The sequence below is a fragment of the Nycticebus coucang genome, chromosome 12 (assembly GCF_027406575.1).
Source record: "Nycticebus coucang isolate mNycCou1 chromosome 12, mNycCou1.pri, whole genome shotgun sequence".
Classification (NCBI taxonomy): Eukaryota; Metazoa; Chordata; class Mammalia; order Primates; family Lorisidae; genus Nycticebus; species Nycticebus coucang.
This window is the reverse complement of record NC_069791.1, coordinates 22,984,692-23,561,407: the sequence shown is the minus strand read 5'-3', so window position 1 is coordinate 23,561,407 and position 576,716 is coordinate 22,984,692. Positions and strand designations below refer to the sequence as shown.

Here is a 576,716-nt window from a genome sequence, read left to right as displayed (position 1 = left end):
TAAATAAATAAAAACCACTAGAGGTCTTGCGCAAAGACTTTTGAAATGATTGTCAAAGGAAGACTCAAAAATGAGTATTTAGGGGGAAAAAAGGAAAACATTTATTTTCCAAGAGGATGAGAGAGCAGACTTCAGCAGAACTGACTAGCCTAATGTAAGTATTTACATTTAAAAACTGCAAAATTGCCCAAGTTACAAAGTCCCCATCGTCTGCCATAAGAGAAAAAACAGTCCCTTTCTTGCATGGTTATCATCTTCACAAAGGTCACAATGTATCCTTAGACACTGGCCTGGCAATTATCATGTATAAAATGATTTATGGGAAACACTCGAGGTTTTACTATGGTAGAGACAGCACCCAGGCAGGGTGACCCTGTTATTTTTGATTCATGTCAGACACTTACATGTTTTCTCTGACTACCTTGTGTGAAGAGCTTAATCACATTGGAAGCTGGGCAAAGTGTCACTTTTTGCTTCTGTGTGATCCAAGTGGAATTAGGGGCTGATACATTTGATACTGGTCCTGCAGTCCCCAGACCCTGGGCCGTGAACAGGTGCCAGTTCGTGGCCTGTTAGGAACTGGGCTGCACAGCAGGAGGTGAGTGGTGGGTGAGTGGGCAAAGCTTCATCTGTATTCACAGCTGCTCCCCAGTGCTCACATTGCCACCTGAGCTCTGCCTCCCGTCAGATCAGCAGTGGGCATTAGATTCCCCTAGAAACGCAAACCCTACTATAAACTGCACATGCAAAGGATTAGGCTGCATGCGGCTTATGAGAATCTGATGCCCCCATCCCTATCCATGGAAATATTGTCTTCCTTGAAATCAAAGTTTGGGGACTACAACAGTGTGGGTTGTTGGGATGAGCAAAACCAGGGCAACTAGACAACTATCTCTGCCTGAGCTGCATGTGCCTCCCAGGAGATAAGAAACTGAGGCAGAAGGGTCAACTGAGCCACTCACTGCCATTATCACATGGGATCAGGAAGCCACGGAGAAGAATTGATGACACAACTCTCAGCCCCAGTTATCCAGCCCGTGTGATTAGCCTGCTGAACCATTTCACTCCTCCTTCAATAACTATCAGTGAATTAATTCAAGTGTGGGTGTGTTTTGGTGTTACTATGAACAAGACAAATGCTATAAGCCTCACAAGCAGCGCCTATCATTCAATTACTCTTAATTAGGCAGCGCTAATCTAAGGAAGCATCAGCCTGCAAGATCCTTGATGCCTCCCTGGACATATCAGCATTATTGTCAGAGCATCTGCCTCCTTTATTGCTAATTCCTAAACATATGATTTACCTCTCATTTTATTACATGTTGGGGTTTCCCCCCTTGAACCTGGAATGTGCAATTGGTATCTTGTTATGTTCTTAATCTGGCCACAGAAGGAGCAATTTGAACTTACAAATATGCCTCAGTGGTGCAGCCATTAAAGACTCCCATTATTTCTGCTGCCTGGCCCCATCTGTTTCCATGCTGATGAAAGGAAGTGCTTTCTAAAATCTTGACTATATTTGCTGTTATTTTTGTTTTACTACACAATAGACTTTCTGTTGTTCAGTACTCATTAAGCATTTTAATAAGGTATGATACTTCCCTACAACATAATTTACAACTGAAGAATTGTTTCCAGATATGTTATCCAAAAATGAACATTTCAGAATTTCTCAGATCTTCACTTGTGTCACAAAACGATTCTTTCTTTCTTTTTAACTGAATGTTTTTCTGGTTTCTGCTACTGCTATTAATTTAGTCTTCTTTTTTACTGAGCTGACGTACACAGGACTCTCTGCCAAAATATACACGGAGCTCTGTAACTTTGCAATTACAATTGTATCTGTGGGGCACACGTACATATAAACTGCATTATAGCATTGAGACTTCATGGTAGAGATAGGAGGGGAAGGGAGAAGGATAAGTAGTAGATGTTTTAGACTTGGAGTTAAACAGGCTATCACAATATTCTGAATAAAATTATATCTTTTAGTCCCAGCTACTTGGGAGGCTGAGGCAAGAAAATCACCTAAGCTCAAGAGCTGGAGGTTGCTGTGATCTGTGATGCCACAGCACCCTACCAAGGATGACAAAGTGAAACTCTGTCTCTAAAAAAAAGAAAGAAAGAAAATTTTTTTGTTGGGGGTTTTTTCCTATTTGTAACATAAGTTTTTCCTACTTTTTGAAATTATAGTAAACATAGTGACATCACAAGTAATAAATAGCTCAGCAAGATTGAAAATCTTCAAAGATGTTTTGTTTACCAACTGAACTATTTTTTTTTTTTTTACTTTTTTTTTTTTTTTTTTGTAGAGACAGAGTCTCACTTTATGGTCCTCGGTGGAGTGCAGTGGCCTCACACAGCTCACAGCAACCTCCAACTCCTGGGCCCAAGTGATTCTCTCGCCTCAGCCTCCCGAGTAGCTGGGACTACAGGCGCCCGCCACAACGCCCGGCTATTTTCTGGTTGCAGTTTGGCCAGGGCCGGGTTTGAACCCGCCACCCTCGGTACATGGGGCCGGCGCCCTACCGACTGAGCCACAGGTGCCGCCCCCAACTGAACTATTTTAAAAAACAAAATTTTACACTCATGTATATAAATTAAAATACAAATAAAACTTTCCTTTTGCTACTAAGTTTTGGAAACAAAGCTTAACCTTGGAATTTTTGTCTTTTCCTTCGGCTACAAATTTTTACCTAAGCTGGTTTAATGGTGTTTAATTTTTAAAAGCAACACATTGTCTAATGGGGTAGTAAGTCTAAGACAGAAAGGGCCTCTGCTCCAGCTGGACTCTGGAATGGGAAGCTGGGAGTGTGTAGATCATCATGTTAAAAAAATTGTGGTAAGATATACATAAAATTCATTCATGAATATTCATTCATCCTTACGTATACAGTTCAATTGTATTAAATACAATCATAGTGTCACACTACCAATCTCCAGAACTCTTTTCACCTTGCAAAACTGAAACACTACACCCATTAAACAATTCTCATTCCCTGATCTGATCCTTCCTGCCCAGTCTCCAGGAAGTATGCCCTTCTAAAACAACCCTGTTTAATTTCCCTTTGATTCTCTCCCATCATTAAACCCTCTGCTGCAGCCCTTCTATCTCAGACTGAAAATATGTTTAGCAGGCAATGCGACCTGATTGGGTGGTAACAACAGTCTTCACTCTTCCTTTTTCAACCATATCTCTGTACTCCCACTCTCTTCAACCAAATATACCCTACTTGGTAGCACAATGTTTACAAAGAGCGCTACATAGAAAAGGTATTCTGAGATGGGTGGAAGAAGCTTCTAGGAACGTTCAAGCTTAGGAAATGCTGCTCACTCTTTCCCCTCTAGGAAATTAATTTGCATGTTAAAAGCCCTGATAAGTCATACAGTTAAAAAAAAGAATAAAGAATATAATTTGTCTAAAAAAGCACTTTCCAAATAATTTGACTATGGATCTCTTAATGGGGTGATTAAGAACACAGGCTCTTGGATTCCTAAAGCTCTAAATTTCGGGGTCAGTTATGCTACTTGCAAGCTACATCACGTTCTTCATCTTTCTGGGCCTTGGTTATCTCATTCGTGTAATGGGTAAAATTATGTCCACCTTTGTGGGGTAATTATGAAAACTGTTAGATAACTATGAAGATATCTGGCTTAAAGTAAATGCTTAATGAATAGCAATCAGTTGTGGTCTAGTAACAGACACCAGATCACAAAATGTGCATAACCTGATACACGTGAAACTCAGATTTTGCATCTTCCTGGGCCACACTAGAGCAAGTAAGCCTCCAGCATCGATCCTAAGAGCATTTAAATTCCAGCTCTCAATGACCAGTATTGTTACAAGGAGTCTTATAACCCCCCACCACCTATCAAACAAACCGAAATTCTGCACTGTATTTAAAATTAGCCTGCCCTGTGCAGTGGCTCCCACCTGTAATCCTAGCACTCCTGGAAGCCAAAGTGGGAGGATTGCTTGAGTTCAAGAGTTCACAACCAGCCTGAGCAAAAACAAGACTGCATCTCTACTAAAAATAGAAAAAATACCCAGGCATGGTGGCGGGTGCCTATAGTCCCAGCTACTTAGGAGGCTGAGGCAAGGGGGTTGATTGATCCCAGCAGTTTGAGGTTGCTGTGAGCTGTGATTACATAACTGCACTCTAGATTGACAGGGTAAGGCTGTCTCAAAAACCAAACCAAAACAAACAAACAAAAAAAATCTTTAGATTGACGAACTCCTTCTAAAATAAATATTCCTATAAACATAGCTTCTTTTCTTTCTTTCTTTCTTTTTTTTTTTTTGAGACAGAATCTCATTTTGTTGCCCTGGTAGAATGCCGTAGCATCATAGCTCACAGTGACCTCAAACTCAGGGCCTCACGCAATCCTCTTGCCTCAGCCTCCCAAATAGCTGGGACTACAGGTGCCCACCACAACACCTGGCTGGTTTTTCTATTTTTAGTAGAGATGGGATCTCATTCTTGCTCAAGTTGGTCTCCAACTCTTGAGCTCAAGCAATCCACTCGCTGCAGCCTTAAACAAGATAGCCTCTCATAGTAAATCTTTGCCTCAAGGAAACAAGCCAACAATCATTGAAACTTTTAAAATAAAGTGCTTATTATTATAACAAACTTTTTGCCCTTTGAAAGAAAGAAAGAAAGAGAGCGAGAGGAAGGAAGGGAGGGAGGGAGGAATCTCATAAACTTGACTCTATGATGACATAGATACAACAACAAAACAAATGTCAAGGTCAAAAAAGACTAAGAGGGACTGAGGAAATGTTCCAGATTAAGAGACTAACACATGAAAATTTAATAAACTGTATGAGCCTAGATTAGAACTTGAACAAGTGGGAGGGAGAAAAAGGTATAAAAGGCATTACTGGGACAATTAATAAAATTTGAATATGGGCTGTGCATTAAATAATAGAATTTCATCATTGTTACATTTTTTATTTTGATCATTGCACTGTGGGTATGTAGGAGAATATTCTTGTGCCTGGGAAATACACACTGAATTATTTAGAAGAAGGAGGCATGATGTCTCCAATGCACTCTCAAATGGTTCAGGAAAAAAAAACAGAATTAGAGACAAAGAGAATGACAAAGTGAATAAGGGAAATGTTAAAGAATGAAGAGTACACATGAGTTTTTTGTGGTATTCTTATAAGTTTCCTAGTTTGAATTTTTATCAAAATGAAAAATTTTGAAAATATTTTGAAAACAATTTTGAAAAAATTTTGAAAAACGTTTGTAACAGGTATAAACACATACAATGGCTGGCTCACGACTCATCTGCTCAGAGCACCTGTGTCCAATGGCACCTTGTGCTGGGTGTCTCCCCCTTAGCCCTCCAGATCTCCTCCCTGCTACCTTCCTCACCCAGACTTGATCGCTGGAGTCTGACCTCTACGGACTCCATCAACCAGCTCTCGCCCCTCTGGTCTCTAGTTGAGCTTGCCCAGTGGGAGGTGCTCTCCTAGTAACCACTTCTGGTAACCACTTCCTCCCTTGCCCTTTTAGGCTTAGAAAGATACATGGTAACAACTCTTCTGAGCGTGGGGCGTCCCACCATCCTGTCCTGTTTTCTGTAAACCTTGATCACCATTGATGAGTCATTTCTTCATTAACTTCTCAGTCACCCAATTTGGACATACTCTCAGTATCCTCCTACAACCCTGACTGACACATTACCAACCTTTCAAAGTTTCATATGAAACAACCAGTGGGAAGCTATCTTCAGATAGAATTCTAGATAAATCTGCATTTTAAATACATGAGGCTCATTATTTTTCTGCTTCCACCCTCCTAAATTCATCTCCTTTCTGCATACCTCGTACAGGTGAATGCACGTGCTTCCCGTGTGCTGGTAATGTCAGTTCATCTCTGCACCACTGCAAGGTGGCCTAACTCTACTGGTCCTTCCAGGAAGGGGTTAGCAATGCTGCCGGCCAGCATCCAGGCCCCATTACTTCTCCTGTCCCTCCCCAGCCCTGTTGGGCATTCCCTGGTACTTCCTCTAATGTCAATGCTGTCATAATTTAGTTCAATATTCTAGACACTGGATATATAAAGATGGCTGAAGCATGGCCTGTGCTTTCTTCTTCTTTTTTTTATTAAATCATAGCTGTGTTCATTAATGCCATCATGGGGCACCATACACTGGTTTTATAGACTGTTTGACACATTTTCATCACACTGGTTAACATAGCCTTCCTGGTATTTCCTTAGTTATTGTGTTAAGACATTTATATTCTACATTTACTAAGTTTCACATGTACCCTTATAAGATGCACCACAGGTGTATTCCCACCAATCCTCCCATTTCTGCCCATCCTCCCCCCTCCCTCCCTTTCCTTTCCCCCTTCCCCATATTCTTAGGTTATAGTGAATCTTTTCCCCACTGAATGTTTTTAATTGGCTTGTCAAAGATTAAATAACGGTAAGTAGCTGGATTCATCTCTTGGTTCTCTATTCTGTTCCAGACATCTACTTCTCTGTTTTTGTGCCAGTAACATGCTGTTTTGATCACTATTGATTTATAGTACAGTCTCAGGTCTGGTAGCGTGATTCCTCCTGCTTTGTTTTTATTTCTGAGTAATGTCTTGGCTATTCAAGTTTTTTTCTGATTCCATATAAAATGAAGTATTGTTTTTTCAAGATCTTTAAAGTATGACAGTGGAGCTTTAATAGGGATTGCATTAAAATTGTGTATTGCTTTGGGTAGTATGGACATTTTAACAATGTTGACTATTCCCAGTCATGAGCATGGTATGTTTTTCCATTTGTTAACATCTTCAGCTATTTCTTTTCTTAGAGTTTCATAGTTCTCTTTATAGAGATCTTTCGCATCCTTTGTTGGATAAACTCCCAAATATTTCATCTTCTTTGTCACTGCTGTGAATTGAATAGAGTCCTTAACTGTTTTTTCAGCTTGACTATTGTTGGTATATATAAAGACTACTGATTTATGAATGTTGATTTTGTAACTTGAGCTGCTGCTATATTCCTTGATCACTTCTAAGAGTCTTGTAGTAGAATCTCTGGTGTTTTCCAGATATATAATCATATCATCTGCAAAGAGCAAAAGTTTGATCTCTTCTGACCCTATATGGATACCCTTGATCACCTTTTCTTCCCTAATTGTGGTGGCTAAAACTTCCCTTACATTGTTAAAGAGCAGTGGACACAATGGGCAGCCTTGTCTGGTTCCTGATCTGAGTGGAAATGATTTCAATTTAACTCCATTCAATACAATATTGGCTGTGGGTTTGCTGTAGATGGCCTCTATGAGTTTGAGAAATGTTCCTTCTAAACCAATTTTCTTAAGTGTTCTGATCATGAAGGGATGCTGGATATTATCAAAAGCTTTTTCTGCATCAAATGAGAGAATCATATGGTCTTTGTTTTTTAATTTGTTTATGTGCTGAATTATACTTACAGATTTACATACATTGAACCAGCCTTGAGACCCTGGGATAAAACCGACTTGGTCATGATGTATAATTTGTTTGATGTATTGCTGGATTTTGTTTGTTAGGATCTTGTTGAATATTTTTGCATCTATATTCATTAGTGATATCGGTCTATAATTTTCTTTTCTTGTTGGGTCTTTTCCTGGTTTGGGGATCAGGGTGATGTTTGCTTCATAGAACGTGTTGGGTAGTCTTCCTTATTTTTCTACATTTTGGAACAGGTGAGTAACATAGGTACTAGTTCCTCTTTAAAGGTTTGGTAGAATTCTGACGTGAAGCCATCTGGTCCCGGGCTTTTCTTTTTAGGGAGATTTTGTATGGTTGATGCTATTTCAGAACTTGATATTGGCCTGTTCAACATTTCCACTGGATTCTGGCTAAGTGTTGGAAGGTGACATGCTTCCAAGTATTGGTCAATTTCCTTCAGATTTTCATATTTCTGAAAATAAAGTTTCTTGTAATATTCATTAAGGATTTTTTGAATTTCTGAGGAGTCTGTTGTTATTTCGTCTTTGTCGTTTCTGATTGATGATATTAGAGATTTTACTCTTTTTTTCCTGATTAGGTTAGCCAAAGGTTTGTCTATCTTATTGACCTGTTCAAAAAACCAACTTTTTGATTTATTGATCTGTTGTTAATTAATTCTGCTCTAATTTTGGTTATTTCTTTTCTTCTACTGGGTTTGGGGTTGGAATGTTCTTCCTTTTCCAGTTGCTTGAGATGTCCCATTAAGTTGTTAACTTCCTCTCTTTCCGTTCTCTTGAGGAAGGCTTGCAGTGCTGTAAATTTCCCTCTTAGGACTGCCTTTCCGGTATCCCAGAGTTTCTGATAATTCGTATCTTCATTGTCATTTTGTTCCAAAAATTTGGCAATATCCTTCTTAATCTCCTGTCTGATCCAGCTATCATTCAGCATAAGGTTATTTAACTTCCATGTTTTTGTACAAATATGCAGATTCCTGTTGTTACTGAGTTCAACTTTTATTCCCTGGTGGTCCGAGAAGATGCAAGGAATAATTTCTATTCCCTTAAATTTACTGAGGTCAGACTTGTGACCTAAAATGTGATGGATTTTGGAGTATGTTCGTGGGCTGATGAGAAGTATGTGTATTCAGTTTTGTTGGGATGAAATGTTCTGTAGATGTCTGCTAAATCCAAATGTTGGATGGTTAAGTTTAAATCTAAAATTTCTTTGCTCAGTTTCTTATTGGAGGATTGATCCAACACTGCCAAAGGAGTGTTGAAATCTCCCACTATTACAGAGCTGGAGGAAATCAAGTTGCCCATGTTAGAGTTTCTCTTAGAAATTGAGGTGCATTCTGGTTGGGTGCACAGATATTAATAATTGAAATCTCATCATATTGAGTATTACCCTTAACAAATATGAAGTGACCATTCTTATCCTTCCTTACTTTTGTTGGTTTTAAGCCTATTGTGTCTGCAAATAGAATTACAACACCTGCTTTTTTCTGATTACCATTTGCCTGAAATATGGATGACCATCCTTTCACCCTGAGCCTATATTTATCTTTTAAGGTAAGATGTGACTCTTGTATGCAGCAAATATCTGGCCTGAGTTTTTGTATCTACTCAGCTAACTTGTGCCTCTTTAGAGGACAGTTTAAGCCATTCACATGAATGGAGAATATTGATAAGTCTGGTAAAATTTTGAGTATCAAGTTTTTTGAAAGTCCAGTGGACATTTTTAATCCTTTCACCACTGTGCAAGTTGGGGTTTGATCAAAAGTTTCTGAATGAGTTTACTTTTGTGGTAGAGGATTGGGCTGGTCATTATGGAGGATAGGTCTGAGAATATCCTGAAGAGCTGGTTTGGTTATGCCAAATTTCTTCAACATATGAATGTAATTAAAGTATTTAATTTCTCCATCATAAATAAAACTCAGTTTAGCTGCATACAGGATTTGGGGTTGAAAGTTATTTTGATTTAGGAGATTAAAAGTTGATGACCAACCTCTTCTGTCTTGAAAAGTTTCTGCAGAGAGATCTGCAGTCATTCTAATATTCTTCCCTTTGTAGGTAATGGATTTCTTATGTCTGGCTGCTTTCACAATTTTCTCCTTCATATCAACTTTAATGAAGTTAATTATGATATGCATAATTAACTTATGTCTTTATGGGGGGATGTCTTATTCAGATTGAGTCATGCTGGGGTTCTGAAACTGTCTGCTATCTGAATTTCAGGATCTCTTGGCATGTCTGAACAATTCTCTTTCATAATTTCATGGAGAAGAGCCTCTGCACCTTGCGAGGCCACTTCATCAGTTTCTGGGATTCCAATGAGGTGGATATTAGCCTTCTTTGAATTATCCCAGAGCTCTCTGAGAGAATGATTCATTTTCGCTCTTCATTTCTCTTCCTCTTTGAGAGTTTGGGAGCGTTCAAAGGCTTTGTCTTCAATGTCAGAAATTCTTTCTTCTTCTTGCTCCACTCTGTTACTGAGGGCTGCGAATTCTTGCTTCAGTGTGTCAAAATCTTTGGTGGTTTTGTCTTTAAATTCGTTAAATTCTTGAGACAACTTTTGAATTTCTCCTTGAATTTCTAATTCTGACTTTTGAATTGCTCCTCGCATTTCTAATTCCAAATTTTCCTCCATTCTATTAATCTTGTTTGCAATCCAAATTCTGAATTCGATTTCTGATGTCTTGGCCAGCTGTTTATGAATGGGATCTTCAGTTACATCTGCTGTATCTTTCCTTGCGGGGGTTGATCTATTCTGGTTATTCATGTTACCAGAGTTTTTCCACTGATTCCACCCCATGATTGTTTTACTGTTTGATTTTTCCCCTGGAGCTTTGTCGAGGACCCATACAGTTCTATGGCCTGAGAAACTGGGGACCTGTTTGGTGTGGTGGGGCTAAGTGGCTCTGTCTTGTTTTTAGGTAGTCTCTGTCTGACCCTAATGAAATAGTTACTCTGGGTTGAAGTCTCTGCTGTGGAGAAATACCAGCAATTAAGTCACCCCGCCCCCACAGGCAACAATTGCAAAAGGAAAATCAAACCTTCCTACAACCACACACCCAGGACACCACCTGAATAGTCCTTGGGCGATTGGCTCAGTTCAAAAGGTCCAAATCAATTGTCTCAGTCAGCACCTGTCTCAGGTGGGAGAGTTTAAAAGGTCTCTCAGAACTGGAGCGCAGGGGTCTGGTGACAACTCAGATATGGCTTGCTCTGGTGCTCCGTGGAGTCAGGAGGACCAACCCAGCAAATAGATTAGTCTGGGAAGGTTGATGCCTCCTTCCCCACCTTGCACCTCTGTCACACCCAGTCACTGATAGCCCCGCAGGGCTTTGACCCAGTTGCCTCTAGTAAACAGATACTCCAGGGGTTTTCACCTGCCTGAATCATAAGGAAATCTATTTTTGCTCAGCCAGGCCGCTGCACTCTGCCTCTATCCAGCAAGGGGAGGTGAGGCCTGACAACCTCAGGTGCTTGATGGAGGCTGAAGGGTGTTCACTCAGTTCCAGCCCCACCCAGGATTGATGTTACTGACAGAACAGAACAGAACAGAACAGAACAACTTTGCAGGAATTTGCTTCTGTCTCTGCTAAATTCTCCTGCAGAAGAGAAGCTGTTTTGAGTTCCCAGAGCCTGTGCCTCAGGCCCTGTCTTTGCTCCTGCAGGTTTTTATTCAGTTAGCTGTCAGTTCTTGCCTCCTGCCTTCCTTTGTCTTAGGCTTACGATCCCCAGAGGGCCGGTTGTGTCTTAGGCTCAGTAAAGCTGTCCTCTGGGTCAGCTCTACCCTGGGAACTTCCTGGCTCTGCGCATGCATTTCTAGTCCCCGCACTCCACCCATGCAGGTACTGCCTCAGGCAAACCTTTTACTCACAGGGCCTGTGTTTGTGTCCCAGATCTGTTCCATGGGGGTTGCCACCTGAGAAGATGCCCAGCCTCCTCTGGTTGCCCAGGAAGACAGGGGTTGCAGCTTCGGAATATCCGAGAGTGAGCCCTATTTTTGCCAAAAACGGCTGCTGCTCTGTACCTCGGGGCACTGCCACTCCAGTGTGGTTCCCTCTCAGCCGACCATCCTCTCCTCACTCCTGTGCCACAGAGCCAGCACTGACCAGCTGCAGTCTAGGCCCTGTCCACACCCCTTGAGAAATCACCCAAGAATCTGGACTCCTGGGGGACAGGCCTCCAGACCTTAGAGTGAGAGTGGAGGGGAATGCTGGGAGCTCAGAATTGCAGGTAGAGAATATATACAGTTCCATACAGTTTTATGCCTGGCAGGAGAATGCCATGGCACCCTAGTAGGGGAGGTAGGTCCAGATTTTAGAGGGTCTCTCCTATGGACTGTAGTGGGAGGATCTTTGAACTATGCTCATTTGTTTGTGGGGCACTCCAAGCCATTCTCAGGGGGGAGGGGACTCCCATCTGCTTGGTGATGGATTTTGTACCTTTTGTTTGTATTCTTGGGGTCGCAGCTCACCTTATCAGGGATGATGTGCATCTGCAACCTTCTCTCTTGGTGCAGCTCTAATCCATCAGGTTACTTGCTAAATTTCTGTCCTTTAACTCTCCCTCTGGACGGGAGCTTCTGTGGAAAGCTGGCTTCAGTCAGCCATCTTGTCTCCGCCCAGGCCCATGCTTTCTAATTCTTCACAATCCAAAGTTAAGAATAAAGTAAACTTGTTGATAAAAAAAAAAAAAAAAACAAAGTTAAGTAAAATTGACTTACACTTAAATAAAATTCACTGTGATACTCTCAGTCCTGATCTGAGTTACTAAGGCACCTGCCACAGCCTTCTTATCACCTGTCTTACATTTTAGAAATTAAGCCCTCCTAAGTGTCCTCCAGCTAGATCTGAGCAGTCCCTGGAAGGTCACATCAGGGACCCACAGAGGCAGAGTCTTTGGTCTCCTCCACTTTGGCCTCCCTGGTCCATGTGCTGCTGTTTCTGATGGCAATGACACTGGTAAGATGTCGTTGTGTCTAGCCCAGTAACTGTGGCCATCATGTCTTCCTCAGATGAATGGTCATCTCTCTTACTTTCATAATAGTACATCAGAAAAAATGTACTAAAATTATTTATTTATATTTTTGAGACAGAGTCTCCCTCTGTCACCCTGGGTAGAGTACCATGGTGTCAACCTAGCTCACAGCAACTTCAAACTCCTAGGCTCAAGTGATCCTCCTGCCTCAGCTTCCCAAGTTGTTGAGAGTATAGGCACCCACCCCAACACCTGACTGGTTTTTCTATTTTTAGTAGAGACGGGGTCTCACTCCTGCTCAGGTTGGTCTCGAACTCCCAAGCTCAGGCAAACCACCTGCCTGGGCCTCCCAGAGTATTGGGAGTACAAGTATGAGTCACCATGCCCAGCCTAAAAGTACTAAATTTAAATGATAATTTACTAAAAGTATAACTTAGCAGCTGCCACTCTGGCCTGGGCTGTCCTGATGTCCTTTACCTGATTAACTTACTTCTTCAGCTGCTCACCAGAAACACTAAACTGCTCAGGTTAAATAAACGATCAGGAAAATTAATAAATAGGTCAAATGAACCCTCTAAATGGGAGACTATGCAGCCATTGAAATTACACTAAAACTCTGTATAAACACTGATAATGTTTTAAGTGAAGGGGAAAAACCTGACAGGACACCCCACAGGGCATGAATGCACACAGTAGGCAGACACACACAGGCCACGCACCACTGTCCATTTTGTTCCCAGAATCCTTCCCTGTGTGGGTCAGAGTCCAGCTGGCCACCACACTCTCTGAAGGCACTTCAGTCAGGTATCCCGGCAGACAGATGCAGACTCACCAGGTGGGTTCCCACTGGCTCTTGGTCTTCTCCATTACAGATCCTTCTCTTCTGCTGCCACAGCAGTTCCCTCCCCTCAGCCCCAGCAGAGGGGCAGCTAGCAGAGCCCTCACCCCAAGCCCCCACCTTGCAGGGGTGTGGCCTCACCACCTTCCCAGCAAGCTCCAAATTCTCCCCTCACACCAGCACTTCAGGAGAACTGGGGAGTGGTTCTTTCTTGTTCCCCCAACTCGTCCCTGGCTCCCCTCATAGTTGGGTAAGGTCTAATACCTACAATCAATTCCTTTTTGAAAAGTGGCATTGCTAACAAACTATCAAACATAAAGACGAAGAAACTGGCAACTGGCAACTGGCATTACCCCTTTAAGGAGAAAACTCACAGCACTGCACAGCTGCCCTTTGTTTTGTTTAATTAAACACCTGGGCTCAATTCCTGTCTTTAAGCCTAGCTACCGTCTCTGAGAATTCTTTTACACAGCCATGAAGAGCCCTCAGTGGGCAGGAAGGCTGCGAAATCTCTTCCTCAGTTTCCGCCAGGAGAGATTTCAAGGACTATTGATAAGCCAGCCTCGTAGAAAAGGAAAACAAATAAACACACCTGCTTTGCAGCCCCTTTTGTTATCAATCTGAATGGGAGGGAGCCATTGTTGCCCTTTAAAAGTCTAAACAGTTTTTACTCATCAGCCAGCACTTTCTAACTTTTTACAATGCCATGCCATTTTCCCTTCCTTCCTTCCTCTCTTCCCTCCCTCACTCCATTCCTTCCTTCCTTCTTTCCTTCCTTCCTCCCACCTTCCCTTTCTTCCTCCCACCCTCCCTTCCTTCCTCTCTCTCTTTCAACAGAGTCTCACTCTGTTGCCTAGGTTAGAGTGCCATGGCATCATCATAGCTCACAGCAACCTCAAACTGCTGAGATCAAGTGATCCTCTTGCCTCAGCCTCCCAAGTTGCTGGAACTACAACCGCCTACCACCACACCCAGCTAATTTTTTATATTTTTAGTAGAGATAGAGGTCTTGCTGAGACTGGTCTTGAACTCCTGGCAGCCCTGAAATTCATGTAGAACCAAAAAAAAGCCTGAATAGCCAAAGAGATCTTAAGCAAGAAAAACAAAACTGGTGGCATCATATTAATTCACTTCAAATTATACTGCAAGGCCATAACCTCTTGTTTGTAACCAAAACAAGATGGTACTGGCATTATAGTAGACATACAGACCAATGGGACAGAATAGAGAATCCAGAAATGAAACCATGCAGCTACAACCAACCAATTTTTGAGAAAGCAGTCCAAAGCATACACTGGCAACAGGACATTATATTCAACAATTGGTGCTGGGAAAATTGAAGAATGACATTGGGGACCCCTATCTCTCACTATATACAAAAATTAACTCAAGATGCATTAAAGATTTAAATATAAAACCTGAAACCATAAAAATCCTAGAAGAAAACCTAGGAAAAGCTCTTCTAGATATTGGCTCATGTAAAGGATAAGACCCCAAAAGCAAATGTAACAAAAACAAAAACAGACAACTGGAACTTAGCTATGCACAGCAAGAGAAATCAAAAGATCAGATAGAAACTGTATGTCCAGAAAAGGAGTAACACCCAGAATCTACTAGAAGCTCAGATCAGCAAGAAAAAGCAAATAACATCGTCAAAAGCCACAAACACATTTTTCAAAATGATATGTATAAATGGCTAAGAAATATTTGAAAAAAATGTTTAACATCACGAAATCATCACAGAAATGCAAATTAAAACCACAGTGAGATACAATCTTACTCCTATTAGGATGGCCATTATTAAAAAGTCAAAAAACAATAGATGTTGGCATGGATGCAGTGAAAAGGGAGCACCCTATTGGACATTTTGGTTGGGTATAGAACTTTAATTTGGACAGCAATTTGTTTTCATATTTGGAAAGCATAACTTCTATCATCTCCTGATTTGTAATATTGGTGCTGAGACGTCTGATGGAACTCTGATTCATGCAGTCTTATGTTGTAGCTTGATGTTCTTGAAAACATTATGATCTTTTCTTCCTAGAGTCCTTCATTCCACTGGGTAATCCTTGATGGAGTTCTGACATCTCAGAATGAAGCACCTGGCTGAGACCCTTTCTCCTTCATTGTACTGGGTACTTAATAAACTGTTTTGATTTGGATATTTGGTCCTTCATTTCTGGGAAATTGTCTAGAATACTTTTTTTTTCCTTATATCTCCCTTTGGGTGTGTTTTTCATATATTTCATGGCCCAAATAGTTCTCTATTGATCTTATTTCTCTCCTGTTTTTCAAAAGTCTAACTTAACTTTAGACTCCATATTTCTACTTGGTTTTTAACTTGCTTTCCTATTTTTAATTTCCAAAAACAATCTCTGAATGTTCTCTTTAATTGCCTCTTGTTCTACTTTCAGAAGTCACAGCTGTTTGGCTGAAAAAGGTTTCTACAAAACTCCCTTCAGAAATTAACATTTTAATTAAATCAAGTGAAAAATATGTTCATTGTAGAAATGTCAATAAGGGTTTTAACAACACTAAAATACACCTTTTTCAACAATATATGTACACATTATCAGCAAACTACTGAGATTTTATTTTTATGTTCTTTTAGTGTTTATTTTGAATAAATTATAAACGATATATGATGGACTGTCAGTTCATCCACTCTCTACGGCCTTCTAACCCATGATATTTTATGATTCTTATTAATGAATGCTAAGTTTTGACTAAAAAGTAATAGAGTGGCTAGTGGAATCTGATTCATTACTTCCAAGTCACAAATTATCTTTGAGAATAACAGATGGGCATTATATAAACAGGTACCTGGTACTTGTTTGTGTGTGTAACACAAATTTTAAGGTGTAATAGCAGCCAACTAGACCTCTTAAAATTTGACTATTGCTTTAAAATTTTTTGATGACATAAAAGATTTTAATCGAATCAGAAAAATATTTCTATCCCATATTGCTTATTCATTTTTAAAATCATTAATAGAATTCTGTATATAACTTGACCAATTGCATGCATACATACATATGTGTTATTATATATACATACAAAACCACATGTATATATACATGTGCATCTTTAATTCTGAATGAATTTCTACATGGAAACCGAAATGAAGCCAAACTTCTCATTTAAATATGTAAGTAGAATACTAATAACACCAACTGAAGGATTCAAAAAGAAGTTTCATCTTACTCAGAAATACTGGCTAATTGTTTAAAATTTTAAGGCCAACGAGTTGTTATCCAGTTTACAAATTAGTCAGCCAAACAAGATTGAAATAACCAACTGTCAACCAAAGAAATTTTTCTCTTGCTATCTTTTTCTAAAGGAAAAAAAAAAATCTTTACAATGGACTTTCACTTTCTAAAGAGTTAAAATGATCAAAGAAATCTGTCTTCAAAAATAAATTGTATAAATACAATTTTCTTATGTTTGAGCTCCTCAGCTAGAACCACATTTTATAAGTTTTCTTTGGATTGTTCCATTCAGCACTTCAAGTTTCCATTCTGAAACTCTAATAACCGCTCACATTTTTTAGATTTATATCAATCACATCACTCAGAATTGCTATTCCCTGTCAGTTGTACACAATAATGGGAGGCATTGCGTCCAATTTCAAAAGCAACATAATAGTAAAAACTTCAAGAACACGTGTAGGTCTTTACAAAAGTTCTGAGTTACACAAAAATCAAGAAACAGAAAATCCAAGTGAGTGAAGACAAAGCCCTCCCAGCATCACCAATAAGCCAAGCACGGGGAAACTTGCACAGGTGAGACAGAAGGATGCTGTTGACTGTTTTTCTTGGAAGTGAAATAATAGACCATTACAAAGTCTATCTCAAAACTTTCACAGTGACCCCTGTATAATATAAAAAAGATAAAGCACAACAGAATCCCCTTTTCACCATTACTTTTATGCTTTTAAAACTAATAGCTTATCTTCCATATTTTTTAATTGTCAAGAGGATGAAGTTTTGGATGCCGCATCTCTGTATTTCCATTAAAAATTAAACCAATAGATTGAATTACTTTTATTAATATATGCATCAAGTTACTGAAATAATGACTACAGGAAGTTTCCCCTCTTAAAGGTGGCAGTAGCAGGTACAAAGATGTAGAGATATCCACAGACCTTAGACGTTTCTTTTGTTTTCTTTTTTTTTTTTTTGCAGTTTTTGGCCAGGGCCAAGTTTGAACCCGCCACCTCCAGCATATGGGGCCAGTGTCCTACTCCGTGGATGCCGCCCTCAGATGTTTCTTTCTTTTCTTTTTTTTTATTAAATCATAGCTGTGTACATTAATGTGATCATGGGGCACCATACACTGGTTTTATATACCATTTGACATATTTTCATCACACTGGTTAACATAGCCTTCCTGGCATTTTCTTAGTTATTGTGCTAAGACATTTATATTCCACATTTAGTAAGTTTCACATATACCCTTGTAAGATGCACCGCAGGTGTAATCCCACCAATCACTCTCCTTCCGCCCATCCTCCCCCTTCCCTCCTGTCCCTCTCCCCCTTCCCCATATTCTTAGGTTATAACTGGGTTATAGCTTTCATATGAAAGCCATAAATTAGTTTCACAGTAAGACTGAGTACATTGGATACTTTTTCTTCCATTCTTGAGATACTTTACTAAGAATATGTTCCAGCTTCATCCATGTAAACATGAAAGAGGTAAAGTCTCCATCTTTCTTTAAGGCTGCATAACAGTCTATGGTGTACATATACCACAATTTATTAATCCATTCGTGGATCGAACACTTAGAGATCTAAAAATAGACCTGCCATTCAATCCTATAATTCCTCTACTAGGTATATACCCAGAAGACCAAAAATCACATTATAACAAAGATACCTTTACCAGAATGTTTATTGCAGCCCAGTTCATAATTGCTAAGTCATGGAAAAAGCCTCAGATGTTTCTTAAAAGATTCTTCATCAGCAGTTTGATGTTGAGTTCCTCAGGTAGTTGAAGATGCACAAATTTTCTGTAATCAAACTGATGTCTTTGATTAAATGACTAGTGAAATTTCTAGTAATCTGGGGAGGATCTCCCTGAGGAAGAGACACACAAATGGGACACATCTCAGGAATTATCTGAAATAGGTGAACTGTTAAAGTGATCCATTAAACACTGTCTACTAAATCTGATTCTTGACACAAGAGTAGTATAAAGGTGAGATCCTTAGAACAACTTATGAACGACTTTATTCTCTTGATAAGTTTGTTGTATCAGATGTGTTTTGCTCATATAACTGTTCCCTACTGAATCTTTTTTTTTTTTAGCTAAATGTGCTGTTGATTTTATTTTATTTTTTATTTTTTTTTTGTAAAAAAAATTAACCTGTTTTAATAATAGTAAATAATAATAAACCACAGGAGGAAAAAAGCCTTTCAGGTTAAAGAAATTTGGAGGACTATCAGGTTTAGGGCTTCCAGAGGCCATCTTTGGGAGGGAGGAAGATAATTTTTTTTTTTCTCTTTGTGCATCTGCTTCTTCTTTTCTTTTTTTTTATTGTTAAATCATAGCTGTGTACATTAGTGCAATCAAGGGGTACAATGTGCTGGTTTCATATACAACCTGAAATATTCTCATCAAACTGTTCAACGTAGCCTTCATGGCATTTTCTTAGTTATTGTATGTAGACATTTGTATTCTGCCTTTAGTAAGTTTTGCCTGTACCCATTCTAAGATGCACTGTAGGTGTGGCCCCTCCCTCCACTCTGACCTCCCCCCTCCCTTCCCCTTGCTTGGCCCTTTCCTCAGGGTTCTGAAAGTTTAGAATTATAGAAGAAACACCATATTTATCCTGATACTTCTTACAAGATTTGTAAGGATTTATAGAAGAATTTGTAAGAATTCTTTGTAAGAATTATAGAAGAAACACCATATTTATCCTGATACTTCTTACAAGATTTGTAAGGATTTCCCATGTGATAAAATTTAATCTTTTTTTGCACAGTATGTGCAGCTACAAGAAAACTTCCTCTTGAGATTTTCAAGGTACTTTCTGGTATGTAACTGTAATGCCCATATTATTTCCAATCAGTCTCGTAACTGAATGACTTCCATATTTATCATCAATTCTTTCATCATGGCACCTCCACTGTTGATTCTTTATGCTGATTCTTCAGTTAATTGTTTTTATTTATGAGAACATTTTCCAAGAAGAGCTCAAGAGTTTAGAATTTCTTTAGTTCATTCCTATCTGAGAATATCTGCTTTATATTTGAATGAAATTTTGTCTGGTTATAAAATGTTAGGGTCATTTTCTTTCATTTAAAACTTTGGAGGAGACAGCACCCATAACTCAGCAGGTAGGGCGCCGGCCACATACACCGAGGCTGCTGGTTCAAACCCAGCCCTGGCCATCTAGAACAATGACAACTGCAACAACAAAAATAAACAATAACAAAAATCTTTGGAGGAATTTTCTCTGTCTGTGGCACATTACTGCACAGAATGCAAAGAGTTTGTTTTTCGCCATGAGGATGAGTTGATTTTCCCATCAGATTGCCTGAAGAAATTGTATTTATTCTTTAAATTTAACAACCTAAACAGAATATACTGGGTTGTCGGTATTCCAAAACACAATTCTTGGAATAAGATGTTCATTTTCAAAACAATGCTTGTTCTATTGTATTTTTCATCCTGAGGAAGTTTTCCTGTATGTTTGAGCACGCGTTTTTCCTGTCCCATATATTTGTGCACTCTTGCCAGCCTGCAGTCTATTAGCTTTTTTTCTAACTGTGACATTCTTTTCCTTTTTCAGTGGCCTTGACTCATTGTGCCCAATCTTTCCTCCACATCAGCAATTTAATTTTCAATTGTCTTTTCCGTTTCTGTTTCTATTTTCAATGAGTTTTTTTGCGTTTCTTAGGCCTATTATCTCTTTTCTAACATCATTCAATTGTTTTATCATTTCATCTTTGAGGTTTGCCTTAGGAATGCATGGTCTTAATAAGATGTTTCATAATATAAAGCACTTGAGGGACATGTATTCCTCAGAATATAGTTTTTTTCTGGGTCTGGAATTATTTTTTCTGTAATATGGCCAATATAGTTCTCATATTATTTTTAAAATGCCTTATTCATTCTTGGACAGCTCTTTGAGATCTTTTATATGCTCTGATAAAATATGGGTTATTTCTCATTCAACATATTGAGTATTTCTATGTGCCCAGAGTTTATCTGTGAATAAAACAGATGGGGGAACACTGTCTTTTATATTATGGTGAATCAGGTGAGGGGTGTTGACTAAAAAGAGAAAGATAACAAAAGTAGGGAATAAATTTATTACATAACATGCTAGAAGGTAATGAGTACTATGGAGAAAAAAATAGAATAAGGTAAGGAGAATTGAGAGGTTGAGACAAGTGCATATTACAACTATAAATTGGTAGTCAGCATAGACATTTGGTTATCTGCTGCTGTGTAACAAACTACCCCCGAACTTCACTGGCTTACAGCAAACCATTTTTTATATCACATGATTTTTGTGGGTCAGGAATTTGGCCAGGGCCTGGCTGCACAATTCTTTTGCTCACCAGGTGTCAGTTGGGATCCTTCAGTGTTTTCCACCTGGGGGTTAGGCTTGGCTGGAAGATCCCACATGGATTCACTGCCCCAGGAAGGTTCAAAGAGTCCTCACTCACATACCTGGACTTGGCACAGAGGTTTGGAATCCTGGACTCAGCTGGGACCCGCTCCTTCCCCACAAGTCTCAAGTTGTTTCCACAGTAGGGCGTCAGATCTTTAACAAGGAAACTCAGGATTCTGAGTCTAAGGTGGAAGTTGCTAGATCCAAATCTGAGTCTGCCAAGGTGGAAGTTGCTAGACCCAAATCTGAGTCTGCCACACTCTCCTGGTCTGAGCAGTCACCAACCATTCCTAATTCAAGGGGACGGGAAATAGACTTGCCTTTTGATAGGAGGAGTGTTCAAAAACTGCAAGGCCATCTTATCACTTACCCTGTTTCCCTGAAAATAAGACATACTCCGAAAATAAGACCTACTTACAGGAAAGATAAGACGTCCCCTGAAAATAAGACCTAGCGCATCTTTGGGAGCACACCTTAAAATAAGACACTGTCTTATTTTCAGTTATTAATAACTTTCAGTTATTATTATTATGGGTCATGGGTTATGACAATTACTGTTGTTTAAGAGTTATGGCGGAATTTAGAAAATAAGACACTGTCTTATTTTAAGGGAAACAGAGTAGTAGGCATCAGGAAATGACATTTAGCTAAAGACTTGAAGGAGATGAGGGAGTTGATCAGGAAAATATTCAGAGAATAGAGTTGCAAAGACGGGAAACAACAGGGCTAAATTCTCTAGTCAAGAGTGTGTTGGGTATTCCAATTTGGCTGAAATAGAATGAGCACAGAGAGAATATTAAATAAAATCAGAGAGACAGTGGGGAGGGAACAGATTCCTGGCAGATCCTGTAAGGTTTTATAGACACCTAAAGACTTTGGATTTTACTGTGAGTGAATGGTAGACCCCCAAGGGTTGAACAGAGGAATGACATATGACTAACCTTTAAAGAGGATCATTCCAGCTGATATGTTGATAATACACTGTAGATGGGCAGAGGTGGAAGCAGGAAGACCAAGAGTCTCCTGCAGCAACTTAAGCAAGAGATGGTGTTTGATTAGACATAGTGAGAGCACGTGGAGTGAGAATAACACGGAGCCAGTCAGGGGAGGGCTGAGATGACCTAGCTGGTCTGGCAGGTGGTCCTAGGTGACTTTCACCTCATGTCTTCCACCCTTGTTGTTTTCTAAATTCCGCCATAACCTAAAAGTATATATCTTGAGTATTTAAGAGCAAATGATTTAGGAGATTAAGTTTTGAATTGGAATGTTATTATAGGGGTCATGGGTTATGTCAGTTATTATTATTATGGGTCATGGGTTATGACAATTACTGTTGTTTAAGAGTTAATATGGTTCTTGCTTTTAACTTTCATGTATAAAGCTGTGATTTTGGAAATGAAAGAATAGTCTTAGAGAGGCTACTGTCACTGTTCTCTAGAATTGCTAGCTTTCTGACGAAATTTGCTGGACCTATCCCCATCTCTGCATATTGGCTGATAGTGACAGGTGGCCAGACTCTCTTCTTCTGCTAACAATAGCAGAAATAGAGGCAATTAGGACAGGTTGGATTCTAGATTTAATGTGGAGGCTAATACAAAATGATTTGTAGTGGCTTGGGGGTGGAATGTGTATGATTAAGAGAGAAGTAAAGGGTGACTCCTAAAGATTTTAGCCCTAGCAGCTGGAAGAATAAATTTCAGCCATTGTAGCTGAAATCTTTCCTCTGCTGAGTCCTTATCTCAGAGATTTGAAGAATGAATCCGCATACAAGTAAGCAAAAGGACAGAATTTATTGATAGATAATGGGGGAGCTGTTTAGTCTCCCAGTTTCTGATAATATTTTATACCTTCCACTTTCTCTTCAGACCACTGGGATCTCTTCCTCCATCCTCATAGTCAGCTGACACCATTGTTCCCTCTTTCAGCCCTTAGAATTTTCACTTGCTCCTAGCTCTGATCTATCCATACCAATGTTCCTGAGTCTGCCCCCATGGGTTCTGTCTTCCCCACATTACCACAGCCCCCCCCCACCCCATCCACAGCCAGGTTCTTCATTTTGCACTAGACTCAAGCTCCTCTGTGTATTCATGAAAAACTATCCATTGAAAAACTATCCATTGATTCTTTCCTCTTTCTCTTACCTTATGATTTTTTCCACTCTCCTGGATATTTCCCAGCAAATATCCAGTTGTCCATACCTTTGTCCCCAAGTCCCTTCTTGTCAAGGTCACTAAAGATTTACTTCTTGTTGATCTCGATGTCCAGTTGCTAATCCTCATCTTGGAACTTGGGAGGCAATTCTTGAAAGAAGGTATTAAAAAACTGAGGAGATGGTCCATGTTTTTAAAGGCATAGACTGGGAGATTAAACAACTCAGGGAAATACAGAACATAACTGCTGGCAATAGTAGGAGCCACTTGAGGTTCAAGATCATGAGTTTAAAATAAGCAGTTTTGTTTTTCCTCCAGCCATTTTTTGCTCCATTGGTTCAGATGAGTAAGAGTTGAATTGAACTCAGTATGTGGTTTTGCATGACAAAGTGAGAACGAGAACAACAGAATTGAGGATGTATCCAAGTGGGTGACTGTAAAGATGGGATGGAATGTAAGGTAGTGAGAAAAGGAGAAAGGACATCAAGGGGAACGGGAACAACGAAAAATGGTAGAATCAGGAGCCTGGCATCCCTGGATAGGAAAGCTGAAGGGGTCAGGATAGCAGAGGAGGAGAACTGGAAAGAAAGGTGGAGGAGGTTTGTGGTCAGAGAGCGAGAAGTACAAAGCTCAAATTAGAGGGCGGCTGCAGCCAGATGTAATGACACGGCTAAACTGTGATTATGAAAAGGGTAAGGTACTTAAAAGATCTTTTATGTGTTTATTGAGATCGCCCAGAACATATGACAGCAGTTTTGGAGAATAACAGTGAGTTGGACACTAAAATATCATGAAATGAGAGGGTGATGTAATGCACGCCGCATCCTCCCATGTATCTGCTGATTTTTCCCCATCACCAGATTGAAAATTCGGATTTTGCATCCTGTGCACTTTTTCGCTAATAGAAGAAAACCTCAACTGTGGAGATCTTGCACCCTTTGCACAAATTCTAGTCCCCTACATCTCCTGGTATTTCAGATGTCCTACACAGGGGCCAGACTCCCTGTTCTCAGGATGCAGCTCAGTTCTATGGGGAATGGTCCTGATTCATCGGCTCTGGAGCCCACACGTTTTTCAGAGGGTCCACTATATTCTCATAGAACATACATCTCTCACCACAGTTGTTTACACTACTCTGACATCCAAAGAGAGAAAAGATAGGCCATGTGCTGTGGCACACTCCTGTAATTCTAGCACTCAGGGAAGCTGAGGTGAGTGGATTGCCTGAGGTCAAGAGTTTGAGACCAGTCTGAGAAAGAGCAAGACCCCATCTCTGCTAAATATAGAAAAACCAGCCAGGCATTGTGTTGGGTACCTGTAATCCTAGCTACTCAGAAGGCTGAGACAATAGGATTGCTTGAACCCAAGAGTTTGAGGTTGCCATAAGCTATGATGATGCCATGTCACTCTACCCAGGGCAACAGAGTGAAACTGTCTCAAAAAAAAGGAGGGGGAGAAGATAAGACACCTGCTCGGTCAATCACCAGCAATGCCATGGCAGAGTTTTCAGCATACAGGAATGTTACTGGAATAAGGCACTACGGGCATCGTTCTGATCACATTTTGGAGAACAGCTTGGAGGAACGAGAGTGGAGGGAAGGAGACAAACTGGGCAGCTGTGGCCGTCATCTAGGTGAAAGATGAACAGCCTGATCTAGCCTGGTGGCTGTGACAACTGGTTAAAAACACCCCATCTAAATGTACTGACATTTCCAGAACTCACCGTAATCTGGGAGCTTGCAGTTACTCAGTCCTTCTGCTTGGAAGACTATCTCACCCTCCTCGCCCAGCTAACTCTCACTTTTCCTTCAGATTTCAGTGTAGGAAGCACCTCTCTGCCTTAAGAGCAGCCTGAATTCTCTGTGTGGCTATGGCCTCCCGTGCCTGCCTGTATCGAGGCATATTTTTAATTGTCTATTTACCCATATTCCAGTTTCCCAATACTGGCATTGATGTGCTGGATAGAGAATTCTCAGTTGTGGGGGGACTGTCCTGTGAGTAACAAGAAGTTCAGCAGCATTCCAGGCCTCTGCCCACCAGATACCAGTAGCTTCTCCCTCTTCTCCACTCCCACTCCCCAGTTGTTTGTGACAATCATGTCTCCAGATATTGCCAAACACCCACTAAGGACCAAAGTTTCCTCCCAGTGAGAACCATCAATCTAGAATCATGTACCGTCATTTACCTATTTCCCTACTGTTGAGCATTTAGGTTGTTCCACTGTTTATTATAAATAGATTTGAGATTATTGTGCATGAATCATCAATGATTTCGCAAAGTGAGGGTATATAAATCACCCCATCTCTGCTGTAGTTCCTGCTTAGGTTCAGCATAACCTTGCCAGCATTGACCCTCCTCTTATTAAAACAAAAACAAACAAAAAAACAAAAAATGAACAACAACAACAAAAATTTGTTTTTTACAAACTGAGCTTTTCTGGCTTATTATTTTTTTAAGAGATGGGGTCTCATTCTGTTGCCCAGGCTGGAGTGCAGTGGCATCATCACAGCTCACAGCAACCTTAGACTCCTGGGCTCAAGGAATCCTCCTGCCTTAGCCTCTCAAGTGCTAGGATGACAGGCCTCACGTGACCCTTTCACGTCAGCCTCCCAGAGTGCTTGGATGACAGGAGTGAGCCACTGCACCCCATCTCAACAATCTTTTAAAACCCTTTGTGTTATGATTGTGGCACCTTCCCACCCCCCAAAAACCAACATGGCTTACAAGAAGCAATAAAATACACATAACCCAGAACTGATAGTTTGTAACATCAGCCCCTGGCACAGCAAGGGTGCTCTTCCCCTGGTATGAAATTTGATCCCCCTGGAAATTATAGAAAATACCACTCAATGGCTGTCTCCCAAAACCCTACACCCTCCTATCCCACCAGCTTCATCCAGAAGCCGGATGTTGTTCCCCTTCCTCTGAGCAGCCACACCTCAAGGGGAGGATATTTTTAAGTGAGGGCAAATCTTCATGGTCTGAGCCAACTGTGACAGCTTTATTCCCTTGGAAAAGTGACTGGAGATTAGCATTGCTGGGGTTAGGGGCGGGGGGTGGGCGGGTGAATGAGAGCAAATGAAACTTTCTTCTTATAAAAATATGTATTCCAGCGTCTGGTTGTCATCCACCATCTCTGGGACGTTTGCTGTGACTTTGGAGCCATTTGGGGAGATGCCACGTTCTCTTGGTGACAATGCTGATGTAAAGACAGAAGGTACCTAGGTCTTTGGTGACATTGTTCAGCTGCTGAATGTGCCAACCCAGGAAATGCCCGCAGCCTAGACTCCTGGCATTCCAACCCTGAAGATTCTAAAATTCCTTTTGACTTCTAAAATAATTGAGACACATCATTTTAAGAAATTAAATGTTTATTGATGTTTATTTAGTAACAGCCACATAGTTTCTCAAGAAAAAGATAAGCTGAACTCCTCCAAAACAGTACAAAGAAACTTTCTAATTACTCTCAGGTTAGACACAAATCTGCAATTTTATACCCTTGTTTAATAACTGTCAAAGTACTCAAAATACTTGAAGGAGGACATTCACATTCTAAAACCAAAATATTTTAAAATAAAAAGCAATTTAGTATTTCACAGTACATAATGATGCCTTCCTGTAGCTTTAGAACTATTACTAATATTTTTATGCAAAATATTGGGGGGAAAACTAAAACACTTGCATCCTTTTCCAGTTTCTGATTTCAGGAACAGGTGTAAACCACCATGTCTTTCATAGATCTTCTATCACAGCATCCGTCTTACCCACCGCACAGCTCTCAAATAGAGCTGACAAGGCATTAATGCATGTTAAATTTTGAATGAAGGACACACACTACAAGCCCTGGATTTTTTTTTTATATATAAGAAAAATTCCAATATTCCCTGAAGAGATTTTACACAAAGGATGAAAACAGCTATTTTTCCTAATCAAAGCCTTTTAACTATAATATACACTGTTTCATTTTCTTCACCAATTTTCACAAGGGGCTGCCATGGTGTTATGTGTATGTGTTCAGTTTCAGGTTGTGTATATAAACTAAACATAACCAAAGGCTCCACATCAGTTCTTAAGTTTGGTATTAGAATATCTGACCGCAGTGCCTCCCAACAGTATTCACGGTATTAGCACTGAGAGTTTTCTCTTCTAGTTTTCTTCCCTTTTCAAAGGCTTTCTTTTGTTTGAAAGCTGAGTTTACAGTAAATCCTAAACAAGTAATATTAAACATTTGCAATTACTGGTAGAAATGAGATGATAATACATATTTTCCATTTAAAAGCAAATGATGTTGATGGGCAATTTAAAACTGCCCAGCCCAATGTGTGTTTCTGTTTTTCTCATGATTCTATCACTGCTAGATATTTCAATAACATATTTTTATTTTTTTTAAAAAAGAATATTCTTATCACACTTTTTAGACTTCTGTCTAAAGTTTACACAACTTAGTTTTGAAAGTCTAGTTTCATCATCAATGAACTAAGAACAACAAACATCGGAACAGTTTAGCCAGACTTTAATTGGCAAAAAAGGATTGCTTTGGCAATGTACAAAGTAACTGTTACAGTACAAATCATTGATGTAATCTATTTCTATTAAATATTAAAATGCAATAAGGCAATTATTATTTTGAGCCACTTGAAACTGTATTTAATATGTGGATAACTGGCCCCACATTTGACATATTGCACCACTACTTTTCTTTTCTACTCTAAGGAACCAAAAAAGTTCTTTTAAAACATAGATCAGTGGTCTTTCTAAAAACATCTCAAAGAGGTTCTGAGTACTATTAAGGTATTTATTACTTAAATACAAACATCTGAAAAATAAGAGAATGACTACTATCTTTCAAGGTTTTTCCCTTTCTCTCTGTTCTGTTCTCTTGAATCTACTCATAATGGCGTAACTAAAAAGCACACCTACTGAGGACTAAATAGATGTGACTTATTGTTTAATTCGCTATTGAAGGCAGGGCAGTGAGTCCCAAACCTGGCTGCTGAAATTGATTCCTGAGCTCCTTAAAGACTTGATAAAGCAGTGCCCTCCACCTCCAACCTCCCCTGGTGATGGCTGAAAGAGCAGTTACAAAGGAACATACCTGTGTTTTCACAAGTCCTCGCTCACTACTTGAGAGCCAGTAGAAAGATAAAGTTGAATCAGCACTGAATGATCAGTGAGTAGTGGTCAGAAACATCTCTAATGCCAACAAACCAAACGAAGCCAGCACCTTTTCTGACCCTGGACGGCCATGTCTCTCCATCTCTGCTTCTCGGGTTTCCCACTCTTGTCCCATCTCTTCTCTTCCCGGCTCTGCCTTTTGCCATTCTCATTCTTATTCCTCTTCTCCACCTCCTCCCCTTTTCTCACTTCCTCTCTATTCCTTCTTTTTTGGTTATCAGTTACACAATTCTTTTCTTCTCAACCTTCTCTTCCTGAAAAACTCTTCCTTACATAATATAAACAAATTCATATTGGAGATACATGTCAGCAGATATCAGCCTTAAGGAGCATGATGGCGTGCACAGGAGACAACTGAGCACGGCAGAACTCTGACAGGAGCACTGGGCTAGCACCAGGTAAGCCCCTCAAGGATGCTTCCAGATCCATTCTCGTCTCCAAGTTGCATCTTGTGAGGATGGAAGGGCATGTGATTGCAGTTAAAAACCTAAGGCACAGAGAACGTGAACTCACATGCCTGAGGTCCCTGGCCCAGAAGAGAATCCGATCCAGTTCAGTCTGGCCCTCCCTTCACTGCACAGTCACATCTGAAAGGAGGCAGGGGGGAGACTGCGTAGCAGTGCTATTACTTCAGGCTCTGAAGCGGTTAGGCCTATACATAATCAACTACTCCTTGTAAGGAAAGAAAGTATGTATTTTCTTAAAATGTAAATCACAATATATGTTTTCTAAAGGTTTTCCAAGTTCTTGTCTACTTCACACAAATAAAGTCTGACTACATTATAAAGTTGTCCCTCTTTGGTAATATTGTAGCCCAGAGATAGTTCTGAGGTCAGACTTGTTCTAACACATAGGCTCAAAGAATATATAATGTAATTTATATAAACTGCATAGATACACTATGTTTTATGACAGGCCATTTATACCAAAAAACAATGTGATACACTCTTCAAGTTGTCCGTCTACAATTTAACCTCATCAACTCTGAGAACTTCATTTCTTTAGAATCCTCAAGGAGAAAGTTACCTTGGCTAAAGATAAATTCAGAAAATCCATTTTAAAATTGTTATAGACACTGTGATACCATTAATTTCAGGCAAAATACAGTCACTAAGAAAGTTCTCACTGTAATCTAATTTATGGTACAGTGATCAGTTAAGTCAGGTCTAAACAAACTAGATGAAGAACTTCCCGAGATCTACAATGTACAGTGTGACAGTGGAAATAAGCCACAACGTGACTTACACCACAGGACACGGCCCACTCGGCACAGTCCCAATCAACCAGAGAGCCCAGGGTGCTGAGATTTCTCTGTTCACTGAGAAAATTAATCTTAAGTAACTTACTAATATAAATTCATATCTTGTCAATAAGTCCAAGTGCTTCAAAAAAATAAAAATCCAAGTGCTTCCTCTAATACAATATTTCAAAATCACAGTTATAATCTACCAATCATCCTAACTTCAACCTTCAAGTTGGCAAAATAATTTCCAGTGGTTCCCAAACTAGCCAACATCAAAATCATCTGAAGTGATTGTTACAAATAAAGTCATAATGTGATTTATTTCTGTAACCTGATTCTGACACCCCAACTATAAGATGGCATATTTAAAACGATCAAGGAGACTTGCTTAAGGATGGATATGAAAGGAAGCCAGAGGACTGCTGCTACTTTGTTAGGTGTGATGTCAACTGTCATTACAGAATGTTCACAGAAGTGAACAACGCACCATGTCTGGGATTTTAAGATACTTCAGCCAAAAAAAAAAGTCCAAAAGGAATAGATGAAGCAAATATGGTAAGATATTGATAAGGGTTGTATCAGAGGTTGAGTATCAATGCACTATTCTACCCTTGTATAATTTTTAAAACTCTGAGTTAAAAATAATTTTTGTGGGCCCCATACTAAACACGACATACCGGAGTCTCCGAAATGTGAAGCTTAGGAAAAATCAGCTCCCAACAAGAGTCTTACACAGCCAGGCAAGCAATGGTCTTATCTGGGGACTACTAGAGATAATCTTATATATATGTATCCTGCAAACTTTGAAATTTTAGAATTCCGATTTTACACTCAGCAAACTCAATTTCAACACAGTTGACAGGTTCTTACATGCACGATGGCATTTTGCCCAGGGAAGCCCAGCTCATGCTAACTTATCTGTTATACGAGTGCTGAGCTGGTTCTCAACTTCCCATCTGCCTTTCTTAGACCTTCCTCTCTCAGTCTGTCCCTGACTGTCCTGCAGAGGACAAGGACAACTGTACTGACCACATGAGGACATTGTGGTGCAGAAGATGAGGACAACTGTACTGACCATCTCCTGCATATCCCTCGTCTCCACAGAGGGCACTGGCTTCACAAAGACAATTGCTATGATTTGCCATGAGTGGTAATTTTCCCTTCTCTACTTGCACACTGAAATATCAAAGACAGGAAAAGAAGATACCAGAGAGCAGCCAGTTATGTACCTCAGTACAGTAATCTACAGATACATCAGGTAGTAGATCAAGAATGCCACAGAAATGAGATTCTTCTCATCTTCAAGACTGAAAAAAATCACCTATCTTAAGTGATGTTCAAAAAAGAAACATATGGGCGGCGCCTGTGGCTCAGTCGGTAGGGCGCTGGCCCCATATGCCGAGGGTGGCGGGTTCAAACCCGGCCCCGGCCAAACTGCAACCAAAAAATAGCCGGGCGTTGTGGCGGGCGCCTGTAGTCCCAGCTACTCGGGAGGCTGAGGCAGGAGAATCGCTTAAGCCCAGGAGTTGGAGGTTGCTGTGAGCTGTGTGAGGCCACGGCACTCTACCGAGGGCCATAAAGTGAGACTCTGTCTCTACAAAAAAAAAAAAAAAAAAGAAACATATGCACATTAACTTGATCATACTACTTTTTCTATAGTCAGATGTAACAACCTGCTTAATCCAAATCACCCACCAATGGTGTATAATGTAAGGCTCTACACCCATTTGCTTCTTCAAAAATATCTTGCAAAGCCATTATGAGGTAGAAGTTTAAATGGAAACTTTTTTCCCTACTCTGTTGTAACTGAAATTATTGATCACAGGAATGTGTATATAGCTTATGTATTTTGGTCCATCACATTTTCCACCATCATATTAGGATGCTACTAAGGTTCTCAATTTATCACCATAGTATACTTTGCTTCCAGAATGCCCAGTAAAGCTGAAAATTTTCATTTAAAGTGATACAAAGTTTCCCCAACTATCTATTTAACCATCTCAGATCTGAGTTTTGGCAAGACATTTTAACACATACAAAATGAAGACACTGCCTTTCCCTCTCTCATACTCACAGACACACAGAGACATTAAAACCCCAAAGTTTTCACTATTTTTCTTCTTTCTTATATAGCTCAATTTTTAACAGACAGCTTACTTCATAACCTAAAAGCACTTTTAAACATGATTGTCACAAAAATATCTTAGAACAGAGATGAAATGTATAAAGGCACACACAGATTGTCAATGGTTACACCGGTTACATCACATTTCTTTAGAAACAGAACCTTTTCTGCTCCTGTAAACAACTTTTTTCTCACACATTTAAAGTGAGGTTAGTGCTGACATAAAATTATTGCTATACTCAGTCTGTTTCCACAGTGTATGAGGTACGTTTTCTTCATCCATACACTCCTACTGTTCTTACTCATTAAAGAGTAAGAGTCAACAGAAGTCTGTAGACTAAGACCACTCAATATTTAAATCAATACTGGAATGACAGCAAGTTAACAGCACAAAACATCAGAGATCAAAAATGCTTCATGCTGGAGTCCAAGATTTTAACTTATTCTTCATTACATGAATATACTGCTCATTTAACTTCTTTAGGAAGAAAATTATTCTGAGATGAATAATTCCTTTCTGAATACTTCATCCAAGATGATTCCTTCACATTCATCCTCTGATACTTTGTTGTTTTCACCTCCTTGACTCAGCGGTCACCAGGATTCACCTTTCCTTTGGTGGTCTATTGTAACGGTCCCTTATGCTTTTTGCTAGTTGTTTGATAAATATTTTGTAAATTTTTCCACAGTATGTGTGTACTGTCTTTTGTAGTTCCAGTTCTAACGATTTCCATAAGGAACTGATGTCTTCATCTTCAAAAGAACACTAGAGAAAGAAAATAAAAAAGATACATATAAAAATTTAATTATTTTCCAAACAACTTCAGTCGGTTTTATATTAACAACCTCTATTGAATGTCTCACAGAAATTAGATGCTCAACAAATATTTTCTTTCTTTCCTTCTTTCTTTTGAGACAGGTTCTTGCTTTATTGCCTGTGTTTCAGTACAGTGGCAGCATCACGGCTCACTGCAACCTCCAATTCCTGGGTTCAAGCAATCCTCCTGCCTCAGCCTCACGAGCAGCTGGGACTACAGGTGTGCGCGCCCCCACCTGGCTAATACTTTTATTTTTGGTAAAGACAGGGTCTTCCTATGGTGCTCTGGCTGGTCTCAAACTTTTGGCCTCAAACAATTCTCCCATCTTGGCCTCTCAAAGTGCTAGGATTACAGGTGGGAGCCACTATGCCCAGTCAGTATTTTCAATAAATTAAATAGAACCATCAGCTCAGCATCAATTCTGATGATAGTTCAGCATTTCCCAAAGAACCTTACTGCACAAAAGGATCCCAAGGATAAATACATTCGAGAACTGCTAAATATTATATGCTCTTTATAGAGATTCATTTTGGCACATGAAAAAGTTTAAAAATTAAAACAGTATTAGGTATTTACCTTCACTATGTGTGATTGATTTTAAAAAAATCAACCAGAAATACAGAAAATACATCTGTTCAGTTATTGTTTGGCCTGTATTCCAAAATACATTTTTGACTAGAGTCCTCTTTTTACCATAAAAAATACTAATATCACAAGCAATATATTTTGAAAAAGACTTTAGTAGTAGTTAAGTGGAAATAATTTGTCATTACAGTATTTTCAAATACTAGGCATATTTTCAGTGAAACAGATAGATGGGGCTTGAAAGTAAGAGACTTTGGCTTGCCGCTTATAGCTCAGTGGTTAGCCACATACCACTGGGGCTGGCAGTTTAGAACCCGGCCCAAGCCTGCTCAACAACAATGACAACTATAACAACAACAGCAAACCCACCCCCCCCAAAAAAAAAAAAACAGCCGGGCATTGTAGCAGGTGCCTGTAAGTGGGCTGAGGCAAGACAATCACTTAAGCCCCAAATTTTGAGGTTGCTGTGAGCTGTGGCACCATGGCACTCTATGGAGGGTGATATAGTGAGATTCTGTCTCAAAAAAGAAAAAAAGAAAGAAAATAGGATACTCTACATGAAAGTCTGAAGTCAATTAAAAATGCAAACCACAATGGAAACTCAGAACCTGAAATCTCCCCAGGCTGACTAAGACCCAGTTACCCTGAGGTTCACTAGTGCAGAAAGAAAGAAGAAATCAAAGCACCACCCAAACACAATTAGTGAGTCTGTAGGAACCCAGAATCAACCTGCAGAGAACAGGAAGAACTGAGATGCTTATTTATAACATAGACTTTTATCTCTTAGAAAGAAAACTGAACATTAATTGCATGAAGCCATCACTCCATGATTTTAAAAAATCAATCACACATAGTGAAGATAAATACCTAAAATTGTTTTCAAGACAAAAAAAGTGGGGGTGGGGGTGTAGGGGGGCAAGCCTAGCTAGGAAAATGTAAAGAAAATAAAAATAGTGCGCAGAGTGCTTCCTCCAATGCCAGGTCCCCTTCTAAGTGCTATATGGTATTGATGCATTTAAGCCCCCTTACAGTAACTTTATAATACAGGCAATGTCATCATCATTTTACAATGAAGTATTAGGGCAGCAAGAGAGAATTTCCCTATGGTTACAAATCTAGTAAGTGCCTGAGCCAGGAGTCTGCCCCAGCAGCTTAGCTCCAGAAGTCCAAGCACTTACCCACCACACAGCACTGCAAATCCAAACGTCAAGCAAATGAAACTGTTCTAAGTCACTTTTGAAAATCTGGTCAAAGGATGAGGTTTAATGAAAGGTGGAAAACTGGGAAAAGTGCTTGCTATATATAGATATATTTAAATTTGTTTGTGGTTAAAAGTGGCAGCCAGGTTAAAACTCATCAAGTGATACTGTCCAAAAGCACACCTGACTAACTGCTTGAGAGACAGGTAACAGGAAGATGAAACTATGATTCCTTTTTTACTTTTACTATACAATGACAATAAAATGAAAACGTTGGATAGGCTCTTAAGGACTGAAGGAAGACTGCTGATCATCAAGCAGACGCAGTTCTTAAGAGATCTAGTTCACTCATTTTCGTGTTTTTTTTCTTTATTTCCACTTAATAATTGTTTTATTTCTGCTTAAAATGTTTAAGGTTTCTTCCCATTCATAAATATATAATAAATATGAATATTAAATAATTCATCTATTGTGTTTAGAGAACCATATTCATTACATGCAAATTATTGTTAAAGTTCTCAAATCAAAATGGGATTAAGCCAAAAAGTATGATTTTCTTTTGCATGATTCATTTGTTTTTAAAACCACTTTACTGAGGTGTGATTGATATGCAGAAAATTTTTTCTTATAGAAATTAAGCAAAAAAAAAAAAAAAGAGCTACATAGATCTAATGTACTTTTTTGTGTACTTCCCAATTTATAGTCCTGAGAATCTCAGGAAGATCTGCCATCTTTCCACTTATCTTGTGTTTTAATGACAATTTCCAATATGTTCTATTTTTGCTTGAAAGTCAAATGCTTGGGTTGGAGACAGGAATTTATCTTGGGATCACCAGGGCCCAGTGCACAGCTTGGCAGAACAGGCAGGAGCAATGTTTATTGATGACTGAATGAGGGAATATACAAAGGGCCCAGAACTAAGAATGGTATACAACCAATACTCAGTACAGATTTCAAATGGCTCTCGTAGGTTCTATCCCCAATAAGAGTTCTGGGTATGTTTGTGTGTCCCTATCTTTACTAATCTTGCCTTGCCCAAGCCTCTGTCACCTCTGGCCTGAACAACTAACAAGTTCCCAGCTGGCTTCGCTCCACTCCTGCCCTTCAGCTCATCCCCGCCAAGGTCATCTTCACAAAATGGGAACTGGATAGTGTCCTCCCCTGCCTAAAACCTTCCAGTGGCATTCTAGTGCTCTTGGCCAGGACCTCCCCTGTCCCTCACGGTGTGACCTCCACTGATCCTGCTGACCCCGTTGGGGCTGCTCTCTAGCCACACTGGGATGCTCGAACAGCCTACTCCAAAGTAGCAGTTCCCTTGCCTGAATTCCCACTGCTTTTCTCCACATCTTCATGTCTATCTCCTTCTAGGGCCCAGCTCAAAAGTGTCAAATCTGCAGAGAGGCCTTCCCTGATCTCTCTAAACCAGCGCACCTCTGTTCTTCAGTTTCACCTGTTCCATGATGTCTATGCCAGATGCCTGGAGCTGTTCTAAGTGCTGAAGACACAGCAGCAAACACTATAGGGGAAGCTCATGTCTTTCTTACATGGCATCATAGCTCTTTAAAAAATCTAATTATCTTAAGAGTACGTACTAGTCTTCCTCACCAGGTGCCAGGAGGGCCAGGGCTGGGTCTGTCTTGCTCACTGTGCTCATTCACTAGGCATAATATTGAACAAATACTCATTTGTTCAATACAAGGATGGACGGAAGGCAGGCAGGCTGAGTAGTACTATGCAGGGAGGCTGGCACATGCTCCCCCTGGCACTAGGCTCTTGCTAATATCTTACTGAGCTTAACTGAAGTTTTCTTCAAAGAAATCTCACTGTTGAACCCTTAGGGGAGCTCTCTGCCCCTCTCCCCCCACTCTGCTGCCAGCAGGTCTTACCCATGCTGCATCATCCTTTGCAATGGAATGTGTCCTTTCAAAATTCCTATGTTGAAACCCTAATCCCAATATGATGGTATAAGGGGTGCGGCCTTAGGGAGTACTCCACCCATCGGGGTGACATCGTCCTTGTGAATGGTATTACAAGAACTGTAAGAAAGAAATCATTTCGGTTTAAGCCATCCAGTCTACAGTGTTCTGTTACACCATCCTGAACTAAGGACACCCTCTGACTAAGGTCGTCTTGGCAAGGACAGGCAGCACAGGACAGGGGTAAACTCAGCCTGTCTGGGGTGAATGGCATTAATGTTCGTTTTCCAAAAGGAGGTCCACCCACCTCCTCACACCCCCCTTCTTTGCCACTTAGGCCAGTGCCAGCCACCCTATTCCAGCACCATGTAGCCTCGGGGGGCGAGCCACAGAGTTCCTGCCCACCCCGTGAACCTGCCAGTCTGACAGCTGCCGACAGCCTGCCTGGCACGCACGTTCTCTCCTCTCTAGTCCAGTTGACTCTCTTCCTTGCTAGGTGCCTTGGACTCTTTACTCCTTTCATTTTCCTACCTCAAACACTCAGGTGGGCTTGATGCAAGCTCCCTGGTCACAGCCCAGAGACAGGACTTCAATGCTTCAGTGCAATGCTCCTGTGGTCCCTTGTCCTGTTCACCCGAGAGCCCTTTGAGGCCTCGCATACACTGCAGATGAAGCCAACCCTAGCTTGCCTGTTTTGTGAAGGCAGCCTGCAAAACTGGCAGTCTGTGGGCTCGGCACCTGTAGCTCAGCTGCTAGGGCACCAGCTACATACACTGGAGCTGGTGGGTTCAAACTTAGCCTGGGCCTTCCAAACAACGACAACTACAATCAAAAATAGCTGGGCTTTGTGGTGGGTGCCTGTAGTCCCAGCTACCTGCCAGGGTGAGGTAAGAGAATTCCTTAAGCCCTAAAGTTTGAGGTTGCTGTGAGCTGTGACGCCACGAAACTCTACTGAGGATGACAAAGTGAGACTCTGTCTTAAAAAAAAAAAAAGTCTTTGTGGATATGAGCTACAGAACTGGTGAGCTGGGGTATCCTGAAACCTGACTCCAAAACAGCAGTAAGTCCAAGGCCAAAAGGAAGTACAGGGCTCTTTGCTAAAGGTGTCTGTTCCCACAGCCTTGGCCTGGGGGCCCTGCATTCAATCTCTACCCAGTCCCCACCAAGAGGCTACAGAGAAAAGAGATTAGTACCTAACTCTCTACGTGTTCTGATATTACCCTCCACCCCCCCACCCCATCTTTATCCTTCTAGAACTAGTGAGACTCTCCAAAAAACCAAGGTCACCACCAAGCCAGGAAGGATGGGAGGGCCTCGTCCTGGGGTCCCATCCCCTGCAGGGGTGCCCCAAATCACTAGGGGGGGCAGCCATGATCTAGGCAGCTGGTTCAGCCCCGAAGTTGCAGCTTATAGATGGGATCCCGGAATGGTAGTTAAGACCCTACTCCGGGCGGCACCTGTGGCTCAGTCAGTAAGGCGCCGGCCCCATATACCGAGGGTGGTGGGTTCAAACCCGGCCCGGCTGAACTGCAACCAAAAAATAGCTGGGCGTTGTGGCGGGCGCCTGTAGTCCCAGCTACTTGGGAGGCTGAGGCAAGAGAATCGCTTAAGCCCAGGAGCTGGAGGTTGCTGTGAGCTGTGTGATGCCATGGCACTCTACCGAGGGCCATAAAAGTGAGACTCTGTCTCTACCAAAAAAAAAAGACCCTACTCCAAGAACACATTGGAGATGTCAAGCTCAGAGTCAGCATCATAGAGGCCTGAGCTGGCTTGGAAAGCAGACCCAGGTCCATGAGCACCTGGTCCATGTCCTCTGGCAGAAAGAGGAGGTCACACTGAGGACAATGTACTCCATGAAGAAAGTGCAGTGGGTGCAGGACACAACTACAAGAGGGACTCTACCTAACAAATGCAACACTGTAATCTAGCTGCTTGTATCCTCACGTAGACACAACTAGGAGAGGGACTCTACCTAACAAATGCAACACTGTAATCTAGCTGCTTGTATCCTCACGTAGACACAACTAGGAGAGGGACTCTACCTAACAAATGCAACACTGTAACCTAGCTGCTTGTATCCTCACGTAGACACAACTAGGAGAGGGACTCTACCTAACAAATGCAACACTGTGACCTAGCTGTTTGCATCCTCACATGGACTTGCAGACCATCTGCCATATCCTGACAACAGTTGCTTATTACTTGAATATCTTTATGATTTCAAGTTCCTCCTTTACTCCCATGAAAATGCTTACAAATTCTTCATTGATGACTAAACTTCTATGTTCACTATATCCATGTACATTTCTTTGAGTGCACAAACTATTTTCAACAAAAAAAGGTTGAAAGTGCCTTGAGAGCTTCCAATGTCTCCTTGTCACTGTCCAGCCTTGTCTCTAGGATCTTATGCAGCTTGTGGGACAGTGGGTTATTGGTAGGGGTTGAGGTCCCACCTGCCCCATGACTCAGGTGGTTGGCAGACCTGGAGACCAGCACTGTGACCACTTCCCCGCTGCCCTCGGCCATAGCCCAGCGTGTCCAGACCACACTGCCATCTGGGCCTTTGGCAGGGACCGGCACAGCAGTGTGAGTACTGCACTCCTGCAGCTCTTAACCGTGCTTATGTTACCACACACGCACCCATTCTCATGTATTAAACACCAGTGTGGGGTTAAAAACAACTTTGTTCTTCACTGGAAAAAGAAAGCCTTTAAATAAATATTTCCTGAAATAAAAACAGTAGCTCATGAGTTAGACTTCTTATACCCCACAATATGACACAAGCAATTTGACCTTTAAGGGAGAAAATGATGGCCTGGCTGATGGCTCATATCTATAATCCTAGTACTCTTGAGAGGCCAAGACAGGTACATTGCAGGAGTTTGAGACCTGCTTGAGCAAAACCAAGACTCTATCTCTATTAAAAATAGAAAAACCGGCCAGGTGTTGTGGCAGACGCCTATAGTCCCAGCTACTTAGAAGGCTGAGGCAAGAGGATTGCCTGAGCCCAGGAGTTTGAAGTTGCTGTTGAGCTACGATAACATGGCACTCTAGCCTGGGCAACAGAGTGAGAATCTGTCTCAAGAAAAAAAAAAAAAAGGTGAAGATGATAAATTACCAAAATTTCCACCTTTGTAAATATAACTGCATTCTGTCATTCACACAATCTGCAGCGCCCCAGAGCTGCGCACTACATGACCTACATCTTGAGGTCCCTTTCCCAGAAGCCACATGCCCTTACCTGACTCCAGATCTCTTTCCATATTGGATACTGTGCCTGTACTTGTCCTTACCTTTCCTTCTCCACCTGGCACTCACCATCCTTACAACTCAATTCAAATTTCAGCTCCTCTAAGAAGCAATCTCTATACAAGTTAATCGTTCTCTCTTTTCAATGGCACAGTATCCAGTCACAAATTTTTAGGAAGATGATGCTTTATATGTAAGACTGATAGTTGAAAGGCAGGAATATAAAATAGTGAGGCTATGCTGATGATCATAATTAGGCAATCTGAGGCACTTTCAGAAAATAGAACATGTTTGAAAAGTATGGCAGAATGGCAGTTTAACCAACTGTAACACATATAAGGGCAGTACTATGGGAAGGAAAAATTCAAGACTCCTCTGCAGAGATAGTTTTACAAATTGTTTTAAACAGAGTGTGAAGTAAATCAAAGTTAACACAGAAACACGAAGAGATATAACTCAGAATGAAATACATGTAGCTGAAAATACAGAGCCATAAAATGTTTTGTTCTGATTTTGAATTTGCAGTTTTTAAACTTAATATTTGTATTCATTCAGTAACTATTATTTAACACATATGCATGAACTATAAAAATGGATTTGCTGGTAAACATAACTATGCATTTACATGTTAAAGATGGTTTGCATCCTTTATAATTCGTATTATTCACTATATTCCAAGGCTATGACTAAGCTTCTGTCTGAAACTTGCATAAATACCCTGGTCTGAATACAATTCTTTATAAAAATTATACTTCTAACTGAATTATAGATAAGGAAGATTAAAAACACTAACCACGAACATCAAAACAGAATGATTAACTTCACTAACTTGAGAAATGGATATATTAGCTGTAATCAACAGACGCCAAAACACAAAAAAAATCATGAATTCACTATTTAAAATCCTATTAAAATTAAGATGTTCAAAAAATAAAGTAAAATTAATTAACTTAAAACTATTACTCAGATTTTTAAAGGTATCAATTTATAAATCACAGACCAAATGAAATTAAGGAGATTTAATTCTAACAGATTTTTTAAATGCTCAAAAGAAATAAAATAGCAATTTTTATAGGAATCCATTTCTTTTCTACCCTGCAAAGACTCAGAACCCCAAAAGTACTTTTCTTCATTTTTATCACCTTCTGACAACCCATAATGAAGCATTATTAAAATACAATATTAATTTCTGAAGGCATACAAGACCTGCTACATTAAAATAAACATCAACAGTAAATTTTATAATTCTTCAGTGAGTACAGTCATATATATCATGATAAACTGTCTATTTAGAAACCTTATCTGTCAAGTTTATAGGACAAGAAACTTAGCAAATAATACACCAAAATTACAGCCTACAATGCTGTTGGCACTTCACCACCAAGTCTGAGAAACACTGATGTTCGGGAGAACGTAATTCCTTATCATGGCACATCATCACCTTAATAGACCAGACCATCTCCAAATCCATCTTCATCCCAGACCATGCCAACCTTCATCCGTCATTCTGGTCAAGCTGAATAGCCCAGTGCCTCTCCATGGATCTTTTCACAGCTTCTGAACCATTTTCCTGGGCAGTTCTTGGTTCAGACTGCCCCCTGCATCCAACAAACTCTTATTCATTCTTTAAGGCCCTTCTCTTCAGTGAGACCTTCCAAGGCAAAACTGATACCCTCTTCATAGCTCTAGTACAGTCTCTGTCACAATGGATTACAGTTAAGTGTTTGTATTCTGTCATTGCAATTAATGAGGGTATACTAGAACAGAGATTCTTAGTCACTAGCAAATAATAATGATTTAGCAGATAGGGGTCATCAGCTCTTCTCCTGACTCCCCACACTTAAATCAGCCTAGCACTCCTATCATTTATGTGTTTTGTTTTTACCCACTAAGATTAAGCATAACCTAGCTGAACAAAAAAGCACATCTACATGAGGGTTAAGCAGTCACATTCTTCCTCTGTAGCAGTGAATTAGCTGACGGTGATAGGGATATAGCTCATTAAATAATGATATAAATTCACACCTGCCTTGGATTTGCCCCAAGTGTTGGTCCCTAACATGTTTGTACAGATTTGGTTCATGGATCCATTGAGAGGTATACAAAGTATTTAATAAAATTATCTCCTCCATCAATCTACCTTACTTCCATAAAAGGAGTTTATGAAAATAAGAAGAAAATAGAGAATAGATATCTGGGACAGGGAGAGAAGAGCAGTATAATTTTTTTCCCCAAAACTCATAAAGCAAATGCTTAAAAGAGAAAACTCCATTTATGAAAGCAATAAAAAAGATACAGTACTTAAGTATAAACTTAAGGTATGTTCAAAACCTGTAAGGAGAAAACTATAAAACATTCCTGTGAAATAAATGGAAAGGTCTGTCTTTACATTTGTGCTTAGACACCACAGTTAAATTTTAGCAGTCGCTAAGTTAATACACAAAGCTAATATACTCCCAATAAAAATACCGACAAGCTTTTTTATGAAGTTAAACATGTTGATACTTGTGGAAAAATATATAAAAGCTAGGAAAATACTAAAAAAGACAAACTATGAGGAGGAAACAAGCCCTACCAGATATTAAAACATAGCAAGAGTCCTTTATAATTAAAATAGTGTGATATTAGTGCACAAACAGGCCAATAAAACAAAAGAGAAAATCTAGAAATACCAAATGGAATTTTGGTATATGATAAAATCAGTATCTGAAGTCTTTTGAGTTAAAGGTAGACTTTAAATAAATCATGTTGAGACAACAGGATAACCATCTGGAAAAGAATCAAATAATATCCATTCCTTATAGCCAACACAAAAGAATAAATTCCAAATAGAACAAAGGCCTGACTGTAATAAATAACATATTAACAGCATGTGGGTGAATTCCCCACAACCACTATTATCACTTGAGTATAGACAGGAAAAACCTTTCTAAATGTGACTTTAAAAAAGGGGGGAGGTGATAAATTTGATTATGAAAATTTTGAAATAAACTGCTATACACAAAGTCAAACTGAAAGAAAATATTCACTGTATATGTCACAGGTAAAGGACTAATATACTTAATGTACAAAGAATTTTTAACAATTAAGAGGAGGACAGGGAGAAGGAAGACCAAAACTCTCTCATGGTAATGTCTATGCAACCCTGCAAACGCACAAAACTAATAAATTATGTACTTGAAACGGGTGAACCGTGTGATGTATAAATTATGTCTCAATACAGTTATTTTTTTTTTTTTTGTAGAGACAGAGTCTCACTGTACCGCCCTCGGGTAGAGTGCCGTGGCGTCACACGGCTCACAGCAACCTCTAAGTCTTGGGCTTACGCGATTCTCTTGCCTCAGCCTCCCGAGCAGCTGGGACTACAGGCGCCCGCCACAACGCCCGGCTATTTTTTGGTTGCAGTTTGGCCGGGGCTGGGTTTGAACCCGCCACCCTCAGCATATGGGGCTGGCACCCTACTCACTGAGCCACAGGCGCCGCCCTCAATACAGTTATTTTTAAAAAACCTATAGAAATAGGTGAAAGACTCCAAAGAAAATTCACTCTCTATATACAAATAGTTCTTAAATACCACAATAATATTCCACACATCAAGAAAATGAATTATAACAAGGAGAGTAAAAAAAAAAAAAAAACTAAAAACAGAAACGCCCCAAACCCTGAAACTGAAAGCATACTGAAATAAATGTACTTAAGACACATAAATAACCACACTGAAAGGGAAGTAACTTCTGAACACAGTATTGAGTGTGGGGTGAGGTTTGGGGAGGGGAGGAAGAGGAAATGGGAACAAATTCTGACCCCTTGTTAGTAGGCTGGAGAGGGGAATGGAGGTAACGGTATGAATGGAACATTTCTCAAATTGTTTTAAATGCATTGTAGCATTAAGAAAATGAGGAAATGCGTTGACTTTATGAGCTGGAATCCTGAGGAAGAAGAGTAGGAAAAGGCAGGAAGAGGCTTGGAGGAATAGGCTGACAGTGAAGGCATCAAGTATGAACACAAGATACTGCACGTCTGCCCTCACGCTTATACTTCCCAGCTGGCCACTGAAAGGGCTTAGAAGCAAAAAACATGCCTAACATCCAGGCCTATTAAAGGGAACCAGAGCTCCTTTGACAGATGACTAATTTCAGAGCTAGTGCAGGGAAAGCGTAAAATAAACTTGGAATATTTTATTAGCCAGAAAATAAGGGAGTATCAAAAAATGATAAAGGCATGTCAAAAGGGCAAAAGAAGTAGCCAAAGGGGCTCCTGACGGCCAAGTCCAGAACAACTTTAGCATCAACATAATTAGAAAGGAATAATGAGACAGGCCTGTAAATTTTAACACTTTGGGAGGCTGAGGTGGGAGGTGACTTTTGATTTTGAGACCATTCTGAGTGAGAGCAAGACTCCATCTGTCTCTGAAAAAAAAGATAGGAAAAACTAGCCAGGCATGGTGGCGCACACCTGTAGTCCCAGGTAGGTGGGAGACTAAGGCAGGAGGATGGCTTGAGCCCAGGAGTTTGAGGATGCAGTGAGCTATGATGGTGCAAGTGCACTCTAGCCTGGGTGACAATAGAGCAAGACTCAGTCTCAAAAAAAAAAAAAAAAAGAATAGAAAACAATAAAAGAAGGGAATAATATAAGTCATTGGGGGAAAATGTTCAGCAAAGAATTCATACTGATTACATACAGACCCATAAATGCACAAAAGGCGGGGGATGGGGGGTGGGCTCTTCCTTGACAGCAAAATGTTAAGTGGCAAATGACATGTGTGGAAGGAATGCTAGTTGAACAATCATCAATTTGCAAATACCAGAGTAAACACTGGTTTGAACAAGAACCAACAATGGATGCTAAATCTGGTAGGGAAATTTTGTTGAGAAACAGAGTATTTCAAGATTCTTCTTATAGACTGCTTACAAGAGAAAATACATTGAGGAAAAAAGTAACCATTTTCACTAACTGATCAAAATCAACACCAGAGATGTGGACAGAAAGACCATGGTGACTGTGACAGCCCAAGAGGAACATGTTTCCACTTACATAGCATTGTGACCAGGTGTGTATACCTTAAACCTAATCATAAGGGAACACTGGACAAGCCAAAAGAACAAGCATTCTGATAAAAAGAGTGTGTAGGGGTCTACTGTCCAAAAATGCCAATGTCATCAAAGATGACGACAGGCTGGGAAACTGCTGTGGGTCAAAGGAGAGTGAAGACACGAGGAAATCAGACTGCAGCACAGCATCCGTTTAGATCTTCTGAGCTGGATATGGTTAAGAACAGAACGCCCTAAGCAAAAAACACTGAAGTTTTTAGAGGTAAAAAAGCTTAACATATGCAATTATTTAAATCACATGCTTCAGAAAAAAAAAAACAACGTACACAGACAGAACCAATGACAAGCAAATAGTGCAAAATGTTAATAACTGTTGAGCCTAAGTGGCAGATGTATGGAAATTCTCTATACTAGTTCAAGGAAATGTGTTATCCTTGCAAACGCAACACAAGCTTGAAATTACTTTCAATAAATGTTTTAAAAAAATCTTACATTTCTCAGTGCTTCATAAACAGCTCTAAACGCCGGTTGCTTGTCATCATGATAAACACCTCTGTTCCCATGAAGAATAAAGATCCCTTCTTCTTCTGCTTCTTGGCAATTGCTTCCATATATACAATGATCTGGTCGATAATTCCATTGACACGGAAAAACAAAAAGGCTTTCTACATGAAGAAAGAGCAAACAGTAAAGCAAATACACCTAATCCTATAAAAGTAACATTCCGCAAAACTTTAAAATATACAGCTCTTGAAGATAAGACCTAAAACAGTAAGAAATACATTTGGCATTTAGATATCTCCCAGCTAGATCAATATTCAAGAAAAGTTTCACTGTCTTATACATAGTAACAGCCATCAATAAAAGCCAAAACCAAATAAATTCATGTTTCCTTTTAAACTAATTATTGTCATTATTTTTATAAATGCAAATAAAAGTAATTTAAATAATTACCTGGATTATGAAAAAATATGATATTCAATAGATCTTGGTCACCCCATGTGATGTTTAGTTTGTATTTTTTAAGCAATGGCATAAGAATATCTCCCCATCGTAGTCGGACACTTGTCATATCATTCTGTCAATAAAAACATTAAAAAGATCCTCAGACTTCCAGGTTTAAAATGGCAGCATAATACTTCTTCATTCTTCTCTTAGCAACGGTTAGAGAACCACAATGAGAAATGCAAACTCCTTCTCTTACAAAACCAAGAGACAATTGTAACACTAAATGTGAGGAGGGCTGTGCAGTAGAAAAGAGGAGGATAACAAAGAAAGGCTCTGTAGCTGTGATAAAACTAATAAAAGTTCAGGAAAGAAAAACAAAAGCGAAAGTTGTCAATAAATTAATTATAACTGTATCTTCATCTTAAAATGCTGATAGTTTTAATGTCTATGTTATTTACATCTGTGTCCACGGCAGAGTTGTTGAGGATTAAAATTGTTAATATATAAATAAAAAGTCCTTAGAATAGTGCTTGGCACATTATAAATATTCAGTATTAGCTATTAATATTTATTTAATAATAATAATGCTCACCATTATTCTGACAGATCTGCTTATTTTTTATAACTGGAAGTTCAAAGAGATCATATGAAATTGATACATCAAGTAAAAAAATATACACACAACTAAGTTAAACACTAGAAAACAGTGCACTAGACAAAAATCAGGTTGCAAAGGGAAGAGGGGAAGATGAGAAACAAATCGAAATTTATCAACTTTGTATCTACTTGTAGCACACAATTCTCTTAGAGAACTGGCCTTTTGATGATTAATTTTCTTATTCAAAAACATGGATATCTTTCTATTTAAGTGTTCGTTGTCTTCTTGTTAGCATTTTAAAGACTTCTTTATATATATTTCTGCCTAATTTCTATCTTCTATTTTATCTTCTAAAAGTTTACTATTTGATATTGAAAAACTCAAGTGAAGAACTCTACAAAGAGGAACCTTGGACTGGGAGCAGTGGCTCACGCCCTGCAGTCCTAACACTATGGGAGGCCAAACCTAGTGGATGCCTGAGCTCAGAAGACCAGCCTGAGCAAAAGTGAGACCCCCATCTCTACTAAAAATAGAAAAACTAGCCTGGCATTGTGGCAGGTGCCTATAGTCCCTGCTACTTGGGAGACTGAAGCAAGAGGAGTTCTTGAGCCCAAGAGTTTGAATTGCTGTGAGCTATGATATGATGCCATGGCACTCTACCAGGGCAACAAAGGGAGACAGTCTCAAAAAACAAACAAACAAACAAAAAGAGGCATCTTGAAAGATACACAAAGCCAGTCATGAGCAAGAAGACTCTATGCCAGGAAAGGAACCCTAGTCTCCAAATGCCTCTCCTACTACAGAAGAGCTGAGAAAGGGACAGGTTCACGCAACCCATTCTTTCCTTTTTAAATTTTTCTCTATTTTTATTTTTATTTATTTTCTTTGAAATAGAGTCTCACTTTGTCACCCTTAGTAGAATGGCTTGGCATCATACCTCACAGCAACCTCAAACTCCTGGGCTGAAGCGATCCTCTTGTGGGCTCCTGCTTAACTGGGTCTACAGGCACCCACCCCATAGTTCTTCTATTTTTAGTGGAGAGAGAATCTCACTCTTGCTCAGGCTGGTATCAAATTCCTGAGCTCAAGCGATCCACGTGCTTTGGACTCTCAAAGTGCAGTGATCATAGGCATGAGCTACTGAGCCCTACTGATCAAGTTACTTTGGTCTATGGGCGGTCTTAGATTCATCATCAGACCCAGCTGCCAGTGGGTCTGTGAGGGGAGACTCCAGGTGAAGATTTTTCTCCCTACTACAACTTTAATCCTAGCAGAATTTATTTTTATTTATTTTTTTTGAGATAGACTCTCACTTTGTTGCCCTTGGTAGAGTGCTGTTACAGCACAGCTCACAGCAACCTCATACTCTTGGGCTTAAGTGATTCTCTTGTCTCAGCCTCCCAAGTAGCTGGGACTACAGGCGCCCCACACAACACACACACAATGCGTGGCTATTTTTGTTTGTTTAGCAGGCCCTTGGCTGGGTTTGAATCCGCCACCCCAAGTACACGAGGCCAGTGCTCTAACCATTGAGCTATGGGCACCCAGCCCACCTGGCTATGTTTGTAGAGATGGGGTCTTGCTCTTGCTTAGGCTGATCTTGAACTCATAAGCTAAGTTCAAACACTCCAACCCCCATAAGTTTCCCAGAGTGCTAGGATTACAGGCATGAGCCCTCATGCTGGGCCACCCAACCCATTCTAAGTTACAACACTTTTAGCACAAATAGTACTCTATTTGGGGGGTATCGATTAACTGGGAAATCTGCATATCAACACTGTTTTCAGCACGATGCTATACTGTGCCCTGGGGTTCAGCCAGCACAGAAAATGGTTTGTCTCTCCTTAGGTAATAATTTCTATGTTTTCATTTTCAACCGAACCAAATTAACCATATATACTTAAATGTTTTTAGTAGTTTTTAATATATTCTTTTGGGTTTTCAGGTATACAGACATGTCAATTGCAAATGATAGTTTTATGTCTTCTCTAATTTTTATACGTATTGTTTCTTTCATGTTTAATATGGGGATTGTTATTCCTCCATGCTGAGAACCACTAATAAAATATTACTTAATAGTCTAACACGGAGCAAGATGGCGGCCGAGTAACAGCTTCCTTGCATCTGGGCACCGTGAGTCCGGGGAGATAGGACTCCAGGCATCTCTGGCTGGTGGGATCTGCCTATCATCACCACTGTGAAGATATAGAGAGTCAGCGAGAGACTTCTGGACCCCAAGAGGAGGACTTAAAACAGTGGAAAACCGGCAAGTGGTCGCGCATGTTCAATCAGTCTAAACACGCCACGCCCGCAACTTCCACAGGCATGAGAACTTAAAGAGCAAGAGGAAGTGAAAGGAAAATTAGGGCAAGGAAACAGATAAAAGAAATCACTCATGAGGAAGAATCAGCAGAAAACTCCAGGCAACATGAAGAACCAGTCCAGAACAACCCCGCCAACGAACCATGAGGTAGCTACAGCAGAGGATTCCACCTATAAAGAAATGTTAGGAATGACAGAAAGGGAATTTAGAATACACATGATGAAAACAATGAAAGAAATGATGGAAACAATGAAGGAAACTGCTAATAAAGTGGAAAATAACCAAAAGGAAATCCAAGAACAGAATCAAGTAAGAGATGAACGATATGAAGAATATAAAAAGGATATAGCAGAGATGAAGGAACTGAAACAGTCAATTAGGGAACTTAAAGATGCAATGGAAAGTATCAGCAACAGGTTAGATCATGCAGAAGAAAGAATTTCAGAGGTAGAAGACAAAGTTCTTGAGATAACTCAGATAGTAAAAGAGGCAGAAAAGAAGAGAGAGAAAGCAGAACGTTCACTGTCAGAATTATGGGACTTTATGAAGTGTTCCAACATACGAGTTATAGGAATTCCAGAAGGGGAAGAAGAATGCCCCAGAGGAATGGAAGCCATACTAGAGAATATTATCAAAGAAATTTTCCCAAATATCACCAAAGATTCTGACACACTGCTTTCAGAGGGATATCGGACACCAGGTCATCTCAACTCTAACCGAGCTTCTCCAAGACACATTGTTATGAACCTCTCCTAAGTCAAGACAAAAGAAAAGATTCTGCAAGCTGCCAGGAGTAAACGCCAGTTGACCTACAGGGGCAAATCCATCAGAGTGACCGCAGACTTCTCTAATGAAACTTTCCAAGCAAGAAGACAATGGTCATCTACCTTTAATCTACTTAAACAGAAAAATTTCCAGCCCACAATTCTGTACCCTGCTAAGCTAAGCTTCAAAATTGACGGAGCAATCAAATCATTTACAGATATACAAACATTGAGGAAATTCGCCACAATAAGACCAGCTCTACAGGAAATACTTCAACCTGTTCTACACACTGACCATCACAATGGATCAGCAGCAAACTCAGAAATTAAAGGACAGAACCTAACCTCCACACTGATGCAAAAGATAAAACTAAGCAATGGACTCTCACAAAATAAGACGAATAGAATACTACCACACTTATCAATTATCTCAATAAATGTTAATGGCTTGAATTCCCCACTGAAGAGACATAGATTGGCTGACTGGATTAAAAAACACAAGCCATCCATTTGCTGTCTGCAAGAAACACACCTGGATTGCAAGAGGGACTTTACCTAATAATTGCAATCAGTGTAACTGGCTTATTGTACCCTCAATGAATCCCCAACAATAAAAAAAAAAAAAAAAAAAAAGAAACACACCTGGCTTCAAAAGACAAATTAAAACTCCAAGTCAAGGGTTGGAAGACAATTTTTCAGGCAAATGGAATTCAGAAGAAAAGAGGAGTTGCAATCTTATTTTCAGATACATGTGGATTTAAAGCAACTAAAGTCAAAAAAGACAAAGATGGTCACTTTATATTAGTCAAGGGAAAAATACAACAAGAAGATGTTTCAATTCTAAATATTTATGCACCCAATTTAAATGCTCCCAGATTCTTGAAACAGACCTTACTCAGTCTGAGCAATATGATATCTGATAATACCATAATAATAGGGGACTTTAACACTCCTCTTACAGAGCTGGACAGATCCTCTAAACAGAAATTAAACAAAGATATAAGAGATTTAAATGAGACCCTAGAACAACTGTGCTTGATAGATGCATATAGAACACTCCATCCCAAAGATAAAGAATATACATTCTTCTCATCACCCCATGGAACATTCTCCAAACTTGATCATATCCTGGGACACAAAACAAATATCAACAGAATCAAAAGAATTGAAATTTTACCTTGTATCTTCTCAGACCATAAGGCACTAAAGGTGGAACTCAACTCAAACAAAAACGCTCGACCCCACACAAAGGCATGGAAATTAAACAATCTTCTGTTGAATAACAGATGGGTGCAGGAAGAAATAAAACAGGAAATCATTAACTTCTTTGAGCACAACAACAATGAAGACACAAGCTACCAAAACCTGTGGAATACTGCAAAAGCAGTTTTGAGAGGAAAATTCATCGCTTTAGATGCCTACATTCCAAAAAGAGAAAGAGAGCACATCAACAATCTCACAAGAGATCTTATGGAATTGGAAAAAGAAGAACAATCTAAGCCTAAACTCAGTAGAAGAAAAGAAATATCCAAAATCAAATCAGAGATCAATGAAATGGCAAACAAAAGAATCATTCAGAAAACTAATGAAACAAGAAGTTGGTTTTTTGAAAAAAATAAATAAAATAAACCATTGGCCAGACTGATGAGAAATAGAAAAGTAAAATCTCTAGTAACCTCAATCAGAAATGATAAAGGGGAAATAACAACTGATCCCACAGAGATACAAGCGATCTCTGAATACTACCAGAAACTCTATGCCCAGAAATTTGGCAATGTGAAGGAAATGGATCAGTATTTGGAATCACACCCTCTCCCTAGACTTAGCCAGGAAGAAACAGAGCTCCTGAACAGACCAAATTCAAGCACTGAGATCAAAGAAACAATAAAAAAGCTTCCAATCAAAAAATGCCCTGGTCCAGATGGCTTCACATCAGAATTCTATCAAACCTTCAAAGAAGAGCTTATTCCTGTACTGCAGTAATTATTCTAAAAAATTGAGGAAGAAGGAATCTTCCCCCAACACATTCTATGAAGCAAACATCACCCTGATACCAAAACCAGGAAAAGACTCAAACAAAAAGGAGAATTTCAGACCAATCTCACTCATGAATATAGATGCAAATATTCTCAACAAAATCCTAGCCAATAGATTACAGCTTATCATCAAAAAAGTCATTCATCATGATCAAGTAGGCTTCATCCCAGGGGTGCAAGGCTGGTTTAACATATGCAAGTCCATAAACGTTATCCACCATATTAACAGAGGCAAAAATAAAGATCACATGATCCTCTCAATAGATGCAGAAAAAGCTTTTGATAAAATCCAGCATCCTTTTCTAATTAGAACACTGAAGAGTATAGGCATAGGTGGCACATTTCTAAAACTGATTGAAGCTATCTATGACAAACCCACAGCCAATGTTTTACTGAATGGAGTAAAACTGAAAGCTTTTCCTCTTAGAACTGGAACCAGACAAGGTTGTCCTCTGTCACCTTTACTATTCAACATGGTGCTGGAAGTTCTAGCCAATACAATTAGGCAAGACAAGGAAATAAAGGGAATCCAAATGGGAGCAGAGGAGGTCAAACTCTCCCTCTTTGCTGATGACATGATCTTATACTTACAAAACCCCAAAGACTCAACCACAAGACTCCTAGAAGTCATCAAAAAATACAGTAATGTTTCAGGATATAAAATCAATGTCCACAAGTCCGTAGCCTTTGTATATGCCCATAACAGTCAAGATGAGAAGCTAATTAAGGACACAACTCCCTTCACCATAGTTTCAAAGAAAATGAAATACCTAGGAATATACCTAACGAAGGAGGTGAAGGACCTCTATAAAGAAAATTATGAAATCCTCAGAAAGGAAATAGCAGAGGATAATAACAAATGGAAGAACACACCATGCTCATGGATGGGAAGAATCAACATTGTTAAAATGTCTATACTTCCCAAAGCATTCTACCTATTCAATGCCATTCCTAGCAAAATACCAACATCGTACTTTCAAGATTTGGAGAAAATGATTCTGCGTTTTGTATGGAACCGGAAAAAAAACCCGTATAGCTAAGCCAGTTCTTAGTAATAAAAATAAAGCTGGGGGCATCAGCATACCAGATTTTAGTCTGCACTACAAAGCCATAGTGGTCAAGACAGCATGGTACTGGCACAAAAACAGAGACATAGACACTTGGAATCGAATTGAAAACCAAGAAATGAAACTAACATCTTACAACCACCTAATCTTTGATAAACCAAATAAAAACATACCTTGGGGGAAAGACTCCCTATTCAATAAATGGTGTTGGGAGAACTGGATGTCTACATGTAAAAGACTGAAACTGGACCCACACCTTTCCCCACTCACAAAAATTGATTCAAAATGGATAAAGGACTTAAATTTAAGGCATGAAACAATAAAAATCCTCAAAGAAAACATAGGAAAAACACTGGAAGATATTGGCCTGGGGAAAGACTTCATGAAGAAGACTGCCATGGCAATTGCAACAACAACAAAAATAAACAAATGGGACTTCATTAAACTGAAAAGCTTCTGTACAGCCAAGGAGACAACAACCAAAGCAAAGAGACAATCTACACAATGGGAAAGGATATTTGCATATTTTCAGACAAAAGCTTTATAACTAGGATCTATAGAGAACTCAAATTAATCCACATGAAAAAAGCCAACAATCCCATATATCAATGGGCAAGAGACATGAATAGAACCTTCTCTAAAGATGACAGACGAATGGCTAACAAACACATGAAAAAATGTTCATCATCTCTATATATTAGAGAAATGCAAATCAAAACCACCCTGAGATACCATCTAACCCCAACGAGAATGGCCCACATCACAAAATCTCAAAACTGCAGATGCTGGCATGGATGTGGAGAGAAGGGAACACTTTTACACTGCTGGTGGGACTGCAAACTAGCACAACCTTTCTGGAAGGAAGTATGGAGAAACCTCAAAGCACTCAAGCTAGACCTCCCATTTGATCCTGCAATCCCATTACTGGGCATCTACCCAGAAGGAAAAAAATCCTTTTATCATAAGGACACTTGTACTAGACTGTTTATTGCAGCTCAATTTACAATCGCCAAAATGTGGAAACAGCCTAAATGCCCACCAACTGAGGAATGGATTAACAAGCTGTGGTATATGTATACCATGGAATACTATTCAGCTATTAAAAAAAATGGAGACTTTACATCCTTCGTATTAACCTGGATGGAAGTGGAAGACATTATTCTTAGTAAAGCATCACAAGAATGGAGAAGCACGAATCCTATGTACTCAATCTTGATATGAGGACAATTAATGACAATTAAGGTTATGGGGGGGAGGAAAAGCAGAAAGAGGGACGGAGGGAGAGGGGTGGGGCCTTGGTGTGTGTCACACCTTATGGGGGCAAGACATGATTGCAAGAGGGAGTTTACCTAACAATTGCAATCAGTGTAACCTGGCTTATTGTACCCTCAATGAATCCCCAACAATAAAAAAAAATATATATATTACTTAATAGTTATAGTAATAGATATCCTCATTTTCATTTTAACTAGAAAGCTCTACTGTTGCCCCATTAGGTACAGTTCTGCCTTCTGAACTGAGAAAAACATGCTATATTTATAATCTTTCAATTTATAGTTTTTAATAAAATAAATAACAGATAGTAAATTTCATCAAGTATCTTTTCAGCCTACTTGGAGATGCTAATAACTTGCTAAAACACAAAGTTAAATACTGAAGAAAAGAACTGAGTTGAAAGAAGGCTCTGGATCATGAGAATCTGGGGTGGAGATGAACACAAAGCCTTTTAAAACTTATTTGGCTCTTTCAAACTAGTATTCCTCATAGTGCAGTTCACAAAGTGCACCAATCTGTTAATTTTTTCTATGTCCCCAATAAGATTAAGCACAGAAATAAAAATATTTAGAAACTTTTATAGCAAGTTACTGTAATAATTTTACATCTACTTAATGTAATATGCTTTTAGTAATCCATTTATATTTTACAAAAGTTTTGGCTCATAACATATTAGAAAAATTTTAAAACATTGATCCCTTTCCATAAATAGCTGGAAAAATATTATTATAAGCTATTCTATGATCTATAACAAGTTCATGAGGATATATTAAAAAAAAGGAAAGCCAGAATTCATGGGGGAAAATTTTTTGACTAAATTGACCAGCTAGAATTATATTATCCATGTGTGAAAATGTCCTAGATTGCAGCAAACACAGTAATTATAAAATAACTAGAAATTTATTTTTAAAGCTGGAAAATGACTGAAATATATTTTCTTTAAGAAAATGGTACAATGCTTTATTGAAAAGATAACTCTTTTAAATAAGTCATTGTATATGTTAACTAAATACTCTTTGAATCTGAAAAGAAAAACATGTACTGCACAAGAACAAAGACCAGCAGCACATTCAACAGTCAGGGCGGGCAGAACCCATGTGCAGCGCCATGCTCGGGTCTTCACTGGATTCTTTGGATGCAAATATATAAAGACATAGATACATATAGTTAAATTTTAAAAACCATCATAAATAATATATATAATTGATTATATAAGAAATACATCTACTCAAAGAAAATCAATGAAAGATAAAATTATAGCATCCAGTGCAATATTAGAAAAAAATCAACAGGGAAAAACATTCATAACTTAAAGGAAAAAGTCTTATGAGAAAATTACTGGACAAGAAGCAATAACACTAGTATAATCTGTAGATGATATAACCAATAGCCAAGACAACAAATGGAAAACTGTGAGAAATGAGTTTAATAAAGAAGCATTATCTATAAAAGGAATTCAGGTCAACAGGAAACAGAAAACAACAAAGAAATGGGCAAAGGATATGAACAATCAGCTATTCACAGAAGGTGGAAAAATGGCTGAAAATCATATAAATTATATACATTTTACACACACACACACGCATACATTTTTAACCACACTGGTAGCATAGTTAGGAAAAATACCAATTAAAAGATAATGATATATTTTTGAGCCCAAAAAACTACACATCCATCCTAGGTCTATATACAACAACAAAATTATTCATTCTCCAGATCATACACACATTAAAAATGTGAAAATGTGTACTGACACAAAAATCAGCCAATTACATATTCACTATGTGAAAAAGCAAGCTGAAAATGTATAAAAGGATCCTATATGAGCTAATTTATACCTATACTTGTTTCAAAATATACTTTTTTAAAGATCCGAAGGATACACAGCAATGTTTATAGTATCATTTTAAGCAAAGGTATGAAACTGTGAAGAGATGTGTAATGGGGTCCATGTCCTTTTACTTTACATACAATATATTTTTTAAATCATATAAGCAGAATTTAGTTTTTGTAATTTTTAAAACAGAAATATAATTCTAATTTACTAATTTTAGCAAACCTACTACCCCAAATGTATTATGTGTTATATTAAAATCAACTGGTTCCATTTTAGAATTATGTACGCTTTTGAAAATGAATCGATCCATTACCATTATCAGCTTATCCTATACTTAAATATAAAATTGACAGGTGACTATTCACATTATGCTCCAACAATGCTAGAAACTGAGAACTCATCAATTCCCAAATACTAGTTACTCCACCTTGAAAAACTCTAACCCTCTTGGCAAGATGTTCACTGATCAGCTCAGCACCCATAGTTCAGTGGTTAGAACGCCAGCCATATACACTGAGGCTGGAGGGTTTGAACCCAACCTGGGCCTGCTAAACAACAATGACAACAACAACAACAACAACAAAATAGTCGGGTGTTGTGGTGGGCACCTGTAGTCCAAGCTACTTAGGAAGCTGAGGCAAGAGAACCACTTAAGCCTAAGAATTTGAGGTTGGTGTGATCTGTGATGCCACAGCACTCTACCAAGAGGCAACATTAATGAGGCTCTGTCTCAAAAAAAAAAAAAGTTCACTGATACCATTCTACCCTCATAAGCTATATCTGTTCACACAATGTAAGTCCTCTATCACATTTACCTTATTACAAACATGTAAGAACGTGTCTACCTCGTAGCAAGTGTTCTCTTTTCCAGTATTTTTCAATAATTCATCAATGACCTAGTTTCTAAGACCTTATCTATCCTTTGCCAGTAACTATCTACTGACTTTATGTTAGTCACCATGCTAAATATTCTGAATATAAAGCTACATAAAAGACTCATCCTGCCCTCAAGAGGTGAAGAAACAAAGAAATACCCTGTTTTCCCGAAAATAAGACATCCTCCGAAAATAAGACCTACTTATAGGAAAGATAAGACGTCCCTTGAAAATAAGACCTAGCACATCTTTGGGAGCACACCTTAAAATAAGACACTGTCTTATTTTCGGGGAAACAGAGTATTTCACAAAGTTATACAGTAAACATACAAGGAAAGGATTCCCAAAATACATAATTTATATTCTTTAGTTTTTCTCTAATAAATAGAAAAAAGTTGAGAAACACTTTAGCAAATTTTTTTAAAAGAAAGACAACACTTCAGCACTATAATCATGATCGTAACACAAAATACAAAGTAATGGCTTAACCAAGTTTATTCATTGTCTATCAAGCCCTATGAGCTACGAAGAACAAAAAAGTAGAATTTTTACTATTATAACTTTTTCATATGTGTAACTAAATACCTCAAGTTATATTTTACAGCCATGAATGGTAGGTGCTGGGTGACACCAAAGCAAATTAAGAATTTACAATATGACCTTTACCTAATGGGTAGTCTTGTGGCTTTTAATGTGATGAGAACCTTGGGGCAACATTCATGGATCTATATGATAAAGTTTGGAAGGTGACACACAAATAACTCAGTTATATTGCTAAAGATTTAAAATTTAGATCTGTGCCAGGAATTGAAGAATTAGTAGGAAAAACCAAGGCAATGTTTACTACAGATATACACAAGTAAATAATCAAGAATAATAAAGGTATATGACAAAAGGAATTTTAAAAAATCAAAAATTTCATAAAACAATCTGAACAATCATAAATACAACAACAGTATCTAAAAACAAAGCAAATCTGAGTGTGTTAACAAAGCAAGAACAGGACTGTTTGTAACATAGGCGAAATCGTAGGTGTGAAATAAATTGCACCTACTGAATTAATATATAACCAACCTCTTATTTTTGTTCATAAAGTCATTAATGTGCAGAAGAAAAAAGTTTGAGAGCTTAAAACTATTTCACCTATAATCTACATCTACATCTAGCCTAGGTGACTTAGAACATGCCTCACACAAAAGGAAAAGAGGGAGAGGAGAAACTATTAAAGTATTTAAGAATGGCATTTAAATAAGTACAAGGTAAGTAAAAAACAATAGTGTATTTGAAGTAGATAGCTGTGTTTTAAATTTTTTTAATCAAATGGTGTACCTTAAATTATCTCTACAGTAAATTTGTAACACTAAATTTTCTTATAATTCTACAAATTTCAAATGCAGTTATTGAGAAGTCATATTATTTCTTAGCAGATAATCTTACAGCACCATCTTCTGGTATAACATTACTGTGCATATACTCTAACAACCAAAATAACTTATGTTATACTGATTTTATTTAGTAAAACTTCATGGAACATGAAATTTTAAAATTCAAGATATAATAAAAAACTGGGTAATTAAAAAAAAAATTCTGTGTTAAGCAAGAGTAGAGGTTACCTAGCACTGATCCCATGAGAGACAAAAGTGAATTGAAATCAGAATTTTGGAAAGGTCCAGAATTGGAAAGCTAAAAAAATTACGTTTACCAAATCAACAGAATGTAAGAGTGATGGGTGCTAGCGGTCAGATTTCTAGGATTGAAATGTTGGCAGATGGCAGTGATGGCTACAAGCAATACTGCTGCCTATACCAAAGATCAGAGGAAACAACTCTAAACAAGGCAAAGATCTAAACGAGATATAAAGGAAAAAAAAAAAAAAACAACTCTGTTCCACCAAAAGCCATAAGAAAAATATGACAGATACATATACACATCAACATACTATATACTCATAACATTAAAGACATAATATCCCTTAATGTTTAATTTGGTTCTAACTAGATACAAAGAAATAAAGAGTAAGTCTATACCCCAGGAGGGAAAGGCAACAGTGGGTACAGTCACTGTTTCCAGCTAACATTTATCTGCTTACTATGTGCCCTGCTTTGTACTAAGCATTTTAAACAGATCTCCTTTAAGTTAACTGAGATAAATAATCCATTCACTATCTCTCCTTTTCATTTGAGAGAACAGACATTTGGAAGCTAGCTAAATGGCTAATGGTTAAGCAGTCCACAGGTGGCAAAGCAGCACACAAAGCCAGTTTGACTCCAGAGCCTGCAGTCTAGAGTGACTTGCCATTTCCCATGTACCAGTAATTGACATGAAACAGCAGAACATACCGATGCATTTAGAATGCACAGATTAATTTAAATGATCTGACTCTTCCACTGACCCCACAACTTGGGGGATTAGAAACACGCAGGGACTTTAAAAAAAAAGTTTAACTTCCAATGACACCATAATAGCCAACATCTTCTGTGTTTTTAGCTACTGTTCTAACTCCTTGAACCCTCACAAAAGCCCTGAGAAAATGCTCTTGCTATCATTCCCATTTATCTCTAAGAAAACCGAAGGCCAAAGATGTTGAAAACCTACTCAAGGTCATTAAGTGAAGTGCCAGAGTTGAATCAGACCAGTAGGCTGCAGATTCTATGCTTTTAACCACAACTCTATGTTATATCCTACTTCAGGTTCAAGTATCCTATGACCACACAACTAACTGCAAAATAATGGCTATCTCCTGGAACGACAACCAAGGGAGATGACATTCACTACTTAGTACACTGCTGGTCTGCTTCATTGTAATCCGTCTGGTTTGGCCTACTGTAGAGCTCCATTAAAATAGTATGAGCATGCTTTGTTATTTTTAATTATTTGAAATAAATAGAAAAATTCATAATAGTTCAATCTAGTTTTTAATAAAAAAGACTAAATTGGAAATCAAACAATTTAGAGGGAAAAAGAGAAATGTTAATCAACTACCTGTATTAGTGACTTACCTTGAAATACTTCCTTCTAATTCGAGTCATGTTCATCAACATAACTCCAGAGTTTACTCCAGTTTTTCCATAGTATGGATGTCTGGCAAAGCGATTATACCATCCTATTCGGGGCTCCTCATGTTCTGGTGCCATTGCAGCGATTTGTGTCGAATTAAATTTCTTTAGTAAAGACCAGATGTCATCAACAGGTCGCAGAAAAAGGATATCAGTGTCGACATACAACAGTGAGTCAACTTCTTTTAGGATTAACTATGAAAAGAGATATATTAATCATTAACTGTAATCCTATTCATTTAAGAAAAATTAAGAGTTTTTAATTATAAGATATACTTAAGCGACAAGCTAATTTGCATTATACTGAAGTAAATTTTTCCTAAATTTGTCATTTTTGACGACCACAGATACAAAGATACTATGTTAACCTTTATATTAACTTTCAAAGAAAGGCTATGAAAACAAACCAAAACAAACTCAATGCTAACAACTGAGAGAATAAAAGAAATATCTTCAAAGATCAAAGAGGAAATGTCTTTCATAATGGAAAATAACATTAACTCAGGTCAATTCGTATCTCAAAGCCTAATCTGAGATAAATACAGAAATAAACCAATACAAATCTTGTAAACCTGTTTGGTCCCTCTTCCTCTAACACTGACACTTCTTTAAAATCTGAGTATCAACTAGCAAACTTGGAACCCGCCTGGGTTTTTTTTATTTCTGCCTTACCCATGAACTGTAGAATCTGAGTCTACAAATTTAAATATACTTCTTATCCTGGTCTATTAGTAAGACTCGATGAATAGGTTAATCTAAACCTTTTCAGTTAAGAATATAATGAGAACAAGAACCTGATCCTCATCCTGCTACTTTTCAAAAGCTGCTACCTCTTCCTGCAACTAAAGCTCAGCTATCACCTTAATGAGCATCCACTCATGTAAATGAAATCATCTGATTCCTCCCTTAGTTCATTATCAGGTGATTCATCACCAGTCTGGGTAAGAGATCTAAAGATAGACCACAAAGCTTCAGAGCAGGAATGATTCACTCGCTCAATGGTGGATGTTTGTCCATGTGTCCATCTTTCTCTGTAGCAGGAAGAAGGGAGCAAGGAGAATTGCTCTCAATAACCTTCTTCATCTTTGCCATGATACGTCATCTGTTTACAGATGTTGCTGCACTCTTAGCAGACTAGGAAGATGTTGCACAAAGCTCCAAGATCAACACTGGGGGCCACTGCCAACTAGAGATCAGATACAAGGTCAAATAATCATCTCTTAAGTATTTGTTCATGGTTCCTTTTAGGGAAAGAAGGCACTGGCACAAGTTTATATTGGTGCTTTCCATCTATTTCAAAGGAAGAGAAACTCAGCAACAAAGTTTATTACTAGGAAAAAAGGATCAATTTACCTAAATATGGTTAAAAATATGCACCAGTAACAGTAAAGTAGGAGGATAATTTGACAAGTTTCAAGTATTTTAGTTTAGTACTTAAAATTCCACTTAGGAATTTAACTAGATCTCATCTTTAAATGATCTGGCAAATTTTATATGACAACACCAATGATTAAACTTGTCAATAAAGTGTTAAGAAACAAAGTGCCATGACAAAATGACAGAGAAATGGCTGTAACCTCGTGGTTTTCTTGAGTCACTTGTTATGTTTTCAGTAACATATAGGTGTGATTACTCATTTAATGTCTGTCTTCCCCTTCAGACAACAAGCTCTATGAAAATGAGAAACCTATCTAGTTACTCCTATACATCCAGCACTCCAGTATACATGGTTGGCAGAAAATAGGCACTCACATACGAAATGATTGTGATACTGCAAGATAAAATTTGTTTTTAAAACTGATAAAGCCTACGTGACGCACCTAAAACTTCTTAGGTTTTGTCCTAATCTTATTCCCTTATTTGTGTGCCTTTTGCAATGGAGAAAAAGAAAAGGTCCAAAGATTCAAAATTTTTTATGCATAGCAACGAAAGGTATAGGCAGTCTGGGTTACAAATGAGCTAAGTTTATAGTTTTGTTCTTAAGTTGAAAAGGTACATTTGCCTATTACCTGTATTAGCCTCTGTCAGTAAGTACGAGTTGTACCAAAGTCGGATGTTTGTAACTCAGGGTTGCCTGTACTGATTAGACAGACTTGGCTATCAAAATAATAACTTAAATTTAAATCCTTCTGATGTCCTGGATTTGGTAAATTACATTCTTATTATGCTATGGAATGCCTTAATTCACTTAAAAATAAAAAGTAACTAAAATTTCGTCCTTTTAATTCATTACTTTCTAGAAATTTGTGTGCTTCTTAAATTCTACCACAGTTAAGTATTTTTTTTTTATTCATGAAGTTTTTATTGCAATCCTGTAGTATTTTAAGTATCACAGAGGTCCAAACAACTACTGTGAATTTTAAAACTGTGAGTAAAATCAACTCAAAGTGGAAGCAGTAACCATACTTCAGAGTATTTTTAGTTAAAAAAGAAAAAAAAATAGGGTTTAATACTAGACAGCACTACCAAAGAACAGCTACAGTGACTAAATGGTTCCCCATTTCCCTTTGAGTTGATATGCCTTATATTTTGTTACTGTGTTTAAGTAACAGAATATGTAAACTGGCTTAGCTGAATATGTTATTTAGTGACACAGTCTACCTCATTTCCCAACTCTAATGGAGTCCACAAGTTGAAGGTGATCCTGCCACTGCATTTCTGCCGCAACAGACTGGTTCCCCTGAGATCTGGCAACCTCTATTCCTTCTTAGACATAAGACGGTTCATAGCAACTGAATACATTAAAATGTAAGTAATGGTGTTTCAACAAATTACTAAAAATTGTTCATTTTTAACAGGTGTTACTTGGCTTGTTCTATGGGAATTTTTTTCTCATGTTGAAAAGGAAAATAGTATATATACACATCTATTTATGTATTTACCTAACCAGATTTATATGTCCCTCTCCAGAAACTTATCTGTGTAAAAGTAAGGTTCAAATTAAACAAAACAAATAACTAAGGAAAGAAAACTTACTGGCAAGAACAATCTCTGGGAAGCACATGGTTTAAAGAGTTTTTTCCATTCTGCAGCATTCTCACTTGGAAAGGTTATGGGGTATAATGTATAATTAAATGTTCGTAGAAAGGACCAGCTTTCAAGCTAAAAAAATAAATAACAAGAACCCAATTTAGATTTATTTCACTTTGAATTTCCTCTGTAATATCATAAACCAACAGTTTACGAAAGAGCTAAAAATTAAGATCATACATTTTATGTAGTAAACAGTTAAGATTCTTCTCCACCATATTCTTTGTTTGCATTCGAAATCTAAAAATCATAGCAAGGGCGCCTGCCCAGACCTCCGTAAGAGCTGTGCCATGACCCGCGACTGCCTTATGAGTGGCACAACGATCCGCGAGCTGCGACTCACGCCTGCCGGGCCTGGGCACGCCCTGACCAGGAACTCCAGGAGCCACTCAACCCTGCGTCCTACCTCCTATACCCTCCCTTCCTCCACACCGGCCTGCTCGTCTGGCCAGGGACTCTGGTAGCATTGTGCCCTCCGGAGCCCTCCCTGCCTCTGCGCAGAGCCCTTCTGCTGGCCAGAGACTGCTGGAGCCTTGGGCCCTCTGTGCCAAAGTCACTAGGCGCCAGGCACTCCCAGAACGGAGTGCAGGACCCACCGCCCTGTTGCTGGATCTGGGTGTGTCACACTCCAGAGCTGCTCCCACAACCAGAACTCCCTGGCTGGGGCAGCCCCAGAGGAGCTACACAGGGTCACTCCCTACAAAAATCCAGCAAAAACAGAGTGATCCTGCTGGGGTCTAATCTTGGAGAGGCACCTCCCCAACTCTGAGGATGGCCAGAGGCAACGGTGAAAAACAATCATGAGGCGAAATCAACAGAAATACTCTGGCAATATGAATATAATCAGAGTAAATCAACTCCCCCAAGGAACAATGGGGCAGACACAGAACAAAATCCCATGCACAAGCAAATAGTTGAGATGTCAGAAATCAAATTCAGAATCTCGAGAGCAAAGAAGATTGAATGAGAATTCCAAGCAGTAACCCAAAAGATATCTCAAGAATTCAACGAATTCAAAGACCAAATGACCAAAGATTCTGACACATTGAGACAAGAAGTTGCAGCCCTCAAAGATCTGAGAAACACAGTAGAATCCCTCAGTAACAGAATGGAGCAAGCAGAAGAAAGGATTTCTGACACTGAAGACAAAGCTTTCGAATGCTCCCAAACTCTCAAAGAGGAAGAGAAATGGAGGGAAAAAAACAGATCACTCTCTCAGAGAGATCTGGGATAATTCGAAGAAACCCAATATTCGTCTTATAGGGATCCCCCAAAACGATGAAGTGGCTTCACAAGGCACAGACTCTCTTCTCCATGAGATTATGAAAGAGAACTTTTCAGACATGCCAAGAGATTCTGAAATAGCAGAGAGCAGACAGTTTCAGAACTCCAGCACGACTCAACCCGAATAAGACATCCCCCAGACATATCATAATCAATTTCACTAAAGTTAATATGAAGGCAAAAATTTGGAAAGCAGCCAGATGAAAGAAAACCATTACCTACAAGGGGGAGAGCATTAGAATAACTACAGATCTCTCTGCTGAAACCTTTCAAGCTACAAGAGGATGGTCACTGACTTTTAATCTCCTAAAACAAAATAACTTTCAACCCAGGATCCTGTACCCAGCTAAACTGAGTTTCATTTATGATGGAGAAATTACTTTAATGACATTCACATGTTGAAGAAATTTGCCATAACTAAACCAGCTCTCCAGGATATTCTCAGACCTATCCTCCATAAAGACCAGCATAATCCTCCAACACAAAAGTAAACTCACCCAGAAAATTTTGGTCAAATTCCAACTTCCACAGTCGCAAAAGGATTAAAAATGTCCACCAGACCCTCGAAAGGCTTATCAATATTCTCAATTAATGTGAATGGTTTAAATTGTCCTCTAAAGAGGCACAGGTTGGCTGACTGGATACTCAGCCAGGTATCTGCTGCATACAAGAATCTCATATTATATTAAAAGACAAATATAGACTCAAGATGAAGGAATAGTCATCTATACTCCACGCAAATGGAAAGCAGAAAAACGCAGGCATTGCAATCCTATTCGCAGATGCAATAGGCTTTAAACCAACCAAAATAAGGAAGGATAAGGATGGACAGTTCATATTTGTTAAAGGTAATACTCAATATGATGAGATTTCAATTATTAATATTTATGCACCCAACCAGAATGCACCTCAATTTATAACAGAACTCTAACAGACATGAGCAACTTGATTTCCTCCAGTTCCATAGTAGTTGGAGACTTTAACACCCCTTTAGCAGTGCTGGATAGATCCCCAAAAAAGAAGCTAAGCAAAGAAATCTTAGATTTAAATTTAACCATTCAACATCTGGACTTAACAGACATCTACAGAACATTTCATCCCAACAAAACTGAATACACATTCTTCTCATCAGCCCACAGAACATACTCCAAAATCGACCATGTCCTAGGCCACAAATCTAACCTCAGCAAATTTAAAAAAATAGAAATTATTCCTTGCATCTTCTCAGACCATCATGGAATAAAAGTTGAACTCAATAACAACAGGAATATGCATACCCATACAAAAACATGAAAGCTAAACAACCTTATGCTGAAGGATACATGGGTTATAGACGAGATTAAGATGGAAATCACCAAATTTTTGGAACAAAACAACAATCAAGACATGAATTACCAGAACCTCAGGGATACTGCAAAGCCAGTCCTAAGAGGGAAATTTATAGCACTGCAAGCCTTCCACAAGAAAACGAAGAGAGGAAGTTAATAACTTAATGGGACATCTCAAGCAACTGGAGAAGCAAGAACACTCCAACCCCAAACCCAGCAGAAGAAAAGAAATAACCAAAATCAGAGCACAATTAAATGAAATTGAAAACAAAAGAATTATACAACAGATAATTTGGATAATAAATCCAAAAGTTGGTTTTTTGAAAAGATCGAAAAACAGATAAACCTTTGTCCAACCTAATTAGGAAAAAAAGAGTAAAATCTCTAATATCATCAATCAGAAATGGTAACGATAAAATAACAACAGACCCCTCAGAAATTCAAAAAATCCTAACAAATACTACAAGAAACTCTACTCTCAGAAATATGAAAATCTAAAAGAAATCGACCAATACCTGGAAGTACGCCACCTACCAAGACTTAGCCAGAACGAAGGGGAAATCTTGAACAGGCCTAGATCAATTTCTGAAATAGCATTAACTATACAAAATATCCCTAAAAAGAAAAGCCCAGGACCAGATGGCTTTACATCAGAATTCTACCAAACCTTTAAAGAAGAACTAATACCTATATTACTAAACCTCTTCCAAAATATAGAAAAAGAAGAAATATTACCCAACACATTCTATGAAGCAAACATCACCTTGATCCCCAAAACAGGGAAAGACCCAACAAGAAAAGAAAATTATAGACCAATATCACTAATGAATACTGATGCTAAAATACTCAATAAGATCCTAACAAACAGAATCCAACAACACATCAAAAAAATTATACACCACAACCAAGTGGGATTTATCCCAGGGTCTCAAGGCTGGTTCAATATACATAAATCTATAAATGTAATTCAGCACATAAACAAACTAAAAAATAAGGACCATATGATTCTCTCAATTGATGCAGAAAAAGCTTTCAATAATATCCAGCATCCCTTCATGATCAGAACCCTTAAGAAAATTGGTATAGAAAGGAAATTACTTAAACTAACAGAGGCCATCTACAGTAAACCCACAGCCAATATCGTATTGAATGAGTTGAATTGAAATCATTTCCACTTAGATCAGGAACCAGGCAAGGTTGCCCATTGTCTCCATTGCTCTTTAACATTGTAATGGAACTTTTAGCCATTACAATTAGGGAAGAAAAGGCGATCAAGGGTATCCATATAGGGTCAGAAGAAATCAAACTTTCACTCCTCGCAGATGACATGATCATATATTTGGAAAACACTAGGGATTCTACTACAAAACTTTTAGAAGTGATCAAGAAATACAGCAATGTCTCAGGCTACAAAATCAACACCCATAAATCTGTAGCCTTTATATATACCAACAATAGCCAAGCCGAAAAAACAGTCAAGGACTCTATTCCTTTCACAGTAGTGCCAAAGAAGATGAAATATTTGGGAGTTTATCTAACAAAGGATGTGAAAGATCTCTATAAACAGAACTATGAAACTTTACAAAAAGAAATAGCTGAGCATGTTAACAAATGGAAAAACATATCATGCTCATGTCTGAGAAGAATCAACATTGTTAAAATGTCTATACCACCCAAAGCAATATATAATTTTAATGCAATTCCTGTTAAAGCTCCATTGTCATATTTTAAAGATCTTGAAAAAAATAATACTTCGCTTTATATGGAATCAGAAAAAACCTTGAATAGCCAAAACATTACTCAGAAATAAAAACAAAGCAGGAGGGACTATGCTACCAGACCTCAGACTGTACTATAAATCGATAGGGATCAAAACAGATGGTACTGGCACAAAAACAGAGAAGTAGATGTCTGGAACAGAACAGTGAACCAAGAGATGAATCCAGCTACTTACCGTTATTTGATCTTTGACAAGCCAATTAAAAACATTCAGTGGGGGAAAAGATTCCCTATTTAACAAATGGTGCTGGGTAAACTGGCTGGTGATCTGTAAAAGAATGAAACTGGACCCACACCTTTCACCATTAACTAAGATAGACTCTCACTGGATAAAAGATTTAAACTTAAGACATGAAACTATAAAAAGACTTGAAGAAAGTGCAGGGAAAACTCTTGAAGGAATCAGCCTGGGTGAATATTTTATGAGGAGGACTCCCCAGGCAATTGAAGCAGTATCAAAAATGCACTACTGGGACCTGATCAAACAAAAAAGCTTCTGCACAGCCAAGAACACAAGTAAAGCAAGCAGACAGCCCTCAGAATAGGAGAAAATATTTGCAGGTTATACCTCCGATAAAGGTTTAATAACCAGAATCCACAGAGAACACAAACGTATTAGCAAGAAAAGAACAAGTGATCCCATCTCAGGGTGGGCAAAGGACTTGAAGAGAAACTTCTCTAAAGAAGACAGACGCATGATCTACAAACACATGAGAAAAAGCTCATCATCCTCAACCATCAGAGAAATGCAAACTACTTTGAGATATCACCTAACCCCAGTAAGAGTAGCCCGCATAACAAAATCCCAAAACCAGAGATGTTGGCATGGATGTGGAGAAAAGGGCACACTTCTACACTGCTGGTGGGAATGCACGCTAATATGTTCCTTTTGGAAGGACGTTTGGAGAATACTTAGAGATCTAAAAATAGACCTGCCATTCAATCCTATAATTCCTTTACTAGGTATATACCCAGAAGACCAAAAATCACAATACAACAAAGACACCTGTACCAGAATGTTTATTGCAGCCCAATTCAGAATTGCTAAGTCATGGAAGAAGCCCAAGTGCCCATCGACCCACGAATGGGGACTAGCAAATTGTGGTACATGTATACCATGGAATATTATGCAGCCTTAAAGAAAGATGGAGACTTTACCTCTTTCACGTTTACATGGATGGAGCTGGAACATATTCTTCTTAGCAAAGTATCTCAGGAATGGAAGAAAAAGTATCCAATGTACTCAGCCCTACTATGAAGCTAATTTATAGCTTTCATATGAAGGCTATAACCCAACTATAGCACAAGACTATGGGGAAAGGGCCAAGGGAGGAGAAGGGAGGGGGGATATTAGAGTGGAGGGAGGGTAATGGGTGGGGCCACACCTATGGTGCATGTTAGAATGGGTACAGGCGAAACCTACTAAATGCAGAATACAAATGTCTACATACAATAACTAAGAAAATGCCATGAAGGCTACGTTGAACAGTTTGATGAGAATATTTCAGATTGTATATGAAACCAGCACATCCTTGATTGCACTAATGTACACAGGTATGATTTAACAATAAAAAAATAAAAATCATAATAAAATTTGAAAGACTTCATCATTAAGATCTGAGGCACAATGAAAATTATTAGGGTATAAATCACAAAATCAGAAAGTTGAAACAAAAAAAAAGAAAGTTGAATGACCCTTGTAAGGGTTCATCTTCCTCAACTTGACCTGATTTATAAATCTTTTCAATCTCCAAACAAATTAAAAACAGAAAAATTAAACACTAATATCATTACCATATCATGTATAATAGATGTTTACATTCAAAGTCACACCAAAATACGAAACTGGTTAAAGAATATTTGTCCATCAATGCATAGTTTTAATATGCCTGGATATTCCTAATAAAATGTTTTGATAATTATATAGTCAATGCCAATTTTTAAAAAATTACAAATAGCAAAACATATCTGAAAAATCTGTGTTTATTCTTTAGTATCCTAACTACATTTCAAGATACTGAATTGTTGCCAATTCAGTTCAAGTATTACCTACCATTCTTGCTTTAATAGAACTAAATGTTGGTTCTAATTTCGTAAAGAGCATGTTTAGACATAATCTATGGGGGAAGGGGATCGACTAGGTCTTATTTAACAGAATGAAGATCTCTTTTGAATTATGACTTTGCTTAAGTAATTTTTAAAACGTTAATATCTTCCAACATAGTTTAAGAGAATGCCTTTCCCAAACACTTTGCTTTGGTATCTCTGTTAATTTTTAAAAACACTAGTACTTTTATATTCTCTGCCTGAATTAAAGTCACTTTTTAAAATCCTTTCAATACAACATCAAACTGAAATTTTAGTCAGTTTTCATTAGTCATCTGTTGTATACTAAGTGTCCCTCAAAATATTTGGTATTCTTTCATCTAAAGCAAAACCAAACGTACTCAGTGATTATTATAGTCAAAAAACAAAAACAAAAACTAAGTCTAAAAAAAAAAAAGCAATAACTCAGCCAAGTTTCAACACAAAGGTTACATCTAAAACAAAGCAACACATGTTTTACTTTTATGTTATATTTTCAAAAGTCTCCACAGTTGGTAGCAGTCTATTACTATTCTCTTAACCACTAAGACAAGATTAATTCCTCAGTTAACATTAAAAAAAAAAAAGATACAGAGATAAAAATCACAAAAGTATTACAAAAAATATATATACTAAAAATATTTTTAAACAGCAAATAAACATTTATATCTCTTGAAATCAAGGATTTTGACAGACAACTAAAAAAAGCTGAGGTCACAAATGGTAGTCTTCACTCAATATGTAAAATGAACCTATTTAACTTGAAAAAAACATCAAATACATTTTTTATATAGTTAAACCAAGTATAAAAATCCAAATCAGTTTGAAAGATTAATTTAGTGGAGACAGAGACTGGAATGATGAACAATCATTAGCATTATCTTTACCACCATCTCAGAACACAGGTAGTGAGATTCCAGGTGAATTCTCTTACGTGTTCTCCCTGGTATCTGCTCTCATCTTCTTGCATAGTAAGAATTTTGTTGTTGTTGCTAAAGAGGCTACAAGCCTGCCCAGATTGAAGAGTTTATATTCCACCCTCATTAACAGGTAGGTCATATATCTAAATTCAAACCAATGGGATACTGGCAGAAATGTCACAACTACTTCTGAAAAGTGTCCTTAAAAAGGAGGAGATTGCCCTTCTTCATTCCTCCCTCTCCTCATGTTGAATAGAACATGGATGCGAAGGTTGGAGCTTGAGCAGCCATCTCGGACCACAAGGTAGAAGCCTCAGTTAGAAGACAAGAGTCCTTGAAGACTAAAAGCTGCCATGTAACCATATTACCTACTTCTATGCGAGGGAGAAATAAAATTCTATCTTGTTTAAGCCACTGTTACTTTGGGTTTTCTGCCATTGCAGCCAAATTGATTTTAACCAATACAAAAACAAAATAAATAACATTCTTATCAAAGCAAGAAGCCACTTCCCTCCATATACTTAATTAAGAATTCCCCCCCTTTCAAACAGGACTGAAACTTTTGTGTGTACTCTGAGGCATTCCCAAGGCAAGGATGGGGACAAAACTAAATAACAGGACAAACAACCTGCAACTATAGTTACTAATATAAAACCATACTCAGCAAATAACTTCGAGTAGCCTACCACTGTTCAAAAACAAACCTTACACCCTAGATCTGTACTCAGGTGGCAGTGGTACAAGGATTTCTCCCCAACTTAGAAGGGGAGAATTAAGGAATAAATATTTTTGTTCAATGAAGGAATAAAACAACATTCTATTATATATTCAACTCTACAACTTCGACTATGTCTCAGATACTTACTCTGCCTTTAAAGCTATCATGTAGCTGGTCTTCTGCAAAAATATGGAACTGAAGAGGTTTGATGCTGAAAATGATAGCTGACTTCAACATGGTCATAGTTTCTTCCAGTCTTTCACCACAGGCAACTACAGCCAGGTGCATTTTCTCAACGGGCTGTATTTTTAGACTATACCTAATAGTAAAGAAAAACACATTTCCCAACAGTTTTAGTACCTGTGACAACATGGCAGTTTTTACCAAGTTTATCATATAAACTTCAAGCTCAAAACTGCTATTTAGAAAGCAAAGAAGGCCAGATGGCTCACTCCTTTAATCCTAGCACTCTGGGAGGCTGACAAAGGTGAAATGCTTGAACTCAGGAGTTCAAGACCAGCCTGAGCGAAAGCAAGACCCTCTACCCAGTAGAGACGTTAATTCATTACTCACACTGGATGGCTTTAGACAGTAGGGCTTAATTCTCTTCAAGGAACCCACTGAGAAAGGGATCATCACTGATTTGAAGGTCTTCCACTCAACTTTTAAAAAAAAATTGTTTAAAAAAACCCTTAAATACGTTTTTTAAAAATTGTAATAGAAATCACTCTTCGTGATTATTTCATCTACAACTTCCCACACTACCTTCTACCAATTAATAGTTCACTGTAAAACAAACCTAATCATAACTTCATCCATAAATGTTTCAATATTACATACAATCTTTAATGGTAACAAGAAAAAATTTCATTCACGTAACTTTTTTCAATGACACACACTCAGTCTCATTTACCAAATAAATGTACCAGCAAAATACTACTAGTGTGTCTTTAGAACCTACTTGTAACACAGCTGCAGTGTGGACCAACCTCCTGCTTCGGCTGTGCCACTTCCTTCACGTATCTGGTGTAAGCATAAGCTTGGGTCTTTTTAAAGCTCTCTATTCTTTTCCACTGATGGCAATTAAGAAGAAATGGTACCTCCTCCCTTGTCTGTATCATCTCCTTTCCCCTCTTTTCTTTTGAGATCATCAGTTCATAACACTGAAACCCTACCAGTGGAAGGGAAACTGCTTTCTACATCCTTAACAAGGATGGGGCATGTCTAGCTCATCTCAAAATAGTGGACACCATAATGACAAGTTAAAGATAAGGCAATCAAGACACACAGTAATTTTACAGAATTCTATTAGCTCCTCCTTCCAGTAACTGCCTGATTCTACTTCTAATGGGTATACAACCTTCATTAGAGGATCACAATGAGATCTTGCCCAAAGTCAAAAGCTAAAAGATGACTTAAAAATAAAGTTATACCCACATCACAAAGACTCAAAGCTGCAGATGCTGACAAGGATGTGGAGAGAAGGGAACACTGCTGGTGGCACTGCAAACTAATACAACCTTTTTGGAAGGAAGTATGGAGAATCCTCAAAGAACTCAAACTAGACCTCCTATTTGATCCTGCAATCCCATTACTGGGCATCTACCCAGAAGAAAAAACATCCTTTTACCATAAGGACACTTGCACTAGACTGTTTATTGCAGCTCAATGTACAACTGCCAAATTGTGGAAACAACTTAAATGTCCACCAATCCAGGAATGGATTAACAAACTGTGGTATATGGATACCATGGAATACTATACATCCACTAAAAAAGATAGTGACTATACATCTTTTGTATTAATTTGGGTGGAGTTGAAATACATTCTTCTTAGTAAAACATCACAGGAATGGAGAAGCAAGAATCCAATGTACTCAATTCTGATATGAGGACAACTGGTGCTGGTACATGGTGGGAGGAGGGGGAAGAAAGGGGGGGCAAGAGGGAAAGAGTGAGGAGGGTGGGGGGCAGGGTGTGTGACACACCTCTTAGGGGTGGGCACTATTAATACAGGGACTTTGCCCAGCAAACGCAACCACAAGCAGTGTAACCTGGCTCACTGATTCCCCAACAATTAAAAGAAAATTAAGTTATAATAGTCACATACTGTTTTGCACATGACTATTCATAGAATGTTCTACATACAGAGATAAGAGGTATATTAAACCTTTAAGAAGAATAAGCCAAACATTCCTTAAAAAGAAAAAAATCCCTCTAAAATCAGTGCCAGGGACTCCTACTCCAGGGTATCCTGGTAAGGGTTGTTTTGGTCACACAGCCAAGGCTCCCTCTGCCGTACACTGCAGGAAGGCATTGCATCTGCCTTTCTTTCAGGCTTTAAGTATTACATGTAGCACAGACTCCAACATCTAAACTGACAGAACAAATTTAAAAGATCTATGTCTTTGACCATAACTCTTTCCCTAGACCCCAAGGACAAGAAAACCAACTGCAAATAGAAGAAATCTAAAGTAAGCTTTGACACTATAGGAAGTGATAGCTATAATCTTCTAAGCTGTCACAGGGAAGCAGTCTTTCAAATAATTTTGGCCCCAACTGAATGGCAGAACCTTGTTGTCAGGGTCTGTAAAAATGTGCTATACTTTAATCACAGTATGAATAAGACAAAAGTCCCTGTGGATTTAAACATAAGTTTTCCAAAAGGACATTTTTAAGTCAAACCTATTTTTCTACAAATGATTAAGAAATAAATCTTTGGATGATTCAAAGATACTACCCAAAGGTCCTCACAATTAAACTTGGCATAACCTGAGCATCAAAAGTACAATAGTAATGAATGAAAATATTTTTGATTTGGGCGGCGCCTGTGGCTCAGTGGGTAGGGCGCAGGCCCCACATGCCGAGGGTGGTGGGTTCAAACCCGGCCCCGGCCAAACTGCAACAAAAAAATAGCCGGGCGTTGTGGTGGGCGCCTGTAATCCCAGCTACTTGGGAGGCTGAGGCAAGAGAATCGCCTAAGCCCAGGAGTTGGAGGTTGCTGTGAGCTGTGTGACGCCAGGCACTCTACCAAGGGCGATAAAGTGAGACTCTGTCTCTACAAAAAAAAAAAAAAAAGAAAATATTTTTGATTTAAAAAAATCCGTGAATCCAAAATTATATTAAAGGGGTAAGCAGAGAGACCTTTTTAAAAAAGATGAACAGCAGTAAATGTAGAAGAAATGACAGAATCATAAAACTCACTACTTTATTATACCATTGTAACAGATCATTTGGACAATAATTATCAATGAATGCCAAAACTACATTATAACAATTTACTTCCCCAACGTATTATAAAAGGGTTAAGTAAAGATACTATTACAGCATGTAAATGTAAGACCATCACCTTCACCATGTGATCAAACTTAACCAATAATGTGAAACTTAGGACACTGGATGCGTCCTGATAGCACGTCCACAAAGAAAAACACAGTATCTCCCATTTAGTAGGAACAGTTTTAGAATAAAGAAGACTAACTCAATCTAATAGCTGAATGCAATGTATGATCCTTGACTGGGTCCTGAATAAGGAGAAGAAGATATAAATGACATTAAATAAGGAAAATAAGCAAATAGGAATAGGAACATATACTGTACATATAGAATACAGATATATAGGCTATATAACTAAGGTGACAATTTTATTATAGTTATATTGGAGAATCTCCCTTTTGGTAGGAGATAAATACTGAATATATGTATTTAGGAGTGTGTCATAATAGCTGCTATTTTTCAAATGATTTGGTTGGAAAAAAGTGGCAAAATGTTAATAACAGGTAAATATCTAGGTGAAAGATACACAGTGGGCTCACTGTACTGTTCTTGTAACCTCTGTAGATTTGAAACTTACCAAAGTAAAGAGTTGGGGGATAACAGGAAAGAAGCAACTGATGTTTTACAAGACAAATTCTAATATAAATACTGTCAACAGATTTCTAAGCCTTAGGAATAAACAGCCTTCTTATTTTAAGTAAATTTCTGCTTTAAAGGAATCATAATAACTTTCTTTCTACAGTAGGACTTCCATAGTTGACCACCTCCCGACACTGACCACCTCCTCAAGTTGACTTAATTTTCATAGTCTAGACATGCACCACATATAAGTATTATTACAGTGGGCCTACTTCTTACATGTTGACCACCTCCATATATTGACCAGACTGTTACAGTTCCTTGGACAGTCAACTTACAGAGCTTCTACTGTACTTTAAAAAAACTTTTGGATTTTATATTAAGTATAAAAAACAAAAATCTAAAAATCCAACATGAAATATAGGTATTAATTTCTAAGATATAACTTAAAATAATCTGTAAAAATACACTCCTTAATACTGGTATGGGAAGATAGGGAAAGATTTGTTAAAGGATAGAAAATTACAACTACTAATAGGAAGAGTAAGTTCTAGTGTTCTATAGAACTGTAGGATGACTCGTCAACAAAAGTAGTTTCAAATAGCTAGGAGGAGATACACACAGTGTGGGTGTGTATTTTTGACACAGGGTCTAGCTCTGTTGTAGTGTGATCATAACTCACTGCATCCTTGAATTCCTGGGCTCAAGTTGTCCTCTCACCTCAGTCTCCAAGTAGCTCAGAGTAGGGACATGCACCACCACAGCATGGCTAATTTTTAAAATTTTTTGTAGAAATGAGGTCTCCTTATGTTGCCCCAGCTGGGCTTGAACTCCTTGACTCAAGGAATCCTCCTGCTTTAGTCTCCCAAAGTTCAGGGATTATAAACACAAGTCACCACACCCAGCCTAGCAGGAGAGATACTGAATAATCCTAACACAAAAAAAATGATAAGCATTTGAGATGATGAATACGCTAATTACTATGATCTGATCACTATACATTATATGTATCGAAACATTACTATGTACCCCACAAATACTTCCAATTATGTATCAATTAAAATAAATAAAAAAACAAACTGGTATAGAACCACACAAGACAATACAGCTAACTTTATATTCATCAATGACCAAAGAATCCACAAACTTAAAATCAATTCTTACCATAAAGAGAAAGATAAAATATTTTAAAGAACTGATTTCTTTCTTTTTTTCTTTTAGAGACGAGTTTCACTTTGTCCCCCTGGGTAGAGTGCTGTGGCATCACAGCTCACAGCAACCTCCAGCTCTTGGGCTTAGGCAATTCTCTTGCCTCAGCCTCCCAAGTAGCTGGGACTACATGCACCCACCACAATGCCCATCTATTTTTTGTTGCAGTTTGGCCGGGGCTGGGTTCAAACCCACCACTCTCCACATATGGGGCTAGTGCCCTACCCACTGAGCCACAGGTACCACCCAAGAACTGATTTTTTAAAAGTTGAAGTAAAAAAAAAAAAAAAATTAGTACATTAAAAAACAAATGTTTTGATAATAATACTAAAATTATGGGCAGCGCCTGTGGCTCAAGGAGTAGGGTGCTGGCCCCATATACCCGGAGGTGGTGGGGTCAAACCCAGCCCCAGCCAAAAAAAACTGCAAAAAAAAAAAAAAAATTATGTGTTTACATAATGAAAGTAAAATAAAAAATTAAACAAATTAGAAAAATATAATCAATTGCAAAAGCAGGATATATTATTCTAAGAGTTAATAAAATAAGCATTAAAAATTCAGTAAGTGGGTGGCACCTGTGGCTCAAGGAGTAGGGCACCAGTCCCATATGCCGGAGGTGGCGGGTTCAAACCCAGCCCCAGCCAAAAACCACAAAAAAAAAAAAAAAAAAAAAATTCAGTAAGTAGTAGCAATACAGACAATACACAGAACAAAAGAAGCTAAACAAATATGGAAATATATTTAATAAACAAAATGTAAATCAATAATAAGGTATCATTTTACCTTGATAAGTGGTAAAATTGTAATTCCCAATAACGCTAAAGTATGGTGATTCCAGCACACTCACACCATGTTGGTAAAGGCTTGCATCTACATAATTTTTAGAACACAATTTATTCTTATTCATTCTTTTTAACAAATATTTGAACTACTTTTATATTCTAGGCACTGAATTAAGCAAGAAACCCACAATCCTGACCTCATACAATTTGTAGCCTGTCATGAGAAAACAGAATTTTAAAAGAATAGGAAAGTACAATCATTGCTTAAACAGAAAAAAACGGAGATTGCTAAGGATGCTCATCTCACTAGTGTCTAACCTAGTCTGAAAATGGTAGGGAAAGCTTCCCAAACAAATGATCCTCTTACTCATTTATTATTCACTGGTTGCCAAGCACCTTGCTAGACATGCGGGTTAAATTATGACCACTTCTTGGTATCAACCTACAAAGAGTTGACAATCTAGAAATGAGTAAAGATTCACAATTACAACAGATATGCCATAACCAAGAGGTTACAGAAAAGGAAGATCACACAGATTGGTAAGTGCTGAGTACAGCCGTTAAGGTAGTCACGAGCAACCGTGTAAAAGGTTGCTGGGTAAGAAGAATCCATGTGGTCTGACAAGTGAAGAAAGTCAGCTGTAAAATACAGGTCTGAATCTCAGCCAAGAATTAGGAACTGGAAATATAAGTTAAATTACTCTGTGACTATCCAAGGAAGGAGAGGGGAAAAGAGCAGAATGCAAAGGGACATGGACATTTAGGAAGCAGGGACAGAGGAGTCCAGGAACAAAGAGATCAAAAAGCTGAGGCCAGACAGAGCTTGACAGAGTTGAAAGAAAAATGAGTGGTAAATAGTGTCAAATGAACATGAAAAGTAAGATTAGGCCCCAGAACAATTCAAAGACTAACGGTGACAGCAAGGAGAGTCAGGTTGGCGATGCTTGAAGAGTGAAGGTTGTTACTCATGGAAGTAAAACCAGTAGGCAGGTACTCTCAAAAGACATTTCCTAGTGAATGGAAAGCAAACAGGTGATGCCTTTAAAACAAGCTGTTGTAGGGATTTTGTGTCAGATGTATGAAGGCAGATACAAATTACTGTTTAAGTTCTGAAAGAGAAAAAAACCTCTTAACATGAAGTGCTTTCTAAAACAAAATGGAATAGTGTGTAGCCACTGATGCAATAATTATGAAGACCATACTACATGGGAAAAATACTACGCTTTTAAACTCAGAATTCAAGATTGGTCTACACTTTAACCACAACTTTGTAAAAACGTAATATATATATGGATGATGAAAACATTAGTGATGGGAATTGAGGCCAGTTTTCATATTATTTTATGTTCTCTATATAACAAATTGGGAGGAAATAGTACTTCAAATAAGCTTTAATCAAAATTAAGAATTCAAATTGAGAAAGCTGGGACAGGCCTGGGGAAGGTAACACCAAAGGTGATAGTAAAGGGGAAAGAAGCTTTACCAAATGGGAAGAGAAGCTGTTAAAATTTGGAAGAAATGTTATTATTAAGAATAAATACTGAAATGGAGGGTAGGAATGAAATGGCCATTGTATGATATTTTGGTTTATCTGCATGTTTGAAATAGGGTGATGATATGGAAGGGATCATTAATTCTAAGTAAGAAACTAAGTTTGAGAGACTTTTACATAATATAATACATATAACAAAAGTTACTATTTTTATGTAATTATATAATATTGGTAATATTACAGGTAGAAAGTATAACAGAAGAGCAAAACTTCTATAATCTCAAATTTAGGATATTATTACTCGTGCTATAATTTACAGAAGGGCCTGCATTGCATAAATCAGAATATATTGAAGTATCCAAGTTTAGCCAGCTTCCACAGTTGGCAGGGGAAAATGGTAATTGTCAATATTCCATTCGTTAAATAGTCATAAGAATGAAAACATATGAAGCTCTAATTCTCCAAAATTATAAACAAACAAACTGAAGGGTAAGATTATCTTTAGAAGTTAGTTTTTAAAAGTTGGAATAATCTGACTTGGACTGACCCATATTGAAATTTCAAGCACCCAATCTCTTCCACAACAACAGGATATAATTAAAATATCTGACTTCAACTATTCCTTGCTACTTGTTCACGGGATGTATAATGCCTCGAGAATGTAAGAATTTAAAAATATATACAACTAATAGACATTAAGAATGCAGTAGGGGCGAGTTATGGAATGGGGAGATGTAGACCAAAAGGTACAAAGTTTCGGTCAGATAGAAGGAATAAGTTTTCAAGATCTATTGCACAGCAAGGTGGCCACAGTTAATAATAACACATCATATCTTTCAAAATTGCTAAGAGAGTAAGTTTTAAGTGTTTTTACGACAAGAAAGGATTAATACATGAGGTTAATAAGTGTGTTATAATCATTCCACAATATACATCCATCCATCAGAACATCACATTGCACCCCATCAATATGAATTTGTCAATTAAAAATGATTAAATTTTTTTATAAAAAGTTCTTCCAACCTATAACACTTGGGAGTGTTATATCCTTGAACTTCGCTAATAAACTGTTCATCATCTATTCACTCCCTCCAGGAAGTTTTCCCTGATGCCTTCAGATGACTTACAGCTACAACTTGCCACCTTTCATGACAAGTCACCTAAGGTTTACTCAGTTAGGCTGTCATTAGAATGTAAGCTCTGGAAGGATGGAGCCACTTTAATCTGCCTCAAGTGTCTAGTTCTGAGCAGCTAGCACAGTGCATGGCAAACAGAATGAGTAAAATTAACACTTAAATGAATCATAAAGATAAAGTAAAAACAGATGACTGTCAAAGAAATTTTACTCTTGGCAAAGGAATTTCAGGATACTATCCCACTCTTGTTTGCTATTATCTCAGGAACTCAGTCTGAGAGCCACTGCCTTGTGCCATTCCTATCAACACTTGTTTCTCCCACTGAAGATAAGAGCAAGAAGGGACCCAAGAAGCCAGCCAATTCAATACCTTCATTATCCAGACAAGTGAACAAAGCCGAACTACTTGGTAGCTTAAAAGGTCAATAAACAATGCCTTACCATTTGCTCCTTCCTAAATGCTTATCTTTATTCTCCCATTCCTCAATATTCAGTCTCTCTGCTAGTAATACTATAAACCTTTCCTAGTTGTCCCTATCTACCTACAAATGTTTTTTTATTCAGTATACCAGCTTTAAATTACATGACATATACATGTAAATGTCAGTGGACATGTATCTTTAGCACGTTTATCACTTTAGCACTTGTTACCTAAAGTTAGATCATAAATTTTCCTAAGAACAATGATTTACCTTAATAAAATCTTAAAGAATTTAGAGCAGTTACATGTAGTATAACCAAAACTTAGTGACAACTACAAAATGGGAAACAGAAAACTCACTCAGAAAATAATTTACTTGTGTAATATTCAAATATAAGAAACATTTTTACATCGTATTATAATCAAAAGTTTTATAACCTTCTATCTAATCTTCCCTACACTGATCTACCAATTAAATGTAAGTGCCTACCTAAAAGCCGCTTCCCAAAAGCAGTTCATTCCACAAACATCAGAGGGCAGCATCCAATAGGTATTCCAGCAACACAGAGAGAAATCTTTACACCTAACAGAGTAAGACAGAAATATCCTATGTGAGTATCTTGGTTGGGGACTAAGAAGGAATTTATCCAGTAACACAATAATGTACTGTTCTATTTCAGAGCAACAAACCTGCAAATCCAAGTTGCTGTGGTAACTTGGAAGTTTGGGATTTTTGTTTTTCTTTTTTTTTTTTTTTTGTAAATTGATTTCTCCCTCACTTAGGGCACCATTATTTTAAATAAAACTCTAAGGCAGAATATACCACTGATTGGAAAACAGTTTCTAGACAGTAACTCTCCTGATATATCCCACCCCACCCTGTATCAGATAATGGAGACAAAATATGTCTTCTGAAATTTTCTTCATGGAATACACATACTCCCCAAGAATAAAATCCAGTTCAGTCAAATGAAATACTTGCTTATCCTGAAATAAAAATGCTGCAAATGCTAGTGGAAAGGGAAAACAGGATCTCCTAAATTAATCCTCAAACCAAGCTACTTGTATAGTGTTTTAAACTGGAAAACAAGAAATTATAATGGCCAACAGGTATACGGAAAATGCTCAGTATCTTCTACTCATCAGGGAAATGCAAAACTATAAAGAGATACGTATATCATGTCACCCCAGTTAAAAATGGCTATTATCAAAAAGAAAAAACAAAAGGTGAGGACGTAAAGAAAAGAAAGCATTTGTACACTGCTGGCGAGAATGTAAATTAGTACAGCCACTCCGGAGAACAGTGTGCAGATTCCTCCAAAAACTAAAAATATCCAGTGATAGATGCTCCAAAAGCCCTGACTTCACCACAATGCAGTATGTCAGTGTAGCAGAACTGTACCTGCACCCCATGAATATACACAAATTAAAGAAACAATTAAAAGCAGAACTACCATTTGATCCAGCAATTCAATGGAATTCAGAACATTGAAAAGATCTGGACTCTCAGCTTTACTGTGTAAGGACCAAGTTAACTCCATTTTGTTGAAACTAACTTCATCCTGTCCCTCAGTCTTCATTTTGCAGCTGTATACCAAAGGCGTTAGGCCACCTGCTCCCTCCTCCGCCCCCCGTCCTTACCCCATGATCCACGCCCTTGCACAACGTCTGCCCCGAGCAACAGCAATACTCTCCCAGACAAATACTGCTCAGTCCCCTAGACCCCTATAAGCTCGCCCCTGCGGCTCACCTCACACCCGCTCCCTTTTCTTTCCTTTCTGTACCCTTAAAAACCTCCCTCCTTTTCAAGATCAGGGCTTCTCTGCTCTACTGCTGCGCCAGGACCAGGGAGCCCAGGCTCGAGCTTGTAAATAAACAACCTCTTGCTTTTGCATTGGACTTGGTCTCTGGGTGATTTATGTGGGGGAATCCTGCGACTTGGGCATAACATTTGGGGGCTTTCCGGGAAAGCCCAAATCACCAAGTACCTGCTCCGGAGGTGAGTGCGTGTGTGCCGGCATTTGTCTTGTCCTGTTCTGTGTTGGTTCCGTTTGTTGAATCTATAGGGGGGACATGGAATCCCCGGCAGAGAAGAAGTGGGGATGCCCCGTGAATGGGGGACTGAGACGTGGAATCCTCAGTCCCTGGTCAAGAAGACCACGGAGAAGCGATCCTTCTGGTTGAGAGACAAGGCAGGTCGTGACTGCCAGATGGGGTTACACCGTCATCTCATTTTCAGTTTTGCCTGAGAACCCGCAAGGGCAGGCTTCTGTCTTCTGGAGGAATCTTGGGTGTTATTTGTTTTGTCTGTGTTTTATTATATTTGGAGGGCGACATGAGATAGATGCAGATGACTCCCCCTCCCTAACTTTGACTCATTTCCAGGACTTCAAAGACAAAGCCCAAGAGTACAGCTTTAATGTGTCCAGAGGTAAACTTGTGGTTTTTTACAGGAATGAAGGGCCGGCGTACCATGTCAGATGGCCAGCAGAGGGCACTTTTCATTTCCCCATTATTTTTCAGGTCAAAGATATAGTCTATTGATCTGGGACCGGGCACCCGGACCAGATCCCATGTATAACTGCTTAGCAGGACCTCGTGGAGAACCCACCATCATAGTTAAAACCCCTCCTTCCCAACTCCTAGCCTTGAAGGAGAAAAAGGAGAAGTCCCCTGAACCCACTGTCCCTCCCCCAGTCCTCCAAGGAGGAACTGATCCAGAAGTGCTCTTCCCCCCTCCCTATCAACGCTCACCTCGAGAGGCACCTGTTCCTCAGAGTCTGCCAGGTAGTGAGGCCACTCCAGCCCCAGGTCCAGAGGGTAGCCACCAGAGCCCACCTCACACCTGCTGTAGAGCCCTGCGTGATCTGACGGCAGACTCCACAGTGTTGCCTCTCTGCGCGGCAGGCCCCCCCGATGAAGCAAACCCCCCGAATCAGCCGAACCACTATTGGCCCTTTGCCACAAGTGATGTCTATAACTGGAAAGTGCAGAACCCTAAGTTCCCTGAAAAACCTACTGCCTTGATTGATCTCTTAGACTCAATTCTTTTTACCCACCAGCCTATCTGGGACGACTGTCACCAACTGTTACAGGTTCTTTTCACCACTGAGGAACGGAACCACATCTTGGCTGAGGCCAGGAAGGCTGTCAAGGACAAGACGGAAGCCCCACCACCAACCAGGCTCTCATCCATGCCGCTTTTCCTCTTACTCGCCCTGATTGGGACTTTAATACGGGAACAGGTCAGGTAAGACTCCAAGTCTACCACCAGACTCTGATGAGAGGTCTCTGTAAAGCGGCTAGAAAGCCGACTAATTTGGCCAAGGTCGGTAATATACAGCAGGAAAAGGCAGAATCCCCAGCAGCTTTCTTAGAATTATGGAGGCATTCCGCATGCACACACCCCTAGACCCTGAAGCTGAGGAGAATAGAGCAGCAGTTGTCATGTTCTTTGTTAATCAGTCAGCTTCGGACATTAAGTGCAAGCTGCAGAGAACAGATAGACTGGGTGAGAAGTCTTTGCAGGATCTCCTAGAAGTTGCTGAAAGAGTCTACAACAACCGTGAGACCCCCGAAGAAAAGCAAACAAAGTCAGCTAAAAGACAGACCCAAGAATTAGCCAGGATCCACCTGGCCTCCACGGCCACGACCTCGGACGAAAGAAACAGGCGGCTGCGCTGACTGGCGGCAGGAGGTAAGGAGGGCTCCCCAGGTGCGGAAAGGTTCCACCTCCAGAAAGACCAGTGCGCCTATTGTAAGGAACATGGACACTGGGCCCGGGAGTGCCCCAAGAAACCACCTCCCAGACCTTCATGCCCCGCCCCTTCAGTGCCAGTCTTAGAACTGAGAGGGCTCAAAGGGTAGCGGGGGTCAGGGCTTGCCTCCCCTCCCCGAACTCCAGGTAACTCTCAGAGTGGAGGGGACCCCAATTAATTTCCTGGTAGATACCAGAGCCCAGCATTCAGTCCTGACACAGGACCACAGCCCTATGGATGCCAGGAAATCATGGGTCCAAGGGGCCACAGGCATCAAACAATATTCATGGACTACCCAAACAACCATGGACTTAGGCGTGGGCCAGGTATCCCACGTGTTCATGGTTATCCCAGACTGCCCCTACCCTCTCCTTTGGTGAGACCTCCTAACCAAGGTAGGGGCTCATATCATTTTCAAAGATGAAGGACCCCTTGTCACAGACCAGCATGGGAGTCCCATACAAATACTCACGCTACAACTTGAAGATGAGCACAGACTGCACCAGCAGCAGCCTGAGAGCCATCAGCCGACAGATGTCACTCTATGGCTGAAAACCTACCCACTTGCCTGGGCTGAGACTGGAGGAGGGGGGCTAGCTGCCCACCGACCACCAGTCATTGTAGAGCTCAAGCCAATGGCTGAACCTATACAAGTACGGCAGTATCCCATGTCTCAAGAGGCCCGGTGGGTATCACGCCTCACATCCAGAGGCTTTTTAAGAGCGGGATACTAGTGCCCTGTCAATCTGCATGGAACACTCCCTTGTTGCCTGTAAAAAAGCTACTGACTAATGACTATAGACCAGTCCAGGACCTAAGAGAGATCAACAAGCAGGTACTAGACATCCACCCCACCGTCCCAAATCCTTATACACTATTAAGTGCTCTCACCCCTAATAGCATATGGTACACTGTTCTCGACTTAAAAGATGCCTTCTTCAGCCTCCCATTGGCCCCCCAGAGCCAGGCAATGTTTGCCTTTGAATGAAACAATGAAGAGCAAGGGATCCATGGTCAACTTACCTGGACCTGGCTGCCGCAAGGGTTTAAGAACTCCCCCACCATCTTCGATGAAGCCGTACATGAGGACCTGAGTAAGTACCAGCAGCAACATCCTCACCTGACTCTTTTACAGTATGTAGATGACATTCTGATCACAGCCAAGACAGAAGCAGAATGCCACCAAGGCACCCAGGACTTGCTGACTGCACTAGGAGCTCTGGGGTACCGGGGTCTTTGCCAAGAAGGCTCAGATTTGTCAACAAACTGTCAGTTATCTGGGGTACATCCTTAAAGATGGGCAGCAGTGGCTGTCCCAGGCAAGAATAGAAACAGTTCTGAAAATCCCCCCCATCCACCCCCCAACCACACAGTGAGGAGTGCGGGAGTTCCTTGGGTCAGCTGGGTTCTGCTGTCTGTGGATTCTGCGGTTCGCGGAGATAGCAAAGCGCCTCTTTAAAGCCACCTGGGACAGCCTGCCTTTCCAGTGGAGCACAGAACAAGAAAAAGCCTTCCAGGCCCTGAAATGAGCTTTGCTCTCGACCCTGCCCTAGGACTCCCAGATATTACCAGGCCCTTTCATCTGTATGTAGATGAGCACAAAGGCATAGCAAAAGGGGTGCTTGCTCAATCGCTTGGTCCCTGGACCTGGCCAGTCACCTACATGTCAAAGAAACTAGACCCTGTAGCGGCAGGCTGGCCTCCATGCCTACGCATCATTGCAGCTACTGCATTGCTGGTTAAAGACGCAGATAAATTAACTTTAGGGCAAGAACTGTTGATCACAACCCCTCACGCCGTGGAGGGAGTCCTCAAACAGCCACCGGATCGGTGGGTTAGCAATGCCCGACTCATCCACTACCAGGGCCTTCTGCTGAAACCCCCACGATTCCGATTCCTACCAAAGACCTCTCTCAATCCGGCAACACTACTGCCGAATCCGAACCTAGATGCCCCCTCCATGACTGTGTTGACATCCTAGCCCAGGTTCACAGCATACGCCAGGACCTTACGGACCAGCCCCTCCCTGACACAGAGGCCACCTGGTACACAGATGGGAGCAGCTTCATACAAGATGGATGCAGGTACTCAGGAGCAGCAGTAGTGTCTGAGACTGAGACTGTATGGGCAGAGCCCCTCCCAGCCGGAACGTCAGCTCAAAAGGCTGAGCTCATAGCTCTAACACAAGCCATGACCCTGGGGAAAGGCCTAAGACTTAACATCTATAGCCGATATGCCTTTGCCACTGCTCATATACAATTTACCAGGAGAGAGGACTCCTTACGGCGGACGGAAAGACTATCAAAAATAAAAATGAAATACTCGACCTCCTAAAAGCCTTATGGCTTCCCCAGACACTAGCCATCATTCATTGCCCTGGCCATCAGCAGGGTGACTCCCCTATAGCCAGAGGCAACCAGCGGGCCAATCAGGTCACCAGGACTATAGCCACTTTGGCTATCCAAGAGCTTCCTATTACTACATTGCCAGACCCTGGAACCCCAACACTTCCACAATCCCCAGAGTATACTCCCGAGGACCTAAAATGGATAGAGCAAATCCCACAAGCCCACTCCCCTGAGAAGTACAACGAATGGTACGTCACCTGTGATGGCAAAGTGCTTGTGCCAGCAAAACTAGGTTAGGAAACCCTCCATAAGATCCATTCATCCATCCACCTAGGGTCATGCAAGATGAAAGACTTGCTGCGCCACGCCAAAATCAAGATACAAAACCGGAATACTAAAATTGACAAAGTCGTAGCTTCATGCAAAGTATGTATTGTGACTAACAGTGTATCTAGCTCCCACAATTCAGGGTCCAGAGAGCGTGGGACGAAGCCAGGTACGTACTGGGAAGTGGACTTTACTGAAGTTAAGCCAGGTAAATATGGGCACAAATATATCCTTGTTTTCATAGATACATTCTCAGGATGGGTAGAAGCATTTCCGACCAGAAATGAGACTGTGCAGGCAGTAGCAAAAAAAACACTAGAAGATATAATGCCTAGGTTTGCAATTCCTTATCAGATAGGATCAGATAATGGCCCAGCCTTTACTTCTCAAGTAGTGCAGAGTTTAGCGGAAGCCTTGGGGACTAATTGGAAATTGCATTGTGCCTATCGACCCCAAAGTTCAGGGCAGGTAAAGTGGATGAACCGTACCCTAAAACAGACCCTAACTAAATTAATCATGGAGACTGGCAGTGACTGGGTATCTCTCCTCCCCTTTGCCCTGGACAGGGTGCAAAACTCACCCTACCTTATAAGAAAAACTCCCAACCTGGCTTATTGTAACCCTCAATGAATCCCCAACAATAAAAAAAAAAAGAAAGAAAAAGAAAAACTCCCTATGAAATTCTCTTTGGAAGGCAACCCCCTATAGTCCCTAAGTTGCATTACAATGCCCTCACTTCAAAGGGCCCGGATGTTAAAGCTTGGAAAGATTATGCAGTAACTTTACATTTCTATCAAAAGGCACAACTAGCTGATTGGGAGAAACTTATAGCCCTCTACAACTCAGGATCTGTCCCTAAACCACACGCTTTCCGGCCTGGAGATTTGTGTACGTGAAACGTCACCAACAAGAAATGCTGGAGCCCTGGTGGAAGGGCCCATACACCGTGGTCCTCGTTACTCCCACCACACTCAAGGTTGATGGCATCACCTCCTGGATACATCACATGCACGTTTGCCTAGCCAACCCGTTCGCCATCAAAGAAGACTCTACCCCCCAATAGAAACTCCAACAGGACCCTGATAACCCACTGAAGCTCAAACTGCAAAAATGCCAGGATCCCTGATGCCACCGTATGTGTACCACTTACTTACTCTGCCTTGATTATACCCCTCACCACTAACCCTCATCGCCCCGTTAAGATCATGTGGCTAGTTACTGATGCTAGCACAGGGACGGTGCTCAACCAGACCTCTGGAGTTCACCCTAAGAGTACTTGGTTCCTGGAGCTCTTAGTCAACCACATAATCTGGTAGGGATTAGACCCTGCCTCTCAGGGTGGCAGTCATATTGGTCTGGAAATACTCTAACCAGGTACTTTTATGTCTGCCCTGGTCACCTTCCTAATAAGTGTGGAGGAGCAAGTTCATATTTCTGTAACTCATGGAACTGTGTTTCCACGGGCAATTATGGTGGAACCCCCCGAGACAAGGAGACTTGATCCAAGTGGCTCACCTCACACCCCCTCCCTTTTCTTTCCTTTCTGTACCCTTAAAAACCTCCCTCCTTTTCGAGATCGGGGCTCCTCTGCTCTACTGCTGCGCCAGGACCAGGGAGCCCAGGCTCAAGCTTGTAAATAAACAACCTCTTGCTTTTGCATGGGACTTGGTCTCCAGGTGATTTATGGACAGAGAACTGACCTAAGTGTCCAACAGCAGATGAACACAGGAAATGCATCACATACACACAACAGAGGCTTATTCAGCCATTAAACAAATAAAATCTTGTCACTTGCAAGATGGATGGAACTGGAGGACAACAGATTTATCACGTGTCATACATGGGAGCTCAAAAAGGGAAATTCACGCAGGCAGTAAACAGAATGGCAGGCATCAGAGGCTGGGAAGAGTAGGGATGTGGGAGGATGAAGAGAGGCTGCTTAAGGAGCACAAAAACAGAAATAGAAGGATTAAGTTCCAGTGTTCAATATAACAGCAAGGAGAATATAGTTAACAATAATTTATTGCATATTTCAAAAGAGCTATAAGAAAGATTTGGAATGTTCCCAACACACAAAAAAACGATGAATGTTTGAGGTGAGAGATACTCCAATTACTCTGACTTGATCATGACATATTGCGTGTATGTATCAAAATATAAATGTACTCTAGAAATCCAATCAATATGCATCAAAAAATTAACAACAAAAAAAAAGAAATCACACCTCCCAGTTTCATTATCTACATTGTCTGAGTTTCATATTACACAAGCTAAAATGGAGGATCAAGTGTGGTCTTTCTTCTAAGACTGCAGGTTGGAGCTGAAAAAGGAAAAACCTCATGTTACAGGAAGTATGTGTTTCATTGTTATTTCTTTTCAAAACAACAGTCTAAAATTCACTAGAGTGGAGGCCTGCATACTAACATGAAGTTATGTCATACTGAGTCACTAAACCAGGCCACTTCATATTTCATCACTATGTAGTTTTATCTTTCTCTTGCTATCAATTCAAATATAAGTTTCTGTTCTGATACCAAAAAGTCAAAAGAAGTTTCTGATCTGCAAAAATCTATTATCGTATCTCTCACCAATGTCAACATCTAAGGCAGGGGTTCTCAGTCCATCTTCCTCTTTAATCAGCTATTTCTTTTCTTTTTTTTTTGGTAATTTACAAATTAATTGTTATAGGTAATTTTCCCTAAACTGTAATAAAAGGATTATACAACCCTGTTTATGACTATGTCCCTTGCCCACCTCTCACAGGAGGAGAACATACCCCTGCCTCTATTGCTTTTACTTTATTCAAGTAACTTGCGCCATGCAAAGAAATACAAAGAGACAGAACATTAAGGCATCACAGCAGAAACTTCAAGTGGGATTGTAAAATTCAGTGTATAAGTGCTCTCTTTCTCCACATCCTCATCTGTATCTGTTGTTTTTTTCTTTTTGATAATAGAGCCATTTTTAACTGAGGTGAGATAATATACATATCTCATTGTGGTTCTGCATTTCCCTGATGAGTAGATATGTTGAGCATTTTTCATATACCAGCCTTACACTCATCTTCTACCATGGAACTAGGCATGTCCAGTGCACAGATTATTCCTTCGGCTGGGGTCCCAGGATGAGAAGTACACAAAGCAAAAACAGTAACCACAGACATGTATGTGTGAAAGAAATGTTTATTATAAACTGCTAAGATGTTTGGGGTTGTTAAGAAGCAGAGCAGAATTATTCAAGCCATAATTCCCTTTTTAAGTGTACAATTTAAGGCCGGTGCCCATATTCCTAGCACTCTGGGAGGCTGAGGCAGGTGGATTGCTGAGCTCAGGAGTTCGAGACCAGCCTGAGTGAAGTGAGACCTGTCTCTACCAAAAACAGAAAAACTAGCTGGGCCTTGTGGTGGGCACCTGTAGTCCCCACTACGCAGGAGGGTGAGGCAAGAGGATCACTTGAGCACAGGAATTTGAGGTTGTTGTGAGCTATGATAACACAGCACCCTACCCAGGGTGACAAAGTGAGACTGCCTCAAAAAAAAAAAAAAAAAGTAAAATAAAGTGTACAATTTAATAGTTTTTAGTATATTCAGAGTTGTGCAACTATGACCCCCCAGTTACATTTCTAGGTATATACTCAAGAGAATTAAAAATACATGTTCATAGAAAAATTAAACGTGAATATGCATTACAGCATTATTCATAATAGCCGAAAAGTAGAAAACAACCCAAATATTCATCAACTAATGAATGAATAAATAAATTGTGGTATATGCATACAATGGAATATTATTTGTCCACAAAAAGAATGATGTGTAGTGATGTATACTACCGTGGATGAACCTTGAGAACACGATGCTAAACAAGAAGCCAGATTCAGAGGGTTGGTTTGATGCATTTATATAAAATGCCCAGAACAGGCAAACCCAGGCAGACCGAGTACAGGGTGTCCTAAAAGTCACCCCTAAAATCACCACACACAGGGAAAACAGGAAGCTACAGTTAAATGTACCTTAATTTACAAAATATTCATTATAGAATTATAGGTATGAGCTGCTGTACCTGGCCCAGAGTTTCTTTTTGAAGTGATGATTAACTCCACAAAGGATTAATGCAGACAAAACCAGATGGAAAAAGCCAAGTTCCAGATAAGTTTCTTAAAGATAATTCAATGTCAAAAAATCACACAGTACGTAGAAAGGATGATTTTCTTTCTTCACTAGAATTGTACGAACATAAGCACGAGTTGAATATACATGCTATTTTCCATTTTTTTAAAAAAAATCATAAAACACTGAGGCACTGTTGGCAAGAAGTGAAATAATTTAAAGTTTCTTAACTCCCAACTAGACATTCTCTCACTTATGAAAAACTGGTTTTAGAAATTAAGACAAAAAGTAGAAACTCATAATGAAAACTCATTACATACCAGTAACTTATTATAAGCAATAAATTAGGAAAAATAACTAATCCAAAGAGAGGTCTTGAAATTTCAGGCCAAAAAAGAAAAATTAAAGTTTAGAAATATTGGAAAAGTAAAGTACTTATCCAGGTTCTGATTATTAGTTGCTTAAAACTGTTAAAAGTGGAATACATATATTAAATGTCCAACATTCAAAGAGGTAACTCTATTAAATAATTTTAAGGGGGCAAAACTGTAAGCTGAGCTAAATGGGTGTGTCATCCAAAAAGCAATGAAGTCTATAAACGTGAATTTTTTCATCACAGATCAGACTAAAACTCTACTATGGCTTATCTCCAGATTTCACAAAGCTTAATACATCTAGCTCTAAGTGGCTCATTTGCAAGTAGACTGACCAAGGGGCCTTTGTGGTGACAAGACAGTTCTGCATCCTGATTGAGGGAGTGGTTACGTGAACGTACCTGTGACAAAACTGCATAAAACCACACATACACACATGTGTGAACTTACACACACATGCATACATAAAGCTGGTGTTATCTGCCGTGTAATACTATTCAGCCATTAAAAAAAACGGAGACCTTACAGCTTTCGTATTAACCTGGATGGAAGTGGAACACATTATTCTTAGTAAAGCATCACAAGAATGGAGAAGCATGAATCCTATGTACTCGATTTTGACATGAAGACAATTAATGACAATTAAGGACACGGTGGGGGTGGGGCATGGGGAGAGCAGAGAGAGAAAGGAGGGAGGGAGAAGTGGGGAAAGAAAGAGCAGAGAGAGGGGAGGAGGGAGGGTGTGGGGCCTTGGTGTGTGCCACACCTTTTGGGGGCAAGACACGATTGTAAAAGGGACTTTACCTAACAAATGCAATCAGTGCAACCTGGTTTCTTGTACCCTCAATGAATCCCCAACAATAAAAAAATTAATAAACAATAAATAAATAAATAAATAAACAAACAACAACAAAAAAAAAAGCTGGTGTTATCTGAATAAGGTCTACAGATTGTATGATGTCATTTTCCAAGGTTATAGTACTGTACTGGTAAATATATATATATATATATATATAAAAAATAGATAAAGTGATACGGTACTATAATAAGGTAAGGTGTTACTATTAGGGAAAAACTGAATGAAGGATACCTATGGTATCTTTGCGACTGTGTGTGAATCTACATTTCAAAATAGAAAGTTTTTTTTTTTAAATGGAAAGTAGACCAAAAATAAGTGTCCCCCAAATTTCAGTACCTAAAAAATGTTCCAAAAATTGAGACATATCATGTTCTGAATTTTAAAAGCCATTAACAATAATGTTCACCACAATATGAAATTTACTTAAATCCAATGACAAGTCTTTATATTTTTAAATTAAACTGGAAAAGATACTCTTCATTTCAACATGTCTGTAAGAGTCTGAGCCTTCAGTGAAAATCATGCACAACTTATAGAAGCAGAAATATGTTTAGGCATGTCCAGTGTAAAAATGTGGCAGTATGAACAGTAAGTGCTGCCAGGAGACCATGAACTTCAAGGCACAGAGATCCTCACTGTGACCATGCAAGTTAAACAAAGACGCCTTTGGCCATTTCCATGAAATTACCAAATCACCATTATTTAAGATGCCCTGGGTCACTCCTGTTATAAATTGTCTGCGGACAACTCAAATTAATTCTAGCACTAAGTCAGATCTTCACTTCCTTTTCTTAAATCTCTAATTTCATAAATACTCAGTAAGGGGGGAAAGGACAGCTTATACACAAATGGCACTGAAACAATTATCTATCTTTTTAAAAAGTTAGTATCACACAGTACCTCCCCCCTAAAAAAAACTGCATTAAAAATCTAACTGTAAGGAGAAAAATACCAAACTCTGGTAGAAAGTTTTTCTATGCATGTTAAAGGTAAAAACAATAAAATATAAAGCAGCCAATTTGAAAACATAAAACTTTTAAACTTCATATGGTGTAAACATTATGAACAAAATTTAAGTTAATATGGAGGGGGAATATTTCCAACATGTATGGCACATAATCTTAATGTTGTAAAATAAGATTTCTAAATCAAATGCACATTTTTTTCATTAGCCAAATCAGTTTTCCCCTTCAAAAACACAGAACGATATTTTAATTACTATAATAAATACTATGTGTCATGTTTTTACGAAGCACTTATTATGCTCTGAATGTTTACATCCCCTCAAAACTCATATGCTGAAACTTAATCACCAATGTAAAGATGTTATGAAGTAGGAATTCTGGTAGGGGATTGCCTTGCCACTTTCACCATGTGGGTATACAGCAAGAAGGTGCCATCTACAAACCACGAAACAGGTCCTCATCAGACACCAAATCTGTTGGCATCTTGACTTTGATTTCCAGTCTCCAGAGCTGTGAGAAATAAGTTTCTGTTGTTTATAAACTACTCAGTCTATGATATTTTGTTATAGCAGCCCAAACAGACTAAGACAGCACTTTACAAATAACTAAGTAGATATGATCTTCAATACAAGGTACAGGGTCCTGGCTTTATATAAAATGTTTCTATATTGGCTAGAAGCCTATAGCTCAAGCGGCTAGAGCGCCAGCCACGTACATGAGAACTGGTGGGTTCGAACCCAGCCTGGGCCCGCCAAACAATGACAACCACAACCAAAGAATAGCTGGGCACTGTGGTGGGTGCCTGTAGTCCCAGCTACTTGGGAGGCTGAGGCAAGAGAATCACTTAAGCCCAAGAGTTTGAGGTTGCTGTGAGCTGTGACGGCACAGGGCAACAGCTTGAGACTCTATCTCAAAAAAAATGTTTCTACATTAACAAAGCAAAGATTAAGATGACATGACATTCCAGTTTCCATGACAACTTTCTCTAAGGTTCACTGCCTCAACTCCTCTCTTTTTCAAAAATAACTACATACCATGGAATACTATGCAGCCATAAAAAGATGGAGACTTTACATCTTTTGTATTAACCTTGATGAGAGCTGAAACACATTCTTCTTAGTGAAGCATCACAAGAATGAAAAAGCAAATATTCCGTGTACTTGATACTAATGTGAAGGCAGCAGACAACCTAATACATGCCCACACAGAAGAAAAACTCAATTCAAGGTGGAGGGAGGCAGAATGAGGGAGGGGGGAGAAGAGTGGAGGGGAGAGGATTGGTGTGCTCCCACTTAAGGGACACAGTGTAACGTATTGGCACACTTTTGGGTGTGGGATGCAACTACAAGAGGGACTCTACCTAACATATGTAGATACTGTACCCTAGTTGTTTGTACCTTCATGTTAACCTGAAACTAAAAAAAAAAAAAAGAAAAGAAAAAAATAACTTGCTGGGTGCAGTGGCTCACACTTATAATCCTAGCACTCTGGGAGGCTGAGGCTGATGGATTGCTTAAGCTCACAGGTTGGAAACCAGCCTGAGCAAGAACAAGACCCTGTCTCTAAAAATAATCGGGTGTTGTGGCCTGCAGTCCTGGCTACATGAGCTATTCCACCATAGCACTCCGCTAAGGGCAACAAAGTGAGATTCTGTCTCAAAAAAAAAAAAAACAAACAAACAAAAAAAAAAAACAACTGCATAAAAGACAGAAAAACTTCTTTAAAAACAGTGGTTAAACCATATTCAGCTAAATCAGTGGTTCTCAGTCTTTGGTTTTATAACAACCTGGAGCACATATCTAAAATATAGATTCCTGGACCCCACTGCCAGGTCTCAACAGGGGCCCAAGGACCAGAATTTTTCTGAGGATAGAAATCAGAAAAAAAGAAATTAACATTTAAATTACCAAAATAATCATATTAGCTACAATTTTGTTGTGCCAGGCTTCATATTAGGTACTTTATACCACCAGCTATGTCATTTCAATTCTTGGTACTCCTGTTATCTGACAAGGAAATGTGCTCAAGGTCAACACAGAAAGTGAGGAGCAAAGCTGTAGACTCAAGTTACAGACTCTTACTCTTTCCGTTCTTTAAACTCTCAGTAAGTGGTGTTCATAGGATCCAGCAGAAATGAGAACTCAGTGACCTAACCAGATGAGTCTCATGAAGGGCACAGTGAGTCTAGAAATCATGTCAGTGTAACGTTTAGTGGTTTCCTGACTGCCCACTACCACTACTGCTGTTTAGCCACAAGTGAAATCTGATAATCACTGTCAAGACTGACCAGTGGAAAAAAATAATAATAAAATAAAAGACTGACCAGTGAAATGTGAGAATTTAATCACCCCAAGTAGCTAAAATGCATTAAGTCGCAAAATGGTATAATGCCTCTGAGAAGTACTAAGGCCTGGTAACAACAACTGCTTTCTACTGACCTGAATTCAGTCCATCCATAAGAAGTGGCTTGAAAGAGTCTATGTGGAAGAGCCACTGCCTACCTCTCTCCTTTGAGCACCACTCTTCTCCAACACCAATCATATTACTCTGTCTGCCTACGGATGTACAAGTGGCACAGAGCCAGCAAATCAGGTAACACTGACTGGTCCACAGATGGGTATGCAATCCTAGCAAATCCAACTGCAGCCTTCTCTGGGGGTTTCTATTTGAGATTAGAGAAGGAAACCGGCAAGGAACAGAAGGACCCCATGAACAAAGCTTGTCTACAGTGGAATAGAGACCTTAAAGTCCCTGGAGCTGCCAGATTATCTGCAGCTTTTCCTTCAATTCTGTTCCTTCCAACAACCCATATAAGCCTATAAATATCCATTTTGCTTAAGATGGTTTTATTAGGTATTAATCAATGACAACTGAGAATTCTACTACAAATTTAAGTAAGGTAATCCAATGCACAGCGTGGTGGCTACAGTTAACAATACTGTATTGCATACTTGAAATTTGCTAAGATGGTAAATCTTTAGTGTTAAAAAAATAGTTAACAGGCGGGGATGAATGTTAACTAGCTTAAGTGTGGTGATCATTTCACAACGCATGTTTATCAAAGGATCCCACTGTGTGCCTTAAATATACACAATTTCTATTTGTCAATTATATACCAACAACACTGAAGGAAAATTATGTAAAGTAATTATTATTTACATTTTACAAGTGAGGAAATTAAAGCACAGAAGTGACATAATTTGGTAAAAGGTCTTACAATAACCATAGCCAGCATGAAAATACATGTTTGCCTGACTCTAAGACCTACATATAGTATTTTCTGATTACTAATTTAATGGTTTCAAACAAAATACACTAATTGATGAACAATTTCAGTGAAAAGTTGTTCCTATCATTTTAAAGTTCTTTGAAAATTTAAAAGACTGAGCAAGGTGGTTCATGCCTATAATCTTAGCTTCCTTAAGGTGAGCTAACTTAAGGTGGGAGGCTCACTTAAAGCTAGGAGTTCAAGATCAGCCTTAGCAACACAGGGAGACTATCTCTATATAAAAGTATCCAGGACCAGTGGCATATACTTGCACCCAGTTACTTGGGAGACAGAAATTCCTACCAGGAATTCAAAGTGACAGTCCACACAGAGTGAAATCCTGCGGCTTTAAAAAAAAAAAAAAAAAGAGGGTGATGCCTATGGCTCAAAGGAGTAGGGCACCGGCCCCATATGTGGGTTCAAACCCATCCCCGGCCAAAAAAAACTGCAAAAGAAAAAAAAAAGAACTTGGACTGGACCTAAGTATTTTATTATCATGGAATTCTGTGCAATAAATATTTTTAAATAACATTTGACCCATAGAACCTATTAGATATAAACCTAGATCCCATTTTCTAAATGAGAGAAATAATAGTTGTAATCTTTCAAGTAAGATGGCATCAAAAAAGAAAATAATGAGGCCAAGCGTGGTAGCTCATGCCTGTAATCCTTGCACTCTTGAAGGCTGAGGCCAGTGGATTGCTTGAGCTCAGGAGTTCCAGATCAGCCTGAGCAAGAAGGAAACCCTGTCTCTAAAAAATAGCTGGGCATTATGGCAAGCGCTTGCAGTCCTAGCTACTAGGGAGACAAGGGAATTACATGAGCCCAAAGTTTGAGGTTGCTGTTAGCTGTGACGCCACGGCACTCTACCAAGGGCAACAAAGTGAGAATCTGTCTCAAAAAAAAAAAAAAAGAGAGATAAGAATGCAATGATACTCAAGACCTAAAGAACAGAGGACTTGCCTCTTAGCTTGCCTCATAGCCCCCACTGCCCATTGAGCTTTTCTTTCTTTATAGAAAGAGCTCTTGGGCAGCAATCAAAAGATACACAGTTTCTAATCTTTTCCAATTTCTGATGCTCTTTAGTTCTTAGCCAAATAATTAATACACAGAAGGAGACAACTAAAAATACCTACTTCAATTGCATGGTAGCCAAAAGAGTTGATTTAACTCTATGAGATCTCTAAAGAGATGTTATAAATGGAATCTAAAATAATCAGTCCCGGTGGCCTAATGGATAAGGCACTGGCCTCCTTAAAATAGAAATACTGCTGAGGTCTTAGGAACTTGCCCAACCTTAATCAAACCATAGGGTATAACTGTGACAACCTAGCTTTCCCATGTAGTTACTCTGCCAGAAGTCTCCTCATGTACCCAAATGTGGCGAAATGTTATTTACCACATATTTATATAGACTGGTACACTTTTAGTTTTAACTTAGATAAACATCGTCTTTAAAATACAAAGTAATGCTACTTAACCCCTTCTCAGCCTTTTGGCTAAGATTACGTGAAGAGTAATGCTACACAGAGGGCCTATAAAGATAAAGTTGATGTGACTCTGATACATCAAACTTAAAATTTCAGTAATGGCTCTATTAAATATTAAAACTGAGGCTCTTATTTTCTAAATTTCAAATAATTTGTTAAAATTAGCTGGCTAAGCAAAGGTAATTTATAAAACTGTCACGAACTATCTGACAGTGCTAAAAATGAACATTACTGTATCAAATTGATATGCTAATATCATAGTGTAATTAAAATGTGTTATTGCTACATTTCTATCCAAGATAAAAATAACTTCTTTTCCATAATTGTAACTGCTTCTCAATAACATAATAGGCCATGAACAGTTTAGCTTCCACCTGTCATTTTTGTATGAGCTCATTAAAGTCTTCAGTCACTGCCTCTCCCAGGACACATAACTAAGGAGTGACAACCTGGCTCTGGAAGTAGTTCTTACTGAATACAGAGTCCTGATACAGGAAAATATCCTGGGTCCAATCAAATCATGGGGTAAAAACGTGACAATCCAGCTTTCCACCCTGCACTTCTACTCAGACTTCCCACTTTCATTCTGGAAATGACCATCAACTCTCAGAATGATGTTAAACAGCCGCCTACCGTTGACCTGTACTCCCTCATCTCAACACTATACTTCCCTCTATCCAAGTAGCATTTGCTTCTCATAGGGAGCATTTCAGGTCCTTCCCAGAGAGGTGCCCATGAACAGAGGCGTCCATGTTTCAAGGCACTGCAAATGTTTAGATTTTACTAAACAATGACGAAAACATTCTCATAGTATACTTCCATTTAAATCTCACGTAGATTCCAACTCTGGCAGTGATGTGTGCAAATCCCTCTAAGTCATTATGCTGCTTTTAAAATACCCACTTCTCAGGGAAAACAGCTCCATCCCACCCCACAAGACTGAGCATGATTAAGTATCGCTCATTTTAATCTTCTGTAAGTTTCCGAATAAACCAAATGTTTCCAAAAGAAAAATTCACAACTTGCATTAACGACACCTCCAGATTTAACTAACCGCGGCTAATACTGACAACTGTAAGCGTTGACACACGAAAATTAGATGGCCCTTTCAGGAATGGGAAGGATTCTCTTCCCCTCTTACCCCCCGAACTAGGGAGCCTGCCTGATGTTTAAAATCTCAATTTGAATGCCATGGAAACAAGAGGGAATTCACACTACCCAAGGAGCAATAAGGCTTAGGTAGGCACCTATTATCTTCAGCGAATCCTTAAAAAAAAAAAAAAAAAAGTTGAAAATTATCTTCTAATTGCTTTAAAGAGCACGTAAGGACTGGGTCACAAGACACGCACACACAATGTGGGATGCTTTCAAGCAGGAGCCGCGCGCGGTTCACCCTCGGCTTGAGGAGATGGAGGGAAATGACTGAAGGGGTCAGAGACGGCGGCAAAGCAGGAGGCGCGGGACGGACGGCGAGCAGCCGGGCCCAGGCCTAGCCCCGCGCCCGCGCCCCGAGACCGGGAACGGCCCGTACCTGTCTGACCGACCGGGATGCGTCGAGGTGCCCGCGCCTCTCACTGCGCCGCGCCCGCCGCCCGCGAGCCAGGAAGCCGCTGCGGCCTGCGGCTTCCCGCCACCGCCGCCCGCCCCTTCCTCTAGGGACACGGCGAGCTGACTGAAGGCGTAGAGGAGCGAGCAGAAGCCGCAGGCCAGACACAGCACCACAACGCGCAGGTAGCGCCGCATCGCCCCGGCCGCGCTCCCCCGACGCTGCCGCCGCGCCCGCCAGGGTGAACTGGGGCGGAGGGAGCTGCAGCGCAGTCGCCGGCGCAACAAGTTCCTCCGCCTCCGCCGCCGCCGCCGCCGCCTCGCGTCCGCTCCGTTCCTCCCTCACTCCCTCCCTCCTCCGCCCACCACCTAGGCCAGCGCTGCCCGGGCGACCCAGCCCGCCACAGCCCGTCCGGAAGCCTGGACGCCGCCCCCGCCCCCGCGCCCCGGGGCCTAGCAGCGACGCGGCCCCGCCTCTCCCCCGGGGGCGGGAGCAGCCGCGCGCGCCGGCGCACTGAGCGCGGGACGCGGCCGGCCGGGGTGACAGGACGCCGACCCGGGTTGGCAACTCCTGAGCCCGGCGGCTCTGAACCGCAGAGAGGGGAAGTGTCGGGAAAAGGGCTCTGGGGGCAGTCGACCTACATTCAAATTATGGCTCTTCCACGAGATTGTTTGTGACGTAGAGCAGGCTAAATCTCTCTGAGCTTGGTTATTCGTCTAGAATGGAGATGCTATCTTCACCATAGGGTGACTGTAAAGATTAAATTGTTTAACGCACGAGAAAACGCCTACAATTCAAGAAGTCACTCTCCCAGTTCCAACTCCTTGTTCTAAGTTCCTATGATACTGTCTGTGTGAGCATTTTCAGCCGTGTCTTCTCTTGAATGTTGTTATATGTAGCCCATCTTGCCTCCCAAAAGGCTAAGTGCCTCTAAGGCAGGGGCCTCCCTTTTGCCCTATGACCTTCCTTATAACTCATTTGCAAATCCAGAACAGTATTAGTATTCTCCCAGAAGAGCTGTTTCCCCATTTCTTCTTCCTCTTTCCCAGCTGTTCCCACTGCATTCATCTACCCTTTAGAGAACCCTACTGTGTGCTAAGCACTGTATCTGGGGGTATAAAGAAGCCTCACTAGTCCTAAGTGGGCCACGACACTTGTACAAGTGTCACAACGATACAGACATTAGGATGGATGGAGGCCTGTCTGGGTGTGGGCACACATACAAACAAGCAATCCGTTCTACCTACAAGTATGGTCAAAAGAGACATTGTAGCAAAAATAGCTCTGGAGTCTTGAGGAGAGTAAGAAAGTAATTCAGGCTGAGGGATGGGTAAAGCAGGCTCTTGTGTTCTGAGAACTGTGAGAAGTTTGATACAACCAGCTAAGTGAGGGCAAGACCAGCTGAGTGCAAGAGAGGCTACGATGAGCGATAAGACTGTACAAGTAGAAGGAGTCAGATATCTCAGTGCTTTGTTTAGCACACTAAGGATTTTGAACTTTATCTCCAGACGATGGTGAACTGTTAAAGGATTTTTAGAAGTAACATGATCATATTTGCATTTTAGAGAGCAGATTCTGGCTGCACGGTGGAGGCTGGAAGAGTGATGAGAAGACAGCAACTCCAGCACCAAAAAATCAGAGGAAAGCGGCTTAAAAACACCCGGGCGCGTGCGCGTTCACACACACTACGTACATACTTCATGGAGAAAAATCATGCTATTAAATGCTGAAATTGCAGCTAGGACACCTAAAAGTTTGGCCTGGAAATACAAAGTGGAGAAATGCCTACAATATAGTAGTAACTCTCCATTTGGAATCCCCACACCAAACAGTGCTGGCTCTGTGACCATGAGAAAAATCACTAAACAAGGTTCAGTTTTACCCATAAGGATTAAATTTCTTGCCTTACCTGAAAAAAAAAAAAAAGAAGACTAGCATCCTATTAAGATGCATAAAGAAAATGAGAACATACATTTACCGATCCAATAAATATTAATTGAATATATTCTACATGCCAGACCTGAAGCTCAAATAAAGGACTATACCGTCCTCAAAGGAAAGACCGACAAATACAAACAAGTATTCTAAGTTAATCCTTTTACTACCCCTTACAATTCTTAGAGACATGAAAATAAATTAATACAAAGGATGATAAAAGCATAAGAATGGAAAATACTTTTTGAGAGAGAAAGTAGAAGAATATGGTACCAAGAAACTAGGGTAAGAGCTAGTACTGTACTCAAAGAATATTTAATTTAAAAGATGCTAACTACAGATGTTCTCTATTCCAACAAGAAACTAAATGTAGTAAAAAATCAAGAATAACTCTTGACCCACAGACTGTTAAAATACTGGAATGGTAGCAAGGGAGGCTAGCTGGTATTCATTTCTACAACCATTTATGAAAAGAACAATATCAGGAAGAATACTGTATTCGTTCATTTACTTGGCAACAGGGTTCTTAACCGTATCATCCCTATAAATTATTTTTAAATCTGTAATTACAAAAAAAAATCTGTTGAAATTTAAGGGATTCCAAAATTAGAAATGACTGACACAACTTACAGGGGATCTAACAAATTCAAAAATTGTGACCTGGTTGTTTGTACACTCACAATATCCTGAAATAAAAATAAATAAACTATATCTAATAATTTTTAAAATATAGAAATGATTGTTGTATTACCCACACACCATCTTAGCTGGTTATCTTAGAGGAGCTGTGTGCATCCTGGCATCTGCTGTGATCATTTCTGGGGTTCACAAATGGCATGCCGATATTCCTCAAACTAAGTTATTAAAATTATTTAAAATATTTTAATGTTGTAACAGGTATTTCTTTCATCTACAGCATGTATGATGTATTCCTAAGTCTATCTTTTGTCTCTAGATCAGTATCTTAATTCTTTAACGACATACTGGCTGTATCCAAATCTGTAATCCATATTGATCTTTCCTTCATTTTGTCAAATAGGTAAATGTAGGTATGGGAAAAATAGTTGTAAATAGCAATATTTGTTAAAATTAGGAGATAGAGATCCCCATATTCTGGAAAATTCTCTGATTCAGAATTAAACCAAATCTTTGAGACTATTACGTCTGAAAGATTAATCTTAATTTTTCTTATAGCTCCTAGGACATGTTGGATATATTATAAGCAATAAATTAAAGGGGTGTTTTTAATGTCTTCTCTAAATCACTTTAGAGTAGATTTGGGATCCTGCTCAGCATTTGCTTCCCCCTTCTACTTTTGAGTATTTGATTCTCTTAAAAAAAAAAAAAAAAAAAAAAAAAGGCAGCAGCATCCTATAGGGAGTTAAATTCCAAATCTTGTCAGAGTAAAAATACAAAACTTCTTAATAGGACTTCCATTTTTTAAAGGTCTATTCATAATCAAATTTTACCCTTATAACATTCCTAGGAAATTAGGAGATGTTATCCTGTTCTTTACCAGAATAAAAAGGAACCTGAAATTCAGAGAGGTTCATTAACCACTAAAAATCATGATCCATAATTTGAATAAAAATCTTTGAGAATCCAAAGTGCATGTCTGGTATTTATTTCTCTATTACACCATGCTATATCACTATGAACAAATAAATGCTAAATTGAGTGATGCAACTTAGAAGTGAAAGCAGAAAAGGCATCCATGTTATAGGAAAATATTATAGACTAGTTTGGGGGACATAGAACAAAATAATAAAAATACGTAAGTCAGATTAGGTGCAGACTACAAAGAATCAGATGAACGGTAAACTTCATCCTCTCCTCTAATTGGCTTTTGGTATATTTCTCTATTATCCACACTCCCAATCTTACTGGACTGAAGGAAAAGTTGGAAAAGATGTTGTTAGTTTGAATAAAAAGTATTTCACTTTAAGTGTTCATTCAGACCAGAAAATGTGGGGAAAAGAGTCAGAGGTAGATTAGAGAGTAAAGTGATTACCCAAAAAACTTAGCTATTAAGCCTCAAGATAATAAAGAGGCAGTAGAAAATCAATGAATAGGCTATCATAAGTTCCTATATGATCCCCCAATTAGCTGACATTTCCACCTGCAAGGGAAGAGAGTGTTGAGGGGGCTGGGTGAGGAAGGGAACAAAGAATATCCTATGGATGTCCCCATATTTCTTCCTGGTTCAAACTTCAGGCCCTTCATTCCCATTAATATAATATAAAACTATTATTTTTTATTTTTATTTTTTGCAGTTTTTGGCCAGGGCTGGGTTTGAACCCGCCACCCCTGGCATATGGGGCTGGCGCCCCACCCCTTTGAGCCACAGGCACCGCCCTAAAACTATTATTTAAAAAATATATATATTAGTAAAATATAAGTCTGAATTTGCCAGGAAATTTAGTCATGGAGAAAATTTGAACTAGAAATCTTTATACAGGCCAGGCATGACGGCCCATGCCTATAATCCTGGCACTCTGCAAGGATGAGGCAGGAGCTCTGGAGTTCAAGATTAGCCTGAGCAACAGCAAGATACAGTCTCTACTAAAAATAGAAAAACAGCTGGGCATTATGGCAAACACTTGTAATCTCAGCTACTTGGGAGACTGAGGCAGGAAGAATCACTTGGGTCCAAGAGGTGGAAGTTGTTGTGAGCAATGACACTGCAGCGCTCTACCAAGGGTAACAGAGTGAGACTCTCAAAAAAAATCCTTGTGCAAATTCTCCCAAACCTGAACATCAATCAAGGTTCATAATTACAATGTTATAGAACAGATACCAAGGCTCTCCTGACCCATGTTCCCAAAAATTGAAGGTTAAAAATAAGAATACAGACATGATACCACTATACTTTAGAAGTTCAATGCTTGACTGAAAACTGAATTCAGAATTCCTGTTGTTGCCCTGTATTTCTTTTTACACAGAAATTACGTGGCTAGGCAATCTTATGTTTGGTTTCTCTTATTTTTACAATTTCTATATTTTTAATAAAGTAAAAATTTCTTCTTTTTTCCTCTTTTCTATTTACATGGAAGTGTCCCTTAAATTATTTATCTTATTCTATGCTAGACACTTACAGTTTTTATTTTCTTTTTAAAAAGTCCAAACGAGCACTTGGGAGGCCAAGGTGGGTGGATTGCTTGAGCTCACGAGTTTGAAAGCAGTCTGAGCCAGAACGAGATGCCGTCTCTAAAAAATAGCTGGGCATGGTGGCGGGCATCTGTAGTCCCAGCTACATGGGAGGCTGAGATAAAAGAATCGCTTAAGCCCAAGAGTTTGGGGTTGCTGTGAACTGTGATGCTGTAGCACTCTACCAAGTGTGACAAAGTGAGACTCTGTCTCAAAAATAAGTAAATAAATTAAATGAATAAAAAATAAAAAGACCAAAACCAGCCAGGACCTAGTAGCTCATGCCTATAATCCAAACACTCTGGGAGGCTAAAGTGGGAGGATCACTTGAGCTCAGGAGTTCAAGACTTGCCTGAACAAGAGTGAGAACCCTGTCTACACAAAAAATAAAAAAAAAAAAACCCAGCTGGGCACCACGGCAAACATTCGTAGTCCTAGCTACTCAGGAGGCCAAGGCAGAAAGATCCCTGGAGCCCAGGAGTCTGAGGTTGCTATGAGCTATGATGATGCCACTGTACTCCACACAGGGAAACTGTGAGGAGACCATCTCAACAATTAAAAAAAGACCAAAAACTACCTCTTGGGCATAAGGCTAGATCACTGAGCTTTTTTCCTCTAGGAATGCAGACTATTTTTTAAAAAATGTTTTCATTTTGTTTGTCCTTTAGGAAAAATCTCCCAAACTAGTTTTGCAGTCTCCCAGCTATTCCTATTCTGGCTGATTCCAAAAGTAAACATGAGACACTTCATTATTGCTATTATTATAAATTAAAAAAGGATAATGAAAATCATATACATTAAGGCTAAATCAATAAACCTTAGTTCCCAGTTTAGGTTCTGAATTTTCTTATTAAAGGAGTTAATAGAAAAATGAAGATGAGATGATAGCTTCATTCAAACTCCCTTCATCCAGGTAGGTGAGCAGATCCAACCCCACATGTACTGTTAAGATGTCGTGTTTCCAATCCTCAGCAATTCCAGTTGGGGAGGAATCCATGTCACTGAATCCTTGTCCCAAAAGGTTCCCCTTAGGACTTATTCTCAAACCTGCAAATAAATTATTTTTTAATTACTATTTATCCTTATTTATACAAGAGATTTGAGGCAGTGAATAAGGAAAAAAATAAGTACATAAAAATCAGACTCCAGAAAAATATAAATAGAAGATAAAGAACAGAAATTTAGAAAAGAGACAGATAGGACACCACATCCTACATAATTATTAAATTGAGCCCAATTTTATTCTGCAATTTCTCACAACTACAGCAAAAACTGAGGATAATCAGTTGATGATCTGCATGGTCGATATGGAAAAGGCAAACTGACTTCTCAGGTAAAGCTTTTCCTGAAATAGATCTGAATAAAATTTCTCACTTGGACAGAGTTGTACAGTATGCTTCTTTAACATCTACAAAAAGGAAATAGTAGACCTCACTCATCACTCAGCTGTATCCTTACTAGTGTAGGGAAATGATAAATTATTTCACATTACATGGCTTAAAGTCTTAAACTTTTGAAAATTCAAGCTGGAGTAATGAAATGGTAGCAGGTGACACCCAATGTTAACAGCTGTAAACATCAAGATGAAGTCCTAACATTTTCAATGGGGAGTTGCAGTGGATACCTATGTCTACCTTAGTTTTCTAAAAACAAATGGGTGGCAAGTACTCTCCTCTCTGCCTCTTCTGTATTTAAGACAGTCTCACTCTGTCACCTCTGCTAGAGCACAGTGTAGCTCACTGCAACCTCAAACTCCTGGGCTCAAATGATCCTCTTGCCTCAGCCTCCTGAGTAAGCATGTGTCACTGTGCCCAGCTAATTTTTCTATTTTAGTAGAGACAGTGTCTTGCTCTTGCTCAAGCTAGTCTCAAACTTCTGAGCTCAAGCTATCCTCTTGCTTTAACCTCCCAGAGTACTAGGATTACAGGTGTGAGCCATCGTGCCCAGCCCACTTTCTAAATTTTATACCAATTACTGTAGTATGGCATTGTAATTATCTATAGACCTCTCCACTAAGATGTGAGTTCCACATCTTTGTCCTCTTTGTAATCAATCCCTAGTAAAGTGTGTAACATACAAAATATATTCCATCTGCATTCACTAAATACTGGCGTAAAGAAAATCTAGATACAGAAAATAACAAAGTATTACAGTAGTGAAGGAGCTATTAGTTTATAACTCCCAATGGTGAGGTAGGGCTGTGCATGAGGGAGACTCAGAACATGAACCATGTCCTAGAGCACTGAAACCTTCCAGAGATCTACTTGATTTTTTTAATTTAAGCATCTGGCCTTATCATGGTATTTTCTACACTCCATTACTGGCCCACTCCACACAGACAGGACTATCCACACTTGCTAAACACAAAGCCTAATAATGTAGTTGACCCTTAAATAATGTGTGAATTAGTGGTGCTGACTCCCAGCATTCAAAAATCTCAATGTAACTTTTTTAATTTCTTTTTTTGTTAAACTAGTCAAATGTAGTAGAGAAGGGGGTAAAGGAATAGAGCAAAAAATTCTACCTGTAACTATCAATTTAGATAACTCACTACCTTTGGACCAGCCCTATGTGTAACTTTTGACTACCCAAAAACTTTACTACTTTGATGACTGGAAGACTTACTGATAGCATAAACAGTTGATTAATAATTATTTTGTAAGTTTCAATGTATCATATGCCCTATTCTTATATCGACAGAAAAAATGTTAAGAAAATCATAAAGTGAATATAGTTACTGTTCATTAAGTAGAAATAGACCACAAAGGGCTCCATCCTTGTCATCTTCACGCTGAGTAGGCTGAGAAGGAGGGACTGGGTTGGACTTGCTGTCTCAGTAGTAGCAGAAGTGGGAAAAAGAATCCAAATAAGAAGTGAACCCCACTATGCAGCACCTGTGAATCAAAGGGGTAAGGCGCCAGCCCCATATGCCGGAGGTGGCGGGTTCAAACCCAGCCCCAGCCAAAAACTGCAAAAAAAAAAGAGAACCCCTGCACTGAGCTGATTGGCGGCCATCGCACTGAATACTCACGGTTGTTCAAGGGTCAACTGTACATTAAAAATGTAACATTTAAATGCTCTGGGCCAGCTGGGCAGAGTGGCGCATCTATAATCCCAGCTATTTGGAAAACTGAGGAGGGAGGATCACTCTAGTCCAGTAGTTGGAGACCAAAGGTACACCCTCTCTCTAAAAAAAAAAATAAAAAATAAATGAACTGGGCTAGTGAGGATATATATTCAGCAAAGCAACACCTTTATGTATTTCAAGGTAAAACTTCTCTTTGACAGCTTCCTAAAGTGAACTAGTTTTGATGGAAATCATTCTGAAGTATTACACATACCTCTACTAAACACAAGTTAAACTTTAATGACTGAATCATCATGATGATGATGTATCATAATGTTTTTCTAAAATATCCTCACAGCTAGGTATGGAAGCTCACATCTGTAATCCCAATACCTTGGGAGGCTGAAGAGGATCACTTGAGACCAGGAGTTCTAGACAAGTCTAGGTAATATACCTTGATGTCTTTATAAAAAATGAAATTAAAATTAGCCAGGCTTACAGACACATAGGTATGTGCCTATAGTCCCAGCAACTCAGGGAGATGAAGCAGGTTCACAGGAGGCTTGAGCCCAGTAGCTTGAGGCTGCACTGAGCTATGATTGGGGGCCATCGCACTCCAGCTGGGCAACAGAGTAAGACCCTGTCATTCATTCACACATAAATTTTTAAAAATCCTCAACAGATTGGCATGCCATGAGTTCTATTTATTCTCTCTCCCTTCCTAGTGACTCCTGTATTAACCAGATAGTTTTCCAGTGTCCCCTTTTCTAATTTGACACTGCTTTTGCTGCCCTTCTCTTCCCCTTCCTTCACCTTTTTTCTTCCATTCCTATCCTTCCTTGCCTTTTGATACTTAATTTTTTTTCATTGCCTTCAGTATCTTTTCCTTTTGCTTTCAAAAAATGTTCAATAACAGCCTGTATTGTTACCTTGTCTTTTGATTCCACTCAGCTATTTTTGTCATTGGCAACTGTTCTGCATTTCTTCAATTTTTTTACATTCATTTTTCCAGATAACTGAAGGAACCTGCAGGTATATGGGAGGGGGTTGTTAGCAAGTCAAAACATCATTTATTGTTATCTTCTCCTTACACTTAATCACTTTTTTGTTTTTACCTAGTTCTCAAAATACAGTGCAGAAATTTCTTTGAACAGCTGAATAGTCTAGCTCCTACATCAGGTCCTTAAAAGATTCCAGAACAGATAAGGTGCATGCTAAGAAAGTGTCTCCATACATTTTTTTGTTGTTCTCACACGGGAGACTAGGTAATTTTAAAAAGTTTATTTTGGCTCACTGTCAGGAGGCTGAAAAGTCCAGGATCAGGACTGGTGAGGTCTTCTGCTGCTCAACTTGTGGTACAAAGCAGGCAAGGGCAGTAGACAAAATACAATCTGCAACCTCACACACAGTATAACAACCGGCTCTCAGGAGAATTAATCCATTCCCACAAAAGGTAATCCAGTCTTGTAAAACAAGGCACCGCTTCCCAAGTCTACCACACTGGGGACCACGCCTCAACATGAGTTCTTGTGAGGATAAACCACATCCAAACCATAGCAAATAAATTAATGACCTCAATGGAAACTTCCAGAGGATCTAACCATTAATGCACATAATATGCAGAAGCTACAAACTTTTAGACAGTAAGAATTTTTATCTAAAAGTAATTAATATGCTATCAACTTAGAAAAGCTGAAATTTTTTCTTCCTTTACGATGTTTTCACCTTGTCTATTACCATCACTACAATTTTAGGAAAGTAATAAAAATAAAACCTTTATTTATATTGTATAACTACAAATGATTTTTTGAGTATTTTGAGTGCCTTAAAATATATTTTCATTGCTTACCTACAGCAAAGTAAAGAAATAAACCCTGAAAACCACCCAAATTCTTTTTGTATGGAATTTGGTTAAAAGAATCCACTGCTAAAACCACTCTGTAAATTGGTGAAAGAAAGTAAAAAATAAACCCTGAGCCCCGGCTCTGATTCTTTTTGCATGTTTTAACATTAGGGGTATTTACAGAATCTGAATGTGTTTTTCAGCTGTGGAAGTATATCTGAGGTAGGTGAAACAAAGGCAGGTAAAGATAATTGCAATTAAGAAAAGGAAAACAAATTTCAAACTAGTCAACTTAGTTCACTTATCCAATTTCATGGTGCATACTGTCAAGATGGTCTTTCTAGGTTCTGAGCAAACATGGGATGCTACACTGAAAATTCAGACAAAACTATAAAACACTATTCCATTAGGTAAGAGGACATGAAAATAATTATTATTACAAAAATAAATGTATTTTTGTAATGGGATTTTACCTATGATAGCAAAGGCTCATATATCCTGAGAAATCAGCTGTATGTCATGTAATTGTCAAGAATTTTATATGGATTGACATTTAATCCTCTCAACTCCAAATTAGATTTGATTACTATTATCTTTGTTTTATAGATAAGTAATTTACTTAAGCCTACTTCCATTCTCCATCAGGGATTAAAACACCAGAGGCCAGTTAACACTCTTATTCTTAATAATATATTGTATTCCCACCTATGGAGATGAGTATGTCCCATTCAGGTAAAATCCCATCTTCTGTCAGATTTTTCTCTCTTGAAGCTTACTTAAAATACAACCTGAAAGTATTTGATCATCATAAAATGTGGCTTTTTAAAGCACAAAGCATAGTTTTGACTTAAAAAATAAGAATATTTTCCCTATAACAATTATTTTTAATTTTTACTATTTCCAAAAACAAATACATAAAACATTTGGAATGTAAAAAACAGAGAGTAAGACAAAAAAAATTCATGTTTTAAAGGAACATAACCGTAAGTTAGTATTCCACTGAAAATAATTATAATAAACACAAATTTTAATTTTTCATTTAACAACACTAAAGAATGAGGTATATAAATGTTTTAATCACAGACTTTTACTGTATGCAATTAACTGTATTTCACAATTAGCATCTTACAAAAAAAAAACGGTATCATAGTGCCTGTAAAAAGTACTTGAATTAAACAGAAAATTACATTACCATGTGAAACCACCAAATATCACAACTATCAAGCTCTACACTTGTATTTTCTTCTTCAAATGTTACGATGATGTCCTTTTATGTGATATTTTGTATCCAGGTTATATATTTAAGTTCATTTATATTTCAGAAGTCTCCTATAGGTGGGTATATAATAAGCAAATGGTTAAGAGGAAGGAGACGCTAAAAGAATTTCAGAAGTACTGTGTGGTTTGTGGTTTCAAGGTTGAATTTAAAGTACAACATGAAACACTTTATTAGTTGTAAACAAAAATGCAAAATCTGTAGTCATAAAAATATTTTATTGGTAATTTTACATAATAGTGAGTGGAGCTGTAAATATTTTTTCTTTCACGATATTGATAAATGCATAAGCTGGCAGTTGTGTCTGAAAATAGGGTACTATAACTTTCATAAGAATTGTTATATTTAATAAGAAGCCAATTAAACTTATCTAAGATTAGTTATTTCCCATTTCTGTGCAATAGTTACCATTTCTGTATTAGACTAATACTTCTATGACCCTGGGTAAGTCTGGGACAAGGAAACAGTGATAAAACTATCATTAAGTTAAAGCTTTCCTAAAATTGCAGCTCTTAAAATATGTCAAGTTCTTTTTCTATTCTGTTCTTGCCAAATGCTTATAATTATTTGAATTTTAATGTTTCATAGAGTACAGAAAATACCAGTGTTCAATGACAATAGCACTAAACCTGACTTATATAAAGCTAAATAATCAATGTTTTATTGTTTACTGGTCTGCTAGTAAACATTACAATAAATGAATGTTGTGAAAAATAAGCAAACAAATCAAAAAAATGGATAAAACTAGAAACATAATTCAGAAACAATAATTTAGTAAAACATGTCAAAAAACATTGGCAAACATTCATACAAATTCTTTATTTAATAACGATTTTCCTATTTAACCACACCAAGTACCAGCAGGTGTATTTAAGAGGATAACCATTAAGAAAATCCTGTTCCAACAACAGTTGATTAAGTTGATCTTTGACTTGTATACATATAACTATTTGTTTCACAATTCTCAAATACATATTTAGGCAGCTTGCACTATGTTATAAAAAATTTAAATTCATTACATGCCAATAGTAGAGAATTCAAGAATTATGTGTTAGAATTCACTAAACTAAAAGTGAAAATAGATTTACCAATAACACTGCATAATGAATAATTCAACCACATTTTCATGGCACATAACTGCAGAGACCAAAATGTTAAGTCTGAAAATGTTTTGTAGGCATAGACTGCAATAAAATCTAACAAATTTCTACTTCATGTAAAACTCAAATTATGGATTGTGCATGAATGTGTTTGTCATGAAAATGTGGTACTTCTTGGCATAATCCGTGTATTTGCATGGTAGGACAGAAGTGACTAAGAAATTGGAGAAAATAAACTTTAATGAGATTCTCCATTCAATGATGAGGCTTCTCCTCTCGGTGAAGATGACCTGGACATTCCCCTCTCTGTGTTATCAGAGCTGGAGCCACTCTGACTGTGTGGATCTGCAGAAGCAGCACTAGACGCAGGCGGTGACTTTGTTTTCTCCTTAAAGTCTGTAATAATGACTGTCAGATCTCCAACAGTAACTTCCAAATGCTGAGCACTACTCCGATCCACATTTTTCAATCTTGGTCTAAACACAAAAAACGATAAAATTTTAACTAGCTTTTCACTCTACCAAGTTTCTGAGGATACAATAAATAACAAAAGTAGGTAAAGTAACAAAATGAATACATCTGTGTTTAAAGCGATTCATGTGTAACCAACCATAAAGACACCATCAAATGTTTCAATCATTAACATCAATCAAATCAGTCATTCATGAACCTTCTTCAAAGAGACAAAAACAAAACAAAACTGGAAATAGTGGTCTCTTAACTGTGCTTTTATAGCTAGAATCTAATATCGTAGACAGCTTATTAATTTTATAGAAATAGATGTTTTAGACAAGGAAATAGTTGCACCAAAGAGCAAGCTGATAAAAGCTAATGATGAGGCTTGCAGAGGAACCTATCTTTGAAGCTGTCTCTGAAGTGACATGACAGCAAAAGGTGAAATTCTTTTTTATTGTTGTTGAAGTTTGACTGGGGCTGAGTTTGAACCCGCCACCCTCGGTATATGGGGCTGGTGGAAAAGGAACTGGGCAGCCCAGAAAGCCAGGCATGGGGATTGGTCCTGCGCGAGCAAGGGGTTCATTGTGGTGGATGACCTAAAGTGATTCCTGTATAAAAAGTTAGCAAGTGTTTAGCTGGGCATTGTGGCGGGCGCCTGTAATCCCAGCTACTTGGGAGTCTGAGGCAAGAGAATCATCTAAGCCCAAGAGCTGGCGATTGCTGTGAGCTGTGATGCCATTGCACTCTACTGAGGGTGACAAGGTGAGACTCTGTCTCTTAAAAAAAAAAAAAAAGTTAGCAAGTGTTGAAGGACTCCATGCTATTGTGTCAGATAGAGATGGAGTACCTATTATTAACGTTGCTAATGATAATGCTTCATGTTTTGAGACCTGATTTCTTATATACTTTTGCCCTTGTAACAGACGAAGGGAGCAAAGTTGGACTTTCACAAAATAAAAGTATCATCTGTTACTCTTAACATATACCAGGTGGCTCAATTTAATCGTTTATCTTTGGTGGTTAAGTTTCTTAGTCAGCAGCAATGCCAACGCAGGACTAATTGTCAGCCAAGAAAAGGAACTTGCTCATTATTTGAAGAACTGAGACAAGCTGTGAAAATTTCTTAATCTGACAGTGGTTTCAATGTGTACCTTATGTTCATTATAGCAAGATAATATCAATCTAACAGTCTTTAGATCATAGTAATACTTTTATCCAGGTGCTCAAGAAAGGGCCCCCTTTTCTACCTTATACTATACTAAAGAAAGAGATTAAAGATATAATTTATAGATTGATTGATTGCTGTATTTTCCTATGGGGGCTTTTCTTTAGTGAGATCTGGGGATACCACAAAAATGGTTCAGTCTTTCACAGCTCCCCTGGAGTTAGTTCAATCACCAGATATGGATGAAATTCTATACAGTGAATCAGAATCAAAATGGTGCTTCGATCCACTTGAGCCATTAAGTGTTCCCTATTGTACAGTATGCCCAGGCCTGGAGAATGAAGCAGACTCTATAATGAATAATGATAAGGACATGTTTTTCTTCAGATTATGTTTTATTTCTTTGCACTGAGTGAGGAAAATAAAATGGCTTACTAAAAGTAATAAAATCAGTATAATCACAAAAAAATAAAAAAAAATTTTAAAAAGCTAACGTTGAACTATATGCAGGGCTGTTACTTCACTGATAGATACTGAGAACGAAAGGTATGAGGACTGTTCTGACTGAACCCATGACCATTTGATTGGCTCTAGCTGATGCAAATATCTATTCAATTCTCTAAATACCATTCCTAGCTTTCAAATATGAAGAAAAAAGAATAGACACAAATACCTTTCAATTAGTAGAAAGAAAAAAGCATAACCACATTTCTGCTTATATTTGTAAAGTCTGTGTTTAATTTTCAATGTATCTATCAAACTTAAACTTGCATGATACTTAATAAAAGACATCAAATCTTTTACTTTCACTTTGTGTATATCAAGTGTTAAAAAATATTAAATGGTTAATTTTATTATTTAAAAAATATCATAAAAAGCTTCAAATTTACCTGGTTTTCTTATGACTGTTCTTTTTGCTAGTTGTTTCCTTTTCACTTTTTTCTTTTTCTACTTTATCTTTTTTCTCTTTCTTTGACTGTGTAGGGGGCACAAACTGCTGAGTAACCTGCTGTGCAACCAACTGGGAGACAGGCCGAGGTTTCCTGTGTGTGTGTTAAAAAGAAAGGTTTTGTAAATTATAACTTAATATATGTTCTCTATGAAAGAATCTCATGTAAAAATTCCTCACATGTAATGTAATTCAAATACAACAATTTAAAAGATATGTTATTGTCTTTCCCGTTCAACAAAAATAGAACAGTTAAAATTTATAGTCTAAGATATATGGACAAACCATTAGAATATAACTGTTTCATAAATCAACATAAGAAATGTAAAATACATATCAAACTAAATGGGAGGCACACATATAAACATGAATGTAAAAAGTTAAACTTAAAAGTTTAAACTTTATACAAAGTCATATTTTAATTTATCCTTCCTTCTTCAGAGAAGAAACTATCTAACCATCTGTGACAATTGCTATTTATTCTTTCCTTTAAAAATCTTTCATTTATCCATTTAATAAATATTGAGAGTCAAAATGTCTCACTTATTGCTTAAATCCTTAAAGTTTCATATATCTTTAGCCACAATCTTACCATGCTCTTTTGACCCTGAAGATCTATTTAGTCTTTGGAAACTTACCTACTTACTAACTTATTCATTTAAAAAAAATTTATTGAGAACCTACTACAGGAATTATACAGGGATATTTGAAATGTTGCCTGGTTTTAACTTTTGATGCTAGTATAAGCTTTCCTCATGTTGACCCAGGGTTAAGGATTCTTCCAGCTTTATGACAGAACTTGGACCACTGAAGTCAAGATTCAAAGTAAACAGACTCTAAGTTCTTAAGAGATAAACAAAGGAAAGGAAAGGGCAGGGGAGGGAGGGAAGAAGTAAGGGAGAGAAAGATAAAAATACATTTTAAGAGATGATCTACAAACTATGGTAACTTTATTGCCTGAAAAATCCTGACCTTATTTTGGTTAGGACAATTTATATATACATATATTTTTTTAAGCTGGGTGGCTCATGCCTATAATCTCAGCTACCTGGGTGGCTAAGGCATGAGGATAATCGCATGATCCCAGGAGTTCAATGATCTATGATTACACCACTGGGCAACAGAGAGAGACCTTGTTGTTTTTTTTTAAATCATTTTAGAAAAATAATAAGAAAATATTGTGCAATCTAAGATTCAAAGCTGAAAGGCAGGGAGAAAATAAGAAACCGTATGCAAAACAGATTTCAGGAGACAAAGAATTTTTCTTAGAGCCTACCTAGTCTGAAAACATATCCAGGACAGATATGTTTTAAACACACAGTTTAAAAATTCGGACTGCCACTGGGCGCAGTGGTTCACACCTGTAATCCCAGCACTCTGAGAAGGTTGCATTGCTTGAGCTCAGGAGTTTGAGACCAGCCTGAGCAAGAGCAAAACTGTCTCTAACAAAAACAGAAAAACTAGGTGTTGTGGGCAACTGTAGTCTCAGCTACTCAGGTGGCGGAGGCAAGAGGATCTCTTGAGCCCACAACTTTGAGGTTGCTCTGAGCTATGATGCCATGGATCTCTACAAAGGACAACAAAGTGAGACTCTGTTTCCAAAAAAAAAAAAAAATTAGGAGCCATAGGGTTACCGGTGTACACTAAGACACATAAATGAAAGTGATATTGAAGGTATGGTGATTAATAGGTAACCTTAAAAAAGAAGATAGTGTTTCTCAAATTTAAGGTACAACAGAATTACACTGAAGGCTTTTTGAGGTTGCTTCTCCCTACCCCTAGAATTTCTGATTCAGTAGGCTTTGGGGTGAAGCCCAAGAATATGCATTTCTAACTAGTTTTCAAGTTATGCTAGTATTTCTGGGGATCACACTTTGAAAAGAAGTGTGAACGAGTGCAATGTATTTGGTGAATACTGGTACTGTGTAACATAAAGTTTGAGACAGAGAGAGCAGGGAGTAGAAGAGAGCAAGCTGGACAGATAAGAAAGGACCCAATAATGAAAAGTTAGAGTCTAATTCACCCTTAAATGATGAGAGGTCACTGAAAAAATTAGGACTTGACTTTTACAAAGATGGAAAGGTACTATACTAATAGAAGTGGAAATAAGAGACTAGCTGTCTGATAAACAATCATGTAATCTCTGTACCTAATGTTGATTGTTACTTTGTTATTTTCTGTTCCTGAGTAGTTACCCTCTTTCTCTTTTTATTCTAGGCTTTCCTGAATGTGTGTTATACTGCACAACTATGCCATTCTTTTATTCTTATTTTAGTGAAGGTTGATTTCCATTTAAAGATTATAAGATTATGATTTTGTTCCTCAATTCTAGGATTATTTAGTCTGGTTCAATTTGGGGAGAAAAGCAGCACAAAACATAATTGTGTGTGTGTCTTAATTACTGAAATAAAGTCCTCTGGGCTGAATGAGCATTAAAAAGCCTTCATTAAAGGTAGGAGGCACATAGCTTACTATATATATATATATATATATATATATATTTTTTTTTTTTTTAAAGAGAATGGTTCTCACTCTGTTGTGCAGGCTGAAGTGCAGTGATGGATCATAGCTCTCTTATAACCTACAACTCACAAGGGTTGCTCAAGCGATCTTGCCTTAGCTTCCCCAAGTAGTTTGGACTACAGGTATGTGACACCAAGCCCAGCTAATTTCCAAATTTTTTGTAGAGACACTGGCCTCGCTATGTTGCCCAGGATGGTCCTGAACTGCTGGGCTCAAGCAATCCTCCTGCCTCAGCCTCTCAAAGTACTGGGATTGCAGGCATGTGCCACTGTGCCCAGTCAGTTTATGACAATCTTTTTTATAATGTCACAAAGTAATTCAACTCCATCATGCCCTATTAAAAAGAAAGCCCTTTTTATCTCCAGAGGTCTTAAGGTTTCTGATCCCTTTTCTACTTGATGAGAAAAATCTGGAAGGTAGTAGGGAATTTTAGAGGTGAGAAATAGTTAACTCAAAGAATAAAAGTAGAGTATCATTAAGTATGCCTTTTTGTTTTCAGGGATTTTATTGTTTATGGTTGACAGTATACTGTTAGTAATGACAAAGGTTCTGTGACATGGAGTTGAAGTGAACAAAAAGATCATCTAGTAAATAAGGAAGTGCCTTTCAGTCATTGCTCAACTGCACTCCACCGTCATCTACTTAACCATACATGTCCTGCTTAGGCTGTAACTGTTGAGCCTAAGATAGCCACAAATTTGGGTATCTTCCCTATATAGCCCACACAGACTGTATAAAATTTGGCAGGTCTATTGAATTACAGCAATGCAAAAAAAAAAAATGTGGGGGGGAGGGAATATATATATATATTTTTTTTTTTGGTTTTTTGGCCGGGGCTGGGTTTGAACCTGCCACCTCCGGCATATGGGACCGGCACCCTACTCCTTGAGCCACGGGCGCCGCCCAGGGTGGGGGTGGGGGAATATTTCAATAGCCAGTTAATGGTTATCTATTCTTCATCAAGACAAAATATTTTTGGAGATGTCTGGCTTCCACCCTCATCACCAAAAATTCTTTTTTTTTGGTTTTTGGCCAGGGCTGGGTTTGAACCCGCCACCTCCGGCATATGGGTCTGGTGCCCTACTCCTTCAGCCACAGGCACCACCCGAAAAAAAAATTCTATGCGCTACATATTATAACAATAACGCTTTAAGCTTGATCAATTTCAACATAATTTAGCTTTGTTAAGTCAGACAAGTAGATGGATAGTTAAACAGAAAGAACATTAAAAACAATAACTGGTTATCTTCTTAACACAGGCAGCCAAGTTTGGAAATATATAATCTGCTTAATGACACTAATATACATGGCAAATTGAACAGATATAATAAATCTCAATGAGTTAAAAAGGCTGAATTAAATCTAAACCTATTCTGAATCTGTGGGTACCCTAACGAAAGCCCAAAAATCTAACAAGGGAAGATTTTATAAGGCAGCACCTATTTGACAAATTTTATTGCACACTTACATGTGTCAGACACTAGGTAAAATGAGGGAGATGAACCATGAACAAGACATAGTTCCTTGCCTCAAAGAGTTTATTAATACTTAGTGAATGAGACAGGAACCACACAAAAGTAAACTAAATAAACATAAAATTTGTGAAAAGCCCTGAGAATTTGAAAAAAACTCTATGCTGTGAAAGAGAAAGCAGAAGGAGGACTTACTACAGACAGGAAATAACTTTTTTCATGTTTAAACTATCAGGACACCAGAAAAAAAAAAAAAGCCATCGTCATGGGGCTCTTTTCGTTTTTTTATAGAGTCATTTTATAAATAATTTACAAATGTAAGAAATAATGGGAAAATGAAACAACTATATTAAAATTTGTACCTATATTTTAAAGCATCATAAGGTCAATACTTTCATAAGAACTTTATTTTGAAGGTATATAGACCTGAAATAGCCAAAGTGTTTTTTATTTTTCATTTATTTATTTTTTTTTTGTAGAGACAGAGTCTCACTTTACCACCTTCAGAAGAGTGCCATGATGTCACAGGACTCACAGCAACCTCTAGCTCTTGGGCTTCCATGATTCTCCTGCCTCAGCCTCCCAAGCAGCTGGGATTACAGGCGCCCACCACAACACCCGGCTATTTTTTGGTTGCAGTTCAGCTGGGGCTGGGTTTGAACCCGCCACTCTCGGTATATGGGGCCGGCACCCTACTCACTGAGCCACAGGCGCCACCCTAGCCAAAGTGTTTTTAATGTAACTGACTCCTCACCAACTGTCAGTCCTAATCCTAGGAATATATTTATCTTGTAAATGCCAATTCTTGATTTCAAATACACGGCTAAAACATTTTAGCTTACCTTTACTTCCACTTTTCCCCCAGTATCATAGAATTTATCACTTCTGAGAACCTTAATAGCTCAGATTTTTAAGAGAGAACATCCATTCTCTTTGCTTCCAAATTACCGTGTTTTCATTTTCAGATGAGGCATATATACCTATCTTCAGCATGTGTCAACTTATGAACAATATCAATTCAATTTTTTTATTTTTACATATACATGTATTTATTAGGTTTCCATTTTTTTGCCTTCACAAAATTAAAAAGGCTTAAATTTTAATAATAACAATGTTTAAAAAAGGACTAGAAACAAAAACCTCATAAAGAACAAACGAAATATCAATTCAATTTTTGTGCCAAACACAGAAGAATACTATCAAATGCCCTTAAAGCAAACAAGATAGCCCAAGTTCTTGTTGCAAAATATTGTATGATAAAATCCTACTTATAAAAGAAACCATATTTCCCTTTTGTCCTCAGTTATTTGTTCACTTAATGGATTCTTGAATTTGAGAAAAACTGATCTAGGATATTGTCATTTGAGGACTCACGGTCTGAGATTTCCCACATATGGTCAATTTCAACATCACTGCAAACGCGGGTGGCTGCCATCAATCCTTTTTTTTGCATTCATCTCTTGATTCATCTAGTAACTGTGAAACATGTGTCTGTGTCAATTTTCTTTTCTTTTTGTCATTATGAGTAAATAATAAAAAATTCTTAATTTTCAAAATGTGTTCACTGAAAGCCAAAAAATTAGGGAGGAAGGGATAAGGACTACAAAAATGCTGTCTCTAGACTTTTAACTTTCTTAAAAGATAATCTAGAAGCAGTGATTTATTTCACAATTGCACCATCCTTCTAGATGAGTCCATCATTTTTCCTTTTTCTTATTTTAATCTCTTTCTGAATGTAGTTGGGAATAATGCATCAGTAAAAATAAAGTAGACACTATTCAAGTTAACCATGCAAGGGACTATAATGAACTAGTCATCATAAAGAGGTAGTGGACATAAGGAACTAGGCCTTATGTTATGTGTATGTGGTACGTATCCAGTCTATGAAAATTAGGTCAACTTATAGAGGTAGTCAATGTAGGATGGTGATCAACTATGGATATTCTACTGTAATTCCTACAGTGACAAAAAAGCAAACTATATCTCAAGATAATAGAAAAAAATCAAACCATTAAGATCCCGTTAGACATGCAGATATATAAAGGGGCCCAAAAGACCCATATGACAATTGTAAAAAAGAGTTATTTTTCTTTCTTTGAAAATCTCAAGGAAAGAATAAAACAAAATACCAATTCTTACAAATGGAACTGCTCAAAAAGAACTCAAAAACTAAAATTGGGTCCAATTAAAGAACAAAATATCATTTGTATGTCTATGTACTAGAACAATACACATATTCTGCAACCAATTCTTTAAGTATTATAATACCCATTATTAGTTCCTAACTTAATGTTAAATATTTTTAATGTTAAATATTTGTAAATAGCATAAAACAGAAGTTCAATGAAAACCTGTTAAAAATTTCTAATTTCCCTTCTTTACTTTATAATCTGGTAATTTTAATTTTTCTCTAATATCAGAAAATTACTCAGAAAGAAAGCAAGTTTTCAGGACTACCAAGAATAATCCTTGGATAATAAGGAGTCATTCATTTTTATGGAGTCTACAACAATATATTTTAACATTTCTGTAGCTATTAAACAGCTTCCCTCTTAACTTTCAGTTTTAACGTTTTCTTTAAATTTTTTTTTATCATTTGCCATTCATTGAGGGGACAAAGAATTAGGTTGCACTGATTGCATTTATTAAAGTCCCTCTTATACTTGCGTCCCACCACTAACAGGTGTGCCATGCACCATGACCCCCTAACTCCTTCCATCCTCTCCCTCCCCACTTGCTCATTCCCCTACGCCCACACCTTGTATTAGCTCATCTACTGCCTTCATATTAGAATTGAATACATTGGATTCTTGCTTCTCCATTCTTGTGATTTACTAAGAAGAATGTGTTTCAACTCCATCCAGGTTAACACGAAAGATGTAAACTCTCTTTTTAATGGCTGAATAGTATTCTGTGGTATACATATACCACAGCTTGTTAATCCATTCCTCAGTTGGTGGGCATTTAGGCTGTTCCCACATTTTAGCGATTGTAAATTGAGCTGCAATAAACAGTCTAGTGCAAATGTCCTTATGGTAAAAGGATTTTTTTTTCTTCTGGGTAGATGCCTCGTAATGAGATTGCAGGATCAAATGGGACATCTAATTTGAGTTCTTTGAAGGTTCTCCATACTTCCTTCCAAAAAGGTTGTATTAGTTTGCAGTCCCACCAGCAGTGTAAAAGTGTTCCCTTCTCTCCACATCTATGCCAGCATCTGCAGCTTTGAGACTTTGTGACGTGTGCCATTCTCACTGGGGTTAGATGGTATCTCAGGGTAGTTTTGATTTGCATTTCTCTGATGATTAGGGACAATGAGCATTTTTTCATATGTTTGTTAGCCATTTATCTGTCTTCTTTAGAGAAGATTCTATTCATCTTTTTTACCCATTCATAAAAGGGATTGCTGGCTTCTTATTTGTTGCTTAATTTGAGTTCTCTGTAGATTCTAATTCTCAAGGTTTTGTCTGACTGACAATATGCAAATATCTTTTCCCATTCTGATGGTTTTCTCTTTGGTTTGGTTGTTGTCTCCTTAGCTGTACAGAAGCTATTCAGTTTAATCAAGTCGCGTTTGTTTATTTTTCTTGTTGAAATTACCACCGAGTCTTCTTCATAAAGTCTTTCTCCAGGCCTGTAACTTCAAGTGTTTTTCTCATACTTTCTTTGAAGAATTTTATTGTTTCATGCCTTAGATTTAGATCTTTTATCCATCTTGAATCAACTTTTGTAAGTGCTGAAAGGTGCAGGTTCAGTTTCTTTTTTTTACATGTGATTATCCAGTTCTCCTAACAGCATTTATTGAACAGGGATTCTTTTCTCCAGTGTACGTTCTTTTTTTTTTTTTTTTTAATCTAATGTCAGGTAGTTTAGGATGTTAGTTTCATCGCATGGTTTTCTAGTTGGATCCAAATGTCTATATCTCTATTTTTGTGCCAATACCATGCTGTTTTGATCACTATGGCCTTATAATATGGCCAAAAGTCTGGTAGGATGATACCCCCGGCTTTGTTTCTATTACTAAGAATGGCCTTGGCTATACAGGATTTTCTGGTTCCATACAAATTGAAGAATTATTTTTTCCAAATCTTGAAAGTATGATGTTGGTATTGTAATGCAGATTGCATCGAATCTGTACATTGCTTTGGGAAATATAGACATTTTAACAATGTTGATTCTTCTCATTCTTGAGAATGGTATGTTCTTCCATTTGCTAATATCTACTGCTATTTCTTTTCATAGGGTTTCATAATGTTCTTTGTAGAAGTCCTTCACCTCTTTTGTTAGGTATATTCCTGGGTGTGATGGGAATTGTGCCCTTGATTAGCTTCTTATCTTGGCTGTTATTGGCATACCCAAAGGCTACTGATGTGTGGACAATGACTTTATATCCTGAGACATTACTGTACTTTTTAATCACTCCCAGGAGTCTTGGGGTTCTCTCAGTATAAGATCATATCATTAGCAAAGAGTGAGAGTTTGAACTCCTCTGCCCACATTTGAGATGCCCTTTATTTCCTTCTCTTGCTTGATTGTATCAGCTAGAACTTTCAGCATTATGTTGAATAGAGGTGGCAACAAAGGACAACCTTGTCTGGTTCCAATTCTAAATAGAAAAGCTTTCAGTTTTACTCCATGCAGTATAATATTAGTTATGGGTTTGTTATAGATGGCTTCAGTGTTCTAATTAGAAAAGGATGCTGAATGTTATTGAATGATTTTTATGCAACTATTGAGAGGATCATATGGTCTTTGTTTTTGGTTCTGTTGATATGGTGAATTACATTTATGGATTGCATCCCTGGCATGAAACCTACTTGATTGAGATGTATGAATTTTTTAATGTGTAGCTGTAATCTATTGGCAAGGATTTGACTAAAAATTTTTGCATTTATATTCATTAGTGAAAATGTTTTGAAATTCTCCTTTTTAGTTGGGACTTTACCTGCTTTTGGTATCAGGGTGATACTTGCTTCAAAGAACAAGGTGGGGAAGATTCCTTCCTTCTCAATTTTCTGGAATAACTTCTGCAGAATGGGTATATGCTCTTCTTCGAATATTAGAAGACAGACTAGATAGATAGAATAGAGGATAGATAGAATTTTGGTGTTAAGCCCTCTGGACCAGGGCTTTTTATTGTTGGGAGGTTTTTAATTGTTTCTTCAATATCAGTTCTTGAAATCAATCTGTTCATGAGATCTATTTCTGCTTAAGTCTCAGGAGAGGGTGTGATTCCAGGTATTGATCCTTTTCCTCCACATTATCCAACTTCTAGGTATAGAATTTCTGGTAGTACTCAGAGACGATCTCTCGTATCTCTTGGCACTGTTGTTATTTCTCCTTTATTGTTTCTGATTGAGGTTATTAGAGATTTTACTTTTCTGGCCAGTTAATCTGGCCAAAGGTTTATAGATTTATTTTTTCAAAAAAACAACTTTTTGTTTTGTTAATTTTCTGCATGATTCTTTTGTTTTCACTTTCATTAATCTCTGATTTAATTTTGGTTATTTCTTTTCTTCTGCTGAGTTTGGGATTAGATTGTTCTTCTTTTTCCAATTCCATAGATGGTTCATGAGTTTGTGGATGTACTCTCTTTCTGTTTTTTTGAATGTAGGCATCTAATGCAATAAATTTCCCTCATAAGACTGCTTTGGCTGTATCCCACAGGTTTTGGTAGCTTGTGTCTTCACTGTTGTTATGATTCAGGAATTTAATTTCTTTTATTACTTCCTGAACCTAACTATCCTTCAGAATGAGACTGTTTAATTTCCAAGTCTTTGTGTGGGAATGAAAACTTTTGTTGGAGCTGAATTCCACCTTTATTGCCTTGTGGTCTAAAAAGATACAAGGTACAATTTCTACTTTTTAAATTTTGCTGAGGTTTGATTTATATCATGACGTGTGGTCTATCTTGAGTATATACCATGGGCTGATGAGAAAAATGTACATTTTTAGCTGTAGGATGGTGTGTTCTGTATATATTGATTGATCCCATTTGTTCTAGCGTCCCACTGACGTCCTTTGTATCTTTGTTTAGTTTCTGGTTTAGAGGATCTGTCCAGTTCTGTCAGAGAGGTGTTGAAGTCCCTGACTATTATGGGGTTATGGGATAGCATATTGCTCAGACCCATGAAGATCTGTTTCATCAATCTGAGAGCATTTAAGTTGGGTGCATAAATATTTAAAATTGAAATGTCTTCTTGTTGTATTAATAGTTCCTGTGGCCAGTATGAAGGGTCCATCTTTGTCTTTCTTAACTTTAGTTGCTTTACAGCTGCTTGTATCTGAGAACAAGATTGCAGCCCCTCCTTTCTTCTGATTTCCATTTGCTTGAAATACTATTTTCCATCCCTTAACCCTAAGTCTTGATTTGTCCTTCAGGGCTAGGTGTGTCTCCTGGAGACAGCATATGAATGGCTTGTACTTTTTAATGCAATCAGCCCGTGTCTCTTCAGTGGTGAATTCAGTCTATTGACATTTACTGAGAGAACTTGTAAGTGTGGAGGAATTCTATTCATCTTATTTTGTGAAAGCCCGTTAGGTATTTTATACTTTGTGCCATTGTGGAAGCTAAGTTTTGACCTTTATCTTCTGGGTGTTTACTCTAGTGGTGGTTCATTGTAATGGTCAGTGTTGAGCATGGGTCTAAGTATTTCCTGTAGAGCTGGTCTTGTTGTGGTGAATTTCCTCAGTGTTCGTATATCTGCAAAGACTTGTTTTCTCCATCAATTTTGAAGCTTAGTTTAGCAGGATACAGAATTTGGGGCTAAAAATTATTATTATTATTTTTTTTTTGTAGAGACAGAGTTTTACTTTATTGCCCTCGGTAGAGTGCCGTGGTGTCACACAGCTTATAGCAACCTCCAACTCCTGGACTTAGGCGATTCTCCTGCCTCAGCCTCCAGAGTAGCTGGGACTACAGGCGTCTGCCACAACGCTGGATATTTTTTTGTTGCAGTTTGGCCGGGGCTGGGTTTGAACTCGCCACCCTCGGTATATGGTGCCAGCGCCCTGCTCACTAAGCCACAGGCGCCGCCCAGGGGCTAAAAATTATTTTAAGGATTTTGAAGGTGGATGACCATGCTCTTGTAGCTTGGAAGGTTTCAGTTGAAAAGCCTGCTTTCATCCCAGTGACTCTGCCTCTGTAGGTTAGTTGATGTTTACTCCTGGCTGCTTGCAGAATTTTTTCTTTCATCTTGACTTTGGATAGGTTCATTACAACATGTCTTGGAGAAGCTCTGTTTGGGTTGAGATTACCCAGGGTTCAATATACATCTGAAAGGAGTCTGGTGGGGTCTTTAGTAAAACATGAGAAGTTTTCATTAATGGTAGTCTTCAGTAGAGCTTCCATTCCTTTGGGACAATCTTCTTCCCCTTCAGGGATCCCTATTATTCATATGTTTGAATGCTTTATGGAGTTTCATAGTTCTCTAAGTGCCTGTTCTGCTTTTCTCTCTTCCTTTCTGCCTCTTTAACTACCTCGATTAACTCATAAACTTTATCCTCTAACTCTGAGGTTCTTTCTTCTCCAAGATTTAATCTATTTTTGATTCTACTGCATCTTTACATTCCTTGATTGTCTCCTTCATTTCCTTAAGCTACACCATATCCTTTCTATTTCTATGTTATCTCTCATCCAACTTTTGGTTCTTTCCATTTTCTCGTCCATTCTCTTTATTGTCTTTATCATCCATATTTTAAATTCCCTTTCTGTCAAATCAATTAATTCATCATAGATGGAGTCTTCTGCAGTAGCTGCCTCATGTTCCCATGGGGGAGTTGCTTTGTTTTGAATTTTCATATTGCTTGAATTTTTCTGTTGGTTCCTATTCTTGTGTTCTTCCTTCTTGTTCACCTCCTTGTTAACCTTTTTCCTTCTTACTTCCTCCTTTGCTTCAAATTACCTTGTCTCAGACCTTAGATCTTGAAGTGGCCTCAGCCTGAACAAAGCCAAATACTTCCTCATAGTTAAAAAATAGGAGACCTTGCTCTTGATGATAATATATTGCAATATATCACCTGGGCACCAGGTGGTGGTGTGGTGGGGTATTTTTAGGAGACAGAGAACTCAGCCAGCAAACTCTATGATCCTTATTCCTAACTTAGTTGCCTTCGCTGATCACCTGATTATTTCCTCAGCATTCACCTTGCCAGGTTGGGATCTTAAAGCTCACAAGAATCCTTCAGGGCCAGCTCTCACAGTGGCCCCTGATTCCAGTTCCTGTGAGGTGCAGGAGTCCCTCAGCCTATCCCAAGAGTGGAGTTCTGATCCCAGCAGGCAGGATTAAGCAGGCTGTGCTTTAGGTTCCTGCTAAGACCTCCTCCAGGCCTTTCCACAATGGTAGCCCCCTGGCCACCGAGACCTTCTCAGTATGGCTGCATCACCAGCCATCAAACCTATGGGCAAATCCACTCCAACCAACATTCAAATCTAGTTAGTGTAGACTGTTCAAGTCTGCCCACTCTTCCAAGCTTTCCACTCAATGAGCAGCTTCCCTCAACAACTGAAAACTCCCAAAAGGTTTCCTCCTGGCCAAAACCTCTGGGGTGGCCCAGTGATCCCAGCCAGATGCAATCACTTGCCTAATTTGTCAGATTTCCATGCTCCAGATCATATGCTGTATCCAGCTCACCACCTCCTCATTGTGGTCCCTAAGCTATAACTCTGGGTAAAGTTCCCACACCAGATATGGCTGGGTTCTCTCTTTTTCCCTAGTCATTCTAGGAGAGCTCAGCTGAACGATCCTTCTAGTTCGCCATCTTGCTCTACTCTTTGATTTAATTTTTAATGCCTCTTTTGCTTCCTTTTCTTTTTTGTAATTAAACCTCTTTTGCCCCTTGTATTTCCTACTATAGTGAAGGTCTACAGAAGGAAAGACTGGAGTCAAGTCATTTTCTGGCTGTGTTTCCAGAACTCCAGCTCTGATTGCCTCCCCAGATTACTGGACGATTAAATAAAATAACAAATATTTTGAAAATACTATAAATGGTCCAGGCATGGTGGCTCATGCTTGTAATCCTAGCACTCTGGAAGGCCAAGGCAGGTGGATTTCATGAGGTCAGGAGTTTGAGATTAGCCTGAGCCAGAGGGAGACTCTGTTGCTAAAAAAAAAAAAAAAAAAAAATAGCCAAGCATTGTGGCAGGCAACTTCAGTCCCAGCTACTCAGGAGCCTGAGGCAAGAGGATCACTTAAGCCCATGAGTTTGAGGTTGCTGTGAGCTATAACACCATGGTACTCCACCAAGGGTGACAAAGTGAGACTGTCTCAAAAAATATATATACTGCAAACTATAAAATACTTTATTAAAGGAATATTTTTGAATAACCCACAAGTATATATTGATGGCATGATATTTTTAAATATCAGATTGTTATAGGTTTGTCTCACATAAATTCTACAATACTCTTGTCAAACTTTCTCATGACTTCTATCTCAGGAAAAGTCAGAAATATTATAATTTAATTTAAGTAGGGTGACTCTGTTTTAAGAGGCATACTTGTAGACTGATCTGCTATTTGGTTGAAATAACCTGCCTAAGTATTAAAAAAAAAAAAAAAAAAAACAAAAAAACTTAGCTGGGCAGGGAGGCTCATGCCTGTAATCCCTTTGGAAACCAACAGGGGAAGATCACTTGAAGCCAGGAGTTGAAGACCAACCTGAACAATACAGCAAGACCCCATATTTTTTTTAAATTAGTCGTGGTAATAAGCAGCTGTACTTGGGAAACTGAGGCAGAGGATTGTTTGACCCCAAGAGCTGGAAATGACAGTGAGCTATGATAATTTATAATTATCATTTTAATTTGGTAAGTTTAAAATCTCAAATTTACTTTTTAAAATGTTGTAGATATTGTGGTGTTTCCACATCCTATCTTCAACAGAACAGCACTACATTTCTTATACTCCTTTCTCCAGGTCTAGAAATATAATTAGGTCTCTCCTAGGAGAAAAAATAAAAAAATCTCCCTTAATCCCTTCTAATTACTTGTTCTTTCTTTCTCCTCCTTTTTTCCCAGAACTTCCAAATCTGTCTTTCCTGCATACAAACAAAACCATACTTAGGTCACTAAGTATGCTAAAACCAATATTTGACCTCTGGGTTGCATGATCCTATTTAACATCCTCTTGTACCATAGCCACAGGGTTCTACTTATTCTTCCCCCATCTTCTCCAGTTAAGTAGCCCCTCAGTTTTCATATACACATGCTTTTCTAATCTCAATACTTCCTCTTCCAGCCCCTTATTGTTCTGTTCTTAACCTCTTCTCTTCTCATACACCCAAGTTCAAAGGGCAATTTTATCTAAGTTCAAGGGTTTAAAAACCAATCTCAAGTGAGTATTTCCTAATGTCACTATATTCTTAGTCTTACATAAACTTTGATCAGTCTATATACCTGCCTACTACATGTATCTGCTTGGATAAGCATATGCATCTTAAACTCTACTTTTTAATAACCTGAATTCACAATTTGTTCCCACAACTTGATATTCTCAAAAGATCATTTTCCAAACTCATAGCCAAGGGGAAAATCTGGGCATTTTATACTGTCCTATTACCAACTGCAGTCAGAGGTAACTAAAATCTACTGTCTACCTAAATTACCTCTATACCATTAAGCAAGACTATGTTTCTTAAAACAAAAAATTTCTGAACATACCATTCTCTCTCGACATTCTTCAGTACTCTCAAAATACACCTGCTAAATTACTTCATATGATATACAAGCTTTTGCACATTTCTCTTTTGCAATTCTTCTTCTATCAAATGTACAGTATTGCCATAGAACTACCATTCTTCAAATGCAAAATGCATCTTCTGCCTTAAAGGTACTATTCTTTTATTTCACACACTTAAAAATGATTAAGACACTAAATTTGTATGTTTTTGAAAAATAAGTCACTCATATAACAGTATAATTGTATGGATACCTGCAGGCTCCTCCAGGATTGTGTGTTCTTCTTTTTTGTTTTTTTTTTTTCTTAAGAGATAGGCTCTCTCTCTGTTCCCCAGGCTGTAATCGCAGTGCTGCCATCACAGCTTACTACAGCCTTGAACTCCTGGGCTCAAGCAATCCCCCTGAAGTAAGGAGCTGGGACTAGCAAGTATGTGCTACCATACCTGGCTAATTTTTTTTTTTTTTGAGACAGGTCTTATCATGTTGCTAAGGCTGGGCTCAAACTCCTGACCTCAAGCAATCCTTCTACCTCAGCCTCCCAAAATGCTGGGATCAAAGGCCTGAGTTACCATGCTGGGGCTGTTGTCTTTTCGTGTTTGAAACACTGGTACATCAAGCTTAGAACCTGATGTTTGCTGAATGAAAGAAACAGCCCTTCTTCCTTTCTGAATCTTCAATCTTTCCCTTTTTAAATAATTCTTTACCCTCCTACAAAACATGCCAGTTTATTTCATATATCATAATAATAGCAAGAATACTTGACATTTATGTTGGTTTCTGGTTTACGTTTTATTTCAAGGAGCTCATCCACTTTAGGAGTTACATCTATTTTCCCTACATAGAAAATTTCTATGATGATTCTCAAACCCTTCCTCTTCCTAAAATATAGTCCTGTAGCTCTACCACTGCAATAGTATAATCGTTATTACCCACATTCAACAAGAATAAAAACATATTCCTTGTCTTTCCCCCAATACCAGGTGGAGAAGTTAGTGCATAGGGGCAACAAAAGTGGTCAGAAGTTGTTTACTTTTATCTATAATACTATAGTATTTTAAAACAGGTAATATCCTAGCTGGGCATGGTGATGTCTTCCTGTACTCCTAGCTACTGGAAAGGCTGAGACAGCAGGATTGCTTGAGGCCAAGAATTTGAGGCTGCAGTGAGCTATGATCACAATGCTGAATAGCCACTATACTGCAACCTAGGCAACATAATGAGTAAAGCTCCATTTCTTTAAAAAAAAAAATAAAAAAGGAAAATATTTTACTTGTATAGTTACATTTAAAAATAAAATCAGATATGTAATTTTCTATGGTTCTTACAGCCAGTAAAGACCCTGAAACTTCTTGGTCTTCCACACTACTCTGTAATGCTATGATCCTTTTATAGCTGTGTTGTGTCCCCACCACCTAAGCCAATACCCACATTGTAAAAGATCTTGTTATCCTCACACTAGTACCAAAACTCTTATATGCATCAGATGCATCAAGAAACACGTGTTGATACTGTTGACCATTATAAATACCGGTTAAATCTAATATGTAAATACATCTATTAATTGTATGAAATTGATTTGATTGCATTTTAATTGTATGAAATTGATTTGATTGCATGCTAACTTTCAGGGATTCACTTTCTTGAAAAAACTGTTGATTCCATCTTGCTTTTGAGTCGTTTATCAGGAAAATGGAATGAAGGATTTAATGTACGTCTGCCTTTCCATAACACTGCCTATTAAAAAGAACCCTAAGTCATTTTCTCCACCTCCAAATAATGAAATAATCTTCTCTGCTACTACCAGCAGTATTTGGCTTTTGGCAAAAGTCAAATATTAACTATAGCTATGATATTCAAATTTTGTTGCTGTTATTATTTTTGCAGCAGAATCATCAAGCTAACAAAACCTTACAAGGAATCTCCATATACAACGCAAGGAAAAAACCCATAATTTATATATGAAGTTGAGGTGGAGACCTCTGAGTCTGCATTTGCTCAGTACTCATCCTTACATCTCCCAGTTAATTTCCCTCAAGATGTGGCTCTGAGGAATAGAATTCCCAAACTGCTAATCCAAGGTGTCCATACTATACCAATTCAGGCTCAGGTTCAACGTACTCTTTGTTCTTAACGCTTAAGTAAACTTATAAATCTATACTAAAGTGTTTTTTTTCTGATTTATAAATTTATTTACATAACAGTCTTACAAAAGTATACAAATCCTGCATCACTTACGCATTCAGTTGGTCATGTTTATCAGAATGGAAGAGTCAACTGTTCTAGTAAATGTGAACCATAAGGTTACTGGAGAACCTGGAGGTAGGATCATATGAGGAAGCGCATCTGACCCACAATTAACAATGTCTTCCGCACACAAGCACATCTCCTCCTATGGCTCTCAGACTGTGAGGTTGGTATTATTACCCCTGATTTATATGCAGGAATATGAGAAGCCTAAGGTTTAGAAACAGAAGAAGAATGGTCATACAGCTGGCCAAGGCAAGGCCAGGCCTCTCAGGTCTGTGGGACCCTCAAGCCCCTAGTCTCACTGCAACATGCCATCTCCACGAACGTGGACCTACACAAGCAAAACTGAAACTGGACTGGGCATTAAAGAAAAGGTGTCACCATAATCTGTTTTCCAGGTTTTCCTTACATAATTCCAAATTCCTAGCAAGACCAATAAGGCCCTTCTACCTCTGAAGACTTCTTTTCTATCACTTTCCTATTCCCAATGCTTCAGCCACCCTGGCCTCTCAGTTCTCTGAGGTTATTTGCATTCCTTCCTACCTTTGCCCAAGCTGTCCCTCGTTCAGTTCACCCAGTCAGTTTCTGCCTGTCGTTAAAGTCTAGGCTTGAGTTGTTTTCTCAGGGAAGTCCTTCTTGACCCAAAGCAGGTCAGGCCACAATGTCCTTCATCTTGGCACACTCTATGTCTGGAAAGCCCCCCTTCACAGCTGCTTTCCTTACAAGGGACCACAATCACTAGGACATGACTGTAGGGTCTGAGCCCCTGAGGTTTCCCATTTCCACAGAAGGCTTTCAGTGCTCGCAGTGTGAGAGAGTAAGCTCAGGCTCTTTCCCTGTGTGGAATTTAAGTTCCTACTCAGGAAAACAGGGCCTGGAACTTCCCATGAACCTGTAGCTGATTTACCAGGACTCTTACATCACACATTATCCTTCTGAACACATCCTCTCTCACCTACAAAAACTGAAAAGCTCCTCAGTCACTCCAAATTGTTTTGTTAATTTGCGTTCCAGGTGAGATGCTGAGATTGCCCCCAAGATTATCCAGTAGAAAGTGGAGCACCAGGCCTTTCCCAGACGTGGTGGCCACTCCTTTTCACCTTCATCCCTCCAATCTTTTGACAGCTCCCAGGCCTACTGCAGTAGTCACGGTCCATAAGGGGCCGATTTCCCTATGAAATCCAGTCCCTGAGGGCTCCCGACTCAAGGAAAGCTCAAAAAAAATGAGGAAATAGAGAAGACGATGGCCCTTGGTTTGCACGAGGTGGGGTCTGGACAGGATTCAGGGATCGAGAGGGGTTGGGGGCCCCTGACCAGCCGGAGAGCACAGGGCAGGCGCAGTACCCAGGCCGGAGAGCTGCAGCGCAGGCGCACAGCGCAGCCGGCAGCGCCCCGCCTCTTCCCCTCTTCCCGGCCTCCGCCAACCATCCCCAGAGCCCCGCCCGCCCACTGACACCACCTCAAGCTGTTCCCCCCCCATCCTGTGGCAGCTGGCGAGGATAGGAAAATCGTGGCGCAGGCGCAGCTTCCTGCCCGACCGCGGGTCTGGCGGTGGCGGCATCATAAGCTGGGGACCCAGCCAGAAATGAGAAGAACGGCGTAGGTTAGCAGCCGCCCATATCTGCCACTTGCACGAAGCGCCTATGCTTAAGTATTTGAAAGAGTTTTTATTCTAAGAAGTGGGTATGTGTATGCGCACAAACACATACGGTGCCAAAAAATGTATACACATTTAAAGAAAGGAAAAAAACTATTAAAATTCTAATATTCAACATATACCCATAAAAAAGATGCATACAATTACATCTGAGCACCTCTTGTAATTGCAGGAGTCAAACATGACTAAGTATTACAATTTGAATACAGTTTCTTCCTTTCTTAAAATGTGCATACACATTTTTTAGCACCGCGCGTGCGTGCGTGTGCGTGTAGTACATACACCTTTTAAGATGGGGTCTCATTATGTTGCCCAGGCAGGAGAGCAGTGGCTATTCACAGACATAATTAATACCACACTGCAGCCAAGAACTCCTGAGCTTAAGGGAGTCTCTCATCTCAGCCTCCCAAGTACCTGAGACTACAAGTCCTCATACCTTGCCCAGCTCCAAGAACTATTAATTTTCAGAATCAAACATTTCTATAGAAAACCGGAACACAAATTTACCCTAAACTCCTAGGAAGTGGTTGCAGAGAAGGCTTGACTCCTTAAAAAATACTAAGATAGTCCTTGGTTAGCACAGACAAAATGGATTACTTAAATCAGTTTATAACAATTAGGTTAGAGTATTCAGTAAGTAATTCTCTGAAAAATCTCTCAAATCATTAAATAACATCAGTTTGGTATCAGCTTCAGGGCTACAAGTATGTCACCCTCAACCTTTTCTTCCTCTTAGCCAAATAAACATCAAGTACTTTCAATTTTTCTTCCACATTACTTGAACTGCTCCTCTTTTTCTAACACCCTAGCCTTAACACTGAACAAAACTTACTTTTATCATGTGCCATTTTATCAAAAAGTGTCCTTAATTCTTAATCTCACAGAAAAAATAGAACTGACCTCCTTTCTGTTTCAACAATATTTTCTTCTCTACTAGGTCATTACAGTCAGTATACACCATACATTATAATCCTCACCTCAAGAAAAATGAAAGGAAAAACTCTTTCCTGAATCCACATCCCACGCCACATTTCTCTGTTTTCTTTTCCATGAATCCTCAAATGATTTGTCTTCTACTCCCCTCTCTGGACTTCTTTTTCCAGGTCTCTCAGAGGCTCACATCAATCAGGCTCTTGTCTTTACCTTTCTTGCAAAATAATTTCTTTCAAGGTCACCAAAAATTACTTTGCTATCCAAAAGTCAACTATCATCCTCATCTTACTTAGCAGCTTTTCAAGCAGGATTTAACTGTGTTGATATCCTTTCCTTCCTTTCAGGAAGGAACTTTCCTCCCTCAGCCTCTCTGATACCGCACCCTTCTCAATTTTCTCCTTTTCTCCTGCCTCACTAGCTCCTCTTTCATGGTCTCATTTACTGGTTCCTGGCCTTATCCTAACTGGACTGACTCACCCAGGACTCAGTCTTCAGATATCACTTCCATCTATACTAATACTCCAAACCAACGCTCCTTCAAAGTGTGGTCCACCAACCAAGAACATCAATATAGCTGGGAACAGCTTAAAAAGAAAATTCTCAGGCCTTACCCCAGAACTATGGTGATTTTTATTCATGCTAATGCTTAAGACAGTGATTCTCAACCTTCCTAACGCCCGGATGTATTTTCACTGTTACAAAGGGGTCACAACCCACAGGTTGAGAACTGCTGGTTTAAGAAGTGCTACTCTAAGGCGGCGCCTGTGGCTCAGTCGGTAAGGCGCCGGCCCCACATACCGAGGGTGGCGGGTTCAAACCCAGCCCCGGCCAAACTGCAACCAAAAAATAGCCGGGCGTTGTGGCGGGCACCTGTAGTCCCAGCTACTCGGAAGGCTGAGGCAGGAGAATCGCTTAAGCCCAGGAGTTGGAGGTTGCTGTGAGCTGTGTGAGACAACGGCACTCTACCGAGGGTCATAAAGTGAGACTGTCTCTACAAAAAAAAAAAAAAAAGAAGTGCTACTCTAAGTGACTTTATTCACTCTTTAGTTTTAAACATAATCTGTATAATGATTCTCATCACGGATACACACTGGAATTTATCTGCAATGCTTTTTGAAAATATCTGTTTAGCTTTTTAGAAAACAAAAGCTAAATTTCTTAATTTTATAGAGTAGTATTTGTGAGAATGACTAACATTTAAGAAAAAAACTAGGGTCGGACCTGGTGGCTCATGCCTGTAAATCCTAGCACTCTGGGAGGCCAATGCAGGTGGATAGCTTGAACTCATGAGTTCGAGAACAGCCTGAGCAAAAGTAAGACCCCATCTCTATAAATTAACTGTGGCAAAAAGATTGCTTGACCCCAAGAGTTGGAGGTTGCTGTGAGCTATGACACCATAGCACTCTACCAAGGGTGACAAAGTGAGACTCTGTCTTAAAAAAAAAAGAAAAAGCAGTCCTTGAGGAATCTTTTCTATGCATACAAGCTTGCCTCAAAGACACACATATACACGCAAAATCCTTCATGTTGAAACCTAAAAAAAATGTGATTCCTATAATCCAGGCATCCCACTCCCAAGAAATGTACCCAGAGAGAAGTATCCATACAAAAACACGTATATGAACATTCATAGCATATTTTTTTGTAATGGCCCCAAACTAAACTACCTAAATGTCCATCAATAGGTTAATGGAGGGGTGGTGCTTGTGGCTCAAGGAGTGGTGTGCTGGCCTCATATGCCAGAGGTGGTGGATTCAAACCCAGCCCCAGCCAAAAACTGCAAAAAAAAAATAGGTTAATGGACAAAGAAATTGTGGTACATCCATACAGTGGGATACTACTGAGCAACAAAAAGAAATGAACCACTAACACTCAACTTGGATGAGTAAGAATTATGTAGAGTGAAAGAAGCTGGACAGAGTGAGCACATACTACATAATTCACTTCAGGTAAAATTCTAGAAAATGTAAGCTAATCTATAATGACAAAGCAGATCAGTGGTTGCCTAGTGACCAGAAATGGAGAGGGATAGGTATGTTTGGAAGGAATTAAAAAAGATCACAAAGAAACTTCTGTAGATGATGGATATGTTTCCCATCTTGATTACGGTGATGGTTTTGCAGATGTATTGATATGTCAAAACTTATCAAATTATACACTTTAATTATGTGCAGTTTATTTTATGTCAATTATACCTCAGTAAAAGCTGTCTTAAATTTTTTTTACCTAACCATTAATCAAATGAAAACAGGAATGTCTGGGTCTCATTTAAATGAGCCTGGCTAATTTTTTTTTTTTTTGAGACAGAGCCTCAAGCTGTTGCCCTGGATAGAGGGCTGTGGCATCACAGCTCACAGCAACCTCCAACTCTTGGGCTCAAGCGATTCTCCTGCCTCTGCCTCCCAAGTAGCTGGGACTACAGGCACCCGCCACAACGCCTGGCTATTTTTTTGGTTGTAGCCATCATTGTTGTTTGGCGGGTCCAGGCTGGATTCGAACCCGCCAGCTCAGGTGTACGTGGCTGGTGCCTTAGCCACTTGAGCCACAGGCACCGAGCAGTGGCTAATTTTTTTTTAAAGTTCCCAAGTTGATTCTCATGTGTATCCAAAGTTGAGAACAATTGATCAAAATTAATCGATTATCAGCAGCTCTAATCTCTCCCCTAAACTCCAGGCTTATAACTGCCTACTTAACATCTCCACTTTAACACTGAAGAGCACCTCCAAATAGCCTAGTTCGTTTAACAACATACTCTCTCTCCAGGCCTCCCTTCTCTAACAGTCTTCTCATCTCTGTAAGTAGCACTACATTCTTCCAGATGCTCAGACCAAACACTTCTTTCTCCACAGCCACACAGAATACATTAGAAAATCCTTTCCACCCCACCTTCAAAATATATCTAGAGTTGGACAATTTCTCACCAACTCCATTGATAACATACTTGTCATAGTACCAGAATAGAATATAAGCCCCTTAATGCCCCCATAGTGTAAACAGAGACTTTTTCCTGTTGTTTTGTTCACTGCTGTTTCTCCTGTGCCATAAAAAGAAATACATAAATGTCCCAAAATATGAACATCTACTATGTATCAATAGAAAATGAATTAAATGATAAAATACTTAATGTATATTTAATAAATGGATAAATGTTAACCTGTGTACTCAAAATTTCCAGTGATCCTAACAGCAATAGTTTTCAACCCTGGCTGCAAATTAGCATCAAAGGAGTCTCTTTAAAAACTATTATACTTAGGCCCCACCTAGACCAACTGAATAACAAGCTCCAGGAGTGATGCCTGATATAAGTAATTTCCAAAGCTCCTCAGAGACTGCTCTTATTGTGTAGCCAGTGACCTACAAAATAAGATCAAATTACTGCTAAACTTTCAAATCGCTCCAAATCAGAGCCTGGGATCAGAATCTCTCAGGTGAAACAAATTAGATTTCATCTTTTGCTTTCCTAGACTACCCCAGATTCCATATTTTCCAAGTACCATTATCTAGTCTAGTTATCTCTCCCCTCTTTGAACAGCTATAGCCCACGTGGACTATGACAAATAATGATTGCCAATGCATATATAACCAGATCATCAAGTATAGCTTACTCTCATTTTTAACCTACTTAACATTTCTTTTTATTTCCCATAAGTGTTATGCATATTTTGGGCACTGAATAAATAAATACTAAATGAAGAAAGCTTATTCAAAAAATTATGTGCCTTTTCAATCTGCACCAAACCAAGAGACAGTGTGTAATTATAATCTTTTTATTAAAAACCACTTAAATCAGTGGTTCTAAACTCTGGCAACATATCAGAATCATCTGAGAGGCTTTAAAAAAAAAATACCATTGTCTAAGCCTCACTTTTCAGAACTCTGCTTTATCAGCCTGGGATAGAGCCCAGTAACCTCTTTTTTTTTGGTTTGGTTATGAAGTTTCTAAGGTGATTCTAATGTGCAGTGAGAGCTGAGAACCAATGACTGAACTGCATCAAATCTGGATGGTGTAAATTTTCTAAATGTAGGAACTAGCAGTATTAAAAGATTTAATTTGATTTAGAATCTGCAGAAAACACTGATTTTCCAAGTCCTTTTATAATGTGAATTACAGTGTAATGTGATAAAACATGCCTAATTTTAGCTAAAACAAGTGTTATCCAGAGATTAACGTTGCCTTTTACAGTTCAATTTCCATTCTTGTAACTTATATTTATGAAGGATTTACTCGTAGTAGGTAATTTTCCTAAATTTATCTCTTTTGATTCATTTATTCATTCATGAAAAATTTATGTATATATATAAAAACATACATATAGTAGGGTGGTGCCTATGGCTCAAAGGAGTAGGGCACTGGCCCCATATACCACAGGTGGTGGGTTTGAGGGCCCTGGCCAAAAACTGCAAAAAAAAAAAAAAATACAGGTAGTAGAACCTACATAGCTGACTACCTCCCTACATTGACCACCTTTTTAAGTTGACCTAATTGTCATGGACTGAATATGCACCACACGTTATCAGTACAGTAGGCCTAGTTCCATATACTGACCACATCCATTATATGTTGACCAGTTTGGTACAGCCCTTGGGTGGTCAACTTACAGAAGTTCTATAGAGAACTTTTTTAGAGACAGGAGGGTCTTGTTCTGCTGCCCAGACTGGACTCCAGTGGTACAATAATAGCTTACTGCAACGTCAAACTCCTGGACTCAGGTGATCCTCCCCACTGAAAAAAATTCAGCTAATTTTTTTTTCTTTTTTGTAGTGGATTCTTAATGTTGCCCAAGCTGGTCTTGGCCTCAAGTGATCCCCTCCTACCTTGACCTCCCCAAATGTTGGGATTATTTGTGAAATAATTTATTTCACAGGCTCCTTTATGAAAATGTTTATTATACCATGTAGTCATCTAAAGTGGCCCATATAATCCCTGCCTCCTGGTATTCATCCCCTTGTCTAATCCCCTCCTGGTGTGTGGGATGGACCTAGTAAGCTGCTTCTAATGAACAGAATACAGCAAAACTGACTGGATGTCACTTCCAAAATTAGGTTACTAAAAGACTCTAGCTTCCATCCCACTCACCCACTGTTACTTTGTGAGCTCCCCAAGAGAGTGGTTGATGTAGCAAAGAACTGACGGAAACCTCTGGTCAACAACAGGTCAGTGAAGAACTAAAGTCCTCAGTCCAAATGCCAACAAGGAAAGGAGGCATGCCAATAGCCATAATAAACGTGAATAAGCCTAAAAGTAATTCCTCCCCTGGACTCTTAAGATAGCTGCAATCCAAACCAGAACACTGATTACAGCCTGTAGAGAGCCTGAATCAGAGGGCCTACCGAAACTGTACCTACATGCCTGACCCACAGAAACTGTGGGATAACTGTTGTTCTAATGGCTAAGTTCAGGACAATCTGTTATGCATTAATAGATAACTAATATATGTATTTACACCTACAATAATTCTAAGTATGGAAATGTCATTTTTCACTATGGAAAATCTGACACCCATGGTAGAGGATGACTTCTTTAATACATCTAGTTCTGGTCAATTGAATATATATTATACAAAAGTTATGGCACTCACTTAACTCACATTTTCACAATGGACTGCAATGAATCATCCATCAGATTATAGCATGGTCCGTGGGACAAGCTGTCCTTTGTTTGAGGCTGCTCACATAAATAACACTTGATTTGCTCTTTACTTAACTTTCTAAAACAGCTGTCCTAGTTGGCATTTCACTCTTCTGTAATGTTCATCCTTATTCTGTGCTTATTCCTTACTACTTGCCCCACTGCTTTTCCTCTACTTCTTGGCCTGGTGCTGATAAGACACCGGTCTTCAGACTCTTCACCAGGCAGCAGGACTACTTCTTTCACTCTACCTCTCCACTGTCTTTTACCATCCTGATGTTATTCCTATGTACCAGTCACATCTGTGGCTCTTTTAATAACTGTTCCTGAAACAGCTCAGTGCAGCACTCTCAAAGCACAGTCTGCAGTGCCCTGTCAACCCTGCAAGTGCCCCCACAGGCAGCCTGGTATGACTAGAAATTTAAAGGTCGTTATGAATTTTCACATTGTATAATATAAAATCCAAATTCATAAAAATGGTTTCAAGTCATAAAAATAAGAATGCCAGATTTACAAATGGCAGAATTCCAATTTTAAGTGGAATAGAGAATGGCAATCAGTATGAATTGGGGTAAATCAATCTGTAACTGGAATGTCTACGTACAAATACCTGGAAAAGAAAAGTGTGAATGAGACATGTACTAATAAGTATCTGAAATCTGCTTGTCACATCCTTCTGTGACAACGTTTTTTGTTTTGTTGTTGTTTGTTCGTTTTTTGAGACAGAGTCTCACTATGTTGTCCTCCGTAGAGGGCAGTGGTGTCACAGCTCACCACAGCTCACAGCAACCTCAAACTCTTGGGCTTAAGCAATTCTTTTGCCTCAGCCTCCCAAGTAGCTGGGACTACAGATGCCCACCACAACGCCCAGCTATTTTTTGTTGCTGTTGTCATTGTTATTTAGCTGGTTTGGGCTGGGTCAGAACCCACCAGCCTTGGTATGATGCCATAAACACTGTGCTACAAGCATCGAGCCAACAACAATGCTTTTAAAGTATCTTTTTGTCCCTAGTGACCAGTACTGTCTAGTTTAACCTTGTTTTTCAAACATAGTATGAACTACCAATGATTTGCTAAAGTATCTCTCTGGTAAACAAAATAAAGTTTTATAAACAAGGGCAAATATGCATATCTGTACAAAACTGATGAATTCTGTCCCCCAAAACAGAGAAGTTTACAATTACAAAAGCATCTTTCATAGTTGTACTCAAAATAGCAAAAACATTATAAGGTAAAGCTTTAAAAGAATTCACAAAGTTCATGATACAATTGACAAAGCAGAAGGCACGAACTTCTTTTAACATATAATACTGTTGGGCATTGTATATTGTTAAAAGCATACAATGAAGAAGAGTTATTTAACATTATCCACATGTACATACTAGCAGATATTTTTACTTTATAGTTGGAACAAGCCACGAATGTATTATAATACATTATGTAATTATAGACAATCTATTTGAGAAAAAAGTGGTCATGGACTTTTTGCTTGATTTATCACTGACATCAAAAGCTATAAGCAGGTCAGGGGCAGTGGTTCATGCCTATAATCCTAGCACTCTGGGAGGCTGAGGAGGTGGATTGCCCTGAGTTCAAGAGTTCAAAACTAGCCTGAGCAAGAGTGAGACTCTATCTCTTAAAATAGCCAGGCATTGAGGCGGGTACCTGTAGTCCCAGCTACTCAGGAGGCTGAGCCAAGAGCACTGCTTGAGCACTGCTGGAGGTTGCTGTGAGCTATGACACCACAGCACACTATGAAGGTGGCAAAGTGAGACTCAGTCTCAAAAAAAAAAAAAGCTAAAGAAGAGTTATTTCCAGTAGAATGAAACAACACCACAAAGTGAATTATACTACTGTTTAGAAAATTGTGGGTTAGGCTGGGCGTTGTAATTCACGACTGTAATCCTAGCACTCTGGGAGGCCAAGGAGGGTGGATTGTTTATGCTCAGGAGTTCAAGACCAGCCTGAGTAAGAACAAGACTGTGTCTCTAAAAAGTAGCTGGGAATGGTGGCAGGCACCTGTAATCCCAGCTACTTGGGAGGCTAAGGCAAGAGGATTGCTTGAACCCAAGAATTTGAGGTTGCTGTAAGCTATGACACTAGAGCACTCTACCCAGGGCGACAAAATAAGACTCTGTCTCAAAAAAAAAAAAAAAAAAAAAAAAAAAACAAAAAACTAGCTAGGCGTTGTGGAGGACGCCTGTAATCCCAGCTACTAGGGAGCCTAAGGAAAGAAGATTGCTTGAACATGTGAGGCTGAGAGTTTGAGGTTGCTGTGAGCTATGACACTCCAGTACTCTAAGGAGGGTGACAAAGTGAGACTGTCTCAAAACGAAAAAAAAAAAAAGAAAAGGTGGATTTATATCAATATTGACAACACTATTTGTATAGGTACAAAGTTATAGAAGACTGCCTAACCTACCTGTTGCTTCACACCTCAGCATATAAAACGCAATTAAAAACACACCTCCCACATTCAATGTAGTCAGAAGGGTAATTTTTTTTTTCCACAGAAAGAAAGTATTATTGAATACATTGAACTTTCCAACTTAATATAAACTAACTTTTTCAGAAGAAAGAATTTCTGTAATTCTAGAGCCTTGTTCAAATAATATACATATAGAGTAATATCTTTGTACCTGGTTTTATTGTACCTCACTTGCGTTTTTTTAATAAATTAAAGGGGCTGGGTGTGGTGGCTCACACCTATAATCCTAACACTCTGGAAGCCATGGTGGGTGGACTGCTTAGGGGTTCAGGAGTTTGAAACCAGCCTGAGCAAGAGTGAGACCCCCATCTCTAAAAATAGCCAGGTGCTGTGGCAGGCACCTATAGTTCCAGCTATTTAGAAGGCTGCGGCAAGAAGGATTGCTTGAGCCCAAGAGTTTGAGATTGCTGTGAGCTATAACGCCATGGCACTCTATGGAGGGCAACAAAGTGAGACTCTATCTTAAATAAATAAATATAAATTAAATATTTGTGGCAACCCTGTGTCTACTAAGTCTATTAGCATCGTTTTGCTAAAAGCATGGGTTTACTGTGTCTCTGTATTACATTTTTGCAATATTTCAAATTGTTAAATTATTAAATTATTTAAATTATTTTGTTATGGTGATCTGTAATTGGTGATCTTTGATGTTACTTACTATTGTAATTTTGGAGGGTGCCACAAACTGCACCCATAGAGGACAGTGAACAAATTATATGCTCTGAATGCTCCACCAATTGACTATTCCCTCCCTTCTCTCTCTCCTCTAGCCCCTATTCCCTGAGAATCAATACTATCAAAAATTAGGACAAATAGACTATAAATGCCTTAACACAACAACTAGGAAAATGCTGTGAAGGCTATGTTAACCAGTTTGTTGAAAACATTTCAAATTGTATATAAAACCAGCACATTGTACCCCATGATTGCATTAATGTACACAGCTATGATTTAATAATAAAAAAAAACCCTACAATGACCTCAGTGTGTTCAAGTGAAAGGAAAGTGGCATGTCCCTCATTTTAAATCATAAATAGAAATGATTAAGCTTGGTGAGGAAGGCATGTCAAAAGCCAAGATAGGCTGAAAGATTAGACTTCTTATGCCAAACATTTACAAAGTTGTGAATGCAAAAGGAAAGTTCTTAAAGGAAATTAAACAGGCTACCCTAGTGAACACAAAAATGGTAAGAAAACAAACAAACCATATGACATACAGAAAACTTTAGTGGTCTAGATAGAACATTAAACCAGTCGCAATATTCCCTATGCAAAACCTAACCTAGAACAAGGCCCTAACTCTTCAATTCTATGAGTGCTGAGAGGAGAGGAGCTACAGAAGTAGAGTTTGAAGCTAGCACATGCTGGTTCATAATCAGGGGTATCCGACCTTTTTTCTTTTCTGCCACACATTAGAATGTTAGTCATTGTCTTGGGCTACACGTTTCTGCCACATGTTGGAACAATACGAGTTGTCTTAGGCTAAACATTAAATACACAAACACCAGTGAAAGCTGATGAGCGAAATAAAAGGTCTGTGCAATATCCAACACCACAGGTAAGCAAAACAGTCCTCAAATAATGTGTGTGTGGCCCACGGACCTGCAGAAGACACCCCTGGACATCTGTGTAACATAAAAGAGCTCAGTGAAACACCAAGTGCTAATATAGAAGCTGCAGCAAGTTATCCAGAAGATCTAGCTAAGATCATTCATGAAAGGGGCTACACCAAACAAAAGATTTTTCATGTAAACAGCCTTTTTTTGAAAGAAGATGTCATCTAGGACTACTTGTTTATTTTGAGAAGGGAAGTCAGAGCCTGACTTCACAGCTTCAAAGAACACGTTGACTTTCTTGTTAAGGGCTAATGCAATTGGTGTCTTTAAGCTGATGCCAGTACTCATATACCCTTCTGAAAATCCTAGAGCCCTGAAGAATTATGCTAAATCTACTCTGTGCTCTAGAAATGAAACAACAAAGCCTGAATGACAGTGTTTATAGCGTGGTTTACAGGATATTTTAAAGACCACTGTTGAGAACTACTGCTCAGAAAAAAAGATTCCTTTCAAAATATTGCTGCTCGATGACAATACACTTGGTGACCCAAGACATCTGATGGAGATGTACAAGGAAATGAATGTTGTTTTCATGCCCTACTAACACAACATCCATGCTGCAGTCCCATAGATCAAGGAGAAATTCCAACTGACAAGTCTTATTATTTAAGAAATATATTTTGTAAGGCTAAAGCTGCCATGAATAGTGATTCCTCTGATGGATCTGAGAAAATTCAACTAAAGACCCTGGAAGGATTTACCACTCTGAATGCCATTAAGAACATTCAAAATTCATGGGAGGAGGTCAAAACATCAGTATTAGCAGGAGTTTGAAAGAAGCTGATTCTAACCCTCATGGATGACTTTGAGGGTTCAAGACTTCAGTGGAAGAAGCAACAAGAGATGTGGTAAAAAGAGCAAGAGAAATGAGAAGTGGAGGTTAAAAGATGTAACTGCTACAGTCTCATGATCAAAATTGAATGTATGAAAGTTACTTTTTAAGAATGAACAAAGAAAGTGTTTTTTTGTTTTTTTTTTTAATTTTTATCACTTTATTTATTTATTTGAGATAGGGTCCCCCTTGTCACGCAAGCTGTAATGAAGTGGCATGATCACAGCTGACAGTTAACCTCATGTTCCTGGGCTCAACTAATCTTCCTGCCTCAGCCTCCCTTGTAGCTGGGATTACAGGTGCGCATCAGCATGCTTGGCTAATTTCTTTTATTTGTTGTAGAGATGGGGTCTTAACTTTGTTGCCTAGGCTAGTCTCAAACTCTTGGCCTCAAGCAATCCTCCCATCTCAGCCTCCGGAAGTGCTCATTTCTCCAAAAACCTTGTTTAATTAACTAAGTATGGTGGCACGTGCCTTGTAAGTCCTAGCTAGGGATGCTGAGATGGAAGGATAGCTTGAGCCCAGGGGTTTGAGGTTACAGTTAGTTAGGATTACACCACTGGACTCCAGCCTAGGTGACAGAGTGAGACCCTTGTCTCAAAACTAAGAAGGAAATTGCCACAGCCATTCCAACCTTCAACAACCACCACAATTAGTCAGCAGCCATGAGCATCAAGGCAAGACCTTCTACCACCAAAAAAAGCACACCTAGCTAAAGGTTTAGATGATTTTTGGAAGTTTTTATTGTTTAACTGGGTATGTACACTGTTTTCTAGACATAGTTGTTGTATACTTAACAGACTAAGGTATAGTACAAATGTAACTTTAATGTGCATTGGTAAACAAAAAACCAATCATGTGACTTGCTCTGTTGTGTTATTTGCTGTATTGTAGTAGTCTGGAACTGAACTTGCGATATCTCTGACATAGATGTGAACACTGATTCAGGGTGCCATATGAAAAATTTGATTTTAAATTACAAAAAAAATTATATACCAGATATGGTGTATAAAGCTGATCATCAAGAGATTAACATTCCCACTAAGAGTAACCCAGCTGATCAATGCTACATTTGCCACTGTCTCAATTTAGAATGTTCATACTTATAGCATTTTACTGAGACAAAGTTCATGAAGAATCTGAGAGTAGGGGCAGCACCTGTGGCTCAAGGAGTAGGGTGCCGGCCCCATATACCAGGGGTAGCAGGTTCAAGCCTGGCCCCACCCAAAACTTCAAAAAAAAAAAAAAGAATTTGAGAGTAAAAGAAACAGCTCTAGGTTGGAAATTATTCTTAATTTCTGGGCCAAGTTCAATCTGAATATTCATAATTACATGAGCAAGCCATTGCTTCCTGCCAATTCATTAAACTATAATTTTAAATTAGGATAGGAGTAGCAGAAATTAACAGGAAAAGAAGCATATTAAATGAGGAACTGAATCTTACAGTTCATGCTCATGAGCCCTATATAGGACCTAATATATAACATCCCTTTCACAGATGCGGTTTATTATGAATAACAGTAACTACTACTTTTTAAAAAATATTCTGTTTTTACTTTAAATGTGATGTTTAATTACCAAAAATTAGTGATATGCTTATATGTCTTCTTGTATTCCAAGAATGCTAAAAGATTAAGATATAATAACGTGTTTAAGAGCTTGGTTCCAGGCTGGGCGGGGAGGCTCACACCTGTAATCCTAACACTCTAGGAGGCCAAGGCAGGCAGATCACTAGAGCTCAGGAGTTTAAGATCAGTCTGAGCAAGAGCAAAGCAAAAGCAAACCCCCCTCTCTACTAAAAATAGAAAAATTAGCTGGGCATGATGGCAGGCACCTATAGTCTTGGCTACTTGGGAAGCTGAGGCAAGAGGATCCCTTGAACCCAGAAGTTTGAGGCTGCTCTGAGCTAGACTGACCCCACGGCCCTCTAGCCTCGCAACATAGTGAGACAGTCTCAAAACAAACAAACAAAGCTTGGCTCCAAAATAGACTGCTTGGAGTCTGATCCTACTCTGATTACTCATTTCTCCTTTATAAAAAAACAGCAATCATGAGAAGTAAAAGATGTATGACATAAAAATAACCTAGCACACTGACTTATAAATAAGTATTAATACCAGTAAATAACAAACAACTAGTCTTATTCTTTAGGGCTATTCAGATAACTGAATGTATGAAAAATCTTAAACCTACTATGTAAAGGTGTTAATAAAAATTTACTTAGGAATGCATCTTTATAAGAATTTAGTAAGTTTTTCACACTTTGTCATTTTCAAATAAAATGACAATGCTACTTATGAAGTTCCAATTTGGGAAAACCTAAAAGCTATTTGGTTTCTCCATCTCACCTCCCCCAATTTCTCCCAATTCCCAGAGAAGGTCAGACAACTGCTGCTTCTACTGCTCACTTCATTACTTGAGTGGGAGCCAGCCTCTAACACGGTCCCCACACTTCTTGGCAGTCACACCCTTGTGCAGTCCTCCTACATTGAACTGTTGCTTTTACAACCAGAAGGATACTGCAGAAATGATAAAGTTGGACTTCTGACGCTAGGTCATAAAAGACACTGTAACTTGCACCTTGTTTACTCTTAGATAACTCACTCTGAGGAAAGCCAGTTGCTATGTCATCAGGACACTCAAGCAGCCCTATGGAGAAGTACGCAGGGCAAGGGGCTGAGGCCCAGTGTTGAGGGAGCCATCTTAGAAGCAGCAGCTCCAGCTGAGTTAAGCCTTCAGGTGACTGCATCCTCAGATGACAGCTTAACTGCAGTCTCAAGAGAAATCTAGAGCCCAGAATGACCAGCTAAGATGGTCCTAAATTCCTAACTCACAGAAACCACCAAGAAATTTAACGTTTTGGGATATTCTTTATACAAAAATAGATAATAAATATGTTTCTGGTGTGGGAAAGGGGAATATAAAAGAGAAAAAGAGAGGAATGGGAATAGAGCTAACCTAAGTGGATAGAATAAACCAATATAAAGTGTTCAAAAATATTTTAGGTTGTCATTATTTCTAGGTTTCTAAGACAATTTAATTTTTGTCCTTATTTGTATTTTCTAAACATTTAACAAAGTATTTTACTTTTTAAAATTAACTTAAAAACTTTCTAATTATTCATACGTATAATTTTATTGTATAATAATCTATTTCCAAAATACCAAAGTGGACTGATGAGATCACTATTCACTTCAAGGGTTCTACTATATCCAAGGCACTGCTAAATGCAAGAGGAGACTAAAAGATGAAAACAGTATGGCTCCTAACATCACAGAGCCTCAATTTAGTAGGAGAAACAGACATGTGGAATCCACTGATGACTTGATACTTAAACGTCTGCTGAATAAATATGACAGCTAGGCAATGCTAAGAGAACACACCTACAACTGGAAGAGAGAAAACAGAAAATAAACGTGTGTCAGGGAAGCCTCCTGTAGAGCTGATTCTTAAATCAAGCCTTGAGTAATGTGTAGAATTTCAACAGATGGAGGTAAAAAGCAGGGCAATTAAGACAGAGGGAACATTCTGAACAGTCATAACCTACAGATGATACATGGAATTTCCACAGCATTTCAGAATGCTTACTTACCACAGAAGTAAGTAATCAAGTACAACTGCATGCTCAGATTATACTAAGAAACAAAACTAAAAGGCAAGTTAGAGGAAGGCTATGAAGAGTTCTCATTGATACATGAAGTGGTCCAGAGACTGAATTTAATTCTGAAAGAATAGGGAGTGATCAACTATTCTTTTTCTTTTTTTTGAGACAGAGTCTCACTATGGCACCCTTGGTAAGAGTGCCATGGCATCACAGCTCACAGCACCCTCAAACTCTTGAGCTTAAGTGATCCTCTTGCCTTAGCCTCCCAAGTAGCTAGGACTACAAGTGCCTGTCACAATGCCTGGCTGTTTTTTTTTGTTGTTGTTGCAGTTTTCATTATTGGTTAGCAGGCCCGGGCCAAGTTCGAACCTGCGAACCTCAGTGTATGTGGCCAGTGCCCTACCCACTGAGCTACAGGTGCTGCCCATGAGAGTGATCAATTATTACAAGTTCAATTTATGTGAGGATTTTTTAATGCTAGTCCCTCAACTTTGCATATATTTGAAATGTTCTAAAATGCAAGGCTTAAAAACTGAATCTATTTTCAAATCCTTCCTGCTGACAAGGTAAGGGGATCAGGGACAGACTGGAAGCAAGAAGAACTGTTAGGTGCCTGAGAACATGATGATAACACAATAGCAAAAATGTTAAAGTTTGCTATTTAGATTTATGTACATATGTATGTGATCGTATATGTATACATATATACATATTATCTATATATAATTTGATGTTTAAATATGTTATATACCTATAGCTTATTAAAATTATGTATGATCTGTCTATATTGCTTTTGCTACAGATATAAAATCCTTAAAAATTTTACATTCCTGATTATGTTTCCTAAGTTAATACTAATACTAGATGGAGTTTCATAAGTACCAATTCATGGTGTGTGCTACAGATAAAAAAGTAAACACACGGGCGACGCCTGTGGCTCAGTCAGTAGGGCGCCGGCCCCATATGCCGAGGGTGGCGGGTTCAAACCCAGCCCCGGCCAAACTGCAACAACAACAACAAAAAAAAAATAGCCGGGCGTTGTGGCAGGCGCCTGTAGTCCCAGCTGCACGGGAGGCTGAGGCAAGAGAATCGCGTAAGCCCAAGAGTTAGAGGTTGCTGTGAGCTGTGTGACGCCACGGCACTCTACCCGAGGGCGGTACAGTGAGACTCTGTCTCTACAAGGAAAAAAAAAAAAAAAAAAAAGTAAACACACGGTGGTGCCTGTGGCTCAACGGAGTAGGACACTGGCCCCATATGCTGGAGGTGGTGGGTTCAAACCCAGCCCCGGCCAAAAACTGCCAAAAAAAAAGAAAAAGTAAACACACTAAGTATGAGAAGAAAAATCCTGACATAAGCACATTTTGTTAAAAATTTGAGTAAAAATAATCAGCTCAAGGCAAAGAGATTCAGTAATGTACGTATCAGTGCAGCACATCATTTCTAAATAACGAATGCAAGTACATGTAATTTTGAAGGGGTTAAACACAAATCTTGCTTAAAATATCCTGTTTTAACATTTACATAATGCCAGAACCATTTACTTTAATCATGTTCTTTAGAGTTCAAGGTTCCTATAAACAAAGAGATTTCATTCTAATTGCAAAGATGCTTTTTTTAAAGATAGCTATCCCCAATAATTATGGACATTTTTTAAAAAATCAAGCCTGATATTATCAATCACTGCTTATCCGTTTCCTTTTCATTGCACTATTAACATATATTCTTAAATTTTTTAGTCATAAGAAATCAACAAATGGTTATCTTTTTCCTTAAAGATTTGAATCAGCCTTCTTAAGAGTTCTCCAAAATCTAGATCAATGGCTATGCATGAAGTTTATAGCAGAACAACATACTTTTTAGGCTAAAAACAATATTTTAAATGAAGATAAACATTTACATATTCACTATGATAGATTTAGCTCTAATTAGTTAAATTATATTCCAAGACAATAAGCTGAATAGCTTGGGATGTAAACAAGTGAATTAAATTAATATGGAATGACTAGGTGATAATAATCTATCCCAAGAAAACCGAAAAGGGGCAGTTAGGGTTTAACAATAACATCAAATATAATAAAAAGTGCATTAAAAAAGAGGTGTGCCTCCAGTCAAAGAGAGGAGGAAAATAGGAAAGGGATTTCTATTGCAGAAAGAACAAAGACCTCTCTACTCTCCGCATTTCTCACCCAAACACAAGTGAAATCCTGCTTCCCTTTACAAAGACATTCAGGAACCACTTCAGGAGCCTCTATCCCAATTAATTCTAAGAGATTTATGTCAAGCTTACTTTGCAGAGCAGCTGATGAAAAAAGTTGTGGTTTTAGTGAATTCCTTGCCTCCTATCCCATAGTTTCCCATCTGCTTCATGCCAGCCAAAAACTACTTTAGCACACAGAACTAAAACACAAATGCATGGGTGAAATGACACATTTATAAACACATAAGAGTCAACCAACCAGCAGGCACAAATGACTACTTCAGAATTTTGCTTTGGGGGGAGAGTAGGGGATCTTACTGTTGCCCAGGCTGGTAGAATGCAACGGCTATTCACAGTGTGATATCACAGTGTGATCATAGCACACTGCAGCCTGAACTTCTGGCCTCAGCCTCCTGTGTAACTAGGACTGCACGTGCATAACATCATGCCCGACTTCCTTACTTTTTTATAGAAGAGAAGTATAAGGAAGAATAGGTACAAATGAGATAAAAAAGAAATTTCAGATGACAAGCTTCATAATCTTACACAGGATTTTTGTTAAAGTTTATCAAGTTCTAATAAATGTAAGCTATGTGCAGAGACTCCAGTTACACAAGGCTACAAATACATAAAATTTGCTATAGAATTCCTGTGGCTCAAGGAGTAGGGCACCAGCCCCATATACAGGAGGTGGCGGGTTCAAACCCGGCCCCAGCCAAAAAAAAAAATTTGCTATAGAACACTATTAATATACATGTAGACTAACACTGACTACAAATGTAATTGGGCTTTTTGAAATAAAGTGTTACATGTTTCACTACCTTGGTAAATAATATAACACGTAAAAGTTAACTTTAAGAGTATTTTGTGTGTACAAAGAATCATACTAAGCTCTTCATTCTTTAATTCATTTAATTTCAAATTCTTTTTTACAAAGGAGAAAACCAAGCCTCAAAGTATTTAAGAAACCTGGCTCGGTGCCCATAGCACAATGGTTATGGCACCAGCCATATATACCAAGGCTGACAGGTCTGAACCTGGCCCGGGCCAGCTAAACAACAATGACAACTGCAACAAAAAATAGCTGGGCGTTGTGGTGGGCGCCTGTAGTCCCAGCCACTAGAGAGGCTGAGGCAAGAGAATCGATTGAGCTGTGATACCACAGCACTCTACCGAGGGCAACATAGTGAGACTCCGTCTCAAAAAGCCAAACTGCAACAAAAAATAGCTGACTGTTGTTGGCGGGCACCTGTAGTCCCAGCTACCCGGTGAATATCACTACAATCACCTTCAAAGTGCTCCCCTTGCAGAGCTGTACATGGATAACAGCATCTAGTCTACCCTTCAAAGCAATTTAAACTCCTTTTCTGGAGTGAACATCAGAGCTGTCACTGTATTACCCTTCATGTCCTGAATGTCATCAAAGTGTCTTTCTTTTACTATTCCCTTTATCCTCAGGTAAAGAAAAAAGCCATTGGGGGTCAAATCAAGTAAGTCTGGAGGGTGTTCCAATATAGTTGTTTACTGGCTAAAAACTCATAATGCCATGTGAGTCCACTGGTGAGCTCCTTTGGGACCATTTTGCACACACCTTTCTCATGCCAAGACTTTCAATTAAGATTCTCTTATTTGTCTATCGATGTTCACTTGGTCTGCTATGCTTCCCACAGTCATCTGAAGATTTTGACACACAAGTCCACGCATTTTTGCAATGTTTGTTAGTTTTGCTCCTTAGTAGCTGCCCTGACCTCTGTTCATCAGTGACACTTTCCTCCCTCAGAAAAACGTTAAATCCATTTGTACACTGCCATTTTTCTCATGGAATTATCCCCAGAGACTTGAATTAATATGACCCTAATTTCAGTTCCATTCTTGCCAAGTTTAACAAGAAATTTAATGTTTGTTCACTGCTGTGAGTCAAGCTCCAACATTCTTGCAAAGGCACACAAAAAACCACGCAACAATAATGACCCCTACTGAGCATGACAATGCCACACATGGACATAAATACAGTTCTCAGACACTTGTATACCAAGGTTATGACACCCTACCAAGTTGTTTGTACAATGTTGCCAATGGAAGCGCATGGTGTTAAGTTCACAAACTTTAACTGTCAGGCTTCGAATGTCACAATGCTATGCTGTCTCCATAACTCAGAACCACCATTTAGAACCTTATACAACATGTCTCGCTGAAGCCATAAAGATGTTGTGGGCATTTTGCCTTGATCTGAAATGGCAGTTCCAGAATGTTGTGTCATTTTAGCTGATGATGCGTTTGTCTCCTATCTTCTTGTCAGTTACTTGTGTATCTGCTTTTGGCAACTTTAATCATGTCAATCACAACTCCAAACCTCAAGCTGCTTCTAATTTAATATCTATCAGGACAAAGTGAAAGTTGCCAAGAATAAGAAGATTTTATTAAATTGGTGATTGTGTTTTATAAAACAATTATAGTACTGCTAAAGACTATGGAATAGAAAACTACATAAAATAGAACAGAGCTGTCATTTTTACAGCTGTGAGCAGCACTCTGAGGACCTAGCAAGGGGTGTAGATGGTTAGGGAGAGGTAACTGTAGCACAGCTCTGCTTTTGCTTTACTTACTGGAATTCCAAAGAAAATTCTATAATTTTTTAAGTATGAAAACTATTAAAATAAACTAATCAAAAACATGATAAGACTATTGTATGAAAGCTACTAGAAACTGACTTAAAATTTAGCAAGGCAGATCATCCTTGAACACAGCCACCAAATATCCAAAAGGGTTCAGGGATTACTTTTATCACGTTTCTCTCATTTCTAGAACTTCTAGAACATTTAAAGCAGTTAAATAATACTGGTAAGAGAATTCCCTTGCCTTGTTCCTAACATTAATTTCACTTAATTTCAAATATATATCCATGAAGCACTTTCTTGGTGATGGTTTTGAGATTTACATTTTAATTATATTAAGGTTTTACTAAAGTCATTTGTCAGAAAAAAATGTTCAATTTTATTCCAGAAATGGTGCTCACACAGACTCTGCCTCTTTAAAAAAAAGTTCAATTTTACTAACTGCATTTCAAGGTCTACTAACATAATCATACAGCTTTTCGTCCTTTATCTACTAAAAGGTTGAATTATATTAGAACATTCGAATACATCTTTGCAATTCTGGGATAAATACTATTAGGTAAAGGTATATTATATCTTGAGTGTACTGTAGATTTCTGCATCAATATTCTTAGATAAAACTAATCTGTAGTTTCCTTTTATTACATTATCTCTATCAGATGTTATTAGTATTATACCTATTGCTCTATTTTTGCAGCACCTTTTCTCTATTTTTGCGGCACAAATATTTGTGAGTGCTTTCTATGTATCAGACGGTCTAAGAATTGTATTAACTTTCCTAGTCTTTACAGCAAATTTAGCCGGTAGGTTCTCTTACTGTTTTATAAAAATACTAGGAAGCCTCAATTCTTTCTTTTTGTGCTCAATTTAAATATCAGTTAAATTATCTGTTATGTTAAGGTTTGAAAGAAACTACCTATAAAGCTGTCTGAGCCTGTTAGGTTTAGGTCTTCTTCAATCAATTTTGGCAATTTATATTTTCCTAGAAAAATAAGTTTTTTTTCCCTATATTTTATAATTTGCACCAACCATTCCCTACAAATTAATATTTGTATCTATGGCTATTCCCTGTTTTATAATCCTAATTCACTTTTTTGCCCTTTTTCCCTTTGTTAAAAAAATTGTTAGGTAGTCATTTCTTTATTTTTAATCAAAGAACAACCTCTGGTGTTAACTATCTTTTCTGTTTTCTAATTCATTACCAGCAGGTAACGAATCTTTACTAATCACTTTTTCCAGCTATCATTAGGTTTATTTTGTTTTTGTTTTTTTAATTTTCACATACACATATGTTCATTAGGCTTCTACTTTTTGCCTTCACAAAATTAAAAAGGCTTAAACTTTAACAATAATAACAATGTTTAAGAGAGGGACCAGAAACAAAAATCTCACAAAGAATGAACGAAGACAAATACATTCAGAAAAGATTATTTTTTGAAATTATCTTTTATCTTTATTTATAGATATTAGTTGTCTATTCTTTGATACTTTGGGAAGGAAAAAAAGGAGTAGTAGTTAATTGATGACTCCATACTGAACCTCAGAATCAAAGCATTCTATAATAAACACACTCTTATTTGACTCTTATTTCTTTGCATTACTATTATTATTATTGCTTAATACTTTGTTGCAGCAATCGTCTGATTTCTTTTCTGAATGTATTTTTTAAATTAAATTCTTTAGTTGAATGTTGATATTTATCCTCTCCAAAATTCATGTCAAAATTTGATTCCCAATATTGGAGGTGGGGCCTAAAGGGGAGTGTTTGGATTATGAGAAGTAATCCCTCATGAATGGCTTCACGCTGTCTTCTCAGTAATAAGTTCTCACTCTATTAGTTCCCAGGAGAGGTACCACCTCAACCAAGCTGGTTGTTAAAAAAGTTTGGCACCTCTTTCCCCTCATCTCACCACATTATGCCTAATTTTCTTTACCTCCCACCATGAGTGGAAGCTTCCTGAGGCCCTCATCAGAAGCAGATATTAGCACCACACTTCTTGTATAGCCTTCAGAATCCTGAGCAAATAAACTCTTTTCTTCATAAATTATCCAGTTTCTTTTTTTTTTAGACAGTCTCACTTTGTCACCCTCAGTAGACAGCCATGGCATCACAGCTCACAGCAACCTCAAACTCTTTGGCTCAAACGATTCTCTTGCCTCAGCCTCCCAAGTAGCTGGGAGTACAGGCACCTGCCTCAACGCCCAGCTATTTTTAGAGACAAGGTCTCGTTCTGGCTCACGCTGGTCTCACACTCACGAGGTTATGTACTGCACCCATCTATTACAGACGTGAGCCACCGTGTCCAGCCTCATATTTTTTATAACATAGAAATTCTTAGAAATAATTTTATCTGTATCCCATACATTACTTATATATTCATTTTTAATGGAATTACTTTCTATATCAGGGGTGGGAAACTTGTACTTCAGACCAGTCTTTTGACTGAATCCAAATTTTATAGAACAAATCCTTTTATTCATTTCTTTCTTTTTTTTTTTTTTTGAAGACAGAGTCTCACTTTGTCACCCTTGGTAGAGGGTAGAAAGAGTGCCATAGAGTCACAGCTCATAGCAACTTCAAACTCTTGGGCTTAAGTGATCCTCTTACCTCAGCCTGAGACTACAGGAACCCTCCACTATACCTGGATATTTTTTTTTTTTTAGAGATGAGGTCTTGCCCTTGCTCAGGTTGGTCTTAAACTTGTGAGCTCAAGTAATCCACCAGCCTCTGCCTCCCAGAGTGCTAGGATTATAGGTGCCTGGCCTTCTTCCATTTGTATTAATACAATTTTGTTCATCTTTTATATTTTTATTATACTTTTAAAGTAATGTATTTAGAATACCAAAGAATAAAATAAATGTCAACAAAATAATCCTCCCAGATTGACCCGCAGTTAGAATATTAGGAAGTCATGAGAGCTAAAGTGATAGCTGCTGTGCTCATGATTTAGTTTGAACTTCTCTCAACTAACTGGTACCACTACTACACAAGGCTAGTTGAAGAGAGCTTAATGGGGGTCAAGTATGCCAGTCTGTTATCAGCTTTTGACAATGGTGCACTGTGTTTGTGTCTGAATTGTTGCATAGGTTGGCAGTATTTTTTAACTCTGTCTGCTTAACAGCCCATCATGTCAAAGAAGACAAAGAGAACACTGAAGGAAGAAAACAGACTTTTTAATGAGAATTGGGAATTGCAATACTATCTTATTTCTGTTAAAGATAAGATGATTTGCTTGCTTTGAGATACTGCAATATCAACATTAAAGAAATTCAATGCACATCAGCATTCTAACACTCATAAGGAACACAAATATTTTAAATTAGATGGAGAGGTGTGAAAAGTTGTACTGCAGAAATCAGAAGATGAAAAGCGAAAGCAAAGACAATTCTTTCCAGCAGCAGTAAGTCCTGGAAACAGTGCCACTGACGCAGGTTATAAAGTAGCTGGGGGAGGAAAGGAAGCCATTCAATGATGTAGAAATTGTGAAAGAATGCATTGTCAAAGTTGTAGGATGCTTAGACACTGATAATGTTTCAAAGTACAACCACCTCTTTCAAGAAGAACCATACCTGATGGGCAGCAAGAATTAGCTTTCAACTTAACAGAACTTCATGCAATATTTCAAAAGGAAAATACATATTACTGAATGGCTTTGGATGAATCAACTGATTCTACTGACTCAGCACAGGTTTTATAATTCTTTCAGATCATAACAGAGATATTTTCTTTGCTATGAAGAATTACTCACTTTGGGCACTCTTGTGAACAGAATATGGGAAATAGGTATCTTCAACAACTTTCAAGTTAACTTTTATGAAATTGGACTGAATTTGGAAATTTTAGTGTGTGCATGTACAGACAGTGCTCCTTCCATGACCAGAAAACATGAAGGGTTTATTGCACAGATAAAAGAAGTTGTAACAGATCTAGATCATCTCATTTCTTTTCATTGTACAGTAGAACCTCCATAGTTGACCACCTCCCTACACAAACTATGTCAAGTTCACCTAATTTTCATAAACTGGACACACACCACATGTGCAGTACAGCAGGCCTTATTCCTTATGTTGGCCACCTTCATATGACGACCAATATGTAACAGTCCTTTGGATGGTCAACTTATTGACTGTTCTATTGTATTTGAACCAGCAAAATCTCTGCCCTAAACTACTATTTTAAGTGAAATTTTGCAGCAAGTATTTGTGGGGACAGACATGGGGGCAACAAGTATTGCTGACTATATCCATGCAAATGCAACACAGTATTGTCAGTCTCGTTACATGTTAAAGTGTAACGATGGGGTATTCACTGTTTATTTGCACTATCATTCTGAAGTGTCTTGTCTATCACAGGGCAGGTGTTAGCCAAAAGTTTATCATTACAAGTTTTATGAAGAATAGAATCAGCAATGTTAATTACTGAAAGAAGAGTTCCATAGGAATGTAGCATTTCTATGTGTATCGTGTCAAATCAAAACAACCTGAATGGTCTGCAAAGTAAAACCAAATCTATATGTGGTATGTGGCAAAAAATCCAAGCATTTTAATTTTAGAAGAACATTTTCCCTAATTGCCAAAGGTTATTGATAAGCAGGATGACGTATGCAAATCGTTTAAAGAACATACAGCTGTTACAGATCTATTAATTAGAGACTACAAGGAAAGAAGGTATATTGACTTTGAGAATCATGACATCACACTCAAATTAGTACTTCACCCTCACCTAACTAGCTATCACAAAGGCACCTAAAGAACTACAGATGGAATTTGGTTCAGCTTTCAATAGATGGCATTTTAAAGTCATTGTTTTATGCCAAGAAAGATCCAACTGAAATATGGAAAAGTACAGTAGAATACCTACCCCTTTAGCAACATGTCCTAAAAGTGCTGTCCTGCTTTTCAGCCACTTATTGCTGTGAATCTGCATTCTCCTACCCAACCCAAATCAAGACACCCTTAAGTCACAAATGACTGATACCCATCTAGAGGATCAATTGAAACTGTGACCTCAAAGCTGACATTATTCAAATGCCTTCCAACAAAAAAGCAGACACACAAAAAATCATTAAAAGGTTAACATTGTACCCCTTGAATGCACTAATGTACGCAGCTATGATTTAACAATAAAAGAAAAAAAGAAAAAAGAAAAACTGAAAAAAGATAAAAAAAAATGATTTCCACTTTTTGAAATTATTCAGTACATAGTTCTTAGATTTTTACAAAATAATGTACATTTTAAGTGTATCTAATTGAAGTTTCCTGAATACAGTCTTATTTGATTACAGCTAAATAAATGCAGTCTTCCAAACATGAAAAGGTTCCCCCCTCCTGTGGTAGACAAGACTACAGTTGCCAGTATCGTTAGATTTTTGACCTAAGACTTTTTAGGAGAATATGTTTACATTTTTAAATTCAAGGGACAGAGGTTTGGAATGGTTTTATGGTTTGGTTTGGGGCTCCTCCTTCTGTTATTAACTTAAAATTTTCATTATAGAGTATGTGATTGACAATATTTCTACTTTTAAATTTTTTCTTCAGTTTTTTTTTTCTTGTTTTTTTTTTTTATTTTGAGACAGAGCCTCAAGCTGTCACCCTGGGTAGAGTGCTGTGGCATCACAGCTCACAGCAACCTCCAACCCCTGGGCTCAAGCGATTCTCCTGCCTCTGCCTCCCAAGTAGCTGAGATTATAGGCTCCTGCCACAACGGCCAGCTATTTTTTGGTTGCAGCCATCATTGTTGTTTGGCGGGCCCAGGCTGGATTCAAACCACCAGCTTCAGTTTTTAATATAATGTAACCTATTTTTTAAAATGTTCCATTAGGAATTTAAAAAGTGTTTTTTTCCTTTTACAATAACAGAGTGAGATATATTTATTAGATCAGTCTTGCTAAGTATCATATGTTTTAATCTCTCTGATATAGCAAGGACTCTGAAAGATGTTTTGAAGTCTCTCATTACTATTAATGTTTGAAGGACTCCCATTTCTCTCTCTCTCTTCCCCCTGAATGGATATAGTTTTCACTCTATATACTCTAGCATTTCATCCTTAAAATACAAAGATTTGTAGTTCTCTTTACACACATATTACAAAGTGCCTCTCTTTTCTCACCTGATATTTAATTTAAGAGCTAAAAGTTGCTTTCAGTTCAGCTTTTCTAACAATAATGCCAATCCACTGATTACTTTTTTGTTTTTACTTGCCTAGTATCTTGTTTGGACTATCCATTTACTTCCAACTCCCTTAGTAAATTTTGCTCCATTGTGTTTCAGTGGGTCTTGAATTTCATCTAGTCTAAACCTTGCTTAATAGCCCAGGTTATGTTATAGCCTTTACTGTTTTGATACGCAAACTTGGTCTTTTATTTCTGTTTTCTTTTCTCTGATTTTTTTTCCTCCCATGCTCATTCCTTTGTTTTCCTTCTTGTTATACTATATTGTTATTTCACATAGTGAATAAATGTTTCTTAATCACCTATTATGTGCCAGACATGATAGTGTTAGGAATACATTAGGAAACAAAAAAGTCAGCTACATATATATATTTACAAACTATAGTGTTCATTTTTTCCCACCCCATCACCATGAGAGATTCTAACATGAGCAGTGGGTAAATAATGGTTCAGGGAGATTTCTCCTAAGATATTATGCACTGATATTTAAATAATACAAAGAAATTACCTGAAAGAATAGGAGAAACACTATAATAGGCAGAAATTAAGCACTGTGTTTTTGACACAAAGAACTTGAAGCACTATAAAAACTGAAAGAAAGTAAGGCCAAAGAATATTGAATAAGGGGGACTAAATGCATGAGATGAAACTTGAAAGGTAGGCAGGCCAGATCAGACAGAGTCATGTTAAAGAACCCAGATTTTATTCTAGGTGTAAGTACTCCAAAATACTTTCAAGTAGGTAAGTTAACCACCATTATATTTCCAATTTTAAAATGTTGTGTAGGTAGTCCCCGAGTCACAGATACCTAACTTACATACAACTTGCACTTACAAATGGAGGCTTTTACAATAAGTCCCTGAGTTACTAACATCCAACTGACATAGACTCACACTTATGAAAGGAGGCTATTACAGGTAACTGTACCTGTTCCAACTCACAAACAAATTCAACTTAAGAACAAACCTACAGAACCTATCTCACCTGTAACTTGGGGACTGCCTGTTTAGAGAACAAACTGAAACATGTCACATAAGGAATTGAGGAGACCAATATGCTATCAGACAAGAGACAGTGGCTTGGAGTGGTGGGAAAATGGTAGAGATAGACAAAGGTGAATGGATCCAAAGATATTAATCAAGGTAGCATTATCAGCCTTCTGTTTCCCCCATTCAATTTTGCAGTTACATAGATAGTAGTTTACTTGTAGTTCTACGCAAAGTTACTTTTACATATACAGTCACAGGCTGCTCAATAATATTTTAGTTAACACACATTCAACGGTGATCCCATAAAATTATAATGGAGCTGAAAAATTCTTATCTGGAGAGAAGGGAATACTTTTACACTATTGTGAGGATTGCAAACTAATACAGTCTCTTTGGAAAGAAGAATGGAGAATTCTCAAAGAACTCAAAATAGACCTTCCATTCAATCCCACAATCCTATTACCAGGCATCTACCCCGAAGAAAAGAAATAATTTTAAAATAAGGACATTTGCACTAGATTGTTTATCACAGTTCAGTTTACATTCACTAAGATGTGGAAACAAACTAAGTGACCATCAACCCATGAACAGATTAATAAACTGTGGTATACATATGCCATGGAATACTATTCAACCATAAAAGGATGGAGACTTTACAACTGTTATGTTAACCTGGATGGAGTTGAAACACATTCTTCTTAGAAAAGTATCACAAGAATAGAAAAGTACCCAATGTACTCAATACTAATATAAAGCCAGCAGACAGACTAATATACACCCACACAAGCGAAAAACTCAATTCAATTAAGTTGCGGGGAAGGGAGAGAGAGGTAAGAGGAGGAGGGAGGGGGATTAGTGTACTCTCCCCATAACGGGCATAAGTAAGGTAAATGGCACCCTCCTGCGTGCAGGACACAACTGCAACAGGAACCTCACCTAACAAATGCAAACACTGTAACCTAGTTGTTTGCACTCTCATATTAATCTGAAATTTAAAAAAAATTCTTATCACCTAGTAACATCATTACCATCAAAATGCAAGACATTAATCACTTGTCTGTAGTGATGCTGGTATAAAGGAACCTACTGCCCCGCTAGCTCCATAAAAAAAGTATATGTGTAGCACACACAATTAGGTACAGCGCATAAAATCTGATAAACAACTAAGTTACTGGTTTATGTATTTATTAGACTATCATTAGAAAATATGCCTTCTATTAATGAAAAAAAAAAAGGGAACTGTAAAACAACCTCAGGCAAGTCCTTCAGCAAGTCCTTCTAGGAGGTATTGTTATCATAGGTGATGACAGCTCCATGAGGATTACCGCCCCTCATCAACACCTTCCAGTGGGACATGATGTGGAAATGAAAGACAGTGATACTGATGATACTGACCCTGTGTAGTTTTCTCTTCATTTTTAAAAAAAAGTTTTCAAAAGTAAAAAGAAAAAAAATTTTAAATTTTTCAAAATAGAAAAAAGCTTATAGAATAAGGATAAAAAGGAAATATCTAAATTTTTGTACAGCTCTATGTATCTGTGTTTTAAGCTGTTACTATAAAAGAATAAAAAAGTTAAAAAAGTGTGTAAAGAAGTTACATTAAGGTAACATTAATTTATTACTTAAGAAAACATTTTTATAAATTTAGTGTAGCTTAAGGGTACAATGATTATAAAATCTGTAGTACTGCAACGTCCTATTACCTTCACTTTCACAGACCACTCACTCAACGACTCATGCACAACAACTTCCAGTCCTGTGAACTCCAATCATGGTAAATGTCCCATAAGGTATGCCATTTTTTATCTTTTATACAATCTTTACTGTACCCTTTCTATCTTTAGATACAGAATGACAATGGAATTCCTATTGTCTAAGGTATTCAGTACTGTAACATACTGTAGAAGCAATAGGCTACATCACAGTTTAGCTGTATAGTGGGCTACACAGGCACCATCTAGGTTTGTGTAAGTACACTTACTGATGTTCTACACAATGAAACTGCCTAACAACACATTTCTCAAAACATATCCACTTCATTAAGTGATATATGACTACAGTAGAATTTGTTTTGTTTTTAATAATAAGGTAATGCCTATTCCTTTACATACATTTATTCTTTCAGTATTTATTTATTAGGTGCATATTACTGCCAGTTAACAATCTTACATGGGAATATAGCAAAGAAGAAGAAAAAATCCCCAGCTCTACAACAAAGCATACAAGTTGTTAAAAGAGAACTAAACCATCCTTGTATCTGAGTATGGTCCACAATTATATTCTAAATCCATAACAGTAAACATTTTTGGTATGATATGGCTATTCACTTAACGAACATTTACTAAATACCAACTGTGTTCCAAGCCCTATGCATACACAGGCATACAGAGAACAGTCCCTCGCTGAGTACATATTCTAGTAAAAAATGGCAAACAAACAAACCTACATACATATTTGTGTGTCTGTGCATGTATATATAAAAAATCTTATTAGGCCGTAGCAGAAGAAAAATAAAGCAGGATATGGGAATAGATAGCTGCACAGGAATACTGTTTTTCTGTAAAGAAGTCAGAAAGCCCCTCTGATGAAGCTCAACAGAATCCTGACTGACAAGGACCATGGGGAAGGAGGTTGGCATATTTAAGGAACATTAAGGTGAACAACATGTCTGAACGGCAATGAGTAAGAAAGAAAATGTTGAAGTTAGTTTGAAGAGGCAGCCAAAGACCAGATTACCTAAGAATTACCCATGAGACAACAAGAAGAACTTGAAATTTTATTCTAGATAGGATGAAAATTAAATAGCATAGGAAGGTTCTGAGTAGGAAAATAAGATTTGATTAAAGTCAAAATAAAAATTACTGTTTAGAGACGGGTAGGGAAGTCAACTATAATCAGAAAGATCAATTAAGAACTTACTGCAACAGGCAGGTGGGAGATGATGGTGGCTTATTATCATATACTATAATATTATGTATCATTAGCATGATAATAATAGAAAGTAAATGAAATGGTCAAATTCAAATGTATTTCAAAGGTGATGGGAAATAGGATAGCAGAGTTAACAAGAGAGAAGAATCTGGAAGAGAGAAATAATAAGCTCAATTTTGTGCATGTTAAGGTTGAAATGCCTAGAAGATATACAAGTGGAGCTACCTAAATAAATCCCAAATAATTCACAGGTAAATAAATGAGAAATGTTCATGCCTAGCTTACTGAAAATACTGTTTAACAGTCACATGTTAAACATGCATACATTGAATATCAAGAACTTCTAAATGCCAACATCAGCTAAATTATTATACCAAGAGATAGTTTTAACCCAACAGACATGGTTCCTTTCAACCCTTAGCTTACAGTTAGTGTGAGAACCAGAAAAATACACAAATAATTAAATGCATTAAGTGCTATTATGACAGAAGTTCAAAATGAATGTCAAAATTTAGGTAGAGATAAAAACTTTTGGCTAGATGTCAGAATTCTCAATAAATGAGGAAGAGTATCAAGGAAAATATTTAAAGTTTGACTCATGAATGAATATCATCAATGGATAAGGTGTTTTAGTTAGCAATGTACTATTAAGTAAAGCACAGGTTACTGGAAAATATCAACACCCTATGTATAAAATTATAGCATTAAATATAACTTCAATTTTTTTTTTAGATGTCTCACTCTATCACCCTGGGTATACTGCCAGGCATCATAACTCATAGTAACCTCAAACTCTTGGGCTTGAGCAATCCACCTCCCAGCCTCCTAGCCTCCCAAGTAGCTGGAATTACAGGTGTGCACCACTAGGCTTGGCTAGTTTTTCTGTTTTTAGTAGAGACGGAGTCTCACTGTTGCTCAGGCTTGCCTTGGACTCCTGAGCTCAGGCAATCCACTCACTTGGGTTTTTCAGAGTGCTAGGATTACAGGTGTGAGCCACCACACCTAAGCTGTAACTTCAATTTAAAGTAACATACAGAAACAGTGCCCAATGCTAAAATGAGAAATTTCTAAAAAGTATTATATGAATTTAAAGAAGTCAGAGGTAAGGAGGTACTGAAACAGGCAAAAAACAAAAACAAAACAAAAATCTTTTAGGCAGGCAAAGTGCCCAAGTTGAAGCTTAGAGGATAAACAAGAGTTGGAAAGGTGAAAAAAATATTCCATTCAAGAGAAACCACACAGATTCAGAAGTAGCAATTATTAAAAGAGATTAGAGAAATAAGACATCAAGAAATATTTACTATACAACTATTTTATGACAGGTTTTGGGAACCAAAGGAACAGACAACACAGTCTCTGCTCTTAAAAGGTTCTCTAGACCTTTTAAGGGCAGAGAGAACAATGTGGAGAGAAGACTATCAAAAGCAGTCACGGTATGTTAAATTCACACAACTACAGAAATACAGCACACGGGTACCTAAGCAGATCCAACAGGCAGAGGGAAGGCTTTCTGAGGGATATGACAACTAAACAGACATGAAATGAACAAAACTGGGGAGAGGGGTACAGGAGGATGGGAGGGACGGTGGTGGGGTAATAAAGTGGGCAGAGACAGAATGGGAAGAAAGGCAAAATCATGCCAGAGATTAGAGTGTGTGTAAAGGTCACAAGCAGCAGAGCACACTACCAGTAGGTGAGTGATGAATATGGCTGAGACATATTTACATGTGTGAATAGCAAGGTCAGGAGCAAAAGCTGAAAACATAAATAGGAACCATGCCATGGAAAGAGTACCTACATTAAGGAGTGCAGACTCTGTCCTAAGGATGTCTGCTTGGCAATACTAAAAGTTTAAAAATAAAAATAAGAAAGTTTAGAGTAATAAGGGACCAGGTTATCTAGAACAAGGGATGCAAGCTCAATTATGCAGAGACTGATAAGTAATAAAAAAGAGTAAAAGAACCAGGTGTCAAAAAAAGGAAAAAAAAAAAAAAAAGGAAACAACAGGGAGTAATGAGAACTATGGAATGAAAAAGCCTCAACTAAACAGGGCAAATTGTTGCAATGAATGAAGTGATATGGTGTTGCTAGATCATCCAATTTTAAAAAATAAAATGGAAATTCAGTTTCAAGAGAAAGCTCTTCATTTTTTCAAAATGGTATTAAATTTCTTTGAAACATGGTGCAGATTAACATTGAGGGGACCAGATAAAGGCCATCAGTCACCAGTATCCAGCCTCTATTGCAGAAGTGCAATGGCAACATTGAGGAATCTGACTTGGACCTGAGGCGGTGGAGATTTAAACAAAGATGGAGTGCTACTAAAGATTTAAAGGATGACAAGTAAACACCACTGACAAGACACAGTGTCTGTCTTGTTCAATTCTAAGAGTACCTGACATTTAGTTGGTCTCAGTAAATATTTAGTGATGAGCTTAAAATGGGGATTTTTTGAAAATTAGCATTATGGTAACAGAACTAGAGAACAGGAAATATAAGTAACAAACTAATTTACTGCTCCTCTGCTCTAAGCTTAGCCTGATTTTCGTCAGTTTTCAGTTTTGTTCACAAGCCAGCTGCTAGCACACACTGCCTGTTCTCTCCATGCTGCCTGGTGTTCTTTCCCTGACTATATGTGCATCACTGCCTCTGACTCAAAACTTTGGCCAACATACCAGTGACCACAATTAGCAACTATCAGCTTTCATCTGGGTGGGGCAATGAAGTTAAACAGGATGAATGATCACAGTGAAGGGAATAAGAAGAATATTCGTTGTTTCACTTTAACTCTGAAGCCAGATATTCTATTGCTAATTCTATATCCCTCCAATACCAATTCCATAATACGCTAACTTAAAGCGGTTGCTAAAACTAACAGTGCTAGGCAATGCTCTAAAATAACAATGGATATGCCTAGATAGTAGGGTTGGGAAGAAATAGAATGGGGTTTGAGAGTCTGTTAAAATAGAAGTGGTGTAAGAGAAAAGTAGGTTGAGAAAAACTAGAAACTCAGAACAGGTATAGAAATTAAACAACAATCTAGACAATAAAACAGCCCAGAAAGCCTTAGAATCTGAACATTTATATATTCAAAGTCTAATTAATCCTATCTTACAAGAGTAAAGTCTGGCACTGTTTGAAATAAATTATAGAAAATTCTTTCTCTGGTATTGGGGCACATGGATGACCAATAATAGAGGTTACAAATTCACCTACAGGAATAATCTTAAATGTTCCTTATCAAGAGATGGTGAAACCTAGAGGGCATAGGCTATCAAGACATTAGGAGAGGGGAGGAGTGAGGTGGATTGGTGTGCTCCTCTCACTTAATGGGCACAACGTAAGGGTATACGGCACACCTCTTGGATGTGGGACACAACTACAAGAGGGACTCTATCGAAAAAATGCAAACATTGTAATCTAGTTATCTGCACGCTCACAACCTGAAATTAAAAAAAGAAAAAACAAAATCAAATAAAATGTTTTTCTTATTTTATTAAAAAATATATTAAGCCACATGAGTTATACCTTAGATATGGCTCTACTTTGCAATATGTTTACTCGCAAATTGTATCTAGGAGAAAAATAGAGAAAAGTGAGTTGATTTGACAACCTCTAAACATTTAGTAACTAGGGAAGAATACCTAATCTTCATAAAGTCAGAGGTTGGACCTTACTTTATAAAAAAAGAACTCATCATACAAATATCTAACAAGTCCAACTCACACTTACAAAAGAGGCTATTACAGATAATAGGAAATTATATCTATTCCAACTTAACATACAAATTCAAATGAAAAACAAACCTACAGAAACTATTCACTCACAACCTGGGGACTGACTAGATAAGGAATTCTTCTGGTTCACAATAATCCTACCTACTCTATCCTAGAAAGAAGGCCTCAGTCTGATATTCTGATGACAACCAGGAGCTGATATTCTGGTTAAATAAAAACTTACAAGACGGAAATGTCACACTTTAAAGAAATTAAGTAGCCCTAGATATATATCAGGAAATACTACAGAAAGACCTAAATGCTCTGTCAAATTTAGGAATAGATAGAATTTCAGATTACCAGTGATCAACAGTAAAGATGAGTACCCATGAACAGGTGAAGCAATTAAAACAAAAAAGATACTTGAAAGAACTTAATGAGAAGCAGCAGGGAAAAAGTTATATTAAATTAAATTTTTTCAGATATCTAAATTTGTATTGTACAATACAAAAACCACGTGTGAGTAAGGAGTACTCAAAAGTGGCTAGTCCAAATTAAGATGCACTGTTAAGCGTAAAATACATTCCAGATTTTGAAGACTCGGTATCAAAAATGATTGTGAAATATCTCAATAATAATTGAAAAGATAATTTATATAAAGTAAAATATAGCATCAAAAGTAATTTTACCTATTAAGTTTTACTTTTTAAAAAATCTTTTCCCTATTTTTACTTTCTTTCTTCCATTCACTCATTTATTTCTGAAGACAGTGTCTCACTCTGTTGCCCAGGTTAGAATGCTGTGGCATCAGCCTAGCTTACAGCAACCTCCAACTCCTGGGTTCAAGGGATCCTCCACCTCAGCTTTCTGAGTAGCTGGGACTACACACACCTGCCACAATGCCCAGCTAGTTTTTCTATGTTTGGTAGAGACAAGATCTCATTCTTGCTCAGGCTGGTCTTGAACTGCTGATCTCAAGGGATCCTCCTGCCTCAGCCTCCCAAAGTCCTAGGATTACAAGTGTGAGCCACCACATCCAGCCTACATTTTACTTTTTAAACTTTTTTCTTTTCTTTTTTTTTTTTTTTTTGAGACATAGTTTCAACTTTGTTGCCCTCAGTAGAGTGCCGTGGCATCATACTTCATAGCAACCTCAAACTTTTGGGCTCAAAGTGATTTTCTTGCCTCAGAGACTCACTGGGCAAGGCGGGACTACAGATGCCCACCACAACGCCAGGCTAGTTTTTAGAGACAGGGTCTCACTCTTGCTCAGGCTGGTCTCAAACTCCCGAGCTCAGGCAAGTCACCCATCTTGACCTCCCAGAGTACTAAGATTACAGGCAAGAGCTACCACGCCCAGCCTACTTTTTTAATTTGGCCATGAAAATTTTTTAAACTATATATATGGCTCCCTTTTGTAGCTTGAGTTAATCTTTCTATTGGACAGTGTTATGCTCAGTTATATTTAATGTGAAACACTAAATTCAAGTTACTATCTTAAAACATTTTCACTGAATTTAGTATTATTTGTTTCTTTAACATTAATTTCCTCTTGGGTACATCGTAGATGATTTTAAGGTGAAAAACAGTGACTGCTTACCAGGCTGTCCAAAAAAGAGAATGACCCAAATTTCTGAGCAGAGGCTTGAGCCAGCAGGATTGTTCCACCAGATGGTAACCAGGCTCTCTTTGTTATCTCTGGCAAAAGGGTTACACAGTAAGAAAGAAGTACTATGTACACATGGAATGGGATCTGACCAATAGTTTAACTAAATCTGTCCAGCATAATAGTAATGCTTTGCTTTACGATTTTGTCAATACAATCCAGGAGTTAAACTCATAAAATGAGATAAATATTGTTCACTATAATTTATTCAGATTGACTCCTTCTCAGTAATTTTTAAGAAAAAAAAGAAGATAAAGCCAATGTATTCAGTACTACTATGAAACCAATTTATAATCACTCACACTTTCATATGAAAGATGAATCACAACTATAGCCTAGGATGAAGGAGGGAAGGAGAGGGGGAGGCGAAGGAAGTGGGGTAGGTCAATGGAGGGTTAATAGGAGGACCACACCTATGGAGCATATTGCAAGTACATGTTGGATCTATCAGGTATAGAACACAAATGTCTAAACACTGTAATTGGGTAAATGAGGTGAAGGCTATGTTAATTAGTAGGATATAAGCACTCCAATTTGTATAAATAATCACATTGAATCCTATAATGGCATAAATGTATTCACAATCTATGTACAAATGACTTAATAAAAAAAAAAAATCACACTGTTGGGAGGATCTCAAATATACCAACTTGAATTTGCCACCAAAAAAAAAAAAAAAAACCCTCTCTCTCATTATGATGAAATGAAATAGGAGTATTACTTTTTATGAGATATCATGACAGATTTTAAAAGGCATTGGAACTCTCGTATTATTAACATTAACACCATCTGGAAACAGTCCACGCTCCATCTAGAAACTTGAAGAGAATGTGGTTTTAGGAAATTAAGCATTTCACAAATAAAATACAATTTTCTAAGCTAACAATGACTCAGAACATAGTAACAATGAGAAAACCAAATGTAATATCACAATAAGACTGCTAGTTTAAAAAATGTATTAAACTTAGTACAATAAAATAAAATAGATTTTGAGATCCAAAATGTCCCACAGTTTAAAATATTACTCAAGGCCAGGAACAGCTGCTCACACCTGTAGTTCTAGCACTTTCAGAGACCAAAGAAGGAGAATCACTTCAGGTCAGGAGTTCAAGACGACCAACCTGGGTAACATAACAAGACCTCTTCCACTCAAAAAATTAAAAAACTAGCCAGGCATGGCAATGCATGCCTGTAGTCCCAGCTACTTGGAAGGCTGAGGCAAGAGAATCGCTTAAGCACAAGAGTTTGAGGTTGCTGTGAGCTGTGACGCCATGGCACTCTACCCAGTGTGACAACTTGAGATTCTGTCTCAAAAAAAAAAAAAAAAAAAAGTAAAATAAAACAAAATATACATTATACACACACACACACATACAGTACAATGCAATGCACACAAACTTTATGGCCACCCTTACTCTAGTAAGAGAGCTATTTGACACAAAATAATTAAAGGCTTCATTTAGAGTGGGCAGCGATGGGAGGGCAGTGTGATCTGCATGTTTACCAGAAGAGCGTTAGCCCTCAACAGATTCTCTCTCCCAGCCCACTTTCTTCTTTCTTCATTTTCTTGAAAGTTTGGGCCAAAGGCATGGGTATGTACGAGGACACATTTTACACAGCAAAATATTCTTGACATTAAGAAGAATGTTTCTAAAGTTTCACTGTTAAGCAAGATGCCAACTGTTTAAAAGACAGTTTGAAAAGCAGTCTTTACAAGGAGGAAATATAAATTAACTTCTCTTCATATTATAAGAGGTATTTGGGATTTTTTTTACATTAATATCATTGAGTTTTATCATATACTTTTACTAAATCTATTTAAATTTTTTTTCTAATTATTTTTTTTGAGACAGTCTCACTTTGTTGTCCTCCATAGAGTACTGTAGCATCATAGCTACAGCAACCTCAAACTCTTGAGCTCAAGCAATTCTCTTGCCTCAGTATCCCGAGTAGCTGGGACTATAGGTACCTGCCATGATGCCCTTAGAGGTATACTCTCCCACTTGCTCAGGCTGGTCTCAGGCAATCCACCTGCTTCAGCCTCCCAGAGTACTAGGATTATAGGCATGAGTCACCATGCCCAGCCTCTAAATTCTTAAAAATTATAATACATTGATGTAATTTTTGAATGTTGAACTATCCTTACATTCCTAAGATAATTAAAACTTTTATGCCTGTGTTCATAAATAATACTGAATGCAATATATTTATCCTTGTATATTCTTTTCATTCTAGGTGTCAAGGTTAAACTTGCCGGTAAACAGGCAAAGTAGCTTTCTCTCTTTTGCTGCTCTCTGGGTCAATTTGTATAAGATTAGAATTATCTGCTCCTGTAAAGTGTATCTGAACTTACAAATACAGATTAACATCATTAAACCATTTGATACCATTTCATACAAACTAAGATGGCAATAATTAAAAAGAAAGAAAATGAAAAGTCTCAGACAGAGTATGGAAAAATCAGAACCTCCATACATAGCTGGTAGAAAAGTAAAATGGTACACTTTGGAAAACAGTCTGGTAGTTCCTCATATTGGTTAAATATGGAATTGCCATATTACCCAGCAACTCCTCTCCTAGGTATGTACAGTTGGCCCTCCATACCCATGAGTTCCACATACATGGATTCAATCAACTGCAAATCAGAAGTATTTGGGGGGAAAAAAATTGCATTTGTATTGAACATGTACAGCGTTTTTCCCTTATTATTCCCTAAACAACATGGTATAACAAATATTTATATGGCATTTATATTATATTAAATATCATAAGTAATCTAGAAGATGATTTAAAGTATATGGGTGAATGTCTATAAGTTATATGCAAATACTATGACATTTTATATCAAGGACTTGAACAGCTGCAGATGTGAGTATCCTTAGAAGGGCCTGGGCACAATCCAAAAGAAATGAAAACATATGCCCACAAAAAACTTGTTTACAGATGTTCATAGCACGACTATTCATAATAGCCAAAAAATGAAAACAATCCAAATAGTCAATGAATGAATGATGAATGGAAAAGCAAAATATGATACAGCCACATCGAGTGATGTATTATTTAGCCAGAAGAAGGAATGAAGTGTACTGACACATGCTATAATGTGGACACACCTTAGAAACATGCTAAGTCAAAGAAACCAAGCACAAGCGGTGACATATTTAATAATACTACTTTATGAACTGTCCAGAGCATGCAAATCCATAGAAATAAATTAGTAGCTGCGTAAGGCTCGATGAGACATAAATGTTCTAAAACTGACTGTAGTAATTATAGCACAACTCTGTAAAACTAAAATCCACTAAATTATACATTTTAACTGGGTAAATAGTATGGTATGTGAACTAGACTTCAATAAAGTAAATTATTTCTTTCTTTCTCTATTGATTTGAGATAGGGTCTTGCTCACTGTAACCTGTAACTCCTGAGCTCAAGAGATCCTCTTGCCTCAGCCTCCCAAGCAGCTAAGGCTACCCAACTAATTTTTTAATTTTTTGTAAGACAAGGGCTTGCTATATTGTCTGGGCTGGCATTGAACTCCTGGCCACAAGCAATCCTGTCACCTCAGCTTCCCATAAAATTATTTTATTTTTTAAATATCTATTCCTCTTGGGGAAACTTATAACAGTTTCAATTTTTTTGTAATTTTTAAAATCACTACTGTTGCTGCAATTACATTCCATTTTAAGATTTTACTATTTGCATCTTCTGGGGTTTTTAATTTGTTTTTTAAGAGAAAGAGTCTTACTTTGTTGCCCTCAGTGGAGTTCCACAGCATCACAGCTCACAGCAACCTCCAGCTCTTGGGCTTAGGCGATTCTCTTGCCTCAGTCTCCCGAGTAGCTGGGACTACAGGAGCCCACCACAATGCCCAGCTATTTCTTACTGTTGTTGTTGTTGCAGTTTAGCAGGGGCCAGGTTCGAACTCACCACCCTCAGCATATAGGGCCAGCACCCTACTCGCTGAGCCACAGGCACAGCCCTTGGGGTTTAGCAGGGGCCAGGTTCGAACTCACCACCCTCAGCATATAGGGCCAGCACCCTACTCGCTGAGCCACAGGCACAGCCCTTGGGGGTTTTTAATTAATAGAATTGAGTGAAAAAATCAGCTTTGATTTGATTGATCATTATATTATTATGTTTATTTTTTCCTTTCTTTCTTATTATTTATTCTTTATTATTTCCTTTTGTTTAGTTTTTTGAGTTGAGTAGACCCTCCACTACCACCAAAAGAACAAACAAAAAAAGATTTCAACTGGTACTTTGGTTACTTTACATATCTATATACAGGGTGGCCAAGAAGTTCATGTGCAATTTAAATAGTAGTGTGTAAAAAATAACTGTTAAAAAATAGTTGTGGGTGGCGCCTGTGGCTCAGTGAGTAGGGCGCTGGCCCCATATGCCGAGGGTGGCGGGTTCAAACCCAGCCCCGGCCAAACTGCAACAAAAAAATAGCCGGGCGTTGTGGCGGGCACCTGTAGTCCCAGCTACTCGGGAGGCTGAGGCAAGAGAATCGCGTAAGCCCAAGAGTTAGAGGTTGCTGTGAGAGGTTGCTGTACCGCACTCTACCGAGGGCGGTACAGTGAGACTCTGTCTCTACAAAAAAAAAAAAATAATAAGAAAAATAAAAAATAGTTGTAACTATTTAAATTTATGGTCACTTTGTATATATTTATTATTTCTTAAATAATTGCTCTTGTTAAATTATAATGAAATATGTTCTACAATTTAAAAAAAGGAATAGGTATATTTTAAGCTAAGATACTTTTAAGTAAAATATTCTTTGAAAAGTTCTCCACTAGAAAGTTCTCATTAAATAACAAAAAAAAATTACCACTTCTTAAGAGCTGTTTTGGCTTCTATTCTGCCAAAAGTTATCCCACTGTGCCTACCTGTATCGAGGTGTGGAAAGAACAAGTTCTATTATCCCCATTTTAGAATTATAGAAACTGAAGCACAATAAAGTTCTTCTTAAAATATTTTCTCCCCAACTTCTTTTAATTTCAAAGCCACAGAAAAGTTCAAAGTACAACGAATACCCATAGATCTTTCACCTAGATTCAAAATTGTTAACATTTAACATTTTCATTTTATCCCTCTTTCTCTCTCTACATATGCATACACACACACCCAAATATCCACACACTTCCTTTTTAAACCCATTCTTAAACCTATCGTGATACTTAAATATTTTGGCATATTTCTCGAAAAAATAAAAGCATTATCAATATAACCACCATATCACCATCACACCACAGAAACTATGAGATGGAACAGAATCTTACATAGACATGCAGTAGCAAATTCAAAACTAGTATTTAAGACATCTGACCAAATGTTCTTTATTACAGCTTGTCTAATTGGTCCTCTGGAAATTATTGAGAAGCAATAATCTGTCAAAAACCTTCCTTCAATGACCTTGAAGTTAGATTTCATTTATTGTTTTACCTGAAAAGTACTCTTAAAGACAAGCATTTCTAAAATTGAGCAATGATTTTCTAAGATACTCAAACCCCAAAATCAAGCATACTGAATTTCTAGTTTATTTTCTAACACTATATAGAAGTCTTAAAGCACTCTAATTAAAACACTCTCAAAGCTATACTCTCTTCACTATGTGCCATAAGAGAAATTAATGCTATGTAGTATACACAAAAACCTATAAAATTTTACCCTTACTCTCAAAGAACATATTAACATAGTTCAAGAGTTTTTATATTAAAAACAAAACAGCAATACAACCTAAATCTGACATTTAAAAGCTGTTAAACTGTGTCATATAGATAATTGTAACAACAGAATGTTTAAGGTCAATCTATAGCCAAATACTAGCTAATATGGGTACTGACTACGCAAGGCACTGTAGTAGGTATATTCTGTGAATTATTACAATTTACAGAAATCCCACTTTTCCACTGAGAAAATAGGCAACAAAGATGCTAGCATAACAAGAAGACTGACAGAAGGGATGAGACTTGCCTCAACTTTGAAGTGCAAAAAAGCAGAATGGAGAGAAAGCCATTTAATGAGAATGGAAAAGCACAAACCAAGCATGACTATGGCAACTATGCAGGTAAGACCAAACAAAGTTTCAAACTAAAGAAATTAGGCTGGATAAACAGGACGGAATTTGATTATGAGAGAGGCCTTAAGCACCTAGCATTTGGATGAAAATTTTATAGAACTGTTGCAACAGAGCACCATTACAGGCTCTATGTGCTAAAAATGCCCTTTTAGAAATAATAAGCTGGTAATAATGAAGAAAAAAGGAAAAGTAAAAGAGAAATGAGAAGCTAGAAACTCTAACACTAACATCCCATCTCATAAATTATCTGGTACCTAAGGATTCAGAGACGTCAAACTAAACCAATTCTGTCATACTGCACATCAATAAGCCCTTTCACTGAGAACAAGGAAGTAGCAAATATGATTGCAAATACCCAAAGTTATTTTTCAAATATACTTTCAGTGAAGTTAAAAAAGTACATTGAAAATCATGTCATTAAGAAGTGCTGGTCAATTAATATAAAACTATTCTTGCTGCTCCATACTAGTGTACCAAAATCCGGCACATATATACATTTTACAGTATAAGTATTTACTTAACTAAAAGCAACATCATAAAGAAATTTATAAACAGATTTAACATAAAATATCTCTATAATGTTTTAGAACTATTACACTATCGAAAGCCAGTCAACACATAATTTTTAAAGCAGTTATTATGTAAATAATCTTTTAAAATTTGTCATACTTTTTATTCATTTATCCATTAATAGCTATCCATTAATAGCTCTCTATTTATTGTCCATACAATAATTTCCATAATCCATATCAACCTACGAAAGTACTCCCAAACAACTTCCTTTTTTTGTAATTAAACTTCTTCTAAAGAGAAGAAATTTAGAAAAAGATCTCAAGTCTGTGAGAACTAGATGACTTACCAGCAACTTGAGTTATCCTATTGGGTCTTTTCCCTCACAGATCCACCTCTCTTGCCCTTCTCTCCAGCATGAGTATCTTCCTGATGGGCATCCACTGGAACTGAAGGGGCATGCAGTACACACGTATATGTAAGAAAGTTGGGGAGGGGATTTGAGAGATGCTAGAGACATGCTTCAGTGCACTTGCTTACCTTCCTGAAATTGGAAATTTCAACGGTTCCTTGGTCCTCGAGGCATTCACAATAACTTCATAGAATGTGGATCTGTGGAGATTACCCAATAGGAGAACTCCAGTTACTGGTAAGTGATCCAGCTTTTTCTTCTCTATTAGAAGAAGAAGATTATTTAATTTTGTTTGCGATTATTATTTGAAATTACATGTAGAACCACAGGAGAAAGGGTTATAAATTCACCAAATAACTATACATGCATCCACCAAAGTCAATATGGAAACAATTTGACAACCATAATCATAGGTCAGCAGAAACTTCTAACATTATCAGAAACACAAAGGAAAGGAAATTATTTATATAGTTTCATTTTAAATGACTACTATAATGGCAGCTATACTTTAATATACAAAAATGTCAGCTATGAGACAATTACTCCATTTCAGTGAAATGTCACCATTATTTTTTAATATTAGCACAAGATTAGTTGATCAAAATCTGCCATATATATATTTTTTTTTTAAAAGGAGGTCTCTGTGGGCGGCGCCTGTGGCTCAGCGAGTAGGGCGCCAGCCCCATATGCCGAGGGTGGCGGGTTCAAACCCAGCCCCGGCCAAACTGCAACCAAAAAATAGCCGGGCGTTGTGGCGGGCGCCTGTAGTCCCAGCTGCTCGGGAGGCTGAGGCAAGAGAATCGCGTAAGCCCAAGAGTTAGAGGTTGCTGTGAGCGGTGTGACGCCACGGCACTCTACCCGAGGGCGGTACAGTGAGACTCTGTCTCTACAAAAAAAAAAAAAAAAAAAAAGGAGGTCTCTGTTACCTACGCTGACTTAAACTCCTCGGCTTAAGCCATTCTCCCACCTCAGCCTCCTGAGTAGCTGGGACACATGCCTTGGGTGTCTTGCTTCTGACACGTCTTAACAGGCCATTCATTATCACTAACATTCACTTAACTTTAGTAGAGAAGCCACCACTGTACACTAACACTCTATTAGAAATCAGATAAAAAGCATTCAATACAATTTCAATTTATCACTCAATAAGTCTTTAAAATAACCACTTATCACCTATTAACAAACCACACACATATACACAAAGTATGCCACCACTAGTAAACAATAAAGCTGATTTTAATTTAAAGACTTATACAAAAGAAAGTAGTGCGGATTATATAAATTTTTAATGAGCCTTTAAAATAATTACCTAATAATGGAACTGGAATAATGGAACTAGTATTTTTAAAAAATACTACTTCTACACATGTGAATGTTACTTTCTTTGCATTACTATTATTATTATTGCTTAATACTTTGTTGCAGCAATTGTCTGATTTCTTTTCTGAATGTATTTGTTTTCGTTCGTTTTTTGTGAGGTTTTTGTTTCTGGTCCCTATCTTGGACATTGTTATTGTTGTTATAGTTTGAGCTTTTTTAATTTTGTGAAGGCAAAAAGTGTAAGCCTAATGAACACATGTATATGTGAAAAAAAAATACTACTTCTAATCAAAAGAAAGCAAGCCATTAACAGAATTTTATCCTCAAGCTCACATGAAGATATTCTATTACCTTCAAGTCAATACATATGAAGCAAAAACACATTAATCATGGTCATTTTAATGTGCTCCAGCTGTACCTACAGATACAGTATGTTGCAATACCCTTATCATTATGCCATTAATTAATCACCCTGTACTTTCAAGACACTTGTGGTTTTATCATACTTCATTCTATGGAAACAAATTATAGAAAGTGTATAGCTTTTCCTTTGTTTTAAGAGTCAACAGGATAAAATTATCTATAAAACCATTATTCTACAAAAACAAATTAAAATGTAATTCTAATTGGCGGCACCTATGGCTCAGTGGGCAGAGCGCCGGCCCCATATGGTGAGGGTGGCGGGTTCAAACCCAGCCCCGGACAAAATGTAAACAAAAAAAAAAAAACATAGCCAGGCGTTGTGGCAGGCACCTGCGTCCCAGCTACTCGGGAGGCTGAGGCAAGAGAATCGCCTAAGCCCAGAAGTTGGAGGTTGCTGTGAACTGTGACTCTACATCACTCTACCAAGGGCGACAAAGTGAGACTCTGTCTCTAAAAAAAACTACTAAAAAATATATAATTCTAATGAAAATCTAGACTTCAGAAAATCTTGTTACAGATATAACACTTGTATTTAGTAAAGACTGACAGAACATCTGTCAAGAGTGTTGCTAAGATTCCTATTTCATTTTAAGATACGAATAGCCTTGGGTAAATTATATTCATTTTTGTTAAGTTTGAGTTTTAAAGTGTAATAATAATAAATGCATTAGTTTTTTTATTGTTAAATCATAGTTGTGTACATTAGTGCAATCAAGGGGTACAATGTGCTGGTTTCATATACAATCTGAAATATTCCCATCGAACTGTTCAACATAGCCTTCATGGCATTTTCTTAGTTATTGTATGTAGACATTTGTATTCTGCCTTTAGTAAGTTTCGCCTGTACCCATTCTAAGATGAACCATAGGTGTGGCCCCACCCTTTACCCTCCCTCCACCTGGACCGCCCCCCCCTTCCCCTTCCTTGGCCCTTTCCTCATAGGCTTGTGCTATAGTTGGGTTATAGCCTTCATGTGAAAGCCATAATTTAGCTTCATAGTAGGGCTGAGTACATTGGATACTTTTTCTTCCATTCCTGAGATACTTTGCTAAGAAGAATATGTTCCAGCTCCATCCATGTAAACATGAAAGAGGTAAAGTCTCCATCTTTCTTTAAGGCTGCATAATATTCCATGGTATACATGTACCATACCACAATTTGCTAGTCCATTCGTGGGTCGATGGGCACTTGGGCTTCTTCCATGACTTAGCAATTATGAATTGGGCTGCAATAAACATTCTGGTACAGATGTCTTTGTTATACTGTGATTTTTGGTCTTCTGGGTATAAACCTAGGAAAAGAATTATAGGATCGAATGGCAGGTCTATTTTTAGGTCTGTAAGTATTCTCCAAACATCCTTTCAGAAGGAATGTATTAGTGTGCATTCCCACTAGCAGTATAGAAGTGTGCCCTTTTCTCCACATCCACGCCAACATCTCTGGTTTGGAGATTTTGTTATGTGGGCTACTCTTACTGGGGTTAGGTGATATCTCAAAGTAGTTTTGATTTGCATTTCTCTGATGAATAAGGATGATGAGCTTTTTTTTCATGTGTTTGTAGATTGTGCGTCTGTCTTCTTTAGAAAAGTTTCTCTTCAAGTCCCTTGCCCACCCTGAGATGGGATCACGTGTTCTTTTCTTGCTAATACGTTTGAATTCTCTGTGGATTCTGGTTATTAGACCTTTATCGGAGGTATAACTGTAAATATTTTCTCCTATTCTGAGGGCTGTCTGCTTGCTTTACTTGTGTTCTTGGCTGTGCAGAAGCTTTTTAGTTTGATCGGGTCCCAGTAGTGTATTTTTGATACTGCTTCAATTGCCTGGGGAGTCCTCCTCATAAAATATTCACCCAGGCCAATTCCTTCAAGAGTTTTCCCTGCACTTTCTTCAAGTATTTCTATAGTTTCATGTCTCAAGTTTAAATCTTTTATCCAGTGAGAGTCTATCTTAGTTAATGGTGAAAAGTGTGGGTCCAGTTTCAATCTTCTACAGGTTGCCAGCCAGTTCACCCAGCACCATTTGTTAAATAGGGAATCTTTTCCCCACTGAATGTTTTTAATTGGCTTGTCAAAGATCAAATAATGGTAAGTAGCTGGATTCATCTCTTGGTTCTCTATTCTGTTCCAGACATCTACTTCTCTGTTTTTGTGCCAATACCATGCTGTTTTGATCACTATCGATTTATAGTACAGTCTCAGGTCTGGTAGCGTGATTCCTCCTGCTGTGTTTTTATTACTGTGTAATGTTTTGGCTATTTGAGGTTTTTTCTGATTCCATATAAAACGAAGTATTATTTTTTCAAGATCTTTAAAATATGACGATGCAGCTTTAATAGGAACTGCATTAAAATTATATATTGCTTTGGGTAGTATAGACATTTTAACAATGTTGATTCTTCCTAGCCATGAGCATGGCATGTTTTTCCATTTGTTAACATCTTCAGCTATTTCTTTTCTTAAAGTTTCATAGTTCTCTTTGTAGAGATCTTTCACGTCCTTTGTTAGCTACACTCCCAAATATTTATAAATGCATTAGTTTTTAAATGACCTTCACATAGGGGTACTATACACATTAGGAGCTCTAATGGAGTTAGAGCTCCATTTCTAACTGTAATATAGAGATAAATATCAAAAAAGGGTCATCTAATCACTTCTTGGCCTTTTGGCCTAAGATCAAGTGTAAAAAAAGGTCATCTAGTTAATTTTTCTAATTTATTACATTCTTACTTAACTTCTAGTCATTGAAGAGTAAGTACAAGGCAGAAAGGTCTTATATGTTTATAGTGATAAAATCAATACAGGAGCAGTAATCCAATAATTTTACACTAATGGCATAAGTAAGTATAGAAGATGTTATTAAGAACTAAATAAGGGCAGTGTCTGTGCTCAGTTGATAAGGCACCGGCCCCATATACCGAGGGTGGCGGGTTCAAACCCAGCCCCGGCCAAATTGCAGCAACAACAAAAAATATCCAGGCGTTGTGGTGGGTGCCTGTAGCCCCAGCTACTCAGGAGGCTGAGGCAAGAGAATCGCCTAAGCCCAGGAGTTGGAGGTTGCTGTGAGCTGTGTGATGCCATGGCACTCTACCAAGGGTGATAAAGTGAGACTCTGTCTTTGCAAAAAAAAAAAAAAAAAGAACTAAATGATTGTTTCCAATTTTATGTATAACAAATGCAATCTCAATTTAGTCTTGATCTTAAAAACTTAAAATAGAATCAATTAAGGAAAGAAAATTATTTATATAGTTTCATTTTAAATGACTACTATTTTCAAGATATCTTGAAAATACTTTAAGATAACCAAAGGGTCATCTAGAAGCTGGCATTGAAAGCTGCATTTTATTGTTATCATTCCATAAACTCAACAAAAATACATTTTATCAGAACAGCTTAGAAAAGAAATTCCAGCAATTAGGATGTTCTCTTCAAAAGTATTTTATGCAAGTTCTAATAATTACAATGCTCATCCATAAAAAGTCACTCCATCATCAAGAACTGCATCAAACATTTCACTAATGAAATGCTACTCTATAAAATCAAGCTCAACTTAAGAAAAAACTGCTTAGAATACAAGGTGGCTGTTAATTTTCACTTTGACTACTATTCCCTTGTTTGAACATATTTTGGCTAGAAGCAACTTAAAATTAAAACTGCTTTTGATGATTCCAGATAAATTATTTGCTACTTTTCAATTAATATTTAAAATTCTAATGTCAGATATCATAGTTGCATAAATTTTTTCTTCATGGTAAATTCTGGATTTGGAATCCTGTTAATTGTGTAATAAATTTTAAAATTACGTATATATTCATACATCTTTGGGCCATTAGTAATCCATATAGAAAATATTATACATATACATATTATGTACATATATAGAACATAAATATGCATACACACAGATAGATACCCAATTGAGATGAACCTCAATTAACCAAACCAAGGTCAAAAGTTAATTATCAACTTAGGTATTAAGTAATATTATATAGAAACTGTCTTCTTTTTTGTTCCTTAAACAGTTCATCGGATAGTCTAGGTAATGTATAGAATCTCAAATTATCTGGATTTTATTGGCTTGAACCACCCTGTCACTATCTTCTAAAGGAAAAAAGCTTTACAGGGCACAGTAGTTATAAAGACACTGGTATTTCATCTTTATATTTTGTTGACACATTTGACAAAAATTCATTGAGTTTACTATGCCTTAACCTCCTTTTCAGTCCCATGGTACAATTACACTTCCCCCAGGGTACCCAAACCATAAATACCACCTTATTTCCTAATCAAAATTGTTTTCACTCAGTTTTATCCACTACTTCCCCAATACCAGCCCACAGAAAAACAAAACAGTTCTATTTTTTTTTTTTTGTTAACCCAGATTAGTCTACAATTAAGGTAGCAAAAACTACAATAATCTATAAAATCAAGTAATCTCAGAACCTACTTCACTGGGAAGTTGTAAGGATTAAATAAATTAAGGTTAAGTAAAGACTTGGAAATAACACTCAGAGGCTAGCCACAAATCAAACTATTAACATAATCACCCAGAAAGGGATTATTTTCAAATGACTTCGTATATCTTTAGAATTTAATCTAAGGACGAAAAGAACAATAAAATAAATTCTAAACTTCACTCAGATTTACATTTGTAAGATTACTTTGAAACTATATTCTTCGTATTGAAGATAAAGGAAATAAGTAACTTGGGGCGGCACCTGTGGCTCAGTCAGTAAGGCGCCGGCCCCATATACCGAGGATGGCAGGTTCAAACCCGGCCCCGGCCAAACTGCAACAAAAAAACAGCCGGGCATTGTGGCGGGTGCCTGTAGTCCCAGCTGCTTGGGAGGCTGAGGCAAGAGAATCGCTTAAGCCCAGGTGTTGGAGGTTGCTGTGATACCACAGCACTCTACCGAGGGCCATAAAGTGAAACTGTGTCTCTACAAAAAAAAAAAAATAATAATAACTTAAGCTAATGATATTAGGAATCATGGTTTGCAGTAGAAAAGAGCTACAAGAACATAGTAATGTTAGAACTGAACTGCAATACAACTACACACTTATGATTTTTAAAAAATACATATGATTTGGAAACAGTTAATAAAATATGCTAGATAATATTTACTAAGTAAACCACTGTCATTACCACACCAATATATAAATTGAATCTGTTAATACTATAAGCCTTATATTTTATTTACTTTAGTAAAGAAAGCTATTCATACTTCATAAATTGTCAGAATCATTACACAAATCATTTTCCATGTTCCAATGCCTGATTTTCATAGCTTGAATCTTAGAAATCCAACTGCTCATAAATTATAAAATGAAAATATGAGAAAAACAGTATATATTCATGTTCTTAAATGACATTTGATGGTCAACACACTAATATTCAAATAGTTTGAAAACTAAAACTGAAGGATGCTTAGCAGGTAAGCTCTAGTTCCTTAAAACCCCTGCTCTATTTAACATTTGGGATTTCCCCCATAAACTTCCTTTTTCACAAAAATAATAAAAAGGTTTACATTTTAAAGAATAGTGTGGTGGGCAAACTCTAAAATGGTCTATGATGATCTTGCCTCCTGGTTTTCAGGCACTTGTATTATCTCCTTCCCCTGAGTAGAGGCTCAGTTTAGTGACTCAATTCTAAGGCAGAAGTAATGGGATAGCACTTCCAAAAATAGGTTATAAAAAGATTGCAGCTTCCATTTGGAGGGCTTTCTGGCCTTGCTTTGGGGCAAGCAAGCTGCCATGTGCTGAGCAGCCCCATAGAGAAATCCAGGGGACAAGAAACTGATGTCACTGAACAGCAGCCAGAGGCCTGATGCCTGACAATAGCCACATGACTAACTTGGAAGCAGGTGTTCCAAGGCCTGCTGACAACATATTACTGAACTCCCAGTGACTCCTTCCTCAGTTAAGCCATAACATGACTGCAGCTCAAACTGAGCCTTTGTAGCCTTGTAAATGAAAAGAAAAAGAATTATGTTTTAATCTGAGCAGATTTTGAAACCTTGCATTAGTTTTCAAATCAGTTCTTAATAACCATCTCTAAAACACAAGTACCTATTTTCTTTGTGTAACTGATTTTATAAAACAATGGCAAACTCTTCCAACATAATGAATTTCAATATAGTCTCAATGCAATAGTAATAGTTGTAAAACAACTGGAGAGTGTCTCTGAATGTCTCACTTGCCTTCCTCTGAAGAGAAAGTTATTCCTGTTTTATTTCCAATTAGTAACTTTTAAATAGCAATTTCTCTGTTACAATTCACCCTACTCATGTAAATCATCCAAGTTTAAAATATTAATTTCATTATCACTTTGAAAGTTCATATAAAACCCAAAATACTGAAATGCCACACTTTCGGTCTACACTGCATGTATATGACCTTTTTCATGGAAACATACATCAAGGTATTAATAACAATACGGTACAAACTCATTCTATTTGAGTTAATTTTAAAATATCAATGCCCTATTATCTTTCACCTAAGTAGAAGAATAGCCTAACTAGTCTTTCTGTTTCTACTCTTACATCCTGCCATTCCATTGTCCTTACAGCAGCCACACAGCACTTCCATACTTAAGCCTATTCAATGATTTCTCATCAAACTTCTAATAAAATCTAAATGTCATATCTTATGATACATGATCTGAGTAATTTGCCTACTCTAGCTTCAACTGATGCCACTCACCTCCTGTCTCACCAAAATCTAGTCTTTGCTCAATGCAAAACAAACTCTTTCCTATGGAAAGGCCTTTAAACTTGTTACTAGCCATAACTCTTTCATGAATACCACCTCTCTTCCTTTGGTTTTCAGCTTAAATGCCATCTGCCCCTTAGAGAAACCTCCCCTGCCCACCAATTTAAAATAATTCTCCTTATTACCACAATTTGTAACTATTTAATTTGTATTCTTTGTTTTGAAACTTAAATTCCATGAGAGGAAGGATGTGTCCAGTTCTCTGTAACACCATTACCTGGCTGGCCCAGCACCTGCTGAGTAATAGCACTTACATGTTTGGTTAATGAGCATATTTGAAATTTGAAAGCTACTCATTGATTTTCAGCTCTATAGTCTTACCTATTCCTTTCTTATGCCACCTATGTTCTAAATAACATTGTTATTCAGTACTCAAAAAACCTGAATCTTTAAGCATCATAAATCATATCAAATCTAGCATACTTCAGAGTATCTACTATTCTTTAGAACAAATACCGTTTTATATAAAAGTGCTGTGATTTGCTTAATTGACCAATAGTGTTGCAAATTCGCTGCTCCTAAAAGCAGAAGATTGGGTTTCTTTAAATCATACATGCTAGATAATTATATCCTTGGGAAACAAAGTTAATTACTAACATAATTTTACTCATCTTCCTACCTACCAATATTTAGCCTCCTGTATCTAACCTAGAGATACAATTCAGAACTTACTATAACACGAAATGCTTGGGCGGCACCTGTGGCTCAGTGAGCAGGGCGCCAGCCCCATATACCGAGGGTGGCGGGTTCAAACCCGGCCCTGGCCAAACTGCAACAAAAAAATAGCTGGGCATTATGGCAGGCGCCTATAGTCCCAGCTACTCGGGAGGCTGAAGCAGGAAAATCGCCTAAGCCCAGGAGTTGGAGGTTGCTATGAGCTGTGTGACGCCACGGCACTCTACCAAGGGCGATAAAGTGAAACTCTGTCTCTACAAAAAAAAAAAAAAACACGAAATGCTGAGGACAGGAACTATGCAGAGTTATCATCTTGTTACAACTTAAATACAAATCTAAATGCCATACTTGCTAAAACAAATGTTACATGGAACTTGAGGGAAAAATTAAGATTTCTTCTGATAAAAGTAAAAATCGTCTGACATGGCCAAACACACCAATTTTAAAAATATCCTTTCCCCTCTGTGTCTGTAACATCACACTTTCCTGGGTTTCTTACTCCCTATTAATTTTGTTTTCTTCTTTCTTCATCTTTGTGAGATGTGCTCTTCTTCCACTGCAGCCAAAGTGGTGCACACCAATAGTCCCAGCTACTGAGGAGGCTAAGGTAGGAAGACAGCTTATGCCCAGGATTTAGAGGCTGCAGAGAACTATTACTGTGCCACTGCATTCCACCCTAGGCAACAGAGAAAAATTAAAAAAGAAAATCCCTAAAGTTTCAAATCCCTAACTTCTAAACTCCCCAAAATCACAATCACAGGATAGTTGCATTATGTTAGGTGGAATTATTATCTTTATTGTTGTTGTTATGCAGAAGAAAATGGATTTCAACTAAATGAAATCATAATGGCACATTTGGTATTAGGTGTTATCAAGGCTTCTATAAGGGGATTTCAAGGTGTTATCAATAAAATTTGTTTTTCTAATCAGCCCAACGCAGTTGATGAAAAATTCAGATGAGTGGACTGACCACATGATATGGCAACAACAAAAATATTTTTTAAATGTAGCTTGGCATAGGGCTCAAGCCTGTGATACCAGCTACTCGAGAGGCTGAGGTGGGAGGTTGGCTTGGGATCAAGGGTTCAAAACCACCTGGCCAACATAGCAAGACCTTGTCTCTAAAAAAAAGATTTTTTAAGAATTAGGCAAGCATGGCAATACATTCCTGTAGTCCCAGCTACTTGGGAAGCTGAGATAAGAAGACCACTGGAGCCCAAGGGCTTGAAGCTGCAGTGAGTGACTAGGCCACAGCATCCTAGCCTGGGTGACAGAGCAAGGCCCAATCTCTTTTCAAAAAAAAAAGGCATCATTTCTCTGCCTGCATTGGCATTCCTTCCACTAAAAGACAATCCTGCAACTTTTAATGAATTAAAGGCACATTTACTTTAAGAAGCCAGCAAGGCTAGGCTTGGTGGCTCACACCTCTAATCCCAGCTCTTTAAGAGACTGAGGCAGGAGAATCTTTTGAGGCCAGGAGTTCCAGACCATTCTGAGCAACTTAACAAAACCCCATCTCTACAAAAAATAGAAAAATTAGCCAAGAGCGGCAGCACCCACCCATAGTTCCACCTACTTAGAAAGCTAAGGCAGGAGGATCCATTGAGCCCAGGAACTGGGGGAAACAGTGAGCTGTGATGACACCACTGCACTCTAGCCCCAGCTACAGTGCAAAACTGTGCCTCACCAAAAAAAAAAAAAAAAAAAGAAAGCAGCAGTCAGGGAATACTGACTGGTTCAAAAGCAATTGCATGCATAGTAGGATAAGAAGACATACAATGCTATTTGGCCACCAGTATTGTGTCCGCCAAACACGTAGTTTATTTATGAGTACAGGCAGGAGCATGGCACAAAAGACAGGAAAACCTAAAAGGGAATGCTCATGTCAGTGTATATTGAAGAATATCAAAAAGGGCAGCACATCACACAGAAAATGAATGTGAATGTATTCTCCAGAGAGAACCATGTCCTAAAAGAAAAACAGTAGCTATTCACTGTAATGCAAGACTTCAAAGTATTAACGATCATGAAAGTTAGCCAGCTCTTAAGAACCAACTCTGTGCAACTGCCCATAATCTAGCTCTACAGTAGTAGAGCTATGTGTCAAATTTTATTTTTTGATAGGTTCTTTTATTTTCTTTTTTTAGTTATTTGTTTCACTATTTTAAATTGCCAGCAGTATTGTTTACAATTTCACCTTCATATCATTTCCAATACTTTAAGTATTTATATATTAATTGTGTGAAGACTTTTAGAGAGTTCTAATTCATTTTATGCATTTTTTGAAAATTACCACAATGTTGACTTTGTGTATTAAAAACTGTAAATATATGTAAAAATGTTGAGACCTCCTCAATAAATGAAGAGATGTCCTTTTGTATACCTGCACTTGTGAAAAGAGATTTGAAATTGTGGTGTCAAGGCATCCTGATGCACACTGTAGTTTTTAATCCTTCCTGCCAACTGAAGTTGTCTGTCATGGTATTTTAGGTGACTGCAGTGTTTAGGCTGGGTGTACACAACTACCAACCATAGACATATGAGCAATGACTTTATTCGTAAGTGTATAAATAAAATTGTTTTATACATTTCACTTTTGACCTGTTCCTTTATGAATATGGTGTATCTGCTCATAAATGTTATACCTGTGTGACTGTTGATAGTATGTAGGTGTTTATACTTGCAAACATGTGTTGTTGTGTAAAGTGGCCTATGTGGTATTCTATTGTGTTTTTGTGCTTCTCAAATACATTCCCTTTTAAAAGTGTAAATAAACTTTGAAAGAATTTATTTTTTCCAGATTTATATTTTCAGGACTTTGATCTTTTGGGAGAATGCTTTTCAGAATTTTATTTTTTATTTATTATTTGTTTGTTTGTTTATTTAGACAGAGTCTCACTCTGTCACCCTGGGTAGAGTGCCGTGAAGTCATAGCTCACAGCAACCTCAAACTCTTGGACTCAAGCAATCCTCTTGTCTCAGCTTCCCAAGTAGATGGGACTGCAGGCACATGCTACCACACCTAGCTAATTATTCTACTTTTAGTAGACACAGGGTCTCACTCTTGCTGGGACTCAATCCACCTGCCTTGGCTTCCAAGAGCACTAGGATAATAGGTATGAGCCACAGTACCCGGCTGATTTTCAGGATTTCAGACTTAGGGATTTTGATCTTTTGGGATTTCAACTTTCAAGATTTTGCTGTTCAGGATTGTATCTTTCAAGATTATGACTTGCTCCTAGAATAATCTTACTAAATTTTATCAAAATATATAATTTGATATTATGACTCTAACATATGTTTCATTTTCAAATCGTAGTGCTCACCACTAATCTAATCAATGCATGTGTGTGACTCTGAGCCTTACCAGCCTTGGTCTTAAAAAGAATCAAAGTGTCCAGGAAGATGAGCAGGAAAAAGGGAAAGAGACATGGAAGGAGAGAAGAAGAAAAGGCTTTTCAAGAAAGCAAGCTTCAAATCTCTCCTGCCACCATTCAAAATTCATTATTAGCTCTTCCTTTTGAAATCTAAGGCTAAGAAGTCCAGTCACAATTAATCTTGCCTCTGCTAAGCAGAACTTGACTGGCAGAACACAGCAGTCATTAAAAAAAAAAAAAAAAAAAAAGTAGTTTTGCAAAACATCTCTATGAAATTAAAAATTAAAAGAAATTCTAATAAGTAAAATACTATATAAAAGTATAGATGTCTGGTTGAAGGTGAGTGGGTGAATATGAGGCCCCACTTATTTGCTACAACTGGCAGCCACTGAGACAATTCCGTAATAGGACCTTAGGGCTACAACTATAAACTTCAAAATCTCCGGGCCCCTCTCAGGGAAGGCTAGGTCTATTCTACAGGAAATTTGTTAATTCCAACAAGGACACCCATCTCTTTTATACCCCCTTATTTCTAGAAACTTGCTCTTTCAAGGGGACTCCCAAAAAAAATCTTTTATGAGCTGTATGGCTGAAGGAACATATGACTGTGTATGGAAACGGGGAGCAAAGATGAAAGGGAAATAGTGTAATAGAGAAAGCATTTTTGTACACAAGAGTTTATTAAGCTCATTAACAGAAGTGTCTGCCATTGAGAGAAGGAGTACCACAGAAACAGAGAGAAAAGCCCACACACCCACATTCTGTACACACATGTACGCTCGCCCAGGCACATGCCCATTCACACAACCCTGCCTACACATCTGCATACAAATGTATGTATCAGTACAGTAGGCCTACTTCCTTATGTTGACCACCTCTGTGCATTTACCAGTTTGTTACGGTGTCTTGGACGGCCAATTTACAGAGGTTCTACTGTATGTACATATACACAAAAAGAGAAGGCTTTACCCAGCAATAAAGGGGCTGTTCTTTCAAAGAACATTATTTTGCTAAAATTTCTTAGGGGAAAAAGTAATCAATCAAACTAGAAATTGGCCATGAAGTTAAAGCATATTTTACCAAAAATGCTTTACTAATAATAGCCACAACAGCTACTGATTTCTTTTTTCTTTTGGTTGAGACAAGATCTCACTGTGTTGCCCAGGCTAAAGTTACAATCATCACAACTCACTGCAATCTCAAACTCACGAGCTCCAATGATCCTCCTATCTCAGTCTCCCAAGTAGCTGGGGTGACAAGTGACATCACATGCCCAGCTAATTTTTCTATTTTTTATAGAGAGGGGGTCTCACTATGTTCTCAGGCTGACCTTAAACTCCTGCCTCAGCCTCCCAAAGTACCAGGATTAGAGGCATAAGCCCCCACACCCAGCCTGATTTCATACTTAAGTCAAGCGTAGGTCTGCTCCAAAAACTTGCTATGTTGGAAAATTCATTTTCAACTCTTTCTCATTATCTTCTATTCAAACTCTTAAAGTGCTGGAATCAGGTCTCATCCACAATTCTGCAGTCCTAGCATAATTCCTGGCATATAATCTGAATATCCAATAAGCATGTGCAGAATTCCAGAATTTTGTTTACTACCATTTCCAATAATTCACACATGTAAACAAGAAGGTTCTTTTTCAAATAATGAATTTTATATACTGAATCAAAAATTCTCACTTTCTCAAAGCTTATTTTTTTAAAAGTCTGATACCTTGTCTTTTCTAATACTTATAGTCCTCCTTCAACAAATCTTTATTGTATACCTGTTATTTCCATGGCATTTCACCAAGCACCTGTAAAAAAAGACAATAAAAACTCATATTTCCCTTATAAAACTCATAGCATAGCAAAGAAGTAGATGCATACAAGCAACCCAACAAGAGTACTCTAAATTATACATAAGGTAAATACCACAAAGTGACCTTGTGAACTATTCAGATTCTAGAAAGACAACACAGCTACTCTCAAAGCTTTAACCACAGAGCAATCCTATTATCTCTAGTTAATTTGACCTCTTAGAATACCTGGATTCATGGGAAAGACAAAAACCAACCTTGGGTTTATGAGGAAATGCTGAAGCTAGATGGAAATTATGTTCAGAAGAAGGATACACAAAATACACACAAAGGCAAAGGAAGCCAGATTTATTATAGACCTGGAAGAATGTAGGACTTCACTAAGTAGGCAAATCATAATGGAATTCCAGAAAGGTATCAGTAACTAATCCTCTTAGCCTGACCGTGGATAATCACAATAGCAAAAAAGCACAAGACAAGGACGAATTACATTATTTTCCTAATCTCTGCCTAATATACACAGTCACCTTCTGATTTACATAATAGACTTATCTTTAAAAGCAACAAGTACATAGATAAAATACTACATCAATCATAAGGAAAAAATTAGTTCCCTTTTAATTATATTTAAATTCATTAGTTTCAATTTTATTTTAAGCTCCATACAGTTCAAACAAAAGCTGAACTATTTTTCAATCACCCTGATAGAAGTGTTGGGAAAGAAAAAAAAAAACAACTTGTTTTTTTAACTAAACAATCTCAAATACCACAAATGCATATACAGAGTATTTCAATTTTTGATAGGCCCCAGAATCTAACTCTCTTAACTTTAGACATCATTCAAAAGAAAGCTTAGTATATTTAGTATAGGAATAGTATAGGACTATAATATATTTCATACTAGGCTGTACACTTTCATAACCATTAGTTTACTTTAGTCAAGAAATACTTCTCAGGCCAAACTTGGTGGCTCACATCTGTAATCCTAGCACTCCGGGAGGCTGAGGTGGGTGGATTGCCTGAGGTCAGGAGTTCGAGACCAGCCTGAGCAAAAGCAAGACCCTGTCTCTAAAAATAGCTAGGCATTGTGGCAGGCACCTGTAGTCCCAACTACTCAGGAGGTTGAGACAAGAGAATCTCTTAAGCCCAAGAGTTTGAGGTTGCTGTGAGCTATGACACCATGGCACTCTACCCCAGGCCAAGTGTGAGACTTTTTCTCCAAAAAAAAAAGAAGAAGAAGAAAGAAAAGAAACTTCTCATTTTTAGCAATATTACATAAATTTCAACTATCTGAATAACAAGACCTATGTAAATGGCTGCAAATGAGATAAAAATAACACAACTTCCCAAAGTTGTATCTTAAAAATGCTAAAGTAGTCATGCACAGTATCACCCTTTAAGTAATGCTAAAACAATTTATACCTACAACTTAGTGACAAAACAGTCAGATAATATTTTTATAGTCTTAAAAATTACTGGTAAAGCAATGTTAGGTGTCAAATAACAACAGTCAGACTTACAGTAACATAACTGAAGAAGTTTAAATATCTACACTATTTCAGGTACTTTATTAGCTGCTGTGAATAGAGAGTCTCTGCCCTATAATGCAGATAAATACCTAGACATACTACAATATGGTGATTCTCTAAGAATAATTATATTACATACAGTCACATGTCATTTAACAACAGGGATATGTTCTGAGAAATTCATCATTAGGCAATTCCTTCATTTTGAGATCATGGGGTTTACTTATACAAACCTAGATAGCATAGCACACACCTAAGCTACATGGTCCAAACCTAAACAGCGTTCTACTGCACTGAATCTTGCAGGCAACTGTAACACCATGGTAAGTATTGGTGTACCTAAACACGTTAAACATAGAAAAGGTACAGTAGAAATACAGTATTATAATTTTACGGGATCACTGTGGTACGTGTGGTCTGTTGTTGACCAAAGCATCATTATGTAGCACACGACTATACATACACAGAATCAGTATGGTAGCTGGGGGTGGAGGGAGGGTAGTCCCAGAGGGTTTCTTTGAGAAATACCATCTGACAAAAATATTTCAGTGCTGATACAGCCTGCAATTGATTAGGATATACTGAAGGAAATGAAGTTAGGAAGTTAGAGATAGATTATTATAGCCTTGAACATCATGCTCAGGAGCTTATCCCTCACTCAGTAGCCACTGAAGAGACCTCAATTTTTTTTTTTTATATACAGGGACCAACATAATCACATTTCAAAAAAGATAATGAAGAAAATGTTGGCATTCTGGAGGAAAAACCAATTTGTCCAATGGTTTATGAGAAAAATTGTATGGGCTTCTGAACTACAGCTACATAAATTGGAAAAAGAATAGGTGTAAGACAATCCAGAGGAAGACAGGACATAAGGGACGATGATGAGCTAGAATCAAAGTTGAGATGGTGACAGTTTCTAGCTTAGATTTCAGAAAGGAGTTCATATCACATAGAAAGTAAGGAATATAAAGAAGCAATCATATTTGGATAGGCAGAAACTGATTTCAGAGACGTACAAGAGAACTATGAAAAGAGTATCAAAAATGTCAAGGAAGGAGAGTTTCAGTTAAAAAGAAAAGGTCACCCACACCAATATGTCTGAGGTGACATCAAAGAAGACTTTAGATTAGGCCACTGAGTTTAACAAACAACGAAGTCACCAGTTACCAGACTCCACACAATAAAGGATAAAGAAAAAGAAAAAGAATGTCTGCTGAAGACAATCTGTTGCATACAGAATCCCAAGCCAGTAAAACTCTAGACCAGGAGTTCACAATCTTTTTGGTCTCAGGATCTCTTTACTCTCTTGAAATATAAAAGAGCATTTGTTTACTATGGGTTTTATCTATCAGTGTTTACTATATTAGAAATAAAAACTGAGGCTTGGTGCCTGTGGCTCAAGTGGCTAAGGTGTCAGCCACATACACCTGAGCTGGCAGTGTTGAATCCAGCCCTGGACCGCCAAACAATGATGGCTACAACCAAGAAACAGCCAGGCGTTGTGGTAGGCACCTGTAGTCCCAGCTACTTGGGAGGTGGAGGCAGGAGAATCGCTTGAGCCCAGGAGTTGGAGGTTGCTGTGAGCTGTGATGCCAAAGCACTCAACCCAGGGCAACAGCTTGAGGCTCTGTCTCAAAAAAAGAAAGAAAGAAATAAAAACTAAGAAAAACATTCAGTAGAACCTCTGAAAGTTGACCATCCAAGGCACTATAATAAATTAGTCAACATATAGAGGCGGTCAACATAAGGAACTAGGCCCACTGTACTGATCCGTACATGTGATGCATGTCTAGTCTGTGAAAATTAGGTCAACTTAAGGAGGTGGTCAGTGTGGGAGGTGGTCAACTATGGAGGTTCTAAGGTATACATAAAAGCTCATTTAAAAAATGCATCACAGGTAAAGTAAAATTTTTATTAAAAAATCCTACATTTTCCAAACAAAGATAATTTTGTGTTAAGAGTAGCATTGTTGTAGTTTTTGCAAACCACTAATATCTGGCTTAATACAAGACATCTGGATCACTTTATCTGTCTCTACATTCGATTTGTTGCAATGTGTTGTTTAGGTCCAAGAATACGAAGAAATACCACAGATATGTAGTTGAAAAGGGAGTGTAGTTTAAAAACATTTTTAGTTAATTATGGAAATTTTTCTTGATTCCATATAAAAACAGAGATAGTTGTTTCTCAAAAGTTAGTTGCAAAGTGAAACCTGAAACTACATCAATGAAATTTTCATAGTGTTCCTTTAAAAATCTGATGGTACTCTGAATGGATTACCCATGCATGGTTTTTATAAGATCAAACATTGGTTACTGGGAAATACTGGTTTACTGAGTTATGCAGATCTTCTAAATTTTGACACATTTCATGATAAAATATCAGAAATTATATTCATTGATATTACCAACAATCTTATCAGACAAGTCTTTAAAGTATTTGGAAGTTCTAAAGCTTATTATATTATAGACAACAGTTTTCAAAAATCCTAATTTTTTTCACCTGAACAATTTATTATCATTGGCAACAAATAGTATCAATTATTTTCCTTGAAGTAACAGATTGACTTATATTCATTTTCAAGAAACTATATCTTAAATATCCAAATCTGAATAACTAGGTTGTCAGGTAGTCTTGAAAATAAAAATGTCCTATGAAAATGGCTAGATCTGCTTCCAAGACCAACTACTGGAGTGCTTTCTTTTGAATGCACTGCTGTACTTTGGTAGGCAGAAGTGCTTTATGTGTAGTTCCCATAATGCCAGACAGAAGCTTAAGAAAACATAAGATTTAATAAAATTTGCAACTTTAACTCCTTCGGTAAGGATATTCTTAAGTGAAACTAGCCTTAATTTTTATTGCATGTGCACACTGGTAAAGATTACAATTTAGTGCCACTGCTTTGATTTATGCTAAAGTGCTGGCAATTTTACCCAACTGCCTCTGTACCATCACAGTGAAAAAGGCACACAACATCTTCAAATTATTATAAAAATAGTTTAGACCTCAAAGACTAACACGAACGGACTCAGGGATCCCCTGAGTTCTCAGACCACTTTTGAAATCCAGATTATCTAAACACTAATTACTTTCAAAATTTCCCTGAAACAGGCGGCGCCTGTGGCTCAGTGAGTGGGGCGCCGGCCCCATATGCCGAGGGTGGCAGGTTCAAACCCAGCCCCGGCCAAATTGCAACAAAAAAATAGCCGGGCGTTGTGGCGGGCGCCTGTAGTCCCAGCTGCTCGGGAGGCTGAGGCAAGAGAATTGCGTAAGCTCAAGAGTTAGAGGTTGCTGTGAGCTGTGTGATGCCACAGCACTCTACCCAAGGGCGGTACAGTGAGACTCTGTCTCTACAAAAAAAAAAAAAAACTTTCCCTGAAACAAGAAACCCATGTGTGTACTCTAAGTTAAAGGGAGGCAAAAAAGCAAACTAGGAATCTCCAGGAATGAATAATATCTGAACAACTAAGCAGTTGTTGGGAAGGCTCCTCAGGTAAGTATGGGAGGCTCAGGAACCATGTACTTCTAAAAAAAGGAAAAAAAATGGATTTTGTAAATGATGCTCAGTTTTTTCTCTCATTTCCACACCAAGTATCTAGGACAGGAGTCCTCAAACTACAGCCCACGGGCCATATGCAGCCCGCCGAGGACATTTATCCAGCCTGCTGGGTGTTTTTGCCACAGCTGCCTGTCGTGCTTAGCAGCCGACTTGTCCCGGCCCGCTGGGTGTTTCTGCCACCTTGCCTGTCGTGCTTAGCAGCCGACTTGTCCCAAGCTGCAGTGCACACGTGGATTGTGTGCCAACTCTCCGACTCCGCTCTTTTTCTGTCTCTCCCCACTGGGTGTTTTTGCCATTCTGCTTAGCAGCCCACTAGTCCCAGCCCACAGTGTGCATGTGTGGAACGTGCCCCACACTCTCTAACTCCCCTCCTACTCTCCCACTCCTCTTCTCAGTCTCTGGTGTAACTGGAGGAGTCACCAGGTTGCCTGTGCAGAGCCTGCTGCTGCCTAAGGACTGAGGTAAGAACAAGTTAGGATTTTTTTTTTTTGAAGTTAGGAGGTCTTTTTTTTTTTATTTTGCAGTTAGTAGGGCCTTTTTTTTTGTAGTTAAGGGGGGCCTTTTTTTCCTGAAGTTAGGAGGTCTTTTTTTTGCAGATAGGGGGTGCCTTTTTTTGAAGTTAGAAGAGCCTTTTTTTTAAGTTGGTTAGTTGGTTGGGGGTGGTTTCTAGGGGGGTACATCACAGTGATAACGCAAATAGTCAGTGCTCAGTGCTGATGCAAATTGTCAGTGCTCAGAGCTAATGCAAATGGTCAGAGCTCAGAGGTAATGCAAATAGTGCTCAGTATTAATGCAAATTGTTAGTGCTCAGTATTAATGCAAATTGTCAGCAGTGTTATCACAAATGGTCAGTGCTCAGTGTTATCGCACGAGGGCCTGCCTAGGGCCCCATGGGAACTTATTCCAGCTCTGCAGAACAGCCAAGGAGTAGGAAACCCAATTTAATTCCCAGTAAGTGCATTTATATTCTGATTGCTATTCAGTTGTGTATGATGTTGTATGTTGTGTGCTGTGTAAGCCCCAGTTCACACTGTTGGCAATCTCTGAGCAGTGCAAGTTCAGCCATATGCTTGTATGACTGAACTCGCATTAGATTCAGAAGAAAAAAGGCATATGTGGGTGGCGCCTGTGGCTCAGTCGGTAAGGCGCCAGCCCCATATACCTGAAGGTGGCGGGTTCAAACCCGGCCAAACTGCAACCAAAAAATAGCTGGGCGTTGTGGCAGGCGCCTGTAGTCTCAGCTACTCGGGAGGCTGAGGCAAGAGAATCGCTTAAGCCCAGGAGTTGGAGGTTGCTGTGAGCTGTGTGAGGCCACAACACTCTACCAAGGGCCATAAAGTGAGACTCTGTCTCTACAAAAAAAAAAAAAAAAAAAAGAAAAAAAATAAAAAAGGCATACGTGCCTTCTTTTTTCCTGCAGTGGACTCTGATTGCAAGGGTGAGAAGACCGATGCAATCAGATTCCTGTGCAAGTTCACAGATTGCAGTGCGGTTCTCACAGGGTAGTGTGAACTGGAAAGGTGGTGGAGGAACCAGCTCTGTAATGGTGCCTGTTCCCACACCGCACCAGTGTGAGCCTGAGGTAAAAGCGGAGTTCCACCATATGGGCACTGGCGAGGCTGAAATGATGTGGACTGGCAAGGCTGCATTGATGGACACTGATCAGACTGCACTGATGGGCACTGATCAGACTGTTTTGATGGGCAGTGCAGTCTATATGTCTCTGTGTGGGCAAAGTTATTGCTGGTATATTGTTTTTGGAGTGCTGTATATATATTGGTATTTTACTAATAGCAATTTGGAATTCCTAGGAAACAATGATATCAAGAAAGAGAAAAATTGACTCAGAGTGTAGGATAGTCAAAGAACAGTGGACTTATGATTACTTTCCCGTGCAGTACAAGGAAAGAGCTGTGTGCTTGATATGCCAGAATATAGTGCCTATGTTCAAAGAATACAATTTGCGTCGACTTTATCAAACTCAACATAAAGATAGATATGATTGGTTGGATGGAGAAGTGAGAAAAGATAAAATATTAAAACTGAAATATACATTGACAACTCAGCAAAATACTTTTGTGAAGCAGAAACAGCTAAATACTTTATCACTGCGAGCAAGTTTTCAAGTTGCCAAGCTAATAGCATGCACTGGCAGACCATTCATGGAGGGAGAATTTGTTAAAGAATGCCTTCTTTCTGTTGCCAAAGAGATGTGTCCAGAGAAGGCCGATTTATCTAGTACAGTGAGTCTTTCAGGACCCTCAATTACACGAAGGATTGAAAAAATGGGAGACAATTTGCATCAGCATTTGCAAAACTCCGCAAAAAAACTTTCCTATTTTTCCTCGGCACTCCACGAAAGTAATGATGTTCGTGATTCTGCACAACTTCTAATTTTTATTTGTGGGAAAAATGACTATTTTGAAGTCACAGAAGAGCTTGCTGCACTGCAAAGCACCAAAGGAACAACTACAGGACAGGGTATCTATGAAAAGGTTTGCGATACTGTGAATAGTTTGGAGCTGGACTGGGCAAAACTAGCCAGTGTGACAACTGATGGTGCTCCTAGCACGGTGGGGTCTAAGAAAGGAGTAATTGCTCGCATTAACCAAGAGATGGACAAACATAACAATTCTCATCCAAAAGCCATACACTGCCTCATCCACCAACAAGCGCTGTGTAGTAAATCACTGAAGTGGGACTCTGTTATGCAAACTGTAGTATCTTGTGTTAACTTCATTAGAGGTAATGCACTAAACCACAGACAATTTCAGAAATTTCTGTCTGAGCTAAATGTTGGCTGTGAAGATGTTCCGTACCACACAGAAGTCCATTGGCTGAGTTGAGGGAGAGTTTTAAAACATTTCTATAACTTACTTCCACAGACTACAGCTTTTCTGCTTTCAAAAAACAAAGAAGTACCAGAGCTCAATGATACAGAATGGAAATGGCACCTTGCCTTTCTGACGGATGTAACAGAACTACTCAACAGTTTCAATGTACAACTTCAAGGAAAGGGGAAAATCATCTGTGCTATGCAATCACATGTGAAAGCATTTGAAGTAAAATTAGGCCTCTTCATCAAACAAGTGAAGGAAGAAAATTTTTGCCATCTCTCCACAACTCAAAATCTCTTAGCAGAAAATCCATTGGTGGCATTCCCAAATAAAACATGTGTGGATTCACTGGAAAAGTTGCAAAAGGATTTCCAATTTATATTTAAAGAGCTTCATCTCCATGAACAGGACATATAGCTTTTCTGTAACCCATTTTCTACTGACATTGAACATGTGGATACGATTTACCAAATGGAACTGGCTGAACTGCAGAATCGTGACTCTCTGAAAGACGCATTTAAGTCAAGCAGGCTTCCTAATTTCTATGCATCTCTCCCCTCTGAGACATGTCCTAATCTCAGGAACCATGCACTCAAAATGGCAACTATCTCTGGTAGCACTTATGTCTGTGAACAGACTTTTTCCAGAGTGAAACATCTGAAATCTCCAATCAGATCTAGACTAACTGATGAACACTTGCATCACTTGTTACGACTAGCAGTGACAAATATGGAACCGGACATTGACCATCTCATTAGCCAAAAGCAGGACCATAGTTCCCATTGAAATACTGGTAAGTTTGTTGATTTAACTTTACTTGTTCTGCATTTTAAATATTGTATTTGTTCCCATTTTTTTTTTTTTACTTCAAAATAAGATATGTGCAGTGTGCATAGGAATTTGTTCATAGTTGTTTTTTTTTTTTTAAACTATAGTCCGGCCCTCCAATGGTCTGAGGGACAGTGAACTGGCCCCCTGTTTAAAAAGTCTGAGGACCCCTGATCTAGAAGAATTGGTGCCAAACCTCAAATTAGAAGATAGAAAAGCAAATAGACAAGACAACAATGACACAGAAAAGGTTTTCATCAGGTAATAGTTGGTTTCCTTAAGGTTTCTTCAGAATGTGATTTTATATTCTTTTTACCTAAAGTCAGATCCTTACCCTAATACTGTGTTTGGTTATAAATGAAGAATTTTCATCTCTCCAGCTTACACATAAAGGAAAGATTTACCAACACTACCTCACATACAAAATTTGGTATAGTTCAATGTTTCTGATTTGATAAAATTGTAAAATTAAAGAAAAAAAAGAAACATCCATTTTGCTCTCTCCATTTTATGTTTAGTACTTAGCACTGCCCTTGCATAATGAAAGAAGTTCAATAAACATTTGGTAAATGCTGAATGTTGGAAGTGGTTGAAATGAGGTATGAACCCAAGTTACCAAACTCACAGTACAACAGCTACCCTGGTTCCCCGAAAATAAGACATCCTCCGAAAATAAGACCTACTTACAAGAAAGATAAGACGTTCCCTGAAAATAAGACCTAGCAATCTTTGGGAGCACACCTTAAAATAAGACACTGTCTTATTTTCGGGGAAACAAGGTAGTACTCTATCATGTGAACTCTCAGCTCTCTGAAATAACACCCATGAGAAACCTAAAGGAATTATTATACACACTCTTGAGAAAATACAATAAACCCTATTACACTTGAAAGCCTGATATAGACTAGGTATTAATAGGTTCTCATTTAGACTTATGCCACAGTTTAAGATCAAAACAGATAACTCTATCATTTTCATTTCTAAATATTTGCCACCTGAGTTAAGCTTTAATAAAGTAACTTTCTATTCCCATGTGAAGACATAGCAATAAAATACTAGTCTTACATCAAGCATTACACGTTACTACCCTCACACAGACTATCCTGAATATTTTATTTTCTCTGTGATTCAGAATGGTTCTTAACTTCTTAAAGTTTCTTATGTTTATATTTGAGACATTTATTGCCATATAAGAACTTCACATATAAAGGAGACTGCAGCATTATTCTTCAATTTAAAATTTTTCCTTATGGGCAGACAAAAGAAAAAATGGAACAAAAATTTTTCCTGTTGGTTTGACATTTATCATTGTTTCCTTCAAAAAAGAACAATGTAAAAAACTTTAGGTACTTGAATTACCTAGTTATTTAGATTCTGGATCTCAAAAGAGATTAATCAAATGTAAATGATTTAAGGCCACCAAGTACAAAATTGAAATTCAATCACAGAAATGGCATAAATTTAAAGAATGTATCAATTAAGGAACTGACATAACATCAAATCATGTTTCATTTTGAAATACATGTTATGAATATAACTTCATTCTGCAAAGACATGACCTACCAAGGATATAGTCAAAGGAAATGGTCTTCTGTTCTGAATTAGATATTCTTTAAAGAAAAATACATGTATTGTCAGTAAAGATTTGAGAGGGAAACCATGAACTCAAATCTTCTCTGGAGGTTTAAAAAGAAAAAAAATTTTTTTAATGTGTAGAATAACTTAGTCTTGGCCTCACATTTGGCCACTGAGACAAAATCAATTCAAAGGTCGGTCTGACCCAAGGGATTCAGATCCTGTCTCTCCATAACACAAAAAGTCATTAGCAAACTGCATCCTTTTGCTCTGCAGCTATGAGTCCTACCTTTGGTACTTGCCAACATTATTCTTGAAATTACCCTGTTAATTAACAGGTCAGTTGTGGAAAATTATTTCTTCCAACTACTTAAACTTTTTCTTCTCAACAGTGCTCTACAGTTCTTTAATCCTGTTTTTCTAACATTACCAGAGATGGAAATATGTATTTTGGGGTGCAATCAACATCTGCCCTATTAATAATACCCTGTTCCATTGTTTTATCCAAACACAGATTCCACTCTAAATTTCAGAAACAGCAGTAGGAAAATAACAGATAACAGAGAAAATTAATTAGAGCTCTTACGTTTAACGTAGGGCCAAAATCAAAAAAGAAGAGACAATTCAGAGAGAGGAAGGAAGAAGCTGAGAGGGTTGTAGTGTAGAACACTTACTTTTAGGAACAGAGTGTCCCTTAGATTTCTGGTGAGCTGCCCAGAGCCTCTTCAGTTTCAATCCAAATGACAATGCTTCTGAGTCCTCCTCAAGTAATGTTTCCACCACTAAAAATTGGATCTACAAGAGCTCAGATGCACTGGTAAAAAAAAATGTCAGGGGCCCCCATGTGGGCCTCAAGCCTCTTTTAAACTAGGCCCACTTCTCTGTCCTGGGCCAACTCCCCTGAGCACTATATTCCTTCTTCTTCCAGGTGCCAGGTATTCAGCCTGTTTCTTCTCTTCTGAGCTGCCACCACCTACTCTATTTCTCAGGGTTCCTCTAACCCCAAGACTGGCTGTGGAGTAGGACACCAGCTTCCCCCCTTCCTTGCTGTCCCTGCAAATAAACATATAGGCTCTTCTAGTTTCAGTATTTTTCTAATGCTACAAGAAAATAGAGAGCGAACAACAAAAAGCAATAACATAGTAGTACTAGAGATAAGATTAAAATAATTGTCTCCACTTTAATGTTCCTGACTCCAAAAAACAAATTTTCTAAAAATGGCTTATTGAGCATTTTATACAGTGCAAAGTGCTAACATAGATATACAAATATAATCTAAACCAAATCCAACCTTACACAAACATAAAGATCCTCTGCTTTTCAAAATACTTAAATTACGGGTCCAAAAGTAGTAACCACGATCATTTAGGCAAAATAGGTACTTTCTTCTGTTTGTAATGTTTTCTTATATTCCCTTAATTATAGTACACGTTTGAAAGTTTGTCTTTTAAACATGAACGTGAAAAATGTTCAAAATATTTTAATCAATGTAAAAGGGAATATACAAAATCATATTAAGATTTGCAAAAAATAGGTATACAGAAAAGCAACTAGCATTACCAAAAAAATTTTAAGTTATTGCCAACCATTTCTGTCTCTATATTTTAAAAATTTAATAAAATTCTGTAAATGTTGTTTAAAAAACTGAAGTACCTCATAATTAGAAATCTAATCTCTACTGAATATTTAGTGCCAATAGTAGGCCCCCCCTTTAAGGCAACAGTGAAACACATTAGTATACTTATTGTGATAATTTAGTTTCTAATGAACTTTGTAATACCCAAAAATATACTTTATGTTAATATGAAGTGATAAATCACAGGATTACAATTAATGAACTAAATCAAAGGCTATCTTCCTATAAAGGTGAAGGAGCTCTATCACTAAGTACTGGCAGAGCAAGAATGCCGCTGACTTTGAATTTCCTAGATGATTTTCTTTATCCACTTAATTGACTTAAGTGATTTTTTAACAGACAAGAGTTGTTATATAGTAAGCATACCATAAAATAAACTTTAGACTGAAAATAGCGATCCTTTTATCTCATTTGTCTAACAGACTGCCATTTAATCAAACTAAGATATTCAGATACTTTCAGTAAAAATATGGTCCTGTGACTGGGCTCATCTCCAACTATTTATTTACAAAATATTAGGGAACTGGAATAAAAACACTAAACAAAAGCTTGATCTGACCCTTCCAGACATCCATCTACAAAACGAAGTTTCATCTATTGTGTAGTATACAATCAGATACTTTTTGGAAGAACACAATTAAATTACATCTTTGCTCCTACAGAGGAATTCACGGTTTTTCCTTCATTCCCCACACACTAACACAATAATGCAGCCAACATTTTTATACCCGGAGTGGGGAGAAGGGCATTACACCCAGGGATACGAATTAAATCGCAGCAGCTAATGCCTCCCTTAAATAATTCTTTCTCTCTTGGCAGCAAAAAAGAAAAAAAAAAAAAGGAAAAAAACAATATAGCCTCCTCAATTACCCCTCACCGCAAACCACTGCTCGGGTCGCGATCAACGTGACCCAGTTCCCATCGCCGCCACCACTTCAGTCTCGCCTCCTCCCGCCGCGGCTGCGAGTGTCACGAGTAGGGGGCGGGGAGCGGCAGCCGCAGGGGCGTCCTCCGCGTCGCGACCCCCGGCCGGCGGCGCGCGGGACTCACCGGGTGGAGGTTCCCTTCCGCACATCGCACATCATGCACTTGAAGGCCTCGGCGCTGTTCCGGAAGGTGCAGACGCTACAGTCCCAGTAACCCTCATCCGAGGACGGCTTCGGCTGCCGCTTCGGCCTGCAGGACACAACCCGGACACGACGCGGCGCGGGGTCACCAGCAGGCCGCGCCCCGCGCCCGGGCCCTGCGGCCACCCCGCCCCGCCCCCCGCCCCTATTCCGCGACCCCCGCCCCGCGGGCCCCAGGGGCGCCGCGCTCGGAGGGGGAGGGGAGTCGGGAAGGGGGAGGGCGCGAGCGAGGCTGCAGCCGCAGCCGCCGCCGCCACCGCCACACTGACACCCCGACCGCCGCTCCGGCCGCCGCCGCCGCCATCGCGGCCCCATTGTGGGGCGGCCGGCGCCGGCCCCTCACGAGACAGCGCTCGCGCAGCAGCGGCACCGCCCCCGTTCTCGCCTCAGCGCCCGGGAGGCGAGCGAGGCGGCAACTCGAAGCCCGGCGGGAGAGCCCTGCCGCCTGCACAGTCCGGGCCCCAGGGCCCGGGCGCTGTTACCTGGTGGGGCTCTTCTTGTCTCCCATGGCACGCCGAGGGTCTCAGCCGCGGCCGCTCTGTTTGTCAATAAGGAGGATACTAAGCCGGGCGGAAGCGGGCGGGGGAGCAGGCAGAGAGGGGGCGGGGAAGGCCGCACCGCCGCGCTCGGGAGCCGCCGCCGGAGCCCACACAGCCTCCAGCTGTCGGGGAAACTCCTGCCTGGGCGCACGTGACCCGTGCCCGCCAATCAGCGGCCGCGCCGGAGACTTCAAACGCGGCCAGCGCGGCCCAGCACCCGCGGTGAGTTCGCTAGCGGGAGGTGCGGGGGTGGCCGCTGCGGCCTCGGGCGCGGTCGCTGCCTCTCTCGCCTGTTTCCCCGCTTCCCCTGGGCACCCGCTGCTGGGAGCTGCGGTGCGCTCCGGAGCCCCTGTGGCCGGGAAAGGTCTGTCCGGTGGCTGGCGGGGATGCTCCGTCATCCTGTGCGAAGCCCGGTCCAAGGTGGGGCCGGCGTTCCGAGGCCAGCAGAGATGGGACAGGGGTGCCCGCCAGGGTCTCTAAGGTAGAACCGCTTTCCTGGCTTCGGTGGTTCTTGGCTACTCCGCCCGGCCCGAAGGCTATCTGGGGGAAGGCGAGAGCCAACATTAAGCGCCATTGCTAGATGCCTTGAAACACTGGTTTTATGCACACAAATGCTCTCTACACAGTAAGGATTGTCACCCTTAAATTAGAGGAAACGAAACCGAGGCTCAGGAGGGGTTAGATAGACTTCCTCTAGGTTACATAATTTTAAAATGAAAGCCAGGAGTCTAACCCTGCTGAAATTCCAAAGTCGTTCTTTTGGCTTCACAGGCCTCTGCAGTAGCTGCTTTTAAAATAAAAGAGTACTTACTGATAAACCCCTTCTTAAAATAAGGAGTTTGTGTGTCTGTTGACTAAGAAAAGAACACCTTCCCCCCAGGTTTCTTTACCTCGACACACTGGGGGCCCTCATAGCAACAGCCATCTAACTGGCCTCTGAAGCTCCAATCCCACCTCTCCAGTCTAGTCAGTAATCCACCACCAGATTAATAATAAAGTGCTGTTAACATTATGCCACCGTTCTGATCAAGAACTACTAACGGCTCTCAGACTCCTTAGCCTGGCAGTCAAAGCCTTCCACACATCTTCCCTACCTCTTCATCCCTCTCGCCATCAGAAAAGCTGCCTCTACGGAGACTAGAAAGGAAACCCATCCGTTCTCTTACCAGAACTTTTCCTTCATATGCAGAGATGACTTCATTTTCTCTTTTTTAATTTCCATTTTTATTTTTTTTTTCCCCAATAGCAGCTGCTTTGCTGCATAGGAAATATTTCTGCCTAAAATATTTTCCTCTCGTCTGTAACTGTACTGTTTCTGCCCATCTTTATGGGTTTACATCAAGTCTGAATTCCTGGAAAATAATTTTATAGCTAAACTACAAAGGAAATAATACATAGTTAGGTTCTCAGTCTGCTTCCCCTTTCCCTTAAGAAGTAGACATTGGAAATTGTTCTTAATTTCTGTAATTGTCAACTTCATCTGCAAAATGTCATCTATATGAAGTTGTTGTGTGATTAATAATAAAATAACATTGAGCACTATGTGACAGGCATTTTTTAAACAAATCTCTTCACACAAATACATATTTTAAAGGGCTCAAAATACTATGCAAACTTTCTCCTCAACTTCAGGGGGTCCTGGATTTAAGGTGGGACTATGTTTTGATAAACTCTGTAAATTGAAAATATTATAGGTTGACAATGCATTTAATACTCTGATAAACCCATCATAAAATAGAAAAATCATAATTCAAACTACTGTAAATCCATGGTATAGCCCTTCACTTTAAAGACAATGAATTTAGGGCCCACGTTTAATGTGTTTTTCTGTGTTTTGTTTTAATACAGAGTCTCTCTTTGTCACCCTAGGTAGAATGCAGTGGCATCATAGCTCATAGCAACCTTAAACTCTAGGGCTCACGCCATCCTCTTTCCTCAGCCACCCCAGTAGTTGGGATTACAGGCATTGCCACAATGCCCAACTATTTTTAGAGACGGGGGTCTCACTCTTGCTCAGGCTGATCTTGAACTCCTGAGTTCATGCTATTCACACCCCCCACCCACTCCCAGTGTTAAATGGCTTTCTTTAATTATCAGTCCAGGATTAAACCCAGTATCCCTTTAGTCTTTCACCATGCCTTGCTTTCTGATTAACCAAAACATTCCATTTTAAAGCCTTCTCTGAACTTATTGTACCATCAGTACTTTTTGCAAATTTTGCTTTTCATGACTCAGACCTGGATTCAGAAACCCAGGAGCCATAAGGGACATGATTGAGAAAAGTGTATCAGAGGAGGTGGTGCCTGTGGCTCAAGGAGTAGGGTGCCAGCCCCATATGCCAGAGGTGGTGGGTTCAAACCCAGCCCTGGGTTTGAACTGCAAAAAAAAAAAAGGACAAAAGTGTATCAGAGAACGAGGTCTAAGGTCTAGTATTCAGTCTCTTAGTAATGCAATGGGTAAACTTAGTAAGTAAAGGAATTAAAACTATTGACTAAGGTTCCTTCCAAGTCTAAAGAATTGTAATTTTTTTTTGTTTTTTGTTTTGTGTAGAGACAGAGTCTCACTGTACCGCCCTCGGGTAGAGTGCCGTGGCGTCACACGTCTCACAGCAACCTCTTAACTCTTGGGCTTACGCGATTCTCTTGCCTCAGCCTCCCGAGCAGCTGGGACTACAGGTGCCCGCCACAACGCCCGGCCATTTTTTGGTTGCAGTTTGGCCGGGGCTGGGTTTGAACCCGCCACCCTCGGCATATGGGGCTGGCGCCCTACTCACTGAGCCACAGGCGCCGCCCGAATTGTAATGTTTTTAAATTCCTCAGCTGAATGGATCTTCCAGGAGACTGAGCAAGTGATGGCAACAATGTATTTTCAGATCAAAAGAAAATTAAAGTACTCTAAAACTCCTTGATGCGGCAAATCGCCATTTCATTAGATTACCTCCATTACTAGAAAGTAAAACTCCACTTCTGAATCATAAGCTCAGGAAGGGCAGAAACTTGTATTTGTTGTCTCCATTCCAGTATCTCCAGCCCCCAGAACAGTGTGGCACATAGTGGGCACTCGCTAAATATTCTGAGAATTAATACATTCACTCGTGTCACAATTCTTGAATAAGTATTTTTTTAAATGGGGATTTAAAAATCTGTTAAGCATGTTGCTTGCAATGGGTGATCGCTAAATGCTGAAATTTATGGCAGTCCTTCAAAATAAACTTCACAATTCCGCAAAATAAACTTCACAATTCGGGCGGCACCTGTGGTCAAGTGGGTAGGGCGCCGGCCCCATATGCTGGAGGTGGCAGGTTCAAACCCAGCCCTGGCCGAAAAAAAAAAAAAAGAAACTTCACAATTCTTGTACAAGAACCAGGTCTCCAGTTTTCGTGGAGCACAAAAGCACATGCCCTTACAGTGTACCAGCTGCCTCCTATTAATTGATGTCTCTCTAAAAACTTTTTTGGCCTGTGTTAGGCTTACATGGTGACTTTAAGACAGGAGCTACTCTTCCTATTTCACCACAAAAGGTGACACTTTTTCCCAAAATTGTTTCTCTACTATCTGGAAGAGCGGCTGATGGAGAATAGAAAGATTTTTATAACTAGAATGACCCAGCTTTTTACCCATTCAGGTGTCTTTTCAGTAAGTTAACTGAGTTCAGTACTTTAAACGTTAGGGTCACTTGTACAGTGACACAAACGCTTTTGTTGTTGTTTGGAGGGAAAAATATACATGTAATAAACACCCATATACCCATGGCCATATCTCACATTCTTCTTCACCGTTTAATATTTGCTAAAATATTTTAAAGTAAATTATAGACATGAGGAAAATCTGCCCCTAAAATATGACTTCAGTATGACTCCCTAAGAAATAAGGACAATTTCCAGGATAACTGCAACTCAGAGCTTCAATAGCCTAAATCAGTGATTTTCAACTGGTTATGCCATGACCATGAGAGGATCTTAGGTGTGGCATGAAAATTTTTAAAGATCATGAATTAATTTTTTTTCAAAAGAAGTTCAAAGCACAGTAAGTATATTCCTTTTTTTACTCTTTTTTTTTCTGATAAACAATTTCAGTGTACCACAGAAGTTTAACTATAGGTTCAAGTGTGCCATGAGATAAAAAAGGCTGGAAAATACTGGCCTAAATTAATACCACTTTCATAATGACTAATGCTCAGTCGTTGCATCTGTTTCTAATTGTCCCCCAAATGTGTCTTCTAGCTGGATGCAGTTCAGGCCTACACATTGCATTTGGTTGTGATGTTTGTCAAATCTCTTAATCCAGGACTGTTCTCCCTCTTTCTGTGACATTGGCCTGGTAACACAAATGCTTCAACCAATGGTATGAACAATTTAACAATAAAGTGTTGAAGTTTCAAAAAAAATTCAAAAAAAAAAAATGTCTCTGTAGCCCCAGGTAAAGTACAGTGTTGTCATCATAGTTTACTGCAATGGAAAGGCCTAGGACTCAAGAGATCCTCCTGCCTCAGGCCTCCTAGTAGCTGGTACAATAGGTGTTCACCACTGTGCCCAGCTAGTTTTTCCATTGTTAGTAGAGAGAGAGTCTTGCTCTTATTCATGCTGGTCTTGAACTCTTGACCTCAAGCAATCCACCTGCCTCGGCCTCCCAGAGTACTAGGATTACAGGTCTGAGCCACCATGCCCAGGCCTAATGATGTACTTTTGTTAATACTTACATTGAGAAGTGCCGTCTTGTTTACTAATTGTAAGTTGAGAGAAAATAGGATCACTAGGGGAGGAAAGAGCTACAAATTTTCCCTGAGAGAAGGAACTCAAAATGAACTATAATATTAAGCTACAACAATGAAACCATTACATTTTAAAAGGTTCATCTGTATGGTTTTTGTTTGGTTGGTGTCTGATTTTGTTGGTTATAAAACTAGTGTATGACTAGTGGTACGCTATTAGTTTTCTAGAGTACCATAAGAAGGTACTGCAGTGTGGGTTGTATAAACCATGGACTGGGTGGGGGAAAGTGGATCTGACAGGAGGTGGAGCTTAGGTGATGTGACGATGGTGAGGACTGTAAATACAGATGAAGTTTCACTCACCTCTCCGTCTCCCCATACCCTGTCACCTCCTGCTGTGTGGCCACAGACCAATATTGTCTGCAGCCTGGGAGTTGGGTATAAGCAATGGAAATTTATATGATTATGGTTTTGGAGGCTGAAGTCTGAGATCAAGATGTCAGCAAGGTTAGTTTCTTCTGAGGTTTATCCTTGGCTTATAGATGGCCCCTCTGTCTTAACATGGTCTTTTCTCTGTGTGTCTGCATCCAGTGTGATGTGGAAACACTTCTGGTACAGGTTCTCAACCCTCATCTGAAACCCTTACGTCTGGATATATTTTGTAAGAAAGATATTTGGGAGGCCAGGCAACAGAGCAAGAGCCCATCTCTTAAGAAAAAGAAGAAGAAGAAGAAAAAGATTACATGGCACAAATATTACATAATTATCTAACATTCTGGATTCTGAGACAGTGTCTCATAAACAACATATTTCTAAAAAACAAATATTCCCACTGAGTGGGAAAATTAAAGTCTATAAATCACCTCCCATTGGTTCTACTCAGCTTTTACTGCTAAGTGATTACAGGTTAAGCAAAATATAAAAATGGTTTCAGGGCAGCGCCTGTGGCTCAAGGAATAGGGCGCCGGTCCCATATGCCGGAGGTGGCAGGTTCAAACCCAGCCCCAGCCAAAAAAACCACAAAAAAAAAAAAAAAAAAATGGTTTCAATTTTCAATGCTTTTTGGATTATAGGATTGTGGATCTGTAAAAAATTTGAGTAAGAATTAAGATTTAAAAGAGTAAGATTAAAAAAAAAAAAAAAAGACGGGCGGCGCCTGTGGCTCAAGGAGTAGGGCGCCGGTCCCATATGCCGGAGGTGGCGGGTTCAAACCCAGCCCCGGCCAAAAAAAAAAAAAAAAAGAGTAAGATTAAAAATGTCGAGGCAGGCAAGGTGGCTCATTCCCATGATCCCAGCACTCTGGGCAGCCTAGGCGGGAGCATTGCCTGAAATGAGGAGTTTGAGACCAGCCTGAGCAAAAGGGAGACCCTGTCTCTACTAAAAAAAGAATTAGCCGGGGGGGCGGTGCCCGTGGCTCAAAGGAGTAGGGTGCCAGCCCCATATACCAGAGGTGGCGGGTTCAAACCTGGCTCCAGCCAAAAAACTGCCAAAAAAAGAAAGAAAGAATTAGTCAGTGGCAGGCGCCTTTCGTCCCTGCTACTTCAGAGGCTGATGCAGGAGGATCATTTGAACCTAAGAATTTGAGGTTGCTGTGAGCTAAATTGATGCCAACCACAGCTATCTAGCTGGGCAGCAGAACAAAACACTGTCTCAAAGAAAAACATAAAAAATGTCCCCATTCTTTGACACAGTAATTCTATGTAGGGAATATATCCTAAGCTCCTCCATGGAGATAGCCATGGCAGTTAATTTAATAAATATTGCAAATACCCTGCATGCCCATCAGAAGAGAAACAGTTAAATAAATTATGATCTCACCAAAGAACTGGATCTTAAGCAGTCATTAAAAACAAGGTTGATGAATAATTTGTAAGGAGAGGCATACTTCTATAATATTAAGTGGAAAATGTAGAATTTAAAACTGAATAAATGTATAAAAAGCGTAGAAAAGAAGATCATGAAGATTAGTGGTGGCTTAACAGCCTCTCGGCTTCATTTCAGCGTAGTAGGACCCTTTTGCTACAGTTTGCTTCTAGCCCTTTGTTCCCGCTTCAGTTTTCAACTCCCTCTCCCTAGCTCCTACCCTTTCTAATATTAATAGTTCTTTATTTTATCCGTGGTGGATGGTGTTATCCATTCCTCCTGCATTTTCTCTTTACTGGCTTCAAAGTAGCCTCCTATTTCTACAGGTTGGCTCTAATCTGCTTTCCCCAAAGCCAGGAAGGAGTAGTGATGGGAACAAAAGGTGCATTAATGAGGATCGACCTTGAACAGGGAATTGGGGGCATTGCTGGTATCTCTGAAGGGGTCCTATGAAGCTGGTCCTGCAAATACTGGGAAAACTGCAAACTGGTTTCAGCTTCTTTCAGAGAAAGGAACCACTGCTGCTGGGGTGATGCTCTGAGGAACAGAAAGAGGACTGGAAGTCAAAGTGAAGCAAACAAAAGAAAAGCCAAGTCCCCTCTTTCTCCAGCTTTTCAGTTAACTCCTGGCACCTCCCATTGGCAGAGTCAGGTGGAGCAAGCTGACAAAGCTGAAAGGGGGTCCCAGCATACAGCAAGTACCAGCTTCACATCACGAACCTGAGTACAGAGTGGGCTGGGGCTGAGCCACAATACCTCTTTAACCACTAAGAAGCCACACAAACCCTTCTACATATATTTGAACTTCTATACAACAAGACATCTCTACCTTTTCCCCTAGATGCAACTATCCCATGTACAAAAATATTCTCACCCAGCCCCCAAAATAAGGAGACATTATATCCAAGTTGTTACATCCACGTGTGGGTGGCAATCACACCACCCATCTCTGTATTATTGTCATTACTCCTTAAATTCAGGCATGGTTTTATCTGATTTTCTGTTACCTAAAGACTAAATTTTAAAGTTAACCTCCATAGAAGCTTGGATTAAGCAATAAAAGGAAAAAGATGAAGAAAAAAATAGAAGTTCATGCTTACAAATCCACACCCGTGGGGCAGCACCTGTGGCTCAAGGAGTAGGGCGCTGGCCCCATATACCAGAGGTGGTGGGTTCAAACCTGACCTCGGCCAAAAAAAACTGCAAAAAAATAAAAAATAAAATCATCCAGGCGGCGCCTGTGGCTCAGGGAGTAGGGCGCCCGTCCCATATGCCGGAGGTGGAGGGTTCAAACCCAGCCCCGGCCAAAAATCACCAAAAAATAAATAAATAAATAAAATCATCCACACCTGTGTATGTGCACACGTAACAAGCAATGAAGAAACTCTGCTGCAGAGTTGCAGGACCATAGTCAGCATTTATAACCTTGTCTCACTCACCCTTCCATGTTTCCTTTCCCTTCAGAGAAGCCTTGAGCTAGGCTGAGTTCTTCACCTGGTGAGTAACCCAAACCTTTATTCGTGAAAAGTCTGAGTACTCAGTGGTCCTGGATTGATTTGCCTGCTGATGTTATCATTAACTTTTACTGTAGAACATTGAAGTTGTAAGAGGTGCTCTCGAGAGCACCCTGAACTGAAGACATAGTCATTTTTACCTTTGCAGTGTATCAGTTACCCAATTTTACCTTGGTAATTTAGCTCCCCATTGAATAAAGCAACTACCTTATTTGCCTCTAGTCAGGGGCAGAAGTAAAACTAAATGTCCAAGTGACTTATCCCACAATCTCACTACTATGTATCTCCCCAGAAGAAGAAAAATCATTTTATCAGAAGGACGATTTGCACTAGAATGTTATTACAGCTCAATTTATGATTGCCAAGACATAGAAGCAACTCAAGTGCCCATCAACACATGAATGGATTAATAAACAGCAGTATATATATACCATGGAGTACTATTCAGCCATAAAAAATATGGAACCTTTACATCTTTTCTATTTACCTGGATGGAGTTGAAACACATTCTACTTAGTGAAGTGTCACAAGAATGGAAATGGAAGAATCCAATGGAAGAATATTAATATGAAACCTATAGAAAAACAACTACACTCCCACCTGAGAGGAAAACACAAGTATAGTCAAGTGTGGGCATTGAGTGGGAAGAAGGGAAGGGGAGGAAGGAGGGGAAATGGTAAGCTCTACCCTAATGGGTACGAAGTAAGGGAATACAGCACACCCCCTGGATGAAGGGCTCAACTATAACTTGAACTTTACCTTAGAAATGCAGTGTAACCTAACCATTTGTACCCTCATATTAATCTGAAATTAAAAAAAAATTAAAAAACAAAGAAAAATTAAATTTAAAAAATGTCCAAAGAAAAATTAAATTTAAAAAATTACATCTCAGTTCCATAAAGCCATTGCTGTGGCCCCTCACAGAAGCATTTCTACCCTGGAAATTAAGACTACCAGATCAGGGCGGTGCCTGTGGCTCAGTGAGTAGGGCACCTGCCCCATATGCCGAGGGTGGCGGGTTCAAACCCAGCCCCGGCCAAACTGCAACAACAACAAAAAAAAAATAGCCGGGCGTTGTGGCGGGCGCCTGTAGTCCCAGCTGCTTGGGAGGCTGAGGCAAGAGAATCGCGTAAGCCCAAGAGTTAGAGGTTGCTGTGAGCTGTGTGACGCCACGGCACCCTACCCGAGGGCGGTACAGTGAGACTCTGTCTCTACCAAAAAAAAAAAAGACTACCAGATCAGTAGAGTTCAATGTTATAGGGATGGAAAGCAAAATTTCTGCAAGTAGGTATAATCGTGAAGAGTCGCTCCCATTTCCATGTCTTGATTCCTGTATTTACGCTAGCTGTGGGAAAGACAGCGGCACATGTTGGTCTGTGATATATACTGCATCTCCTAGATAGCATCACACTCTTCAGGATGTCTCCAAACCATACCTGAGTCTGCAATGACCTAGTCCACTGTTATATTAGTCCAGATGCTTCTGGGTGAGAAAATATATGGTATGACCTGTGAATTTCGTGGGCATAATCCCACTGTCGCCTTGCTTTTGCTGTGAAATGAGTTTATTAATTATGAGTAATGTTACACAGAATACAATGAAAATGAATAAAGCACTTTGAGTCCGTGGATAGTGGTGCCAGCATTACAGGCAGGAAAGGGAAACCTGTGTTCAGCATATGTGTCTATTTCAGTGAAATGATCTCTGTCCCTTCCATGAGGGAAATGTAATATAATCAATGACTAGATGGCTGGCTTGTCTGTCCAAGGAAGGGATGCTAAATAAGAGACTCAGTGTTTATTTGTGCTGCTGGCTAGTTAGACACTCAGAAGTACCAATGTAGCAAGGCTGCAAGGTCAGCCTTGGGGAGAAGATCCTATTGCTGAGTTCACACAGAGCCTCTATACAGGACAACGCAATCACTTTTCACAGGGGTCTGTTGTGAAACCACTAGGGTGGCTGGAGAAAGTGGCTGACTGACATCAAAAAAATGGATTGTTTTTGTTCACCTGATAATTAAAAGTCTCTTTTTAAGGCCAGGCGTGGTGGCTCATGCCTGTAATCCTAGCACTCTGGGAGGCCAAGGCAGGTGGATTGCTTGAGCTCAGGAGTTCGAGACCAGCCTGAGCAACATAGCGAGACCTCTGTCTCTACTAAAACTAGAATAATAAGACAGACATTGTGGCAAGCGCCTGTAGTCTCAGCTACTCAGGAGGTTGAGACAAGAGGATCACTCGAGCCCAAGAGTGTGAAGTTACTGTGAGCTGAGACGCCACGCACTCTACCCAGGGCAACAGAGTGAAACTCTGTCTCAAAAAAATAAACAAACAAAAGTCTCCTCTTTGAATGACACCCTTGGGTGAGTATTTCATGGGACACACATACATATTTGCACTGTGTACCCCTTTAAAATGGCCATCCACATACCTCTTCCTAAAGCCTTCTTACATCAATCTTCCACTCTGGTCCTGACCGTATAGCCCAAACATTAGCAACTGCCCATGAGTCAGTGCAGATCTATACTTCCAACTGTGTTTTAGTCTAGACAAGGTGGACAAGCAAATGTGTTGCTCAAAATTACACTCATCAGGAGAATATCCCTCTACGACTGGGCTTTAAAACCACTTCTGAGGCTTGGCACCTGTTGCTCAAGTGGCTAAGGCGCCAGCCTCATACACCTGAGCTGGCGGGTTCAAATCCAGCCCAGAACTGCCAAACAATTACAACTACAACCAAAAATTAGCCAGGTGTTCTAGCTGGTGCCTGTAGTCTCAGCTACTTGGGAGGCAGAGGCAGGAGAATCTTTTGAGCCCAGGAGTTGGAGGTTGCTGTGAGCTGTGAAGCATCACACAGGGCGACAGCTTGAGGCTCTGTTTCAAAATAAATAAATAAATAAATAAAAATAAAACCACTTCTGACTGGGACATTTGGTACCAGCATATCACATGCAGAACCATTTGTAAACCAGGGCTGGGATTTTTTTTTTCCTCCTCTATTAATCAGTTGTAAGAAACTCTCTTAAAGCAGTAGATGTGGATTGAGGGAAAGGAACAGTCCCTGTTGATAGACTCTTCATAAAATTACTAATCTTCCATTTCTAAGTCCAATATCTTACATGCCATTTCTACTTAATCACAGATTGCTGCCATGCATACTCAACTTTAGAGCTTGGTGGCCCAGATAGTACCCATTTTATAAAGGGAAGCTCACTTAGTATAGTCACTTTATGACCCATGGTTGGTCATTCAGCCTCTACTTGGGGCTAAGCATCAAGATAAAAGCTGTTTCTCAAAAGGAGAAAAACTACCTGCAGCAAAGGCCATGGATTTGCTCCAAAGCTCTAGAAGTCTATGATTTTTCTTTGGTGCAAAGGGTATCAGTTTACTATATAACAGAATAAGTATTTTATGTGCATAGATATTTGAATATTAAATATCATCGTTGCCATTTTTATTTTCTTGTTAGAAAATTTTTGTTTAAAGTATGGTCTTTGGGGCCAGGTGAGGAGGCTCACACCTGTAATCCCAGCACTTGGGAGGCTGAGGTGGGTAAATTGCCTGAGCTCACAGGTTCAAAACCAGCCTGAGCCAGAGCAAGACCTCATCTCTAAGGCGGCACCTGTGGCTCAGTCGGTAAGGAGCCGACCCCATATACCGAGGGTGGCGGGTTCAAAACCGGCCCCAGCTGAACTGCAACCAAAAAATAGCCGGGCGTTGTGGCGGGCACCTGTAGTCCCAGCTACTCGGGAGGCTGAGGCAAGAGAATCGCTGAAGCCCAGGAGTTCGAGGTTGCTGTGAGCTGTGTGAGGCCACAGCACTCTACCGAGGGCTATAAAGTGAGACTCTGTCTCTACATTAAAAAAGAAAAAAAAAAAAAAAGACCTCATCTCTAAAAATAGCCAGGGGCAGCACCTGTGGCTCAAGGAGTAGGGCGCCAGCCCCATATACCAGAGGTGGTGGGTTCAAACCTGGCCCTGGCCAAAAACTGCAAATAATATTAATAATAGTAATAAAATAAAAATAAAATAAAATAAAAATAGCCAGGCATTGTGGCAGGCGCCTATAGTCCCAGCTACTTGGGAGGCTGAGGCAAGAGAATCGCGTAAGCCCAGGAGTTTGAGCTGTGACGCCACAGCACTCTACCAAGGGTGACAAAGCAAGACACTGTCTCAAAAAAAAAAAAAAAAATGTTCTTTTATCTTCTGGTCTTCCTCAAAATTCTACTTTCATTTTTATTAACCTCATTATGTTTTCCTCCTTTTGTTTTCTAAGGATGTTGCCTTAACTAATCTTTTCTAAGTTTCCCCTGCTTCTATTAGTTTTCTTTTTGACAGATGTAATTTCTTCTCCTTAGCTTCTTACCTCCACTTTTATCTCTGTATTTTCTTTTTAGTGCTTTTGTTGTTGTTGTTGTTGGTTTGTTTTGAAGCAGAGTCTTTCTCCGACACCCAGACTGGAGCGCAGTGATGCAATGAAAGCTCACTGTAACCACAAACTACTGGGTTCAGTGATTTTCCTGCCTCAGCCTCCCAAGTAGCTGGGACGATAGGCACCACAACTGGCCAATTTTTAAATTTTTATAGAGATGGAGTTTCATTTTGTTGCTCACCCTGGTCTCAGACTCCTGGCCTCAAACAATGCTCCTGTTTCGGCCCCTCCAAGTGCTAGGAATAGGTGTTAGCCACTGTGCCTAGATTCATTAGTTAAATTTTATTTCTACTAGTCCTTATTCTTGTCATCTTAAGGGTTTGCTACATGCTCCTGAGATAAGATTTTTATATTTATCCTTATGGAGTTTACAGGATTCCAATGGAAAAGATGCCAATGGAAAAACTTCCTTAGTATATGTGAATATTTAATAAGGTATGGTTAGATTAGTTTTGAGAAGGTAAAAGTTATAAGTTTGATAGTCCTAAAAATCAGAAAGGGTCTCTAAATGGGAAATTCTTGGTTCTTTTAAGTCATTCAAAGTCACTGACTTTGAATCCTCTTGCAAATTTGCATCTTGAGATATTAAAGGAACCTGGTGTGGTATAATCCTGTAATCCCAGCACTTTGGGAAGCTGAGGCAGGAGTTCAAGGTTGCAGTGAGCTGTCTTTGTGCCAAAGCACTCTAGTCTGGGTGACAAGATGAGACCTTGTCTCTCTTTCTCTCTCTGTCTCTATATGTGTGTCATTACAAAAGTTTCGAGACAGACTGTGTTATGATCCATTATTTCACTTCCAAGAAACACAGTCGACACCATCCTTTCTGATTCACTGGGGCAAGTTTCCACTTGCTTAGCTTATGGGTATTGTTGGGAGGCCTTCATTTGTTTCTGTCTGTGTGGATTTTATGTGTCTTGAATTTTGTGTATCTCAAACTTTTGTAATGATCCCTGACATTAAAAAAAGTATACATTTTTGGCACCCTCTGTATATATAAAATTATAACACTGAGTATATACTGATAAGGTTTGTTATGTTGAATTTCGTATCTTGTATCTCTTATAATTGCTGATGTCATATATGACTTGAGTATTACAATTTTAATACAGTTTTTTTCCTTTCTTAAGATATGTATACACTGTTTTTACACCCTCTGTATGTGTGTGTGTATGTGTATATAGGGGTATATAGTTTGTTTTCTAAAAGCTGGGTGTGGTGGCTCATACCTATAATACTAGCACTTTGAGAGGCTGAGGCAGGACAGCAAAAACTCCATCTCTATGAAAAATAGAAAAATTGGACAGGAGTATTGGTTCGTGCCTGTAGTCCCAGCTACTCGGGAGGCTGAGGAAGGAGGATCACTTGAGCCTACGAGTTTGAGGTTGCTGTGAACTTAGATCATGCCACTGCCCTCATACCAGGACAACAAAGAGAGACTATCTCTTTATTTTAAAAAAAAAAAAAAAAGCATTAAAGGAATACAGGGAAGGCAATTCTATGAGCATACCCCACAGCCAAGTAATGGTATTACATTTATTATTAAAAAAAAGCTTTCTAGTAAACTAAACAGTTGTAAAGCTTTCTTTTCCACTTGTATATTAAGTGGTGTTTTAAGCTTTCAGCACAAGATATAAATATTGTCGTTATACTTAGAACCCTGAATAAAGTCAAATATAATTTAAACATTCTTATATGAATATATTTGACCCATAAAAGTCTACTGTAACATATCTGAAAAATTCCTAAGTACCTAAAATCACTCTGCCAATAGCACAGACACAGCTGCAATATCAAATTTCTCAGTGGTGAAAATAATATCCCCCGAGATATAATCTGGGAGAGTGATATTTAAGGAGCAATTTCAATCTGTTGTCATATATATCTTTGTAAAAAAATGATTGAACTAACATCAGTTTTTGCAGTAACATAAATAAAACTCCAGCAGTTTCTACAAGGATTTCTTGCTACAAACACATTGCCATTCAAATAACACATCTTATTATATTATATTCTAGAAACAAAAACATCAGATAAGTAATATACAGTAGAACCTCCATAGTTGACCACCTCTCGACACTGACCACCTCCTTAAGTTGGCCTAATTTTCATAGACTGACATGCACCACATGTACATATAAGGCCTGGTTCCTTATGTTGGCCACCTCCTTATGTTGACCAGTTTGTTACAGTCCCTTGGGTGGTCAACTTACAGAGGTCCTACTCTATTTAAGTAACATTTTACATGTTAAACACTATATTATTTGACATTTCTCAGATTAAAATATATTTAAATTTTTTAATAGGAATACATTTTGGAAACAGCACAAAACAGTGGTTAAGGGCATTATCTATAGGCAGTGGTTGAAGAAAAAATTCTTCAGCGACACTTGTTAAAGCACAGTAAGGAAGACTTTACTTAGGACCATGGCAATAGGTAAGGGGCCCCTGCAACAGGGTCTTGCAGTGGAGGAGAGAGATGGGGCTCACTCCAAATACAGCATAAGCCAGTAGGAATTTGTATCCAAGGAGCAGTGTGGGGACCAGTGAATAGAAAAATGCTAAGAAGAAACATCAGGGGTAAGGAGGATTCTCGCTAAACAGGATTTTTGCTGCAGGCAGGTGAGGGTGACTGGACCATCACCTGGGGAATGGGGAAGGAGGAGGAGGAATCTGATCAGATAATGAGGGTGATCAGATATCAAAGATGGGTTTGGGGTGGGGTTCTTGCCAAACAAACTTAAGCAGGGTTCTTTGCTAAAACTGGATTTTACAAGGAGGTACACAAATGGGCCTAGCGGAAGGTTTAGAAGACTGACTATAGTTTAGCCAAGCAAGGAATCTTTGTCACCAGGTTGCCTGTATTTAAACTCTGGCTCTGAAACTTACTAGCTGTGTACCCTTGGGCATATTACTTAACCTGTGCCCCAGCTTTCAGGATTTTAAAATGAGGTTAATAATAGTATTTACTATTCCTGCGTGGTAGCAAACACTGTGATCCTAGCACTCTAGGATGCTAAGGATCACTTGGAGCTCAGGAGTTCAAGACCATCTGAGCAACATATTGAGACCCCCCCATCTAAAAATAGAAAAATTAATCAGGTGTCATGGCACACACCTGTAGTTGTAGCTACTTGAGAGGCTGAGGCAGGAGGATGACTTGAGCCCAGAAGTTCAAGGTTGTTGTGAACTATGATGATGCCATTGCTCTGGAGTGACAGAGCAAGCCCTTATCTCAAATAATAATAAATTTACTTACATAGCTGGGAGTTGTGGCGGGCGCCTGTAGTCCCAGCTACTCGGGAGGCTGAGGCAAGAGAATCGCCTAAGCCCAGGAGGTGGAGGTTGCTGTGAGCTGTGTGATGCCATGGCACTCTATCGAGGGCGATAAAGTGAGACTGTCTGTACAAAAAGAAAAAAAATAATAATAATATTTACTTATAGATTAATATGAGGGTTGAACCAGATAATATACAGAGGGTGCCAAAAAAGTATACACATTTTAAGAAAGAAAAAGACCATATTAAAATTATAATACTCATATGTACTAACAAGAAGAAATGAATGCAAGAGTCACCTTGAACACCTGTGTAATTGCAGAAGCCAAATGCAGTATTACACCTTTAATACAGTTTTTTCCTTTCTTGTAATTGCAGAAGTCAAATGCAAATATTACACATTTAATACAGTTTTTTCCTTTCTTGTAATTGCAGAAGTCAAATGCAAATATTACACATTTAATACAGTTTTTTCCTTTCTTGTAATTGCAGAAGTCAAATGCAAATATTACACATTTAATACAGTTTTTTCCTTTCTTACAAGGTGTATATGTTTTTTTTGGCACCCTCTGTATATGTAAAACCATTAGAAACAGCACCTAGACCTTACAAGTAATCTAAGTGCCAAGGGTTTTCTGAGGTGGCTGAACAGAATGGCTAAACTCTAGAGCCAAAATGACAGTTTCTACTCCCAGCTCTACCACTACAGCCTATAAGATATTGGACAAGTCACTTATCCTTTCTGCACCTCCATTTCCTTGTTTATAAAATGGGAGTGGTAACAGCACTTAACTCTAGAATTACTGTGAGATAAGATTCATAAAGTACGATGGCTGCCACACATTTATACCAGTAGTCCTTGTTTTCTGAGTGCTACTGGGACTTAGACAAAGGCATAGTTTTATTTCTTTTTTTTTATTTTTTTATTTTATTTTGTAGAGACAGAGTCTCACTTTAGGGCCCTCGGTAGAGTGCCGTGGCCTTACACAGCTCACAGCAACCTCCAACTCCTGGGCTTAAGCGATTCTCTTGCCTCAGCCTCCCGAGCAGCTGGGACTACAGGCACCCGCCACAGCACCTGGCTATTTTTTTGTTGCAGTTTGGCCGGGGCTGGGCTTGAACCCTCTGCCCTCGGCATATGGGGCCGGCGCCCTACTCACTGAGCCACAGGCGCTGCCCTATTTCTTTTTCCTGCATCAACCAAAGTCCAAAGAGCTTAGTGGAATTATTAGCTAGCCCATCCTCCTTCAACTCGCTGAATACTCCTAGAGGCTGGTCAGGCCACCTACCAGGATTCCTTCTTTCCAGGGCTCCCTTGTCTCCCTTCAGGCAACTAGAAGTTTACAGATAAAAACAACCTTTATAATTACTTATATTATAAATTAAAACAACAAGGAGGAAGGTAGAGAACCAGCTGAAGGTTAGAACTTACTTGCCTTAGCTCTGATTTTCCTAATCTGGAATTTTTTTTGTTTTTGTTTTTTAGTGTTTTGGGTGTTTTGTTGTTTTTTTGTTTGTTTTGTTTTGTTTTGAGACAGTCTCGCTCTATTGTCCCCAGGCTAGAGTTCCCTGGCAACAGCCCAGCTCATAGCAACCTCAAATTCCTGGGCTCAAGAAATCTTCCTGCCTCAGCCTCCCAAGTAGCTGGGACTACAGGTGCCTGCCACATCTGTCTTATTATTCTAGTTTTAGTAGAGACAGAGGTCTCGCTGTGTTGCTCAGGCTGGTCTCAAACTCCTGATCTCAATCTATCCTCCTGCCTCAACTTCCCAGAATGCTAGAATTACAGGCATGAGCTACCACACCTGGCCTACCTGTTTTTAATCAAAGTATTTTTTGTGTCTAAATATTTCTTATTTCTCAATGTGTGAAATCCTGTTTTTAAATACCGTTTTCAATCAAAGTATTTTTTGTGTCTAAATATTTCTTATTTCTTATCCTCCCAGAATGCTAGAATTACAGCATGAGCTACCACACCTGGCCTACCTGTTTTTTAATCAGTGTTTTTTGTGTCTAAATATTTCTTGCTTAACACTTAGCTCCTCTGGACCTCAATTTTCTTATTTATAAAATGAGAGATTGTACTAAAAATCTCTCATGACCCTTTCTGGTATAAAATTCTAAAATTCTGTCATTCTATCTACATGATCCGTGCTGCCTTGGTATGGTGTGGCCTGTGAGAGAGAGAAAGAGATGGAATCTTAGTTTATGTTTGAATCAGGGCCATAGCTCAAATACGACTGTTGGTGACAGCTGCCTAAAATGTAGGTCTTAACAAATCCAATAATTTCTTGTTATTATGGAGCAAAAGGACCAAAAATAAATTATAATCTTCATAGTGATATGTATTTCTATGACTAAACTGCCATAAAACACCTGAACTACTTTGAAAAAACAGAATGTTACAGGTTTGAAAGTTTCTAAAATCTTTTCAAACCCAAGCATAAATTTTACATTTAAATGTAAAAATTCTTTGTAGAGTTAATATATTTTACAAATGCAAGATGTGATCATCTATAAAAATCAATCTGTTCTTAACTTATTTTAACAAAAATGCTTTATAATAATAATTCACGGAGATGGAAATTTCTGATTATTTAACCAACACATAGAAGCCCTTGCTTCTCAACTGACATCAAAGCATTTCTAGATGACAAGATGTCCAAGTAAGATTTCATGTATGTGAAGTCATGCCAGTTGCTAGGAAGACAAGCAGATTTACTTTGATGGTTTTAAGTTTCCAGATTTGCTTTCAGCTTCTCTGCCAGAGGCACATACTTCCCCCACCCTGCTACAGCAATAAATGTCTATGATGTTTTTAATAGCAAGGCATTTTTTTTTCTTTGATCAGATAACAGAATGACTAATCTCTTTGCAAAATTTGTTCATCTATTATTATGGCTCCTGGTATATCACGTAGAGGTTAATTCTATAGTATTCTTTAAAGTATGGCTTGGGCTCATCTTTGCAGTAATATAGTGATCCATTTACCAACATATATTTGAAACACAATTTTTGGTTCAAAACTATGCAAAATCGTATTATTATGTCTGGCGCAATATTTACAACATGAGAACAGCTCTTCACAACTCTGTAGCATTTTTTTTTTATGTTTCTTGATCATATATTCATTATTTCACTTATCATCACAGTAGGTCTCAAGATTATTAACCAAGTTTTTCATTATCATATATGTTATTATTTTTTTAAATTCACATTTCAGTTTAATACAGTAAAATCCACTCTTCCATGAATTTTTTTTTTTAAAGACAGGATCTCATTCTGTCACCCAGGCTGGAGTACAGTAGCTCAGTCATAACTAACGGTAACCTTGAATTTCTGGGCTCAAGTGATCCTCCTGCCTCAGACTCCTAAATAGCAGGGAGTATTGGTAAATATACCACACCAAACTAAGGTAGGCTTTTTCTTTTTAATTTTATATCTCAAACTCTTGGCCTCCCTCCTTGGCTTCCCAAAGTATGGGAATTATAGATGTGAGCCACTGTGCCTGGCCTACTATTAAGTTTTAGCAATACAAAGCTATGATCATTTTTTTGTCTATTGACATAATTAGAGTATTATTAAAACAATGCTTTCTCTTTGCATTTGGAACTACTTAAATCTTTACACAAGCTAAAGTTTGTTGTGATAAAATACATATAACTACAATTTACAACTCTATTTATTCTTAAATGTAGAATTCCATGGCATTAGTACATTCCCATTGTTGTACAACTGTCACTACCATCCATTTCCAGAACTTTTTTCATCTTGTCAAACTAAAACTCTGTTCCCATTAAACAAGACCTCTCCATTTCTCCTAGCCCACCATTCTCCTTCTTTTCTACGAATGACTAATGACTACTCTCAGTCCCTCATGGAAGTGGAGTCATACAGTGTTTTTGCCTTTTGTGACTGGCTTATTTCACAAAATAAGACGGGGAGAGATGTATCCTGGCAGAGATGGGGAGAAAAACTAAATAAAATTTTAAAAGAAACTAAAGTTCATACATGTAATAGCACATGTCAGAATTTTCTTCCTTTTTAAGGCTGAATAATATTCCATTGCATATATATACCACTTACTCTTGTAAATCTATTCATTTGTCTGTGGTCACGTGGGTTGCTTCCACCTTTTGGCTACTGTGAATAACACTGCTATAAACAAAGATGTATAAATACCCTTTGAGTCCCTGCTTTCAATTCTTGGGGTACATATAGCCCCACTATGGAATTGCTGTATCGTATTATAAATCCATGTTTAGTTTTTTGAAGAACTGCCTTACTGATGAGCTAAAGTCTTAAAAGAATGACTTACATTTTGCTTTTATGCTATTGCCAGATTTGTGAAGAATACATTGAAAAGAAAATGAATTTTAGATAATAAAGGGCGATATTGTACACAGTGAGGAGGGTCAGGAAGAACATAGTGAGAGGAGAAAATGGAGGTGATACACTCACCAGGAAGAAATTTGGGCATCTCCTTGTACTTATACTGCTGCTAGAGCTGCTGTACGTTCACAGAATCATTTGCTGTGGAAAGCAAATGCTGGCTGGTTGTGGTGGCTCATGTCTATAATCCTAGCACTTGGGAGGCCAAGGCCAGTGGATTGCTTGACCTCAGGAGTCAGAGACCAGCCCAAGCATTAGCGAGACCCCCATCTCTACTAAAAATAGAAAAATTAGTAGGTGTTGTGGCCTGTAGTCCCAGCTACTCAGGAGACTGGGAGGCAAGAAGATTTCTTGAGCCCAAGAGTTTGAGGTTGCTGTTGAGCTGTGACACCATGGCATTCTACCCAGGGCAACAGAGCAAGACTCTGTCTCAAAAAAATAAAAAGCAAATACTTTTCAAATTCTAATGTCAGATGTATATTTAGCATCTGAATTTTTAAATTATATTTTATTAATATGCAAAAAGAAAATGTGACATTCAAATTTCTTAACTCTAGAAATAGCTTTTATACCAGGTTCTCAAAATTATAAGTTTTGTTAATGAGCCATTGTATGGCCTTATTCAGAAGTTACCATAAGGTTGTTTTTAGAAGTCTATGAAAAAGCAAGTAAAAGATTTTTTAAAACCACAAAAAAGTTAATATTTTTAACCAATTAATATTTGTCAGGCATTGTGCTAGATCCTGGCAATTTATAAAACAAGATCCTTAATCATTAGAATCTACTGCAGATGTTTAAAAAGGTAAATGAATATAAAAAGCTTATCACGTCTTAGATGCAATAGTACGATACTTAAAATTATTACCACATGTGGAATTGGTACAAAGTAGCCGCATACTTTTTTTTTGTGGAGAAATAGCTTTAAGGATATGGTTACTATTTATATACTGCAGAAAATTAAAAAAAAAAAATGTAGAAAACTCAAGGCATGTAATCAAATTTCATTAAAAGGAAATGGTAGAGTTTGAGGTCAACCTGGGCAACATAACAGGAGCCCCATCTCTAAAAAAAAAAAATTCAAAAAAAGAATTAGGTGTGTATAGTTGTGCACATCTATAGCTCCAGCTACCTGGGAGGCTGAGGCAGGAGGATTGCTTGAGCCCAGAGAATTTGAGGCTGTAGTGAGCTTTGATAGTGCCACTGCACTGCAGCCTGGGTGACAGCATGAGACCCTGTCTCCAAAAGTAAAAATTAAAAAATATTGGGCAGTGCCTGTGGCTCAAAGGAGTAGGGATCCAGCCCCATATGCTGGAGGTGGCAGGTTCAAACCCAGCCCTGGCCAAAAACTGCAAAAAAAAAAAAAAAAATTTTTTTTACAAAGGAAACTGTAACCTTTGAGTCCCATTGGGGTGATCATCCTCAGAGCTAATACCTCCTATCTCCTTGCCTTTGAGCCTTTGGGCCACTCAGACGGGGAATGCATTAGGAACCCTAATTTTCATCTGGCCAGATCTTTCTTCAGAAGCTCACAACATGGCTCAATGCCTGTAGCTCAGTGGTTGGGATGCCAGCCACATACACCAGAGCTGGAGGGTTTGAATCCATCCTGAGCCTGCCAAACAACAATGACAACTCCAACCAGGGAATAGCTGGGCGCTGTGGCGGGTGCCTGTGGTCCCAGCTACTTGGGAGGCTGAGGCAAGAGAATTGCTTAACCCCAAGAGTTTGAGGTTGCTGTGAGCTGTGTCTCCACGGCACTCTACCGAGGGTAACAAAGTGAAACTCTGTCTCAAAAAAAAAAAAAAAAAAGAAGCTCACAACACATACCATGCAACAGTCTATTCAAATACCAGCAAAGGCAAAAGACTCTTGACAGGAGTATAGACTTTAGCCATCAGGTCTGACACCATCTAAGGTCTTGCCATCACAGCTGAACAGCAACCTCAAGACCTGGAGTATTTTAAAACTCAAAGCTAGGCTGGGTGTGGTGGCTCACACCTGTAATCCTAACACTCTGGGAGGCCCTGGTGGGTGGATTGCTTGAGCTCACGAGTTCCATCCTGAGCAAAAAAGTGAGACCCTATCTGTAGTAAAAATAGAAAAACTGAGGCAAGAGGATCACGTGAGTTGAAGAGTTGGAGGTTGCTGTGAGCTATGACGCCATGGCACTCCACCCAGGGTGACAGTTTGAGACTCTGTCTCAAAACAAAAACCAAGAAACAAACAAAAAAACCCTCAAAACCAGTTAACCCTAAAATGCTTCTAATCTCTGTTACACTCAGTTGACCCTCTGATAAACACAGTTTCCCTTCTCCATCAACATTTATACTCTATCTTCTCTTTCAAAGTCTTACTGTCATACTTTGTACTTTCTCCCCAATTATTCACTCCCACTGGTAGTTAACCACCCACCTCAGCCCTTTTGACTATGCCTTTTGGAACACTCCCTACAAACCAACCAACCAACCACCAACCGTTGTTTCAAGGACTTTGTATTTCCTTTAAGTGCCTTCTAGAAAGCTTAGGACCAATTCTGCAAATGAGCTCCACTTTCTTCTCCACCTAATAATCTTATTCTTATTTCTTCTTTACCTTCTCTTTAACTTCACTATGTTGTCAACATCTTTGCAAAATCTTAGTACTTTTCAGAACAACATATGATTAAAATAAACACTCTGACACTCACTGCTAATTGCCTATCCAGAATCTATTACCTCTCCTTTATTAATAGAACACTGATATTGCTTGGAACATCAATGTGCCTCAGACTAATTTTGATTTTTCAGGCTCCCTTAAAGTCAGGGATGGTCAGTTGACATGGTTTTAGCCAATGAGATGTAAACAGAAGACAGAAGTCTACTTCAGCGTTTCTGGGAAAGCTATCATTGTCCTATTAAACGGGCAGACTCACGTAAGCACACATTTTGTCCTTTTGTCTGTCTCTTCCTCCTATCTACAACTAGACCACGATGACTGCCATTACAGAAGCCATGCTGGTACCATGGAGTTGAAAGACACATGTTAAGAATGACATCTCAGAAAGCAAGCAGGAGCCTTTCCTGATGGTCTCATGAAGCTACAAGTCAACCCTGCAATGCTATTCTCAGCCTTCTTATTTCATAAGATGAATAAACTCTATTTGATTAATATTCTCTAGGAGAAGATTCTATGACATGTGTGGGTCATTACAGAATTTCTGAGATACACAGAAGTCAAGAAACAAAAAATCCACATAGGTGGGAACAAACGGAGCCCTCCTAGCAACATGGATAAGTTGAGCCGAGTGAATCAGAAAGGGTGCTGTTGACTGTGTTTTTTGGAAGTAAGATAATGGACCATAACATAGTCTGTCTCAAAACTTTTGTAGTGACTCACGTACTACCAGATGCAAACCTAGCTGATATATACTCTCTCTGTTTCCCCCTGAGAGGGGGGTAATTTATAAAGAAAAGAGGTTCACTTGGCTCACGGTTCTGCCGGCTGGAAGATTGTGCATCTGGTAAAAGCCTGAGGCTGCCTCCACTCATGGTGGAAGGTGAAGGAAGGTGTTTGTGCGGAGATGACATGCAGAGAGAGGAAGCAAGAAAGAAAGGGAGAGGGTACCAGGTTCTTTTAAAAAAACAGTTCTCTCAGGCACTAATACAGCAAAAACTCACCCACTGCTGTGAGGATGGCAACAAGCCATTTGTGAGGGTTCTGCTCTCATGACACAAATGCCTTCCATTAGACCCCACTTCCAACATTGGGGATCAAATTTGAACATGAGGTTTGGGAAGACAAATATCCAAACTATGACAGCATTTATAGCAACATTATTCATTAGCCAAAAATTTGAATAAATCCAAATATCCATCGGCTGATGAACGGATAAGCAAAAGATGGATTATCCACAGTGAATACTATTCAGCAATAAACAGGAATGGATGACCTATATGTGCAATGCCAAGGAGGAGCCCCACATTATTATACTAAATTAAAAGAGCAAGATACACAAGAGAGTACATATGGTAGTTGCATTTCTGAGAAAGTGCAAAAAAAGGCACAACTGTAGAGATGAAAAGAAAATCAGTGCATGCCTGAGCCTGAGCAGAGGCAGAGGTTGCAGATGGACACAGTGAAACTTTAGAGGACAAGGAAGAGTCCTAAAAGGGAACTGTGGTGACGGCTGTGCAGCTGTCTACATTTACTAAAAATCATTGAAAACTAATCCAGTTGCAATGGGTAAATTGTACAACATATAAATGATACCTCAACAAAACCCTACTGTTTACTACTAAAGCTCAGATAGAATGTCCAATCACTAAACAGTTAAAATAAAAATCAGGGGCTGGGTGTAGTGGCTCACGCCTGTGATCCCAGCGCTCTTAGAGGTGAAGGATGGAGGATTGCTTGAGTTCAGAAGTTGGAGATAAACCTGAGCAAGAGTGTCTTTGCAAAAAAAAAAAATAGAAAAATTAGCCGAGTGTGGTGGTGTGTGCCTGTAGTCCCCGCTAATCAGGAGGCTGAGGCAGAAGGATCACTTTGAACCCAGGAGTTGGAGGTTGTGTGAGTGAGCTATGATGATGCCACTGCACTCTAGCTAGAGTGGCAGAGTGAGACTCCATCTCCACAAATTGAATTAATTAATTAACTATTTAATTAATAGAATCTAATTCACAAAAACCAAAATAGGGAGAAAAAAATAACAAATCATGTACATAGTAAACGCAAAGTATGGTGGTAAAATCTGTCCATACTTATCATACATATCAGACATTGTAAATAGGTTAAATTTGCTGGTTTAAAAAAAAAAAACTATCTTAAAGCCAGATATGGTGGCTCACACCTATAATCCTAGCACTCCAGGAGGCTGAGGTAAGTGGCAAGAGTGAGACCCCGTCTCTACTAAAAATAGAAAAATTAGCCAGGCATTATGATGGACACGTGTAGTCACAGTTTGTTGATGGGCTGAGACAGGAGGATCATTTGAACCCATGTGTTTGAGGTGGCTCTGAGCTAGGCTGATGCCACTGCACTCTAGCCTGGGGCAACAGAGAGAGACTCTCTCAAAAAAAGAAAAAAAAAGGGGGGGATAGTGTCAACTGCTACAGTTAGCTCATCAATTACAACCCCAGGGGTGGGCTTGCTAAACGGTAGGATTACAATTCTTGAATCTGTTTTGTTATTTCTAGGGATTGAAAAATGGGCAGTGAGGCTGCAGTGTTGGCATAATTCAATCTTTTCACCTCTGAAATTTTTTATACCGATTTCTGAAAACACCTTCCTATTTTTCAGTATCTTTACTCTTTCTCCATTTTTTACTTCTAGCCACCAGCCCACTAAGTTCTGTTTTTCCCCAGCATGGACTCAACTTCCTTTCTTTTTTATCCAAGACACTCAGTATGACACACAATTTCCACTTACCATCCCCTTTCCAGAATTCAACCCGCTGTGGCATCTCATCCTTGCATTAATCCTACTATCCAGCTTTTCTGATCTATAACAAGGCTGCTTAGTAGTACTGAAAAATAAGTATTCAAACCTGCACTTAGCAAATTCCTAGTCCCCAAACTTAGCTGGCCTGCCAGCACTTCTTTGCAAACATTTATATATTTTCTTGGATCTGTTCCTTCCACTCACTTTAGTAAGTATTGTAATTCTTTGCCACTCATTTCAAATTTGGTGTCCTAAATAAATTTATATTTCATAGAAAATACTGAAACAAATTTTGTGACCAAATTCATCTCAAATCCATCTATAAATGTATTAATATCTCTATCTCCTTTTTGTTCCCTCTGGCATCGGGTAGAAGTTGTTTTCTCCTGGCTGACTCTCTTTGTTTCACCTGGGTCCATGGTTCTTGTTAAAATGCTCCACAACTCCTTTGTTTGGTGGCTACCATGTGGGTCTCTCTCTAGGGCAGGCCACCACATGGCAGCTGGCTTCTGTAAGTGAGCAGAAAGTGCAAAAAGGACAAGCAAAATGGAATCTAGTCTTTTTACAACCCAATCTTGGAAGTGAGAGTCTCTCACTTCTGCTGTATTCTACAGTATTCTTCAGAAGCATGTCACTTTCCAACCCACCCTCGAGGGGAGGGTGTGCGCAGACGCAGGGCTGTGAGGCGGAGGGGTTACTGGGAGCCCTCTTGGAAGCTGTGTCCTGTGCCTCTGTGACCAAGCCTCTAGAAGGAATCTATACTTGCTCTCTCCATTCTGTCGACTTTCATTCACTTTTCAAACCTTTAGATTTGGGTTCCTCCTTTCGCCACTTAGTAAATATGCCCTTACTATCAAATCCAAAAATCAACTTCTCAGTACTCGCCTGACTTGACCTTCTACTTAGCTTTCATCACACCACTCTTCCCTGATTTTATTCCTGTTTCTTGGACCAAATCCTTTTCAATACCCTTTCCTTCTTCCTCTTCATCTACATTTCACTCTGTTGCCTGGGCTGGAGTGCAGTGGCATCATCTTAGCTCATTGTAACCTCAAACTCCTGGGCTAAAGCAATCCTCCTGCCTCAGCTCCCAAGTAACAGGAACTACAGGTGTGCACCCCTGTGGCCAGCTAATTTTTCTGTTTTTGTAGAGTCAGGGTCTCGGTCTTGCTCAGGCTGGTCTTGAACTACTGACCTTAAGTGATTCTCCTGCCTCGGCCTCCCAGAGTGCCAGGATTATAGGCATGAGCCACTGCACCCAGCCCACCTGCACATATTTGAAATGTAGTTGTTTCTTAAGTTCCTATTCTTCATCTTCTTCTTGCTCTTTGTAGAGTATTCTCATCTTCACCTACAGCTTGCATCATCACATATACATAATGCCAAAGAACTTTCTCAGGAACTCCAGAACTGTATTTCTGACTTCTGGATATCCCGTAAGCATCTCAAAAATGAACTCATTCTTTCCCCCCTGAACGAATTTTTCTTCTTGCTTTTCATATTCTGACTACTCACACCATGATCTACCCAACTGCCCATGTGGGAAACCAAGAGCCATCTTAGGATTTTGACTCTCTGTCATCTTCCATATTCAGGGAGACCCTAAGTCTTACAGCACGTCACTTCTTTACCATCTATTGTATTCTAGCCATTCCTCTGCCTGTCCTAGCACCTTTGATTCCCTCAGTAACCTCTCCTTCACACTGTAAACCCCATAAGGATGGGGGTGTACCCTGCTGACCTCTCTAACCCTAGCACTGACCCAGGTAGTAAGGTTCTTGCTAAATACTTCTGTCTCGCTGACCAAAACTAAAATTTAGTGTTATTCTAGGCTTTAGAGATTTTTAATAACTCTCAATTACTTATCTAAACTCCTTAGTATCATGTAAAAAATATTCTGCTATTTGGATGCATAGATTTATTTGTCCATGTAACAGTTGAACCCAGAAGCTTAAATTTTTGGAGGTCTTCAATCTACGTTTACTTTTTTTTGGTCACTTCCCTCGTTGTACAGTTGTCCATGACCACTTCTTGTGCTGTCATCCACCACCTGCCTTGTCCTCCTTTCTAATCTGTTGCTTCTGTGCTGTCATAGGTGGGGAAAAGGGGGACCAAGCCCAGGAGTTGGAGGTTGCTGTGAGGTGTGACGCCATGGCACTCTACCGAGGGTGACAAAATGAAACTCTTATCTCTAAAAAAAGAAAAGAAAAAATGAAACTCTGTCTCTAAAAAAAGAAAAGAAAAGGGGGATCAACTGAAAATCAAAGGGCTGTTTTCTGGGTAAACTTCATGAGCATAAGTGCACAAATATGACAACTCTTCATTTGTTTTATCACAGCTTTCCCCTCTTATTTCTTATTGCTTCATTACTTTGAGATTGCTGTGAGCTACGATGACGCCAGGGCACCCTACCCAGAGTGAGACTCTGTCTCAAAAAAAAGAAATCTTCTTATTGCTTGGTTGTATACAGAGTGGAAAAGTTGTTGGATGAATGTCTTTTAGAGAAGTGAGTTATAATTATAAATACCAATATAAAACCTATGTGAGGGCGGCGCCTGTGGCTCAGAGGAGTAGGGCGCCAGCCTCACATGCCGGAGGTGGCGGGTTCAAACCCAGCCCCAGCCAAAAACTGCAAAAAAAAAAAAAAAAAGAAAAACCTATGTGAGCTCTATGTATAATTTCTTTCCATTTTCTTTTTTAGAAATAGGGTCACTTTCACCCAGACTGGAGTACAGTGGTGCATTCATACCCCACTGTAACCTCAAACTCCTAGGCTCAAACAATCCTCCCACCTCATCTTCCCAAGTAGCTGGGACTATAGGTGCATGCCACCATGCCTGGCTTGCATATAGCATCTATATGGGAGAACTAGATGGACTATTTGTAAATCAATAATCTAGTAGTTAAACTCGAATAAATTATTGGAATGGCTCTCTCATTCACTCCATTTTTCACTTTCTTATCCCACTTTACTATCTTGCAATCTCAAGAATAAAATGGTAGCCGTGGGATAATGTACATAACCGTAAAAGAGACGTCTAGAAAAATTGTAATACTTCTTTTTAATTTTTTTTTTTTTTTGTAGAGACAGAGTCTCACTTTATGGCCCTCGGTAGAGTGCCGTGGCCTCACACAGCTCACAGCAACCTCCAACTCCCGGGCTCAAGCGATTCTCCCGCCTCGGCCTCCCGAATAGCTGGGACCACAGGCGCCCACCACAACGCCCGGCTATTTTTTGGTTGCAGTTTGGCCGGGGCTGGGCTTGAACCCGTCACCCTCGGCATATGGGGCCGGCGCCCTACCGACTCAGCCACAGGCGCCGCCCAAGAAAAATTGTAATACTTCTTATTACTTAGTACATAATTTTTAGTGGTGAGATCAAGTGAAATCAACCCATCTGCTGGCATACTGATCGTTTATCCATCCTGCTTCTCATATACATTAATGAGGTAGGGGTAGGAATATTATTCAAATAAATATATCACTGATACTTTTATTTAAAAAAATTTTATTTTAAAGACAAGCTCTTGCTTTCTCACACAGGCTGGAATGCAGTGGCCTGGATAACGTGATCCTCCTGCCTCAGCCTCCCAAGTAGCTGTGACTGTAAGCCCAGCTAATTTAAAAAACAATTTTTTGTAGGGGTGAGGGTCTTACCATGTTGCCCAATCTGGACACAAACCCCTGGCCTCAAGCAATCCTCTCACCTCAGCCTCCCAAAGTGCTCAGATTACAGGCATGGGCCCCTGCATCCGGCCTCACTATACTTTTTTACAAGGGCCTGTCACAAGCTATTTGACCCCTTGCCCAAATGAAGGCAAAAACCAAATCCACCCAACAACCCTATCTGCAAGTGAGCTGATTAGCCCTGTCAAAATAGGGCAAAGAGTATATGGAAACACCTTAAGTGACAACAGTCTTAAGAGCTGTCCATTAGCGTAGGTGTTTGTGAAGATACAGACACATTAGAAAAGCAAACAAGCAAATACAGGTAATCCATTAGATGTTCCCAGCTGGAATGAGCTGTGAGTGCCTGGGGTGGAAAATGCAACAGAAGTAGTTTCCACTGGAGCTGAGGTTTATTTATCCTTCTTATCTGGAGTCAGAGCCAATAATCCCAAAGATCCTAAGAATGGCGATGAATGTTTTCCTACATTTAGAAAGAGCCAATTGGCAGAACCTTTGCAAATGGGCCCATTCCTGCTCTTGGTAATAGGATACAAATAGGGCTCTGCTGATTTAATGCTGGCGGGTCACATGCCTGGCATTGCCTCTTACTAGCAGACAAATTTATACCCATTCTCATGTTTCTGGCTCGGAGCCTTTTGCAACCACCTGAACACACGTAAGAGAAAGTCTTTTTATTTAGGGAACAAAACCAAGCTGCCTGACCTTAGCCTCTGTCAAATGCTAGGTCTGGAACAGAGTGCTTTCTAAAGCAGTGGAGGAACAGCTACAGGGCTCTATGTTCCAAAATAAAGGCTGCCACATACCTCGAGTTTCGTCTGGTGGGGGAAAAAAGGCTGCCACAGCATGTGTCTTTTTTTTTTTTTTTTTTGTAGCCTTAGATGGCGTTTACAAAGCACATCTTTGTTGGATTCCATAGAGACCTTCATTCCACTCTCTCTTGATCAGCTCCAGCTGATCTAAATCTTAATTATCTCCTAGGATTCTGCCTTTTCTATTTATCTCTACTTGTTTTTGTCGTGTGCTTGCGCAACTTGGTTTCTGTCCTTGGCCAATCTCTGATTCTGTTTTTGCTTTATTTTACTAGGTCTCATTGACCTGCTTATGCCCTCCTGTGTATCTGGTCTCAACTTTTGGCCCGCTTTTGTTTTAGCTTTTTCCTAACAGTGTGGAGAGGCTTTGATCCATCATGCAACACGAGATAAGGAGAGCTACCTTAGGACAGTGGGAGCTGCTCGAACAGCCTCATGTGACTCCCATCTTCTCAAATGGTTTTATTTGTGGGTTTTTCAATTGAAGTAGGCCAATAGCCCTGTATTATTGCCTTTAAGTCAGAATCTTATAATGGGCTTGATAGAAAATAACATTTCTTCCCTGGGTTCCCCTCCTTCAAATTTTGTTTCAGGGTTCCATAAAGTTTTATTTTTCCAAATATACAGTTGGTTGGAGCTATTCATACATCTGCTCCAGCAGCATCTCCACCCTTGGTATTTCTGATGGAAATTACTTGAATTCTGTGCTTTGAAACCAGTTTGATAAGTCCTATACAAAGGAGCTCCCGAAGGGCTGCCCTGGCCAGGGTACCTGGGGTCTTCAGTCTCTCAGAGACCACAGCTGGGGTGACTGGGACATTCCTTACAAGATTATCAGATGTAGCATTGTCAAATAGGACTAGGTTGTTGAGCTTGTCCTGAACTTTGCCTTTGGGCCACTTCTTCTTTTTGGCCTTGCCGTCAGGTTTGTTCCCGGGGTCTTTTTCTTTGCCAGCTTTCTGGCATCTTTCTTCTTCTTGTCATCCTTGGGCAGCACTGCAAAGGTTGGAGAAGAGCTAAGATGTATGCCTTCCCATTTTAACAAGAATGCTGAATACTCATGAGAGAAAATGCTTAACTTACAAAATGAATTCAAGCTGAAGAGACTTTTTGGAAATAATTTGGAGTTGTTATTCCACAAAAATAAATGTGAAATGATAGCCCCCTTAATTAAAAGAAAGATAAGAGAGAAAAGTTTCAATATTTTCACCTTAATTAACTAATAATAACCATATGTGAATCTAAAGTATTTCTATAATTGGAAGATTTTGTCTCAGTTAAGACCAAAAGCTGTTTATACCAGTGCTAAGGAGGTCTGCACCCCTACCGGTTGCTATTTTATATATTTGAACTCCTTTATTACTGCCAATATTCGGCATAGAGTGCTTTTTCAACTTTTTTTTAGTTTTAATTTTAATTTTAATTTTTTTAATTGTGTTAAGACATTTATATTCTACATTTAGTAAGTTTCACAAGTAACCCCCCCCCCTTTTTTTTTGAGACCGAGTCTCACTATGTCACACTTGGTAGAGTGCCCTGGCATCACAGCTCACACCAACCTCAAACTCTTGGGCTTAAGGGATTCTCTTGCCTCAGCCTCCTGAGTAGCTGGGACTGCAGGTGCCCACCACAACACCCAGCTATTTTTTTTATTGCAATTGTCATTATTGTTTAGCAGACCCAGGATGGGCTCCAACCTGCCACCCTCGGTGTATGTGGCTGGCACCATAACCACTATGCTATGGGTGCCGAGCCTGTTTTTTCAACTTTTAATGCGTTATTTCATGTCAGAGGCAATACGTTTGTTGTGAGAACTAAATCGATTGCAACCACCTGAACACACTTAAGAGAAAGACTTTTTTATAGTATGTGTATCCTAGCATATACCAGGGGTCCTCAAACTACGGCCCACGGGCCACATGAGGCAATGTGATTGTATTTGTTCCCATTTTGTTTTTTTACTTCAAAATAAGATAATGTGCAGTGTGCCTAGGAATTTGTTCATAGTTGTTTTTGGTTTTTTTTAACTATAGTCCACCCCTCCAACAGTCTGAGGGACAGTGAATTGGCCCCCTGTTTAAAAAGTTTGAGGACCCCTGCTATAGACTTTTGCTCTTATAATTTGTTAAATTTATAATAATGAGTCAGTATGAAGATAGTACTGATGGTTTTTGGCTAAGAATACTTGAATTCCATCGTGAGCCTGTCTCTCCTTTCTATAATAGTATTGAGGGAGTTATATGCACTACAGGGGCAAAGAAGACAAAGTAACACTTCATTGTGAACTCCATCTTTGGCTCCAAACCCTGATGTAAAACTCTAGAGACCTGGGCCAGAGGAAGAGTAGAATTCCACTTTCTTAGGCTGGAGGAGACAAACATCAAGACCCAAGGCAAGCAAATTGGCACTTCCAGCCTCTGCTACCCCATTCACAGTCAGGTATTGAAATTCGCTGTTCTAGTGGTATGAAAATGACACCTGCCAGATCTAAAGACCAAGGGACAAAGAGAGGAATCTTCTTTCCTGAGCATAGCGCTATCTACCCCAGACCACCTCATGCCAGAGCAAGACTGAACTTGTGTGGAAAGAGACAAAAGGAGAGCAGAGAAAGAGAAGGTGTTTTAGGCTTCTATCCAGTCTTCCTTCCATAACATCCTGGGTACAGAATTGAAAAGAAGAAAAAAGCCAGTTCAGTTTTGAAGGTTACAGTACTAGCTCTTACAGTTATCTCAGTCTCGCTACGGCATTTGATAAATGGCCCGTGCACCAAGCCGCTAACCATGGACAATGGAATGTTCGTTTAAGAAACCAAATCAAACCAGAGAAACTGCTCCTCGTGAATTGAGTCAAAGGACAAAGAATCAGAAGAAAGAGTATTACCTTTGCCCGTGAGAAACACCTATCTTTTAGGATTGTGAAAATGGTTGGCAACATGTGTGTAATGTACATGGCAAATGATAGGCCCTCAAATTGTAGCTATTCTTCTTGTTTTGCTATTACATGTATTATTAAAGAAAATCCTGTACACAAAACTGAATTAAAAAGCAAAATTATATAGTACTTGATATAATAATTACATCTCTCAGAACTTCGCCAAAAAAGTGATTGACTACTTAAGACTCAAACATTTAAAAGTTATTTTATAGGGGCTGGGTGCGGTGGCTCATTCCTATAATCCTAGCACTTTGGGAAGATGAGGCAGGTGGATTGCTTGAGCTCACAAGTCAAGACCAGCCTGAGCAAGAGCAAGACCCCTTCTCTAAAAAATAGCCAGGCATGGTGGTTGATGCTTATAATTCCAGCTATTCAGGAGGCTGAGGCAAGTGAATTGCTCCAAAAAAAGTGAAACTCTGTCTCAAAAAAAATAATAATGAAAATAAAAAATAAAATAAAATAAAAGTGATTTTATGTTGTTTTCTCTGTAATTGGTAGCTACAGGCAGTCAAATACAGTACTTGGGTATATATTTAAGAAATTTAAAAATGAGTACAGAGTTTGACAGTTATGTTCTATCTAGATTTATGTCACATTTAGAATTAGGCTGGGATGTTAGCCAAAAGAGATTTGATATAGTTTCATGAGATAAAATTACAACATTAATCATCATGTCTCTAACCTATTCAAGTAAAGACATTTTTCAAAGGATATTTTATAGAGCAACGCAGTTCATAATTTGATGTATAGTGTTTCTGCAATTTGATTTTTTAATTTCAACTGGCATCACAAAGAGAGTATACATGATCTAAAGATTTTGGGGTTTCTTAGACAAGAACTAAGTAAAAAAATATAAGAACACAATGGAGTTTTTTTCTATTTAAAAGGAGACAGAAATAGTGGCTTGACATTTTCTAGGCTAAGCTATCATTTGGACAACACAGAACATAAAAATACAGATAGATGGCTTTGTGAGCAAGGATTTTTTAAAAATTGTGTTTCCTGGCAGTGTAAGACAAAAGCAGAATGTTAGCAGAACTATACTGAGATCATCATTCAATACTGCAGGCATAAAACATTTACGTCTATCTTTAAAATTCCTGATGTTCATGTTAAAGATGAATATGCAGGTTTTAAAAGGCTAGTCCAGTAGATTGTATCATGGTTACTAGGTATTTTTTCATTTATACTGGAATTTTTGGTTGGCTGAGCTTTCACAATAAACATCTTAATCTTTAAAGTTATCATAACCTCTGTGTAATAGTATCTGGCATTCTACTAAAGTTAATAGGGATGCCCTAACAGTTGGTTTTTCTTAAAATGGTATTAGAAAAGGGGACAAAAAGATAAAGCCCCATCTACCTAACGTAGTTTAAATAAGGCATGCTATTTAGAATGATTCTACATAAACTTAAGCATCAGCTAATATTACAGCCATAAAACATGCAGGTTGCTTACTGTCTTTGTGACTCAGTTTCCTCTTCTGTAAAATGAACATACTTCATTCAGTTCTTGTGAAGATTAAAATAGAAAATACATTTAAAGTGCTTAGAATGGTACTTGGCAGATAGCAGTACGTTGACGTACACATGATAGCAATACGTTATCAGAAGCAGTAGTGGTGTATGGGATACGATGGCTTAATATGTAGTTATAGAGCAGTAAATAAAAGATATACTACTTAGAATTTACCCACCTAGAATTTGAATAAACTAAATTTCCTAGTCAACAAAAATAAAATTTCTGAAAAACGCTCAATGCACAATATTTAACATTCAATAATGCATAGTTAGTGCATTATTGACTATAACATTAGTCAATATTACTAAGTATTCACTAATGCCATTACAGCATAGAATACAAAAACTAAGGAACTTGGAAATGTTTTAAATTATATAATTAAGTAGCACAAATAAAATACATTTTATTCTTTGTTTTGCCAATCCAGAGCCCCCCTAGAAAGGCTGTTAAACTCTTTTATAACTTGTCAATACTTAGATTATATACATATGTCATATAATTTCCTCTGAAAATTATATTGTGTCCTAAAACAACATCTCATCAATTTCTTATTTTGTGTAAACTGCGGGTCATATAATAATTCTGTGAAAAACAAATCTTACAGTGTTAAGCTAAAAGAGGCATGAATCTTTCTGGCCAACACAAGGATTTCTGTATATTTATGTTTGTTTTGGGGTAAGGCAGGTAGTACTTTCTAACATACTATAGAAGTATAATTGGGGTCACTCTCTTTCTAGATTTGTATAAGTTATGAATCATTCATTATTAACTCTCTAGGATAACTTCATAAATTTTGGTCTTAGATAAAAACATTTTTTTCAATCTTTTGCTATTTTACATACATTGTTTTCTGCATGAATTTCCTGTATTAATATGCATTCAGCATCATTTTCCATGTCTTCTTTATGGTCTAAAATGGATTCTTTCCATAAATAAAACCCTCTCTGAAGAAGTCAGACAAATGGCCAACTACAATGAAAAAATGCTCACCATCCCTAATCATCAGAGAAATGCGAATCAAAACCACCCGTGATATCACCTAATCTCAGAAAAAATAGCCCACATCACAAAGTCCCAAAGCTGCAGATGCTACTGTGGATGTGAAGAGAAGGGAACACATTGTTGGTGGGACTGCAAACTAACACAGCCTCTTTGGAATGAAGTATGGAGAATCCTCAAAGCACTCAAAATAAGCTTTCTATTTGATCCTGCAATCCCATTATGAGGCATCTACCCAGAAGAAAAAAAAAATCATTTTATCATAAGGACATTTACACTAGATTGTTTATCACAGCTCAATTTACAATCGCCAAGATGTGGAAACAACCCAAGTGCCCATCAACCCATGAATGGATTAATAAACTGTAGAATATACATGACATGGAATACTATTCCGCCATAAAAAGATGCAAACCTTACATCTTTTGTATTAACATGGATAGAGTTGGAGAACATTCCCTTAAGTAAAGTATAACAAGAATGGAAAAGTATCCAGTGTACTCAATATTAATATAAAACTAGTAGTCAAACTAATACACACCCACACAAGAGAAAAACTCAATTTAATTCAAGTGGGGGGGGCAGGAGAAAGAAGAGGGGATGAGGGAGTGGGGGCGGGTGGTGTGCTCTCATAATGGGCACAATGTAAAGATATATGCGCAGCTCCAGGGTGAGGGGCACAACTACAACAGAGACCTTACCTAACAAACACAAACATTATAACCTAATTGTTTGTACTGTCATAATAATCTGAAATATAAAAAATAATAGTAATGGCTCGGCACCAGTAGCACAGTAGTTACGGCACCAGCCACATACACTGAGGGTGACGAGCTGGAACCCAGCCCGGGCCAGCTAAACAACAATGATAACTGCAACAAAAAATAGCCGGGCGTTGTGGCGGTCGCCTGTAGTCTCAGCTACTTGGGAGGCTGAGGCAAGAGAATCACTTAAGCCCAAGAGTTTGAGGTTGCTGTGAGCTGTGATGCCACAGCACTCTACCAAGGGTGACATAGTGAGACTCTGTCTCAACAACAAAAGCAAACAGACAAACAAAAATAATAGTGATCATAATGAAATGGATTCTTTCATGTCCAGAGAAAGAACAAAAGAATGAAACCAAAAAGGATAGGAAATAGGGTTTCCAAAACCTAATTCTATCTGGGCATTAATACGAAAAAACCAAGATCTGGAGAAGAGGGCATGAAAAAGAAAGGAGAAAGAGAGCACTAAGTATCATCTAGCACTGATTCTAATCTGCTTTCACGTCTGACTGTAAACTTTGAAATTATCTGCTAGGGCTACAGTTATATGAAGACTTAAATGGGTTAGACATACAAGATAATTCAATTTAATGGCTTCAGTCAGTGCTGGCTGTTTACTGGAAGCTCAGCTAGAACTTTTGACAAGTATCTAAATGTGTCTTAGCTTTTACAGCATGATGGTTGAGCTCCCAAAGGGAGCATCGTGAGTGCTAACATTCCTAGAACAAGTCCTTCAAAAAGCTCAGGTGGAAGCCATGAAACTTCTTATGATCCAGCCTTGGAAATCACAGAACATCATTTCTAATGCATTCTACTGGTTAAACAAGTTACTAAAATGAGCCTAGATTCAAAGAGAGAGGAATCAGACTCCATCTCTCAATAGGAAGGGTGACAAAAAATTTGTAGCTATCCTTAATAAACTGTAGATATGAAAAAAATCTAAAAAAACATTATGATCAAAATTAAGCACTCAGTGCATGAGTTTCACAGAATTTTTCACGAAGTTGAAGGAATTATTAGTGATGAGGGAGACAGAATTGAAAGACAATATTCAGAATATACAATCCCAGAGATTTAAACAAAGCTTTAAAAAAGACCATGGAAACCAGAAATTAAATAATTTTTTCAATGAGCTAAAAAAAAAAAAAACTGCCAGCATAATATTTTATGACCAGGGAAAATATTCTTACAAAACGTTTCACACAAACAAAAATTAAAATAATCTGTCACCAGCAGATCCATATGAAAGGAAACTCTGAAGAGTGTTCTCTAGACAGAAAAAGAGAAAGAAGTCCCCCAGTGCAAGAAAGAATGAAGAACACAAAAGTGACGAATGTATGGGTGTGTCTAAATAAACACGGACTGTATAAAAGAATAATAATACTTTCCTATGGGTTTTAAATACTTAGAAATTGATGATGCTAGCATATAACTCAATATGGGAGGTAAATAAAGTACTAATTAACATTAGAATTCATTAAGTCATGAGTGTATTTTTAAGTCCAGATACAAAAACCCTTATACTTATTGTAAATTAATTTTTGGCAAAGGTTCTGAGGTGATCAGTGAGGGAAAGTATAGCTGGGGATTAATAAGAAAAACAAATAGTGCTGAAACAATTGGCTGGTCACATGCAAAATGATAAATTTAGACCTTGTTTCATAACGTACAGAAAAATAAATTTAAAATGGATCATTGAAGAAATATATGAGTTAGAACTATAAAAATCCTAGAAGAAAACATAGGAATAAATCTTCATTACCCTGGGTTAGGCAAAAATTCCTTAGAACATTGGAAGCACAAGTAATAAGAGGGAAAAAAATCAAGAAATTGGACATCATCAAAATTAAAAACTTTCATTCTTCAAAGGCTACATTAAGAAAGTGAAAATATAAGCCACAAGTTGGGAGACAAAAATCTGTAAATCATGTACCTGATAAGGGACTCATATCCAGAATACATAAAGAACTCCTACAATGCAGTGAAAAGAAGACAAATAATGGGAAAAATATCTAAGTAGACATTTTATCAAAGAAGTTTTATGAATGGTCAATACAAACATGAAAAGATGATCAATATGGTCAATACTTCTGTGTGTGGAAACTTAGGAAAAAAAGATGTTCGATATCATTAGTTATTAGGAAAATGCAAATTACAACCATAATGGGATAATCACTTCACACCCACAAGAAAGGCTATTAAAAAAACCCAGACAGTAACAATTGTTGGGGAGCATGTGGAGATGCTGAAATCCTTTATATTGGAAGGAGAATGTAACATGGTATAGCCACTTTGGAAAATAGTTTGGCAATTTCTTAAAATGTTAAACACAGATTTATCTTGTGATGCAGTAAATTTTCTCCTACATATTTACCACCCCAAAATGAAAATATAAGTCCACACAGTCTTGTACACAGATGGTCATAGAAGCATTATTCATAGTAGCTGAAAAATAGAAAAACTCCAAATGTGATGGTTTCACAACTTTGTAAAATTACTAAGAAATTATTGAATTCTACAGTTAAAATGAAGGGATTTTATGATATGAATATTATACCTCAGTAAAGCTATTAAAATATTTATATAAATAATATATTTTGTAATCTAGAGTAGAATATCTAAAATTGCAAAGTAATGCATATTTCCCAAACTAGTAGAGGAAGAGAGATAGAATTACAAAAATACTTAATTTAAAAAAAAAGGCAAGGCTAATCATGGTGGCTCACAGCTGTAATCCTAGCACTCTGGAAGCCAAGGCAGGTGGATTGTGTCAGCTCAGGAGTTCCAGACAGCCTGAGCAAGAGCCAGAGCCCATCTCTGCTAAAAACAAAAACTAGCCAGGCATACTGGCTCACACATCCATTCCCAGCTACTCTAGAGACTGAGGCAAGAAGGTCACTTGTACCTAGCAGTTTGAGATTGCTGTGAGGTATGACACCGGGTACAGTCTACAGGAGGCCACGAAGTGAGACTGTCACAAAAACAAACAAAAGCAAGAAAAGGGACAAAGAGGAACATAAAAGTCAAACAGACAAGTAATATTAAAATAGAAATGGATTAGCAGATTGTGTGCTATGTATCTATTAATTGCCTCTCAGCTCCAAATTCAGTCTTTTTCTTGCCTGTGAATATAGTTCTGGGCCTTTTAAGTGTTTTTCCTTTGCCTGATTGTTAGATCCCTCTGGAGGAGGATGTTCCCTGGGCTTTAGCTCCAGTGCCAAGAATGAGCACGGGTGCCTAGCCAATGACGGAGTGATCACAAATACAAAGTCATCACCAGCAACATACATTTATTACAAAACAAGAACACACAAAGTTTAAGGAGCATACTTATCCAAGAGCAAGAGCGATCCCTTTACAGAGCACACAATCTTTCCCAGGCTAACTCAGCTGTCTGGCTGGTCCTGCCTTTCCCTGGTAAGACTGGATGTTGCCTCCGCCTTTGGGGTTACATAACAAACCTCTTCTTGGGCACTCCTCTCCTCCAGGAAGCTTCTGAAAGAACCCATAAAGGGGGACATTTGCAAGTTTAATAATATGAAAATGGAACCTATGGGCCTGGGTCAGTGTAAGGTCACTAGGAGCTCCTCACTATCTGTTGCTAGTAGGGAACAGCACCCAGTTGTAACTTGGTTGTTACTCTTTTACTCCCTGGTACCCCTATGCTCGCTCCTGAGGCTCCTGCAGCTGAGGCAGCTCTCCAGCATCCAGCATCCAGCTTCTGCAGCGCACACAGCTTCCCCTACGCCAGGCACTTGCCCCTTCTCCAGCACCAGGTTCCTGTGGTGCACGATGGCCAGCAGCCGTACTTTTCCTGGGTGGCATTGTAGCAGAATGCCTCAAGTGAGATGCCTCCTGGTAAACAGCTTTCCTCAGCACCCTACAGGGAGGATTTCTGCTAAGTTCCAGAGGGTGGATTTCTAGAAAGTCCTGTTGATGGGGAACCACAGAGACCATTGCCATAATCTCTTAGCCCTGGGGTGACAGGAGTGTGATTTGTACTTTTCCCTGGACACCCTACCTCTTTTGTAGGGTAGTGGCTGTTCTTTTATCTTCCATATTCATTAGAATTCTCTTTGCTCACGATTGAGAGCGAGGGACTGAGCTCCGCCGGAAGTACTTCCCTGGGCGGAAGTTTCTGAGCTCTATATAGCGGAAGTGCGTCTGCTTCCGGTCTCTTTGGTCTCGGCCACAGACGCACCATGACGAAGGGAACGTCATCGTTTGGAAAGCGTGGGAATAAGACGCATACGTTGTGCCGCCGCTGTGGCTCTAAGGCCTACCACCTACAAAAGTCCACCTGTGGCAAATGTGGCTATCCTGCTAAGCGCAAAAGAAAGTGTAACTGGAGTGCCAAGGCTAAAAGAAGAAATACCACTGGGACTGGTCGGATGAGGCACCTAAAAATTGTGTACCGCAGATTCAGGCATGGATTCCGTGAAGGAACAACCCCTAAACCCAAGAGGGCAGCTGTTGCAGCATCCAGTTCATCTTAAGAATTTCAACAATTAGTCATGCAATAAATGTTTTGTTTTTTAAAAATCCAAAAAAAAGAATTCTCTTTGCTTCTTAGTAGCCAATCCCTACTACCCTAATCCCTATTATAGTTAATCCTTCTCTATATATTTCTTCTTGGAATTACTGGGTGGTTTCTTGCATGGACTAAATGTTCTAATTAAAGGTAGAAAATTTCAAACTTAATAAAAAACCACTTGAATATATTTTGCATACAAGAAACATAGCTAAAGCATAAGGACACAGGAAGACCAGGTGTAGAAACATGGGGAAATGTATACTACCAAGTGACTTACTAAAGAAAAGCTGAATAGCTGTCAAGGCAAAAGTAATTACTGGAGAAAAGAGAAGCACTTCATAATGATCAAAGCTTCATCTCACAGGAAGGGATAAAATAAATCCTAAATTTCTATGGTGACCAGTAGCATGGCCTTACAGAAATACAAAGCAAATATGGATGGAACTGTAATATAAATGTAAAAATCCATAGTCATGTGGAAGATTTTTTTTTTTTGAGACAGAGCTTCAAGCTGTCACCCTGAGTAGAGTGCTGTGTCATCACAGCTCACAGCAACCTCCAACACCTGGGCTTAAGCGATTCTCTTGTCTCAGCCTCCCAAGTAGCTGGGACTACAGGCACCCGCCACAATGCCTGGCTATTTTTTTATTTTTATTTTTTTAGTTGTGGTTGTCGTTGTTTGGCGGGGCCGGGATGGATTTGAACCCGTCAGCTCAGGTGTATGTAGCTGGCGCTTTGGCCACTTGAGTTACAGGTGCAAAGCCAATGTGGAAGATCTTAACACTTCCCCTCAGTACCTTGACAGAACAAGTGGAAAAGAAAATCAGTTCTTAGATTTGAAAAACCTAATTAACAAACTTTCTTTTATTGCTTGCAGAATCCACATTTTTCAAAGATAAAAAGATCATTTATAAAACTAGACTATTTGTTGTGCAATAGAGTTTAAACACATTTCAAAGGATTGAAATGATATGTTCTCAAACCAAATGGAACTTCATCTAGAAATTTATTATAGAAGGTAGTAGAAAATATTTTTATGTTTGGAAAATTAAAAGTAAATTACCAAATAATTCATGGATCAAAGAAGCAATAACAATGGAAATTAGATAATATTTTGAACTGATGATAATAAAAATACAGCTTATTAAAACTCTGTTGTGTAGGCACAGAGGCTCATGGCTATAATCATAAGGCTTTGGGAAGCTGAGGTGGGAAGACTGCTTGAGGCCAAGTGTTTAAGACCAGCCAAGCAAGATGGTGAGACCTCTATCGCTATAAAAAAAAAATTAACTGGATATGGTGGGGTGTACCTATAGTCCTATCTACTTAGTGGCTGAGGAGGAGGATCGCTTGAGCCCAGGAGCTTCAGATTGCAGTCAGCTGTGATGATGCCACTGCACTCTAGCCTAGGTGACAGAGTGAGAGCCTGTCTCTAACACAAAACTTCTGCAGGGGTGGCACCTGTGGCTCAAGGAGTAGGGCGCCGATCCCATATGCCAGAGGTGGTGGGTTCAAACCTAGCCCTGGCCAAAAACTAAAAAAAATAATAATAATAATAAAGAAGCACAAAACTTCTGCAGTAGAGCAAAGTAGTGCTCAGAAGTTAATTCATAAGGTAAAATGTATTTATTAGGAAACAGGAAAGGTTGAATATCAACCTTTCTAACTTCATTTCAGCAAGTTAGAAAAAGTTCTACAACATAAACCCCAAAAGGTTAGAGTAGACAGTAATGAAGATAAAAGTAGAAATTAACACAATTTTAAAAACTGTACAGTTGAAAACAGCAAAGCTAAAATTAAACTGATAAACTTCTGGTGGATAAAAAAGGAGACAAGGCACAAGTGATTACTTGTTCTAAGCTATTAAAAAAGTTACTAAGGGGCGGCGCCTGTGGCTCAGTGAGTAGGGCGCCGGCCCCATATGCCGAGGGTGGCGGGTTCAAACCCAGCCCCGGCCAAACTGCAACAACAACAAAAAAAATAGCCGGGCATTGTGGCGGGTGCCTGTAGTCCCAGCTGCTCAGGAGGCTGAGGCAAGACAATCGCGTTAGCCCAAGAGTTAGAGGTTGCTGTGAGCCGTGTGATGCCACGGCACTCTACCCAAGGGCGGTATAGTGAGACTCTGTCTCTACAAAAAAAAAAAAAAGTTACTAAGAAGCTATTATGAATAACTTTATGCCAACAACTTTGAAATTTTAGAAAACATTGTCAAATTCCTAGAAAAATACAACTTACCTAATGTGATACAAGAAAATTAGGTAATCAAGATAGTCTTATAGATGTTAAATAAACTGAGCCTATAATTAATTGCCACAAAAAAAGCTGCAAGATGGCTTCACTGCATGTTCTTGTGCAAAATTTAAGAAAGAAATAATAATTTAAAAATTTCTTACCAGAGTATATGAGGCCAACATAATAACCATGATACCAAAACTCAACAAGGATATAATGAGAAATGAAAATTATAAGAATATTATGCAAAATAAAAAGCTCCCAGAATGTAGACCAAGAAATTCTAAACAAAATAATCTCAAACCAAATCCAGCAATATATAAATGAGATAATACGTTATTTTAGATTGGTCAGGCTGCCATGGCAAGATACCAGAGAAACTTTGTGGCTAAAACAACAGAAATGAATTTTCTCACAGTTCTGGAGCCTGGAAAGTTCAAGATAAAGGTTCTGGCAGGGTTTGGTTTGGGGTGAGGACTCTTCCTGGCTTGCAGATGGGGGCTTTGTCCTCACATAGCCTTTTCTCTGAGTACGTGCATGGGAGAGCGAGCGAGCTCTCTGGTATTTTTTAGTATAAAAGACACTGATTTTATGAGATCAGCCCTCCCCCGCCCCATGACCTCATTTAACCTTTTTTTTTTTTGAGATAGTGTCTGACTTTGTCACCCTTGGTAGAGTATCATGGCATCATAGCTCACAGCAACTTCAAACTCTTGGGCTTAAGTGTTCTCTTGCCTCAGCCTCCCGAGTGGCTGGGACTAAGGTGCCTTCTACCATGCCTGGCTATTTTTAGAGATGGTTCCACTCTTGCTCAGGCTGGTTTCAAACTCTTGAGCTCAGGCAATCCACCCCCCTGGGCCTCCCAGAGTGCTAAGATTACAGGTGTCATTTAACCTTAATTACTTCCTTGGAGGCCCCCTCTCCAAATATAGTTGCTTGGAAGATTAGGGCGTATATATGTGAATTTTAGGGGTACACAAACATTCAGTTCATAGCATATATCGTGACCAGGTGGCATTTATGCAAGGAATAGAGTGTAATTCACACATTCTAAGAATAAAGGAAAAACTATAAAGTCCTTTCAATAGATGCATAAATATAGTATATGATGCTGTTCAATATCCGTTAGTTGAATAAAATTCAACATTTCTTAGAAAACTACAAATAGCCAGGTACAGTGGCTTGCGTCTATAATCTTTACACTTTGGGAGGCTAAGTCAGGTGGATTGCTTGAGCTCAGGAGTCTGAGACCAGCCTGAGCATGAGCAAGACCCCATCTCTACTAAAAATAGGATAACTAGTCAGGTGTGGTGGCAGGCACCTGTGGTCCCATCTACTCAGAAACTAAGGCAAGAGGATCACTTGAGCCCAAGAGTTTGAGGTTGCTGTGAGCTATGATGCCACAGCACACTACCAAGGGTGACAGAGTGAGACTGTCCCACAGAAGAAAAAGAAACAAAAGAAAAAAGAAAACTAGAAATAGAAGAGAATTTTCTTCATCTACCAAAAATTTTACTTAATGACGAAATGGTGAAAGCTTTCCCTTTGATGTCAGGAATAAGACAAAGTTAGCTATCACTACTTTTAATTAGTGTGGTGGTGGCTCTAATTAGGTCCGTTAAGGCAAGAAAAAAATAAAAGCTGTCACAGTTCCAACTGCTATAACAGAATACCATACACTAAGTGACTAAAAAAACAAACATTTAGTTCTCCCATGTCGGGAGGCTGGAAATCGGAGATCAAGGTGCCAATGTGGTCAGGACTCTTTCTGATTCACAGACAGCTGCCTTCTCACTGTATCCTCACATGGTTGAGAGACATAGAGAGAGGGGAAGAGGGACAGGGCGAGGCGGAGGGGGAGAGGGAGAGAAAGCACATGTATCCAGGGCATTTCATCTTCTTGTGGGGCACTAACCCTGTCGGGGGGGGGGGGGGGCTCCATCCTCATGACCTCACTTAAATCTAATTACCAACCAAATGCTCTACCTGCACATAGCATCACATTGGGGATTAGAGCTTCAACATATGAATTTTGGTAGGGATACAAACGTTTAGTTCATAGCAAAAAGTATGTGGATTAGAAGGTGTACTGATTGTTAAGTTACTGTCTCTGAGCTTGAAACCTGCTTTGTGATGTTCATTTAGGGACTCTGCAAACCGCATTTCTCTGCCAACTGGCTCCCTGCTAGGCAATGCCTAGCATTGTCTCTGAGTCATATGGAAATTCTAAGTGTGTGTGGGGTTCTGAGTCATCATGTAGTCACCTGGCAAATAGTTTTCACATATGAATTAATTTAGAAGAAACCTTTTAATTCATGTTTTCAGTATTATTAGAGATAAAGAGAAAAGGTAAAACATTTAAAAAGAACACTCATCACTCCTTTTAAAAATATATAAACACATCGACTGCAATCTCCTGAAATGTGTTTTGTTCTAAGTAGTAATTTACACTTGTAGGGATTAATCTGTTCAATCCATTAAGCCAGTAAGAGAACAATGGGGAGATGTGTTAGTCCAGGCTTATGTTACTGTGTGACCTCATCCCTCTGTTTTGGATCCAGAGATGTTTCCTGTCTGGGTGTGAACTTTTTCCTTGCATTTGGCTTAAATCTCAAACCACAGATTCTGCTACAAAGTTAATACTTTGCTTCTAACTATATTTCTTCTCTATGTGGGAACTTTAACTACAGACCTTTCCCTGTAACTCTAACCTGACAATGGAAATCATGTTACTCCTGTATACTATGTAGTATACCCTCACCATACTTCCTGCCTATGTACCTTGAATTATTTGGCCTTATGTGTAGCATTTAACATAGTAATTTTTCATTCATTCCTTGGGGAATGAGACAGAGGTTGGATTATGAACCAAGCTGATGAAGGCTACTTTTGTTTATTTAACTACAGATAATCCCCAATTTATGATGGTTTGACTTATGATTTTTTAACATTGTGATGCTGCCAAAGCAATGCATATTCACTAGAAGCTGTGCTTTGAATACTCATGCAACCATTCTGTGTTTCACTTTCAGCACAGTATTCAATAAATTACATGAACTATTTAACACTTTATTATAAATAGGCTTTGTGCTAAACAATTTTGCCCAACTATAGGCTTATGTAAGTGTTTCAAGCATGTTCGAGGTAGGTTAGCCTAAGTGGTGAAGTTCAGTAGGTTAGGTGTATTAAAGGCATTCTCAACTTAAGATATTTTCAACTTACCATGAGTTATTGGGACATAACCCCATTGTAAGTCAAGGAGCATCTGTAATTGATTCTGTTTGAGGAGATAATCATATCATGTTGAATGTGAGTAAAGTAACTAATGGGTGATCAGGGTGGTGGGAGGCTCCTTAGTTCTGAGGAAAGTACACTGCATATAGAAATAGGATGATAATTTTATTCATATAATGTCAAATTAATGAATTCAAATGAAATCTTATGGGGTTTTCTGGGTTAGATACAGCCCTACTAATATAATAATGGTTTTTTCATTCCTATGCTGAACCTAGCATGATCTAACAATAAAAAGGATATCTAAATTTTGCTGTTAGAGAATTCTGGGGTCTTTTGTAATAGTTAACGTTAATTGAGAACCTTCTGGAGTTTCCAGAATCGAGGCAGTATTACTAGGAGACAGCTATGCTTCTGCCACCTTCTTGAAAATATTCCCATTATTTTACAATGGCTTTCTACAAGGCAATTAATTACATGATTCCCATTTGTACTTTGCAGTTTAAAAAAGAGTTAAAATTTCCTCAGGGTCCATTTTAGTAAATATGTCCAGAGCCAAACAAGACTTTATGGAATCTAAATAATAATTCTTATTCAGACTACTTATTTAAGGAATTTATTCTTGAGTGTTCTAGTCTTTATCTTGAATATCTAAGATTAAAATTGGCCTTTTCTTGCTAAGAAAGAAGACAAAGCCCTAGTGATTAGCATTATCAATTTGCTCAACCTGTCTCTGAGTCTAAGTCAGTAATAAAGAGAATGATGTAGGCAACTTATCTGTTTCTTCACATGTCTAGTGATTTTTTATTATATACCGATATTGTGGATGGAATGTGGGGAGACTCTGAATTCTAATGTCATCCTCTGAACAGTGCTGAGTTATGTTCTAGGAGGCAGTTAAATTACTGGAGAATCACCCTGATCTTACACTCTTATTTATAGGTTTGTTTAGTGTGGACCTATTTAGCTTTTCCTCCAGGGACAATTTTTTTTAGGGACTTGGTCTTACTCATAAGGTATGGCCCTCCTGGGATTTCCAATAGAGAGCTTGAGTTGTTTACTAAGCCCCTATAACTCATATTGGGTGAAGGTAGGGTCTAAATCAATCTTTTTGTATGTAGATTTGCAATTGTCCCAGCAAAATTTGTGGAAAAAACTATCATTTCCCTATCAAATTGCCATGGGACCTTTGCAAACATCAATTAACCAATCAAACTATCATTCTTTGCTGATGATATGTTCCTATACTTAGAAAACCCCAAGAACTCAATCATGACACTCCTGGAAGTCATCAAGAAATATAGCAATGTCTCAGGATCAATATTCACAAATCAGTAGCCTTCATATAATGCCAACAGCAGGCAAACTGAATATGAAATCAAAGGTATTACACCCTTCACAGTAGCATCAAAGAAAATGAAGTACCTTGAAATATACTTAAAGAAGTATGTGGGTGATCTCTAGAGAGAGGACAATGAAACACTGAGAAAAGAAATAACAGAAGATGTTAACGGATTGAAGAACATACCATGCTCATCGCTAGGAAGAATTAACATTGTTAAAATGTCTATACTATCCAAAGTAATCTATAGATGTAATGCAATCTCCATTAAAATTCCAATGTCATACTTTGAAGATCTTGAAAAAACAGTTCTATGTTTCATATGGAACCAGAAAAAGAACCATAATTGTCAAGGTAATTCTACAAGATAACAAATCTATAGGCACCATATTACCAGACATCAGGTTATACTTATACGCACAACCAAGCATGATCAAAATGGCACAATACTGGCATAAAAAACAGAGACATAGATCAATGAAACAGAATAGAGGACATAGAGATGAAACCAGCCTCATATCACCATCTGATCTTTGATAAAGCAAACAAAACTATACACTGGAGAAAGGAATCCATATTTAATAAATGGTGCTGAGAGAACTGGTGAGCCACGTGTAAAAGACTGAATCTAGCCCTGCACCTCTCTCCACTTACTTAAATTAACTCACCATGAATAAAAAGATTTAAATCTAAGATGTAAAACTATAAAAACTCTATAAGAAAGTGTGGGGGGAAAACTCTTAATGGTATTGGACTTGAGAAAGAATTTATGAAAATGACCCCGTAAATCACACAATAGCAATACAATAGCACACAATAATCACAGCAATAGCAAAAATAAACAAATGGGACCTGATCAAGTTGAAAAGCTTCTGCAAAGCTAAGGAAATGATCAACAAAGCAAAGAGACAACTTTCAGAGTGGGAGAAGGTATTTGCATGCTATGAATCCAACAAAGGGGTAATAAGCAGAATCTACAAAGAAGTCCAGAAAATCAACAAAAAGAGCAATCAACAAAAAAACCCATTAAAAACTGAGCAAGAGACATGAACAGAATCTTTTCTTATGAGGACAGAAGAATGGCTGACAAACACAGAAAAAAAAAATGCTCAAAATCTTTAATTATCAGGGAAATAGAAATCAAAACCACTTTGAGGCATCACCTAACCCCAGAGGAATGGTCCACATTCCAAGGTCTCAAAGCTGCAAATGTTGGCAAGGTGCAGACAGATGGAAATACTTACACATTGTTGGTTGGATTGCAAACTAATACAACTCTTTTGGAAAGAAGTGTGGAGAATCCTCTAAGAACTAAAAATAGACCTTCCATTTGATCCCACAATCCCAGTACTAAGTATCTATCCAGAAGAAAAAAAATCACAAGGGCATTTATCACAAGGGCACTTGCACTCAAATGTGTATAGCAGCCCAATTCACAATGTAAAGATGCAGAAAAAACCCAAATACCTTTCAACACATGAATGGATTAATAAACTATGGTATATGTATACCATGGGATGTTACTTTTGTATCTTTTTTAACAACCTGGATGGATTTGGAGAACACTGTTCTAATATCACAGGAATGGAAAAACAAGCATCCCATGTACTCAATATTAGGTTAAAACTAGTAGATTAGCAATTATGTGCTCACTTGACAGAAAAACTCAATTAAATTCAAGAAAGTGAGGCAGGGAAAAGAGGGTTAGGCAAGTTCCATCTAGTGCATAGGTATATGGCACACTTCTTAGGAGGAAGGAAACAACTATAACTCAGACTTTACCTTACAAATGCAAATAATGTAGTATAATTATGTGTATTCTCTTATTAACCTGAAATAAAAAATAAAATAAAATCATATTAACAAAGACATGAGATCTAAAGTCTACAAAAAATGTTGATCTTAAGTGGTTTATCTCTGAACACGAAATTCAGTTCAATTTTTCTATATGTCCATTTTTTTTTAGACAGTCTCACTCATAGATAAATGGAACTGAATGTCTTATCTTTTTTGTTTGTTTGAGGGGGTGGGGATATGTGATGGCTCATGCCTGTAATCCTAGCAGTCTGGGAGACTGAGGCAAATGGATCCCTTGAGCTCAGGAACACAAGACCAGGCTAAGCAAAAGTGAAACAATCTGTCCTAAAAATAGAAAAAGTAGGTGGGCTCCCTGACAGGCACCTGTAGTCTCAGCTACTAAGGAGACTGAGGCAAGATGATCTCATAAAACCAAGAGTTTGAGGTTGCTGTGAGCTATGATGACACCACAACCCTCTACCCAGGATAGCGTGAGTGACACTCTTTTTTTTGTCTCAGAAATGAATACATGCATGCATACATACATACCATTGCATAATGTAATGTTTATAAAACTATATTATTGAGTTTATAACATATAGAGATGTAATATAAATGACAATAATAGCACCAATAACATAGCAAAGTTTCTACATTTTATTGGAGCTAAGCAAAAATTAATCTGAAGTTGATTGTGATAAATTAAGGCACATGGTAATCCCTAGATCAACTACTAAGAATATATTTTTAAAGAAAAGCAAAAAAAAAAAAAAAGAACAGAGGAATTTAAATGCTAGGTAACACCTCTTTAATAGAAGGCAGTAAAGGAGGAATGGGAACAAAAAATACATGATTAACACAGAAAATGAATAGCACAATAGCAGATGTAAATCCAACAATATCTGTAATAATATTAATGTAAATGTCAACTAAACCCCAACTTAGCAAAAGGAATGAAATAATAAAAAACAGAAGATAAACAGAGAGTAGAAAAAACATAGAAAAATCAATGAAAGTAAAATACGAATGATTTAAACAATCCAATAAAATTTCAGAGATTATCAGACTGGATTAAAAATAAGAACTAATGCTATGTTACTACGAAAGAAAAACTTTAAATTCAAAGACAAATAGATTAAAAGTAGATGGATGGAAAAGATAGACTGTGCAAACTATAATCAGAAGAGAGATGGAATAGCTATAGTAATAATAGGCAAAGTGGACTTTAGAACAAAAAATATTACCAGAGACAAAGAAGGACATTTTCCAATGATAAAAGGTCAACTTATTAGGAAAATATAACAATTATAAATAAAACCATACCTACCAACAGAGACCAAAAAACATAAAGCTAAAACTTACAGAACTTAAGGAAGACACAGACCATTGAAAATTTTAAGATACTTCAATAACCCATTCTCAAAAAATAAGTAAAACAATTAGTAAAAAACAACAAAGATATAGAAGATGTAAACAATACTATCATCCAACTTGGCCTACCTGTTATCAATAGACCACTCCATATAAAATGATCATAATACATTTTTTTTCAAGCATACATGCATCATTCTCCCAAATAAACAGGATGTTAGGCCATAACACAAAATTAAAAGGATAGAAATCAACCAAAAAGTATAGAAATCAGGTAAAGCATGTTCTCTAACCACAACAATATTAAATTAGAAATTAACAATGAGAGGGTGGAGCAAAATGGAGGACCAGAAGAACTGTTCAGCTGAACTATCCTCATATAACTGGGGAAAAAAGAGAACCCAGCCATACATGGCACAGGAACCTTACATGAAATTGTAACTCCAGGAGTACAGTGAGGTGGTGGTGTGCACGAGACAGTGGGTGATCTCGAACTGTGGAGGTCTGACTCAGTAGGCAAATGACTTGGAGCTGGCAGGAATGGCCAGCTCACCCATAGAGGTCTGGGGATGAGAGGAAGCCTTTCCACAGTTTTCGGTTTTGAAGGGAGGTACACATTGAGTAGAATGCTTGGAAGAGAGGGCAGACTTGAACAGTATACGAGAACCAATTTTGAATACTAGGTGGAGTGGATTTACCATCTGTTTGGGATTTGGCAAGGCAGCCATACTGGGAGCATCCCATCTGCCAGGGGGCTGCTGTTGTGGGAAGGTGGTGAAATGGTCTTGAGGATGAGCCTCTGAGCAAGGCCCTAAATCACAGCCATCTCTATTCTGCCTGTGTGGATTGGGCTTCCATTCTTGGGGTGGGTTCAGTGGTTCCTGAACTCCCCAGAAACTGCTAACGGAGGGCACTGTAATATCTGCCTCTGAAGGATTCTGTAGAGCTTTCAGATCTGAAGCCAGCTGGGAATGCTTAGGTATCACCAAAGGCAACTAAGTTAGGAATGAGGACTCTGCCCAGAAACTAGAGAGAAGTTACTGGCTGTCTTCTTCATCTCCTAAAACCACAGCACCATCTGGTGTCCCAGAAATATATTGCAACATATATATTCCTATTAAAGTTGATACCTTCTGCTATATAAATTATTTTTTCTGTTTTTTTGTTGCAAGGGTTGCTGCTGTTTTTGACTATTTGAATTTTTTGTTTTGTTGTGTTGTGTTGTATTTTTGATAATTTGTTTAGTTGGTTCTATTCTTACCTTCCATTTTTACTTTCATCAAAAACAAGGGCTCCTGCATTTTTGGTTATGGTATTTCAACCTCATTTATTCTCTCTATTTCACTCCTCTCCTTTTACTCTTTTGACAGAGACTTTTCTCATCTTTCTCACATAAATTGCTTATACAACAGCTAGGATATCCCTTCCGTTTTTTGGCCTTTTCCTCTTTTTCCTTATTGCTGTCCTCTCTCTCTCTTTTATTTGATACAACTGTGCTTTTAATTTTCTATATCAAGTCTTATTTTATTATTGTCATTATTATTTCTTTTTTCTCTGATTGCTAGGATGGCACAGCTTTGTTCTGGCTGGGAAGTCATGGCAGTAGTTGGGCTCTAAGAAGCCCTTCTACCTTTGGCCCCGGGAAGATAGTCTTGACAAGTCCATACTGCAGAATTTTTCTTTTTAATTTTTGTTTATTTTTTCTTTCTTGTTTTTGCTCTTTTCTTTCTCTCCCTGTTTTTGGCAAAGGTAGAGTCTGTCTTTGGTCAGGCTGGTAAGGAGTTCCTGATTTCAAGAAACCCACCCAGGCCATCCCCTCAAAATCCTTGAGTTACTGGCATGGCCTTAGCACCATGCCAATCAATACCATTTCTCCTATCACTCTCATTCTCTCTTCCTTGCCTCCTCTCTCTTGTTCTTCATTTTATTTCTTTCATCCTACTTCCTTTTCAGCTTTTTCTTTTCTTTTTCTCTTTCCTTCTTTTTTTTTTTAGAGACAGAGTCTCACTTTATGGCCCTTGGTAGAGTGCCGTGGCCTCACACAGCTCACAGCAATCTCCAGCTCCTGGGCTTAAGTGATTCTCTTGCCTCAGCCTCCCGAGTAGCTGGGACTACAGGTGCCCGCCATCGCACCCGGCTATTTTTTTGTTGCAGTTTGGCCGGGGCTGGGTTTGAACCCGCCACCCGCGGCATATGGGGCCGGCGCCCTACTCACTGAGCCACAGGCACCACCTCTTTCCTTCTTTTTTCTTCTTTCTTTATTTTCCTCCTGTTTCTCCCTATTCATTCTTCACCTTTCTTTTCCTTTTGGCCTTATACCAAGAGGCCACTTCAACACCTAAGCTCTGAGGCAAGGTAATTTAAAGCAAAGGAGCAAGTGAGAAGGAAAAAGGAAGACAAAGAGATGAATAAGAGGAAAGTATACATGAAGAGGAGCCAACAGAAAAATTCAGGCAACTTGAAAAACAAAGACAGAACAACTCACCTAAGGGACCATAAGGCAGCTACAACAGAAGACTCCCTACAAAAAATTAATGGATTTGACAAAAAGGGAATTAAAAACATGGATGATAAAGACAACAAAGGGAATGTATGAGAAAATGGAAAGACAGAACCAAAAGACGGATGAGAGTTATGTAGAATATTGAAAGGATATGGAGAAACTTAAGGAAATAAAGGAAGCAATCAGGGAATAAAAATATGTAGCAGAAAGTATCAAAAATAGATTAGACCATGGAGAAGAGAGAGCCTCAGAGCAAGAGTATAAAGTTCTTGAGTTAACCTAGGTAGCTAAAGGGGCAGAAAAGAGAGGAAACAGAACAGTTGCTTAGAAAACTACAAGACTTAATGAAGCATAAAATTATAGGGATACCTGAGTGGGAAAAAGATTATTCCAAAGAAATGGAAGCCCTACTGGAGACTATCATAAATGAAAACTTCCTAAGTTTTAGTAAAGATTCTGACACACTCCTCTTAGAAGGATATTGAGCCCCATGTAATCTCAATTCAAACAGAGCTTCTCCAAGACACCTTGTAGTCAACCTGTCCAAAGTCAAGATGAAAGAAAAAATTCTGTAAGCAGCCAGGAGTTAGCACCAACTGAGACACAGGGACGAAGCCATTGGGGTGACAGCAGACTTTTCAATTGAAACTTTCCAAGCCAGAAGAACATGGTCATCCACCTTCAACATTCTTATAAAAAATAATATTCAGCCCAGAATTCTGTATCCTGCTAAACTAAGCTTCAAAATTGATGGAGAAATCAAATCTTTTGTGGATATGCAAAGACTGAGGAAATTCACCACAACAAGACCAGCTCTACAGGAAATACCTATACCTATTCTCAACATTGAACATCACAATGGACCACTAGCAAAGTAAACAGCCAAAAGCTAAAGGTAAAAGCTTAGCTTCCACAATGGCACAAAGGATAAAACTATACAACAGACATTCAAAAAATAAGATGAATAGAATTATACTACACTTATCAATTCTCTTAATAAATGTCAATGGATTAAATTCCTCACTGAAGCAGATAGGGTGGCCATTTGGATAAAAAAGCATAAACCATCCATTTGCTGTCTCCAAGAAATGCACCTAGCCTTGAAGGACAAATCAAGACTCATCATTAAAAAATGGAAAGCAGGGCGGCGCCTGTGGCTCAGTCGGTAGGGCGCCGGCCCCATATACCGAGGGTTACAGGTTCAAACCCGGCCCCGGCCAAACTGCAACCAAAAAATAGCCAGGCGTTGTGGCGGGCTCCTGTAGTCCCAGCTACTCGGGAGGCTGAGGCAAGAGAATCACTTAAGCCCAGGAGTTGGAGGTTGCTGTAAGCCGTATGAGGCCACGGCACTCTACCGAGGGCCATAAAGTGAGACTCTGTCTCTACAAAAAAAAAAAAAAAAAATGGAAAGCAGTATTTCAAGTAAATGGAAATCAGAAGAAAGGAGGGGTTGCAATTTTACTTTCAGATACAAGCAGCTTTAAGGCAACTAAAGTTAAGAAAGACAAAGTTGGACACTTTATACTGGTCAGAGGAAATATACAACAAGAAGACATTTCAATTTTAAATATTTATGCACCCATCTTAAATGATCCCCGATTGATGAAACAGAACTTGATTGATCTGAGCAATATGATATACCATAACACCATAATAGGCAGGACATTAACACCCCTCTGACAGATCTGGACAGATCTTCTAAACAGAAACCAAACAAAGAACAGAGATCTTAAACATGACTGTAGAACAAATGGAATTGATAGACATATACAGAACACACCATCCTAAAGCTAAAGAATATACATTTTTCTCATCAGCCCATGGAACATACTTCAAAATATATCATGTTCTAAGATACAAATCAAACCTCAACAAAATTAAAAGAATAGAAATTACATCCTGTATTTTCTCAGACCATAAGGCAATAAACATGGAACTCTACTCCAACAAAAACATTCATCTCCACACGAGGGCATGGAAATTAAACAACATTAGGATGAATGATAGTTGGGTTCAAGAAGAGATAAAAGAGAAAATTGTCGAATTCCTGAAACATAACAATAATGAAGACACAAGTTACCTGTGGGATATAGCCAAAGCATATCCCACAGGGCATGGAAATTAAACAACATTAGGATGAATGATAGTTGGGTTCAAGAAGAGATAAAAGAGAAAATTGTCAAATTCCTGAAACATAAAAATAATGAAGACACAAATTACCTGTGGGATATAGCCAAAGAAGTCTTAAGAGGGAAATTTATCACATTAGATGCCTATGTTTGAAAGAAATCAACAAACTCATGAATCATTTTATGGAATTGACAAAAGAACAATCTAATCTCAAACACAGCAGAATTAAAAAACAACCAAAATTAAATCAGAGATTAATGAAATTGAAAACAAAAGAATCATTCAGAAAATTAATGAAAGAAACAGTTGGTTTTTCAAAAAAATTATAAAAATTGATAAGCCTTTGGCCAGATTAATTAAAAACAGAAAAGTAAAATCTCTAATAATCTCAATCAGAAATGATAAAGGGGAATTAGCAATAGATACCACAGAGATACAAGAGATCATCTCTGAGAGCTACAAGAAACTCTATGCCTAGAAATTTGACAATGTAGAGGAAATGGATCAATACTTGGAACTACACCCTCTTCCTAGACTTAACCAAGAAGAAACAGATCTCTTAAAGAGACTGATTTCAAGCAATGAGATCAAAGAAACAATAAAAAATCTCCCAACAACAAAAACAAAAAAGCCCTGATCCAGATGGCTTCATACCAGAATTTTATCAAACCTTCAAAGAAGAGCTTACACCCACACTGCAGAAACTATTCTGAAAAATTGAGAAGGAAGGAATCTTCCCCCAACAGGTTCTATGAAGCAAACACCATCCTGATACCAGAACCAGGAAAAGGCCCAACTAAAAAATAATAACTTCAGACCATTTTCACTAAAGAATATAAATGCAAAAATTCTCAATAAGATCCTAGCCAATAGATTACAGCTTCTCATTAAAAATGTCATACATCACAACCAAGTAGGTTTCATCATAGGGATGCAAGGCTGATTTAACACCTGCAAGTCCATAAATGTAATTCACCATATCAACAGAAGCAAAAAGAAAGATCATATGATCCTCTCAATAGATGTGGGAAAAGCATTTGATAAAATTCAACATCCCTTTCTAATTAGAACTCTGAAGAATATAGGCATAGGTGGCACATTTCTTAAACGGATAGAAGCTATCTATGATAAAACCTACAGCTAATATTACAATGAATGGAGTAAAACTGAAAGCTTTTCCACTCAGAACTGGAACTAGACAAGGTTGTCCTCATTAACCATTACTATTCAACATAGTGCTGGAAATTCTAGCCAATACAGTTAGGCAAGAGAAGCAAATACAGGGCATCCAAATGGGGCAGAGGAAGTTAAACTCTCCCTCTTTGCTGACAATATGATCTTATACTTAGAGAACCCCAAAGACTCAACCTCAAGACTCTCGGGAGTGATTAAAAATTACAGTAATATCTCAGGATATAAAATCAATGCCCACAAATCAGTAGCTTTTATATATGCCAAAAACAGCCAAGATGAAAAGCTAATCAAAGATACAATTCCCTTCACAGTAGCTTCAAAGAAAATGAAATACCTAGAAAGATACCTAACAAAAGAGGTGAAGGACCTCTACAAAGAAAAATATAAGGGTGGCGCCTGTGGCTCAGTGGGTAGGGCGCCGGCCCCATATACCGAGGGTGGCAGGTTTGAACCCAGTCCCCGCCAAACTGCAACAAAAAAATAGCCAGGCATTGTGGCAGGCACCTGTAGTCCCAGCTACTCAGGAGGCTGAGGCAACAGAATTGCCTAAGCCCAAGAACTGGAGGTTGCTGTGAGCTGTGATGCCACAGCCTCAACCAAGGGCAACAAAGTGAGATTCTGTCTCTAAAAAAAAAAAAAAATTACAAAAGAAAGAAAAAGAAAATTAGAAAACTCTAAGAAAAGAAATAGCAGAAAATATTAACAAATAGAAGAACATACCATGCTCATGGTTGGGAAGAATCAACATTGTTAAAATGTCTATACTTCACAAAGCAATCTATAGATTCAAGGCAATCCCCATTAAAATACTAACATCATATTTTCAAGATTTGGAAAAAATAATTCTTTGCTTTGTATGAAACCAGAAAAAAACCCATATAGCTAAGGTGATTCTTAGTAATAAAAACAAGTTCAGGGGCATCTGACTACCAGACTTTAGGATATACTTCAAGGCCTTAGTGATCAAAATAGCATGGTATTTGCACAAAAATAGAGACATAGACATCTGGAACCAAATAGAAAACCATGAGATGAAACTAATATGGCCACCTGATCTTTGATAAACCAAACAAGAACATACACTGGGAAAAGAATCCCTATTCAATAATTGGTGTCAGGAGAACTGGATAACCACATGGAAAAGACTGAAACTAGACCCGTACCTTTCACCACTTACAAAAATTGATTCAAGATGGGTAAAAGATCTAAATCTAAGGCATTAAACAATAAAATTCTTCGAAGAAAGTGTGAGAAAAACACTTGAAGTTATAGGCCCAGAAAAAGACTTTATGAAGAAGACTCCAGTAATAATTTCAACAACAACAAACATAAACAAATGAGACTTGATTAAACTGAATAGCTTCTGTACAGCTTAAGGAGACAACCAAAGCAAAGAGAAAACCATCAGAATGGGAAAAGATATTTGCATATCGTCAGTCAGACAAAACCTTGAGAACTAGAATCTACAGAGAACTCAAATTAAGTAACAAAAAAGAGCCAGCAATCCCTTTTATGAATGGGCAAATAAGATGAATAGAACCTTCTCTAAAGAAGATAGACAAATGGCTAATAAACATATGAAAAATGCTCATCATTCCTAATAATCAGAGAAATGCAAGTCAAAACCACCCACATCAAAAAGTCTCAAAGCTGCAGATGCTGGTGTGGATGTGGAGAGAAGGGAACACTTTTACACTGCTGGTGGGACTGCAAACTAATACCTTTTGGAAGGAATTATGGAGAATACCCAAAGAACTCAACTTAGACCTCCCATTTGATCCTGCAATCCCATTATTAGGCATCTACCCAGAAGAAGAAAAAATCACTTTATCACAAGGAAATTTGCACTAGACTGTTTATTGCAACTCAATTTACAATTGCCAAATTGTGGAAACAACCTAAATGCCCACCAATCCAGGAATGGTTTAACAAGCTGTAGTATATGTATACCACAGAATACTATTCAGCCACCAAAAAGATGGTGACTTTATATCTTTTGTATTAACCTGGATAGAGTTGAAATACATTCTTCTTAGTAAATCATTACAAGAAAGGAGAAGCAAGAATCCAATGCAGTCAATTCCGATAGGAGGATAATTGATGCTAGTTTGTGGTGGGGGATAGGAGAAGGGAGGAATTGGGGTGGTGGGTCCTGGTGTATGACACACCTCTTGGGGATAGGACACAATTATAAGAGGGACTTTACTTAACAAATCTCAATAGTGTAACCTAATTCTTTGTACCCTCAATGAATCCCAAACAATAAAACAAAAAATTATCAATGAAAGAAAACTTGAGAAATTAACAAATATTTGGAAATTAAAGAATACATTCTAATAACTCATGGCTCAAAGAGAAATAAAAAAATTAAGAAATATTTTGGTCCAAATGGTAATAAAACCTCAACATATTAAAATGGGATGAGCTAAAGCAGTGCTTAACAGTGGTTCTCAAGCTATGGGTCATGACCCCTTTGGACTGAACTAAATGTTCGTGACATTAGGAAGGTTGAGAACCATGGGCTTAGAAGCAAATTTATAGATTTAAACATCTGTATTAGAAAAGATAAAATGTGTAAAATCAACACCCTAAGATAAGAAGATTGAGGCTTTTAAGGAAAAAAATACTCACCTACACGTCTACCTTAAGAAATCCAAAAGAGGAAACTAACCAAAATAAGGAGAGGTGAAAGAAATAATACAAGTCAGAGCAGAAATCAATGAAATACAAAATGGAAAAAGAGTAGAAAAAACAACAATGAAACCAAAAGTTGGTTCTTTGAAAATTTCAACAAAATTCAAAAACTTTTAGATACATTGATGGGGTAGGAGAAACAGTGGAAATTAATATTGAGCTTGTAATAACTAAAGGGATTCTTAGATAATAATGTGAGCAACTTCATGCCAACAAAGTAGACAATACAGATGAAATGGACTTGACAAACATTTTCAGGAGCAAAAAAAGAAAGATAAAGATAAAATGGACAAATCCTTTCAAGACACAAGTTATCAGAACCAAAGCCAGAAGAACTAGCAAAATAAATGGTCTATTTTCTATTGCTGCTGTAATAAATTACCTCAAACTCAGTGGCTTAAAACAGCACAAATTTATTATAGTGGGTTAGAAGTTCAACCCTCTGCTAAAACACTGTAAGTCTCACTGAGCTCTCAACTGTTCAACATTGTACTAGAGATTCTAGCAAAGGCAATCTAGCAAGAAAAAGAAATTAATAGCCTCCAGCTTGGAAAGGAAGTAATAAAATTGTCTTTATTTGTAGGCAACATGATCCTATATGTAAATGATCTTAAGAAACCCAGAAAAAAGCATTAGAACCAATAAGTATGTTGAAGTGAAATCACATTATTAAAGATCAATATACAAAAATCACTTGTATAACTGTAGCAAGGAATAATATGGAAATGAAAATAAGAAAACAATTCTGCTCAAAATATCAAAAAGAACAAAATGCTTAGGAATAAATTAAACAAAAGAAGTACAAGATAGTGTATGCTGAAAAATATAAACATTGCTGAGAGAAATGTTAAAAGACTTAAATAAATAGACATTGCACATACACAGATTTGGAAGGTTTGCTATTATAAGATGCCAGTACTCCCCCAGTTGGTATATAAAAACAGTGCAATCCCTATCAAGATTCCAGCAGGCTTATTTTTGCAAAATTGGCAAGATAATCCTAAAATGTATATGAAAATGCAAAGAACCCAGAATAGTGAAAAAGTCTTTAAAAAAAAGATCAAAGTTGGAGGACCTATACTACCTGATTTCAAAACTTAATATAAAGTTACAGTGATTAAGAGAGTGTGGTACTGACATAAAGATAGACATGTAGGAGCTGGGCGTGGTGGCTCACGCCTGTAATCCAAGCACTCTGGGAGGCCGAGGTGGATAGATTGTCTGAGCTCAGGAGTTCAAGACCAGCCTGAGCAAGAGAGAGACCCCATCTCTAGTAAATATACAAAAACTAGCTGGGCATGGTGGCACACGTCTGTAGTCCCAGCTACTTGGGAGGCTGAGGCAAGAGAATTGCTTACGCCCAAGAGTTTGAGGTTGCTGTGAGCTGTAACGCCACAGCACTCTACTTAGGGCAAAATAGTGAGATTCTGTCTCAAAATAAAATAAAATAAAATAAAATAAAATAAAACATTTATGTTTAAGTTTCTTTGAAAACATGTGTTTTCATTTCTTTTGGATTTATACCTAAGAGTGGAATTGCTGGGTCTTGTAGCAATTCTGTTTTGTTTGAAGCACTGCTGGACTATTTGCCAAAGTGGAAAATATCCCCACCAGCAGTGTATGAGGGTTCTGCATCCTAGACAATGACAATTTCATTTTGCTCATGATTTTAAGCATCAAAAATTTAGGAAGGGCCCAAATGAGAAGTTCTTGGTTTGGTTATCCAGGTGATTGCAGTTAGATGTTAGCTAAGGCTGCAGTCTTATGAAGACGCACCTGAGCTGTATGTGCAGGATGGTTAATTTATAAAGCTGCCACTTGATGCTGGCTGTTGATTAAAGGTCAGCTGGTTGTTCGCTGGGTGCAAGTGGCTTCTTCAGCATGCTAGTTCTTTCAGAATGGCTAGTTCCCCAGGGTCCATTTATTTTTACAAACATTTTAATGACAAAGTTTTTACATCATTAAAGTTTTATTTAGGCCAGGCGCGGTGGCTCACACCTGTAATCCCGGCACTCTAGGAAGCCAAGGAGGGTGGATTGCTTGAGTTTATGAGATCGAAACCAACAGGAGCAAGAACGAGACCCACTCTCTAAAAAAAAAAAAAAATAGCCAGGCATTGCGGTAGGTGCCTGTAGTCCCAGCTACTTGAGAATTGCTTGAGCCCAAGAGTCTGTGGTTGCTGTGAGCTATGATGTCAAAGCACTCTAGTGGGGGCAATAAAGTGAGGCTCTGTCTCAAAAAAAAAAAAAAAAAGGTTTTATTTATTTCTTTTTTGATTTTTTCTTTTCTAATTGTCTTTTGTTATATTTTCATTTTTGCTCATTTGAAATCATTTTAATAATCCCTATAGAATATAATTTATAATATTTTATCTATGTTTTGGAGAGTTAATCCCATTATTCATTTTGTCTGCTGACTCTGGCATATGTAGATTGCTTCCTTGCATGTTTGATAATTTTAGATTGTGATCTCATCTTCACTGTGGTTTCATCCATAGGGACCTTATTCAAAGTGAAGGAATGTTCACTTACTGCCAGTTTCCACTTGCTTTTCTTTAGTGCCCCAGGGATATGACTAGTTGGTGACTACAATTAGGTCTAGGGGTATTCAATGGATGATCCTATTTGTCTTCCCATAGAAACATTTTCTTTGATAATAGGATTTCTGGAATTAAGCCTCTACTCCTAATTTTTATGTATTTACTTTTTTTTTTTTGAGACACAGTTTCACTCTGTTGCCTCAGGCTAGAGTGCCATGGTGTCATAGCTCACAGCAACCTCAAACTTTTGGGCTCAAGCCATCCTTTTGCCTCAGCCTCCTGAGTAGCTGGGGACTACAATCATGTGGCACCATGCCCAGTTAGTTTTTCTATTTTTAGTAAAGATGGGGTCTTGCTCTTGCTCAGGCTCAAACTCCTGAGCTGAAGCAATCTGCCTCCCTTGGCCTCTGAGAGTGCTTACTCCTAACTCTAAAATAAAAATAATTTTGACCAAAACTTATAGGTAGAGATATGCAGTAGAACCTCCATAGCTGACTACCTCTCTACATTGACCTAATTTTCTTACATTGGACATGCAACACATGTACATATCAGTATAGTAGGCCTCGTTCCTTATGCCAGCCACCTTGGGTGGTCAACTCACTGTGAATTGAGGTGCTTTCTCACACAAATAGATACATCTCTTTCTTTTTCTTTTTTTAGAGACAGAGTCTCAGTACTTTGTATAGGCTGTACTTGAACTCCTGGGCTTAAGCAGTCCTCCCACTTCAGCCTCCTGAGTAGCTAGGACTATGGGTACATGCCACAATACCCTAAAGAATTTCAATTTAATATTTATTATAAAGTTTAAAGCTATGAAGTTACTCTTACTGCAAAAGTAATGTCCTGGTAGAAAGCCAAATTATCACATTTTAACTATATGTTAACTATGTGTTATATTCTTTAAGTGTTTTATGTTATTTATCTCTCTATGAATCTAGAAAAGTATCTCTTATTATTCCCTTTTCTAAATGGAGACATTGAGGTTCAGAGAAGGGTGGATCTGGGACTCAGATATTTCTGTTTAACTTCAAAGCCTAGACTTTAACAACAAGATGTAGATGCTTTTATTTGGCATTTTTTCTTTCTTTTGTTTTAGAGACAGGGTCTCATTGTTGCCTAGGCTACAGTACAGTGACAGTGGTATGTTCATAGCTCACTGTAGCTTTGAACTCCTGAGTCCAAGTGATCCTCCTGCCTCAGCCTCCTGAGTACTTGGGACTACAAACGCATGCCACCATGCCTGGCTAATTTTTCTTACTTTTTGCTATTTTGTTAAGGCTGGTCTTGAACTCCTGGCTTCCGGTGATCCTCCTGCCAGCCTATTGTATTTTTAAAATACTAAAAATAGATATATCCAGGGCAGTTAGGGGGCTCTTTTCACTGTGATTACTTAAGGACCCACACTGCTACCATCTTGAACACTGCTGGTTACTATGTCAGAAGAGAAAGCGAACTCAAGGATGTCTTGCACCAACAATAAGTGCTCTTGTTCAGAAATAACACATCATTTCTACTCATGACTCATTGGCCAGCACTGGTCACTCCCCCCACCCCACACACCCTCACAAGTGAGCCAGGAATTGTGATTCTATTAGAGTCATGTACTGCATAATGGTATTTGAGTCAATGATGGACCACACATACCAAGGTGCTCTCCTAATACTATAATGCGTTTTCTACTGTACCTTTTCTATGTTTAGATACACAAATACTTACCATGGTGTTACAACTGCTTCCAGTAACATGCTGTACAGATTTGTAGCCTAGGAGCAATAAGCTATCCCATACAGTGTAAGTGTGTAGTAGGCTATACCGTCTTCATTTGTATAAGTATACTCCATGATGTTTACATGATGACAATATTGCCTAAATCTGCATTTCTCAGAATGTTGCTCCTTTGTTAAACAATGCATGATTATTTATGTCCGAGAGAGATATTAAGTGAGTTAAATATTTAATGACTATCAAATAGGTATCAATTTCAACTAATGGCTGGTGCCCTCCAAGGTCATGATATGGTTTCAGCACTTTCAAGTCATCACATCTAAAGAAACTGCATTTCAGAAAAAAGAACCGTCTTTTTGTTCTGTTTGCTTAATAACAGCAAGGAGTTTTCCCTAGAAGTCCTCAACACACTTCCTTCATTTAGTATTGGCCAGAACTGTACCATATGTCTCACATGTCCATTCTTTTCATAGCTTGCTGCGGCCTCCAACTCCTATGCTCAAATGATCCCCCTGCCTTGGCCTCTCAGGTAACTAGGACGGCAGTCATTTGGTCCTGCTCACGTTTATTCTTTTTTTAAATATAAGATTGGTTATTAGGTGACATGTGTCCATTCTTAACCAATCACTGGCCAGAGGAATGCAATTATTATGGTTGGCTCAGCTGAATTGGGATCTACTTTCTAGAACCAGTCACTTCCCCTTGAAGCTTATGACTCCCTGATGTTTGTATAGATCTGTTGGAAAAGGCACTTCTCTGACATTTTTAGTAAGCCGTATCAACAAAGGAGGATTATTCTATACTTTCAGTATCTCAGGCATTGCAACTATTAGGTAGCTAGAATGTTAGCTTTTCTAGGTGCCTTGCCTGGACGTGTCTTGAGCAATTACCCCATCTGGGAAGAAGGATAAGGGCAGACACTCCTTTTGGTGTTGCCCTACCCTTCCTTAATGCTATGCTAAGCAACTGCTACACCCAAAGATGGAGGCTATGCTTTATCCATCTTGGAATTCCCCTCACCCCTCCAGGTGGGTGTTTGGAGAGGGAGCTCCCATACGAGATAGAATGGAGGACACCTGCTGATCATTTAGTAACATCCTACACCTGAGAGCCCTCCTCTGGACGGGACCAATGAAAGAAAACAACGTGTGCGAGGCAGGGAGTAAGGGAATGAGGCGATCCGCCTGTCTCTGGAGACAAACTCATTCCATTTTATAATAAAGAGCTGCTTATGTGTGTCATTTTGTCGTATTGGCCCCTGCTGGTGATTTTTCCACCCCAAAGAGCCAGAGAACCAGGATAATAGAACCAGGAGGCTGGACTTGACACTTCGGTGTGTCTGGTCATTCTTCAGCCAAGAGCATGCCAAGAACTGAAAGTCAGTTGCCACCCTGACAAACCCCAAAGGAGCAAGTAGGGGCTTGGATGTGGTAGGAAATCAAACTGATCTTCCACAAAGGGCCAAGAAGGGAGGCCTAGAATTGTCAACAAGGAATATTATACAATGTGATAAGGACTGGAATAAATAGCCTCTAATATCCTATTCCTAAAGAACAGATATCTATCCATTTTTAAATTTTGTTTATTATTGAAAAACTTTCATTTGCTACACAGGTCTGTGTACAACTTTATCCAGAATGACCTGACTTAACCATACTACCTCTAAACTAGCTAACGTTTATTGGGAATTTACTGTGTGCCAAGTATGTGTAGCTTGCTATTTGGATTATTTAATTTAATCGTATCAGTTGGGTATTAATCAGCCATCCCATTTTACAAATTGAAAAAAACCCAGGTTCAGTTTTGAGAAGTAATTTGACTAAGTCACACAACTAGTAAGTGTTGCCTGGTGAATGAGACAGTAAGGAGGCCAGAATGCCTGCTGACCTGGGAGGTAAACTGTAGGTGACATGTTGAGAGACAGAATGCTTTTCTTATGGGACTTTGTATGTGTGTGTTTGTAAGAACTTTCGCTTGAACTCTGGGGAAGATAAAGGCAGGGTAGAGTTTTGAGTGGAGGGTTACACATCTAGCTTAGTTTTAAAAGGATCACTCTGGCTGCTCCATGGAGAGGAAATGAGGAGGCAATTGTAGCAATTTTGGTGAGAGGATGGTGTCCTGAACCATGGTGAAAGCTGTGGATATGCTCTATCTACCTGAATATATTTTGAAGATCGAGCTTGGAGGCTGGGTGTAGTGGCCATAATTCTAGCACTTGGGAGGCTGAGGTGGGTGGACTGCCTGAGCTCACAGGTTCAAGACCAGCCTGAGCCATAGCAAGACCTTGTCTCTAAAAATAGCCGGGTGTTGTGGCAGGCACCTATAGTCCCAGCTACGTGGGAGGCTGAGGCAAGAGAATGGCTTGAGCCCAAGAGTTTAAGGTTCCTGTGAGCTGCGACACCATGGCACTCTACCGAGAGTGACAAAGGGAGACTCTGTCTCAAAAAAAAAAAAAAAAGGGGGGAGACAAGATGGCGGACTGAAGCCAGCTTTCAACAAAGGCTCCCGTCCAGAAGGAGAGTTAAGGGACAGGAATTTAGTAAGTATCCTAGTGGACTTGAGCCTCACCAAGAGAGAAGGCTGAAGAACGCACATCAACACCGCTGAGGCAAGTTGTGATCACAAGGACGCAAACAAAAGGTACAAAATCCACCACCAAGCGGACGGGAGTCCCCCTCCCCCATGAGACCGGCTCTAGAGCCCCACAATTGAACAAGCGGGCAGAAATTAAAGGCCCTCCCACTACACTCCATGGGAGAGACCTTCTAAAAACTGGACCTACCTCCCCTACTGGGGTGCCGTGGCGTTCTCCTGCCGGACATAGGGCTGAATAAAACTTTGGGAATCCTTTGCCGGCAACCCTGAATCCCCGGCGCTCCCCTCCCGCCCACTGAGGTCTGGAGGCCTGTCCCCCAGGACTTCGGATCCTTGGGTGATTTCTCAAGGGGAGTGGACAGTCCCCGAGTTGCGACTGGTCAGCATTGACTCTGAGGCGTGCAAGTGAGGAGAGGGCACCGGGCTGAGGGGGAGTCACGCCTCACGGCACTTCCCTGCGGTGCAGTGCACCAACCCTCCCCGGGCATACGGGGCCCAAGACTGAATCAGACTCTGGCCTCCCCGCTGAGAGATGAGAGCCCCTACTCTCATTCGGGGTCTGAGGGCCTATCCCCCAGGAGTTCGGATCCTTGGGTGATTTCTCAAGGGGAGTGGACAGTCCCCAAGTTGCGACTGGTCAGCATTGACTCTGAGGCGCGCGAGTGAGGAGAGGGCACCGGGCTGAGGGGGAGTCACGCCTCACGGCACTTCCCTGCGGTGCAGTGCACCAACCCTCCCCGGGCATACGGGGCCCAAGACTGAATCAGACTCTGGCCTCCCCGCTGAGAGCTGAGAACCCCTACTCTCACTCGGGGTCTGAGGGCCTATCCCCCAGGAGTTCGGCTCCTTGGGTGATTTCTCGAGGGGAGTGCACAGTGCCTGAGCTGCGTCAGGTCAGCGCTGACTCTGGGACACGTGAGCGAGGAGAGGGCACTCTGCTGAGGGGAAATCAAGCCTTGGCGGCACTTCCCTGCGGTGCAGTACAGCAACCCTCCCCGGGCACAAGACTGAATAAGACTCTAGCTTCCCCGCTGAGAGCTGAGAGCCCCTACTCTCACTCGGGGTCTGAGGGCCTATCCCCCAGGAGTTCGGCTCCTTGGGTGATTTCTCGAGGGGAGTGCACAGTGCCTGAGCTGCGTCAGGTCAGCGCTGACTCTGGGACACGTGAGCGAGGAGAGGGCACTCTGCTGAGGGGAAATCAAGCCTTGGCGGCACTTCCCTGCGGTGCAGTGCAGGAGCCCTCCCCGGACCGTAGTATTGCGTAAAACTGAAAGAAACTCTAGCTTCCCCCCCCCCACTCCCAATCGGGGTCTGGGGGCCCATCCCCCAAGAGTTCTGATTCTTGGGGGATCTCTTAAGGGGTGTGGACCCAGCACAAACTGCGGCCGCTCAGTGCTGACTCTGGGGCGCGGGACAGAGGAGAAAAGGGTCGCCTGAGTGCCCACACCAGAGCAGCAGTTCCCTGGAGGTAGATCAACAGCCGTTTTTTCTTTAACGGCAGAACGCTCACTTCTGGATATTCTGAGGCCACACCCCCTGTCTCCCTGGGCAACCAGAGGAGGCCACCGGTGACACGGCTCACAAACCCGGAAGCTTCCAGGGCGGGGCCGACCCAGAGAGGTGTTCAGACGCAATTCTCCAGCAGCAAAGACGTTTGAACTCAAAACAGCCCGTCTGCTGTAGGCGACGACAGGAACAGAGACAGAACCTCACAAAGTTGTCTGTTCTGTTCTGTTCTGTTAGCAGCATCCATCAGGGATGGGGCTAAGCCTGAGTGAACACCTCCTTCCCATCACCTGCATCAAACACTCAAAGATGTCAGGCCCCATCTCCTCCTGCTAGATAGCGGCAGTTTGCGGGGGCTTGGCAGACTTCCTTGCGATTCAGGCAGGTGCAAACCCCTGGAGGGTCTGTTCACTGCAGGCAACTGGGTTAGCCATCTGCAGAGATACCAGTGACTGGGTCCGACGGAGGGGCAAAGTGGGGAAAGAGACGTCAACCTTCCCAGACTGCTCTGTTTGCTGGGTGGCTCCTCCTGACTCCACGCTGCACTGGGGTGAGCTGTGTCAGAGGAGTCACCAGGCCCCTGTGATCCAGTTCCCAGAGACCTCTTGAACCCTTCCACCCGAGACAAGTGCCGATTGAGACAGTTGATTCGGACCTTTTGAACTGGGCTAATAGACTGAGGACTATTCAGGCGGTGCCCTGGGTGTGCGATTGTAGGAAGGTTTGATTCTCCTTTTCCAACTGGGGCCAGAGGTGGGCAGGCGGGGTGACTTAATTGCTGATTTTTCCACACAGCTGAGACTTCAAGCCAGAGTAGAAGTTGCAATAGGATCGAACAGAAACCAGCTGAAAACAAGACAGAACCACTTTGCTCCACCACACCAGACAGGGCCCCAGTTTCTCAGGCCACAACACTGTACAGGCCCTCGATAAAACCCCAGGGGAAAAACCAAAGGGAGTAAACCATGGGGCGGAATCAGCGGAAAAACTCTGGTAACATGAATAACCAGAATAGATCAACCCCCCCAAGAAAAGATACGGCAGATGTGATTGAAGATCCCATTCATAAACAACTGGCTGAGATGTCAGATGTCGAATTCAGAATTTGGTTTGCAGACAAGATTAATAAAATGGAATTAGGAATTCGAGGAGAAATTCAAAAGTTGTCTCAAGAATTTAACGAATTTAAAGACAAAACCACCAAAGACTTAGACACACTGAAACAAGAACTTACAGCCCTCAAAGATATGAAAAATACAGTAGAATCCCTCAGTAACAGAAGGGAGCAAGCAGAAGAAAGGATTTCTGACATTGAAGATAAAGTCTTCGAACGCTCCCAATCTCTCAAAGAGGAAGAGAAATGGAGAGCAAAAACGGATCACTCACTCAGAGAACTCTCAGATAATTCGAAAAAAAACAACATAAAGGTTATAGGAATTTCGGAGAACGATGAAGTAGCTGCCAAGGGCACAGAGGCCCTTCTACATGAAATTATGAAAGAAAATTTTCCAGACATGCCTAGAGAATCTGAAATTCAGATAGCAGACAGCTTCAGAACCCCAGCACGATTCAACCCCAATAAGCCATCTCCCAGACATATCATAATTAGCTTCACTAAAGTCAACATGAAAGAGAAGATTCTCAAAGCAGCCCGGCGAAAGAAAACTATAACGTACAAAGGTAAGAATATTAGAATAACTGCAGATCTCTCTGCTGAAACTTTTCAAGCAAGAAGAGGCTGGTCATCAACTTTTAATCTCCTAAAGCAAAAAAACTTTCAACCCAGGATCTTGTATCCAGCTAAACTGAGTTTCATCTATGATGGAGAAATTAAATACTTCAATGACATTCATATGTTGAAAAAATTTGCCATAAGCAAACCAGCTCTTCAGGATGTTCTCAGACCTATCCTCCACAATGACCAACCCAATCCTATACCACAAAAGTAAACTCACTCAGAAACTTCGGATCAAACTCCAACTTCCACACTGGTGAAAGGATTAAAAATGTCCACTGGACCTTTGAAAAACTCGATACCCAAAATTCCACCAGACTTATCAATACTCTCCATCAATGTGAATGGCTTAAACTGTCCTCTAAAGAGGCATAGGTTAGCTGACTGGATACAAAAACTCAAGCCAGATATTTGTTGCATACAAGAGTCACATCTCAACTTAAAAGACAAATACAGACTCAGGGTGAAAGGATGGTCATCCATATTTCAGGCAAATGGTAATCAGAAAAAAGCAGGTGTTGCAATTTTATTTGCAGATACAGTAGGCTTTAAACCATCAAAAGTAAGGAAGGACAAGAATGGTCACTTCATATTTGTTAAGGGTAATACTCAATATGACGAGATCTCAATTATTAATATCTATGCACCCAACCAGAATGCACCTCAATTTATAAGAGAAACTCTAACAGACATGAGTAACTTGATTTCCTCCAACTCCATAATCGTTGGAGATTTCAACACTCCCTTGGCAGTGTTGGATCGATCCTCCAGAAAGAAGCTGAGCAAAGAAATCTTAGATTTAAACCTAACCATCCAATATTTAGATTTAGCAGACATCTACAGAACATTTCATCCCAACAAAACTGAATACACATACTTCTCATCAGCCCACGGAACTTACTCCAAAATTGATCACATTTTAGGTCACAAGTCTAACCTCAGTAAATTTAAAGGAATAGAAATTATTCCATGCATCTTCTCGGACCATCATGGAATAAAACTTGAATTGAGTAACAACAGGAATCTGCATACCGATACAAAAACATGGAAGTTAAATAACCTTATGCTGAATGATAGCTGAGTCAGAGATGAAATTAAGAAAGAAATCACCAATTTTTTGGAACAAAATGACAATGAAGACACAAACTATCAGAACCTCTGGGACACTGCAAAGGCAGTTCTAAGAGGGAAATTTATAGCACTGCAAGCCTTCCTCAAGAGAACGGAAAGAGAGGAAGTTAACAACTTAATGGGACATCTCACGCAACTGGAAAAGGAAGAACATTCCAACCCCAAACCCAGTAGAAGAAAAGAAATAACCAAAATTAGAGCAGAATTAAATGAAATTGAAAACAAAAGAATAATACAACAGATCAATAAATCAAAAAGCTGGTTTTTTGAAAAGGTCAATAAAATAGATAAACCTCTGGCCAACCTAATCAGGAAAAAAAGAGTAAAATCTCTAATATCATCAATCAGAAACAACAAAGACGAAATAACCACAGACTCATCAGAAATCCAAAAAATCCTTAATGAATATTACAAGAAACTTTATTCTCAGAAATATGAAAATCTGAAGGAAATAGACCGATACTTGGAAGCACGCCATCTTCCAAGACTTAACCAGAATCAAGTGGAAATGTTGAGCAGACCCATATCAAGTTCAGAAATAGCATCAACTATACAAAACCTCCCTAAAAAGAAAAGCCCGGGACCAGATGGTTTCACGTCAGAATTCTACCAAACCTTTAAAGAGGAATTAGTACCTATATTACTCAACCTGTTCCAAAATGTAGAAAAAGAAGGAAGACTACCCAACACGTTCTATGAAGCAAACATCACCCTGATCCCCAAACCAGGAAAAGACCCAACAAGAAAAGAAAATTATAGACCAATATCGCTAATGAATATAGATGCAAAAATATTCAACAAGATCCTAACAAACAGAATCCAGCAACACATCAAACAAATTATACATCATGACCAAGTCGGTTTTATCCCAGGGTCTCAAGGCTGGTTCAATATACGTAAATCTATAAATGTAATTCAGCACATAAACAAATTAAAAAACAAAGACCATATGATTCTCTCAATTGATGCAGAAAAAGCTTTTGATAATATCCAGCATCCCTTCATGATCAGAACACTCAAGAAAATTGGTCTAGAAGGGACTTTTCTTAAACTGATAGAGGCTATCTACAGCAAACCCACAGCCAATATCATATTGAATGGAGTTAAATTGGAATCATTTCCACTCAGATCAGGAACCAGACAAGGCTGCCCATTGTCTCCATTGCTTTTCAACATTGTAATGGAAGTTTTAGCCACCGCAATTAGGGAAGAAAAGGCGATCAAGGGTATCCATATAGGGTCAGAAGAGATCAAACTCTCGCTCTTTGCAGATGATATGATTGTGTATCTGGAAAACACTAGGGACTCTACTACAAAACTCCTAGAAGTGATCAAGGAATACAGCAGCGTCTCAGGTTACAAAATCAACATCCATAAATCGGTAGCCTTTATATACACCAACAACAGTCAAGTTGAAAAAGCAGTTAAGGACTCTATCCCATTCACAGTAGTGCCAAAGAAGATGAAATATTTGGGAATTTACCTAACAAAAGACGTGAAAGATCTCTATAAAGAGAACTATGAAACTCTAAGAAAAGAAATAGCTGAAAATGTTAACAAATGGAAAAACATACCATGCTCATGGCTAGGAAGAATCAACATTATCAAAATGTCCATACTACCCAAAGCAATATATAATTTCAACGCACTCCCTATTAAAGCTCCACTGTCATATTTTAAAGATCTTGAAAAAACATTACTTCGTTTTATATGGAATCAGAAAAAACCTCGAATAGCCAAGACATTACTCAGAAATAAAAACAAAACAGGAGGAATCACACTACCAGACCTCAGACTTTACTACAAATCGATAGTGATCAAAACAGCATGGTATTGGCACAAAAACAGAGAAGTAGATATCTGGAACAGAATAGAGAACCAAGAGATGAATCCAGCTACTTACCGCTATTTGATTTTTGACAAGCCAATTAAAAACATTCAGTGGGGAAAAGATTCCCTATTTAACAAATGGTGCTGGGTGAACTGGCTGGCAACCTGCAGAAGACTGAAATTGGACCCACATCTTTCACCATTAACTAAGATAGACTCTCATTGGATTAAAGATTTAAACTTAAAACATGAAACTATAAAAATACTAGAGGAGAATGCAGGGAAAACCCTTGAAGAAATTGGTCTGGGTGAGTATTTCATGAGGAGAACCCCCCGGGCAATTGAAGCAGCTTCAAAAATACACTACTGGGACTTGATCAAACTAAAAAGCTTCTGCACAGCTAAGAACACAGTAAGCAGAGCAAGCAGACAGCCCTCAGAATGGGAGAAGATATTTGCAGGGTATATCTCTGACAAAGGTTTAATAACCAGAATCCACAGAGAACTCAAACGCATCAGCAAGAAAAAAACAAGGGATCCCATCGCAGGCTGGGCAAGGGATTTGAAGAGAAACTTCTCTGAAGAAGACAGGCGCAAGGCCTTCAGACATATGAAAAAATGCTCATCATCTTTAATCATCAGAGAAATGCAAATCAAAACTACTTTGAGATATCATCTAACTCCAATGAGACTAGCCTATATCACAAAATCTCAAGAACAGAGATGTTGGCGTGGATGCGGAGAAAAGGGAACACTTCTGCACTGCTGGTGGGAATGCAAATTAATACGTTCCTTTTGGAAAGATATATGGAGAACACTCAGAGATCTAAAAATAGATCTGCCATTCAATCCTGTAATTCCTCTGCTGGGCATATACCCAGAAGACCAAAAATCACAACATAACAAAGATATTTGTACCAGAATGTTTATTGCAGCCCAATTCATAATAGCTAAGTCATGGAAAAAGCCCAAGTGCCCATCGATCCACGTATGGATTAATAAATTGTGGTATATGTATACCATGGAATACTATGCAGCCTTAAAAAAAGATGGAGACTTTACCTCTTTCATGTTTACATGGATGGAGCTGGAACATATTCTTCTTAGTAAAGTATCCCAAGAATGGAAGAAAAAATACCCAATGTACACAGCCCTACTATGAAACTAATTTGGGACTCTCACATGAAAGCTATAACCCAGCTACAACTTAACAATAGGGGGAAGTGGGAAAGGGGGGGGTGGGTAGAGGGAGGGGAATCGGTGGGATCACACCTGTGGTGCATATTACAGGGGTATTTGCGAAACTTGGTAAATGTAGAATGTAAATGTTTTGGCACAGTAACTGAGATAACGTCGGAAAGGCTATGCTAACCACTGTGATAAAAATGTGTCAAATGGTTTATGAAGTCAGTGTATGATGCCCCATAATCATATCATTGTATACAGTTATGATTTAATAAAAAAAAAAAAAAGATAGAGCTTGGATGTAAAGTTTACATAAAAGAGAAGAATCAAGGGTAACTCCCTTGATTTTTTTGCTGGAGCTAAAGGCAAAAATGGGATAGAAATGGGAAAAACTGTGGGTATAACTGGTTTGGAAGATTGGGGACAGATAAATCTGAGATCTCATTACTTTGAAGGGGAGATTATTTAAAAATTTTTCAAGTCACTTAGGCATAATACATTTGATCTTTTAAACTTTAACTTTAAAATTTGCTGGTCCTTCCTAAGAATATTTCCATCTCAAAAAAATCAGTAAGGAAGAACAGTTATAAAACAAATTCTTATTCTCATATAGATAAAATAGAATCTAATCCACCTTCTCCTAAGTGACAAGGCAGTAATATAGTTTGAGTACTTACTGAGTGAAGCATCATAGACTAATGGTTTGATGTACTGATGCTAGAACTAGTTTGCCTAGATTTAAATCCTTTTTGTGCTACTTATTTGCTCTGTGACTTTGGGTGAATTATCTTCACTTCTCTGTGCCTCACTTCTGTCATCGACATCATGATGAAAATAATACCTACCTAAAAGGGATTAGTTTATATTTGTAATGTGTTTAGAGCAATGTCTGATACACAGAGCTAAGAGGGTAGTACAATTTGTTTTTCAGATAATCTGCTAAAAGCCTGTTTTGTACTCATAAGGCCCTAACCAAACTACATCATCTCTTTAAAAAATGTTATGTGTTTCACATAAAGCCATGCTACTGTAAAGATAAGCTGATGAAAAGTGTAACTCCCCAAAATGAGCTATATAAACTCAGCTCTATAAAAGCTATTATGTTTCTGGTCTGCTTGCTTCTAGGTCTTAGATCTTAACTATTATTATTTTACAGTAGCCTTTTCATTTTACACCTAGTATGCCATGAATTCATAGGGAACGGGTTCCAGCAGCTCAGGTCCATTTCCACTGGTTCTCACAAAGTGGGCTTCTCTGGGTGGAGCAGTCTGGAGCTTCAGTTGAATCCAGGTACCTTTCTCTTTGGCTTCCTTCTTTTTCCGATCATTTTCCTTCACAAGTTTCAGGAAGCTATCTTGGCTCTTAGATGATTAATATGCTCAATACGAACCTTAACCCTCTTGGCGAGAATCTTGCCCTTAACTTGTTTACATCAATGCCAACAGCATGCTGGGTAACACTGTAGCCTCTTCCAGTTCTGTGTGGCATGCCTTTTTGAACAGTACCTATATTCCCTTGATGTCTACAATATCACCTTTCCCGTAGATTCACCTGTATCTACAGGAACAACTCCACGTTATCTAAAGGGCTTGGAGAACACGTGTCAGGTGCTTCTCTTTCCATCTGTGTTTGTCATTTTGATGAATTTCTAGACGATGGCATCTCCAGCTGAAAGGCCTTAACTAAAATTATGAACTTGTTCTAGGGATTCTTAAAATTTACATCTCACGGGTGGTGCCTGTGGCTCAGTGAGTAGGGTGCTGGTCCCATATGCTGAGGGTGGTGAGTTCAAACCCAACCCTGGCCAAACTGCAACAATAAAAAAAATTAAAAAAAAAATTTACATCTCACAAAAGCAATTGACAATGGGTAGCCCATTCTATGGACTTATGGTTCAGTTTCTGACTGCAGTTGCTCATTGCTGCTTGAAGTAACAGTGCTTATCAACCTGCTTTCGGAGGAGCTTTTGCCTTTTCATTTGTTCTGTAAATAGTCTGTAAAACTTACTGTGGAGAAATGATTTCTTTTTGTTTGGTGCTGGATCTTTATTTTCTCTGTGTGTCCTGCTTAGTTTTCTCACTAGTCTGCATTTGGCATGTTTGATGAGAGGGTTTTAAGGTGAAGATTGTTTTTTTTTTTTTTGGCCGGGGCTGAGTTTGAACCCGCCACCTCCGGCATATGTGACTGGCACCCTACTCCTTGAGCCACAGGCACTGCCCGTGAAGATTGTTTTGATAGGACAATCTCCACTTTGATTCCAAACCTGAAAATAGACACCACATTGCAAAGATGTACCCTGAATCTGTGTCGGTTGAGTGGGACTGACCCTACTCCTTATCTCCAGGAAAGGGGACCATGATATAAACCTGGCCAGTTGGAGGTTCTCTTGGGGCTTTTGCTAGAACCCCTGGGAAAGTGGAATTCCCTTTGCTGGCATTTCCAGCTTTAGAGATAATGGTGGTCATCCTTCCACCACACAAAGCTTGTTGGGAAATGAAGGTAGAATAAAGGAAAGCAGTGATAAGATACAAAGAAAAGTGGGTTTCTAATTTTATTCTTCTAACTACTTCATCCATTTCTGAAGCTGTCATATGATCCTTTCCTCCCTCCTTTTAAAATCAGGCTTTTGGTCCTCCATAAATGATAAAAACTAAATTACTGATCTACGGCTTATTCCGCGTAAACTTCCATAAAGCTTTCAAGTGCTTCTCCAGGTGTGATGACCAAACTTTTACTATTTAAGCATTTTAACGATCGCTATTGTGTAGCCCACATCTATACACACTTATAGTACATAAAACAAAGAAATGAATTAACATGTAAAACTTTTAAAAAGTCCTATTATGTGGCCATAATTGAATTTGAATATAATTTTCAAATTATGATTTGGAAATTGTAATTGGCAGTTTCAGAATCAGCCATCTAGTCAAAAGAGCAAATTTATAATTAAATGATTGCAGAAGAAAACATTACTTATATCCAGCAATGACATTCACTTTCTCCTAAACAAATACCTTCACATCAGAAACCACCAAGTTTGTTACAGATCCATGGTCCCTTTTTCTGAATCCCCTTTTTTTAGAGACAGTCTCACTTTGTCACCCTCTGAGAGTGCAGTGGTGCCACAGCTCACAGCAACCTCCAGTTCTTGGGCTTAGGCGATTCTCCTGCCTCAGCCTCCTGAGTAGCTGGGACTACAGGTGCCCACCACAACGTCCGGCTATTTTATTGTTGCAGTTCGGCGGGGCTGGGTTTGAACCTGCTACCCTCGGTATATGGGGCCAGCGCCCTTGTCACTGAGCCACAGGTGCCGCCCTATGTGAAGACAGATTTTTTAAAGCCAGAATTCTTCAGCTCCTCTGAGCTCCCTGTTTTTGGTCTGCCCCTTTGGGTCTCTACACTACTGAAGGCCTTCCTCCAGTGTTTGTTGATGCTTGTCTGTCCATATTTGAATGTGAAGCACGAGAAAGCTGATGAAAGCTTAGTTCACCACAGCTGTCCTAGACATTTCAATTTGGCGGACTTTATTACTGACTGAATTGACTTTTTCTGTAGGTCCCCAAATATCTGGCGCTATGTGACTTTTCTCCTGGGAGAGATCCCTCTAATCGACTGTTGGCAGGAGGGAGCCTGATAGTATTCTGGACACAGGTTGGGGAAGAAGCCTACAGGTGTCACGGTTCAACACGACTGGGGAGTTGGAAGGTGGCCTAACGGCTCTTTACACAAAAATTTCAACCCATTATGTTTGCACATTCTTTTGTGCGATAAAATACACGTAACACAAAATTTACCATTTTACTCATTTGTAAGTGTACAATTCAGTGTATATTTGCAATGTTGTGCAACCATCACCACTATCCATTTCCAGAACTTTTCATCAGCTGAAACAGAAATTCTGTACCCATTAAATAACTACACCTCCTTCCTACGTCCCTCCAGCTCCTGGTAACTGCTATTATATTTCATGTCTCTATAAATTAATATTTGCTGTTTCAGGTGCCTCATGTAAGTGGAATCATACCATCCTTTTGTGTTGTTTTCACCTTTTTATTTTTCAAATACCTCAAATTAAGTAAAGTGTCCAGGGTCAACAGCTGTAAGTGGCAACATAGCAGTAGAAACTTAAGTACGTTTGTCAGAGTATACTCTGAGCCACTATGGGTTACTACCTTAGTAGTAAGCTTTCCCCACCCATGTTCATATATATATCCTATACAGAAAATATTTTACCCTTGACATTATACACATGTACAGAATGTTTTTTCTTCTTTTTTTAGAGACAGAGTCTTGCTTTTATCGCCCTCGGTAGAGTGCTGTGGTGTCACAGCCCACAGCAACCTCCAACCAGAATATTTTTTCATACAATTAAAAATTCTTTAAAACATATTAATACTTCCTAATAATCTATCATTTTAAATATATCATGCTTTAGTTTGTTTTGAATTTGAAATATCTTTGTACACAAATCTCTGCATTTCTGATTAAAATAAAGTGTAATTTCTTGTTCAAAGAATAGAACAAATTTAACATTTGATACTTATTGTTAAATAACCCTTCAGAAATGAGCCAATTTACAATATAAGTACTCTCATGTCATCTTCAACACTGAAGTATGTTATTTTTCCTAAATAGGTAAAAAATATTGTATCACTTGTTAATAGATGATAAAAATATTTTATTTACAATTTTATTTTCTCTATGTATCACTAGCTCATTCTCTATTAATAGTGTCTGTGTTTCAGGTATTCACGTAAACTTTTATGCATATTGCAGCACATCCTATTCCCCCTTTTTTTCTTTGCTTTCAAATTTTTGTGATATCTGACAAAATAGTGGGTAAACGGAAAGCAGAGTTTTGTTTTATAATCAGTGATTCTTGCTGGTTTGTTGAGATCTAGAAGATTCCTTGCTGGTGGATGGGTAACACTGGTGTTATCTTTTTAGTTTTCAAAGTGGAAATACTTTTTATTGCTTTTGGTAATTAAAAAAATAATAAATGAGTGTTCTTTTATTTTACAAAGCATTTGAACAGTATAAAATATACAAAGTAAAAAATTAAAGGCTTCATAATCCCCTTCTCATATAAACACTTGCAGACAGTATAGGAAGATTTAGTCATACATGCAAAGAAATGAAATAAACATATGGAAAAAATCAGACATGACTCTTAAGAAAAATATAATCACAACACATTCCTTGGCTCATAAATTTAAAGTATTAACATGGTAATAAAAAAAAGCATATAGATTTAACCCAAAATTTTAATATAGCCATACTGGGAAGATGGAAGAAGGTAAGGGGAGTATAAGAGGTTGAAAAATCCTCCTTTATCCCTTTGTGAATAGTGTTTGTGGGTCCCCAATCCCTGGGTTGTAGACCACAGCAAGAGGTGAGCAGCGGGTGAGCAAGGAAGCTTCATCTGTATTTATAGCTGCTCCCCATCACTCGCATCACTGCCTGAACTCCACCGATAGGAGCATGAACTCTACTGTAAACTGTGCATGCAAGGGATCTAGGTTGTGTGCTCCTTACCAGAATCTAATGCTTTATGGTCTGAGGAGGAGGTGAGGCAGTGATCTAGTATTGGGACCATCTAGTTGCAGGAAAATAAGCTCAAGGCTCCCACTGATTCTGTGGGATGAGTTGTATATTTATTTTGTTATATATTACAATGTAGTAATAATAGAAAAATAAAGTACACAGTAAATACAATGCACTTGAATCATCCCAAACCATTGTCCCCTACCCCCAGGCGTCATTGGTGGAAAAACTGTCTTCCATGAATCTGGCCACTGGTGTTGAATTAAGTGACAGAAATATATTTAAGTATATGTATTTTATTTAGCAATATTTGGACATATGAAAAGAAATAGCTAAAGAAGTTATAAGTAGTTGCTTCTAGGGAATGGGATTTGGTACTGTAGGCAAGGCAGACAAATAACTGCTGTGTTTGATTACAAGCCTTTTAGAGCTACTCTACTTTTTATTTTATGGATATTTACAACTTATCCAGATTGAGCTGAAAGCTACAAGAAATAAGATGACACTATACTTAAAGACAAGTTCTCTTGAAAAGTTTATTAATACTATTAACAATAAATCATTCAACTTCTCAGTCTTTGTGACGTTTTGTTTTAAAGATTAAACTTATTTCAAAAGTCCTCATGTAAACTAGTCAGACACAAATGAAGCTTTTTATAATGGACTTCTCAACGCCTTTTAATAACTATCTTTTTTCTTGGGATGAAAATAGCATTACTATGATAGTATTAAGTTTCCTTATTTTTATTAAAATTAGCTCTTTTCAAGGTTACTAGCTTGAGTGTGCTAAAGCCAGACAGAAACATGATACTTTAAAATTGTTTTAATTTCTTACGAACTATTTTATATTAGAAAACTATTTGGCATTAAGTATTCATATGCTGAAATCCTAAAAGTCATCTTTAGTCCCCAAGTGACCTTTGTGTTCCCAGACTTTTAAAATTTTAATTATATTTACATAAAAAATAAAATTTTAATCACTAAGTTCTTCCTCATCACTGAAGTAGTTGCTTTTCTTTATCCTCGGACGTCTTGAATCATCTGACGTTGAGGGGCCCCCTGAACTGGGTTTCCATTTTCTTTGTTCTTCTTCAATTTTGGCTTGCTGTAATGTGATTCAGAAAACAAAACAAAACAGAACCAGGAGCCTCTTTAATATTATTTATGGTATATTAAAACACGGCAAAAAACCAGCACAAATGCCACTACTTCGTACCCTCCCAGCCCATGCAGACAGTAAGATCCTTCCTGATCCTTAAATTCTGCCCAATGTCACAATGTTTTTTGTTTTTTTTTATTGTTGGGGATTCATTGAGGGTACAATAAGCCAGGTTACACTGATTGTATTTGTTAGGTAAAGTCCCTCTTGCAATCATGTCTCCAGTGTCACAATGTTATTCAAAATTATCTTTGGCAATTTCTAAAGAAATCTTTTCCATTTGGCTACACTCTCTTTCATCAAATAGTTCTCAATTCTATAATGAAAACAGATGAAGTGTTGTGGGGTTCTTAAAATCTAGGAAGAACTAATGGAAACTTTTCATGCACACTACTCTAAGGACCTCAGAGAAACAGACTGTTTCCTGCAGTGTAGGGGTGAAGGGGAAAGACTGAGGAGGTGCTCAATAAAACAAACAAGGAATGTGAAACTCTTAACCCAAGGGAGCTATTAGATGATGCCTTTTAAAAGAACAATTTAGTACCTGGAATGCGATGGCCTGACTGAGACTGTCCAGAGCAGGATCTTCCCCTTCATCTTCACTTTCTCCTACTTCTGCACTAAATTATTAAAAACAAACCAAAACCCAAAATGGAATGTAATCAACTTAGAGCAAAAAGATGAAAACAACATAATAATGTATTTAGTGACAGTATATATACATACATTTCTTCCTCTGGTTCAGGAATTTTCTTTTTTTTCTTTTTTTCTTTCTTCTTTGGAGGTTCACGTTCTCCAAGCATATTTTTAGGACAGGCATAACTTAAATGTCCACTTTCCTTTTGTTTCCCATTAAAAGGTAAGGGAAAAATATTTGTTATAATTTACAGAAATTTGGTATAAGGTTTTCAGAACTGAAAAAAGAATATTCTAGTATTGGGGATATATAGAAGAAATTAAATGATAAAACCCATTGCTTTAATATTAACAGAAGGAAGAGCCTGTAATGTAACTACAACTAAGCTACTTTAACAATTACGAGGTTTTTGTATAATTTAGTCATTCCGCTAAAAGAGGTAGTCCCTACTGCAAACATTTTCAAGTCTCAAGATTCAAGATATAAAACAAACCAAAATGTTAATAGATCATCTACTCTAAACACAAACATTTTAAGTTATTTGATAAATAGGGATAAAACTATTTCTGTTAATTTCCAAGATGCTGTTTAACATTGTTTTAAATGGAAAATTTCGTTGTCTTCCCTTTTCATATTAATTACTTTCATTTTTCTCCTTTCCTATCTAGACTATACCTGTATTATCCAATTACAGTAGCCAGCAGGCGCATGTGCTACTGAGACCTTGTCTGAATTAATATGCACTGTAAAGGTAAAATACACATTAACGAAGATAATGTGAAAAAAATGTAAAAAACCTTAATTTAAAAAATATTAACTAATATTCAAATGTTAGAACTTTAGGTATAAATTGGGTTAAGTAAAGGATATTCATTTTTACTTGTTTTTTAATGTGGCTAGTAGGAAATTTTAAATTACAGATGTGGCGCTTGCTTTATATTCCTATTTGACAGTGCTATACTAGCCGGTAATTCATGAGGTAGAATATCAAGTTGTAAAACATAAGAACTCAGAGTTATAATTTGTACATTAGCTTACTACATTTTTTTTTCTTTTTGGAGACAGGGTTTTGCTCTGTCACCTGGGGCTAGAATGCAGTGGTATGATCACAGCTCACTGCAACCTCAGACTCTGGGGGCTTAAGCAATCCTCCTGCCTCAGTGTCCCAAGTAGCTGGGACTACAGGTACACGCCACTATGCCTGGCTAATTTTCCTATTTTTTTGTAGAGATGGAGTCTTGCTACGTTGCCTAAGCTGGCCTTGAACTCTTGGCCTCAAGTACTTGATCCTGCCACCTCTACTTCCCAAAGTGCTAGGATTAAGGTGTGAGCCTCTGTGTCTGATTTCAAAGGTTTTATGTTATTGTGGGGTGCGGTAACTTAGCCAAGAATTAAACAATAGGAGAAAAATACTCAAGCTTTTCAAGTGTATTTAAATTGACTGTGGACTCTGAATACCTAGGACATGGCTGAACCTAAAAATTATTATTTACTGTTAAGGAACTGCTGAGAATATATAGTTAGGGAAATATTTCCCAAACTGTGTTTTGAAATAATGGTATTCAAAAAATATTAAAATATCCCAAATAAAAAGAGAATTTATAGGGAAATAACTATGGGAAAAACCAGGCTAACTAATGTAAACAGATTTTTTGTGAGGTAAAAATTAAAGCAATATAGAAATGTACAAAATTTAACAAATCTATGGATCCGTAAACCAAAAGGAACAGATTAAACAGATTAACAAACTCATCCAAAACTTCTTAGATAATTTAATATTGCTGTGAATATCAGGATACATACTAATCTGACCATAACTCCACCCTCCCCTTCTTTCTTTCTTCTGAAAACTCAGGGCTTTGGAACACAGTTTCTAAAACATTTACTTAAGCAGTTTTAGAATTACAAGACTTGACAGAATAGTAAGTATCTTGCTTGCTGAGATTTTATTTACCTGTTTATTTGTTTTATTGGGAGTAAGTAGGGAGTAGCATTTCCCTGTATCTCCCCTGGGATTTTGTAGCTAGCACAATGTCTTTCATGAATTCTCTTCCCATCTTCCCATTAATACCCCTGGACTGTGTTTCTTAAGTATTTTACATTGTCACTTTAGAAAATGAAAGCTGTGAGACCCAGACTGAAATTCTCTTGGTACCATCATTACAGGCCATGTACAAAACTGTTCTAAGGTTGTGTATCTCTCCCTAATCACCAAAACTTTAGATGGATAATGACAGATCATGAGGAGAATTACGTCAGAAAATGTAAGGATAGTGCAGTTATAAAACATTAGCAGTACTAACAGGAAGAAAAACAAAAAACATTGAAACACAGTATCCCATAGAGGATAGGTCATATGGTGATCTTGGTACTGCCAACAGTGACACTTGTTGGCAAAATGTTATAGAAACAGATAATAGACTATCAATGAAAATTTTTGAGTTACTAAAATCTTTCAAGATAGCGGTATTAGTAATCAGTCTAACACTTTTTATACTAATCATTTCTAAAGATTTAGGAACTAGAGAAAATACCATTCTCAGGTTATCTTTACATACTACATTTCAATTGAAGTTTACTAAGATCAATCTGGAGTTCCTAAATAAAACAACTCCCAAAACCTGGTTTTTGGCCAGTTATGTTTTGGTGACACAAATAAAAGACTGATGTGAAAATGCCTTAAAGTAGACCATGGGAAGTTCCATGAAGTTTTAGGTTTACTTACCCCACATTCATAACACTTAGATTTATCAAAGTAGTTTCGCCTTCGGATGAACTCAGCGGCTCTTCCATTGTCAATAGCAATGCTTGCTTTTATCATTCTACCAAACAACTAAGCCAGAGAAAAATGTAAATACAGAAGGATGTATTTCACCGAAACCTAAAGCTACTTCCTTGATCCCATTTCCTCAAATCTTCAATTCCATTTTATTTTTGGACTATTTTTGCAACTGCCACTTAGATACAATAAATTTTGTTCTGTAGTATTCTTATTGGGCGGCGCCTGTGGCTCAAGGAGTAGGGCGCCGGTCCCATATGCCGGAGGTAGCAGGTTCAAACCCAGCCCCGGCCAAAAACCACACACAAAAAAGAAATGTAGTATTCTTATTGCTTGGAGTCTTCTAACGTGTTAGGAACCCACTACAGCCTTGGCTTCTTTTCTGTAAGTCAGACATCCTTAGAATCTACTGATAGCCATTAGAATTGACCATCTACTGCATCCTCACAGTTTTGGCCTGGATGAGCACAAAGGCTTTTTGGGTTTAAAAACTTTGACAGGAATGAATGGCTTACCTGTTTGTTGTTTATTGCCCTCGTACAGTTTTGTGCAGAATCTTTATCCAAAAATAAAATAAATGCAACTCCTTTACTCTTCCTTGTATCTTTATCTTTCATTATAGTAACCCTTAAATCATAAACAAATAATTAAAATAGAGGTAGCAATAAATAAGAGATATTAATACTTAGGAAATGCAAGGTTTTTAGAAAGGGCTAACTAAAAAATTTACAAAATAAGATAAACTGATACATTCAGCTATTTCTTCAGAGTCATGGGATATCAAGAAGAGGATGAAAAAGTGGAATATTGATTTAACACATGGTAGCACAGCTATGATTACAGTTAATCAGAGGTTGAAAGAGGTGAAGAGATTACAGAGACAATGGAATCTGGAAGAGTTATTCTTTTTCCAAACTCACTCTCATCCTGCTAACAAAACCGAGGTATTCTTTTCTATACAAAAAGCAAAATGAATTACTTATTTTTCCAAGTTTTAGAATCTAATTGTATTCCTAATATTCTCTTACAGAATATGAAGTTTAGTGGTTCTTGGCCATACCACCTCAGGGGTAACAGAGTACAAATGATAAATGCTAATGAGAGGTGAATCTAGATAAAGATTTCATACTTTTTTAAAACCAATTTTGACAGAAATATTTTGCTTTAGAGTTTGGAATTTTTGCATGTTTGTGAAGGTCATAAATCATTTCTTAAAAAGTACTATTTTAGTAAAAGTGTTAGTTTTCTACTCCGTCTTCAGTTAATGCTCTCTCTCATCCGTCCACCCTTTTCCATTCCCTTTGCTTTTTTCTTGTTCATGTTGGCATTACTCTTTTAACAGTCTATTCTTATTGGTGCCTTGATGTTAATTCTCAAAAGTAGTGAAAGAGTCTTAAAATCACACCATTCCTTTGCTCAGAAATATTTAATTTGCCTGTTCTTTGTCCAGCAATTAATTTCCTTTTTGATTTGGCTCCTACCTCCCTCATCTTTCACTACTATTTCTAGTCATAAATTATGAGGTCTAGCTAAAATAAACCACTCATCCCCAAACTGGCACCTCTGTACACACACCGTTTATTTTCTTTCACTCTCACACACTGTCCATTAAAATTTTCCTCATTCTTCAGGGCTTAGATCCTGTATCAGTTCCTAGTCTCTTCAGATGGAAATAATTTCTCCTTTTTCTGCTAGTCTCCATTGAATTGTGTATATAGAAACCATATTTCATCGCACTTACTGTAATATAAACTCCTTTAAGGCTGTCTCTGTAACCTGTACATGCTTAAGCTTACTATTTAGAATAGAAAAATAGATATAAATGGGGAAAGTAGCTTCTCAAAAGACTGCATTTATGTGTTCACTCACTTGGTCATTCAGCTACTCCATTAGCCTCAAGCCTAGGCATTAAGCACTGGTAGTAGTTTCTGCCTTTAGGAAAAAACCTACAGTCTAGTGGTGGAGCCAATTACAATATAATACTTTGATAGAGATAACTTCTATGGTAACAGAAAAAAAATTACACCAAGGATTTAAAAGGATAAATCTACTATGACTCCCAAGTTTCTGGCACAGGAAAAGAGGTACAGTAGGACCATTTCCTGAGATAAGTAAGGTATATGATAAACTCATTTAAGCTCATAGTATGAAGCATACACAACCAATTTGGGAAACCTGGATGCCATCCATAAAGTAAGCATAGCACCAAGTATTTTTTTTTTTTTTTTTTTTGAGACAAAGTCTCGTTATGTTGCCCTCAGTAGAGTGCCTTGGTATCACAGCTCACAGCTCACAACAACCTCCAACTCTTGGGCTTAAGCGATTCTCTTGCCTCAGCTTCCCAAGTAGCTAGGGCTACAGGCGCCTGCCACAACATCCGGCAATTTTTTTGTCATTGTTGTTTAGCTGGCTGGGGCTGGGTTCGAACCCACCAGCCTCGGTGTATGTGGCTGGTGCCATAACCTCTGTGCTATGGGCGCTGAGCCCATACCACTAACTATTACCCAACAGGTTCATCTTGAACCCCTGAGCTCAATCTTCCCGCCTCAGCCTCCCAGAATACTAGAATTACAGGTGTGAACCATCGCGCCCAGCAATAGTGACCCCCCAACCAGCAATAGTGATTTTTAATAGCAAGGTAAGCTTATAAGAAGTTAATAATTTCAAGATGCGAATAAACATCAACTGTTGAACATCCATCCATTCTCCAAAAGTTAGGAGAAAAATAACTAGTCAAGATAAATATGATCTATATTCTTGGGATTTAAAATTTATACAGAAGGTATATTGGTTATAAGATGTGCACTGGTTAAAAGTACCTTCTTGCTTTTAGGTGCTCCAGTTCTGGCCCTCCTACCCCCACCACCCCCACCCACCCACTGTCGGCCTCCGTCAAGGAGAGTAGTGGCGGCGAAGGCTGCTGCGAATCTGAATGCCATGAAGGGAGACCATGGACATTCTGCTTGAGATTTCAAGAATTTTGAATACTGGCTTAGATATGGAAACTCTGTCTCAAAAAAAAGGAGAAGCAAATTCAGATATAGTTTTAAAATTTAATGTGAATACTTACTTTACAACTTTGCCATACTTGGAAAATATCTGAAACAAAAGAACATATATTAATTTATAACATGAGGCCATAAAACACATGGCATTTTCAAGATACATATATTTCATATATGTAGTCTGAATTCTTTGTTATAGTGTATGAAAATTTTAGCCTTCAGTCTATAAAGCAGGCCCTAGAAATATTTTTTTGGTCACTAGAATAATATTGTTATTAGAGTCATATGTCCTGCCTCAGTTCCCATGTTTCTGGCAATGGAGTGGATACAGAGAAAAACACTACATGAGTGGTAAGTCCAGGCATACGTACTGTCCAGCTGTTATGTTCCGGAGGGATATCTATGGCAAGTATCAACTCTACCGTAGCACCACCTAAGCCTACATTTCAAATATTAATGTTGTAGAATGTTACTATTCTTACTCAACCCCCACCACATTAAACAATCACTGTTTAAGAAGACAGATACATAGATTACTTTAAAAAAAAAAAAAAAAGAAGACCCATAAAACATAAAACAGGCCAGATATGGTGGCACATGCCTGTAGTCCTAGCTACTTGGGCAGCTGAAGGAGGAGGATCACTTGAGCCTGGGAGCTTGAGGTTGTAGTAAGCTATGATGATGTCACAGCACTCTAGCCCAGGTGACAGAGAAAGGCCATGTCTCAAAAACAAGCAAAAGAAACATAAAAACTAAAAAGCTTTTATAATTAAAAATCCATTTCCATCAGTCTCCTCTTCTGCTCACCATTAATGTTAGTGGTGCTTTATAGTTGGCCCTTTGACTTCTACATCCTGATCCTGAGCAATCGTTATCTATTTCCATAATTACCCATATACTAATAGTTCCTATTAATATAAAAATTCTTTCAGAATATGTTTATACCATATATGCAACCAATAAAGAATTTTTTAGCTCTATGATTGATTGGAGCATATCTGGACTGCAGTGTTAGCAAAACTGGATTCTGTAGTTTTGTTTTGTTTTGTTTTTTTTTTTAGAGAAACAGAGTCTTACTTTGTTACCCTTGGTACAGTGCTATGGCGTCACAGCTCACAGCAACCTCTTGGGCTTAGCCGATTCTCTTGTCTCAGCCTCCCGAGTAGCTGGGACTACAGGTGCCTGCCAGAATGCCTGGCTATTTTTTGTTGCAGTTCGGCCATGGCTGGGTTTGAACCCGCCACCCTCGGTATATGGGGCTGGCGCCCTACTCACTGAGCCACGCGCACTGCCCAAGCCAGTAGATTTTTATGTAACACTTTCTAATGGCGCCTCATTTCACAGAGGCATCCTGAGTGTGCTTATCTCTGACCGCTCTTCCTCTTCTAATGAAATGCTTGTCCCCCAGAAATCTGCACAGCTGCCTCGTTTGCTTCAGGTGTTTATTCAAGTCACTTTCTCATGAAGGGCATTTTTTTACCACCCTATATAAAATTTCACCTCCATTCCCAGTTTATCATTCAACAACCCTTCTTTCCTGCTTTATTTTTTTTCCTTAGTATCTAACATCTTAGCATCTACTTGGTATCTTAACATATAATTTGACATTTAATCTTTTGCATTGTTTGTCTCTCCTGGTATACTTTGAGTGCCAAAGGGATTTTTATCTTTTTTTTCACTGACATGTCTCCAGTACCTGTAAGAATGCTCAACACATAATAAATAAATATTGAGTAAACATAGTTAAGGAATACAAGGAAAGTAAAATACGGGGAAAGTAAAATAATTTTTCCTCTCTGTTCTTTGAAACTCAAGCCATCTTTTTCTTTTCTTTCTTCTTTTTTTTTTTTCTGAGACAGAGTTTCACTCTGTTGCCCCAGGCAAAAGTGCCATGGCTTCAGCCTCAAACTCCTGGGTCAAAATAATCCTCCTGCGTTAGCTTCCCAAATAGCTGGGACTATAGGCATCTGTCACCAAGCCTGGTTAATTTTTCTATTTTTGGTAGAGATTTGCTCCACTGAAGCAAGAGGACCCCTTGAGCCCGAGAGTCTCACTCTTGCTCAGGCGGGTCTAGAATTCCTGAGCTGAAGGGATCCTTTCACCTTGGCCTCCCAGAGGGCTTGGATTATAGATGTAAGGTACTGCTTGGCCTGAAACTCAAGCTATCTTAATAAACCAAGTGCTATGCATCACCTATGAAGCATCTCTCTAGTTAACATCTACCCAAAGTAGCAAAGAGAACAGAATACTAGAAGAAAGGACTCATGTTATCCCTTCCAGATCCTCTCTCATTCATCTGGAGGACAGGTAAAACAGAAAATTTTGTTCTTTGTGAGGTAAAGAGGTAAAAGAATATATTGGAAGGGATTTTCCTCCCACCTCAATCACCCATATCCTGAACTGAAAACAAAATATTGAAATTGTTACACTTTTGCCACATACATTAATTAAGATATGCTTTCAGAACCTGAGGGTTAGGAAAGAGACTCACTCTCTTTGCTCCCATCAGTCCTTTCCTCCAGAACCTTCATTCCACTACCAGTTTCAAAGGCCAAGAATGCAAGCAGGAAAAAAACTAGCCTATCAGAAGTTGCTCCCAATTCATTATGCTAGTTATGTCTTCTGTGTTTATAAATAACTTATTATTCTCTATAAGGACATGGTAAATTCTCTTTGGAAATTACAGTTCCTAAATTTTTTCACTTACTCACATTTGCAACAGAGGTCTTTGGTATTGATGATTTAAGGACATTATAATGTACTTACTAAGAATTTTGCCAGGGAAGCTGGGCGTGGTGAATTGCTTGAGCTCAGGAGTTTGAAATCATCTTCAGCAAGAGTGAGACCCCTTTCTACTAAAAATAGAAATACACTAGCCAGGTGGTGTTGTGGGCACTTGTAATCCCAGCTGAAGCAAGAGGACCCCTTGAGCCCAAGGGTTTGAGGTTGCTGTGAACTATGACAACATGGTACTCTACTCCAGGGTGACAAAGTAAGACTCTGTCTCACACAAACGAACAAACAAACAAACAAAAACCAACTAGCATTTTGCCCGGGAGAACTGTTTGTTTAAGTTGCATCTGTATCTCCAATAGAAAATTCAGTAAATAGATGTACTGATACTAAAATTTACTTACCCTGTATAAGTCATTGTTTGTCAGAGAAAAGGGCAAGTTGGACACATACACTGTGCTCTTACTTGGAGCCAATCCACCACTCATTTCTAAAAAGAAAAACAAACCCCTAAGGAATCTAAACCAGGTAATCTTCAGTGCAGATAATACCAACACAGTATTGACAATTACTGGTTTAGTTATGCCAGATTTATACTACCTTCTTTACATTTTAGGAAGTTAGAAACAATGACTCCAGCTGGGTGAACTGAAGGAATTCCTTTTCTCCAGTCACACTTAAAATTTTTTGGTCCTTCTTACAAGAAAATTCTTACACTAACTTTCAGGACTGGACTGTGTGTGTACAGAGAGGAGGATTTTAAACAAAAGAGGGATAGAAAATCCTGAAGGTACTTTTTTTTTTTGAGATAAAGTCTTACTTTGTTGGCTTTGTAAGCGTGCCAGGGCTGTCATAGCTCACAGCAACTTCAAACTCTTGGGCTCAAGCCCTCCTCTTGCCTCAGCCTCCCAAGTAGCTGGGACTGTAGGTGCCCACCACAATGCCACAATGACTTGCTGCTTTTTAGAGACAGGAGAGACAGAGTCTTGTTCTAGCTTAGCCTGGTCTCTAACTTCTGAGCTCAAGCAATCCACACCCTCCCAGCGTGCTAAGATTAAAGGTATGAGCCACCACAAACAGCCTGAGGCTACTGGTAAACCTTCCCTCAGCCTAAGGACCCAAACAGTGCTTTCAGATGTGTACTCTATCTTGCCTACCTACATCAGAAAGAGCCTGGGGGCTTAGAAGAATCTTAGCCACTGATTTTTTGCTAATACGCACTAATGCATTGCTTAATGAAGATGTGTTCTGAGCAATTCCTCATTAGGTGATCTTGTCCTTGTGTGAACATCACAGTGTACTTACACAACCTAGATGGTGTAGTCCATTGCTGCTAGGCTACAACTTTATAGCATGTTAATGTGCTGAACACTGTAGGCAATTGTAACACAGTGGTAAGTATTTGTGTATCTAAACATAGAAAGGTACAGTAAAAATACAGTGCAGAGTATTATAATTTTATCACCATGGTATATATGGTTCCTCATTGACCGGAACATGACTATACTATGACTTGGTACCTTTTTTGGTTGGTTGTCTTACTGCGCATCTCCCGAGTGGTGTTAAGTGGAAATTTTAGCCTCACAAGAATAATGTAAAGCTTTTTCAAATTCACTAATTTTGCATATTGCTGCCAATTATGACGCCATACATTATAGTTAGGTATATTGAAGGGATATTGACTTGCATATGTATGTTTTTAAGTTTACAAATATAATGGTAGGCCGGATGCGGTGGCTCACACCTGTAATCCTAGCATTCTGGAAGACCGAGGCAATACTGCTTGAGCTTAGGAGTTCCAGATCAACCTGAGCAAGAGCAAAATTCCATCTCTACTAAAAAAGTAGAAAAATTAGCTGGGCGTCATAGAGGGCGCCTGTAGTCCCAGCAATGTGGGAGGCTGAGGAAGGAGGAACACTTGAACCCAGGAGTTTGAGGTTTCATACCTTATTTTACAAAATCAACAAATTATCCGTGAAAACTGTATCAAACTCAACCAGGTTCAAATTTCCAATTTAAAAATCACGTGCGGTGTGTATCTGAGATGGGGATATGAACTATTACACGTGGGAAGATAACTGATTCTAAGACACGCCAATTGTGAAGTAATGAGAAAATTGCTTGATGCTTGGTGTTCTGGGAGAAAAATTTAGAATACTTCAGGAACTCAACTTTGATAGCTTTTTAAACGTTTCTCATCTGAAACTCTCTAAGTAAAGTTAGTGCTAGGGCAAGCAACGGTTAAGGTCCTGGAATAAAAAGGATGGCAGGAGACAGCGGCAAATCGTTTGGCTGACAGGTCTGGGAAGGGAGCTCGCCGGGAAAAGGCCACAGCTCTGTCCAGCGTTTACCTTCAAGTGGGGGTAGGTCCAGGGAACCGGAAGAGCGCGAGCCCTCAGCTCAGCTTGGGGTTCAACCCCGACTCTTCTCCGTCCCTCGCAGCAGCCTTGGCATCACCGGTCTCCTGGGAGGGGTCAGGCGTGGAGATGAGATCGCAGCCCCAGCGGCGCCTTTTCTTGGCTTTCGGAAACCTGGGCCCCAGGGGCGGGCGCTTTACTGACGTCACTGCGCGCGCCGGAAGTGCCTACCTGGGGTAGCGGCGGCGAGCGGCAGTCTACGTTTACGAGTCTCTCAGCGGCCCGGAGTCGGTAAGTTTTTTTACCTTTACAAGAGGCGTATGGGACTGGCTTGCAGGCTGCCACACCTGTGGGATCGGGCGGGAGTTTTCCGTGGTGGGTTCTGGAAACTCTTGCTGTCTTGAGTCGTGCAACAATCATGCCCACGCGGTTGAGGGTAGAGAGACGCTGTGGAGTTCGGAATAAAGGGAAGTGTTGAGTCTAAGATACGGGCTTGCTTCTGTTTAGCGCCTTAATATGCAAAAAGAAAATTGAGTTAGGTAACTTTAGTGACTCGAGATAAGTCAGGAAGTCGGTAATTTTACTGAATGAGTTCGACGTACTCAGCTCGGTATTAGGCACTTCAGGAGCTACAAAAAAAAATGCGCAAAACAGGCTTTTTTGTTTTGGAGATCTCAGTCTAGTTGGGGAGAGTTGGAGTCACAAAATACTCTTGCATCTTGAGTATTGGTGTGGACAAATGTTTAACTTCTTGGCACCTTTTTTTTTTTTCCCCCCGTAAGTCTAAGTGGGCGCGTGCAGTTTTTTCTCTAAGAGGCCGTAACTGGGCCATCTTTCCTACAGAAAACCCAGAAATAATGCATGGTAGTTTATACTTAACTTCTACCCACCAGCACATACAGACCAGGCCTCTAACCACTCCTTGGGAGCCTGCGTGCCAGCAGCCAGGAACCCTGATCCTCTCGCGGAGCCTGCACAATCAATCCAGACTGAAGCTGATGTCTTCTAGAGAGACGCAAGCGCAATCCAGCCAGGGCGCAGCTGAATTTTGAGAGGCCTGAATGCCTCCACGTCAACCAGGGGACCGCTGGGACTAATTTTATTGGCAAACTTGTGGTCAGCCAAACCTACCATGCTTCACATTCCTGTTATCCTTGGTTACCGCCCAGGATGTAAGCCCCTTTGGTCTTCTCTGCTATACCCTCATCCCCATGCTCCTTTGTGCTTCTTCCCCCTTGACTTAGGCTATCTCTGTTCCTTTTCTTCCATCTCTTCAAAACCCCACCTGTGCTCTCTGAAACGTCTATTCCTTGCTTAACATACATATTCACCCTCTTTACCCAAATTCTCTTTCATCTCCAGACCATAACTAACATGAGTTTTCCTGCCAACTGTTTCAGTTGAGCCCCTTCTCTGACACCTGTCTTTAAGGGTGAACTGACTTCATGTCCTCAAAATGTTTTTTTCTCCCCTCAACTATCTTTGCAAAGGCTTTTTTTTGCTCTGGGACATTCAATCTCCTTGTCTCCTCCTACTTCTTTCTGGATAACTCCTACTCCTGCTAAAGATCTAAGTTTAGCTGTCACTTCCATAGGTAGAGTTCTAACTCATCCTTGCCAGGTGCTTTTAAGTGCTCTATACTTCCTCATTGCATTCATTGTAAGGGTTCTAACTAACTGCTTGGCTCTTTTCCTTCCCTACTAAGCTAGGCTGTGGGAGGAGGGACCGAGTTTGTCATGTTTATCTTAACTCCAGTGTCTAATACAGTTCCTGTCATATAACAGACCGTCAGGCATTTCTTGAATGATTGCAGGTGCTGAAGGTATGGTCTTGGAGGTCAGGCAGTTAACCAGGAATATTTAAGAACCTACGGAAGGGCTCAGCTGCTACTCAGCTACAGCTGATTGTGGCTGTGTGATTATATCTCAGTGCTGCCAGAACATGTAATTTTTTTCAAGAAAAGTTGGGAATACAGTTTTTAATGAGTTTTCCCTCAACAAGAATCCAAATGGTTTCTTTGGAAGCATTCTTTTGTTTTGAAAAGACCTGAGCCAAATACAAGTCATATGACCTATCAGTCACCAGTTTGAAATCTGTTTTAACTGTTATAGGGTTCAATAAAGTGGGCTTTGTGAAGAATAAGAGCTTGTGTGCTGAGCCTTGTTGGATTCCTAGGTGAATAAGAGAGTGGAAAGAGGTATTACAGTTTGGAAGATAAACGGCAGCAGTGTAGTGTGTTATTATGTGGCACATTGAGGAGGCTAGCATGAATGGAACTTTTGAAGAGAATAAGTGCTTAGATGAGGTGGTAGGAGGAGGCATCTGGAGGACAGAGAAGTATGGATTGTTATGATTAATAAGAAACCATTTGGAAACTTCACATTATGAATATATGCATTAAGTTGATGAGCATCCTTTTAGGGTGAAATAGAGGGCAAAACACTGGAAGAGGCTGACCAGTTAACACCTTACCCTCCATCCAGATATGAAATCATACTTAAATTATTACACACAGGTAAACATATGGCATTTTTGTCTACCTGTGTAATTTTTAGTTACTTGATCACTTACAAAAGACAATCAAGAATCTCTGAAGTATTTAATGCAGTAAAGTGGAGCTTATCAAAAGTATTAAAGCATTGAAAAGTAAAGTGACTTGTGAAACCAGAAGGTCATATAGTACTCCAAAAGTGATGAGTTTTATAGTTTGTCATGGAAACAATAAGTGTGGTCTCCTCACCTCTATCCTTCATCTCTTCTAATCATTGTTGCATACTGCCAGGGCCATCTGCTGGAGAGAGATTTTTTATTTTCCCTCACCTTATTTCCAAGCTAAGAGCCTGCAGTGAAAAGCTTGTCTAGCTTTTTTTTTTTTTTTTTTTTTGAAACAGAGCCTCAAGCTGTCGCCCTGGGTAGAGTGCTGTGGCATCACAGCTCACAGCAACCTCCCATTCCTGGACTCAAGCAATTCTCTTGCCTCAGCCTCCCAAGTAGCTGGGACTACAGGCGCCCGCCACAATGCCCAGCTATTTTTTGGTTGCAGCCATCATTGTTGTTTGGGCCGGGGCTGGATTCGAACCTGCCAGCTCAGGTGTATGTGGCTGGCGCCTTAGCTGCTTGAGCCACAGGCACCGAGCCAAGATGTAATGATTTTATTAAGGCATCTTTTACATGTCTTGTAGAGCAAATATCTAACATGAAAAAAAGAAAAATTGGACATTTTTATTAGAATAACATCCTAAGTTAATTTGGACTGGATAAATATGGCATCATACAAGTCAGCCTCAGGCTTGCATGACTTTAAAGCCCAAAGTCTTTATCATTATCACATTGCTTCATAGAGGACACAGGCAAGGACAGAACAGGTCCAAGGGCAAGCGTTTTGTTTTTGTGACATTTAATGCTCTTCAAGTCTGTTCTCTCTGCCCTTGCCTGTGTCCTTTGTGAAGCAATGTGATAATGGTGGAAAAAACTTGTGCTTTTAAAGTCATGCAGGTCTGGCTCTGACTTCTGGCTCCATTTGGCTCTAGGGTATAAGCTTTTCAGAGCTTCCATGTTTTATCTGGAATGTGGGAGACCGTACCTCCTTCATTAGGGTTGTGTGAGTAAAGAGTTTATGTGTTTTGAAGTGTATTACACAAGTTATTACATATGGGAAAGGAAGTGAACACTGTTGAACATTTATGTAGGTTTATTTCCCACTCCTTCATTGTGCGAATGTTTTGCTCTGGTCAGTTGTTTTCTTTCTCATGTGCATTCTGTCTCCCCTATAGCCTTTGCCTTTTTTCCTTTTGATTCTGCTATTTATTTTGTACATATACATTTAAGTAGTTTCTCAAGATTTTATTCACATTTTCTTAGCTGTCTTAAAGGCTTTCTTGACTACCACTTTTTGCATTTATCTCTCCCTGAGCACTGAACAATGCCAAATCCTAGCAGATACTTTGCTCTGTTTTGACCATTTTTGTTGGCATCAATGTTAATTTTTTTATTTCTTTTTTTCTTTTTTGTTTGGGATTCATTGAGGGTACAAAGAATTAGGTTGCACTGATTGCATTTGAATGTTAATTTTTTTCAAAGACCTCAATTCATTATCTTCTGAAATTTATTTTTAATGTAGTTGTCTGGAATTTGAAATATTTTCCATAGAAACATTAGGCTATTAATAAATTCATTATGAATACTGAGCACATGTATTGTACAAATTGTTCAAGGTGCTTACTGTTAATCAATGAAAAACAGATAATCAATGAAAAACAGAGATTCCTCACTTTCATATAGCTTTGAAGTCCCCTCCTCCTGGACTGGTATGAGTCAGAGGACTATTGGGAGGACTTTTGGGACCCAGTGGCAGAATGCCATCCACAATCCCTCAGTGCCCATCTGTGGAGAAATTCTCTTCAATGACAACTTAGGAACTGGGCTACACAGCAGGAGGTGCGTGGTAGGCAGTGGAGTGCAGCAGCTTCATCTGTATTTACAGCTGCTCTCAACTGTTCACATCACTGCCTGAGCTTTGGGTGCGCGTGTGCCTGCATGCACGCAGGCACGCACACACACCCCAGGTCACTGTTCCTGGAAAAATTGTCTTCTGTGAAACCTGTCCCTGATGCCAAACAGGTTGGGACTGCTGATATAATTGGTATTTCTGGTAGTGAGGGACCAATAATTTGTATTTAGTCTAAAATTATATAGTATCTTAAATGACCGGTGCAATGAAATAATACCAATATTAAAAAGATCTGGTAATAGGGTGACATTAAGAAGGTGACATTAAAGGGTGAGGAAGTTAGTCATGCAGATGCCTAGAGAAGAACATTCCAAGCAGGGAATTGCAAATCCAGAGGCCTGTCTTGCATCTGAAGGATGAGGTCAAATGGATTTTTCTGTTCTATCTGTGGTTATTATCAGTAGTTGTTGGATGAATTTAAAATATGAAAGGAATGGGTTTGGGGAAGAGGGAAAGTTATTTATCCTGAGTGTATTTAATAACAGAAGCTGACTACATCAGAATGCAGTTACTCTAGTCTGGATAAAGTGAGAAAACAGATTCATTTCTTTGACTTTGTATTCAGAGTGTGACTGGTTTTGACAGGAGGATATTGCCTATGACTTTATTTTCTCAATTTCCTTAGAATTCAAGTCCTCTGTATCCTCTTAGGCATGAGTTGAAGTTAACATAATGGAAGCTCAAAGGAGTACTCTAAGAAGGACTTTTTTTTTTTTGCAGGTTTTGGCCGGGCTGGGTTTGAACCCACTACCTCCGATATCTGGGGCTGGCGCCCTACTCCTTTGAGCCACAGGCGCCTCCCCAGAAGTACTTTTTTTTTGAGACAGAGTCTCTTTCTTGCCCTGGTTGAGTGCCATGGTCACTGCAACCTCAAACTCCTGGGCTCAAACAATCCTCATGTCTCAGTTTCCCAAGTAGCTAGGATTACCGGCACCCACCACAATGCCCAGCTATTTTTAGGGGTTGGAATCTTGCTCTTGATCAGGCTGGTCTCCAACCAGAGCTCAAGCAATCCACCTGCCTCAGCCTTCCAAAGTGCTAGGATTACAGGTGTAAGCCACTGTGCCGGGCTAAGACTTTTTTTTTTTTTTTTATTTAATTAAATATGTGGTAACCCATGGTGGTATGTTAAACCCATCCTTTTTATTAAATGTGAGATTTAAGAGACCGAGATTTTTATAATCTGGAACCAGTTGTTAGCACACTTCTAAATGAAGTTTGTATCCTCCACACTGAATGAATTCTATTTCTGTTCTCTGCTTAATTATGAGTGGAGAGGGTCCTTCTATTTTTCTCTTGTATTTTCTGGTTTACATATTCTGTTGACTTAAGAGAACTTTTCTAGAGTACTTTGAGACTCCACTGATGGGAGACTCCACTTAGTGATGACATAGGTAAGTAGCGTGATCAACTCAGTAAGAGTCAGAACACTTTGGTATAAATTTAGGTGATTAGTTATGGGATAGGTCAGTTTCCTAAATCTGGATGATGTCATAAACATAAGTCAACAATCAGAAAGTTGCGGGGGGCGGGGGTGAGTACCAGCTATTTTAAAATCCTTTGAAATTTACAAGGTGCTATTTGAATTTAAGATGCTATTAACATAGTCTCTCCCCTAATTACCATGCAGTACTTTCATGTTTACACCCTCCTCCTCCTCCTCTAGTACCTGTTGCCTTTTCTATAATTCAAGATCTAGCTTACCACCCATTTTTTGTACTCAGTCATAAAACTGTGTCTTTTATTTAGTTTTAATAAGAGTACAAGGTTGGGTATGCAGTCTTTTTTATTTATATTCCTGCCTCCCCCAACTATTATAGATTTCTTTAGCATGAATGTTCATAATTTGGTATGGGGCCTTACCAAGGCTGTTTGATTTTTGAATTGTTTGTTACTAGTAGCTAATTATTTTGCTACACTGAGCCCTATTTAATTTTACCTATATTATGTTCTAATAGTTTTAAATTCTTTATTCTGAAAATGTATTGTGATTTAGGTAACAGAACACATTTTCTGATACTGCTGTTTTGTTAAAGTGTAGGTGGGTATGATAACAGTACCTTCAGATTCTGTCAGGATATTAATCAGTATTTTAGTTTACTCATCACTAAGATAGAGATAATTTTTAAGTTAACTAATCGTAGATTACTTTATAGCCCAACTTCTATATTTAAGCATTGTATTTATATAAATGAGCAATTTATTATATTTGTAAAGGAAACATTTCATTTTATATGCACAGTAATTGAACTTTTAAGTTAAAAATCTTTAAAAACTGTCAACTTTTTTAAGGTAATGAGAATTCATTTACTTGATTTAACTAAACATTTTAACTGGAAACTGATTTTTGTAGCTTCCATAAGGCAGTAGTTCTCAACCTTCCTAATGCAGCAGCCCTTTAATATACAGTTTCTGTGGGTCGCAACCCACAGGTTGAGAACCGTTGCTATAAGGCATCATCAGGTATGGAGTCAAATGTGCAAAGTTGTTCCAGAATTAAGTGTAGGGTTGAAGTTGTAGTCACAGTAGTTCAGTATCTGGCTGTTTCAAGGGTGCTGCTTGTTTCTAGGAGAAATTAAGTTCAGTATACAGAGTGAGGCCTGCAGACACGATTATTAGATTCAGCAAATTTGGTAAACTTTATTATGTGGTTGGGTATTTGATGCCAAATTATGTTTTTTGTTTTTAAAAATAATTTATTGAGATAAAATATGTGAAATTTATCATTTTAACTATTTTTAAATCATCACCAGCATCTGAGTCCAGAACTTTTTACATCTTCCCAAACTGAAACTCCATATCCATTAAATAATAACTCCCTAGTAGATAAGTTTATTTAGTCCTTTTTTGGGGGGAGGGGGGCTTCTCTTTGTTGAAGATCTCTTGATTTTAGCTTCTTGGTGTGTTTGTTCATATTAGTTCTTCCAAAAATGACTCTGGTCTCTTTTAATGATACATATTCTAGATAGTCCTATATTGAACTCATGCTTTTTGCTTTTTTCTAGCTGCTTTATTTCCAATAGCTAGGTTTTCATCAAAATTATATACTTTTACTTTTTTTGCCTTTATGCATTATGGGTTGGTTAATTAAAGTATTGAAAATATTTTGAGGCAATTGCAGTCAAATTGTTTTTCTTTGAAACTCCCAGGCAGAAAATTGCAGGTAGATCATAAGTGACTTACAGTCTCATTTTTTGAAATATATACACATACATATATGTATATTTGAGACTGAGTCTTACTCTGGTGGGTAGAGTGCTGTGGTGTCATATGTCACAGCAACCTCAAACTGCTGAGTTTGAGGAATCTTCTTGCCTCAGTCTCCCAAGTAGCTGGGACTACTTGGGAGGCTGCCCACAATGCCCGCCTGGCTAATTTTTCTATTTTTGGTAGAGATGGGGTCTCACTCTTGCTCAGGCTGGTCTGGCACTCCTGAGTTCAGGCAATCCACCAACCGTGCTAGGATTACAGGTGTGAGCCACTATGCCTGGCTTATTTCTGCAGTCTACTAGTGAGGCACTCCACAAATCTTTATGCAACAATTAGATGATCCTAATTTTTCTAATAACAGCTACTACTCTGTCCTTGCAGTTTCTTCAATTTCATGTAAAGTGGAGCTTGAATAGATTTTTTTTTTTTTTTTAAGGTAAGATTATTTCATAGATTTGCAGTTTTCATTATGGGTCTCACATTTCCTTTTTTTTGTTTAATACTTAAGTTTGTTTAAGGGCTCTTTATATTTTGGGGAGAAAATCATCAGTCATTTAAAAAGTTTCCCATTAAAATTTTACCTAATAAGCTTAGCATCCTTTGCTGATTTATTTAATGATTATTGCTTTGATTTCTGAATTACTTTTGAGCATGAGATCATTTTCTGACAAATTTAATACCATAGGGATTTCCAGAGTATGGATGCCAGATTTTTAATAAAAACTACTTGAGATATTTTAGACTTAGTGTTCATAATAACATAGCTAAAAATGACCTTAAATATCCAGTGTAGACTGAGTGGGGTGGTTCAGGCATATATATAATCCCAGCCCTTTGGGAGGCCAAGGTGAGAGGGCATTGCCAGAGGCTAGGAGTTTGAGATAGGTCTATGCAACATAGTGAAGGCCTGTATCTACAAAAATTTAAAAAATTAGCTGGATGTAGTAGTGTATACCTGCAGTACTGGTTACTTGGGAGGCTGAGATAGGATTGCTTGAGCCCAGGAGTTGGAGGTTCCAGTGAGCTATAATTCTGCCTTTATTTTTAACTTAACTTTAAACTGTTAGAATTCCGTAACTCTTCTGTACTGCCAAAATGGGATATCCGTTTTCCCCTTTCTGTCCTCTTGGTAGTGCTTTGTAAGGAGCCACAAAAATCTTTTGGCATATGCCTTTTCTGGAATGTTTTCCTTTTTCATGTTTATGCATCTGGACTCACTGCTGTACTTCCAGTTTTTGGCTGGGGCTGGGTTGGAACCCACCACCTCCGGTATATGGGCCGGCGCCCTACTCCTTGAGCCACAGGCACCACCCTGCTGTACTTTCTAAATACTAAAAGTACCTAACTTAGTACCTGGACCATTTTTACTTCTCACTTATGATGGCTCTTCTACACACTAAATGGTTCACAGTTCTTAGCCCAGAATCTCTCCGTGATTACTTCATTTTCTCCTGGTTCTGCTCTGTTAACCATTTGTGTTCTACCCTAGAGATTGTCAAGCTACTGCCTGCTGGCATGTTGCCTGTTTTTGTAAATAAAATTGCACACCCATATGTCTATGTGTTTCGTCTATGGCTGTAGAATTGAGTAGCTGTAAAAGAGATCTGCGACCAAAATATTTGTTTGATCCCTTGCAGAAAAAGATTGCCAATTCTTGATTTAGTGTATCAACATTTCATATAAGTGGGCTGTTTTCTGTACTGTTTGCCTTGATTACCTTGTTTTCTACCTGTTCAGTTTTTGTTTTCATTTTTTGTCTCAGCTGTGTACCCATGAACTTTGTAATGCAGTGTTTTCAACCTCTACGCAAAATGTGTCAGCTGTCAGGCCAAGTAGGAAACATTTTTTACTTGTATGAAAAGAATACACTCTCCTTTCTGCATCTCTAGTCTGAAAAATGCTGACAGAACTTTTGTTTTAATTTCAAATTTTACAAGAGTGCCTTTGCATTAAAGTGGATTGATAGCATTAAAAACAAAATGAAGAATGGGTTGTTTCTGTGATTGTTGAGTGTGTTTTTACAGGATTGCTTATTTAACACTGTTTACAGCTATAAACCACTTTGTTGAACATAAAGAGAGGAGATGTAAGGTCTAAGAATATGGAAAAGCAAAAAGACTAATGTTACACAAACTGTTCACCAGCAAATAGGAATAGTTTTGCAGATCAGTCTTCTAAACTGTTCATTACAATAGATCTTTTCTACTTTTCACTGTATGATAATGAAGAAGTGTTTGTGGTCTATGGATTTTCTTCCCATAACTGGTGGAAGCAATTTCTTTCAAGCTTTAAATTGCTTTCAAAATGTAAGGTAGGCCTTTCTTTCAAGGTTTTTTTTTTTTTTTGAAGAAACATTGCCATAACTACTCTTACCATCCCCCACCCCCTTTGGGCACTTACATTTTTTTTCCCTTTAAAATCCTGGAAAATATTTGTGTTGGAGAATAATAATTTACTCCTTCCTTACGTTTTCTGTTATTTCTAATAACATAAAAACCATAATTTTTTTTTTTTTTTGAGACAGAGTCTTACTCTGTCGCCTGCTGTAGAGGGTCATGGCGTCACGGCTCAAGCAGCCTCAAACTCCTGGGCTCAAGAGATTCTCCTGCCTCACCATCCTGAGTAGCTGGGACCACAGTCGCCTGCCACAGTGCCCGGCTTTTTTTTTGGTGGCAGTTGTCATTGTTGTTTAGCAGGTGGGGGCAGGCTTGCACCCGCCAGCCTCGGTGTATGTGGCTGGCGCCCTACTCACTGAGCAAAAGGCACCGAGCCTGAGCTCAGGATTTTTGAGACCAGCCTGAGCAAGAGTGAGACCCCATATATAAAATATAGCTGGGCGTTGTGGCAAGTGCCTATACTCCCAGCTGAACCAAGATGATCGCTTGAACCCAAGACTTTGAGGTTACTGTGAGCTATGATGCCAAGACACTCAACCTAGGGCACAAAGTGAGACCCTGTCTCAAAAAAAAAAAATTATATCTATTCATAATTCTTCAAATGTTTAGCAAACTAGATGCAGATCACAATGTGTGTAATCTGATCAAAAACCATAATTCTTGATTTCTTTTTTCTTCTTTAGTGGCTTATAGAAGAGATGAAATGTGGTCGGAGGGACGATATGACTATGAAAGACTTTCAAGAGAACGAGCACCTCCTCGAAACCACCCCAGTGTAAGTTACTCTTATATATGGAATAATTCAAAACCTATTGTCTAAATTAATTTGATACACCACATTCTTTAAGTGTCAGAAATTTACCAGTCTAGGTTGAAAATAGACCAAACTTACCTTTTAAAAGTTAAAAGTTCAAAAATAAATGGCAACCGTTTATTTAAGTAGAAAATCATGTATTTTAATTTCTAAAATGAAGGGGTTATATGCATTTAATTTTTTTTTGTAGAGACAGAGTCTCACTTTATGGCCCTCGGTAGAGTGCCGTGGCCTCACACAGCTCACAGCAACCTCCAACTCCTGGGCTTAAGCGATTCTCTTGCCTCAGCCTCCCGAGTAGCTGGGACTACAGGCGTCCGCCACAACACCCGGCTATTTTTTGGTTGCAGTTTGGCCGGGGCCGGGTTTGAACCCGCCACCCTCGGTATATGGGGCTGGTGCCCTACCGACTGAGCCACAGGCGCCACCCTGCATTTAATTTTTGAAGAAAATTGAAAGTTTTATAAAGGTCATATTATCAGTTAACGTAATAATGGTTGGATAGTACCTACTCCAACTATTGACTATCACTTATTTTTCTTTATTCCTAAAGATATTTGCATACTGGATGTATGAAATTCTAAAAATAGGTATTCTTTTTAGAAAAGAGGATAACACTGTTCCTAGAGCAGAAACGGGTCAGTATCTCTAGTGAGGATTCCTACAGGTGTGCTGCCCTGTGATCAGACGGTCTGTCTGACTGGTAAGACTGCCTGGGGGCTTGGTGGCAGGCAGTATGCTCATTTCTTTCTTTTTTTTTTAATTTAAGGTTACTATGAGGGTACAAACAACTAGGTTACAATGTTTGCATTTCTTATGTAGAGTCCCTCTTGTAGTTGTGTCCCGCACCCAGAGGTGTGCCATATACCCTTACATTATGCCGATTAAGTGGGACAACACTAATCCCCCTCCCTCTTCTCATTCCCCTTTCCCTCCTCCCTATTCCTCCCTCTCTCCCTCCTCTCCATTTCCCCTCCCTCATTCCAGCTCCCTCCACCTTGAATTGATTTGAATTTTTCTTTTATGTGGGCGTGTATTAGATCCTCTACTGCAGCAGTTCTCCACCTATGGGTAGTGACCCACAGGAACTGTGTTAAAGGGCCATGGCATTAGGAAGGTTGAGAACCACTGCTCTACTGGCTTTATATTAGTATTGAGTACATTGGATATTTGCTTTTTCATTCTTGTGATACTTTATTAAGAAGAGTGTGTTTCAGTTCCATCAGGGTTAATATGAAAGATCTTTTTAATGGCTGAATAGTATTCCAATAGGAGTCCATGGTATACATACACCACAGTTTGTTAATCCATTCCTAAGCTGGTGGATATTTAGGTTGTTTCCGCATCTTGGCGATTGTAAATTTAGCTATAATAAACAATCTAGTGCAAATGTCCTTGTGATAAAATGATTTTTTTTTCTATTAGGTAGATACCTTGTAATGGAATATTGGGATCAAAATGGAGTTCTAATTTGAGTTCTTTGAATATTCTTCATATTTTATTCCAAAGAGACTGTATTAGTTTGAAGTCCCACCAACTGTGTAAAAGTGTTTCCTCTCCACATCCCTGCAAGTATCTGCAGCCTTGGGACTTTGTGATGTGGGCTATTCTCTCTGGAGAGAGGACACTTGTACTAGAGTTTGACCTCCTCTGCTCCCATTTGGATTCCCTTTATTTCCTTGTGTTGCCTAATTGTATTGGCTAGAACTTCCAGCACTATGTTGAATAGTAAAGGTGACAGAGGACAACCTTGTCTGGTTCCAGTTCTAAGAGGAAAAGCTTTCAGTTTTATTCCATTCAGTAAAATATTGGCTGTGGGTTTGTCATAGATAGTTTCAATCAGTTTTAGAAATGTGCCACCTATGCCTATACTCTTCAGTGTTCTAATTAGAAAAGGATGCTGGATTTTATCGAATGCTTTTTCTGCATCTATTGAGAGGATCATGTGATCTTTATTTTTGCCTCTCTTAATATGATGGATAACGTTTATGGACTTGCGTATGTTAAACCAGCCTTGCATCCCTGGGATGAAGCCTACTTGATCATGATGAATGACTTTTTTGATGATAAGCTGTAATCTATTGGCTAGGATTTTGTTGAGAATTTTTCCATCTATATTCATGAGTGAGATTGGTCTGAAATTCTCCTTTTTGTTTGAGTCTTTTCCTGGTTTTGGTATCAGGGTGATGTTTGCTTCATAGAATGTGTTGGGGAAGATTCCTTCTTCCTCAGTTTTTTGGAATAATTTCTGCAGTACAGGAATAAGCTCTTCCTTGAAAGTTTGATAGAATTCTGGAGTGAAGCCATCTGGACCAGGGCATTTTTTAGTTGGAAGCTTTTTTATTGTTTCTTTGATCTCAGTGCTTGAAATTGGTCTGTTCAGGAGGTCTATTTCTTCCTGGCTAAGTCTAGGGAGAGGGTGTGATTCCAAATATTGATCCATTTCCTTCACATTGTCAAATTTCTGGGCATAGAGTTTCTGGTAGTATTCAGAGATGATCTCTTGTATCTCTGTGGGATCAGTTGTTATTTCCCCTTTATCGTTTCTGATTGAGGTTACTAGAGATTTTACTTTTCTATTTCTAGTTAGTCTGGCCAATGGTTTATCTATTTTATTTGTTTTTTCAAAAAACCAACTCCTTGTTTCATTAATTTTCTGAATGATTCTTTTGTTTTCAATTTCATTGATCTCTGATTTGATTTTGGATATTTCTTTTCTTCTACTGAGTTTAGGCTTAGATTGTTCTTCTTTTTCCAATTCCATAAGATCTCTTGTGAGATTGTTGATGTGCTCTCTTTCTGTTTTTCGAATGTAGGCATCTAAAGCGATGAATTTTCCTCTCAAAACTGCTTTTGCAGTATCCCACAGGTTTTGGTAGCTTGTGTCTTCATTGTTGTTATGCTCAAGGAAGTTAATGATTTCCTGTTTTATTTCTTCATGCACCCATCTGTTATTCAACAGAAGATTGTTCAATTTCCATGCCTTTGTGTGGGGTCGAGCGTTTTTGTTAGAGTTGAGTTCCACCTTTAGTGCCTAATGGTCTGAGAAGATACAAGGTAAAATTTCAATTCTTTTGATTCTGTTGATATTTGTTTTGTGTCCCAGGATATGATCAATTTTGGAGAATGTTCCATGGGGTGATGAGAAGAATGTATATTCTTTATCTTTGGGGTAGAGTGTTCTATATGCGTCTATCAAGCATAGTTGTTCTAGGGTCTCATTTAAATCTCTTATATCTTTGTTTAATTTCTGTTTAGAGGATCTGTCCAGCTCTGTAAGAGGTGTGTTAAAGTCCCCTGTTATGATGGTATTATCAGATATCATATTGCTCAGACTGAGTAAGGTCTGCTTCAAGAATCTGGGAGCATTTAAATTGGATGCATAAATATTTAGAATTGAAATGTCTTCTTGTTGTAGTTTTCCCTTGACCAATATAAAGTGACCATCTTTGTCTTTTTTGACTTTAGTTGCTTTAAATCCACATGTATCTGAAAATAAGATTGCAACTCCTCTTTTCTTCTGAATTCCATTTGCCTGAAAAATTGTCTTCCAACCCTTGACTCGGAGCTTTAATTTGTCTTTTGAAGCCAGGTGTGTTTCTTGCAGACAGCAAATGGATGGCTTGTGTTTTTTAATCCAGTCAGCCAATCTATGTCTCTTCAGTGGGGAATTCAAGCCATTAACATTTATGGAGATAATTGATAAGTGTGGTAGTATTCTATTCGTCTTATTTGGTGAGAGTCCATTGCTTAGTTTTATCTTTTGCATCAGTGTGGAGGTTAGGTTCTGTCCTTTGATTTCTGAGTTCTTACTTTGCTGCTGATCCATTGTGGTGGTCAGTGTGCAGAACAGGTTGAAGTATTTCCTGTAGAGCTGGTCTTGTGGTGGCGAATTTCCTCAATGTTTGTATATCCGTAAATGATTTGATTTCTCCGTCAATTTTGAAGCTTAGCTTAGCAGGGTACAGAATTCTGGGCTGAAAATTGTTCTGTTTAAGTAGATTGAAGGTAGATGACCATTGTCTTCTTGCTTGGAAAGTTTCATTAGAGAAGTCTGCGGTCACTCTGATGGATTTGCCCCTGTAGGTCAACTGGCGCTTACTCCTGGCAGCTTGCAGAATCTTTTCTTTTGTCTTGACTTTGGACAGGTTCATCACAATGTGTCTGGGAGAAGCTCTGTTAGAGTTGAGGCGACCTGGGGTCCGATATCCCTCCGAAAGCAGTGTGTCAGAATCTTTGTTGATGTTTAGGAAATTTTCTTTTATAATATTCTCTAGTATGGCTTCCATTCCCCTGGGGCATTCTTCTTCCCCTTGTGGAATTCCTATAACTCGTATGTTGGAACGCTTCATAAAGTCCCATAATTCTGACAGTGAACGTTCTGCTTTCTCTCTCTTCTTTTCTGCCTCTTTTACTATCTGAGTTATCTCAAAAACTTTGTCTTCTACCTCTGAAATTCTTTCTTCTGCATGGTTTAACCTGTTGCTGATACTTTCCATTGCATCTTTAAGTTCCCTAATTGACTGTTTCAGTTCCTTCAGCTCTGCTATATCCTTTTTATATTCTTCATATCGTTCATCTCTGATTTGATTCTGTTTTTGGATTTCCTTTTGGTTATTTTCCACTTTATTAGCAATTTCCTTCATTGTTTCCATCATTTCTTTCATTGTTTTCAACATGTGTATTCTAAATTCCCTTTCTGTCATTCCTAACATTTCTGTATAGGTGGAATCCTCTGCAGTAGCTACCTCATGGTCCCTTGGCGGGGTTGTTCTGGACTGGTTCTTCATGTTGCCTGGAGTTTTCTGCTGATTCTTCCTCATGAGTGATTTCTTTGATCTGTTTCCTTGCCCTAATTTTCCTTTCACTTCCTCTTGCTCTTTAAGTTCTTGTGCCTGTGGACTAAGGGTTACAGGACCAGAATGGTGAGAAGGTTGAGGAGCAAAAAAGGGATGAAATAAAGGAGGACCGAGTGATAAGAAAAAAAAAGAAAGATAGAGAAAGGAGAGGGGGTGGGGATATGGAATATTGACAAAAAGAAGAGAGGCACAGAAAGAGGGAGACAGGGCAATATAGGTGTACAGTAGGGTACTTTGACACAACCTTAAAAAACCCCACCTTCTGGGGGTGCCCAGTTGGGTGGTTCCCTTGAGGTCAGCAGCTGTTTGCTAACCTGATAAGACACAGTACCCCACCTCCACCAAGTAGAGAGGAAAGACAAAAATGCTATAAATCAAACCAAAACAAGCAAACAGAAAACTTTACGGGGATACAATTGGGTGAAAAACCAAATGATAGCGGTAGAAACACTAGAAAAATGAAGTTGTAGTTATTAAAAAAGGCAGCAATGGGAAATTATAATTAAACTAGAAAAATTGAGAAAGAAAAAGGAATCTGTATGTAAAAGATTGAAATTAAAAAACAAAAGAACATCAACAACGTCAAAATAAACAAAAAAAAAAAAACAACCCAAAAAAAAAAAAAAAGAAAAAAATGCACAACCAAAAACAAAGCAGTTTGTATATGTTATTGAATATTGTCTGGGCAACACGTGGTCTTCTGGGGTATGAGATGTTAATCACAGTTCTGATATGACTGGAGGCTGCTGATTTCTCAAACCCCAGCAGGTAGACACCCTAAATCTCTCTTCAGCCCACTTGAAAGGCACTTTGAACTTGTAAACTTGCTGAGCAGAAGCTTTCCCAGCTTTCTCGCTGGAATCACTGCTGAAGTGGCTATCCACTTACCCAGTGTGCCCAAACCGGTCTCACTCTGCCCCTGAGGGTTAGGGCTGCAAGGCGGCTCAGACCCCACCCTTAGGCTACTTGGTTGCTGGGTTACCAGCTCCCACCCGTTTGTAGCTCTGCGACCCTGAGGGCGGAGCTTGCCGGGGCAGATCACTGACAATGGTTCCGTGTGACCCACCACCAAACACTATTAGCTCCGTCTGGCTCAGCGGCTCAGACTGGGGCCCTAGACAACGGCCAAAGTTCTCCGCACTCCCGCTCAGGCCTTCCCCAAGGCAGTTCAACTCAGTGCCAAGTCCAAGGACATCAAAACAGTTCACAGGTAAGGCCTTTCTGGTTTGCAGTCTCGCTGCTACTGAACTTACAGTTGTGGGCGGGTTTAGACGGATTGAACACACGCGACCACTTGCCGGTTTTCCACTGTTTTAGTCCTCCTCTTGGGGTCCAGAAGTCTCTCGCTGACTCCCTGTATCCTCATAGGAGTGATGATAGGCAGTTCCCACCAGCCAGAGATGCCTGGAATCCTATCTCCCCAGATTCAAGGTGCCCAGATGCAAGGAAGCTGTTACTCGGCTGCCATCTTGCTCCGCCTCCCTGCGAATATATTTTTGCATTTGGAAGGTTGCCTGTTTGCTTTAATTGTTGCACCCTTAGCTGTGCAGAAGTTTTTCTGTTTAAGTCCCATTTGTTTGTATTTGTTGTTGCAATTGTCAATGAAGTCCTCATAAAATTTTTTCCCAGTCTGACATCATCAAGTTTTTCCCACACTTTCTTCTAGGATTTTTATTGTTTCATATCTTAGATTTAAATATTTTATCCATCTTGAGTCAATTTTTGTAAGTGGTGAAAAGCACAGTCTAATTTCAGTATTTGTACATGGGGTTATTGAGTTTTTCCAGCACCATTTATTGAATGGGGAATTCTTTTCCTCAGTGTATGCTTTTGTTTAATTTATCAAAGATCAGATGGCTATAAGAGACTGATTTTATCTCTTGGTTTTCTATTTGGTTCCAAATGTCTATTTCTCTATTTTTGTGCCAGTACCATGCTGTTTTTGATCACTGAGAGCTTGTAATACAGCCTGAAGTCTGGCAGAATGATGCCTTCAGGTTTGTTTTTAATTACTAAGAATTGCCTTAGGTATATGTTTTTTTTTCTGGTTCCATATAAACCAAATAACTATTTTTTCCCAATCTTGAAAGTATGATGTTGATGTTTTAATGGGGATTGCATTGGATCTGTAGATAACTTTGGATAGTATAGACATTTTGGCAGTATTGACTATTCCCAGCCAAGAGCATGGTAAGTTCTTCCATTTGTTAATGGCTTCTGCTATTTCTTTTATTAGTGTTTCATAATTCTCTTTGTAGTGGTACTTCACCACTTTTGTTACATATATTCCTAGGCATTTTTTCTTTGAAGCTACTGTGAAGGGAATTGTGTCTTTGATTTTGCTCATCTTGGCTGTTATTAGCATATACAAAGGCTGCTGATTTGTGGGCATTGATTTATACCCTGACACATTACTGTATTTTTTGATCACTTCCAGTAGTCTTGTAGTTGAGTGTTTGGGTTTTTCTAAATATAAGATCATATCATCAGCAAAGAATGAGAATTTGACCTCCTCTGTGCCCATTGGGGTGCCCTTTATATTCCTTGCATTGCCTGAATGCATTGGCTAGAACTTTAGAACAGTGTTTAATAGTAGTGGTGATAGAGGACATCCTTGTCTGGTTCCAGTGCTAAGTGGAAAAGCTTTCAGCTTTACACCATTCAGTATGATATTAGCTGTGGATTTGTCAGAGATGGCTTCAGTTGGCTAAAGAAATGTGCTATCTATGCCTGTTTTCTTGAGTGTTCTTGTTAGTTAAGGATGCTGAATTTTATCAGATGCTTTTCCTGCACTTATTGGAAGGATCATATGATCCTTGTTTTTGCTTCTGTTGATATAGTGAATTACATTTATGGATTTGCATATGTTAAACCTGCCTTTCATCCCTGACATGAAGCCTACTTGATCATGATGTATAATTTTTTTTTTTTTTTAAACCGAGTATCACTTTATCACCCTCGGCAGAGTGCTATGGCGTCACAGCTCACGGCAACCTCCAGCTCCTGGGCTTAGGCGATTCTCTTGCCTCAGCCTCCCGAGGAGCTGGGACTACAGTTGTCTGCCACAACGCCCAGCTATTTTTGTTGTAGTTTGGCCATGGCTGGGTTTGAACCCGCCACCCACGGTATATGGGGACGGCGCCCTACCCACTGAGCCACAGGCGCCCCCAATGTATAATTTTTTTAATGTCTAGCTGTAATCTGTTAGCTAAGATTTTGTTGAGTATTTTTTTTTTTTTTTTTGTAGAGACAGAGTCCCACTTTACTGCCCTCGGTAGATGCCGTGGTGTCACACAGCTCACAGCAACCTCCAACTGCTGGGCTTCAGCGATGCTCTTGCCTCAGCCTCCCGAGTAGCTGGGACTACAGGCGCCCGCCACAACGCCCAGCTATTTTTTGGTTACAGTGAAGCCGGGGCCGGGTTTGAACCCGCCACCCTCGGTATATGGGGCCGGCGCCTTACCGACTGAGCCACAGGCGCCGCCCTTGTTTTTTTTTTAACTTTTTTTTTTTGTAGAGACAGAGTATCAATGTACCGCCCTCGGGTAGAGTACTGTGGCGTCACACGGCTCACAGCAACCTCTAACGCTTGGGCTTAAGCGATTCTCCCGCCTCAGCCTCCCCAGCAGCTGGGACTACAGGCGCCTGCCACAACGCCCGGCTATTTTTTTATTGCAGTTTGGCCGGGGCTGGGTTTGAACCCGCCACCCTTGGCCTATGGGGCCGGCGCCCTACTCACTGAGCCACAGGCACCGCCCTTGTTTTTTTTTTTGTAGAGACAGAGTCTCACTTTACTGCCCTCAGTAGAGTGCCATGGTGTCACACGGCTCACAGGAACCTCCAGCTCTTGGGCTTATGTGATTCTCTTGCCTCAGCCTCCCAAGCAGCTGGGACTACAGGTGCCCGCCACAACGCCCGGCTAGATTTTGTTGAGTATTTTTATATGGATATTCATTAGTGAAATTGATCTGTAGTTCTCTTTTTTAGTTGGGTCCTTTCCTGGTTTTGGTATCTGGGTGATGTTTGCTTCATAGAATGTGTTGGCAAAGGTTCCTTCCTTCACAATATTTTGGAATAGGTTCTGCAGTATAAGTAAAAAGCTCATTTTTGAAGATTTGATCAAATTTTGGTGTGAAGCCATCTGGTCCAGGGTTTTCTTTGTTGGAAGATTTTTTTATTGTTTCTATAATCTCAGTGCTTGGTATTGGTCTGTTCAAGAGATCTATTTCTTCCTGGTTAAGTCTAGGGAGAGGATGTAATTCCAGGTATTGTTCCATTTTCTGCACATTGTCAAATCAGAGGGCATAAGTTTTGTTGTAGTAGTCAGAGATAAACTCTTATTTTTCTGTGGTATCTGTTATTTCCCCTTTTTCATTTCTGATTGAGGTTACTAGAGATTTTACTTTTATGCTTATAGTTAATCTGGCCAATGGTTTGTCAATTTTATTTGTCTTTTTGAAGAACCAACTTTTTGTTTTATTGATTTTCTGAATGATTCTTTTGTTTTTAGTTTCATTTATTTCTCATTTAATTTTGGTTACTTCTTTTCTTCTGCTAGGTTTTGGATTAGATTGCTCTTCATTTTCCATTTCCTTAAGATGATTCATTAGGTTGTTGATGTGCTCTCTTTCTGTTTTTCAGATGTAAGCACCTAATTTGATTAATTTCCCTCTTAGGACTGCTTTGTAGTATCACATAGGTTTTTATAGCTTGTGGCTTCATTGTTGTTATGTTTGAGGGATTTAATAATTTCCTCCTTTATCCCTTCCTTGATCAGGCTGTAATTCAGCCTATGGTTATTTAGTTTTCATGCCTTTGGTTGGGGATGAAAATTTTTGTTTGAGCTGAGTTCCACATTCATTGGCTTGAGGTCTGAAAAGTTACAAGGTATAATTTCAATTCTTTTAATTTTGTTGAGGTTTGATTTGTGTCCTAGGATATGCTATCTTTTGGAGTATGTTCCATGGGCTGAGAAGAAAATATATTCCTCTGCTTTGGCATGGTATATTTTGTATATGTCTCTTAACTGTTCTAGATCATCTTTAAGCCCCTTGTATCTTTGTTTAGTTTCTTCTTAGATGATTGTCTAGTTTTGTCAGAGGAAAGTTAAAGTCTAGTTATTATGGTGTTATAGAATATCATATTGCTCAGACCAATTAAGGTTTTTTTCATGAATCTGGGAGCATTTATGTTGGATGCACAAATATTTAGAATTGAAATGTCCTCTTGTTTTATTATTCCCTTGACCAGAATGAAGTGACCATGTATGTCTTTAAGTTATTTACTTTAAATCCACTTGTATCTGAAAATAAGATTGTGATACCTCCAAACTTCTAATTTCCACTGCTTCAAATAATTGTTTGCCAGCTCTTCACCCTGAGTCTTGTTTTGTCCTTTGAGGTTAGGTGTGTTTCCTGGAGAGAGCACATGATGGCTTGTGCTTTTTTAAATCTAATCAGCTAGCCCATGCCTTTTTACTGGGGAATGCAAGCCATTTACATTTATTGAGAGAATTGATAACTGTGGTGGAGTTTTAATCATCTTATTTTTAGAAAATTTGTTGCTTAGTTTTATCTTTTGCTTTATGTGGAAGTTAGGTTTTAGTTTTTTAGTTTCTGGGTATTTTTGCTGGTGATTTGTTGTGATCATCAGTATGGAGAATAGGTCTAAGTATTTCCTGTGGAGGTGGTCTTAATGTGGTGAATTTCCTCAGTGTTTGCATATCATTAAAATACTTGAATTCTCCATTTATTTTATTTTTATTATTTCTTTATTTTTTGAGACAGTGTCTAACTTTTTCATCTTTGGTAGAGGGCCATGGCATCATAGCTCACAGGAACTTCAAACTCTTGGGATCAAGCAGTCCTTTGCTTTAGCCTCCTGAGTAGCTGGGACTCCCAAGTAGCGTGGCATTTTCCATTGATTTTAAAGCTTAGTTTAGCAGCACACAGAATTTTGGACTGCAAATTGTTTTGTTTTAGAAAGTTAAAGGTAAGGCTGAGTGCATGGCTCCTTCCTGTAATCCTAGCACTCTGGGAGGCCGAGGTGGGTGGATTGCGAGTTTGAGACCAGCCTGAGCCAGAGTGAGAACCTCATCTCTAAAAATAGCTGGGCATTGTGGCAGGTGCCTGTCGTCCCAGCTACTCAGGAGGCTGAGGCAAGAGAATTACTTGAGCCCAAGAGTTTGAGGTTGCTGTGAACTATGACACAACAGCACTTTACTGAAGGCAATAAAGCGAAAAAGAAAAGGTTAAAGGTAGATGAGCATAATCTTCTGGCTTGGAAAGTTTCAGCTAAAAAGTCTGCTGTCAGTCTGATGGATCTGCCTCTGTAGGTCAAGTGGTGCTTACTCCAGACTTCTTGCAGAATTTTCTCTTTCTTCTTGGCTTTGGACAGGTTCATGACAATGTTTAGGAGATCCTCTGTTTTTTGTTGAGATGACCCGGGGTTTGATATACCTCTAAAAAGAGATTGTTGGAATTTTTGGTGATATTGGGAAATTTTCATATATGATATCCTCCTGTAGGACTTTCTTTCCTTCTTTCAGGGATGCCTGTAATTCACATGTTTGAACATTTTGTGAAGCCCCACAATTCTCTGAGCAAGTGTTCTGCTTCCTTTGTCTTCTGACTCTGTAACTACTTGGGGTTAGCTTAGGAACCTTATCCTGTAGCTCTGAGATTCTTTCTTCTCCATGGTCTAATCTGTTATTGATACTTTCTGTTACATCTTTAAGTTCTCTGATTGACTCCTTCAATTCCTTACGCTGTGCTGTATCCTTCCTATATATTTTTTCATGTTAATTTATTTATGGGGTACAATGTGTTGATTTCATATAGAATTAGGAATGCTTACATCATGCTGGTTAATATATACCTCATCTTGTTTACTTAGTTATTATGTTAAGACATTTATACTCTATACTAATAGATCCAACATGTACCCTTGCATTGTGCACCATAGGTGTGTTCCCACCATTCACCCTCATCCTTTCTATATTCTTCATATCTTTCATCCCTTATTTGGTTTTGTTTTTGCATTTCCTTTTCATTATTTTACACTTTTTTGTTATTACCTTAATTGTTTTTACCATCTATATTTCAAATTCCCTTTATGTTATTTCTGTTAAAAGTTTTACAGATAGAATCCTCTGCAGTAGTACCTTATCATCCCTTGGGGTGGTTGCTGTGTTCTGATTTTTTGTCTTGCTGGTATTTTTCTGTTGGCTCTTCCTCATGCATATTTTCTTCTTGTTCACTTCCTTCCCATACTTTCTCCTCTCACTACCTCTTTTGCTTCAAATTACCTTGTTTCTGCTTATATGTTGAAGTAGCCTTTAGGTATAAAACCAAAAGGAAGAAAAGTGAGATAGGAAAGAAGTAGATAAGGGGAGAAGAAAAAGGGAAGGTCAAAGGAAAAAAATTGAAGGGAGAGAAAAAAAGGAAGAGAGAAAAAAAGGGGTGAAAAATGGTGGTGTTCATCAGGGTGTTTTCACCCACACTCTCAATTCTAGGACACTTGGGGCCTGGCTAGGTGGGTCACTTGAGGTCAGGAGAGTTTTACCAGCCTGGTCAGAAGCAATACCCCACCTCTTCCATATTTAGAAAAAAACATCAGGGTGTCGCCCTACATTGAGGCTCTGTCCCAGAAATGGAATACAAAATAAATAGAATAAAGGAGATTAGAGAAAGAGAAAAAGAGTAAAAATAGGTAAAGAAAATTAAAATCATATAAGAAGAAGAAAGAAAAAATAGGATGTCTTTGTTGTTTTCTATGTGAAAGATGAGAAAGGTAGAAAAATCTCTTCCAAAAGAGAGAAAAAAGGAGTGAAATAAAATGAAAGAATAAAAAGGCTGAAAAACCATAGCAGAAATGGATGAGCCCTTGTTATTGAAGAAAGTAAAAATGAAAAAGTAAAGTATAATCAAACCAAACCAAAAGCAATAACAACAAAGAACTATGGAGAAAAAAAGAGAAAAAATTAAAAATATGTATGTATAGGTGTATATTATATATATAGGTGTAGTAATATATTGTCTGGACATAGTTAGTATTAATGGTGTTAGGAGATGCAGAACACACACACTGTTCTCCCAAACACTTTGGTTTTCCAAACAGTGCAACCTGGGGGTAGGGAGAGCTGTTCAAATCACCCCAAGGATGGCTGCCTGAGTTCAGCAGTTGTTCAAGAGCTGACTGTGCACTAGGACCCTTTGACTATTCCTCCCAGGCAGCCTTCCATCAATGGCAGTGCCCTGCTAGTAGCCAAGCTGACCAGTTGTCGGTTCAACTTAATGCAAAATGAATAACACCTACTGAGTCCATGTGTATTGATCTGAGGGACCTGGGGAGGCCAATACCAGCAAGCACTCTGCAAGGAGAGACAAAGGTGCAGCCCCTTTGAACGTTCCTCACAGACTTACTGCACTCTCCTGCATGAGAAAACACAGTGCAGCAGCAAGCTTCAGAGAGAGAGTAAATGTTAAACAACAAGTTGTTCATCTTTAGCTGCATGATTAAATTCTTAATATGTTCTATTTACTTCTGCGTTTCCTAAATCTTATCACTGTTAATGTGTAACTCAGGGCTGGGACAGTATGCTATGTCTAGCAAGTGTTGTTTTCAGTAATGGTGAGTGGTGATTCTTGGCGTTAGCCCAGATTACTCTGTATGTAGTGCCTAGCACTTTTAACCTTTTGCTCTATTCTATACCTGGTGATTCAATTCCAGCTGGGGATGCTGTTTGAGTTTACTTGCTCATTTAAGCCCTACCAAGGCAGGTCCAGTGAGCAGCCCATTCCAAGAACAAAAATCTGCAGGGCAGCCCTTTGCTGTCTCTAGTCCTCTGGTGTTGGGCCAGCCAGCCTCTGCCTGTGTGCACGCCCTTGCCTTCTGCACTGGTCTTTCTCAACTCATGACCTCCTTGGCTCCTGGAGTCCCCTACTGATTCATTGTGCCTTGGGAGTGGTGTTTCTAGGCAGGGTCTCCCAGCCAGGGGTGGCTGGAGTCCTTTTTTCCCTGTAAGTGGGTAGTAAGGAGTTATCTCTGGTCCACCATCTTGCTCCTTTTCTTCTCATCTCTTTGTTACTCTGGGAGTTAGGAATTTTGAGCCAAGTCTTTTCTAAGCCAAAGGAGCTTGTTATTTTATTTTGTATTCCCAGCACTATGTGGTGTTTGCTGTTTAACACATAATAGGAGCTCAATATTGATTGAATGAACATGTGCATGTAGTCTATCCCCAGAATCTTTTATGGAGGCCTAAGGGAAGGTCATGAAGGTCTTGAACTTTGCCACAGGCCCATTTTAAGCACCACAGGATTAGGGTTGTATGGTATACGTTTATATTATGGATTTATTGTTTACCACCAGAGGGTACAGGCATATTTAACTATTTTTCTTCTTTGCCACACATTGGAAGAAGAGTTGGCTTGGGCCACACATTAAACACACAAACACTAACTATAGCTGATAAGCATAAAAAAGGTCTTAGCATAATTTTTGTGTGATCCAGCACCACTGATAAGCAGAAATCCTCACACAATCTACATGTGACTTATGGGGCACAGGTGAGAAACCTCTGTCAGTTTAGAAAACTCTGATAGTTTATAACCATCTAAACTAGCTTTCTCCTACAGTCTATATAGATGGATAGTGTCATATTTGGGGTTGTCTTTGCCTAGAATTTATAGTTTATGATTTAAAATGATTTATTATGGAAAAAATGAAGAGGCCCTTGGTGGGTTAGTTTAATGTAGGCTGACATTCCTGAGGATCTGTTGGCAGCAGCCCAGATTCCTCAACCTCTGCCCGGTACTGAACACAGTACCTGTGGGACGCCACCAAGGGGTCAGGAATGTTCAGCAGTTTGACATAGACTGTGGGTCATGTGCTGGAAGGCTCAAAGGTTGAATTTGCTTAAGGGTGAGCAGCATAGAAAGTTTATCAGGGAGGCATTGGAACTATTTCTTTTTTTTGTAATCTAACGATAATCTCTTCTGTCTTTCTTTCCACTGTTTCCTCAGTGCAAAACTTTCTATTATTAACTTTGTATGTTCCATATGTATCTTGCATGTATGGATTTTTCCTGGTTTAATAAAAGACCTTTGAGGATTTTGTTCAGGGCAGCACTTCCTTGCTAACTCTTGGCATGTGAAGCTGCTTGCTTCTCGGAGCCTCATAGGTTATTACTTTGAAAATAACTTAGTGTAAGAGTTTATTTTTTGCGCCGCTCCTTCGCCGTTTCATCCCTAGGAGAAGAACAACAAGTGGCACCCTTCAAACAGGGACCCAGCAGACGAATGGTGACCATGACAATCTCACAAAGCCCAGGAAGAAGGTAAAAGGAAAAAGATGCGTCCACTCATCCCGGTAAGGGACAATGGGTGCCAAGGGAGAAGCGGTGGAAACCCAGGGCGAGATTGTTGTTTTAGGGAAAGGCTGTGAGATCTTTTATTTCTCTTTCTGTCCCCTTTCATCCTCTTTGTCTCTTCCACTCAGAAGACAGGTTCCAAGTGAGCGACTCTGACTGGGGTACTCCCTGGCGTGTCTGGTAGGGTGCTTCTCAGATACAAGTGGTCAGTTGCCTGTTAGGGTGGCACCTAAGGCTTTGGCTGTTCTCTTATTTCCCACAATAAGCAGTTGTTCCTGTAACAGGGAGCAGTCTGAGCTGGGGGTTCATACCAGCCCGCCCTCTTCTGTTTTCCAGAACATTTTTTTCCTTTTTTCTTATGAAGTGGGAAACAATCTCAGTAAAGAAGAAAAAGCCCATAAGCTCCTATTGTGAGGTCTCTTCCAAGCAGTAGGGTATAAAGTGTCAGACCACCAATTGACAGAATTTTTAGTTACAGTCCCAATCAAAATGTCTTTGAAATCCTAAGGATGGGAGCCTCAATTTGCAAGATTGGGAAAGATTGGGATGATGACTATGGTAATTGCTATACCTAGTAACTGTCCAACATCTTACAGCATGGAATCCATGCCACCTAGCACTTCACCTGATTCAAGGAAATAATCCACCAGCTAAGGTGCCCCAGATGACTCTAAATCAGACCCTCCTTGTTGCTCACCTCCCAAAAAGGGAGTGTAGATATTGCTCCTTCCTTTTCTGCTAATAATTTGGTCCAGCCCTTTCCTAAATTTGAGAGTATTATGGAGATGTGCTTAAGATGGTGAATGTGTTCAGGTTTTTCTTATACTGACAGTTGGTGGCCAAGGACCCTGCCATGAAACCCTCCCATTCTCGGTTTTTTTTTTTTTTTTTTTTAGAGATAGAGTTTTTCTTTATCGCCCTCGGTAGAGTGCCATGGCATCACACAGCTCATAGCAACCTCCAACTCCTGGGCTTAGGCAATTCTCTTGCCTTAGCCTCCTGAGTAGCTGGGGCTACAGGTGCCCACCACAATGCCCGGCTATTTTTTTGCTGCAGTTTGGCCAGGGCCAGGTTTGAACCCACCACCCTCTGTATGTGGGTGCAGTGCCCTACCCACTGAACCACAGGCATTGCCCCATTCTTGGTTTTTAAAGAACTTAGAGCATCGCTAAGAACTGTTTGCAGAGCACTTTCCCTAGAGGTACAGTAGAATCCATCACTCATGTGTATGAAGTGACACCCAGTGACTGGAATATTGTAGTTAAGACTGTTGTGTCTCCTGCCCAGTGTGGTGTTTGGGTCTAAGAGTTCCAAAATCGCTGCCAGATTTTTGCCTTTTTAATCTTCTAATTATCAGTTTGGGTAAATAAACAATTAACTTTATAGTAAACTTTGATTTTAAAAGGAAACTGGTAAGCAAATTTTATAAATTGTAGCTAACTGTATGTAGAACATTCTCATTCACTTTAAAACTCCAATTAATAAAACAAAAAGGGGGGAAGTATGGAAGATAAGCTCACACCACAAGAAAAATTACATAAAATTCTCTTTACTCTTAAGTTTTTGAATTGCTGTAAGGAAGGTACTACCACTGCTGAAAGGCATTTTACTCCCCCTAACAAAGACCCTAAACTGTTGGTACTTTACAAAGAGCCTCTTAGAGGTCCTTAATGGGTAGGGCCAGTGCCATTGTTAACCTGGGGGGGCGGAGGGGAGGTTATGCTGCTGTTTTATCACCAACAGGTCTTTGGTGGGTTCCAGCTCACCTTATCAAACCTTATCATGAGTTGGCATCAGCCAGAGAAGAACCCGCTTCTCAAATTGCACAACTTTCACCTGGAAACCCCTTCAGGAATAATTCCACAGAGTCAGAAGACAAAGACCAAAGAGATACCTAACTCCCAGAAAGTTTCCAACATCACTTGGGGAAGTTTAAAACGTCTCATGATGCAATCAGAAAACGTCTTGGAACAAGCAGGAACACCTATAATGGCAGAAAATCTTTTCCGTTCTGTGCTCGCTAATGTTACCGCCAATTCTCAGGGTGGACAGGTAATCCTTATTTTTTCTCTCCTTTTTTTAGGACAGGTAAGTGCTTCCTTCCACCTAATAAAACAAAAAGGGTGGAGATGTGGGTTAGAGTTTAGTGTAGGCTGACATTCCTGAGGATCTGGCAACAGCCCAGATTCCTCAACACCCACCCACTCCCACCCTGGCCCTGTGCTGAACACAGTACCTATGGGATACTGCCAAGGAGTCAGGAATGTTCAGCAGTGTAGGCATAGATCTATGGGTTACGTGCTGGAAAAGGCTCAAAGGTTGAAATTGCTTAAGGGTTAACAGCATAGAATAGGGAAGTTAAAAGTTTCCCCAGGACTCATTGGAACTATTTCTTTTTTACTTTGTAGTTTTATGATAATCTCTTCTTTCTTTCCACTGTTTCCCCAATTCCTTGATAACTACAAAACTTCTTTGTTTCTTTCTATCTATAAGTAACTTTGTATGTTCCATACTTATCTTGTACTTACGAATTATTCCTGGTTCAATAAAAGACCCTTGAGGATTTTGTTCAGGGTGGCACTTCTTCACTATTTCTTAGCATGTGAAGCTGCTGGCCTCTTTGAGCCTCATAAGTCATTTCTTTGAAAATAACTTAGTGTAAGAGTTCACTTTTTGCACCGTCCCTCACTGTTTCATCCCTAGGAACAGAACGACAACAGCCTACTATATTTCAAGTTAGGTAGACTTAAATATTACTTTATGTCATTTCTTTTTGGGTTAATTTATAGATATTTTGTTTCTAATCAAAATCCCAGTGTTTTGATTTTTAATTTGATAAAATTATTCTGTATTTTACTTGGGGGAATAAACAAATTATATAGATAAATGTGATGTAGAAGGAATTAAGGATGGGAAAAGGAATCACTTTTTTCTTTATTTTTTAAGGACCCTTGTACTCTATCAAGGATATATCCCACTTGAAATTTTAAATGCTGTGTTTCAAAGATACTTAATTATACTATCAGTGTGTTACCACTGTGTAGAATTGTGTGCTTTATTACTTTGGGAGTGGGAAAAAGCAGATTGTTGTATTCATTTGAGATTATAAAATGAGTGGTAGAGGCAGGGAGATAAGGATTTTGAGGCTGCAGTATGGGCTAATTTAAAAAGGGAGTGAGACCTGTGAGAAGGACAGTAGATTCAAAGGAGTTGAGAGATGGGAAAGGCTTAGTGAGCTTGAAAGACATGGTGTGGGATAAAGAAAGGCAGTTGGTATTTTAGAGTGGCCTTTCCAAAAAGGATCATTTTAGGTTGAAGTTCTAAGTGTGGTGGGAAGAAAGGATTGTTGTAAGTTACTGGAGTTAGGAGAAGAAAATATTCAGGCTAGATTTTGGCTCAATGATTAGGATTAGAGGCTCTCATCCTAGCTGCATATTAAAATCTCCCAGAGAGCTCTTCAATACCATTGTGTGTGCCCCACCACACACACCTCTGTAGATGGAACCTGGACATTAGTGTTGTATAAAAATTCACCTTGTGATAATTATATGCAAAATTATGAAACAAATGTAGATGAAGGTTGAAGTCAACTGATAATGACAGGAATTGAGATAAAGTTGACAGAACGTGATAGAAGTCTCAATAAATTAGTATATGACAAAAATCTAAACAAAACCAAATATGTCATTTAATACTGTTTGTGTGTGTGTAAGAATGAAATAGGCTTTTTCCTCTTTATAGAATGATTTCATTAGCATCAAGCAGGTAGGGAGATAAATTTTATACTAAAAGTATCCTTAAAATCAGGCTAAATGTATTTACCTGTCTCTTAAAGGCCTGAAGGTAAATCTCACTTCTTTAAGTTTTGAGATACAGAATCTGCCCACACATACATTTATTCCTCTTCTTTTTTCTTCTTTTAATTCCATTTGATCGGTCTGTTCAACCCATCAGTCAACCCCTTCTAGTTTATGAGTCTTTCTGTATTCCCATATGTGTCTTCCCCAGTATAATTTTTCCTGGTGAACTTGGCATTATTTTGGTTAGTAATTTAAAGCTTCTTTCTCTCCTTAATACATTATGCTCCTTAGCTCACTTTTGGAAATTATCCCTTGTCTTCCGTATCACACCTATGTTTGAGTTAAATAAAGTGTAGGTTCTTAACTTTTTTTATGCCATGGATTCCTTTAGTACTCTGGTGAAGCTTTGGATTCCTTCTCAGATTAACATTTTAAAATCTATGAATAAAATGCACAAAATTAAAAGGAGATTACTTATATTTAAATATAATTTTCAAACTATTAAAACCCAAATTGGTTGTATAGTAGTATGTGCTTTCCAGTAGATCATTAAATATCAGGAGCTAGTGATGGGCTTTCATTGCTATAATTTCAAAGTAGTGATGAATGTAAATGATACTTTGAGGTATTTGTAATAGCTAGCTATGACATGGTATGAAAATATCTGATTTATGTTGTTGACAAAGTCATAGATAGTTATTACTGTTGTTTATTGTCCACATTAAATTGAAAAAAATGTCTCGGCGCCTATAGCTCAAGTGGCAAAGATGCCAGCCACATACACCAGAGCTGGTGGGTTCGAATCCAGCCTGGGCCTGCCAAAACAACAATGACAACTACAACCAAAAAATAGCTGGTGCCTGTAGTCCCACCTACTTGGGAGGCTAAGGCGAGAGAATCACTTAAGCCCAGGAGTTGGAGGTTGCTATGAGCTGTGATGCCACAGCACTCGACCCAGGGCAACAGCTTGAGGGTCTGTCTCAAAAAAAAAAAAATAATAATAAATAAAATAAATAAATTGAAAAAAGTTATTTTGTTATTACATCTGATTTAAAGGACCCACTGAATCTTTGGGCTAAAATGTTTGATACTAAAACTAGAAATGTAAATAGATATAACTTGTGTCTTTGGAGCTGATAAAAATAACTTATTAAAAGTTTAAAAATATTCACTTCTAAAGCTGAGGTTATCTAATTTTATTTTAAAAACCATATTGGCATATCACATTGACTTTTGCAAGAATGTTCATAAACATCATCATTAATTATAAGTGGTCCAACTGGAAAAAAATAAGGAAAAGAAAACTATTGAAGGGAGGCTTTAAAAAATTATAAGTGGTCTAAGCCCTATGTCCAACAGAGTTGACACATTAATTGTGTGAATTGTATAGTAATGAGAATGAATGGACTGCTGCCATATGCACCAACATAGGTGAACCTCACAAACAGAATATTGAAAGAAATAAGCCAGTCACAAGAGTATATCCTGTATGTTTCCTTTTATTTAAAAGTTCCAAAACAGGCAAAAGTAGCTAGGAAAGTGGTTATTTTGGGAAGGAGGTGGTAGTGACTGGGAGACTGCATCAGGAAGGATTTTGCTTTGCTGGAAATGTTCAGTTTTTTAATCAGGGTTATAGTCTCATAGTATTCATTCCTTGTGAAAATTTACCCAGTAGTACATTTGTGATTGTGTATTTATTTGAATGTATATCATAACTCAAAAAAAGTTTGTTTTGAATGTGAAAGTTTGGCTAATCCCTTAAAAAGTGAGAATCCACTATCATTTTGTACCTGGCGTAGAAGGTAACATTCCCCTTCATTTTGCATACTGTATTTGGCTTCTGTTCTAACAAAAAGCAGTTTTACTGTGTTTCTCTCTTTTAATTTTCCTTACTACTCCCCTTGACCTATTCATTACCAATTCTGATACAACAGAAAGGTACTTAAGTATTGTCAGTCTTACCTTCAGTGTACAACTTGGCAAATGTACCAGTCATTATTTTAGCACTTTATGATATTCTTTTAAATTTCTTGTATATAAATAATAAGTCATTTATAAAGTTTTCTCACATATTTTTTTACTTGGTCTTAAACTTGGATAGGTAGAGAAAGACAAAAACAAGTACAGTCGAGAGACTCTATGTAAGCACACAGTGTTCTTTGGAATGAAATCAAATACACATAATATCTACATTTTACTTCTAGATAATCTCTAAGGCTCTTATTTTTGAAAGCATATTTTCTGTCATTTAGCTTATTTCTATGAGCTTGTTTACCTGGTTTCTTAGCCTTTATCGAGTTTTGTGACAGAATGACTTAGAGATAGGTAAACTTCCAGGTAAGGGAGTTCATTTTGTTAGCCTGTTAGAGGGAACAGATAGGTAATGTGGCACATTCTGAGGAGGCTGTAGCTTACGTTGTCAGTTTTCCATTAGCTTATTTGAAAATGCAAGAGAAATTCCAGTTTCAGAATTTTTAGAGGTTGTAAAATTTGGAAATTAGGATCGGAGCGCAAGCGGCTTATCTTCTGGGCACTGTAATATAGCTGAGGTTGAAGCAGTTCTGTCAGCTTTCACCTGCCTCAAGAAACACATTCTTTTGCATTTAATTAGTTAGAAAAGATTTTTCTGATTTTGGCAGCAGCAGTGAGAATAGTAAAGATTGATTGAAAGGTAGTAATAGTGAGATAGCAACACTTTATTTTCGTCTGACATTCATGGTAATTTTGATTGAATTAAGTTGTATAGGTAGTTATAGAACTATTATTATGTAATATTTCTTTATGTTTTTTATAATTCTTATCATTGATTGCTTCTTTCTCCTAAAGGTTAGCCAACCAAATAAAAATTCTTTAGTGAATCCAAAGGATGATTTTGTTAATGTCTAAGCCCTTGTACGAAGTATATAGGATGTATATCACTTCCATATGTTCTTAAATATAAATATACCCAAGTGATAACCCAGAAATCTTTTTTTTACCCAATTTGAAGTCAGGTCTGCTTAATTTAGTTTAATTACATATATATTTCATATGATATTGCTTAAAACATGTTAATCTTGGCCAGATGTGGTAACTCTCACCTGTAATCCTAGCACTTTGGGAGGCTGAGGTGGGAGGATTGCTTGAGGTCCGGAGTTCCAGACCAGTCTGAGCAATGTAATGAAACCTGTCTCTACAAAAAATAGAAAAATTAGCCAGGCATGGTGGCTCATGCCTGTAGTCCCAGCTATTAGGGAGGCTGAAACAAGAAGATAGCTTGAACCCAGAAATTTGAGATTGCACTGAGCTATAATGACACCATTACACTGTAACCTGGGTGACAGAGTGAGACCTTGTCTCAAAAAAAAAAAAAAGTGTTAATGTTTAATAAGAGGTTAAGGTTGAATCTAAGGGTTGAATATATAAATGTTCACTGTAAAATCTTTCAACTTCATTGTATATTTGAAAACTTTCAAAATAAAATGTTGGAAAAAGTTGTTACTTATATGGGTAAATTTACATGAACACTGGCTGTATAAAACAATACGTGTGAGGTATAAAAAGAATAGAAATTAAAATATTATGACAAGTATTCGCATTAGTTTCATGAAGTAAGTAGAAAGATTTATCGGATAAATCCATGATAGTGTATTTCAAATGTAAAAAATATTTCAATATATATCTCTAAAAGGTAAAGATGCTTAAGGTGGAGGACTTGTGTTAACATTTTTATTTTAAATGTTTTTGTGTTAAAATGGATGCCAGATATATTTTGACATAATAGAAAAGAAGTGTTTTTTTTTTTGGCCGGGGCTGGGTTTGAACCCGCCACCTCCGGCATATGGGACCGGCGCCCTACTCCTTGAGCCACAGGCGCCGCCCAGAAAAGAAGTGTTTTTAAGGAAACAGTAAATCCACATAATTTGTTCTTAATGATGAGATTTAACATTAGTGTGGAAAATTTGACAGATTTACATATTGAACCAAACAGAAACTATTAACTTTTTTTCTTTTACTAGCATGAAAGCATTTCTTATAACAAGTAGTTACATTACATTGGAAAGTATAGCAAATTAACAAATAGCTGCTTTTCTCCTCTCCTCTCCCCTCTCTCCCCTCCCGCCTCCCCCCTTCCCTCCCTTCTTTCCTTTCCTTCTTTCCCTTCCTTCCTTCCTTGTGCATTAATGCAATCATGGGGCACCATACACTGGTTTTATATGCCATTTGACATATTTTCTTCATACTGTTAATATAACCTTCCTGACATTTTCTTAGTTACTGTGTTGAGACATTTACACTCTACATCTAGTAAGTTTCACATGTACTCTTGTAAGATGCACTGTAGATGTGATCCTACCAATCATCTTCCCTCCGCCATCCTCCCTCCTCCCTGCTTCTCCTCTCCCCTAACCTATTCTTAGCTTATAATTGGGTTATAGCTTTCATATGAAAGCCATAAATTAGTTTCATAGTAGGGCTGAGTACATTGGATAATTTTTCTTCCATTCTTGAGATATTTTACTAAGAAGAGTATGTTCCAGCTCCATCCATGTAAACATGAAAGAGGTAAAGTCTCCATCTTTCTTTAAGGCTGCATAATATTCCATGGTGTACATATACCACAATTTATTAATCCATTCATGGATCGATGGGCACTTGGGCTTTTTCCATGACTTAGCAATTATGAATTGGGCTGCCATAAACATCCTGGTACAAATAGGGCACTTGGGCTTTTTCCATGACTTAGCAATTATGAATTGGGCTGCCATAAACATCCTGGTACAAATATATATATATATATATATTTTTTTTTTTTTTTAATTTTATTTATTTTTTTATTAGTATTAGATCATAGCTGTGTACAGTAATACGATCACGGGGCACCATACACTGGTTTTATAAACAGTTTGACACATTTTCATCACATTGGTTAATATAGCATTCCTGGCATTTTGTTAGTTATTGTGTTAAGACAATCATATTCTGCATTCACTAAGTTTCACATGTACCCTTGTAAGATGCACCGCAGGTGTAATCCCACCAATCACCCTCCCTCTCCCCAACCTCCCCCTTCCTCCCTTCGCTCTCCCCCTTCCCCATATTCTTAGGTTATAACTGGGTTTTAGCTTTCCTATGAAAGCCATAAATTAGTTTCATAGTAGGGCTGAGTACATTGGATACCTTTTCTTCTATTCTTGAGATACTTTACTAAGAAGAGTATGTTCCAGCTCCATAAAACATGTAAACATGAAAGAGGTAAAGTCTCCATCTTTCTTTAAAGCTGCATAATATTCCAGGGTGTGCATATACCACAATTTATTGATCCATTCGTGGATCGATGGGCACTTGGGCTTTTCCCATGACTTAGCAATTGTGAATTGGGCTGCAATAAACATTCTGGTATAAATATCTTTGTTATAATGTGATTTTTGGTCTTCTGGGTATATACCTAGTAGAGGAATTGTAGGATTGAATGGCAGGTCTATTTTTAAATCTCTAAATCTCTACATGTTCTTCAAACATCTTTCCAAAAGGAATGTATTAATTTGCATTCCCACCAGCAGTGTAGAAGTGTTCCCTTTTCTCCACATCCATGCCAACATCTCTGGTTTTGGGATTTTGTGATACAGGCTAATCTTACTGGAGTTAGATGATATCTCAAAGTAGTTTTGATTTGCATTTCTCTGATGATTAAGGATGATGAGCATTTTTTCATATGTCTGTAGGCTGAGTGCCTGTCTTCTTCAGCGAAGTGTCTCTTCAAGTCCCTTGCCCACCCTGAGATGGGATCATGTGTTCTTTTCTTGCTAATACTTTTGAGTTCTCTGTGGATTCTGGTTATTAAACCTTTATCGGAGACGTAACCTGCAAATGTCTTCTCCCATTCTGAGGGCTGTCTGCTTGCTTTACTTACTGTGTTCTTGGCTGTACAGAAGCTTTTGATCAGATCCCAGTAGTGTACTTTTGATGTTGCTTCAATTGCCTGGGTGGTCCTCCTCATAAAATATTCGCCCAGGCCGATTTCTTAAAGAGTTTTCCCTGCACTTTCTTCTAGTATTTTTATAGTTTCATCTTAAGTTTAAATCTTTAATCCAGTGAGAGTTTATCTTAGTTAATGGTGAAGGGTGTGGGTCTAGTTTCAGTCTTCTACAGGTAGCTAGCCAGTTCACCCAGCACCATTTGTTAAATAGGGAATCTTTTCCCCACTGAATGTTTTTAATTGGCTTGTCAAAGATCAAATAATGGTAAGTAGCTGGGTTCATCTCTTGGTTCTCTGTTTTGTTCCATACATCTACCTCTCTGTTTTTGTGCCAGTACCATGCTGTTTTGATCACTGTCGATTTACAGTATAGTCTCAGGTCTGGTAGTGTGATTCCTCCTGCTTTGTTTTTATTTCTGAGTAATGTCTTGGCTATTTGAGGTTTTTTCTGATTCCATATAAAATGAAGTATTATTTTTTCGAGATCTTTAAAGTATAGTGGAGCTTTACTAGGAATGGCATTAAAATTGTGTATTGCTTTGGGTAGTATGGACATTTTAACAATGTTGATTCTTCCCAGCCATGAGCAGGGTATGTTTTTCCATTTGTTAACATTTTCAGCTATTTCTTTTCTTAGAGTTTCATAGTTCTCCTTATAGAGATCTTTCACATCCTTTGTTAGATAAACTCCCAAATATTTCATCTTCTTTGGCACTACTGTGAACGGAATAGAGTCTTTGACTGTTTTTTCAGCTTGACTATTGTTGGTATATATAAAGGCTACCGATTTATGAAAGTTGATTTTGTAACCTGAGATGCTACTGTATTCCTTGAAGCTGCTTATTTTCTAACAAAACACAGTCACCCTTTTAGATTTCTGAGTTTTAAAACTGATTTGATACTTTATTCTGATCAGTTTTTACTTAGTATAAGTGACCTGAACAATTCTTCCCACCCCGCTACGCTTCCCCCCCGTAAACTTTTGGCACACCTATAAAGTGAATAAGTCAATAATTCTTACTTTACAAAGTTAGGGGGCCTTGTGGTATAATTGTCTTACCCCTATGATACTAACAAATGTAAAAGTTTCACTGAAGTGTAACTTTCCAGAAAAGTACCTAGTTCATGTGTAAGCCTTTTCTTTTCTGTATTCTGCCAGAGTAGATAAAATGATTAAGTAAAATAGACCTTTTCTCTTAAATAACTGGCATATACTTTTTGGTTTGGATCTGATTTATCCTACCATTAATAATGACTTTAGAGGAGCAAGTCCAGTAAGTTCTTTGCATATTTTGGGGGGATTCTAATATCCACAGAAAATTCTATTTAACTAATAGGGATGTTTATTCATTAATTAATATGTAGATATACATTAATTAATATGCATTAAATAGGATTTTTTATAATGCACAAAATTGAAAATTGATATAATTGAGGTAAATTCAAATTTTGTATCTGAACTCAAGATTTGAAATAACTTCATTTGAAATAAAAATATTTCAACTCCAAAAAAAAAAAAAAAAAATTTCAACTCCACTGAGTATTTTTTAAGTAAATTGAGAACGATCCTGTCATCCTTAACTTTTTAAGATACTCTTTGTAAGTCATAATTTTTATTTCTGGTTTGCATATATGGTATCATTGTTTTCTAAGATATTTCTCTTTTTTCCTTCCCTTTTGATATTTTTATTTACTTCTAAAATAAATGTCATTGTATTTATTTGAGGTTTATAACACGATGTTATGGGTCACATATAGATGTAATACAGTATTTATCAACACTGTATTGACAGTACAGTGGTTACTGTAGTCAAGGAAATTAACGTCATATTACATAGTAACTTTTTGTGTGATAAAAGCAGCTAAAATCCTTTTGGGGGAAGAACACTATTATGGGAGGGTCTTTATCTGACACAAGTAATCAGTGTAACCTGGTTCTTTGTACCCTCAATGAATCCCCCAACAATAAAAATAAATAAATAAAAATAAATTTTAAAAAAAGCAGCTAAAATCCATTTATTTAATAAAAATTTTTTATACACTATTAATTTGGATCCTCATGTTGTACAGTAGATTTCTAGATTTGTTCATTTAATATTTCTGCTATTTTGTATCTTTGACCTACATCTCCTGATTTCTTCTCTTCCTCTCCACCCCTCCACACATGGTAACTAACCACCGTTTGATTCTCTATGTATTTGAGGCTTTATTTTTTTAATTCCACATAATATGATTAAGATGATATAATATTTTTCTTTCTATGTCTGGCTTATTTCACTTTTGATAAGGTTCTCAAGGTCCATTCGTGGTGTGGCAGGGTCTTTTCTTTTTTAAAGGCTGACTGATATTCTACTGTATGTTTATATGCCACATTTCCTTTGTCCATTTGTTTATTGATGGGCGTTAGATTGTTTTTATATGTTGACTGTTCTGAATAAAGCTGGAGCACAGGTATCTTTACCAGGTGGTGATTTCATCTCCTTTGAGTAGACAGGATATTTAGAAGAGGGACTGCTGGGTCATGTTGTAGTCCTATTTGTTTTTTATTTTTAGCATGTTTAATGATGTTTTATTGATGTAGTCCTATTTTTAGTATCTTTAGGAACCTTCATACTGTTTTCCATAATGGCTATACCAATCTACATTCCCACCAACAGTGTACTTGGGTTCTCTTTCCTTCACACTCTTATCAACATTTATCTCTTGTTTTTTTTTGATCTTAGCTTTCCTTAAAGGTATGGGGTGATATCCTTATGCAGGCAGTCTCTGAGTTACAAACATCTGACTGACGTACAATTTGCACTTATGAACGGAGGCTATTCCAGGTACAAGTAATAGAAAAATGTACCTGTTCCAACTTCCATATGAATTCTACCTATGAACAAACCTATAGAACCTGTCTTTTTTTTTTTTTTTTTTTTTTTTGTAGAGACAGAGTCTCACTTTATGGTCCTCGGTAAAGTGCTGTGGCATCACAGCTCACAGCAACCTCTAACTCCTGGGCTTAAGCGATTCTCTTGCCTCAGCCTCCCGAGTAGCTGGGACTACAGGTGCCCGCCACAACGCCCGGCTATTTTTTGGTTGCAGTTCAGCCGGGGCCGGGTTTGAACCCGCAGCCCTTGGTATATGGGGCCGGCGCCTTACCTATTGAGCCACAGGCGCCGCCCTAGAACGTGTCTTGATTGTAACCCAGGGACTGCTTGTGGTGGGTTTGATTTGCATTTCCCTATGATTAGAAATGTTGAACACTTTTTCATATACCTATTGGCTATTTTTATGTTATCTTGGGAGAAATGTTTATGTCCTTTGCCCATTTTTTAATTGGCTTATTTTTTTTGCCAAGATCTTTCTAAATGGAGGTTGCTAACTTTTTAGTACTTCGGGAGGAAAATCGTATCTTAATGTAAAGATTTGGACTTAAGCTTAATGTGAGATTTGTACAAGAATTGCAAAAGTTGCAGGTAATATAAATTAACTGCTTGAACTTTCTTAACAATGTAAGCTTTTGAAAGGGAAATTCTGAAATCTTTGCCACTCATCATGAATTTTACTAGGGAGAAAAAGAAATCCTTGAATGCTATATCTGGGTAAGACTCGAACTCTGAGTAGGCATCTACAGAGCAAAGATAGTATAATGTATTTATATTTGACCACTTTCTCAAAAAGTAAAGGAAATGCCAATTTGATCTTCATTGTCAGGTACAAGAGCTGTCATTGGGAATTTGTTTTTTTATTTGCTGACTAAACAGCTTTTATTTATTTATTATTATTATTATTTATTTTTTTGCAGTTTTTGGCCATGGCTGGGTTTGAACCCACCACCTCCGGCATAGGGGGCCAGTGCCCTACTCCTTTGAGCCACAGGCGCCACCTGCCTAAACAGCTTTTAAAATTATTATTTTCATTTATTACTTGGAAAAGCAATGTTTTAAATAACTAAATGTGATTTGAGTTTTTACTTCTTGAAAGTTTCGCTGTATACATTTTATAATCCTGAAATAACTTTTCTTGGTAACTGGGGCAATTGAACAAAGGAACAGGCTGCTTTGTAAAGTTATAAGCTCTCTATTTGTAGAAGTGTTTCAGGGTGCATACCTAACCATTCTTCCAAATAAGCATATACAAATGAACAATTAAGGATATTAGGGAATAGATTTTTATTCTTTCTTGGAGAAGTCAGTCATTCTGATTTTATGAGTAATAAATTTTGAATTTGAAATGCTATGAATTATAATGTTGCTAATTTTGCTTTAATTCCAATTTTAGCAACTTAGTGTGTGTTTAGATTTGAAATCTTCATTTAAAGTAGTTTTTAGAAGAGTCAATGTATTAACCTGTTCACCATGTTTTCTATAAACATAGACTGTATCTTATAATTTAATATTTAGCATACTAAAGCAGGAAGCCACCTTAGTTTCCCATGGGAAAAATTAGTTGGATTTTTTTAGCTGTCAGAAATAAACTATTGATTTTATTTTTTCTTGATCCATTGACAAATTTCTTACTGAAAATTTGAATGATATATAGTAATATAATAATAGTTGAACAGTTGTCATGTAAGAAGTAATTTAAGAAAACAGGGGTATTTAGTGTTTTTCAATAGACTTACAAAGGTAGAAATCAATATAGCAGACACTGTTTTGAACACTTAGTATGGACCAAGCACAATGCTAAACACTTCACATTCTATTTCTTATTTAGTCTTTACAGCTCCGTGAGGTAGGCATGAGTATTAATCCCATTTTACAGACTTAGGGTTGTAAAATAACCAGCCTCGAATATTTTTATGTTTTTTATGTTTTTTAGGTTTGTTTGTTTGTTTTTCAAATCAGTTAACTTAATTGATCATGTCTTATACCAAGCGTTCAAATTTCTTTAACATACATCTCTTCTAATATTGATAGATCTCAAGGCTGGAGTATTTACAGGTACAGGTTCTGTAGCTCCTTTTTTTCCCTCTATTATTTTTTGTTATTTTATTGCAGCTGTTGACCTAAGATGTTTTCCCTGTGTCCAGTTCTCCAAGTTCCAGCAAAACCCACTTAGTTGTTAAAGCGCTAAAACATTAGCAGTATATTTCATTACTTTGAAAATTAATTCAAACTTTGTTAGCTTTTATTTTGCACCCAAACCCATAAACTTAAAGGTTCTCCTCTCAATTCCTGCTAGAAAAATAGTAAAAGGTTTTGTTTTGGTCTTTCTAGCTGTTTTTCCCTGTTTGCTGTTGCTTATATATAAAAATCCTGTATTTCTTCTAAATAGTATAGTTCAGACACAGACCAAATATGTGTGCTATCTTCCATGATTTTATTTTTAAGATTCTTAAGGCAATTAGCAGTAGAGTTACTGTAACATTCTGTTCTAACTTTATTTTTTATTAAAATGATAATATTGTATTGTTTCTTTTACTTATGATTGTTTTTTGCATTGTTGCATGTTATTTTAAACACTTAGCTTTCTTCATTAAACAATCTGATTTTCTTTAATCCATGTAAAGATCTTACTATTAGTTATAGTCATGTTATTTCATTAATGCATTTTTCTTTATACATTTATCCTATTTAATTAAGGATAAAACTCCTGTGCTTTTTAAAAACCTTTCCAAAACTAAATAGAGAAATTAGTGATTTTTATATATTTCTTTTTGTCTGTTTTAGGATGGCTACCATAGAGTAGTTAATATTGTGCCAAAGAAATCACCACTGCTAGACAGACCTGGTGAAGGAAGCTACTACCGTAGATATTACAGTCATGTTGATTACCGAGACTATGACGAGGGCCGCAGTTTTTCTCATGATCGAAGAAGTGGTCAACCTGACAGAGGAGTATGTAAATTTCCCCGATGTACTAATTGTTATTTCTTTTAAGTTTAAGATTCATGCAATTTAAAAAAAATTACGTGACAGCCATGAAAGCAGTTGAATAAACTTTTTCTGGTTGACGCTCTGTTGAATTGCCTGCTGGAGCTGTCAGATGGGAACTATTAGTCAAGAATTTGGGGGTGCTAGACAAAGTGGGTAAGCACTCTGGTTAGCTCTATCTAAATGAAAGTAATTCCAACTAGCCTGCTTTTTTATCCCCTAAATTGTCAGGGATTTGCAGAACCGCATAAAGGTAATCTGTTGATTTGGTACTTAATAAGTGATGAGCAGGTGGTTACCATTTCTGAATGGATATACCCACTTATAATTTCTTTGTTTTCATCCTGATGAAATGCTTTGGGTGAACTTGGGTTAAAGTTTTTGGTAGTTCCATTTTTGTTATACTTGTTATTAAAGTCTATTTACTAATTCAGATTAGAAACCTCTCAAAACATTGTCATATAGTAAGCACTTTTCAGATGTTAGCTAGTATTATTACTATTACTATTGTCATTTAGTATTATTACTATTACTATTATCATTTGTATCTCTTGGTTATGCTTAGTAATGTAGAAGTTTAATGTTGTAGTAATCTGTCATTTAAATTGATTGAAACTGTTACTTGATGTACTTCCTCTTTCTTAACTCGCATATCGACAATAATCCTGCACTAGACTGTTTTCCTACCCTTTTCTCTTTTTTTTCTTCCCTGCCATTATAATATGGTAATTAATAGTACATATTCAACACTGATCATAATAAATTTTGAACTCACTTTGGCTGTTGGAATTAGTTTCCATGCTTTACACATGAAGAAATGGAGGTAAGGTGATTTACCCAAGATGGGTGTTATGGGCGTCCAGTTCTCTTACTACCTCGTGACGACCCTTAACATTTCCAAAGTGGTAATGAAACAATTAGTGTTTTCTTATGTTTGAAGTTTGGGATGTTATACTTCCTTACTTCTCATAGAATTGATTCTTATTTGATTCATTTTTGAAATGTCATGCTATTCCTTTAGGAAAAGGAATTGGGTATTAAAGAGTATATACCATGCATTATTTCTGTTCCAGAAATACCGGATTTTGCCATCAGACCTATTCTCCAAGTAGTCTGAGGGAGAAAGTATTTGGTCTTAGCATAAACATTTATCTTTTTTATGAAAACCCTGTGGGAGTTTTATATTCATTGGACCAGTTTGTATCTGAATCCTCATGAACATGATTTTTTTCCAAAAACGTGTAGCATAATAGTGCTTCAACAGTAGTTTTATTTTCTAGTATTGTTATCAGTTGTGTTTGTCTTCATATTACATAACATTTTTTCTTTAAATTCCCTTCATACAGAAAATACCCTTGTGATCTTTACGACTCTCAGGAAACTAATTCTTAATTTAATTCTTATCTAGAGTTCAATAATACAAAGCAACCAAATTACTTGGTCCAATATTATTATTGCTTTTGAATTTTTAATTTCCGTTTGTTTAATTTTGAGAAAGAAAATGGTGAATACATTTTATTTAAGTAATAGGGTATGTGATACTAAAGAGGAAGATGAATACAATTTTTACTTTAGCTGAATCATTCTGAATGTTCTGCTTAAATAATTTACGTATTATATAATTTTTAAGTAATTAGGTATGGATTGCTATGTGATTCTTTTGTGTAGATATGTCTGTCTCAGAGGACAAAATATACTTCACTGGAATAATTGTAAATTTTTTTACTAACTTCATATATCACTGACAGTTTACTAAATTTACTAACTTCATATATCACTAAGTGACAGTTTCTTATTATATTGTTTCCAGTTTTGGTTTTTAATGGACAATAAGGTAAGAAAAGAAAACCCGAGCAAGAATTATGGGGAAGTGGCAATTTTTTCATTGGGCTTGACTCTGAAAATTGATGAGAAAACTTGAAAGAAAAGTAAAATGAAAGATTGAGAAATGTATGTTTGGTTAAATTTAGCCTTTATCTGCCAACAAAGCGTAACTTTGTGATGTTAGTATATGTATCTTTGGCGATTAGGTATTTTGCATCTACCAAAGAAATAATTAAGGCATTTTAATAATGATAAATGATACCACAGGTTCTCCGTCTATTATTTTAATTGTTGAAATGGATAACTGGCCGTATCTTTTTACTTCTTTATGCCTTTGACTCTTAGAGAAGTTTGGAAAAGTATTTTTGCCCTCATGGCATACTAGTTCCAGTACTATTAGGTATATTCTACTTGTCCAAACTAATATAAACAAATACCTAAATAGCTTTCTTTAAAACTTTTTATTTTATCTAACTAATAGATAACCAAGGATCTAAGTAGCTTTTTTATGTTACAGGATGAATCTGGTTACAGATGGGCAAGAGATGATCATTCTGCAAGCCGACAGCCTGAATACAGGTAAAAAGGTCAAAGCAATGACCCAGAAACTTTGCTCACTGAGGTGGCTGCTGTTGAAATCTAATCTCACATAGATGAAGTATTTTATTAGGATTTAAAACTTTGAAAGCAATAAGCATTCTTTTGTGATTATGTAATATAACAGCACTGATAATTAGTGTTCTACATCTATTGGCATTTTTAATTGATGATAAAATATATAATAATGGAATGATTGATATATTCTTATAAGTTAATAATTAAGTTATTAATATGTGGTACAGTTTGTGAGGTTTGTTTAATCATAAATTAGATCAGTTTGCTTAAGAATGTTATTTTCAGAAGTACTCTACTTGAAAATACTCAAGTCCTTACAAAGTGTCTCCTATCATAAGACATTCTCTGAGTTGCTTTGTTTTAATTGATAAAGTTCTGTTGGTAAAACATATTTTGGAAGTATCTTGGTCATTGTTACCTCTGGTTACTTACAGAGAGCAGCTGATAGAATAGTTGGGGGAGAGTGATGAACATATTTAGCTAGGCTGATTGTTCATTTTTGTTTGTTTTGTATGTTTAGTATCAGAGTGGTGATGTTAGAAGTTGTAAAAGGAGCCTTTTAACGATCTCTAAGGGAGGGAATTGAATTCCAGTCTCATAGAAGTTGTCAGAGATTGAATTGCCACAACTTGATAGGGTGCCCAAAGTAGACAACAAGATTCAGTGGATCAGAGCAAGGCAGTTTGTTCACGGCGCAGTAGTCAGCAGGAGCATCCACATTATAGTGCAGGTTCCCTGTCCCCAAATCCCACAGGGCAATGTGATAGACAGGGATGGTGGCCATGTACACAATAGGATGTACTTTGGCTAAGGAACCCAGGTGGAGAGCTTAGTACCTTTTGTAGCAAGTAGGAAGCAAGCCGGTCCTTTCATGGGGAGTGAGCAGCCTCACAATAGCCATACTTTGTCACCTTGACCTTTTGTCTCTGTAACCAGCTATAGACAGTGTTTTTATTGGTGAATAGTTAGGTCTTGCAATTTGGCATACACCATAAGTGAATATGCAGGAACATTCAGAACCCATGGCAGAGTCTCTCTCCCTAAAGCAGCAGCAGTGGCAAGAATAGATGTGAAAAAATGCTTTGATAAAATTCAATACTAAGTATTTATAAAAACTGGTAAGGTGTCAGCATAAATTAGAAAATTTCATTTAAGTATACTATAGCAAAAAGCCATAAAAAATAATAGGAATAAATCTATCGAAAGTGTGTGAGACCTATATATAGGAGGTGGCGCCTGTGACTCAAGGAGTAGGGCACCGGCCCCATATACCGGGCCCTGGCCAAAAACTGCAAAAAAAAAAAAAAAAAAAAAGAAATTATACATCATTTTTAAAGGTCTTACAAGAAGATCTGAATAAAAAGAGCAGCACAGAATATTCTTGGCTAGGAAGAGTCAGTATCACAAAGATGTCATTTCTTCTCCGTCAATATAGTTCTAGTCCAAAATCCAAGATTTGTTTGGCATGGAAGTTGACAAATTGATTCTAAAATTAATATGAAAGAGTAAGGGCCAAATGACAAAAGTAATCTTGAAAAAGATGTAAAGACTCAAGATACCGTATATCCAAAATTATAAGGTAATATCATTGTAAACATCTTTGTACTGACACAGTTGTTCTCGAATAGACCAGTGAAACAGAATCTAGAATCAAACTGCATATATCTAGGTGTTGGGGGTGTAGTAACAGTGGCATTTATTAGTTGTCTGTGGTGAGGATATGCCAAATAATTTAGCTGGTCATTCTATTTTTAAATAACATTTTTGGATAACTAGTTTATTTTTCTCTATTAATATAAATAGTTTGAAATTTCCTTTGAGCATTGCTGTGACTATCTGTGATTCTCATATATAGTCATTTATAGTGATTCTGACATAGTATATAGGATGTCCTAAAAAGTCACCCCTACAGTCACCAGATACAGGGAAAATAGGAAATTATAGCTAAACGTATCTTTGTTTACAAAATTTTACAAAACGTTCTCTATGTGTTGGCCACCTCTTTGAAAATTTTTTATTAGTTGATCAGTTTCATAGCTATAGCACGGGCATTAAATAAGACATATTCTTCATTTTCAGGTTATGGGTTTGATTCTACATGGCATATTAATTCATTTGTTAAATATTTCTTATATGCCCAGTATATATGTCAGATGATGTTTTAGCTTCTGGGAAGAGGAAGCCTCTATCTGCATGTAGCCTACATTTTTGTATGAATTACAGATAATAAATCACAAAACAAATAATTTTGGGGAACATAAATGCCAGATTGGAGCAGCTGCTGTTTAGCACCTCAATCTTTGCCATTTTGGTGTGTAAGCCCATCCTGGCCTGCTTCATAAGAAGTCGGAAACCCAGATTTTTAAAATCTGAAATCTCTTGGCTTTGCAGTGTTCATAATTGCTTAAAAGCAGAATTTGCATCAGTGTAACCTGGCTTATTGTACCCTCAATGAATCCCCAACAAAAAAAAAAAAAAAAAAGCAGAATTTGCAATCTCTGGTATAGGGTAAAAATCTAGGACTCTGGAATGAAGAACCTATAATATTGTATAATAGCAGCTTGTCTAGTGAGGTTGATGATCAACCCTGGCTATACTCTGAATTATGTGGAAGGCTTTTTGTTTTACCTTTCTGTTTTTTGTTTTGAGACAGAGTCTCCCTCTGTTGCCCCATGCTTGAGTTGCAGTGGTGTCGTAACTGACAACAACTTCAAACTCCTGGGCTCAAGTGATCTTGCCTAGCTTCCTGAGTTGCTAGGACTATAGGCATATGCCACCACAGGGGCCTAGTTTTTCTATTTTTTAGTGGAGGCAGGGTCTTGCTCAGGCTAGTCTGGAACTCCTGAGCTCAAGCAGTCCACCTGCTTCAGTCTCCCATAGTGCTAGGATTACAGGCATGAGCCACCTCGCCTGGCCCAGGGTTTTTGTTTTTTAATAGCTAATGCGTGGACCTCACACTTGGAGATGTGATTTAGTTGGTCTTGGGTAGAGCATGGGTGCCAGTATTTTTTAAAAACTCATCAGTTGATTCTGATGTGAAGCTAGACTTGAGAACTACTGATTTAGTAAATAGGGTGGAGTAACAAAAGTCTAGAGAAATCACAAGATGATGTTAATAATTACTTTCTTGGCCACTTCTCTCATTTATAACTTTATATATATATCTATGGCAGCAATTACTCTCTTTGCTTATGTTTCTAAAACTCATGTTGATAAGAATCACTTAGATACTTGTCACAAATGAATATTTTTGTAAGAATAACAAACAAAATAATGAAGATTTCGGGACTTTTATCTCCAGAGATTCTGATTCAGTAAATGGAGTCTTGAAATCTGTAATTTTAACAAGGCTTCTGGATGATTGTCACATAGAGGGTCTGGAGACTGAAATTTGAGAAATATTGACCTGTATTGTCTGCTGATAACTGAAAACCTGTGTCTTTGGTTTTGGTTTCTCCTCTGAATTCTAGATCTCTGTATTCGTCTTGCTTTCATTTGGGAATCCCAGATTTTTCACTAAAATGAAGTACATCCTGTTTACAAAGACAGTTGCCTATTCTCCACACTTGATAGGCACATCAACCACATTTCCTAGCCTTCCTTGCAGGTTGATGTGGGTATATGGCCAATTTATCTCCAGTGGAACATGAGTAGGAGTTTTACTTGTATGTGTGCTCTTCCATGCAGATTGATCCCCTCCCTGTATTGCAGGATAGGCCTCAGAATGGGATAACATCAAAAATGTGACCTTGAAAGCCACACACTGAAGTTGTAGACAAGTAGTCACCCTGGGTCTGTGGATGATTTCCTGAAGCAGGGTCTCTCTCACCTTTCTGAAATGCCTGACCTAGACTCTTTGATGGTCATTAGATAAACTTCTTCTTTTTTTTTTTTTTTTTAAAGACACAGAGTTTTACTTTATGACCCTCGGTAGAGTGCTATGGAATCACAGCTCACGGCAACCTTCAACTCCCGGGCTTAGGTGATTCTCTTGCCTCAGCCTCCTGAGTAGCTGGGACTACAGGTGTCCTGCAGAACACCCGGCTATTTTTTTGTTGAAGTTTGGCCGGGGCTGGGTTTGAACCCGCCACCCTCAGTATATGGGGCTGGTGCCCTACCCACTGAGTCACAGGTGCTGCCCTAGATAAACTTCTTATGTGTTTGAGTCATTACATATTTCGGTATTTTTGTTACAGCAATTTAGATATATTTTCTCCAGAAGCAGGTACTGTTTTAGGCATTAGAGATTGAATTGAATAACACAGATGAAGTATCTACTCCTAACATATTCTATTTGCGAGTGCTCTTAGTCTGTGTCTGGAATACTTAGTCTGTATCTGCGATCTGCCCACCTGTATCCCCAAGGCAGGCAGATCACTTGAGCTCATGAGTTCGAGACCAGCCTGAGCAAAAGGAAGACCTTGTCTCTACTAAAAATAGAAAAACTGAGGCAAAGGGATGGCTTGAGCCCAAGAGTTGGAGGTTGCTATTAGCTATGGGACAGCATGGCACTCTATCCAAGGCAACAGCTTGAAACTCCATCTCAAAATTATAAGAGCTCTGGTTATTAAATGTCTAATCTCAGCTCAAGGTGCAAAGACAGTTGTTTGATTTTTGGTTAATATAGAATAAAGGTATAGGGAAAAATCTCTTAGCTTAAGTCACAGTTCCTCTGGTTTATCCATATTTAAGATTGTACTTGACTTATTCTTGAGTTTGCCTTGCTAGTTATCAGCTGCTTTCTCAGAATGATTCTTGGCATCTGAACTCCTTTTTGAAGCTCCTGTTGACAAGGATGGAAGGAGCCAATATTTGCGTGGAATATTTTGCATATTTAGATGTGGAAAGGAAAGAAAAATGAGGTCGTGAATAAATAGTAAAATGCTTTCTCCCTTTACTCTCCCCTTATATTCTTCCCTCTTTAGTGGATTTTACTCTTAACCAGTGAACATCTGCTGAAATTGAGGGGTCTATCGCAGCCTATCTGGTTTGACTAGTGTGAGGGGCTGGAATTACCTTGGGGATGTGTATTAGTGGATCTAAGCCTCAAATCTGCTTTTGAAATTGCCCAAGGACCACATTTTGAGAGACAGTGCCTTAGAGGGGTTAGTTCTTTCCATCCTCCTTTCTCTAGATGACTGTCCCTTCGTTATACATGTATGCCAGGCATTTTAGCTGAAATATTTGTGATAGCCAAAGACACCATCTTTACTCTCAAGCTGTGTGCATTTTGATAATGAAAAGCATCAGTCCAGTCAATATGTGTGTTTTTTGAGGCTTCATAAATAAGCATTCTAATTGTATTGTTACCTATATTTCATCAAAAGCTCTTCTTAATTTGCTTTATAATTCATTGTATTAAATATATCATATATCGTTTTCAGCATAGCTATGAACGTATAGGTCGACGGCTTTTGATGTAAACTTTTTCTGCATGATTAAGTAGAACTTTATCTTACTTGAGGTGCAAAGTTTTTACCTAGTGATTTATGAAATAGCATTAAAAATGTGCCAAGAGGCTGGGCCTGGTGGCTAACGCCTGTAATTGTAGCACTCAGGGAGGCCAAGGTGGGCAGATAGCTTGAGCAAGACCAGCCTGAGCAAAAGGGAGACCTTGTCTCTACTAAAGATAGAAAAACTGAGGCAAGAGGATGGCTTGAGCCCAAGAGTTGGAGGTTGCCGTGAGCTATGACACAACGGCACTCTACCTAGGGCAACAAAGTGAGACTCTGTCTCAAAATTTAAAAAAGAAAAAAAATGTGCCAAGTCTCCAGTATAGTCATGCTCTGTTTAGCATGCTTCAGGGTCATGGTTAAAAAAAATTTTTTTTTCTTACATCAAGATGATATTTACACAAAGGAAATTATACTAGTTGATACTGGTTGCATTTTACAGTTACTTATGAGTGTGGGAACTAACACTTAAAAAATAGTGTGGATAAAGTGATTATATTCTCTCATTTTTATTCCTTTTAATTCTTTTAGCCTACATGTATAGAGGTTTTATGTTTTGCATTTTAAATACTCAACAATTAATTTGTTTTAATTTTTGCGGTTCTTCAAGGAAAAATTCTGTATTTAAAAGTATCTAACTTAAAAAAAAAATCACGAAAACTAGCTTAAATTTACTTATGATTTTTTTATTTTTTTTTTGTAGAGACAGAGTTTCACTTTATCGCCCTCGGTAGAGTGCTGTGGCATCACACAGCTTACAGCAACCTCCAACTCCTGGGCTTAAGCGATTCTCTTGCCTCAGCCTCCCGAGTAGCTGGGACTACAGGCGCCCACCACAACGCCCGGCTGTTTTTTTTGTTGCAGTTTGGCCAGGGCCGGGTTTGAACCCGCCACCCTCGGTATATGGGGCTGGCGCCCTGCTCACTGAGCCACAGGCGCCGCCCAAATTTACTTATGATTTTAAGTACATAGGTTTTTGTGAAAAACAGGATTTTATGGCTTAAGTAATTTTAAGGGATCTTAAATAATGGTCAATAAAACAGAAACCTCTGAGTATTTCAGAGGGCTAATATCATTAGCAATCCAATGGATTACTAAACCATTAGGGCTTTAGATCATGAGAAGCTAGGCTAGTCATTCATTCACCCTCCTCTTACTATATAGCTTTTTGTGGTTTTAATTCTCTTACTTTGGCAATCCTAATCCTATGAAGCCATCAAACTTATTTCTCAGTTTTTCTTATTCTCAGCTAATGCTTCTAAAATGGCAGATAGAGAAAGGGAAAAGCATCCTAAAAAGACAGGCCTATCTCTCTGGGCCTCCTAGTTCTGCGTATTGGTTCTGTAGTTCATTCCTACATCTTTCACAAAGTCTTATATAAAGCAAAGTCAAGTTATAGCTCTCTGGTGATTTTGAACAAATTGGTTAGGAACATTTTTTGTCCAGTTTTTCTAGACTTTTTCAGCAGGAAGATTAGTCAGAATTACTTAGTTCCTTGTTGTGGAAGTAGAAATATTTCTTGAATGTAATGGTAGTGTTTAGGGTTGAAGTAGTTAAAATGGAGGTGAGTCTTGCAGTAATGATATTTTTGACTTATACTGTATGAAATACAAATATTTAAAAACAGTATGTCAAAAGTTTTACTAATAGAAAAATGTCTATTAACTATGCAGTATATGCAATTAAAATCATGGGTGAGTACACAGAAATAAAGGGTTGTTTTTAAAGTGTCTTTTAAGTTATCTTTCTGTTCATTGGCTTTTCCTGTAAATGGGGTAAAGAGCATCACAATATGTTAAATTTTAAATGATATTAAAGGTTAAGAATTGCTGTGGTAAGGCATAGTATTTTTCCTTTTTTTTTTTTTTTTTGTAGAGACAGAGTCTTACTTTACTGCCCTCGGTAGAGTGCCATGGTGTCACACGGCTCACAGCAACCTCCAGCTCTTGGGCTTGTGTGATTCTCTTGCCTCAGCCTCCCAAGCAGCTGGGACTACAGGCGCCCGCCACAACACCCGGATATTTTTTTGTTGCAGTTCGGCCGGGGCTGGGTTTGAACCCACCACCCTCGGGATATGGGGCCGGCGCCCTACTCACTGAGCTACAGGTGCCACCCAGCATAGTATTTTTCTAAATAAAGAAAAAAAAAAACAAAAATAAAGTTGGATGATTTCTTGGTTGAGACATATTGGAAGATTTGCCTTTGCAGATAGACTATCTGCAGATGAAGGAGTCTGCCCCAGGGGCAGTGACTCTTTTAGTGATCCTCTAGGAAGATGGCCTGACTCTGTTGGTAGCCGATGATGTCAAGGATGACTTCTCTGGGATTTGGCAAGAAGTGCTTTGCTATGGTTTCCAGACAGTAGTTCATTATATAATTTGCTTTTCATTAAAATAAATATTAGAAATGATACATCCTTTGCTTTTTTTTTTTTTTTTTGTAGAGACAGAGTCTCACTTTATCACCCTCAGTAGAGTGCCATGGCATCACACAGCTCACAGCAACCTCCAACTCCTGGGCTTAAGCGATTCTCCTGCCTCAGCCTCCCGAGTAGCTGGGACTACAGGCGCCCGCCACAACGCCCAGCTATTTTTTGGTTTGCAGTTCAGCCGGGGCCGGGTTTGAACCCGCCACCCTTGGTATATGGGGCCGGCGCCCTACCGACTGAACCACAGGCACCGCCCCATCCTTTTCTTATGTATAAAAAGTTCTCTTCATTTTCTTAAAAAAAAAAAAAAATCTTTTCAGTTCATGTTAATGATAGTTACATTTTTATATATCACATTTTTAGAGGAAAATAAATAGCTTTTCCTTTTTTTTTACTCTAATGATATAAAACCTTTCTTTTAAATACACACTTATTAGAGTATGTAACATATATAAGGTGCACAAATCAAGACATACAGCTCACTGACTTACCATTAGTATAACTACAGTCTAGGTTAAGAAAGTGAATATTACTTGCATCCCAAAAACTTCCCTCATGCCCCTACTCAATTGTTTTCTTCATCCTCTCCATAGGTAGTCATTATTCTGACTAAAGCAATCTTAATAGTCAATGGGAAAAATTAAAATTATTGTGACTTAATTATAAACATACATACAAAGGAAGAAATGGCATAAACTAATGTTCCTTTAGTACAGTGTAATGTAAAACATTAGAAACATCGAGAAAGTTTTATTTCCTTGAGAAAAAATGTAAGAGTAGTCTGAACACTACATGTTTTCTTTCACCATATAACTTAAGACACAAAATAAGCACCTTATTGGTGAATTCTAAATTTGGAATTTAGTTCCCAACATTTTATTCTTTGCATTTTCATTGTCAGGAAATAGCTCTAAGGGTTCCTTTAATTGGAAGTTTTTTGTTGGCATCACTTCCTCTGGGACATTTTCAACTTTTCCGTTCATTTTTGTCATTCATGCCAATTAAGTTTGACTTTCATAAGCTCCTCTGGCTGTGCATCTGGAGTCTCTTGAAGGGCAGCAGCATCAGCATTCATCCCACAGTCAGCTATTTCTTCTTTTTTCTCGATTGTATTTCGTCTTTGTTGGTCAGTTCCTTTTTCACATGGGTTTATCACTGCAAGATAAGGAGACAACATGTTTTGCTGTTTGTGCACACTGAATAACAGATGCACAGTGACCAGTCACTATGTGATGTGACTGGTTATTGATCATGATATACACTTATTATTCATGTAGTGATTTGTGGACTGAAGAACTAGCAGCAAAGTTTGTACTTTATGCAATACTCATGGCTGATATACGTGTGGTAAGTGAAATTTGAACCATCTTAAAGGGAGATGGGTGTTATGTGGTAACTGAAATCTGTGTAGCAGAACTGGGGCAAATAAGGGCCACTTGTGAATGAATTGTATGTCATATACTCTTTTGTGTCTGATTGTTTTTCAGCTTACCATTGTGAGTTTCCTCAAATTGCATATAGGAGAAATTCCTTCATTTTCAGTGTTATATTCCATTGTATGAATTTTTTTAAAAATCTGTTCTCCTGTTTTCTGTTTTTGGCTACTTGGTGCACATTTCTACACACTAAAACACTTTCAGATAGCTCTAGGAATGGAATTCAACCTTAGTAGATAATGACAAACTGTTTACCAGAGCATTTATATTCCCATCTGCAAGGTATGTAAATTTTAGGTGCTTCACATCCTTGACAACATTTGATATTGTCAGTTTTGTTTGTTTTTTTCTGACAATTTATTTTTTTAAGACATGGTTTTCCTCTCTTACCCAGGCTAGAGTACAATGGCATGATCATAGCTCACTGCCATCTCAAACTCTGGGCTCCAGTGATCCTCCTGCCTCAGCTTCCTGAGTAGCTGGAACCATAGGCTTGTGCCCCCTTGCCTAGCTAATTTTGTTTTTTTTTTTTTTTAGAAACAGAGGCTTGCTATGTTGCTCAGCTTAGTCTTCAACTCCTGGCCTCCAGTGGTCCTACTGAGTAGCTAGAATTACAGGCATGTGCCACAAGGTATGGTTCATCTTTTAATATAGTTGTTAACAGTTACTTGGAAAGGTCTTTTGATACTTAGGAGACGAGCTCACAGAGGGCTTTATTGTGCCCTAACTTGCCCTTTTCCTTCCTCCACTAGGTCATTGTTCTGTTAAGCCCTACACTTAAGACTAATATTATATGTAGTGGAAATTTTGATGCTGTGTAATTCCGTAAACTTGAGGAAGCCCTCTGACTCATATTACACCATTTCACAGAGTGGTTGAGTGAGGACTGTAAACATAAATCAGATCTCTTCACTACCTCCATCAAGCTCAGTGACATCCCATCTGCTCCTGCTACATCGCTTGGCCTATGCCTGTCTCTCTGAGCTCATCCTCTTGAATCTGTCCCTTTAATGTGCTCTAGCCGGTTCTGTATTAGCTTTTCAAAGAGGTCTCCTCTGACTGTCTAAAATAACCTTCACATCTCCCTTTCCTGATAATACTTGTCTTCCCTAATCCATTATAAGTTTCATGAGAGCAAAGACTTGGTCTTTGAGCATCTTTTGGAATCCTTTATAGTATTCAAAAGTGTAATTCTTCTCTTTCTTTCTTTTTATCTCTTTTCTATAACTGGAACTTAACTTCGCAGGGATAAAACCACTTTTCTCCCAACTCACTTGTCTCCTGATTCCTTGATTTTTGAGATGAGTTCTGGGAATATTTTTTGCTCCTTTTTTACTTTCTCCAAACTGCTGTTCCAGTGTCATCTTTAAACTTCCCCCTTTATAGCATCCTGTCCTCATCTTGGTATTCTCTTATAAGTTTCCAGGACTCCATTCTTTCTTCCTTGATGATTGTAATTTCTGGCTCACAGTCTTCTCTATCCCATCTGCCTTGCAATACTGGTTTGATGTTACTTTTAACCCTAGTTATTCCTTGGACTTTTCTTCTACTTACTCCCTTTGTCTCATTCTCTCATGTTGACGTTTGGCTCCTCACCTATTAACGTTTTTGTTTGTTAGATTATCAGTTTCCCCTTCTGTAGTAAATTAGCCTTTTCCCTCATCTTCAGAAATGGTCACATGAGCCCCTTGCCTCAAAATACTTATTCCAGTTCTCTCCTGTCTTCCCTATGTCAACCTTTTTGGGGAAAAAAGTAATTGGCTTAACTTCATCAATAACTATGTCTTGATTTCTTATAGTCTGTTTTGGTGTCTATAGTTTTACTGGACTTTTGACTTGAATGGGTCACATGACTAACTACTAGGCCTTAAACTCTGCAGTATTTGCTGATAATCATCCTTTCCCTTTTAAAAATTTTCTAAAAGCTTTTGCTTTTCAGTCACTTCTTTTTTAAGGTCTCACTATTCTGATGACTTAGTGCTTATTCACATAATACCATTCAATCCCTCTATTTTTTCTTGAAGTTTAAAATGCTTTTTCCACTATCTAAATCTAGGCTTATGTGAGAGCCACTAGCCACACGTGTGTATTGAATAAGCACTTAAATATGGCCTGTTCACACTTATGTATTCTATGAGTATAGGCTCAGTGAGTAGGGCACCGGCCCCATATGCCGAGGGTGGCAGGTTCAAACCCGGCCCCAGCCAAACTGCAACAACAAAAAAAAATAGCCGGGTGTTGTGGCGGGCGCCTGTAGTCCCAGCTACTCGGGAGGCTGAGGCAAGAGAATCACGTAAGCCCAAGAGTTAGAGGTTGCTGTGAGCCATGTGACGCCACGGCACTCTACCTGAGGGCGATACAGTGAGACTCTGTCTCTATGAAAAAAAAAAAAAAAAGGACACAGCTAAAAAAAAAAAAAATACACACTGGATTTTCTGTATTTAGGATGAGAAAGATAATGTAAAATATCTCACTAAATTTTTAAAAATATTGATTAGATGTTAACACTTTTCTCTATATTTGGTTAAGTAAAAAAACTGCTAAAATTAATTTGATCTGGCCAGGTGCCATAGCTTACACCTGTAGTCTTAGCACTCTGGGAGGCTAATGCAGGTAAATTGCTTGAGCCAAGAGTTCTGAGACCAGCATGAGACCCTGTCTCTAAAAATAACTGTTGTGTTGTGGTGGGCACCTGTAGTCCCAGCTACTTGAGAAGCTGAGGAAAGAGAATCACTTGAGCCCAAGAGTTTGAGGTTCCTTTGATCTGTGACACCACAGCATTCTATCAAGGATGACAAAATGAGACTCTTGTCTCAAAAAAAAAAAAAAAATTAATTTGACCTGTTTCTTTTTACTTTAATTATGGCTACCACATTTGTGGCTTGCTTTCAGTTAGATGATCTAATATAAGGGGTTGGGTAAAGGAATGAGAGATCATGGAGAGGGGAATGGGGGAGTTATGGTGTATGGCACATCTCTTAGGGGTGGGACATAATTACAAGAGAGACTTTACCTAACAACTGTAATATGTGTAACCTAATTCTTTGTATCCTCAGTGAATCCCAAACAATTAAAAAAAGAAAAAGAAATCTGACCTCTCCTTAAAGACCTGGATCAGTTTTCCATCTACTAATATATATTCTGTTTATGAATTCTAGCTATAGTCTTCTTGAACCATTTACTCCCCATTTAAGTCCTCTCCCATTCCCCAATTACATTCTAAGCTTTTTCAAAGCTGCAGTCAGTCCTCACGGTGTCTTTCATATAGTAGACACTATATATATATTATGCATACACACAAAAATATCAGAAAAAATGACTTCGCTTATGTTACCACCTTAAATGACTTGGCTTATATTACCACCTTATCAAAGAGGATACTTACAAAATGTAATGACTTGTGTTTTTCATAAATTGGTGAACAGTAGGAGGGATTGGTGTGAGGGGGAGAAGAGAAAACTGTGACTGTTAACATCCAACATGTATATCCCGTAGTAGGTGTATCCAGCCAGCCCAGACCATTCTGATGACTTTGCACTGCTGTGATAGTACTGCCATCTGGTGTCAGAGTTAGGTTCAGCATTTTTTCTTTCTTTGTAGTGAAAAGGGAGGCAATCTTTCTACTGAAAGTGGCCCTGCTCTTCTCTATCCCCCAAGCAAGTTAACAGTTAAGAGCTCATTTAATTTCAATGTGGGAAACTTTTATTCACTTTCTTGGAATACTCTTTCCTTGGCTTTCCTGACAATGTACTTTTGTTTTTCTCATATTTCTCTGGCTGTTCTTGTGTTCTTTTTTGATATCCCCTTTCTCTTTTCATGTTGTAGATGTTTAGCCTTATGTTCTGGGCACTCTGCTCTTTTAATCCTTTGTTTTCATCTATGCCTATGACTTTAAGTACTGCCTATCTACAAATAAATTGATATTGATAACCTAGCGCTCTCCTTGAACTTGAGACTAGTATCTCTAGTTACTTGCCTAGATGTTACATGAATATCTTAAATTTAACATGCTTCTGTCTAAATGTGGATCTCTCACCTGTATCTCCATTTTTCATATTTGTTTTCTCATTTCACTAATCGCTCATACTAGAATTCTGGGAATCCGCTTGGCATCCCCAGTAACTTTAATGAAACATAAACCACATTCCATTGAGTCTAAAAGGTACATTCTTGTGCATGTAACATTTGTGACCCTCCCCTGCTCCTGCCCCATCTAAGTTACCACCGTCCTTTGGCTGGGCTAAACAGGCCTCTAATCAGTGTCTTTGCACCCATTCTTGATGGCATTCACATGCTTTGTGTATTTGTTTAGTGTCAGCCTATCCTACTAGGCTGAGAATTCTGTGATGGCAGTGACTGCATGCATTTTGTCCACCATCAAGTCCCCAGCATGTGGTATAGTTCCTGAAACCTGTTTGTTTAATACGTATGCATATAGCATTGTAACTGGCTAGCCAGTGAGTGATGTTAGTATCACCCCTCTAGTTTTAGAGATTAAACTTGAATATTTTAGAATTCTTTGTTTATTTCAATATTAGTATCATATGTAAGCTCATTTATCATAAATGAATTTAAATTATTTTCTTAGGGAAACTTAATTGTGTCTGCAGAGGCAATGTATATTGGGTATTAATCAGCTGGAGTGGCCATGGTGGCTCATGCTTGTAATCCCAGCTTCATTATGCCAGGAGTTTGAGAATAGCCTGGGCAACATAGTGAGAAATCTTTAAAAAAAAAAAAAAGAAGAAGAAGAAAAGTTTACTAGTGTTCAAGTGAACTTTAGGACAATGGCCTTTTTATATACTGAGGACTGCCAATCAGTATGCTAAAGTTGAATTTCCAAGAACTTGAAATTCCATGCCCTTGGTTTGTATTTTGATATTCTTCTGTGTAAACTTTAATATTCTTCAATTTTAATATGGAAGTATATTTGTTAAATCATCAGTTAAAACCTTTTTGATGTTAAGTGTTCTTTGAATAGAGGTTCATGTCTTGATGGTTTAATAATTTTGATTTGCTTTAACATTTTAAAGGTGGTTTCATTTTATGAGGTTTTACCAGTAGGGCTTGGCATTTTGAATTAATGGTACTGTTTAATAAAGTAATTTAATTGATAAAAGTAGAGATGATTCTTAAAAGTTGATATTTAGAGATGAACAACAATCTATCTACTAAGGGTGCAAATTCACAGAGCAAAGATTTAACTGGTATGTACCAGGGTTTGTCAACACTGACATTACTAACATTTTGGACTGAATAGTTTTTTGGCATTTATGTGTATTGGGGGATGTCCTGGGCATTGTGGGATTTTAGCAGCATCCCTAGCCTCCAGTGGCACCTCCCACCCCCCGTTTATAACCAAATATGCCTCTAGATGTTGCCAAATTGCCCCTGGGGTACAAAATTGCACACCACTAAACTAGTACTCTCTATGCCTTAGAAGAAACATGAAATATATCTTTGGCATTCCTAGATGTCTTTGAGAGTATGGTAGCTGGGTGGTGTATTGTTAATGGCAAAGAGAAGTAGAGAAAATATGGCTATATATTTTTTACATTTTAGAATTTGTGTTTGCTTAGAATAAAGTGACTTTTGCACTTAGCCATTTGGTTCTGTTCCAAACTATGAAAAAGGATGTATTTTAAATCATATTTCACTGATAAAATTTCATTTAACTTAGTTCAGCAGTTAGGTGATGGTAGAAAAGGGAACCAAGATTGCAAAGTATAGTTTTATTATCAGAGTTCTTGCCATTGTGTTTGTATATATAGGATACAAAATATAATCAACTTAGTATAAATGTTTCTTTTTCCAAAGGGGCTTGAGAGATGGCTTTAGAAGAAAAGGTTTCTACTCTTCTCATTATGGGAGAGACCGGTCTCCTCATAAAAGGGATAATTCGTTCTTCAGAGAATCACCTGGAGGCCGAAAGGATTCTCCACACAGCAGGTCTGGCTCCAGTAGTAGAAGCTACTCTCCAGAAAGAAGCAAACCGTACTCTTTCCATCAGTCTCAACATAGAAGTATGTATTTTTAAGACTTTTCCTTTTCCTTTCACAAGCTCTATAGATGAGAATGTACAAAGTTAGATTGCCTTTAGGTATCATAAGAGATACTATTTTCTTTTTAACTATTTATTTTGAAAAACTTGAAACTTATAGAGAAGTTGGAAGAATAGTATAATGAACACTACACATTTTTTCGAATTATTTGAAGTCACAAATCTGTGTGACATTTCACCTTTAAATTCTTCAGCATGTAAGAGGTCTTTGTAATCATGCCTTGAAGTTATAGACTCATTTTCTGTAATTCCAACCTATTTATTCTTCTATCATTAGATGTGTCTGTATATATCTAATACTCTATTTTTCATTAGAAATATCAATTATCGGCTCGGCGCCTGTGGCTCAAGCTGCTAAGGCGCTAGCCACATACGCCTGAAGCTGGCGGGGTCGAATCCAGCCCTGGCCCACCAAACAACAATGATGGCTGCAACCAAAAAAAAGAAATAGCTGGGTGTTGTGGTGGGTGCCTGTAGTCCCAGCTACTTGGGAGGCGGAGACAGGAGACTCGCTTGAGCCCAGGAGTTGGAGGTTGCTGTGAGCTGTGATGCCATGGCACTCTACCCAGGGTGACAGCTTGAGGCTCTGTCTCCAAAAAAAGAAAGAAAGAAATATCAATTATCTTCTCTAAATAATACGGCATCGCCTTGGAGAATTTAGAGCAGTGGTTCTCAACCTTCCTAATGACGCAGTCCTTTAATACAGTTCCTGTGAGTCGCGACCCACAGGTTGAGAACCGCTGATTTAGAGCTAAAACCTACCTTAACTACATTTCTTTCTAACCCCCATGGCCCCTTTGTAAAGTTTGGAGTGCCTAGACATGCATAACCATTCTGTGCACTCACAGCAACTCTTCTGCCTGAGTTGCTTGTATTGGGACATATAAATGAAACAACCACTTTTCTAGATAAAGCATTCTTCTATTATCTTTGTAGACTAGCCCACAGTGATGTGCATTCACAAAACATTTCTTGTGCCTTGCATTGTGCTAGATGCAAAGATGTCCCTGTTTCTCTACTTGAATCTATGCACGTATATTTTCTACCAGCTGATCACTTTATCACTATATTACTATGTATAAAATGTGACTTTGATACAAGAATTGGTATGTGGTAAGTGAGTTAACATGAAATGAGCGTGTGAAAGTGAGAGATTAATTCTTGCTGTGGGGATGGAAGAACATATCATGAAGGAGATGACATTTGGACTGAGCTTTATTTCATATTTCTACAAGTGAAGAAATGACGTCTAAGTAAAAGGAATTATGAGCCAAGATACAGAAATGGCCAAGATATTTCTTTTTCTTTTCTTTCTTTTTTTCGAGACAGAGTCTCAGTTCGTCAGCCTCGTTAGAGTGCAATAGCATATAGCTCACAGCAACCTCTTGGGCTCAAGTGAGCCTCTTGCCTGAGACTCCCAAGTAGCTGGGACTACAGGTGCCTGTCACAACGCCCAGCTATTTTCAGAGATGCCTTGCTCTGGCTTAGACTGGTGTTGAACTCATGAGCTCAGGTGATCCACCTGCCTTGGTCTCCCAAAGTGCTAGGGTTACAGGTATGAGCCACTGCACTCGGCCTTCTTTTTTCTTTTCTTTTTTACTTCCTTCTTATTAACTATCTTTTTCTAATAACAAGAATTTTAATTTAACAGTCTTTGCTTCCTGCATGATGAGAGGAGTCATCAGATTGTCTTCTTTTTTTTTATTAAATCATAGCTGTGTACATTGATATGATCATGGGGCATCATTCACTAGCTTCACAGACCGTTTGACATACTTTCATCACACTGGTTAACATAGTCTTCCTGGCATTCTCTCCATCAGATTGTCTTCTGTGCAAGCTGTTGCTAGATTCTTATGTTTAGCAAACATTTACCAATCGTCTATTATTTCCAAAGATAGGCAGAATGGGGCTTCCCAAAAGACATATTTTTGTGTATGGGTATGTGAATGATCATGTAGGAGGTAAGAATATATTTTGAAGGATTTAAAAGAAACAGCTTAAAATGTACTCAGGATAGTTCTGGGTAATTGTAGGTAACTTGAATAGAAGTTTTTCTACTGTGAAGTTTAATGTTAACAAGAATCTTCTCTTTTGCTTTTATATCCCCCACATCTACCACCAGGGGGGAAAACACCCTCAAGAAGACAAACGACGTCTCAGCTCTAATGAATGCTCCTATATACAAACATGTCCAAAATTAACCAGATATCCTCTAAGAACTTTTTTGTTTAATGTGTATAATGACTTAAATCCAAATCTAATAATGGTTTGATTAAAGAGGAGGAAAGTATGTTTGGAAACCGATTATGAAGACTTTGGCAGCTTGTAGTGAAGTGATTACAGATAGTTATTGATGAATTAACCTTATTTTCCCATCTTCCCTCAAAAGCATGTTTCCGGAAAGAGCATATTCTCTCTGTTGATGTGCTTTCAGCCACTTAGTGGCTAAAACTAAAATCTTGAGATGAAATATGGGTAAGCCACAGTGCAGTGCCCCTGTCTTAGGGTCTCCATATACTTTCTCCATCTTTTGAGGTCTAATACCTTTAAAATCTGGAGTGATGAAAAGATAACAAAGTTGGGAGACTAAAACATGGGATAAATGGAATGAAACAGTGCATATGACTTTATTAATTTCTGCGGGTTTATTTTCTTTGGCCATTTATCTTTGAAAGGAAAGTTCTTTAATCAGGAAAAACGTTTGTTCTGGGAAAACTCTTCTTTACATGTTACCTTGGTTGATTCCTTAACTACTTGGGCTGAACTATGAAAATTTTCTCTGTATTCCTTTCATGTGTATAGAACAGTTACATAAAATCATCTTGTAAAAAGTTAACGGAGAGGGCTGGGCATGGTGGTTCTTGCTTGTAATCTTAGCACTCTGAGAGGCTAAGGCAGGAGGATTGCTTGAGGTCAGGAGTTCAAGAGTAGCCTGAGCAAGAGCGAGACCATCCCACATCTCTACAAAATAGAAAAATTAGTTTGCATGGTTTGCATGCCTATAGTCTCAGCTACTAGGGAGGATGAGGCAGGAGGCTTGCTTGAGCCCAGGAGTTTGAGGTTCTAGTACAGTGGTTACCAACCTTCCTAATGCCGTGATTCTTTCATACAGTTCTTGTGGGTAACGACCCACACAGGTTGAGAACCGCTGTTCCAGTGAGCTACAATGATACCACTGCACTGTAGTGGAGATGACAGAGCAAGATTCTGTCTCTCCCCCCAAAAAAAGTTAGTAGAGAAATCTGGTTTTAAACAGTAAATGGAAAAAGTCATTACATATTTGTGATAACCATGTTTTTACTTTAAATCGAAATGCCACAAATCACCAGACTTTTCTTCAAAAAAAGGACTGAAAAACAGGGCTCTTCAATTATCACTTAAGCGAGATTAATTAGCAATGTGTTAAAGTATAGTTTTCCTTTCTTTTCTTTCTTTTTTTTTTTTTTTTTTTAGAGACAGAGGCTCACTTTGTTGCCCTTGGTAGAGTGCAGTGGCATCACAGCTCACAGCAACCTCCAGCTCTTGGGCTTAGGCGATTCTCTTGCCTCAGCCTCCTGAGTAGCTGGGACTATAGGTGCCTGCCACAACACCCAGCTATTTTTTTGTTGCAGTTTGGCTGGGGCTGGGTTCAAACCCTCCACCCTCGTTATATGGGGCCAGCGCCCTACTCACTGAGCCACAGGTGCCACCCTGAAGTTAGTTTTCTAATGTAAATCGAAATTTTGACAAAGTGTTTTTTTTGGGGTGGAGTTTCTTTTTTGTTTGTTTTTGAGAGACAAGAGTCTACTCTCTTGCCCTGGGTGGAGCGCAATGGTGTCATCATAGCTCACTGCAACCTCCCAACTCATGGGCTTAAGTGATCCTCCTGCCTTAGCCTCCCAAGTAGCAGGTACTGGCCACCACACCTAGTTTTTCTATTTTTAATAGAGACAGGGTCTTGTTCTTGCTCAGGCTAGTCTTAAACTCCTGAGCTCAAGGATCCTCCCTCCTTGACCTCCCAGAGTGCTAGGATTATAGGCGTGAGCTACCCTGCCCAGCCCGAATAATAGTTTTGTTGTAGATCTTAGTTTTCTAATTCATTAACTTGACAACTTTTTGCTTTTTGTTCATGCTTTTTAGAAATGTTTCCTATTCTAGTGATCACAAGTGGTTTGGCCCTGGTAATTCAAGGACTCTTTCTTCATAATTCTTGCATGCATTTAATATGTTTCTTATGTTATAATTATAAGCCATAGAGTGATTTTACCACTTTTTTACTTCACCTGCTTACTTCCCATTTTGTGCTGACACACACATGCATTCATGCACTAATATCCTTAGATTTCTTCTACTTAGTCTTTTGGTAAATCTTATGGACCTTTATATTGCTTCAGACTAATTATCCTTCTAGTTCCAATTGTTGTTTTTATCCTGTACTTTATTTACAGGAATTTTCTGACTTTAACTTAATTGGGCCAACCTGGACATAGCTGTGGATGCAATAATATTTTTTGGTTCCTTTTGTTCCTATTTACATGACAACAGTGCAGGTTTTCCTACTTAGCCTCATTTTCTTTCTCCTATTTATTATGGTACTTTGCTAGTTAAAATTATTTTGTTCACCTGTAGTCCCAACTACTTGGGAGGCTGAGGCAAGAGAATGCTTAAGCCCAGGAGTTGGAGGTTGCTGTGAGCTGTGTGAGGCCACGGCACTCTACCAAGGGCCATAAAGTGAGACTGTCTCTACAAAAAAAAAAAAAAAAAAAAAAAAAATGTTTTGTTATGTATACCCTGAATATTTTTACTTGAAGTTTATTTCTGTTATAATTAATCAATATCTCTACACTTTTTAAGTCTCCAGTGTTTATTTTCTTTTTGTCCTTTCTTTTAAATAAATCCCATATTTTCCTATCTACACTTATGTCATTTAGTTTTTGTTTAGGATAATAGCATTAAAAGTGATCACTAAGTTAAATTTTCCACACCCATTCTTTGTTAAAGTACTTTGTATGATAAGTTTGTTAAATCACCATCTAGTTCTTCCACCTTTAGATAGTTTAATCTCTGTCTCACTTTATTGCCCTCTGTAGAGTACTGTGGCGTCACAGCTCGCAGCCACCTCCAACTCCTGGGCTTAGGCGATTCTCTTGCCTCAGCCTCCCGAGTAGTTGGGATTACAGGTGCCTGCCACAAAACCCAGCTATTTTTTGTTGCAGTTTGGCTGGGGCCGGGTTCGAACCTGCCACCCTCCGTATATGGGACTGCTGCCCTATCCACTGAGCCACAGGAGCCACCCAGCTTAATTTTTATAAAATTAATATATTTCCTAGTAACATTTTCTAAATACTAGTTATTTAGATACACACACGTGTAGACATACACACACACTAGAAGCTCTGTAAGTTGATGATCCAACAGACTGTGACAAACTGGTCAACATAAGGAACCAGGCCTACTGTACTGATACGTACATGTGGTACATGTTCAGTCTATGAAAATTAGTTCAACTTAAGGAGGTGGTCAACTATGGAGGTTCTTCTGTGTGTACAAGGACAGACAGTTAAGTTCCTGAGTTCATCATAGAAAAAGTGCTACATACCCTATCATTATGGTCACCTTGGAGTACTCCCCTTGGGAAGCAATGCACTGCATAGTCTACCCTTCAACATAGTTTTAGAACTCTTTTTCTGGAATGGCCATCAGAGCTGTTATCATAGGGGCTGTGACAGTTAAGTTTAAGAACTTGTTCTATTAAAAGTGCTGCCTACCTCATTGCTGAATATCATCACTACAGTTACCTTCAAAGTACTTCCCCTGGCCATCTGGTGACCTTAGTGATATTCAGCAATGAGGTATGTAGCACTTTTTCTAGGACAAGTTTGGGAACTTAATTGTCAGGCCTCATATACATATATGAGGAGATTTCTTCTTCTATACATTGTAACCTTTTATGTATGTAGGAGTACCATCATATCCTTCATGATTTTTTTTCAGGTTTAACTGTATTTGGTTTCTTTTGCTGTTGTTTATATTTGTCATGGTTTGCAGACCTTTTGCTTTCTTAATTTTCCTTCTGTTCCTTTTAAGTTGTAACATAAGAAGTGAACTTTTATTTTGACAACCACATTTATTTATTTATTTATTTATTAAATCATAGCTCTGTACAATAGTATGATCATGGGGCACCATACACTTTGTTCATAGACCGTTTGACAGATTTTTTTTTTTTTTTTTGTAGAGACAGTTTCACTTTATGGCCCTCGGTAGAGTGCCGTGGCATCACACAGCTCACAGCAACCTCCAACTCCTGGGCTTAGGCGATTCTCCTGCCTCAGCCTCCCGTGTAGCTGGGACTACAGGTGCCTGCCACAACGCCCGGCTATTTTTTTGTTGTTGCAGTTTGGCCGGGGCTGGGTTTGAACCCGCCACCCTTGGCATATGGGGCCGGCGCCCTGCTCACTGAGCCACAGGCGCCGCCCCGTTTGACAGATTTTTATCACACTAGTTAACATAGCTTTCATGGCATTTTCTTAGTTATTTTGCTAATACTCTACTATAAAACTCTTAGAAGTGATCAAGGAATACAGCAGCGTCTCAGGTTACAAAATCAACATTCATAAATCGGTAGCCTTTATATATACCAACAATAGTCAAGTTGAAAAAACAATTAAGGACGCTATCCCATTCACAAGTAGTGCCAAAGAAGATGAAATACTTGGGAGTTTATCTAACAAAGGACGTGAAAGATCTATATAAAGAGAACTATGAAACTCTAAGAAAAGAGATAGCTGAGAATGTTAACGAGTGGAAAAATATACTATGCTCATGGTTGGGAAGAATCAACATCTTTAAAATGTCCATTCTACCCAAAGCAGTATATAATTTCAACGCAATCCGCATTAAAGCTCCACTGTCATACTTTAAAGATCTGGAAAAAAACAATACTTCGTTTTATATGGAATCAGAAAAAACCTCGAATAGCCAAGACATTACTCAAAAATAAAAGACAACCACATTTCCTCTATCAAAACAATGACATAAAGATTAGTTTGCTTTGTTTTTGTAAATCCATCCTGGGGCCTAGGGATGATTATGTAAAGCACTTACAGACTACCTCTTTGTTAATTAATTCTAAACATTTCCTAGGGATTAACGTAAAATTTAATGGTGATGCTTCTATATTAATTAAGCAATGTGACATTTGGGTTGAACTTTAAAAATATCTCCTGTGATGTTAGTAAAGAAAAAAAAATAATAAAAGTATCATTACTATGAAAAATTTGGGAGTGTATTATTTTTGGCCTGTCTAGTAGTCCTGTCTAGTTTTCTATTGCTTTAACTTTGGGCCTGCCTTCCCTTATTTTCTTGATATCAGCAGCCATCATTAAGAATTGAAGTTTTTTGTTTTGTTTTATTTTTTGAGACAAAAGTCTCACTTTGACACCCTTGGTAAAGTGGCATGGCATCACAGCTCACAGCAACCTCCAACTCTTGGGCTCAAGTGATTCTCTTGCCTCAGCCTCCCAAGTAGCTGGGACTACAGGTGCCCGCCACAACACCTGGCTATTTTTAGAGCTCAGGCTGGTCTTGAACCTGTGAGCTCAGGCAATCTACCCACCTTGGCTTCCCAGAGTGGTGGGGGATTACAGACGTGAGCCACCACTCTTGGCAATAGGAGGTATTTTAAAGGGAGATAATTATTTATTAATATTTAATTCTTTTTGAAAACACATCTTCAAAGATAACTGAAAGTGTATAAGAATTAAAGGTGCTGTTTTGAGATAGTACATTCTGAAGATAGAGTCCATTATTGAACTTCAGTGTAGTAGGAAAAGACACATCTTTAGACCTATAGGCTAGAAATAAATTTTGAATTTCACATAGTTTTTTTAATTAGAACTGAAATTCTAACGGAATTTTGAAGTTTAATTTTGCCTTTAGATAGAGGGCTTTTCTGTGCAGATTTCTAATGAGAATATAGAAATCATGCATGAGCATCAGATAATATATGTTAGGCAAGGAAAGGGAAGATAAAATCATCCTCTTAGCAGCTAAATATAAGTAGTTTTTTTTGGTTTGAAAGTCACTATAGTGTGTTTAATACTCATACAATCTTTTATTCAAGAAAAATATATTGAACATAAATGGTTTGCCAAGCAAGACAAATCTTTTCTCTGCCTTCTGAGTTTATGCTCTGTTGGTGCCACTATGCCACGCCGACATAGGAAACAGCCGGGACATGGCTTAGAAGTACAATGCTTGCAAGAGGTGGACTGCCCATGGGTGCGGGGAAGCCCCGAGTAACCTCTGTCGTGGCCTTTTATTGAAACAATATACAACAGGCGTGGGGGGCCCAAGTACAAGGATTATGTTCTTAATGACCCCTACCTACTCTTTCCCCATGGGCTCACTCCCCACCTGTTGCACCACAAATGTTCAAAGTATAGCACCTGCTTGCTAAGGAGCTATTGATCCTATCTCATTAAAGCATTCAGTTGCTTGAGGGCTTGTCTCCAGGTTGCAAAATATCTTCATGCTGGCTAGGAGATGTCCTGCTCCCAGCACCTTCTTCAAGAACCGGTGACCGCTCCTGTAAGACTGGTGCTCAGTCTCCTACAATGATCTAGTGAGGGGGACAAACTTTTTTACATGATATCTGAAGGATGGATAGAAGTTGGTGGAAGGATACCAGTAGAGAAGGGCTTTTGGGATGAGCTGTGTCATGTGGAGTCTCTGAAGTATGATTTAGGATTTTCCTAACAGCTCTTGGGCTGTTAACTGAGCTAGGCTATTAGTGTGCTGGTGAATTAGTTTCCATAAATATTATTCTTGTTTGAGAATCTGTTGTTAACTCTTTTTTATTTTTTTTTGAGACAGAGTCTCACTATGTTGCCCTCCGTAGAATGCTCTGGTGTCACATCTCATAGCAGCCTCAAACTCTTGGGCTCAAGCGATTCTCTTGCCTTAGCCTCCCCAGTAGCTGGGACTACAGGCACCCGCCACAACGCCCAGCTATTTCTTTTGTTATGGTTGTCATTGTTGTTTAGCTGGCCCCAGCCAGGTTCAAACCCACCACCCTCCATGTATGTGGCTGATGCTGTAACCACTGTGCTACAGGTGCCGAGCCCCATCGTTTACTCTTGAGAGCTTTTCTGGCATCTTAATAATCTAAAACTATAATTAATACCATTTGTGTAGGCATTTTATACTATCCTTGTTTTAGGACTCAGTAAGTTCTGTCAATAACACATGTTCCTAATGTGTGCAGTTGATGTAATGTTTTGCTTCTATGTTGAAAAGTGAGCCCATGTGGTTTTAGCTGATATATTAAGGGAAGTACACTCGTAAGTATTCAGTCAACTGGTCTTTATTTAAACTTGTAACATCGCTGACCTCCTAAAGATGGATCTTGGGGGAGGCAGAGGTGGTACAAAACTTTCTCTAGCCCTCTACTAGTTTATTTCCTCTGTCATCTTTTGATGTCTTTTGTCCCTTCATTTTCTTTTTCTTGTCTGCTTGAATAAACCAGACCTTTTTGAAATCATGTTCTTCCTAAGAGCCCCAAATTCCTGTATCTTCACAATCCAGAAAAGCAAATCATGTTCTCAGCATCTACATAACCATACCTTCATCTGTTCATATATTTTCTTTTTCAAATTTAACTGTTAAAATAAGAGATGAACATACCTGTATTATAACTTTTGTTTCCTGATAGGACTTTCCTTCAGAAGTACTTATTTTGTCCTATTTGCCAAGCACTGTACCAAGAATCTAATAGTTTGCCCCTAACTTCATCATCTCTAATGATGATTTCTGGTTTTTCTCCTGTAGTTCTCTTTGTTCGTACATGGCCTGTCAGTCTGGTTAGGGTTATCATTGCTTTCAGCAGGTAAACACATCAGGAAGAAAGTATTATTTCAGAAACATTTATATCAGATTTGCATTTGGCTATCATATTCGAGGAGCCACCAAATACTGTGACACTCTTACAGAACTTCATGACTGTGGTAATTGCTTCTCCAGCTTTATGATTTTACCTCAATGAGGAAAAATTTTTATCTGGTATTTGGAACCAGAATTTGAAATTCCTTTTCATTTCTTTCTTCCACATTTATTCTTTCACTCACCAACATGGAGACATAGGTTTTGATTTTTATACTTACACTTCAGAATTTTTTTCTTAGATACTTTCCTCCATTGTAATCTGGAACTCATTTTCCTTAGGAAGTTATAGCAAAAGCAGAAATGTTTTGAGCCTTTTTTCCCTTTGCTGTCAAGCAAAGAGTCTACTTGCTAAAATCATCTGTGAGATGATTAGAGGTAATGACTGAATAGCTAAGGAGTAGCATCCTCTCAGAATGCGTTAATAGAACAGTGAGGGAAAGAGGCAGATTTTAGAGACATTTATATTTGTAGTGTTGGTTGGAACCAAGCAAAAATGGCAGAGCAAAAAGGATTGAGGTTAGGAGGAACACTCATAGTTAAGGAATAATAACAGAAAAGAGAGAGAGATATAGTTATGAATATATAGGAAGATAGACACAAGAGTACAAAGCATGAAAACCAAATGGCAAAATATTACGGGACTTGTTTATAAATCATTAAAATGCCTTAGTAGGGGGTAAGAGGAGTAAGACACTTAATTTTAATATGAGCAGGCTCAGCGCCCGTAGCTCAGTGAGTAGGGCGCCAGCCACATGTACCGAAGGTGGTGGGTTCGAGCCTGGCCCAGGCCTGCTAAACAACAATGACAACTGCAACCAAAAAGTAGCCGGGCATTGTGGTGGGCGCCTGTAGTCCTGAGTGAGGCAAGAGAATCGCCCAAGAGTTCGAGGTTGCTGTGAGGTGTGATGCCATGGCACTCTACCCAGGGTGACAAAGTGAGACTCTGTCACAAGGGGAAAAAAAATTTAATATGAGCAGACCAGTACAATCTTTGGGATGAAATGTTTAAGCACAATGGGTTGTTTCTATGATGATCTCAAATGACCCAAAACCTGGTGAATTAAAACAATAATTGTCCATGATTCTGCAGATCGGCTGGGTGGTTTTTACTGGTCTGTTAGAATATTAACTAAGGCACCATGTAATTACATGTGGCAATTCCTTTATTGTCTCTGAAATTTGGAACCAAAATCAATAAAGACACCTCCAGTGGTGTGTTGGTAAAGTAACTCTTCAGGGTTAAAAAGACCTGATTTATAGCAGTTGTTGATATTGATATAATGAATACACTCGGATCATGATTGATGTCGGGCTCTCTGAGTGGAGTGACTGCACTCAAGAGTTTGAAAGAGATGCTTTACAGTCTACTCTGACTGTGTAATATGAATTGGCCTTCTGTAAAACATTACTGTTCTTACCACATGACTTGAGAAAGAATTTGCGGCAGCTTAACAAAATAAACACTTAATAAAATAGGATTAAATAAGTGAAGAAATTTTATTAAAAAGGAAACAAGAATAGGAAAGTAAATGTAACAAAGTTAATAGTGCATGAAATAAATGCCTAACATAAGGTTCTGAATAGTTGGCTGTAGGTAAACTAAGGGTTTGGCCAATAGAGAAAAGGATACTGTACTCTCAACATTATTGCAAAAGAAAGATGGCAGTTTTATGTGATATTTCATTTTCTTCTTAAGAAAATCATGGCTCACTGCACCCTCAAACTCCTGGGCTTCTGGGCTCCTGGGCTCCTCCTGCCTCATCCTCCTGAGTAGCTGGGCCTATAGGTGCCTACCACCACACCTGGCTAATTTTGTAATTTTTAGTAGAGATGGGGTCTTGCTCTTGCTTAGGCTGGTCACGAACTCTTGGCCTCAATTAATCCTCTTTCTTTGGCCTCCCAGAGTACTAGGATTATAGGTATGAGCCACCACCGGTGTATTTTCATTTCTTTTCTTCTATAATTTACATGATATTTCTTGAAACATTTCATGATAAAGTGTGACAGTGCCAAAATGATTCAGTATAATTGGGAATTTGGGATCTGTAATGGATTTGAAATAAATGTGAAGGAGTTTGCATTTTATGGGAAGAATCCATGGGAGGTCTGACTAGTATTATTTAGACTGTTTAGAATGCCAAATCTGGATCATTAAGAGTTTGTAGGTGAGGAAGCTAACAAAATGTTTCAAAATTGTAAATGTGGTATAACTAGCGGTTCAACCAAGACAGTAGCTTGTGGACTTGTTTCTAAAGAAAAATCATACAAGAGAGTATGTAGGAAAAAAATAAGCAAGATCAAGTTAATAGACTTGTTTGGTGAGAGCAAGTCAGAATGACTATTTGACAACTTTCCCAGTATCCTTTTTGATTCCTAGTGGTGGTTTATCTTTTACTGTTGATTTTGCACATGTGTATGCGTGTGTGTGTGTGTGTGTGTGTGTGTGTGTGTGTCTGAGAGTGACAGAGACAGACAGATCCATTAAAAGTCCTTCAAATGTCAATTTTATGGAGAGAATAAAAGGCCATGCAAGGCCATGTAACTTGCAATGATGAATAAGGTATGTTCTGTGTCTTCAGCTTTCAGTGCCTTACTTACTGTAAGGAACCTTTTCTTGATCCTTTCTGGCCGTGTTATCCTTGACTGGACTTATCTTAAACTTCTAATCAGCTGCTTTCTGTTCTGTTGTTTATTCCTGTTCAGCGGTGGGTGCTCAGGCAGCCCAACTTGAGAGCAGGGTAGGAAAGAATTTAGGGTCACTAGCAAATACAGAGAAGCTGCTGTTCTCATCTCTTCTACCTGAGTCCTTCTTTTATTCCTCTTGGGCACAGAGGTGCCAGTGCTAATTCCTCCCTGCCCGCCTTTCCCTAGAGTCCATGCGTGTTGATGTCTCCTACAAACGGCAACATGAAAGAAAGCCAGGAACAGGTGAGTTTTGAGCTAGATTCTGATTTGGGATTTTGAAGGGGTGGGAGGCTTGAATTGATGGAGGTTATAGAAATGTGAAAAGTATGTATCTATCCATTAGTCTAAAGTCAGAACCAGAGTTGAACAGTAGGATTTGGGGGATAGGTGGGTTGGTTATCTGGAATGGTCATTCGTGGTCAGGAATAGCCCACCCTATCGGAGGCTGAGAGCTGTAGAACAGACAGGTAGTTGGCAAATAAGACTTGTCAAGGGCAGCATGATCAGTCAAGCAATTTCTGTTTTCCTTTTCTGTGCTGTTTCTGCTGCCATTTATACATATCTTTTTCTTTGTCCTTTGCCTCTTGCCTGTCCTTGCCTTTCATGCAACAGGTATATATGAATATATGTGGATATATAAACCTCTCACACTATCCTTCAGTGTTCCTTTGCTTCTGCACGTGAAGTTGGTTGATATCTATTTTTAGCCTTTGAGCGCTAAAATCAGGAAAGGTCCTAGAACTATGTTTGGGGACAATAGATAGCATAGGCATAGCTGCAGTACAGATGTCTTGTTTATAAAGGAAATGCTAAGCAAAAGATTGTCAGCTGCTCTGGCAGGGATGTGTGTGTGTGTGTATATGTTTGTCTGTCTAGATCATAGGTGCTAGAATTCAGCCTACAATGCCTCTAATCAGCATAGCGTGCTGTGCTGATTGATCTAGTACCTCATCATCTTTCAAGGGATTGCTTATCTGAATAAGACAGGGAGGTACTTTTTGAGTGTTTCCTCTCTGTCTTTAAGCACTTGAGCTAAGTAGGCCATGGATATTCAAAATAAAAAAGGTATAATACTTGTTCCTCTTGGAACTTTGGTGTAATGGGGTAGACTGACACTATCACAATACAGTAGAGTTTGCCAGGGGCTGTGAAATGCCGTAAAGAATGACTACATAGATCGTGCTTTTGGTCATTTGGGATGCAGTAGTGGTTCCTAGTATTTTTCTTTTGATTTTTTAAGGTCTGTAAGAACTTTCAGTGTTGCTTAGTGTGAAAGTCTGTAATGGTTCCACAAGTTAAAAGACACTAGGGTTGTGACTTTTTTTAGTGGGGGAGAAGACAGAGTCTCACTTGGTCACCTTGGTAGAGTGCTGTGGTGTCGTAGCTCACAACAACCTCAAACTCTTGGACTTAAGCAGTCCTCTTAACTCAGCCTCCCAGTAGCTGGGACTACAAGCACCCCTCACAAAGCCTGGCTAGTTTTTTGTTTTCTTTTCTTTCTTCTTTTTTTTTTAGAGACAGGGTCTCACTCTTGCTCAGGCTGGTATCCAACTCCTGAGTTCAGGTGATCCACCCACCTCAACCTCCCAAAGTGCTAGGATTACAGGCGTGAGCCACTGCGCCTGGCCTGGTGTGTGCCTAGCACTTTTAAAATCTGTTGGACTACTCAGCTTTGAGCAGGGGTTCTCACTCTCTGTAGTATTGAAATTTGACGCTGGATAATTCTTTGTTATGTAAGACAGACCCCAATAGCAGGGGATTTAATAGCATTCCTGTCCTCTGCTTTATGTGCCAGTGGCATTCTCCCACTTGTGGCAACCAAAAAAATCTTCACTCATTGACAAATATGAGGGAGGGTAAAGAGGGAGGTACAAAATTGTCCTCAGTTGAGAACTGCTGGTCTAGAGAAAGCCCTTTAGGTTTCCTGGACATTGGAAAAAGGTTATTCACACTGCCCTGGGTGGTCAGAAGTCTTCAAGCCCTGAGACCCTTACTTAGCATTATTTCTTGGCTGTGGCAGGAAGAATTTAAGAAGCTTTTTTATTTTAGCTGGTTTTGCCTCAGTTTCAGGGTAATTTTGTCTCTGCTTTTGCTCTTGACTGCTTTCCTGGCCGTAACCTGCTGTCTAGTCCTGACCAGCTTCTGTGTGACTTCAAACTTAGTGCCACTTTCTCTTCTCCATATTTTTAATTTTGTCAGTTGTTGTAGCAGCTAAGAGCAGGTGAGGATTATATGTTCTATTTGACAAACATACACAATTTAATGAAATGTTTTTTCTGCCAGTAACAGCTCACTTTTGTTAATTTCTAAGATTATGTTTAACTAAACCCATCTTATTTATTTATTTTTTTATTTTTTCCTCTTAAGAGACAGTATCTCTCTTTCTGTTGTCCAGGCTGGGGTGTGGTGGCTCAGTCATAGCTCATTGCTGGGCTCAAGTAGTTCTCCTGCCTCAGCTTCCTGAGTTGCTAGCATTACAGGTATACATTACTGTGTGTGCTATTTTTTTTTTTTTTTCATTTTTTTGTAGAGATGGGATCTTACCATGTTGCCTACGCTGGTCTTGAACTACTCCTTAAGTGACCCTCCTGCCTTATTCTCCCAAGCAAAGCACTGGGATTATAGGCTTGAATGAGCCACTGTGCACATCCCAGTTTAAACCCATCTTTTTGGTAATTGTTGAACTTGCTGAAGTAGTGTTATTTAGATGTTTTCTCTGGCTTCAGTTTTTATAAAAAATGGTTTACATACAGCATCATGTGAATATCTGAAGTGACTACAGTTACTGACCTTATCTCCTACAGGTTATTTCCAGCCATTAAACCAATATTTGGGTATTCATTCATGCCAGGCACTGGATTAGTGCTCTGAATTATAGTTTTTAAATTTTATTTTATAAGCTGTCTAAACATTTTAGGAATATCTGCTAAACTTCCTGCATACATCTCTCCGTGAGCTACCCGTTAATTACCTAGTTCACTTTGGTAGTATCTACAGAGTACTCTTGTGTTTTTATTGTGATATATTAGAAGTTGGCATTTAGGAATGTGGAAGAGGAAGCATTCATGATTTTAAAACATATTTTGCTTTTCTCAGGGTCTTCTCAGTGACTCCATGTTTGCTACCTGGCAGTGGTATAGCCTAGGCGGCCTCATATGATATCCTTTAGATCTGAGTTATTTCAAATTTTTGATGGTACTCGGTCTCTGAGAGAGAGGTAGTTTTAGATGTTAATATAATTTAGTAATGAAAAATTTTAGTAGTAAAATAAGTATATGGTCCCCTTCATTAGTGCTGTTACAAAATGACTTAATTGAAAATAAATGAACTGGAAAAAAATTACATGTTAACTTTTTTATATAGATAAGGAGAGGCCTGTGCAATCTTTGAAAACATCAAGAGATACTTCACCCTCAAGTTCTGCAGCAGTTTCATCATCAAAGGTTTGTTATCTTTCTATAATCAGTTTAAATTATTACAAGGTAAATGAAATGGGGGCTATCTAGCGTTCATGTGATATTTTTCTTTTATACTTGTATTCTTATACACATATTCTTTACCATTAGCGTATGAGACTAATTGGCTGTATTTCAAAACTTGAATTTTAGGTAATCCCTACCAGAGTAAATAGGCAGTTTTCCTGCTTGATGTTATGCTAAAATTAATACTTACTACGGTAACCCTGGCTTTCATCTTGATCATAACTAGGTGGGAATAATATTCAGATGGAGCATATTTGATTGATTGTGCTTTTATTCAGAGAGTTGGGGGTATAGGTAGAAACCTAATATTTATTGTATAGCTACGCTGTTCTAGATACTATATTAAGTATTTTTTCTTGTATGAATGCATATTAGAAATCCTATGATAGACGTAGGTACATAGAGTCCCATTCTATAAGAGGGTAAAGGGTCAGATGTTATATCCTAAGGACATAGCTACCTCTCACTTTATCATTCTTCTCATTTCTACCTTTCCAGACTCATGCTTCTAATCCTCAAACGTTAAAAATGTGACAAGTTTCTGTTTCCATCTGTTCTCTTCAGTTCAGGAGGTTCTTTCCACAAATCTCATGCCCTTTCTCTCGGCCATCACTGCTGTTACTTCTGTGTTTTTCATTCTTCTATCTTTTTTATTTTGGCTTTTTAGCAAAAGTAGATAATCATTAGGCAAGGGGGCAGCTGCTTCTGTGCTCCAAAGGGAGAAAATGTTTCTTTGTGACGATTTGTATCTTTGGAACGCTTTCCCAGAAATCTGAACATTCTAGAATGTTGGGCTTTGAATACCAAAGATTGATTGGAGTATTTGGTTCTGTCTTAACCATATCAAGGGGTTTTTAACCCACCGGAAAGACTGGCTTGTTTTTGTTGGCAGTTAATAAATGAAAGAAGAGTAAATAGTACTTGCCCTTCTAATTACTATGAAAATTGAAATTATTATGTATGAAATATTTATTTCCCCTGAAATATAATGCTATTTAAGTGTAAGTTTTGGCATAGGACTTTGTGCTACCTGTTTAGGTATGTTTAATGGTGAAAAACCATAATGGATTTGGCTACTTTAGACTGAAGCCTCACATAGATATTTGTTTTGGTTACATAGACCATAATGTCTTAAAATGGAATCAGAGTATCAGCATTTCAGATCTAGAATAATTTTATGTATTGGGAAAGTGTGGTCAAATGTGTCCTCTGCCCAGGGTCTCCTAGTAGCTCTGGGGAGCTTTATCACCTAAATTATCTGATTTGGCAGAGGACTTTTTGTATAAACATGGTGGCCCTCCTGTAGGAATTATTGCTGGTAGACGTTAGTTTTAAGTGATAGTTTTTCAGTTGTACAGATTTAACAACAGATGAATAGAAAGGTTAAATTACAGTTTGTTTTTGCTTCATTCTTTACAAGAGAGAAATCACATAAGTGTTTTTGCTCTATAACTTTCTGTCACACAGATATGCATCCCTCCCCACAAAACAACATAGAATATAAAATTTTTTTCTTGACTATCTTAGTGTATTTGTGCACGTGTATTTGTTTACTTCTAACTTACTTTAACAACCTTCTCTTAATGAGTAATATTATACTTTTTTTTTTTTGAGACAGAGTCTCACTATGTCACCCTCCATAGAGTGCTGTGGGTTCACAGCTCACAGCAACCTCCAACTCTTGGGCTTAAGCGATTCTCTCGCCTCAGCCTCCCAAATAGCTGGGACTACAGGCACCTATCACAACACCTGGCTATTTTTTGGTTGTAGTTGTCATTGTTGTTTGGGAGGCCTGGGCTGGATTTGAACCCACCAGCTCCAGTGTATTCCTAGCCACTGAGCATCAGGTACCGAGCCATAATAATACTTTTTTAACCTAATGTATGAGTAGGGCTTTAGTAAGCTTCCTCACTGGCTGTGAAATATACTTTGTGTAGATATATTGCTATGATCTTTCAATAAATATTATAGATGGCCAGCCATTAGATTAGTGAATTTAATAAAGTAATGAAAGAGATCAAGTGTCCTTTCCATGTAAAAGATCTAATTTTAAGTCTCATCTCAGCATTTATTAACTTTAGTCACTGTCATCCAGTTTCTTAGTTTATAAGTTAGATGAATAAAGCAACTTCCTAGAATTCTATTTAATTAAAATATATAGATTTTGGTTTGTAAATAAGAGCACTTCCTAAATGGCACTGTACCCTAAGATGGGGGGTTTTACTGGAATTAATGATGTGAATTTAGAGAAAAGAGATGGGGACAAGATTAGGCATGGCAGGGCTAGTTGATGAAAATGCTAAATAAATAGAATAGAATCAGAGAGTTACCATAAGGGTCTAAGGAAAGAATTTTATTTTTTTTTTAGGAGGGGATTTTTAATTTATTTTTTATTATTTATTTATTTTTATTGTTAAATCATAGCTGTGTACATTAGTGCAATCAAGGGGTACAATGTGCTGGTTTCATATACAACCCGAAATATTCTCATCAAACTGTTCAGTGTAGCCTTACATTTGTATTCTGCATTTAGTAAGTTTTGCCTGTACCCATTCTAAGATGCACTGTAGGTGTGGCCCCACCCATTACCCTCCCTCCCCCCTCACTTCGCCTTCCTTGGCCTTTTCTCCATAGTGTTGTGCTATAGTTGGGTTATAGCCTTCATGTGAAAGCTATAATTTAGCTTCATAGTAGGGCTGAGTACATTGGATACTCTTTCTTCCATTCCTGAGATAGTTTGCTAAGAAGAATATGTTCCAGCTCCATCCATGTAAACATGAAAGAGGTAAAGTCTCTATCTTTCTTTAAGGCTGCATAATATTCCATGGTATACATGTACCACAATTTGCTAGTCCATTGGTGGGTCGATGGGCACTTGAGCTCCTTCCATGACTTAGCAATTATGAATTGGGCTGCAATAAACATTCTGGTACAGATGTCTTTGTTATATTGTGATTTTTGGTCTTCTGGGTATAAACCTAGTAAAGGAATTGTAGCATCGAATGGAAGATCTATTTTTAGATCTCGAAGTATTCTCCAAACATCCTTCCAGAAGAAACATATTAGTGTGCATTCCCACCAGCAGTGTAGAAGTGTGCCCTTTTCTCCACATCCACACCAACATCTCTGGTTTGGGGATTTTGTTATGTGGGCTACTCTTATTGGGGTTAGGTGATATCTCAAAGTAGTTTTGATTTGCGTTTCTCTGATGATTAAGGATGATGAGCTTTTTTTCATGTGTCTGTAGATCGTGCATCTGTCTTCTTTAGAGAAGTTTCTCTTTAAGTCCTTTGCCCACCCTAAGATGGGATCCCTTGTTCTTTTCTTGCTTATATGTTTGAGTTCTCTGTGGATTCTGGTTATTAAACCTTTATCAGAGGTATAACTAGCAAATATTTTCTCCCATTCTGAGGGCTGTCTGCTTGCTTTACTTACTATGCTCTTGGCTGTGCAGAAGCTTTTTAGTTTGATCAGGTCCCAGTAATGTATTTTTGATACTGCTTCAATTGCTATGGGGAGTCCTCCTCATAAAATATTCACCCAGGCCGATTCCTTCAAGAGTTTTCCCTGCATTTTCTTCAAGTCTTTTTATAGTTTCATGTCTTAAGTTTAAATCTTTTATCCACTGAGAGTCTATCTTAGTTAATGTCGAAAGGTGTGGGTCCAGTTTCAATCTTCTACAGGTTGCCAGCCAGTTCACCCAGCAACATTTTTTAAATAGGGAATCTTTTCCCCACTGAATGTTTTTGATTGGCTTGTCAAAAATCAAATAAAGGTGGATTCATCTCTTGGTTCTCTATTCTGTTCCACTGAATGTTTTTGATTAACTTTTCAAAAATCAAATAAAGCTGGATTCATCTCTTGGTTCTCTATTCTGTTCCAGACATCTACTTCTCTGTTTTTGTGCCAGTACCATGCTGTTTTGATCACCATTGATTTATAATACAGTCTCAGGTCTGGTAGTGTGATTCCTCCTGCTGTGTGTTTATTGCTGAGTAATGTTTTGGCTATTCGAGGTTTTTTTCTGATTCCATATAAAACGAAGTATTATTTTTTTCAAGATCTTTAAAATATGACAATGGAGCTTTAATAGGAATTGCATTAAAATTATATATTGCTTTAGGTAGTATAGACATTTTAACAATGTTGATTCTTCCCGGCCATGAGCATGGTATGTTTTTCCATCTGTTAACATCTTCAGCTATTTCTTTTCTTAGAGTTACATAGTTCTCTTTGTAGAGATCTTTCATGTTCTTTGTTAGGTATACTCCCAAATATTTCATCTTCTTTGGCACTACTGTGAAAGGAATAGAGTCCTGACTGTTTTTTTGGCTTGGTTATTGTTGGTATATATAAAGGCTACAGATTTATGGGTGTTGATTTTGTAGCCTGAGACATTGCTATATTCCTTGATCACTTCTAAAAGTTTTGTAGTAGAATCCCTAGTGTTTTCCAGATATACGATCATATCATCTGCGAAGAGTGAAAGTTTTATCTCTTCTGACCCTATGTGGATATCCTTGATTGCCTTTTCTTCCCTAATTGCAATGGCTAAAACTTCCATTACAATGTTAAAGAGCAGTAGAGACAATGGGCTACCTTGCCTGGTTCCTGATCTAAGTGGAAATGATTTCAATTTAACTCCATTCAGTATGATATTGGCTGTGGGTTTGCTATAGATGGCCTCTATTACTTTAAGAAATGTCCCTTCTATACCAGTTTTCTTAAGTGTTCTGATTATGAAGGGATCCTGGATATTATCAAAAGCTTTTTCTGCATCAATTGACAGAATCATATGGTCTTTATTTTTTAGTTTGTTTATGTGCTGAATTACATTCATAGATTTACGTATATTGAACCAGTCTTGAGACCCTGGCATCAATCCCACTTGGTCATAGCGTATAATTTTTTTCACGTGTTGTTGGATTCTGTTTGTTAGGATCTTATTGAGTATTTTTGCATCAATATTCATTAGTGATATTGGTCTACAATTTTCTTCTTGTTGGGTCTTTCCCTGGTTTGGGGATCAAGGTGATGTTTGGTTCTTAGAATGTGCTGGGTAATATTCCTTCTTTTCCTATATTTTGGAAGAGGTTTAGTAATATATGTACTAGTTCTTTAAAGGTTTGGTAGAATTCTGACGTAAAGCCATCTGGTCCTGGGCTTTTCTTTTTAGGGAGATTTTGTATGGTTGATGCTATTTCAGAACTTGATATATACCTGTTCAACATTTCCACTTCATTCTGGCTAAGTCTTGGTAGGTGGCGTACTTCCAGGTATTGGTGGATTTCTTTCAGATTTTCATATTCCTGAGAGTAGAGTTTCTTGTAGTATTCGTTAAGGATTTTTTGAATTTCTGAGGGGTCTGTTGTTATTTCATCTTTACCATTTCTGATTGATGAAATTAGAGATTTTACTCTTTTTTTCCTGGTTAGGTTGGCCAAAGGTTTATCTATTTTATTGATCTTTTCAAAAAACCAACTTTTGGATTTATTGATCTGTTGTATAATGCTTTTGTTTTCAATTTCATTTAATTCTGCTCTGATTTTGGTTATTTCTTTTTTTCTGCTGGGTTTGGGGTTGGAGTGTTCTTCTTTCTCCAGTTGCTTGAGATGTCCCATTAAGTTATTAACTTCCTCTCTTTCCGCTTTCTTGAGGAAGGCTTGCAGTGCTATAAATTTCCCTCTTAGGACTGTCTTTGCAGTATCCCAGAGGTTCTAATGATTCGTGTCTTGATTGTTGTTTTGTTCTAAAAATTTGGTGATTTCCTTCTTAATCTCGTCTATAACCCATCTATCCTTCAGCATAAGGTTGTTTAGCTTCCATGTTTTTGTATGGGTATGCAGGTTCCTGTTGTTATTGAGTTCAATTTTTATTCCATGATGGTCTGAGAAGATGGGAGGAATAATTTCTATTTTTTTTTAAATTTGCTGAGGTTAGATTTGTGGCCTAGGATGTGGTCGATTTTGGAATATGTTCTGTGGGCTGATGAGAGGAATGTGTATTCAGCTTTGTTGGGATGAAATGTTCTGTAGATGTCTGTTAAGTCCAGATGTTGAATGGTTAAGTTTAAATCTAAGATTTCTTTGCTTAGCTTCTTTTTTTGGGATCTATCCAGCACTGCTAAAGGGGTGTTAAAATCTCCAATTACTATGGAACTGGAGGAAATCAAGTTGCTCATGTCTGTTAGAGTTTCTCTTATAAATTGAGGTGCGTTCTGGTTGGGTGCATAAATATTAATAATTGAAATCTCATCATATTGAGTATTATGTTTAACAAATATTAAGTGTCCATCCTTATCCTTCCTTATTTTGGTTGGTTTAAAGCCTATTGCGTCTGCGAATAGGATTGCAATTCCTGCTTTTTTCTGCTTTCCATTTGCCTGGAGTATAGATGACTATCCCTTCATCTTGAGTCTGTATTTGTCTTTTAATGTATGATGAGATTCTTGTATGCAGCAGATATCTGGCTTGAGTTTTTGTATCCAGTCAACCAACCTGTGCCTCTTTAGAGGACAATTTAAACCATTCTCATTAATCGAGAATATTGATAAGCCTTTCGAGAGTCTGGTGGACATTTTTAATCCTTTTGCGACTGTGGAAGTTGGAATTTGATCAAAATTTTCTGGATGTGTTTACTTTTGTGGTGGAGTATTATGCTGGTCTTTATGGAGGATAGGTCTGAGAATATCCTGGAGAGCTGGTTTAGTTGTGGCAAATTTCTTCAACATGAGAATGTCATTAAAGTATTTAATTTCTCCATCATAAATGAAACTCAGTTTAGCTGGGTACAGGATCCTGGGTTGAAAGTTATTTTGTTTTAGGAGATTAAAAGTCGATGACCATCCTCTTCTAGCTTGAAAGGTTTCAGCAGGGAGATCTGCAGTTATTCTAATATTCTTGCCCTTGTAAGTGATGGTTTTCTTTCGTCTGGCTGCTTTCAGAATTTTCTCCTTCATATTAACTTTAGTGAAATTGATGATGATGTGTCTGGGGGATGTCTTATTTGGGTTGAGTCGTGCTGGAGTTCTGAAACTGTCTGCTATCTGAATTTCAGAATCTCTTGGCATGTCTGGAAAGTTCTCCTTCATGATCTCATGGAGAAGAGACTCTGTGCCTTGTGAAGCCACTTTGTCGCTTTCTGGGATCCCTATAAGACAAATACTGGTTTTCTTCGAATTATCCCAGAGCTCTCTGAGAGAGTGATCTGTTTTTGCCCTCCATTTCTCTTCCTCTTTGAGAGTTTGCGAGTGTTCGAAAGCTTTGTCTTCAATGTCAGAAATCCTTTCTTCCGCTTGCTCCATTCTGTTACTGAGGGATTCTACTGTTTCTCAGATCTTTGAGGGCTGCAACTTCTTGTCTCAATGTGTCAAAATCTTTGGTCATTTGGTCTTTGAATTCATTGGATTCTTGAGATATCTTTTAGGTTACTGTTTGGAATCTAATTCGATGTTATTCCTGATTTTGAATTTGATTTCTGACATGTCAGCTATTTGTTTGTGCATGGGATCTTGTGCTGTGCAGACATTGATCCTTGGGGGAGTTCATCTACTCTGATTATTCATATTGCCAGAGTTTTTCCTGTTGATTTTTGACTCATGATTCTTTTTCACCATTGCCTCTGGCTGTCTTCGGAATTGGGATTTATCTCTCCAAAATTAGACCCCAGCGGCATCACTCTACTGTTACTGGATCTTTGTAGGGAGTGACCCTGTGTAGTTAGTCTGGGGCTGCCCTAGCCAGGGAGTTATGGTTGTGGAAGCAGCTCTGGAGTGTGACACATCCGGATCCAGCAACAGGGCAGGAGGTGGTGCGCATGGTTCTGGGAGTGCCTGGAACCCAGTGACTTTGGCACAGGAAGTCCATGGCCCCAGCAGTCACTGGCCAGGAGAAGGGTTCTTCGCAGAGTCAGGGAGGGCTCTGGAGGGCATGTAGCTACCAGAGTCCCTGGCCATACAAGCAGGCCGGTGTGGAGGCAGGGACGGTACAGGAGGGAGGACGCAGGGTTGCGCAACTTCCACAGTTCCTGGTCAGGGCATGCAGAGGCCCAGCAGCCGCGGGGTGTCAGTTGGGGGTCGCAGCTCAGCTCTTATGGAGGTCCGGGTGGCACCAAGCCCAGGAGTTTGAGGTTGCTATGAGCTGTGATGCCTCTGAACTCTACCCAGGGCAATAGCTTGAGGCTCCAGTGTGCCAAACTGGTCTCCCTCTGCCCCAGAGGGTTAAGGCTGTAAGGCAGCTCAGTCCCTGCCTTTAGGCTGCTCATTCACTAGGTTACTGGCTCCCGCCCTATCGTTGCTCTGCGACTCTGAGGTTGGAGCTTGCCGGGGCAGTTCTCTCACAATGGCTCCCTGCGGCCCACAGCCGAATACTATTAGCTTTATCCGGCTCAGCAGCTCAGTCTGGGGCCCTAGACAATGCCCAAAGTTCTCCGCACTCCTGCTCAAGCTCTCCCCAAGGCAGTTAAACTAAGTGCCAAGTCCAAAATCACCGAAACAGTTCACAGGTAAGGCCTTTCCAGTTTGCCGTCTCACTGCTGTTTGTACTTATGGCTGCCGGCGGGATTAGGTCGATTGAACACACACAACCACTTGCCAGTCTTCCATTGTTTTTGTCATCCTCTTGGGGTCCAGAAGTCCCTTGCTGACTCCCTGTATCCTCAAAGGGATGATAATAGGCAGATCCAGAAAGAATTTTTAAACTTGTATTTTGCTATTTTAATCTTATTCTTTAACATCAGCTTTTAGATACTTCTAGCCCTATTACCTCTCTTAATTCTCACAACTGGTTTGTAAAATGAGTATTATTAATCCATATTTTGTAAATGAGGAAAGGAAAGCTCATGGTGTTATAAATTATGTATACAAAATAATTTACCTAGTGACTCATTAAAGTGCAGTTCAAACCTAGGTCTATCTGTAATTTATAGCCTGTACCTTCTTTGGTATCGTGTATAGTTAGAGGAACTACTAGTAGGATCAAAAAATGAAATGTAAGTCTAAAAATTTCGTGAGAGGAGAATTTACATAATTCATTAAAAATTACAAAAATAGCATATCTGGACTTTTGCATTAATTAGGAATTTATTTTATAAGCTTTTGGCATTATTTCTTGGAGTATAATTAAAAATATAATGTTGATGCTAGTGTGTTATTTTTATATTCTACATACGATTAGTATATGAGTTAATCATCAGTGTCTTTTGCTTTGTTCCTTACATAATTTTCTAAAGTTTAACGTCAGTGAGGATGGTGTGTATATTTCAAAGGAATTGCTACTTAAAGAAATTCTATGTTGAGTATTTTTGAAGGAACAAATAATGTATCTGTTCTCTTTATAAACTTGAAGGCTTATGATTTTTAGTGTAGGTAGGGTGGTATACTTCTTGATCTGTTTGAAGTTTAAAAGCCTTTAGAATTGTAACAGAAATGTTCTTTTATTTTTATTAGGTGTTAGACAAACCTAGCAGGCTAACTGAAAAAGAACTTGCTGAGGCTGCAAGCAAGTGGGCTGCTGAAAAGCTAGAGAAGACAGATGAAAGTAACTTGCCTGAAATTTCTGAGTATGAGGTAAGGTATAATTTCTTCTTCATGCTTTACATCTGAAAATTTTATCTGGATTTTAAGTTATGGGTGGAAAATATTTGGTTTATCCTAGTACTTCAGAGTGTATCCTCATGAATTACAGATATTAAAAATTACCGCACAGTGTGATTGAATATGAATGATTCTGAATTCAGTAATCATTCTGTGTCTGAGTATCTTCAGGGGGTTAGGAATGAAAGAATAGTATAAATATGGAGTATAAGAAAAATGCATTATTTATATATTTCTTTTAATGGACTTTGCTGTTAAAATTATCTCAGGAAGTCATGCTAAGCCACTAGTCATAAACTATTGAATTCAGAACAAAAATATAATTCAACTTTGGATTGTAGGTTATATTTATACTGTACGTTATGCTTTGTTCTCACAAATATCCTCAAAAAATGAAATTATTCATTATACCCTTGATATGTCTTGAGTACTGAACGAGAACAGTTTTCCCTACAAAACTATTTATAAAATGTTTATATTAGAATATTTGAAAATAAACTAAAAAATTTCTGTATAACCTGTAACAACTATTAAAGGGAAATATAGAAATTTTGGCAAAATTAAACTTTTAGGTTCAGGATTTGATACTAGTGGAATTATTTTGACTTGGTAGGTAGACAATATAAAAATCTCTATACTATGACAAATTGTTTATATTTGAAGGAGAATTCTGGCTTTTAGATATATTTTTGGGATGACATTTATAGAAGTTCCTTGGATTAAAGTGTCAAGCATTGGAATCTATATAGAGATAATACTTAACTACATCTTCATACACTTTAAAGATCCTTTTTAAAGTAACTAATGTACATTGTTCATGAAAAGTGCAAACCCTATCAGAATGTACACAAATAGAGCCTTTCTTTTGCAAAATGCTGATCTGTCTTTTAGATACCAGTTGTTCTTAAATAGGTCAAGGTTTGCTTGTTATTGTTTCTATAATAATTGATATTTCTACGTATCCTTGAGTAAATTTATCATAAACATCAAGCTGTCTCTTTCTGGCACTTTCCCATCACTGCTTAAAAGCATGAATAATACAGACATACATTTACTAAGTTATTTTCTTTTGTTAGTTAGAATAATGGTTTTTATATTTGTTTTTTCTTTTTTTTGAGACAGAGTCCCACTATGTCCCCTTGGTAGAGTGCCATAGCGTCATAGCTCACAACAACCTCGTTTTTTATATTAAAAATAGATTTGTGTGCTTCAAAATTGCTATTTTGGGGGTACTGATTACTTTTCAAAATAAGACTACACAGTAAGACTAATTTCGTATTTACTTAATACTTTAATTAGCAAGTCTTTCATTTATATTAATATTATAAACATATGAATATTAATATAGTATTCATTTATATAATACAGTATATTCATCTTCTCCTTCTCATCACTTTTAATCTCAGCTTCTTACAAAATCTGACTACCTTTCTCAGATTTTAAATATTCCACTCAGGGACTCCCATTGCTTGAATAGTGACATTGGATCTACAAAGACTTAAACTTCTGTCTTTTCTCTGGAATTTGTTCAGAAATTGCTAGATTTTGAATTAGTGTAAAGTAAATAATAACCCTAAATACTCTATAAGTAGAGTCATAGGTCAGATGTGATCTTCTGTTGGATCAAAGGCAAGATTGAATAGAGCAGAACTGATGTTATTATAGTATGTTTGATACTTGTACACCATTCACATTGAATAGCAGTATCAACTTGATATCATTCCATTCTCTAAAATGTTTTTTAAGTCAGACTGATACTTTTTCATACTGGAAATAAAGCAGTTGGGATATTTTCACTATACTCTTTGTAAACTCAGTCCTATTAGTATCTTATTAATATCTTGCTCAGATAGTATCATCTGTTCTTGGGCTGTTGTTAGTTACTCATTTAAATGTTCCATACCTTTTGGGAAATAGGATTTTTGGCCTCGACCCTATATAAACTCTTATCTAATTTAACAGAATAACCTGGAAAAAAAAGAAGGGCTTTGATGCTAAGGAAGAGTTTGGCACAGTGCTGTTCATGGGTGTGCACCTGTACATGCATTTATGTTTAAGTCTAGTTGTAGCCGTACTATGTAAGTAACAGTCATGTACTTCAGAAACATGTAGATTCATTTTTATGAGTTGAGAGAGTGACTGCTTAGATTATCTTCTTTTGCAGTCATAATCATAGTTTTAAGCAATTTTTAAAATAGAAAGTCCAGTGAAATTAAAGATAAAATCAGCAATATGCTTAAAAATTCAGGCATGTTGTGGTTTATTTCTTTTTTAATTTTTGTTGTGGTTTATTTCTTTGTTCGGTTTTATACTTTTATTTTTTGGGCTGCAGTAGAGCGTTTCATAAAGCATTTGACAGAATAGTATTACTAAAGGGTCTTAATGGTCTGAGGATGAAATAAAAAGGTTCTATTAGCCAATATGTTTGGGAAATGCTGGAGTTGAAAGTGGTGGGTTGATGTTGATATTTCAGTACTTTTCAGAGACTTTAATATATTAATACGCTCTGTGAAGATGATGAAATAATAGATTTTTCATAGCTTACTGAACTTTTGACTATGAACTTTTTTCAGTGTATTATATTTTGTAGTATATAATGTACTCATGAATATAATGCATACCTACATTTTTGGCCCAAACTTTCAGGAAAAAATCTTTCACTTTAATTTTTTAATTCAAATTTTTATTGTTTACCTTTAGGTACTTGGTTTTTACATTATAAAGGAATCTTGTAAAAATATTAGCTAGGTTGCTAGGACCCACCTAAAGTCTATGAAGAGAAAATATGTTGCTCTTTATTGGCCAAAAATGCTTTTGTTACAAGTTTGTCATAAGTTCAACGAAACCAATGATCACATTTCAGTGTATTATTTTGCATATGGGAATTGTTAGTGCTTTCTACAGTAACACCTCTAACATATAAGCATAAATAAAAGAATTTAAAGCATTTATATAGATATGGAATTAGTGCTACCCATGTATGATGTGCATCCTTATTTCTCTCTCAAAAATTTGGACAATGTGCATTGTGCATGGGAACATAGGGTATGTTTTGGGGTTAGTGTTTCAAGACACACAAAATATTGTGTGTATTGGTTTCTCATACTTTATCTAAATTCACTAATTTGAGACACCATCCTGGCCATTAAGGAGGTTGCAGTCAAGTTTTATAGAGATATGCTTTACCATCTTTAAACAAATGGCTGTGAGAATTTGGCTTTTGGCAGAATGCAAAGCACATTATTTGAAGGCTATTAGAATGTCTCAAATGAATAGGTCACTTCCTGCTATGGAATAAAATTTTAGCATTTCTTACATTTAAATGTGATAATATGACTTTGTTTTCACCTATAAACTTACATGTACTTACAGAAACTTAGTTTTCTGCATCAATATGTCTGCTTACTTTGTCCCCAGTCTAAAATGCCCATCTTCCATGACTTTCTTTCAAATTCATATTTCTTCAGTAGAAGCAATAGTGAGATAAGACTCAAGATCTTTCTTGATTTCAGTTTCCTACCCAGTGTAAAATTTTATACCATTTATATTTCATTGATGACCTTATTAAACATTTTATTAATTTTTTTTTTTGTGTGTGTGTAGCTATATATACAGGGTGGACATAAAGTTCGTTACAATTTACTATGTTTAACTCTTTTAAATTCACACGGACTTTATGTCCACACTGTGTATAGAATATGTCTTCAGCACTTGGCTTGTTTTCCTTACAGTACCTTGGACAATAATATCTATAATTAATTGAGCTAAATTTAATTGCTAGTGAGTTCTTTTAAGTTATTTTTTCTTCATTTTTTTTTTTTTTATTTCCCAAAAACTTGTATCTGCTCCGATGGGTGTCCTATAATCACCAATTTACATTTTTTGTGTGCAGACCTCTGTCTTAGTTTTGTGTTGCTATGACAATACCCAAGACTGGATAATTTACAAAGAACAGAAATTGATTTCTTACAGTTCTGGAAGCTGGGAAATCTAAGATCAAGGTACTGGTAGGTTTGGTGTCTGATAAGGACCTGGTCTCTGCTTCCTAGATATTGTCTTGAACATCGGTTACATTGGAATAGACAAGCAAAGAGAGAGCCACTTATGGTATTGAACCCATCTGTGAGGGCACAGCTCTTCTGACCTAATCACCTCTTGACGGTCCCACCTCCTCTCAATATCATTACATTGGCAATTAAATTTCAATATGGGTCAGTCAGTGGCTCATACTTGTAATCCTAGCACTTGGGATGTCAAGGCTTGGAGGATAACTAACTTGAGGCCAGGAGTTTGAAACCAGCCTAAGCAACATTGGGAGACCCCGTCTCTACCAAAAAAAAAACAAGGAAAAGAAGCCAGTAGGCGACTGTAGTCCCTGTTTGGGGAGCCTGAGGCAGGAGAATTACTTGAGCTCAGGAGTGTGAGGTTTCAGTGAGCTATGATCACGCCACTGAACTCCAGGCTGGGCATCAGAGGCGACCCTGTCTCAACAAAGAAAAGAATCCTGAGTTTTTGAGAGGGATAAATATTCAAACCATAGCAGCTGAGAGTTATGAATAAATCTCTGTGGTCCTTCCTTTATTCTTACTAGATAACAAAAACTAATTGTTATCTACCCCCAAGAAAAATTGTATACCCTTCTTACTGTGAACCCCTTGTGTCCTGTGATTACCTATATGTCCTGTGTCGTTACCTTTTCTTTTTGACCACATGGTTTCTTTCCAAGCAGCAGGAGTAAGAGATAGATAATTTGGGAGCTTACTGTGAGGATTATAGAATAATAACATGGATGTAATGACCCGGAGATAGAAAACTGATGCTGATCGTGACATTTATCTCTTAAATGATTCTTATGCCTTCACTTTAAATTCCTTGAAATATGTAACTCAGACTTGTAAAAACTGAATTTTTTTAGTAGTTAATAAATGCATTTGTCAGAAATTCAAATGGTGCTGAAGTATTTACAGTATGTCCATTCCATCCTGTTTCTTCCAAGTGTTTCTACTGAGACACTTTTCTTTTATCATTTTTTCCCCATAGATAGTATTCTTCCAGAGGTGGTCTGTGCATATATATGCATAAGTATAAATGCTTCCATACTTAATCCCCTCCTTTTTGACACAATTATTGGTAAATTGATGTATATTCATAGGGGATGACCTTCAGGCTATGGGATTATTTATTCATTTTCGATTTGGTACTCTAAAATAGAAGTGATCATTCTGTTCATGGGATTGTTTTCTTTTTAATGATTTCAATAAGTTCTTAGGCTATTTCTTGTGTTCTCTTTTTATGTACTTCGTTATGTGTGCACATACCTCTCCCAGTTGGACCTTTTCTCTTCAATGTTTCACAAATTGATTGTTTAAGAAATAGTCATGGGGCAAATCTTTCTATCTATATCTTAGTATAGTGGGAAGTATAATTTTAGAATAGAATAAGCCTAGAAGCTTTGTCTTACCTAAAATAAAAGTAGCAATCATTTCATCTTTAATCCTCTTTACGTATGCTCATTATGCATAGCGAAATTGAAAGAGTTTTCTTTACTTCAAACACTTTCTATTAATATAGTCTGCCAGGTAGTGCCTACATGCAGTCATCTGAAATGCTCTATGTCCTTTAACAAAGTGATTAAAGATTTCTAATTCTTTTTCAAGGCGGGATCCACCGCACCATTGTTCATTGACCAGCCAGAAGAACCTGAGGCAAATGCAGCAGAAGGCATAGAGTTATTTGAAGACAGTAAGCTAAACAGTCGCTCTAAAGCAATAGCATCAAAAACCAAAGAGATTGAACAGGTTAGAATGCACTTTATAATCTTTTGTTTATGTTGCTTTGCACATGTATTCATATTCATAAATATGCTTCATTTGTCTTTTTCTACTTGTGACTTTGCAATTACAACTTAAAAAATTGAGTTGATTTCACAGTCATTTTGATCATAGTAGTCCTTCCCCCTCCCCCAATCCTGGTTTATTTTTAAAGAAAGAGCAAGTTTCTTTTTTAGAAAATATTAATATTCTCATTAGTATGAAGCCATTAAAAAATTTTTAAACTTAATAAGGATAAGATGGAAGAAATGTTAAATACAACAGAATGTTAGCAAATGTTATTTTTGAGTATTGTGATTAGAGGTGTGTCTTATGTTTTTAATTACATTTTTAAGCATTTCCCAAATATTAAAGAGAAAATAAGGGTGATATTTAAATCAAATTTTTTTGGTCATATCATTTGAAAAGTAGGATTTTAATTTTAATATGCAATTATTACTTACCTCATAGGATATAATCATTTTATGAGGATTAAATGAAGTAAGTAAAATGTGAAAGGGCTTCTTTATAAAATGTAACATGTTATACAGATGTTAGTTTTTGATGTTACTCTCCAGTGAGTTGAATAAATGTCTTACATTGTTAAGTAATCTTCTAAAAACAATTAGAAATTAAGAACAAAATTAAGCCTTTTCTCCAGGTCCTGTCCAATTTGCACATCAATTAAAATCTGTTTCCCTTGGTGGGATAGAGGACTGTTTCCATTAAATTCTAGATACGATTATATACCTTATGTTAATATCATACCAGTGGCAACAGATAAGAACCCAAGTAGGAAATTTGCCACACAAACCTATGAAATTCAAAATGAAGGTGGTTAGCAGCATCAGATGCTTAGAGAGACAGGAAAAATCCTGTTTAATTTGTTGATGTGGAGGTGATTGGTCCCTTTTAAGATGTCAACTAAACAAACAAAAAAAAATGATATCAACTAAACAAAATCATATATAAAAGGTTCACTCACTAGGTGTCTCTTCAACATGAAATGACATTACCCTAAATGAAGTTACTATTCTTCTGTCTTTTTCCTCTGATTTATTTTTCTTTGTAGCCTTGTCTTTCCTCACCATAATAGGCGCTCTGTGAGAGCCAGGATGTTGTTTGTCTCTCCGTAACCTAGAGCAGTGGTTGATGTATAGTAGGCTCACAAGAAATATTTATTAATGGGTGATGGATGGAGTCAAGGACCTCAAAGTGACTTTTGAGTAGTCACTTGAAATCAGAGACTGTGTCTTAACCTGACGTCTTGACACAGTGCCTAGGTCTAGTATTTAGTAGTAAGTACTTGAAAAGTGTTTATTGAATGAATAAGTGATTTAATACTACTTCTCTTTTTCACACAAATTTCAGTTCTTTAAAGGAGAGATTCTCTTACGAATGTAACTGGTAAAAAAAACTTGACTGAAATAACAGGGGAGAGGGATACTTTGGGGTTGCTGTTTATTAATATTTCTATTCTCTACTTTCAGTATTCTTAGTTAACTGACCTATGTGATCTTGAGAGAGTGGGTTATCACGTGTATAGCATAGCAGTACACACATAAAATTATTTCACATGTAATGAGTTTTTATAGGACTTTTAAGAAACCTATCTATATTTTATCTACAAATATATGTTTTCATCTATCATTCAGAGAACACAAAAAAATCTGACATGCATGTTGAGATTATTACAGCAAGAATAAATGTCCTAAATGAAGAAAAATAAATCTAAAAGGAAATTATTACTACATATATACCAATGTTATTAGAGAAGTGAAGCAGTTATTAGAAGTGCTTTGGTACTTAAACAGAGACATAATGGTGTTAAACACTGGAATGTAACTATTTTTTCACTAAGGCATTTATGTTTTTATATATTGGTAAGAAATCAAACTAAAACTAAAATGTCAGATTTAGTAAATAATGATACACAATAATTACATAAATTTATATCTAAAATGTATAGTAATTTTTTTTATTTTCCCTATACGTATACACGTGTTTATTTGGTTTCCACTTTTTGCCTTCAAAATTAAAAAGGCTTAAAATTTAATAACAATAACAATGTTTAAGATAAGGATTAGAAACAAAAACCTCATAAAGAATGAACAAAGATAAATACATTCAGAAAAGAAATCAGGTGATTGCTGCAACGAAATATTGAGCAGTAATAATAATAGTAATGCAAAAAAGTAACATTCACATTGTCAGATAGGAGTATGTTTATCATTGAATGCTTTGACTTTCAGGTCCAGTATGGAGTCATCAGTTAACTTCTTATATTTTTTTTCCAAAGTCTCAAAAAATAGACAACTAATATTAATAAATAAAAACAGAAGATAATTTCAAGAAACAAATCATGCCAAATCTTATAGACAATAGAAAAAGAAGAAATACTTCACAATCATTCTGTGTGTATAGTAATGTATAGTAATTTTTGAAAGTGAAAACCTAGTGTTAAGGTTTTAGTTTTTTCACAGTTTTTACTCAAACTTTTACATGTTTTATTTTTAACAAATACCAAATGGATAGGAAGCCAGTTATCCAGTAATTATTTTTTATTTTCTTCTACATACTTGAAATATCTCATAATATTAACAAATGAATAACAACACAAAAAAGTTCTGTAGAGGTAAAACAAACAAATCAAATTAGGATAATATAGGAATTAAATATCTCTCCCTGTTTCATCAAATGCATTATCTTCAGCTTTCTCGGATAAATTGCAATGTACGATTTTTAGGGGGATTCTGTAAATTAGATCTCTTAGCTGTTGAATCTCCCCAAAAGTCATTAACTTTAAGAAGTGTGTTATACATAGGTAATACAAAATAAACTAAGTCTCCTGGCCAAAATTTAGTGTAAGTCAAAGTGCGCATGGATTCAACTTTTTCTTAATGTTTAAGGGTGTGTACATGGAGGCAGATTGTGTCAGAATCGCCTCAGTGAGGGAGGCACATTTTTGTCTTTTACCATACTGTCAGCTGCTTCTCCCTGGGCATATAAGAATTTTATTAGGTTTAGGGGCACAGGTGATTTTTGAAAAAGTTCGCAGGTTGTAATCAGAGAACCACTTGTCTAAGATCCTCAGTCTAGAAAACAAGTTATGTCTCAGAAATCTTGTGTTGCTAGAGGTGAATCATTTTAAATCATCCACTTACACTTTAATGTCCTTTGGTGGATAGGATCTACTCCATTATCACAGCACCTTTAGTTGCCTTTGGGTCCTATGATGCATCTTCTTTTTTCTCATTTTCCTACATTATCTCCTCTTACCCAAGTTGAGCCACGTTTTTATACTCAATTACTGGACAGTTTTCCTAGGCTTCCTGGCTTCTGAGCTTAGAGAGGCAAATTGTAGGATTTCTTCTCTGCTAGAGAGACCTAGCCCACAAAATCATGATTTGTACTCTGGTTCAGGTATTTGACTTAATCCCTTGCCTGTGATAATTTGCAAGCCTTCACATACCTACATAGTGACTTGAAAGTAACTGAGCATGGTGGCTTATGCCTGTAATCCCAGTATTCTGGGAGGCCACTGTGGGAGGATCACTGGAGGCCAGTAGTTCAAGGCCACTCAGGGCAGCACAGTAAGAAAAAATAAGCTGGGCATCGTGGCTCCTGCCTGTAACCCCAGCTACTTGAGAGCCTGTATTGGGAGGATTACTTGAACTGAACTTCTCAGCCTTGGTTACAGAGTGAAACCCTGTCTCTACTAAAAAGGAAAAAAAAAAAAAAGTATATCTCATCACTTGCTGTTTTGCCAGTGAGAAATCTTGTCTTTCACCAGATTGTCACTTTGAATGAACCACATGAATTGAAATCCTTCATCATTATATATCCATTTTCCTTCTAGTGCACCTCCGGGAATAAAACAAAATTTACTTTAATACTTTAACTTTTTGAAGTTTTCTAGTGTTTAATATTTGTAAGGCCCATTATACTTTTGTAGGATCATACTTAAATGTAGCCTATGTAGCCTATCACTGAGATCCTTACTGTCTTGGCGTCCTGGCATTTAACAAGTTTTTTAAGCCTCTACTTCATCACTATAAAATCTAGATTGGATTCTACCTTCTTTCCCCAGATGGAATCAAGTAATCTGAGTAGGTCTGGTGCATGTATATGCACCAGAATGTGTGTGTACGTGTATATAGATCATATGACTAAGTGTTAGAGTGGCTAAAACCCTTTTAAAAGCATGACAAATAGCAGAGAAACAGTTAAACAACTATTAATATGAACATAAATCAGTGGGGGTTTTGTTAAAATGTATATTTAGTCAGTAGATTGGGAAGGGGTCTTGAGATTTGGAACTTCTCATGTGCTTCCAGTAATGCTGATTCTGTGGTTTATCGACCATATTCAAGTAGGAGTTAGAAGGATATCGCTTCTTAAATTTTCCTCTAGTTTCTAATGTGCTGAAAGATTGGGAACTACTACCACCTTGCTATTATGTGGATTAAAGAAGTTCTGTCCTAATGTATTTTAAAATTGAGGTGTAATTAATACATAATAAAGTGCACAGATCTTAAATATTCAGTTGGATGAGTTTTGACAGTTCCAACACAGTAGAAGCACCATCCAAAGCAATACATATGCAAATCTTTCTTTTCAGATGTAAATAGTTGGTTTTACTGACTGTAATCAGGATGTAGTTAGGAGCTAAAGTTGCGTTCATTTCTTAAAAGCTTATGTTCTGATTTGGTGTTGAATAGCCTCCCGCCTATTTAGTGAGACGCATATTTTAGGTGATAACATACAAAGGGATAGAATTCAAGATACAAGAGATCAGGTAGGGATAAGTTTCCTTCCCACCATAAGTCTCAGTCATCCAGTTTCTTTTACCGCCATATAGCCATATTGATGGGGTGTGTGTATTTATTATACAAGGTTGGACAATTAAATTTGCGAACTTATCCTAAAAATAATGCTACATACCTCCTTCCTGAGTATCATATGGTCACCTTTGAGGTATCCCCCTCCTGCCATCTGGTGACCATCGTGATAGTCAGCAGTGTGGTATGTAGCACTTGTTCTAGGATGAGTTTGTGAACTTAATTGGCCAATTTTATATGTGTATACCCACATATATTTGACACACTTACTTGATCATAATTCATACTGATGGGTAGAGATAAGAACTGGTGTATGAGTGTGGGTGTGTATTTCTATACTTTAAATACAGATAACGTTTATGCTCAATATTGTAGAAATTGTTCTGTATAAGTTTTTCATTATCTTATGGACCATGTTTTTAAATACAGTCCCTTTGTTTTGTCACATTTTAAGAAAAAGACGTGTGCATATATATATATATATATATATTTTTTTTTTTTTTTTTTTTTTTTTCCTTAAGAGACAGAGTCTCTTAAGACTGGAATGATTATAGCTCACTGTAACCTCCAATTCATGGGCTCATGTGATCCTCTTACCTGAGCCTCCTGAGTAGCTAGGACTACAGGTGTGCACTACCAGGCCTGGGTACTTCTTTAATAAATAAAGTACTACATTTAAAATAAACAATTTTGGAGAATTTTTTGGTTTAATACTGTGAGTGTCACATGCCTGTGTTTGTGCCTTGTGATATGTTTGCAGGTTTTAATTACTGCCTAAGAGCTTACTGTAGTGTCCATTAATAGATTCTTGAGTCCAGGGATTCTGAGTCTATGTTTTAAAACATCTTTTGTGATTCTAATGCAACTAGATTTAAAAGTAACTGGAGTGTATTAGTTTGCAGACATTCTTAATTTCTTGCTTGTACTAATTATTGTAATCTTTTTTAAAAATTATATTAGTAAATACAATTAATAAAATATAAACCAAAATTATTGCAGGGATGTGCATGAAAATATTTTTAAATGAATAATTCATGGCATTCTTCACATCACATAAAATTACCATTTGTGGGGGGAAATTTCTTTCTTTTTTTTTTTTTTTTTAATTTTTCTTAGGTGGATAATACCTATAAAAGAATAAGTACCATGAATTCATATTAAAAACCTCTTTGGCTCTTTCAGAACACCATCCTAACAATGGTATTTTGTAAAAATGTTTATATTTTTATCTGTAAGTATACTGTCTCGTGAAAGAAGGGTTGATTATATATTTATCAGATAATTTATAGTTAAGATGCAGATAGGAATCATTTTAGATACAAAGAGGATGCCATTCTGTCCTTCTTAAACATAAAGAGATAGTACTCTGGGACACTTGGTGATTAAATATTTGAGGTTTTTTCTTTCATTTTTTTTTAGCTGTAAAAGACTTAATCTGAATATATGTTCATGTTAGTAAAGACATTATTTGTTATAATTATGCCAGCCTGGCTAAATCAAATAAAATTAGGAACTTCTGTCTTTCCTCCAATTAGCTATGAAAAATCAAGTTAATTCAGAAGTCATTTTGTTGCCTATCATGTCATTAGCTTATAGGTTGCTAAGACTCTCCTGTAAGTCTAAAGCAGTCTATTTAATACAATAATTTTTAACTTAACTTTGGATGCACTATAACCATTTTTGCAGCCATATGGATATGGACTGCTTACTAGATTTTCACTTTTCCTTCAAAATAAAAGGGTCGGATTGAATAATCCTAGGTCTCTTCTTGATCCAAATCATACTAAAATTTAAAAGCTAAATATTGTTTCTTCTGTACACAGTTACTATCGCTAATTTGAGATTTGACTGGAATTTTAGGTGTTTCGATTTTTTTTTTTAACCGTCTTAATAAGGACACGTTTCTTATGTTGAAATTTTTTTAAAATAATCTTCTATATGTCACTGCTATGCATCAGTCAGTAATTAGTATTTCTTGAGTTAAATTGTGCAGAATATGTCGTCTTCTATAAATGAGATGTTCCATGTAGTCCTAAGTGGTGTAGCTGTGGCCCTCTATCTAGTCTTCTATTTGAATCTAGTTTCTTTTTTTTTTTTTTTTTTGCAGTTTTTGGGAATCTAGTTTCAACTGCTATCCCCAGCCTGATAATTCTTGACACTCACCAGCTCTTGCTTTTTCTTTCAAAATATAGTAGGATAGGGTGGCGCCTGTGGCTCAGTTAGTAGGGCGCCGGCCCCATATGCCGCGAGTGGCGGGTTCAAGCCCAGCCCTGGCCAAACTGCAACAAAAAAATAGCCAGGTGCTATGGCGGGCACCTGTAGTCCCAGCTACTCGGGAGGCTGAGGCAAGAGAATCGCTTAAGCCCAGGAGCTGGAGGTTGCTGTGAGCTGTGTGATGCCACGGCACTCTACCAAGGGCCATAAAGTGAGACTCTGTCTCTAAAAAAAAAAAAAAGGAAAAAAAAATGTATAGTAGGATATCTTTGTTTTATTTTTGAAGTAAAGAGGCTAAAGTAAAGCCTGGTAATCAAATGTGCAGTCTTTTTGATAACATAAACTTGAGTTGCAGACATGGAAAAGGATCAGCTCAGCTTTTTAGCATATGATGGATTAAAATGAAATTGTTTTCAGAGTAGTGGCAGCTGTACTATTGTTGTATGTTTGTGATCTAAGCATTTCTTAGTAACCTTACATCATAGAAACATTCTTTGTTTTTCTTTTTTATCAGAGCAAGTAATGAAAGTTCTTTAAAGTGCAGCTCTTACCACTATCTTGTCTAGACATCAAGTCTACCATAGTGTGTTTAACAATCTATTATTGGCAATAACTTGTTCAGACTTCACATGTATAGATTTAGTGAAATATATGCACATAAGATTGACCTCTGAAAACTCTGTATTCCCAAAACAAATTGAAAATATTTTATTGTGGCCAAATTTCTAAGTTTTTTTAACTTATAATTTAATAGTCCAATTCTGGTCATGCTATTACTACAGAAACTTGTTCAAGTACAAGTGCAAAGGTTTTTTTGTTTTTTTATAAAGTATCTTAGGGACAATCAAAAAGTTAATATTTTAAGGGAATTTAATCTGAAAGTTACCTTAAGAAAATTTGTATCATATTTAAAGTGTCAGAATCTAGCATGTCAGCCTTTAAATTTAAAGATAAGCTAATTGTTTTATACCTGATATAAGCTTATAAATAGGAAGTCTGAGTGCTCTGTTAAGGGATTACTTTTACATAAAATATAGGCACTAGCGATACCAAGCCTTAAAAGAACCATGCTTAAAGTGGTACAAGGAATAAGGTCATTTTGGAGAATCTTATCACTGAAACAAATAAACAAAAATATCCTGTTATAAAGCAGTTGTACTCTTTGGGCCTCTGGTGAAAAAGTAAAATTCAAACATACGGAAATAAAGTAGTTCCAATAAATGTGTCCCTGTGGCATTAGCTCAAGCATAAACTTCATTTTTCCCCTTCCCTTTGTCCATGTCTCCCAGTATTAGGTAAGGATTTTCTCTAATGGATCCAACAAAAGTTACTTACTATTCACATTCACTTTTTTTTTTTAAGTTTTATTTAATCTCTGAATACTTCATCTTAAGGACAGTAATAAATAGCATGCTCTAGGGAACACTGGATGCTTCCACTTACTGTTTTCACCTCCCATGGCTCTTTTCTTCATTTTTCAAATGGGGTTAATTACAAGTTCCCTCACATAATTGACCACCTGTTGAATGTGATGAGACCCTTTCTATATTGAAGATCACTATACAAGTGGCTATGGTTAGATAGTACTGCCTATTTCTTTGAAGGTTTAGGTTATTGACTACTTTCAAATTACTTCTTAGGACTATTTTATAGCAAGTTTGAGATACATGTTTAGCTCTAAGAGATGGTTCTCTCATCAGCATTAGTTTGGGCTGGTTGCCTTGTGTCCTTTTACTTGTTTTTCCGTTTTTCTTTTTTTTTTTTTTTTTTTTTTTTGAGACAGAGTCTCTGGGTAGAGTGCTGTGGTGTAATAGCTCACTGCAACCTCAAACTCCTAGGCTTAAACAATCCTGTTGCCTCATCCTCCTGAGTAGCTGGGACTACAGGTGCCCATCAGTACACCCAGCTAGTTTTTCTCTTTTTTAGTAGAGATGCATGGGGTCTTGCCTTTCTTGCACACTGGTCTCCCAACTCCTGAGCTAAAGCAATCCACCTGCCTCAGCCTCCCAGAGTGTTGGGATTTCAGGCGTGAGCCACAGTACCTGACCTACTTGTTTTGCTTTGTATTCCTTTATTCCTCCTCTTCCTTCCTAATTTGTTCAAGTGAAATGTGAAAATACTATAAAACAATTTGCTTGTTTTTTTTTGGGGGGGGGGGGCTTTGTAATATTGCTTTCACATTTTCTATTTGCCCTTTTATCTCAATTTGTATCTCTTTATTCCAGTGTTGCTTACCTGTTTTTCTAGATGTAAGATGTAGTGTAAAAACATTAATGTTTCCTCTTTCGTGGAATTCCCTGCTCTCCTTCTCCATTCCTAAAACAAATTATTCTCATATTTCCCCATTATCTGTCTTCCTGTATTCTTAAGATGTGTTTTCCTCCTGTAATACCTGCTGCCTTCTCTTACCTATGGTTTACTATAGGTATTGTGCCAGGAGAGAACAAACTTGTGTAACTTACATACTCATACAATGTGAATGAATTGGTATTCTCAGTTTATTTACAGAGAACATTTTAAAAGCTGCATTGAAACATCTTACATTACTCCTTAAAGGTAACTTGAAGTTAATTATTAAAAGTGAGGTGATGTTTGGTTAGCGTCTGGTTTGTTATGAGCTAATTATGTTTTCATCTGGTTTTTGTTGTTGTTGTTTTTCTTCCCTTCCTGTTCCTTTTTGTTTTGTGTTTATTCTGTTTTCAGGTGCTTGTTTTTGTTTTTTTCAGAAAACCATTATAGGAAATCAGATGCAGTATATGTCATTTTTGTTTAGAATACCTGTTAGCTTGAACTAGCCAGGGATGTATTTACAGGGTTTTTCTTTTTCTTTTTTTTGATCACGGCTAAATCCCAAAATAGCTACTCCCTCAGTTATCTGGACTTGTGGGATTAAAAATGAACACTTCAGCATAGTAATTTTCTGATTAGATGACGTTAACTATGCCAAACTCTGCTGTGTTATTAATGCTCTACTTTAAAAAAATATATAAATTATTTTTAATGATGTATAACACAGAAATGAGTATTCAGAATATAATTGTTAACCTGAGTGTTTTTTTCACAAATCACTTACAAAAACCACCATTCAAAGCAAGAAATAGACTATAACCAGCACCCAGGAGTCCCTTCCTATCCCCCCACGACTAATCTCTATTCTCTGCCCTTTCCCAAAGATAACCACTAAATTGATTCCTAACATTTTAATTAGTCCTCCCCCCAAATAATGGTATTTTCCATTTGATTGTTGATCATTGCAACAAACCACAACATAAGATCTCACTCTGTTGCCAAGGCTGGAGTGCTGTGGCATCAGCTTAGCTCACGGCAACCTTAAACTCTTGGGTTCAAGTGATCCTCCTCCCTCAGCCTCTCGAGTAGCTGGTACTACAGGTGCTTGCCATGATGCCCAGCTAATTTTTCTATTTTTAGTAGAGATTCAAGTTTATAGCAGGGATCAAATTTCATTTTTTTCCGCATGGAATTCTGTTTGACCTCAAATCATTTATTGGGAAGACCTTGTGTTCGTCACTGCTCTGCTTTGACACCTGTGTTGTAAGTCAGGTGCCTGTGTGTGTATGGATCTATTTCTGGATGCTATCCTTTTCCATTTATTTGTTGATAATTGCAACAAAGTGCATCTTGTCTATTGCTTTATAACAAGTCTGCATATCTAGTTGAACACATCTTCCTACCTTGTTCTTCCTTTTTAAGAGTACCTGTTCTTGGAGCTTTGCATTTTGTGGAAATTTTAGTCAGTTTTCAGGTTCTCAGATGCAACAAACAAAGCATGTTGGGATCCTGGCTTAGGATCTCTGAAGAGGTTGCAGGTAATCTGAAAGAGCTGGAGCATTCACTTCCAGACTTACTCACATGGCTGTTAGCCAGAGATTTCGGTAGAAACTGAACTGAACCCTCTCCATAGGGTCTGGTGATGATTTGACCTGCCCCAAAACAAGTAAGAGGAAGAGAAAAAGAGAGTGATGCTTACTCTTTATGGTCTAGTTTCCAAGTTGCATACAATCACTTCTGCTTTGTTCTGTCCATTCTAAGAGAGTCACTAAGCCCAAAGTACATTCAGCAGGGAGGGATTATACAAAGAGGTAAATACAGTCATCCCTTGGTATCTATGGGGGATTGGTTCCAGGAGTCCCCTCAGACACCAGAATTAATGGATGCTCAAGTCACTTGTATAAAATGGTGTGGTAATGCATATAACCTACACCTATCCTCATGTGTGCCTTCAATCTACTTTAGAATTACTCATGATACTTATGATTACTTATGATAGTGCAGTGTAATGTTAATAGATGTTATACTGTATTGTTTAGGGAATAAGGACAAAGAAAACATCAATAGAAGAGAATATAGACACAACTGTCCATTCCCCCCACCATCCATGGTTGGTTGCAGGACCCGTGGATACCCATGGATACACCAGGAGCTAGGGATCAGTGGGGGCAATTGCGGGGGTTAGCCGTCACATCTCTCAGGAGCAGTGTTATCTGAAGTTACCAGGTTTATTAGTCTTGACAGAGAACTAACTTTTGGTTTTGTTTATCTCTTTTTTCTTTTGTATTTTATTTTCCAATAATTTCTGGCTTCATTAATACCTTTACTTAATTTTTTTTTTTTTTTTTTTTTTTTTTTTAGTGGCTCAATTTGCTTTTTGAAAAAATTCTTGAGCTAGATGCTTATTGATTTACAGCTTTTCTTTTAACATGCACATTCCTCCTTGGTCAGACTAACTGCTTTAGCTAACTAAACAGGTACTAGTACATTCATGCTATAGAAATAGGGAATAGTAGGATTTGTGGAGAATCCCACAGTAGTACTGCTGGGTTACTTTAATTGATAAATAGTGTGGGAACATTGGAGTTAGGGGATCTCGATTGAATCTCAGTTTAGCTCCTTACTGTATGTGTTTGGGAAAGTCACTTGACTTTTCTGAGCCTTGCTTTGTTCACCACCTGGATGGGATCCTTGCTATTATCCACTTCATAGCAATGTTAGAATGAACTGGGAATGCACGTTTAAATTGCTTGGGACACTGTCAGTCATCAAAATGTCTGCTTATTGATGTTTTGTATAATATGTTTTATGGTAGATGAAAGTATTTTATCTTCTTTTTTATGTAGAAGGATTTTGTGGATTAGCCTAGAATCCCAACTGAGAAAAATAAGGCCCAAATTCTGATCATACTGAAAAAAATCTGTTGCTTTGGTAATCCTTATATTTTAAACTATAGTAATCCCCCTTTAACCAGGAGCCATATGTTCTAGGACCTGGTTTGGATGCCTGAAACCACAGATAAAACCAAACTCTGTAGACACTGTATAGTTTTCTGTACGTATATGCCTATAATAATGTTTAATTTATAAATTAGGCACAATAAGGGACCAACAACAATAATCATAAAACAGAACAAATGTAAATTACTTTAATAAAAAGTATAGGAATGTAGTCTTTTTCTCTCTATCAAAATACCTTTTTTTTTTTTATTGTTGGGGATTCATTGAGGATGATTCATTGTTGGGGATTCATTCATTCATTCAATAAGCCAGGTTACACTGATTGCAATTGTTAGGTAAAGTCCCTCTTGCAATCATGTCTTGCCCCCATAAAGTGTGACACACACCAAGGCCCCAACCCCCTCCTTTCACCCCTCTTTCTGCTTCTCCCCCCCCCAATAACCTTAATTGTCCTCATATCAAAATTGAGTATATAGGATTCATGCTTCTCCATTCTTGTGATGCTTTACTAAGAATAATGTCTTCCACGTCCATCCAGGTTAATACAAAGGATGTAAAGTCTCCATTTTTTTAAAATAGCTGAATAGTATTCCATGGTATACATATACCACAGCTTGTTAATCCATTCCTGGGTTGGTGGGCATTTAGGCTGTTTCCACACTTTGGCGATTGTAAATTGAGCTGCAATAAACAGTCTAGTACAAGTGTCCTTATGATAAAAGGATTTTTTTCCTTCTGGGTAGATGCCCAGTAATGGGATTGCAGGATCAAATGGGAGGTCTAGCTTGAGTGCTTTGAGGTTTCTCCATACTTCCTTCCAGAAAGGTTGTACTAGTTTGCAGTCCCACCAGCAGTGTAAAAGTGTTCCCTTCTCTCCACATCCACGCCAGCATCTGCAGTTTTGAGATTTTGTGATGTGGGCCATTCTCACTGGGGTTAGATGATATCTCAGGGTTGTTTTGATTTGCATTTCTCTAATACATAGAGATGATGAACATATTTTCATGTGTTTGTTAGCCATTCGTCTGTCATCTTTAGAGAAGGTTCTATTCATGTCTCTTGCCCATTGATATATGGCATTGTTGGCTTTTTTCATGTGAATTAATTTGAGTTCTCTATAGAACCTAGTCAATCAAGCTTTTGTCTGATTGAAAATATGCAAATATCCTTTCCCATTGTGTAGGTTGTCTCTTTGCTTTGGTTATTGTCTCCTTAGCTGTACAGAAGCTTTTCAGTTTAATGAAGTCCATTTGTTTATTTTTGTTGTTGCAATTGCCATGGCAGTCTTCTTCATGAAGTCCTTCCCCAGGCCAATATCTTCCAGTGTTTTTCCTATGCTTTCTTTGAGGATTTTTATTGTTTCATGCCTTAAATTTAAGTCCTTCATCCATTTTGAATCAATATTTGTGAGTGGGGAAAGGTGTGGGTCCAGTTTCAGTCTTTTACATGTAGACATCCAGTTCTCCTAACACCATTTATTGAATAGGGAGTGTTTCCCCCAAGGTATGTTTTGTTTGGTTTATGGCAGATTAGGTGGTTGTAAGATGTTAGTTTCATTTCTTGGTTTTCAATTCGATTCCAAGTGTCTATGTCTCTGTTTTTGTGCCAGTACCATGCTGTCTTGACCACTATGGCTTTGTAGTATAGCCTAAAATTTGGTATGTTGATGCCCCCAGCTTTATTTTTATTACTAAGAACTGCCTTAGCTACATGGGGTGTTTTCCGGTTCCATACAAAAGGCAGAATCATTTTCTCCAAATCTTGAAAGTACGATGTTGGTATTTTGATAGGAATGGCATTGAATAGGTAGATTGCTTTGGGAAGTATAGACGTTTTAACAATGTTGATTCTTCCCATCTATGAGCATGGTATGTTATTCCATTTGTTAATATCCTCTGCTACTTTCTTTCTGAGGATTTCATAATTTTCTCTATAGAGGTCCTTCACCTCCTTCGTTAGGTATCTTCCTAGGTTTTTCATTTTCTTTGAAACTATGGTGAAGGGAGTTGTGTCCTTAATTAGCTTCTCATCTTGACTGTTATTGGTGTACACAAAGGCTACTGACTTGTGGACATTGATTTTATATCCTGAAACATTACTGTATTTTTTGATGACTTCTAGGAGTCTTGTGGTTGAGTCTTTGGGGTTCTCTAAGTATAAGATCATGTCATCAGCAAAGAGGGAGAGTTTGACCTCCTTTGCTCCCATTTGGATTCCCTTTATTTCCTTGTCTTGCCTAATTGTATTGGCTAGAACTTCCAGCACTATGTTGAATAGTAAAGGTGACAGAGGACAACCTTGTCTGGTTCCAGTTCTAAGAGGAAAAGCTTTCAGTTTTACTCCATTCAGTATAATATTAGCTGTGGGTTTGTCATAGATAGCTTGAATCAGTTTTAGAAATGTGCCACCTATGCCTATACTCTTCAGTGTTCTAATTAGGAAAGGATGCTGGATTTTTATCAAATGCTTTTTCTGCATCTATTGATGGATCATGTGATCTTTATTTTTGCCTCTGTTAATATGGTGGATAACGTTTATGGACTTGCATATGTTAAACCAGCCTTGCATCCCTGGGATGAAGCCTACTTGATCATGATGAATGACTTTTTTGATGATAAGCTGTAATCTATTGGCTAGGATTTTGTTGAGAATTTTCGCATCTATATTCATGAGTGAGATTGGTCTGAAATTCTCCTTTTTGTTTGGGTCTTTTCCTGGTTTTGGTATCAGGGTGATGTTTTTTTCATAGAATGTGTTGGGGAAGATTCCTTCTTCCTCAATTTTTTGGAATAATTTCTGCAGTACAGGGATAAGCTCTTCCTTGAAGGTTTGATAGAATTCTGGAGTGAAGCCATCTGGACCAGGGCATTTTTTGATTGGAAGATTTTTTATTGTTTCTTTGATCTCAGTGCTTGAAATTGGTCTGTTCAGGAGGTCTATTTCTTCCTGGCTAAGTCTAGGGAGAGGATGTGATTCCAAATATTGATCCATTTCCTCCACATTGTCAAATTTCTGGGCATAGAGTTTCTGGTAGTATTCAGAGATGATGTGTTGTATCTCTGTGGGATCAGTTGTTATTTCTTCTTTATCATTTCTGATTGAGGTTACTAGAGATTTTACTTTTCTATTTCTTGTTAGTCTGGCCGATAGTTTATTTTATTTATTTTTTCAAAAAACCAACTCCTTGTTTCATTAATTTTCTGAATGATTCCTTTGTTTTCAATTTCATTCATCTCTAATTTGATTTTGGATATTTCTTTTCTTCTACTGAGTTTAGGCTTAGATTGTTCTTCTTTTTCCGATTCCATAAGATGGCTTGTGAGATTGTTGATGTGCTCTCTTTCTGTTTTTCGAATGTAGGCATCTAAAGCGATGAATTTTCCTCTCAAAACTGCTTTTGCAGTATCCCACAGGTTTTGGTAGCTTGTGTCTTCATTGTTGTTATGCTCAAGGAAGTTAATGATTTCCTGTTTTATTTCTTCCTGCACCCATCTATTATTCAACAGAAGATTGTTCAATTTCCATGCCTTTGTGTGGGGTCGAGCGTTTTTGTTAGAGTTGAGTTCCACCTTTAGTGCCTAATGGTCTGAGAAGATACAAGGTAAAATTTCAATTCTTTTGATTCTGTTGATATTTGTTTTGTGTCCCAGGATATGATCAAGTTTGGAGAATGTTCCATGGGGTGATGAGAAGAATGTATATTCTTTATCTTTGGGATGGAGAGTTCTATATGCGTCTATCAAGCATAGTTGTTCTAGGGTCTCATTTAAATCTCTTATATCTTTGTTTAATTTCTGTTTAGAGGATCTGTCCAGCTCTGTAAGAGGAGTGATAAAGTCCCCTGTCATTATGGTATTATCAGATATCATATTGCTCAGACTGAGTAAGGTCTGTTTCAAGAATCTGGGAGCATTTAAATTGGATGCATAAATATTTAGAATTGAAACATCTTCTTGTTGTATTTTTCCCTTGACCAATATAAAGTGACCATCTTTGTCTTTTCTGACTTTAGGTGCTTTAAATCCACATGTATCTGAAAATAAGATTGCAACTCCTCTTTTCTTCTGAATTCCATTTGCCTGAAAATTGTCTTCCAACCCTTGACTCGGAGCTTTAATTTGTCTTTTGAAGCCAGGTGTGTTTCTTGCAGACAGCAAATGGATGCCTTGTGTTTTTTAATCCAGTCAGCCAGTCTACGTCTCTTCAGTGGGGAATTCAAGCCATTAACATTTATTGAGATAATTGATAAGCGTGGTAGTATTCTATTCGTCTTATTTGGTGAGAGTCCATTGCTTAGTTTTATCTTTTGCATCAGTGTGGAAGTTAGGTTCTGTCCCTTAATTTGAGTTCTTACTTTGCTGCTGATCCATTGTGGTGGTCAGTGTGCAGAACATGTTGAAGTATTTCCTGTAGAGCTGGTCTTATTGTGGCGAATTTCCTCAATGTTTGTATATCTGTAAATGATTTGATTTCTCCGTCAATTTTGAAGCTTAGCTTAGCAGGGTACAGAATTCTGGGCTGGAAATTGTTCTGTTTAAGTAGATTAAAGGTAGATGACCATTGTCTTCTTGCTTGGAAAGTTTCATTAGAGAAGTCTGTGGTCACTCTGATGGATTTGCCCCTGTAGGTCAACTGGCGCTTATTCCTGGCAGGTTGCAGAATCTTTTCTTTTGTCTTGACTTTAGACAGGTTCATCACAATGTGTCTTGGAGAAGCTCCGTTAGAGATGAGGTGACGTGGGGTCCGATATCCCTCTGAAAGCAGTGTGTCAGAGTCTTTGGTGATATTTGGGAAATTTTCTTTGATAATATTCTCTAGTATGGCTTGCATTCCTCTGGGGCATTCTTCTTCCCCTTCTGGGATTCCTATAACTCGTATGTTGGAATGCTGCATAAAGTCCCATAATTCTGACAGTGAACATTCTGCTTTCTCTCTCTTCTTTTCTGCCTCTTTTACTATCTGAGTTATGTCAAGAACTTTGTCTTCTACCTCTGAAATTCTTTCTTCTGCATGGTCTAACCTGTTGCTAATACTTTCCATTGCATCTTTATGTTCCCTAATTGACTGTTTCAGTTCCTTCAGCTCTGCTGTATCCTTTTTATATTCTTCATATCGTTCATCTCTTACTTGATTCTGTTCTTGGATTTCCTTTTGGTTATTTTCCACTTTATTAGCAGTTTCCTTCATTGTTTCCATCATTTCTTTCATTGTTTTCATCATGTGTATTCTAAATTCCCTTTCTGTCATTCCTAACATTTCTGTATGGGTGGAATCCTCTGCGGTAGCTACCTCATGGTCCCTTGGCGGGGTTGTTCTGGACTGGTTTTTCATGTTGCCTGGAGTTTTCTGCTGATTCTTCCTCATGAGTGATTTCTTTTATCTGTTTCCTTGCCCTAATTTTCCTTTCACTTCCTCTTGCTCTTTAAGTTCTTGTGCCTGTGGACTAAGGGTTAGATGAGTCCTTTTGGTACAGGAGCAGAAGGGTGAGAAGGTTGAAGAGCAAGAAAGGGATGAAAGAAAGGAGGACCGAGTGAAAAGAAGAAAAAAAAATAGAGAAAGGAGAGGGGGTGGGTAAAAGGAATATTGACAAAAACAAGAGAGGCACAAAAAGAGGGAGACAGGGCAATATAGGTGTACAGTAGGGTACTTTGACACAACCTTAAAAAAAACCCACCTTCTGGGGGTGCCCCGTTGGGTGGTTCCCTTAAGGTCAGCAGCTCTTTGCTAACCTGATGAGACACAGTACCCCACCTCCACCAAGTAGAGAGGAAAGACAAGAACGTTATAAATTATACCAAAACAAGCAAACAGAAAACTTTACGGGATAAAATTGGGTGAAAAACCAAATAATAGCGGTAGAAACAGTAGAGAAAATGAAGTTCTAGTCATTGAAAAAGGCAGCAATCGGAAATCAGAATTAAACTAGAAAAATTGAGAAAGAAAAAAGACCTGTACGGAAAAGGTTGAAATTAACAAAACAACATGAACATCAAAATAAACAAACAACCAAACCAAAAAAAAAAAAAAAAAAAAAAAACACACAACCAAAAAGAAAGCAGTATGTATATGTTGTTGAATATTGTCTGGGCAACACGTGGTCTTCTGTGGTATGAGATGTTAATCACGGTTCTGAAAGAACTGGAGGGTGCTGATTTCTCTAACCCCAGCAGGTTGACACCCTAAATCTCTCTTCAGCCCACTTAAAAGGCACTTTGAACTTGTAAACTTGCTGAGCAGAAGCTTTCCCAGGAAAGTGCTTTTCGCTGGAATCACTGCTGAAGTGGCTATCCACTTACCCAGTGTGCCAAAACCGGTCTCACTCTGCCCCTGAGGGTTAGGGCTGCAAGGCGGCTCAGACCCCACCCTAGGCTACTCCGTCGCTAGGTTACCAGCTCCCACCCGATTCTAGCTCTGCGACCCTGAGGGCAGAGCTTGGTAGATCACTCACAATGTGAGTGTGGCCCACAGCCAAACACTATTAGCTTCGTCTGGCTCAGCGGCTCAGACTGGGGCCCTAGACAATGGCCAAAGTTCTCCACACTCCTGCTCAGGGTCTCCCCAAGGCAGTTCAACTGAGTGCCAAGTCCAAAGACACCAAAACAGTTCACAGGTAAGGCCTTTCCGGTTTGCAGTCTCGCTGCTACTGAACTTACAGTTGCGGGCGGGTTTAGACAGATTGAACACACGCGACCACTTGCCGTTTTTCCACTGTTTTAGTCCTGCTTTTAGTCCTCCTCTTGGGGTCCAGAAGTCTCTCCCTGACCCCCTGTATCCTCACAGGAGTGATGATAGGCAGATCCCACCAGCCAGAGGTGCCTGGAGTCCCATCTCCCCAGACTCACGGTGCCCAGATGCAAGGAAGCTGGTACTTGGCCACCATCTTGCTTCCAAAACCCTCTGTCAAAATATCTTACTGTATTGTACTGTACTCATCTGTTTTCCTACTGTGGTTGACCATAGGATACTGAAACCATTGAAGTGAAACTGCTTATGTGGGGGAGCTATATAATCTTTGTAGATAGATTAAAATTATAAATACTTACATTAAAACCAAGAAGGAAAATATGATTCCTGTCACTTTTATCTAGTGATTCTATCTTTCTAGAAATGAATAGTAAAAGGAAATGAAGATATTGGAGAACTGAGATGTACTGGTTGGTGATAATATGTTGTTATATTGTTATCTCCATTTATTTATGATGGTAATGATTATATTGAGACTAGGGGGCCTTATTTTTGTTCAGATTTTAAGCATTAATTTGTGGGTTTGGTGAGTGGCTCACACCTCTAATCCTAGCACTGTTGGAGGATCACTTGAGATTGGGAGTCCAGACCAGCTTAAGCAAAAGCAAGACTCCACTTCTACAAAAAGTAGAAAAGTTAGCTGGGCATAGTGATTCATCCTTATGGTCTCAGCTACTTGGAAGGTTGAGGCAGGAGGGTCCCTTGAGCCCAGGAGTTTGAGGTTTGCACTGTAGTCTGGCAACAGAGCAAGATGCTGTCTCCAAAAAAAGAAGGAAAAAAAAAATTAATTTGCTTGGGAAACAGCTTTTAAAATACATGATAGCCATTTTATTTTGGGTGTAGGGATTTTTGTCTTCCATTTTTTATTAATACAATTCCCCCCAAATGTTTTATTTTATGGTACCCTTGAAATAATTTATGGTATGTAAATTCAAGTTAGGGAGAATTTTTTAAATTCCACGGCAGCAAATGTAATTAATACATATTGCTTCATTTAAAACTACAACTTTGTGTCAGATTTTTCCTGAACGTATTGCTTATTTTTATCTTTAGGATAATGGTCTTTGAAGATTATTTGTGTATTACATAGGTGTATGTATTTTAATTACTTTCATTGTCTTCTATTCAGCAGTGTTTGTATATATAGATACATACACATATAAATATATACTAACACTTCTTTTGAGAAGTCTCATAATCTTTGCCACACAGCTCTGATAATTTTAAACTGCATTAATTTCTAATTTGGGTTTCCATTGTTTGTTCTTCCTTGAAATTTTATTCTATTATCAGCACCCATCATTGGCACTATTTAGGAACAAAAAAAAAAATCTCTGGTCCTTATTTCAACAACTGTTACAGTACATATGTTTTTTAATCCTTTATATCTGTCTAAAAGCTACAATTAGGGTGAGGTCTTAATAAAGATTTCTTTTAATCTAATGTTTAAGTAATACTTATTTGTCTGATTAAATATCTAATCATCCTTTTTAATAATTCTTGGTACCTTTGGGACCAGACTCAAAGAAATGCATGGGATTCTCTCAGTAGAGGCTTTGTTCTTTTTTTCTGTCTCCCTGGGTAGAGTTCCCTTGGCATCATAGCTCACAGCAACAACTCTTGGGCTTAAGCAATTCTCTTGCCTCAGCCTACTGAGTAGCTGGCAGTATAGGTGCCCGCCACAATGCCTGGCTGTGTTTAGAAATGGGGTCTCACTCTTGTTCAGGCTGGTCCCAAACTCCTGAGCTCAGGGGATCCACCACCTTGGCCTCCCAAAGTGCTGGGATTACAGACTTGAACACTGTCCCTGGCCTAGAGGCTTTGTTCTTCCATAAAAATATTTTCCATTCCATGTTTTCTTATCCGGTACATTCTTGATTATCTTTGGAGTCAGGGCTCTATGTAAAACAAAGAAATAAAAAATATTAAATTAGTTGAATTTTTACTTGACACTGGCAGAAAAAAATCCAAGAAAGTAATCCATTTACAGTTGTTCTGATCTTTATATATTTTAGTTATTGGCCTCCGGTCACATGAGTAATTTGTAAATAGTTTCTCCCATTCTGTGGGTTACTTCTTCCATTTGTTGATTGTTTTCTGTGCTGGACAAAAGCTTTCTGGTTTAATATGGTCCCATTTGTCCAATTTTACTTTGGTTTCCTGTGCTTTGGAAGTAATATTCAAGAAGTCCCTGCCCAAACAGTGTTTTCTTAATGTTTTCTTTAGTGGTTTCTTTAGTTTCTTACTTTCAGGTCTTAGACTTAAGTCTTTAATCCATTTTGATTTGATTTTTTGTATATGGTAAGAAATATATAGATATTCAGTTTTCCCAGCACTATTTATTGAAGAGACTGTCCTTTTTCCACTGTATGTTCTTGGCATCTTTGTCAAAGGTAAGTTCACTGTGGATGTGTGGACTTATTTCTAGATTCTCTGTTTTGTTCCTTTATTCCGTGTGTCTGTTTCTGTGCCGGTACCATGCTATTTGGTTGCTACAGCTCTGTAGTATAATTTGAAGTCAGTAATGTCATCCCTTCAGTTTTTTGCTTTTTGCCCAGGATGGCTTTGGCTTGTCTGGGTCTTTTGTAGATTCCATATAAATTTTAGGATTTTTCTTTCTATTTCTGTGAAGAATGTCATTGGTATTTTGAAGGGGATTGGATTGAATCTGGGGATTGCTTTGGGTAGTATGGACATTCTGATGATATCAATACCTCAGTACGTGAACATGGAGTATCTTTCCATTTTTTGTGTCATCTTCAATTTCTTACATTTATGTTTTATAGTTTTCATTGTAGAGATTTTTCTTTTCTTTGGTTAAGTTTCCTCCTAGCTATTTTATTTGTAACAACTGTAAATGGGATTACTTTCTTGGTTTTTTCCCCCCAGATTGTTTACTGTTGGCATGCAGAAATGCTACTGATATTTGTATGTTCATTCTGTATACTGCAACTTGACTGAATTTATCAGTTCTGAGAGTTTTTTGTGAAGTCTTCAGGTTTCTCTTGATATAAGGTTATGTCATCTATTAACAAGGATTATTTGACTTCTTCTTTTCCAATTGGATGCACTTTATTTCTTTCTCTTATCTGATAGCTCTAGTTAGAACTTCTGGGACTGTGTTGAATAACAGTGGTGAAGTATACATCCTTTTCTTGTTCCAGATCTTAAGAGTAAATTCAGTTTTTCCCCATTCGGTGTCATTGATATTCACTGGGTACCTGTCATATATGATGTTTATCATGGTGACTTGAGTTCCTTCTATACCCAGTTTTTGGACAGTTTTTATCATGATGCTTTATAGAATGCTTAATCAGCATCAATTGCAAGGATAATATGGCTTTCCTTCATTCTGTTGATATGCTGTATCACATTGATTGATTTGCATCCCTGGGATAAATCCCATTGATCATGATGAATAATCTTTTTTAATGTGTTATAAGTTCAGTTTGTTGGTATTTTGTTGAGGATATTTGCATCTGTGTTTATCAGAGATACTGGCCTATGGTTTTCTTTTTTGTCATGTCTTTGGTATTGGTATGAGGGTGATGCAGACTTCATAGAATTAGTTTGGGAGTATTCCCTCTTAATTTTTTGGAATAGTTTAAGCAGGATTGGTATTAATTGAATGCTTTGTAGAATTCATCAGTGAATCTGTCAGATCCTGGGCTTTTCTCTGATGGGAGACTCATTACTGCTTCTGTTGTATTACTTGTTATTGGTTTATTCAGGTTTTGGATTTCTTCTTGGTTCAATCTTGATAGGTTGTATGTGTCTGGGAATTCACCCATTTCTTCTAGGTTTTCTAGTTTATTGGCATGTAGTTGTCATAGTGGTCTCTAACAATCCTTTGGATTTGTGTAGTATCAGGAATGTCTCCTTTTCATCCCTGATTTTCTTCTTTCTATTATTAGTATGGCTAAGGATATGTCAATTTTATCTTTTTGAACAATTAACTTTTTGTTTCATTGCTCTTTCACATTTTGTTTGAACTTTTATTTCTGCTCTGATCTTTATTCTGCTAATTTTAGATTTGGTTTGCTTTTGTTTTTCTAGTTCTTTGAGATACATTATTAGGTTATTTGATGCTTTTCTGCTTTTTTTAATGTAGCTACTTATTGCTATAAGCTTTCCTCTTCTTACTGCTTTTTCTGTATCTCCTAGGTTTTGATATGTTGTGTGCTCATTTTCATTTGTTTTGAGGAATTTTTAATTTCCTTCTCAATTTCTTCCCTGACCCACTGGTTATTCAGGAGCATGTTGTTTAATTTCTATGTGTTAGTATATTTTTCAGTGTTCCTCTTGTTATTGATTTGCAGTTTTATTCTGTGTAGTCAGAGAAAATACTTGGTATGATTTTTTTTGTTGTTGTTTTTGTTTTTTTTTGTTTTTCACGAGCTTGTTTTGTAGCCTAACATATAGTCTGTCCCTGAGAATGATCTGTGAACTGATGAGTAAAACCATATCTTACATGGTTTTTTTTTTAATCTCCTCCAATACCCATATTTTATACTCCAGCCATAGTATTTATAGTAGTGACTTTACACTAATAAATAATAAAATGCAAGATTTTATTTACTAGATTGGAAGATGCTTGAATGGACTTGAATAATGATCTCAGGAATGTTGTCTTGATTTGGTAGAAAAGCTTTGGAATGCAGAGTTCTGTTTCAACCTCTGCTAGTACACTGTAATTAAATTTCAGCACTAACCACTCAGCGATCATATAGATCCTGCAAGTTACTGGGCACAGTATTCACGTGGTGGATGAGAAATTAAGGTAGTGTGGAAAAGGACGTCATTATACACTGTATTTTGCTGAAATTTGTTGGTAGGAAAAAAAGAGTAAGAAGCAGCCCAGGATAGTGTATTAGGATGGGTGGATTGGATTTAGATTACTGAAAAACTTGAGTGCCAGGGAAAAACGTGTTTAAATTCTATTGATGAGGCAGTCTGGCTTATAGATACATTTCAATTACATGTATATTATGATCTATATTTTTGGAGATTAGTTTGGCTTTATAGAAACATTTGGCTCCTTTTTCAGGTGAGGGTTAATGAGAACCTGAGTTAAATTGGTGGAGTCAGAAATGCAGGTGTGGTGGCTCACCTCTGTAACCCTTGCACTCAGGGAGGCCGAGGCAGGTGGACTGCTCTAGCCTGAGCAACAGCAAGACCCTGTCTCTATAAAAAAATAGAATAATTAGCTGGCTGTTGTATAGTCCCTGTCCAGTTGCCAATTTCCTTTTTAAAATATAAGTTTGGGCCGGATTTGGTAGCTCAGGCCTTTAATCCTAGTACTCTTGAGAGGCTGAGGTAGGTGGATTATCTGAGCTCAGGAGTTTGAGACCAGCCTGAGCAAGAGCCAGACCCCATCTCTACTAAAAATAAAAAACTAGGCCAGCATTCTGGCGAGTGCTGGGACTACTTGGGAGCTGTGGCAGGAGGATTGCTTGAGCCCAGGAGTCTGGGATTACAGTGATCTATGATGAACACAGTGATCTATGATAGATTACAGTGGTCTATGATGAACACTGTAGCCTGGGTGACAAAGGGAGACTCTATCTCAAAAAAGTAAAATAGGAAAAAGAAATGCAAAAGAACAAGTACATGAGAGCGTGTTACAGGAGAGTAAGTCCACCTTGGTACCCGGTCTGTCTGTCTGTTTACTTTTGAGTACTTAACGCTAAAGTAAGGGTAACATGAGAGAGACTGGAGATTTAAAAAGACACATGAAGCAAGGTGGGTGGGGGGTGTCAGTAAAACAGATAGAGAAATCTTGAAAATTCCAAGAAACCCTTTTCTGAGATGAGGGGGAAAAGAGAATAATAAAGTGATAACTTTTTTAGGTGGAGAGGAGATAAGTTTGGGAAAGAGGCAATTTTGCTAAGAGTAGGGGGAAATGGGAGGAGGGGGCATCCTATCAGCAGTTGAAGTTCCTGAATTGAATGTGGAAAGGGCTTAGAATATCCCGTATGCTACATGCTGATATGGAAGTCAACAAGAGAGATTAAGGAGCTGTCGGGGATCAAATAATTGCAGTTTTGGACTTTGTCCAACAATTTACAGCGTCCTTTATGTAAGAGTAGAAAAGGCGAACCAGATTGTTGATCCATAGTTGACCAAGTAAGAGCTCTTTGAATGTTGTGAAATAAAAGATACTCACTGATAAGGCAGTAAAAGTTAATGATTTTATGGGCAAAAAATTTTATTGACACAAACTTAGTTGCTTTTGATCTTTAACTGAATTATTAATATGCCAGGAAGTTTGACTATTTCTTTTTTTTAGGTTCTTGAGCAATTAAGTGTCATGTAGTTCAGAATTACAGAAAATTGTGGCCCGTAATCCCAGCATTTGGGCAGACTGAGGCTGGAGGATCTCTGGAGCCCAGGATTTGGAGGCTGCAGTGAGCTATGACACACTGTGACAGAGTAAAACACTGTCTCTTTAGAAAAAAAGTGATAAAAATTTAATTTACATCTGGATGTTTAGCTGTTGTTCATAATATGTTCAAAAGAGGGGGAAAATATTATAGTTTTTCATTCTTTTGAGCTGTCTTTATTTTTTTAATCACGGCAGGAAATGGCTTTTCCACATAAAAGGAGTGAGCAAATGGTATTTTAAAACAAAGGTGAATGCTCCAGAATACTTTCAGAGTCAATCTTTCTAGCCAAGTGGAATGTTGCTATGGTTTTTTCCTGACATATAAACCTACTGGATATAATGGTTTCCCTATTTGATACCCTGGCTTCCCATAATACCACTTTAGAATAAAAATCCAGAGTCTTTACCATAGCTAAGAGAGCTGCTAGCTGTGTATACTATTTCTTCCTACAAATTGCTTTCACATTACCCTCGTGGCTCTCTCTGTTGCAGTCTTACAGGCCTCCTCTGAGTGGGACATCTCCCCTCTTCTTGATAGTCTTTTTTGATGCTGACTGCTGTCTGGAGTTTTCTCTCTGGCTTCTTATCTTTAGGTCTCCACTGAAATGCAACGCTTTCACTAAAATATCCCTTTTTCTTTCTCCCCCAACTGGTCTAAATAGTTCCTCCATCACCGAACCTACTTAATTTCTGCTATAACACTTACATTTTATTATGTATCTTTTCAAATTAAAAGATGGTTTCCTAAGGATAAAGACTACATATTTTGTTTGCCGCTTGTACTAAGACTGCAATTGTAGGTCTTCAGTGTTTGTTGAATGAATGGTTTCTGATTATTAAGTGCTTTATGTACATTCTTTCCCCTAATCCACCATACAAATAAGGAAATTTATCCCACAAATGCATACAGTTACTATTTGTCAGTTCAAAATATTGTTTTCTGGCCAGGTGTGGTGGCTCATGCTTGTTAATCCTAGTACTTTGGGAGGCCGAAGTGGGTGGATCACCTGAGCTCAGGAGTTGAACACTATTGCTCAGCTTGAACAATAGTGAGACCACGTCTCTACTAAAAAAAATAGAGAAACTGCCCTGTTGTTATGGTGGGCACCTGTAGTCCTAGCTACTTGGTAGGCTGAACAAGAGGATCACTTGAACCCCAGAGCTTGAGGTTACCGAGAGCTAGGCTGATGCCACAGCAACTCTACCCAGGATGACAGAATGAGACTCTGCCTCAAAAAAAAAAAAAAAAAAAAAAATTGTTTTTGAAAGAAAAGCAAGACAAACTGAGGCTTAGAGTTGGGTCATCCAGCAACCCAAATCTAAGTCTCTGTGACCATAAAATCTTCATCCCCTTCATCACTCTGCCAGATTTTTTTGCCAGCCCATTAATAGTTTAAATCCTTTCATGTGTATTTAAAAAAGTAAGACAAAATAAAACTAGACATTTTAAATGCTACTGAGCCTATTTTTCTATAGTAGTTGCATCTCTGGGAATTTTTAAAAGGATTGGAGACTTAAGTTTTATTTATTTATTTATTTTTCAGTTTTGAAGATTGAATTGTTGGGAAATTACTCCCAAGACCCCAAGAGATTGTGGTCATTTTTGTCCAGTAGAAAGAAAATAAGAAATTATACCTATGGTAGTTTTTTACATTTTTTCCTTAATTTTGTGGCACCCCTGTGAATATGTGAATAGCTCATTTCCCAAGGTCCTAACAAATTGATTCTTAGTATAAAAAGTATTTGAACTGGAAACTTTTACTGTGTAATTGTATCTATAAGGTGATAACTTGAAGGCTAAGAAAACAGTTAACCTGATTTGCTTATGGATAGTTCAGAATGTGAGGAGAATGGTTGTTGCTGCTTCTGCTGGTGCTTCTGACAGAAATATAGGATGTTATAGTTGAAATTTGACTTTTAAAGTTGTATTTTGGCTGTTCCAATTTAACATGGCTTTCTTTTTTCTCAAAAACTGAAAGAACCTAAAAGAAAAAAAAGAATACAGAATGCAGCTGCTGCACAATTGAGCTACAGGGGATAAATACTGGTTTGAATCACTGGAGATGATTCAGTGTTTGAGGCTTTTCATCACACTTACACCAAGGAATCAGGCAAAACTGGAAATTTTCCTTTTGTTTTACATAAAATATGCTTACATTTTAATTATTGCTTTATCTTAGTAATATGCAATCCTGTTAACTTTTTAAATAGTGTCACCCAGAGCAGGTACTGTTTCTGGACTAGTTTTATTTTTATTTATACATTTTGTTTTTTGAAAAAGACAATATAAATATGTTTACAGAGACTTTAAAGGTTGTCTCTTTATATAATGGTCTTTTTTTTAAAATGTTTTTTTTCCTTTCACCCCCAGTTTCAGTGGTGAAAACTATATGAATGTAGAATAAACTTAGTATTTCTAACTGAATTTTATTCTCTTCCTATAATGTGTTCTCTTAGAGAGAAAAGAATTTTAGACCAAATCTTATCTTGACTTTGGTCACTTCTGAGATGCTATCAAAATAACACAATATGTTAATCTTAAGCGGCGGGAATTGAGTATTTTAACTGGAGTATGGTTTTTGCATTGGATTAAGAATTACTTTAGGAAATCTGCTTAAAAAACATTTTGCTAAGCAAATTAACAAGCTATTCTATGTGTAGCTGAGTATGGTGGCTCATACCTGTAATCCTAGCACTTTGGGAGGCTGAGGCGGGTGGAGTGCTTGAGTTTAGGTGTTCAAGACCAGCCTGAGCGAGAGCAGAGACTCTGTCTCTAAAAATAGCTGGGTGTTGTGGTGGGTGCCTATACTCCCAGGTACTCAGGAGGCTGAGGCAAGAGGATCACTTACGCCCAGGAGTTAGAGGTTGCTGTGAGCTATGATGCAATGGCATTCTGCTAAGGGCAACAGACTGAAACTTTGTCTAAAAAATAAAAAAGAATATTTTGTGTATAATTATATTTCTAAATAATTGACAGTAAATAACTAGAAGTCTTTCTTTTGTTCGTTATTTTTTTTTTGAGACAGAGTCTCATTTTGTTGTCCTTGGTAGAGTACTGTGACATCATAGCTCACAAAAACCTTAAAATCCTGGGCTCAAGTGATCATCTTGTCCCAGCTTCCCGAGTAACTAGGACTACAGGTGCCTACCACAACGCCCAGCAATTTGTTAGAGATGGTGTCTTGCTCTTGTTCAGGCTGGTCTCGAACTCCTGAGCTCAAGCAATCCACCTGCCTCAGCCTCCCAGAGCGCTAGGATTATAGGCGTGAGCCACAGCCCCCTGGCCCTAGAAGTCTTACTTGTCAAAAACAACCCTAGGCCAGGCCTTTAAGTTTAAGTACTTTAAAAGTTGAGGTGACTATATTTGATACTTAAAACATATCTCCCTTTTAATTAGGTTTTTACTATCTTGTAATGACTTTTTAATGTAAATTTTCTTTCCTGCTTGCTTTCAGAATATGTTTGTTACAATTCATCTTCCTTGTAATTCTAAATTTATTGAAAGTTTAATTATCTTAATTTGCTCAAGAAAAAAATCTTTATTGGCAGCCCCCTTTGAACAGATTTATTAATCTCAATAAATTTACATATGGGATCAATTAGATAAATGGTCAAAATGTCTTATTAAAGTATGAGCCATGGCTAGAATATTTCATAATTTTAAATTAATCAGAAATATTTAAAAATTTATTTTGTTTCCAGCCTTATCCTGAGAGGCTAGGAGGTAGTTATAAACAAAGCAAAAGAAACAGTATTTCTCCTCAATTTAATAGAGAAGGTAGGTGGGACAGAAACTAATATACATTTCATAAATATTTAGAGAATTCTAGTAATTGATCTAAAAAACCTTTGTGAAAAATACCTTGAACAAAATTTTGAAAAAATGAAAATAGAACCCTTATGAGGGCAGGTGAAAATGTGCAGTAGATGGTGTTTTGGTGGGTGATGAGAAAATTTTAGTAGCCAAGATTTTATTGAAGAATTTAATTGGACAGGATTAGGAAGCCAAGGAGCAATATTCTAAGAAGGCTGGGATTTTTTTGTGTGGTTTTGAGGAAGGTGGCACCTGTGGGTAGAAACATTTAGAATAAAAAGAGGCTGGATGCAAAACTGCTAGAAAGAAGGCTACTATGTAATAACATTGCTGTATTGGTTAGGTTCATGCTAGTATTATGAGGATAGAAATAACAAAACCAAGAATTAAGGCTGTGCAATGGCGTCAGATTTCAGAATTGTGGTATCTCTAAAAACATGTAAACGGTCCTTTCAAAAATTGGATAATTTAGCATTTAATTTTTACAAATAATTTAGTTAAGAAATAAGTCGAGGCTGGGTGTGGTGACTCAACGCCTATAATCCCAGCACTCTGGGAGGCTGAGGCAGGTGGATTACCTGAGCTCCCGGGTTCAAGACCAGCCTCAACAAGAGTGAGACCCTGTCTCTAAAAATAGCCAGGCATTGTGACGGGCATCTGTAGTCCCAGTTACTTGGGAGACTTGATTCAAAGAATTTGAGATTACTGTGAGCTGTGATGCAACAGCACTCTACTGAGGGTGACAAAAAGACTCTGTCTCAAAAAAAAAAAAAGAAGTTAAACTAAAAATTACAATTCTAGACTTTAAAATACTGTAACATGAATAACATTGAGCTCTCGCCACATTTTGATGTTTGTATCTATTATTGTCATAGGACACTGAAAATACGTATGAGGAGAGGAATGGTTTAATGCGTTTTTCCAGGATATGTTTATATGAAAAACTTCTGTCTGTGTTGTATCTGCATGACCACATGACAGTCGTGTACTAAGTAAGGTTAAAGGGGGAACAACAGCCTACTGTTTCTCTTGGCTCTTGTCATTTAAATCAGTTAGCCTTTTGACTCTTAACCAATTAAATATCAGGTCTGCTTATCCAAACAAAGATTTTATTTCTGGTTTTCCCTGTTATTCTTACCTAAAAATTACCATTATTTCAGTCTTAGTGATATTACTAATCAAAAAAGTCAACAACATTTGAAAACAATAGCTCTACTTTAAAAAAAAAACTTTTTTAATATACCACATATTGAATTTATACAGCAAGTTCACTTAATCTTTAGGATTCCATTAGAATTTCAGTTATAGCACTACCATTTTTGCCCTCCATTTCTAATAGAAATAGAAATATTGGCTTGGAGCTCATAGCACAGTGGTTACAGTGCCAGCCACATAAATCAAGGGTGGCTGGGTTCGAACCCGGCCTGGGCCAGCGAAACAAAAATGACAACTGCAACAAAAAATAGCCGGGCATTGTGGCGGGCGCCTGTAGTCCCAACTACTTGGGAGGCTGAGGCAAGAGCATCACTTGAGCTCAAGAGTTTGAGGTTGCTGTGAGCTGTGATGCCATGGCACTCTATCCAGGGTGACAAAGTGAGACTCTGTCTCAAAAAAAAAAAAAAAGGAAAGAAAGAAATAGAAATATTGAGTTTTACTCAATAATACTGGCTTACCTAAAATAATCTGTAAATAGTGCATTAATTTACCTGGATTTCTGCCTCAGAATCATTGGCTATAGATAAATTCTACCTTCAGAAAGGCCTCTTGAGTAATCCTAGCTCTCTGGGAGGCCAACGTGGATGGCTCTCCTGAGCTCATGGGTTTGAGACCAGCCTGAACGGAGCAAGATCTCATCTCTAAAAATAGTTGGGTGTTGTGGCTGGCACCTGTAGTCCCACCTACTTGGGAGGCCGAGGCAAGAGGATCACTTGAGCTGGAGTTTGAGGTTGCTGATGCCACGGCACTCTACCAAGGGTGACAAAATGAGGTTCTGTCTTAAAAAAAAAAAAAACCTCTTGAGAATTAGATTTATATCTTCATTTACTAAAATGTAATAGTACCATGCTTAGTGACTAAGGCTGGTATTGACCTTGCTCATAAAATCGCGGTAGCAATATAACTAGTTGATGTAATGGTAACAGCATGATTTTAACATTGGCCTGTTCATTCTTTGTAAGAATATTGTTATAGATACATCTGATTCTTGGAAGGAAATCCAGGATCATCTGAGAAATCTTGCATTTGTAATAGCAAGTGGACAAATTAAGATTAATTTTAAATCATATACCAGTTACTTTTGGCTATAAAAGTATAGGCTAGAAAATATCTACAGACAGATCTGAAAATATGTACTCTCATTTGTATATAATGGTATTTACAGACTTTGCCCACTGTAATAATACCTTTAGAAATAAAAGCAAAATAATGAGTTATTTTAGATATTAATTTTAACCTACTTTTAATCTATTATTTCAGTTCCTGTTTTTAAAATTAAGCTGTGCTATTTATGTTAGTTATGAATAATTCCTTTCTTCTGGAAAGAAAAAACACATCTTGGAAGTATTCAGAGTGGTATTATATGTTACCTAATAGGTAAGTCCCTCTCTGGTGAAAGTATGATTCAATAGACTGATAATATTCTGTTTCCTATATATGTATATGATGCACTAAAAGCAGATAGATTTTTTTTTTCCAGTAGGAGCAACAATAGCTGTATTTTCACTGGAAACTCCAAGGATTGGTAATTGTTTAGCTCTCACCATGGAAAATTGTAGCCCATCTTTAACTATGTTTGTGTTGGATAAAAGCTTGTGATGCCTTTGATGGGTTTGCAGTTACATTGAAGAGAAAATAGATTTATGCCATCACCTTGGCATTCCTGCCAGTGTTAGTACTGCTGATCAGCAGGTGGGCTGCAATGCAGGTGTCATCAGACAAGCCCACACTGGTGCCTGGTTGCCAGCCCAGAAGGCCAGCTAACATCTGTTCCTTACAGCAGGCTATCATGCTAGATATCCACAGAAAGTTAGAAAACCCAAACTACTTTAGCATGTATTCATCTTTGTCACCAAAACTCTTAAATTCTACCTTCTATAGTATGTTGTTTTGGACTATATAGATACAGCTTTCTATTTGATAAATAAAGCTCAGGGGTCTACTTCAGGAGGTGGGGAGGGAGCAGCTACTCAGAAACTACCATATACTGGAGCCGAAGTTAATCCTGACCCCCCTTACTGGCCCTTTCTGATTCAGTGGCCTCTCAGCATCCCCCACTCCTGTCACTTTCACAAAAAAGTTTTTATGGCATCCATTTTAAGAGTCTCCCAGAACTATTATATTAGCAAGGACTTCTTTACCTTGAGATGAAAATTCACAATACTTGGGTATTATAACAAAGATGAAAGTGTTCCTAAACTATAATAGGCACAAATTTTTTAAGCTATTATTTAATGCCACAGAAAAGAGAGAAAAAGAAAAAAGTAGCGTGCTGGAACCATAATGTAATTCTTCAGTGATAGAATTCTTCAGTGTGAGACATGGAGAAATTTCATGATAGGAAAGTAACTTCCACTAAAATCAACTTTACAATGCAGAATTTTCTCCCAGGTTTTTGAAAGAACCTTTATTTTTAAAAAGTTAATATGTGTGTTATAAGTAACCAAAAAAACCCCACAAAGAACAAAAGCATCCATAATCATTTTACAGTTTGATGTGTATGTGATAGAGATTTTAATGATGAAAGAAATGGAAGGGTAGAGTGAATATACCTACCCCGTTTCCCCGAAAATAAGACATCCTCCGAAAATAAGACCTACTTACAGGAAAGATCAGACATCCCCTGAAAGTAAGACCTAGCGCGTCTTTGGGAGCAAACCTTAATATAAGACACTGTCTTATATCCGGGGAAACGGGGTAGTTCACTTAATCACTTTTCGAAAGACAGTAAGGGAGAACTCTCCTCCTCTGTGGGGTATGTTGAAAATTTCCCATTTGAACCATAAAATGCTCTTTAACCAACCACAGCCAGCATAAATAGCTTACAGAACAATAATGTTTTTCCCAGCATGGTGCAGATGGCAGACCTGACCTATTTATTTTTCATCAATTTATCTTAGTGGCATCCCTGAAGCTGAATGGAAAAATGTCAAGTTTCAAATTTCACTAGACAGAGTGACTTAAAGTACAGTATTAGACATGAAGTACACAGAAAGTGGTATCTCATGATTATCTCATGATAGTTAGGAGTCATAAACAGGTGACCTGCCTTTCAGGCCACTCCCCGCCATTTTCTTCAAACCACTCTTCAAAACCAAGCAGGTTAATTTCTCTTTGCTAAGGGTTTAGTTTAAGTCATGGGTTTGTTTCTGTTTCAGATTTCAGTAATTCTCTTGGTTATATCAGCATTATGATAAGAGGTAAAGTAGAAACTTGGACTGGGAATATTAGTTGCAATTTTTTTTCAACTAACTCCCTTTAATCTCTCTGTCTCAATAGTGTAACTCCATGATGCTTGTGAGGATTTCTGGTGTGTAAAATAATGTAAAGGTCCATATGAAACTACTAAGTTAGCAATACTTAGAATTTACCAATAATTTTTCAATGCCATTATGTTTAAACAAGCGAAAAAACCTTTAGAATTGTAACCTACGACCATTTCTAGTCACAAGACCTTTGCTAAGCGTCCTTCTCACTCTAAAATTCTTCTTATACACGTATAGTGACATCTCCCTGAAGTGAGGGCACAACTGATTGGTCCCAATAACTGTTGAAACTTCTAGGTTCTGAGATATACTTCCAGATCTTCAGAAGGTTACAACAACCTTAATATTGAATTGTCTCCAGCCTCCTTTGTGGTAGATGAACTGGGAAGGAAGAGGAGGAGGTGGGTCTTGAAATAGCTAAGCTGCTTCCTGCTTAATCACTCCTGCTGACAAATTTCTCCTGTTAGAGGGTAACTGGGTAGAGCTTGCTACTCTCAGATCTCTCAAACCAGTGTAAGATATTTCCATTTGAGAGAATAGGCTGTTACCAATTAATTACCCCCTTTTTAGCCTTAGTCAAATCTAAAATATGATCCTTTATATAGTTAGGGCATTGCACTTTTCTGACTGATAATATTAAATTGTTTTGAATGCTGGACTACCCCATCTGTGAAATTCTGAAAAGATTTATTTGAATGATACCTTAATTAAAATAAATTTTCTTTGGAAAACTCTAAAGCTGTGTGTTAGATTTTTCTTTTAGTTGTACACTCAGTCACTTCATTTAATTCTCACCCAAATACTATATGTTCTTTTGTAAGAAATAGCTATATATAAAAATAAGTTCAATGTATACATAAAATTTTACCCTTTTAACCTTATTTATTTATGTTTATTTTTATTTTTTTGATATAGGAAAGGGAAAGACTTTCTAAGTAGCAAATATATTTTAGGGGGCTGAATTGCCTTTTTAATCTATGGTCTCTGTTTCATTGTGATGAATGTTTTAGACATTAGTTGGAAAAATGTCCAAATTAAGTCTTCCCCTCCCTACTTTTATTAAAGACTGTTTATTATTCTTAGAAATGAAAATATCAAAAGCCACGTGAAAGTGTAGTCATGTTGCAATTGTTGTTAATCATTTTCTCAGCAAGTTAAAATTTTAAAACTTATGTATTTTCCTTTTATTCTGTGTTTATTGTGAATATTTCTCTTCAGATTTAGCCCTTTTATACTTTTTGTACCTTAGAAGTTGTTTTTCTCAAACCAGTAACTGACATTGACCACAAAATTACTTTTCCTTGCTTACTAAATCAGAATTGTCGGGGATGTGGAGCAATGAATACATTGATTTTCTTTTCATCAGCAGTCTTTAGTGTTTATTTATTGTCTGATAAATAAGAGGAAAATGTCTGCATTGTACTCACTATGTTTATTTATTTATTTATTTATTGAGACAGAGTCTCACTATGTCACCCTTTTTAGAGTGCTGTGACATCACAGCTCACAGCAACTTCAAACTCTTAGGCTTAAGTGATTCTCTTGTCTCAGCTTCCCAAGTAGCTACAGGTGGCCATCACAACGCAAGCTATTTTTTTGTTGTAGTTGTCATCATTGTTTAGTGGGCTGGGGCCTGGTTCAAATCTTCCAGCCGTGGTATATGTGGCTAGTGCCCTAACTACTGAGCTACAGGCACGGAGCCCCCACTATGTTATTTTAAATCCGAGAATTTGGTCTTTGCCTTAGCTGTTCATATCTAGCTCCATTTTGATTCTAGTCTTATTATTAGTCATCTTTTTAAAAAAATTCCCTGAATGTAGTATTCCAAGATTAATTACTGTTTAAACACACTGTGTTAATTTGTTTCCAAGCTGCTCCCCTTCCCTTAACCATCCACCCATGATCTTTTATTTCGAATCATTATAATGCTTTATATTTCTCTTATGGCATTTACTGTGTTCTAATTTGATTTTGGTTGTTTTAAATTTATTGCTCTTTTTATAGTACTTGAATATAATTTCTTTTAGCAAAAGTGTGTTGTTATTGCTGACCAAATCCAGTGCCTTGCACATAGTAGGTATGTTCTTACAAGAAAGTATACTAGAGGAAAGAAAATGTTCATAAGAAAATCACAAGGGAGAGAAAATATATTTACTACTTGTTAAGTGGAAGTGGAACTTCATAATGGCCTTCATCCTCATTGTCCTTACATTAAGTAGGCTGAGGAGGAAGACAAGGGGTTGGTCTTGCCGCCTCAAGGCAAGAGTGGGGGAAAATCTGCATGTAAATGGACCCAAGCAGCTCAAACCCATGTTGTTCAAGGGTCAACTGCATGTATGGTGAGGTGATAGACACGTTAATCTGGTTCACTGTAGTAAGTATTTTACTATTAATATCTACATGATATCCCCATAACACTTCATATTGTAAGCCTCAAATATACATACTGGAATTTTTTTTTTTAAGTGCCAAAGGGCCAACAGGATTCAGATAGCTTCTGGGTTGCTGGGAAGGTGACAGGACAGAGGGCATGGAGGCTCTGTGCCCCTTTCCCTTTTCTTTGCCCGGTGTGTCTCTTCCATTGGCAGTTTCTGAGTTGTACCCTTCTATAATAAACGGCTCTCTGTGAGCCGCTCTAGCAAATGATCCAATCTGAGGGAAGAAGTCGTGGGAACCTTTGTATTTATACCTGGTCAGAAATTCTGGAGGCCCCCGACGGATGACCGGCTTCTGGGGGCAAGGGGTTGTCTTGGGACTAAGTCCTTAGCCAGTGGGATCCGACTTTAACCCCAGTTGGTGTCTGCCAGGAATTGCTGTGTGGGAATGGTCAGAAATAAAGGACTGAGTATTGTGAGAGTATAGGAGAGGAGACCTGTTCTTCCTTACACAGTTCCTCTGTTCATCCATTAATCCATCTTATTTTTTGATGCGTGTCGTATTTTTTGATGTATGTTGTAAATAGCACACTTCAGTCCTAAACACATCAACACACACATCATTAGCTGGAGTTTAATATTTTTTAAAACCTCTTCTCAGAGTGATAATGCTCGTGCATGTTTTTGTATTTCTGGTATATGTGTCCCTCCACTAAATAAAGTACTGTTACTGTAGATATTTCCTTTACAGCATGTTCAGTCAGCACTAACTTGAGATTTGATTAAACTTCATGGGATCTGGTTTTGGCATTAGTAAATTATTCTGTGGACATTTCTTTCTCTCTCTCTCTCTCTCTATATATATATATATACATAGATATGCATACATATATGTGTGTGTGTGTGTATATATATATATATGTATATTTTTTTTAGAGACAGAGTCTCACTTTGTCGCCCTTGGTAGAGGGCCGTAGCATCACAGCTCACAGCAACCTCCAGCTCTTGGGCTTAGCTGATTCTCTTGCCTCAGCCTCCCAAAAGGCTGGGGCTACAGGCGCCCACCACAACATCTGGCTACTTTTTTTTATTTCAGTTTGGCCGGGGCTGGGTTCGAACCCACCGCCCTCGGTATATGGCGCCCTACTCACTGAGCCACAGGTGCCACTGCTAGACATTTCTACATTTAGAATTATTTTATTCCTTTTCGTCTATTCCTTTTCGTATCATGATTGAAAGAAATAATAAACTTAAAAGAGTGAAAAGATAAATTCATAATTATTAATCTTTGGTCAAATCTTGTAAATTTATAAATTTGTCTGGATTTATGTATGAAAATACTAAAAACATTGATTGCTAAGCCTCTTTTTTTTTTCTTTTTTGTTTTGTTTTTATATTTATTTATTTATTTATTTAGCATCTCAAGCTGTCACCCTGGGTAGAGTGCGCTGGCATCACAGCTCACAGCAATCTCAAACTCTTGGGCTTAAGTGATTCTCTTGCTTCAGTCTCCTAAGTAGCTGGGAATACAGGTGCCTGCCACAATGCTCGGCTATTTTTTTGTTGTTGTTGTTGTTGCAGTTGTCATTGTTGTTTTATTTATTTATTTTTTTATTGTTAAATCATAGCTGTGTACATTTGTGGAATCAAGGGGTACAATGTGCTGGTTTCATATACAATCTGAAATATTCTCGTCAAAATGTTCAACATAGCCTTCGTGGCATTTTCTTAGTTATTGTATGTGGACGTTTGTATTCTGCATTTAGTAGGTTTCGCCTGTACCCATTCTAAGATGCACCCATTACCCTCCCTACACCCTAACCTCCCCCCTCTCTTCCCCTCCCTTGGCCCCTTCCCCATATTCTTGTTCTATAGTTGGGCTATAGCCTTCGTGTGAGAGCTATAAATTAGCTTCATATTAGGGCTGAGTACATTGGATACTTTTTCTTCCATTCTTGAGGTACTTTGCTAAGAAGAATATGTTCCAGCTCCATCCGTGTAAACATGAAAGAGGTAAAGTCTCCATCTTTCTTTAAGGCTGCATAATATTCCATGGTATACATGTACCACAATTTGCTAGTCCATTCGTGGGTCGATGGGCACTTGGGCTTCTTCCATGACTTAACAATTATGAATTGGGCTGCAGTAAACATTCTGGTACAGATGTCTTTGTTATATTGTGATTTTTGGTCTTCTGGGTATAAACCTAGTAAAAGAATTATAGCATCAAATGGAAGATCTATTTTTAAATCTCGAAGTATTCTCCAAACATCCTTCCAGAAGGAACATATTAGTGTGCATTCCCACCAGCAGCGTAGAAGTGTGTCCTTTTCTCCACATCCATGCCAACATCTCTGGTTTTGGGATTTTGTTATGTGGGCTACTCTTACTGGAGTTAGGTGATATCTCAAAGAAGTTTTGATTTGCATTTCTCTGATGATTAAGGATGATGAGCTTTTTTCATGTGTCTGTAGATCGTGCATCTGTCTTCTTTAGAGAAGTTTCTCTTCAAGTCCTTTGCCCACCCTAAGATGGGATCCCTTGTTCTTTTCTTGCTAATACGTTTGAGTTCTCTGTGGATTCTGGTTATTAGACCTTTATCGGAGGTATAACCAGCAAATATTTTCTCCCATTCTGAGGGCTGTCTGCTTGCTTTACTTACTGTGTTCTTGGCTGTGCAGAAGCTTTTTAGTTTGATCAGGTCTCAGTAATGTATTTTTGATACTGCTTCAATTGCCATGGGGAGTCCTCCTCATAAAATATTCACGCAAGCCGATTCCTTCAAGAGTTTTCTCTGCACTTTCTTCAAGTATTTTTATAGTTTCATGTCTTAAGTTTAAATCTTTAATCCAGTGGGAGTCTATCTTAGTTAATGGTGAAAGGTGTGGGTCCGGTTTAAGTCTTTTACAGATCACCAGCCAGTTCACCCAGCACCATTTGTTAAATAGGGAATCTTTTCCCCACTGAATGTTTTTAATTGGCTTGTCAAAGATTAAATAACGGTAAGTAGCTGGGTTCATCTCTTGGTTCTCTATTCTGTTCCAGGCATCTACTTCTCTGTTTTTGTGCCAGTTCCATGCTGTTTTGATCGCTATCAATTTATAGTACAGTCTCAGGTCTGGTAGTGTGATTCCTCCTACTTTGTTTTTATTTCTGAGTAATGTTTTGGCTATTAGAGGTTTTTTGCTGATTCCATATAAAACGAAGTATTATTTTTTCAAGATCTTTAAAATATGACAATGGAGCTTTGATAGGAATTGCATTAAAATTATATATTGCTTTGGGTAGTATAGACATTTTAACAATGTTGATTCTTCCCAGCCATGGGAAGCATGGTATGTTTTTTCATTTGTTAACATCTTCAGCTATTTCTTTTCTTAGAGTTTCATAGTTCTCTTTATAGAGATCTTTCACATCCTTTGTTAGATAAACGCCCAAATATTTCATCTTCTTTGGCACTACTGTGAAAGGAATAGAGTCCTTGACTTTTTTTTTTGTCTTGCCTATTGTTGGTATATATAAAGGCTACAGATTTATGGGTGTTGATTTTGTAGCCTGAGACATTGCTGTAATTCCTTGATCACTTCTAAAAGTTTTGTAGTAGAATTCCTAGTGTTTTCCAGACATATGATCATGTCATCTGCGAAGAGTGAAAGTTTTATCTCTTCTGACCCTATGTGGATACCCCTGATCGCCTTTTCTTCCCTAATTGCAATGGCTAAAAGTTCCATTACAATGTTAAAGAGCAATGGAGACAATGGGCAACCTTGCCTGGTTCCTGATCTAAGTGGAAATGATTTCAATTTAACTCCATTCAGTACGATATTGGCTGTGGGTTTGCTGTACATGGCTTCTATTACTTTAAGAAATGTCCCTTCTATACCAGTTTTCTTAAGTGTTCTGATCATGAAGGGATGCTGGATATTATCAAAAGTTTTTTCTGCATCAATTGAGAGAATCATATGGTCTTTATTTTTTATTTGTTTATGTGCTGAATTACATTTATAGATTTACGTATATTGAACCAGCCTTGAGACCCTGGGATAAATCTTACTTGGTCATGGCGTATAATTTTTTTGATGTGTTGTTGGATTCTGTTTGTTAGAATCTTATTGAGTATTTTAGCATCAATATTCATTAGTGATACTGGTGTATAGTTTTTTTTGTTGGGTCTTTCCCTGGTTTAGGGATCAAGGTGCTGTTTGCTTCGTAGAATGTGTTGGGTAGTATTCATTCTTTTTCTATATTTTGGAAGAGGTTTAGTAATATAGGTACTAGTTCTTCTTTAAAGGTTTGGTAGAATTCTGACGTAAAGCCATCTGGTCCTGGGCTTTTCTTTTTAGGGAGATTTTGTATAGTTGATGCTATTTCAGAACTTTATATAGGCCTGTTCAACATTTCCACTTCGTTCTGACTAAGTCTTGGTAGGTGGCGTACTTCCAGGTATTGGTCGATTTCTTTCAGATTTTCATATTTCTGAGAGTAAAGTTTCTTATAAGATTCGTTAAGGATTTTTTGAATTTGTGAGGGGTCTGTTGTTATTTCATCGTTACCATTTCTGATTGATGAAATTAGAGATTTTACTCTTTTTTTCCTGGTTAGGTTGGCCAATGGTTTATCTATTTTATTGACCTTTTCAAAAAACCAACTTTTGGATTTATTGATCTGTTGTATAATTCTTTTGTTTTCAGTTTCATTTAATTCTGCTCTGATCTGGGTTATTTCTTTTCTTCTGCTGGGTTTCTGGTTGGAATATTGTTCCTTCTCTAGTTGCTTGAGATTTCTCATTAAGTTATTTACTTCCTCTCTTTCCATTTTCTTGAGGAAGGCTTTCAGTGGTATAAATTTCCCTCTTAGGACTGCCTTTGCAGTATCCCAGAGGTTCTGATAATTCGTGTCTTTATTGTTGTTTTGTTCTAAAAATTTGGTGATTTCCTTCTTTATCTCGTCTATAACCCATCTATCCTTCAAAATAAAGTTATTTAGCTTACATGTTTTTGTATGGGTATGCAGGTTCCTGTTATTATTGAGTTCAACTTTTAATCCATGATGGTCTGAGAAGATGCAAGGAATACTTTCTATTTTTTTTTTTTTTTAATTTGCTGAGGTTAGATTTTTGGCCTAGGATGTGGTCGATTTTGGAGTATGTTCTGTAGGCTGATGAGAAGAATGTGTATTCAGTTTTGTTGGGATGAAATGTTCTGTAGATGTCTGTTAAGTCCGGATGTTGAATGGTGAAGTTTAAATCTAAGATTTCTTGGCTTAGCTTCTTTTTTTGGGATCTATCCAGCACTGCTAAAGGGGTGTTAAAATCTCCAACTACTATGGAATTGGAGGAAATCAAGTTGCTTATGTCTGTTAGAGTTTCTCTTATAAATTGAGGCTCATTCTGGTTGGGCGCATAAATATTAATAATTGAAATCTCATCATATTAATTATTACCTTTAACAAATATAAAGTGTCCATCCTTATCCTTCCTTATTTTGGTTGGTTTAAAGACTATTGCATCTGCGAATAGGATTGCAATTCCTGCTTTTTTCTACTTCCCATTTTTCTGGAGTATAGATGACCATCCCTTCACCTTGAGTCTATATTTGTCTTTTAATGTAAGATAAGATTCTTTTTTTTTTTTTTTTTTTGTAGTTTTTGGCTGGGGCTGGGTTTGAACCCACCACCTCTGTCATATGGGGCCGGCACCCTACCCGTTTGAGCCACAGGCACTGCCCCAAGATGAGATTCTTGTATGCAGCAGATATCTGGCTTGAGTTTTTGTATCCAGGCAGCCAACCTGTGCCTCTTTAGAGGACAGTTTAAACACTTCACATTAATTGAAAATATTGATAAGCCTTTCCAAAGTCCGGTGGACATTTTTAATCCTTTTGCGACTGTGGAAGTTGGAATTTGTTTTTTTTTTTTTTTTTTTGGCCGGGGCTGGGTTTGAACCCGCCACCTCCGGCATATGGGACCGGCGCCCTACTCACTGAGCCACAGGCGCCGCCCTGGAAGTTGGAATTTGATCAAAATTTTCTGGATGTGTTTACTTTTGTGGTGGATGATTATGCTGGTCTTTATGGAGGATAAGTCTGAAAATATCCTGGAGAGCTGGTTTAGTTGTAGCAAATTTCTTCAACATGTGAATGTCATTAAAGTATTTCGTTTCTCCATCATAAATGAAACTCAGTTTAGCTGTGTACAGGATCCTGGATTGAAAGTTATTTTGTTTTAGGAGATTAAAAGTCGATGAGCATCCTCTTCTAGCCTGTAAGGTTTTAGCAGAGAGATCTGTGGTTATTCTAATATTCTTGCCCTTGTAGGTGATGGTTTTCTTTCATCTGGCTGCTTTCAGAATTTTCTCCTTCATATTAACTTTAGTGAAATTGATGATGATGTGTCTGGGGGATGTCTTATTCGGGTTGAGTCATGCTGGAATTCTGAAACTGTCTGCTATCTGAATTTCAGAATCTCTTGGCATGTCTGGAAAGTTCTCCTTCATGATCTCATGGAGAAGAGACTCTGTGTCTTGTGAAGCCACTTTGTCGCTTTCTGGGATCCCTATAAGACAAATACTGGTTTTCTTCGAATTATCCCAGAGCTCTCTGAGAGAGTGATCTGTTTTTACCCTCCATTTCTCTTCCTCTTTGAGAGTTTGGGAGCGTTGGAAAGCTTTGTCTTCAATGTCAGAAATCCTTTCTTCTGCTTGCTCCATTCTGTTACTGAGGGATTCTACTGTGTTTCTCAGATCTTTGAGGACTGCAACTTCTTGTCTCAATGTGTCAGGATCTTTGGTCATTTGGTCTTTGAATTTGTTGATTTCTTGAGACATCTTTTGGGTTACTGCTTGGAATTATAATTCGATCTTATTTGCTATCCAGATTCCGAATTTGATTTCTGACATCTCAGTTATTTGTTTGTGCATGGGATCTTGTGCTGTGTCTGCCCCATTGTTCTTTGGGGGAGTTGATTTACTCTGATTATTCATATTGCCAGAGTTTTAACCATGATTTCCTCTCATGATTGTTTTTCACAGTTGCCTCTGGCCGTCCTCAGAGTTGGGGTGGTGTCTCTCCGAGATTAGACCCCGGGGGGAATCACTCTATTGTTGCTGGATCTTCATAGGGAGTGACCCTGTGTTGCTCTTCTTGGCTGCCCCAGCCAGGGAGTTCTGGTTGTGGGAGCAGCTCTGGAGTGTGACACCCCCGATCCAGGAACAGGGCGGGGGTGGGGGTGCACATGGTTCTGGGAGTGCCTGCCGTCTAATGACTTTGGCACAGAGGGCCCGAGGCTCCAGCAGCCTCTGGCCAGGAGAAGGGCTCCCCGCAGAGGCAGGGAGGGCTCTGGAGGGCACATGGCTACCAGAGTCCCTGGCCAGAAGAGCAGGCTGGTGTGGAGGCTGGGAGGGTACAGGAGGGAGGAGGCGGGGTTGCTCTGCTCCTGGAGTTCCTGGTCACGTAGTGGGGAGTGCCAGCGAGTGTGGTGCAGCTCTTTCGGAGGTCTGGGAGTGTGCCCATCACGGGTTGCAGTGCAGCTCCTCCGGAGGTTTGGGAGGGTGCCAATCCTGGTCCTGGCACAGCTCTTATGGAGTTCCGGGAGTGTGCGGATCGCGGGTCCGGCATAGGTCCCTGGGCAGCTCTGCTAAGGCTCTTTAACATTTACTTTGTCATTAATTTTGAGTAATTTTTTTTGTGGTAGTAGTTTTACGTACATGATGAATATATGTACTGTAGATCTAATCTGTGTTTTCATAATGCATTTCTTAGCAACCACCAGTGTTCTTTTTAGGAGCTGTGCTTTTTTTTTTTTTTTTTTGTAGAGACAGAGTCTAGCTTTATTACCCTGGTAGAGTGCCGTGGCCTCACACAGCTCACAGCAACCTTCAATTCCTGGGCCCAAGCGATTCTCCTGCCTCAGCCTCCCCAGTAGCTGGGACTACAGGCGCCCGCCACAACGCCCGGCTATTAAGAGCTGTGCTTTTAAGAGCTAATGGGGCTACAGCTTTGAGGAAGCAGACTCAAAGATATCTTTTTCTATTAATACAGCACAAGAAGCAAGATAGATTATAATAGTTTTGACACCTTCTGCATTATTATAGACTAAAATGAAAGGCTTTAAATTTGTCTCCAATATTTAACATCAGTGTGCTGTTGCTTTTTCTTACAACGTCATCAGCACATTAGGATGTTATGAATGTGTCCTGTACACTAAGCCCTAGTTGGAGATCCTTTTTTAAATTTGTGTTTATATTTGACTTTTGTCAAAAGGTTGTAGAACATTTCACAGATACTAATTATATTTCACAATGCTTCTTTAAAAGTGGTAAGCTTTTACTACCCACTTTAATAATAAAATGTTTGCAAGTATATATTATTTCCTTTACTGGGTTAACACTTACACTGCTGCATCTTTCCCCTGTTGTCATTCCTCTGTCCTCCTTGACAACACTGCTAAACAGAATTTTCTGCAATGATGAAAATGTTTTGTAGCTACTAGCATTTGAAATGGAGCTAGTGTGACTGAGGAACTGAATTTTTAACTTAATTCTATTTCATTAATTAAGTTTAAATTTAGTTAAACTTAAATTAGTAGTTAGTGGCTACTATATTGGATGCCAGAGTTCTGTAATCCCCTCCATCCCAGTAAACTGCCTGTGGTTAACTCTTTCTTTCTCATCTCCAAATCCAGTTGGTAGGTTTGGTCTGTCTGGTCTGGTCTTTTTTTTTTTTTCCAACAGTCACTCTGTTGCCCTAGGCTAGAGTGCCATGGTGTTAGCCCAACTCGTAGCAACCTCAAATTGCTGGGCTCAAGCCATCCTCTTACCTCAGCCTCCCAAGTAGCTGGGGTTCCAGATGTGTGCCACCATGGCCGGCTATTTTTATTCTTTTGGAGAGACGAGTTCTTTTTCTTATTCAGGATGGTCTCAAACTCCTGCCCTCAAGCCTGCCTCCTACCTGGACCTCCCAAAGTGCTAGGATTATAGGCTTGAGTCATTTTGCAGATGTTGTGTCTTTACTGTCTCCTGGTTCTTTGTCTTCCTTATTATGTTTTCTGTGGTAGCTTATTCGATGAGAATGGGCTGGACAAGGGCTGATCACATCCTGGTAGGATAGGGCTGGGATGGTATAGATTTCATTGTGCTTCTCAGAATGGCATGAAATTTAAAACTTGTGAATTGTTTATTTATGGAATTTTCCATTAAATATGTTTGGACTGTGGTAACTGGAACCACGGAAACTGGAACCTCAGATAAGGGGGCAACTGTTAATACTTGTAAAGCCTTTATTCCAGGCGTCCTCAAACTTTTTAAACAGGGAGCCAATTCACTGTCCCTCAGACCATTGGAGGGCCGGACTGTAGTTTAAAAAAAAAAACAACTATGAACAAATTCCTATGCACACTGCATATACCTTCTTTTGAAGTAAAAAACAAAACTGGAACAAATACAATTCACACCGCTTCATGTGGCCCCTGGGCCGCAGTTTGAGGATGCCTACTCTAATCTCATCTTTAACACATCACTCACATTTATTGTCCCAGCTCTCAGGAGCCCTAAGCATTGATTATTAACCATTTTCTCTTTTTGATACATCTCCAAAGGATCTATTTTCTCCTTGTAGCTAATGGCTTATTTATAGGTCCATATTTCCTTGAAAGAAACCTCTTTGCAATCTCCTTTCAGGAGAACACAACCCTAAACTCTAGCTATGCTAAGCCAAAAGAATTTCCCACCACTTCTTCTCCTCTTGCGTATTTTCCTAAAGGGATGTTTTAGTTCTAACACTACTTTCTAATACTCCCTTCTCTGCACAGAATAGTGTTTCTCCTCTTTCTATCATGATTACTGATCTGATGTAGAATGAATGCTGCCTGTATGCAGACACTTTCTGAGTACTCTGTATTATTTTATTTAATCCTCATGACAGCATAGTTGGATATAGGTACTGAAACTGAGGTACAGAGGTTAAGAAATGTTTTGCCCCTTTTTTCTATTTGTTCATGTGATTCTTTTTTAAAACTATTTTAATAGATTTAATTTTTAGAGCTGTTTTAAGTTTACAGAAAAATCCCAAGAAAGTGCAGAGAGTTCTTACACACCCCCTCTCCCCAGATAGTTTCCCCTGCCATTAACATTAGTTAATTTTTTAATGTATCTGGAATAAATCCTACTTGGTAATAGTATATAATTATTTTTGTATATTGTTGGATTTGATATACTAATGTTTTGTTGAGGATTTTTGTCTATATTTATGAGAGCTATTGACCTGTCATTTTCCCTTTTTTTATATAAGGTCTTTGGTTTTGATATTAGGGTAATGCCAGCCTTATAGAATGAGTTAGGAAGCCCCTCTGCTTATGTTTTCTGTGGGAGATTGTAGAAAATTGGTATCATTTCTTTCTTAAATGTGTGATAGAATTCAACAGTGAAATCTTCTGGGCCTGGTACTTTCTGTTATGTTTTGAACTAATTGATTCAATTTCTTTTAACAGATAAAAGCCTGCTCAGATTATCTGTTTCTTCTTTTATGAGTTTTGGCAGATTGTGTCTTTCAAGGAAATGGTGTGTTTCATCTAAGCTATCAAATGAGTGGGCACAGACTTGTTTTGGTATTCCTTTACTACCCTTTGAATGTCCCTGAGTGCAGTAGTTACACCGTGTGGCTTCTTCCTTTCTTGCTTGGTTAGCCTGACCAGAGAGCCATCAGATTTATTGATTTTTCAGAGAACCAGCTTTTGGTTCTATTGATCATACTCTATTAATTTCCTGGGGTTTTTTTTTTTTTTGCTCTTTTATTTTTTCTTCTGCTTCTTGGATTTCATTTCTCCCCCCGCCCTGCCCCCAATTTCCTAGTTTAGATGATTAATTTTATATCTTCTTTTCTGATATATGCATTTAATGTTATAAATTTTTCTCTAAGCAGTATTTTTGCTGTAATCCACACACATTTTGATGTTTTATTTTAATTTTCATTTAGTTCAAAATAGTTTTAAATTTCCCCTGAGATTTCTTCTTTGACCCATGTGTAAATTTAGAAGTGTGTTCTTTAATCTCCAAATATTCTGGCATTTTCTAGCTTTCTGGTGCTGATTTTTTAATACAATTGTGATCTGAGAGCATACTTCATACGGTGTCTGTTATTTTACAATTAAGGTGTGTTTTATGGCCCAGAATGTGGTCTAACTTGGTTAATATTCCATGTGAACTCAAGAAGAATATATAAAGCCCAAAACAGATTTTACTGAAATCAAATCAAGGTGTCTATAGGACTGAACTTCCTCTAGAGGCTCTGGGGAGAATCTGTTCTTTTGTGTTTTCTAGTTTCTAGAGGCCACTTGTTTTCTTGGCTTGTAACTCCTTCCCCTATCTTTTTTTTTTTTTTTTTTTTTTTTGCAGTTTTTGTCCAGGCCTGGATTTGAACCCACCATCTCCCGGCATATGGGGTCGGCACCCTACTCCTTTGAGCCACAGGTGCTACCCCCTTCCTCTGTTTTTAAAGCTCATCATTCAGCCTCTGTTTCTGTGGCCATATTGCCTCTCTCTTTGACCCTTTCTGCATTTGCCTTTTTAGAACTCTTGTGGTTACATTGCCCCCACCTAGATAATATAGGATAAGCTCTCTGTCTTAAGGTTCCTTATACCATGTACAGTAACATATTCATAAGTTCAGGGATTCAGAAATGAAAGTCTTGGGCAGGCAGGGTTAGGGAGAATTATCTCGTCTTCCACATTAGCAGAATCAGGATTCAATTGGAACTCAATAAACTTGCTCTTGGAACTACTTTTCTTTGGGCCTTCCCTACTGCTTATACACATAAATATCTCATTTTTCTTTTTTTTGAGAGAGTCTTACTTTGTTGCTCAGGTTAGAGTGCTGTGGCATCAGCCTAGCTTATAGCAATCTCAAACTCCTGGGTTCAAGCAGTCCTCCTCCCCCAGCCTCCTGAGTAGCTAGGACTATAGGTGCCTGCAGCAATGCCCAGCTAATCTTTCTGTTTTTAGTAGAGACCAGGGTTTGTCCTGCCTCAGCCTCCGAGGACTAGGATTAGAGGAAGAAGCCCTGACCCACCCTGCTCCGCTTGATTATTTGTTTTTACTTCTCCCAGTAGGATGTGACTTCTGAAATAGCACATGAAGGCATGAGATTATGTGAAATGTGGCATCAGAAATAGAGGAAATAAGGCGAGGTGTGGTGGCTCATGCCTGTAATCCTAGCACTCTGGGAGGCTGAGGTGGGTGGATCGATTTGAGACCAGCCTGAGCAAAAAAGCGAGACCCCGTCTCTACTGAAAATAGAAAAACTGAGGCAAGAAGATTGCTTGAGTTTAAGAGTTGAAGGTTGCTATGAGCTGTAATGCTACAGCACATAGGGCAGGCATTGAGACTGTACCCAGGACCACAGCTTGAGACTGTCTCAAAAAGAAAAGAAATGGAGGAAATAATGTTCTCTTTGGATTCCCCAGCCCTTTAAGGCTGTGTGTCTAACTTTGCCAGTTAACCAGTTACCTCCTAATACTAGCATAAATTATAATTTAAATATTAAGGTGAATATATGCATGTATATTTAAATTTAAGTGCTCACGAGATTAGTAGATACTGTTTTAGACATAGTTTGAATCTCCGTCATTCCTCCAAACTGTCCTTCCAGCATTGCAATTCATAAATTAAAGATGGTTTATCTGAAATGACAGTTCTTCTAACAACTCATGTTGCCTTGATTTTGTTTCTTTCTTTGTGGGAATAGAAGTAAAGATTTTATATGTCAGAGGAGTTTTACGTCATTTTAATACCGCAATTTTTAGGCAGAACGAATTTGCCATTGCGTTTGTTTTGCCTGTTACTCTTTCAGTCATCAGAAAGCATAATCAGTGGTAAAAAGCCTTGGTAGTTTGTTTTATTATATTCCTTTATTCCTAAAAGAATGTAATGGAAATTTAACTATTAACTCAGTCATGTATACTAAAGGAATATGTGAAAGTACATTTGGACTGTATTTTCATTGTGTTGCAAATTTAACTACTTTTCCCTTGCAGTTTGTGTGAATTCCACCCGCACTTTAACTTGCTTCTCGTTTTGATGAGGTCCAAGCTCCACAAAAACAGTAACAAGAAAGTCTTCCTGTGTGGCCTGTGGCTCTCAAATCTGAAGATTATTAATGAATTTCTAGCTAGGGACCATAAGCAAACAAACTCTCCTACAGATAACTACACCCTTCCTGTTTTGGGATTGAGTTTACTGTGGAACAGATTTCGGAAACAGGTTTCCGACAGTTGAGAATTGTATTTATAAAATGTTGGAGGGTGGGGTCTTCCTTTAACAAAAAACTAATTATTTCCTGTCTGTTGCCCAACCAGTACATTGTAAGCAGTCAGTCTTTTTAGAAAATTTACCTTTTAGTAGGAAATTAATGTTACTTTAGCAGTTCTGGTTGTTCTTGCTAACTAATATGCAAACATTTGTCTAATTTCCAACAAATAATTCAAAAAGTACTTAAAATTTAAAAATAAAACAAACTTTAAATGCTTACAGTGTCTTGTCTCCAGATTGACAGTAGCTTACAGTTTAAATAAATGTGTGAACATCTTAATATGGTTTTATTTTTCATATGCAGATCTGCAGCATATTTACGTTCTGTAAATATACTAAATGGTTACAGTTTAGATAAAAAGCGGGTTTAAAGAATTTGCAGGTTAATTCACAGTATAACATTATCCACATGTAGTTCATCTGTTATAAAGAAAGAAACCTGTAAAATTTAGGCCACCCAAAAAGCTGTCTGCGGAGGCCTTTGGTTGGTGTTAGAAGGCTGTTATTTTGTGGGCTGACTAGTTTGGTAATGAAATGGCTTGACTTTAGGTATCGTGTATTTGTTAGACCAGTCGTAATGTGTTCTGTTATCATATGTAATCTGGTTTATGAGTATTGGTATCAGTTCTTAGGATAAACCTTAGGATAATTTGGACAAAATGATTTGTTTAAATTGCTAAATTAAACTTAATGGCTATTATGAGTAAATTTCATTACTTTTTAGAAAAACGTGTATGTGTTTGAGATGGAGAAGGCAGATAAGGGATTTTTAATACAGTAGAACCTCCATAGTTGACCACCTCCTTAAGTTGAGCTAACCTTCACAGACCGGACAGGCACTATATATATATGTATGTATGTATGTATATATATATATATATATATATATTTTTTTTTTTTTTGGTAGAGACAGCAGAAGTTCTGTATTTTTAAGCAATAAGAACAAATATTGCAGACACTTAGAAAATACAGCAGCAATCACTACAACTAGCACTGACCATTTGAGGAATAAAAATGTATCATCAGCCAGGCCTAAGTTGCTCATGTCACTTATTTCTAAAGTTTTTTAAAATGAATAAAGCCCTTTTAGACAATAAACAGTGTTGATTGTTATTGTTAGATAAGGAAAGTAAAAATTAATGTATTAGTTTTTTAAAATCAGATCATTTGTATTTTATTTAATTGTCATGGAGACTTAACTGTAATTTTTCTTTAAATACACAAATTGCTGAGTAGCAAAAACAGCATAGAAATCTAAAATGCATTCTGTGACTACATTAAGGAAATGAGATTTAGTGTGGGAGAAACTTAGAAATTTTTATTTAGATAGGAAATATTTAATTGCCACTGATAATGTATAGGTATGTTAATATAAAATTAAATAATACACATTGAAGTAGAAAAATATATCTTCAACATTCGTGCACGTGTGTATAGCATATTATTTTGATTTTAACTTCTACCTGGTGACTTTAGCTTTATTAAACATTTATAACTTGAAAAGTTTTTTAAGTAGATATTTTCGGCGTTCTTATAGTTGTTGGTTGTATATAATAAACAAAACGTTGAATTTGTCATGTGCATGATTCAAACAAAGAATCTAAAGTTAGGGGCCCAGAGACTTATTTCTTCCAAACAAAATGAAATAGCCACTGAGACGCTTCACCCAGCCTTAGTTCTTAGTTATTCTCACCTCATCGTCTGATGTCCTTTGAGTAAACTGCTTTATACTCACAAATGCCATGTCAAACTTCTACATTTGGTAAAATGGTATATTAATGTTTTTCTGCTCATTCAAGTTGTCAGCAAATCTCAAAGATAGAGGTTTAACTGGCCTCAGGCAATAATGACGATAGAAGAAGAGAGGTCCAACAGAAGGATTGTCTTCCACATCATAATTCTGTCATCTCGTTTGGCTAAGTGTTTGGCTAATTATTTTCTTTCTCACTAACCAGAATGTTCACCTTTCTAGGTTTACCGACAAGACTGTGAAACTTTCGGGATGGTGGTGAAAATGCTGATTGAAAAAGATCCTTCGTTAGAAAAGTCTATACAGTTTGCGCTGAGGCAGAATTTACACGAGATAGGTGAGCGATGTGTTGAAGAACTCAAGCATTTCATTGCAGAGTACGATACTTCAACTCAAGAGTTTGGAGAGCCTTTTTAGATTTCTTGCTCAGGCAAAAAGTTTCTAGATTTTTTTCCCCCCTCCCTGGATTGCATAAATCCTTAATATATGGAATTTTTGTGATGAAGAGAAATACTTTATGATAGCTGACCATACTTGCAGTATCAAATAAACATCTAAAAGAATCTATTGAAAATATTTTCATTAGGATTGTTTTCTACACGTAAGAGTCTCCTAATCCATACTCACCTTTTTTTTTTTGCCCCCTAAAATGATGGTCAATTAATTTTCCAAGCTTTGAAAAAGCAGTCCTGAAGAACAGCTTTCAGTGGCTACTCATGTTCTGCAGTCTTCCAAGTATGTAATCATTTGGTCACAGGAGTGTAATGTACAGGCTAGAGATCATTCCACTTAAACATCAGTAGTCTGTTTGCATTTCATAGTGAATGATACCATGTGAAAATGTTAGAATTCTGAGTTGTGATTTTATTGAGTTGCTGCTTGCTTTTCTTAGGCTTTGTAACTTTTATATGTTCAAGTACTATCGTAATAAACTGAATACTTTAGTATCGTACAGAATATTTGTTTGAGAATAAGTCTCATTGAGTAATAATATAGAGCACTTAAATCTATAAAAAAACACCTCAGAATAAAAACCCTTTTATTCCAAGTACATAAATTCAGCATCTTCTATTAATTCTGAAACACCTGAATCTTTCACTGATGTGGGAGACTTAAACAATGTCATTTAATAAAACTAAAAGAAGGGGCAATTTGGATGGAGATTAGGGATATCTTAAAGTTGAGATTTCTCAAAAATTTCTAACCAAAAGAGGAAAAATTTAGACTTTTCTTTTTTTGTAAGCCCAGCAGTGAGGTGGAATTGTGTTTTTTCCGTAGGCCCATACTCCCCACCACAAGAAAGGTGATTGATAACCTGCCCGTGATCACACTATGTATACATTATTTCGTTTCTAATCTCTGTAATTTAGTGAGTTCTTTGTTCTGCCCTTTAGTGGTCCTTAGCCCTTCAGAAGTGTTCTTGAAAGAAACAAGGCAATAGGTAGTAAGCCCAACTCAGTGACCCCTTCCCGAGCAGTCTGTGTAAACAGTCCTTCCCAAGTGACCCATCCAAATCATGGGTTCGTTGAGAATCTAAGTGGGACGGTTAGGATGTTCCGCTCGTTTCCTGATCACTTAAGCAGCCCAGTGGCATTGAGCCAAAATACACAGTTTTGTGGTGTTACTTAGTGAGGAAACCTTTACAAATCATGTTTGTTATTGCTACCCAATTTCATTATCCTCCCATCCTCTTTTCATTTTCTACTCTCTTCTCCCTCAAATTCTGGTGTTATTTTTAGTAGCCCCCTACTGATAATATCTAAAGAGCTACATAAAAATTATATGACAAATGGAAATAGCAGTATGAATAATTTTAACAGATCCTGTAACAGGTGCCTCAAAATATGTATTGTAGTCCACAGATCTAAAAACTAAATTGAGGGCGACAATTATTTTTTTTAATTTCCTAAATGAGACTACCTTGAGTCTTTATTTTTGCCAGTTAGATGTTAACTTACCTAACCTGAAGCCAAACTAAGTCCTGCATATCAACTATAGTATTCTTCCTTGATGGCAGTGATTTTTGTTATCTACTTTTGATAAACTAAAAAAGTACTGATCTTGTTTTCCCTCTTTCCCCACCAATGCTTTTCTTTTCCTTAAATATTCTAGTCCCAGGATTCATTATCTTTAGTCAAGGTGTCAGAAGTTTAAAAATAAAACTTAAATAACCAAAGGCAAAGGAGTTGTTCACTTTGTTGAAATTCATTAAGTTAGAGAAGTCTTACTAACAGATGCATTGAAATGTGGGTTCAACAGATAATTTCTTCCTCTCCCTTTCCCCCAAATTACATTTAGCATTTAAAGCTGTTTATAGCTTGCCATCAGCATTATTCTGGTAGGCTTGTCAGTGTTAAACTGTTTGTTTAGAGTTGTTTTTTTTTTTTTTTTAAGCTCTTTAAAGTCTAATTTTAGGATAGATAATTCTGATGTGTACCAGAATGTGTATTTTACAAAATGTTCTTGATTAAAGAGATTTGTTTGTAAATTATCCATTGTTTTTGAATATGCCCAATAGATGTGATAAAATTTTCATTGTCTTACCATAAAGCCTTGATGATCAAGGGGAACGCAGATACTGTAAAGCTTTTTGTGAATTTTAAAGTACAAAATAAAGCAACCGTGTCTGAATAATTAGATTCTTTTCTCTTATTTTAACAGGCTGTTTTAAAGTGTTTTGCTAAAATGTAGGCTTCATTACTCTCTACTACAAGACTTCTCCCTAGTATTCAGTTCACCTACTCAGCAGCAGCATAGAGGAAGTTTGAGATTTGAGAAACTACAGTGTTCCCCCTTCATCTGTGGTTTTTCTTTTCATGGTTTCATTTAGCCACAGTCAACTCTGGTATGAACTTTATATATCCAGATAAATAATTCATAAGTTTTAAATTGTGTGTCATTCTGAGTAGTGATAAAATCTTGTGCCATCTTGCTTTGTCCCAGCTGGGATGTGAATTGTGTCTGTCCAGCAGACCCATACTCCATATGCCCCCAACCCACTGTGCATCCGCTTCGTCTGTTCCTGTGTCCCAGCCGATGTGAGTCCTGTCTGTCCACCAGACCCACACACCGCATGCCCCCAACCCCGCTGCGCATCCACATCATCTGCTCCTGACACTCCGCCATCAGCACGGTCATGGCTTGATGAGTCTAGGATCACCCACAGCAGATGATCCTCCTCCTGATGTATTATCAGAAGGTCAGCAGTAGCCTAACACTGCGTCATAATATTTGCACCATTCCCCTTCCTTTATCTCAGCATATAGGCATTTTATTCTCTCACATATCACATGAGGGTGAGTACAGTGCAAATAGGTATTTTGAGGGAGACCACATTCATATAACTTTCATTACAGTATAGTATAAATGCTGTATTTTATTATTAGTTGTTAATCTCTTACTGTATATAATTTATAAATTAAACTTTCCCATGCCTGTGTATGTATAAAGAAAACATACTATAGAGCAGGCGTCCTCAAACTTTTTAAACAGGGGGCCAGTTCACTGTCCCTCAGACTGTTGGAGGGCCGGACTATGGTTTAAAAAAAAAAACTATGAACAAATTCCTGTGCACACTGCACATATCTTATTTTGAAGTAAAAAACAAAATGGGAACAAATACAATTCACACCGCTTTGTGTGGCCTGCTGGCCGCAGTTTGAGGATGCCTGCTATAAAGGGTTCAGTACTGTCCACAGTTTCAGGCATCCTCGGGGTGGGGGACAGTGGTCTTGGAACATATTCCCTGTGGGTAAAGAGGAAGCTACTGTATTAACTTTGTGACTTAGAGTGTTTTGATGTCTGAGAACCAGTTAAACAAGAAAAGATGGTGCCTGGTGCACCGAAGTACTTAATACCTGGGTGATTATGAATCTGAATTTCAAAGAATTGTAGGATTAAAGTCCTCCCTCTTTGTAGTACCTCCTGGAGGGCACCCCAGTTCTTAGCCTAGTTTGGCACACAGTAGATACTCATTATTTGTCAACTTAAAGTTGGCTTCACAAAGGAAGGTGCATTAGAACCCTGGGTCTCAGAGGATCAGGATTTGTTCAGGCAGAAAGGAGAAATATTATAATGGAAACCTAGGAAGAGGAAATGGTATAAGGGAAAGGTATAAGCTGTGTATTAAAGCTGGTTAGGGGATGAAGGCAGGAAAAATTAAGAGCAGAATGTGAATGCTGTTGAATGCTTGTAGTTTTACCTTTTCTCCCTAGTTAAGAATGAAATTTGGAAATAGTACTTATGGAGTATTCTTGCTAAATATGTAGATTTCTCATAGTTCTTAGCCACTTCCTGGCCTTGAGCCAGTTCACAGATCTAGAACTTCTAGAAGGGAATTCTTCCTTAAGGACTATACTGCCGAAATACATACTGGTTTCAGCTTCACGCCAGAGTTTCCTGTCATGATGCTAAGTTCCAAGGAAGCTGCTTTGGTGGCAGCTTTGGGGATGGTGATCTGGTCTCCTCTGAAGTGTTCATGCTGGAGGGCAGTTGGTGTGTGTGCAGCAGCCCCCAGAGGTTTGCAGCTGTGCACTGCCCAGGCTGCCACCGGGAGCTCCTGAGAGCACGGGCCACACTACTTGCCAGACCAAGACCTGTGGGTTACACATGGTGCGTTTATCTTCTGTGTATCCGTTTCCTTGAGGGTGTTGATGTTAACCACTTTCAGTGCAGGGAAAGCAAGGATGGGGTGGACCAGTAATGGGGGTGGTTACCAGAATTTATTCATCTGTTTTCCCTTGGTAATAGTCACACGGTTGCCTAAGTAGGACTGTATTTGCTGTTTTCCTTGTTACATGTGACCGAATGGCCAAGTTCTGTCCTATGGAACTTGAGTGGAAGTAACACTTTTCACAGGCAAGGACCCTGAGAACAGTTAATGTGCCTGAGCTGTGGTGCAGTGGTGGGATCAACTCGCTGCAACCTCAAACTCCTAGGCTCAGGTGATCTTCCCACCTCAGCCTCCTGACAGGTGTAGCCACTAACACCTAGCTAGTTTTTCTGTTTTTTGTAGGGACAGAGTCTGCTATATCGCCCAGGCTAGTCTTGAATTCCTGGGCTCAAGAAATCCTCCTGCCTCAGTCTCGCAAAAAACTGGATCATAGGTAAACGCGGTGCCTAGCCTGCTTTAGAGCTATTAGAAGACAAATGTTAAAATTCATAAGGAGAAGCTGTTGGAGGTGAGCAGTATGTAGGCTTAACAGCTCTCATGGCCGCAGGGCAGCCCCAGTAGTCAGAATCTCTTTGGTTATCTGTGATGGAGTTTGAGAAAGCCATTTCATTGAAATGAACCTAGTAATTCAACTCCTATTCAAGCAGCCAGAATTAAGTAAACATAGCACCTTTTAGCTTTGCTTACATGTTTGGAGAGTCAAGACTAAAATTGCTGCCAATAGCAATCTTGCCAAAAGCAGTGTAGGGGGAAAAATCCCACTTTTCCTCCTGGCAATTGGGGAGAAATAACATGGAAAATATCTTGACCTCCTGCATATCCTATCAGGGGTCCTCAAACTATAGCCCGCGGGCCACATGAGGCAGTGTGATTGTATTTGTTCCTGTTTTGTTTTTTTACTTCAAAATAAGATATGTGCAGTGTGCATAGGAATTTGTTCATAGTTCTTTTTTTTAAACTATAGGCTGGCCCTCCAACACAGTGAACTGGCCCCATTTTAAAAAGTTTGAGGACCCCTGTATGTAGTCTTGAAGCTGTGTACTTAATGGACATGAAGCCAACTTGAAGCATACAGATAGGGAAATAACCCCAAATTTCCTTTTGATTATTTAGTTTAACCTCTTGCCCATTTAGAATTCCAATCATTATTAAAAAACAGCAACCCCCTTTCAAGTTCCCAGATCCCATTAGCCACGCTGTTTAGGGAAAGGAATCCTTGGCAGACGTATGTTGGTAAATAAAAGAGAAAATGGAAAACACTTTCTCCTGAGTGGGAGACTCTAATGTTGACTGACCTACTAAACTCAGTTCAGTCTCCTCAGAATGCTGAAGCTGGAAGGAAGCCTTTGCGATGGATCAGCACTCCGGTTTCACAGGAGTGGAAACCAGGGCACTTCACCTGCATGACCTCATGAGAGAAGTGGGTCTCCTGACCCAGACCTTCTGAGTCCAGGGGTCCCGTGTGCTCTGCACCAGGCTGCATGATCAGCTCGTGTATCAGACAGGTGATGTCTTTTCTAACATCAGTTGCTTGTTTCAGTTATCTAAAAATGCTGAAACAATTATTTATTTACTTACTTACTTATTTCTGGCCGGGGCTGGGGTTGAACCCACCACCTCTGGCATATGGGACCGGCGCCCTATCCCTTTGAGCCACAGGCGCCACCCAAGATGCATATTAATGGAGATAATTATATAATGCAGATAATTCCAGAGAGTGGGTTATAAGTTCCTTCCCAATTTGGCATAACAGCACCTTGTGCACAATAGTAGTAGAGGTGCGAAATTTCCTTGGCAGAATGGGAATAGTTGACTAGCTACGTGGGTCTGTTCAAACAGAATAAACTGGCTCCAATTCTATGAGCAAGTCTATAATACACCCACTGTCTGTCTGCCCGTCCTATTCCCTGCCTAAACCATTTTGAAAGGCACCCTTAAACTTTATTCTCTGAGTAAAGGTTTATGATTCTATGTATGGCCTTGGCAAAATGTGAGCGTGGAGGTGCTCAGTTCAGTTTTCCTTACTTCTTTTTGACTCAGTTTACCTGGAAGCATTTCTAGTATGTTTGAGAGTTTACAGAAAACCCATGTGACAATCCAGGAGCATACCTTTTAGACCGTTGCAGTGAATGACTAGAAAATCTAACCCAGCAATTAGCAATTTTCTCATTTGACTAATTAAAATGGATTTTATCATAATTGCATTAACTGGCATTGAATTGGTAATGGGGGTTTTAGGGGAATGTTTTTATCCCAATAATTTTTCCTCCTTGTGCATCCAAAAGTATCACTTATATTTCTATAAACAGTAATTATTAGTCGTGCAGGCCCTAGACAGCTCTCAGAGACAGGGGAGGGGGAGTCAGCTTCAGACTTGGCAATTTATAACCGGGGGGTTGGAGACTGGCTGATGGTAGACTCATTTTATTCAACAGTGTTTCAGAAATGTTTCGATTAGTTACTAGGATTTGAAAGCTGGGGTGATTTCAACAGAAGTTCAGATTCCTGGCCTTTCTTAAAAAATCCAATAGTCTAGCAACATTCTTTCCATGGCAGTAGTTGCAAATCCATTAGAAAAGACCAGCTCAAGAAACCGAAGTGTGCTTGTGCTAATAATTGTTCTAACGTCCTCTAGTCACTCCTGAAACGTGTCCCTCCCAAAACCCAACCCCATCAGGGATGCATACCATCCACGCAGATCCAGTCGCCTCCGGTACCCATTCCAGTTTTACAGTCCTTTTCGTAAGGCTGTGACTTGTATATAAAGTAAGAGGGCAGGACAACAAACGGTATCTTTCTCTTTTGGTACTTTTGATAACTTAGGCACTAGACAGCACAGTGTAGAGAACAGCACAGGCACCACACAAAAAGAATCTTCTTTTTTTTGCAGTTTTTTGGCTGGGGCCAGGTTTGAACCCACCCCTCCGGTATATGGGGGGCCTTGGTTAAAGGGGTAGGGCGCTGCCCAAGAATCTTTTTTTTTTTTTTTTTGTAGAGACAAGAGTCTCACTTTATGGTCCTCTGGTCCTCGGTAGAGTGCCGTGGCATCACACGGCTCACAGCAACCTCCAACTCCTGGGCTTAAGCGATTCTCTTGCCTCAGCCTCCCGAGCAGCTGGGACTACAGGCGCCCGCCACAACGCCCGGCTATTTTTTGGTTGCAGTTTGGCCGGGGCCGGGTTTGAACCTGCCACCCTCGGTATATGGGGCTGGCGCCCTACCGACTGAGCCACAGGCGCCGCCCGAATCTTTTTTTTTTTAATGACAGGTGAAAAGGAGTTCCTGTCAACTTTGTGGCAGTGTCCCTCTCTGGACCTGCCACAAGTGATCTCCAGTGACTGCTCTGAAGTGAGGAAAATGCAGTCATTCAAGTTCTGCTTCACCCATGTTGAGATTAGATGCAGTGATTTTAACTGGGGACCACATTTTGGAGTTTAGTAACTGACTAGATACTTTGCACTCTTACTTAAATAGATCTTTAAAGACCTTTTAGGAGTTTTATTTCCTTGCCTAATTCTTTACAGAAATGTAAGGCCATTTCTTCCCTTTCTAGGTAGTCTTCTAATAATTGCTACTAACTGGGATTATTATCATGGTGAATAAGTATGTCTGCATTTCCTTAAGCCTTTGGTGGCAATATGTGTAACCTAGAGAATGTACTTGAAAACTCCTGAGGGCAGTGCCTTCAGCCTAAACTTGCATTTCTCCAGACTAGGTATCCCCTGTTTACTACTTGTTGTCTGTCCTTTGTAAGCAACATATTTTCAGTCATTTCTAAAAGGATGCCCACTGTTTTTGCAGCATTTCTGAGCATTTCTTCAAAATCAAGTCTGGCTGTGCATTATGGCTCATGTCTGTAATCTTAGCACCCTGGGAGGCCAAGGCGGGCAGATTGCCTGCGCTCAGGAATTCAAGACTAGCCTGACCCCCATCTCTAAAAATAGCCGGGCATTATGGTGGGCGCTTATAAGTCCCAGCTACTTGGGAGGCTGATGCAACAGGATTGCTCAAGCCCCAAGAGTTTGAGGTTGCTGTGAGCTAAAGAAGCCATGGTACTCTACCAAGGGTGACCAAGTGAGACTGTCTCAAAAAAAAAAAAAGCTGCTTATATACTGAAAGGTTGTGATGAAATAAGCACTCACATTATGAAAATGTAAATCAGGAAGAATTTTTTGGAGGAAAATTGGTAATATCCATCAAAGATTCAAATATAGAGGGTGTATACACATTTTAAGAAAAAAAAAAAGGGCACATCTATAGCTCAGTGGGGAGGGCAACGGCCACATACACCGAGGCTGGTGGGTTTGAACCCGGCCCGGGCCAGCTGAAACAACAATGACAACTGCAACAAAAAATAGCTGGGCGTTGTGGCAGGCGCCTGTGGTCCTGGCCGCTTGGGAGGCTGAGGCAAGAGAATCACTTGGGCCCAGGAGTCTGAGGTTGCTACGAGCTGTGACGCCACGGCATTCTACCCAGGCAACAGTTTGAGACTCTGTCTCAAAAAAAAAGATGGCTCGGCCTCGTGGCAAAGTGGTTACAGCGCCAGCCATATACACCGAGGCTGGCAGGTTCGAACCCAGCCCAGGCCAGCTAAAACAACAATGACAAACTGCAATAACAAAAAGATAGCCAGGCGTTGTGGCGGGTGCCTGTAGTCCCAGCTTCTTGGGAGGCTGAGGCAAGTGAATCGCTTAAGCCCAGGAGTTGGAGGTTGCTGTGAGCTGTGACGCTGGGGCACTCTACCCTAGGGTGACATAGTGAGACTCTGTCTCAAAAAAACAAAAAGCTATTAAACATGTAACACTCAACTCACATTTGACTGCTGCAATTACAAGAGATAACAATATACAAGATAACAAACGTTATCAGTATATACTGTTAAGATTTTATTGCAGTTTTTCCCTTAAAACGGTGTCTACAACCTTTGTCCCACTTACGCTGCTCCCAATTCATGTGCATGTGTCACAGTGTGAGATGAGGTTTGTGTGACGAAATCCAAATTGACCATTAAGGGGCTGGGTAAAGATATATTCCAAGCAGTCAGTGAAAGAATGAGGTAGACCTATGCACACTCATGAAGTGTCTACATATAAAGTAACAAAGCAAGTCACAGTGTGTATAATTCATCATGGTATTTGAAAGAGACCAATCTGTATGCCTGTGCTTTGAACATCTGATACACTAGAAGCAGGCATTAGTTTTTACTTCTAGGAGAGGGCCTGGAGGGACAGTGGAAGGAGTTGCCTCTGCACAGTCCTTCTTGTCCTGGGTGAATTTCTTCAGCATGTGCCTGTACTGCCTTTTCATCGCTGATACACTCTTCACACGCACCAGGCCAGGGATGTTGACACAGTTACTGAGTGAAGAGCTCTCCCTTCACTGGTGCTCTTGTAAAGGGGTCTGCCTCGCCCAGATACAGTGTTCTCTATCCAGGGGTGGGCACGGGAGTCTTTACCCCCATCGCTGGTATAAATAAAGGACTGGTGTCTGTCTTCTCCAAGGCCTCCAGGAGGACAGCAAAATATGCCTCTGTGCCCAAAGTCCTACGAGTACTTGTGTTTGGACAGGCAGGAGTCAAACGGAGGTCTCCCAACCTCTCAGGACTGCAAAATAAGTCGTGCCCGAACACAGGTACAGAGTGGATGTCATCTGGATGTGTGTGCAAAGATTTGTATTCAGAAAGGTAGTCTGGTATTTATTAAGCGTTTATTAAATCCCTCTCTAAAGGTCCCAGAAGCCACCAGGACCTTTAGTTAGGACTGAGACACATATGCAAGAATGGCACATATCAAAATATCTGCTCAATATAATTTTCCCTTGAACTAGAACCTCCTATTCACTTGAAGCGCTCAGTGGCACAGCATCCTCTCATTTAAAGATTTTTAAAAGAAAAACATAACCAGAAGACCCAGTTTCCAAAACTGCTGTTAAAAGCCAACAAATGAGCTGGGAGGGAGGGATAAAAAAAGGATAACCTCTCCAAACAATAAATCTACAAAGTCCTCTACCACAAAAAGCAGATTCTTGTAGTTCTGGTCTCTTCCCATGAGATAATCATCACCTTTGCTAAGAGCGAGAAAGGCACTCCCTCCCCCCAGAGGGGGGAAAAAAAACCATTCACCCAAACAGCTTCTACTTGTTTTACCATATATTCCAGGGGTACATGTGGGGTTTTTTGTTTGTTTTTACATTTATACAGTTTACATTGCTTGACCCATAAATAACACTTGTAAGATTAATAGGGCCATAGTTTTCAAGAGTATTTACATAGCCCCACCATGCATACAGAGCCTTTTTTATATTGAAAAAAGCAAAAAAAAAAAAAAAAAATCAAACTTTTCCATCACTAGGCAATTATAAATTTGACCATCTAAACTTATAAATCCTGACTAAAATACAAGCAATCGCTTCATTCATAAATGCTGTTTCTGATTCCCTAACAAATCTAGCAACTGCAGTGTAACAAACATCTTACAATTCAGGGATATAAAAATATCAGCTTTAAAATCTGAACTGTACAGTATATACATTAATATTTGCACCATTAAATTAGGAATACACTTAAGTCTATGAAATACTACATTATAAATAGCAATGTCTTTTTTCACTCTGTAGCTGAAGCTAATACAATACAATGTTTACCTGGCTGACGAGGGCTGAAAGGGGACAAGTTGGTCTTGCACACCCAGATGCACAGTGCCAGCTAGGTCATCATGAAGATGTGCATGCCTCACAGCAAGACAGACCGATGAGGCCCGGAGCCAACCTGACTTAAATAAATGATGAACACCATTGCCTTACGAAGATGGCTGGAGTTCTCCATCTTGTAAAAATCAACACCAGTATCTCGAGTATTCCCTTAGGACTGGAGACCAAAGCAGCTACATAGAACTGTGATGTACCCAACAGGCACAAGATGTCACGTCCACCTGTACCGTCCGAGGAGGGTCAACTGGAGAGATCACACCTTTTAAATGTTCATCTGACATTGTAAACAGCAGTTGGGTTCTCATTTACATTGGCAAAGAAAGCACTTTAAACTATTTTAGCAACTTTTCTATGGGAGAAAAAAGATATGCTTCAAATGGTTAATGGCTAAGTTTTAAACCAACGATCTCCGTAGCTACTTGGTTAAGAAATAATACAGTTTTTGCCCTTGTGTCCCTTTTTCTTCTTGGATTTAGTTGTCCTCTGACCAAACTGAGGGGCGGAGAGCACAGAAGTTGGACTAGAGAGGTCATCTGTATAGTAGGTGTATCTCTGGGGCCGGGGCTGAGGGATCGGCTGTCCGAGAAAGTACCCTTCTTCTTCGGAGTCGGAAGAGGACGAGGAGGAAGTACACCAAGAGTCATCGTCACCACCGTACAGCCCCAGATACCTGTTCATTCTCGGGCTCTGCAGGGCATAGTCGGAAGTGGCGTGGGCATACTGTCCGTAGAGATCCGCATTCTGGATGTATGCTTGGATCTCCCGGGCACTTTTATTCTGTATAAATTTCTCATAGTTGTCAGGGGTATAAAGCTGCATTCTGTCCTTAGGAGAGTATTTTCTCTCTGTGACAAGATTCAGGGCATTGTCAGAGCGAGACTTTCGACTTCTCCTGCGGCGATGGTGATGAGACCTGGATCCCCTCTCTTCAAAATGGTAGACCCGTCTCCGAGTCCTTTCACTCATGGGAGGCTGCCGGATTTCGATGTCGTAGTTCCCATTGTCAATGACATCATCTGAAAACTTGACCTGCTGTGGTCTGGACTGAGACTTGGACCTTCGGAGCACCGGCAGATGGACTGGTTTCTCTTCAGGCATGATTTTTTCTGGACACAACTCTGAACTCAGACTCTTTAAGGACTCTGCACTCCTGTGCAGCATGGAAGAATTCAAGGTTCCCATGTTGCTCATTTTCTCACAATCTTCTGTCTCCATCTCCTCAAAGTTTTGCAGAGAATATAATGATGGCCTCGGCTTGCTTTCTCCATCCACTGAAGCCCCTAGAAGAAAAGGCACAGCAAGATATGCTTCTCAATAATCCTAATATTCCAATAATTATTACAAACAAGCTACTGGAAGGAAATATTTCATAGAAAATTTCTATGAAATTTCTATTCAATATTTGACTAAAACTCCCTAGGGAAAACCAACAGGTACATATACTAATGGTGTAAAGGTATAAATTGTGTTATTGATACAAAAGGGGCAAAGCCTTTCCCATTAGCCCATCTATTCTGGAGTCAAAGACATAAGTTACAACACATGACAGCTCTCCGTTAATTTATTATCGTAAGATGTAGAAGCTTCTGTTTCTCAACCTATTAAAGCCAAATTATTTCATATGAACGTTGCTCAGATCAATCCCTTCTTTGGCATCCACACAGCCACTATCTCGGTCAAATCTTCTTCTTTTTTTCTTTTTCTGAGAGACAGGGCCATCCTCTGTCACTCAGGCTGGAGTGCAGTGGCATGATCATAGCTCACTGCAGCCTAGAATTTAACTCCTGGGTTCAAGGGATCCTCCTACCTCAGCTTCCCCAGTAGCTGAAACTGCAGGTACATGCCACCATGCCCAGGTAATTAATTTATTTATTTTTAGAGATGGGGTCTTGCTATATTGCCCAGGCTGGTCTTGAATTCTGGCCTCAAAGGATCCTCCTACCTCAGCCTCCCAAAGGGCTGAGATTATGGGAGTCACCATACCTAGCTCTCTTCGTCTTTTACTGAGACTAGTGGCCAGCAAAGCACAGCCTAACAGCCTGCTTATTATGTGTAAACTTTTACTAGAACATGGCCGCACCTACTGGATTATATACTGTCTATGGTTACCTTCTATGATAGCCAGGCTAAATAGCAGTAGCAGACTATACAGCCCTAAAGTGCTACTAGCCCTTCACAAAAGAGGTCTCCCAACCATTGACCTAGATCTTTATCCAATCTTCTCTGCCTTCAAAATTAATTTTCTATTAAAGCTTTTCTCATAACTGATACTGATTTCCTTTGTTGTAACAAGGCCCAGGTAAGTTAGATAAACATATAAAGCCCAACAGACTCTAAGTGACAACAGGGAGTTTTATAACTGCCTACTTTTTAAAGGAGACTTCTTCAACCCATTATTGTCAAAAAATGTCAGGCCCTAACATTTAAACGTGTAAAATTATGTCATTTTTGGTCTGAGGTTTGAAACACCTAGCACAGGGCCTGGCAGACAGGAGGTGCTTACTCAGTCTCATCCCTGGTTCCTCTCAGCTCCCTTATCTCAGACAAGTCCACAGAAGCCAGGAGAGTAGCTCCGTCTAATCCCTCCTGTCACAACAGTGCCTGGCACAAGCCTTTTCAGTCTGTGGCCAGCTGCTAAAGCTCTTCCCATCTACATTATAGAAACGCAACCTTTATGAAAGGATTGACGTCTTCAGTTTGACCATAAACTAGTGATGCAGTGCAACATTTCTGTATCTAAAGACTTGTTGCAAATCTGAGTTTCATAACGGGCTGGGTTCCAGGTCCAATCTTGCCTTTAAAACCCATGTATGGCAGGCATTTGGCTTCTTGGTAATTCCAATTTCCTCATTTGTAAAATGCAGTATTAGCATTCACTCTATATAGCTCAGAGTCATTTTAAGGACAAAGTGAGGATAATTGATAGGAATGTGCTCTGAAAATATTAAATTAATATGTTTAATATATTATAATCTGAGTATAAAATGTTTAACTATCCTTGAGCTACTTATTACAGCAGGGCAATTTAGGAAAACTTAAAATTGTTAAAAGCCTATAAAGTATGCAGGCCAATTTTAATATCTTAAAATTCATATAGCTGGGGCCAGGCGCAATGGCTCATGCCTGTTATCCCAGCACTTGGGAGGCCAAGGTGGGTGGATTGCCTGAGCTCACAGGTTTAAGACCAGCCTGAGCAAGAGCAAGACTCTGTCTCTAAAAAATAGCCAGGCATTGTGGTAGGCACCTACAGTCCCAGCTACTTGGGAGGCTGATGCAAGAGGATTGTTTAAACCCAAGAGTTTGAGGTTGCTGTGAGGGTGACAAAGTGAGACGCTGTCTCAAAAAAAAAAAAAAAATTCACATAGCCCAATCCAAAGAGAATAGTATCTTTCAGCCATAGTCAGGTTGCAGACACTCTTACCCAAATACATCAATTTCCTCCTCTTTAATACAGGGACAATATTAAAAGACTGTATTGAAAATACATTTCATATGTATATGCTCACCTGTATATGCACATGTTTGTTTTGCTATAGAGTTTGGCATTTATGGTGCTTTTTTTTTTTAGACAAGGGTCTCATTCTGTTGTCCCAGACTAGGTGCCAAAGCGTTAGTTTAGCTTGCAGCAGTCTCAAACTCCTGGGTTCAACCAATCCTCCTGCCTCGGCCTCCAAAGTAGCTGGGACTGTTAAGTGCCCACTACCATGCCCAGCTACTTTTTTTATTTTTCGTAGAGACAGGGTCTCACTCTTACTCAGGTTGGTGTTGAACTCCTGAGCTCAAGGGATCCTCATTGCTTTGGCCTCCTAGAGTGAGTGGTAGGATTACAGGTGTCACCCACTGCACCTAGCCCCAGTGTTTGACATTTAAATGAAAAGCTTTCATTCCCTTAGTTCATGGTTTTATTTATTTATTTTTTAGAGATAGTATCTCGTTCCGTTACCCAGGCTGGAGTGCAGTGATGTGATCAGAGCTCTCTGCAGCTTTAAATTCTTGGGCTCAATAGATTCTCACTCAGCCTCTCAAATACATGTAGCCAGGATGACAGGTGTTGCCACCATGCCTAGCTGATTTATTTTTTTATAGAGATGGGGTCTTGCTATGATGTCCAGACTGGTCTCAAATTCCTAACATCAAATAATCCTCCTGCCTCGACTTTCCAAAGTATTGGGATTACAGGCATGAGCCACTGTGCCTGGTTTTAACTAACATAACCCCTGTTTGCGCTGAATTGAAATTTTTTGAATAAACTTCTCAGTGGCTCCTTTTTCAAGTACCCCAGAATGTCTAAATTACATACCTGTGATATTAGACAAAGCCAAAGAATCCATAGAATCCCGAACACTTTGCTCCGGTTTCAAGTCTGACAAACACTCCAGGGAATCTTCATACCACTGTGTTTGATCATGATTATATCCCGCAGCCCCATGGTCCAGGTCCAATTCCTGGAGCCTTCTACTGCTTGCAGGGCCTGGGTGGCTGCCATAAGCAGAATCGCCCAGGCCATCTTGTGACTGTGCCCAATACATATCAGATTGGTATTTTTTACTTGCAAGACTCTGGTTGTTTTGCTTTAACTCTGTCTTATTTTTAACCATGTTATCGGATATCCAGTGCTCACTGGCTCGAATATCCATCTCCCTGGGCTGCTGCTGAAAGAGGCTTTTATCACCAAATTTGAGGAGGAGCTGTGTCATATAATCTTCATGCTCGGCCCATTCTTCAGGGTCTTCTGGGGTTTCGTGCTCTACTCTGCCTTTCCAAAATTCTTCATTGACAAAACCTGCTCCTTGCCCGGAGAGGCTCAGATCATCCAATTTCCGAGAAAGGGTGTCATCGGCATTGCCTGAAAGGCCAGGAAACTTGTAGTTCAGAGCAGGGGACAAGAGGAGAGACTGTCTGCACTGATCCGCTGACCGGCTGCTTTTGCCCATTCGCACACTCCTCCTGGAGTCTCTTGACCGAGCTGACTGAAACGCGGAGTCGGAAGAATCAGAAGCATGGACATCTTCACCGAGGCTGCACGTTTTGGAGCAATAAATCTGACCTTGTTTGGGAAGGAAGGGGCATCCCAACAAAGAGGCTTTGCACTGGGCACAAGAAAAGCAGGCTTCTGTGGCATGCCAGTGCTGCCCGTCGTAGGTCATCTGCGCGTGGTCGACACCTGTTTTCAAAAAGGACAGGATAACAGGTTATAGCTTAACGTCCGAAACAAAGAAGGAACAAACAGGGGAAAGAGATAAAGACATAGGCACAGGGGAGCTCTCGGTGGGGGATGGACCTGTCTGTACCTGGATGGGGGTGTGGGTTGTGCAGGTACATTTAATCTTCGGTATTTGTGAATCTGCTCCTTACTGAACTTTACCTGTAACCCCAAACATCAATACTTGCAACACTTTCATGGTCATGCACAGACGTGAGAGTGGTGAAAATCTGAACTGGTCAACACGCCACATTCCCAGCTAAGGTCAAAGTGATGCTCTGCTTCTTATTTTTAGCTCTCAGAACTACAAACAAGTATCCTATTCATGGTCTGTTGAGTACCATGATTTTTACATTTTTATTGGTGATTCTGCTGCTTAAAATGGCCCCCAAGTATACTGCCCAAGCGCTACCTAGTGTATCTAAGTTCAGGATGGTTGTGATATACCTTTTAGAGAAAATACATGTGTTAGATAAACTCCTAATCTTGAGTTATGATTTGGCTGCAAGTTCAATGTTAATGCATCAACAATACAGTCTAAATGCAGGAAGGTGGCTTAAAACTGAAACACACATGAGTTAAGAATATGGATTGATTGACTGATGAAAATGTGACCAGAGGCTCTCAGGAACCTAACCCTGTCTGTCCCCTCGGAGCAAGTGCAGTGTTCACTAATCCAGTATTCATTCACAGCAACTGTACAGAGCACAACTACTGCAAATACAAGAATGGACCAATATTCACTTACTAAAACTTACCAGCCGAAACATTTGTGATTTGTACATTTCCCCGTACACAAATTATAACTCAATTTAAAAAAAAAAGGAAAACGGCAAGACTAATGACGGTGTGACAGGGCAGACAGGCTGGCTATGGACTTACCAATGTGTTCCCCGCAGGTTTCACAGTACTCTGCATAGAGAGACTCAAAGCAGCCACAGCAGAACGGGCGCCCGTCCTTCATGATGTACCTCTGTCCTCCAAGGACCGTCTCACACTCAAGGCAGCAGAAGTGCTTCATGTGCCAATGGCGACCCTCCGCCTCTGTGCACTCGTCGGCAAAAATTATCTTTGAAAACAAAGACGGAGTCACACAATCACTGGGAGAGCCAAGTGACCACGTTTGGGGGCAATGCTCAGACACTGACTCTTTAACAGACAGCTGACCTTGTTTCTTATAGCCACAAGTTTAAATCTAACTTGATTTAGCTATAAAACAAGAGCATACGTTGACTGTCTCATAGCACAGAAGTGAAACAAATGCTTGCTTAAACTCTGAAAAACCAAACGTTATCTTTTACATTGGAGGTAATTCATTTGGTCGTATTTTTGCTACTTGGTAACACTCTGTTGGCAAAATCTGGCAAAGACCACATTAACACTGAGGTAATTTAGTGTTTCAATAGAGAGAAAACTCAAAATTTAGGACCGTGAGGTCAATTTAGTCACAGCTATGCCAATGCTGTGAATAGCACTTATGTATAGAATGCTTCGTTTGACCTGATGGCTAACTCCAGATTAAGGACTGTTATAATTTTTATATTTTTGGTTTCAAAATAACGTTAAATAGCACAGTGGTTCTCAACCTGTGGGTCGCGACCCCTTTGTAACAATGAAACTACACTGCGGCATTAGGAAGGCTGAGAACCACTGAAATAGCACACGACTGAAAAAACTTACAAAATAAATAAACATATAAAAGTAAAAACTGGAAGTATATTATTATAAATTGACAGAGACTAACAAGATTCAATGCATAGTGGCTCAAAGGGCAGCCCCATATGCCGGAGGTGGTGGGTTCAAACCCAGCCCTGGCAAAAAAAAAAAAAAAAAAAAAAGATTCAATGCATAATTGCAATGAGGTATTTTAGATTATGATTTGGAATTTAGTAGAAAAACTGGGAAAATTTACATAAAATCTATAGTTTAACAGTATTACACCAATGTTAATTTCTTAGTTTTGGTAGGCAAAACCATGGTTAAGTTAGATGTTAGCATCAGGGGAAGCTGGGAGAAGGGTGGCTCTGCAACTCTTCTGTAAGTCTAAAATTACTTTAAAATAAAAAGCTACAGGAAAGAGGAAAATGTCACACCACCATCCCTTTCCCCATGTCCCCGGGACAACCACTATTAACTCTAAAGTTGTGGTCTGCCTTTTCTTAGTGTAAACAAATATAAATGTTATATTGGGTTTTTCCCCTTTTAACAAAGATAAGATCTCCTACAAACTCTTCTACAACTAGTTGTTTTCTCACAACCCATCACAGATTATCTGTTGCCCTCTCTTTCTTAGCCACATATTACTCCATTGTGTGAATGTAAAAATATGCACAGAACCAGGAGATATTTCTGTTTTGCTCAGATGTGGACAGTGGAACATTGGCTTATGGTAAGCTTATTTTTCCTAGTGTGCAGGGATGAGTTTTTTTTTTTTACCTCATCACATGCTGAGCACCGTGGTTTGAGCAGTTCCGCGTGGTGCCTGCCACAGTGAATTTTTCCATCCTGATAAAAATAGATGAGGTCGACCAGCAGTTCATTGCACGTGAAGCAGACAAAACAGGATGGGTGCCAGCACACGCCGGGGCCTGCGCGGGAGGCGAACACGGCGACTTCCCCTCCGTTTATCTTCAACCCGCACTGCAGACAAGGAGTTTGAATGGGAAAGGATCAGGCTTTCTTGACAAGATGCTCAGGCTTTCCTACTTTATAATAAAACCCCAAATTTATCAGGAAAAGTTTTATTTTTGTGTCCTCTGATTAGATTGCTCCTTTATACCCTTATCAATGGTGCCTCGCCACTGTAAGGTATGTATCTCAATCACCCTCCGGCACTAGCCTGCTTCAGCCTGCTTCTGAGGACAGTGTATCCTCATCACAGGAAGGGTGGTTTTCCTGAACCAGCCTCCTGCTGAACACATTTCCTACTCAGCTGCAGTAAAGATCTGAATGTCTTCATTATGTGCCTGCATCTTTAGAATATGAGGTGTATCCAGGCCCCTCCCTGCAATGCCAGGATCCTGCAAAAGGCAGGATTTTACCCTATATTTGCACAGGATAGATTGCTGCTGCCACACGGCAGTGTGGCCAGTTATGAATATGAATTGCTGGTAAACAAAAAGCTAGGCTGTCTTTTTCTTGTTTATTGGAGGGTCTCAGGGCCCGCACCACGCTACCCTGTCCCCTACGCCTCTTCCCCACCCACATCCCCAGCTCCAGCAGTGCTTCCCAGACGGGCTACCTGCTCACACAGGGCGTGCATCACTGCTCTAGACAAAAGTTTGATGGTTCCTCTTCCAAGTGCTTCTTTCTTCCGTTGAGCACTGAACACTTGCAATTCTTTCTTCTCCTCTTCACTCAAAGACTGGCAATACCGAACCTTCTCAGAAAGGGAGACAAAAGCACTATGCTTGAGTGCACAGTCTTCCTTACCGGTTATTTTACTTCCACAGTTAAAAGAATTTCAGGAGGTTTAGCTAAACTGCCTCATCACCCCCAATTTTAAAATGGCACCATAGCTAAATCTTGTAGCCTCTCTAGAAAAAGGAATGGACTTTTGAAGAAATAGTCTATTTCTATTTTATTTTCTTACTATGAAATGTTTGTATGGGCACCATGGTTCACGCCTGTAATCCTAGCACTCTGGGAGGCGGAGGCGAGTGGATTGCTTGAGCTCAGAAGTTCGAGACCAGCCTGAGCAAGAGTGAGACCTGTCTCTACCAAAAATAAAAAAATTCGTGGGGTTTTGTGGTGGGCACTTGTAGTCCCAGCTATTCAGGAGGCTGAGACAAGAGAATCCCTTGAGCCCAAGAGTTTGAAGTTGCTGTGAGCTAAGACACCAGGGCACGCTAGCCTGGGGCAACAGAGTGAGACTCAAGAAAAAAAAAAAAGTTTAACATAAACCCTTATCAGCAGAGACATTTAAAGCAAGTAAGCTAGTAACCTTTCTACAAAAGTTTTAAACTTGTTAATGGCTACTTTCACCCTCCATTCTAGAGGCACTCAACTCAACTCAAGGCCTCAACAACCGGAAAACACTCAAGCACGCTCTCTAGAAGCAGGGACAGAGAAATCTCAGGAATCTGGAGGCTGCTGAGAATTGGTGGGTGGCTGCAAACACTATAAAAACCAACTTGTGTTGAGTTTATTGCACTGATGCCCTTTTCTCTCTTCTCACAAAGAATGAAAAGCTGTATTTTCTGGCCAAATTTTAACTGAAGAAAGACAAAAGGGAGCCCTAGCCGCTAAGGAGCTGGGGTTTATCAGAGGCATCTCAATGCTTATCCTGTATTTTTTCTTTTTTTTAATTAAGACTTTTTCCTGTTATTTTACCTCATTATCATGGGGTGGCAACTGGTACAAAAGCTGTTTAATCCGATGTTTCTCCCCAGGGCTATTAACGTATGGGACCTTTTCCTCTGGCAAGCAGGCAAAGTAGAGCTGAATCTGCAGGAGGGAGGGGGGAGAGAATGGCGTCAGCACACAGACGCTGAGCATCTTAGCTCGCTCCATCTTTACAAGTTACCTTCCCCTAGGTCCAGGGTTTGGCCCGGACAGGATCTGGCCTCTTGTAGCTAATGAGAGTCTGACTAGCTGAGCTAACCCGCAGAGCTGCAGTCCTGCAGATGACTCGCATCCAGCTGCTGAATTGCTCTTCAGGAAGGTAATTTGTCGTGGCAATTAGGGGCATCATAAATTATGCACCATAAAATATACACATTTAATGCTGCTATTCCTCAGCCATCTTCCAAGGGTCAGCCAAGAGATCACAGTCCTGTAAATGACCACACTGGCTGGGTGATGCTGCCCAAACCAGCAGCTACACAAATACATCTCATGTGCTCTCAGAATTTTACACATGACAAAGTCACAAGTTGTTGTGTTCAACTTTATAAATGCTCCCTTATCAGGTTCTCTTCAAACATCAGCTTTCTTTGCTTCTCTGGGTGTGATTTCCTAAATCCCTGAAGTCAGTTATCCCAAGGAAAATGGAGAGCAGTCATACTGAGATGGATTTTATTCACTCTGTAAGTAGAACTTAATTTTTGTTTGTTTCTACTTTGTATTTAAAGGAATATTCCTTAATGGGTACTGCAAAGAGGATAACGCAGTGATGGGAAGGAATGACAGCAATTCAAAAAAGAAAGATAAGAGTTATTAATTTGGGGCTACTTCAGTATCTTAGTATCTCACCAAACTTACCCATCCTGAGATATCGGAAAGGGTTCTACCTCGTAAGTACTTTGCAAAACTACTGCTTTCCCAGCTCTGGAACAGCACTCCCTCCCCTCTCCATTGTATCAGCTCTAGAAGCTTTTTGCAGTTATAAGCGCTTACTGAATACCAGCTATATGTGCAAGGCCACGGCTAAATAAAGGTACCCTGTTCTCAAAGGAGTTCCCACCCTACAGGAGACAGAACCACAGCTTAGAAGCAACCACATACCCAACAGTCATCTTTTATGTCAAATAAAACTTTTGCCCTCATAAGTGATCTTCAACAGATTCATCATTGTAAGGATACTGGGAAAATAAAAATAGGCAAATAAAAATGTTCCCATCTTCCTTAAAATAGCACCATAAACAAAGCACAAAATTAACTCTATTTCATTTTTTTTCCAGTCCCCACTGTGTGGTGCAGATTCTTTTATAAGCAAGACTATCAAAGCAGTAAGGTTTCACATGGTTTCTGAGAGTTCTGCATCTCTTTCAAAGCAAAAGCATTGCCAAGAACTGAAATGGAGACTCTCCTCTTTCATTTTGGTTGTCAATGAAGCTTTAGAAAAATCTCTCAATCTCTCATAGGGGGACTCTTCTGAAGTCCGCACATGCCACACACACGTGACACGTGGTACTCTGGGTTTCATTCATCAGAGGAAAGCTGCTGTCATTATGGGGCTTCTGGATCCAGGAGTACAAAGAGATTGGAAAAAGTCCACTGAGAAACTATGACCCGAAGAGGCAAATGCCAAAGCCATAGGAAGAGAAGTGAGGACCAAGGAGGGGGTGTGCCAGCACCACAGAGATGTGCCACACATTTAAAAAACACAAACAGAGAACACAGGCTGATCTAGCTTCGCACCTGCTCTGGCCTGAGGCCTGGGGGCACCCAGGCGTACTCCTCCAAGGCACAGCCGGAATCATCATCCGAGGTGGAACTTCGCTGACACCCGAAGGCCAGTTTGCTCATTTTGGGCTCCATCTCCAAAGGCATAATAATGACGTTGAAAGCCTGGTGTCTCAGTCACAGGGCATCAAATAATGGCTGCTGTGGACACGATAAGAAAAAACAAAGAAATTCAAAACCTGAATGCATTTTTCTTACCCCCCAAGAGTGGTTACTGAATACTGTCTATGCATAGCTGGGCCCAGAAAAAATAACCAAATTACTAGTGTCTCCAGGCTACTAAGACCTAACATCTAGGGCGATGCAATCCAGAGATGACCAGCTTGGGAGTTCAGAAAATGCCACCCGAGCTCATTTATTTCCTGTCGCCTTTCAAAGGTGCCTCTCTAGGCACGATTCATTAGAAAAGTTGTGAAGAATGTTGCTTTGTTGACTTTCTAACTTGCCCACAAATGAAATCCCTGTGAAGTACTATGAGTTGCAGAAAGACGTGCTGGGGACCAGGCCACCTGCCTGGCCACTACCCTGCACCAAGAAAACAGCTCCAGACCTCTGGGAGGGCCCCCATTTCCTAAGCAATCCTCGGCTGAAAGCCGAGGCAGTGCCACCTGCCAAGACGGGTCCACTGAGCCAAACTGCTTAGCTTTCAGATTCCTAATCATGTTTTGTAAGACACTAAACTTAGTTTACACAGTGAACAGAAATAACAGAGTTAAATCTTTATATAGTACATTAAATGCTCAAGCTCTTACTAAGAGCTAAAGTCAGCCAGACATTCATCAATGAGTTCCTTCAACAAATTGCAACTGAACACAACACTAGGTTAAAATAAAGTCCAGCTTGGTGATTATTAATGTTTAATTGTATCACAGGCTGGTCATTGAAAAGCTATGGGGTAGTTACTATACGTGAAATGCAAAGTGAGACATAAATAAATCCTTCGCTGAATGAAACGTTTCCTCAGATGAAGGACTGGAAAGGTGTCAGGACAACATTCCTGCCCTGTAACCCAGGAGCTGTGTCATTACCATCCACGTTCTTTGAGTCTTCCAATTGCTAAAACTCATCCCTTAGCTCAAGAAATGAAGGAACAAAATGAAAAAAAAGAGAACTGACCTTTTCCAGAAGGAGCTTTATTATCTGCCCCTTGGCCCCCCGCCCCCAAAAAAAGATTTAAAGAAAGAAAATTAGAATTATCTCAACCCAATCGAGTTTGAGAAAATAAGACTTGGAGAAGTTAAGTGACTTGCTCAATCTTAACACAGCTAACAGCCAGAGTCTAGTCTCACACTGACACGTCAGACCTCCAAAATTCTTCTGCCTTAGTGATAATCATCCATCTCAGGAAGCATTTGTAGGAAAAAGTTCTCATTTGCTAAAACAAGTCAGAAAGATAGTGAAAACCCAAATACTTTCAGCCTGAAACTAAGTCATTTTTCAGCAACTATCTCAATGCAGCTGTAAATGTTATACTTTTATAGTGTTAGAAAATGTTACCTATTAAGGCCTATGACTATTAAAACTTAGAGTTTTTCTTTTCTCTCTCTTTTTTTTAGACAGTCTCCCTCTGTTGCTCTGGATATAGTGCTATGATGTCATAGTTCACAGCAACCTCAAACTCTTGGGGTCAAGCCATCCTCTTGCTTCAGCCTCCCCAGTAGTTGGGACTAGAGGTGCCCATCACAACACCCAGCTGGTTTTTCTACTTTTAATAGAGATGGGGTCTTGCTTTTGCTCAGGCTGGTCTCGAACTCTTGAGCTCAAATGATTCACTTGCCTCAGCTTACCAGAGTGCTAGGATTACAGGTGTGAGCTACCACACCTAGCCCCTAAAACTTAGGGTTTTTCTTTTCTAAATCAAAAGACATTGAAAAAAAAATTAAATTTGGCTTGGCACCTGTAAGTGGCTTGAGTGTCAGCCACATACACTAGAGCTGGCGGGTTTGAATCTAGCCCAGGCCTGCCAAACAACAATGACAAATGCAACCCCCAAAATGGCCAGGTGTTGTGGCAAGTGCCGGTAGTCCCAGCTACTTGGGAGGCTGAGGCAAGAGAATCGCTTAAGCCCAAGTGTTTGAGGTTGCTGTGAGCTGTGACGACATGACACTCTACCAAGGGTGACATAGTGAGACTCTGTCTCAAAAAAAAAAAAAAAAAAAAAAATTAAATTTGTACAAGTTCACAGATGAAGACCAAGCACCCCTGGCTGCAGTCTTTACTACAGTAGGTGCAATGCCACACAGTAGATATTATTCCAACTAATTAACTTTCATTCACACTGAACTTTACATTCAACAAAAAGTATAGGAGACTTGATTTCCTACACCACCATCAGGAAGTTCTGACCTTTTAAACAAGTCATTTCACACAGGTGCAATTCATTCATGTCTTAGGAAAGGCTTTCTAAACACAGGCGCATTCCTCAGACTCTTCAATAAAAAAGGATGTGTTACTAAAAGTCAGAAAATTTTTTGGATCTAGTCTTTCCCTTTTGTTTTAAAGAAACAACTTCCACATGTCAAAGGAGGAGACTAAAGGTTAATAATTTAATTAGTAACTCAAAGAAAAAACAAAACCCACAAAAACCCCACCGGAAGAAGAGGTGCCTTCAATGCAATTCAGTCTGAATCATGAAATATGAACTTTTGTCCCTTGCCACATCTGAGGAGGGGGGACATGCTAAGGTATCTGCTCCGCAGACTGAGAGCATAAATATAAAATAGAACCTAAAAATGACATATCACTGTACTATCAAACAAGAGAAAACACCACAAATGAAGACACACTGTGGATTAACCACATTCGCACAAAGATACAGATTGCCAAGGATATGAATGAGCTCTAAAAGCCACACTCCTTAATTAGCCCGTTGTGAGACATGAACAGTAAACTACTGTCCTAATCAAGGTAAATCAATGCAATGCCGCCGTCCCTCCTCCAAATCACCTGGAGAAGCCGCCACGTCTCACACCTGCACCTCCCGCAATGTCTATTCCAGCCTTTCCACGACCTGTGATGAGGACCCACTGTCACTGATGGATGATGTAAAGAGTACAACTGAAAGAGTGTGACAAAAATCATTTTCACCATAAGGCAACTGAGCCTCAGAGCCATTTGCTTCAAGGTCCATTTTCCAGGGTCGGTGAGTTAACAAGGATGGCCCTTAGGACTGTGGTCAGAAACCTATAACCCCCCACTGCCTCCTGAGGATGGGAACTGACTGAGCCTATTTCCTTTTCTTTGGTGAACTAGTCACGTTAGTGCACTGTAGACACACAAAATGACACAACTAGATAGGGACAGACCACTTTATCCACAGAAGCCATTTTAGGAGAATGTACAGTCGAAAAGGACTGCAAAAATTCACTGGCTTCGTGAGCTGTTGGTTCAGAGATTATCTACTGGAAAAGCCTTTCTTTTTCCTTTATGTCAGAGAATAATTACTTAAAGTGACAAAACACTGCTGGAGAACACTTGGGAGATTAAAAAAAAAAAAGAAAACATTGCATTGATTAGCAAGTTCTCAGACTGGACCAAAAAACAAACATTAAAGAAATAAGTTACGAACTGTGACTTCTACTTGGACCAGGCTGTCACTACATCACCTTTTTCTTTACTTGTTAACAGTAAAACTTGAATTGGATTTTTCTTTTTGTAAGGTTGTTGTGGCTCAGTCGGTAAGGCACCGGCCCCATATACCGAGGGTGGTGGGTTCAAACCCGGCCCCGGCTGAACTGCAACCAAAAAATAGCCGGGCGTTGTGGCGGGCGCCTGTAGTCCCAGCTACTCGGGAGGCTGAGGCAAGAGAATCGCTTAAGCCCAGGAGTTGGAGGTTGCTGTGAGCTGTGTGAGGCCACGGCACTCTACCGAGGGCCATAAAGTGAGACTCTGTCTCTACAAAAAAAAAAAAAAGATTGTTCACATTTCCCAGCAGTTCCTGAGTCTAGTAAGTCTATCAGCTGGGTGAGAGCAGCGGCTGCTGAACCTTGATGGTTCTTGTGCTGGTAAAATGTTACAATAAAAATTACAAATATGCAATCTCAGGAATACCCCTTCCGTAGGCATTTGCATTACTATATGGTATTTACTAACTAACATCTAGTACAGTAAATAAGTACTATTATATAGTAGTAAATAAGTATGGTTATTTATAAGCCATTCCTTATCCTTTGAGTCATGACATCTGGCTGTATGTCATGACTGTATGGCTGTATTTGGTCTGCTAAAATACCATCTTTTAAGTCAAGTCTATGGGTATGGATAAATCAAATCTAACAGAAAGTCTATTAAAGTCGGCATGGTGGCTCATGGCTGTAATCCTAGCACTCCAGGAGGCTGAGGTGGGTAGACTGCTTGAGCTCAGGAGTTCGAGACCAGCCTCAGCAAGAATGAGACTGTGTCTCTAAAAAAACAGCCAGGTGTCGTGGTGGGCACCTATAGTCCCAGTTACTTGGGAGGGTGAGGCAAGAGGATCACTTGAGCTCAAGAGTTGGAGCTTGCTGAGAGCATTGATGCCATGGCACTCTACCCAGGGTGACAAAGTGAGACTCTGTCTCAAAAAAAAAGTCTAGGGGTGGTGCCTGTGGCTCAAAGGGGTGGGGCGCCAGTCCTGTATGCTGGAGGTGGCGGGTTCAAACCCAGCCCCGGCCAAAAACTGCAAAAAAAAAAAAAAAAGTCTAGTCAAAGTTCATTTTCAGGTGTTGTCTTTTAATGTTAATCATGTAAAATGGGCAGAAATCAGGTTTACAAAATAGGCTGAAAGTTATAATGGAAATAGAACCATTCAAAGCTGCAGTTGTGGTGGAGAGTAACATTTTGCTGTGATACCCTTTTTTCCTTTTGCAGAACCACCCTTAACCCTACCCTGTGCCCTGCACATTTTTTTTTTTTGGTGTATTTTTATTTTGATGTAATTTTAAACTTTAGAAAAGTTGCAAAAGTAGTCAAAGGAACTCATATATCCTTTATTCAGACTCATCAACTGTTTACATTTTGCTGTCTGCTCTGTCATCATCTTTCCCTCTCTCTCCCTCCTAACACACAGGCACACGCATACTCTGTTTTGAAGGATCACTGGTCAGCTTGAGAGAATGTATATAGTCATCATCTGAGAGGGTGATTTTTTTTTTATAATCTCTTACCTATAGTTAAATTAAATGTGGTATCTTAAAAAAAAAACATTTATTTAAAAATAATCTGCAAAGCATTACTTTAGATGCCGGAGATAAATAGACTAAAAAGCCAGAATAACGCAAATCATCGGTATGCTGTGATTATTCAAAGCCAAGCTGATTGTCTTGGTCTTGAAATGCTATAATAAACTTAATCACAACTGAATGACAATTATGCATTAACCAATCCTGGGCTGGGTTTGGAAATAAATCAGTAGGAGTCCCACTTTTCCAATACTTCTTTACAATTCCTTTTTTTTTTTTGTGGTTTTTGGCCAAGGCTGGGTTTGAACCCACCACCTCCAGCATATGGGACTGGCGCCCTATCCCTTTGAGCCATAGGCGCCACCCGTACAATTCCTAAGGTAAATAAGTCTCAGAATGTTAGAGAAAAGAACCCATTTTTAGGGGTATGGGTTTGTTCAGGTTCCATCAAGGAAATGTACAGAGGAAGCAAAACCTTTTTACAGCTAACATCTCCATCGAAGATGGCCCTGAGGTCAAGTACAGAGGGAAGATATCTGAATTTAATTCAAGCAGGCCATGAGTTCTTTGCAGACGCTATTTTGAACACTAAACGCCAACTATCAGAGTCATATAGAGAAATAAATGACAAAGGGAAGAAAAGGGCATGGACACAGGGGGGTGAGAAAGAAACCCTAGGCTGGGTGGAGAGAGCTGGCCACCTTTTCCTGAGAAGGATTATCATGGAGGCGTTCCATGCAAACTATGCAACAGAAAATGCAACAGTTCCATTTCCCTTCTTTGTCCTTTCCCTCCCCCTTCCTTCAAAATAGTTTAAGAGCTACACCATTTAAAAAGACTCCAAGACAAACAGCTAGCAGATGTATGACTTCTCAATCATCATATAATTGTCAAGGAGACATCTGACCCCACGGGTAAGAGCAATACTTAGGGAATGGAGCCTGGTGCTCTCAGCATTCAGTAAACTCTGTCCCCAAGTCTTCAGACTTTTAACAGCTCACAAACTTCTTGGGATCTGATTCTTTGAAAATAGCAAACATACTCCTTCCAACGATGGTCAACAATGCAAAGGAGTTTTAAATCAGAAAAGAATTATATAAACACAAAGAATTAAAGTTACAATTGTAATATGCCAGTTGGGACTGTTGCTTCCACTGTGACTAGATACATTCTCTCAAGCTGACCAGTGATATACGGAACAATATGTTAATACAAATGTTGATACCTGGATTTCGTCTTCTTTTTGAATTTGGGAGGGCTGTAGCTTCCTGAAGGACAATTTTGCCAAATTACTGGCCACCATTTCCAGATGCCATGGAGGCACCTTCTAACCAGTGCCCACATAGAAACTCCAACTCTGCACACACAAGGCACACACATAGAGACAGCATGAGGAACGGTCGGTGGAGCACGGCAGGGTCTGTCCAGTTGCCACAGGCAGAGCAACTATTGAGCACACTTACTATTTGCTTGGCTGTGAGGGGGGCCATTCGTTCCCCAACAGAGTACAGCCCCTTTCAACCAACACTGTGATATGATGAGGGCTCCTCATGAAATCTCCTTTCTAAATTCATTCACTCCATTCATTCATTCATTCTTATATTAAAGGTCATTACTGCATGATTCTGGAGAATATCCAACAGAAGGCAATGACATTTATTCTATTAAAAGCCAGAACTTAAAAAGAATGCAGTCACTTTTCTAAGAATGCTTCCAAATTCCACTACACATCTCCTTGGTTTCTTGAATGGTGGTGTGTGTGTAAATTGTATGTGAGTGAGCCTTTGGCCAATCATTTGTTTTCATTTGGAGCACAGTAGAAAGAACGCTGGCTTTATTCAGGATTCAAGCAACAGCAGTTCTAATCCTGCCTCCCAGCTGAGTGGAATATGAGGATGGGTTAGGGATGCCTCATAATGTGGAGCTGTTGTCTGGAACCAGAAGGCCCCTGACCTGTAAATTTATGATAACTGGCAAACTTTTGGTAGTATTTTTTCTTCCCTGCTCTCATTTTAATTTCTGCTATTCCTGTCTCTCGTTATGTTACCTTTCCTTTGTACCCACAACCAACACCCTTCAAACCTTTTTTAAATTTGTTGCTCCCAATATTCTGTAAATTAGGTAACTACCCTTTGAAAAAGGTAATCTAAAAATACATAAAGCAATTATGCTATGGACAATGGTTTCAGCATTCCTTCTATAAGCACAGTAATTACTGGCGAAATAAGATAGCCTAGAGTATGTGAAGGTGTTATTCAAACTGGAAAGCCAGTTTATTATTTTTTATGCTATTTCAGTTATTTGGGATCATTTCATTTTCTACTAGGTTGTATGCTGCATCCAAGATAGCTCAGGTTATTATTTTGGTTGACCTTGACATATACATAAATGAACCATTACTATTTAAAGAGCTTAATGAGTCAGGAACAGTATATGAAGGTCCAGAGGCAGGGAAGAGTGGACAGATTTTGCAGAAGAGATTCTTCCAAAGAAGCTAATGTAGATGGCAATGGTATCTGAGTCACATTTTTAAGAATTATATATGGCAGAGAGAAGAATTTGGACTTAACACAAGAGGCACAGGAGTGTCAGCTACCATAGATACTTCTGGTCTTAGAGAAGGTTAATGTGGTAGTGATGCTCAGGAAAAAGGGGCCTGAGAGTGGCCAACTGGCCCACTGTCCTTATGAAAGCCTAAGCCACGGTGGCTTGAGGAGGAAAATAAAAGGAATTAATAGGAAAGGGGCAAACTGGGACAAAGATAAACTTTGAGTAACAAGTGACTGAAAGATGCAATACCAATACGTAACACCATCCGGCAACCCAGAAGGGACAGGATTTGAGGGAGCTCAGGAGAATGAGTTCAATCAGATACATATTGAAGTTGGAACTATATATCAGTTCTAGTATGATTCTAGTATGATTCTTATTACTCATAATTTTATTGGACCAAGTCACCAAATCAAAATTGTGGAGCTAGAAAACAGAGTAATTTTCAATGCCTGCCACTGAATGTGAAGTCTGAGGATGTATCCCTAATTACAAATACTTTTCCCAATGAAAGTCTACTCTAGTTCCTATGTGAAGACTACTACCCTTGGCTTTGTAGGATCCTCCCTAGAAAAGGTATTTCTTTTGTGAATATGCCCACGGAAGTTAGTGATCCTTTGATCACCATAACCCAGAACAGATACTGATTTACAAAGTCAGATAGGCTAACATTCCCCAGGTGTTCCCTGCTGCTAAGTGCCATCCTGTGAGCCACAAATTGTTTAACAACTTCTTTGTTAAACTGCTTGTTAACAAGGCCTTAATGCACAGAATATGCAGATGGCAGGTTCCCCATTCAAAAGCTACTCTCATTCTTCCCAGCTAGATATGCAGGTGAATTTACAACTGCAGACTCAGAAACACTTAACACTTCCTCTTTTCAAAATAAAAATATACAAGGCTATGGATGTACACATTTCCTAATTCATGATGTCCTTAACTTAAAACTGAAATAAAATGAGAGGTATCAAAACTATGATACTCAAGATCTGAACTTTACAGTAAAGAGATACTGAACTGTAATCTCTTTAAGTTTTCACACACCCAAAGAGCATTCAGTGCCTGTTGTCTGCTACAGATAAACTCACTGCCAACAGAGCCCAACTCAATTTCACTTATCTGAAAAATAAAAGTATAATGATGGCATCTATTGGAAGACATCGCTTATGAAACACTCCTTTACTAAATGTATTTCATGCCAGCAAATAGTGGCGTTAGGCCATATGCCCTTTGGTATTTTCCAGGTAAACCTACATGGGACTTGTACATTTTCAGACAGCTGAGTGGGCTGCATGTACCACCCAATGGCCAAAAAATTATCCAAGAGGAAGCACAGAACTCTTTCAGAGCATTCTAATTTCATGCACAAATACATTCCACGACAGTAAGACAGTTTAACAAGAGGAGGAAACATGATGACAAAGCACGGTCCTTTGCCAGAGCGACGCTTTTGGGGTCAGGTTATTTGGCTGTAAACTGGTTATCTAGTAAAGACACACTCCCAGCGTGCACGCCGCGGTGAGCTGCGCTCTTCTAATCAGCTCATTATTTTCCATACGGGGGACGCGGATATGTTCTCAAAATCGTGTTCCCGTCAGTCTCCTACTGATTTTTTGACTTTCTATTTTCAACGGCGGCCCAGGGAAACGGCAGCCAGACTTGACTCCAATGTACACACAGACTCGGGTTTCACCCCGTCACCTGTTGGCTCCTGAACAACACTCCTCTTTGTGAAACTTACAGCACTCTTTGGAAACAAGTTTCCAGAGAAAACACTTCAAGAAAGTGTTTGAGAAGTCACAAGACTCGAGTTGTAAAAACAAATTCCACACACAGACTGGTTTATGCGGACACAGATTAAAGCGAAAACCCGAGCTTCTCAAAATGGGGCCGCAGGAGAGCGGGAGGGAAGGCTGTCACCCCACTCCGGGGACGTTCGGCGGGCCCACTCCGGGTAGGGGCGGGGGTGAAGGAGGTCGGGGTCGGGATCTTCCGGGTGAGCCAGTCCCGCGGCAGCAGGAGGGGCGCCCCGGTCGTCAGCGCCCCGAGTGCTGCCTCTGCGCGGCTGCGGCTCGGGCCGCGAGGGGGCGCCCCGTCCGCGGGCTGGACCAGGTCGCTGCCCCGTCCGCGTCGCGGCCTCGGGGAGCCGGAGGCCGGACTCAGGACCAGCGGCAGGGAGCGAGCCCCTCCTCGGCGCCGCCGCGAAGCCCCTCGCGAGCAGTCCCCTTGTCCCCGAGGACAGACCAGTCACCCTCAAATCCTCTCACCCACCTCCGGAAGAAAGCCTCTCAGCGCAGCGTCCCCTCCACGGCAGAGCGCGCGCCCTGCGCTGGACGGCGACACCGAGCGCCCGCGGGTCCCCACGTCTGTCCGCAGCTTCCGTGCACGTCTTCCCGCAGGCGCGCACCGACGCGCGCACCCGCTTCCCTCCAGCCTCAGTCCCCGCCGCTGGCCGCCGTCTGCCCCCCAAACCCCGACGGCGCCTCCTTACCCGCGACCGCGGACAGGGGCCGAGCGCGGCCTTCGTCCTCACGCGCCCGCCGCCCACCCGCTCTGGAGCCGGCCGAGGCTGGCGGCCCTGCGCGGGAGCGGGCTGGTTCCCCAAGGAGGAGTGGGCTGGGCGCCCTCCAGGTCACCCTCGCCCACCCATTTCCGGAGGACACCCCAGCGGGGCCGAGGGGCGGTACAGCGGGCCCCGCCCGGCTGCCGAGGGGCGCCCCCGCCCCCCGTGACGCACTTTACCCCCGGCGGGTGCGGGTCGAGTTCCCGCTCGGGGCGACGCCGCGACTCTCACCCGCGGCAGCTCCCTAACCGGCCGTGGGGGGCCCGACTAAAGGTCCTCCAGCTCCGCAGAGCCCACCCCGCGCCCCCGCTGGCGCGGCGGACTCCGCTGCTCCGAGTATGAGGCGCCTGGTCCAGGCCCCCGCATTGCCCACGCCCCAGCTCTGCGTCTCTTCGCGATCCTCCTCTGCGGAGAGAAAAAACCAGTCTCCGCTCCGCGCCGGGAGCCCGCCTGGGGCCGGCGATCTTCAAAAGTAATCAGAGCCCGCAGTAAAAAAAAGTAACCATTTCGCTTCCTGCCGCTCCTACCCCAGGCCGGCTATCCCAGCCCGGCCCCGCGCTCCGCTCCGGTCCGCAGGAGGCGCCTGCCCAGCCGGCTCTCGCCGCCGTCGGCTTTCCAGGAACTGTCACTGCTGACCGTGCCCCTGGCAGCTTTCCACCAGGTCCCGCGAGCACTGTTCCTCGAAAAGTTACCCATCCACTTGGCCAGCCTCGCGGATGCAGTACCTAACTGCGTCCGTCCGCTCCATTCCCAGGAGCCTGGAGACTGAGGCCGCTAGGATGCAAATACCCGAGGACGCTTATGTAAACATCCCCCTCCAGCAGGTGCACGCGCGGGCCAAAAAATGCCGGGAGAATAAGAAAGGCCACCTTTTAAAGAAATCATCTCCACTCTGCCCATAACAATGATGTCAGCAAATGGCGCACTTAGCGGAGTTCTCACTTGGAAGGGCTCGTTAACATATGAATCCTTCTCCTAGGACTTTCTTTGCATTTCGCAGTGATTCCTACAGCATAGAGCAGGAAATTAATTTTAATCAGCAAATAACAGCAAAAGGAGCCAGGTCCACCGAAGTACTTAAGAACACTAGGAAATGGCTTTTTTTGTTGTGTTTGTTTTTTACAATTAGGTTTAAGTGAGCATCATTATTCCAACACTAGAAATTACCCTATACTGAAAGCTAATCTTGTTTCTGAGCTATTTGTAAGGGACACGACAGAAGTGCAACCTGGTTTCACTTGACTGTGGAAAAGGTCAAAAGCAAAAACAGGACCTCAAGACAAGCCCAGAAAGAAATAATAGATCAGTACAAATTTCAGTTTCTACAATAGCTTCCTGATCGCAAGGTATTAGAATGCCAGGAGAAAGGAGGAAAAATGGAATATTTAAGAGCTATAAATATTTATTTATATTTATATAAATATATAAAATATATTTATAAATATATATAAATAAATATAAAAATAAATAAATATATTTATTAATTTATATAAATATAATTAAATATATAAAATATTTATATAAAATATTTATTCTATAAAATGTCAGCAAAAAACAAAACAATTTTAAGTGGTTTTCCAATCCTACCTCTTTTTTTCAATTAGAAAATCATCCTGTGCCATCAGGATTCCTTGGGAGTGATCTGCAGCCTATTTGTTTCTGCAGTTTACAACTGAACAATAGCTCATTCATTGTAACTGTGGCTTTAAAATACACAAGCAAATTTCCATAGATCAGTCAAATCTTACAAATAATTCTGTGGCCAAATTCTGTTATTTCTACTGCAAGGCATGGCAGCTCAGAAGAAGGGGTTTTTTTAGTTACTTTTTTAAAGTGGCAGAGACAAAAAAAGTTAAGGCTCTGCTGGTAAGACTAGTTTGGAAACAGTGATTCAGACACCACAATTTGTAATTCATATAACTCTCAATTGGCCAAATTGAGATTCCAGTTTTGAAGACGATTCCCCCAAAGTTCTATTATAGAACTCTTCTGGCCTTAGGACTTAGGGATTTGTGGGAAGACTTCAAAGGTTACCACTTTCCTCTGTGGATCTGTAAAATTAACCATAAATACCTAGGTCAGATGTCCTTTTTCCTACTTCATTCTGTTCGGGCTTCCTCAGGGGAAGACCTCAACTCACAGTTATCTATAGGACAGATAGATATTATGAATTAATTATTGATTTAAATAATTATTGCAATGAATTATTGATTTAAATCAAACCCTACACTGTTATATCATTATGATGAAAGGAGGATCAGCAGGTGAATGCATTAAGTCAGGAAGACCCTTTGTAGAGATGCTTTCATGTGAGAGCTACACAAAATACTCCCAACTACAAACCATAGCAACCCTTACCATTTAAAATGTCAACCATCCTAAGCGTTCCTTCCTCTAAGGCAGTTAACTTGTGAATTCCAGTTTGTTACATTTTCAACAGGTACCGTCAGTCAGCTTTACTGCCTCTTGTGTTTTTAGTGATGAAAGAGTTTGGAGACAGTTTTAAGCTTTCTGCTAAAGTTCAGTCTGAATGAAACAGACTTTAGTCTAGTCTGAAAGGCATTGTTATTGTCAAGGGTGAAGTTATGCAGAATGGAGTGCAAGGCCCCCAACTAGCATCCTTTTGTTTCAACCTGTTTCAGCCAGGCGGAATAGTCAATGCTTGAATATCACAGCAGAGGGGCAGCTGAGAAAGGAAGCCCCAGAATTCACAGGGCTGGGTTCCCTGGCTCAATCCTGGGCTCTACTCTGCTGGTTAATTCCACAGAGAGGTGTTAACCCCCCAACCAAAAATGTCACCCCTCCCTCTGTTTTTAATATTCACCTGCCTAGCACTTAGCATTGCCTGACATTTACATCTGTTTCTTCATCAGTTAGTGTCTTTCTCCTCCCGTGGAAGGTGAAGGTTGGGGCGGCTCGCAAATACATTCTCTAGAATGATGCCTGGCACAAAGCAGACAAGTGCGATTAACAGGGGTTAAGTGAATGAATGATTCTCAGCTATTATTCTTCTCAGGCCCTCAGAGAACCATACCTGTACAAGTTAATTCCATTTCTAATCTACAGCAGGCTAAACTACAATGTCCTAATAAAGGGGCCTTTAACACAAAATCAGAAATATGCCAAGGGCAGAGAAATAAAGACGTAGCATTTTGTGCATCAAATGCCAGCCAGCTACAGTGGGTCTGCTAGACAGAGATAAAGTACATAATATAAACCCAACCTTGCTGCCAATCTTTGGTTCTCCTGAGTTTTGTATATAGTGACCTTGAGGTTTTTTTCTGCTCCTGGCCTCCATTTTTTTTCACTTGCAGACCAACCTTTTTAGTTTTAAGGGTAAGAGATGCTCTTGGTCTCAAACATTTGGATGGATTTGTAACTACTCTAAATGCCAGCAATCTAGGAAGAGTGTATTTGTAGACGTCTTTAAGTTTCTTAACAGAAAAAAGAGATCAAGTCATTGGTTTGTTATCTGAAAGATTGAGGTTTGTTACAAAATGATATCTCACCTAAATTTGAAGGGCAGTTGGCAAATGTAATATTACGTAGGGCAATAGTTTTAGCCTTTGATAAGAGCATATTTCAGGACCGCTGTTTGATTATTCTGACAGTAGGTTGTTCTGACAATGGTCAGAGAAGTAACTTTTGACACACACGCACACACACAATTGTAGAGTTGATTAAAAAAAAAATCTTTGGGATCTTACCTCCTGTCCATATGAGGAAACTGATATATCGGAATAATTTCAATAATTCTTCACATTTGTTTGTAAATTTATTACCACTGAAAGTTTATGCAAAATACTCTACTTTGTCAATTTCAAACATTTCTGTTGTATTTCTGATTAATCAATATGCCCAAGTGGGTCACTGAACATTTGCAAATTCTAGTTACCATTAGGTGGGTCTATAGCCTCTCTAGGGAAGGGCCTCAAGGGAAATACCAAGCTTTTCCTAGAGTTAACAGCATTATAGAGTTTTATAACAGGTTGCAGTTGCTCTAGGTCTCCAATTACTTTCTTTTTCTTTTGATTATATTTAAAGCCATGTGATTAGAGAGCACTAGTCCTTAACATTTTCTACACCCAACCCCTCTTTAGATTTACTTCTCCAATCCTCCCAGCTATCCATCCCCTCCCCCTCCCCTACCTCCTTTGTGAGGGAGGTAAATTCTCCCTTCAAAGTTCCCTGAGGTATTGGGTTTGGAGTTGGGACACTTAACTGTCTGTCTATTCTCTGTCAATTACTAGCTCCCTGACACTGGCATATAAATCACTGCTCTAAGGTGTTAGTTTTTTTCATCTCTAAAATCACCATACTTTTGGTTGGGTCAATGTTTAGAATTTTGGAGGAAGGAACCTAATCCCCTTTTCAACCAAAATAAAAATCTCAATATAGAAAAAGATGAAAGTGACACTGCTCTGTTGAAGCTCTAGATTGGCTTTCCCCCCCACTCCCCTCCCACAATTCCCTGTACCCGTGTTTCTCTGACGCAGCCTTCATCTCAAACTAGATGCTCCCAGGAGCTCCACCAGCTTTAATATTTTCTGAGTCTTTCAAAACTTAACAGCTGGTTATGACACTAATACCACATAGCTGTTTACAGCTGTGCTGTCTTGAGGCTACAGTCCAAGCTGAGTGGGAGAACATAGGATCATTCCTCTGACCTTGCTCAGGGTTATTAAACCTGTAGCCATCTTTGCCCTAACTCCCAACTGAAATACCCTTTCCCCCACCCTAGGAAACGTTTATTACTTTCACAAACAGATAATTAAACTAGTGTTCAGCTTAACTGAATAAGTTGCCTTAGGTTCTGTAACCAATCAACTCCTATAGATCGATGGTTTAATACAAACATTCATAAACTTCACTACTGAGAACCCACCAAGGCTGTTAAGTAATTAAGATTAGCTTTTCCAGCCTGAGCAAGAGCAAGACACTGTCTCTACAAAAAAGATAGAAAAATCGGCTGAGCATGGTGGTGCTTGTCTGTAGTCCCAGCTACTTGGGAGGCTGAGACAGGAGGATCACTTGAGCCCAGGAGTTTGAGGTTGCTGTGAGCTATAATGACACCATTGAGTTCCAGCCTAGGTACTATAGTGAGACCCTGTCTCAAAAAAAAAAAAAGAGATTAAATCTTCTAAGTAATATTGAGAAAGCTATACCACGGAAAGATACCCAACAAATACAGGGTGGCCATAAAGTTCATGTGCAACTACTTAAATTGCACACAAACTTTATGCCCATCCTGTATTAAGTTGCAAAACCCAATATATAGTATGACCACATTGTTAATAATTTATAAACTACAATATACATTGCCTAATTATTTAGAGACTATAAATACCATTAAGATGGTTTCTAAAGGAGGACAGGTTATAAAAACTATTATTTAAAAGTTACATTCATAAAATAGTGCCCATAGCTCAGTCGATAGGGTGCTGGCCACATACACTGAGGCTGGCGGGTTTGAACCCAGTCTGGGCCAGCTAAAACAACAATGACAATTGCAACAGAAAAACAGCTGGGCATTGTGGTGGGTACCTGTAGTCGCAGTTACTTGGGAGGCTGAGGCAAGAGAATCAGCTTGAGGTTTAAGGTTTGCTGTGAGCTGTGACGCCATGGCACTCACTGAGAGGGACAGCTTGAGACTCTGTCTCAAAAAAATAAAATAAAATATATTCATAAAATAAAGTGCTTTTCGTATTTTCACATTTGTAAAACTTTTCTCTTTATACTGCTCATATAAAATTTTTATAGTTTAAGAAAATACATTACAGTAATAATATAAAGAAAAGTTTGAAAGCAGAAATAAACATTCCCAATTTAAATATCAGTTGGTATGAGAAGACAAGTGAATAAATAATTCGTCTCCCTGTTCTCTTTCTTCTAGTCACAGACTTCAAGAGTGGAATCTCTGCTGCCATTATTTACAACACTTTGTGAAGGAGGGTGTCACCAGTCCCACATTTCCATGCAGCTAGACACACGGGCAGGGGCTGATGGCCATGTGCGAATTCGCTGACAGATTCCTTGGTTGAGTTGAAGCATGATTTGTTGAAGGCACCACAGTTAGGCCTAGACACTCCTCTTGACTTAAGGACTTGCCCTTCTACATATTCTATTTATGTATCTTGATTTATCCACCACCACCCCCAAAAGAAAGACAGGGAAAAAACACACAAAATAAGTTAGGAAAATAAATCACTGGTCTAATATTCTGAACTACATTAACTAACAAACCAGGATATGTAATTATTACACTATAGCTGAGGTGTACTTAAATTCTAATATAGGAATGAGAGGAAATGTTGATAAATCAGCTGTGGTTAGAAGGTGAGGATCAAGAAATCATGAAGGTAAAGTGACGTTTGAGTTAGGTTTGTAAAGATTAAAATTAGTTGATCAGGGTAATGAATGGAGTGGGGCTGGGGCAGGGAACAGGACCCAGTCCAGGCTGAGCTGATCAATGTTTGAGGGTCAAAAAGACTAGCCCACAGGAGGGAGGGGCTAAAGACTGTGCCCCAAAATAGGCAGTCCCAGGTTGTGAATGTCTGCATGAGTCATCATAAGGGCACCAAGTTGTTCTAGGGGCAGTGGGGAGCCACAGAAGCTTAAACAGAGAAGAGTGATATGATCATAGTTATGCCCTAATTAGAGGGAGAATGGAGAGAACAGTACAGGGACACCAGATGATTAGGCCTAGATTAGATGCTGCCCCAATGGTCAAGGGCAGAGAAGACTAAGACAGTGTGTCTGAGGGCGTGAGTTCCAAGGGTGGACTTGTGGCTGCCCAGTATGTATGATGCTGGTGAGGAAAGAGGGGGAGGTAGTTGAGGCCCAGACATTTCTAAGTGAGTCAGCATTCTCATGGCTTGCTTGAAAGGTAACCAACAGGTTAGCTGGGATGTGAGCTATAATTTGGAACTGCAATTTTTTTTTACTGCCCATGGGAAACAAACTCAAGGTAACCTGAAGGATTTACATTTCTAAGCTCAAACTTCATCTTTTTTTTTTTTAATTTTTATTTTTTTATTAAATCATAGCTGTGTACATTAATGCGATCATGGGGCACCATACACTGGTTTTATGGACCATTTGACAGCTCAAACTTTATCTTCCTGTTGATATTTACCTTTCAATAGTGTTTATACACTCCAGGGTTAAGAAGCCCAGGGTCCATCATTGTGAAAGAAATAGATACATGATTTTCAGGTTGGAATATGTGTACACACACACACACACACACATACACAGACACATGTATAAATTTTTTTTTTTTATTGTTGGGGATTCATTGAGGGTACAATAACACATATGTATAAATTTTTTTGAGACACAGTCTCACTTGTTCACCCTCTGTAGAGTACTGTTGCATCACAGCTCACAGCAACCTCAAACTCCTGGGCTTAAGCAATTCTCTTGCCTCAGCCTCCCCAGTAGCTAGGACTACAGACGCCCGCCACAAAGCCTGGCTATTTTTAGAGTTGGGGTCTCACTCTGGCTCAGGCTGGTCTTGAGCTCCTGAGATCAAGCAATCCACCCTCCTCGGTTGGAATATAATCTATGCAGAACTACCCAATGAACTCCTACTACAAAAATCAAAATGGCATCGGAAAGTTAGTACATTAAGCAGAAGTCTACAATCTTGCAGTTAGTGTTTTATTCAAAACATCTAAATAGGCCGGGCTTGGTGGCTCACGCCGGTAATCCCAGCACTCTGGGAGGCCAAGGCGGGTGGATTGCTTGAGCTCACGAGTTTGAGACCAGCTGAACCAAAGTGAGACCCCATCTCTACTAAAAATAAAAAACTGAGGCAAGAGGATTGCTTGAGCCCAAGAGTTGGAGGTTGCTATGAGCTTTGACACCTCAGCACTCTACCCAGGGTGACAGCTTGAGACTGTCTAAAAAAAAAAAATCTAAATAACAGATATTGCTCCATCTTTTCTTTAACTTAAAATATGTTTTGTTTTGTTTTGTTTTTTTGAGACAGAGTCTCACTTTGTCACCCTCAGTAGAGTGCCATAGCTCACAGCAACCTCAAACTCTTGGGCTCACTCAATTCTCGTGCCTCAGCCTCTCGAGTAGCTGTAACTACAGGCGCCCACCACAATGCCCAGCTAGTTTTTAGACATGCAGTCTCGCTCTTGCTTGGGCTAGTTTCAAACCGGTGAGCTTAGGCAACTTACCCACCTCAGCCTCTCGAGTGCTAGGATTACAGGCATGAGCCACCAGGCCCGGCCTTTAAAAAATGCTTTTTAAAAAAGAGACAGAGTCTCCCTACATTGCCTGGGCTGATGTGCTTGATCCCACTCCTGATCAGCATGGGAGCTTTGCCCTGCTCTGTTTCTGACTGGGGCTGGTTCACTCCTCTTCAGGAAACCTAGAATGTTCTATCTTACATTTTTTTTTTATGTCTTCTTTAATATCACCAACAAATACTTTTTTTTTTTTTTTTTGCGGTTTTTGCGGGGCTGGGTTTGAACCCACCACCTCTGGCATATGGGGCCAGCACCCTACTCCTTTGAGCCACAGGCACCGCCCTATCTTAAATTTTTAAATTATAGCATGTTTGCTGCTTTACTTTATGAGCTACCTAGTCAAAACTCTTTTGCTCATCGTGTATTTTCCTTTGATATTTAAACTCTCTACCACAAGGGAAAATCTGAGCATGCCAGCCTTCAACTCTGTCACCGTATGCTGTCACTAGCCAAGGTGCTCCGGAGAGAGGTGTCAGCGAAGAATGATTTCAAGAAGTCAGAAGCCTCTGGTCAAAAAGAAAAAGGTCAGCAAAGCTTTCCATAACATCTCTTTATCTTATCTGAGATCCCAAGACCCTTTCTGCAACGTGGGAGTTTAAAGGAGGTGATTTTGCAGTGGAGACTGGTTTACAAGCTTCAATTAGATAGTACCAGGGCCAGGGTCTGGAATTAAAATTGTTCTACTGGTCTTGAATCACTCATAGCTCTAGACAAGTTACTGCTTCTTGATCCACATTAAATATTTCTTTCCTTCCCTTCCCTTCCTTTTCTCCCTCTCTCCTTCCCTCCCTCCCTCCCTCCCTCCCTCCCTCCCTCCTTCCCTCCCTCCCTCCCTCCCTCCTTCCTTCCCTCCCTCCCTCCGTCCCTCCCTCCTTCCTTCCTTCCTATTATAGGCATGCACTACCATGCCTGGCTAATTTTTCTATTTGTAGTGGAAACAATGGTCTTGAACTCCTGACCTCAAGCAATCCTCCTGCCTTGGTCTCCTAGAGTGCCTATTTTCTTTCATCTATCAGAAATTCTATTACATGGAATTGTGTGATTCTCTTCCTATGTGTGCAACTTTTTAATACCATATTATTTCACCCAGAAATGAAACAATGATTGTCAGTCTCACCCCCTAACAAGCAGCTTCTTCACAATGGTCATCTGCAGAGAAACTATACCCAGCTTTTCCTTTGAAAGTCCTCATTCCCTTCTTTTTGTACACCAGCCACATTCACCCTTAGCCCAGGGATTGTGCTTTGTCTCAGACTAGCCTCTTTTTTTTTTTTTTTTGCAGTTTTTGGCCAGGGCTGGGTTTGAACCCACCACCTCCAGTATATGCGGCCGGTGCCCTACTCCTTTGAGCCACAGGCACTGCCCCCCTAACTTTTTTTTTGATGAGACAGGGTCTCACTCTCTTGCCCTGGCCTAGAGTACAGAGGCTTCATCATAGCTCAATGACAATATTTTGGCTTTTCCGACCAAATATGACTCTTTTAGAACCAAAGAGTTGTATAGATCAAAGGCAAAAATATAGGGAAACCTCACCACCAACCCTGGGGATCCTTGGACAAATAAGATCCTAAGCATTTTGAAGCAGCTCATTGTACCGTTTTGATTTCTACAGATACAAAATTGTTTTATTGTCCAAACACAACAAAACTGGCCTGTATTTGAAGATCTTCCCATAATAGCCGCTCTGTTGCCTGTTAGTCATTGCCAGTATCAGTGCGTACTAAGCTCTTACTCAAAGGATATCACTCTCCGATGGGTTCAGCAGCTCAGCCATCACCTCTTCAATTTAAGACAGATTACACTGAACAAAGGCAAACCCCAAGAATGGTTTAGTTTATAGTTTGAGTTTGTGCGTAACCCATTCTACTGACTGTATCTCACATGACAGCCTAAAGGCACTGGAGTAATATAGCCATTAATACACATGCCAGACTAAACTGATTTAGTCTGGGACCAAATACATTACTTATTTATCTATTTACTTATTTATTATTTTTGAAACAGAGTCTCACTCAGTTGCCCTGGGTAGAGTGCCATAGCATCATCATAGCTCACAGCAACCTCAAACTCTTGGGCTCAAGAGATCCTCCTGCCTCAGCTTCCTGGGTAGGTGGGACTGTAGGCGACCACCATAATACCCAGCTAAGTTTTTTATTTTTAGTAGAGAAAGGATCTCGCTTTTGCTCAAGTTGGGTTTGAACTTCTGAGTTTAAGCAATCTGCCAGCCTCAGCCTCCTAAACTGCAAGGATTGCAGGAGTGAGCCATGCACCTGGCCTTATTTATTTACTTTTACTAAGGTCTTTCAGTTCGGGTGGTGCCTGTGGCTCAGTCAGTAGGGCGTCAGCCCCATATACCAAGGGTGGGGGGTTCAAACCCGGCCCCGGCCAAACTGCAACCAAACAATAGCCGGGTGTTGTGGCGGGCGCCTGTAGTCCCCAGCTGCTCGGGAGGCTGAGGCAAGAGAATCGCTTAAGCCCAGGAGTTGGAGGTTGCTGTGAGCTGGGTGAGGCCATGGCACTCTACCAAGGGCCATAAAGTGAGACTCTGTCTCTACAAAAAAAAAAAAAAAACAACTAAGGTCTTTCAGTTCAATGGCAACAAATGAAAAAAAAAAGGGCAACCAAATTAATGATCTGTCTGGCATCATTTCTCAGCAACTTCACCGACATGTCCTCAACAAAAACATATTGCAGATGAGCTTGAATAAAAGATGATTAGAAGTCATATCCCATGGGCTTGTAAAGACAATCTACATCCTATTGAAGTTCAAACATTTTTTTACTTGACGCAGCTTCTTTTCTTTTGAGACAGAGTCTTATTTTCTCACCCTTGGTAGAGTGTCATGGGGTCATAGCTCATAACAACCTCAAATCTTGGGCTCAAGTGATCCTCTTGGCTTAGCCTCCCAAGTAGCTGGGACTACAGGTGCCAGCCATAGAACCCAGCTAGTGTTTTAGAGATGGGGTCTCACTCTTGCTCAGGCTGGTCTCAAAACTCATGAGCTCAGGTGATCATCTGCCTCAGCCTCCCAGAATGCTGGGATCACAGGTGTGAGCCACTGTGCTGGCCCTTTGACGCAACTTCTAATTCCAATTTAGGATTTCTGCTTACAAGCTGGGTGCCTATAGCACAGTGGTTACTATGCCAGCCACATTCACTGAGGATGGTGAGTTCAAACCTGGCCCAGGCCAGTTAAAAAAACCCAACAATGACAACTGCAATAAAAAATAGCCGGGTGTTGTGGCAGGCACCTGTAGTCCCAGCTACTTGGGAGGGTGAGGCAAGAGAATAGTTTAAGCCCAAGAGTTTGAGGTTGCTGTGAGCTGTGATGTTACAGCACTCTACAGAGGGTGACATAGTGAGACTCTGTCTCAAAAAAAAAAAAAAATGACTGCTGCTTATGTAATAGATCAGACCATGTTCCCATTGTTGACCACTTCTGAAGTTTTTAGCTTCTCTTTCAGTAGATTCTAACAAGATTCCAGGAATCTCTGAAATGCTACTCTCTACCTATTGGAAAAGTGTATTTTGGAAGTAGGAGCAATTTAGTGAAGACTGAAGTATTAGTTAGGAAGTAATATTATGACATCATGTTTTTCATATCTGAAGAGTCAAAAGATTGTTTGAAAGAATCCAATAATATGGATAGATTTCAAATGGAGCCACCACTCAAAAAATAAAAGAGCAGGGCAAATCCCTACACAAGCCACACTTATGATCACCTTCCTGCCTTTGCAAAAACCTTGAAAATTACTTTCCCCAATATGTAACTGATTCCTAAAATTATCTTTCATGACGGGTTGTTTTTCTTTTAATAGTGTCAGGCAAATTAAACTCTACTGCAGAAAAATGCTTGTCATTCTGATTCTCATGCCTAATTAAGAGAGTTCTCAGGGAGAGTAAATATGATGATCACCTACATAAATATTTGGGATACTTGAAAGCCTATCATAGGAATATCTAGGCATTATATGACTACTAATGCATTATTTGCACTGCGAATTTTCCGTGTGCCATGAGGAAAATATTCACTGTCATCATCAACACTGCTAGAAGAAATTAGAAGAAAATGAGCTGGGGCCTCTGCCATGCTATCCCTAGACGCCTGCCAACAGGTGTGACAACTATGACCCTCCCTGGGTGGATTCCTGGTGGAAGTTTTTGTTTGGAGTAGGGAGGCTGACAGTTAATTTACAAAATGGAAAAAAAAAATGTACAAAATGGTCTGGGAATGAATGGGCATTTATATATATTTTTTTTCTTAGATGGTTTTACGTTCTACATAGTTCTTAAAGGGGAAATGTAGAGTCTACTTCACTGGGGTACTTAGTAGGCATGATTTTTAAAACACTATTTGCTTCTCTGCTCCTTTGTCCTTCCAGCTACCAAGAACCCACATTTTAGACTGGAAAGTATTTTTAGGGCAGACGGGGAAAAAGGGCCGAGTCTCAAATGTCTTTTTTTCTCTCTTGCTTTCCTTCCCTGGAAGGTTTTTCTTTGTGAAGCTTTCATTTTTAGGTTTCCATAACCTCCTAATGCAAAACAGGCTAAGAAGAGCAATGAATGTAACAAACCACATGTTGCTTTGCTTTTCTTTTTTGGAGGAGGAAAAATCCAGCTTACAAAGAGGAGTATGCAAACTTAGCAGTTACACTGAAATTAAAGATGTTCTAAAGGTTTCTTAACCCGAGTCGTGGCCATCTTGTAATATTTTAAAATATAAACGGGAACATACGATCACAATACACTCTGATTCTACATAAACCTCAGACAGAAGAGGTTTAAGCCCATGGATAATAGTTTACTAAGTGAATTCTGACTTGTGGGGCAAGCTGAATATTTTCACCTAGGTCAAAGACAAGAGACACACAAGAAATTAATTTTAAGCATTTCATGGTGAAATCAACACTCGTACATTCTGAGCCCTGGATTAACTATCTCTATCTGAGCTCCCACTAACTTGCATAAATTATTCAAAAATTGTAAGGCTCAATTCAGCTGTCAAAGAGAAAAGCCTTTGACAACACTTCACACCTGTTACTTACCTAGTAAAGTCCTGGGCTTAGTTACTTCCACCTGGGATGAGCATGTCCAGACTTCCCTCAAACTCATTTTGCACAAGGGGATAGATTATTTTGAGTGCTGGGTAGTAAAGAAATTAAGGCACACTGAATTCTCCGGAATTTTCCTAAAATAGATTATCTACCACATGGATCTTAACTGAAGTAACCAGGGAGAAAAGAGCACAGACCTTCAGACTATGTAACACACAGGACAATTAAGTGAGAGCTGACTTCCCTGACTTCACTATCTGCTCCAAGGCAAGCACTAAAGTAACGGAGATTAGAAAGTTGCATTTTTCTTAGGGTTCTTCCAGTCGTATTAAAGTGAAGGCATGAAATCAATTCACCTGAGACTATTCCCGCCCCTGTGGTAGTTCTCAGCTCTGGGAATCCCCCCTCCATTCACCTTCCTCTTCTCTACACCCTCTCAACTCATTTCACAAAGGGATGAAAGCTGTGTCAGGCTTGAGGTTCCTACTACCTCCAAAAATTCCTCATGCTGTCCCTTCCATCATGAATCTTCCTATAATTCAAAAGGGGCGGGAGCTCTGGTTATTTAATATATCACACAAAGGAATTCTTAGGGAAAAAAGGCTTGAAGGCTGGGCTGGGTGGCTCACGCCTGTACAAGGTGATTGCCTGAGCTCATAGGTTCACACCAGCCTGAGCCATAGCAAGACCTTGTCTCTAAAAATAGCTGGGGGTTGTGGCAGGCAACTGTAGAAGTCCCAGCTACTTGGGAGGCTGAGGCAAGAGAATCACTTAAGCCCAAAAGTATGAGGTTGCTGTGAGCTGTGGAAAAAAAAGGCTTGAGACAAATTGCTAGTTTAAATTCTAGGTCTGTGAGTTAGGCGCAGTGGCTCACACCTGAAATCCTAGCACTCTGGGAGGCTGAGGATGGAGGATTCAAGACCAGCCTGAGCAAGAGAGAGACAACCCTCTATCTGTATTAAAAATGGAAAAATTGGCTCGGTGCCCATAGCTCAGTGGTTAGGGTGCCGGCCACATACACCGGGGCTGGAGGGTTCAAATCCGGCCAGCGCCTGCTAAACAACAATGACAACTACAACAAAAAAATAGCTGGGTGTTGTGGTGGGCACCTGTAGTTTGAGGTTGCTGTGAGTTGTGATGCCATAGCACTCTACCGAGGGCTACATAGTGAGACGTTGTCTCAAAAAAAAAAAAAAAAAAGGAAAAATTAGCTGGGTGTTGTGCTAGGTGACTATAGTCCCAGCCACTTGGGAGGCTGAGGCAGGAGGATTGCTTAAACCCAGGAGTTTGAGGTTGCTTTGAGCTAGGCTGATACCATGGCACTCTAGCCTGGGCAACAGAGTGACCCTGTCTCAAAACAACAAAAACAACACCACCACCACTATCAAAAAATCTAAGTCTGTGGCAAAAAACAGAATCAAAAACCCACTTCCTCACAAAAATCATCTGTGGATTTTAGAAGTTCTAAATAATAAATGACACTGGAATATCAACTCTGTGGATGGTTTCAAAACAGAGAAGAAATGAGATGTGAAGAAAAGTAGGTTCTGAGGAGAAGTCTGTATCATAAACTATAAGGACACTTAACAAGCAGGGAATGTTAAAAGTTGAATGCAGATTTCTAAAAACAGAGCCAAAGAAAAAAGCTCCGTGGCACCACTCCTGGACACGAGTCCTGGGCATGGTGCCAGGAAAGGAAACCTCCTGTTCAGGGAAATTTGGTGGGCAGAGAATAGGGAAACTTCTTAGCTGTAATTCAAGCGACATTAAGGACTTCATCTGGGCCTGGTTTAAAAAATATATATATATGCATGTGTGTGTGTGTGTGTGTGTGTGTGTGTGTGTGTGTGTGCTGGGTGCAGTGGCTCATGCCTGCAATCCTAGCACCCTGGCAGGTAGAGATGGGTGGATTGCTTGAGCTCAGGAATTCAAGACCAGCCTGAGCCAGAGTGAGACCCTATCTGTAAAAATAGCTGGATGTTGTAGTGGGCACCTATAGTTTCCACTATTTGGGGCTGAGTTAAGAGAATCACTTGAGTCCAAGAGTTTGAGGTTGCTATGAGCTATGACACCACAGCACTCTACTCAGGGCAAGAAAGTGACTGTCTCAAATAAATAAAAAAAGACCTTTTTCTAGTACTTCCATAGAGAAGTTTGAGACAGCTTTCTTCCAGATGTTTCAATGTTATCAGAATAGCTTTTATGTGTATTTTTATTTCAGATTAGTATGATGGTATAAACAATTAGGTTACAATATTTGTGTTTGTTAGATAAGGTCCTGTTACAGTTGTGTCCCTCACTCAGGAGCGGTGCCAATATGCCCTTACACTGTGCCCATGAGGTAAGAACACACCAATTCCCTCCCTTACCCCCCCAACTTGAATTAAATTATTTTTCCTTTCTTATTGCACTAATTCTATAGCTTTTCTTTTGCTCAGTCTTTGGATTTGTTTTATTGCATGGAAGAATTTTTCTCAAGCCATTATTATCTTATTCCTGCGAGGAAGAATGCTTCTGGTGAAACTAATCTCCAATCCCCATCACACCAACAGTGGAGCTTACACTGTGCTGGGTGGGCTGCAGAGCCTGGAGACGTTAACTGACGTTTACAAAGCCAAAGCATCTGTGCGGGTTTAGAGCAGAGAAACAGATGACTATGGGCAGGCATGTGACAGACTAGACGTAAGCTTATCACCAGCTTCAATCGTAGCATGGACAATATTAATTTCTCCTCATTAGCCAGAGCACAAGGTAATTATCTATCTGAGGACACACAGTTGGATAAGATTACAACCCCTGTTCCTGTGTGATTTTTATCAGGATATAAAATGCAAGGATGTCAATCTCGTTTGAATTAATCTGTCAATTTGTCACTTGGGGGTTTTATAAACGTTAACCGTATAAACAAGCCAGAGTGAAAAGATATTTTAATGGTGACTGAGATACAGGTTTTATATTTTAAAAAACTCCCGAAAAGATAATGATACTTCTTTCATAATGGTTATAATGGAAAATGAAAAGTTTGGAGAATGTGGCTCTTGAAAGAGGGAGGGAACAGGAAAAGAACAGGGGGGAAGGTTGGCCCTAGACAAATACTTCTTTATAAAGGGTCCTCCACGCTCATACTGCTTAAGGTCACTGCGAAATTTATTATGTGGTAATAATCTTAGCACAACTTACTTTCCTATTAGACTATCCTATACCATTACCTTCAACTTTATGGGCTTAAAATTCAAATATGCCTGAACATTATGTGTAACATAATTCCCACAAATGAGCTACTGTTTGGGGGGAAAAGGCAAGTGGTAATAAATTAGTAAATCCCTGCTACAGTTCTCAGGATAACCTTTATTGGTCTGGGCTCAACCATTTTATACACTGGCATATTATTAGAAATGTAAAATTCATCAATGTGACTCATTGATACAGAATTGTTTCATAAATAGCTTTAGTCTTTAGAGCAGCGGTTCTCAACCTGTGGGTCGAGACCCCTTTTAACTGTATTAAAGGTTCGCAGCATTAGGAAGGTTGAGAACCACTGCTTTAGTGGTTAAAAAAGGTAAGGAGACAAATGTGCTTTAGGTTGAACACATAGAAAATGTCTTCAAATCACCTGGCTTCCAATACAGGTGGGCGGAGAGGTACCAGCTGCTCTGCGTAGGAAGGGGAGGCTGGTGCACAGTGGGCTGTTTTCAGGGTCCTTACAGGCTATGGTGCCTACTCTGATTCCGGGGTGGAGAGGGAGAGCAGGGTTCGTAACTGCACTTCTGTTTCCACCACCGGCTGGCTGGAAGTTCTTTACCATATGCAGCTCAGTTTCTCTCCTTACCACTAAATGGTAGATGATCTCTAAGCCCTTTTGTTCTTTGTGGGTTTTTGGGGGATTTTTTTGTTGTTGAGACAGAGTCTCACACTCTGTCCCCCTGGGAAGAGTGCCATGGTGTCATAGTTCACAGCAACCTCAAATGCTTGGGTTTCAGCAGTCCTCTCTTGCCTCAGCCTTCCGAGTAGCTGGGACTCAGGTTGTGGCCACAACACCTGGCTAGTTTTTCTATTTTTAGAGACTGGGTCTCACTCTTGCTTAGGCTGGTCTCCAACTCCTGAGCTCAAGCAATCTACCCACCTGGGCCTCCCACAGGGCTGGGATTACAGGTGTGAGCCACTGTGCAGGCTCTAAGCCCTTTTGGCTGTGAAACCCTACAATTCTCAATTTCTTCAGTCTAAGAAAACTTAGGAATGGAGGTCAGTTGTGTATAAATAGGGACCAGTTTAAATGGAAAGGCTGTTTTGAACCCACTGCTACACCCCAGAGTAAAGTAGAAACAACCCAGAGTCTCCCCTTTGAGAAGGAAGGTGCACCAGTCTGCCCAGCCCTGTTGTCACCAAGACCACAGACTGCGAAGGGCCTAGAAGTCTGAACAGCCACACAGAGCTTTTTGTCACTTTGGGGGTTTAGACAGTATTAAACTTCAAATGAGAGTCCTAAGGCATTTACCCTAAATTCTCCATCTCATCTGCAACTCCTTAGTCTGAAGTGGAAAATTCTATTTTGGGAAACTGTCTAGAGATGCATTTAGGCTAATATGAAGAAAAAGTTAAAAAGAGAACTTGAACATGAAACACGGAAACTCTCAAAGAACTGCTGAAAAAGGAAAATTAAATTCTTTGTTTAAAGCATGGTCCAAAAGACTTTCAGTATCAAAAAGAACGTTCCAAGGGGCCAGGCACGGTGGCTTGGCTCACGCCTATAAATCTCAGCACTCTGGGAGGCCAAGGCAGTGGATTGCTTGAGTTCAGGAGTTCCAGACCAGCCTGAACAAGAACCAGACCCCCATCTCCACTAAAAATAGAGAAACTAGCTGGTGTTTTGGCGGGCGCCTGTAGTCTCAGCTACTCAGGCAACTGAAGCAAGAGGATTGCTTGACCCCCAGAGTTTGAGCTTACTATTAAGCTATAATGATGCCACTGCACTCCACCCATGGCAACAGAGTGAAACTGTCTAAAAAAAAAAAAAAAAAGAAAACCCACAGAAAAAAAGATTAATTAAAATAAAAATGTTCCAACCGTGCCAGTCACGTTCCTGCAGAATTCTGCTCACCCTTTGATTTCCTTGTTTGTTTGAAGTCTGCGGTCTCTGCTGGACAGAAGACTTGGGAGGGAGGATGGAGACCCAGAGTCCCACGCTCAGGGCTACTGTTTAGGGCATCACATAACAGAAACTGAACACAAGTTCTGAGTGACTGAGTGGCTGAAGGGTGAAGGCACAATTTTCTGAGAATATGCAAGATGTGAAACACTCAGGACTTTAAAATAAAATGTTTTTTTTTTTAAAAGACTACCACTTACTCTATTTTCCTACTTCCTGTTCTACCAATGACCTTGACTAAAGAATAATTCATTCCATTTGGTCTGAAAGATACTTGAGATCATTTTTAAGGCAGAGAGCAGAACATTTTCTTTGAGTCTTTTATTTATTTATGTATTTATTTATTTTGTAGAGACAGAGTCTCACTGTACCGCCCTCGGGTAGAGTGCCGTGGCGTCACACGGCTCACAGCAACCTCTAACTCTTGGGCTTACGCGATTGTCTTGCTTCAGCCTCCCAAGCAGCTGGGACTACAGGCGCCCGCCACAACGCCCGGCTATTTTTTTTTGTTGCAGTTTGGCCGGGGCTGGGTTTGAACCCGCCACCCTCGGCCTACGGGGCAGGCGCCCTACTCACTGAGCCATAGGCGCCGCCCAGAACATTTTCTTAAAAAGGGTCTCTTGTTGGGTTTTATTTGTATTTTATAATTAATCTTTTTTTTATGAGTAAGCAACCATAAATGAATCTCCCAAACTTATGCTGTTTTCCCAAAGATCTTTATTGGGATGGGCAATTGGAAGGTTTGCATCTGTGTACAAAAGGAGCCCAGGCCCCACGTCTATGTGATTACAGAAAAGCTTGAAAAACTTTATTTACAGGCCAAGAGAAGACACTAACCTGCTCTGTTGAGAGGTCTAATAAAAAGCTGTGTGATAAAAATGCCATGGCTTGCTTATCTGAAAAGATTCTTCCTAGTTCAAAGGGTCAGCTGCACACCAGGGTCCCATGCCTTATCAGCTGGTTCTTCTGAGCACTGCCATTGTAAAACAAAGGATGCCTCCAACCGGCATGACAATGGTATAATCACCAGACACTTCAAAAGAAGCAGGCACAGCACAGAAGATGCCCTGAGTTTGCCCCTCACTGTGATGTTTACACACAAGTTCCAACAGCTCTTCGACAACAAAGGCCAGGCAGGATAGTCAAGGGCATTGTGCCTGCAATAGTCAAGGACTCTCCGTCTTTACCAATAAAGCCAGGAGGAGACTTCAGTTTAAACAGCATTTACTCTCAACACCGTATTCTCCAAAGACAGGGCCTCATTATTCTACTAGGGAGAGGAGGAATGGAAGTCGAGCTTCAGGGGCTGCGTCCTTAGCACATAATTAGAGAGAGAGGAGTCTGTCTGCAGATAAGCCAGAATAATCTGCAGGTGTCCACATGAATTTTGCAGATGTGGATAAAAATAAGAATAAAAGACTACACTAGGTTGCAGGATGCAAAGAGAGAGCCTGCAGGTATAAGGTGAACAGAAAGCAGGATTTATTGAATTTCCTCTGAAGGTCTGGCCTCGTAGCATTGGGGGGTGGGGGCTCTGATCTGTTGGCCTTGCTTAACGTCCCGAAAATCAAAAACAAAAACCTATTTTCACAAATCAGGTTCCACAGGAGAATGGATATGGAAATCCAATGTCTGTGGAAAATGATTGAAGGCTTGCCCTTGAAACTCCTCTGTCCTATCTTAAAGATGCGTATTAGAGACACATATAAATAGTATTATTTTAAAGACTGAGGCACCTACATGTTAGAAGCAGGGGGCAAATAAGGAACAGCTTGATCTCTTCTGGATCAAAGATTTACTTTAAAGGTTTTCTTTATTTTTCAAAGTTAGAGATTGTGTTTTTTTACAGTCTAGAATGCCAAGAATGTTTTAAACACAAGCAAACAATCTTCCATTATTTACAGGGAATCCTTTGTATTTTGCAAAGAGCTTGGCCTTGCTAAAGACCCACAAGGCAGTAAGTCCTGTGAGACTAGGATCTTCATCTGATTCTCCTTACACCCTCACTCTGCCCTCACTCAGGTTGTGCTGTTCAGTATTCAGTCAATTTTGCTCCAGTTCTTTCCAGGTTCCTATCTTTGCTTTATCCCAATGATGTGACCGAATGCCCAAGGATGCTCCCATTATTAAACCAAATAGAGAGCTCAGAGTTCCCAGAAATGGACAGATCTGTTTTTGTCAGAAAATAATTTTAGCGAGCATTTTAAGTGTGCCTCTTACATGTCCACCTGATTCCAAATTGTATCCCCTGCTCTCTCCCTCTCTCAACTCTTCATCTCACTTTCCTGAATTACCTTCATAGCACCTGTTCTTATCTGACGTATTATGTATTTTGTGTAATCATAAATACATTCGGTCCCTGCCTTCACCCCTGGCCCCTCACTAGAGTGTAAGTTCCACAAAGGCAAGGATTTCTATCCATTTTGTTCACTGATGTAGCTCTAGTATTTGGTGCATAGTAGAGTATTTGGTACTCATTAATATTTGGAAAAAGAATAGAGCTGAGCACGGTGGTATGTTCTATAGTCCCAGCTACTCAAGAGGATCCCTCAAGTCCAGGAGGAGGCTGCATTGCTCAACGATTGCACCTGTGAATAGCCAGGGCACTCCAGCCTGGAAAACACAATGCAACCCCATCATTTAAAAGAAAAAAAAAAAAAAAGAGTAAGAGCTGCTCTTTGCCCTTAAGTAATTTACTAACTACTCCCTCTATTACACATCTTCAATGCTATCCTCATTTTAAGCCTCTCTCTTTTTAAAGCCTTACTGTCTCCTTTTAAAAATTATTACATAATAAAACATGGATAGAATCTCATTGTATATTAGAAAGCTGTTCAGTGTAGTATAGACAGTAGCCCCAAGACTATAACCATTCCAAAATTCATTTGGTGCTTTTCAATTTCCTTTGAGGCTTCATCATTGCAATAAAATAGTCCAGTAGTATGGTATACAAATATATCCCCAAATCATGAAACATTAATGATCTAATAAAAACAATTAGTTTCAGGTTGCAGCAACTAAAACTATGTCTTCTATTCTGGGATTTAAAACCCTTTATTTTCTGAATTTTGTATTTTCCTCTGTGTGTGCTTGTGTGTTGAAAAACTATTAAATCCCCCACTGGTTAGTTCTCTTATCGCATGGTTCTCTGGGAGAAGAAAGACCATCATTTTTCCCATCTTAAATCTCTTGTCAGTGTTCCCATAGGAAATAGTTATCTGAATATAACTTAATTATTGTTACAAAAGAATGATTTCACTAATGCATGCAGACCGACACAAACACCTTGGGAAACCCAATGGCTGATGACCTAAAATTAATTCTGAACAATTTATCTATTACATTTTGCCGACAGATTTGTCAAAATGAAAGACCCCCATTACCAAACAAAAATGAGAAGAAAGTCTGTTTACCCGTTCTGGCCTATTCCATTTTTTCTGCATTCTTTTTAAAATTGATTAAAATCATATAAGCACATACAAGTAGAACCTCCACAGTTGACCAGCTCCCTACACTGACCCCCTCCTTAAGTTGACCTCATTTTCATAGGGTGGACATGCACCACATGTAGGTATGCAGCACAGTAGGCCTAGCTCCTTAAGTTGACCACCTCCGTATGTTGAACAGTTTGTTACGTCTCGTGGGTGGTCAACTTACTATGGTTCTACTGTAGCTTTAAACAGGCTTGTTTTGCAAAACAGCAGTTTTCAGTTTCTCCCCTTTTCTGCTTCCCAAATGCAACCATGTTTACCTCTTTTAGCTGATACCTCCATTTCTCAAGACAGCATACTGATATTACTACGTTTTTATTTACATTTTTTTCCAAAAAGGCATTATCTGTTAACTTGTACCTTCACCCCATCCCATATACCCTTTCATGGAAGATAAAACTGTTGAAACCTTGTGTTTCTGAAAATATTTTTATATCCCCTTAATCTCAATACTTTGGTGGAGTATTAACTTGTTACTGCTTGTAACACTGAGGGTGCTACTCTGTGGTTTTCTAGCTTCCAGTGTTGCCATTGTGATTTGTCATCCTTCCCATGAATTGTGTTTTTCCTATTTCTGAAAGGTTATAGATCCTTTTATGTTCTGAGTGTTCTAAAATTACCCCATGATATGTGTTGGTATGAGTCTATTTTCAAATTCCACACAGAGTGTTTGGTAAGTATTTCAATCCTGAAATTTATGTCTTTCCATTCAGGAAATTTTCTAGAATTATTTATTTTATTATAACCTTCCATCCATTTATTCTACTATTTAGATGTTGGATCTCAGGACTGGACTTCCAATTTTCTCATCTTTTCTCTCCTATTTTGCATCTCTTTGTTGTTAATTTACATTCTAGGAGATTCCTTATACTGTAGCTTCCAGGACTTCTACTGAATGGTTTTCCATTTCATCTCAAATATTTTTAATTTTCAAGAGCCCCTTTGACCATGAAAGTTCCTTTATTGTAGCATCCTGTTCTTGTTTACTATGTACATCTTCTTAGAGTATAACTCTAAGTATGTATGTATATATGAGTTCTCCCTGGATATTATCTGTTCTATTTGCTTTTACTGTGTCTCTTTCTGCTCTTTTCTTTTTTTCCCCTCTCCATTATCATCTTATGAGATATTCATTTTCTGTTTATTTTATATTTCTTCCAATCTCTGGTGATCTGTTCCTATTTAAGAGTGAGATACTAAAATCTGACTTGAAGCTATTTGTGTTTGGGAGGATGGGGGCAGAGGAGAGCTTGCTGACTCTGTCCTCACTTTAGACTAAAATTACCTAGAAGGCTGGGTGTAGTGGCTCATGTCTATAATCCCAGCACTCTGGAAGGCCGAGGCAGGTGGATTGCTTGAGCTCAGTAGTTTGAGACCAGCCTGAGCAAGAGCGAGACCTTGTCTCTAAAAAATAGCTGGGCATGGTGGCAGGCACCTGTAATCTCAGTTACTTAGGAGGCTGAGGCAAAAGGATCACCTGTGCCCCAGAGTTTGAGTTTATTGTGAGCTGCAATGCCACAGCACTCTACCGAGGGTGACAGAGTGAGATTCTGTCTCAAAATAAAGAAATAAATAAATAAATAAAATGACCTCGGTTGGGCTGTTTCCCTAGGAAACCACAAAAGTCAGTATCTTTAGGTTTGGGGTTTTTTTTTTTTAAAGACAAGAGTCTCAAACTATCGCCCTGGGTAGAGTGCTGTGGCATCACAGCCCACAGCAACCTCAAACTCCTGGGCCCAGCCAATCTTCTTCCCTCAGCCTCCCAAGTAGCTGGGACTACAGGTGCCCACCACAATGCCTGGCTATTTATTTGTTGCAGTTGTCATTGTTACTTTAGCTAGCCTGGGCCAGGTTCGAACCCACCAGCCTTAGTGCATGTGGCTGGCACCCTACCCACTGAACTACGGGCACCACCAGCATCTTTAGTTTTGTTCCCATCCCACACCCTATACCCAAGCCTTTGCCTAACCAGATTCTCCAGAGAATACTCTTCCCATCTCCTGCCTCGAGGGTGATACTGGTTGAATGATGTAGAAGGCAAGTTGAGAAGTGTTACCTGATTCTGACTCTTCTGGTTTGTGTAAGGCACCCCACACTGGACTGTGCCTGTGTATTGTAGCCTAGAAAACCTTTGTTCTACCCTGGCTAACAGGATAAACCTTCCTAGAACTTTTGGTAGTTCTATGGTATAACTCAGGTTGCTTCTCAACTTTCTCTGCTACTTCTAACTTAGAATCTGTCTCCTTATCTATGCCATGCAACCCTGAACTTGACCCTGAAGCTTACCAGGGTCAAGCCTGGCTAGTCCTTGGATAGGAGGATCTAGCTCTTTGGGTTTTCTAAATCAGTTACTAATTATCCTGTTTCCAAACCCCCAAATTTATTATTTTCTTTTCTTTCTTTTTTTTTTTTTTTTATTGTTGGGGATTCATTGAGGGTACAATAAGCCAGGTTACACTGATTGCATTTGTTAGGTAAAGTCCCTCTTGCAATCATGTCTTGCCCCCATAAAGTGTGACACACACCAAGGCTCCACCCCCCTCCCTCCGTCCCTCTTTCTGCTTCCCCCCGCCTAAATTTATTATTTTCTTCTTTCTTATTCTTTTCATATTTGTGGGTTGTTGCTATTTATTTATTTAGAGACAGTCTCACTCTCTCACTCTGGGTAGAATGCCTTGGAGTCATAGCTCACAGAAACCTCAAACTCTTGAGCTTAAACAATCCCCTTGCCTCAGCCTCCCCATCAGCCAGAACTATAGGCCCCTACCACGATGCCTAGCTAGATTTTCCTTTCTTTTTTTTTTTTTTTAAGTAGAGATGGGGTTTCACTCTTGTTCAGGCTGGTCTTGAACTCCTGAACTCAAGTCTCGGCCTCCCAGTGTGCTAGGATTACAGGCATGAGCCACTGCACCCAGCCTGGTTGTGGCTTTTTAGAAAATACTTTCTTTGCTATCATTTTAATGAAATTTTGAAAGGGGATGGAACTGAATGTATGTATTCAGTCTTCCACCTTTAACCAGAGGCCTCTATTGCATTTTTTCCACAGGCTGGCTTTATAAGGCTCTCATCAAATACTGTACCAGCCTATTGCTCCTGCCTAAGGACAGCCCTGGAGGTCTTGGTTTGAAGGGAGAAGAGAAGTCTCAGTTGGTAAAAGGCAAATGTGTTACTAAACACTTAACTAGGTACTTAGCAGGAAGAATGAGGTATTTTCTTGGGTAGTCTTTAATATAATAGACAGGTTTATATCTGTACACCAGATAGGCATACATTTCTGGACTTTGAAGGAGGAATTAAAAGGTCTCAGAATGTCTCTTCTAGGCCTGGGTTTTTAGTTCCAAAAATAACAGGATTTAAGACCTGGCCTAATGCAATGCCTTCATTCCATTAGGAAGAAGACTGGCTTCACTGTAACAGTTGCTTAAATTTAAAAGATCAGAAAATTTTGAGGACAGATACCTTTATAACACTATCATCACTTGCCTGCTAGTAAGAATGAATTTTTATACCCTGGAGAGTTTCTTACTGTTTTAACTGAAGTGCCTTTTTCTAATTAAGTACAAATAATAAATATATAACATGCTGAATCCAATATGTTGTGGATTTATTTTTTAACAAAGCAAAGTTATTTAAGTCCTGACACTAACAACAGCTGCCAACTTAATTCGGAAGTGTTAAAAATAGCTCAGTGATCCTTAATTTTCCTATATTTGTCCCTTGCATCTGTCTTCCCATCTCAAAAATAAAACATTATTGAATTTACCTATATAGAACTTATAAGATGGATTTTAAACCCATTTTTATTTGAAATAGGTTCAACATTAACATTCGATTACATGACCTTAAAATGTATTTGGTAGTATCTGCTGACCAGTGAAGGAATGATGCACCTTATATTTCTTGAAACACTATCAACAATATCCCCATAGCCTTCTAATGAGCTGTAAATTGCACTCACTGTAAATTAGTAGATAATTTATTAGGAACAGTAGAACCTCGGCAAGTTGATCACCCAAGGGACTGTAACAAACTGGTCAATACACAGAGGTGGTCAACTTAAGAAACAAGGCCTACTCTACTGAAACACACAAGTGGTGCATGTCCGGTCTATGAAAATTAGGTCAACTGAAGGAGGTGGTCAGCGCAGAAAGATGGTCAACTACGGAGCTGCTATGGTATAAATATCGTAACACAGATACAGTGCCGGTATCAGGTAAGTTTTCCAATTTATTGGAGAAAGTGAAATGAAATGCACCACCACTTGAGAATTGATAATTCTCTGCTTTATTTAGGAAAGACAAACCTGAAATGTTCCAAAGAAGGGTTACATTTCTTCAGGGATGATGGTACATTCCTGTAGTCCTGGGGAGGGTGGAGGCAGGAGGATTACTTGAGCCCAGGAGTTTAAAGCCAGCCTGGACCAATAGCAAGATTCTGTCTCTAAAAGTACTTTTTAAAAAATTTTAAGAGGCCAAGTATGATGGCTCACGCTAGCACTTTGGGAGGCTGAGGCGAGAGGATCACTTGGGGCCAGAAGCTAGAGACCAATCTGAGCAACATAGTGAGACCCTGTCTCTACAAAAAATAGAAAACAAATGCCAGGCAGGGTGGCACAAGCCTATAGTCCTAGCTTCTTGGGAGGCTGAGGCAGGAGGATCACTTGAACCCAGGAGCTTGAGGTTGCTGTGAGCGAGGCTGACACCAGGGCACTCTAGCCTTGGTAACATATTGAGACTGTCTCAAAAAAAAAAAAAAAATTGCAGTTAAAAAAATGTTTGAAAGATATAAGGAAGTAGGTCTTTTCAGGCTACTTTAAAAAGAGGCCATCTGGTAAATATTTCAACAAACTCTCTTTCACATTACTACATCTGTTCTTCAACCTTGTTCTTTGAAACAAAAGGTTGATATTTAACTGCTTCTCTTGAGTCTTTAAACAACCAAGAAGGGAGGGTAGGGAGACCGGTGGAGCAATGAATTTTCACACATACGCATACTCAGCAATGAATTCTCACTGAATTCTCACACCTAACGTACTCAGCAATGAATTTTCACACATACGTACTCAGCGTTTCAGGTGGCTTCACAGATGTAGTTACAAATAGGAGACCTGTGGATGTATTAAAGGGTAAAAGTCTGGGGACACATTATGTAGTGCAGGTGGAAATACATCTATAAACCCAGTCAGAACAGGTGACTTGGATACCTGCAACTTTTATGCAAACTCACCCCGTAGTAAGACTCTCCTACTATACCTAACTGAAATGAAACCTTGTTAACCACTAAGTTCAGGATAAAGATCTCTGATGTCAAACACAGCATTCTAAAGGAAGTTTTTATTAACCAGGCATTTTGTAAATAACATTTATCTTCAAAGCACCAAGCACAGCATGCATTCCCAGGTAAATAGTAAATGCTTAGGAACAACTGTGTTGAATTAATTTAGGACCTTAAACATTCCTTCCTCTGAAATATATTTTAACAGTTTAATTGAATTGACCATGGCTTCACTGAGCTAATCAAGGTACTTCCTACTTTTTTTTTTCTTTCTTTTTTCTCTTTTTTGAGACAGAGTCTCACTCTGTTGCCCAGGCTAGCGTGCCCTAGTGCCACTATAGCTCACAACAATCTCAAACTCTCCCAGGTTCAAGGATCCTCCTGCCTCAGCTTTCTGAACAGCTAAGACTACAGGTGCCCGTCACTAGGCCCAGCTAATCTTTCTCTCTTTCTTTCCTTCCTTCTTTCTTTCTTTCTTTTTTTTTTTTTTTTTTAAGGCAAGCATGGAACAAAGTTTATTGAGGAAGAGGAAGGTAGGTTTACAGAGCAAGAACAAGATACAGGCCTACATAGCAAGACATGTTCACCACAGACAGCGAATGGGCCTCAACTGCAAGGGCAAAGAGGCGAAGAGCTAATTTTTTTATCTTTAGTAGAGATGGGGTCTTGCTCTTGCTCAGGCTGGTCTTGAACTCCTGAGCTGTAAAGGCACCCTCCTGGCTTGGCCTCCCAGAGTGTTGGGATTATACGCGGGAGCCACCGCACCCAGTACGCACTTCCTATTTTTTTTTTTTTTTGTAGAGACAGAGTCTCACTTTATGGCCCTCGGTAGAGTGCCGTGGCCTCACACAGCTCACAGCAACCTCCAACTCCCGGGCTTAAGCGATTCTCTTGCCTCAGCCTCCCGAGCAGCTGGGACTACAGGCGCCCGCCACAACACCCGGCTATTTTTTGGTTGCAGTTCAGCCGGGCCGGGTTTGAACCCGCCACCCTCGGTATATGGGGCCGGCGCCTTACCGACTGAGCCACAGGCGCCGCCCACGCACTTCCTATTTTTAAGCTAATTTTATTTCCACCAAAATGGCCCGTGCAACACAAGTAATTCGAAATAGCAAGTACATGTATAACACAAAAGCTATACAAAATGTTGTTTGTATAGAATATTTGATTATAAATATCAAAGTTACTTTGAAGCACTGCATATTATGGAAAAACAAAAGAACATTAAGTGTAAGCACTGAACTCTAGCTATGTAACCCTGACTTTTGTCAGAATTTTTTCCTACTAACCCAATAGTAGATTTAAAATTTCCCGAAAATACTAAAGGGACCAAAGTTACACTATAGAATAAAAATTATTGGTAATAATCATTGTTTAAATTTTTGCATTTATCTTAAAATCTCTATCAGTTATGATAATTTTTAATTACTATTTTTTTTTTTTGAGAGTCTCACTATGTCACCCTGGGTAGAGTGCTGTGGCGTCACAGCTCACAGCAACCTCAAGCTCTTGGGCTTGAGTGATTCTCTTGCCTCAGTCTCCCAAGCAGCTGGGACTACAGGTGCCCGCCACAATGCCCGGCTATTTTTTTGTTGTAGTTGTCACTGTTGTTTGGCAGGCCCAGTCTGGATTTGAACCCACCAGCTCCAGTGTACGAGGCTGGCACCCTAGCTGCTGAGCTACAGGTGCCGAGCCAGTTATGATAGCTTTTAGAATAGCTTTTTGGGGGGAAGATAGTAAGGTGTGGAATGTTAACCACAGGAGTTTGGGATCATCCATCCTTGGTCCCTGTGCTTCCCAGGCCTCCCACTAGGTGTGACATTGTGAAATACATATAATTGGTCTTAGTTGTAGATATCTTAATACACAACTAATTACTAAAAGTTTTGCAATCTCCAACGTGCTAAGTGTCTTTTTGTATGCTAATACATGACTGGTGGTGGGGAGCCCCTGTGTAGCTTTAGGGTGGGGGTAGTCACAGGAAAGACTATGGTGTGATTAGAGGGTTGGGGCATTTCACACCCACCCCCAAACTCCAGGGAGGACAGGGGGGCTGAAGGATAAGCTGATCACCAGTAGCCAATGATTTAATCAATCATGCCTCTGCAATGAAGTCTCCATAAAAGCCCATAAAGAGTTTGGACAAGCTTCTGGAGGGCTGAACACGTGGAGGTTCTTAGAGGTGGCGTGCCCCAGAGAGGGAACGGAAGGCCTGGAATCCCTTCATCTGTGTCCTTTGTCCTTTATACTAAACCAGTAAATGTAGTGTCTCCCTGTGTTCTGTGAGCTGGTTGATCAAATTAGTCTAACCCAGTAGTGGGATGTAAAAACCCCAATGTATAGCCACGGCTGATGGTGTCAGAATGAACCGGAGGACACGCAGCTGGTGTTCACTGCAAGACCGATTGATTGACTGGTTGAGGGTTGGGGAGAAATCCCCACACACTTCTTGGTGACCAGAGGTCACAGAAGTTTTCTGTGTTGATTGCTGTGAGACAATAAGAAAAGCACCTTGCTTTAGTTTTTTCCCTCTATCCTGAGACCAGTTATGTCACCTCCCTGTACCTCCCTTTCCAGTTCTCTAAAATGAAAGGAATAATAGCACCTGCAGCATAATGGCCACGTGGGCAGGAAAATGGTAACACACACAAAGGCCCAAGCTTGCCACAGAGGAAGTGTTTAACAGGTGTTAAATGCCATTATTATCCATGCCCTTTACAAAGGACAAGGAGGGGACGAACACCTCTTCCCAAGAAGGTAACATAAGGCAGTTGAGCGATCTTCTGTTGAAAACAGAATTATGGGATGTTAAGTAGAAATGGAGCTGAGTGCTCTAGGAATAGAAAATGCCAATGCATCATTTCAAAGCTAAGATGGCCACGTCTTCATGACACCTCTGACCTGGATTGAGCTCTGCCAGTGGAACATGTAGGCAAAAACTCAGGCCAGAGATGTGTTCAGCATTCACATGTTTTTCTTGGCATTTGTCTGGACTGTGGACTGACAAAAGTAATTTTTTTTTAAATTTTGTATTTGAACAGCTTTACCGTCTGGGAAGGGAGAGGCACAGTTTTATGCTGATGCAGTAAGTTCCACGAGGGAGGTATGAATGAAGTTGGAAGGCAGTGAGGAGGAGAAGGGGTGGCTGGAGTGGGAGCGTGGTAAGACCGTGACCATGACCTCAGTGTGGTTTAGAGCAGTGATTTTCAACCTGTGTGCTCTGGCACACCAGTGAGCCCTGAGAAGGTCTTAGGTGTGCTGTGTGAAAAATTTTAAAAGATCATTAACTAAATTATTTTTGAAAGAAGTTCAAAGCACGGTAAGTATGTTCTTTTTTTACTTTTTTTTTTTTTATCAACATACTTTAAATGTACCACGGAAGTTTAACTATAGGTTAGAGTGTGCTGGGAGATAAAAGAGGTTGAAAAACACTGGTCTAGAGAACTGCAGAAAGAGGCGGAGGCAGAAAGATGGGTTAGGAAGCAGTTAAATAGTGACAATTGTGCCTCAAGCAAGGCCATAGGATGAGACAGGGATCTGGGGAGGAGTTTTTCAGGTAGGATAGTCTAAGGAGCTTGACGGTGGCCACGGTGAGAGGGCCTGGTCAAAGATGATGAGCCCAGTGCCACGCTGTGGACCAGCACATCTCTACACATTCGGATGACCACAACCGGGAAGGAAGGAGACGGAGCAGTCAGAGGGGGTCACTGGGAAAGGAGCTCTTCCCGTGGAAAACAGCTTCCTCCCCGCCTCTGCCCAGAGTGGAAGTCAGGTGCAAGTCAAGAGCCACTTAGCAGCCAACAAAACAGCCCTGCTAGAAGCCCCATTTCATGTCAAGGACAACTATTCAGACTTTACAGGGAGCCCATAAACATCCACACGAGCTGGGCATGTGAAGGGCGCTTAGCAAACGTTGCCCGTGGAATTTGTTAAGCAAAAAGCATGTAAAGCAGTGAGCTGGGTCTTACTTAGAATTACATCAATCTTCTCTCTCTACCCTGATTTTTTCATTTAGAAAATGGAGATGAAGACGTTGGGAATTAAAGGGGAAAAAACCCTTTAAATAAGACATGATCGAGAAGTATTGATACTGAGAAGACTGAGCAGCTGAGATCTGGACCTAAGAAGTAATCTGTTAAACAGCAGCCATCCGGATTTCATATACAGAACATGAAAAAAAAATGTATACACATTTTAAGAAAGGAAAAAATGTATTAAAATGGTAATACTCTACACACCAATAATGTTTGTTGCCTTGGATATTGTACCTATATCTCTTGTAGTTGCAGAAGTCAAATGTGACTTGGTATTATAGTTTTGTTGTTGTTGTTGCAGTTGTCATTGCTATGAAGCCGGCTGGGGCCAGGCTCAAATCCGCCACCCTCGGTATACGGGGCCAGCGCCCTACCCACTGAGCCACAGGTGCCGTCCGAGTATTATCATTTTAATACAGTTTTTTCCTTTCCTAAATTGTACATACATTTTTTGGCACTTTTTTATTATTTTGTATCTATCTAATGTTTTATCTTCTACCTTGTTTTGCCATAAATCAATTAAACAAATAAAATGACATGAAAGCATCCTCAAATTTATACGGGAAAGCTAAACTTGTCTGAGAGTATTATTGTGGAAAATCTGGGAAGGCTCTTAGTTTTGAGAAAAACTGAAGATTTGCAAGAAGTCTTCTTTTTAAGAAAAGCACTGGCTTCAGGAGTACATATGCTAAAACTGGAACAATGTGGAGAAGAGAAGCTCGTTGCCTGGGAAAGGATGACTTGCAAATTCGTGAAGTGGTCCACACGAAGAAAAAAGAAAAGAATGTCGTGTCTATAGCCTGGTTTCACCTCTGCCTATCAGTTCACATAAAGTGTTATTGCTGAAAAAAACCTTAGCTTGTCAAATAGCAATGCAATAGTTAAGTGATGCAAAAGTTAAATGTTTGTATTAAACATCTGAACCACTAGAAATGTTCATATCCTGTCAATCAGGCAGGCAGAATTTCATATAATTTTGGAAATGGTTGAAATACATGTATACCAGTTGTGAGATTCCAGTTGATATCCTTAGAGTCAATGCTCAGAAAACATCCATAGAGTATGTGAATAAAAACAAGGAAAAATAACCACATACCTGCTATGTGAGCTCTACTACAATGAACGTGTGAATGAGCAGCACTATTTATAAAGACTGCCCGGGTCAGGCGCAGTGGCTCTTGCCCGGAATCCTAGCACTCTGGGAGGCTGAAGTGGTGGATTGCTTGAGCTCAGGAGTTCGAGACCAGCTTGAGCAAGAGCGAGAACTCCATCTCTAAAAACAGCCAGGCATTGTGGCGGACGCCTCTAGTCCCAGCTACTCAGGAGGCTGAGACAAGAGGATCATTTGAGCTCCGGAGTTTGAGGTTGCTTTGAGCTAGGATGCCATAGCACTCTACCAAAGGTGACAGAGTGAGACTATCTCAAAAACTAAGTAAATAAAATTTAAAAGGACTGCATAGCTTTTCCTTATAATAGTTAGAAAATAATCCTTGTAGTATCACAAATAATTCTTTTTCTTGAGATGACTTTTGGCTTCTAGAGTACCACCACTAAGAGAAGCTTCCTTGAAAACTGCCTTTTCTCTGTGATTTTTTCTGTCCTTTTCTTTTTTTTTTTTTTTGAGACAGATTCTCACTATGTAGCCCTCGGTAGAGTGCTATGGCATCACAGCTCACAGCAACCTCAAACTCTTGGGCTCAAGCAATTCTCTTGCCTCAGCCTCCCAAGTAGCTGGGTCCACAGGCACCCACCTCAATGCCTGGCTATTTTTTGTTGTTGTTGCAGTTGTCATTGTTGTTTAGCAGGCTCAAACCCGTCATTTTCCGTGTATGTGGCCGGAGCCCTACTCACTGAGCTACGGGTGCCAAGCCTGTGATTCTTTTTATTTTATTTTATTTTTAGGAATGGATGTATCAGACTTATTTTGTTCTGTGGCAGGCATCATGCACGTGGAAACACTTTCAAAATTCTACTAAAATAAATGGCAGGCTTTTCCTTTTTTTTAATTAGGAAAAATATCTAGTCCCTCAAAACTAGATACTGCTATGATTTTTAAGCCTTTTCTGTAGTCTTTTTTTTTTTAAATTAAATCACAGCTGTGTACATTGATGTGATCATGGGGCATCATTCACTAGCTTCACAGGATGTAGTCTTAATTATGCAACTAAACCTGTTCTTCCGTGACTTTATGTCACCACTGTACAGCAGTTCCGCAGAAGGCAAAGGTTTACTATGGAATTAAACTCACCTACTAATTATATAGACAAGTTAAAAGAAATCTAAATGAATAACTTTTGGTTTTTCGTGACAGAATTTCATGCTGTTGCCTTGCATAGAGTGCGATGGTGTCATCGTAGCTCACAGCAACCTCAAACTCTTGGGTTCCCGTGATTCTCCTGCCTCAGCCTTTTGAGTACCTGGGACTACAGGCATGCACCACAATGCCCAGCTAATTTTTAAATTTTTTTGTAGGGATAGGATCTCACTATGTTGTCCAGGCTGGTCTCCAACTGCTTGCTTCAAGTGATCCTCCCACTTTGGCCTTCTAGAGTGCTAGGATTATAGGCATGAGCCACTACAACCAGCCTAAAAATTCTTTTTTTTTAAGGGATAGGGTTTTGCTCTGTTTCTCAGGCTGGAGTAACACCATCGTAGCTCACTGTAACTTTGAACTCTTGGGCTCAAGCAAAAAAAATTATTTTTTCAAGTTCTGAATACCGTTTTGCTGATAATTATTTTGCTTCTATCTTCATGCATAAGGAGAAAAAAAAATCAAGCTTAATGTTCCTGCTTGGGGGCAATACTGATTTTTCAAAGTCCTTAGAATGAAAGTTAGGAAAAAAGGGAGAATTTGCCAAGTTGGATTAAATTATGAATTTTTATTTCTTCTTTTCCTACTGGTAGACAATGTAATTCATTATTTCAAACGAAACACTGCTGGTGAACCAGAAACTCTTCATTTTATACTTTAGAAATGCCATAAATCATTTTCCCTAAGTTACATGCAAGTCACTATTTAGTCCTATAAGTTCTCAAACTTGTCAAACACAAGCTCTATTTCCTGAATCAGCATTTTCTTTAATACTACCTAGTGGATATGAAAGAGAGCTCAACAGCTCCTAAAGGTTCTTGACATTTTCTCAGATAATCCCAGAGATATTAGAGAAAAGTACAAAAATGCAAAACTTGTAAGCAGGACAGGAAGGAAGGTTTTAGAGAGGGCCTATGGGCTATTTGATGCAAAAATTCAGTGTATTTTATCCAATTAATATTATAAGGAAAATATAATTTTGTTTATCTGGTATATGTACTGTGGCTAAAAATCCTTAGGCTTTGTTTTTATTTTTTATTGCCCAATAATAGTATTATAATCTTGTTCATTTATGCCGTCATATAAATAATACATCAAATACTCTGGACCTCTGATAAGTGACCTTTTAAGCTCAGGACTCCTGGGTCCCTCCTCCCTCCATCACATAGTTTTACAAAGAAAAATAGGAAAGGTTTGTAAAATTTATACATTATTAATCTTTTCCATTTCATGATTTTCTACAATCAAGACCCTAACATGATGTATTCCAATTCAAAAAGAGGGTGCTGTGAGATCTAACTCAGTACTTTGAAATTTACATGAAACATGAAACCTTATACCTGACTTCAAAAACAACTTAGTGGCAGCTAATTTTAATTTATTTGAAGATAGTTGACATGGTGCCTTTGATTCAATGTAAAATGAGCAATTGCAAATGATACAGAATGACGTCTTTCTCTACAAGAAGCAAGATAAATGAATAATGATAAGCATAACCATTATTTTTAATTTATTCATTTATTTATAAAATATTACTCATTTGGACATTTCCATTTTCCTAGCAATTTTACTTCTAGCAATAAATGCTAAGGGAAGATCTGAACAGATATTCAGACAGCAATTTTTGATACTGAAAAATAAGAAGTACTTTTAAAAGCCCCCAACAAGATGGAATTGGTTAACAATTGGTTAAATATCTGTAGTCCCAGCTACTTGGGAGGCTGAGGCAAAAGGATCACTTGAGCCCAAGAGTTTGAGATTGCTGTGAGCTATGATGCCATAGTACTCTATCGAGTGCGACAAGAATGAGACTCTATCTCAAAAAGAAAAAAAAAAAAAGCAAGAAAGAAAGAAAGAAAAAAAGAAAAAGAATTGGCTAAATAATTTTATTCATATAATAAAAAATTATGCAGCTATAAAGTGACGCTATAGATCAGCATTATCCAACCAAAAAAAAAAAAAAAAATCCAAGAGAGTGACATTTGTCACTAGAAATTTTCTGGCAGGCACATTCAAAAAATAAAATTATTCATATATTATGTTTTATTTAACCCAACATATTTGAAATAGTTCAACAGGTAATCAATGTAAAAATTAATCATGAAATACTTTACTTTTTCTGTATAGTCTTGGAATCCAGTGTGTTAATTCAGACTAGCCCCAATTCTAGTGCTCACTAGTTCATGTCTCTGGTAGTTACAGTATTAAACAATGTAGCTCTGAATGTTCGGACCTTGAAAGTCACTAATGATATATTAAAAATTTAAAGCAGATTATATGAGATGTTCGTATGTACAGTATGATTCTAATTGTATGCTTTAAAAATTCATGAATAGGAGAAAAAAACCTAGAAGGGAGAATGTATCAAAATTTCACTGTGTTATTCTGGAGATTGTTTTTCTTATTTTCTATTTTCTTTTGTCTTTTCTAAGTGTTGGTAAATAAGCCTGTACTTATGAAGTTAATGAATGGCCATGTTATTTAACATTTTCTAATCAGCATTGATCAGATTTATGATGACTCAGACATTCAACTCTTTCCAAGAACCCAATCCCTGAAAAATGACCATACTGGTCTCTGTTCTGTATTTCGTACTAGTGAATACTAATTTCATTGTCTGTAGAGAATAATTCACCACTGTGAACAACACTTACATTTTGAGCATAAGCCCTACCATTTGCCCTTAAAAGTGATGTGTATAATTACAGTATAAGAACTGGGGGTAAATTATTTCATTGCCTGTTAAATAACCATTTGTTAAGTCTAGACAACAATCATAAATAGCCATTTCTATAAAGTTGCCACTCTAAATAATTAGGGAAATTGTATAATAAATAGGCAATGTGACCACTACCTCCTTGTACTCCCATGCCCCACCAAAAAAAAAAAAGAGAGAGAGAGAAAATACATAAAATTGGCAAAGATACTAAATATAGACAGAATCCACTTTGAAAAAGTGTGACTAAACTTAAATCAAAGTCACATGTATAGCATCTGCCTCTCGTAACAGTTGCCTTATTCTGCGACACAACCCCCACTCACAAAAAGGGCCCCTTAGGACACCAGGCCACCTTTCCCCTTCAACCTTCTCTCTCAATACTCCTCCGTCACTGGGTCTGAGCTGTACAGCATTCCAACACTCCTCATTGTATCCGTATCACCCTTAAGTAGGCTCAGCAAATATTTCACATTGATTTATTTTATTGGGAAATATTTACTGAACTCTTACTTATTGCTTAAAGCGGGGCCTATGGTCAGTAAGGGAAGCGCACAAGGACTTATGGATAATTACAGGTGGTAGTGAGGACAGTGAAGGGAAGAAGAGAGTGCTATGAAAAACAGTAACAGACCCGGGCTCAGGGAAGTCTTCTCCATTGACGATGGGAACTGACGGACGTGAGACATAAAAATGAAATCCTAAACCCTCCAGCCAACTCGCCCAAGAGGATACCAGCTGACTCTCACCCTCCTTGGTAGATTGCCTCTCTTCCATATCTTATGTTCCTTGCTCTCCTGAATTGAGAAAGAAACAGTTTCTTGAAAGGGGATACTGGGAAAAACCAAAGAAAGTGAGATGTATGTTCCTAGAAAGATAAAGCTACCTTATGAACACTAACCACCCAACATTCATGTCTAAAACCACAGAGTCAGGACAGAGCCTGTGTATCTACCAGGCTGCCACAGACAGCTATGGCTTTTGTCTTCCCAACATTTATTTTCCTTTTTTTCCCGATAAAACCAATTTTCCTTTGGGATGCTATCTTGCGTGTACTCTCAGACAATGGCAGTTTTGGTGGGGCGGACCCGCCCCTGGTTTTAGGGCTGGTACTAATCCTTTGTACCTAGGCAATGGTAACATTACATACACTTGGCCAGTAAGTGGTTCAGAGCTGGTGTATAATGGACCAAGGGCATAGGAGTTCAATTCTGGAACTTCCCTGAACTGTGGAGGAAGGTGTGAACTGACAGCCCCTGGTATGCACACTTCCTCTGTGTTGGAGATGCCACCCGGGAAGGAAGCCAGTCCAGGAGAAAGAGGGGTCTACAGGTGAAGAGACGGAGTCCTCATGAATCCTTGGACATGCTGCAAGCGAGGTTTCCTCCTGGACTTTGCAATTGAATGGACTAACAGATTTCTGTTTCTCAAAGAAGCTATTTTTGAATTGGATTTTTCAACCAGAAAAGACCTGGGAAGGTTAGAGTCACAGCAACCTGGAGACACCTGAGGGTCAACGTAAGGCCAGTATCAGCCAAAACAGCAGAAAGGAGGTCAGCAGATCCTAAATTTTATGACCATTGAGAAAACTGAGAATCTCCAGAGTTAGAGTGAGAATGCTCCTATTCCCTGGGGCGGGCAGCCCACAGAGTGGAAAGCACAGCTTTGACCTGCAGGTGCAAACAGCCAGGAGTCAGTGATAGTTACTGGCCACTTAGTGTGCGCAGGACTCTGCCAGGTGCAGGGTATGATGCTGAGCAAGGCCCAGCTCCTTCCCCCTGGCGTTCATCAGCTACTCCAGCAGGCAAAGGAGGGCGCATGGGTTGTGCCCACATCGTGAGCGCACCAAACACAGCACATAAAGAAGAGCCTTCATCCTCTGCTCTAGACAGGAAAATCTCCCTTTCAACAGTGTCATGAGAAGGTCAAAGGTGAGGTCAGAGAATGGAGTATCCAAGTTCTAGCTCATCCTTCTTTTTGCCTTCTCTGATCTCCTACCAGAGTTAATATTGCAAGTTTAGTGCCCTAGTAGTTTAATGTGTATTTTTTTGTCTTCCCAATTAGATCTTTTAAGTGCCGTAAGATAGAGTGGTGTTCTTTTTGCCCTTCACATCTCTAGTCTTCACAGTGTAGGGACACTTGGGAGCATCTTTAAGTGCGTTATATATGGTGCAATTTGCTGCAGCTTGCCGCAGCATTACACATAAATACAGTTTCTTTTTCTTTTTTAAAGACACTAGGTCTTTCACCTAACCATTTATTACCTTAGGTTTCCCAAAAGTGAGATAGTAAAGGCTGCACTATCTCAACATCAAGAAGAAAACACGTAAAGTAATTCTATTTGAAGGCTCTAGAATGAATTATAAATTTTACTGTAGCACATGTACATCAGTTAATTTCAGAACTAGCTAAGGGAAAAATATATATATATATTTGATAGCTGAAGGAATTCTAAATAATTTCCTAAATATAAGCAATTGAATAACAAAGTTCTGTCTTGAAGTTAGAAAATGATTAAAATACAGTATAATTTCCGTAGTTGATCACTTTCTTCCACAGACCACCGTATTGAACCAATACGGTGAAAATTGAACCAATTTTCATAGACCGGACATGCACCACATATACGTATCAGCACAGTAGGCCTGGTTCCTTATGTTGACCACCTCCGTATGTTGACCAGTTGGTTACAGTCCCTTGGGTGGTCAACTTAGAGAGGTTCTACTGTTATTTATAAAAGCAACACAACTAGAAACTTTATCTGGGTTCTTGTACTACTGAGAGCTTACATCCTACCCCCAAAATGGACAGAAACTTTTTGGAATGGGACAACTGGCAGCTGTCTTGGCAGCCACTCTGCAATCCTTAGTATAGCTTTCCTTTAGCAAGTCCCTATTTTTCTAGAAATCTCAGTGATTACTAGTTATAGTCAGTTATTAATTTAAAACTTTGCAGTTAAGTTTAAAAGGTCAGTCATTTTTATATTTTAAAAAGTTACATGTTTATGCATTAAGTTCTTTTTTTTTTTGAAAGAGTCCTTTATGCTTTCTTAAATGTATTCCTTACCAAGCAACAAGAAAAAAAGTTTTATTAATGCACAAGACTGAAAGAAATGCCTAGTATGTTAGGGTTCTGGTTTTGATTTTGGGCTTCAGAGAAAGTTAAAGAAGCAGCAGAACAGAGCCCTTTAATTACAATCCAATGTCCCGGAGAATACGTGGTATTTCTCCTGGGGGGCGTGCTAGTCCGTGTGAGGAGAGAATTAACTGTGATTGGTACAACATAAAATCATCCCACCTAGTCAAGCTAATCAGGGATTATACTGAGTGTACATCATGAACCTCCCTGGTTGTATAATTGTGTTTGACACATTAAAACATGGAAATGTTTCAAGAGTTAAATCAATAGTTGTATTCATGCCACATAACCTAAGCCAATAAAAGTCTGTGCGAAGATTCCTTGAACTCCCACTTCCCCTTGGGGAGCATAACTAAATGATAGCAGTTCACCCCCGAGAGGACAGCGAGCTGCTCTGACAGACAGATGGCAGCAGTAAAAGAGCTCAGAGCTTGGATCTGGAGTTACTCCCCAAATGCAAATTCTCCACTCAGCCTCCTCTTCATGCTAGTTTTAGGGAAATTCACTATCTCTTTAAGACTCAGTTTCTTCATCTGTGAAATGGGAGTAAGGGTAGGGATGTTGGGAGCTTTAAATGCAGTACTGACTATATGGCATTTAACACAGTGAACAAAGATTTAGCATTCAATAAGTCTTAAAGAAATGCTAATTATATTTTTATTATATCTGAAAGAAATTCATTATAACTTAGTGCCATGAAATATTTTCTCTGCCTTTGTCAGGTCCTTTTAAGATCCACTACTTTGTGTTTGTTAAAAAGCTTCCCTTAAGGTGCATCAAATATCAGGCCGGGCACAGTGGCTCATGCCTGTAATCCTAGCACTCTGGGAGGCTGAGGCAGGTGGATTGCCTGAGCTCAGGAGTTTGAGACCAGCCGGAGCAAGAGGGAGATCCTATCTCTAAATAATAGCTGGGCATGGTGGCAGGCACCTGTAATCCCAGTTACTTGAGAGGCTGAGGCAAAAGGATCACCTGTGCCCAAGAGTTTGAGTTTCCTGTGAGCTACAGTGCCACAGCACTCTAACATGGGTGACAAAGTGAGACTGTCTCAACAAAAAATATTTTATAGATATATATAGTATCTACTTATGACAAGAATAAGAAAGGTGTTTGGTTTTAGTGTTGTTGTTTTTTTAAAACAAGTATTGTAGCTGCTCACATGGAATTGCTCTATAGCCTCCATTCCAAGACAAAATAATTCAAATAACTGAAGTATTATACAATTTCAAGAAATATATTAATGTACAAATACAGCTAGTAAGATTAGATACACTCTTCTAGAAGAAAATTTTCAGGCATTGGTTGCTGAACTGAGGCCCAGATAGTTCAGAACAAATATAAGTTGGTGATTATATGTATAATTTATATTGTAAAAAGAAAAAAATATTCAGGTCAATTTTTTTTGCCCTTAATTACCCAGTGTGGTTGTTGCTCAAGGAAGAGTCATGCTAAATCCACTCTTTTCTTACTGAGCACAGATCTGTGTAGAGCAAGACTCGTTTTCCTCCTGGGATCAAGTGACAGTGGTCCCAGGAACAATCCTCACGCCTGGCCAGGTGCCCAGCATCAGCCAAAGGGCCCGTGTATCTGCACAGTCAGGTAAGAACGGTTCAGACATGCCTCTTATTCCCTGCATGAGGCTGACCTTTCTGGGCAGAAAGAATAGCGGGTGTGTTCATGTTTAAGGTCATGTTTATGACGTATAAGTCAATAACGGGATCCACACTCCCCTCCAGTCTTAGGATTCAGGAAACCAGGAGCTAGGAAGAGAAACACATTTGAAACTTCTCATTTGTACAGTTCTTTCAAGCCTTTAAAGTCATACTAGAACTCACTGGAACGCAATCCTCAGCAGACTAGTATAATTATTTTATCTTACCAAGAAAATGAACCCCTGGGAGGAAGACGGCTTGCCCAGGAAATTTCAGCAGCCTAGTAAGAGCTAGGAGCTTACAACCATGTCAACTTATGGCCAGAGTGTGAGGAAAACGTCAAAGAGGCAGAAACACCCAAGAACGTGAGTGTGACAGTGCCAGATTTCACCAAGATATGACGTGTGTGACTTTGGGTTTAATTTTTCTTTGCTGTCAAAGGAAGCAGAATTATAAAACTAGGGCTTTTATACATTTCTTTGTATCATTATCAAATATTTAATTTATATATAAATTTTCAAGTGTTTTTTTTTTTTTTTTTTGCAGTTTTTGGCCAGGGCTGGGTTTGAACCTGCCACCTCCAGCATATGGGGCTGGCGCTCTACTCCTTTGAGCCACAGGCACCACCCAAATTTTCAATTTTTTTTACAAAATGGTTTAATAGCAGCTTTTTCTTCCTCCTAAACAGCATCAGTCAAGGTTGTTCATTCCTTCTGGTTGCTAAGTCTCTTGAGTCTTTTTAACTTATCCCAGTTTTCCCACACTGACTTTTTTTAAGAGTCAGGACAGTTACCTGATAGAAAGGCTCATATTCAGGATTTGGTTTTTTATTTATGTTGTTTTTGAACATATTCTGCTAGCCCCTTGTTATGATGCGAATGTTTTGTGTTGTCCCAAAATTCATGTGTTGAAACATAATCACCATTGAGGTGGTATTAAGGGGTCAGAGGCTGGAGGTGATTAAGTCGTGAGGGTGGAGCCTTCACAAAAGGGATAAGTGCACTTACAGCAGAAGCTCCAGACACCTGCCTTGTTCCTCCTACCACATAAGGACACAGTGAGAATGTCATCTACGAACCGGAAAGAAAGTCCTCACCAGAGAGCATATCTGTTAGCTCCTTGATTTTGGACTTCCCAGGCTCCAGAACTGTGAGAAATAAACTTCTGTTGGATAGAAGCCATCCCATCTAAGGCACTCTTCTATGTCCTGTAAACTATGTAGGCATGCTTAGGTTCAGGTTAAACTCTCTTGGAACTAAAATTTCACTGGTAATGCTGTGTACCATAGGCCCTTGAACAATGCAGGAGTGAGGGATGCTGACCCCCTGAACGGCTGAAAATTCATGCATAACTTCTGACTCCTCCCAAACATTAACTCTTCACTGTCTACTGCTGACAAGAAGCCTTACTGATAATACATACAATTGATTAACACATAGCTTGGATGTTCTAAGTATTATATATGGTATTCTTATAAGAAAGTAAGCTGGAGAAAAGAAAATGTTATTAAGAAAATTTAAAGAAGAAAATGTAGTTACTATTCATTAAGTGGAAGTCGATCATCATAAACATCTCCATCCTCATCATCTTCAGCTGAGCAGGCTGAAGAGGAAGAGAATGGGTTGGTCTTGCTGTCTCAGGGTGATTGGGGCAGAAGAAAGTCCACTTGTAAGTAGACCTGTGAAATTCAAACCTGTGTTGTTCAAAGGCCGACTGCATTTCATGTTGCTTCATATTTAGAAATATATCAGGTTGCCTCACTATCACTCAGTTAAAGACAGACCACCAGATTTCTCTATTATAAAGGCAGGTTTTTTCCTTTGTCAGTATGTGTGATGCATACATAATGATACGGTACGTAATTTTTTGGCACTTTGTCAATGAACTTTTCTTCAACAACCTTTCCATTTTTGTAGCTAACTTTTATATTTGTTGTCTATCATCAACACTGATTAAAATCCTCCCGTGACATTCAGAATTTGGGCTGGGAATCTGGTGAGGCAAAACCTGCTCCCATTCCTGTCCCCTGGAGGTACATTTATGGACCTACCTTGGGCCCCTAGTACCGAGATGCCAAGTGAAGTGGCCAGCTTCACCCGGTACAGGACAGGAACGTTTGTTCCATCAGGAAAGCTATGAACAGGATTCACTCTCTACCTAAAAATTTTAAGAATAATGCTAACCCTTTGGTAAAAATAATTATGCTTTTAAAAATATTTTTATTTTGTCAAAACGACATATATGTCTATATTTTTGAGAGCAAAACAGTGAGTGCTAAAAGGCTTGCAACAGAAATAGTAGGCATCTGACTGATGGAAGCAACCATTTTTATATCTTGTAAGCTATTTCTTCTTATATGTATTTACCTCCTTCTTTCTAAAATTACAGAAAGACTAGTACACTATCCCTGGTTTTAAAATTTGAGTTATGTCTGACTTTCTGATATTGAGGATAAGGATTAGCTGATTTTCCTTTTTTTGCTTTGGAGAAGTGGAAAAGAGCTCCTCAGGGTAGCATGCTATACATTCCGACAGCAACCAGCACGTAGTAAGCAGGCCCTTGAAAAATACTTGTTGAATGTCACCAGATGAGTGACACAGATACCCAAATGTATAGAGCCCGGCTGCATTCTGCAGTTTTTCATAGTTCCCTGTGCAGAATGTAGGAGAAATACATAACCTTCCTAAGTCACATGCACTCAATTGGTTATTTGTATCTTGTTTTAGCATATTCTTGGAAAACATTAAAACTCAACACATTAAAATCATTTTTTGGGGAGGACTATTTTGAAGCTAGTTTGAACAATTCAGTAAAAATACCAACAAACAACAAAAAACCTTTCGCAGCAAATGACTTTTTTTCCCAAATAGTTTCTTAATAAGCAAAAAATTAGATGTAAAAAAAGTAATCTTTGATAAAAACTGATGGGGAAACGTACCCAGAGACCTTTCCTAGAATCATATAAACTCAGAATTCAGCCCTTTGCCATGCAGGATTTCAAAGTTTGATGCCACGCCAAAAAAGAAAAAAAAAAAAAAAGTATGAATCATGAATACCCTGAAAAGACTCCCACCTGATTAATATGTCTCGAAAGACATTGCCTAAGGGTAAAGTTAACTAAATCACAACATACATAAATTCGAAATGAACTGATAATCAATCACAGACAAAACTATGTTATATAGGGACAAAACGAGAGTTACTCAGTGGACATAAATAAAAGTTAAATGAAAACAGATTCATACAATGGAAGAAATTTTCCACCTGGCTTGATGCTGATTCTCTGTACTATCCGGTTTAATTTAATGAAAGAATTAAATAGTCTCCTTCACTTGGAACTTTTTAAAGTGGTGGATCTTCCACTTACTGTTCAAGAATTTCTCAAGTTGAATTCAATGGCCAAGAAACTCTTAAACGTACCGGCTGAATCCTGCAGTTCTGTGGACTTTTTAAGAACTTCATCTCTATTTTGTTGTTGTCTGTCTCTGTGCCTTTCACTTTCATCACATTTCAACTATTTTGCAAGAAAGGAAGAGAAGACTGGAACAGCCATGTTGATGACTTGTTAATAGTTCTTACAAAATACGAAAGGTTTTTGTTTTGTTTTATTCTGAACTAGTTTCAAGTTCCAAGTATTTATGTAGTCTCACTAACACAGGAACTAACAGAGGAGAAGTGAAGCTACCTTCTGTAGCTAGAATAACTTCTGTGCTTACAACGTTACTTCCCTGGCAAATCTAATTCCCATAACACAGATCTTAGAATGGGGAGGCTCTTAGAGATGAGCTATTTCTTTTTTTTTTTTTTTTTGTAGAGACAGAGTCTCACTTTATGGCCCTTTATGAGCCGTGTGGCATCACACGGCTCACAGCAACCTCCAACTCCTGGGCTTAAGCGATTCTCTTGCCTCAGCCTCCCGAGCAGCTGGGACTACAGGCGCCCGCCACAACGCCCGGCTATTTTTTGGTTGCAGTTTGGCCGGGGCTGGGTTTGAACCCGCCACCCTCGGCATAAGGGGCCAGCGCCTTACTCACTGAGCCACAGGCGCCGCCCAAGATGAGCTATTTCTAATCTTCATCTGAGGTATCGTTTTTAGCATTGCTAATAAGAGGAAGTGGTATATAATGAAAAGAGCAAAGGTTTGGGAGCCAGATAGACCTAATAATCTTGGTATGTTAAAAATTTTGAATTTCACTTTAGTCGGATGTAAATGAGATTGATGGTGTAGCAGATGTACAAGAGCTGGCAGCCTATACGCAACAGAGAAGCTAGCTACGCTCTTGCCCCGGCGCGGCCTCTTCACGGCTGTGTGTCTTTGGATAGGTTACTTAGCTTCTCTAAGGCTCAGTTTCCCTATCTGTAAAATGAGAAAATAATACACCTAATTCCTGATGTTATTTTTAAAGACTGAATGGGATAATCTACATTGTGCTCAAATGATTTGAGCTATAATCATTAGGCCAATTCAGGTTCCAGGGTAGGAATGGGATAGGTCCACTTCCAAGGTCCTCAGATGAATGAGAATATATACCTAATAAAGTAAGCTGTGTTTATAACTGATATTTATGAAAGAGGAAACCCGGTGATGCATTCACAGTACATGTTCAGTATCCCTTGTACAAAGTGCTTGAGACCAGAAGCATTTTTGGATGTCAAATATTTACGAATGTTGGAATATTTGCATATACACAATGAGATGGGACACAAGTCTAAACATAAAATGTATTTATGTTTCATACACACCTTATACACCTAGCCTGAAGGTAATCTTATACAATATTTTCAATAATTTTCTGCATGAGACAAAGTTTTGGCTACATTTTGACTGTGATCAGTCACATGAGGTCAGCTGTGAAATTTTCCACTGGTGTATCATGTTGGTGCTCAAAAAAATGTCAGATTTTGGGTTTTCAAATTAGGGGTGCTCAACCTCTGTATATAATAAAAAATTCCATATCTTTATTTCTTTAAAGATTTATTTATCAAGGCTCTGTATACACTGTAGGATAGCCTATTATCTTTAAATCCCCCTCATATATGAACTACAAAAATATTTATGATGAGCTTCCTAAGCAGAAGACAATATAGCAGACAAAGATTGGGGGGACCAAAGAGGATGATATGGGGTGCTCCCTGAGAAGATATTCATCCTGAAGGAGCACAAGGCACCCCCACACCCCAAAATAACTAACTACACAAAGAAGGAAACGCTAAGTGGTAAATAAAGGGTGCAAAATAATAAACGCTTCAGGAGTTCCTGAGAGCAAGGACTGGCTCACTTTTGGAGGTGGGTCACAGAGGGAAGTGGTGGGGACACAGAGGGAGGAAGTGGGATTTGAGTCGAGCTGCACGAGCTGCGTGTCAGGATTTGGAGAAGAGGTGAGCCAGCCACATGGGGGTCATTATTTCTGATGGAAAGAATGTGCTGTCCTGCTGAACCCCCTCCCCCAATTGAAACTAATGACAAAAGTTCAGACCCAAGTTTCACAAGATTCTGTAATTTAGCTTAAGAAGAATGGTGAGAACTTGTGTGGCTTGTAGTTTTCTGGGTAAAGGTCACCTCTCTCCCTAGATGGCCAAAATAAAAGCATCAGGGGTAATACTGGTTAACGATTTGCACCCTTGCTTCCCAGGCATGTACAATACCAAGCTGCAAAGCTCGGTCAGGGGTCAGAACCAGCTTCAAACAAGCTGCGGCAGAATCCACACCCAAAGGGGGTTGTGTGAACACAAAGAAAAAAAGTTAAGGGAAACAGGAGGTGGAAACAAAGGTTAAAATACTTGCTGCTGTTAAGCTTATCTTGACACAGTTTCAGGAGTCATGTGCGGAGTCTGCAGGTTAGGGCTTACTGTAACTCAAAGCCATGTATGTCCTTCAGGAACCACCCCCAACCCTAACACACAGTGGCATTTCCACCTGGATGACTGGAGGCACTACTCTGCTCCTCACTCTACATTCCCTATCTCTAAAATGCACCAGGTCCTCCCAGCAGTGGCCTAATCCCCAAATCTGCAAGTCCCTAACACTCTTCCCTGTCTTCTGCAGCTCTGTAATAGACCCTTCACTTATCTCCCTAGTCCTCTAATCGATCCATTCTCCAGACGGCTGCCACAAAGAGTATCCCCTTCAGGATAAAACCTGAACCCTTTCTTAGCACTGCCTCACAGGGCATCATTATCCGGCCCCAGCCTACCAGTCTGACCTGGGCATCCTACACTCTTCCCTTGAAATTTGCATTCCAGCACCGTGTAATTACCGAAGAGGCCCTTGTACCTAAGCTGCTTGGGGGCCTCCCGGCCTTGCACACACTCTTCCCTCCTCACTGTGCTGACAACATGGAAAACTTCGACCCATCCTCCTGTCTAAGCTCAAGCAGAAGCTCTGCTCTGGTTCTTTCTGGACATCTGACTTTGTGCGCACTTTGTAAGCTCCTTGAAATCAGGGGCCAGGGACAAAATTCTTTTTTCTCTTGCCCTCCAGCCTGGCATGCAGTAGCCCTCTCAAACAAAAATACATTGAGTAAATAACTATTTTTTTTTTTTTTTTTGAGACAGAGTCTAACGTGTCACAGCTCACAGCAACCTCAAATTCTTGGGCTCAAGCAATCCTCTTGCCTCAGCCTCCCAAATAGCTGGGACTACAGGCACCCACCACCAATGCCCAGCTATTCGCCCATGGTCAGGCTGGTCTTGAACTCCTGAACTCAAGCAATCCACCTGCCTCGCCCTCCCAGAGTGCTAGGATCACAGGCATGAGCCATCACACCTGGCTCAGTAACTAAACTTTAAAATGAGGAAATGAGGAAGCAGTATCATTTGGTTAGAACCAACACATTTGAAGAAATCCACTGGAAATATCAGTTTACTTAATGGGGGAGAAAGGATGACTGTCATGAGAAGATTCTCTATCAATTTATCCTTTTATTTTTTTTGAAACTGCCAACAAAATATTCAGTCTCACAAACGTTATATTACAGGGCAAGAGGCAAAGCAGTGTTTGTTTGAAAAGAAATAACCCCCGTAGTACTACCTGGATTTAGAGAGCTTTTAAACTCTCTTCAACAGATACTCAAATTTACCTGGAATATTTCCTTCCCACTACCAAATCAACAAATAAAAACACTATCAAAACTTAGAACCAACCAGACAACAGGGAATTAGCACTGGCAAAGCCTCTCAAAATTACTTTCAATTGGGGATGAGAGAACTCTCAAAATTACTTTCAAAGCCTATCTATAAAGTGGGAGACATTCTGAAATTGTCAAGAGGGCTTCTCTTTTTCAGCAACCTTGACTAAAAAAGGTGATACACAGATCCACGCCTGGAGTAGCAGGACTGAACTCTAAACTCCTCAAGTTTTGAGTGTTCGGTTAATTGCAATCATTTACTTTCTTTGGGAATTAATAGAAACCATCTGCTTAATGATAAAGCTGAGCTCTGCAATTATTTGAGGAAAAATGTGCCACAGTCAGCATAAAACAGCCTTATTGAGGAAGCCTGCTAGACACATGTATTTCTTTTTATAATTAAAGCCAATTGCATTCATTAATTTAAAAAAAAATGCTGTTGTGATCAGCTGCCTCTACTTTTTATTTATCAGCACCACCCTTGTTAATATGTACCTATGCAACCTTCAATTTTAAACTTATAGTAGGTTAAACAGCTATCATCGTACAGATGGTTGTGATCACACGACAGAATGCTGAGGTGATCATGAGAAAAAATAGAAGACAGAGAAATAACTGCCTACTGGGAACCCCGTATTTGCCCTCTGGGTGTGACACCTAAGTGTAGCTGAGTTATTTTCCTTTCCTGGCCCAACAGGAAGCCGGTTGTAAGCCCCCCAAATACACTGCCTTTGACAGGTCATCTCTCAAAGCTGCCGGTAATACCAAGTGCATTTCTGCAAGGAACGGGGAGGGTCCCAGAACACAGGCAGCTTTGTGACACGGCAGCCTGTAGAACAGAACAGTCAACCGCATCTCCTCCGAATGGCTGTAAATATTGATCCACCTGTAAAGAAGAAGGGTGCCATCCCCATACGATGGCAAATAAATAAAGACAGGGGGTGGGTGGGTGGGTGCAGAGGCAAGAGGAATACACACACCAGGACAGCCCATAGCTGGAAGCTGGTTTCTTCTCCGTGTGTGGCCCACGGGAGGAGGAGATGTTTATTTGGACATTCTCCCTTCTCAAAGGGTCGACTGTCTGCTTTGAATGGGTCCAAAAGCCCAGTTACTTTCACAAGCAGAGACTATAAAGTCATTAAACCAACTTAATGAAGGATTTTGGGTTTTTAAAGCCAGCTGGTAAGAGGCAGCTGACCCACACCACCCCAGCTCACACACACAAAATGCTCCCACTGCAATTCTGTCATGTTTAGCTGGTCATCAGCACAGTCCTTTGAGAGATGACCTGCTCAAAGGCACTGTGTTTGGGGCGCTTACAATCCCCATGAGGCTTAAGGAGATGACTGCTGCTGATGAATTCTCCATTAGCCATTCACCACCTGCACATATCCAAGAAAATTACTTAACATCATTCTGCCTCATTTTCTATCTCTGTGAAATGGAAGAGATAATAGTATGTAGAGAGGGTTGTGGGAACTAAACAGGATAACGTATGAAAGGGCTCAGTCCAGATCCTGGAACAGAGCAAGTGCTCCAACAATGTGGGCTGTGTGTGTTATCTTGATTCTTATTATTATCATGGCCAAGTTACGGTACAGAGTAGCCAGAAAGACTCAGGGTTCAACAGCCGGGGTCCCACCACCAGGAGGAAGGCATCTCCTCTCTGCTCAGGAGGTGCTGGGGAGGAAGGTCAGAGTTGGGTGGTCACGGGCAGCCCCGAGCAGCGCAGTAAGCACTGCTTATGTCAGGAACACACACAAAGGCCCTGTTTTATTTTATTTATTTATTCATTTTGCAGTTTTTGACCAGGGCTGGGTTTGAACCCACCACCTCTGGCATCTGGGGCGGGCGCCCTACTCCTTTGAGCCACAGGTGCCACCCAAAGGGCCTGTTTTAAATCTGAGTAAATGCAATACAATTTCTGGCAAATCCATAAGAAAATGGTCTGTTAGGATATGAATATTTATATGTCACTCCTGGGCCTTTTTAAAATTAAGTCCATTGTATTGTGTTACTAAAAAAGGTAGATGGACTCTAGAATCAGAGGGATCTGGGGAGTCTCCCCAGCTCCATCATTTACCAGCTATCCTACACTGGGCAAGGTTCTTACCCTTTGACAGCCTCGGTTTCCTCATCTGTGAAATACAGCTATCTCTGGTACTGAGTGTGACGGGTAAGTAGTATCCTCACACAGCCACACCAGGGCTTATAGGGTTGGCCTGCCTGGATTCAAGCCCGGTTCTGCCACATACCCCTGGTGACCTGGGGCAAAATCACGGAGTTTCCATCAAGCTGTGGTGAGCACTAAATAAATGGACCCATGAAGGGTATTAGAACTAAATTCATTTTGCTTACGTTGTGGAGATTAAAAGAGAGAATGGACGTAAGCCTGAGTGTACTAAGTGTTCACTGCACAGTAGCCATCATTCTTCTTGTAAAAGAATTAGAAATAGCACATGAGCAAAAAAAGAATGAAAAAGTAAAATAACCCATAATTTCAAAGCAAAAACTTTTAGAATTAAGTAAAACACTATAAAAATGACCAAAGTGGTAATCAGAGAACGACTCTATTTCCAAGGAAACTATAGGAATTTATTTCCCTGATTATCTTTTCTTTAAAAAGGCTGGAGTAGGCACTGTTGCCTTCCAAAGGTGGGAGATGACTTTCTCTATGTGCCGGTTAGGCTTGTTAGCAGTTCACAAGTTATTAAAAGGAGGAACTAGAAACCTACTAGAAAGAAGAGCATCACAGCAGAGAGGCAAATTCCTGTTAGAAAAAAAGGAAGTGAAAAATATATTTCTATGTGTTAAAAAAAAAAGGAAGTTTCAAGTTTAAAAAAGACTTTTAGCCAAACCCAAGAGAATAAAGGGAGTGAATTTGTTAATGCCAGCAAAGCAGGTTCTATTCATGGTAGAGGTTATAAAACACCGGACTTTCCCTCTAAAACCTGGGCTCAAGTTCCCTTCACCAACTCTTTCCCTAAAGCACTCAGCAATAATATAAAAATTCCTCTGGTTTAAATAAAACAAACTGGATCTAGAACTTTTCTTCTTTTGTGAGTCCCTTACTATGGATAGAGACTTCGATGGGGTAGTTCATCTTAAAGTATTGCTTTGGGTGAATAGGTCTAAAAGATCTTCAAAGCCCTTTAAAATACATAAATTCTGTTAGACTATAGAGGAAATGGAATGGGCTTAGTCTAAATTATTATTTGAGACAGAGTCGCACTCTGTCACCTGGGTCGAATGCCATAGAGTCATCATAGCTCACAGCAACCTCAGACTCCTGGGCTTGAGCGATCCTCTTGTGTCAGCCTCCCAAGTAGCTGGAACTACAGGAGCCCACCACAAAGCCCGGCTAGTTTTTCTATTTTTAGTAGAGATGGGGTCTTGAACTCCTGAGCTCAAGCAATGCACCCGCTTCAGCCTCCCAGAGTGCTAGGATTATAGGCGTGAGCCACTGCGCCTGGCTTATTTTTCTAAATTAAATAGTATTACTGTGTTTATATATGTGGAAAACAATCATCTTTATGTGGGAATATAAAATCTGTTTAGCAATGATTTTTTTCATTGCTTTTCATATTTCTCCCTTTAAAATTCAAAACGTTTTTTAAATTATGGCTACGGGTACTACATACACATAATTCATTTTTTTCTCATAAGGGAACACAAAGAGCATTATTCCAATGTTTTGTCAAGTTTCAAATGACCCAAGAACTCAGAGTTGGAAACAACCTCATTATGGCTTTTTATGGCTTAACACAACATTTTGAAATACCACAAATGGATATTTGTAAGGCATAATACATTCTAAATATTTTAACAAGAAGCGACAAAGGGGCCAGGTGAGGTAACTCATGCCTGTAATCTTAGCACTTTGGGAGGCCGAGGTGGGAGGATCACTTGAGTCCAAGAGTTTGAGGCTCCAGTGGGCTCCAGTGCCACTGCACTCCAGCCTGGGTGACAGAGCAAGACCCTGGAAGGTACCATGAAAGGACAGCTTTTAAAAATCATTCCCTAGAATCCTTCTAGAATGACCATTTTTTCTGTATAGCTTTTTTTTTTAAAAGAAAAAGACAGGGTCTCACTCTGTTGCCCAGGCTGGAGTACGGTGGCACAGGCATAGCTCATAGCAACCTCAAACTCCTGGGCTCAAGCAATCCTCCTGCCTCTGCTTCCCAAGTAGCTGAGCCTCGGGTGTGCACTGCTATGGCCTGGCTACGTTTTCTATTTTGTGTAGAGACGGGGACTCAGTCTTCCAAGGTGCTAGGATTATAGGCGTGAGCCACTGAGCCTGGCCAGTATAGCATTTTCTTTATAGGCTACTTGGTTGCTCAGAATTAGCAATAACTTCACTCCTAGCCCTAGTGCATATAAACCTTCTATTATTCTAAGGGCCTAGAGAGTAAGAAGAATTATACCTTTCACTATTTAATCACCGAATTTGATTTTCTTTACAAATAGCCCGAGGTTAACCCTGTGATATTATGTATCTCTTAATTCCACTTTGAAGGAAAGCAAACATTTACCACCTCATTCAGTTGCCCAGTACAATCCCCAAAGCTACAGACTTCATCATGACCCTCCCCTTTCAAGGGCTTCAGAGCTCCTCAGGTCCCAAGTTTAAGCCCTAAATGCCTTACGAACTGAAGAGCCCTGGCTCCTCCCACCTGTCCTGTTGCTTGGCAATACATTGTCATCCTTGCCCTTCTAATAACCACACCCACGGTCACAGCAGTAATCACTAGTGTCTACACCGAGCCTAAGCTTTTTATATAAAGCAATTCATCTAATCCTCACAACCGCTCTGTAAGGGGAGGGACTGTCATTATCCTCACTTTATAGAGGAGGTCCCATGGTCGGCTGGAGATCATCTATCCAGCTGGCTCAGTGTCTAGGCGTCCTGGCTGGGGTCCAAACACTGGCTGTCTGGTTCTAAGTCTGTGTTCTTGGGTCTTGATCCTGATCCTTAATTGGGAAATAGCATCAGTATGAAGTTTGACCTCAATAAATCTTTATTAAATGATTGAACAAATGAGTTCTATAATTAGTTACAATGTCCTCATAGTCAATCCTCGACTTCCTAATTTTCTTTCTTTTCTTTTTGTTTTATTCAGACAGAGTCTCACTTTGTCGCCCTGGGTAGAATGCCGGGCTGTCATAGTTCACAGCAACCTCAAGAGATCCTCTTGCCTCAGCCTCCGTAGTAACTGGGACTGTAGGTACCTGCTAAAACACCTGGCTAGTTTTTCTATTTTAGAGATGGGGTCTCCCTCTTGCTCAGGCTGGTTTGGAACTCCTGAGCTCAAGTAATCCACCCACCTCGGCCTAGCCCTTAATCTTCTAATCTGTGTAACTGGGTCGGGGGCTGCAAAGAGGGCTTAAAACAGTTGATGCAGAAATTAGGGTTTTGTAAACCTGAGTGTACTTCACAAATACCTTTGCTCAAAAAATATTTCTGAGCACTCACAATACGCCAGGCACCCAGGCTAGAATGAGACATTGCCCTGCCTACAGAGAGCTTATGGTTTAATACAGAACAAAGACCAAGGAAAGGCTTTTAATTTCTACCCACGTAGTGACTGGTGGCACTATTTAGCCTTGGGGATGTGAGTGGGGCAGTTCAAGTTCTAGACAATGTTTGAATACTTTAAAGGTCAAGTCAGTTTATTCAACACCACATGTGTTCTGCTTTAAACTTTGAAGTCTAGCCTGGTAACACTGCCTTGACTGAGGAGCCACTCAGTAAGTCTCTGCTAAAGAGATAAGAGGGGCCTTGGGGCGGCACCTGTGGCTCAGTGAGTAGGGCGCCAGCCCCATATACTGAGGGTGGCAGGTTTGAACACAGCCCTGGCCAAAATGCAACAAAAAAAATAGCTGGGTGTTGTGGTGGGTGCATATAGTCCCAGCTGCTGGAGAGGCTGAGGCAAGAGAATCACCAAAACTCAGGAGTCGGAGGTTGCTGTGAGCTGTGACACCTCGGCACTCTACCGAGGGTGATAAAATGAGACTCTGTCTCTAAAGGAAAAAAAAAAGAGATGAGAGGGGCCCTAGGTAGGGAGCCAGCTGATGAGAACTGGTCACATGCTTTGGGAAAATACATTTCAAATTCCAAATGACTTGCAAGTTCAAGTAGTTCTGGTCTCTCTATATCTGAGAGGAGCAGACAATCTCAGTCCACTTCCTTCCCTACAATATTGGGGTCCCTTAAAACTGGGGAGAAATCAAGAATCCAACCAGCAAACAGAATTCCAGATTTTATGTCATCCCTTTGCACAGAATCCTCTCCTTTCCTTTCTGAAATTGCTCTGATTTTTAAAGATGTCCATGTTTATCCATTTAAAAGTTGCTTTAGAGCAATGGTTCTCAGCCTTCCTAATGTCGCAGCCCTTTAACACAGTTCCTGTGGGTCGTGACCCACAGGTTGAGAATCACTGCTTTAGAAGTTAGAAGGACAGGATCTAGCCTTATGTCACCTCTCAGGCACAACTCATGGAACCCTTGAGTTGTTATGATTCTCAGGTTTCTGTGGGAGTCATCTTGTTTTTATAAAACCGGCAAATCAAAATTTTAGGTTTCATGACTGCTTTGTGTAACCACACAAAGTTTTTCTCTCTATATAAAAAGGCCCCTAAAAACACATGCTAAGATACTCATTCCAAAATCATCCCAATTTTTTCAATCAAAAAGAGAACAGCTTTGACATTTTAAAATAAGAAACTGTTGCTTTCGGAATTTGATTAGACTCTTCTAATAGCAGAGTAGAGTCATTAAAATTGGCTTTTAGAGACACTTCACATGCTTAGTAATTGGCACATTCAAGTGATGACAGCCTTGGAAACAGGCTTCCAAGTAAAATAGTCTTTAACCACTTGTCTTTAAGGCTGGAGAAATGTATGTCACACACAAGGCACCTATTAGAAATGTGTTTCAATGTTGTTTAACCACACAAACTATACATCTTCATACTAAGATGATACTATTATTTTACATACACTAATGCCTACCTATTCTTATGTAAGAAATGCGTAAATGATATCTTTGAAATATTTCTGCCACTTTAATTCAAAAGTAACATACACAAAAACCATTTCATAATTCTTCTTTTTGTCCATTATTACCATTATGGGCGAAAAGGGGAGGGAATAACCAACAATTGGTTAATGGTTTAGTAGAGAAACGCCAGGTTAATTAAAACAACAACAGAAAAGAGGCAGAATGTTTCCTAAGATTTACTACCATTTTATTGAAGGGCAAACTTTCTTTAAAATTCCAGATGTGAAATTGCCTTAGGAAAATTCCGATGCTGTTGTGGAAAATGTAGTGAAGGTCTCCAACAGGACGCTGCTTGTCCGGGTCCCCCAGCCAGCCCCAGCCCGGGCCAGCAGATGCCAGCCATGAGCGGGCCCGAGACCCCAGGCTCTTGGGGACGAGCCTTTGGGTTACTAAACTACAAAGTAACACTTGCTTTTAAAAGTCCTCTTACAGAAAGTAATAAAGTGCTATTTCTTGGTTTTTATGACCTTATTTTCTTTTAAAGAACCTCATTTTCCTATAGAGGGGCTAGAGCTGGTATATATATATATATGTGTGTGTGTGTGTGTGTAAATATATATTTACTTTTACTTTAAAAAAAGAACAAGAACTGGGCGGCGCCTGTGGTTCAACCGGTAAGGCGCTGGCCCCATATACCAAGGGTGGCGGGTTCAAACCCAGCCCCGGCCAAACTGCAACCAAAAAAATAGCCGGGCGTTGTGGCGGGCGCCTGTAGTCCCAGCTGCTCGGGAGGCTGAGGCAAGAGAATCACTTAAGCCCAGGAGTTGGAGGTTGCTGTGAGCTGTGTGAGGCCACGGCACTCTACCGAGGGCCATAAAGTGAGACTCTGTCTCTACAAAAAAAAGAACAACAACAACAAAAAAAAAGAACCATGAGCTCAGACCTCTGTGAACGGCAAAACATCCATCAAAATTTCTACAAAGAGATCTCTTTTTCTTCCTGGTCCCTGCCATCATATCTTGTTTCAAACTGTTTTCCTGCTGGCTTTTGGAAAATAACATCAACCTATATAAGCCATCTGAGGTGTAGGAGATCTTAAATTCAGAAGAGTTATTTTGATGTTAACATGCTTAATTAGTACCTTGCTAATTAACATGTACCAAAATAAAACCCAGTCAAGGCTTTCCATGCAAAGAGGAATGTCTTGGTCTTTCCTTCCTGAAATACAGGTTACTGACCCATCCCGTCTCTGGTATTGATTCCACCTGATTTGATCCATGAGACCTGTCTTTTCAGGGGACAGTAAATTCCAGGTGTGAAGTTTGGAGTCCGTGCTGAAGGGTTTAATATGATACATAAATGATAGGCAAATAAAACAATTATACCCATGTATCCTACACAGTATTTCATGAAATGAATGTGCTAACCAACAGTTCTCTATGTACTGGAATAGAAATGAACAAAAACTAGCTCTTCAAACTCAGGTGGAGAATTAAATTTCAGGATACCACCGATGAATGGGAAATCTCTTTTCTACATTTAGGTATTTGTATTCTTTGAAGTCAGCATGCAAACGTATACCATTTGTCTTGTCTGGGATTATTTATGGGATTGGGTGGAAAGAGAGAAAGAGGATACACTAACCCATTTTCCATAAAAGGCCCACATTTATTATTTCTATATTTTACTCTGGACTGTGCAGTTATTTCATTGCTGTTGTGCTTTGCCATGGCTGAAGCTAGTCTCTCCAGCCTTGGACAGTCCCTGCACGTGTGGCTACCACTATTCACAGAGAAAGTTAGGACGTACATCTGAGTCTAGGAAAAACACCCTTTTAATCTTGACAGGTCAAAAGCCTCATGCAAAACAACACTGGCACTTTTGGAAGTTCTGATAACTAGCAAGAATATTGCCAACTTTGGAAATATAAAAACTCTTAATAGAGTCCTATCTATTCTTAAAAAGAACAAAAATGTCTTATAGGATTTGTGATGCCTGAAATGCTATAAATCTCTGAGGACAGGTTATATTCTTCCCACTTCCCTGAGGCATTTGTCACAATTCCAGACAAGATCAGAATGAGATAAGCCTCAGAAACTTTTGAAGGTATTAGAAAAATCATGTTAGGGAAGTGGCTTGAAGGTTAGACTTTATCAACCCGACATCCTTCCAAAGCCTACCACTAATAATAAGCTATCGCAAGATGGTGGAAACTGAGCCAACAATGGCCTGTATATTTAGCAATAACCTTTATTCTCATTTCCTTTCGTTGTATGTGTTGTGAGAAAAATGTCTGTTTAAAAAATAACACAATAGAAAAGCAGCAAGTAGACAAAGGCATTTTTCATTAAGAATGGCCCTTCCTAACCACTCCCAGTCACTTCTCTGACCTTAATTCTTCTACCAAACTTTCCTCTTACTCCACCCAAGTTTTTCTCCTGAATGCTGTTTTTTCTAGTCCAATTAACTTATGAATTTTGCAACAGTCATAGAATAGCTTACTGATGGCATCTGTCTTCTGTGGATATTTATTTTCAAAAACGCTATTTACTGTGGAAGGTTAACTCTCTTCTGCCTAAGAGTTAATTAACCAATTTGGCTTAAATTTAGAGGTCATATTTTTAGAAGGCCCAAACAGTTTTAACATATTAATACCCATGTTATACTTTATCAGAGTGTAAAATGAAATCTATCTTATTATCATTTAAAATGGGCATATAAAATGTAAATGACTTAATGCTTATGTACAGTAACTATGAAAAGTCACTTCTAAGACTGGGCAAGCCATACTTCTAATTAAATAGCACACTGAAAGTTTGTACTAGTAATTGAGCTACCAACTTATGGCTACTCCAAGGAAAACAGGTAAAAATGTAGTGTCCTATCCATTTCAAATCAATCAAAAGGCAAAGAAATCTTTTTTTTTTTTTTTGTAGTACAATATTAAAGTATACATGCTAACATGGTAACATTACAAAGGGAAAGATTAGGGTAGAAAGATATTGTGTAAAAGACACTGCAATTCAGTGTGAGGATGTAAGAGAGATTCATGATATGTTTAAAAAGGCCGACTCAAAATACATTCTTTATATATTAGACCTAAAGGACCTAAAGTTGTAAAAGTACCCGAAATGTACTTAAAATTACTGACTATTCTGAATTCTGGAATAAAGCACCTCTGGGAGATATCTTGAAAATAAGTAAGAAAAAATTAGAATTAACAATGAAAGAAATGAGAGATGAATAAAGGAATAGATGACCGTAAAAAAAAAAGAAAGAAAGAAAGAAAAGAAAACGTGATGATTCAATAACAGATGAGGAACAACTAGCACGGCCAACACCTGCAGGCCAATATACAAAGATGAAACTTAATCATCAACTCATAATGTAGAGAAGAGATGTGAACATCCTCTTTATTTGAAGAGCAGCTTCCAATCACAGAAGGAAAAGAGAAAAAGTAAATTATATAAAGGCAAAAGAGAATGTGCAGCTAAGATAATTTGATGGAGATCCAGAAACCCTGTATCACCAACAAAGACATAGTTTACAGCTAAATTTCAGCAGATTTAATTAAAAAATTAAAATTGTGATCAGGACAACTTCATGGGTCTGGAAGATAAAGAGCTGACTTACCATCACAAACAAACGCTTTCCTGTGGCAAGCCACGTTCAAGCAGGGTGAGTAAGAAGAACTTTAACTTCTTTTTTCACAAACTATATAAATACTGGAATATTTTTTAAAAGCCAAGGGTTTTTTTTTTTCTGTATTTATCTGTAAGACTTAATTACAGACAAAGAGAAAAACTGATCAACTGTTTGATATTTAAATACATGGGGAGAATATATAACTTATCCTGCAAACCAAGATTCCTTTAAAGTACAACAAATACAGTTATAATTATGTTGGGACAATGGGCATAAACCAGGATGTCTGCTCACCCTAGGAATGAAGCAAAGCATTTCTAAAGGAAAATAACATCAAGAATATTGGACTTATCAAGCCTTCCTTCTCCCACTATGAAAAACGGCTCTTTCCAAAGACACTATTGAAATCTTTCTTGAGGTCACATTTTAAAATCTAGGAATATCATCATTTCCCAAACCCCACTAAAGGATTCAAAGAAATATCTTTGGGAAACATATTCTTTATCTTTGAAAGGCTTAGTTCTAAAGGATTTAATTTTTTTTCCCCTTATCTTTGAAAGACTTAGTTCTAATAGGATTTATTTATTTATTTATTTATTTGGTCAATTTCAGGAATACTTGGATTCCAAAGTTCTAGTGGAATGTAAACAAAAGCGAAAGGATGTGTTTACTGGCATGAGTGCAGCTGTAGCGCTCAACACCGGTAATAAAGATCAATAATTCAATTATTTCAAAAGGGATTAACTTGCATTTAATTTGCATTTATTTAAATATCAGGGCAGGAACTCTTAGTACTGGCAAACTATAAGTAAATAAAGATTCCTAAAAAGACTTAATATAGATATTTACATGTTTTTAAAGTATCACTTGTAAGTATCTGAGTCAGTGTAGTAAGGGACAAACACTAATATTAATAACTTAATTGGGTTCTCAGATCCACAGAAATCTAAGGAGTCTGTGGAAATCCCCAGATCCTGGGAACAGCAGCTCTTCCTGGGCTGATGGAACTCTGGCCAGCACAGCCAGGCTGTCGGGGAGCCCGGGAGGGAGGAAGGGGGTGGCTGTCAGCTCTGGAAGTTTCTATTTATTTTCAGACAGAGTCTCACTATGTGGCCCTTGGTAGAGTGCTATGGCATCACAGCTCACAGCAACCTCAAACTCTTGGGCTTAAGCGATTCTCCTGTCTCAGCTGGGACTATAGGCACCCACCACAACACCAGCCCAGCTATTTTTTGTTGTAGTTGTCACTGTTGTTTAGCTGTCCCCGGCCAGGTTTGAACCCGTCAGACCAGTGTATGTGGCCGGCGCCCTAACCACTGAGCTATGGGTGCCCAGGCAGCTCTGGAAGTTTTTAACAGGGGGTTCCTCAAACTCTATCCCCAGGGAGTTACAGAGACAGGGAGAGGGTGGCTGGAGGGAAAGAGAGGTCTGAGTCACAAAAACAACCAGAGGACTTAAGGAAACACTTTTCCTTTGAGTGGGATATGTTTTTGGGAAAAGGGAAGTAGAGCGGGGACGTGAAAGACGACTGTCCCACCCCAACACTGCGTCCCCAAATGGTAGTTTCTCAAAGGTGGTAAAGACTATGTTGAGCTGGCATTAAATGAGACAGCATGAAATTTAGAGGATACAGGGACAGGGGAGAAAATTAAACAGAAAAGGAGCTTCTTTAGTAGGTTCACTTCCCCTAACAGCTGAAGCAACAAGTCCTTCTGGGGTACAGCCTCATCAGTCCTGCAGGCTTCTCCATTTCTTACCTGTATTTGTTTACATCTGCTTTTTTTTGTTTTGCTAATTGCTTTTCATCCATACCCAGCTTCTCTACCCTCTTTTTCTCTTTGTAGATGGGCTCTGACCTCAGCCAGGATGCCAGAGGCGGACGAGAGCAGGCTGCTGACTGACACTGGGCTGTGGGCCCGATGGACGCAACACGCCGCCTGGGGTAGGGGCTGAAATAGCCACGCCCAGTTTCTTGCTTTGAAATCCGTTTCAGGGACTATTATGTTCACCTAAAATAGGCCAGAGTGAGGGACAGGGGATGTGGGAGAGGGCAGGAAAAAGCATAGCTCTACCCTGCAGGATGTGTGGGATAATCCAACCTGAACTTTGCCTGTGTGGGGAGGTGGTCAAAGGCAAGGGAGATGAGCAGGAGGCCGGGGCAGAAGTGGGCAAAGCAGGCTGCGGGGGAGGGGTTCATGGCCAAGGGCGTTAGTAACAAGGGCAGGGCATGGTGAGATCTCCACTTTACACAGGCCACTCTGCGTTGTGGAGGCAGGAGGAGGGGAGCACGAAGCCTGGATCCATGTGGATTAGTGAACTGGGAAAAAAGACAGAATGGGGGGAAGGGGATGGCTGGTTCCAGAAATGTCCAGATCCATCAGACAGGCCTTGTGGCTGAACAAATGTAAACAGGAGAAGAGGAGTTGAGGATAACATCCAGGATTCTAGTTTGGAGAACCAGGGCTACAACCTAGAAGGATATAGAAGGTAGAGAAGGGTTGAGGCTGGAGATGGCAGAAAGCAGTCAGCTGGAAAGGAGCGGAGATAGGTGTACTCCAGGTGCTGGGATCAAGCAGGCTGGTAAGTGGGCTGGACCTGGATAAGGAGACCTGGATTCTAGTCTGGCTGGTAACATTTAGTAACTGTGTGACCCCCAGTGACTCTTTCAACCACCTGGAACCTGCGTCTCCATTTTTAAAATGAGACAATTGATCCACAGATTTGTTATCACAATTAAATGAGAATGTGTATAAAAGCATTCAGCATTCTTCAACTCAGAATCTTTAATTGAATGGAAGGACCTCCCTCTTTCTCCGAACCCCTCCACCCCACCCTGCTCTGTTGATCAAACATTTTGTGTTATTTTGAGCCAGGCACCTAAAATAAAGAGGCAGACAGTGTGGTATCCCTAATTTGGCTCTTCCCTTCAGAAACATTTACTTGCTCATTAAATAAAAAATTTTGATCCACTACGAGATACTTGGTTCTAAAATAGAAACTCAAACAAGGCAATTGTTTTCTCAATGTCCTCCAAGTTCAGGGTGCAGAAAATAAAGTGTAGAGAGATGAACTGGTTCCACACCTATAGTTCAGCGGCTAGGGTGCCGGCCACATACACGGAGGCTGGCGGGTTCCAACCTGGCCTGGGCCTGTCACACAACAACTACAACAAAAAAGCAGCCGGGCATTGTGGCGGGCACCTGTAGTCCCCACTACTTGGGAGACTGAGGCAAAAGAATAGTGTAAGCCCAAGAGTTTGAGGTTGCTTTGAGCTGTGATGCCATGGTAGTCTACTGAGGGCGACATAGTGAGTCTGTCTATTAAAAAAAAAAAAAAAGAGATGAACTATAATATGTGTTGAGCCCTGTAGTGGAGGTGTGAGCCTAATGAACTGGATGAATGTGTGTGCCATCTTTGCCTAAGGGATGGCTAATCTCCTTACGATTCTAATGTCTGTATATGAGGGGCAAATAAATTATTACCTCTATTTTAAATAATTATTCACACTGGTACTAAACAGGCCTTGTGGGAGATCAACATGCCTTAACAAAATGTCCAGCAGATTGAGCCCTTGCACCCTTCTTTACAGCTTTTTATATCAAGCATCTATACAGAGACCATCTCTTGATGAAATCAGTGCTTTTTGATGGCTACAACAGATTATTGAACATATTCGGAATACACATTCTGTGCCATGCATTCCATTAGGGGCAGGATCTAGTCTTTAATAACAATCCCCAATTTCCCCCCAAAGTTATACTGACTCCTTTCCAGTGGAACTGTATTTTGGGAACTTCTTTTGTAAAAGATACTAGGATACAGTCTGGTGTAGAAATTTCCAGTCATGCCAGATTATTTTTAGGGTATTTCTCAAAGGGAAGCAAACTTTTGGTGTGTTGTTATTAAATTTTGATAAATCTCATTTTCCTCCCAAATCATGTTTTTCTCTACTAATAGGAACACTAATTCCCAAATGACGTCGATGTCCAAGACAGAAAGTAAAAAGTATCTGGGTATTATCTCTAGGTGGGGTAGGCATCGCTCTTTAAACATACACACCCAGAGATAAAGAATAGCTCATAGAGAAACACTACCAATCTTCATCTCCAACTTTATAATCCAATATTTATAATTTCTGGGAATGTGTGATTTGTACATCTTTGGTTATTTCATATATGTTCATGGTGAATGGTATCTGGTCCAATAAGCACCTACCTGGAGAAGAAGCTAAAGAAAATACATTAAACATAAAAATCATCCTTAAGATTGACCTAGAATTTACTAATATGTATAGCATCATTTTCACTATGTTTTGAAAATCTGGGAATGCGTTTTGCATTATTTTAAATGACAAAAATCCCACAGTATAAATACTAACTGTGCAACAGGACAAAACACATAGGCAAGGGGCAAGGTGGCAAACAGACATAGTACTTGATGGAGAAAATGACAGACAGTGAGCAGTATTTCCAAGTTCATCTTAGATCAGGAAGGCAAATTTATTGTATGCATTTTTAAAACTCCACTGTAGTGGAGAATACACTTTTTGAAAAAAAAAAAAGGAAAGAAAAACATCCATAATCCCATCTCTCAAGAGACCAACACAGACATACAGACAATGAACACAGAAAGTACATACTATTCTCTATAAAAGAATGATCACACCCTATGGACTATTTTATAATCTGCCGTTTCTACTTGAATATGTCCTGAATATCTTCTCATATTACTTTACGTCTACATCTTTAACAGCTGCATAATGTTCCACTTTACCATCATTTCCCTCCTAGTTTGTAAAGTCTAAAAAAAGCTCTCTGACAGCATGTTAAAATGTTAAGCCAGGCAACTAGTAATTAAATCAGTTCAGCAATGAACCTTTAAAGTATATATGGAATCATTTTTAATTTCAAAAACAAAGTTCAACAATGTGACACCTTAAACCACACGATGTCCTTGGATTTGCAATTTTTATGACGCAGAGTTCAAGTCTAACTTCATTTGGAACAGGGATAATACAGCTGTTTTAAGAGAGGAAAGGTCATTTCAAGTTTGCTGAAGACTGCCATCTAGTGCTCCCTTTCTTCCTGTTGGATGTGAGAAGATCTCTGAACAAGTCAGTTTACAAGGATAGAGAACATTTAACGATCTGGACTCACTAAGTCAGGTTTTAGATACCCAGTAACTTTTTTTGGCTTGCATGTCATTCGTATGGTACCAGCCGTGCCCATTAAGGAAATCAATTGTACTGTTCAGCAGTCTTAGAGACAAAGCGAGGCACAGACTCAAAGGAAGAAGCAGTCATTTATCATCCTTTGCTGACCCATGCAATTAAACATGACCTTCAAATGTGAAACTTACTAAATGTGGAATGTAAATGTCTTAGCACAATAACTAAGAAAATGCCAGGAAGGCTATGTTAACTAGTGTGATGAAAATGTGTCAAACGGTCTATAAAACCAGTGTATGGTGCCCCATGATCGCATTAATGTACACAGCTATGATTTAATAAAAAAAGAAAAAAAAAAAACAAGACAAATTAACTCCTTTGTGGCGGCATAATGACTCGAACAGATGGATCAATAATGGGAACATATCACTCTGCCAAGCTTCATGTTCGAGATGACCAGTGTGGCATTTGGAAATTCTGCTCAAGACCGTACGGCTGAAAGATTATGTCATCAGCTAAATAGCACAGATTCTGCAATTAGAGCTGCCCAGATGACATCTGCTATCGACTGGTCACTGACAGACCCAAGGCATTCCTTGGTGAATCAATGCAAAATCAATGTCCCAGTATGGTGTTAGGTGGCAATGTGCTAATGGATAAGTAAACCTTCAAGGAAGGCAAAGCAAAATAGGCCTCAGCCTTATTAGTGCATTAGTCAACCCGAATTGGAACAGTGCCCAGCCACCTGAGCAGTCATGTCCACCTACCTGAATTACCCTGGATGTTTCAATGAGATACAGTTCCCTGCCTTGAGTCATAAATTTTTACTGTGCACTATTAAACAATTTTCATATTCCACGCTTAAGTAACTGCCTTCCAAATGGGGTATGAAGTGATTTTTGTGATAAAAATCACAGGAGTCCTAAAGTATGGAAGAAGTAATACTGGTTTTACGTAAAATTCATCTGGCAGCTCAACTGATCAAAACAGTTGTTTGATTTCAGCAGCTCACAGGATTATGATTAGGTAAGTTTGAATGGTACTCGTGTGTCTCTTTCTAGAAAACATCTAGTTTATTCACAAGTAAAATAAATCCTTTAAGAAAGTTCTTTCATACTTACTTCCATGGATTTCCAAATCCAAATGCACATCTTAAGAAAAAAATTTCATATTCAGTAAGTTCTTAACCCTTAACATATAACCTTCACCATATCTAATCAAAATGAAGAAGAAAATATTTAGCCTTCATTTAAAACAACTATTTTGTATACCTGGAAGATTATTTTCACAAGCATTTACATATTAATGTCAACAATAATTTGGTTTAATTTAATATGCAATAGTTTGTGTGAATGTAGCTTTGATTTTAAAGGTTGTCTTAGCAGATGCAAAACCTTTCATTTCCTAGGCTTTATTACACAAATCCCCTCAAACTGCCTGTCAAATTCCACCTTCACCTGGCCACTGAGAACTATAGAGTGAAATATACCTTATTTGGCCAGGCTCATGCCTGTAATCCTAGCACTCCAGGAGGCCGAGGCAAGGTGGGTGGATCACCTGAGCTAGACCAGTCTGAGCAAGAGCCTGACCCCATCTCTATTAAAAACAGGAAACCTAACCAGGCGTGGTGACAGGTGCATATAGTCCCAGATACTTGGGAGGCTGAGGCAAGAGAATGGCTTAAGCCCAAGAGTTGGAGATTACTGTGAGTTGTGATGCCACGGCACTCTACCAAGGGTGACAGTGAAACTCTGTCTCAAAGAAAAAAAAATGTATATATATAGCTTATTTAAACTGTGAAAGGTGGTAAACATAATGAATTGGTAATTCTTCTCATGTGTTAATAGTATAAAAGAAAAAATGCAAATAATTTGGGCTTCTCCATATTCTGGACCTGCTGTGAAGTTTCACTGTCAAAAAAAGACCAGTAAAAGGGATTTTTACGAAGAGGCATTTAGGAATAAAATTACAGGCTATTTTTTCCTCCAAGAGAATACAAAAAGAAGCTATAGGAAAATGCCCATGTAGCTTATGTTGTATAGTTCATTAAAACAAAATCCTTGAAGGATGGAACCAGCCAGCACAAATCCAGCCTTTATCTAAAGCTGGTGGGGATCCTATGGCTAGCCTGGTCTGAAGAAATAGATAAACTCCCTGGTCCCAGGCTTTGGGCTTGGAAAAAAGCAGAGATTCTGATGGCTTTTCAGATTCATCTCATGGGATGGGAGCTTGCATTGGTTTTACAGGGCAAGAGTATAAACCGGAACTCAGGGGTCCTGGGAGTTCTGGTCGTGATGGTAACACACAGCCTCATGCAAGGATTTACTGCGCATCAAAGGGCTTATTTGCTAATTGAGGCCGATCTCCTTTCCTCCCATTTCTCGTGTACCTGCAGGAACACAACCCCCAGTCCTGCCCCACTACCCAGTAAAGTTCTGAAGGATACGGATTAGGGGTTTTATCATGGAACTCCCTTTTCTTTTCCCTGTCATCTGACTACCCCTTTCCTTGTGAAATAAAGGACTATGTCTATATTGTGTTTGAAGTCTTCAATTAAGTATTTGTTGAATGAATACAGGCATGTGAGATAAACTTTAAGTGTAAACAATTTGGGCAGATTTCACATCACAATTAATCTTAAAAGATACAGAAACATTTGCAAGTTTAAACAGTTATTAATATCCTAGACAATCTTCATCTATACTATGGAATGTTTAAACATAAAAATGCTGTTTTAGATTTATCTGTAGTCCTCATTTTTCTTTTATTTTATTGTATTTATTTTATATATTATATATATATATATTTTTTTGAGACAGTCTTCCTTTGTCAGCCCTGGCAGAGTGCCGTGGAGTCATAGCTCACAGCAACCTCAGACTCTTGGGCTCAAGTGATCCTCTTGCCTCAGCCTCCCAAGAAGCTGGGACTACAGGCACTTGCCACAACGCCTGGCTATTTTTAGAGGCAGGGTCTCGCTCTGGCTCAGGCTGGTCTCAAAAGAACTTGTAAGTTCAGGTGATCCACTGGCCTGGGCCTCCCAGAGTGCTGGGATTACAGGTGTGAGCCACCACGCCCGACTTTGTGTTTAGCACAAATTTTTTAAAAATTGAGAAGAACCCAAAGACTAAAAATCACAGGGCCTAGCACAGTGGCTCATGCCTGTAATCCCAGCACTCTGGGTGGCTGAGGTGGGTGAGCCGCTTGAGCTCAGGAGTTTGAGACCAGCCTGAGCAAGAGTGAGACCCCATCTTTACTCAGAAGAACTACCTGGGCATTGTGACCAGTGCCAAGTAGTCTCAGGTACTTGGGAAGGTGGGGCACGAGGATCACTTGAACCCAGGAGTTTAAGGTTGCTGTGAGCTATGATGACCCCTGGCACTGTACTCCCAACTCTCCATTCATTCCTATTCTAAGTACCAGAAGTAAACCACAACTAACATTTAGCAAATACACAATCTTACAGAGTCAGCAGGTCAACCATGTAGAACGTCAACCCCAAATCACAATTCCTTACATATTTAAAAAAAAAGATGTTTTTTTTTAATCAGTTAATCGAGGGAGTCCTTGGGGCACTGGAGAATTGTTTCTTCTTAAAAGCACTTGGAGGATTCTGATCACTAATCAGTCTGTACTCCCACTGGGAAATTCAATGGCTGAATAAATAAAAATACTCTGTGGAGTGGCTTACTAAAGAAATGAGAACAACATCCAAGGGCTGCTTTAAAATAATGGAATGAAATAACAGAATTACTTCAATGGGCATTGCCATCAAGCCAGGGCCACTGAAAGATGTGTGCTTAGACCAGATGACAAGCCTAAGTTCACAGCAGACCAGTCTTCCCTGGGTTTGGTCAGAGCCATACTCACGGTCTCTGATTTACTTTTCTCTGTTTTGGTTCCATCTGGCCAACTGCAATTCTGATTATATCATCAGTTCTTCACACATAGGGGTTAAATTGTTAGCTTCTACTAACACAAATGGGAGCTGGTGGCTCATGCCTATAATCCTAGCATCCTAGCACTCTGGGAGGCTACGGTGAGTGGATCTCTTGAGCTCAGGAGTTCCAAACCAGCCTGATCAAGAGTGAGACCTCCATCTCTACTAAAAATAGAAAAACCAGCCGGGTGTTGTGGCCAGTCTCTGTAGTTCCTGCTACTCGGGAGGCTGAGGCAAGAGGATCACTTGAGCCCTAAAGAATTTGAGGTAGCTATGAGCTATGACACCATAGCACTCTACCCAGGGTGACAAAGTGAGACTCTGTCTCAAAAAAACAAACTACAAATAGGTGACTGCAACATCGTCCTTAACAATTGGAAGCCTAAAGTATTTTAAGATAAAAGAAAGGTGAAGCAAAAGCAATTGTTCTTTAAAATTACTATCTGTAGCCATGGTTGCGCAATCGGGAAGATTTTTCTAACCTAGCCAAGGAAGTGATACTATTCCTAAATTTAGGACTGACGAGAAAAATACATTATTATTTATTCCTCAGTATTGTATAGATTTCTCCTATCTGTGGTTTTCAAACTGTGTTCAAGGAGCCAGGATCCCCATCTGTCAGGAAGGAGACAAGAGAACTGACAGTCTGAGGCTACCAGCAGGAGCTTAGGGTTGCTGGGTAGAATACAGGCTGCCCAGCTTGACTTGAATTTCAGTTAGACAACCAATAATTTCCTAGAATATGCAATATTGAGGACACATTTATACTAAAAATATATCCATCGTTTGTTTGCAATTCAAATTTAACTGGGCCTCTTCTGTGTGTGTGTCATGTTTGTAAATACGGAAACCCTACAACAAACTCCCTTTATGTCTCCCAACAAAAGTAGCCCTACTTTACACGCCAGGGTTCCAGATATTCTTGTATTTGATAAAAGTGTTCAACTTGCAAAAAAAGTTTGGAAACTGCTTTACTAAACAAATATGGCCAACAATCTGAACCCTCCTGCCTGTGGACTTCCTATCAATAAAGCAAAGTGCATCTGGCTGTTGTGAAAATTAATGAAAGCTTGTAAAGCTCTTTGAAATTGGCATGTTCAAGCACATATGCTACAAAATATTTATCACACGCCAGACTGCCTGAAAACACACTGATTGCTCAGTGCACAACTAGATGGCAGAAGTTCTAAAAGATGTTAAATCACAATTTTAATATGACCACCTTGAAGAATCGCAAACTAACACAGCAGAACCTTCCAACCCAGGAAGTAAGTTTACCTTTGAAAAACAAACAAATCAGCATGATTTGCTTTTAAAAGTAGAGTACTTTATCCATACATAACAACCCATTGTGGATTTTTTTTCAGCTGATTCAGAGCGTTTTTTTTGTTGTTGTTGTTGTGTCTTGTTTTAAAGCAGGAGTTCAAGAAATAACAATCAGGAAGTGAAGAAAATAGTTCATCTCCTATGAGTCTATTGTCTGCTATTCCTTCTTGGTAAGGTTTTTTAAGATTAAAAAAAGGTTTTAGGAAAACAAATCAGAGATACCAACACAGTAAAACACATCTGGAGGCCACTTGGTGATGTTCAGGCTTCTTTTTTTCCCCCAACCATTAGCTTTCACAGAAAGCTCTTCCAAGACGAAAGTCAATGTCACAAAAGTATAACATTTGTTACATGATGTTGTCTAAACATGTGAGGCTGAAATTCAAACCTGGCAGTGAAATTTCAGAGTAAATAGATTGTGCCAGCGTAACAAGGAAAAGACAGAAGTATAAACACCTGGTGGGTTGGCCAGATAAATGCAACATTTAAGGAAGAAAACACAGAGCTCTTACTCAGAAGTGTAAAGCTAGCCACAGACAAGGAAAGACAGGATCACGATGAAAGCTGTGAAAAGTCATCTTATTGCTGATTAAACTGGGTTTTATAAAATCCCTACCCAAGAGCGTAATTGCCATTCCCTGAGCATCAAGCTTGCCTCATGCTTCCTTCCTTCTTACATACTCTTCCCTCTGCAGTTCTAAAGTTGGCTTGGCCAACTCCTGTTTGGTCATTAAGATGCAGCTTAAGCATCTCTCCCTCTCTGAAGCTTTCCTTATCAATCCACATAGACCCATCGCCTGCCACCTTTTCCTTTGTGCTACAGCTATATCTAGGACACTTCTCTAGTCCTGCCTTTACCAAAATACATTGCCAGGAATGCTTAAATGCCTTCCTTCCTCACAAAATGCTGAGTTTTTTTAAAGGCTGAACCACTCTGATTTAATACTGGTATTCTCCCAGCCTGCCATAATGCCAGGCAAACCACAGGCAGTCAAAAAAGGTGTTTTGATGGGAAAATGACCCCTCCTCTCCGCAAATTGAAATAAAAATGGGCAAGTTTGACATTGAATGGTTAACACGCATGCATTTATAAGTGCAATTTCTCCGTACTTTTCAGAAAAAGGAAAAAAGGCAGAGAATAGGCGCAACAGTCACCATCACTTTGAAATGAATACGTGCTTAAGAAAACAGGCAAAAGATGAAAGGTTCTGTATAACCATTTAAGGAGCGGGAACAACAGAAACCACTGTGAATTGTTCTTCAAGAATCTCTGCAAAAGTGTGCCAACTGCACCCTGCAGGGCTAGCCTCCGGACCAAGGGGCACAGGTGACTTTCTTTCCATTCCACTCTCCAACAGTCTGCTGGGAAGGCCCGCAAAGGTGTCATTAAGAAATGGAATGCCTTCCCAAGGTACTTTCACACAGTCATTACCATCTGATAGTGTTTGATCTTTGAGTCATGGCTGAAGTGACCCAGATTCAAACTGGTTATTATTAATGTCACATTTATATCGTCCTTCCTATTGGTATGGTGCTTCAGAGTCACTTATGAATCTGCTGGGAGACACGTCACAGCTCATTGCTGTGCTCCTCTGAAAAATTCACAAACTCGATTTCAGATATGATACAGATGGTATGATACTTCCCAGGGGGCCGCTTACAACTTTGGGCTCAGCCTAATTAGAACGCGAATAAGATCCCAGGTCCTGAGAATTTACTGAAAAGTTAGAGACTAATTAATCACAATGCTCCTAAAAGGAACACTTGGCCAGCGGGTATGGTGATAACATGCCAGCCTGTGTTACCCAAGATGAATATATAGTTTCACTACCTAATGCATATTTATGCCAGCTTTTATCAGGGGAGTGCAAGAGATAGAGCTCTCAGGGTTTTTGAAAAGTTTAGGAATGTAACTAAAATGGATGTTGAGTTATTTTTTATTTTTCACCAAATCCTCTCCTAAACCTCCCCAAATTAATTATAATTTGGTCAACAGACACACATTCTTTAAAGATAGTTCTAATCACTATGTCTTTATACAAGTGAACATACTACTTTGGGTTCTAAATTAAAAATAATTTTCCATATTTACTGTGCATAAACACAGTACTTACATTTGTAATTTTTACTGTGCATATAAGCCTTCCATGCTGTAACCACATTAGATAAATAATTAGCTCCTGGGGGAACTGGAGTTTGGTAAACCTCCAGTTTTGTTCACCTAAGGGGAACATTGTCTGAGTAAATGGCAGGCTTACTGCGAAGGTCACGACTACAACTTGGACTTTATCTTACAAATGCAAACAATGGAATCATGTTGTATGTGCCCTCATATTAATCCAAAATAAATATGAAAGAATTTACTCTTTAATATCACTGAAATTTTTTAGCCATCCGATTGAACTGTAATGTAACCTATTAAATGAGACTTTTGGTAAGGGGGAAGTATAGATTCTCTTGGGGCTTTAAAACATAACTATTGTTGAATTCTGAATTGACCGCATTGAATAATAAAGCTGTAAGACGTACCTGGCTAATGTGAATAGTTGTGAATAGCTTATTACATAATTCTAGTCAGGGATTCAAGTAATGATAATGATGAGAATAATAATAATAACAGCTCACATTTGGTACTTATTATCAATCCCCCTGAAGTTATGGCCTCCAAATCCAGTATTTTAGAATCAAGCAAATTTTTAGCTTAAAAATTATCAGCCCCCTCATTTTGCAAATGAGGAAACTGAGGCACCAAGTGGGAAGAAGTCCAGAAAATTGAGCGACTCATCCAAGTTTACACGAAAAGTTAGTTGTGAGAGAGGTGATAATATTTATGAAATAATTATCATTATTATATTTATGAAACAATAAAACATCATCTTTCGGGCAGCGCCTGTGGCTCAGTCGGTAAGGCGCAGGCCCCATATACCGAGGGTGGCGGGTTCAAACCCGGCCCCGGCGGAACTGCAACCAAAAAATAGCCGGGCGTTGTGACGGGCGCCTGTAGTCCCAGCTGCTCGGGAGGCTGAGGCAAGAGAATCGCTTAAGCCCAGGAGTTGGAGGTTGCTGTGAGCTGTGTGATGCCACGGCACTCTACCAATGGGCCATAAAGTGAGACTCTGTCTCTACAAAAAAAAAAAAAAAAAACATCATCTTTTGGTACAATTTTGGGTAAGCCACAAGTGTGGCTTACTTTCCATTTCTTTGTTCTTTCTTTCTAAAATTTTAACTGCAAACATTCATTTATTTAGAAACTGCCAAGCCAAAGCTCCTTAGGAAGCATCTTGAACTAACAGGCAGCTTCCTCATCAGTACATTGAAATAACTTTGGTTAGACCCGCACACAAAGATGCCGTGAAGATGAATGAAATGAACCGGAAAGTGCTTTGTGTACTTCGGAGGTATTAGTCTTATTAAAGTAAAGAACTCCCAAGTTAAAACATGGTAATTTCTGGACAAATAAGTTGGCTCAGCTTCTTAATAGAAAACTGACTCACTGCCAATTTAGCCCTGGAATCTGAGACACTAAAATAATAGTTTCAAACAACTGGGTTTCCTAGCAAGCTGGGTGAAATCACTTAGAGGATTAGCTTTTCACCCCTGGAATTTAAATCAGGAGATTTCTCGAGTGAAAGACAGTCTGTCATCCATGTTTTAACATACATGACAGAATCACAAACCCCTCTGAAGATGCTACCTATGAAAAGGAAGTCACATAGCTTCCGTGTTGCAAATACTTAACTTCCTATTAATATAGCATCCCTTTGTTGTATGATTACATTTCATTGATCACTTTGGGGTGGAGAAAAGGAAGGAGGGATATTTGATCAGCTTTCTCCCTCATACTCTTATCACGTTTCTCCGGCTTTGTTCTCATAAGAGGGCAAACAGCTCAGAAACTCCATTTCAGCTGTAAAAAATCAAAATCCTAAAAGCTCCAAAGAAAAAAAATCTCTACCTCGTTTCTAAAAAATTTTTGCTCAGATAAAAACAGAACTAGCTACTATTTGTCTTTATTTTATATGTAACCATGAAAGTGGTTCACAAGTGCCTAACCCGTAAAATCAGAGTTGCCCTATTATAAGAATGAGATTATAAGCTTAGAACTCTCTTTCTTAGCACTAAGTGTTATTAGATTGGGAGCAGTTATTCATTCTGCAGATATTAAGCACCTACTGTGTGTGCCAGGCACTACTCTAAAAGCTAAAGATAAATCAGTAACAAAATAGTACAGAGGCATCTTCCTGGAACATGTAGCTATAAAAAGTAAATATCAATCAGATAGTGACATGTGACGTGTGCTATGGGACAAAAGCACAGCGGGTTAAGGGGAGGGGTGGGTGGTAGCTGGGAGAAGGCAGGGAAGCTGCTATTTCATACAAGGTGATCAGGGAAGTCTCTTCCTACATTAGATGACTTTCTCTTTCTTTCTTCTTCTTCTTTTTTTTTTTTTTCCAGACAGAGTCTTACTTTGTTGCCCTTGGTAGAGTGTAATGATGTCATAGCTCACAACAACCTTGAACTCTTGGATTCAAGTGATCCTCTTGCTTCAGCCTCCTGAGTAGCTGGGACTACAGGCATGCACCACAACACTCAGATTTTTTTTTTCTTTTTAGAGACAGGGCGTCTCACTCTTGCTCAGGCTGGTCTTGAACTCCTGAGCTCAAGCAATTCACCTGCCTCAGCCTCCTAGAGTGCCGAGATTACAGGAGTAAGCCACCACATCCGCCCACATCAGATGACTTTAGAGCACAGACCTGAAAGGATGGATGAGCCACGATCCCACCCATCCCTTAGCTTGAAGTCCAGCACAAACAAGATTAGCTGTGAAACTTCAGGGACATCAAACCTACAAATATTAAGGCTTTATGTAAGACTCAGAAACAGCTCTCAATTTATTTCAAATGATCCTTAAACTGTTTAGCTACAGCTTAATCTTTTTCCTCATTAAAATGCCTCATAGTCACATAATGACTAAAAGAAAGAGTTTCCCAGTTACATTGTATAAACAATCCAAGTAGATAATTCAGGTAGAAATTTCTTCTCAGGCCCTGATTATTTGATTTGGCAAAGGGCATACAGTAGGGGAAAATGTGCTGAAGCTAGCTGATTTTGCTACTGCCAGAGCCTGTACAGTGAAAAAGTTCAAAAGCAATTGGACGGTTATCCAGTCAAGTTTTAGAAGGGCCAGTTTTTGGTTTCTTTTTTTTTGGAGTTTTTGTTCCAGGGTTGGGTTTGAACCCACCACCTCCAGCATATGGGACCGGCACCCCACCCCTTTGAGCCACAGGCACCACCCTTTTTTTCTTTTTTTTTTTGAGATAGGATCTCTCTCTGTCACCCAGGTCAAACTGCAGAGGCATCAATATAGCTTACTGTAGTCTCACACTCCTGGCCTCAAACAATACCCCTGCCTCAGCATCTGGAGTAGCTGGGACTACAGGCTTGCACTACCACACCTGGCTAATTTTTCTATTTTTTGTAGAGACAGAGTCTCATTCTTTCCTAAGTTAGTCTCGAACTCCTGGTCTCGAACTCCTGGCCTCGAGCAATCCTCCCATCTCTACCTCCCAAAGTTCTAGGATTCCAGGCATGAACCACACTGTCTGGTTTATATTAGCCAGTTTTACAGTTCTTTTTAAAATCAAAAACAACCACCGCTAGCCCTCCCTCCACAAGAACAGCATACAACAGCAACAATAACAATAACAAAAAAATCAAGTTAATTAGTGAAGTATCAAATGTCACTTTTTACTTGTACTATGTAGACAGAGCGTAAGCGTAGTCGGCACTGGTAATATCAACTGGTTTAATTTTTTTATTTGATCTGTATATGTTCTAGTAACAGCAATAATTGATAATGGTAAGAGATCCTCAAATTTTCAAAGACAGAAGAAGAAAAAGCAAAGAAAGAAAGTGAGCAACAAACTCTTATAATCAATTTTCACAAAACCGTTTAACCAGAATGGTTAAATGTGAGAATTTTTCTGTGAGTGATAAAACTTTCAGATATGTTACAGTTATTATGAGAAAAACTAAGTTTATCATATTTTATTGAGATTCTCTAATTTATGTAGAATAAAAAATATATATACATTGTGGATATGAACCTCTGTATAGCATAGATATAGAAAGTTGTTTTTTTTTTTTCTTTTTTGCAGTATTTTGGTTGGGGCTGAGTTTGAACCCGCCACCTCTGGCATATAGGGCTGGTGCCCTACTCCGTTGAGCCACAGGCGCCATCCTAGACAGTTTTAAAGTACTTCATATGTTACGAAAGATATGGCATGGAATCATTTCTATAAAAGAACTGAAATATTTCCTGGCTATAAAAAGTAATTATAATTATCTAGTTTGAAGATTACTTTATTAATCAAAAAAAAGAGAATTGGTATTTCCATTGTTAGAAGCCAAAGGGCTTAACGGCATAGATAAATAAATACATCTACATAACACTGTCTATAAGAGATTTGTATTAGTAAAGATCTGTTTAAATTTTTTGATCTTTGCAATTCAAAACCTTTAAAAATAGAATTTAAAATTTTAATAAAGTTATACATATGTCAGAAAAGTTTATGGTGATGAGACTGAGTACATAAAATATTTTTAAAATTAACACATATGGGATGACCACAGAAAATTGAAATTCCTTTGTTCTACAAATAGGAGAGCTCAAAAAGTAAGGAAACACAGTAAACTTTCTCAATAGTTAATTATATTTTGAATTATATGGTCAGTATCTTTTTTGTCAAACTTCAAATACCTTTCCAGGCAAAAATACCTCCAAATTTATTTTTATTTATTTTTGTGATTTACAAATCACCTTTTTTTTTTTTCAGTTTTTGGCTGAGGCTGAGTTTGAACCCGCCACCTCTGGCTATGGGGCTGGTACCCTACTCCTTTGAGCCACAGGCACCACCCCAAATCACATATTTTTTAAAGTTTCATTTTGTTCACTTTCTTTAAATTTCCATGTTGTTGACAGTTTAAAGCCAAAAATTATATAAATCTTCAGTCTAATCACATTGCTAGAAACAAAACAATTGGATGGCATTAGTAAACCTTACACAGAGTAAAATTTTAACCAGGAGCTTACTTGATGCCACGTAGGATGTGGCACATTCCATGCCTTATTTCCTTTTACTTGAGAGCATACAAACAGCACCTCCTCCTTTGGCTTGTATCCAAACACACAATGCCTTAAAAATAATTCAATACCTTCAAATTCAAGGCATTGAGGCCAATTGTTAATCTAGAGGGGGAAAACCCCACAATAAATACACTATGGGATATGCCCAAAGTCTAGAAACGTAAGAAAAATAATGTATGTATTATGCTATTTTTCAGATGAACAATTATACTCATTGTTTTAAATTTGGAGGTAGCTTACCTGAAGAGTATCTGGCAGCTGATAAAAAACATACTGAGTATATTATTTGAGAACATAATGAACATTATGCTTTTAAGAGGCTTCTTGATCTTTGGTGCTTGTCTGTCTAGTGTCTACCATGTACCAGGCACTGTGTTAGAGCCGCGTGCCAAACAGGTCCTTGTGATTGTCATCTACTCACAGACACAGAACACAGATTCTGGAGCTAGGTTAAAATGACATCCATAATATTTTGAAAGCAACATTAACAAAAAAAGTAGTCACTAAGAATGAATGAATGAACAAAAGAGGAAGAAAGGAAAAAAGGAAGGAGGGAGGGAGGGAAGGAAAGAGGAAGGAGGCAGAGGGAGAAAAAGAAAGGAAGAAAGAGGGCAGCGCCTGTGGCTCAAAGGAGTAGGGCGCTGGCGCCATACTGGAGGTGGCAAGTTCAGACCCAGCCCTGGCCAAAAAAAAAAAGGGAAGAAAGGAAGGCAAACACTTCAGCCTAGTAGGGTTAGAAAGATAGCATTTTTCAACTGGAAGGCAATCTTAGATTATTCTCTAATTTAGCAGATAACAATAGTGCACTGAAATCACCTGAGAAGCTTGTTCCAGCTAAATGTGCAAGACCCCATACAAACATGCCGCACTGAAATTTCTGTAAATTCGTGTTTTGAAAAGGCTCCAAAGGTGCTTAGGATTTAATTTGTTGATTGATATGCACTAGTTAGTTAATTTTTTTAATTTTTTGATTGGTATGCACTGATCTAGCCTAATTCACTCATTTTACATCTAAAGAAATGGAGGGGCTGGGCATGGTGGCTCACGCCTGCAACCCTAGCACTCTGGGAGGCTGAGGGTGGTGGATCCCTTGAGCTCAGGAGTTCCATACCAGCCTGAGCAAGAGTGAGACCCTGTTTTTACTAAAAATAGAAAAACTAGTCGGGCGTTGTGGCACCTATAATTCCAGCTACTTGGGAGGCTGAGGATCACTTGAGCCTAGGATCCATCCTCAAGAGGATCATTTGAGCCCAGGAATTTGAGCTGTGAGCTATGATGACACCAGGGCACTCTACCCAGGGTGATAGACTGAGACTTTTGTCTCAAAAAAAAAGAAAGAAAGAAAAGAAAAGTAAAGAAAGAATAAGAACTGAGGCCCAGGGAGGCTGAGAGACTGCCCTAAAATCACACAGCTATTATACTACAGTCTGAATTTTCTGAAAACCTTTTTCTTAACATAGACTTTTTTTTTTCTGCACTATTATAGCACATCACTTCACTACTGTAAGAGTAAGATAAATGGGCTCGATGCCCGTAGCATAGTGGTTATGGTGCCAGCCACATACACCGAGGTTGACGAGTTCAAACCTACCCTGGGCCAGCTAAACAACGACAGCTGTAACAAAAAATAATAGCTGGGCATTGCGGCAGGTATTGTGGTCCCAGCTACTTGTGGTCCCAGCTACTTGGGAGGCTGAGGCAAGAGAATGGCTTAAGCCCAAGAGTTTGAGGTCGCTGTGAGCTATGACGCCACGACACTTTACCAAGGGGGACCTAGTAATACTCTGTCTCAAAAAAAAAAAAAAAAAAAAGAAAGAAAGAAAAGAAAAAGAAAAAAGAAACAGGATAAATGGACAAAGTACTTTGTCAAAAGTTACAGAACCAATGTGAAGAAGTCAGTTTCTACAGGAAGCACAAACACAAACGTAACAAAAGGACCCATCATACCTGCAGTGGTGACCTGGCTGCTTCCTGCCTAAACTCAGCTGGTTTAAAACACTCCCACACTAATCGCATCATTCCGTCAGTTTCTCATTTCCACACTGCAATGAATAATAATTTTAAGGTCAAAAGGGGGAAGATTTTTCTGGTTTGTTCCTTAAAATTCAGAAGGTTTTAAAAAAACACATTTCCAGCACCTCAATATAGAGAAAGCGTGGTTTGCTTTTAACACATTTGGCAGGACTTGAGGCCACTTTTTTTGGCTATTAGCCTGCCAAGCTGTTTAAGCTTATAGAAGGCCCACAAAGGGAACTTACATGATTAAGTTAGTTAAACACAAACATCTTCTCTGTATATTTTATTCCCTCTCTCCACATTCATGAAAACATAAAAGGCTAAAGCATTTCAGAACTAGGGGAGGGGGCCAAGTTATTTATCACATCAACTCCCCTCTCAGGCTTGTGTAAATAAGAACTGGGGCCACTCAATGAAATTATTCATATGATCCTAGCAGTGAACAAAGCTTAGCATCAGAAAGCAGTTCAAAATTCCTACGAAGCATATGTATTTTCTTACAAGAAACATCTGTGATTCTCTAATGCACTTCAGACCTAACTTTATCTCCTTCTAAAAATTATGTAACATGGATATACTTCTAGCCCTGAACATAATTATTAATTACAGAGTCACAGAAGAATTTAAAATGTCATCTCTTTTTGATATACATTATAGCAAGTATTTTAACAACTAGAGCACTAAACAGTCTTCCTTATATAAAATCTAAGTTCCCTAAATGGTTTGCAAGAGATATTTTCAAGCAAAACAAAAATACCACACTATCTAGCCTGTTTTCAGATCCTATATTAGGAACTTAGATTATTCAAGCATGTAATATGTAGCATTGTTGGAAATATCAATTACAGTTTACAAGTCATGAGTTTCTTCAGAAGATTACTGTATTATTTGCTTATCAGTAATACAAAAGAAACAAAAGAAGAAGAAATGCCCTTGGTGAACTGATAACATAGCTTCCATCGGTTTACTATTATTAGACTGTGTGTGTGTACACACACAGAAGGCAGCATTTTAACTAGGGCAGAGGAGTTGGCCAATATAGAAAAGGGTTTTAATAGACTTTCTATTTCAACCATAGTTACTGTGGGTTTTGTCACTATAGCAATGGGCCTGGGTGGGGTGGGTATGTCTGGCAGGCTTAGGGGCGCTCAGCTGGTAAAGTAACATAAACCTCATTTTACCTCTAGTTGAGCAAATTTCCTCCAAGTAGGTTTGCTTCATTGAAAGACAGTTCCAAGGATCAAGAGGCTTCAAAGGAAAACTCAAGCATCGGTTTGTGGGCCCTTCTTCACAGTACACTGCTATACTAGGATTAACCTCCCACCTTCTCCTAGATTTGATCAAAGGTCCGGTAGCGTTAGTTACTGGTAGTGCATTGGATGTAGGCAGTGACTTAACCTCAAGGATCTCAGTCACTCCTAGCAGCCTGGGTTAATTTCAGCTGTCTCAACAAGGGCTACATGGCATTTACAAATTTAGATTATACTGCACTATTTATTACATGATGGAAGATGTCCAAAAGTGCCAGAAGAGATGTTGGCATTTCTGCAAGTCAACTAGTGTTCAAGCCAAAGAAGCACTATATTCTATAGGATGTTTTTGCCAGGATTGGAAGCGCCTATGTGAAAATACCTTAATTAGGACCATCTTAGCACCTCGTCCATTGGACACCCCCTAGCTCTAGGTGTTATGTTTCAGGTGGGACAACGAACTGTCCTGGAAACAGAACTCCTCAGTCTTACGCCCAATCCATTCACTCCAAGTCCTAAACATGTATATTTTCTTATTTTTCAGATTTAATAAGTCCACTATGTCTGATAGCTACTGAAAGATTTAAAGCACCACCATTTAAAAAGGTTTCAGTGTTCAGAGATTTCAAGGTGGGAGACTTGGAAGGTTTATTTCCCCTAAAACGGTGAAATGATTTGCTGGTCCGTCCTACTCCCGTTATAAGAATATTCTTACTGATGTCTCTCTGCCCTTGTAAGTTATATATATATATATTTTTTAAAACACCTCTTCATGGACCCACAAACAGAAAAATAGAAGAATCTTTAAAAAGGACAGCATACCAAATGATCTCCAGTGACCTAAAAAAGATAATTATAATGACAGGTCTCTAAAGAGGAAAAGAGGGAAATGTGAAAACATTAGCAGCTTACAACATGCTAGCAGATAACCTTTTCCCCTTTTCATCTTTGGTAAATCCAAACTTCTGTACATTGTTTCTTTAAAATTCCTTTATTAAAATGTCTGTTGTGGTTGCTGAAAGCAAACAGCCATCCTAGAAAACTAGAGTCAATATTCTATCAGGTTAAGTGGTGGCTACTTTATATTAGACTTTTTTTTTAAGGCAACAAAAATGGGGGGAAAGGTGGTTATAAAAAAACATCACAGGAAACCAAATAGCCTTTATTTAAATTAAAAGCAATCACAGCCTGACTCTTGGAACACACTTTGAAATGCTTTTTGGCATGCAGCTGCTACATGCCGCCAATATTGTGTGTAATTGGAAACATTTCAAACAGAATTGTTACCAAAGTCAAAGACCATAATTGCAAGCCCTAGGATCTGTGCCTCTGATAAAAAGAAGGGCAGCTGAGCCAGAGCACACAGCACGCAGGAGTCTACCTATGGGTCTGCATCTAACTGCAATATTCTCGTTGCATTACTGACAAATCTTTCTTTCCAGAGATGGATGAGAAAAAGAGGAGACAGAGAGAAACATAAAGCAAAGCAAAAGCTGCTGGGCGCTATAAATCAGCAGCCGGGACAAAACTCTTAGAAAGGAGTCCATGACTTCAGTACTAGAACAACTGAAATAACACAGCTCTAACTTTTTTTTTTCTGAAGTGTAATCCACCAGAAATGAAAGGCATCTCTCTCAAGAGTTTACCCCAAATCCACCAGTGAGAAAAATGCAACTGCAGATGAATTGGTCAGCTCATTTTTAGGATCACTTAGGAACAAACTTACGGACAGGGGGGAAGAAAGTTAAGTAAAGGTAAATGATGGCTACTTGCTAGTTTACAGCGCTAAGCTTTAAAATGTTTACATTGGCCTCTGCCTGGCTGACGTTTTTATTTTTATTTTAAATGTAAAATCTCCCTTTATGGGAGAATGAACCTAAAAAGGTTTGATCAGTTTAGGCTGGATGATCATTCTTGTTCCTGGAGAGGTCTCTTCAAAAATGACCAGAATGCATTTAGACTTCATTCTAAACAAGAGCACAAAACAGAAACACAGGAAGAATTATTACATTCTCTCTGAGAGGTCTGATCCCCTCTTCTTTCCTCTAGTAACTTGAAATATATAAATCTGTGTCATTCTGGCAAACAGAAAAGTGATCTGATCATTCTATCGTATCTCTGTGCCAGAAGTGTGGTGATATTAGTGTGTTCCAACGTGTGAAGCGTGTCTCTTTCCACTGTGCCTCCTTCAGGAGAGAGGGGAAGCGGGAAACAAAGGCTTACTTGGACACCTCTGCAATCTCAGGCCAGGCTTTTTTCACTGCTCTAAAATGTTCATTCACCAACATCCATGTAGTCAACCTCCTTTGGTCCTTTGGTTCAGCAGGACCATAAACAAGGCTTGTTTCTGGTTCCTGGGGGAGCTGAGACCTACGATTCGCATGTCCAGAGGTAAAGAGGTCTGATGCCCGGGCTGCTGCAGTTGCTCCAGTGCCCTCCGGGTCCTTGGCATTCTGTTCTGGAGCGCTGACTCCATATGCTGTCTGAGGTTTCGAGGAACTCAACGATGCAGCTCTTGGCACTGAGATTTTTGCTTCCCTCTTTCAATCCATTTACTCACACCAGCTTTCTAAAGATGTTAGTGTACATTCCAGTAATTTTTTGTTCTATGACCAGAAGATAAAGAAGTAAAGGTCCCTTAAAACACCAACCAACCAAGAAACCTAACTCATTCACTTCCCTAATTTCTTCTCTTTATTGTGGAATAATCACACATGGATCTAAGTAATTTTAATATTCTTTCACTAATAAGCATGAAATAATTCATATTATTTTACATAACCTGGAGAAAAAAGAGAGAGCTATTTTTCTAAGGTATGGGAGTCTATCCTAGTCAAATGACATCTTTAACACTTCCATGCACTGATGAGGGTCATTTTGACTATTTATTTATTTTTGAAACAGAGTCTCATGCTGTCACCCTGGGTAGAGTGCCATGGTATCATCATAGCTCACAGCAACCTCCAGCTCTTAGGCTCAAGTCATCCTCTTGCCTCAGTTTTTCTATTTTTTTTAGTAGAGATGGGGTCCTGTGCTCTTGCTCAGGCTGGTCTCAAATCCTGAGCTGAAGCAATCCACCCACCTTGGCCTCCCCACTATGACTTTTTAAATTATTATTTTATTTTTCAGAGATGGGATCTCACTATGTTGCCCAGGCTGGACTCAAACTCCTGGGTTCAAGTGATCCTCCTGCCCCAGCCTCTGCAGTAGCTGGGACTACAGATGCTCCCCACTATACCTGGCTTTTTACCCCTTCTTTAAAAGGAAAAGTTTACTCTTTACAAATTACTTTAACCATGGAATTAACTGCAGTAACTAGAATACAAGTAATGATAATCTTTACTGAAAATTGTTTCCCCTAATGTTAGAGACAACCTAAAACACAGGTAGAGATGATTAAAAAGATTTACTGAAAAATAAGTTTTAAAGATTTTTGTTTAACTTCATGAGTATTATAAACACACACTCAACTCTTTGTATTTTGTTTTCAAGTAATTAAATGAGACTTTTAGAGAAATTATCTTATGATGCTACTTTTTAAACTTGTATTTCAGCTGACTTTTTAAATTCCTTAATCAAGGAAACTATAAAGTTTTAATTTTTTTTGGTCTTTTTCGAGTTATATGAGAGAATATTAGGAACTAGACTTTTATTCATAAGACTTTAAACTTAATAGTTCAGCTATTAATGTTATAATGGTTCTTTTTTTCTCCCTAGCTGATATTAGATTTTATTTGGCTGACCCAAAATGATTCATTATGCCCCCCCCCATGGACAAAGAATTGTTCCACAGACCTTGATTATAAAAATATAATAAGCTTTTTAAGCTTCATTGGTATTACTGGCAGAACTGATTGAATCTGTCACTTTAGTAAAATATATCACTTTTCTTTAAAAAGCTATGAACCAACAGCTCACTCAGTGGTAAATCATCAATTAGTACCAGATTAAAGATGGAAAAATTAATTGACTAAGCCCATTCCCTTACCTCAATATGTCTATCTTTACGCACCATCCAGTTTTGCTTCCTCCCTCCCCCCCTTCCTTCCTCCCGTTTTTTCCTTTTGAGGCTTATTCATAAGAATGAGTCACTATGTCAGCCATGACTTACTAAACTTATAGATTTTTAAGTTCATCAGCAAGTGTGCAAACCCTTAACTGTAGGTAACATCCATTTATTTCTAGCATCTTTCAGTTTTAATATGTAGAGCGCATGCATTGTTAACCTTTAAATCCTTTGTATAAACATTTCTGGAAGAGCTTGTAAAACACCTCCTTCTGTGTTTCCTGACTGTCTGTTGATGGCCTTTAGAAACGCTCTGGTACCAGCAGGTGCTGTATTTTGCTTTCTTCAGGCTCCAGCTGGGCTACAATGACAGATTCCTGTCCCAGGCCAAACCCAGCCACCAAGGCTAGGACCAAGTTGGAGGCAAACTGAACCAGGCTCCACCAGACAGCAAGATAAATGGCTGCTGTTTAAGTTTAAAATCCCCTGGTGGGAGTCAATATTGTTCCAGAGAAAAGCCTTGACAAATATTGCGTCATCCTTATAGAGCTGTCTTGATTAAAGCAGAATCTTTGGATTAAGTTGATGCTCAATTCAAAATGTATCTATCTTGCTGTCATGGGATTTTTTTTCCTTCCTAGAGTCTGAAAACAGACATATTGTTGGGGATGGTCAAACAAGGTTGCTGCCTCCCAAGGGGCTAGAGTCCACTCCTGATAATAGAAAGACTGACACTGACACTTCACTGGGGATAATGGAGACCGCAAAGGCTTAGTGGGAAAAGGCCAGTTGTCACCTAAGTGACAGGCAACAGCTGAGCTCACACATCTGGAGCCGGACTAGGGCAAACATTAGCAGCCCTCACCCGTCTACACCTTGGGCCTGTCTGGAAAGACAGATGGAAGTTCACTTTACTCCAAAAGGACATTAAAAAATAGCTGGTGGTGAAGCAGTACGTCAATTATGTAACCCAACGGCAGACCCAGCCTTCTGAAGTACTGACTGAAGCGGGCAGTGCACAACACGGCACGCAGAGCAGACACAAGGTACAATTCGTCCTCGTACAACCCATCCTAAAAGCACATTTGCACGCATGCTTTTATAGCACAAACGCCTCTGAACTCCGCAGCAGAGGCGCGATTCTGACGTGTTCTCTTCCTTTAGGCTGGTTCCCACGGTGCGGTCTTCACCTTGCTCATGGCCGCAGTTCTGCCCTGAAATCCTTTTTACAATCAAGCAACCAAACGCGTTCGGCTTGTGATCCTGAACCCTCCTTAGGCAAGCTGGGACTCAGTGTGGTGCCAGCCGCCCCCCCCCCACCTCCCCACCCACCTTGTTCTTCAGCTTCCTGAAGACAATCTGTGGATAATTTTCCCAAAGTCCCCAAAATAACACTGCACTGCCAATAGTCAATAGCGGTGCGTTTGTTTTTCCTAGAGGGCAATGAAAATTTAACAGCTTTCTGCTGCATCCTGAGCCCCCGGTTCTGCTAATTACTAACATGCCTAGTTTCTTCAACTTTTTCTGTCTAAAGAGAGGAAGATACTCTCATTCTTTTCTAAATACGTGCTGCATTCGGAAAACAACATCGGGGGTGGTGGGGAGGCGTGGTGGGAGCCGCTGCACTCCTGGCAGAAAGCAACCGGCCCTTTCCCAGCGCGTTAGGAGAGAATCAGGACCCTGCCTCCGGACGCCAGTAGGTGACAGGCGATCCTAAGCGGCGGAGACAAACCAACGCACCCTTCCCTCCCAGCGCCCCGCAGCTCCCCGACTCTCCGGCCACTGATCGCGTTTCCACGCAGGAGAGAATCAAGGGGAGAGTTGGCTATGATGCAGCGGGCAGGAGCCATGCGGGCTGCCATCTGAAGCCCGCTCGGTGCTGCGCCCCGTACCTGCTTCCGCTGCCTACGTAGCCCAACAAACCGATTATGCCCTTCTCCCTTATTTCCTGCCACACCGATCCAGTCTGGGTGTCACAGAGCCCCCGCTGTGACAGCGAAGGTGCCCGGCCCTGGCCCTGCAGTGCTCTCCCCCACTCCCCGCCGCGCCGCAGCTCCCTCCGCAGAACCCCCCGGGGCCGGGCTGCCACTCACCCCGCGCGACGGAGAGGGAACTCGGCTGGACGGTCCTGGGTCTGCGGAGCCGCGATGCGCGGCTTCAGGGGCAGCTGAGGGTGGGCAACGCGCGAATCATGGAGAGCCCAGCAAGTCGCCGTGCGGGCCGCGCGGGGCTGGCATGTCCGGGGCGCGCTGTCGGGCGGCGGCGGCCGCGGGCGGCGGCGCTGGTAGCGGGCTGCGGGCTGCAGGCGAGTGCGCTCGGGCTCCAGAGCCCCGCGCCGCGGCGCCGCCGCGCACCCCGCCCTCTGCCGCCCCGCCCGGCGCGAGCGAAAACGCGGAACGCGGACGCCGCCGCCGCAGGATCGAGGCCACCGTGCGCGCGCCCACGCGCTCCCCGGCGCGGCCCCGGAGGCGAGGTCGGTGAGCTATGCGGCCGGCGCCGGGTCTGCTCCGCGGGCGGCCGGGCTGCGCTGCCCCCGGGTTACGCGCCAGTGGAAGTTCACCCAGACGTGGCCCAGGTTCTCGAGTGCGGCTGGGTCGTCGCGTCTGTCCCGCCCCCGATTTTATGCCTCCCTCCCTTTTCACAAACCTACAATCCTGATGAATTGAAAGGCAGGAAGGGTGAAGGCGGTGGGGGGAGACAAACCCAATTTCCTCTGATCAAACGGCTTGGGCTTGGGGGGTATCTATTTGAGTTCCTGTTCCTTTGGTGTGTCTATGGGGAGGGATAGTTAATTAAACGCTTAGATTTCTTCCGTCGCGCCTCGCCTCGCTGGGGACCCTTTTGGACTCGATCCTATCTCGTGTGATCCTACAAATTTCGTCTGAGTCTCTGCTCCGGAGCCAAAGGGTGATCTTTCAGAGCAAGAAGGCAAAGATTCAGCCTCTCTAGTCCGTTCCCTTCCCCTCTTCGACGGCCCCAGTCGCCCCGATGCCACACTCAGTGCGGGCAGAGCACGCCAGAGCCTCAGCCACCCCCGTGTCCAGAGTCCGACCCGACTTCGAACTTCACGCCAGGCTCAAAGCGTTTATTCCATCACGATGATCATTTTTCATTGGCCAAACTATTCTCCGTGTTTTCCTTCTGCCCAGTTCCCAGAGCTGGGCTCTCAGGCACATTCACCCACGTTGAACTAGGACTCAGCCTGTTAGAAACTTGTGCCCTGATATTTGTGTCACCTTCATTCTCTCCAGTTCCGGATCAGTGGAGTCCCACGTTTGTATTTCCCGGGGCTGCAGAGAGCAGACAGACAGCAGCTGGTGATCCCGCTTGACAGGTGTCTTGGCAAAGCTGGGGCTTCGTGGACCTCTCCACTCCTTCCACCAGGAGGATACTGTATTATCTTCTAGGAAGATGAGGATGTGTTTTTTTTGGGGGGGGGAGGTGTGATAGGGAGGGAGGTACTGATTGATGCCATTTTTATCCCTTTAAGAAAGATTAAAACTGCCAGGTTCAGAATTTTTCAGAGCACCAAGTCTCATCCATTTTCACTGGGAATAGAACAAGGGAACACTCAGCAAAAACGGAGCTGACAAAAAAGAAAATGCAAGGAAATAACTAAGGCAAATAGAGGAGGAAATGGTCCAAATCCAGGGAAACGTTTGGCCTGGGTGCTGTCCCTGCACTGCAGAAACTCTCTTCTCTCTAGATACCCAGGCAGAGTGTCTGAGTGCAGATCAATTCGGAAACAAGGTTGTTGCTTTTGAAATAACTCCATTTGCTGGTGGTGTTTTTAACTGATGAAGATCTGGGGAAGAACAAACCTGGCTGTCTTGCTCCTCAGCATTTTATTGGTGTTGGTCTTTTAAGTTTTGTCAGTTTATGTTGCCCAGGTTACAAATGCTTCTATTAAGACATCAACTTTTATCTTCTATCTAACCTGGAGAACTGCCCTCAAAATTGACAAAATGATTTATTTCACCCATGCAAGCAGTGAAAATCGCTACTGTTAAGGGTAAAGAGTCCACTAGCCCACTCTTTGTTCCCATCTTTGGGCGCCTGTCTGTTGTTTCAATCAAAATCTTCTAGTAATAGCAAGTTTCCTAACAAACTGAATGACAGCAGTGGGACTGAATCAGCGGAGGGTGGAGTGGAGGACTTTGACATTTAACTCCTACAGCCACAACTTCATGAGAAAGTCCTCTTCAGCAGGCTAGTAGGCATTTGTAGCAGGCAGTGTTGGGTAGCAGAAGTTCAAGAAAAGGATATTTATAGAGCCTGCACTTGAGTCTCCCTATTAATTGGTGAAAATGTTACCTTATGGTAAGAAATGCATCATATCAGAAGGCTAGGAGTTCTCGGGTTACTTCCTAGAAGTTTTTACTTATTGAGCATCTACTATGTGGAGTCAACTTGCGAGCACTGTGATGATATACAGTTGGTGCCACAAGGGGCTTATTGCCCCTTTGGGAAGCATGTGGGGCAGTATCATTCAGATCCAATGCAAATGTGAACATTGGGTCTTCACCTGGAACGCTCATAAAATTACTCCAGGCAGTCCATGTGATGGTCTGAGGTCAGAGCAGTTCAATTTCCTTTTTCAGCCCCACTGTTTACCAATGGTAGCCTAGAGTCTTGTAGTTAACCTCACTGAGGCTTAGTTTCCCATTTGTAAATGAGGATATTCACCTCAGAGGACCGTTGAGAGGATTGAAAAGGCTGCAGAAAAGACTCAATTGGTGGAAAGTTTGTATAATGCCATTTTATAAGGCATTTCTCAGAACCTCCCTCCTCTACAGTACTAGCCTCCATGCAACATCCCACAAGTTTGAAAAGAACTATTTTTTAATTTCATCTGAAAAAGCATTTTTTACTTTGGACTCTTGGGTAGGGTATAGGTCTCTTTTCTTTTTCTGGGTGTCTTTTAGTAATGGTGTTATTTTCTTCATCTTTACAAACGTGGTATCATACCTTATGCAAAGGAATTAATTCACTTAAGGGATGTCTGCTTTGCTTCTTTTGGCAGGGAGGTGGGAGGAGAGAGAACAGAGTCTTACCCTGTTTCCTAGGCTAGAATTCCATGGGGTCAGCCTAACTCACAGCAACCTTAGATTCTTGGGTTCAAACGAGCCTCCTGCCTCAGTCTCCCAAATAGCTGGGACTATAGGTACCCACTGCAATGCCCAGCTAATTTTTCTACTTTTAGTAGAGACGGGGGTCTCACTCCTGCTCAAGCTGGTCTCAAACTCCTGAGCTCAAGGGATCCACTCGCCTCGGCCTCCCAGAGTGCTGGATTATGGGCCATGAGCCACAGTGCCCAATCTACTTTTCAAGCCTTGACACAAATTTACCTTTTTGTAAATGACACCCCTATGCTTTGAATTGTGTCCTCCAAAACTTCCTATGTTGAAATCCTTACCCCCAGTACTGTACAGTGTATCCTTATTCGGAGATGGGGTCTTTACAGAGATAATCAAGCCTCATCCAATATGACTTCTGTGTCTATCTGGAGACAGACACACACGGGGAGAACACTATGTGACGATGAAAGCAGAGATCGGGGTGGTGCTTCTAGAAGCCAAGAACACTAATGATTGCTAGCAAATTACTAGAAGCCTGGCAAGAGACGTGGAACAAATTCCTCCTCCCAGGCCTCAGAAGGAACCAACCCTGTCCACACCTTAATCTCAAACTTCTCACTTGCGAGCCAATACATTTCTATTGTTTAAGCCACCCAGTTTGTGACACTTCATTACAGCAGCCCCAGCAAACTAATACGGTGCCCAGGGGAGTCGTGCTAGGAATACATTTTGGCTCACTGAAGAGTACTTTCACGCTAGAATAACAGTTTAGGCCACAAGCTTGAGATTTAAACAAGCAACAACCTGAGATTATTGGCAAGTCCTGTCTGATTCCCAAGTCTGTTTGATTCCTAGACTCTGCTTGGTTTCTGATCTCTGTGTATCGTCTTCATTCACATCTAGGACTCAGCCTCACTCAGTATGTGCAGGATGCATCAGTCTTGACCCTGTAATGATCTGCAAGGCCTTCGCTGTAAGGCATGCCATTGTGCTGAAAATCCCACCTAGGCTTCCCAGAGCGCTCAGGACAGAGTGCACACTCTGGATTAGTGTAAAAGGTCCTTCGTATTTGCACTCTGCCTGTCTCTTTAGCTTTTTTCCCCCTACTCTCTACCCTTGTTTGCTCTCACCATATTAAACTATAATTCTTCAAAAGCATCAAGCTTTCTTATACCACTGTGCTTTGAAAGCACCTGGAATGTTACCCATGGATAACTGCCCTCTTTATTAGCTAATTTCTGCTTATCTTTTAAAAGTCAACTCAAACATCACTTTCTTGGAAGTCTATTGCTGTGAATTTTTGTTGTTAAATTCATCTAGAATTATTTTTCATTCTTTGTAATGCCCCAGTTTTCCTTTAGGAAACCACCTTCCCCCACTGTCAGTGCACGAGGGAAGATGAATACTCATCTCTGGTTTTGGTGTTAAGATCAGGTGATCAGAATCTGGAAAATTTGATCAGGATCCCCCTGATCAAAAGATTAGTTCAGGGATGGCCATGTGACCCAAGTCTGGTCCTGAGATTTGTGCAGCAGCTTTCAGGAATGCTGCATCAAGAAATTCAAAAGTATTTATTGATCATTTAGAGATCAGCCATCTCTATGCTGGGAATGCACCAGTAAACCAAACTGGCAAACTCTCTACCCTTGTGGATTTTATACTCAGAGACAGGAGACATTCTCTTGTTCTTTTGTCTTGAACATACACTTGGGAATACAAAGGGTTCCAGAGGTCCTCAAACTGCGGCCCACTGGCCACATGAGGCAGTGTGATTGTATTTGTTCCCGTTTGTTTCTTTACTTCAAAATAAGATATGTGCCGTGTGCATAGGAATTTGTTCATAGTGTTTTTTTTTTTTTTTTAACTGTAGTCTGGCCCTCCAATGGTCTGAGGGACAGTGAACTGGCTCCCTGTTTAAAAAGTTTGAGGACACCTGGTTAGACTTTTTAGCTCTTTTGACACCACGGGACACCTGAACATGAAGCAAGCAGGAAGGAGGACAGAAATGAGAAATGGTGAGAGACCAGGACCTGATCTTGTCAGGCATGGTTTGAACACCCCGATCAAACCCTACCTGAAGGTGGAGTGTGATGGCTCACACCTATATTTCTAGCACTCTGGGAGTCTGAGGTGGGTGGATTGCTTGAGCTTAGGAGTTTGACACCAGCTTGAGCAAGAGCAAGCAAGACCCTGTCTTTACTAAAAGTAGAAAAACAGGCTTGGTGCCCATAGCTCAGCAGTTAGGGTGCCAGCCACATATGCCGGAGCTGGCAGGTTCAAATCCAGCCTGGGCCTGCCAAACAACAATGACAACAACCAAAAAATAGCCAGGAGTTGTGGCGGGCACCTGTAGTTACAGCTACTTGGGAGGCTGAGGCAAGAGAATTGCTTAAGCCCAAGAGGTTGCTGTGAGCTGTGATGCCACAGCACTCTGGCACTCTCTCGAGGGTGACATAGTGAGATTCTGTCTCAAAAAAAAAAAAAAGGTAGAAAAACTAGCCCAGTGTAGTGGTATATGCCTTTAGTCCCAGCTGCTTGGGAGGCTGAAGCAAGAAGATTGCTCAAGCCCAAGAGTTTGAGGTTGCTTTGAATTAGGACTGGGCACTGTACCCAGGGCAACAGAGAGAGACTCTATCTCAAACCCCCTCCTACCGAAACAAACAAAAAACCCTCCAAAACCCTACCTGAAGACAAACTACCACCAAGTTTGTTGGGTTAAACTCATATTTTGTTGTCATTTAACCCAGTTTGAGGTTTAAGTGATTTGTAAATGAAAGGGTACTAATTGGTACTCCCTTCTGCCATTTAGGTGCTAATGTTCTCTGTTCAACTTTCACTCCTCTGTCACTTCATTTATTTGATTAGTTGCATCTCCCTTTATTCCAAAAACTAGTTAAATCCCCATACTGTTACGCAACAATAACATACGGCAAGTCGGCATAATTTGAAAGTAGGTAAGAAAGATGAGAAACAGAAATGAGACAAATTCATAAAATTCATCCCACAAAGAGAGACACAATTTAGTTTTCAGCTTTCTAGCAGCCAGTGTGACCATGGTTACATAATTCTTATACAATGGGAAAGACATCTGAGGTAAAACAATCCTCTTCTAAGGAGAAGCATAGCTATCAGTAAACAAGAGCAGAGAGAAGCAACCCCACCCTAGGTCCTCATGAAGAAGGCTCTAGAAAAATGATGAACAATTGTTGCTGATGTTGTCAGCAACATCGTCACCGAGTGCTCACCGTCTCAGAGCATCGCTGTTCAGTGAAATTTTCAGAAGGAACGATTTCATCACTTCACTTTGTGATCGGTGCTGTGCAGAGTATATGACAATTGCAATAAAGTCTGTAGTTCAGAGTACCCTGGTATTATGTAGCGGGGCCACACCACCTAGTTGGAGGAGACAAAGATAGAGTCAGGGAAGATTTGGTTGTAAGAGACACCTAAAAACTAAGCTAGCCTAGGGAGAGACGTGTGCATGTACGAGCGTGCACACACACGTGTGTCCAAGCATTTGGGGCAGAGGGAACGTCATGGGTAAAAGTGAGGAGGTGAATGCAAATGTGGTGAATCTAAGGAATTGACATCTCTCCCATCTGGCTGCAGTATGGGACATGGAGGAGACTGGTGGTGGTGGAGGCTTGGATGAGCTTGGAGAGGTGGGCAAAGACTGGGCCATGGGTGAGCTTTAAAAGCAGGGAAAATTTTGGTGGGGAAAGGTGGACAGTTCAGTTTTGGATGATCCGAGAAAGTAACCTTCAGAACTGACTAAGAAGTCCAGGAGATAGGAAGAAGTTGTGAAGAAAGTGGTATGAATGAACACAAAAAGAGAGGCTATTTCAAGAAGGGAGTAATGTGGCCTGGGTGTGGTGACTCACGCCTGTAATCCCAGCACTCCAGGATGCTGAGGCAAGTGGATCACCTAAACTTGGGAGTTCCAGACCAGCCTGAGCAAGAGCAAGACCCTGTCTCTACCAAAAATAGAAAATCTAGCCAGACTTGGTGGCGGGCACCTCTAGTCCCACCTACTTGGGAGGCTGAGGCAAGAGAATCACTTGAGCCCAAGAATTTGAGGTTGCTACGAGCTGTGACACCACACCACGGTACTCTACCCAGGGCAACAGACAGAGTGAGACTTTGTCTCAAAAAAAAAAAAAAAAAAAAAAAGGGAAAGAAGGAAGGAAGGAAAAGAAAGAAAGAAAAGGACTGACTAGTATCTTCATTCATGTGCTAGGCTGTGGACTGCCCAGAGCAAACTCTGTTTCCTGTACCCCTAGAGCTCCACTAAATCCCTAAAGTAAGAGGTTTGATAGAGACCCTCAGGGAGTTTGATAGATGGGTCTTGGGGACCACCAAAGGGTTCATTGGTTTATAGTAGTTCAGCAAAGTGGACCCAGCTAATCTGCTTATCCTTCAGGCAGTCCTCCAAAACAAATTTGCCCCAGGCTTTGGGAGTTTGGCCAGCTGTGATCTTGAAATTATAATCCTGGGTCAAAATTTAGCGACTCCATGTTGATATTAAAAACAGAATTATGTATTTTAACAGTCAACCGAGCCTAAAGGATAATCTCTTATGAAAATTGAGTTTACCCAGAACGTATGGAAGAATTGAAGGCCATTTCCCCTCTGCTCAAGGGTGAGTGGTGGGAGGACATTGTGTCAGGATCCATTCCTTTGTCACAGAGATCATTGTCATCTTTGCTTTGTCACCTTTCCCACTGGTCTGCCCCTTGAGGGCAGAATGCTGCCTAATTCAATGCCGTGGCCCCAGTGCCTTGCACAGCAACTGGAACAGGATACTCAACATTTATTGAATGAGAACCAGGGAGGTGGCTCACACCTGTAATTCTAATACCCTGGCAGCTGAGGCAGGAGGATCCCTTGAGCTTGGGCGTTTGAGACAAGCCTGTGCAAGAATGAGACCCCGTTTTTATTCATAATAGACCAAAAAAGGGCATTGTGGTGGGCATCTGTAGTTCCAGCTACTCAGGAGGCTGAGGCAGAAGGATCACTTGAACTCAGAAGTTTGAGGTTGCTGGGAGCTAGGCTAAAGCCAGAGTACTCTAGCCTAGGGCAACAGAGGGAGACTATCTCCAAACAACAACAGAAACATATTGAATGAGAAATGGGAACTGGAGTCTTACTGGAGGGCTAGTGGGAAGTAGAGTGTGAGGTGAGGGCAGGTAGGGTTGGCCTGCCCATGCCGTGAGGTGACCAGGCCAAGGCTGTGTGGTCCCCAGGGTAAAGGAGCTTAGGGGCAGGCATTCATTTGAGCAGTAGAGGCAGCTGCAGAGACAAGTGAGCTGGGGGAGGCAGCAGTGAGGTTTGAGGGGTGGAGCCTAACCTCCCAGGAAGAGGGAATATCAGGTGTCAACCTTCACCCAAAGGAGCTGAGGTTCAAGTGTAGACCAGCGTCTCAGTGGCCAAATTAGGAGGCAGGGTGAAATCCAAAGGTGTCCACACATAATGGGGTACCACAGCTACACAGAAGCTCCCCTTCAGCAGATACGTTGGGAAACAAGATTAATTCCAGACCTCTACCAGCAAAATGGAGGGACTGAGACTGGAGAATAGACTGTTGTCATTTGTTTGGGCTCTCTGATTTTGGCTTCCTTGTTTACTTCAAACACCACACTATTGATTTCACATACCCATGAGTTTGAGAAAGGGAAAGAAAAAGGAAAAATAAATGTCTTTTTTGCTCATAGCTATTAATTCTATTTTATTTCAGATCTTTTTTGGTGTCATGTAGAGACATTCAAGGTTAAATTTATTCACTTTGAGAGCTTATGAAAACTTAAGACTGGAGTTACAGAATGGCTTCTAATGTCTTTTCTGGAAATATCCTGGGCTAAATGATACTTTTCTTTTTTTCATCTAAAAGGAACTCTGGAACTTGTAGTTGAGACACAGAAGGAACTCTGAGATCAATTCTCTACCTCTGAAACTCCAGATCTCAGATTTCACTACGCATTCCCTCCTTCCTATAAAAGGTAGCTGGTCCTGCTTCAGAATGTTGCTTATTCTGTTCCTTTAACCCCAGGCTTGAAGATCTTCTATAGATAGCACATGACTTTCCATAAATATCTTCAAGTATGACCTGCAAATGTCGGGGTTAGCTTTCCCCTCACAAGTGCTGTAGCTGGGCAGAAGTTCCCAGAGGTCTGAGTTTAAATAGTTCCACCGTGTCTGGTCACCCTCCCCTACCCCTTTGCCCCACCAGAACAACCATCCTGAGCCCAGGATTGTGGGGCATTAAAATAAAACAAAATGCAAAGCAAGCATGAGAAAAGAAATTACATGAGCTATAAGTATAAAAAAGGAACAAATTCCAAATAGAGATTGCTAGATTTATACTCTATTTTATTCTGGAGGTTTAAGATGGGGTGGAGGAAACTGCGTAAGGAGTGGGGGGTTCTGTTGGCTTTATTCTCATCAATTCTGAATATCCCAATAGGCAGTAAAATGATAAAAGGGACCAGAAGCAGCTCTCGTGCTTGAGCTTCTGGGAACTGGATCCCAGGCTAGCATCCCTCCAACCCTCAATACCAGGATGTGGCTTTCTGGTGAGTAAGAGCCGTTTGATGGGCCTAGAAATTAGCCTTTTATGTTAGTATGCTAACCGTGTGACTAGAACACGTTCTCCTCCACATTACTGTCCTAAATCATTAGCAAAATAATGTGTCACTCCTGATGCAATCAAGCGAAATGTATAAAGGAAATTAGTCTACCCAATCCATTAGGTGAAAAGGGAGAGAGCAGACTAAAAAAATAATCAAATGGCAATATTTTAATTTTCAGGATTAGTTATCTGACAGGGAGTTTCTCTTTTAATTTACTTTCTACATTATAAAATAATGAAGTTTAAGAAGTCTCAGAAACAGCCAAATCAACACACTTAATCCTTTTTATAGAGTTTCAGAGTTCCAACCCACTCTTGCTAAAAAGTACTATTTCAGCTACCAAAGCAGAATAATTCAATATGAGGACAGAAAAAAAAATTTTTTTTAAGTCTGTAGAGATAAGGAGCTAAAATGAAGTAAAAAAAAAAAAAATCAGAAATAAATTTTTCCCCAAATGAATGACTCAGGATGTGGGATCCCAGCCCTTACTTCTGCCTGGCCCTTGAACTTCTCCTTGAAATCTCATCTAATCTGAAATTGGAATTTGCCTGTAAGTGGCTATAGTTTTCTTGTCCTTACTATCTGGTTAAATAGGTTAATATAGACAGGCACTTCCGTCAGCAGGGCCTGCGAGGAATGTGAATATGACAGGATATTTATGTCTTTGCTCCTCAGTGCACCCTGCAAGAATCAGGAGAGTAGCATGGGCGCTAAGTGTTAGGGGAAAGGAAGAGAAACAAGGGGGTATTTCTGAAAACCCAGCAAAGGAAATAAAGCTCGAGTCACAATAATAGCAGGTGGGTCTCGATATCATTTTTTCCCCAGAAGTGAGGTGAAGATGGCTTTTAGAAAGTCCTCCTTTGGAGCAAAATTGATGAAGACAGATCTAAGTCATATAATTTTCTGTAGCACGGCTGTCCATCAATGGATTTAGTGACTGGCACTTGGCAAGTTTTTCTTATCGTCATTAACATTATTTTTATTAGGGTCTTAAGGGTTGACAGCAGAAGATTGCGTTTTCTTCTCTTTTAACTTTTTAATATAGAGGCTAAAATTGATTTATAATGTCTAACAGAAAACCATAGGTTATTTTCCTCTTTGATTTATGAATATCAAAATGATGGAAAAGCTAGCTGTAGTATTGTCACCTCAGTGGTTCATTCTTTTTTTTGTTGTTGCAGTTTGGCTGGGGCTGAGTTTGAACCCGCCACCCTCGGTATGTGGGGCCGACGCCCTACCCACTGAACCACAGGCGCCGCCCACAGTGGTTCATTCTATCCTTATTCTTAGTGTGGTTTGCTAACACAGCAGCTATCTGGGATCTGAGTTTTTATTATCTCTCCCCCTCCCTATGCACTTGGCATACCTGCTCATAGTATTTTGGCATGTTTTCAGCATGTTCTAAAGCTCTGATTACCTGTTGGTCCTTTGAGGGCAGAGGTCATATCCTAAGCTTGTTAATACCCCTCATCCCCACGTATGTATTTGATGTTGTCCTTGCTCATAAACTAACTCCAATGAGTATTGGTTGAGTACTGCTGTATTTTCTTCAGCGTGCAATTCCATATCTTTGATACACTCTTACATCAAATCATAGCTTTTAGATTGAGCAGAGATGTGGGAGAACTTTAGTCCATGTAAAAGGGAGACATTTTACATCTCACTGTGTAAAAATGGAAACTGAGAATTCTGAAAGAGATAAAATGTGCTTACGGTCACATGGCTCAACAGGGATTACAACTCAGCCAGCAGACATCCACTTTTCCCTTTTGTCCCTTCCCAGTTGGAAAAACTGGTGTCTGTGAAGTAAAGTTCGAGGAACTGGGGACTGGGTGGTAAAGTGAATTAGTGGCGTATGTCACGAGCTGGTAAGTCACCGTTCTCAGTTTTGTGTATAATGGTTGTTAGGCACAGCCCGAGTTGTTCCGCTGTCACTCAATACTGAGGGCTAATAGGCAGGCTTCTCTGCCTCTATGCGGGGCAAAGAGAATGTTCCACTGAGCAGGAGCTCCAAGGCATGTGCCTGGATAAAAAGAGAGAGTAAGGCAGCAAAAAGTGTGCCTGCTCTATCTCACTCAAGGCCCAGGCTGCAGGGTGTTCTATAAAGGTTCTTTTTTTTTTGTAGAGACAGAGTCTCACCTTATCGCCCTCGGTAGAGTGCCGTGGTGTCACACAGCTCACAGCAACCTCCAAACCCTTGGGCTTAGGCAATTCTCTTGACTCAGCCTCCAAAGTAGCTGGGACTACGGGCGCCCGCCACAACGCCCGGCTATTTTTTTTTGTTGTTGTTGCAGTTTGGCCGGGGCTGGGTTTGAACCCGCCACCCTCGGCATATGGGGCCGGCGCCCTACCCGCTGAGCCACAGGCGCTGCCCTATAAAGGTTCTTTTTAAGCAGCTTTTTCTGGGACATTAGCCGTGGGGGAAACACTTTTCTTTGACCACAATCCAAAAGGGAAAGTGCAGGAAGTCTTTTTTTTTTTTTTTAATCTGTTTGCTTCTCCAATAATAGCCCTCCTTTCTCCCTCCTTCTCTCCTTGCTGAGAGCATTTATTGATCACCTACTGTATGCTGAGCCCAATACTAGGGGGAATGGGGAGGCAAATGCAAAAACGATGAGTGTCTTGTTCTTGAGCTAGAAATCATATTATGGAGACAAATGCCATAAATATTCAACCAATGATGACATAAGTACCAAAAGAGGCATTTCCAAAGTGTTAATGGCAGCGCAATGGAAGGGTAACTAATGACATCTAGGAGGCCAGGCAAATATTTTGGAGGAAGGTGTTGGGCCCTGCCATGTGCCTGAGGCCTAGTGCAACTTCCCGACCTTGACTAGAAGTAGATCCATGGAGCTACTTCAGCGTAGCAATGACTCGGCAAGGCCCAGCCTGAAACTGCCTCTACCTAGATACAGCCAACGTAGCATCATGCCATTGGTCCAACCCTGTTACCACCCATCACACCACCTCAGTCCCCGCCTCCTTTCCCTGCCCTTTCCACAGGCCCTATATAAGCGGCTGCTTGTTGCAATGAAGTTGAGTTCCTGCTTGGACAGACTCAGGGCTCCGTGTGTTCCTGTTCAGGCCTTCGACGCTCAGCCCCTGGGACGAGATCGGGCTGGCCCCGATCTTCCCTCAACTGCGGCTGCCGGAGGACCCGGCAGGAAGGGACATTGAGTCTTTATGGAAGAGCTATTGGGGGGTATTTTTGTTTGTTTTGTTTGTTTTTTTGAGACAAGGTCTCTTGTTCCTAGTGCTAGAGTGCAGTGGTGTTGTCATAGCAACCTCAAACTCCCTGGGCTCAAGTCATCCTTCTGCCTCAACCTCCTTAGTTGGGATGACAGGTTCAAGCCACAATGCCTAGCTAATCTCCTTCCTTTCTTTTTTTTTTTTTTTGAGACAGAGTCTCACTATGTTGCCCTAGGTAGAGTGCCATGGCGTCACAGCTCACAGCAACCTCAGACTCTTGGTCTTAAGTGATTCTCCTGCCTCAGCCTCCCAAGTAGCTGGGACTACAGGCGCCCACCACAACGCCTGTCTATTTTTGTTGCAATTATCATTGTTGTTTAGCTGGTCCTGGCCAGGTTCGAACCCGCCAGCCTACCGGTGTATGTGGTCGGTAGCCTAACCACTGTGCTACAGTCTTTTTTTGCTTTTGACAGAGTCTTACTCTGTTGCCCAGGCTAGACAGTCCTGGCATCATTGTAGCTCACAGCAATCTCGAACTCCTGGCTTCAAGCAATCCTCCTTCCTCAGCCTCCTGAGTAGCTGGAACTATAGGCACCCACCATGATGCTGGCTTCATTTTTCCAATTTTTGTAGAGATGGAATCTCCTCACTCTTGCTTTGACTGGTTTCCAACTCTTGGCCTCAAGCAATCCTCCTGCTTTGGCTTCCCAAAGTGCTAAGATTATAGGAATGAGCCACTGTGCCTGGCCCAGAGAGGTTTTTGTTTGTTTGTTTGTTTGTTTTTTGTAGAGGCAGAGTTTCACTTTATTGCCCTCGGTAGAGTGCTGTGGCGTCACAGCTCACAGCAACCTCCAACTCCTGGGTTTAGGCGATTCCCTTCCCTCAGCCTCCCAAGTAGCTGGGACTATAGGCGCCCGCCACAAGGCCTGGCTATTTTTTTGTTGCAGTTTGGCTGGGGCCAGGTTTGAATCCACCACCCTCTGTATATGAGGCCAGCGCCCTACCCACTGAGTACAGGTGCTGCCCCAGAGAGGTGGTTTTGATGGGAAAAAGTTGTCCTGGGTGGAACAGGTGTACACTCAGGAGGACATGAGAGGAAATGACACGTTTAGGAATCCAGGAGCCATTGGGTGTGGTAGAGAGCAGGGGAAAGAGAAATCTAAAGACCACTGGATGCCGTGCTCAGGAGTTTATATTTTAGCTTATGGTGACAGGGAGGGAGGAACCAGCAAAGCAGAAAGTGACTATACTAATGTGCTTTTCCTCAAAGTATGGTGAGTTGCTGAATATAAACAGTGCTGCTACAAAAACAAACATGTATCTGGGCTCATTTCATTTTCCTAAAAAGATGAAAATTAGTTCTTAGAGATACCTTTTGCTTTTGCAATTGTTAGGTTTTTCCAAGTGGTATGCACTGGTACTTTTATAAATCAAATCATATTTCTGACTGATTTACAGAGCACTTTAACATTAATGGAAAGAGCAATGGCCCTGGAATTAGGGAGACCTGGGTGTTCTGGCTCTCTCTCTCTCTCTCTCTCTCTCTCTCTCTCTCTCTCTCTCTCTCATTTTCCTGGGTAGACAGCTGTAGCATCATCATCACTCACACCAACCTCCAACTCTTGGGCTCAAGTGATCCTCAGCCTCCTGAGTAGGTGGGATTATAGCATTGCACCACTATGCCCAGCTAGTTATTTTCTATTTTTAATAGAGATGGCGTCTTGCTCTTGCTCAAACTGGTATCAAACTCCTGAGCTGAAGCAATGGTGTAAACCACTTGGCCTAGCGACCTGGGTTCTCAGTACAAGCTGGCATTCCAGGGCAGTTGTACCAATTCTCTCCAGACTCATTTTCCTCATTCATCACATGAGGTGATGAGAATAGGAGCTTTCCAAGAATCTTTGAGCGCCAGGGTTGGGTGTGTGACTTTGTGTATGTATATGGTATACGTTCAGGTGGGCATGTGTTTCCATATTTATAATTAGCCTAATTCCAAAAAGAATATGGGGCAATTTCTAATAAAAGGCACTGATATAAGAGTTGAAACATTAAACCTAGATTTGAAGACAAAGTCAAGTAGCAGAGTGGACAGGAATAACATAGAGTTACTAACTCTTAATTTTGTCGAATAAGGATATTGTAAAAATAAACAGAGCAAACCCAAAAAACCCTAGTGATTCTCACCAAAAAATGTGAATGGAAGAACAAAGGACAGTCTTCTAAGCTACCATTGTGCCATAACACCCTTTTATTCTTTTTTTTTTTTTTTTTTGAGACAGAGTCTTAATCACCCTGGATTTGAGGGTCCTGATGACACAGCTTACAGCAGCCTCAAACTCCTGGGTTCATATGATCCTCTTGCCTCAGCCTCCCAAGTAGCTGGGACTACCAGCGCCCACCACAACACAAGGCTAGTTTTTCTATTTTTATTAGAGATAAAAAGACCACCCTTTGGCTCAGGCTGGTCTTGAACTCCTAAGCTCAGGCAATCCACCCACCTCAGCCTCCCAGAGTGCTCGGATTATAGGAGCACCCAGCCCATGCCATAATTCTTATTAAAATTTCGTTAACTTTCTAGAGAGATAAAACATGCATGTGTTTCAAAATTTAGGAGGTGAAAGTATACACCATGAAACGTCTCTCTCTTACCCCTTCTCCTGGCCACCCAGTCTTTCTCCCCAGGCAGTATGCTAAGTGCCAAGATCAGATAGGAAATATGACAACTTGCAAAGCTCTTGAAGATCAAGGTTTGCCAGACAAAAAAAAAAGACTTCTGAAATTTTTTTTCAAAACAATTTTTTAGGGGAAAGAATCTTAAGCACTTAAGAACTTTATCAAAAGGATACTCATACAAAGGATCGTGAGTAAAATCATGTACAATAAACACAGTAATATCTGTGGACCATATAGGCGATTTTCTCACTTGTGAGCTCTTTATCTGTTTAAGAATTTAACAACATACTTAGCCAAATTCTCTAAATTCTGCCCCCATTAAAAAAACAGAAAGAACAGACTTTGGCCTGAAGTATTTTGAGGAAAGACATACACCCAAATTGCCACTTATTCTGCTGTCAAAGAATCTTCATTTAACTCCTGAATCATGTTTAATGTTGAATAGGACTACAACCTGATTTGTCCTCCAAGGTAATTCAGCCCCCAAATGAAGTCCTATACTGATATAATTGAATGGGGAAATCTTCTGGATGAAATTATCTAGTGCTACCCATTTGTATGTGAGGATGCATTGACAAAAGAGTGTGGTTTGACATAATTACTATCTAGCTGTTCTTCTAGGCAGTAATTGGTCAACAGGTTCAACTGCTTTTAGAGGCCACCCCTGGAATGTGAGAGCCGTGCCATGTAATCAGCATGGAAAGGATCCTTATCTTCTGTGGGTCAAAGTAGGCACCTTGGATTTGCAGCTGGTACCCAGCAGAGTGGGTACAAGTCGAAACCAGAGGGAGATTGTGGTTGACTCCTTTGTGTGCTACTCAGAGTAATGCTGTGGTTGGCCAGGAAGTAGAAAAATAAACTCTGTGAAGGAACATTAAAAGCCTTGGATCAATGCACATCATGAGATCTGGCCATAAATCATTGCCAGAATGAAGAACTGACATCAGATCAATAATTGGCTGGAAAAATTAAAGTTTTCATTAAGCACAACAGAAAAGCAATGGCTGAGCAGTTAAACCTAAAACCAGCCTGCTCTTCAGGGATCACTGTTGACTGAGGGACCCAGATTTCTAATTTGTTGAGGGGAAAACTGAAGTTTAGCTGAGTATATCTTATTTTTATTTTTAATAGTCTTTGGGTCCATCTAGTTAATGCAGGTACAGATTTCTTCAAAAATTAGGGCCTGTTAATTACAGTAGAAGTTAAAGAGCCCCAGGGACAAGTCCTCCCCACACTCTGTCTCTGGGTGAAGACGTCTCTCGTATTCTGGAGCCTGAAAAGCAAGAGGCTGTGTCCCAAAGCTGCAGCAGCAAAGGATGACAGGATCTGTGATTCATAGTTCCTCCCACTGCAGTCCTGCTGGGAGCCACAAAGCTCCCCCATCACTACAGCCAGAGGGACAGGCGTCCCGCCAAGGCCTGGGGGGCTCCCTCCCCGCTCCCTCCTTCTCTTCCTTCCCCCACCCCACACACAACCAAAGCTTTCTCAGAAGTACACTAAAATGACTTCTTTGCTAAGCTGCCTGGCTTTTCTCGGCTCCCTAGCAGTGTCTACCCAGACACAGGGCAGAAAAGAAGATTGGGATTTTCCACCCTTAAGCTGTTTCCACATTTAATTGATCTCCAGTTCAATACGGGCCCTGACTCTGGAGCCCACCTTGGCCTTAACCCATCCATCAGCCAAATAGTTAATGACCTATAAACAAAATCAACACCTGTTCATAGGGTCCATATATTTAAAACAACAACAACAACAACAACAACAAACCCTGAGGTGGATCTTTTGTAAAGCGAAGCATCTTTTTTTACTGTGATGCAGAAATGCTTCCTCTAATTTATCTGTTTTATAGGCTAGTGCACCACAGGGCTCTCTAACCATAAAGGTAACATGGGCAGTTATAGTCACAGAAGAATGCTGATGAGATTTCCAGTTAATCTTGGACAAAATGGAGTCTGATTTCCTTACGATGGTGGGGCGGACCGTTAAATTAATATGTCTCATTCTAGCAATGTATCCTTTACCTCTGTTCCACCTTAGAGCTCAGTATTTTAATTGTTTTAAGTAGCAAGGAACCAGATGACCCTCCTCTCCAACAGAGAAACACACCCACCGCCTGTCCCTTTTCTAGGGTAAGAGCTTTTGAGGGAAAAGCTCTGCACTGGGAGTGAGGGGTGTGGGGAGGAGTTGTACCGTGTATCTGAACAGGGTAGCAACTGTGACATGGCAGAGGCTGTGTTGGTCCACCCCCGGCCCAGCCGTTAAATCCCTGGGAATGCGATGGATGGTTGGAATGCACCGTCTTTGTTAATAGGAGTATTATTCCACAAGGAAAAAAAAAATACTGTATGAATAAACAGGCCATTCTAAAAGTGGTAGTACTTTGATAACTTCTTTTTCTCTTGTTTCTCTTGTATGGAGAGGACACATGTTCATTATAAAGATTTTGAAATGAATAGCAAAGCACAAAGGAAATGTTTCCTTCTGGTCTTTTTTTCTGGACCTATCTATAGAAAACAAAAATTGGTCACAGTGGACAAGTGAGATTTGCTTTTTATGTCACACATAGTGAAATATTTCCACTTAATGTTATTCTGTAACTACTGGTTTACAGCTATCTGATACATTTGTAGGACATTCAAACAAAAAAAATTTTTTTTTGAGACAAGAGTCTCACGCTGTCACCCTGGGTAGAGTGCCGTGGCGTCATCATACGTCACACCAACCTCAAACCCTCAGGCTGAAGTGATCCTCTTGCCTCAGCCTCCCAAATAGCTGGGACTACAGGTGTCCACCACAACACTCAACTAGGTTTTTAAATTTTTAGTAGAGACAGGGAGCTCTTGCTCAGCCTGGTCTTGAACTTCGGAGCTCAGGCAATCCACCTGCCTTGGGCTCCCATAGTGCTGAGATTACAGACATAAACCACCATGCCTGCCTGGCCTAAAATAAATTTTAAAATAAACATTCTTTAGTAATGATGAGCATTCTTTAGCTATCATGTGTTCATCCATGATTGTTCTAGGGCAAATTTGTAAAAGGACTTCTGTTTTCTAAAGCTGTATTTGTCTCAAGTGAAGGGGAACAAGATTAACTGAGCTCTTTTTGTTTGCTAGGGATTAATACAAGGGTTGGGGGAAGTGTGTCAGTGTATCGTAGTATTTAAACTGCATTGGTTTGTCAGTCAGACCACCCCCATTTAACCCCCCACCCCAATCTACCCCCTGGATGCTTGGTTTCATGAGGAAATAATGGGAATAATAATGGTACCCCTGGTCTGGGGTTATATAAATGACAACATAGAAACTCTTATCTGACCTATGATTATATTGTCTGCCTTTCGTTCCCTCAATGGCTTATCTAGGTGGGCATAATTATGGCTACATCTGGAAGCCTATGCCCAGAAATGAGAAGTAAGCTACTGAAGATGGCCAGATCCAGAGTCCATGTGTCCAGCTCCAAAATTCATTCTTTCCCCCATCATACTACAGTTATTAACTCCACCCATGTGGAAACCCAAATGAAATATTTAGATCTGGAAGTAAAAATTTTCAAACTCACTTCAGATCTCTGCCTCTAAGTGTCACTGCCCCAGACAGAAGCCACTGCCCATCACATCACTCTAAGCATTTCCCTCCTGGCTCTTGTCGTAACTTTTACTATCATTGAAACTCCTATTTAGCGTCTGTCTTTCCCACAAGAATGTGTGCTTTACGAGGGAGGGCTGTGTCCTCTGAGTGATTACCAGATCATGGCCAACTTCTCTCTTTTTGTTTAGGCCAATGAGATTATCTACATGTATCAGATTACCTGGGTAACTGAAAAGTTTTCCTTTCATTTTTTACTAAAGGCACTTTTAATTTTTAGATTAAAAAGCAATCAAAATATATATACATTGAAAACTAAAGTTAATAAAATCTTATGCTGCACAGGTGTTTAAAATTTGCCATTGCCAGTGGTAAATGCAATCTTCTGCTCTCATATCCAATTCTTTTGAGAAATCTTCTCCAAGAAGGTAAAGGACTCAACTATGGATATGTTCCTAGACAACTACTCATTGCTTAAAGCCCGAGTTACTTTTACTTAGTACATAGCACAAACTGTATAGACAGGCCCCAGCAGGCTTCTAACCAACTGCATGATTCCATAGTTGAGGATAAGTCTATGGAGTTATACTTTGGTACCTTTGGGTTACCTAATTTGCGATGTTGCCTTTTTTCTCCTCTACCTCTTTTGGAATCTCCACTTACCCTTCAAGTCTTCGTGTGAACATCTACTCTTTATAAGGCCTTCTCTCACTTCCCTTCTCCCCAGCAGGAAGTTCAGCACTCTATTGTATTTCCATGGCACAGCGAATGTAATCTGATTATGAATCTGAGAAAGTTGTATCACAGTTATGGTTTAAGGAGCTTCTTGACAGCTGTGGCCACAGCCTTGATTCCCACTTTCTAGGACATCGTAGCATACTGTAGGTTCTGCTGAATGAAAAACCTCTTACTGTGAGTATATGCACTTAGACTCTGCTAAGTGAGCAACAGGGGAGATTTTTAAGGAAGGGATCCAATAGATGGTTGAGTAGTACACATTTTACTGTACTTTACAAGTCCTGGAATTCAGGCTCTTAGGCATGTGCTTAATTGCTAAAACTACTTTTTCTATCTTATACATTTTCATTTGAAGGAATTTTGTTTCATTGCTTAGTGAGAGGTTTTGGACCCATAGATGAAAGATTATTCCAAGGCGTGAGAGGAAAGGAAAACAGAGTCCTGGTTCTGTGTGATCACAGTGGCTTTTATTCCACCTGGGTGCAGGTGGGGTTGAAATTCCTGACCCGGGAGAAATCCACATGTGGGTGATGGCAGATGGGGCTTTTAAAGGGTGAGGGGCAGAGAATTGGTCCATTCACTATTTCCTGGGAGGGACATGTACTCGGTCCTTCCTGGGCAGGTTAGTTCTATCTGGGCGGGTCAGTAATCTGATTCCATCACTTAGTGGTTCTGTAGCCTGGCTCTTCTCGAATATTGTAACTTAGGTTTTTTTTTCCACTCAATTTTCCTTATATGTTGGGTAATGCCTTATCTTGATATTTGGTACTTCCATTGTCAGAAAACATCATTTTTTTCAGCACTGCAACCATTTGACTACAGAAAGTGGGTGGAAAATGTCATGTTGCACACGGCTTGGGAGATTCCAAGCAGCCAGAGTATCCTGCTTCTATCATTGTTTTTCCTTCACTCAACTGAACTCCCCTTAAGAGCAAAGCCTGTCTTACTCTAATCGAATCCCCAGCATCTAGTCCAGTGCTTGGGACCTAGTAGATGCCAAAAATAAAATAGTACTTAATATATTAATGACTAAGTAATTGAATGAGGAATGAGGTTTCTCAGAGGGTACATTTGGGTTTCAGTAACACTGTTACTCTCCAGCAGGGTGAGAGTCGAAGAAGCTAAAATCTCCTGGGTATTTATTTAATAAGGCTCTGCAGCTGGTATTCCCTTTGGAGAGAAGTGTTTCTAGAGCAGGGGTTCCCAACTTTCCTAATGCCGCGTTCCTCATGTTGTGGTGACCCCCAACCATAAAATTTATTTTTGTTGCTACTGCATAACTGTCATTTTGCTACTGTTATGAATCGTAATGTAAATATCTGATATGCAGGATGTATTTAGGTGACCCCTCTGAAAGGATCGTTCGACCCCCAAAGGGGTCGTGACCCACAGGTTGAGGACTGCTGCTCTAGAGTCTTTGGGAACTTTGTGGCAAGAAGTCCAGTAAGTCCACATAGTTCATCTTCCCTCGCAGAGAGTTTGCAAGCTCTAAAGCACGTTTTTCATTATTGAGCTTACTGGTGATGTCATTTGTAGACTTTTGCTTTGGAGTTAAAGTCAGCAACATCATTCTTTCATAATGAATGAACCCACGTTTGCCCTGCTCAACTCCTCTTTCTCCCTCTCCTGTATAATTTCGGGAGCAGGGGAGAAGAGAGGAAAAACGGGAGGGGCTGTGTTGCTACTGTCAGGCTTTCATGGAGGATGAGTGCTCCTGGGGACAGATGGGAAAGGAGGTGACACATCCGCCTTCCTGAAGCCTAGAGTGGGCTGCAGTGTACGTGGGAGCGCTGGCAAACTTGCCCAAAGCTCAGCTCTTCATGCTGTTTGCAGGTTGCTAACTTCTTGTTCAATTGCTCTCATCTTAGACAATTAGCGTTCTAGGATGGAACTATGTTTCATATACATAAAGCTACATTATTAGAGTTCATGTTGGCCCCCAGAGGCA

The 576,716-nt window shown here is 39.1% G+C and overlaps 6 protein-coding genes and 1 pseudogene across 32 annotated transcripts; 3 read left to right on the top strand and 4 right to left on the bottom strand.

Moving 5' to 3' along the window:
- Nucleotides 1-31,466: 31,466 nt before the first annotated feature.
- Nucleotides 31,467-98,687, bottom strand: GXYLT1 (glucoside xylosyltransferase 1). 2 transcript variants are annotated; one of them, XM_053557404.1, is made up of 8 exons: nucleotides 98,240-98,687; nucleotides 79,705-79,797; nucleotides 70,469-70,640; nucleotides 62,154-62,279; nucleotides 59,121-59,372; nucleotides 45,353-45,476; nucleotides 44,891-45,063; nucleotides 31,467-32,346 (listed from the first exon to the last, which is right to left on the bottom strand). In XM_053557404.1, exons 1-8 carry the CDS (start codon nucleotides 98,449-98,451, stop codon nucleotides 32,185-32,187), a joined length of 1,314 nt encoding a protein of 437 aa, XP_053413379.1. In that variant the 5' UTR covers nucleotides 98,452-98,687; the 3' UTR covers nucleotides 31,467-32,184. The 2 variants fall into 2 exon arrangements, with proteins under 2 accessions (XP_053413379.1, XP_053413380.1); XM_053557405.1 differs by lacking the exon at nucleotides 79,705-79,797 and having other exon boundaries at nucleotides 98,240-98,554.
- A 10,615-nt stretch (nucleotides 98,688-109,302) lies between these two features.
- YAF2 (YY1 associated factor 2) lies at nucleotides 109,303-202,240 on the bottom strand. Of its 5 annotated transcripts, XM_053554770.1 has the most exons (6): nucleotides 202,100-202,240; nucleotides 201,541-201,666; nucleotides 188,491-188,520; nucleotides 174,286-174,357; nucleotides 113,134-113,286; nucleotides 109,303-111,098 (listed from the first exon to the last, which is right to left on the bottom strand). In XM_053554770.1, the coding sequence occupies exons 1-6, from the start codon at nucleotides 202,123-202,125 to the stop codon at nucleotides 110,861-110,863; spliced, it is 645 nt and encodes a 214-aa protein (XP_053410745.1). In that variant the 5' UTR covers nucleotides 202,126-202,240; the 3' UTR covers nucleotides 109,303-110,860. The 5 variants fall into 5 exon arrangements, 4 of the variants coding, with proteins under 4 accessions (XP_053410745.1, XP_053410747.1, XP_053410746.1 ...); XM_053554772.1 differs by lacking the exon at nucleotides 188,491-188,520 and having other exon boundaries at nucleotides 174,286-174,418; XM_053554771.1 differs by lacking the exon at nucleotides 188,491-188,520.
- On the top strand, nucleotides 111,457-112,205 carry LOC128561039 (ragulator complex protein LAMTOR3-like; annotated as a pseudogene).
- Nucleotides 202,241-202,268: 28 nt separating the features above from the next.
- On the top strand, nucleotides 202,269-437,153 carry PPHLN1 (periphilin 1). 18 transcript variants are annotated; one of them, XM_053554752.1, is made up of 12 exons: nucleotides 294,195-294,254; nucleotides 294,857-295,135; nucleotides 304,763-304,854; nucleotides 335,538-335,705; nucleotides 338,083-338,144; nucleotides 353,315-353,520; nucleotides 366,357-366,413; nucleotides 369,534-369,613; nucleotides 379,098-379,217; nucleotides 384,902-385,042; nucleotides 432,544-432,618; nucleotides 436,427-437,153. In XM_053554752.1, the coding sequence occupies exons 2-12, from the start codon at nucleotides 295,096-295,098 to the stop codon at nucleotides 436,619-436,621; spliced, it is 1,236 nt and encodes a 411-aa protein (XP_053410727.1). In that variant the 5' UTR covers nucleotides 294,195-294,254; nucleotides 294,857-295,095; the 3' UTR covers nucleotides 436,622-437,153. The 18 variants fall into 18 exon arrangements, with proteins under 18 accessions (XP_053410730.1, XP_053410729.1, XP_053410739.1 ...); XM_053554755.1 differs by lacking the exons at nucleotides 294,195-294,254; nucleotides 294,857-295,135 and adding an exon at nucleotides 202,269-202,378; XM_053554754.1 differs by lacking the exon at nucleotides 294,857-295,135 and having other exon boundaries at nucleotides 294,120-294,254.
- On the top strand, nucleotides 242,590-243,000 carry LOC128561018 (60S ribosomal protein L37-like). The gene has a single exon (XM_053554777.1). The coding sequence runs from the start codon at nucleotides 242,672-242,674 to the stop codon at nucleotides 242,963-242,965; it is 294 nt and encodes a 97-aa protein (XP_053410752.1). The 5' UTR covers nucleotides 242,590-242,671; the 3' UTR covers nucleotides 242,966-243,000.
- On the bottom strand, nucleotides 280,395-294,097 carry ZCRB1 (zinc finger CCHC-type and RNA binding motif containing 1). 3 transcript variants are annotated; one of them, XM_053554774.1, is made up of 8 exons: nucleotides 293,958-294,097; nucleotides 292,011-292,096; nucleotides 288,939-288,967; nucleotides 286,384-286,495; nucleotides 285,815-285,922; nucleotides 283,179-283,291; nucleotides 282,997-283,072; nucleotides 280,397-282,398 (listed from the first exon to the last, which is right to left on the bottom strand). In XM_053554774.1, the coding sequence occupies exons 2-8, from the start codon at nucleotides 292,092-292,094 to the stop codon at nucleotides 282,267-282,269; spliced, it is 654 nt and encodes a 217-aa protein (XP_053410749.1). In that variant the 5' UTR covers nucleotides 292,095-292,096; nucleotides 293,958-294,097; the 3' UTR covers nucleotides 280,397-282,266. The 3 variants fall into 3 exon arrangements, with proteins under 3 accessions (XP_053410750.1, XP_053410749.1, XP_053410751.1); XM_053554775.1 differs by lacking the exon at nucleotides 285,815-285,922 and having other exon boundaries at nucleotides 280,395-282,398; XM_053554776.1 differs by lacking the exon at nucleotides 292,011-292,096 and having other exon boundaries at nucleotides 280,398-282,398.
- Nucleotides 437,154-447,015: 9,862 nt separating the features above from the next.
- Nucleotides 447,016-555,172, bottom strand: PRICKLE1 (prickle planar cell polarity protein 1). 3 transcript variants are annotated; one of them, XM_053557163.1, is made up of 8 exons: nucleotides 554,974-555,172; nucleotides 458,869-459,054; nucleotides 457,120-457,233; nucleotides 456,029-456,166; nucleotides 455,224-455,427; nucleotides 453,670-453,856; nucleotides 451,885-452,748; nucleotides 447,016-448,864 (listed from the first exon to the last, which is right to left on the bottom strand). In XM_053557163.1, the coding sequence occupies exons 2-8, from the start codon at nucleotides 458,998-459,000 to the stop codon at nucleotides 448,008-448,010; spliced, it is 2,496 nt and encodes an 831-aa protein (XP_053413138.1). In that variant the 5' UTR covers nucleotides 459,001-459,054; nucleotides 554,974-555,172; the 3' UTR covers nucleotides 447,016-448,007. The 3 variants fall into 3 exon arrangements, with proteins under 3 accessions (XP_053413138.1, XP_053413139.1, XP_053413140.1); XM_053557164.1 differs by lacking the exon at nucleotides 554,974-555,172 and adding an exon at nucleotides 469,414-469,930; XM_053557165.1 differs by lacking the exon at nucleotides 554,974-555,172 and adding an exon at nucleotides 468,891-469,360.
- Nucleotides 555,173-576,716: the final 21,544 nt, after the last annotated feature.

Bases quoted from the DNA above. Each gene is read 5' to 3' on its own strand.
- GXYLT1 (XM_053557404.1), bottom strand. From the start codon at position 98,451: ATGCGGCGCTACCTGCGCGTTGTGGTGCTGTGTCTGGCCTGCGGCTTC. The intron at 79,798-98,239 runs GTACGGGCCGTT...TTACTCTGTTAG, and splicing joins CATCCCGGTCGGTCAGACAG to GTGTAAAGATTTCTCTCTGT. The intron at 45,477-59,120 runs GTAAGTCACTAA...TTTTATTGACAG, and splicing joins TTAGAAGGAAGTATTTCAAG to AATGATATGACAAGTGTCCG.
- PRICKLE1 (XM_053557163.1), bottom strand. From the start codon at position 459,000: ATGCCTTTGGAGATGGAGCCCAAAATGAGCAAACTGGCCTTCGGGTGT. The intron at 453,857-455,223 runs GTAAAAAAAAAA...TTGTTTTCAAAG, and splicing joins GGTGCTCAGCATGTGATGAG to ATAATTTTTGCCGACGAGTG. The intron at 448,865-451,884 runs GTATGTAATTTA...CTTTTCTTCTAG, and splicing joins GGCTTTGTCTAATATCACAG to GGGCTTCAGTGGATGGAGAA.
- ZCRB1 (XM_053554774.1), bottom strand. From the start codon at position 292,094: ATGAGTGGTGGATTGGCTCCAAGTAAGAGCACAGTGTATGTGTCCAAC. The intron at 283,073-283,178 runs GTATGTATATAT...TTAATAATTTAG, and splicing joins CCTGAACCAGAGGAAGAAAT to TGCAGAAGTAGGAGAAAGTG. The intron at 282,399-282,996 runs GTACTAAATTGT...ATCACATTACAG, and splicing joins GTCAGGCCATCGCATTCCAG to CAAGCCAAAATTGAAGAAGA.
- PPHLN1 (XM_053554752.1), top strand. From the start codon at position 295,096: ATGCTTCACATTCCTGTTATCCTTGGTTACCGCCCAGGAT. The intron at 353,521-366,356 runs GTATGTATTTTT...GCCTTTCCCTAG, and splicing joins CCATCAGTCTCAACATAGAA to AGTCCATGCGTGTTGATGTC. The intron at 379,218-384,901 runs GTAAGGTATAAT...TTCTTTTTCAAG, and splicing joins CTGAAATTTCTGAGTATGAG to GCGGGATCCACCGCACCATT.
- LOC128561018 (XM_053554777.1), top strand. From the start codon at position 242,672: ATGACGAAGGGAACGTCATCGTTTGGAAAGCGTGGGAATAAGACGCAT.
- YAF2 (XM_053554770.1), bottom strand. From the start codon at position 202,125: ATGGGAGACAAGAAGAGCCCCACCAG. The intron at 174,358-188,490 runs GTATACAATAAA...TAATCTCCACAG, and splicing joins AAATGCCATGGAAATAACAG to ATCCACATTCTATGAAGTTA. The intron at 111,099-113,133 runs GTAAATTTGAAG...TTTTGTGTTTAG, and splicing joins AACAGTCATAAGAAAACCAG to ACCAAGATTGAAAAATGTGG.